The sequence below is a fragment of the Pempheris klunzingeri genome, chromosome 4 (genome assembly GCF_042242105.1).
Source record: "Pempheris klunzingeri isolate RE-2024b chromosome 4, fPemKlu1.hap1, whole genome shotgun sequence".
Classification (NCBI taxonomy): domain Eukaryota; kingdom Metazoa; phylum Chordata; class Actinopteri; order Acropomatiformes; family Pempheridae; genus Pempheris; species Pempheris klunzingeri.
The window spans coordinates 26,181,809-26,758,524 of NC_092015.1; the positions used below are offsets into that span (position 1 = coordinate 26,181,809).

General features: G+C 42.1%; 16 protein-coding genes and 1 non-coding gene across 25 annotated transcripts in view; 8 read left to right on the forward strand and 9 right to left on the reverse strand.

The window, feature by feature from the left end:
- Positions 1-4,587, reverse strand: part of alp3 (alkaline phosphatase 3) — a 14,706-nt gene extending 10,119 nt beyond the window's left edge. Inside the window, exons 1-4 of the mRNA XM_070829053.1 lie at positions 4,518-4,587; positions 3,190-3,306; positions 2,715-2,830; positions 2,059-2,233 (exon numbers count right to left, since the gene is read on the reverse strand). Coding sequence (XP_070685154.1) covers positions 2,059-2,233; positions 2,715-2,830; positions 3,190-3,306; positions 4,518-4,587 — 478 coding nt within the window. The remainder of the gene's footprint in view (positions 1-2,058; positions 2,234-2,714; positions 2,831-3,189; positions 3,307-4,517) is intronic.
- Positions 4,588-16,462: 11,875 nt separating this feature from the next.
- On the reverse strand, positions 16,463-52,559 carry LOC139199622 (eukaryotic translation initiation factor 4 gamma 1-like). The gene is made up of 30 exons (XM_070828690.1): positions 52,497-52,559; positions 50,802-50,834; positions 49,864-49,884; positions 49,092-49,286; positions 48,631-48,733; positions 43,248-43,387; positions 35,549-35,641; positions 34,737-34,827; positions 31,345-32,358; positions 31,154-31,242; positions 30,732-30,915; positions 29,902-30,035; positions 28,548-28,673; positions 28,033-28,443; positions 26,428-26,574; positions 25,976-26,209; positions 25,749-25,853; positions 24,244-24,534; positions 23,856-23,967; positions 23,465-23,579; positions 23,121-23,368; positions 22,473-22,600; positions 22,134-22,306; positions 21,504-21,629; positions 21,332-21,413; positions 21,092-21,190; positions 20,616-20,747; positions 20,093-20,174; positions 19,744-19,884; positions 16,463-18,024 (listed from the first exon to the last, which is right to left on the reverse strand). The coding sequence occupies exons 1-30, from the start codon at positions 52,521-52,523 to the stop codon at positions 17,843-17,845; spliced, it is 5,058 nt and encodes a 1,685-aa protein (XP_070684791.1). The 5' UTR covers positions 52,524-52,559; the 3' UTR covers positions 16,463-17,842.
- Positions 26,636-26,708, reverse strand: LOC139200713 (small nucleolar RNA SNORD66). Its single transcript, XR_011584259.1, has one exon. It is a non-coding gene; the product is annotated as a small nucleolar RNA SNORD66 (small nucleolar RNA).
- A 9,737-nt stretch (positions 52,560-62,296) lies between the features above and the next one.
- On the reverse strand, positions 62,297-75,376 carry psmd2 (proteasome 26S subunit ubiquitin receptor, non-ATPase 2). Its single transcript, XM_070829159.1, has 21 exons — positions 75,230-75,376; positions 74,095-74,151; positions 73,822-73,986; positions 72,936-73,057; positions 72,435-72,659; positions 72,135-72,293; positions 70,442-70,586; positions 69,690-69,750; positions 69,358-69,504; positions 69,048-69,154; positions 68,622-68,749; positions 68,281-68,368; positions 67,289-67,451; positions 67,021-67,122; positions 66,660-66,811; positions 65,656-65,739; positions 65,027-65,195; positions 64,585-64,679; positions 64,342-64,468; positions 64,070-64,188; positions 62,297-63,095 (listed from the first exon to the last, which is right to left on the reverse strand). The coding sequence occupies exons 1-21, from the start codon at positions 75,350-75,352 to the stop codon at positions 62,913-62,915; spliced, it is 2,721 nt and encodes a 906-aa protein (XP_070685260.1). The 5' UTR covers positions 75,353-75,376; the 3' UTR covers positions 62,297-62,912.
- Positions 75,377-75,799: 423 nt separating this feature from the next.
- prss59 (serine protease 59, putative) lies at positions 75,800-91,000 on the forward strand. The gene is made up of 9 exons (XM_070829186.1): positions 75,800-76,002; positions 76,571-76,752; positions 77,164-77,396; positions 78,565-78,700; positions 80,478-80,592; positions 87,293-87,494; positions 89,318-89,408; positions 89,545-89,747; positions 90,251-91,000. Exons 1-9 carry the CDS (start codon positions 75,805-75,807, stop codon positions 90,358-90,360), a joined length of 1,470 nt encoding a protein of 489 aa, XP_070685287.1. The 5' UTR covers positions 75,800-75,804; the 3' UTR covers positions 90,361-91,000.
- Positions 91,001-93,738: 2,738 nt separating this feature from the next.
- On the forward strand, positions 93,739-104,615 carry serpine2 (serpin peptidase inhibitor, clade E (nexin, plasminogen activator inhibitor type 1), member 2). The gene is made up of 9 exons (XM_070829877.1): positions 93,739-93,952; positions 95,987-96,265; positions 96,344-96,571; positions 97,332-97,529; positions 99,891-100,089; positions 100,177-100,274; positions 102,765-102,851; positions 103,588-103,671; positions 104,042-104,615. The coding sequence occupies exons 2-9, from the start codon at positions 96,004-96,006 to the stop codon at positions 104,077-104,079; spliced, it is 1,194 nt and encodes a 397-aa protein (XP_070685978.1). The 5' UTR covers positions 93,739-93,952; positions 95,987-96,003; the 3' UTR covers positions 104,080-104,615.
- An 864-nt stretch (positions 104,616-105,479) lies between these two features.
- Positions 105,480-122,161, forward strand: wdfy1 (WD repeat and FYVE domain containing 1). Of its 2 annotated transcripts, XR_011584155.1 has the most exons (13): positions 105,480-105,652; positions 106,937-107,004; positions 107,134-107,207; positions 107,380-107,434; positions 111,109-111,259; positions 112,037-112,149; positions 115,631-115,757; positions 116,316-116,421; positions 116,797-116,898; positions 116,988-117,118; positions 117,308-117,416; positions 117,754-117,927; positions 121,801-122,161. XR_011584155.1 is itself a non-coding variant. In XM_070828932.1 (12 exons), exons 1-12 carry the CDS (start codon positions 105,516-105,518, stop codon positions 117,811-117,813), a joined length of 1,233 nt encoding a protein of 410 aa, XP_070685033.1. In that variant the 5' UTR covers positions 105,480-105,515; the 3' UTR covers positions 117,814-118,842. The 2 variants fall into 2 exon arrangements, 1 of the variants encoding a protein (XP_070685033.1); XM_070828932.1 differs by lacking the exon at positions 121,801-122,161 and having other exon boundaries at positions 117,754-118,842.
- Positions 122,162-122,463: 302 nt separating this feature from the next.
- On the reverse strand, positions 122,464-132,108 carry dhrs12la (dehydrogenase/reductase 12-like a). The gene is made up of 10 exons (XM_070828770.1): positions 132,053-132,108; positions 129,351-129,484; positions 128,707-128,789; positions 128,510-128,605; positions 128,260-128,341; positions 128,109-128,170; positions 126,428-126,532; positions 125,394-125,484; positions 125,144-125,281; positions 122,464-123,185 (listed from the first exon to the last, which is right to left on the reverse strand). Exons 1-10 carry the CDS (start codon positions 132,106-132,108, stop codon positions 123,070-123,072), a joined length of 963 nt encoding a protein of 320 aa, XP_070684871.1. The 3' UTR covers positions 122,464-123,069.
- Positions 132,109-133,173: 1,065 nt separating this feature from the next.
- Positions 133,174-138,246, forward strand: ap1s3a (adaptor related protein complex 1 subunit sigma 3a). The gene is made up of 5 exons (XM_070828771.1): positions 133,174-133,234; positions 134,271-134,449; positions 135,984-136,092; positions 137,538-137,675; positions 137,766-138,246. The coding sequence occupies exons 1-5, from the start codon at positions 133,232-133,234 to the stop codon at positions 137,799-137,801; spliced, it is 465 nt and encodes a 154-aa protein (XP_070684872.1). The 5' UTR covers positions 133,174-133,231; the 3' UTR covers positions 137,802-138,246.
- Positions 138,247-138,383: 137 nt separating this feature from the next.
- Positions 138,384-321,804, reverse strand: scg2a (secretogranin II a). Its single transcript, XM_070829052.1, has 2 exons — positions 321,800-321,804; positions 138,384-140,417 (listed from the first exon to the last, which is right to left on the reverse strand). The coding sequence occupies exon 2, from the start codon at positions 140,407-140,409 to the stop codon at positions 138,520-138,522; it is 1,890 nt and encodes a 629-aa protein (XP_070685153.1). The 5' UTR covers positions 140,410-140,417; positions 321,800-321,804; the 3' UTR covers positions 138,384-138,519.
- Positions 179,694-181,845, reverse strand: kcne4 (potassium voltage-gated channel, Isk-related family, member 4). The gene is made up of 2 exons (XM_070829679.1): positions 181,811-181,845; positions 179,694-181,276 (listed from the first exon to the last, which is right to left on the reverse strand). The coding sequence occupies exon 2, from the start codon at positions 181,235-181,237 to the stop codon at positions 180,692-180,694; it is 546 nt and encodes a 181-aa protein (XP_070685780.1). The 5' UTR covers positions 181,238-181,276; positions 181,811-181,845; the 3' UTR covers positions 179,694-180,691.
- acsl3a (acyl-CoA synthetase long chain family member 3a) lies at positions 185,679-215,251 on the reverse strand. 3 transcript variants are annotated; one of them, XM_070829456.1, is made up of 15 exons: positions 215,216-215,251; positions 214,574-215,093; positions 212,003-212,180; positions 206,502-206,611; positions 205,517-205,655; positions 201,881-202,031; positions 200,209-200,332; positions 198,243-198,314; positions 194,195-194,334; positions 192,201-192,373; positions 190,907-190,981; positions 190,243-190,434; positions 189,742-189,856; positions 187,515-187,672; positions 185,679-187,403 (listed from the first exon to the last, which is right to left on the reverse strand). In XM_070829456.1, the coding sequence occupies exons 2-15, from the start codon at positions 214,946-214,948 to the stop codon at positions 187,246-187,248; spliced, it is 2,160 nt and encodes a 719-aa protein (XP_070685557.1). In that variant the 5' UTR covers positions 214,949-215,093; positions 215,216-215,251; the 3' UTR covers positions 185,679-187,245. The 3 variants fall into 3 exon arrangements, with proteins under 3 accessions (XP_070685557.1, XP_070685559.1, XP_070685556.1); XM_070829458.1 differs by lacking the exon at positions 215,216-215,251 and having other exon boundaries at positions 201,881-202,028; positions 214,574-215,094; XM_070829455.1 differs by lacking the exon at positions 215,216-215,251 and having other exon boundaries at positions 214,574-215,094.
- On the forward strand, positions 224,698-240,171 carry farsb (phenylalanyl-tRNA synthetase subunit beta). Its single transcript, XM_070829067.1, has 18 exons — positions 224,698-224,790; positions 225,213-225,268; positions 226,078-226,232; positions 226,819-226,891; positions 227,008-227,123; positions 227,818-227,968; positions 228,057-228,165; positions 228,405-228,475; positions 228,553-228,614; positions 228,715-228,766; positions 229,131-229,192; positions 230,434-230,641; positions 230,753-230,833; positions 231,269-231,361; positions 232,214-232,331; positions 232,772-232,924; positions 238,721-238,868; positions 239,213-240,171. The coding sequence occupies exons 1-18, from the start codon at positions 224,733-224,735 to the stop codon at positions 239,991-239,993; spliced, it is 2,547 nt and encodes an 848-aa protein (XP_070685168.1). The 5' UTR covers positions 224,698-224,732; the 3' UTR covers positions 239,994-240,171.
- sgpp2 (sphingosine-1-phosphate phosphatase 2) lies at positions 240,701-251,338 on the reverse strand. Its single transcript, XM_070829588.1, has 4 exons — positions 251,245-251,338; positions 244,594-244,773; positions 242,262-242,351; positions 240,701-241,433 (listed from the first exon to the last, which is right to left on the reverse strand). Exons 1-4 carry the CDS (start codon positions 251,251-251,253, stop codon positions 240,891-240,893), a joined length of 822 nt encoding a protein of 273 aa, XP_070685689.1. The 5' UTR covers positions 251,254-251,338; the 3' UTR covers positions 240,701-240,890.
- LOC139200548 (RING finger protein 228) lies at positions 257,069-257,839 on the forward strand. The gene has a single exon (XM_070829868.1). It carries the CDS (start codon positions 257,069-257,071, stop codon positions 257,837-257,839), a length of 771 nt encoding a protein of 256 aa, XP_070685969.1.
- pax3b (paired box 3b) lies at positions 267,147-295,363 on the forward strand. 4 transcript variants are annotated; one of them, XM_070828647.1, is made up of 9 exons: positions 267,147-267,256; positions 267,725-267,960; positions 268,144-268,273; positions 268,614-268,757; positions 284,102-284,301; positions 284,993-285,158; positions 285,823-286,037; positions 289,196-289,480; positions 293,611-295,363. In XM_070828647.1, the coding sequence occupies exons 1-9, from the start codon at positions 267,172-267,174 to the stop codon at positions 293,626-293,628; spliced, it is 1,479 nt and encodes a 492-aa protein (XP_070684748.1). In that variant the 5' UTR covers positions 267,147-267,171; the 3' UTR covers positions 293,629-295,363. The 4 variants fall into 4 exon arrangements, with proteins under 4 accessions (XP_070684748.1, XP_070684747.1, XP_070684750.1 ...); XM_070828646.1 differs by having other exon boundaries at positions 289,196-289,475; XM_070828649.1 differs by having other exon boundaries at positions 268,144-268,201.
- A 38,196-nt stretch (positions 321,805-360,000) lies between the features above and the next one.
- On the forward strand, positions 360,001-412,259 carry epha4l (eph receptor A4, like). Of its 3 annotated transcripts, none has more exons than XM_070829947.1 (18): positions 360,001-360,185; positions 361,857-361,924; positions 364,961-365,624; positions 383,101-383,256; positions 389,432-389,767; positions 395,090-395,214; positions 395,322-395,481; positions 396,222-396,333; positions 398,147-398,205; positions 398,689-398,802; positions 399,412-399,612; positions 403,126-403,187; positions 403,976-404,185; positions 404,299-404,448; positions 404,903-405,099; positions 406,993-407,151; positions 407,791-409,021; positions 410,734-412,259. In XM_070829947.1, exons 1-17 carry the CDS (start codon positions 360,089-360,091, stop codon positions 407,903-407,905), a joined length of 2,985 nt encoding a protein of 994 aa, XP_070686048.1. In that variant the 5' UTR covers positions 360,001-360,088; the 3' UTR covers positions 407,906-409,021; positions 410,734-412,259. The 3 variants fall into 3 exon arrangements, with proteins under 3 accessions (XP_070686048.1, XP_070686050.1, XP_070686049.1); XM_070829949.1 differs by having other exon boundaries at positions 399,427-399,612; XM_070829948.1 differs by having other exon boundaries at positions 398,150-398,205.
- The last annotated feature ends 164,457 nt before the right edge of the window (positions 412,260-576,716 follow it).

Sequence of the window (576,716 nt, forward strand, 5' to 3'; positions counted from 1 at the left end):
ATCGATTCACCTTTACCAGCTGCAACATTAAAGTGATTCTGGACATCATTTATCGGCCAGTGAGTACTTTTATTTTTGGTACTTTAAGTATATTCTGATGATGATAGTTGTGTAACTTTAATAAGAAAAAATGTAAGTGCAGGATTTATATTTGTAATATTTATATACCACAGTATTACTTCTTTTCCTGAAGAACAAGATCTAACGTCTTTTCTCCCAACATGAAGCTTGTCAGTACCACTTGAAGGACTTTGCCAGAAGGACCGTTTCTGAAATGTTTTTATGGTATCACAGACGAAAAACAACTTTCTTGTGCTACGTATCACAGAGACACACTCACACACCTGCATGTTAGCCTCCAGTGCTGCGCTGGGGTCAGGGCCGGGGCGGTGTGTGAGTGTTATGAGATATTTATGGCTGTTGATAACACGAGAACATGATAAGAGTCAAGGTGCCTCCCTGTGCTGCACATTATCCTGTGTAACCTGCGGCTCCCTGGTGGCTCCTGTAATACCGCTCTGACGGGGCACTGCGGCTCACAGCACAGCACTCAGCTATAAAATGGGCTTTTGCTGAGGCTGAATAAGACCTGAGGGATTTTCTTTTGTCAGGAGCCAAAACGAAAGTGTGACACGGCAGGGCTGTGCCCGACAAGGAGTCACAAAATCCCATTTGTTGCTTCAATCACAGCAGCATTTGAAGACATCCTGCACTATTATATCCTCACCAATGTTTATATATGTCTATATCTGTTTTACATTGGTAGAAATTTGCCACAATCATTAATGTAACAGCTGTTGTATCAGTTCATTGTTTTCACTGGAACTGATAAATGTACATTTACAGTATAATAGTTTGATGGTCTGACTGGTCAAACAATTATGTAACCTGGGCCCTGGACATATTTGGAGTTTAGAATGAGTAGTGGATACAAACATTTTTGGAATTAGTCCACTACATCACCTCAGCCAGTAGCACGAAAGGCTGCAGTGTAATCATTTGGATCAACAGCACCTGATCACAGTAGATCCACTAAAAGTGCTGGTTTTAGCCACTGACAGGCTCAGAGTGTTATTCTACGTGTCTGACAGCATCATGGAAAGGATCCCTACAGAGAGAGACCTGGAAGATCCTTTTTGTTCAGAAACCACAAACAGCCGTTACATCGCTGTCTGCAAAGCCTCCACACTCCATTGTCATTTTACCTCATAAGATCTGGGAGAAGTAATATTGCTTCAATCAATTAGTTTATTTGTGTTATGGTGAGACTTAAATGTTTTAAAGCGTTAGTTTAGATCCAACACAATATTTGTGTACCGCATCAAGAATTACATTGCAGCCTGTGTTCTGCCTGCAGACCGAGGCGATCTACTGGACCAGTTTCAACATTTTTGTGCATACGGTCATTTAGACGGACAGCCTGGTGGTGCGGTGGTTAGCACTGTTGCCTCATGGCAAAAAGTATTGTATTTCTGAGTGGAGTTTGCATGTTCTCTCCGTGCTCCCTCCCAGGTTAGGTTAATTGGTGACTCTAAATTGCCCGAAGGTGTGAGTGTGAGTGGTTGTCTGTCTCTATGTCTCAGCCCTGTGATTGTCCAGCGACCAGTCCAGGGTGTACCCCGCCTCTCGCCCAATGTCAGCTGGGACTGGCTCCAGCCCCCCTGCGACACTGAAGGATAAGTGTTATAGACAATGGATGGATAGATGGACAGTCATCCAGACAGCAAAATAATATAAAAATAGGGCCCAGGTTTTAAATAATGCTTATTATCCTTTAATAGATTGCTCTACAAAAAAAACAAAGATTATCGCTATAATTAGACAACCACTGTCACCCACATGTCATCATGTCAAATCCCCAAAATTCATGGACAAATGTGTGAGTAGGGAGCAAGGAGGAGTAAGGTCTCCCATTGCTTATAAAGTTCTGTCTTTTAGAATTACAGAAGGTAAGTATAGAATAATAAATGAATAATGATAATATGGGACATTACTCTATTCTTTTATTTATTTTTTTGCCTAAACACTGTTTTATCACATCGTGCTGTGGTGCCTTACCGGCAGCTTTGGCCCACTTCAGGATGGATGTGACCTCATTGCCCTTCTGAGACTTGCAGATGCCGTTGCGAGCCGCTGCGCTGACACCGACGGTGTTCAGGTTGGTTTTCACACCACACAGATACGCTGTGGCTGTGGCTGCACTGTCTGCAATCTGGAAGTCCACACTGTAGGTCTGCACCACACACACACACACACACAAAGATGATTTGATGAAAATATACTGGTAAATTATTGTCTGACATTTTATTGTGTGTTTTGTCTTTGTCATTTGACAAACTCTTATTGAAAAGCAACAAAATGTGATATTACTTTGAATGCATACATAAAAGTTTAGGCCTATTTCTCTGCATTATTTATGTTCAAATATTCTAACCAATAGCAAACTGTATCAAATCAAACTGTACCATACTGAACTGCATAGCTTCATATTCTTTCGCATCACTTTGAATTGCATTGAATTGCTGAATTCATTTTTACACATTCATATTCACATGAAAACTGTACACACAGATCCATTTATACATCTTCACACAATGCAGTAGATCACTCTGGATTAATGAATGCACATATGAATGCACCCAGCATTTACATATTTGTGAACTGGTATCTGTAGATCTGTTTGAGTGAGTGTGTGTGTGTGTGTGTGTGTGTACCTTAGCTAGTCCCAAGTTGGGGAAGGTGTCCATGGTCATCACTGTCTCCTCTCCTGTGTGGTTTTGCAGCTGTCCCTTAAGGATACGAGCTGCCGTGAAGGTTGTGATTCCCATACCTGGTACAGAAGACACACACATTTACACAAACACACACACATTCTATCCATTCCAGCCTTGATGAACTCATAACTTCTTCTACATAATTGAAATGTCTGTCTGTAGTCAAAGGATCAAAGCCTCAGTTTGCTTACTTCTCTTACTTTCTTTGAAATATTAATTTTTCGTGGCACACATTGGTAAAAGAGACAGAAAATGGGGGAGACAAGGCCCCAAATTATTTTAAAAAATGCAAGCCAGACTATAATTCTATTTAATTCTATTTCTTTAATTCCTATTTTGTTTGTCGTACCTTTGCAGGCAGTCAAGACTTTGTAGAGTTATTAGTGTGAGGAAATGACCCTGTTGTGTAACTTACCATCTCCAAGGAAAAACAGGATGTTTTTGGCCACATTGGTGTTGAGCTTCCTGTCCAGTGATGACTGTAAAGTCCTGCGGGCCTGTGACCTCCAGAACTCTGGGTTCTCCTCCTCAACTACAGGCAAACACACAAATCAGACTTGTTTTGGTGCAGCAATAATGCTATTTGGGTAATTTGGGTATTGGTATGAAGAGTCACATCAGTCTAACTGAACTTTGAGGAAAATGTAATAATACTTAAAAAGAGAATCAATTCATCACAATTTTGCCAGTGTTTGAAGTCATTATAAATGTCACTGGGACTTGAAACAATGAATTGGCATGGCAGGCAGTTGTCTTATCCATTACACTACAGCGCCAGGCTGCCAGCACAAGCAGGGGTTCAAATAGTGCTGGACGGTGATCAGCCCTTTAACCATTACAGTCGCACTCAAAAAACCACCTGCAATATTAGTTGTGTTGAGCTATTTCAATTGTTCTGGTTTGAGTTGTTCACTGAACACAACTGAGAGTTTGTAAATTTTGCCAATACACATACAAATTACGGGAGTTAATTTTGAGTGCAACTGTATAACACTCTCTTAAAAGCCACCAGACTCCACTAACAAAAACAATAATTTTACTTGCACGAGAGTTATGAGAAGTCCCAATCAGTGGATCTACTTGGATCAGGGGGCCCAAAGGATTACACTGCAGTCATTGCAGCCCATTTTGTGACTGAGGCGATTTACTGGACCAATTCCAAAACCTTTTGTACCTACCAGTCATGTAGACACCAACATATGTATAAATAAAGCCCTTTACTTTAAAAAATACAGAAGTGACCTTTTAACTATGTTCAAAACACATTCACAAGTTAGGATACTTCCACTGTGCCCATAGAGTCACTTTGATATGAACACAGCAAACAGTTCAACGTTAACATGTGTGTAGTGAAGGGAACTGTGTACTGACTATGGATTTGATGAATGAGTCACTCTATGGATGTTTGTGCACCTTGAAAACATGCATTTAAACAACATTTACCTCGAACCACTGTACATGACCCATGTACAGTGGTTCGAGGTAAAACATAGTATATTCAAGACTGACATCAGTTATACAAGATTTTCAGAGTAAGCATTCAAAGCAGCAAAGAATATTTCAAAAAGTATGAAAAATATCAAAAATGTGAATAGAAGCACATATTCTAAATGGGCTGAACATTTTTATGTTTGACAAGAGTTTACAGAAGAATGTACTGTATAAAGATGTTGCAATCTAAATACAGTTTCAAGAGTGAATTGAGCATTCTGACTGGTTCACGAAAAAAAAAAAAAGTCTTACCTTTGGCACTAGACAATCCTAATGCCACCAGCAGAAAGACAGCTGAGATGGCTGCTCTTGTCAACTCCATGGCCACAGTCAGGCTGGAGAAGGACTCCTCTAACTTTCCCAAAGATTACCCACTTGACTGGAATGATGCTTATCTCCAGTCACCCTATCTGCCAATCATCCTTTGCTGCGGGTCATAAATACATAAAGACCCAAAGGCCTATGGCAAATGTATGACCTCTGACTGGAAAGCCTGAATCATAGTTGCTAAATCATGGTGCCAAAAATAGGTAGAAAAAATGTGCATGTGTGTGTGTATATATATATATATACTGTGTAGTTAAATGGCTAAAATAGTGAATAGTAAATGGAGATGTGTCAGTTTGATCCAGTAAACTTTAACGCTTTAAATCTCAGGATTTTTATTGACAGTAGTAAAAGCTTAATAAGAGTGTTTACTGATAGAGTTCAGTATGCCTGTGTTTATACATGGGGTTTATTAGTCTGCCAGTAGCTTCCTCAATTTCCTAGTCTTAATAGGTAATCGAGAAAAGAGTAGTGAGTCTGCAAGTTATTGGCAATTTCAACATTCACGCTAACAACCTCCTGGACAGAGTTACTTAAGAAATGTGTTGTGATTTTGATAACTCTGATTCAGCATGTAATATAGCTAGGGTCAGGACATTTCCAAGGTTGTGGTGAGTGATGTTGCTCTCTCTGACTTCTTTGAGAATGTTATCCCCGTGCATACAAATGTTAAAAAATAAAGAGGACATGATACAATACCTGAAATCCTTTTTCAGCTGCCTTGATATTCTGCCAACAGGCTTTTGTCAAAAATGTTTTTGCATGGCTTCAGATATTACACAAATAAACACATCTCTTTGCTTTCAGGGCCTGTCTTCCCAGAGACCCTGAAAACTGCCGTTATCAAGCCACTCTTAAAAAAGAACAGTAAAATCATTGAAAAACCTGTTTTTAAGAGCTGAATTACCTCCTGGCAATAAACAGCAGTTTTGTCTTCCAGTCAGGGTTTTGACAGCCCAGCACTGAGACGGCTCCTGTTAAGGTCTTAAATGACATCCACTTAAACACAGACAGTGGCAGAATTTCAGTCTTAGTATTACTGGGTTTCACTGCTGCATTTGAAGTGGTTGACCACAACATATTACTAGACCGGCTGGAAAACTGGGTGGCACTTTCTGGCACAGCATTAAACAGGTCTCAATCCTACTTGAAGGAAATGGGCTACTTTGTGCTTACAGATAATTACACATCCGAGTGAACGAGAATGACATGTGGAGTTCCTCAAAGCTCCATTCTGGGGCCACTTCTATTCAACATCTACATACAGTCAGGTCCATAAATATTTGGACATTGACACAATTTTCAGCATTTCGGCTCTGTACATCACCACAATGGATTTGAAATGAAACAATCAAGATGTGCTTTAAGTGCACACTTTCAGCTTTAATTTGAGGGCATTTACATCCAAATCAGGTGAACGGTGTAGGAATTACAACACATTTTATATGTGCCCTCCGCCTTTTTAAGAAGTGTCTAACCCATAGACACCACCAGACATTGGGTTTCGTCCCTGGTGATGCTCTGCCGGCCCTCTACTGCAGCTGTATTCAGTTCCTGCTTGTTCTTGGGGCATTTTCCCTTCAGCTTTGTCTTCAGCAAGTGAAATGCATGCTCAATTGGATTCAGATCAGGTGACTGACTTGGCCATTGCAGAACATTCCACTTCTTTGCCTTGAAAAACTCTTTGGTTGCTTTCGCAGCATGCTTTGGGTCATTGTCCATCTGCACCGTAAAGCGCCGTCCAATGAGTTCTGAAGCATTTGGCTGAATATGAGCAGATAATATTGCCCGTACACTTCAGAATTCATCCGGCTGCTTTTGTCAGCAGTCACATCATCAATAAATATAAGAGAACCAGTTCCATTGGCAGCCATACGTGCCCACGCCATTACACTACCACCACTGTGCTTCACTGATGAGGTGGTGTGCTTTGGATCTTGAGCAGTTCCTTCCCTTCTCCATACTCTTCTCTTCCCATAATTCTGGTACGAGTTGATCTTTGTTGTCCATAGGATGTTGTTCCAGAACTGCACAGGCTCTTTTACATGTTTTTTGGCAAACTCTAATCTGGCCTTCCTGTTTTTGAGGCTCACCAATGGTTTACACCTTGTGGTGAACCCTCTATATTCACTCTGGTGAAGTCTTCTGAATTGTTGACTTTGACAAAGACACGCCGACCTCCTGCAGAGTGTTTTTGATCTGGCCAACTGTTGTGAAGGGGTTTTTCTTGACCAGGGAAAGGTTTCTCCTGTCATCCACCACACTTGTTTTCTGTGGTCTTCCAGTTCTTTTGGCGTTGCTGAGCTCACCAGTGCTTTCTTTCTTTTTAAGAACGTACCAAACAGTTGATTTGGCCACAGCTAATGTTTTTGCTATCTCTCTGATTGGTTTGTTTTGATTTTTCAGCCTAATGATGGCTTGCTTCACTGATAGTGACAGCTCTTTGGACTTTATATTGAAAGTTGACCTCATCAGATTCCAAACGCAAATACCACACTTGAAATGAACTCTAGACCTTTTATCTGCTGCTTGTGAATGGCATAATGAGGGAATAACACACACCTGGCCATGGAACAGCTGAGCCGCCAATTGTCAAATTACTTTTGGTCCCTTAAAAAGGTGGAGGGCACATATAAAATGTGTTGTAATTCCTACACCGTTCACCTGATTTGGATGTAAATGCCCTCAAATTAAAGCTGAAAGTGTGCACTTAAAGCACATCTTGACGGTTTCATTTCAAATCCATTGTGGTGGTGTACAGAGCCGAAATGCTGAAAATTGTGTCAATGTCCAAATATTTATGATTATTATTATTATGATTGGATGTGCCCAAATGTATTTCTATTAAAGGTGTAGTCATGGACTCAGACCTGAAGTTCAACAGTCATATGAAGCATTCATGAAGTCAGCCCACTATCACCTAAGGACTATATCTAGGATTAAAGGACTTATTTCTCAGCAGGATTTGGAAAAACGTATCCATGCATTTATCTCCAGTGGGCTTGACTACAGGTCTCAGTGAAAAGTCAGTCAGACATCAGCAGTCAGAACGCTGCTGTTGAAAGTCCTCATTATGAGAGACTAAGAGACCAAGAGACTAGACCAGTGTTTCCCAATGCAGGTCCTGGGGGCCCACTGCCCCGTGTGTTTTCCCTACTCCATTACTCCTGATACAAATGAATGGGTCGTAATCAAGCTTCTGCAGAGGCTTGGTGACGAGATGACCATTTGAATCAGGTGTGTTGGAGCAGAGAAACATCTAAAACATGCAGGGCACTGGGCCTCCAGGACCAGGATTGGGAGACACAGGAGTAGACCATGTCACTAAAGGTTTCAGATCTTTACAGTGGCTTCCAGTCTGTCAAAGAATTGACTTTAAAATACTACTGCTGGTTTATAAAGCATTAAATGGTTTAGGGCCAAAATACATTTCTGATCTACTGCTTTGCTATGCATCCATACCTCTCAGATCGTCTGGGTCAGATCTGATCTGTGTCCCCAGAGTCAAAACTAAACATGGAGAGGCAGCGTTCAGTTTTATGCACCACATACCTGGAAAGAAAATTGCAGGTCTGCTGCCACTCTCAGCTCTTTTAAGTAAAGGCTGAAGACTTTTCTGTTTGCCGCTGCTTTTCATTGAATTAAATATTTCATTCATCTCTTGAACTGTACTGAAACATTTATTCTTGTTATTTTATACCTGTCTTGTTCTATTTTAGCTCATTTTAATTTCTATTGTTTGTTATTTTATTGTATTTAAAAGGGCATCTTTTGAGATGTGTTTCTTCAGCACTTTGTCATAATGCTTTTAATGTTTTATGTACAGCACTTAGAATTGCATTGTTTTTGCTATACAAACTTGCCTTGCCTTGCATTGCCTGGGGCATTATTTATGACACTGTGTTTAGGGAGGGATTGGTAATGATTATACCAAACACCTATGGAGAGAGCATGTCATGAAGTGTGTATGTATGAGTGCATGTGTGTGGGTGTGTGTGTTTGATTGCTAATCATTGATGGACTGTATCTGACAGATAATGCAGTGAAGAATACAGTTATGTAAGTGAAAAAGTCCAGTGGGACTCAGGTCAACAGCAGAAACCCACCCATCTATTTTCTCATGAATACATTAGCAACAGAGGAACATTTGTAATGCCAATCATGTTTTGTTTGATCCAAGATCTGAGTGTCCAAAATCTCTCCATCACCGACATAAAATAAGAGTTTACATGGCAACTGACAAAGAAGCATGTTTTCCTTCTTATGCAACAGGCACAATATGTCACTCTGATAATGGGACATTTATTAGTGTCAATTTCAACACCTAATGTTCCCAATGAGTTCTCTGATTAGCCTTGGAAATGTGGAAGGACCGTTGATGACGAGGACTGGGGTAATTTGTTCATAAGAAAAAAAGGTTTCAACACCATTCATCAGCTGGGGTTTATGTATTCCACTCACCGGTGATGCAGGAAGAAAAAAATGTGAAAAGGGATTTATCATACAGTATTTGGGTGCCTCAGAGGTGAGACCCTTATTCATAATGAAGCCTCAAAAAAGAACAACATTAGAAAACAGTGGAGCACCGTGGTTCATGTTCTATTAAAATACCATTGGTGATGCATTTTGGCGAGAGGCAATTATGTTGAATGAGTAATGTGAATGTAGAAGACACAAAATGCCAAGGACCCCACTCCCCATTAATTTTATTCAACTAAACCTTAAACTCCTTGTTATACTTTATTTTTTATTCATTTCTTTTTCTTTTTTTTTTTTTTGCAATTTTTTTGTGTTAAAATTGTTAGAAGATCATTGCCTTTGAATACCCATGTATAACGGTGGAATACTGTATGTATGTTAAAAGGTTAGTTTGGATTTTTAGAAGTGTTGTTATATGAGGCACTTATCTATAGTCAATGTATTACCTACAGTAGATGGCGGTCAGCACGCCCCCAGTTTGGAGAAACAGGCAGGAGCTCTGGCACAGATACTAAGCAATGTACTGCTTTGGACAGGAGCAGCACCTGAAAAGATCAGCTTAATCAGCTTAAGTGTATGCTATATATGCTATACTATACATTGACGTGAGACGGCTCTTTACAACAAGAAACTGAAGCTGTTTTCTTTTTCTCTTCGCTTGCTTCAAAGCCACCAGACTCCATTGGCAAAAAAAGTATTTTTACCTTGCAGAAGATGGGAGTACTGGTCTACTGGGGTCTATCACTACCTCAGCTGATTAGTTCGTTTGTGTTATTGTGTGACTTAGCCATTTTAAATGGTTAGTTTCAGATCCAAACTAAAGTGTTTGTTGTCTGAGGTAGGGGATTCCCTTTAGGCATCATGTCCACCAGCCGATCGTGTTAGCATGCAAACAAATTCGCCTCCAGAACATCCTGTCACTAAACTCAAACTCAAAAGGTTTTTTATTGTGTCTCTGTTTGTATCTGACTGATCCTCTTGGACTTGGCTTTCAGTTTTAAATTTACTTAATAAAGGTAATCTATTTTACCTTTAGTAGCACAACATGGAATTTATGAATAAACCTGACCTTGAAGTATAACCATCTGTGAAGGAGAGGCAGAGTGGGGCCATAGACTGCAAATGAATAAATAAATCTTTATACACAGTCTGTGAGTGTGGCAGGTGAATGGGTTTGGTGCCGTAGAACCGACAGACATGTTGTCAGTGAGACACGACCACACCGTGTGGTCCTCACTGGGGTGGATCGGTCTCAGTGGCCCGTGGGATGGCAGACTGTGGGACGCACCAGGGCGCTGCCATCTGCTACAGTTATGATTCATGATGGTATGATATGGGCTCATTACCATGTGCACATGTTAGCGTCCATGTTTCCACATTATGACCTAAAACGTCATGAGCTCACCGAAGTTGGAAGAACAACTTTCCACCTCTCGACGAATTAAGGAGTATATAAAGGCTCTAATTAATACATCAGATCAGCAACATGTCCTCCAGAGTAGGCCCTCACCATCATGCCCCTTTTTGAGGGAAAACAATCCTTTGTCCCACATGGACGGCAACAGAGGATACATTTAAACAAACCGGTTTAAATTAATAACACTATACCGAAGAGATGCAGTGTAGTTGCACCAGGGTTATATCCTAAATCACTGATCTGAAAAAGATCCTGATAGAAGGACTTTATGGCTCCAAGCTACATGCTAACACTATACGACCGTGTGTTAGCTGCTGCACTGCTCTTTTGCAGTGTGTGAAACGGGTTGCTTGTGTTTCTTGACTCTGTATTAGCTTGGTGCAAAGCCAAACCAGTTGTACTGTTATGAATGTAATACTAACAGCTGTAGACTAATGCTAGTAGCACAGATGTCATAGCACATGCAGGAGGGACAGTGCCAGTGAGTTTCCTCTTTGTGGAATCAAGGTAGCGAACATTTGTATAGAGATTCACAGCCTCATAAAAGCAGGCTGTAGCGGAGCCTGGTTTCTTTGTAGGCTACTGATTGACTTGTTACTGGTTGGAGCTCAGGCTACACAGACCTTAACTTATAGGCTGTAATGGAACGTTAGCTTGGCCAGTTGTCAGGACACAGTGCTATTGCCAGTGCATTTATGCAGTCAAAGTTAAGCACCCACTTCAATGTAAAAACACAAAAGGCCCTCTCTGTGCACTCTGGGCTTCTGTAGAAACATGGCGGTGCAACATGGCTGACTTTGTGGAAGAGACTCCCCATGTAGCTGTAACGGAAACACTGCAACTTTCAATTTCAGGTGATTATAGATGACTGAAAACATAATTATAGTTATTATATTCCATTTCTGCTAATAGATCCTCCTAAATAATACCCGCTGAACCTTTAAAGCTCCAAAGAGGAACATTTTCTATATTCCAGATATAAGATTCTCCTGTATGCTTGAAAACAGGTTTTAATGACACAAAGGATGAGCCAAGTGTCATGCAGCATGGAAAGGTCAAAGCAATCAAGTCATTTAAATCCCCCACAGGTGGCTGAATGGTCCAGCATAGCTGTCGTCTCAATGCAGCCTCCACAGATGCTCCAGACTTTATCTTATAGAAAAACATGAGCTGGTGAGATTTAAGATGTTCTGTCATTGTCCTCACTGACGGCCATCACGGAGCTCTAACAGTCTACTGTCTACACTTTCACCTTCATCCTCATCGTTTCAACTTGACTCATGGGGTGAATTCCCAAACTGAAAACTATTTTTTTTTGTTTTTCAAAAGGGTTCATGGTATTACTTGACTTCAAACTGGGAGAACAAACACGTAATCCTCCAGTTTGTCTGAAAAATTAAAAATCACTGACCTGAAGCGCTCTCTCATGGAGCTCAGATGTGGCTGTGGGTCAGTTCAGTCAACTGTGATGGTTACAGAGACACTTGGTGCAGTATCAACATTTAATTCCTCAGACTCAGATGGACACACAGATGGAGTATAATATACATCTGTGGATTCTCATGCTGAATGAATGCTCACTCACACAGACCGATGAGGTTGTAACAGTTCAGGAGCACTTAGACTGATAAGTACAATATTACAAATAAAATACACACGGCACTATTGCTATCTGACCTTAAATGTATTATGTTTTGAAATGTTTTCTTGCCTGCTTTTTGGGGAAATTGATTATTTCAGTGCAAGATGTCATGAAAACCCGCTTCACTACAGTAACAACTGTGAGAAGTATGTACGGAGCAATGGCCCCCTCTAGTGTACTTCTTTTTCAACTTGTTTATTGGGCAAAGCTAAACATGCACACATCCCAGATTTTTTTTTAAATTCTACTAAATAGAAATCAAAAATCTATGATCTGTATAGATTTTTTTCTTATGTAAATTCCTTTAACCTCTGACATCATGTGTCGGAGGCTGGACTGCTCAGTATTAGTGCTCTCTGAGCTGCTGGCTGTAGAAGTATATGCGGTAAGTATGTTTTTCCTGCTCATCAATGCTATGGGAACAGGCTCATGGATGTTGAAAAATGATTAGACATCTCTCCACATTTTCTCCGACATGCACATCTTTTACCAGGGTCTGTTTAGGAAAGACACTGCTCTGTGTATTTAGGATGGTGAGCTCCATCAGCTCCAGAGGGCTGGGGGTTTTAGCAACATGGGAGGAGTTTTCAGTTGGGTAGTAGATGGCCTCAAACGGCTTCCTTGCAATATCCCAAAAACCACCAGACAGATCATGTGATCTTAGGTAAATGTCAAACCAGAAACTTCTGCTAGTTCTAATGCGCAGACTGAATCGTATCATCATCAGCCTTGTTGGTGTTTGCTCATGCAGGAAGCTGCTGGGGGTGAGGCATCCTAAAGGTCATGCAGGTTTGTCTCTAACATAATGATGGGACATGAAAAGCATTCACATTTATCTCAAAGTATAGCTGAGGCTGATGGGAATGTGTGTTGTTTTTAAATTTGAAATGATGATCTCGATTACAACCCGTCAGAGCTTGTGTCTAGAATGTCTGTAGCTAATTCTGAGGTAATTTATCCAATAGTTTTTGAGAAATTAAATTGTCAACCTCGCAGTGGAAACTGAATGGATCACCACACCCCTTAGGATACGTTATCTGGGGACCACGAATGTCCGTACAAATATAACCCCAATCCATCTTGTCAACATGTCCTCATAGCCAAACAACAGGAAAGGTTGCATGAAGGTCTTCAGCACCGTCTGTAGGACAGATGGAGACGAGCGACAAGAAAGCAAATAACTGAAGTAACGTTACGTGTCTGACCAAGTGAAGGTGAAATGGTTGCTGTTTGGTTAGGTTTAGGAAAAGATGATGGTTTGGGTTAAAATACATACATGAGTTATGGAAGTGAAGTAGCTTAGGTGACGTGATGTCAGTTAATAAATCAACGTTGACTTTTGGTTTCACACAGGACACGAACAGCCTCCATCTGACCCATCCATCCACCCGACCTCTTTATACTGCATCACCTTACTTCCTCCTTTGCCACCAGAGGTCCCTGACGCAAACAATGGTCGTGTGAAAAAACAACCACTGTTGTCATTGTCATAGTGAGGACGGGCTGCATCTCGTAGACGTCAAGACGTTTCACTGATTACCTGAAAATGTTGATCCTGCTGGTGGCTCTGAATGAAACTCAGAACATCACCAAAGTCAGTAGGGTTTATCCTCTAGAGACGCTGAAAAGTTGTAGCAAATGTCACAGCAATCCGTCCGACAGTAGTTGTTAAGGTATTTTGGTGCGAACCAAAGCGGTGGACCGACTGACCAACTCTGCAGAGCTGTGGTGACTCTGCTGCCTCCCTCTCATCCTTCACTCATCTTTTTGTGTAAAGACTGTGGGGTGGACGGTGATAGACGTCCTCACAGCAAAATGACTTTAAGTAACTGACCCAAACCTGTGCATTCTCCATCACATTTACAGCCTACCAATGGAAAAAAAGATTATCTGTTCAGTCCTCTAAGGACTTTGTCTCTGTAGAATTTGAACGATAACAAACTGAGCTGTGCTTTCCTATTAATAATACACTATGCAAATATACTTTGGAAGGGCTACGTGGAAAGGAATGATAGGTCAAGCAGTGACGCAAGAGTGTGAACACAGGTCCAGCTGACGGTGATACTGCAGCCCAGTGAAAGCAGGTTAAAGATAAGGCGATTCCCGCGAGGCTGAGCGTGTCAGCACGGAGAGAGCAGGTCTCGTAACAAATGCGATAAGCTGATAAGGGTCTGAAGTGACGACCTGACTGTGGGTGAGGTTGCACAGAGGTTGAATTACAGCCTACAAAGGTTTCTGCTGTAGATGTGTTGTGCGGAGTGCTGTTTCACAGAGAACATCTGAGTTTGGGTGTTTGGTTCTGAGGTGATGTCGGTGCAGAGCTCTAAAGTCATCAAACATTATCGACAAATGTTGAGTGTACAAGTACGGGGACGCTGTGTTCGCTTCTGTGATTTTCTTTTTTTATTTACCGATGCAAAGTTTGCTAAGCACACAACCACACTTTCTATTTCTGGTTGGCGTTGGGGGCCGAGTGTTCAGGCTGAGGGGCAGAAAGTAAAGCCCACTCTCCTCCCCTGCATGCTTATTTCTCTGCCAGCTAGAGACCCAAACTGGCGACGGTAAGTGGAGTATATAGTACAGGCTCACATGTAGTTCTGAGAAAAAGGGCAGTGATGCACAAAACTCTGGTTTCTGTGTTGCTGTTAAAGAAGGAGAGTCTCCAGCTGATCAGACCTGAGTGTCTTTGGACTGAGAGGAAACCCACATGCACACTGAACACTGGATATTCAGCACCTCTCTCTTTTCCTTTCTTGCGTTGATTTAGACAGATGTATTGTAAGCAGAAGTAATCAGTGCTGTAGGATTCTGTCCTATAAGTCATGTCTAAAAGTTGGCAGCAAACATTATGAGCTTTGTGGTCTTTTCAGGCCATTTTGTGGTCCCAGCTTAGGCGTCACACTGGACAGTGTTTGGACAGGCAGTCTAAAGTGTGGGGCTTTCTCTGCAGAGGTGAGGTTTGGTTATACTTAGTACAATTGCAATTCTGTAATATTTCATTCATCATTTCTTGCATTTTTGGTATTTTCACACTTCTGTTATCCTACCTATTTATCTCAGTTTAACACTCATTTTCTCATGTTTTAGTCAAATTTGATTCATTTGTGTTCCATTTTCCATTAGAATTGCAACACTATTAAAAGATATTTCATTGCACTGTATGGTGTTGTATAAAAAGAAAAAAGATCACTGAACTTGATGAACACAAAATGATGGAATCTCATTGCCGTGAGAGTCAAATCCTTTGTGTGGATAAAATCTTAAAATGTAACCTAGAGCTCTGCTGAATCACTGTTGTGCTTCTTGGCTGTTTGTCCATTTTAAACTTGGCCAACTGCTTATGTAACTACACAGTGAAGGCTCAAGTATGGCCAAGTCTTATTTTCTGGAGTTCCCCAAGAAGTCCAGTACTGTGAAGCCCTCCCCGTCTGTGGGCAACAATCAGAAGCCGTTTGTCCCAACACACTGTCTGTCTCAGAGATTACCATCAGTCTCTGGTCTAGAATATCACTCAACACCTGATACTGTGCATGCCAGCAACAACAGCCCTCATGAATTTAGACTGGATGTGGAATGCTAAATTGTTAAAGGATAACTCTGGTATTTTTAAACCTGGGCAAAGGGGCCTGGTGTGGAAAGGATCTAGGAAAGAGTAAGATCCTTTTTGTTTTACCAAAAACAGCCATTAGAGATAGCTCTCTTCACAGCCACCAGTCTCCCAATGACAAAACACAGGACTTACAGGACAAACAAACTAAGTGACTGAGGCAGCGGTGGACCAGCAGCTCCTGACAATTACCGTTTCTGTCAATGGAGTCTGGTGTGTGTGCAGAGAGCGACAGAACAGCTGTTTGAGGTTAAACCAAAAGGATCTTCCAGGTCCATCTTTGTAGGGATCCTTTCCATGTTGTCAGACACTTAGAATACCAATCTGATCCTGTCAGTGGCTGTACCTGCAAGTTATTTAGACATCAAACTATGTACAGAAGTGCCAGAGTGTGTGTGTGTGTGTGTGTGTGTGTATATATATATATATTCTCACAGGGAACCAAAGTATCACGTGTCAACTTTCTTCTTAGATAGCATTCACATCAAAGACCATGTTGTTAAAGCTTGTGCTTATAATGAGAGCCCCCCCCCCAGCACACAGCTGTGACCTCCACAGAGCTTACTTTGAATGGACACCAACCAACATCAAGCTGCGATTGTGCTGCTGACAGCTAACGTACAACAGACACGATAAGTTCTGTCGTATTCGGGCTCCGAGAGGCTGGTCTGCTCAAAACAACTTCCACAAAAGGACAAGTATTGGTTTTTCTTCTTTTATTGGCAACGATCTTTATTATCTCTTCCAGTTTTGGATGTGAAAAGAGGCGTTAATTTTCTTTAATTAAATATCTTTTTAATAAAGTAAAGCAAAAAAGTATTTACACATTTTCAATTAAATTGTAATCAATGACTTGGGTTGGATAATTACAAGCACCTTCTGCCAGCTGAGGAGAGAAAAATATAAATACAGGGAAAAGAGCATTTCTTCTTTGAAAAAAAAAAAAAGAAACAAACAAAAACAAACAAACTATCCATCATATATTTACAGAACTCTCCTGAAATGCATTTCCACTCATGGAAGCAGAAAAGGCCTTAGGATTCGTACTGTTAAACTTTTTTTAAAGTCCTTTTTCATTAAAGTGGATTTTTGACTGTATAATTTTTTCAAGTTTCAATAACGATATTTTATCTTTTTAAAATCTGACAACAGGCTTCATAAGAGGGTGCAGCCGTGAGCCCCCGCTCTGCTCTCCCTTTCTCAGTCTCAATTTGTTTTTTGAAGCGCAGGAAAACGAGTAAAACAGACACGCTGGAGGGTATGTTCGGGTTTGGGGCGGGGTCAAGGGGCGTCGGGGAAGCATCTTCGCCCCCCAGCAGCAAAATGGTCAATGTTCATCACCCCCCTCTCCTCAGTGATACAGTCCCAATAAAGTCTGTGTGAACTCCTGGGGAGTCCACAACCGTTTCTTTGCCTCCTGTCTGAATGTCCGTTAGACAGCCCTCGCCGCTTTTCTTTGTAGTTTTCTATTTTATTATAAAACACACTCCAATCATCCAACACCGGGAAAAAGAGAAACAAGATGCTAGCAGTCTACATAAGCACGTCATGTAGATCGAACACCGTGCATGTGACACGACCACGTTACTGCGTCATGTCCACATGATAAAGGATGAAGTCATCAAAAATATAGATGTGAACAGCCTTTTAAAGTTTTTTTTAATATCTGTCATTAAGCAAAGTGTCTTGAATAGTGTTGCCGTGGCGAGGAAAAGCCATTTGAAAAAAACAGGAGATAAACCTCAAAAAAATACTGAAGGAAACAGCATTATCTCCCACGGCTTGTAACGCGTCTCAGCATTCTCTCTCCTATCTATTCTCTCCATTTAATCCTGTATTTTCATTCATTTCAAAAAAGACATTCGGTTGCTCAAGGAAAAACAGGAAACCCAACACGAAAAAAAAGAAAACAAAAATATAACATGATCGAATGTTCGATCCATAATACAATCTCTCCCAGTTGAAGAATTTTTTTCTTGCTTTTTTTCTGTTTATGCAGAAGGATTTTGCGGATTCAGAGTCTCCTGAATCATCCACAGAACATTCGCTCTCCCCAAGGATCCTCTCTGAACTCCCACCACGTCTCCCAGCAACCCCAGGGGGCCCTAGCTGTTGTCGGACTCGTCCTCGGCCTCACGGAGCCAAGTGAAGAAGGCGGTGACGGACTTGAGGGCCACGCCCTTGCCCTGCTGCTCAGCGGGGTCTTTGCTAGACTCCCACTTGTAGAAGGCCTCCTCTTTGATCACGTCCTCATCGTAAAGGGTGTCAAAGAACATCCGCAGCAGATCTGATGGACGGAGGGGAGACAGCGTGTTCGCAAGATATTTAATGGCAATTTAAAACCAGTTCAACATCAAAAAGCTTAACCCTTAATCCTTGAAAAAAGGATAACTCCTGTATTTTTTTAAAACCTCGGTCTTATTCTTACATACTTTGGGTTTAAAGTGATCCATTTCCAGTAGATCCCCTCAGCCATTAGCTGTGAAGGGGCTACACCATACATGTCAAACTCAAGGCCCGCGGGCCGGACGTGGCCCGCAATACAATTATATACGGCCAGCGAGATAATTTCATGTGACTATTAAGAACGGCCCGTCGGTAAACAGCACTCCCACCTCTAATACTACAAATCCCACAATGCACTGAACAGCTGCCGCGCTAGTCAGGACCTGTGCAGCAGCCCCTCCTCCCGCAGGTATGACACACCCATCAGTGGATCAATGCATCGGTCAACGATGTTATAGCGACACTTAAGCTAGCCCCCCCCAAAATAAATGGCTAAACGAAAAGTGGACTTTGAAAACAGACTTTCAAAGCAGGTGGGGGGCAGAGTTTTACCTGTTTGTCGATATCGGAGGTGAACCTGTGTGTCTTGTTTGTGGAACTAATGTGGCCATAATTAAAGAAAATAAACATAAGACGACACTATGAGACAAAACATCAGGATAAGTACAAAAAAGAAAAAAAATATTTAAAATTCTATTTATTTTATTGAGGAAAAGTTGTTGAAGTTCGGCTGTTTAAATTCATATTTCTGGATAAAATATATATTATATTATATTATATTATATACTATAATAAAAGCGTCACTATTAGAGTCTTCACTAAATGTTGAGCCCGTTTGGCCGGCGACTTCGACCGTGTTTTAAATTTTGGCCCTTTCTTTGATTGAGTTTGACACCCCTGGGCTACACCGTTAATCCTTCGGGGCAACTCAAATCATCAATACCACCACTAAGAGTGCTTGTTTTTAACCACTATCGTACTCATCATTATTATTTTAAGTGAGTGACAACATTATGGAAAGGATCCCTACAGAGAGAGACCTACAAGACCTTTTGTGTTTAACCACAAACAGCCACCGTCTTCAAAGCCACCAGACTCCATTGACAAAAACAGCAATTTTACCTTGCAGAACACAGGAGTTGTTAGTTGTGTTATTGTGTGAGTTTGGTGATTTAAGCAGTTAGTTCAAATTCAACATAATATTTGTGTAACACAAAATAATACAAACAAACTAAACAGTCGAGTCAGCAGTAGAACAGCACCTCTTATGCAAGGTAAATTTACTGTTTTTGTCAATAGAGTCTGGTGGCTTTGAAGAGAGGCTATGGCTGTTTCTGGATAAACTGAAGTTATCTTTGAGGTTTCTCTGTAGGGATCCTTTCCATAATGTTTTGATCACTTGGAACAACAATCTGAGCCTGTCAGTGACAAAGACAAGCACTTTTTGTCGACATACTTTGATCAAGTGCAGTTGCCCCGAGGGATTGCATTGCAGCCAGTTTCGCAGCTGCTGGGTGAGATGATCAGCTGGACTAGTTTAAAAACGTTTTGTACCTACTAGTCATTTAGACACCAGTGTTTTAAAACCAGGGCCCTATTTTTTTGGTTTTTTTACATATCTTGAAGTTACCCTTTAATATGCGCAATTCACATCTGAAAAGTAACTTTGCCTGCATCATTCTTGAAAAGAATGAAAGTGGTAACAAAGGTCAACACTCACTGGCAGGTTGCTCCATGTGCACCATCAGGGCCTGCAGGGCGTAGAGAGCCTGCAGCTCCTTCTGTTCATCCTTCAGGTATTTCTGCAGCAGCTTGGCCCTCTGTTTGATCTGATCACCATCCACCTTGTAGGGGTTCTCGCCTGCAGGACGTCATTTTAGAAAAACTTTACTACAACAGGACGCCAAAGGGCGCACTCTCAGACTTGAGGAGTGACATGAAATGTGGGAGTGTATCTGGTAAGGCACTGACTGATTTTCAGTCATACATATTGATTACTGAAATTCTGTCTCATCCTATTCTCAGTGCACGGTTTTGATGAGGAACGTGAAGAGAACGTGCTGACTCACAGATGACGGCTGACTGGCAGATGGAGGTCATCAGAGCTCTGACAAACATGTTGGAGGAGGTCTGCTGCTCGTCCAGATTGGCCTGCACAAACAAATGTGTTCATACACATGAGCAAAAACTGCAGGCAATCTGAACTGCTTCATTCATAACAAAGCCACAAATGTGACAACAACATAATAAAACCTGTGATCATCCAAACTTTGAGTTATCACACTAGCTATGTAGGTAAGATTACTGCTCTGTTTGATTTTTAACAATCAGCAGCTGCTGGGAACTGGGCGTGTCTTCTCTCTGGGACTGATTCCACTAAAAGGACTGGGAACAAACCTCAAAACTTAAGGCTAGAAAAGTCCTTTAATTCCCTCCCTTTAGTCAGATTTGGTCTTATGTTTATGTCTAAATAACAAAGCAATGATTAGTCCTTTAAAATAGTACATGTACTTGACAGACATTTCATCTTAAGCCTGTAAAAAAGAAAACCAAAACAATACTTAAGTTACACACAGTAGTAGCAACACAAACCTCAATCCAGTCGAAGATCCTCTGGTTGTCGGCCTTGTCCTGGATCAGCCGGTCCAGCTGTTTGCTCAGCTCTGTAGAGCTCAGCTCCTTCTTGCTCTTCTCCGACTCGTCACCCAGTGTGAACTCCACATCCTGGAAACACAAGCAGGCCTCATGCTCATCTTTTAAACGTACTCCTTATGTTACATCTGCTCACTCCACTTGTCGTTCAGAGCTCACATTCAGCTTCTACACAATCAGTTTGGACCACATGGAAGAGGGACCACAGTCTTGACTCCAAACATTTGTTGTTGTCATATGTAAATCACTTCTGTAGTTCTCTAATTCTGTCAGAAAATGTTCTAGAAATGTTTGATGCTAGAGTGCTGTATGATAACTGTACTATAGGCTTGACATATAAATAAAGAAATGAACAACTGTTTCATGTTGTAGCAAAATTGCTCTTTTGATATTGAAGCTGCTGAGCGACCTCTCACCTTTTCTGTCACAAACTTGTTGACGTCTACATCCTCGGGGAGGAAGTCCTTCCACCGGAGGCCAGCCTCCCTCCACATTGTGCCCGCCTTTTTATGGCTCTGATGAGGGAGAAACAGACTGCTTGTACACTGATGGATCACAAATTTACATATTTGCTTACAAGATTGGCATAAAATATGAGCTACTTGAACTGAATTCACAAATAGAAACTTTGAAGAAATATTCTCAATGGTTCTCACCATTTCTTTGCAGAGTAAAGTGAGGATTTGGGCCAGCAGGACTCCAGCTATGCCCAGAGGGATCAAAGGCTTTGAAATCTCCCTGGAGACATAAAAGGTCAATGTACTATAGGTTAGACATCAAACAACCCAAAAGTTATCTCCTTTTGCAGATTTGAGGCCTGGGACAGACCTGAAGAGTTCTCCCATGGGGATGCCTCCCTCGTGGAGCATGGGTGTGATCAGCTCTGCCAGGTACAGCCAGATGTGGGGGATGTCTATTGCCATGTCTTCAGCCACCTCCAGGATTTCCTGCAGCCTGAGGAAACACACACACGGACACACACACACACGCAGTGCACACATTTCAAAGTTTGTTCAAGGTTTAAAGGATGAAGAACAAACTGAGAATTACTCAACAGATGGGAAAACAACGTGACATGGCAGTTCACTGACACAAATACATGAAAATTGACTTTCTGGCTAATCATAGTGAGTTTAAAGATTCCTCAATTACAGCAAGTGCTTAAAAAATATATTATGTTTCAGAGACTAACTTCCGAGCTAAAAGCAGCATTTCCCCTGTGGACTTCTGTTCATTTCACATCCTGCTGCTTTAACTTTGTTTCAGTCAACACTTGAAGCTCTGACACACCCGACAAAGGAGTTTGGTCCAAGTGCATTAGCTCTTGGATTCAAATATTTGCTTATTAGATGCACTGTTTTTATAGCTATTCACGGTACTTTGACACAAACAAACATGTAACTAAACTGATTCTCCTGGGCCTCATACTAAAGCACCTCTCCTGGGCTCCATACTGACCCTTTGTAGTACTGCTGTGTTGGAAGTGCGTCAGTCTTAATGAGCTGGTGCAGGAGGTGGCCCATGTGCTCCCTGGCGATGGTGCTGCGCTCCAGCGTAGACTCCACCCCGTTTCGTACAAACACAAACAGCAGCTGAGAGCTATTCATCTCCTGCACACACTGCAGAGCCTCCTGTTGGGGCAGAGAAGGATATACCAATCGTTGGAAGGGTTAATGGCTACATGACTCAAGGATGTGGCTGTGATACACATGCACAAAGGATTTCAGGTACTGGATCTGTACTCTACTGTAAGGCGAGTGTGGTTTCTTTTTATTTTCAGACCGCATCAGTTTGTACCTTCATATCGTTGATGTGGAGGTACTCTTCAATGATGGCTGTGGACTTCTTGTTCAGCTCTTCCTCGGTCAAGGCAGGCTTGGTGGGGATCTGGGGTGGTGGAGGGGTGGCAGGTGTCTCCCGCTTGACTGTTCACACACAGACAGACAAGAAATTCAAATTCTATTCTGGAAATCTGAATTTATTCTAAATTTTGCTAAAAAAACAAAACAACAAAAGTAGCAAAAGCACTATTAGTATAGAAATACTAATAGTTTCTTGGATTCAGATAACTGTCTTTATTAGAGCTGCAACGATTAGTCCACAGAATCAACAGAAAACCAATCAGCAACCAACCAATCAGCAGAAATTGATCATTCCCGGTTGTCAAATGTGGACATTTTCTGCCTTTCTTGGTTTGTACTGTCATTACTTTAATATTTTTGGGTTTTGAACTATTTGTTGGACAAACTAAGACATCTGATGAGGTCACATTTGGCTCTAGGATGTAGAGATGGATATTTTTTGAGGAAATAATTGGCAAATAATCATTAGATGCAGTCCTAGTGCCAATATTGCTTCCTTTTTGGGTTGATTTTAAAATGATAGTAAATTCTCGTGTTGTTTTAATATGCAAACTCTACACTGGCACCAAGTCATGCCACCCACCATTCTCTTTGCTCCTGGCTCTCTCTCTGCTGTCTCTGTCTCGGTCGTCTGTCATGCTCGCTACTCGGCGGACAGGATCGGCTGAGCCACGCTGCTCTCTTTCCCGGCTCCGCTCTTCATTCTCCCGGCTGAAGCTGCGCTTAGTGACCTGCAGCCGGTTTCGGTCACGGTCGTCCCGTCTGTCGAATCGGTCGTTGCCGCGATTGGAGCGGTCATAGTTATCACCGCGCTCTCGGCTTGAGCTGTTTCTAGACAGGGACAGACGGAAAGCAGAGTCAGGGTTAACCCAGAAAGGTCCCATACTGTGTTTGTTGGTGGCCTTGAGAATAGTGTCCTGTTCTCACCTCTGAGGAACTCGTCTGTCTGAGTCCAGTGAAGAGCCTGAGGAGGACGAAGGCTGCTGTAAGGCTGAGAATCTGTTCAGAGTGCTGGTGGCTGGACGGCCGCCTGATTCTGAGCCTGAAGACGAAAATATAATAGAGCATGTTGTGTTTGGAGCTTTGGAGGTGATCAACCACATATTTAACCCTTGTATGGTGTTCGGGTTTGTTAATGTTCTTTATCAAAAGAAAAATTATACGATCAATCATTTTTTCAAACTCAGACTCATCAATACGAGCCAAAGCCAATAAGTCTGAAAAAATAATTAATCGTATCATTTTGCTCTTGATAAAAAAATGAAAACGGGTCCCACAGACCCGAACACCATACAAGGGTTAATTGACGTTAACCTACCAGATTCTGCAGGTTTGGTGCTGGTTCCACCGCTGCTGCCCTTGCCCCAGCTTCCCCACGTGCCTTTACCTCCAGGAGCAAGCAGCTGATTGTTGAAGTCAAGAACAGGAGTCTGAAAGAAGAAACTGACGGTTAAAAATATACAATCTGCTGAAACTAGAAACAGAACACAACATTGAAAGAATCTTAACAGATATCTCTGCTATGTCCTGTTTCCGGTAAAGCGCTCTGATGTGAAACAAGTCTCTGATTTTTCTGTCAGTGAAAATGCAACTAATTCAGCAGGTGACCCATTAACCTTCATAGTGTCGACAGATTAAACACATGCAATGCTGATTTACTACCATGTAATATCAACGCCAGGTGAAAAACTGTCTTTCCCTCCTACCTTAGTGATTTTGCTAAGGCGAGAGGTGTCAATGGGTCGATTCTTGGAGATGGGCACTGTATTCCAGCCCTCGTCCTGGGGAGGAGCACCACGGCCTGGGGTGTGAGGCCCCCCACGACCCCCGGGGCCTCCTCCACCCATCCTGCCTCCAGGGCCACTACCCGACTCCTTCTTGGAGACGAGGGCCTGCTGCACCTTCATCTGCTCCCTGTGCTCCTCCGCCTCAGCATCTTTGTGGATCTGGTCGATGGTCTTGGGGCCCTGGTCGCCTCGCCGGGGCACCCAATTGTTCTGGGATGAGGTGGGGGGAAGAGAGCAGAGGTGAGCGTTTTGAAATATAATTCATTTTTGACATGATTTTATGATTTTGATGAAAAGGCAGTTCAGATATTAAAATATCAATTAAAAATTTTAAAATTCAGAAATTATTAGTATCATTTTCCTGTGAATATCACCACTACCTAATAGAATAAGTAACAAGTTTGAGTAGACTAATCACCTAAGGCCTAATTGTACTGAGGTAGTTCTCATTTTGACTGATGACTATTAATGCTGACACTGGATACCTATTATGGCTGTGATGGTCATGGGGGATACAAGAAGTGAAAGGGATGAAGAGATCAACATCAAAGAGACTCTTAACTCTACAGAGGAAATTATGTATGTGTGAGTGTGTGTGCGTGCCTCTGTGTGTGTTTCACAGTTAAATTGGGCCAATGTGCTGACTTGGAGCAACTGATTTTGGCTTGTAGAAACACTGCAGACAGCAGGTTTTGTAACAGTGTGTGTGTGGGAGGGACCGGCAGCCTGACTACAGGGCTGCAGCATTCCTCCAGAGAAAATCAGCTTCAACAACACTAAGACTGAAGTGGCTCTATAACATGACTTAAGTACAAGAAGATCCTTTTGATGAACAAGTTAAAGTCATGATAATTCAGCCAAAAGAAGAAGTGAATTAACTAGTGGAGTTTGAGCTCTACAGTTCTCCAAGTATTCAAACACAAATGAGAAGACAGAATATAACAGAATAAGCTGAACAAGATCATGCAATAAAAAGGAAAAGCTAAAAGGCAGCAGCAGCAACCTTCAGTAATCAGGAGGGTGTCTGGTGATCAGCCAAGTATGACCTTCAGACACTGCTGAATTCTGCTGAACTCATACTGGTTTGATTCTGTATTTTACTGTTAACATAATCATAAAAAGTCATAAATGTCACATAGGTCGATGTTTTGTACCTTTGATACGGAGCTAGTGAACATGTTTTGATAATTTGATATCTGACCAGGGATATTTTGACAAATAGGCTTGGCGGTGATGGCTGTTTTGGACCGCTGTCAATCATTTCACATGAGGTGGTTGGTTGGTTATTATATTATTGCAAATACAATTTCAAGCAGTTTCAAAATGCAAGCACTTGAAAACACCACATTAAAATTCAAGCACTTCCAAGACCTGTAAAAACCCTTAAAGTAGCATGTGTGTGTGTGTGTGTGTGTGTGCCTCACCCGTCGAAGGTCTAGCACGTCCTGCAACATGAAGCGGATCCTTGAGGTGGTCTTCCTCTCTTTGATGATTTTCTCCATCTGATTGAAATACTGGTCCATACGAGGCTGAGGATGACCACAACAGGTTGGTGAGTCTATCTCTTACACTCAAGCAGCAACATCAATGGAATGTGTGAATGCTATTTTCTCTTCATCACACTATCTGTGTGCATGTGTGTGTGTTGTACCTTGGCCTTCTCAAAGTCTAGGTCCTTGCCAATTGTGGACAACAATCTACACAGGCACTCCAGGGACTCCTCATCATGGTTTTTGAGCAGCTTTACAATACAGTCATGCATGATGACCTCTGTGAGCATTTTGAGCTTGAACAGCTCACCGATGAACTTGATGTTGCCCAGTGAGCGCCTCCTGGCCTTGTCTTTAGACTCTTGTAGCTCCTCTATGAGCCGCTGCTTCACCTCCTGCCACAGACAAAATGTCACAAATAAAGAGAGGATGATAGAAAAGCTAGCTGTATTTCTCGTCGCTCTTTTTAGCTTCTTTTAGCATAAAGGCTACCTCCCAGTATATGGTCACATTCAAATACTTCCTGCTACACATCTGAGTTTAACTATCAACATGACTGCTTTTGTGCAAGAACTGAGCACACCAATACATATTTTAGGAAGCAGTACTCTACCTCTGAGGCAGCTTCCAGCTCTTTCTGTTTCTTCTCAAAGATCTCATCGTCATCTTTATCCTTTTCAAACTCCTTCTGGCATCGATTTAGCAGCAGCTTGCGGAAATTCACAGTGACTCCCGGCTTATCTGTGGTTTGGACTTTGAGCTGGAAGGAGCAGAGAAAATGTATATCAAAAAACGAGCAAGAAAAGACACAGTGGAGGTGTATGTAGTTCCTCAATCCCATCATTTATATCCATGTCCCAGACACATGGCATTAATATAATTTCTTCACTCCAGTCCATGATGCTGATAACAGATTTGTAACAGGTCTAGATGCAGTTAGATAATCAAAGTGTCAATAATCATAATCAAGAGTGTCGAGTCCAGTAACACCTTAGTTATGATACATTTTCCTGCTTATATAATGTGTTGTTTGTAGCTTAAATGCTTAGAAAGTGTATCTAATGGCTTACACCTTACACACTCTTTAAAAGGACTTAAAGTGTTCAATTAACTTTTAACTGCAGGAGTCTCTGATCGCTTGTGTTTTGCTGTCTCCCGGCGTCTTTACCACAGAAACCAGGGCTGCCGCCTCATACTCCACCAAATGTTAGCTTATGAGGAGTCTTACTTGACCAAGTATTCATTGGTTGGAGCTGTCAAAATTAGGTCAAAACCTATATTCCTGGACCATTTATGGAACGCTAGAGCACTTTTAATTTGAAAGGACAGAGGTCCCTGCAGTTATTGGATAGTTATTAACAGCTAGCTAACAGCTATTAACATTATATCTCTAGCAGGAAATCCAAAATGTGGGATCATTTCCATAAGGAAATGAGGAAAAAGTTATTTTAAAGTTATCGTCTTGGCGTTAGAAGTTCAAAAGTTGTGTGATGTTATACTGTGTTGAAATTCACAACATGTTCAGACAGTTGCCTTGATAGTTTTGTCAACACATTCAAAATCATTACCGGTTCTGCCGGTGTCGCGGTGTCATGTAAAACTGATATTTTCAAGGCTCATTATTCTGATTTTGTATTTCTCTGTAGTATAGGTCAGTGTTAACATTATTATTTATAACAGTCTTTTATATTGTTGACTCCCCCTAAAAATACCTGTCAACCAGTAAGGGTTACTGGGGTAGAAGAATGGAATGATGAGGAGCTCAAACAGAGAGCCTGAAAAATGATAACAGCTGGAGAGAAAAAAAAAATCAAGCCTGATAGGAGACTAAGTATGTGACAGAATCAAAAAGTTAGCTGAACATGAAAACACATGACTAAGACAATGTAATATCAAAAAATATTAAAATAAAATATAATGTGGGATTCATGTTATGCTTTAGTGGAGGCATTTCAAGTTTTACTTTAATGAGAGAAAAGGCTTCAGGAATGAGGACCCTGATCTCAGGAAAATATTTCCAACAGGACTGATAAAGTGAGTGTTATCTTCAGAAAGTGCCTCATTCCTTTCATGCAAGTAATGAAATGTACTTTGTTAAGCATTTAGCACATCATGGAGCTCCGTGCACAACTGCAGAAGTGAACACTGAAACAGTCCTATAGGAGACATTCATGCTTAGTCAGCACATATTTTTCAGAATGTGTGTCGCACCACTTACCCCCATAAGGCAGCGGCACATGTTGGCATAGGCCACCGAAAAGTCTGGCTCGGAGATGGCCTTTTCAAAGGTGAGATCTATGACTCCTTTCAATCTCTCCTCAGTGTCTATAGTCAGTTCCGTCACCTGTTTCATTAGCTGTTGAAACTTTTGGGGGGTGAGTTTGTTGAGGATGCTGCGAACCCGTTTAAACAGGTCCTGGGTCTTAGCGGTCTCTGAATCGGTCTCTTCAGGGTTTTCTACAGCACGAGTGCGAGTGGCTTTTTTGGCTGAAGGTTTCCAAGCCTTCTCTGCCTTGTTCAGCTGCACGTCGTCACTGAGAGACATGCTGGTGATGATTTTCCTCGGCTCTTTCCTCTGCATCTGCTGAGAGCGTCGTGGACCACCAACTCCAATGCCCATACCTGGAGGCTGGGAGGAGACAGCGGAGGAAGGGACAAAAATGAGAGTTCATTCATGGGCTATAAACAGCAAGTGCAGAGCTCTTGGATCACACTATGAAAATGTTAACTTACTGGTCCTCTGCTTCCTCCTCCCATGCCAGGCCTGCCAAGGTTGGCGAAGGAAGGTGTGAAGTCAGGGCCACAGTTCATTCCTGGTAGACGACTGGGGTCAAGTTGACGTAGAGGAGTCTTATTAGCCTGAAAAAAAAACATACAAATAGAAAACAAAGCTTTGTTCAGATATTCTCTGAGATGTAATGCTGTCATCTTTATGTGTTTTTATGTTTCTAGTCACAGGCACATTAATACATGTTTGCATTAACATGATTCCGCTGATGACATCCAGGTGGAGGGCAGGAAGCGAGAGCAGAATAGACGAGATGGAGGAAAGCCCATGCTGTGCTGGTTTAGATGATATTACCAGAAAAGTATAAACAGAAAGTCACAACATTCGTTGGACGTGATCCTTATGAGGAGGAAGGAAGTAACTCGTCCTCCGCACATCCTTCTTCTCAAACAAAGACTGGAGGCATATAGCTTTTCTGTTAGCCATTGGGTTCATGCTCGCAGTAACAAGACTGCTCAACAATGACTAATGTTTGTTGTGCTGTGGATTGATCTTAACCATTAACAAATATTCAATGATGCGTTGCCTCTCGGCGTTAACGCTGTAATTGATCCTTAGTTAGTTAGCACTCTCACGCCACTAAGATGTGGATCACTGCAAAACAACATGGAGAAGTAATTGCAGCTCATTGCAAATGCATGTCAGGGTAAGTTAACTGTTCATGCTGCTTGTAACTATTGCTCTAAATGCATCATAAATGCACACCCACAGTGCAAGATACCATTTTCATTTGTAGTAAATGTTACAATGCAAGGAAACACTAAGCTACATAAGCATAGTCACAAAAGTTACTTTTAATGAGGCAATCATTGTACACTTGAGGATTATTTGACTCCTCTTCTCCTGACTGCAAACAAAGGTTCACAAGCCATTTTTGCTGTAATTCTCAATTTCAGTCTATTTTCAGTCTATTTCTTGCATTTTCCATCTTATGAACACCAACATTTGGTAGCTGATGAAAGTTCCTTGCGATTTCTCCGTTTGATCAATTATAGCAACAGTGTTTCAATGAGGAAAATCACTTCCTGTCCTCAATCTGCAGTTGGTACCACAGCAACACAGTGACCTGACATCATATGCAAATAAGCAAATGCATCCCATCAGTGCTTCTGTGGTGATCAAACATCTACAATAGCAACTTGCATTGACTCATGGGATGTTTTTTCTCCACAGGAGGACAGATTGCCTGCAGCAAGGGAAGTGCATTTATATAGCAAAATTTAAACTATACTGAGGTTATTGAACATGCTTTACAAACAATACAAAGTGTGGCAATGCCTTTAGTGTGAGAAGTTGCACCTTGTCTAGGACAACATCACTAATGGCTGGCAGACCCTCAGGCTTGTTCATGCTGGCTGAGATGAACTGGAAGCCCAGAAGAAACTCTCTGTCATATTGCTTCTTCTCCTCTGGGTTGATTGGCTTCCATTGTTCTGAAAGAGGAACCAACACATAAAATGACAACAATGTTCTTTTACCAAGGACAACCGCGGCTTTTTCAAGGTATATTTCAACCCAGAATTAAACTTGGACATGTGTCAAAACCTGCGGAGGTGCACCGCAGAGTAAAGGAGAATGAATGACACTAGGTCCGTAAAACTGTCGATACTGTCAGACCTTGTAAGGCCCACAAGGTGGCAGATAGGCTGCAAATGAATGATTCAGTAAACATGTGACCTGTCTTTTGTGCAGCACAAAGTACATAAATGGACACATTTAAGAGGTAGTTTTTAATGTGACTATCCTCAAATAAAGCTGCTGAAATTATTCATTTTCTTATGCTTTGACTTAGAAGGCAGACGTTCCTTTTACTACTGTTTTTGTAGTGTTTATATAAAATGAAAGAGCGTCAAAAAGGCGTGATGACCTACAACTCACCCACAACTGCAAAAATCACAGTTTCATGTGGCTTATTGTTGAAATATTATGTGTTGCCATTACATAACTATCGTTTTCCCCTGAATGCTCTTACAGAGGATCATAATCAGGGAAAAAGCCTCTCCCTCATTTTCAACAAAGCAAACATAAACTGAGTCAACTGACACATTGCTGTCTCAGACACATGGGCGAGATAAGATCCATGTTCACACTGAACTACCAGCGTAAGGTATCAAGGTTCAGAGACCCACCCTCCTTGTACTGGTACTTCTTGTCAGTCGATTCTGGCTGAATGTTCTCAGCGTCCAGCTTGTCCTCTTTGTCCTCCCAGGTCAGGTCTGCCTCTTCTGTGGCAGGAGGGGAAGCAGCAGGGGGCTGGGTTTCTGGTGCTGAGGCGGGGGCTGGCTCAGGCTCCGGTGGGGCCACTACCTGCTCCTGGTTCAGAGATGGAAGGGGTTAGGACAGTCAGACTGCAGTCATAAGAGTTCAGATGTAGTGCAAGCCTCTTTTCCCAGTGGACTGTGACACTGAAGGGCTGACTTGATTTAGGCACTCAGTGAAAGCTTATGTCTGTCTTCGTCAGTGTCAATGGATTTGGAATAACTGTAGGCTCATTACAATAGCCTAGTAAATGCATGGAAATCAATGAATAAATGTATTACAGTACAAACACCTCTTTAAAGGCATCCAGGAGGTCTCCCACCGCCTCCTTTTTGTTCAGATCTTTCATCTTCCTCTTTTTCTTTGGCACAGACACAGCAGCTACATGAAGGAAGAAACACAATCAGCTCTAGATCAACATGATCAGATCTGACAGAAGCCATAGAAGATTTTCTATAATTTAGTGCACTGCTAGTAACTGACCTTGCATAGTAGTTTCTACAAGGGCAGGGGTGACCGTCTGGGGGGGTGGAGTGTCCTCCCTCTCCTCTGCTGCGGGAGGGGGAGGAGTGGGCACTGTTTCTGAGGTGCTGTCAGCTATGGAAGCCGCCTCTGCAGGAGATGGCTTCTCTTCCTTGGCAGTGGACTGGGGCACTGGGGTATCTTCCTTGACATCCAGGGCGACAGGAGGAACCGTGTCTTGGGCCTCAGGCTGGGCGGGCACTGCCTGGACGACTGGATCAGCAGGGATCTCCTGGACCGGGGGTTCAGGTGCAGGCTGTTCAACAGGTGCAGGTGCGGCATGGACAACGGGTGTAGGCGCTGCCTGAGTGATGGCTGTGGAGGTCTGTACAACATGTTGCTGGCTGATGTCGGGCTCAGCAATGGGGCTGTCGTCACGCTCAGCCGTACTGGCAGCAGGCACCTCTGGGTCTTGAGGGGCTGGCAGTGGCAGGCCGTTGGGGAGACGGAGCTCCTCGGGTTGTGCAATGGGAGACTCCAGAGAGGCCTCAAGGTGACTGGGTGGCAACACGACTGACAGCTTTTCTGGCTCCTCCTCTGAGACACCGTTAGTGGTGGAGGGAGGTGTGAGGGGTGTGTCCAAAGAGGCAGCTGCCTCGTCTGCTTTAGCCTCCTCCACCTCTTTCCCCACCACCTCCTTTGCCTCTGTAGCATTCTTGTCTGTTTTGTCTTGTGCAACAGAGGTGGGGACAGGGTCAGGGAGGGGTGCTGGATAGGCAGGTACCTCAGGTGCTGATAGGGGGGGTGGAATGGGTTCCCTGGGAGGAGGGGGAGCATCCATCACATCTGCAACAGGAGTGCTGGGTGCAAGTGTGGAAATAGTGTTGAGAGCAGCGTCACTTGCTTCAGATAGAAGAGGGGGTGAAGGGGACTTAGTGTTCGTGTCAGAGGAGGTAGCCTCTGAAGGGGTGGGGTCACCCTTAGCAAGTTCAGGGGTCTTTGACAGAGGAGGGGGTGTAGGTTTCCCTCTGTCATCTGGAGGGATAGAAAAAAGTTCTGTTAGACTTCTGCATTCTTATTAGTTCACTATTCAGCTCATCAGCTAATTATGTTTTGACAATCCACAATCCCTTCATGGGGAGGGCAGGACAGAACCACCACAACACCGAAGGCATTCATGGGGATTTTGTGGACATGGGATTACATTGCACCTAATGTCATTAAACATTTGGACTCCAAAGTGGGATTAAAGATTAAAAAATGATCCATTTTCTGATATCTATGGTTTGTTTATGTGACCCCTCCAATGTCTACCTCAGTTTCCCAGAGCTCAAGGTAACATCTCCAAATGTCTTGCTTTGTTCGATCAGTAGTCCAAAACCACGAAGATATTCAATTTACATTCAAATGCTCTCATTTAAGAAGCTGGAACCAGACATTTGTTTACAGTCGAAAGATGAAGATGCATTCATCAACCAGATACACCTGACGTTGAGGAGCTGTTGATATGACATGCTCACAGTGGTCACAGTGTTAGTAATGTATAGTAGTAATATAGTAATGTATCCATACAGTTTCACTTTTTCACCATGTATGTTGACAAAATGTTGTCTTGTCTTATTAATCAGGTTAACCAATAACTGTAAGTGAGTAAACTCATTCATGAAACATGAGGTCATACATAACAAAAAGATCAATCCCGACCTTTCTCTTAGCTTAAGAGGTCTACACCTCAGTAAAATTAGCTGTTCATAGCAGATTAATCTTAAGAGGAAATCCTTCGCTGGGAACAGTAATGATCGCATTCTATCAATAAAAAAAAACCTTTCGTAGGCTCAGTCACTTAATTTATAAAAGCCATGCAAGTCATATATTTGCATTTTGATTGCACAGAGATCTGCTTGTGGTTATAGTCTGAAATCACATGGTGTGGGTTTGTTGTCCATTCCAAGTGCTCGGACTGTATGGGGACAGAAAGATTTTATGTGCTCTGCTCCCCTCTCTTGGAGTAGCCTCCAAAAGGACTTGAAGGAGGAGGGACTGAGGGACTTGTCTGTTTAATTTTATAGCTCTTGTAAGAACAATTGTGAATGAATCTGTTGGTACACGTCTGTGTGTGCAGGCATTTTAATTATTTCTACATTTGAATGGATATCTTTCACTATTTGTGTTTTTTACCATTATTTATTGTTTTGTCTAACATTTTACACTGCTGTCTTGGCAAAGTCTTGGCTTTGAGAATGCTGCTTCTCAAGTTGAATTAAAAAAAACTTTAAGAGGATAAATGAAAGGTTTGAAAATTAAGACACTGCAAAAATAAAATCTTTAATAAAATAATTATTAAGCATTAAATATATCAAAAGTGTTAGTACACAGGCTTTGGCTCTGTTCAAGTACACATATGCCAGTTAAAAAAGGGAAAATATAACAACATTCCCAATTATGGATTTGAGTGAAAAGCACAATTCAGAACTGCATCTGGTCTAATATCTTCAACGACATCTCAGAAGTTATACTCTACAAGAACCAGAACCTTTATCCATTGTTGGTCTATCTATCCAATAATAATAATAATAATAATGATAATAATAATAATAATAATAATAATAATAATAATAATAATAATAATGATAATAATAATAATAATAATAATAATGATGATGATGGTGTAATTGGGGTTGTACAGTGTTGCCTCACAGCAAGAAGGTTCCAGGTTCAAATCAGCAGGCCGGCAGGTTAGTGGTTTGAACCTTGAACCTTTCTGTGTGGAGTTTGCATGTTCTCCCCAGGTTTGTGTGGGTTTTTTCCAGGGTGCTCCGGCTTCCTCCCACAGACCAAAGACATGCAGGTTAGGTTAATTGGTGGCCACATTGCCCGTAGGTGTGACTGTGAATAATAATAGTAATAATAACTTGGATTTAAATAGACTATAGAGGATTAGACAATGGGTAATGTAATACGATTTGGCAGCCCCTTATATCACATCGTGCACATACAGGTTCCTGAGTTTCAATTTAAATATTTAGTAAATGATTGACAGAAGGGGGGAGGCAGCAAGATAAGGACGACTAAGGGAGAAGATAAAGGTAGGAATTAATGTTCCTAATCTTATCAGTTATATTCCTATTCTTAGATTTACATTTTCTGCGTCATTGATTTTGTATATTCATTTTTATCTTTGTCACTTATTTTCTAAACTGGTCAAATCTTAAAACACAATCCTGCATCCTTTATATTATCGTTTCATATCTGTGAAGACATGTATATCATTTTGTGATTCTTTCATATAAATCGAAATGAGGATTAACAAGACAATATACTGTATGTATAATCTTTAGCTCAATAAAAACTATTAGAAACCCAATAATGAGTGCTTGTATGTTGTGTGACTGGCCCTGTGCATGTGCACTCACCTGGTCTGACCACTGCTGGTGTGGCAGCAGCTGTGACGCTCTCACCGTTGGCCTGGGCCACTGCTGTACTTTCTGATCCAGATATGGCTGTCTGTTGGGAGACATACACGCACCAAAAGGTAAGGTTTGACCTAAGTGCTGAGGAAAACACTCCTTTTCTCTCTTCATTACTAAGAATTCAAAAATCATGTTCGTGCCTAGTTGGCTATGAGCCACATGTCAGAACTCTATAAGTAAATCTTAGGTCTGCTTAATTTTGACAGGTTGTACTGTCACACATGTATGAGGGCTGGCAATCTGCAGCATTCCCCATAAAGTAGGAACATATGGACAGCGCAGGCGAGTACGTTCTTGTTTTGAAAGTAATGCATGCGCTATAATAGACTAAGCTGACATTCACACAGTGAAAACTATAAAGGACAAAACTACAGTATATAGACGACACATTTTTTTTTTTTAATATGCACCCAAGAGGAGAGTAGTCTATATAAATACTATATAAACAGTATCTATTACATATAAAGTCACTGTATATACAGTCTAGGGTCACAACTAATGGAGAAAATAAACACTAAACAATAAACCTGATGCACTGAAAACCTCTTGGTGAACTCCAACAACCCTAATGAACTGCATGTGAGAGAATCTAAACGGAACCTGTAAATGTGCACTGATCTGACAACTGATCAGTTTAATGTCATTTCACTGAAGTTACATTTTCTGTCAGAATGAAAAGGATATCTAAAAATAAAATTGAAACTATCAGTGTGATTTCTGCTGTGTTTGGTCTGGGTCATTGTAGTGAAGCTCACCTGTGGTGGGGTTGGGGTGGAGCCACTGCGGCCCCCTGACATAATCTCCTCTGTGATGTCTCGACCTCCTTGGTTAGGGTCTCTTATTCTGATCTGTGGAGCATGGGGAAGAGATTCACTGTCAGATCCATATGTGAAGCACAGCAATTGAGAACTGGATGCTTCCCTACTATTGATGGAGAAGAGTCAAAGGGTTAAAACATATCTGAGTGAGGTCAGTAGCATGTAAGAGAAGAGTTGCCATCCCATGGTGCAATGCTTACAGTCGTCAGCCTTTTCTGTGTCTGTGGCTCGCTCGCTGCCTCTGATTCAATGAAAGCTACATTTTTCACATTGTAGACACTGAGGCACACCAAATCCAAATAGTAACGGCCATGCAAATTCCTCCGCTGCACAACTGTTTCAGCCTCTTAGTCAACCAGTAAAGCAGCTCGACTGAGCTAGAACCAAGTTCACTGACTTAAAGCCAAATTGTCAAACAAATTCCACAGGTGATTTAAGTTGTGGTAAAAATGCCTGACTTTCATAAAGGCGAGGCACAATCAGGCAGACAACAGAAGACTTTCCTGTGCACACACACACCACTTAGCCAGAGGGAAAAAACTGAGAGAAAATCTGATCACTCACTCACAAGGAGTGCCCATACATTATAAACACATGGTTTCTATCCAGCACTTTTTCTCTCACTCTCACTCTACACAGTGACTCTAGGAAGTCAGAGCTACCATGAAACTGGTATGAACCAACGTTACTGAATCAAGTGACACACGCTGTCATTGGGCAGGGATTAGACTGTAAAAGTTAATGGTGAACTGCTACAAGACTGCTGCTCCCCAGCCTACTTAAAGAAGAGCAAAATATTTTCCCTGTTGCTACTGACCTTTACCTGGTTCAGTCCTTCAGCAACTCCTTTCCTGGAGCATGACAAACCCTAGCAGGCCTCTCTCATCCTGGGGCTGGAGTGGCCGTTCCAGCGGACTCTGGGCTGGACTTTAAACCCCACAAAGCAGGATGGCTGGTAGACGTAGCCAGTACAGCTTTACCTCTGGTTAACTCACACACATCCAGGCTGTGAGAGAGCCACACGCCGACAGGACAGGACAGAGCAGGGCTGGGCCTGACTGTCAGAAAGCTAGCTAGCAACTTGACTCTCTCCCTCTCTCATACGCTGAACAGAGCAGGGAGGGGGAAAAAAAGGATAAAGCGGCTGGCCTTGTAAAGCTATGGTATTGGAATGCACAAGCCCGCCCACAGAGACTAACAGACAGTTAAAGGGGCCGGAGGGGCAGCGTAGAGGGGGAATGGGAGGGTTTCCAGGGGAAAAAAAAAGTTGGCGTTCTCAAATGAGCTGCAGCTAGCAGAAGAAACTCCCCCTTTTTCTCATTCTCTCTGTGTGCTTGGTCATCTTGCACACTCAGATAGCTTCTCAGTTTTTTTTCCAGGCTCGCCCCTTCTGAGAGCAGGAGGAAGGGGGGGGGTGCCACAGCAGCAAAGGAAGGCTGGTTGGTTAGCCCTTCCGGCTCAGAAGGGGGAGGAGATCGGTGGCCACGTGGAGCTGAGCTATGTGCTGACATGTCCTTCACCCCCCACCCCTCTAGATTTTCTCTGACACACAGCCAGAGTGACAGCAAGAGAGTAGGCAAAAAAGGCAATTAGCAATGCTACAAATTTTGCATGTCACCAGGTACTAAAAGGACAAAAAGGGGTAAATAGTGGCATTAAAAATATGAATGCCAATGGCTAAAAAAGACTTTACTTATAAAAGAAACTCATTTAGCGCAAGTTCAAAAACTGTACTTTTTGTCCAGAAAGGTTATACACTCCCTCTTTTTGTCCCATTTGACTTACATGCAACTAACCATGTGAGGGTTGTGTACCTTTATGCAGGGAACCACAAGGCCATTTTGCTACCCACATCCCTGTAAATGAAAAGCCACATATTGCCCACACAGGAGCCTTGTGCCCTGTTGACATGACATCAGATCTCTACCTGCTCTCTCAAAGGCCATCGCTCCCAAAAAACAAGAATGCAAAGTTTGTGGTGCGTACTTATGCACACACAAAGGCCTTCACATAGTCTCACAGCTGAAGCAGCTACATCACTCGCTCAAGCAGATTTGTGCTGCAGTCCCTCCAGTTGATCCCTGTTTCACATCTTGAGTTCACTATCAGAGTTGAACAGTTTGTGTGGAAGTGTGTGTGTGACAGAGACAGTGAGTTTGCACAGGGTCTTGAATGCAGTGCCATAGCACCAGTTGGGGCCCATGAGAATGGGCCAAAATACACCCCAGGCAACCACAACCACTGCTAAGCGCCAAGTTCCTCAGCCAGAGGCACTAGTCGTCGTGCAAGTCTTGTGGCAAAAGAGTTCCAGCATTTAACATAACATTTTCCTAGTAATACTGGTGGCAGACAAAGGGATTCACAATATACTAGGTCTTAATGGGTAACTTCCCTAGAGTAGCTGGTCTATCCAGCTTCAGTCATTTAGGTCGCGATATTGTGTGACTTTGGTGTTTTAAAGGATTAGGATGTCTTGTGACACACAATAACATAAGCAAACTAACCGATCGAGGCAGCATGATTTGTGAGGTGAAATTACTGTCTCTGTCAATGGAGCCTGGTGGCTTTGAAGAGGCGATATAATAATAATAATAATAATAATAATAATAATAATAATGCATTTTATTTGCAGTGCACTTTACATTGGCAAATCTCAAAGTGCAACATAAAACACCAATAGGCAAATCAATAATTGAAAAATCAGTCAGCATCATAAAAACAGTTGTTTGCGGTTAAACATAAAGGATTTTTCTCTCTGTAGGGATCCGTTCCATAATGTTAATAACATAATAACAATCTGAGCCATGTCAGTGGCAAAAACAAGCACTTTTAGTGGACGTACTTTAACAGGCGCAGTTGCCCCAAAGTATTTCGTTGCAGCCAGTTGAGGCAATCTACTGGGCCACTTCCAAACTTTTAGTACCTCCTAGTCATTTAGAAACCAAAATGTGTGAAAATAGGCACCGGTTTAAAATACTGAAGTTATCCTTTTATATCATGATGGATCGAAGAAACTACAGTCATCGTATTTCTTTCAACAAAGTGTACATTGGATTTGGGAAGTTTAATCAGATACAGACAAACAGAAAGATTACGTTCTATTCTCCATGAAGATAAAAAAAAAAACTTGGGCCAGTCAGTCCAAAAATGAACCCCAAACCCATGCAAAGTGGGGCAAACTTTCCCAACTAGCCAAGGAAAAACCATGCACAGACAGCCATGAGATAAAAATGTTCAAATGTACACTTTGGCTGCAATCTTTGGTTGAATGAAAACAGTTGCAGCTTGTGAAACAGGTTTAAAGACAATTTAATAGAGTATTTTTCATTCCAGCTGGATAAAAAAAAAAAGTCTATGAGGAATCTGCAAAACTGAATTACTTGTCAAATGTAACCAGCATCACAGAAGTCTCCAATGTAAAAAAAACATTTACATGAGAGGCACAAACCGGGGCTACAGTTCACAGAGAGCTACCACATACCATGCGAGGGCCATCTTAGAGAGCAAAGGAAACACTAGACATAGTGTAGAACTGGGGAATATGTCGTACAGCAGCCTAGTCTTACAGCTCACCAAGTTAAGGTCAGGCTCACCACTATCTGTTTCAATCAGCAAAACTGAACTCTGCGTCCAGTTTCAAGAATCACTCTTCTTTAGAGATTGCAACACCACCGACTAGCTGTCTCAAAACCATAAGGTCACTGTGAGGAAAGAAACTCTCTTACTCATTCATATCCCTGCATGGGAGATGTTAAATGAACAACTTTTACACTGCTTATAGAGACTCTCATCCCAAGTTACAGCATTCAGAAAAATCTCAGTCTCTACTATTAGGTAACTTGTTACAGGGCTACAGACTAACTTTTCCACAGGTTGCAACCAAGGATCCCAGCTGAATGCTCCAGCAGGTATTTGGTTGCACTGTTTTTTTTGGTAGACCATGGCCTTACATGCTGATAAATAGCCTCATATCTTTTCAACATAAATAACTGGTGGACAGAAAATTGTCAAACTCTCAAAACCTACATTACCCACAACGCTACTCCACCATCAACAGTTTGGTCAGAAATTCAGGTGTGTGCAGCTAATATAGCATTAAGTATTCGGCAGAGATGACTAGTGGGCTGCAGAGGTCTGCTCAGCTCACTTACAGTGGCTTGCAAAAGTATTCAGCCCCCTTGAACTTTTCCACATTTTGTCATATTACGACCATAAACATAAATATATTTTATTGGAATTTTATGTGAAAGACCAACAAAGTGGCACACAATTGTGAAGTAGAAAGAAAATGATCCATGATTTCAATTTTTTTTTACAAATAAAAAACTGAAAAGTACGGTGTGCAAAAGTATTCAGCCCCCCTGAGTCAATACTTTGTGGAACCACCTTTTGCTGCAATTACAGCTGCAAGTCTTTTGGGGTATGTCTCTACCAGCTTTGCACATCGAGAGACTGAAATTTTTGCCCATTCTTCTTTGCAAAACAGCTCAAGCTCAGTCAGATTAGATGGAGAGCGTTTGTGAACGGCAGTTTTCAGATCTTGCCACAGATTCTCGATTGGATTTAGGTCTGGACTTTGACTGGGCCATTCTAACACATGAATATGTTTTCTTTTAAACCATTCCATTGTAGCCCTGGCTTTATGTTTAGGGTCGTTGTCCTGCTGGAAGGTGAACCACTGCCCCAGTCTCAAGTCTTTTGCAGACTCCAACAGGTTTTCTTCCAAGATTGCCCTGTATTTGGCTCCATCCATCTTCCCATCAACTCTGACCATCTTCCCTGTCCCTGCTGAAGAGAAGCACCCCCAGAGCATGATGCTGCCACCACCATGTTTGACAGTGGGGATGGTGTGTTCAGAGTGACGTGCAGTGTTGGTTTTCCGCCACACATAGCGTTTTGCATTTAGGCCAAAAAGTTCAATTTTGGTCTCATCTGACCAGAGCACCTTCTTCCACGTTTGCTGTGTCTCCCACATGGCTTCTGGCAAACTGCAAACGGGACTTCTTATGATTTTCTTTTAACAATGGCTTTCTTCTTGCCACTCTTCCATAAAGGCCAGATTTGTGCAGTGCACGACTAACAGTTGTCCTGTGGACAGATTCCCCCACCTGAGCTGTGGATCTCTGCAGTTTGTCCAGAGTCACCATGGGCCTCTTGGCTGCATCTCTGATCAGTGCTCTCCTTGTTCGGCCTGTAAGTTTAGGTGGACGGCCGTGTCTTGGTAGGTTTGCACTTGTGCCATACAATTTCCATTTCCGGATGATGGATTGAACAGTGCTCCGTGAGATGTTCAAAGCTTGGGAAAGCTTTTTATAGCCTAACCCTGCTTTAAACTTCTCCACAACTTTATCCCTGACCTGTCTGGTGTGTTCCTTGGACATCATGATGCTGTTTGCTCCCCAATATTCTCTTAACAAACCTCTGAGGCCGTCACAGAACAGCTGTATTTGTACTGAGATTAGATTACACACAGGTGGACTCTATTTAGTCATTAGGTCAACATTCGATCATTCAGCAATCATCAGGCAACTTCTGAAGGCAATTGGTTGCACTCAGAGAAAAGGGAGCTGAATACTTTTGCACACCGCACTTTTCAGTTTTTTATTTGTAAAAAAATATTTAAATCATGTATAATTTTCTTTCTACTTCACAATTGTGTGCCACTTTGTGTTGGTCTTTCACATAAAATTCCAATAAAATTTATTTATGTTTGTGGTCGTAACATGACAAAATGTGGAAAAGTTCAAGGAGGCTGAATACTTTTGCAAGCCATTGTAAGTCTACCTCCACACCCCAGATTTTATTTTTGTTTTCTGACCAACTCTTATCAGACTTCACAAAACTCCCTCTGGAACAACAAAAAGCTTTGTTTTCTAAAAAAAAAAAAAAAAAAAGCATTAGTATTCCCCAGACCTGTAAACATAATTTGATTTGTAAAATCAGTGCAGTTCCCCTTTAACGTCAAAACACATCATTTCCGAGGTGAATTCTCTTGCCAATGTGAACTGACTGTTGAGCAGAAACCACAGGGCAAACAAAGTCTCTTCAAGCATCTACTGTGGAGCCCTTGATAGAAAGTTGTCATCTCAAAGCTGAGTGCAGCACACCAGCTTCGTACTTGGCAATGCAGTTTTATGAGATAAATGTCATCAAGATTTTTAAATTTCTATGCACCTTCCTATCATGTTGGCCGAAGGTTAACAGTAGAGCATATCTCACTAGCTCACTGGTTGAGCATTCCAACCTAAAGTAAAACAACATGAGTGAAAAGATTTGTATTCTTTAACGCTCCAAGTTTCCCAAATGTAATCAAAATTGTACAGCATAAAACATACAGGAAAAACAGAATTATATTGTGCAGCTGGCAGTCAAATTATTTACCTCGGTAAGATTTTCCTCCTACACAAAACCATGGTAGCCCCTCGATGATGTCCCTGTAGATCCTTGTTCCCAAGATTAGACTCAGTGCCCCATGTTTAAGTATGTTTTACTTAAAAATACATAGAACTGATTGAAAACAAATCTATATGGTGACACAGGTCTTTTTGTTCTGTGACAGCAGAACGACAGGCTAATCAAGCTTCCTAGTGGTCTTTCTTCCCGTTTCCTTCCTGGAAGCTTTTTCCATACGTAATTCAACAGGCATAATTTACAGAAACCATGTACACGTAAATGTCTACATTAGGTTTGAAATGATCTGAGGAACCTTGAGTTTAGTACTGTGGCTGAAAACACATAAGATTTAGTCAGATGGAATTGGATGGATGGAATGAATCAGATGGAACATAAAACAATAGTACCAGTTAAAGTACCTGATCTATACTGATAAAACAGATCTTGTCCAGACTGGGCTGATACATTTTTTTTTCCATTTTAGGGGAACTAAAACTTTACGTTGCTCTTATAAGTCTGTATTACTTTCCTATTAAAGGGTAACTTTGGTATCTTTAAACCTGTGCTCTATTTTTACATATCTTGGCTACAAAAAGTTTTGAAATTGGTCCAGAAGATTGAATCAGCCAGCAGCTGCGAAACAGGCTACAGTGTCTGCAGCGTAATCCTGTGGAGCAATTAAGTATGTCTACTAAAAGTGCTTGTTTTAGCCACAGACAGGCTCAGACTGTTACGCTAAGTGTCTGACACCATTATGGAGAGGATCCCTACAGACACAGACCTGAGAGATTTTGTTTAAACAGAAACAGCAGTTGCTCTCTTCAAAGTCACCAGACTCCATTGACAAAAACAGGAATTTTACCTCACAGATTATGGGAGTTGCTGATCCAATGCTGCCTAGATCGGTTAGTTTGTATGTGTTATTGTGTGACTTTGGTGTTTTAAAGGGCTATTTTGGATCCAACGCAGTATTTGTATAACACACAATAGCACAAACAAACTAACTAACTGAAGCAACGGAAAACCAGAGACTCTTGTATTCTGTGAGGTGAAATTGCTGTTTTTATCAATATAATCTCCAGTATTGCCAGTGGTTAATTCAGCTGATAAAAAGCTAGCACTTGAAACTGGGGTTGACAATAAGTCTTAAGTTGGTTTCATGAAAGTCCTGAACCAGAAATCCAATTCTCAATAAGCCATTTTACGGTGTAAAATATTTTGTGTAGTAGAATTCTAACAGTACCTGTTTGCGTTCCCGTTTGGTGGGGATGTGTTGGGGTGGCTGCGGTGGTGGTTGCTGCTGTTGAGGGGCAGGGTTCATAATGACAGGTGCCGCCTGTACCGATGGGGTGAACTGAGGCTGGGCGGGGTAGTAGGCCCCTGCTGTGGATCAGACACAGAAGAATGTAAACCAACACATACTGTCTTAATCCTATACCCATAACCTGACACAAACACATCATATAGAAGCACAGGACACACACACACACACACATTTGCTTAATGGCACATAGCTAGTGTGGCATGACATCGCTAATGTTCTGAAAGTCTGGTTAGGCCACTTTGAGGCAGTTAGAAAAGCTGCATCTAAAATGTGAAGGTTTCATTTCTGGATGATTTGCAGCACAACAGCTGCTGTTTTATGTCCACAGCAAAGTTATAATGGCATTAAGGTGAGGTAAGTGCTCTTTTTCTAAGGACTAGTCTTCACACTGCCAAGTGCTCCACTAAAGCAGAACTTACAATCTGTGTAAACACACCTCAATAAAACTTCAATTCCTAGATTGCAAAAATAAATAATAGTTAAGTTTGGGCTTTAGCACAGGAGAGAGTTTGTAAAGTATTTTATCAAAAATGGACAGGATAATCTCAAGGAATGAATAAATGACCAAGTGTAATATAAATAAATAATAAACAAATGAAGAGGTTGGAGAAATTCAGACCAATCCGACAATCAGATTATTAAATTATTTCATTAAATACCAGTTTGAATGTTTTCCACAAACCATGAAAGAACAGTGTTTATTGTATGTAAAATGTATTGTTATTAATGTCTGGCCCTGTAGCCAGACTGTTCTAGCAATACAAGGCCTTGCATTAGAACTAAGCAAAGTTACATTTTTCCTCTTATTGGAGCAAATTTGATCACATGTGAAGGGCTGCAACTACCCATCATTTCCACTATTGATTAGTCCTGCAGTCTGTTTCTGATTTATCAATATATTATTTCTCAGTGCCCTTAGTCAACCAACCTGCCTTTGTCTAATTGCTTGTTTAATCTGAACAACAGTCCCAAAGGTATTTACTATTTTTCAATGACAAAAATATCAAATGCCCACATTTCAAGGCCTGAAAAGTTAATGTTTGGCATTTGTGCCTCAAACATTAGAGTTAAAGTTACAATTACAAACTCCAGTTGCTTAATTTCCACCAGGTCCTTCTATTACTGCTGCCTTTAGACACCACAGAGGCAGACCTGGCACCTGGAGGCCCCACAGGTAGGCCTTCAGACCATGACACAGCTGTCTCTCCCAGCACTGCACTGCTGTCCCTGATTTGTAAAAGCCTTGGATTTTTTAGCACGTTGGCAAATTTGTGAAGTAAACCGTTACCTACATGACCAAGAAAAAAAAAGTTTCACGAGTTCAAAGAACTTCTATTGGGCTACTCAGTCAATACTGTTAACAGGACATCAAACCAACCATTCAGTGACATTACCTGACCTCAGCTACAGTTCAGAACCAGTTGTAGCCCACTTTCAAAAAAAAAAAACTAGGGTAAAAACAAACAAAAAAAATCTTCAGATTGAAGAGGCCTCTGTTTCAGCCTGGCGGTACCTACCCTACCTCGCTCCCCCTCTGCATGCATTTGAGTCTAACTCACATTACTGAGTCTGCATTGTTGACCAGGAGCTGCACAGCCTAAATATAGTCAAAACCCCACACCGACTGGGGGGAAGAGAGTGCGCAAGAGAGAAAGGGAGGGAAGACAGAAAGAGAGAAAGACATAGAGAGGGAGAACAGGAGCATGCTCAAAACCAGAAAGCCAGAAGGCAGAATGACTTTTCTTGGACAGTGTCTTGATACAGTAAATAAGAGGCTTGAGATTTGACTCAAAGTGCAGGAGATTGAGAGAGGGACTGCAAAGAGACCCACTGTATAGACGACACCTACCCTCAGAGTTCTGCTGCTCTTGAGACCCACGATTCCCCATGCTGAATGCAAAACTGCGTATGGACAGAGAAAGGAGAGGGGGTTTCACTTCAAACCCCCTCTCTAACTTCTTCCCGTCCTCTCTACAGGTGCCCTCTCAGAATGACTTCTTTTCATGCTCAGCCCTCCCTCTTCCAGCGTGTCTCTGTTTTGCTCCTCCCTCTGACCTTCCTAATTCCTCCTGCCTTTCACTTTTTTCCACCTCCCTCCCTCCCTCCCTCCCTCCCTCCCTCCAAAGAGAACTGGCAGGCAAGCAAAGCTACTCAGTTGTGTTATTCGGAATGGCTCTGATTTGCCTGAAAACAACCCTATCTCTCTGCCCTAGACAAGTGATCTGATCCATGCAGGCAAAGACGTCACAACCTACTACAAAGGGGGTGGGCTGTGTGTATGTATATGTATGCGAGATGAGCTAGGCAAATCTCTCAGCTTCAGGGCAGGAGTCTTAAAAATAGTCATCATACTCGGTCAACATTGTGTGTTAGAGAGAGTGTATGCGTGTGTGGTTGGAAGGGGTGTTTACCTGACTGCTAGAAAAGGGCCCAGTGGTCAGACTACACCACCTACAAGGCTGTAGGGGGGAGGGGTGGGAATGATATTCTTGGATTGTTACTATGCAGTGACCAGAGCTTTATGATGGACACTGTTGATGCCAGAGGCAAAGAGACATATCATCTCCTGGTATACAATATATCTGTTACATGGTGGAAACCCGAACCCTCTGCACTTTCAAAGCCAACATAATGGTCAAGCCCATAAGAGACCAGAGTGTGGGAGCCATGTCTCATGGTCACATGACCTGTTATTTAGGGTCATGTGCCAGCCTCGTGTCTTGACATGCCATGTGACTTGCAGACTGACCAGTATGACACACACCCTCCAACACAAACATATTTGACAGCATGTCTTGCACAGTCCTACAAATATCTGGCTTAAATAGCAGCACTGCTTCATAACAGTAGCCAGCTATTGTGACTGACTTATCTGGACACCAATAACCATAAGACACATTAGACATGCTGCATGTACCTCTGGTGTGCTGCAGAAAGAGCAGCAAAACATTACTTTTTCTGGAATTAGCATTTCATGTTCATGAGAGGCCGGTTTAATCTCAGTCAAAACTACAGAACCAGAAGTGTTCCCATTATGGGTTTCCAACAAAACTTTTTCACGATGTATGCCAAAACACAGTAAGAAAGATTGGGGGTTTCCCTTAGAAAAGCAGCACAGTAGCCAAGTCCAAATTTTTGCTTGTTTTTCTGTAAAGTGGAATGGAATTTTTCAATTGGCTTTTGGATTATTGTAAAAAATAAGCCCTGTGGCAACTTACATGTTTTATTACTTAATGTCATTGACCATAAAGTAAAAATCTCTTCAGCTTGTGTTAACCAGAGACCATAATTCGAGAATCTAACCAAAGCAAAAATGCTTATTTGTTTCTAAGTTTTAGGACTCATTTCAGCAGCTCTCTAGTGCCTTGGGACAATGAAGAGCTGTCTGAATTGTTGGCATGTTCAAGGCACTCTCTTGTGTTTCAGTCAGCAACCAATGAATTATAGATTTACTAAACATTCACCACAATTTTGTGTCTCGTTGCATTTTTTGAAAGCATGCATGCAGGTGCAGAGGTACTGTTCAGGTACCACGCACATCTGATCGTACAGTGCTCACACAAGCTGATGTGCATACAACATGACGTGGAGAGTCTACTAGGAAGAATTGTGTTTTTACAGTCCTGTATTCAGGCCAGTGCATTCTATTGCTGATGAGCTACAGTTTAAACAAAGACAACACATAGTTCAGATGCCTGCTACTGGGGGGTCAGCAAGTTTGTTTTCAGGGCATCATCACTTCTTGTGGTGTACCGACACTCAGCCACCTCTAGAGGGAGTGGCAACACATGGGATCAACAGCAAACATCTGTATTGCTCTTACACTACTCACAAAAAGTTAGGGATATTCGACTTTCAGGTGAAATATATGGAAAATGTAAAAAGTGAATGCTACAGTGATATTATATCATGAAAGTAGGTCATTTAAGTAGAAGCATGCAATGGTAATTTTATTCATCTTAAACAATTTATTTGAAGAAAACAGTGGTAGGTATACCACAACGAAAAAATTTCAGTGTCTCAATAAATTGGGATGTGGCAGCAACTTGTGCAAAAAGTACTGAAACACTGAACAGTTGTGCATTCAAAAGTTTAGAGAAGGTCACATTAAGTTCACCTGGAAAGTTTAGAACGCATTTTAGGTTCATCCTGAAATTTCACCTGAAAGCCGAATATTTTTTTGTGAGTATTGTATATTGAGCTGGAGATGAGAGGCAATACGACGGCAGGGTTAGGTTTGGAATGAATTAGCACAGCGAAAGAAACAGAAATGCTCATGTGTACTAGAATGACTACATTCTTTGGATCACAGGAATATATTCCAATACTGTTACATACATTAACATTCATATTTATGCTTTCATTCATTTTTCTGGAGGACCCATTTCTCTCAACCTGCTTTGACTATGACAGTCAGCACCTTTTAAAGTTATCTAGAATACAGCTGCACCCCTCTGTAATAAAAACAGAGTTGTTTTATTACTGTCATATGCGCCAAGTTGCATAGGAAAAAAGTCATCTCTGCTGATTTCTCCCCATGAGATTGTTGAATGTCTTTGCACAATTGACAGTCTAAATAGATGACGACAGTCTAGAGAGACAACAATAGTTGAAAGACGACGGCAGCCTGGACACTACAACAGTCTAGAGACACGATGTCAGTCTAGAGACACTGTTGCTTATTATTCTGAGGAATTTAATTCAACTCCCTTTGTTTGTTAATGTTAGCTAGTTTATCACATAGTTGTTAGTATTGCTAACAATGCCAACAACTGTATGCAAATGCAGTTACCATTGCCGTGTATTCAGCTGTGTGCTAAGCAAGCCAAGTTTAGCAAACAAAGGCAGTTGAATATTAATCATAAGTTACTTGTTGTAACTAAATTAGGTAATTGTGTATCATTTGAAGCTGTATTTGCTTGTCCCACAAGTGAATTGAGAAGATGTCGGGTGCCTGATGCTGTTTTGGGACTGAGCCTTTTTTTGAGTTTAATGTTGTCATCATTCACAATATTCTGTCAGCTAATTCTATTGTAAATTCATCTCTCAAATGCAGACTGTAGTCTTTTCTGTCTATTTCTCTCTGATATTTAATTCCAGAAATGTGTTACTATGTCCCCCTAAAATACCTCTCACAGATATATTGACATGTAGGTGAGGAAAGCTTCACAGGTGTAGCAACAGTAACCAAGGGGGGCCTTAGCAAAGGGTCAGTTGTTTGGCTCTCTAGGTAAGGTTAGGTTCTATGTGTGTCTCTCTGAATGTGAGTGGCTCAGGTGAGGCCCCAGGTAGAGCCTCTTACCATAAGTACCATATTCAGCGGGGCTGGTGCCTGGGTAGAAGCCTGGGGTGCCTGCTGGGACTGGGTATTGCTGAGGTGTGGCCACATAGGTTGCTGAGCGGTACTAAGGAAACAAAGAAGGGGAAACACGGAAGACAGAAAGAGAGGAGCATGGATAGGGAGGAAAAATAATATTATTAGATAGTCATATGAGCAATATGAGTCATCTGTGGAAAGAAGATACATTTCCTCTCTTCACAATACAGTTTTAGGCCATCTGAGGTGCTAATCATTAGTTTGTGAATAGAATGTCTACAGAAATTCAGACAACAAAAATAAAACAAAAGCTCAACATGGCAGAGATCATATGAGAAAAAAAAAGGACGGGGTGTCTTGTTAGCTGTCTGTATGCCATCTGTCTCAGATAAGACTAAAATTTGGCAGCATCACTTCTTGAACGCCCCTCTGTCTGTGCCCCCTACCTGTCCCGGTATGAAGTAGGCAGGTCCCTGTGGCGAGCTGGGGAAGGGCAGCTGTTGTCCAGGGATCATCATCATTTGGGAGCCAGGGCCTGCCTGGTAGACGTGGGTGGGTGTCACAGGGCGTGGGCCACTGCTGGGAGGGACACCCCGAGGACCACTGCTGGGAGGCAGGCTGGCCCTGTTAGTGTAGTAGGGCTGGAGAGGAGGCAGGGAAGGCAACCGAGGTGGGAGATGAGGGAGAAATATGAAAGGTAACAAAGGGGAGGAAGAAGGTGGTGACAGACCAAAGAAAGGTGAGGATTAAGAGGTAAGAGATAGAGGTAAAGCCCACAGGAAAATGTGAGAAGAGGAATGGGATGGAAATAGAGGGAGAATGAGACAAATAAATGAATCATTAGTTACCTTTCTGAAACCTCTGCCATAAAAACCATCCCCCATACCCTCGTATGATTTTATCTCTTGGTACGAGTGGAGCTAGCTTGCCCAGCCTAAAAGCTAGACGCGTAGTTTGTCCATGAATCTATGGCTAGACTCCAACTGGAAACATATTGGTCCTGCCTGCCAGAAGAGATAAAGCAGCTAATGCTCGTTCATTCAGAGCCTCCTCATTGACATTCTGCTGCTGGCCTGGGAGCTAACCGCCATAGCCAGCAAAATGACACCAAGCCAACAAAGCACTGCCCTGCCAAATATTAGACACACAAATATGCACTCCTCAAGAGGGTGAGAAAAAAGGGGAGGGAAAACTCTGAGAAAGAGGAAATAGAGTTACCTGTAGCGACCTGAAGCTTCCCTTCAGCAGCGCAAAACACAGATCACACACAGAGAGACACATCAAAATGGGAAGCAAGAGGAGAGTGGGAAGAGAAGGATTGAGAACGAGTGAGCATCACAATCAGTTAGAGCAAAGCACCAAGTAACGGTCCCCTCTGAGCCAAGCAGTGAATTAACAGGCAGCATGCAGAGAATAGGAACAACATCTAGTTACTATTGCACAAGAAGCAGACTAAAACTAAAAAGGACTACAACTGGAAGATAATATTGGTATTAAACACCTAGACTATTTTGACAAAGAAAGAGCCCAGGTTTGATTTTTATATCAAACTAATGATTTTCTCACCATTTTTATGAGGACTGAAGGTATACGCTTTCAGATATACCTTCACAAAGATCGTACTTCCACTCAGTCAAACTTAGCTACAGCTAGTATTCAGTAGAGCATAATTCTAATACTTAAATACATTCTACGGGGCGCCTAAAGCCCTGAAAGGTGATTTTTTTTTATCTTGTGGAAATAAATTAATTATCTTGTGTGCACAGGATAATTTACTATTGATACCACAAAAGAAAGCAATACTACCTCGTGGAACTTTAAGGGCTCTGCACATTCCCACATGCCAGTTGGTGAAAAAAATAAATTAAAGTACCTCCTCTGAAATAGTATAACATAATGTTAAACATTTAATGCCAGTAATATTAGTAATTAGTTGTCAAGCTAATTCTATTTCATCAAATTAGTGTAAAGTTTGGGAGACTAACTGAAGTCTTACATCATCTCCCATCATTTGATGTATTATTACTTCCTAAAAGCAACAACGGTCACCTCTAAAACAAAATCAAATGCCACAGATATCCAACATTAGTGTAGCTCTCAGTGAAGTTCAAATATGCCCACCCGCCCTCTGTGTTAGTCAGTTGTGCTGTTAGTACCTGTTGGTGTATAGGCCGGGGCCCCGGGGCAAACTAGAGGAGGAGAGGCAGACAGGGCAGAGGTTAAAGACAAAAGCACAATATCCATGCCCCACTCTCCACTGACAGGCTCCGTCCAGTTTTTCACCTTTACAACTGTTGTTCAGAAAGTCTGAAAACAGCCGTACATGAGGTGTCTCAGCTTTATGAACGTGACAGCCATGCCCACTTTCCATGCCAACTACTTTTTCTTGAGTGGTTTTATTTTATTATCTATTTATTTACAATGTGACATGTAATGATCACTGTGTCGCTAATCACACTCTTCATTTGGAAAATGGTTTGCATTCCTCCACATGGTACAGTTGCAAGCAGGAAATCTGCATGAAGGCAACACAAACAAACGTGGAGGAGAGTGAACATAACACAGCACAGGGCAATTCTGTACAGGAAACTACGAGACGAGCTACTTATGTCTCATGGACTCAGTTTAGGTATGAAAAGGCAAATAATAAGTTAACTAAAGTTAAATACTTTATTACTTTTAATTACTTATATTATTAAATAGTCACTTAAATCACAGGGGCAGTGTGAGCATGTTGCACGCTCAGCTGTAATACTTTGTGAAGTAAATACGAAGGATGGGCTGGCATAAAAATGGCACAGAACTGTTGAGAGGTAGTCAAAAAAGATATGCAGGCAATCAAAAAAAAAATCTATTCACAGATGGATTCAGGAAACTGCTCTTGATGAAGATTTCAGCAAGAGTGAGAAGAAATAATGCCAAACTTGCACACAGGTACGGAAAGAAAAGACCATGATCTTTATCCCAACTTCCTATCCTGATTGGTTTGTCTCCAAGTCATCTGACAAAAGTGAGCGTTTAATTAACCAAAATAAATTTTAGATTTACAATGCACCAGAGTTTAAATCATTAACTTGTATCGGAGGGAGAATTCCTGCAACGGAGAGCCGCTTAGCTGTTTTAAAGGAGAACTCTGGTATGGAACTCTGGAACTCTGGTGCAAAACATGGGGCTTTCTGTGAGTATGGTGTTTTAAAGGGTTATTCTGGATCCAAACTTCACAAAATAAGAAAACAAATAAACTAACAGAATGAGGCATTGGTAGACCAGCAAGTCCTGATTCTGCAAGGTAAAATTACTCCTTTTGTCTGTGGAGTGGTGGCTTTGAAGAGAGGAATAAAATGATTGTTTCTGGTTAAACAAAAAGGATCTTACAGGTCTATCCCTGTAGGGATCCTTCTCTTAATGTTGTCAGACACCTCAACAACAGTCTGTGTCTGTCAGAGGCAAAATCGAGCACTTTTAGCGGACCTACTTTGATTGGGTACAGTTGTCCCAAAGGATTATGTTGCAGCCATTGCAGCCTGTTTTACGGTTGCCAGCTGAGGCGATCTACTAGACCAATTCCAAATCCTTTGGACACGCAAATCCAATCTGATCACTTGCAAATAACAGTGCAGACAATCTTTCTGAAAGATCTGATTTGAGAAAGAAATCTGATTTGCCTGCAGTTTAAACAAAGCTTTAGACGCCAAAACATGTACAAATAGGGCCGAAATTTTAAAATACAAGAGTACTAAGAGTAATAATTTGAGAACTACTTATGTGTGATGGAAGACAAATATTTTAAAATGTGTTAAGTCCATGACTGTAGGTGTGCTGTGGTGTGGGTGAGTGGTGGGCAGGCCTACCTGTCGGGGCTGTGGTGCTGGGTTCATTTGTGGAGGCGGTGGGGTGGCAAACACAACAGAAGGGGGTTGCCCAGGGGGAAATGAGGGCTGCAAGAGACAGGAAGTGATATCAGTACAAAAAGAGTGGGACAAGACAACAAGTGCACAGGCCCTGAGCCAAAATCCTTTTTCAGAATCATGACCAAATCTTTTCATTCATCCTCATCTTTTCATATTGAAGTTAATGGGGTGCAGACAAAAGGCATAGAAGTGTGTTCTCTGGAATACACATTCCACCTTAAGCAGGAGCAGGGAAACCTTTCTGATATTTTATTTTAAAGAAGCCTATGGGATATCCTAAAAATAGCAGTGAAGCTGCTGTAAGCTAATTTGAGCTTGCTAATGGGATAGCAAGGTTGGAAATGGACATACTAGCAGTCATAAACACGGTCGTAGTAATTTCTGACAATCACAGTCACAGCGTTGTGGGACTTTCTGCTCCACGGCTGAGAAATGTATCAAAGAACAGCTTGTGGTCAGGGCAACCATTCTCTACCAGAGACACTGCACATTGTTGTGTGTTCTGCCTTTCATTATGTGCAAAAAAGCACTGTGACAACAGCCCGTCTTTGAGAAACAAAGTGGGATAGGGCAGCACGTCCTGAAAGAGCCAATACAAGTTAAGTGTCAGGGTTTCTTACCTGTGAGAGGCCAGGGGAGGGGGCAGGGTGGGGGGTGGAGGGGGGTCCTGTTATAGGCTGTGGTGCTTTATTCATTTCATGGAGTTCTGCATGGGGAGGCAGATGTGGACCTGTGTACAAATCTGATGATAGACAGAATAGGGGTGGTCACATGGGTCTGTGGTTATAAATATTACTAGACATTTCAGATGTTATCACATTTAGTACCACAGTGGTGGGACCTACTGGGCCACGATGTAATACAAAATGTAGCAGAGAGGATAGATTGGAATGAGCTACTTTTTGAGAATGGGTGCGGTTCATATGAGCATTAGAACATCACCACTATTATGTCTGTGTAGAGAGTAGGGATGCAGCAACGCTTTAAAACTCTCAAAAAAGGACATTATGGCACATTGTTTTCCTATGAACAATGGTCATGAAGATTTAACAAATAAAGACAATTGCCAGCACAACCAGCGGACTGCAGAAGGAACAAAAACAAACCTGGTGCACCAGCTTAAAGTGTTGCGCAAGATCAGGTGAGCAAAGTTACTAGCACTGTCACGAGAGGAGGGGACCTACATTAGCTTAACAATGCCCTAGAGACCAAACACTGAAGCTTTGCTTCCACCAAAAACACGCCTTAAGGTGTCAGTATGGGAGCATTTTGAATACACAAAGAATGACCAGGGGCTTGTTCAGGCACACGGATATCAAATGTGTAAAGCTTGCAGACAACAAACTTGCTGCTAAAGGATTAAACACCTCATATTTACTACAACAGTCAGTCACAGCTCATTTGTATACTTACATTTATGAATCTTTTTAGGTCCCAAGTGTGGTTACACTGAGGAAAGTTTTTTTCCTGAAAGACGAACAGAGAGACAGACAAAGAGAAACCTTGTTTATAATGAGTATGGGTTGGCTAACAGCACATTTTAAATAGTTTATCGCATCTACGATAACTTGATTTCTTCAACCAAACAAATTACCACAGAGACAGGAAGTGTAAAGGTTGAGACGACATCTAGAAGGGCCTTTGATGGATAGTTTTTGATGACACCGGTACACAGTGACTGTGTGCCATGTGTTTCAAGCTCATTTTAGAAGGTAAAAAAAGATCATATTGCACATTAGTTGTAAAAAAGAAAAAAAAAAGTTAGCTATTGCCGGAATTTGATTCACAAACAAGTCTTGTTAAATCCTTTCATATGGGGTTAATAAATTAACAGGATGAATCCAGGTGAGTGTTGTTAACGAGCACCGCCAGACCAACTTGCCTCGTTAAGGTCACCTCAGACAGCATTTTATCTCTAAAACTGAAAGCAAAATGACGTCCGTAGTTCTCATTACAGCAGTCCCACCTAACAACTTTTTTTTTCATATGTACAAGTTTCCAACTAGGACTTTTTATTCGTGAAAATAGTTTTTGATCCATCTGGTGAGCCAAAAGATGTTTCAGTTTTGTCCTTACACACAGAGAGGTCCACCATGAAGTGCCTGCTCAGGGCAGATCATAATCACCAGTGGACCAAGAGGCATTATTTGAGGCTGTGATAAATACTAACAAGGACAGCGTAAAATTAAACTTCAAACAGAACTGAGATTAACCAACGGCACATGCATGTTACAAAAATTTCTAAATTCTTAATCTGCAGATTACTTTAACTGTCACCTGATTCATCATTGGGTTAATTAACTATCAGCACAAGTTGAACAACTATGCTACTATGATGCAACTGTTTAAAGGATTCCATAGCAATATATCCATAGCAATTAATGTAATACTGTCACTTAATATAAAATTTTGATCAGGATTATTAGCAGATTTGAGATGCCAGGACAAAACAAACAAATATGATGACAGGATTATTCCACTGCAGGTTTATATGAGCAATTGTGTAGATAAAACACCAGATTATGTTGAAATAGCATATTGCTAACCTTAAAAACATAATGGTTAGAATTAAGCATTTTCCAACCTTTTAAGGCTTAGTATGAACCCTGATGTATCAACTAATGGTCAAATAGATGTGTAAAAGAATGTATTATTTTTGGAACAAAATGCTGAAAAGAACTGTAAAATTAGCTACTGTTTAGACCAAAATACATCTTCAAAGAAAATAACCAATAATCTGAAATTCTTTGCATGTTTTTTGCCCCCCTTCACAAAACACCTGACATTATCTGCCACTATTTTCTAACACAGGCTGACACTGACAGTTTTTACAGTTCAGCAAAGTACACATTTAACTGTTCAACTAGAGTTTTGTTTATTACCTGCAAAATAAACTGCCGACCATGTTAAATATTTGAAGGACGAGGAAATTTGGTGTATATAATTGAAGAGGAACAAAGGACAAGACATGGAAAGAGTTTTGGTATAGTTGCAACACAAAAGATAATACTTCCTTGTCAGCAGAAAGGAAAGTGACAGAGAAATGTATCAGGATGTCTCCTAACCATCTAAATAATTTCTACCATTGTATTTGTCAATCTCCAGTCCAGTTTTCTCATTTAATCCAATCACATTTACAATACAATCCATATTCAATACAACTGTATAACAGCGATCTTACAAAAGGTTGCACGACACACGTAATGCCTTATTACACACTAAAATGTGTGCTTGATGTCAAAATTGTCAGCTCTGCATAATTTATTCCCTGCACCATTTTGGACAGCACTTTGGTGGTATAGTACAAATGACTCCTTGTCGGTGTAGGTTGAAGATTCCACACTGAGAATACAGAATATTTGTGTTTTTGACTCAGAAATGTCATTAGCACACGGATGCTAATATGTTATATATATTGTTTTGAGCTTAAGTGAACATGCCTCAGTTCACACTTTCTGGAGCAATTCTTTGTCAGTTTAGATCCACTGACTACGTTTGTAACTGCATCACCTCTGATTTTTTTTTTTACACAACACTGCAACCCCACTGACACAAGGGTCATTTCCTGGTTGCATTGTAATCATCCTCCTTTAGGTTATATGGTCCATGCAACAATGACACACTTGGTATTTATAGCAGAAGCCTACATTATCTCTGGTGCTGACACACACACACACACACACACACACACACAGAGAAGCAGCAGTGTAAAACGCCTGAGTCATGATGAATCAGGGTGTTTTTTTTTCTGTTTTCAAAGGAAGGGAAATCACGCTGCAGAAATGGTTGTAATCGCCACTGTTGCCATGACTATATCAACATACAAAAGACAAAAAGATAAAGGATTTTAACTGAGTGAGGGTTTTCATACTGCCAGATGAAATCCCTGGCTTAAAGAAAACACTGACTGACAGAGAACGGCGGTAGGCTTATGCCCAGTATACTGGAGCCTTAGAGCTTGGAGAACAGCAGCAATATAAGTTAGGGTGAATAAATACTGTAGAGGAGCATCGGGCAGCAGGTCAAAGGCTCATCCACAAACAGAAAGACTGTCAGACGGGGCAGGGCGAGCTGGGAGATGAAATGCTGAGTAAACAATCTCAGGGCTAAAAGAGGGTCTCAGACTAACAACCTACACCACCTCAAGGCTTTACTCCTCTCCTTTCACTGGGGAGCACAAACAAACCCTTTAGTTGTTTGGGGGCATGTTATACCCTGAACTACAGTGACGTAGCTGGCTTCTTAAACAACCACTGTGCTAGTGACGCACACCATCTGCACCACGCAGGTTACTCTTCAGAATTTATGAAGATGACTAATCAGAGCAAATCCTTGGAACAGTCACTGTAGTGCAGGACTACAGTACAAGCAAAGAGTGGTGCCCCAGCCCAGAGGCCCCCAGGTTTGCAGGAAACTGTGCTTTAAGAGGGTTATGCGAGCTAGCGACAGGCACCCCCACCCCCTAATCATAAACAGCCAGGTCATTCGAGCTGGTCTGTCATGCAGCACCATGGAGATCCAGCCACCAGCACCACTGCTGGTGAAACATGCTCATTCAACTGTTGCATAAGCCTCTGCAGGACTCCCATGACCCTCCAAGGAGGAGAGGGGGAGAACATTTGCTAAAGAAGCTGGCTATCATGTCACCTATAGCCACTGAGTTTACCACTGTCTGCACACACATGATCTAAACTTGCACCAAGTGCAACTGTTGTTAAATAACGGATTGCTGGAAACAGTCTTTCCCACTACCGTCTATGCTGAGAACTAAGCTAACTTTACTGCCTGGTGACCTCAGTGAAAAAAATATATGAATCACTGGCTTTATGAGTTCATTGCCTGCTGCAAATGCCACCATACATTGTACGTGGAATGACTTATAATGCACTCGCACGAACCAATTCCTCAGCTTCTGCTAAAAGCCCATTGCTGCTTACTTCTGCTTTAAGTAACTCCTCTGCTACAGTTCACTGGCCTGCCGGCTGTGATGGTAGCCTGTACCTGCCACAGAGCCACAGTGTTGGCTGCGGTAGTAACATGGTGACATAAAAAGCTCCAGTGGTGGTGGGCATTTCTTAACTTAGCTGGATCACTTTAACTGTGGAAAACTATACTTTAAATGTACCGTACTAGCCACAGAAAGAGCACCATGCCAGCTGTGTTAAACAGATCAGTGCTTTTAAGCCAGCCTTTACAGGCAAAATTACCTTTATTCAAGTTCACTGACCAAAGCAGAGTTATCTATGCTATCAGCTAGGATTCTGCAGTACCATGCTACCTCTTAAAGGGGCATGCCACAGATTTAAAATTGTACTTACATAAAGTTTGGGGACTCACATTGAAAGTAGAGTGTCAAAAATTTAAGCAGCAGAGATATCCTAAATTAATAATCCTAAAAGTCTGGGTTAGCTCCAAAAACACTGGATACTAACGTCTTTTAAATGCCACACTCCCAGTTTATAACACAAGCTTTCTGTTATAAGCTACACGTGTCAAGCATTATAAGGGTTATTTTCCTCCGACTTTAGAAAGCCTCCTTGCAGAACCACAGAAGATACAGTACCACTGTTTTCACATGGTGGCTAGTACTCCTCACAACAATCTGCAAAATTAGTTGACCTTTCCTTTAACATGAAGCTACAGCAGCTTGACCAAACACTGAATAAAACAACATAGACTTCACAAAACAAACACATTCTTTACAATAAGGCTCTGTCACTGCCATTGGTCAATACCTGAAATGAAACAATGAAGTCTAACCAGCAAATTAGGTTTTAGTTAGACATTTCAAGTTGAGGAGGATGTACAGACAATTAAAGTTAAGCTCCAGTGACACAGCATCACATCAGCACAGCCCATCCTGCCCAGCCCCCCCTCTCCCTCTCTCCCTGCTCCTCTGGTTAACTAACATTCTGCCAAACCCCACACATGCCCAGACTCTAGGCTTTCAAGTTTCACAACAGGAAGCTCAGCAGAGTCCTTATGTCGTGCAAACTGTGACAGCCTGACTTTGACACATCATGCATTTGTCCTGCCATTGAACTTTTGCCATTAGTTTCAATCATTTGCTCTGACTAAAGCATGCCTGAGATCACTTCATAACATCCTCCTAGACTGATGAGTGGTAAACGATGGTAGATGTTTGCAGACAAAGTTTAACATCTGACTTGATTAGCTATATGGTAACGCGTGCCACGTACAGGAAACTGCATCCATTTTGGACCCACATTCTCAGCTCAGACCGCACGTCTGCAGTCCTCAACATCAGCCTCATGCCTGCAGCAGCCACCGGGCTGAAGTGATCCACAATCAGCTTCAAACATGAGCATGATGCCTGCGATGCCGGCATTCAAACCAACAACCTGACAGTATCAGCATGGGAAGACAGCTGCGACACTCAGAAAGCAAGCTAACCATCCAGTGGTGAAACACCGGTGTTTCGTCAGCTCCAACTGTGGGACACTTTTGCTCTGCCTCAGGGGCGTGTCTGCCCGTTTACTCACACACACACACACACACAAAGCAAGACAACGACATCTATTTGAATGGCATTATAATGAACACACAGCTATAACACATTCGGCCTTACCAGAACACCTGAAAATACGGGTGCCAGGACGTGCAGCTGTGAGTTGCGCTGTTAGCCGTGTTGCTAACTTTGCTAGGCCCAATCTGGATTTACCACGTGGTTTCGCTTGCTGTTGGCGCGATGCAAACCCAGCAGCCGGCTCCACGCCAGCCACACCTCAACAATCCCAACTGATAGCGGCTATGACAACAATGTGTTTCATGAAAAGCATAAAACATACCAAACAAATGACGTTGTAAGGAGTCAGCAGTGAAGAAGGAAGTGACGGCGATCGTTTAAATCAATGGTAACTTTAACCTAGATAGGTGTCAAGCTATGGAGGCTACTGGATACTAAGTCCTACATTCGTTTTCAACATGCTCCTCACATTCAGCTACCAACTCTGCATGAAGGTCTTAGCTAGCAAGGTATGAGCACAGTAAGTCAGCGGTGCTGTCAACCGTGTCGTGACAACAATGAGTGCTGTAACTACCGTTAGCCACAATGAGTCAGACACCTGCGGTACATTCCGCAGCCAAACATCTCGCCCAGCTCTAACAGCAGCACCACCACCGCGACATCCTACGTTTACACCGATGCAGTACAGGAGGATGCTGTTTATTTGGGAGATGCTGATGGCAAATCCCATAATTACCAAGTTTTCGTGCAGCATACAATACACAGCGAGCTGTCAACCGACCCAGCAAGGCCCCAATGAGGGTGTCACAGGCTTCAGGTGTCCTCCTGTCACATCAGCGTCTTTACCCTCCTCATCAGCTCTGCATGTTACAACTGCCACTAGCTCAGTATGTTCCACACTTTCTGTTGTCTGGGTAACTACAAACGTTTGTTTGGCCCATGAACAGAGACAGCCCACTGCATGAAAAGGTGAATGACTTACTACCAGCTCTTTTAACCACATGTACATACTTTACCGGTTTCAGATTGCTACCACCGACATTATATGGCTATCACATGGTTTCAGGTGTCAAGTTATCAGTATGCATGTTATTTACAATCACAACTGTCAACCGACATCTCTTTATACACAGCCAGGCTGACAAATATGACAACACAAGCTTCACCAGTGTCTGCAAAGAGGCTGGCACCGGTTAAAACACAGCGTCCTATACTATACTATAGCTTGCTATGTAGCTAGCTAGCAAACGGCTGAAGAGCTAGCAGCCTAAATTACATTAACCCGCGAAAACAACAACATTGTGATGCCACAATGTATCTGTCATTTGTCACATATGATATATTCCACACAATATAACGCGTTTCTAAACGTCACATGAGTGGGGACTCCTCTTGGCTGTCTATCGTAGTGTTAGCTTGCTAGCCGGACCAGCTAAAGTGAAGAAAGAACACCCACGTCGCATTAGCATGGAATGCTAGCAGCCAGCTAGCTAGCTAGCTAATCCCTGAAAACACAGCAGGAACACCAGTCAGCAGCCACAGTGAAGAAAGTCATCACAGCTAGCTTTACCTCCACAGTAAAAGGCAAAACGTTCAGTTCAGTGTCCCTCCATGGTCTCTATATGGCAGCGACTTGACATTTATCTGCGGATTTGAGCATTTAGATAAGGAATGTGGTTGAGGACCGTGGCCGTTACCTTTCTCTCCTTGAGTCCGCAGAGCCGGACGGACGGAAAATCTTCCCGGAAGCCGGTAGCGAGGTAATTCCGGCAAAATCCCATCACGTGAAACTTTACCAGTAAATGTTATCCTCTGCTAGAAGGACAGTGTCATTTTGCAGCATGTGGTATCATAACCGTGCCTGCATGCTCAGACACGTTTTGACATTTTAATAATATTACAGTTGGTCAACTTTGTTCCCCATTAAAGATCCCATGACCATGAAGATAAAAATAAGGGAATAACCCTAGTTTCACTGTCTATTAATTGTTCCAACGTAATGAGGAACTCAACTTCTGCCAGTATGATGGAAAACATATTGTAAGTCACTAGAATGCAGAACTTTATCTAAATTATGACTTAGTATCTCAAGTCATTATCTAGAGATAGACCACCTGGTCCTAACGTGGCTTCCATATCCATACTATGGCAACAGGTATTGATGACTTTTGATGAAGCATTAGTTTATAAATAGGTTCCATTATTTAAACAAGTGTTCTGCATAGTACAGCTAGAAAGCTAATTTAAAATATTGTCATGGGGTAAATCTGGGCTAAAGCAAAAATACCTTCTGTGTTAGTACAAGCTTGTACTTAACTGTGCAATTTTCCTTTTCTATCGTAGTTAACTTATTTCACTAAATGTGTCTTACTTTTGTTGTTATTCTATTAGGCACTGGTGTTAGCGTTCACTCCTCAGAAACCATACGTTTATTCTGCTTTTATTCGTAGATTGTTACAATTTTTTGAGCAATCTCTGGCACAAGAAGTTCTATCTTATACTGCATGACTGATGGTTGACAGAGCCAGGGAACATTTCAATGAGCGCAAAAACAATTATGCAAATCTGTCTGCAATACATTTTCAAAAATGAAACTCGTTTAAATTTTGCAAATGTCCCAATGGGTAAACTGAACTCAGTGGCACGAAAGGCCGAGGATGCAGTGTCATTGATATCACAGGCCTGACACCAGGCCATGGAGGAGTACACAGGTCCAAAGTGTTAGGCATGCTCCATGGAGGATTAGAAAAAGAAACTGGCACATTTATTTCAAAAACAAATATAGCCTAGTTGCAGTTCAGTTTCATTATTTAATATCCACAAAGTTAGCTCTGACAATGCTACACAATTTATTTCAGCAGGTATGCAACAACCCAAAGACACAAAAACACCTTTTCGAAAATATCAAATGAAATATAATATAATTTGGCTTTAACACATATTGCTCTAATGTTGAAGTGTTGCAGCTACTGCTTTTCTGCCTCTTGGAGGTGAATCAGGTGACGGCGATATAAATCTACACCTCATACAACTGCTGCCATTACAGATACACACGCAAGTACATACATTTTTATGTACAGGTGTGTACCGTATGTCGTTTCTTTTCACTAGGTTTCTCTAGGCTAGTATCTAACTGTCTGATGATGACTAAAGAGCTCCTCGCAAAGAACCTGCTCATTGATTTACTCTTGTGAGTTTGAGTAAATTATAATAACCTTTGTACTTTGCACTTAAATCAACATAACACACAGCATCACAGCACATTTCCACCATGTGGATCAGAGTTTTTATTTTTGATTCAACCTTTTACAGTACTGTAACAAAAAACAAAAAACTGAAGAAAAATGTGATGAAGAATACATACTTTTAAACGCTCTAATTACAAAAGATGACAAGATAAGTATAAGTAATGGGGGGGGCATATTAGATGCCTTGATGTGGACTGAGCACTGTTATCCATTTACTGATGACAGTCATGTACAGGAGGTTGGTTAGCAGTTCCCACTTCTGAACTGGGCCCGGGTCACTCAAACAGCTGGTTCAGTACACGTGGGAGAGGTGGATCAAAATTAGAGCAATAAGGAAGCCATCTATGTAGAGTGGATGAGGTCCCAGTTTTACCCTCCCTGTGTCATCCCGGACCAATTAACTAGACCCCAACATCCATTTTTAATGAGTGCTGGAGCTGGGCCACCAACGACAGTGAGAAGACACAGAGAGGAAGAAGGGTGGGCCTGCCTTGCTCTATTCAGCCGTGTAATAAACAACTTAATATAACAACTGCCAAGAGCCATGGAGGGCCACCCTTACAAACAGAGCGAGATGCCAATGAGAGTGGGTGTCGTGTTTTTTGAGGGGGAAGGGGCAGTCTAGGTTTCAAAGTTGGGATTCTTACGGAGGATAACAAAGCCCTCCAGGATGGGGGTGACGGGGAGGTACTCCTCTGTGGCCAGCTCAGCCCTCTCTCCATGAGCCAGCAACACCGGCGTGGTGTGGGTCTGGAAACCTGTGATGGCCTTTGGCTTGCCTGCCTGGCCCACGACATCCACAGCCTGTGGATGGATCAGACAACAAACTTGTGTTAAAACAGCTTTTTATCCATTCACCTTCAGACCAGGGTTCTTGGATTTTTGATTTCTTGCAATGAGTTGGATGAGAACACTGACACGCTTTTACACCACTCAGCCAGGAGACTGTTATCTTAAAGATTCAGAGCAGGGGAAGTAGCTATCCTGGCACTGTCCAGTTCATTTATATCTTGTTTGTTTACTCCAAGCACTTTCCAATAAGATGTCTAAATAGAACATATAATTCCTTATAACAAATAGAATTCACTTGATCCCCATCTTTGACAAACCTTGTGAGCTGAAATCTCACATTTTGTTTGATGTACACTTGATTGGTAAAGACCACTTTTAGATATTAATATTCCGTTAACCTTTGTAAGTCTAGTAGAGCAGTTTACTTTATAGTGTTATCGTTCTCCATGAACACAAAAACCTTGCAATACTTTCTACAAATATTTCTTTCATACCAATTATGGTAAAGCACTGTTCCCATGGGATTAGTATAACCAAGGGACCTGATGTGATTTAGAAATTAGACCTCCACATCTGTGTTTTGCACCTCCTCCGCATTTACAAACATTATCCCTGTTGACGATGTCAAGGTTTTGCCCAACATCCATGTCATGCTGTGTAGCAAGCGCATTTACTCCAAAAGTGCTGTCATAACTTTCATTTATGATTGCTAATCCAGCCTCCATAATTCTGGACCAGGAAAGAGGCAGAAAAAAAACACCGCAAATCACCAAGATGACAATTTGCACAGGACTTATTATCACAGTTTGGTGAAATATGGCAGATAATTTGTGGTGGAATTTTTACTTGACAAATTATAGACATGGCAGATTCACACAGGGTTAAGACCACAATGACCTCCAGAATTACAACAATTTACTAGCGATCCCCAGGTAATATTTGCCCTGTGCTTAATAGGGCTTAATATTAATTTTCCTAGAGCTCACCTGTCCAACTCGGACAGACACAGGCAGCGGCCGTAGCTCCTCATCGAAGGTGACCAGCATACGTGGCTGCATGGCTGCTACCAGGCCGTAGAGAATGTAATGAGATTTCCCCAGGATTACTGCAAGCACACAGTGAACATTAGGGAGAACATGAACACAGGGAAGTCGCTGATGGAATTCAGCAATTAAATTCTTAAACAGAGATGGACAGTGTTAAGTGTGTGTGGAAACAGACAGCTGAGGCAAAGGCAGCAGGAAGAAAACAAACTAACTGTTCTTGACGTCGAGGAAGGAAACAAGCACGGTTAGCAGTCCAGCCACGGCGACCTGACTCATCAGCTGCCTGTCGCTGTGGTAGGGACAGAGTGTCAGTGTGCCTTTGCCCAGGTGAGTCAGACCCTGAGGAGGCAACAAACAGCCCAAAGGTCAACAGTAGCTCGTACAAGCGCACGCACACTTTCCCAAAAGTTCACTTGTGTCTCGTACATACAGAGTGCCTTTGTACTGCCACCCACCTGAGCCAGTCGGACCATGAAGAGATTGTTAGGGTCTTTGGCGTGATACTGGGCCAGCTGCCTCAACATGGCAGCCAGACGGGCGTTATTTGTGCCTGAGGAATCGGAAAAAAGGAAGAGCTTGTTAAAAATGTTGAGGCAGTTAACACCAGAGGCACTCCCAGGGAAGGGGAGTCTTGAATGTTTTTTTAAATGGCACCTTAGGTCTTAAAGAGTTAAAACAGCAAAACATTAACCTCAAATAATGATGTCATGATACCACTATTACTACCATCACCATTCCATTATAATAGCTATTTGTTTATAGTTAAAAGCAGACTACTGAGCTTTAAAGCCCTTTAGTCAAAGGTTCTGAGACAACATTTGTACAGCGATTTAGTGTTGTTGCAGCTGTTAACACACAGTTAACATTATCCTGTCTGAGGGCCATAACCAGACTTACCGCTGCCCACCATGCCCATGGCAAAGATGGAGTTGTGGGACACCTCTGGGTCAGCATCATGGGAAAACTTGCTGAGGGTGTCCAAGATGTTCAAACGAGGGTTGGACACGGAAATGAGAGCCAGGGCTAGGGGCACAGCTCGCCTCAGGGTGGGTTCACCATAACGCAGCTGATGATATGAACAGAGAAAATAAGTTTAAATCCATGCCATCATTAATTCATTAAAGACCCAGAGAGGTACAACAATCTGGCTGTAACAGTCACACCACAGAAAACTTTGTTGACATGACAGAGAGGGACTCTTTATGTTAGGATCTTCGTTTGATTCACTGAGGTCATCAGGATGAGTAACAAATGACAGATCATAACGACAGAAGAAGAAATACATGAAGCAGAAACGTAGGGATGATGTCATGTGGATCAAAAGAGTGTGAAATAAGGGACAGGCATAAGGTCAGAAAATATGGAAGCACCATTCAGTGAAGAGAACCAGACAAAGAGGTCTCTTTATGAACAGAATGTGATGTAGCTCAAAAGAATAAGAAATGAGTTGTGGTGGGATGAGGGAACAACATATCCAGCAAAAATAAAACAAGAACAGTAAAATGAGAGTAAGCAGAGGTACTGACCAGATGTCCAAATGTCCTCAGTGCCATTTCAGAACCAATCTCTTCCCCCATGGCGATGAGGGCAATGCCAAGAACAGCTACACCCTGAGGAAAACAGAAAAGTACATTTCCCCATGATACAAATCTTCACAAGCATCCAAACTACTGAACAGTACAATATAGCGATTCTTTGGACAAAACATCAGAAAATCTCCCACGATACAATTTCGATTTGATTCAATTCAATTCAGCCTGCAATTGATGTGAGATGCTTTCCTATGCCCATTTATCAACATCAAGTCATCTCACAAAACTCAATTAGTGTTTCCCCTACCATTATATCGATGTGGTGACTCATTATTTCATTTACTAATTTTTCATTCTATAATTCATAAATATTAAGAAATAAACTTAACGTGGTGTTATTACCAAGGATGTATATGTTAAAAAAACAAACCTAACCTATGGTTAAAAGAAGTGAGCCTGTATATCCGTATAGCAGAATTTCACTCGCCTTACAAAACCTCCATGATGATGTGAGTTAGCATAATATGTTGCGGAGTGTAGTGTTATTATTCACTCTCTAATACGTTGTGGTTACATATCAATATTTAAACTCCCTGTTCAAGAAGTTTGTCTTACGTTTGGTGCATCTATGTGCCACCTTTAGCTCAGAGAGAGTGTACATCAGGCTTGCAGCAACACGCGAAAAAGCAAAGCGCTCTGTGAAGTTTCTAATTTCTCCGAACTCCAAAATATTTCCACACTACTGATTTATTCCTAGGAGGGGAGTAAAGATCCTCGGCATTATAAGCTTGGTGCTAATGGTGACACAGACTGTGCCATGGGAAAATAAGGGTGTATCTTAAAGATGATCAAACTGATCGGTGTCTTCACTATGCATCTATGCTATAGGGTTGATGATGATTTCATCGATACATCAATCCAGAATGATGCATCGTTACACCCCCACAGAATAGAGAGAGATACTGGCAAATAATCAATGGTAATAAGTTAGTCCTTACCTGGTGGGAGCCCATATCAGCAGCGGTCTCCTTCTTCTCTTTATCCTTCTTATCCTTCTTGTCCTTGTCCTCCTCTTTTTCCTTCTCCTTGGCTTCGTAGTGCTCGCTGCAGATATGGAGCAGCTGCTGCACCTTCAGCACATTACCAGAACCTGAGAGGGGGAGGTGAATTATTACATTAAGTTATGAAGATTAAAATCAGCAGACATTGCACCACAGGTACCACCATTCATCTGTGTATGAATGGCTTCGGCAGAAGATAACTACAGGCAGAGAATGAGTGATGGATATCAGCATGTATGGAAACTAAATTTTGCCTGGAATGGCTGGAGGACAGTGCTATCAGTACCATGAGACTGACCTGCATATGCACAGATATCCACTAGTGTGTTGGCGAAGCTGCGGAAAGGCTCAGGGACAACCTGTAGAGCTGCCAGGGTCGTCTCAATCGCCTCTCCTTTCCCTGTGGACAGTGAATGACACAAACACAACATGTTACAGCAGCAACATAACACGGGAAAGGAAGCAAAGATACAGTGGTAATGGAACTGACTTATATTTAATAGATGTCGACCTATACAGAGGGATAGAAAAAGATCATTTTGAGGCCTGTAACTGCCCATGCTTACCCAAGTGGTTGAGTCCCAGGCCTAAAGGCAACCAGCGGGCATATGAGTCCTTCAGCTCCTGCTCGTTTTTCTCCATGATGGTCTGGACGATGGTGGAGGTCACGTCACCGTTACAAGATCCTACTGCGATCATACCACACGCCAGTGCTGTCACTCCAACCACCTGGAGATTAAACAGAGACACACACACTCACTCAAATGCTGCTAAACTGAACATGTGGAGTGAGAGGAGACCTCAACACAAGGTTTTTCATGTATAGAGGAATCTTTGGTGGCTTCTGAACAGGTCTTAGCCGACGCCAAAGGAAAATCACAAGCACCAAAATAATGAGAACTGGGAATGAAAATAGCAATTCAAATCTTTTCCAAATATGTTCAATAGCAACTCATCAAACGATTGTTAAACAAGCAGATATTGCAAATATTAAAAATGCTTAGTTACAAATGCAGTGCAAGTTTTGTGTGATGTCCTGCCTCCTGCATCCCTCACCTAAATCAAACTGAGAATTTCCAGTGGGTGAGAACATGTCTGACCCAGACAGTCTCCTGTTGTGTGCTACATGTGTGAAAGAGCAACTATGGAAAATGTCCGGTCACTGTAGAGTTACTCTCCCCTAGCTCAGACGCTTGTTGCCTCAGACGCTTTTATAATTCACTTTATAAATGTAGAAATATCATAAGTAACATAAATATGTATACATCTATGCATCTCTTATTCTGAGAGTTGGGTGATATGTCAAACTTTTCTTACTGGCCAAGAGTAACATTAAAGTAACATTAGCCTATTTCAAGTTGTTGAATCTGGGGCAAACAATTTTTCAACCAAAATGGTCAGAAATAACAAGAAAATGCATCGATTTCTGTCAAACAAGGCAACACAGACTTATTGTTTTCACTGTGTGTGGACTGATAATGCTTGCTGAGTGTATCTGTGTCCACCAAAGGCCTATTCTGAGGCAGGAAGAGCCCCGACACAAAACACACGTCCATACCTCCATGCTAGACTTGGAGTCTCCCATGACGGGGAGAAGCAGAGAGAGGACATCTTCTCTGTTGGAGCCAGCATAGGCAAGGCCAAGTCTGGAATCAAGACAACAAGAGTCAGGAATCACAGCCATAATGTGCCATCACAGGACACTTCAATGATCCCGAGAGGAGAGACTCAAGTGTTAACAGCAGCACAACAAACAGACCAAAGAGATGCAGATAAGAAGTGAAAATTGAACAATAAAATTAAAGAGCTACACACAGCATTTTATCCTAGATCCAGGCTAAAAAGTCCTTGCACGTATACTCTAATGTTCAACTTCCTACATGTGAACAGCCTCCTCACCCAAAGATGGCTCCTATCCTCATTATGTTGCTGTTGTGGAGGACGTAGTCAGAGAGCAGGGCCAGGGCCGGGTCACATTCGTTCCTCACACCTGAGTTGACAATGCCGCAGGCCAGGAGGGCGCCAGACTGCACGCAGAGAGGTGACGCAGCAGGTGTAAGGAAAGCACAAGAAAGACGCCTTGAATGCTTGCTTTTCCATTGTTGTTCGTCCTGGGCAATAATCCTAACAATAGCTACAATAGTAGATAATAGTTGTTCAAGGCAAATTCAAAACAATGAATTATGTTAACTCTAAGCTGACGTGTTAAGGTGATCTTCTTGAAGTGCAATTTTTAATGGCACACAATAAAAAAAAGGATATCAACATTTTGTCATTACTTGAGAGCAGAGAAAAGCTTCCATTCCTTTCCAGCCCTGTGTTTACCTTGATGTAGTCCTCAGAAGAATAGAGGTATTTGTCAATCTGGGTGAGACCACCGTCCACGTCCCACAGCAGGATCATACCCAGGGAGGCTGCAGCGCTCAACATACCTGAGGACAATTGTTTCATCATCTCATCATCACTTATTCAAATAAAAAGAAATACAACTAATTGTAAATTTAAGGAATGTTCATGAGTATGTATGGAAGTTAAAACTAATGACACATGTATAAAAATCTAAAAGTCCAGTCAGTAACACAACTACAGGGTCTGTCGAGCACTACAGCTACTACTGCATTTGTGTGTTTCTTACCGTGGTCTTTGTTCTTGTACAACCATTTGTTGCCGTCATCTGTGAGCAACTTGTCCTGTCCAAAGGCTGCATTGACAAAGCCATTCACGAAGGAAGAGGCCAAGTTCATACGAGCAGAGTCCACCTGAGAGCCACTGCCTCCAAACCCTGCCAAGCAAAACGCCAATCCATGAACAAATGACCAAAAACATAGCTGAGCACTCCTTGTGTGCATTGAATTACTTTGATCTTAAAAATAAATTCAGTTCCCTCGCCATTAGGGCTGTGAAGATACCCGTATTACTAGATTATCTAGGTACTGTACTGAGTTGTACAGAAGTTATGGGACTCACTGTTGTTTTCCAGATGTGTTTTGTAGATGTCATCTGGGACTTTGGGTTCCATGATGTCCAACTGGGGATGAAACAAGATGAGCGTTATTCATAAAAAGTGAAACATCAGTCTTTCATTCATCACTCCCTCCCCTCCATTGGTAATCCTTTTCACAGCCTTACACTTATTTTTTACCTCTTACCCTCCGCATTCATTTTTTTCTAGAAAGTTCATGACACAGCCCTTACCATAAGGGACATGCCGAACCAATAAACAGAGTTGGTAATCAGATCGGGTATCGACCATAATAGAACTAATCCACATTTAATACAGTTATTTTGTGTATTAAGTACTTCCACAATCAGTTCCAATCACAGGGGGCACCATTCCTTTCCTCATGTTACCTTGCATAAAAAAAATATTTCGAAGTTCTACTTAGTGATGGGGAGGTTTAGGAATCAGTATCAGAAGCCAGAAAACTTGGATCAGTGCATCCCTACTGACAATTTCATCACATGTAGTGGAAGATAAAAGTAATCCCAGCTACTCTATTTAATAGGTTAAATATGACTTATTCAACACAGGGCTGTGCAATGTGGAAAATAAGACACATTTATGAATTTGTTGATATACCAACAGTGATATAATTGTAGCACGTATTTTCAAAGTGAGTCCTGTGTCCAGACAGCAAGCAGCACATCAGCGTTGCCCTTGCGTGATCACAGAGAGAGAAATTGAATGTTTAGTCTTGAATGTTGCATATGTCTCTTACCTCTCTGGCCAGGGCCAAGAAGTTGCTGTTGAGCTGCACATTGGACATGATTTCTGTCAAGTCCTCATAGTCCTCTACATCTTCATTAAGCTCCAGGAACATGCCATGACGACCAAGCATGAAGGCCATCTGCTTCTGGATAACTCTGCAAGGCAAAGATGGAGGGTGGTGAATTAATCAAAACAGTAGGCATTGCATTACAAGGAAAAAGCATTTATGAAAAGGGTCAAAAACAAAAACACACAAGGTAAGCACAGATTGATTGATAGGGGTCCTTAAGTACATTCAAACAGTTTTTGCTTGGTGTAATCATTCATCTGGTTCATACGGGCAATCAAGTGATCCCTTCCTATCATGAGAGGAGGAAGAGATAGAACAAAATCCATAGTCCTCCTTCTGAACTAAAATATATTCCAAAGTTTAGTTGAAGCCAACATGAGGCTTCCATCAGGTGGCTGTTCTTATTTCTATGCACAGCGTTTCCTTGCTGAGATGTGGTGGAGAGGCAGTAAAACAGAGTTACGTACTAAAAAGATTGCAACCTTGAAAGATACTTGCTTGATCTGACTAACTCAGACTGCTGAGGCCCCGTATTTTCTTCAGCTAAGGTTTGGAATGTGTGTCTGGACTGTGGCTGTGGATTTTGTCTATCATCATTTACACTGGAAGCATATTAAGAAGGGCTCTGGCTGTTGTAAGCCAAAAGGATGATTACTGAAAGCAGAACACTGAATCAGTGTTAACAATGACACCTGACTATTGTTTTAAGACGGATATGAAAGACTTTGAACCTGTCTATATTGTTGTACCCATCCACTATGATATGTTAATGTGTGTATACTTAAGACCTGCAGCTCTTCACAGACAGAGAGCAGAGATAGATAAGCACAGCCTTGTAACTAGTCATGAAGTTTTTATTGAGTCCTGATCTCACACGATGCATGCAGTTACCCACTGAAACAAAAATGAGACATGCAGAAACATCACGAGTACTGGTGAGAAAAGGAGAGAAAAGAGGGCAGCAGTTCTCTGCAGATACAGACACGACCACACACTTCTCATAAGTGATGAGTGAGTGAGGGATTATCTTCTGTAGAAGTCTATACTTTGTTTTTAAAAGGGAAAATTCTACTCATTCCCCCTTTATAAATGCTGGCTGGAATAAAATGTCGTGTGTACGTGAATCATCTGAATTTTTCAACGCTGCAAGCCCCACCCCCAAGGTTTGTGCACTTTCAAAAAGCACTACGCCCCTTAGGGGAACTTAATTTAGACCCTAGTGTCTGCAGTAGACACATGGCTATAGTGGACGTACTTTGATCTGGCAGAGTTCCCCAAATGATTACGTGCAGCCATTGCAGCCCGTTTCATGGCTGCCAGCTGAGGCGATGTACTCGACAGATTCCAAAACTTTTTGTACCTACTAGTCATTTAGAAATTACATTTAGCAAAATAGCAGATTTGCTCTTTAAACTATCCCAGTGGGTAGGTACAGCAATATAGATACATTTCCAATTTTTCTTAAAACAATGGTCAGGTGTCCATATGAATTCTGAAACAGTTTTTGCTTTAGACACCATAATATGTAAAAATAGGACCCAGGTTTAAAAACACTGTAATTGTCCTTTAATACTTCCTCTTATTAACATGACCGTCTTGTTTGGACTAGCACTAGTGTTTTTAGAGCTCTTACATGTCTTTGCAGGATGTGAAGATGTTTTCTACTAGCTCCACGTCGTTGAGCATCAGGGCCAGGCGCAGGGCCTCAGGATAACGGTTGAACTTCCTGAAGATGTTGAGGGCACATCTCAGCAGCGCTGAGTTTTCTGGCTCAGGAACGTAACTCACACAGCTGGAGGAGTAATGCAGAAAGTTGAGAGATGAAATGGACACATGTCAAAGATAAAGGCAAGTCATATTTTTGAAACATATACAACTTGCTAAAGAATAGGGTTTCTGTTTTTTCTGGGCAACTTGGAAAACCTGAACATACCTAGTGAGGTACAGGCAGACTTTGCCATAGGCGTTTTCATCGATGTAGTCCTCCAGCATGTCAAGCCTCTCAATCTCCATCAGCAGGTCGCAGGCTTCATGCTCGGCATTGTGGGCCATGTTGTAGGGCACAATCTCCTTCACTAGTTTCAGCAGCGTCTCCTGCTGCGTCTTGTCATTCTCCTCCACCTCCTGCCACTCTTTAGCCACTTCACCAGCCAGGTGCCTGGAAAAGAACAGTAAGAATGCCATGAATTTGTCACCAAGAAAACATTCATTCAGTAAACAGCAGAACAGTAGAAGGTGTCCAAAGACATTGAAATGTCCTTAATGACACATAATACTGGGTTAATAATAATAATAATAATAATGGTATTAATAATAATACCATCAAAGATTCTCTGCATCTCCTGTGTTTATAATGATGTTTCTCCAATCACACAAGAGCACGACACATATTTAATGGTATGCAACTGGCTGATAAAGCTGAGTCGTGTCTTACCTGACATATTCATGTCCCCAAGAGGCCAGCTCTTCTTGGGAGCCAAGCAGACGGTACTTCAGACACTCCCTCTCACCACTCATGGTCATGGCCAGCACTGACACCACATCAGCACAGAAACGCTGCAAACACAAACACCATCCACTGTTTGAACTTGAGGTCTTAAGTCAAGACTACAGCTGCAACAATTAGTCAATTGATCACTCGCCAGAACATTAACCTGCAATTATGTTGTTATGGTCAATGGTCAAGCCGGAATGAGGATTTGAAGCTTTCCCATGTCTTACATGATAATGAACCGAATGTCTGTGTTTTGGACTGTCCGACAAAAAGGGGATTTGAAGACATCAAGTTGGTCTCTGGGAAATTGTGATGCTCATTTTTACAGTAGCAGTTTTACAGACCACACAGGAGATTCAGTATTGAAAATAAATGGTGGGTTCATCTCCACTTGAGACATGTGTGCATTGGTTCTAATGTCAGTGTTTTGAAAAGTTTGACAGCTTTCAAAATTAGGATGATGCATAATTGATTTGTGATATGATAAAAATGGTAAAAGTCAGATATAAGTTCATAAATGTACAATAACAAATAACAACAATAACATACAATGCAGTTTTTGTGGCGACTAAGAACACCATATGAGCATGCTAGAAAACCATTGTTTTAAGCCAGAGAAAAACACAGAACAGGTGACTACTTGAAATGAAAATTGTCAAGACATAGAAAACCAGAAAAAAAAAACAGCCATAGCATCTCCTCTAGTATCTACACTGGCTTTTAAAACCTTTTCCTTTTTTCCACATGGTGATTCTACTGAAGAGTGGGCAAAAAATGTACCCATGCATAAATTTCATTATTTTCTGGAAGCACAGTAGAGCTGTACCTTGTTCTCTCCAGGAGCCATGCCGTCATAGACCTCTTTGAGCTTGCCATAGTGTGGGCGCAGGAATTTGAGTGGCTTGGGTACTGAGGTCATGGATGTGGTTGAGGAGCGGATTAGCCTGCGAAGCTCTTCCAATGCAGGACGGTACAGCTCTGTGTTCTTCTCCTACCAAGGGATAGAAAAACATTTTGAGTTTTTGCCTTGTAAGGGCTTTTACACCCCGACACACTGGAGTTCTTGTAAAAAAAAAAAAAGACTAAATCTAATACTTACACCCAATCTCTCCACCATCATCTCCAGGTCATCTTGTAACTGCTTGTCTTCCTCTGACTGAGAAGTGGTGAAAGAAGAGAATTAACATTATCTGCTGGTGACATACTGACTTATGTTGCCTTCTTTTAACTAACTATGCATCAACACCTTTTGAACATTTGCTGATAATGATGATGAGTAGGTAATGACCTTGTAGATGTGGATGCATGGTTTCAAGCATCATTTGCTATTTGGCACACACGATTAGGATGAAAAGTTACAATCAGCCACCACTTCTATGACACTGGTCTTTGGCAGTTGTGCATTTATCTAGTACACAGGCTACTTTAACTGATAACCATGTAACAGTCCTATGATGTTTTTAAAGTAGCTGGCCAATTTACCAGTGCATTTACCAGCAATTCATTTAATTCCACGTCTCCAGATTTTTAATTGCATGTTACCATTTGATTATAGTTTACTCTGCTATCATTAAACCGAATAGGGTGTATTCGGTGCGCCTGTATGACATGTTAAACAGTGATTAATGCTAAAATGTTATACAAGGCATACATAAGGCAGTCATAAATGTTCATTTTTTGCACTGAATTCCTGGCTCCATTGAATTCAGATACTAAATATCGATAATTAGCATTAGCTAATAGTTACAGGCTACGAGCTAAGCTGCCAAACCAGTCAGTTGTAACAGTCAGATTGATGCAGAGTAACTGTGTTAGTTTATCTGACTTCAAGTTAGCTGCTGTGTCATACAGCTCGTTGGCCAGGGTTAAACCTGGCTAGCTGAACATGCTAACACCTCACGGGGCAAAGCTAATGTTGATGTAAGTGCACTCAGCAGCGAAGCTAACGTTAGCTTACCGGCTCAGTCAGGCTAGGCTAAAGTTAGCTATCTGGGTGAGCTCTCTTGTACGACTTTGACAGACAAAGAAAGTCTGGCGATTCGGAGGGAGGGTGTTTTATTTTAGGAGTACCTGTAAAGTAACCGAGAGCCTTTCAGTTATCTCTCCTCAGCGGCAATGACTTCGGCCTGTTCAACCATGTTGTCAAAGCGGCAGTGACTAAGGCAAAATAACACCTCTGGATCCTGTAACGTTGGTTACTACACATTTGAATGACAAAAATATCCCCAACTTACCAATTCTTGCTCCTCTTTCTTGTCCTTATCCTTCCCAGAGGGCTGCTGCCCCTTTTCCTTGTCCTTGTCCTTCTCATCAGTCTTTTCGGGCTGCTTTTTCTCTTTGTTTTTTGCCTCCTCCATAGTTGCGGCTCTGAACAGTGAGCTAGCAAACGGAACTGAGGAGCAGTTTCTTCTTCTTCTTGGGTGTGGAACATGTGTTGTTGAGCTCTCTCTACCGCCCCTGTCGGTGGAGATGTGATATGCTGGTTTACTGGTTACCTTAAGTGCTGCCAAACACCGGAACACGTCTGTGGGTGAGATTAATGTAACAACATTTAAGAAACTCGAGTCATTGGATGTTAAGCCATCTGATGAAATACTAACAACAGAAACCGTCGATTATGTTCATTTCTAAAATCATGTCATGCATGTTAAGAATGTCCTATAAGTGTTTCAGTGCAATGAGGAAATGCGGAAGAACTAATTTCTCCCATGTTTCGCGAGTCATTTAACGCAGCAGACTAATTTAGTCAGTCATATGACTCCATGGAGTTAAATCACATGTCTCAGACTGTTTCCCTCCTCACATCAACATGGCTCTTCAGACCTGTGGGTCGCTCCTGTGCAGAGGGACTTTATTTATCCTGTTTTGTCTCTCGGCTGTTGCAGAGGGACACTTTAAAGGGTTCAGGAGGCTGACTGGAGTCCAGGATACAGCTGTGCATGAGGAGCAGTGGTTCACTCAGAAGCTGGACCACTTCAGTGGTGCAGACAGCAGAGAGTGGAAGCAAGTAAGTCTATGCGTCATTGTGTTATTATGTGTATCCTTACATGGGCTGGAATATATTTAGAAAAATTACTAAAGGGATCAGATTTAATTTGTCCGTTAGGAAGAGAAATAAAATTAAACATGTATAAATGAATAGATAATAAGAAGAATAATGAATAAAGATAAAGAGAACATCATACTAACAGTACATGTGCTCTGCCTGAGCCGTCCATCATTGGGAAGTAGTTTAGTGGGTGAGAGAGCCAGGGCACTGTACTGTATACATATCAGTACAGTAATACCAAGGGGCTCCAAGTTTTTAGGGATGTTTTAGTCCATCCTATAATGTAAAGTGTTGCAGGGGATGCATCAGACCAGTCAATCAAGTCAAAGTGAGGCCTGCGGAGGCTTATGGGATTTCCAGTCTAACAATGTTCTAGTCTGAACTCAGAGGGAGACAAAGGCCAGAGCTTCTTTCGTATAAGCCGGTAACTGAAGCTCGCTTACCACCAGTCCAAAGGGAGCCATTTCTGTGATAGGTTTTACATTTTGATGCTTTTACACTGAATAACTCTGTGTTTCCCCCTCAGAGGTACTTTGTAAATGAAGCCTTCTACAAGCCGGGGGGTCCAGTGTTTCTGATGATAGGTGGAGAGGGCACGGCCAATCCAGCCTGGATGCAGTCCGGCACCTGGCTCACCTATGCTGAGAAACTCGGGGCACTTTGCCTGATGCTGGAACATCGCTTCTACGGAAAGAGTCGCCCGACCGTGTACGTTTAGCCTTGCTGGTTTAATTCTTGACCTTGTATGATGGTGTGTTGACTCTAAGTCTGTTTAAAATCCACTTATTCAAACTGAAATGGCTCTTAGATGGAAGAGACCTGCTGTTCATTTCTTGCAAATGAATTCAAATCCTCCAGTAGGAAATCCGTCAAAATGCAGAGGTGTATAGAGACAGACCTTGATAGCCATGATAGCCATGTTTTAATAAAAACCCCATTCTAACCAGACATTCTGGGCAGCTTCATGTCTCTGATGCGTACAGCAGGTGTTGTACCACCAGATGGCAGCCTAGCATTCAAAGGAGAGACCAGTCCATGTCCCTGTGGTACTGAACAGACGGACTGATGGCTGTGCTGCTGTAGATCCTTGTTCATGCTGTTTAAATTCTCCCTGTTTAGTGACCTCAGCACAGACAGCCTGCGTCTCCTCAGTAGTCGCCAGGCGTTGGCTGACCTGGCACACTTCCGCACCAAGATGGCGGAGGCTCGAGGTCTGACCAACAGGAAATGGGTGGCGTTTGGGGGATCGTACCCAGGTTCTCTCGCTGCCTGGTTCAGGATGAAATATCCTCACCTGGTCCACGCCTCCGTGGCCACGAGTGCACCTGTCCACGCTGCTGTTAACTTCCCAGGTATGAAGGGACATTGCATGACATGACAATACATGTACAATACACAATACATTGTGAGGCCCCTCATTGACATAATGCATTCCTCTGCCCCTTAACTTGACCTGAACCATCACAAATGCTTAACCCAAACCTGACCTGAGCCTTAAAACCAAGTCTTACCCTTAAAACAGTCCTTTTGAAGTTGTGCGGACCAGCCAAAATGTCCTCTCTTCCCAAAATTGTCCTTTTTCTGATTCTCATTTTGTAGAAAGTACAAGTACACACATGCACACTCAGTTATATTAGTCTTCAATCTCATCTTACAGAAACATGAGATGATTTCTTATTTGAATTATCATTGTTTTATGCCATATTCTATTTTTTAAAAAAAAGGGAATTTAAGGTAGATCTGCAACCTTTATGTAAAGAAAACACCCACACTGAAATGATTTGGCCTGTAATCTCTACAGCATGCTCCTGAATCAGCATGAAGCGTCAAAATTGGAATTTACTGCAATTTTCCACTTTTGTTCAGTGTCTTGGAAGTAAGTGTCTCAGACAGATCAAAGATGAGAAATGGTTCACTCTCTATCAGTGTCTGTGTTGTGTTTGGCTGAGCACATTGTTTTCCTCCGGAAGGCTGCAGGCTGGACTCAAAGTCAGAGCAGCTTTGAACATGAACCTGTACTGTTCCACCCACACACTCCGGCTATCTGAAAGACACTACCACGCACATTCGGAGCTCATTCCCTTTGACTCTAGAAAAATATCTGGGACAAAACAATAGAATAGTGTACATGGTGTGCATGGCATCACAAAGTTATTCCCCAAACAGCACTGCAGTTAGTCAGCAGTAAGAGGATGCCTTTCACTCCCATGTGGTAATGTTCCAAGATTTTGCAATGTGGACTTTCTCCTCTGCTTTTAGGGTTTCATAAACTGTGAAATTCACTTCGGTTGAGACTCACCATTTCACTTTCAACCTCACTGAAACCTTTTTAAACAAAAGCCTTCTCGGGCACTTGACTAGAACTGAGCTCCAGCGGTATTTTGAGGATGATGTATTGCTTGTGCGGGGCCCCAAAATAGTCCTGTATGTTTAACCAGGGCTCCTGTGTATTATTGTGGTCTTTTTATTGCAGCCCAGGTTTAAGTGTCCACCCCTCCCTCTGTCTTTATGTTTTGCCAGAGTACTTGGAGGTTGTGTGGCGTTCGCTGGCCTCAGAGAACGCAGAGTGTCCCCTGCTGGTAAAAAAGGCGTCCGATACCCTTGAGGAGCGCCTGAAGGACCCCAAGACTTATGACAACATCACCAAAGACTTCAAGTACAGTGTTTAAACTCTCTGTAACTCATACCTTCTCTATCGTGTAATTTACTAACATAAAAAATCACAAAACTTGAGCTGACAAAGGCCGTGGATGATCTATGGCATCCCAAGAGCAGCTAATCAGCCAACCATGTCAAATCATTTCTCTGGTAAAGAGCAAGAGTGAGAGTTTTAATGTTCCACACTTCAGATGACACATGACAGGCGGCCATCTGGCTTCCACCGTGTCATCTGTAAGAGGAAAACATGCCTCTGAACTGGCAAAAAATATAATATACTATAATATTACTGCATTTAAAAGAACTTTCAGTGTGTAATACGTTTTTACTTTTGTCCCAGACTTTGGTACAGTGTGTTTTCTTTTTTTTAGCCTCTGTCTTCATCTTTTATCGTTTATTTGATTCATTAATCAATTCACCTTTTATTTTCGTGGGTTTGAATTCCATAAATCATTATGCAAAGCATCCTAATAACCTTGATTGGATTCTAGGAGGGGATTTCTGCAACTGTTTTTTATTGTCAATTTATATGACAATTATTGTCTCAATTGCTTTTTCTAGAAACTGTCAGCAAATAGCGAAATATGCCCATTCTGATTTCCCAGAAGACAAACAGACGAAGGACATAAGGAACAGCATAATTTCAGAGAAAACACAATTACACAGCTCTTTATCACTCAAAGGAAATTTTAATTGATCATAAGGGATCGGCTCGTCTAATTTTGCATCTGCAGATTGTTCCAGTTGTGTGGAGCAAAGTGTGTAGAAAGTAGTTTTCCAGTCTCAGTCCAAACTTGTTCTGCCCAACTTTTACGTGAAACTCAAAGATATTCAGTTTGCTGTCATGTATGACGACACAAAGCACCCGTCTGGGAAGTTCTAACCAGCAAACGTTTGGATAAAAAAAGACTTTTAGTGGATCTCCTTTGATCTGGCGCAGTTGCCACAAAGGATTACATTGCAGCCTGTTTGCAGCTGCTGGCCGAGGTGATCTCGTAGACCAGTTCAAAAAGTCAAATTTTTTTTTTTCCTTATATTTATGTATTTCAGGTCATTGTAGAGACTATGAGGTCACGAACAAACTGGCTTAAATGACTTTTGTAATGGCGTGGTTAGTCTCACAGAAGTAATACTGTCATGGAGACGCACTAAAGCTCTGTCTTTGTGTCTGACCACATTGGACATCTCTCATTTTAGCATCATGCAGACATGTCCTCATGCAGGCACAAACACACAAAAGGTCACAAAGGTGGTTTGGAGCCTTGTCGAGCGTCCAAACCACAAAGCCTCAGAGTACAGTACTTGCGTCACGATTTCATCATGAAGGAAATATCGCTCACAGCATGCAAACATCATACACACACACACACACACACACATGGATTGTTTCTAAAATTAGCATCCACAGTCAGAACATGAAAGTAGAGGTCAAGACAGTCAGTCCACATCCATGGCTCAGTGCATCCCTGGTGCTCAGCGCTCTAGAGGAGTGTTTTGTCTGGCTGACCTTGCTGGTGGCTAGTTGAGGTTTTATGTCTTGACAATGCAGGAAAGGAGAAAATCCGGCCTGATGCTCTGGACATTTGTCAAAGCACACTCTATATTTGAATCAATCAATCTCTCTCTCCCACCTTCGCTCTCTTCTTCCACCTCCATTTATCCCCCATTTCCCCTGCTCATCCATCTCATCTTCATCTCCCTCCCTTATCTTTTACTTCCTCTTTTCATTCTTCCACCTTCCTCCTCGTCTCCTGTTCTCTCCTCTCCCCGTCCAGCTTGTGTTCCAGACTGCAGATCCAGACAGCAGTGGACTCTGCCTACTTCCTGGAAACGCTGGCTGGCAACTTCATGGATGTGGTCCAGTACAATGAAGACAACAGGGGGTTTGAGGTGAGCGAGACGAGACACGTGCCAAACAAGATTAGCAAAACATCATAAAATAAGGATTTTGGAGGCACATACTGGTCATTATGAGCCAACCGTTGCTTTTCTTTAAATTGTTTTCATGCCGAAATAAGTATTTTGCTCACACATGGTGTATAGATCATCACGAGGCATTAAAAATCTTTATTGCATTCTTCTAATGAAAATATTTTACTATTTTAGGTTGTTGCCTGCAAGCTGGTTCCCCCCATGTGTAGTCTTTCTGCCATTAAATAGTTTAGATAGTTTGAGCCTTTTGCAATGTAGACCCATTTATTTTTATTATGCTGAGTTAAGGAAGATTTTGGGGTTTTTAAACTTGTGTCCTATTTTTACACATTTTGGGTTCTAGTGACTAGTAGGTACAAAAAGTGTTGGAATTGGTCCAGTAGATCAAACAAACAAATTAGCCGCTCAGACCAATAGACCGGGGTAGAATTTCTGTTTTTGTCAGTGGAGTCTGGTGGCTTTGAACCAAGCGATATAATGACTGTCTGGTCAAACAAAAAGGATCTTACAGCTTTATCTCTTTAGGGATCCTTTCTAAACTTGGAATAACTATCTGAGACTGTCGGTGGCAAAAACACGCACTTATACTGCTTTGATAAGTTGCTCTAAAGGATTACGTTACAGCCACTGGCACCTACTTTGCTGACAACACCAAGACACCAAAATATGTACAAACAGGGCCCAGGTTTAAAAATACCACAGTTATCCTTTAATTCTAGACACAGCCTCGTCATGATTTCAGGTCTCGGTGGTAGGACCCTTAGGGCCCTTAGATCAGTACAGTCCAGTATGGCACTGAAAATAAACCACAACATTACCCCAAACATGTCTACAATTAAGTATCATTATAATGACAGGAAAAGAGAAATATGATGGCAAGATAGCTGGAGCTGGAGAGCTTTTTATAGACTGACCACAGAGATGATTTCAGTACAGTTTACTGAATCCCCTTAAGCGTGACAAGTATGTGATATAAAAACAGTATATCAGATTTAATTTCTGCATGTTGACCTAAAACAGAAGAAAGGGACAGTTTGTGTGGAGCCTTTGTAGATGGGTTGACCTAGTATCCAGTCTTGGTTGAGTGGAAATCAGCTATGAGGTGTAGGAGGGTTACTGACAGGCCAGGCAGTATACTGAAACATAATGAACCCTGCATTGTTGAACAGCGGGAGGCCCATAGATGCTGCCTTGTAAGAGGGTCTCCAGGGTTTGCTCCTGGGGCCGTTGGCCTGCTTATGTTGTCTGTATCTCTATATAACAAGTGGAGCCACATTTGTAACATACTTGCATGCATTCTACTGTGTCTGGCTTGTCGCTCAGCAGTGAGGGAATCAACTGATGAGGTAACTTTTGAAGGTGGGGAATAGGGTTTGACTGTTTTTGAAGAATGAATATATTTTGATTAATTGATCATTTGTGATATTTGATATCTCAAATTCTTCTTCCATTTTTAGTAAAAAGGCTTCTGCAATACAATAATTATCTCCCCATAGATGGTCATTGTAGTATGGATCATATGTGCAATAGATAAACCTGCATTTCATCATTCAGTATTGAGTGTGGAACAACTCCGATGCATAGCTGAGGGACAGAGGCTGGTGTGTTGGTGTGATCCCAGCTCAGCTGGCAAGTGGCCATGACCCCAGACAGGTCATTTCCTAGAAATATGTGGGCGTACACACAGACAGTGGTCTTACCTGGCACACGGATATTACAAATGTCTGCACTATCAGACCGTTACCCATCAGCGCCTCCATTTTATTCGGAGTTTCAGAGCTTTTGGTGTCGCAGATATATTGTTTGTTATAGAGCTACCATAGAGTTCATCCTAGGATCAAATACTTAGTTTGGTAAAGACAACATGGAAGATCATGGCAACGCCCACACCACATATCCCTCTAGACATTTTTTAGCTGTGCACAGTTCAGGGGGCCATCAGGATTTTATCTGAGTCTGCACCCGTGCTACTTATCTCAGTGGTGAATTTTTTTCCATTTTAAAAATTCTAGTCTTCAGACATAACAGTGCCAATTAACTCAAGTGATATCAGGTGAGAACATTTATCAGACTTCACACAGCTCTCTTGGCTGCTCCCAACCCCTGTAAACACACTTTAATGTGTCCCTTTAAACATTAACGGTCAGCTATCGGGGGGCAGACAGAAAGGCAGGGGCCACTCAGATAATGGATGGACTGTTGGGTGCTCTGCTGTCAGTTAAATGTCTTTTTGCGACATGTCTGTTTGCTGTGCAGCAATTCCTCTTAAAAGTACTTAGTAGAATTTTTAGAAAATCCTTGTTAATGACACCGGCGACGGTTTGGCGAACTGCAGCCGGCATCCTGTTGCTTGCACTCCTCAGGTGTGAGTGAGCATCCTGGGCAACGGGTTTAAGCAATGACTTTATCAGCTAACATTATGGAACAACCAACGCCAGATCCATGCTGCATAGCTAAGTTACAGCTTGCAAACTGACCTTAGTTTAGCTTAGGCTACAGTTAGCTAGTAGTTGACCCCCCCCCCCGCCTTGTATCGGTCTGGGCTAACAGAAAGCAATCGTTAGTCATCCATTTTTTGCTTTGTACCGTTACATTATGGCCAAAATCAACACCTTTGTCATAATACATAAGGTAGCATCATGGATCACATTAGCTGGGGAATGGGCAAGCTAGAAAACTAGCATATCCACTCAGATAGTATCTTACTACTGATAACATTAATGAGCAAGCAAGCCAAACAAAGGCCCCTCCATGAATGAAACGCTCTGCCAAGGGCGTCCACCTTTTAATGTAGAAAAGAATGAGGGACACCTTGCCACCAACCCTACGCCCACAAATCAAGCACTGGGTCTGGTGGGCCTCCATCGTGAGATTTTCAGTATCAGACACTTCATTTCCTGGATTGTGGTGAATTTTTATGCACCAATTTGTGCTTTTTGTGCATCATTTTCAGGATCCTGTGCAACTCTGAATATGATTGTAAAGGAAATAATAAGAGTAAAGCACAGCTGCATCACTTATATTAAGGATTAAAACATCAGCCAAACAAAGGCCCCTCCATGACATGGGAAAAATAACCTATTTGGTATATTTGGAGGAAGCAAAAACCTATTGGTAGACTCAGAAATAGCAAATGACCTGGTAGACAACAGAGTATATATGGTGGATGACTGAAAAATACATTTATTTATGAAAATAAATTCCTTTCTTATTGTCAGACTGGTCAGAACAACAGAGTGATGCATTACATTAGAGTGTGCATTAAGACACCGGACAAATCGTGTCCGGTATTGATTCAGTAAGTGATAGTGCCTTTTGTGTTTTTGATACGGGATGATCCCATATTATAGCCCTGCTCATGTTAACCCTAGCTGGCCACATTCCCATTTGGCCACACCGGCTTCACCAGATAAAACATTGCTTTTTTTTTTTTTGTGCTGTTGAGGACTTTGTTTTGGACTCTGTGTGTTGGTGGGTGTTACTAAGCTAATGGTAGCTAGTGTTGCACACTGCTGGCACTGGTGGGGAGCTGAAGTGAAGCAAGGCATGCAGGAGCACTCCTAAACATCACATCCTTTGGATCCTTTGGAAAACCTGTCTGGAGTCCTTTACATTGAAATCGGTCAACGGGCTGTTAAAGGCATTCATTGTTATTTTTTTTAAATTACATGCCAAACTGTTCACACATCGGCAAAATAAAGTTATTAATGCATGTAAATTCACACGTAGTACCTTTTAATGCAAACACATTGTCATTATGTTGTGATTATGGAGTATACGGAACATTTCTCTCATCATCTGTTACTGTACGTCTGTCCCCTTTCTTTTCCCTCATGGTGCCCTTTTCTATAACTAGTTACCCCCTTTTTCCCCCTCCTCTTTCTTCACCCCATCCCCTCTCTCTGCCCCTGTTGCCTTGAGGAGACGTGAGTCCGGTTACCAATAAGCTGATGTGAAAAAGTAACAAAAGACTCTGCGGTCTCTCTGGTTTCCTGTCGCCCCAAGCTAAAGAGACGCTTATAAAAGAGCCGAGAGGAGCAGCAGGCCACAGAGCCCGCAGCACAAGCGGGCAAACACAGCCAACAGCTGCCTCTCTGACACAAAGGGCTGGGTACAGAGCAAACTACCAGGTTTTAGGTACCGCTGAAGAATTTGGGTAAGACCTAGAACTGAGGTGTAACTCAATCAGAGGAGTCAGAGCAGTGGCTTCACAGTTGAGGGGTTATCAATGGGGTGCTTTATAAAATACGGAAGGACGTTATGCAATGCTGCTGCTTGGAGAACAAGTACTAACAGTTCCTCTTTTACTCCGAAGATGCAGAGAGATGCAGATGGACAGTTGTAGTAATGGATCATTTATAGGTAACGCTGCTTTCTAGAGTTAAGTCACTTTAATCTATAAAGCGTATTGAAAAACAGGAGTCCACCCAGAGTGCTTTCCAGTAGAGGCAGAAGGGTATAAACAGGTATACATCATTTAAAGAAATAGTACATGAAAAGGCAATAATACATAAAAGGCAAGGCTGAACCCCTTAAGAGAAATTGGATGAATTTAATTGTGAGTTGCTATACAGGCAAGGAATCACAAGTTATCCGAAAGTTGCTGTTTCCTCAAGTTGTTGGGCTGATTCATTTCTGTAATATACTAAATTCAAACAAAGCAGTTCTTCAGTACTTTTTATCAGGCCTGCAGTTGCACACAGAGCGTATGCCTCCGTGAGGCAAAAGAGAGAAAGAAATGAAGTTTTGTAGTGACAGAAAAAAGCAAAGGTTGTCTTAACAAAGATCCTTTCTGTTGAAACAGTACAAACACTTATAACACAGTACGCCTGGCTGCCTTATCTTCCTGAAGTGAAATAGTTTTCTCATTTATCTGTGTGGGAGAAAAGACGGTAGCTTCTCACAGGATGAAAGGGAGAGGGTGCTTTGATTTAAGGCCTCTGCACACTGAAGGCCAAACTGTGGAGTTTAAGACAAGATATAAAAAGTAAAAATGGGAATGATATAAGCAGTAAATACAGAAATTCCACCACACATGTCAAGATCGTTTTGATTCATAAAGACCTTGAGCAGTCTGTATTGTCTAGCTGCTGATCCCAAAGGTTGTAATGGACTGTAAACCACCTGTGATGCATTCACTGCCCTGCAGGACACCAAGCTCTCCTGCTGCATCTCCTCACAGACAACTTAGAGTTTCTTTTGTATGAACTTAACTGTACAGCATTTTTGTGGCATGTAGACTAATCTCATGGTATGCGTTTTGCGCAATTGTTGTTCATTTAATGTTTGTGTGCTGCATATCTTGGATAGGGTGCACAAAAATGTTTTTTCATTCCAGTGGGGTTTCCTAGTCAAATACAGGTCCAGCAGTACAGGTTACGCTCTCCTGTTGTAGCCACAAAGCTCAGATATTAACCTGATGTGGTTGCAAAGAGCTCAAGAGCTCAAAGAGCGGCTTGCATGGTTGTAGACTCCCTTGTTGGCTATTTTATATTTTTTACTTCTATAACGTGCAAGTAATAATAGTGAGATTTGATGCAATGTCATGACCAGTTATTTTTCAAGAGTGAACAATAAGAGAAGGCACCTGAAGCTGCGCTGTGTGCAGCAGCTTTAGCCATAATAAACCAGCCCAATTCAGGATACTTGCCCTTTTCTTTTAGGTGAAAGCTGCTTGAGTGCATGTGCCTGTGAAAAAAATGGTTTGCAGTTATATTTGGCATGGAAAGACCACCAGAGGCACAATGTTTCATGGTGATGCAGATGCTCTAGGATGTGGGAAACATCAAAAACAATCTTGATAGATCCCTGTGTGTTCAGACTGATTCAGAGGAGAGATTTCTCTCCAACTGGGCTGGAATCAGTTCATCGTCCATCTGCTCAATGTAGGTAACCCTAAAGCAGCACACCATTGCCCATGTGACGGCAGTACAACTATTCTTATGGCATTAGCTATCCAAAATCCAAAAACACAGATGAGAAAACAGTCTCACCACAAGGTCAGTTTAACAGCTGTTATGGAGTTTTTGATCTTATCAGTAGCTGCAGAATGAACCCTGAGAATGTTTTTCAGCTGCTGTTTCCAAGCTCAATGAAAAAAAACAAATCATTTCTTACCTATCTCTTGTGGTATGTAGACCTGTGGATAGTTCAGATTTTGGCATAAGGGCCTTTCAAACGTCCTCTGATGTGGGTGAACCGACCCTTAAACCATTTGCCTGCCTACAACAGCCCATTGGGTGGCAGTGAATGAAACAGAGAACATTCGAGCGCAGCTGGGGGAGGGAGAGTCGCTGCACTACCCGTCATATTTTTAGGAAAGTTGTGGAACAATGTTGGATCTTGTCATTTGGTGACTTCAGTGTTCACTGGGGACGACGTAATTGCTGTTTTATTTATTGCTGTTGATTTACATATTCTGTAGTATGATCAGTACCGGGCAGAGGAGAGTTGATAATAGTGATAATAATAATAATAATAATAATGATTATAATAATAATTTGATAACGTGTACTAGTCCTCTATCACAAAAAGGCTTTGGGAGAAATTACTCAGAAATAAAAGACCCGTTATCATCTAAACGGTACTAATCATTTTAATTCATTCGATTTTTTTTTTTTTTTTTTTTTTTCCTCTTCTTTTTTGTTGCTCAATTTAGGGTGCAGTTGGCACCAACATCACAATCAAGGTGCTGTGTGGCGTGATGGGTGACTCTTCACTGGGGGACCCTTACGCCCGCTATGCTGCTGTGGCCCGCCTCATGATGGACACTCTCTCTATGAAATGCCTGGATGCCAGCTTCAGTAACTACCTCCGAGACATGACTAATGCTTCCTGGGATGGGCCGGGTGCAGGGGGAGGTAGGTATGGCCCTCTTCTGCGAAGTGGTGCTTTCCTTTGTGTAAACATGCTTCTTTTAGTCGGCCCAGTTTAAAACGGCACCTTAATAACTTCATGACCTGCAGGACACCAAGCTCTCCTGCTTCATCTCCTCACAGACAACTTAGAGTTTCTTTTGTATGAACTTAACTATACACCTTAATAACTTCATGACTGTTGGAAAACAGCCATTTTTATGTGCATTGTACTTTTGGTCCATTTTGTTGGAACGTTGTTAGTTGATGTTCAGACAGTGTGATGAGAATATAACACAGGATGGGATGTGGTCACACTCACAGGTTGTTAAAGGACTTTTTTTGGGAAAAGTTAAATAAAAGTAGGTACACCAAAAAATGTAATTATCACTCAATCACAAAATAACGCCTGGAGTGACATGATCATCCCAAAATAGTTTTCCTTCTTGGGGTAAAGTTAAATTAAGAGCACCATGCACCATGTTTTTATATATCGGGCTTCACTGTGTGTTTATTTTGAAATTATAGTGAGGAAAGTAGACTATTCTAAGACCGGCTGTGCTATTTTCCTGTTATGTTGTCTCTTGTCTCACTCAGTGTTGAGTAACAACTTTTAACTTAAAAATGGGTTCTCTATGTTCCCATGTTGTGCCTTTGCCCCGGGCTGTGGCTCCAGTTCCCAGCTTCAGTTTCATGAGTGGGAGGGCTGGAGGGGGATCACTGGAACAGGAAGTGGTCTCTTAAAAAGCCACTGGGATGTGTTTGCATAAAATCCCACCAACCACCCCCCCTTGTCACTGGGTTTCAGTTGCACTCTTTCCGCTCTTAAAGGATATTTCTGGTATTTCTAAACCTGGGCCCTATTGTCACATGTTTTGGGTTTGAAATGACCTATAGGCTACAAAAAGTTTTGGAATTGGTCCAGAAGATTGCCTCAGCCAGCAGCAGCAAAACAAGCTACAGTGGCTGCAACATAGTGTTTTAAGGCGACTGCGCATGATCAAAATATATCCACTAAAAGTGCTTGTTTTAGCCACTGACAGGCTGAGATCCCTATAGACATAGACCTGGAAGACCCTTTTTGTTTAACAAGAAAGCAGCCACGTATCGCTGTCTTCAAAGCCGCCAAGCTCCTTTGACAAGAATACGGCACTTTGTGTTATTGTGTGTCACACAAATATTGTGTTGGCTCTGAAGTAACCCTTTAAAACGCCCAAGTCACACAATAACAAACTAACCAATCAAGGCAACAGTAGACCAGCAACTTGAGTGTCCCCCAAGGTAAAATTACTGTTTTTGTCAATGGAGTCTGGCTTTGAAGAGAACAATATAACGTCTGTTTCAGGTTAAACATAAAGGATCTTGCAGGTCTTACAAAATAATGAACATAAGCACTTTTTGTGGATGGATGTGGATTGAATGGGCGCAGTTGCCCCAGAGGATCATGTTGCAGCCTTTAGGTGATGTATTGGACCAATTCCAAAACTTTTTGTACCTATCAGTCATTTAGACACCATAATATGTACAAATAAGACACATATGTACAAATAAGTTTAAAAATGCAGAAATGATCCTTTAATTGGGGCTGAATAACTGAAAGTGAATACTTTTTGAGAGGAAAGCCGTTTTACATTATTACCTTACCTGCTGTGTGTGTGTGTGTGTGTGTGTGTGTGTGTGTGTGTGTGTGTGTGTGTGTGTGTGTGTGTGTGTGTGTGTGTGTGTGTGTGTGTGTGTGTGTGTGTGTGTGTGTGTGTGTGTGTGTGTGTGTGTGTGTGTGTGTGTGTGTGTGTGTGTGTGTGTGTGTGTGTGTGTGTGTGTGTTGTCAGGGAGACAGTGGGTCTACCAGACCTGCACTGAATTTGGATTCTACCAGAGCACTGATTCGCCTAACCAACCATTCACTGGCTTCCCTCTTGTGTGAGTACACTAAACGTTTCCCCTTTGCCTTATAAAACTCACAGTTATGTTTTAATCCCTTCACTTAGTATTATTTCCACTGGTCATTTTCTTTCTTTGTTTCCAGTTTCATCAGGCGTTGTGTTTTCTCACCTAGGTATCAAGTGAAACAGTGCGCAGACTTCTACAATGTCAGCGCTGAGCAGCTGGCAGAGGCCGTGGCCCAGACCAACGAATATTACGGTGGCTACAACATCCGCTCCACCAGAATAGTGTTCCCCAACGGGTCCATTGACCCCTGGCACGCTTTGGGGATCACCCAGGACATCACACCTGACCTCCCTGCTGTTTTCATCAAAGGTAAGAAAGACTAAATCGGAAATGCCATTGATGTAGAAGCACAGATTTCGCTGATCAAAATCCATCTAAAGGTAAAGGAATAAAAAGTGAAAGCTTTGTAGACTTCTTGGTTACATATAAGCATAGCTTCGTGTACATGTACAAAATGTACGATGTATTTGATCACAGGAAGTCCAGTTATGTCTGTTCTGGTGTATGTATAGCAGATGCTCTCCTCTGACCACAATTCATCATTAAACTTTAAGGGACTTTTTGAATTAGTTTGGTGTAGCTTTCCCAGGTCTAAAATCTTTCAAGTCGCACAAGTTGACTGACGACCAAATTTGGTTTTGTGGTTGCTTTACAGTACAGAAGCTGGGCAAAAGTTTAGGGGTAGAACAATGGCTTGCTTGTCCAACTCTAGCTTTATTACATGGATAATTGTTCTTGTAACTCAGGAAATCTCAGTTTTACTGTTTTTTACTACCACATCCTGTATATTTATATATTTTTTTCTGATCCAGGAACAGCCCACTGTGCCAACATGTACCCTGCCAGGAGTGAGGATCTCCCCCAGCTGACTCTGGCCCGTAACCACGTCTTCTTACTTCTCCAGCAGTGGCTGAAGCAGTGATTGACGGCTGGACAGGCCAATCGATGGCTTTGTAAAGCAAACCGCTAACTCTTTTGTCCGCATCACTGACATCGGAGTGAGGCTCCTTATTTCACTGCCATGCTTGTTTGAAAAGGCACTTTATAGAAGTTTCAGTGGGTACAAATTTCAGGGATCTGAAATGAATGAGACAATTTTGATGAATAAAGATGTTTTTTTTTATAACTGTCAAAGCTATTTTCTCTCTGCAATTTCAGTTTCATTCTGTGTTAACAATGCAGAATAATGCATTATAACAACCACTTCATAGGCTGCTTTCTGGCCAGTGTAAGAGTACTCCTAGGTAGCCTAGTTAAAGGGATAGTTAGGATTTGTTTTAAGTGAGGCTGTATGAGGTGTGTGTTTATCCATGTGTATTACCTACAGTAGCACAAAAATGTATTTTAGCCACTTAAGAAAAGGCCCACCTAAAAAAGTGTAAGCTATATTTAGAATATTAACTCTTGTGTTCTCTGACATGAAAATTACTGATTTTGTCAATAGAGTCTGGTGGCTTTGAAGCGAGTGAAGAGAGAGAAAAGAGCTTCCCTTCCCCACCAGAACAGGCTGTCTAATGCAACGTAAAGCTGTGAAAATATTCTAAATAAAGCACATTCTTGAACTGGTGTTGATTTTTTTTCTCTTTTTAGGTGGGCCTTTTTTCAGATATCTAAAATACATTTTTGCTGCCTGCATCCACAGCAGTGCATTGCTTAGCATCTGTGCTGGGACTCCTGCCTGATTGTCCAAACTGGAGGCATGCAGACCGCCATCTACTGTAGGTAATACGCTCAATATGGATAAGCACCTCAGACAACCCCACATCAATATTTTCATTTTCCAGCGCACCAAAACACAACAATGAAATGAAAATGTAGTTTGTGAAATAGAGAACATTTGCTTTTGGATACAATTTGCAGTGTCACTGCTTTTTGTTGCATGGTGTTGACCAATCCTATCTGCATACCACTTTGTGTGGCCAAATCTTAAATACACTTTATATTGAGTAACACGGTCTTTCACAGCAATCTTTAGAAATTTCAAGAGCTTTCAGAGCGAAAGTTATCAGTAAGTTCATCAACATCATGACTGCAGACATCACCCTTTCACTGGAGCATCTGATGGTTCCACAACACACCGAACATCGTGTTTAAACAGGCAGAAGTGAAGTAAGGACAAAGCCTCTCAGCAGAGAAGCTGCTCAGAACTGGCTCCAGTTCATGTGTTTGTATAGGATACGTGTCACACAAACAGACACACATCTGGTCCTGTTCAGCACAAGCTCAGTCTTGTTTGATGATAAGAATGTGGCTAAAATGTTGTCTTGGCTGCTCAACAAGAGCATGATGATATCTCCAGCAGGACCCAGACTGATATGCCGAATTAGGTTCACAGAGAACTGCTGGAAATTGTCTAGTTTGTCTAGACAGCATATTGCAAAGTTCATCTCTTGTGCTGGAGTAGATGGGTTTAGTTTAATAGAAGAAAGTGCAATAGAAAAATAGTGGCCGTACATGGTATGATAATAGTACACAGCTGTGTGTTCATTCACTGCCTCCTCAAAACACAGACACAATGACCCCACTTCACAGTGTTTATTTTCACAACAGTCCCATCTCTGTATCTCAGCTGGACATGCAAGATCCCCAATCCATACACAAACCCTCACCCACAAAGACTGCAGGCCAAGATCCTGTCCCACTATGGATGTCCCCTGCTGTGGCCATGAATTCTTCTGCCTTCCACCTGGTTATTCAGTCAGAGGCTGTGCAAAACTAATTTAAGCAGAGGTTCAGCCCACAAATTATACATGTGAAATATATATTATTATGACAGCCCACAATCCAGTCTTTGTTAAAGGTCAGCATTTACGATGGACTTAGTCATAATTGCTCATACACACTCATTTAATCCCCTGTAATTCAAACTCCTGTAGACCTACTCATAATCCTCTCCTTGGCTGCAGTGCGGATGTAATTGAGCCTCAGCCTCTCTTTAGGTGTGTGTGTGTGTGTGTGTGTGCACGCCTCCGCCCACCTGTGTCATCTCACCTGGTAGATAAGTATTGGATCGTCCGTTGTGAACTGGCGTCAATTGTTGGCAACTTATGCCAGAATTTCCCTGCACACTTTTTATCACACGGATGTTATGTAGGATGCAAAACCACACCAGAGTTTGATGGGACCAAACTCCCTCATGAAGACCTGTTCGTATGAAAAACTGGTCAGTTACTGTTTTGCGTTTGAGAAAAGTAATTAAGTACAATTTCAAGGTACTTGATTATTTCCTTTCTCTGCTACTTTATTTGTACAACTCAGAGGCAAATATTGTGCTTTTTATCCTACACTTTATTTGATAACTTAAGTTACTTTGCAGATTCACCTAAATAATAGAAAGTACAATTAATAAATATAATGTAATATTGTGAATTAAAATACAACTTTATTGATCCTCAGGGGGGAAATCGACAAGCTTCCCAGCAGATAAAGTATATGATGAAGCTAAATTAGCCCCACTGTTGCCAGCTTCAGCATTTAAGCCTTTCTTCTTCTGTGGTGTTGCTACTTCTATAGGTACATCTGAGTACTGTTGTTTTGTCAGCCATTCCTGTGTTCAGGATAAATGTAATATTAAAGGAAACCACAAAAGGCTGGTGTTAATGTTTGTGTTTGTGCTGAATGTGACTTGGAGTAACTGCAGTAATTTTCCACTGAATATGACAAAGAATAACTCAGAAGGCTCTTGCGTCTTTCTAAACATTCCCCTTCAGTCGCTTCCTGTTTAAACACCTTAGACATTTTCAGCTGCGTCAAGTTAGCCATAGTTGGCAAAACGCACCGGAAGTAGCTGCATGGGCCATTTTTTTTAATTCTTTGAAAAATATCAGATTAATATTGCTATATTAATAATACAACGGTTATAAAATGCCACATTGTGGTAAAAAAAAAAATGCAGTTAAACATTTTGGACAGTTTGCCTACAGTTTGAGTACAGTCATGTTAAGAGGGGATAAACATTATGATGGCATCATTTTGTGTCATAAGTCATTCCTTAACACTTGAATCAATAATGATTAAATGTGGTTCTGAAACCCACGACTGTGATGCTCTGAAGCAGAAGATGGCCTGATTAAGGGCAGTTTTCTTTGTGGGACTGTGCAGTTCCCTCTCCAGTGGCTGTATCTCTAAACATCAAGGCCAACTTTGGCAAACCGCAGCAGCAAAATTGTAAAGGGTGTGAAAATGTATTTCAGCGTAGAAATAAAACAAGATATGGGTTTTGATGGCGGGTTTTATTTTGAAGGCGTGCCGGAAGCTCATAGCCTGTGAGTTTAGTGGAGGAGACGCTGAAGGCGGAGTTCAGTCCTCTGATAAAGTCCTGTGAGAACCAGCGGTGGAGTCACTCAGTAGTAACGTTAGTGTTTGTCTCACTCTCACTGGAATAAACACGTTTCTTCACCCAAAGCGAACCGTTGTTTCCTGTTTGGGCGGCGGTGGGAAGCTTTAATATCCTTAACAAGGTTTCATTAGTTTCACCTGCGGAATAAAGTGGACATAACGGCAGCTGGTAACAGGTAAGGACGGTGGTTTTTAACGGTCCTTTTACTGTAAACTCAAATAATTTAGTCTCTATAAAGAGGTCCACACGATATATATGTGGTTTATCAGCGTGTAGCTCCGCATTGTAGTGCACAAGCAGCTCCTGCTGCCATTTAATACAATGTGTGCATAGCAGATGTTTCAGAGTGTGTTGTGTGTCAGTCAGGTGCGTTTGGTGTGACACCTTCAGTTAGCTATGAAGAACGTGAAGGCATCACAGGCAACATGTTACATCTGTGGGAGAAGCATTCAGATGTTTCACTCAGGTCTGTTAGAACTAAAAGTGCTGCATTCAAAATGTTGTAGATGTCAAAGTGCAACAGTATTGGCATCAAAAGTGACAGGACTCATTGTGAGGAATGACGCATTTCTGAATCATTGTAATGCTGCAAAATTATATCAGTGATGCATTCACGTGTTCATCACACTTACTGTTGCAGCTGGTAAAGGTGGAGCTCATTTTAATTATACTATTATTATTATTATTATTATTGTTATATTATTCTTTGTATACTGATGGGAATGTGTATCATAGTTAATTGGTTGATTTAGAAATATTATTAATAATCTAAAACTGCAAAGTAACTAGTAACTAAAGCTGTCAGATGAATGTAGAGCAGTAAAAAGTAGGATATTTGCCTCCAGAATGTAGTGAAGCTGAAGAATAAAGTAACAGAAACTGGAAACACTCCAGTACAAGTGCCTCAAAAGACTCGAGTATATGTACTTTACTTTACTTTACTTTGATTTATATGTGTAAGTTCAATAGTTCCATAGAAAAGTGTTGAGCTGCTCTCTGACTCCCACCAGGACTGGGTGCAGTTTTAATGTCTGAGAAGGAGGTCAAGGGTGTGTCATCTGTGTGTGTGCGCTCCATTCCTGGACATCTGACAGATTAACGTGACAATTTCTGAACAAAATCCTACTGTCTTATTGCAAATCTTTTGGCAACATAATCAATCTAGGAGTCCCAAATCCTCACGACACTATTTCAGGCACCATGGAAGCCCATCTCTGCCAGTGCGATGGAAAAAAAGTTAATGAGAACATTAAATGGAAAAAAAGGACATCATTTTGATAAAGTTTCTTATTATAATGCTTTACAGGATCTTTATTTAGCAGAAATGGGCTTCGATAGCGTAGAATTTACTAATTTGGCTGGATTTCTCTCTACGTCATGTGTTTTATCAGTGTTGTAGTTGAACATAGCAGTTGTATTGAACTTAATGCTGATTGGTCAGTCTAATTATGCCAGACACACACACCTACAGGGATTTTAGTGAGTTATGTCAAAAGTTTGATTTTGCCATAAAACAAAGTGTGTGCCGAGGCTGTGGGAGCGACCGCAGAGATTGAAACTGCAAATCAGTGAAGAATAAACCCTGATGGCTATAACGAAAACACCTAAAGCTTTTGTACAGTTCATACTGAAACCGTGGAGGAGTAAAACTACCAGTAAGAACATAGATGATCACAAAGATGTAACATGTCCCTCCAAGCCTGCCTGCCAGCCAGCCAGCCAGCAGGCCTCCTGGCCGGCTCCTGTTGCTGCATTCATTCTGCTTCAGTGAGTGGGGTGCTGGCTGAATCATTGTCCTAAAATGGTCTGAAAGATTTCATTTAGTCTAAAATTAAAATGAAATAAGAGCCCAGTTTCAGTAGGCTGGTCCATAATATTTAGACAGTGAGTAAGACTTAGTCAGCTCTGCAGCTCTGGATAAACGTCTTTGTTGCTACTGGGCAAGAAAGGTGCCAGTGATGATTGCAGTTAACCACAGTGAGTCATATGAAAGGGATATTAAACTCTCTGGGAAGTGTTTTTATAGAAAGGCCCATGGTTGTAGATTGTTTTCAGAAATCTGTACTTGCTCAGATTGTAGGTCTCATAATGATGACATATTGGTGAGGCTCAGAGGTAAGTAAGACATGCTAGGATAGCAAATGAGACGCTGAGACTGCCATGGTTATAACAAAGTGCCTCTACTGTTCTGCTCCTTGTTTTTCACCAGGTGCTGCAGAATTTAAAATGAAGCACCTCTCACTAGTGTGCCTGTGCGCACTGCTGACCTTGTATGGCCATCAGGGTGCGCTGTCCCAGACTCCCTCCTACGGTGAACGGGGCTCTGATCTTGGCATACAGGTGCTTCAACAAGTCGTCCGCTCCAAGCCCCTGGAAAACGTGGTGCTGTCACCCCACGGGGTAGCTTCCATCCTTGGGATGTTGCTACCAGGAGCCCATGGGGAGACACGGAAGCAGGTGCTCAGTGCTCTCCGTTACAAGAAGAACGGTAAAGACCCTTTCTGGCAGTAGAATACTGATGTCTAAGTGTTGGGTAAATGAATTAAATCGGGTTCTGTCTGCACAGGCCCCTACAAGATGCTGAGGAAGCTGCACAAGACTTTGACAGCCAAGTCCAACCAGGATGTAGTGCTGATCGCCAACGCCATGTTCAGCCAGGAGGGCTTCCCCATGGAGGAAGCCTTTGTAGCCACCAACAAAGCCAACTTCCAGTGTGAGAGCAAGAGCCTGGACTTCAGCAACACACAGGAGGCAGCAGAAGAAATCAACGAATGGGTCAACAATAAGACCAAAGGTAGGTCTGATGGCTGTACACAGCAGCTGTATACAGAATACAGAATATCTGTGTAAAGGCAGGGGTGTGCATTTATTCTTAAACAGTAACAGATTAACAAGAACCGTCAGAGTCAGATACAATAGATGGTGGTCACCAGTCGTGGCAGAGATGCTAAGCAATGCTCTACTGTAGACGGGATCAGCAGAAAAATGTATTACCTACCTAAAAAGTCATCTTAAGGTCACTCTAGATTTAGAATATTTTAACCACTTTACTTTGCTGTCAGACAGCCTTTTAAGACACAGAACTGAATCCATTCTCTCTCTCTCTCTCTCCTCACCTCATAAAATTGACAAAACAGTCATTTTTACCTCACAGAACATCAACAAAGTAACACCATTAGTTCATCCATTACTGATGTTGATGTTTAAGGTGGGCTTTTTTTCACTAACCGACACCAAAGTCACACAATGACACAAGCAAACTGACCTGTCCGGTGGCTTTGAAGCTTCCTGACCACCTCGTGGGGGCGCATGTATACTTATCTGCAAGTCTAGTTTATATTGTGTTCATACAACAAAAGCAAAGGCTATTCAAAATACCACTAAAGTCTTTTGTCTTCTTCGCAGAATGCTAATACAGCGAGACTGGTGCGCCTTCATTTGATGCTGCATTATTATTCCTGATCTGTGCTGAAGCGAATACAAAAGGAGATGGTGTTTTTTTTTAATCAACCCTTTCTGATTGAATACTGTTCCCGTGCTGCATTTTAATCCAGGTCACATCCCCAGCCTGATCAAAGCAGACATGCTGGACCCGACTCTAACCCGACTGGTCGCTGTCAACTCGATCTACTTCAAAGGATTATGGAAGTCGCGCTTCCAGCCCGAGAACACCAAGATGAGGCCCTTCAATGGGGGCGACGGAAATGTATATAAAGTGCCGATGATGTCCCAACTATCTGTGTTCAACATCGGTGAGTGGTGATGTGTGAGAGGCCCTGTCGGGTGTGACTATCTCGTCGAGTGTTCTTTTTTCTTTCACCATAAATTATAAGAAACTATTCCCCTTTTTTAGACATGCTGGATTTGTGGGTAGGCTGTTGAGGTATGTGTAGTCGTACTGAATCACAGACTTGTTAAATACTGTCAGTGGGTTAAGTTATGTTATGTTTACATTGAGTGTTTTCCAAGACTTGTTGTGTGCGTCCTCAAAGGATACCTCCAGTATTTTGAAACCTGGACCGTAGTGTTTAGTTGTCCAAGAGTCTGCTAGGTACAAAAAGTTTTGGAATCGGTCCAGTAGATCACCTCAGCCAGCAGTCTTCACCAAATCAAGTTCAGACAAATTGGCAACAGATCAAGTCAGGTCTGCCAATTTGATATATTGTAGATTTAATATATTGTAGATTTAATGATTATGTTGTTTGGATTTGGCAGTCACTGCCAGTTTATGATTCATAGGTCAGCTTGTGTTGCGTTGTAAGGAAACAGACTGAGACATGTCACATCTGTAGGACACTATTTAGTCCTGTGTGAAATGAAATGATATGCAGGTCAGCCGTCTATATTTAGATGAGATGTCAGCGTTGTGTTGGCACGGTGAGTGCTGTAGATAGATTCTCAAGCAGTGCTAGAGTTATACTAAGGCCACGCTCGGGCCATGAGGCACACACACATTTGCGTAAGTGAACATACCATAGCCTGTGAGTTTCTGATTGGATTATTGCCCCCACATTACTGCTCTTATCTCATCAGGAAAACACAAGTTTGTAACTCGGGCACTGAAATCACTTGGCTATGACTTGATACAGTTATGCTTAATGAATGTAATGGGATTTACACATATTTAGATTTACAACCCCAGAACATGATGTGCTGTGATTAGTTTAACTGCCGTATAAAGCATGGAAAAACTATAGGCTCAGTTGGATGGATGCTTGTTGTATGAGATCGTTTCTGCTGTGACTGCATTTAAAGGAACAGTTTGGACTTTTTGAAGGAGGTTTGTTTGAGGTACTTCTCCATACTCAGTGTGTTACCTAGATGGTGGTCTGCACATCCAAAGTTTCCCAGCACGGACGCTAACCAATGCACTGCTGTAGACGGAGGCAACAGAAAAATGCATACCACCTAAAAAAATCAAAATCAGTTTGCGTGAACCGTCAGATAGACCTTTCCTTTGGCCAGCCAAAACCATTCTTGTCTTTGTCTTCACTTGCTTCAAAGTCGCAAGACCCTTTTACAAAATGTACCCAGTTTACTGCCCCCTCAGTCGCTTGTTCGTGTTGCTGTGAGACTTTGGTGTTTTAAAAAGGTAGTTTAGGTCCAAACTAAGGTGTTCGCTCATTGATGGAGCCAGTGGTAGCACAGCAGTCTCTCTCGTTCTGTGAGGTAAAGACAGAGAGAGACTGGAAGCATGCAGATCATCTACTGAAGGTAATACACCAACTCTGGAAAAGTACCTCTAACAACCCCCCATCAGAAAATCCACACTATTCCTGTGAATTGAACATTTGTCGTTCATATTCTACAGTGAAGGCCTTACAAGAGGGAAATGTGTTGTTGTTATTTAAGGAGTCAAAGGGCCCTCATAGTCCAGCACACTCAATACCATTTCAGCCTTCAAGCAGTATAAACAAAAGATGTCTAAAAACACTATCCATGTGCAAATAAAAATAAAAGCATCTTTGTTCATTACTGTTTTGCTGATCATTCTTGCAATAACACAATATTCTCTCAACTAACAACCCGGTCAGGAGAGTCTTTTGCATGTGTTATGATAAACATCTGCTGTCTGGTGGGTCATTTCTGAGGAAGAAGCTGTTTGTTGTTGGGAAATGATTTTCCACTCCAAGTTTGTGTTTAATCAAGATAATGAGCAGCCACAGCCATCATGGTGGTAGACAAAGTTGTTCAACAGAAAATTCTGGCTAAAAACATTCTTACTTTACATAGAAATAATGTGGCTTACATAAATCAACTCATACAAGGAACAATGGGAATAAAAGTGGTTTTCATCCCAGTCTCCTGCATGACAACAAGTTAGAAATATGGGTTCTGTCGGCGCTCAAAAACAACATGGTCTAAGTTTCACACATTTTTGAACAGAAAAACTTTTATAGCAAAAGCAACTGTTTTTTATGGAATATTGTTCTTTACTCAATCCTAGTGGAGTGAGGAAAGGGAAGTGTTGTCATTAGTCACCCTCCTAAAAGGTTGAACAGATACAAGAAAGATATGAAGAAAAGATGAGTCATCGCTGTATCAGTGAATATAAGCTGGACTTAAGTTTCATACTGACCTCACGCTGACCTTTGAACCTCCCCTCCTGCCAGGCATGGCCACCACACCTCAGGGACTGAAATATAAGGTGATAGAGCTGCCCTACCACGGCAACACCATCACCATGCTGATCGTCCTGCCGTCTGAAGAGGACACGCCTCTGTCCCATGTCATCCCGCACATCAGCACAGCCACCGTGCAGAGCTGGACCAAACTGATGCACATGCGAAAAGTCCGGCTGCTCATCCCCAAGTAAGACCCCCCCAGGCAACAGTCGCTCTTAAGACTTCTACAGCTGAATGTGAGTGTAACATTGTGCCCATGCGCTTGTGTCTGCAGGTTTACTGCTGATGCGGAGGTGGATTTGGAAGGCCCCCTTTCAGCACTGGGAATAACAGACATGTTCAGTGAGAACAAAGCCGACTTCAGACACCTCAGTGAGTGAGACCGCAGTCGGTCCAAACCCTAAAGTGACGCAGTGCCTCAGAGCGTTTACAGCAGCCTTTTCTGGACATGAGGAAAGCTTGAAAATATGAAAGCGTGGTTGGCTGTTTACTGCCAGAGCCAGTAACAAGTATGAATTGTGTTTAGCTGCTCAGTGTGAAAAAACAGAATCACTCACGTTCATTTTCCCTCCCTCATCTTCTCCCCCAGTGATAGACTGAAAGGAGCCCTGAATGGAGCGCTCTGGTGCCATCATGTGGTGTAAATGTGTGGTGGCTTTTTGGTGTAAACAAAGGAGTTTATAGGATTAACACAGACATGAAAATTAACCAGGGCCTCTTTAACAGGTGTGGCTCTGTTTGTTATTTATCTTTATTCTATCTATTCAGGTTATTTCTCAGGGACAGTACATATTAATAAGCATTACTGTGAATATGCCTGAATTAGACATGAGGCTAGTTTTCATCCATGGTCCCTGGCCCAGTGTGAAGTCAGGTAAGGTATGTAAGGTATGCCAGTTACTTCTGCAAGTAGAACACAGACATGGGCAGCAGTAGAAGCAGAGCAAATTTCAGTTCAACAAAGCAAACACAGACAGGGCAGTGCAGCCTCATACAAGTAATGTATTGACAGACATTTGCTAAATGATGAAGGCATCCAGAGTTGTGCTGACATATCTGGTGGCTTTTAATTCATGTTGCGTGTCTAGAAAAAGGAGCTGTAAGTGGTGAGTTCCCTCATGTGGACTGGTGCAGCGTCCCAGTCATGTGCTGCTTTAGTTGACAGGGCAGATTGACTGACAGCAGATTTACTGGTTGCCTAACTAAGCAGCTGAGAGGGGAAGGAGCCATGCAGTGAAGATATAGATGAGACTTATATTTGCACGCTTGATAAGGTTGTCCCAGCTTTTTCCCAGTATATCACTTCCAGTGTGGTGTCTTTGAGATTTTGAAGCTGATTTTTAGGAAAATTCAGGCCTTCTGGCAGGCAGCAGGTGCATTAAAGTGTTTATTAGTTTGTTTTCTGCAGCGAAAGGATTTCAATGTTAATTCTGGTCTGTTACTGAAAACCAAATTTTATCGGGTTTTGGTAGAGTTGGTGATTCTGGTTAGACCCTGGATTAACGGGGGTGGGTCAAATCCAGCTCAAATCTGTTTAAGGCTTTTCCTAGTGGGGTTATCCTCCCAACTGATGTGAAAATCTCTGAGAATGTGTTCTTTCTTTCACATCAGGTTCACATCAGGTAATGGTACAGTGCAATAAGCATAAAGGACATTTCTGGTGATGTTCTACATTCCACCTCATTGCCATTGGGCCATATGATGTCATTACACTGAACAGACTCTTTCATGTAAATCAGGACATCTAGTGCCATCATGTGGTGTAATGTGACAATCACTTCATGCTTTTATGCTTTTACGCAATGATTAACCAACTAGACTAATAGATAAAATATTCATTGCTATTCAAGAAGCTGCATTAATTGTTATGTGTCTCAGATGTGTTGCTATGAGTCTCATAGCAACTATCATCCGGTATCATTATTATCATCATTATTATTATTATTATTATTATTATTATTATTATTGCTATTGTGGTACAAGATTTCTCTCGTTTTGTTCCTTGATTTCTTTGTGAGCTCTGTTAAACCAGAGGATAAACACACACATACAGTTCAGTAAAATACAACATCAGAATCAGCTTTACTGGCCGTGTATGTGAATACATACAAAGAATTTGTCTCAGCCCCATGTGGGTCCTTTTAGTGACCATGAATGTCACAAAAACTCTCCACTTAATGAGATACCTGTCAGCTCATATAGCTTCATGTTTCTGTTCATTTGTAATAAGTCAGTGTCTGGAGCCACTGAACCAAACTCCACAGAGCAATCACCACTACAGGATTGTAAAATTCTTATTTATAGCCCGTATGCTTTGTCTTGCACACCTGTATGCAGTCCAATTAAAGCACTGACATATTGACATGTCGCTGTAGGAAAACCAGAGATACAGATAATAAAATTAATGATAGCTGATTTTTTTTGCAGTCGGACTGGATTCTGCATGAAGTGAAGAAGGCCCCATCTGCAAATGTATCTCACCCTGTTCTACATAGAAATGCATGGGAAGCAAATTTGGGTCGGACTGTGCCATGAGGGAGAAGTCAATTAAGTACTGAGAGACCACACAGTTCAGCTCAGATCAGGCTAAATAAGTGTTTAACACCTGTGCGGGTGAACCCTAAGCATGTATGGCCTTGTAAGCATTTCTCATAAATAGTGTAGTTTGTCCACTGATGTTAGTATATTACTACACTCAGAATGTGCACAAATTAACTCTGTCCTACCCATCATGTTGGATGGAGACAGCATTGGCTGGTTAATATCAGATTGTTGATAAAAGGCAATGATGGTGTGGTATATCTATAAATAAACATGCTGTATGTGTCTAAAACTAGTACTAACAGTTACTGTTTGTCTCAGGTGCTGAGCCTGTGCATGTATCCAAGGCACTCCAAAAAGCTAAAATTGTGGTGAATGAAGATGGAACAAAAGCAGCAGCTGCCACTAGTGAGTATCTGTGTGTTGAGCCTTGTCTTTGACTTAGAGGATAACTGCTATTTTTAAACTAATTTTAGGCTAATCTTTACTTCTTTTGTTTGAAATGACTAGAGGTCCTAAAAAAGGTCCAGTAGGTGTACCACTGGCTAAGTCGGTTAGTTAGTGTTATTGTGCACAAATAATTAAAACACCAATGTTACACAACAACATAAACAGATGAATCAATCGAGGCAGCAGTGGATCAGCAACTGCCGTGGTCTTTGAGGTAAAATCCCTATTTTTGTCAGTGGAGTCTGGTGGCTTTGAATTGACCTATATAACAGCTGTTTCTGGTTAAACAAAAAGGATCTTGCAGGTTTATCTCTTTAGGGATCCTTTCCATAGTGTTGTCAGACACTTTGAATAACAATCAGAGCCTGTCAGTTGCAAATATAAGTACTTTTAGTGAATGTACTTTGATGGGTTGCAGGTGTCCAAAGGGATTACACTGCAGCCATTGCAGCCCAGGCAGCCTAATGCGATCTAATGGACCAGTTCCAAAGCTTTTTGTACCTACCACTCATTTAGACACCAAAAAGTGTAACAAATGGGTTTAAAAATACAGAAGTTGCACCAAACACAAAGCTATGTGCTTAATGTTAATGGGAATGCTCTATATAACAGTTTATAATGTACTTAAAGTATCAGTAACATAACAGTAACCTACAGTCTTACGTTTCTACAATGTGTTTGCTTTTGTGTGTAGCTGCTATCTTGCTGGCTCGGTCGTCTCCACCTTGGGTTACAGTTGACAGACCTTTCCTCTTCCTCATCAGACATAACTCAACAGGTACAGTCTTCTATTTCCATCTGGGTGTACTCACCTTTTTAAATGTATACTACATAATACATTTATATAGACACTACACTACAAACTGTACAGCGTTTTCATTTTGAAAAGATATATTGCATTGTATTGTATATTGTATTGTTTTTGCTTATTGTAAATATTTCTATTATATTTCTATTTTATAGATTTGCAGTGCTTGTTTTTTTTACTTATACCTATACTTATTTTATGCGTCATACTCATTTGGCAATAAACCTGATCTAACATTTTGTTCAGCCACATGAGAGATAAAGCAGACTCGGGCTCAGTAAAACCAGATAACCCAGATAAGTGGTGCCTGATGATGAGTTCTCCCCGTCTCTGTCCCCAGGTACCATTCTCTTCATGGGCCAGATCAACCAGCCTTGAGCCCAGCCACTACTGGCCAGCCCGTGGTTCTATCATAGGCCAGCACGCTTCTACACTGCCACGCAGGAACACACACACACACACACACACACACACACACACAAGTTTGCTGTAGACGTATGTACAGTGTGGACAAATGTTATTTGTTTTAAATATTGCCTTTTATGTTACCCATTTTCTGTAATGCATAACATGCGTTATAAAATGTTTTGCAGACTAAATTTTCCAGCTGTTTTAATTTTTTGTAAACTTTTTTGAATTTATTACATTTTTAAAAGACTTTGAATGTCAATTGTGTATTTTTTTGACTCTGGAGTAGGATGATCAGTTTATCAGTTTATCATGTCACTGTTTCAGTTTAAACGTTCTCCATCTCATGTTACTCCAGTCTGTTTTTAGTTTCACTCCTAAGTTATGGCAACGTACATCACATCTGGAACGCCTTGTATTCAGCTACTTTATACTTGTTTCCCTCACAGAGGACGTCTTCTGTTATTCATGTTTGATCAAATAAATACACATATTTATAACATGAATGATTTTGCCTCACTTATTTATCGGTGACGGTATTGCATTTTCAGTTATAACATAGTCAGCTATAGAAATGAGTCATAGTGCTTCTTAATTAATTCAGACTTTATTCAGCAACTATTAAAACGTGCCCCTGTATTTTCGATGAACCACTCGCTCTGTTAAAGGTCAGGGGTGGCTGGAGCTATCTAAGCACACCACACAAGAGACTTCTGGTTTTGGAATCTGAAGTTCTAATTGATTTCCAAATTTAGAAATGGCCTTTCCATTTGATTTCCAGTTCATTTCTAAAATGTTTTATCTACAGTTTTAAAATGTGAAGGAACAGTTCTAGAATGTTCTGGCACAACTCACTTACACTACAGGACAGAGTCTGGGATAACTGCTTAAAATCACTACTTACATTCAAGTTACTCATCCAAGTAACACTCTGTTTCTTTGAAATCAGATTGCTGTGAATCTGTATTAGTCATTCACAAGTTGTCTTTCTTGAACTGTGATTTAACAGTTAGAATCTGAAGATCTAAAATGTAAATTCTAGAATGATTACAGTTGTAAAATTGAAATTAAACCAATTTTACGTCTGTCTGTGTCTGTCTGAATTCTCTATTGTTGATTAGTTTCTCACTCTTGGAGCCTTAGTTCTAGAATTTTCCAGATTTAATCCTCTAAAAACTGTCCCCTCACAAGTCCTGAATGTTAAACAGTTTACAGCACGTTCATTCACTACGGTAATATCTGCTCACGGTGGGTTTCAGTTGTTTCCGGTGTGAATTGGTCGGGAGCATTCTCGCCGTCATTACGGTAATCCTGACAGCGGCTCCGGTGTCAGCTGATCCTCCTTCACTGGCGAGTGAGTGAGGAGGAGAATCAGCTGAAGGAAAACACTGCTGCCTAGTCCGACCATGGCTGCCGAGATACACTCGAGGCCCCAAACCGCCAGACCGATCCTTCTGAACAAGATCGAGGGACACTCGGACGCTGTCAACGCCGCCGTCTTAATCCCCAAAGAAGACGGTGTGATCACGGTCAGCGAGGACAGGTGAGGCTAGCGGTAGCCTAACGGCGGCAGCTAGCGGGCTAGGTCTATTTGCTGGTCATTGCACTCATAAATCGTGGTGCACGGTTTCAGAAGGACAACACAGAAGAGGAGCGGCAACATTCTGAACTCCAGAGATGATTTTTTATTTGGTTGGGATGTTCCATATGGAGCCAGGGTTAGCATGGGAGTGTGTGGGGATAGAAATCCTGAAAGGAGGAGTCATTACTAACAGATATGCCCGAAAACCATCCAAACCGTAGAAATAATATTTGGTTTTCATTCTGTAGCGTTGACTTTCAGACTCACGGTTAGATATACGTTACAGTATCAGACTGTTTAGGCTATACCGACTTAATTAGCCAGCTAGCTGACTAGCTGTAGCTAACAGTCAACATCACTGTCTCTAAAAAAAAGTGGTCTACTGAGCTTTTATTCTTTTAATAAGAGTATTAATTGTTTGTCTTCCAACCATATAAGTGGCTTTGTGAGGCAGAGCGTCCAGCCAAGGAATGCGTGCTTTAGTACTTGCTAGCTTTGGTCTCTGCCCCTGAACATCACACGCTGCCTTCTTGGGAATATGAACAGAAAATCCTTCTCTTGTGATCGACAACCTACGAGTTAGTGCCCACATGTCCAACAAAACGTGAAGGCAGCAGAGCACCTATGAGTGAAGGGACCCACCTGTTCAGTGGTGAGCATGGTTACATCAGTCCATCACACTCACTGAGTTGAACTCGACAGCTGTGAAGGTGCAACATCCTCATTTTAAGGTAAAGGAACTTGTTGCCGTGAAGAAATGTGATGCAGTTTTCATCACACATCAAACCCACTTGATTAACAAAAAGGGGAAGTTGTGGGACGATGGCGCAGCAGTGTAACATTCAGGTTCGATATTGGTTTCTGTGACCGTGGCTGTAACATTTTAGTGGAATAGAAGTTCAAACTTGTTCCTGCTTCCTTGAAAAATGTTGACAGAGGCTTATTGGAAATGCACTTAAACTAAGGATCATCAATAGTCATGGTAGCCCTTTCACTTCTGCTTTATGGACACAATCAAGCTGTGTATGCACAGAGAATTAGGGCTGGTTTCCCAGACAGGGACTAAGTACAGTCCAAGATGAGGGCCCTCTTCGGTGGACATTTCCAAGCAAGTTAAAAGATTAGAAATGCATTTAAAGTTCTGTGTATCACAAACAGACCCTCATAACTGAAAGTCGACTGCAGGATCACCTGTGTGAAGACACTATAGTGCTGTGAGTGTGATGTGTTGACGTTTTCCTTCAGAACCATACGGGTATGGCTGAAGAGGGACAGCGGTCAGTACTGGCCGAGCATCTACCACACAGTCTCCTGTAAGTAAGGCTGCATCATCCCTTCGACAATAAAAGCAATCCTGAATGTGTGCGTACGCACATGCACGTGTGTGCGTTTGTTATTTTGGACCACACTGTCAGTACACCGTCTGCTTCCCTCTCCTGTAGCTCCTTGCTCCTGCATGTCGTACCACCATGACAGCAGACGCATCTTCATCGGCCAGGACAATGGAGCTGTTGTGGTGAGTGAAGTTAACTCAAACAAATGGCTTCATATTCTCGCTGCAGGCTTTTGGTTGTTCAAACAGTTTAGTCCTAAAAACCCTGCATATCTAGTTTATGGAGGCCACAGTTTCAATATTTGGACTGCAGTGGCTGGATGGTTGTTTGGTTTGAAACATGTTTTTCTTTCAGGAGTTTCTCATCTCTGAAGATTTCAACAAGATGAGCCATGTCAAAACATATCCAGGTGAGAGTGTGGGATGAGGACACACACACGCACGCACACACACACACACACACGCCCATGTCACATGCGCAATGTGTTGCAGTCTTTGTGGAGACTTCCCATTCACACAGTGTATACTGTTACTAGAAAACACTAACCCATCCCTGACATGAACTGTGGGTGTGCTCCCAGTTCTCTGGCCCCATTTAGTATGTAATACAAGAACACTCACACACACACACACACACTCAAATCACACGGTCAGCACCTTTTGATGAAATTCAAATCATGGTTTATATCATTATATAGCACATGATAACGTCAGAATAATCAGAACATACCTTGATCAACACGTAGCGAGCCTGTTGCCACGGCTCACCTACAGTATATTTTGGCTGTGGATACTTCGGTGCCCGGTGGAGTTTCCTTGAAAACAAACTGTTTGTGTTCAGTGTTTCCCACCGTAACTCATCAAGTTCAGACTGGAGGCCTGAAAAATGTGTTTAATTAATTTCCTTCTTCATAATTTGCAAAGCATATTTTAGTAGGAACTGTATTGTCAAGTGAATATCTTCTGGTGTTGGACTTTTGATCAAACAAACCAAGACATCTGACGACGTCGCCTCAGGCTCTTGGAAGTCGTGTAGAGCCTTTTTTCACATTTGATAGTGAAAATAATTGTTAGATGCGGGCTTAATCTTTCCATCTTGATTTCATCTCCCACCACATTGTCATAATTGGTGGCAAACAGAATTCCTTGTGACTGTATCAGCAGCAACTTGGCCTCGTCAGTGGAAAATCAAGCTTTGGGGGGAAAATGGCCAGCCTGTTGCTTTAGAGGGCAAAACCCCACATGTCACCACTGGAATGCTCCATCTGGCTTCTACCACTTGTAGCAAAATCAAGCAGCAGAGCCCGAACAGCAAAAACATGACTCAGATCAGATCTAACAGGCATTAGGATGTGTCTGTGCACTTCAAAGACAGGCAGGGCTTAACATTGCCATTTGCCTTTTGGCAGTCAGTCTTACTTTGTTCAGAGCTGCAGACAAGGCAACACTGACTTTATTTTTAGCAGCCCGGTGGCCAGTGATAAAGTCCAGCTTCCATATGTTCAGTCTGGCTATAAACTGATATGACAGGATGATGGAAATGCTGTCGTCTCTGTAGTTCAGATCTGTACTGCGTTATTATGTGAACCCGTTCACGGAGGCGTCATGAACACAAGCGGTGTCTTCTGCACACACAGGGAGGGACAGCAACAGAAAACACTGTAGCAATACAGATATATTAAATTATTATATAGTAATACAGATACATAAAATGATTAATTGTTTTATATTAATTCAGATGTATTAAAAGTGTTTCCCCCTGCTAATTTTTTACATTTTGGGAAGAATCTCTGAGTAAAAGGAGCATTAGAACAGGAAAAGAGCAGAGAAGGTCAAAGTTTCAGAGGCACGGACGGCCGTTTGGTCATGAGGCTGTAAACATATGCAAAGAACGACAAGGTAACAGACATGCATATGTAGCCATATGTAGCGTGTAATTAGAAACATGTCAGTAAGGTCATTTTTGCCTCAGTTCTAGTGGTTAATCTTACTGTCCTGTACACTTGGAGAAGAAATAACTTCCTTTTTTGAGCTTTACTCATCAGTCACTATATTACATGACATTACATATCACATCACATTGCAATATTTGCCCTTATCCTGAAAAAAGCAATATTCCCCATAAGCTGTTTACATTGCTAATGAAAATGAATATTCCACTTTACCGTTTCCATACAGTCGTGCATCTTCCGATAGGAGTCGAATGGAATTTTTTTTTTTTTATATTAAGATACTATTTTTTTGAGATGTTATCCGAAAACCTGTTTGTCTACATCTTTTAAAGTATTTAACAGTAGTTCTGTTTCTTCTTCTAACCAGAAATGAGAACTTTTCTTTTGAGCATGCATCTCTACCCCAGCCCTGCAGACTGTTGGCTAGTTGGTTTATTTCCGATGCAGAGAGCTGACCGTAAACAGGCAAGAGGCCTTATGTTGCAAACTACCATAAAAACCCCAACTGACATGGATATTCCAAATGCGCTGTATACATGTCCAAAGAATGCTCCTAAAACCAGAATGATATATCACACACATTGTCTTTGGAAAGTTCTACATTTAGAATAACCGCTGTTTACATGACCCATATCATATTAGGAGCACTGACATAATCAGAATAATAGTGGAATATAAGAGTGCATGTAAACAGTCAGTAATGCTTTACATTAACATTAAAATGGGTTTATCCTATCTGCAGTAGCACTTCTCAGTGAAGGCTCCTTTGAAGATGGAAAAATTCTATGTTTTTGAGTTGTTTAAATACATACTATGGTTCTTATAGCTGAATTGTCACATCAGGTGGAACATCAGGTACTACTCTTCCACAAAGTTCAGCTTGGCATAGTTTTTAGTCTCTTTGGAAACGTTGGGATCTTGGATTTAAAACAAAGGTGTTTGAGTTAAAACAACGCTGCAGTGGCTCCACAGAATGCTGTGGTGATGATGCACTCACAGAGTGTTGGATTGAGGGAGGTTTCGAGGACATTTGAATTCAAAGCTGCTATCATCAGTATTTTTATATTAAAGTGGCTGAAATGACTCTACGTGACATTTAGGGTGGGGTAGCGTTCACTTTTGAAACTATAACGCTAGATGGAATTCGGTACCAGCAGTGGCCCCTTTTTTCTGTAATTTACTCTCTCTGTAATAACAAAAATCTAATTTCAGCTGTAAAAATACGTCCAAACGTTTCATTTTCAACATTTTTATTCATTTAGAGCATTTTGCACACCACAAAAAATAATCCCCTCCCTTCAAGCCTGCTGGCACCAGTTGGTATAACATTCATCGGTACATAGTAGCACTGACATAAATTGGTTGGTACCTTTTTAACAGTACCTTGTTCAGTACCCAACCCTAATGATATGATGATAGCTCTACAGAGTGTTTGGCATCTTTCACCTCATTGCTTTGGTTTTACAGCCCACAACTAAACTGTTATGGTTCGCTCTCACCGCTCTCGTCAAACCTGTTTCCAGTAGCTTTCCACCTGCTTTCAGTCCACTGTGTGCTACCTGCCCAGCACCGATCAGCAGTCAGACTAAGCTAGTGTCCAGCGGGGGAAAGCAGGAGCATTTATCAGCTGAAGACACTCAAAATGTCCCTCGAGTTGGTGGAGACCAAAACTGAGCTTAAATGTTAGACTTGCATTAAACAGGACACAACACTGAATCAGTACTAATGTGTGAATGAGCCACTCTTTCCTAGCATATGAGCACATACTGTGTACTGATCACTAGCAGGGTTTTGTTATTATTTCATAGTATATCTCTATAGCTGCTCAGAATTCTTTAGTTTGTAAAACTAGAGATGTCAAAGTGAACAAAAGTGATCCCCAGATGGACCATGATGACTGAGGAGTACAAATCGTTTGAAGGGATCCGTCTGTCTAAGTCTGGATTAGAGCGACGCTAAGCAGAGCCTCTGATGGGATCAGCAGCACATGGAAAGGGCAAATTAGTCTTAGACGGTGTTCATCCATGACGGCTCGGATGCAAAGCCCAACGGAGTAGATGTGATCTCGTTTGATGTTCGTCCAACAACACGACTTGTGCCTGTTTAAGATTTCCTGTTTGTGTGTTTTGCAGCCCACCAGAACCGTGTGTCAGATATGGTGTTCTCCCTGGAGAGTGAGTGGGTGGTGAGCACTGGCCACGACAAGAGTGTGAGCTGGATGTGCACCCAGAGTGGCAGCATGTTGGGGAGACACTACTTCACCGCCTGGGCTTCCTGCCTACAGTATCCTTCACTCACTCGCTGTGTGTGTGCGCAGCGGGGTGGACAAATAATTGATATGACAATACGTTGTCACCTTTATTCCAGTGATGAATAATCAATTATCATGCATCAGGTATGAACACTTTCTTCATTTAGTTCACAAACACTGTACACTGACATTCTCCTGCTTTATGCCTGTTGAAACATCACCTTACTAGAATGTCATTACTTCACATCTCCTAAAGGGGACGCCAATCAAAATGACAAATAGTTTCATTTAGGGCTGTGCGATATCACCAAAGTCTCATATCCTGACAGGTTATTTCATATCCAGATAATGATATACATTACGACATGGCACGTTTTCTCTAAATTCAATGATGTTTCTTATTACCATTTCTTATAGCAATTTGAATTGCATACTCTAAAAGTAAAATGTACTTTTTCAACCAAGCATGTGACTAATCTAAAACTAAATCTAATAAAATATCATGTAAAGTTAACACATTGCAAAAATGAATCATATTTTTTTCAAATGTGATTTAAGCACAGTAACATTCATTTGAAAGTGTTATTTTTTATTAGATGTCCACATGATCATACAATCATCAAATTTGCTCATTTCAAGTGGTATTTAAATATCATATGTAAATACAGGACCAGGATCAAATGTGGCTGGCTGAGTATATCTGGTGCGTTTGTAAGCCGGAAAGAGCGCAATCTGCGACACCACAGACGTCTGCTATCGTCAGCTGAGTTGGAACTTGTAGAGTGCCGAAGCCTTGACTCCCCGCTCAGATACGACCATGAGACGCAGCACGCCTTTGTCGGCGATTACTCTGGACAGATCACGCTGCTGAAACTGGAGAAGCAGACGTACTCCACCGTCACCACACTGAAGGGTCATGAAGGTAAAGAAAACACACTGCGTACACACCTGCCTGCACATCAACACACACACATTTATCATCCACATATTGGTTTCTCCTAAATCATACACGGTCTCGGCACAAATAGTTTGTCTCTCGTGCTTCCACAGTACACACAAGCAGCCTTCTGATGCTGAAGCCAGATATGCAGATGTAGCCGTAGTGAATAACAAATGACCCAGATTCCTCCACGGGACTTCGTTATGCAAGAAAATGAAAGATCAGTGGACTCCGGAATGACAGAGTTAGAAAAATGTAGCTGCTTTTCAACTTTTAGAAATACGTTTTGCATGTTAAAACCTTTGGCTTGAACAGGAAGAACAGCGCTGAAGTGTAGTTTAGTGTTAAGTATAGTTTGGATTATTTGAAGTGGGGTTATATGAGGTATAGTCGTCATATTGCCTACAGTAGATGGCGGTCAGCACACCCCCAGTTTGGAGAGGCAGGCACGAGCCCTGGCACAGATGCTAAGCAATGTACTGCTGTGGATGCGGGCAACAGAAAAATGTATTCCAGACATCTACGTAAAAGGCCAGCCTAAAGAAATCAGCATCAGCTTAAGTGTACGCTGTATTTGGAATATATTCACCACTTTCTTTGCTGTCAGACAACCCTTTCCAAAGGGGAACCTGAGCCGGTTTCTCTCTCTCTCTCTTCACAAGCACCAGACTTTATTGACAATAACAGTGATTTACAGCAGTACATTGCTTTAGCGTCTGTCTGGGACTCCTGCCTGCTCCTCCAAAAGGGGGGGGGCATGCCGGCCACCACCCACTGTGGGTAATACACTGACTATGGATGAGTCCAACCCCACTTCAAAAAATCCAAACTATCCCTTTAAGTGCCCAAGTAAAGGAAGAGCCTGCAATGCATGCTGTCAGACAGCACTGAGCGACAACAGCTTAATGAGGTCTGGTATTTACTTTCCAAGTGAGCAGAGCTCAGTTGGCAGGATGTGAGACCACTTCTCTGTAAGAAATCCCATCATTTGGTTCGGATGATGATGATGGAAAATGTCTCGTCTCATTCCGCTCTGGAATTTCCCATTTCTGCTTGTTTGAGTTGAGATGTGGTAACTGTTGTTTCCACCCTCGTGAACATTTAGATGGGAGCGCTGTCATTCTCCAAAGTTCCCTTCAAAATACAAATTCGGCTTCATCAAAGGGTGAGTGCATTACTCACATGGGACTTTCACTGGTAATAAGTGGTTCAGTGTACTTGCTGCTGTGCCAAGAAAATGGATCCCACAACAAATATGAGCCATCAGGACACTTCACTGTGTGAAACAAACACTTCCTTGTGTTCTCCTCTGGGCATCACACATGTGCTCATGAGCTGCTTGACAACAGGGAGAGGGATGACTCATCTGACCAGATGACAATCTCCACGGCTCAATAAGTCTATTTTTTTTACCACAGATGTATTGCTTACAGGTCAGCCAATTGTCATTTTAACATTTAGAAAGTATAAAAAATACAAACCCTCACACCTTAACATTTCATTTCCTTCCTCTCTCTTTGATCTGCAGATGTGCTCATGATAATACATATTAATTGGACTGATAATAATACATATTAATGGACTCAAGCTGTTCCGCTGGTTCCACCCAAATATTTAATGGAACTTATGACAGATCAAATTTGGAAAACAGAATAGAAAGGTCAGACCTCGGCTTAGTCTCATGCTTACTCGTTAGGAAAGATATTGTCTTTGAACCCCTCCCCCTTTCGGCTGCATGTAAAAGGTTTCTGTTGTGGTTGTATTGGATTTGGTCGGTGCAGTAAAACTGACAAATTCACATCTTAGTTTTCATCTCTTTTCATGTTTTTCCTTTTATATGGTTTCATGTTTAGTGTTTAAGCGTTTGCCCCTCGTGTCAGCTGACTGAAACACCCCTTCAGCGAAGGGAAATGAAGTTATAACGAGTGTTTTTTTTTCACATGGGCTTTAAACATTAGCATGAATGTGGCCGAGAATGCAGATCCCAGTGTGTGTGGTCTAGCCCGCTGCAGTTGTATGTCATTGTGGATGGATGAGAATACTATGTGTATAAGGTGAAGCACTGAAGAATACTTTAAAAGTCAGTTAGATGACAGGATTATATGGTGTTATGGTGCTCAGTGTGTGTGTGTGTGTGTGTGTGTTGTGTAGCTACAGTTACCACCAGCCTAGTCAGTCAGTCCACCACCATCTGCCGCAGGCCATTACTCCTCATATGACTGGCCTAACTTCTACTGCTTTATTGCTTGTCCTAGAATGACTTTTGCTTTCAGTACTGAAGGTTTCACAGTAACAAGAAAATGAAGTGTTTGCAAGTTGGCTTGTCTGGAAAATGTGCGATTCAACAAAATCAGAAACACAGATGAAGCATTTGATCCGTGCACCGAAACAACATGGCTGTGTGGTGTGTTTGGCCACAGACGGCGAGTGTTTAGCATGTGTAATGTGCTCTACCCTCTGACGAGAACGGGCAGATGGTGTGTTGTGTTGTTGATCAGCTAAATTCTACAGAGCTCCCTGCTGAATCCAGGCCAAGGGTCTGAACAAGACACAAAGCCTGAGCTCAAACAAAGCCACACAAAAGCTCCAAATGCTAATACAGTACTTCTGTAACTGTTATCAGTCAATTCAGTGGCCACCTTCTGTCAGATCAATGGGAACAGCTTTTGGTCTGGTTTACTTATGTCATTATGATAATGTCATTCAAATGCAACTCCAGTAAACGTAGAGAGATGTTTTTTTTCTTTCCTGTTCATAACCAAATGCAATTTTTTTACTCAAGTAATGTGCAAATACCTCTGAATCGTACTTGACTGAATGCTAAAATTACTGTTTTTGTCAATGGAGTCTGGTGGCTTTGACGAGAGGGATAAAATGGCTGTTTCTGGGTAAAAGAAAAGGATCCTGCTGGTCTGTCTCTGCGGGGATCCTTTCCAAAATGTTGTCAGACACTTAGAATAATAGTCTGAGCCTGTCTCTGCCAAAAACAATCACTTTTAGTGGGCTTACTTTCACCAGGTGCCGTCGCCCTAAAGAATTATGTCACAGCCATTGCAGCAGGCTGAGGTGTTCTACTGGACCAATTCCAAACCTTTTGGTACCTACTAGTCATTAAGACACCCAAATGTGTTGGCAAAAAGGGCCCAAGCTTAGAAATAGTTATCCTTTGAATTCAGTATTTGTAAATGTTTTAAGTCAAATGTAATAATAATTGTTATATTCAACACAAGTGGTGGTAACATAACTTATGAGACAGTGCTCAGGTTTTCTTGCTCTTTTCAAACGAATTGAATGAAAATAGAAGGTGTCCAGGTTTGAAGTGTTCTTCCTGTAGTTCTCCTACCAGGCACCAGGTGGAGCCAGTAGGTCAGACCAGAACCCGGTCCTGACCACAGGTTCCTGCAGCATGACAACACCGCCTATATTAAGTTAAGCTGCCTCTTCTCTCTGTTCATCCCTCCAGGTAGTATAGGAACCCTGTGGTGGGACCCCGTCCAGAGGCTGCTGTTCTCAGGGGCCTCAGACCACAGCATCATCATGTGGGACATCGGGGGCCGCAAAGGACGAACGTTACTATTGCAGGGACACCAGTAAGTCTGTCAGTATTTGGATCTGTGTAGATATGCTTCACGCTCTCTGTGTTTGTCAGAGATAAGGGAGGCTTGAAAAGTAAATCAGAGAAAAGGTTCAGTAACAGCTGTCCCCAGGCACTACTTCCCCATCTTCATACATATTTCACCACCTCCTAGTCCCCCTCCCCCCTTACAGAAGGCATCCACAAAGACTGTGTGCACTGGTGCGTGTCAGAGCAAGCCTCCATAGATCCTGTTGCACCCTAGCAGGATTTACAGAGGTTTCTCTCTGAGGCATCCATAAAAATGAGTGTTGTAAAGCTCTTGTAGTTCTGACAGGTCCTAAATCCTGTATTGACCCATTCTTTATCTCTTTTCAAGCCTTTTCAGTGTCCTTTTTCTTCGTCTCCTCCAGTTTACTATTGCACTAAAATGTATTTAACACACTTTGTTTCATTGGAACAGGTTGAACAGTAATGGTATAATTGTCTATGAAAATACTGCTTATTGCAGGTTTAAGTTAGGATTTTCTTTTGTCTGAAACCTCTCTCCCTTTTCTTTGTCTCTGTCCCTCAGCGAGCGTGTTCAGGCCTTGCGTTACCTGCAGCTGACCAGGCAGCTGTTGTCGTGCTCAGCCGACGGAGGCATTGCAGTTTGGAACATGGACACACAGAGAGAAGAGGTTTGCGTCACTATTATAACTACAACACAAATAAAGTACGTTTTTGCAGTTCTAGTTTTCTCATAGATGTTATTGTAAAATGCAAATAACTTAGTGTCTTACATTATGTTGACAGTCTTGGTATTCTTTTTGACCAACGTTTGGACTTTGAACCTCTTCACTAAGCTCATTCAGCCAAATTTGTTCATTCCAGATAAGAAATACTGCAAAAATCACATCCATACTGTCCAAGACGTGCAACTTTGAGTTACAATTGCAATGAACATTCAGTATTTTGGCATTAGAATTTGGTTGTAATGGTTAAGAGATTCATTTCTCCTCTCTGCGGTCCACACAATGTTTGATAGTAGTATTTGACTGTGTGTGTCTCTGCAGGCGCCCCAGTGGTTAGACAGCGACTCCTGTCAGAAATGTGAGCAGCCTTTCTTCTGGAACATCAAGCAGATGTGGGACACTAAAACCCTGGGTCTCAGACAGGTGTGACACTCTGACCAGAGGCCCTAGCACTTGTCCTTCCCTCAGCCCATCAGTCACGCTAATATATGGCTGTTTTTCCCTTTGTGCAGCACCACTGCAGGAAGTGTGGCAAGGCTGTGTGTGGAAAATGTAGCTCTAAACGCTCCACATTCCCAATCATGGGCTTCGAGTTCCCGATTCGGGTGTGTGATGCCTGCTTTGATACTATCAAAGAGGAAGAGTGAGTAAAGGGCTCCTAAATGTTGCAATTATTGCTCACAGTTTATCTCTATTTCCAGAGCACTGAGGGCATCTCTGATTAAATGCGTCTCTAAATTAAAGTCTTTGTGTGTGTATCTGTGTGTGTGTGTGTGTGTGTGTGTGTGTGTGTGTGTGTCTATCTGTGTGTGTGTGTGTGTGTGTGGTGCAGTCGGACAGCATTGGCCACGTTCCACGAGGGGAAACACAACATCGCCCACATGGACATGGACCCATCCAGAGGCCTGATGGTCACTTGTGGAAGCGACCGCATTGTTAAGGTCAACAACAGTTCTTTGATGCCAGATCATTCATGCATGTATAGTTTTGATATCAGATTCAGATTCCAACACCAACGTCTGGGTGTTGAGATTCAAATTTAGTGTAACTAAAGTCATTTGTAGCCATCAAACAATGATTAAAGAGCTAACACTAGGCTGAAAAGCATTGTGTAATTCAGCGTTAACTCTTATTAAATCTAGCAGTAGACTGAAAACATCCTGAAAGTGCTGAAGCATTAACAGAAACACAAGTTGTCTCAGTAATAATGCAGAATCCATACTTACAGCTTTGCATCAGGCCTCTTCTGTCATTGTTATTGGCTGTTTGTCTCCACAGATTTGGGATATGACGCAAGTGGTTGGCTGTAGCTTAGCAACAGGCTTCTCTCCGCGCTGATTGGCCCAGAGCACTACATGGTCCACCCACTCTTCCGATGTCATGGAAACCCCTCTGTACAGTACATCTCCCCATCATGCCTGGGATCTTCAGCCACAGCCAGGCCTGCTTTTGGTGTGAGTGTGTGTGTGTGAGTGTGTGTATGTGTGTGTGTGTGTGTGTGTGTGCATCCATCCTTAGTGCAGCCCTGCACATTGCTTTTGCTTCTCATAACAGATTTGTCTTTAATTTCACTCTCAGCGCTACATAAAAGTGTGTGTGAGCTGATATTTGACTTTTTGCTCTGATTTGAAACAGAACCTTAAGCACAATGGTGTGTGTGTATGTGGGTGTGTATGTGCCAGTGTGCATGTAATGATTTTTTCCTATGGGAGGAATGGTATTGATATTAGTGTTTACATCATATTAATATTTCCAATGCTTCTTTTGACAAAGGTCATTTTTTATTACCCTTGCACTGTAAAGTTTGGTTTCACTAAGTCACCGACCTGCTCACCCCTGTACAAACATACACAAGCTTGCTTATTGCTGTGGCCCAATAACTGCATTGTACTCATTACTCAGTCACTGTAACATACAAACCACCCCCCACCATCTTTGTAAATACTCCTGCGTCATGTGTATAGTAGATAGTTGCTTGAGTTGACTCTCACTGATCAAAGCAATCAGCTTTTCTGTCTTTTTTCCCTCTTATCAGTTTTTTTCCTTTCACTAGTTGGCCTTAAATCACTCTCAGGAGGTTTTACATCAGTAGGTTTTCACTGGGGCGGGGGCTCTTCACGTCAGTCGTAACCATTATTAATGTTTAATCACTCACTGTTGTAAGGAAATCAATAGAATGGCCCTTTTTTATAGATGGAGGAAAGCTCTTCATACACTTGAGAATGCTTCCATAGAAATTTGACGTACTTGTCAGGGGTCTGCGCTGACCCAGTCAGGTGTGGCATGGGTAATTGGAATATGTTGCCATAACAACATATACCTGTTAGTGGCAGTATCAAACTTCCTGTTGCTGTACAAGTCAAGTTACAATTCAAGATCTGATTATTGGTTATTTTGTGAAATTGGCTTTAAATTAGTTTAATTCTTCAACTTTATTTTGGTTAACAAAAGTTTAGAAACTAGCACAGCATCATCACCTCCTAGATATTTATCACATACTGTTAAAAACTTCATAGAAGAACACTGGTATTTTTAAACCTTTTACATGTTTAAGTCTAAATAATTAGTAGGTGCAAAACGTTTTGGAATCAGCTCAGAGGATTGCCTTGGTTGTCGGCCTCGTAATGGGCTGTAATGACTGCAATGTAATCCTTTGGGGCAACTCCAGTGAGTTAATGGTCTAGCGCAACTATAACATAACACAGCAACACAAACAAACTAAGCGTTAAACTACCAACTTGCGGGGTCCGCAAAGTAAAATCACTGTATTTGTCAGTGGAGTCTGGTGGCCTGTTTTGCGTCGGCCAACAGAGGCGCGACGTACTGGACCGCTTTCAAAACTTTTTGTACTTACTAGCAATTCAGACACCAAAACATGTACAAAGAGGGACCAGGTTTAAAAATACTGGATTTTGCTTTGAATGTTTAGGCTCATGCCTCATGAGAATTTCCGTTTGTCTGAAATTTTACACAACACAACTAAAACCTATAAATATTGTTCAAGTTTTTTGTGATGCAAAATTTGGATTTCATCCCACCAGAAAGGCACTTAGGTACTGGACAGGTAGTCTAAAGTAGATGTAGCACTAAATGCTGGCATGTTGAATTGTCCCCAGCTGAGCCGCGGGTCAGATCAGGGCTGCCTGTGTTCCCTCAAAAGCCTTAACTAGAGGAGGACACACTCACAAAGCCTTTTTAGTGGTCTCTCAGTGCTTACGACTGTTCACTCACGCTCGTGCACTCACCTCGTCGTGAAAATCTCCATCGTGTTTTCCACTTGTGTTCTGAGCTCTCCTACTTACCCCGCATATCTGTGCATCAAGGATGTCTCGTAACGCTTTCACCACTGCACTGAATTGCACAACTTGTGGTCTTTTTGTCTTTGAGTTCAAGAAAACCTTTTTTTTAAGTTCAGATTCCAGAGGGGTAAGAGCTGGATTTGACGTAGCGTTCTTGTAAGTAGCAGTTAGTATCTTCAAATGTTAGACTAAAGCCTTATTGTGGAAAAGTGGAAAAAAAAAAATTATAATGTTGAGATTCCTGATTTCAAAATGTAGTCACATTCCAGTTTTTTGATCATGTAGTGTGTATTTATATTTGTAGTAAAGTATTTATCTGTTGTCATTGTAAAATGTTGTTTACTTTTCTTTGTGCCCATCTAGTGGTCTTTATTTCATTCATTTCAGAACAAACTAGAACACGTTTAACTCTCTTTGATGAAGCACATACAGTCTCAGTCACGCTGAGATGGACTGCAGTGTCAGATCCTAACATGGACAGAGGTGGAAGTGACAGACCTCCATGTGTCCATGATATTCACACGTCTCAGTCAGACTTGGGGTTAGACTGAAGAGCTGATACCGTCTGTCACTACCCAGTATTTTGCACCGTTGTTCATTATGTCCAGATTTTAGCATTTCTGCCTTTTTGTCATTTCCCTCCAAAAAAAGAATTTTGTTCAAGGTGACAAGACTTTTTTTTTTTTTTTTTTTTGTGGACATGCCTGGATTCACACAGCTCTTGGATAAAACATGCCTTAAATTGTTCTGCATAAGTATCAGTGAGGTTTACAAAAATGTAATCTTGAAGCTGCATGAATTCTCTTTTTTTAGTCGCTCTGGTGCAGCCGAGCAACCTGAAAAGTACTACCATCACTTTATGAAGTCGATATGGTGAATGAGTAATCAAGCATTTGCCTGCTTACACAAATGTTGGCTTGCTAACCACTGGCTCAGAAAACCAAAACAATTGGCTAAAAAAAAGACAAAAGGCTCCATAGATCCACAAAAACTCTGATATTGGGTGATAATCCTCTGTGGGTCATTAAAATGGACACCTTTCTGGTAAAGTATAGTTATTACACGGCCTGTGTAGCTATTTTGAAAGCCACTAGACTCCATTCACAAACCCTGTAATTTTCCTTTGCAGAAGATGGGAGTCACTGGTTTACTGCTGCCCTGATTGGTTAGTTTGTTTGTGTTATTGTGTGACTTTGGTGTGAATCAATGTAGTCTGGTGGCTTTGAAGAGAGCAAAGTAACGGCTGCTTCTGGCTGAACAAAAAGGATCTCACTGATCTATCTCTGTCGGGATCCTGTCCATGATGTTGTCCGGCACTTAAAATACCAATCTGAGCCTGTCAGAGGTAAAAAAAAGCATTTCTAGTGTACTTTTGATCAGGCGCAGTTGAGCCAAAGGATTATGTTGCAGCCGGCTTGGCTGCTGCCAACTGAATTGATCTACTGGAACAATTTCACAACTTTTTGTACCTGCGAGTCAGTTAGACACCAAGCGGACTTTTATCCTTTAATATGGAAATATTGCTCAATGCAGCTTTTTTTTTGCATGTTTTCAAAACCCTTAATACAGCTGAACCTCAGTCATATTAGAAACGGTTAGCATCAACTGGCTGAAATACAATATTCAGTCAGTCACCAAACTTTCTCAGTCCACCTCTAAGCACCAAAACAAAATCACACCACACAGCGTCTTCTGCGCGGTTAGTGACGGTGCTGCCGTACAATCAGGGGCTGGAGCTCTCCTTTCCTTTTTCAGTGAAGTGGACATCGAAGCTTCTTCCTGTCATCACTTCTTATTATGCCTTCGTAACAGATTGTGCTTGGTGATGAGGAGGCTCTCTGGCTCTGGGGGTTTCCCTCCACAGCAGGCGGACCAGTTGTTAAAGGCGTGATGGATGGACGGACAGCAGTAGTTGCTGTCTGTAGAGGGAATTAATGAAATAGATGTTCAGATCGCCAGCCAGTCACAGGAAGGAGGGAACAAATTTCCTTACGTTGTAAATGGTTTATTTCCTTTCTTTCACCAGATGGAGCAGCTGTAGGGGCCATTTTGTTTTTTTTGTTATCTGTAGCTCATCAAACTCTATAGACTGGGCAGCCTTCATGTTGATGAGAGGCCACATCAACACTTCAAATTTGAGTGATTTTCCTCAACACCATGGCCCATAATCTCAAACTCATCGAAGATTTCTGTTTGTCTGTTTCTCCTCAGATGCTTGTAAAAGACACTTGCTGTTCCAACATGATATGATGTATATCTCAAAATACTTGTATTTTTAAATACTTTTGTTGACAATACAGTACTGACTTTAGTCCGTCTCTCTGTGCCCTCGAACCAGGAGCCAGAGAAAAGACTCGATGCTTAATAAAGATATTCAGATACATTTATTTGACTGCTTTTGTGTTTTTTGGAAGGTTTTTTTGCATAAATTGGATCAAAATGTAACTCAGCAGCACAATGAGACACTTTTATTCATTTTCTTTATTCAAGCAGGCATTTACAAGATCATCTCAAGCCAAAGTCACAGTCAGCGAAGGGCTGTGTTTAAATGTACGGAGCAGGTATTACTGAGCTTTAAACAGGTTTTTACTGCACATCAAGTGCACAACAGTGCTTTGTGGGACACTTAAGGCTAATAGAGAGTCCTCTACAGCCTGAGCTCAACCTGCACAGGACACAAGCTGCACTACAACATAGCCAATCCACAAGTTACCAACAAATGTTAAATCACTTGGCATGTTTGTAAGTCATCAAGACACAAGTATGAGATTGAACCCATAGCTGGTGCTGTGAATTAATAAAGTGTGTGAGTGACTTCGGTCATATCAGATTCCCATCTGATTGACAACTTTCATGAAGTCACAGTAACAGACGTGTGTGTGTGTGTGTGTGTGTACGAAGGTGCTCTCTCTATGAGCAAGACAACATCCTTTGAAAACTCATTTAAAGGCAGCATCACTATCGAACAGTGTTATAATGTTTAGTCCACAAAGAAGAACATATGAGTAGCTGATGAGCATTATGAATCTCTCTCATCCCTCAGTTATTTGTGAGTTTAAGCAGGCGTTGCGAGGCTGAGGTTCCCACACACACAAGTCACAGTATGTCTTCAGCGACTGCAGGCCGTGTTAACGCTCCAAATGCTTTGGGTAAAATGGACCCAGATCTGTTCCCTCGGCTCTGCTGGAGTGTATTACATCATCGGGGGGGGGAGGGAATGCTGAGCCCAGCCTCGGTCAGTGTGAACGGATGCTGTTAGTGTTGGTGGTGTAGCTGCTGACCAGTTCCTGCTGTCTCAGTGTGGCTGAAACGTCTTGGCCAAGTCCTCCAGCAGAGACATGAGCTTCTGCTCCTCCAGGGGAGAGCTGTGGGTCCAGGCCAGCGGCAGGTGGGTGGACACCATCCTCCGGTCTGGGCACAAACACACACGATTAGATGTTACTATGAAGGCATGTACATGTAAGAACGGTCTGTTCTCTAATCTCTCTCATGGTGCTTTCAGTCATTATTATTGAACTTTTAGGGATTCTCTACCACATGAACGCAGTTCTGCTACAACAGTCTTCTTTTAGAAGCAGAGTAAAAGCATCTCTCCCCCCGCCCCCAAGCTGTTAGTTAGGTTTAAAGTGTGAGGGAAATATCTCTTTTTTTATAACGATAATAAGAATAGCTTATGTTTTTGTCATGTAGGATCTTTGGCCTTTATTTTGAAGCTCACTGAGTTTATGTCTGTGGTATGAAACATGCTTTATGAATAGACTAGATCAGTGTGGCTCTGTTGTTGAAGTAATATTGATTTTTGAAAAGTGCCAGGGTTCGTAAAGGCGCTTTTGAAAGGTGCTTCAAAAGGAGATTGGTTGACAAAATGCAAACACTGGATTCATTTTCAGCCCTCATCTCCAAAGGTAACAGACTCAAGCAGGCAGCAACAGTTTGGTGGAAATTCAGTAGGGAAGATGTGCCCTGTTATTACTATATGAAAATTGTTTCAGTACCTTCCAGCAACATATAAGAACTATTTCTAAAAGAGGCACAAAAGATCGTTATTTTATTTACATTTCTGTGTGAAGCAGAACTCAATTCAAGGCTTTTCAGGACTATCCAAGACTCAAAGTACCTCAATTGCTTCAATAGTTTGGAGGCTTTCATTCTTAATTAATACCTGAAGCAAAAACACCAAACCACCCTGAAATACTGTCCAACAGTCTAAACTGTACTGTGGCATTGTGTTGCACGTTGTGTTTCATGTTGCTTCTGAAACCAGTGTTGGAGGTTCCACTTCTCCTTAAAGGCTCATTTCATTATTTTTAAACCTGGGCTCAATTTTTTTCCCATGTTGGTCCAGTAGATCGCCTCAGCTGACGCCCAGAAAACAGGCTGCAATGTAATCCGTAAAGGCAACTGTGCCTGATAACAGAACATCCAGAAAACCAGTAACTCCCATTTCCTCTAAGGTAAAATGACTGCTTTTGTCAACAGAGTCTGGTGGCTTTGAAGAGATGGTGTTCACCCTCCGGCTGGATGTGTTTGAGTTCTCACTTATGAAATAAATATGATGTTTAATCAGTTCGAACAGCAAATACTTTTCTGCTTTTCATCTGGATATTAACGAGATTGGAGATCTCCGCTTTTCAACCAGCATGGGAACGCCAAATCACAATGTGTCAGTGTTGCCACGACTGGAGTAAATTCTTGACAGCTGTTACACTTTTGGCTCCTACAGCAGTTTGGCTTAGCAAGTGTTGGCATGAGATAAGCCAAACAGACAGCTTGACTGGTGTTTGGGGAGATATCTAAGATATGAAGGCTTATCCTGCAACAAAATCCAAACAGACGTGAAGCCTTTTGTTAGCACTCTGCTGTCGTTAGTCCTCACTTCATACTGGTGTTATAGGAATATACTGAAAGCAGCAAGGTGGACCAACCTGCCTAAAATAAAAAACCAGGACAGCAGACTTAGCAGATTACTGCAGTGTGTTTGGGTCTCTGTCTCATATTAGGCTACAGCCTCCCTCTTCAAGGCCACTGGGTTCTTTGTGTGTGTGTATGTGTGCTGATTGAGGCACTGTACTCTCTGGCAGTATCTGGCACCAAAAGCAGTCCACTCCAGCTGCAATGGACATAGGCCAAACCCTCACACACTCACACACACACACACACACACACACACACACACACACACACCCACAACTGACAAACAGATAATTCAGCCAACAGTGTTTGCCTTGGTTCTCTTCTCCCCTTCTTCCCCTTCAATTTTGAAACTGTATTTTTGTCTGTTTAGCCAAACCATTTATTGGATGCATAACACTCTGGTAGATAAGCGGGCACATGGAGATGACACAGACTATTTTAGTTTTGCAACATACCCTGGTAAAAACGTCCACTGGGGTTTGTAGTCGCAGCCTCAGAGACGGCCAGCCAGACCGCGGTGTCGGCCCCCTGGTCAGGGGTCCGCAGACTGTCCTTCATAGAGCGATGGAAGTCTGGCATGGCATTGGCCACTGCTGCGAAAGACAGACAGACATTTTCTATGTACAATTTTTACAATTAGAGCACAATTTTGTTAAACTTGTCCTAACTTTTGGTAGCTGTTAATTCTCGGTGTTGCACATGTACCTGGAGTGTCGACCCAGCCAGGATGCATGACAGAGAAGTGGATGTTAGTGTGAGTCTTAGCCAGCTGCTCTGTCATTACCACCTGCTGCCTCTGAAACACACACACACACACACAAACACACACAGAGACATGAATAAAAGTGCCTCAGTATGGTGACTATGTGAGAATGGTTGCAGGTGAGGCTCAGATATCTCTTTTACAGCTTTACAGCTCAGAGTCGGTTAAATCAGTGTCACACAAAGCAGGATTTAGCTGACATTGGCATTTTATGTTGATGTTTGATGTTTTTTGACTGAAACCTCCAGTTACCAGTGTTTCGCTTCAAATGCAACATGCTGTATCTTTCAATCACGGAATTCTACTGTTAGCAATATTGATATTATTACATATAAAATGATCAGAAACCCAGCACCATATACTTATTCTATAACAAAGAAAAACAAAATATTGTAGTATGGTATGTGATCAATGAATCGTCTCAATTAATAACAAAATGCCCAAATCTGCAGTTTCATCTCTAAGTATCTATTCTGTATATTTTGATGTAGCACACACCGACCCATAGACTCACTCTGTTTTATGTTTTACTGTCTACAATAAATTTGACATGAAAGTACATTTTACATGTCTTGTCCGTTCCCTGACAAACACCTGAAGGGTAAATTCAATATTTTCAAACCTGGGCCCTATGTTTTCATATTTTAGTGCCTAAAAACGTAATTCTTTGTGGAAACTGCTCTCCATCAAAGTACATCCACTAAAAGTGCTTGGATGCTTGGACAACAGGATTGTTATTGTACGTGTCTGACAGCAGCATCATGGAAAGGATTCCCACACAGATCGATCAGAAATAGGAGATCTACTGGACCAATTCCAAAACTTTTTGTACCTGCTAGTCAGTTAGGAACCAAAATAAATAAATAGGGCCCAGGTTTAAAAATGCTGGAGTTATGCTTTAAGGACACTGAAGCCTGACAGTTCATCAGGTGTGCTCTTTGCCGTGTGTGAAGCAGCTTTCACACTCGGCTCTTACTTTGTGCTGGGCATAGACCATGGTGCCGTCATAGCGACCTCTCTCAGACTGCAGGTTTCCTGTCCTGAGCTTCTGCACCAACATTCCCCCTGAGGACACTGTGATCTGGACATGGACAAATGGAGACAGGTGCGAGGGGCGGAAGAGAGGGCTGGGGTTGATATGGCATGACATAAAACGTGATTTCATATCATGCTTGTGTCCTGAGCACCACATACAGTGAAGGAACTTGACTAAGTACATTTTTATTATTCCATTTCTGTAATATTTTGAGGCAATTATTTCTATTTTTGCTCCTTTATACATTCCAACCCACATTTTAGAGGTTAATATTATCCTTTAATCCACTTTATTCATCTGACAACTATAATTTCTAGTTACACTGCAGATGACAGTTTTGCATACAAAACCGTATGTAGGAGAATATGAGAAAAAACGACTGTCTGTCTGTCCCTCCATTTTTGGCCAGATGGTGGCACTATAACAATAAACTTTACATTTTGGCCTGTAACTTTTTAACTCTCAGAAAAAAACTTGGACTTTGTGGGTCCAGATAGCTCTATCTATATAAGCCACGCCCATCTGCATCTAGACTGCCATGTTGAATTTTGCCCAAATCTGTTTCTTTGGGTGTGACCAGTAATCAATCATTAAACAGCCTCAACCCAGTGGCCCAAATCCATTAGATATTCATTAAAAGAATGGATTACCTGTATCAGTGCAACAACCTCTAAATAGGGATCTGAACTGGTAAGATGTTATTGATACTAGTGTCCTTATCAATTGTGCTTAAAGGTCAGATTCTTTTATTTTACTGATTATTGGTCAGTTTTCTGAGTGGAAAAAAGTCATCCCTCAGTCTATGTGACCACCATGTCTGACTAATAACATCTGAACATGTCAAAATAAATTACGACACTCCTTTTTCTAAGAGGATATAACTAGGAAAAAAGAAGTGTAAAACTTACAGATAAAATAATTCCTCTTAAGAAAAAGGGGCGTGTGTGCCTGTTAACATTTTAATACATGAAAATACACTCAAAAGGGAATAAACTTGAACTACATATAAAACTGGCACATAAAATCAACAATTCTTCTGCCTAAAAAGAAGCATGTCTGCTTCCATACGGAGGATCCTGGTGTCTCTAGTGGTGGAGAACACCCTCTCCTCCCTCCGAGGTGGAGAACGCATAAAATCTGCTATCCTGCCTGTGTCTTACTAAAGTTATTATAACACATGCTACATGCTGCTCAGTTGTGAAGCAATGACACTCTACCAGTAGTGTCAGCTACACGACATTCCTGGAATCTAAGCCCAAGTTGTGTAGAATAGCAGCAGAATTGTGGCAGTTCTGGTGTTGGACATTTTATAGACATTTTATAGACAACAGGTGCTGCTGTCATCTTTCTTAATGATCGCCACACTTTGGACCGTCTCTTCCTCTCCGCCATGACTTCCTCATGAATTTGATATCATTGTTTTGCAATAAGCAACTGTCAGATAAGATCGGAGGCATACAATTCCCATGTTAGGGGAAATTTGGGACCGGTTCTCAAGTCCCATCCCTATATCTGAAGTCTATGAGGTGTTCAAAGAAGAGTTTAGAAAATAATAGGAGTCTATAAGAGCAAAAGACAGCAGGAGATTCTGACAAACACAGGTTGTGTGTCTCACACTCACCACTCTGGGATCTGCGCTCTTCTCCAGCAATGGGATGAGGCTCTTGGTGAGAATATAAACTCCTATTGGACATTTAAAAAAAACAAACAAATGTTCATCTTTCCTTCTTACCAGAGACTGCCTCACACCTTCCACCTGACCTTTGACTCACCGAGGACGTTGGTGGCGAAGCTCTTCTCAAGCCCCTCAGCGTTCACATCCCTCTGACTCATGATGGAGCCTGCATTATTGATCTGGACAGGTTACAACACATGACATAATCATGTTTCTGACTCATATTGATCCAAAATGTATAAAAATATGATCTAAAATTTTAGACAATATTCTGACTACACACTGCCATATATTTCCAAATATGATATATGAGGTATAATAGGTAACAGGTGACTCATGCCACTCACCAGTACATTGAGGGCCTTGTACTTTCTCTTGAAGGACTCAGCGAACTCCCAGACCTTCTTGGTCTCAGACAGGTCCAGGATGTGGACGTAGATCTCCTGTAATGACACCAGCCATTTAGGATAACATTATGTGAGGGGAACCAGAGTGTGTCCCTGTGTTTTTAGTGTGTCTGTTGACAAGTGAGCCCATACTGAACTTTATTTCCAGTCTCCTTGACGATTTCAGCCCTCGCCTCCTCTGCCTTATCCTTGTTCCTGCACACCATGTGGACCGTTCCACCTGGGACAAAAGTGGGATTAACATCACTCTTAACATATGTGTTATACAAATATTGTGTTGGATCCGAACTAACACAACACCAAAGCCACACAATAGCACAAACAAAGTAACCAAATCAGGCAGCGGTAGACCAGCAGTTCCTGTATTCTGAAGATATAAAGATAAATAAAATTGCTGTTTTTGACAATGGAGTCTGGTGGCTTTGAGGAGAGTGATACAACAGGATCATGCAGGTCTATCTATTGTAGGGATCCTTGCCGTAATGTTGTCAGACACTTCAAAATCGGTTAAGGGTTAAGGGTCTAAACTGTGTCAGGACTGGAAATGTAATTTGCTCCCGACTAAGTATTTATAAAGGTTGCAAATATCAAACACTGGTTCACAGGCTCATGTTTTGGGATACCAAAGCAGTGTCTGGAGGACACACTGTGGGTTAATGTACAATAAAGCCTTCTGGTATATGGCTTTCTGCAGAGTTGATGGATTGTACGATCCAAAAGTCATAAAGTATAACTTTTACAATGCCTTAGTATCAGTCACATCAGGCGGGAGGACTGGTACCTTTCTTAGCGATGGCCATGGCAGTAGCTTTCCCAATGCCACTGTTTGCTCCTGTTATCATGAAGCTGCGTCCGGCCACGGACACCTCCAGGTCCTTCTCCACAAACCTCTTGGAGGCTGACAGGAAGGCATTCCTGCAGCACATGAACATTGACTGCATCACTTTCATATCAGCGACCGATTTACCTGCACATATCTAATGTACCGCTATCCATCCACTGTATACCTCTGCCTCAGGGCTCCGCTCAGGGACGCTATGATGAGACAAAATCAGAGGGGTCAAAATGACAAAAGATTGTGTTGGAAAACAACATCTTATGAACATATACTGATCAGGGGGAAGGGGGGTCCTTTTTAATTTTCCCTTCTGGATTTATCTCCTTGGTCTGCTCCTTTAATAAAAAATCTGTGACACTTTACCACATTGACCCGAGTCTGAATCTGGCTAAATCTTTCTGCATGTCATTCCATCCCTGTCCCCTTCCTTTCCTGTCTCTCTCTACTATAACTGTCACACTGAAATAATAATAAGTGAAATCCTAAAAAAAAATCAAAAAAGGTGGTATTTGTCCCTGGAAACAGAAATATGTGCCATGTGCCAAGCCTTTCAAAAGCTATTAAAAGACTAAATTTCAAAACAAAGGCGTACAAATTAATTAGGTAGATGATAGATAGTGTGTGTGTGTGTGTGTGTGTCTGTGTCTGTGTCTGTGTGTGTGTGTGGGGGGGGTCTGTGTGTGTGTGTGTGTGTCTGTGTGTTCAGATCAGAGGGGTCAGTGATTGAGGTCAGCCTGGTTACTGTATGTCTCCTCACTGCTTTACTGTACAGACACAATGAAGACGAGAGTGTGCCTGGCATCGTCTCTGAGGAGAAGGCTACCGACGGTGACAACAGGATCGGTGTGTGTGAGGGTGTTGATGTGTGTGTGTGTACGTGGCACCATGGACTTCAATCCCCCTCATTGTCCTGGATGCCATTGTTGAGGGCGGCTGAAGGGGTAGAGGGAAAAAGGGGCAGGGAGGGGGGCGATACTGAGGCTAAATGCCTGCTCTGTTCAATGGTGTCATGCAGAGAGCTATTAGTGCAGGCTCTGCAGGGTCGGAGCGGGTTGCCGGGCAGCTCTCTGGGCGAGAAGATAACACTGAACAAAGGGGAGATGGGGAAACAATCATAAAAGCACCTCTTCAGACAACTTGGCCTGCTGTGAACCGATGAGGAAAGGACCGCTACAGATCGGATTGGACTGATAACGCCGTTAGAGCTCCACTGTGGTTGAACAACTGATTTATGGTCTTCCATGGCTCCTGCTGAGTCACTGTGAACTCTCCTCAATTCATAAATCAAGGGATGTTCATCACAAACAAACATCAGCTGCATCTTCACCAATACAAGAAGTTCTTATTCAGTCCTTATATACCTTTGACCAAACTCAACGTCATTTATAATCTCATGTATTTCACTCACATGTTACTTCATGGCTGCAAGAACACAATTGTTTTCTTCATTGATTAGTGTGCCAATTCATTTATTAATTAGTAGATTCATCATTTGGTCTATTAAAGGTCAGAAAATAGTGAATAAAGTTTCCTAAAGTGTTCCTAAACAGCCCAAACCCCAAAGATGTTCAGTTTAGAGAGAGAGAGATATAAAGCAGAGAGATGCAGCAAATCCACACACTGGAGGTTGGAATTCACAAATATTCTAAATATTTATGCTTTAGTGTCTTAAACGATTTATCACTCATTGAAATAAGTGTTGTCAGAAAGTCTTTAAATGAAAAAAGATGGTTTAGTTGGGTTTCTCAGTTTCTACTAGGTTCTGTCCTTCTCTACCCTGTCCAGCTCCCACGGTCTCCTCCATACTTGTGGAGTTGAAAGCTGCAACGATTAATCAGTTAGTTGCCATTAAATTAATCACCAGCTATTTTGATAACTGATTCATTGTTTTGAGTCATTTGTCCAAATTTTCTGATTCCAGCTTCCTAAGTGTGATTATTTTCTGGTTTCTCTTCTCCTCTATGACAGTAAACTGAATTTTTGGGGCTCTAGACAAAACAAGACATTTGAGGACATTATTCTGGACTTCAGGAAACACAGATTTTTTTTTTTCTCACCATTTTCTGACATTCTATTAACCAAACATCTAATTGAATCGAAAATAATTGTTAGTTGCAGCCCTTGTATGGTTGTCTTTACATTTTTCATTTCAAATAAACAGACACCTGATTAATTGCATAAGAAATAAAAGAATAACACGAGGACACGACAAATATATTTTTTCTACACGAAGCAAGACATTCTTCTAATTAAATGTCAGACCTGGATTGGCAACTTTTCAAATTAGACAAGTAGAGTATGAGTATAAAGATGTCACATTACATCATGGTGCCCAGTGACAGTTAGTTACCCCCATTAGATCAGAAACACTATAAAATCACAATAAAATCAGGGGGCAAAGAGCAGAAAATGACTGATGAATGTTTAATACTATTCAACATTATTAGCAGTCACCCCATTTCCATCTTCTTCTATACTGATGATGATATATGACAGGATAATAAAATACACAGTGCATATGATGAGTTTAGGATGAGGATGCTCACAGGACACAGCAGCTACTGTAATGCCCCCCGGTGATGATGATAATGATGATGATAATGATGTCTCAGCAGGGGGGAGGGGGGCAGGTGTAGACATCTTACCTGGTGAACTCGGTCACTCCCTTCAGGAACCAGGCGGAGTTGCGGTACAGGGACATGGTGCTGCTCCGGTCCGGAAGCCTCTGGCTGCGCTCAGCTCTCCCCTCGGCCTCTTTTACCCTGGTCCCAAACCACGTGTGGCTCTTTGAAGGGCTCTGCCTGCACCGGATCGGCAGCAAGGGAGGGGTTGGTGGGGGGGGGCATCTGATCCGGGTGCGGCGGCCCCCCAGTGGCGGGAGGGAGAGAGGGAGAGAGGGAGGGACGCGTGGGTTTACTTTTATTTAACCTCCAGACAAACGCACTAATGCTCTGTCCCAGGTGTGGTCCTACTGGTGATGTCAGTCAGTCAGTGGGGGGGGGTGGACACTCAAAGTGAATCTGCAGCAGTTTACTGTAATCCTCCCTCAGTCATTCCTCCTGTGTGCACACTTTGTGAGCAGTTTGACTACTATATATTTCACTCGAACATCCTCTAACAAACATAACAAAGTAGACTGTATATATGGACAGGTGAGGACAGACTTGGTGATGCAGAGGACAACAAAACCAAACGCAAAAATCAGAGACAACAGGATGAAGTCTGACTAAAAAAAGAAACAATAAATAATAATGATAAGAAACAATACATTCATATATATTAAATACGTTCGTCAGATCACACATAGTGCTGATGGTTGTCTTATCTCTCGCTTGGCAGCTCCAACTTTTTGACTTGTGACTTTGTGTCTCAGCAATTCAGAATTTTGACTTTTCATCTCATGATTCTAACTAAGCTGAACAAAATGTAGACATTACTTTTAGAGTCACGGAAAGTGGAGCCACTGAAGCATAAATTAAAGACCCAACAATGTTCACCTGCAGTCAGTTGATCAGTATCACAGAAATGTGAAGATAGACATTATGTGCACATAGAACAGTGTTCCTGTCCCTCAGACACTGTCCACCTGTCCCACTGTCCCTCTGTCTGTCTGGACAGACTGCCTCCTCTGCAGCAGCCAATCAGCAGCTGGAGCGAACAGGGCGCGGCTGTGAGCGGAGAAGGTGTGAGCCTGGGAAGCTCAACAATGTCTCTGCATCTCCAAACGCACGAGACACAGGACAGGACTGTAGGATTCTGGGAACAGGGTTCATCAGACGCCTCTGAAACGGTCTGGACTTGACCCCTCCTCTCTCTGGGACAACATGGTGAGTATGGGTCTTGAGCCTGTTGCTGTCTTTTTTTTTTCCTGCACCCGTTGGTAGTAAAAGATGACTCTGGAGTAAACAGCCAGTCATCTGCAGTGAATGTCTGAATAAGGAAAAGAACTGAACACAAGCGGATTTGATTATGCTCACTTTATTCTTACTGAGACCACTTACTGCAAACCTGTTTGGCACTTCCCTGATCAAAGGTCATGTCATTCATATTGAAGTAGAGTCTATTCAAGATCCTGATGTTTTTTATGTGACACGTGCAGAAACACCAGAATCATGTGTCACATTTATCTCATTGCATTAGAAAATGAGCTGGAGAAGAAGAATGTCATAATTATCCACGTTATGGCTGACCGCAGACTGGATATAAAGACTGGAAGCGAAACCAACATGTGGAGATTTGTATCAATTTGCATGTCAGACTCCAGAGGTTTAAATGTGCCTTCCCCCCCCCACACACACACAAAACAGTCACAAAGCACTGAAGCTTTTGAAGCTGAATCATTCTTCGCCAGTGCCGTGTTATAGTTTCCTGTCCACTACTCCTCATGTGTTGCTTTATCTTGTTACAGGTGATAGTGGAGCTGCTTGCAGCTGCACCTCGGGGCAAAGAGCTCTCATTAATTGCCCTTCCACAGTTGTTGTATACACTGTTATTGTACTCTGAGGTGATACAGGCAGTGTTTAGCTTCCCGGGGGACCATAATTCACATTTCTAGTTGTGAAATCTAATTGCCGTTGTGTGCAAACTTCAGTTATGGGTGGATTCACTTAAGTAGCAGACAGCTCTGACAGCAGGTGGTGTAGATGTTTATTACTGTGTGTGTGTGTGTGTGTAGACACATATGTCTACATGAGTGTGTATAAGATTGCTTCATTCTTCCTCTGTTGACTAGCTACACATTAACCACACTCAGGTTGTATGTCTGTAAAACCCTCCTGTTTGGTCCTTTCACACTCTTTTTCTGCACTTATTCATAATATTGCAAGATGGAAATTCAATCCAAACTTTTCACCCCCCCCCCAGATGCGTTTCCTGCTGCTGTTCAGCCGTCAGGGGAAGCTGCGGCTGCAGAAGTGGTACACTCCAATGACAGACCGGGAGAAGAAGAAGGTGATCCGGGACATGATGATGTTAGTGTTGGCCCGCTCACCTCGTTCCTGCAACTTCCTCCAATGGAGGGACCTCAAGATCGTTTACAAGAGGTACCTACAAGAGACAGGCTATTTTTAGCGTCCTCAGCAGCCCTTTCCTGGCAGGCATAGACTGCTGACTGTGCTTATGCTTAAAGGGTAACGTTGGCCATTTAAAACCTGGGTCATATTTTTACATATTTTGGTTTCAAAACGACTAGAACATACAGCAAGTTTTGGAATTAGTCCAGTAGATCTCCTCTGTGAAACGGCTGCAATGACAGCAATCAAAGTGCATCCAGTGAAAGTGCTCATTTCTGTCACTTACAGACTTGGATTATTATTCTAAGTGTCCGACAACACTATGGCCAAAACAAGTGCTTTTACTGGACATGCTCTGATTCAGCGCCGTTGCCCCAAAAAAGATTGTTTCAGCCATTGCAGCCTGTTTTGTAGCTGCGGGCTTCAGCCATCTACTTGATGAATTCCAAAACTTTTTGTACATACTTGTCATTTAGACCCCAAAATACACTACTCACAAAAAGTTAGGGATATTCAGCTTTCAGGTGAAATTTCAGGATGAACCTAAAATGCATTCTAAACTTTCCAGGTGAACTTAATGTGACCTTCTCTAAACCTTTGAATGCACATGTCCAACTGTTCAGTGTCTCAGTACTTTTTGCACAAGTTGCTGTTCTCTAACAAGAAGCTTAACAGCAACATTCACAACAGGTTTGATCCATGAATCCACCAATACATTTCCTGCTTCAGTTAGAATTGGTATTTAAACAGTCCTCCTCATCCTGCTGTTCACATTCTGACATCATGAGACCAAGACGACACCTAACAGTTGATCAGCAGCACCTCAACACTGGAGGCTTCAAACAGGAAGTCCTCAGACGGAGGTGTTCACTGAGCTTAGAGGGTCACAGAGTGTCATCAGGAGGTTGTAACAGTGATACAGAGACTGGAAGAGTCACAGAAAGGAGAGGAGTGGACGTCCTTTGGCCACATCCCAATTTATTGAGACACTGAAAATCTTTTGTTGTGGTATACCTACCACTGTTGGTAGATTTTCTTTCAATAAATTGTTTAAGATGAAGAAATGACCATTGCATGCTTCTACTTAAATGCCCTACTTTCATGATATAATATCACTGTAGCATTCACTTTTTCCATTTTCCATAAATTTCACCTGAAAGTCGAATATCCCTAACTTTTTGTGAGTAGTGTATGTTGAATATAGGGCCCAAGTTTAGAGAAACTTCTTAGTTTCTCTTTAATGCTTACCTTGCATTTCCTCTGCACTGATGCTTGAAAGTGCATGAGGATCAACGACAAACCCATTCTCAGCAGAGGGATAACAAGTTCTGAAAGGACTAGAGAGGAAGGTAATCACACAGAGCATGACCTAAATCATGGTGTGACTCTGATACTGATGCAGCACAGTCCTCTCACAGGCATTTCATGTCCTTCACGCAACCTTGAAATAAAAGTAGAGTTACTGGAGTGGACAATATAACGTGAACATCTAGTTTCCCAGTTTCTTCACAACATTGTGGCAACAATTGCTGTAACACTGGACCATTCTCCTCTTCAAATGCAGGTATGCCAGCCTGTATTTCTGTGCTGGTCTGGATGACAAGGATAATGAGCTGCTGAGCCTCGAGGTGCTGCACAGATATGTTGAGTTGTTGGATAAATACTTTGGCAACGTAAGTAAAGCTGAGTTATAATAATAATAGTTATTAGGAGGCTCTGTTTGAACATAATCTGTGTTTTTGACTTGTCCTGGTGCCTCCATGCAGGGTACTCTCCCTTATTCTGGTAAATTTGAAATCTGCTCAGGACTATATCTGGACTTAAGTGAGGTTACCAAACGTGTGGTCACCATAAGAATGTTAAAGAAGAACCCCAGTTTTTTTTAAACCAGTGCCCCATTTTGACTTATTTTGGTGTCCAAATGTCGTAGTTTCAAAAGGTCGCAATAGCTGCAATTTAATCCAATCGGCCAACTACTACATTCAATGAAAGTGCTTGTTTTTGCCACTGACAGGCTCAGATCGTTGTTTGAAGTACCTGACAACATTACATTACAGAAAGGATCCCTACAGAGATGGACTTTTTTGTTTAACCACTAAAAACAGCCGTTACATGGCTCTCTTCAAGGATACCAGACTACATTGACAAAAACTGTTATTTTACCTTGCAGAGCACCGCACTTTATCTGATCTGGTGTTATAAAGGGTTAGCTGGGATCCAGACGAACACTTTATCTAAACACATCAACGCAAACAAACTAACCGATGAGGGCGGCCGTGGACCAGCAACTCCTGTGTTCTGTTTTTGTTAAATAACTGTTTATGTTGATGGAGTCTGGTGGCTGTGAAGAGAGCGATGTAATGGCTGTCTCTGGTTGAACAAAAACGATCTTGCAGGTCTCTCTCTCCGTTGGCATCCTGCCCATTATGTTGTCATACACTTAGAATCACAATCTGAGCCCGTGTGTGGCAAAAACAAGCGCTTTCAGTGGACCTGCTTTGATCATGTACAGTCCCAGAAGATTACCCGGGAATCAGCTGCCGGCTGAGGCGATCTACTGGATCAATTCCAAATCTATTTGTACCCACTAGTCATTTAGACACCATTTAAGCTCCATTCACTGAAAGTCAGTAACAGCTGTGACAAGGCACAGTAAAAAGCGAAAGGGACAAAAATGACAGAGGTTCCTGTTAGTGTTATAAATAGTTAGCACAATAATGTCCAGGTCAAAGGTCATACTGAACTACTGTGGCTGTTGTTACTCTACACCTGACTCACCACAGACACGTCACTGTGCTCTGTACCCGTCCGTCTCCCCCTGGTGTCCACAGGGTGCCTCTGCTCTAGAACCACTCCAGTCCACCCTCCATGTTTTGATTTAGAAAACAGGGCGAGAGCCACACCCTCTTATTTAGAAAAGCACAAACAAAGAACAGATGGAAAAAGACGAAATGTGAGAAAGAAGCTGTATGTAATTAAAAAACCTTAAAACCTTTAGTCTTTATTTCATCACCTTCCCATTTCCTTGTTCTTTATAACATTCAGTTATAAAGAGCTTATCGAGAGGGCAAGTGTAATGTGTCTCTAGTCTAATGGACGGTATGTTATTCTCTTCCAGGTGTGTGAGCTGGACATCATTTTTAACTTTGAGAAGGCTTACTTCATCCTGGATGAATTCCTGATGGGGGGAGAAGTGTTAGAGACATCCAAAGTGGCTGTGGGTGTATCTATGGAGGAGGCTGACACGCTCCAGGAGGTACTCGGAGGTTTAACAGACTGTTAATGAATAGGTTTTTCTAATTACTCATAAGAAATGTGTTTTTATATCTCTCGGCTCTTATCGCAGACAATGGAAGAATACATGAGCAAACCTGCCTACTGAGCCAAGGGATGATGAGTCTTTGCAAGACTTGAAGCAAAAGGTTTACTACTCGGCAGTTTTTTTAGTGAATGACTAATAATGACTCATTTGGCCCGATGTCATGTTTCTACTTAAGTCTTATGAATTTTAATTATGTTTGCGTCTATAAGTGCCTTTCAAGTCTCATATTTATTCATCTGAGGGTTTTATATGACTGAAAAGAGCCTTAACTCCTGTTATACATGTCAGGTGAGACAGACTGATGTTTAGATGATGGTGAGTAAATGAAGAAACACTACACAGTAAGGAAAAAATAAAGTCAATGCTTTATTAACCTCAGGTATGTCACATATGACCACATTTAAGAAAGATTTACCAAAAGACACAAGTGAATCTAGGGGATCCAACACTGATTTTGGGTGTGTGTGTGTGTGTGTGTGTGTGTGTGTGTGTTGTAATGTAAGGCTGGTGAGTCACATGTACTGGTTGTTAAAGTGTTGTTGAGCTAACAAACCCATATTAAAAAAAAAGCATCAAAAAAATGTCTGAACACTCATATTTCTGCTAATAAATAGGAACTTTTGTAAACCTACTAAAGTTGACTGTGTTTTTTTATTCTTCAAAATACTTTATTTCCTCCGTCTCCCCCCACCAAACCAATATATATATATAGATATATCTAGCTATCTATCTATATATATATAGATATAGATGTATGTATATGTATTTACAGCCTTATTTAAATTCCTTGAGCAGTTTTGGCATCAGTATCACTTTCTTCAGTTTCTGGGTTCAGGTAGCTCAGCAATTTCATCACTGCCTCGTTATCCGAGCCACCGCCCCTCTCATCATCCTCAGACTGTCTCTTTTCGTTTGGGCTTCGATCTGAGTCCACTTGATCAAAATAATCCTGTATCATCACCTGCTCAAAAGAGCCTGTCATGCTCTGTCCAGCTCCATCGCGCTTTTGGCCCGCCTTGTTGCTGCTGCTGCTGCTGCTGCTGTACGCGCTCTTCGGATACTGTGCCAGCATCTGAGCCGCTAAATACGCCGCCAGTTCATCCTCGTCCACGCTGTCGTCATAGTCGTCCTTTAATGTGCCGGAGAGGCGCCTCTGCGTGGGCGCGGATTCCCCTGAACGCCCCACAGGCTGAGTGTGAAGTCGTGACAGGGAGCTTTTGTACTGCTTCCTGGCGGGAGCTTGATCCTCCACGCCCCCTAACCCCAGGATGTTCAGTATCTCTTCTGTCCTCAGCTCCTCTGGGGTCTTTTGTCTGTCAGGAAGGCGCCTGCTGTAGAATTTGGCCTCAGGAATCTTGTGTGTCTTCTTTGAGGATATCTGAGAGAGCCTGCTTTCTGCTCGGGTTAAGTCGCCGCTCTTTTGTGACTTGTCTTGACTCGTCGTTTCTCCAGTTTTGAGCATGTCCACCAGGTCTTCAGGGGGGATCTGGTATTTTTGGGAGATCTGAATGAGCTGGTAGATGGCTTGTGGATCTATGTTATCTCTAAACTGTGCCTGAGCCACTCTCCTCTCAGCCCTCTTTTTCTGCTCTTCCTCTATCTCTCGCTTCTGCTCTTCCTCCTCAGTTTTCTCCAGCACTTTCAGGAGGTAGTAGTCCACCAGGTTCGCAACATCATCTGGATCTTTTGACCTCTTGACTGGGTAACTCTCATCATCTTCCTCCTCATCATCCTCATCCGCTTCTTCGTCATTGTCGTCGACATAATCGAGCCCTCGATTTGCCTCGTGTTTGTCGTCCCTCTCCTCCTCCTCCTCTTCCTCCTCCTGTTCTTGTAGCGGACCCCAGTCTGCGAGGTCCCCGCCTATGTCACGGTAGGCCACACTCCTCACGTTGAACATATCATCATCCTCTTCATCATCGTCCTCCTCCACGTCGCCCTCCTCGTCTTGCCGTTTGTGCATGCTGGTCAGCTTGTCCAGCTCGTTGAACACAGACTGCAGAGTCGCCAGGTTCTGAGGCGTATACTTCTCCTCCACATTCTCGTTGGTGCGCTTGAAGGGGCTCTCGTGCCCGAGATCTGAGCCCTCCTCATCATCTTCCTCATCCCCCTCGCCCTCTTCCTCATCCTCAAACATTAGTGGCAGCTTCTTGTGAGGCCTGATGCCGAGTTGCCTCTGCTGCTGGGTGACGCTGGGGCGAAGTAACGCCGGCTTGGAGGCCTTCTCCGACTGCTGGAGGGTGCTGAGCACGGCCTGGAGCAGCTCTTCACTCTTATCCTCTCTTCCCTCCTCCTCTTCCTCCTCTTCCTCGTCCTCATCCTTGCCCTGCATAGGGTTAGAGGCCAGTCTTAGCATGGCGCGCAGCTTCTCGGCATCGTCCACGTGGATGCCGTCGTACCCTGTGGCATGAGGGGCGCGCTGCAGGGTGTCTGTGCCGGTTCTTTGACGGAGGTTCTCGATGTACTCTAAAGCTTTGAGCATGTCAGTATTTGGAGCCTGGTGGACGTTTCCTCTCTGGGAGTCTGATTCACTTCCTCGCAGTCTGTGCTCTCTGAGAGAGGCCCCGTGACAGCCAGAGCAACCGAGGAAGAGGAGGATCAGGACGAAATTGGCAAAAGAGACGAGGAAAGGTTTTCCTGTGGTGGAGGTCCTGGGGAGTGACGGCATGGTGACGCCTGTGGAGGGAAGACAAAGAGGCACATGTCAGCGCTGACCTTTACACATTAAGCTAACAGGTTCACAGCGGTTAGCGCTCTGGCATTTGTGAAATGTCTTATGCTCTTATCATGACTTTAAATGTCTGGTTTGAGGATAACGTCACAGACCACAGAGGCATTTGTATTGATCTGTCAGGAGCAGGTTTGAAGTCTGAGCCATGGCTTTTGCTCTGATGTAAACTAGGTCAAATACCTCCATTGATCTAGCAGTGTTTCTAACCAATGTCTCAACTGCCTGACAAAACTCAGCTGAATAAATATAATCCCACTTCTCCTTCCTTAAAAATGACTATTTACACTCACTACCTTGTGTGAACTAAGCATTTTATGCCTTTTACGTTGTTTTGATTCTATTTTTGATTTTAATAGTAGTTTTTTAATCTTAGCTCGGACAGTTTGGATCAAAGCTAAAATGACATACAGCAGTAAAACATTAACTGAATTGAATAATGTGAATATGTGATATTATTCTGATTACTATTATTATTCTGATCTAGTGTGCTACTGGGGGGTGTTTGTATTTCCCTGCCTGTTGCTGGTACAGTATATGAGGATCAGCCCTCAGCAGCGGCATGCAGCTCCCGTGCAAATCTCATTAGTTCTTAAATTGCTGCTCTCCGTGAGTCACGGCCCCGTTGTCACGGTAACCCGGTAAGGCTGATGTTTCCATGGAACCTCTTCGTTAACCGCCGAAACCCCCTGAGCATCCCCGCTCCTCGAGCTCCAACCGAAACTGGCTTTCGGCTTTTGATTGATGTGGTGACACGAGCTGCGCTCCCTCTGCCTCTAGGCGCACGTGAGAGGCGCGCGTAAAATGCACGAGAATGTTGATTTGACGCACCGTTAATGTGGAGTTGTTATTTTTGAGACAGATACTTTTAAAATATAAAACACGAAGCAAAACAGAGAAACCAAACGGACAACAATTGTGGCAACGCACGAGCTTTGCTTTGCTGATTTGCTGCTTTAGTTTCATGTTTCCAGCCTCAGTTTGAATTTCGGAAAGTGGCCCGAGCGCCTCTAGAGAACGTGAAGCCAAACGAGAACAAAGAAACGCAACACAGCGAAACCTCTTCAGCCACATCTGTGTCGTCGGTGCATCAGGTTGGCGAACAGCAGCAGTAACTACACCCCCCCCCCCCCCCATCTGTCCCTCTGTCTGTCTGTGGACGGAGACAGGAGACACGGCTGGAGGTGCGACAGGACTCATGCAGGTACCGAAGAGCGGCTCTTACCTTGGATTTCAGTTTGAACGCTGGCTCGTGAGTGAACTGAGCATCCCTGTGTGAGTCTGCTTTCAGCACCGCGGACAGCTCCTCGTGCTATTAGAGGGACCACCTGACTCGTGCGTCACAGAGAGAGGAGCTACGCCACAGCGCGCGCGCGCGGATACATAACAGGCTGTCACGCGCGCAGATAATTTGGAGTGAGCAGCACTAAAAGTGAGCGGGGGTGTTGGGGGGGGGGGCTGTGACCCACAACATGACGGCTTCTGTCGCAGCGCGGGGCGAAGTGAAGACATCCGTAAGTGGGCCATGTTCAGGACCACAGACTCTCCTGTCTGTGCTGTGTGAGGGGTTCTGTTCACAACACATAACTTCTGCACCGTGTCATGGGCCTCCTCTGTCTGACTGCATCCTAATAGCTGCTCTAAAACACCTAATGAACGTGTTTGGTTTCTTCTGGTGGTGCTTGTGTGTTGTTGAGGCCCCGCTGACTGCTCAGTGAATGGCTGCTGTCACACACTGCTGTCGTGTCTGTGCTGCGGTGCACAGGGACGGAGACGGTTAAAGTCCACCGATGACTCACACACGGACTCCGCCAAAGCCCGAGACGGGCGGGGTGACAGAGAGACTGCAGAGGGGTGTGTGTGTGTGTGTGTGTGTGTGTGTGTGTGTGTGTGTGTGTGTGTGTGTGTGTGTGTGTGAGCTTCAAAGGACTGTTTTAAGGTTCAGGTTAGAACTGGACTGAGGCTGGTGTTAGTGTAAAGGTTGGAACTGGACATTTTTGAAGGTTAGGATAAGGGACCGGGGAAGTCATGACGTCACTGAGCGCCATCACAAGTATACAAATACAAGGAGGTGTGTGTATGAGGACTTGAACTTGCTACATAGTGAGGACCAAGCATACATCTCACTAACAGAGTGGGGACATTTTTGCCGGTCCTCAACTTCAGAGAACTGTTTGAGGGTTCAGACTTGTTAACAGGTTAGAACTAGGTTTAGATCAGGGTATAAGGGTTGGGGTCAGGCACCACAAGCATTTAGCATCCCAACTAAATGCTGAAGGTTGGAGTAAGAGTGCATTATGTCAATGAGGCGTCCTCACAGAGATAGAAGTGTATGTTTGTGTGTGTGTGAAAGAGTGAGAGAGAGAGAGAGAGAGAGAGAGAGAGGGCACTTTCGTCATCAGTCAGCAGCACTGTGGTCTCTATTTTTGGCTGCTTGTCAAATCTTGTCGAGTATGGATCAGTGTGTGTGTGTGTGTGTGTGTGTGTGTGTGTGTGTGTGTGTGTGTGTGCGCGTGTCGCTGCAGTTTCATTCATAAATCCCCCTCATTGCTGTGTTTGATGTGAGCTCAGGCCGTCCTCCACTGACCTGCTTCTTGTCTGATATTCAGTGGAGGATGTCTTGTATTTAGCTTGGTCACAGCTGCTGTACACTGTTTATACACAACAGTCTGTAGGGTTCTTCAACATCTTTATGCTTGGGATTCTGCCCACAATGACTCAGGAGCTGCCTGACTGTTGAAATGAAAACCTCACTCTCAAAACACTTTAATCTGAGCAAATAGTAATTTGGGTAAAATATCTGTCAGTGTCTCTGTTTTGGAGTATATAAAATTACATACATACATACATATATATATACATACATATGCATATATATATAGCAATATAAGGCCTTGTCCCTTTTAATTACAAACTGAAAGAATCTATTTCTGGTGCTTTAATCTCTGAGTCATACACCAATGTCTTTGCAGACTCATTAATAAAAATCTGTAAATGCTCAGTCCTGTCACATTCACAATGTCTATAGGTTCAAATGGAGGCAGAGAAGGTATTTTGAATTGATGTCTAATTTTGTGGAGGAGTGCAATGAAAGTAGCCTTCATTAGAGCAGAGTCAACCTTTCAAATGTTGTCATATGCACCAGGAGACCAAAAGAAACCAGGACAAAAGAGCTGATTTTAATCTCTTGTCTCCCTCGGCCTAATTACATTTTCCCTCATGACTAACACACACACCCAGTGCCAGTTTTGTACTGATAAAGCCCGAACTGTCTGGCTAATTGCTTGTGGTTGTTTCTGTGGCAGGATTACTGGTAAACAGAAACCAATTACAGCTCAGTTCCACCCCCATGTCTGTTAAAGAAAAAAAACACAAGGTTTTTCTCAGGTCAAATGAGAACTTTCTTACAGGCAATAATTAGTTTTCTCCTTTTTGTGCAGCAGTATGGTGCGACTGTTTGGGGTCACGTATTTTGTAAGATGTTGGATCTGAAACTTTTCCAGTGCAGGAAGTGGTACATTTGCTTTCACCCCAGGTTACAGTCTCATTATGCAGGATGTAAAGAGGCTGGTGTGACTCACATATATGTTTATCTTTATCTATAAACATAAGATTTTGCTGAATAAAGAAACTTTTAAAGATACTGTGGCCTCAAATAACGATGGAAATTATTTCCTCATCATTTCTTATGCCATTAAGCAAATGTTTTTAAAATATCAAAGTTCATTCTTGACTTTGAGAACAGTGGTTTAACAAGACAAGTCCACTTATTAGCTTTTTCTGGTTCAGTAAACCATATCACAGTCTTCATTAGCAGAAACAATACATATTTAGGAAATTTAAAAAATCCATACGTTGTCAGTATTATAAACTTGTGATATGAAACCTTGTAATATGGTTAAAAGCTCCAGAAAAAGACGGTGAGTGGATCATTAATGTTTAAGTTCTAAACATGAAATTAATCAAAGATGGGTTTGGCAGACCCATCTCCATCACAGCTCTATCCACTGACGAAGACCTTTTGACACAACAGAAAGCTCTGAAAAACACGAGCAAGTGGACCATGAGTCTGCAATGTTATTTTAGAGGTCTTTTAAGTTATTGTAGATCATTTCTACAAATGAATTTTCTGGTGTTCTGGCTGCAACCTTGAGTGCAGGTCTGTAATGAAATGGTGGAATAGCCCAAAGCCATCACAGTCAGTTAATTGGTACATAAGGCCATCATGGACTACAGACATGATTCTCTGGATTTTGGCACTTTTCTAAGCATTTGATTTCAAGTCAGGCAAAAAGTAGATTTGTCTGTCTTACACATTTCCCCCTAACATTCAGTATTCAGAGCAATGAACAAAGTTAGAGTGTAGAATAAACTATTACTTTTAAGAGGCGAACATTCATTCAAACTGGTTTGATCAGACCTGACTGACAACATAAGCAAAAAACAATCACATTTCAAATCAAACGATAAATCCTGATTGGTGCACAGGAGTAGGTAATGTCACCTTTTTTCAACACAACTCCACCCACTTCAAACTAATCAGAAGAGCGCAGGCACAACCAGAAATACGGAAATCTTTAATATTAAAGGGACAGTTCAGATTATTTCAGTTGGTGTTGTATGAGGTACTTATCCATAGTCGATGTATTACCTACAGCAGATGGCGGCCTGCATGTCCCCAGTTTGGAGAAGCAGGCATTTTAGCCACCTACAAAAGACCCACCAAAAAATAGTCGTCAGTGTAGTGTAAGTGTTTGCTATGTTTAGAATATTTCACTGCTTTACAATGTCATGGCACCAAAAAACAGACCCTCACAAAAAATACTTAGTAATACATACCAACCTCACTAGACTGAAAACACTGACTAAAGACGCTGGAAAGCTTGACACAAGGGTACAAGGCGATTTGGCGCGGGACAGGGGAAAACGCAGACTCCATATATACCAGGGAAGGGGGCACGGGTGGAAACAATCAGGGTGGGGCAGACAATCACAGGAATGGGAGACACTGAAGGGCAGGAAGTCAAGGGACCTGGAATGAGAGGGAAAAGTTGAACGCCACAATAAAACAGGAAGTAACAGAAAAACACATGAACTAAACGTATCAAACTTGACGAGACATAACACGCTGTCAGATAACCCTTTCAGACAGGGAACTGAAGACTTTTTAATGTTCTCTTCAAAGCCACCACACTCCATTGACAAAAACAGTAATTTTAACTACCAGTAATTTTCCCCTCTTGATCGACTGGTCCGCTGTAGATAAAACAGTACCTCATACAACAACCCCACCTCAAGAAATCGTAACTATTCCTTTATGTAACAAAAATGTTTTAAATCTGGCAAAACATTGTGTGTTCATGCACATTGGTCCTAGTAATGAGCTGATTGTGAAAATGTGTTTTCAAAGGCTTTGAAACACTTGAGGTGCTCTCTGTCGTTGATAATTGAGTAAATTATGTTTGCGGGGTCTCAGACTATAAGTGCTCTTTACACACAAACACTCACCTCTCCTGGTCAAGGGCACCGTCCTCTCTCCCCTCTTTACCTTTGCCTTGTCTGTGCTTGTCCCCCGGCGTCTGACCGGCTGCTCCTTGTTCATTACCTCTGGGCCTGACAGCCAATAACTATACTCCTTAACTCAGGCTGTCAGAAGCTTGGCAGGCACAAGGTAGAGAGAGAGGGAGAGTCGGAGAGATTGTGAATGGGTCTACTGGGTTTGACGTCAGCCTCTTTTCTCTGGTCGATTGTGTGTGTGTGTGTGTGTGTGTGTGTGTCTGGGAATAGGTGTGATGCATCAATTTTTGCTCCTTTGTGAAATGTGAGATGTGGCACCAGATTGTGTCCATCTCTCTCTGAGGCATTTATAGCACGCCAGAGCAGATATATTCAAAATGTTCCTCACCACATTTGTTTCCTTTCCCTGAAATGATGACAACAATGAAATTATTTAGTTCCCTAAACTACCTGCGTTACAGCCTCTCACATCTGTCTGTGAGGTTCACTCAGGATAACAGGAGACTGGATGTGTGCTACTGAGAGACGGAGAAAAAAGGAAGAGCACAAAGAGCCTGACATTTATGAAATGTTGTTTTGTTGACACCGCTAAAAGACCCCAGGGTGCTAATTTTAAAGTACTTTTTTCAAAAACACCATTTATGTAACTGTGCTCAGATCCATTCTCATATTGTGTTTGTTGTTGTGATGAAGAGAAGAGGCTGGCTGCAGGTAGAAATGATTTGTGTATGTACTGGAGCATGAGTCACTCGGCTTACTGACGCTATGTGAGGAGAATACAGCACAAACAATCACACCACTTTGGCTGTTTGTGCAAATCAAAATGAAATCTGCAGGACCTTTGGCACGTATGGAAAATTAAAACAGGAAGTACATGATGTTTGAGGGGAGGATCTGAACTGATAGTCTGAAGTATAACTGAGATCTGTAAGTATTAGTACTGTTGGAAGCTCCGCTAAATCAGTAATTAGCTCATCAGATTACATTTTTAATCCCTAGATGCTAGAACAAGCATAAGTATGGAACTCCAAAGGGTTCAGTAATATGTAAATAAAAGAAGACATCTTGAAATTAACAATCATATGAATAAATGTAATAATGTAGTGTAATAATGATCTAAGAAATCATTGAAACACAACCACATTACCATGAAATGTTCAAAAATCTAACTTTTTCTTATTTTCTCTTGGTTAGACACACTATATTTTTTTTATAAGGGCATTTTCTACAATGACAGGTGTTCATCCAGTGCCACATTTTATTTCATAGTGTTTCTTTTTGATAATGTCATGTTTAATTTTAACTTTTTATTTCATAATGCCACTTTTCATCACAGCGGATCACACCCTATCCACAATTTAACCCATTAAAACGAAACCATGTCTATTGTCTGGTTGAACAAAAACGATCTTCCAGGTCTCTCTCTGTAGGGATCATTTCCATGATGTTGTCAGACACTTAGAATAGCAATCTGAGTCTGTCAGTGACAAAAACAAGCACTTTTAGTGGACACATTCTGAATTGCCCTCAAGGATTACGTTGCAGTCATTATTGTCCTTTTTGTGGCAGACATCAAAATATGTAAAAATGCAAAAACACCTGACCCTTTAAGCCGGGTTAGAGGCTTAGCGGCGTTAGCTGGCTAGCTCGCAGCACATGTAGACTTGTTAAGAAGAATAAAAGCAGAAGAAAGTTATTGTTTCTGTGCACATTGTTGTGCTTTAACAAGTGGTAATGTTCAATTTGGCTATCAGAAATAATTAATAATTATCAAAGATAATTAATAATTATTAAAATAAATGAACTTTGATTAAAGTCCACCTCGATTGGGGCACCACCTCGAAAAACGAGGAAAAGACAGCCGTTTTAATTGATTTAGTCTCATAAAAATACTAAACTATCAATTTGGAATTATGTTTTATAATTAATTTAATAATTACTACCAAAATTACCACATTGATAGCTAGCTGAAGGATTTTTGGAGTTCTTGACAGTGTAGAGGTTGGCAGTGTCCACAATTGTACAACATTAACGGAGACAGCAAGTATTAAAACATTTATTAAAACAGAGCAAAATTCAGGGACATCATTTGTTATGCATTAAGGACTTGTACTTCGGTTGTAAGTACGGCTGAAGCAGAGTAGGTGTTAAAGACATCTGCTGTTGCAGAAACAAAATCAATCAAACAATCTAACTAAATCTCTATGACTAAACTAACAATAATATGAAAAGTATATGTGTGTGTGTGTGTGTGTGTGTGTGATAAGGCTGAGGAATGTGAGATGGGTCCCACAAAGGTGGGGGAGAGAGACCAAATGGTGATGGCCAGACCCCCTGGGGTGTGGGTCAGAGGCAGACAAAGGAAAGCTAAGTGCTGTTAGCTTAGCTTTGTCCCTCAGTGGCCTGTTATAGACTGTGTGTGTGTGAGAGAGATGAAGGTGCAGGTTAAGACAGGATGGTTAGTTTGTAGGCTAACATCAACTAAACTTAATGGATGCACAGTAATCTGCAACACATCACAATAATCAAACTCAAGGAACATTAAAGCAAGTCAATACATTAACAAGGGTAAACCATGTATGCAGTAATGCTATGCTAATTATGCCCAGTTAGAGTTGTTACCAGTCCTTAAAAGGGGAGACGAAGTGTCCTTGAGGGTGCTGCTTTCTCAGCGTGTTGCTGGAGGAAAGGTGTGGTTCGTGTCCGTGCTGTGGTTGCAGGCTGGAGGAATCCGGTTGCTCCTTTGTTCCTGTTAGTTAGCAGCTCTGTGCTAACTTGCTGGTGTGCTCCTGTTGCTCTGGTTATCAGCTGGCAGACTCTGGGTCGTGCCTGCTGGCGCTGATCTGCTTACTTCAGGCAGGACCTTGTGTCGCTACCATGAAGGAGGTGGCTGCTCTGGACAGGCCACACTGAGGCAGAGCTTAGCTGAGTTGAGCTGGTCTCTCCTCTTCAGGAAAGATCAGGAGAGCTGGTCTCTCCTCTGCAGGAGGAGAGGGAGCAGGAAAGAGCTGGTCTCTCCACTTCAGGAGAGACGATGAGAAAGAGAAGGGAGAGCTGGTCTCTCCACTTTAGGAGAGACGGTGAGAAAGAGAGAGTTCAGTGGGGGTGAACTGGTTTTGTGGGCCTGCGGTCGTAAAATCATGTGTCCCCTCCGGCCAATGGTGACTGTGGAGCTGGGCGCGGGGGTGATTTCACACCTATCTGTGAAACTGGGGGCCATTGGGGAAAGGAGCCCAATAGTTTTACAGACAAAGAAACATGCGGTTTCACTATGTGCCATTCACTGTATAGTGAAGCCCAACATCCCCCCTGCCATCAGGATGTCACCTGATGTGGGATGCTGATGGGATAATTGTGCATGTTTCGGCCATTGTTCATTTTTGTCAGTCCAGGTGAAACAAGTTGGTAACTACTGGGCAGTTTGTTATCCAACTGGGCATATGCTGAATCTATCTTGGCTAAGCTAGAACAGACATACGTTACAAAACAGTTCTTTATACACAACAATGACATACTGCATCCTAATAACCTGTGTTTCTCAGTTGTTAGTGAGGGTTAGTGGGAACAGGAAATGTCAGTGTGTTATGTAGCAGAGATAGAGGCACCTAAAATGACAAAGTCATAACAGTGTGTCCTAAGTGTGTTTTGTATGATCTTACTGACAAAATATGAAGTTGGTCCAAGTGTACTTGGAAGTTGAGCAGTGGTGTTGAATCCAATCAGAATTTAGGCTTTCAGTAATGTTTGTTTTATTACTGAGTGCTCAATTGAGTTTGCTGCTGTTGCTAACAAATTCAAATTTGCCTAAATAGCTGTAGTGAAGGTGAGATGCAAGATTGGGTGTCTGTCATCCGGTCAGTGCTGCCATGACCAAAAGGAGTGAGCTCTGGAGCTCTTACTCTTTCGTGGCTCAGGGCTGTAACGCTCCTGGTAGCCAGAGGGAGAGAGACATTCAGAGTCACTGTCAGTGTCTGGAAGATTATTACCATGTTCTGAGCTGCAGTCAGAGATGCTGTAGTCATCATCTGACCCGTACGCTACCTGGTCACTGTTCCTTGCCTGGATTTCTGCGTATGGCAGTCTCCTGCTCCTGTGCTGGGAGTGTCTATCCCTGGGCAGTGGATGGACCTGGTGGTTACGCTCAGTGTCCCTATGTGGTCTTTTGTCACCCCCCTTTCGTCTGTTGTGAGGGTGAACTTTTGGGGCAGCTGACCTGTCTGACACCTTGGTGTGTGAGCTGGGTGGCTCACTTGTCCCCCCTCTTGCTTTGGAAGAGACAATAGTTTCCCAGACTACCTGTGTCATCTTCCGGATCTCCTGCAATGAGGGGTCACCTTCCTGTGTCCTGAGTACAACGTGAGTACGCACACATGGGTGGAGGTTTCTCAAGAATAAAGCTTTGAAGGTGGAGCTTTCTTCTAAGCCTGGTGCATTCTTTCCCTGGAAATATGCGTGTCTCAAACGTTTGTAGTACTCTTTTGGATGCTCACGACGGGCATGCTTAATTTGTAAGGTTGCAACTATTGCTGTGGTGTCGTCAGTGGCACAGGAAAATTCTTCTGTCAGTGCTTGACGTAGCAATTTATACTCATTTCTGACACTGGGAGGTCGTGACTGTATAAACTTGTGGACCGCTTTAGAGCTGGTTTTCCACACAAGTCTAACTTTCTCCCTTTCAGTTGCATGGGGTAAGTCAATTAAGTTGTAGTCTAGCTCCCTGAAATAGTCCTCAACTTGGTGATCACAGTTATCTGGATCAAACCTGTCAATGCTTCTAGCTAGAAGCTCAAGCTCTTCAAGGCGGGGACTTTGTGAAGGCGAGACTAAGCTAGTGTCATTGATATGTAAATCATGCCCTACACTTCTCTGTGGTGGAAAAACAGGGGCTGAACAGCGGCCACTCTGACGGTGATGCAGAGAGGAGGCTGAGCAGTCCTGGACTGTTCTAGTCCCATCTTTGGAGGGACAAGCATGGAGAAATGTGTCGTGCAGTGACATGAATGAGGGACTTGGGACGGAATATCTTCTAGAAGATATACTAGACAACTCCTCTCTGTCTGTTTCAGAGGAATGGGAAGTCAGGTGGCTTTGAGCTCTGTCTCTCAGCGGAGGCTGAGGAGCTGACTTCATTCCCAAGAACTTGTGTTCAGGTGGGAATAATTCATGTCCTCTGTTTGGGGAAAAACTGAACCTGTCACTGGTAGAAGAGTGTGAATCGGAGTAACCGGAATCACACTGGCTGATCGACTCTGGTCGGGCCAAATGTTCTGACTTCAGTCTATACATTTCTTCCTTCTGCGAACAGAGATCTAACTCTGCTGTGTGCAGGTCTTCTAAGTAGCGCAGGGCTTTCTTATTAGCCATCTGAACCTCATGGAAGAGGCTAGCATTTTGCGCTCTCAGGATTTCTACCTCCTTCTCTACGGCTGCTCTGCTCTGAAGGGCGAGGCTGGTTTGCCTGTGGAAAGTCAAAAGCAAGCATTTTAACAAGGAGCCCTTGGATGCAGTCTGTGCATCACACCTGTCGTTGAGTAGGGAGTCTATCTCTTCTGTACACTCACTGAAATTCAATTTGTTAATGAATTCGGGGTAGCCAGGCTTTAGGCTCTGTGCTAGGGAAGAAATAAACTGCTCTACACAGGGGTTCTCCATTGTTGCCTAAAAAGGGGTGAGGTAAAACAAGTTAAAATATAAAATTTCAAGTGGTTGGCTGTGGTGTTGCGGTGGCAGACACCTTGAAGTGTAGCTTGGGGAATACTACTAGCCTAACACTGTGGTGGCCTACACTAGAAGGTAGCTATACACTATCTAGTGGAACTGGTGGGGATAGCAAACTGAGGCCAATTAAGGTAAATGTAGATTTACACAAAATAAGTTTACTCACCAAAATTTTGACTCTCTAACTGAAATGCACGGCAGTAACAGTCAGGAATGTCTCTTTAAGTTACTCAAGCTGGAACACGTGGCAGTTGCAGCTAGGTACTAATTTCACAGGGCTGATAGCACGCTGTGGCTCTCTCTCAGGCTCTATTTCTTAATCAGGCTGGAATGCACGGCAGTAACAGCCAGGTTCAAGCTCTACGTTCACAGGGCCGGTGGCACGCTGTGTCTTAACAAACAGGAAGCACTTTAGTTAACAGCGAATGGACAGATTGCATTGAATGTGTGACATTCAGATGCCGAACCAAATTCTTCCTACAGGATAGGTTTACCTGAAAGGTTAGCAGCAGTAGCAAGCTCTAAATGTAACACTATGGGGCTTTCAATGTTTGCTTTCAAACATAGGCACCAATGTTAGCATTAGCTTTAGCCTTAATTCACACTACACTAACTCTTCAAATTGCTTTTAGCTTAATTTAGTTAGATTGATTTTCACCACAATGCACTTGAAAGTACAGCTGGAAGTACTTCTGTGACTGACTAGTGGTTAAAAATGATAATTTTGCTCGTTTTAAAGTTTTATCAAAAATTTTGGTTTTGACCAAAATTCTGCTGAAAATTAATAATGTACAAATATGAACAATTGCCAACAGTACTCTGCCTCACACGGGACGCACCATTTGTTGTGCTTTAACAAGTGGTAATGTTCAATTTGGCTATCAGAAATAATTAATAATTATCAAAGATAATTAATAATTATTAAAATAAATGAACTTTGATTAAAGTCCACCTCGATTGGGGCACCACCTCGAAAAACGAGGAAAAGACAGCCGTTTTAATTGATTTAGTCTCATAAAAATACTAAACTATCAATTTGGAATTATGTTTTATAATTAATTTAATAATTACTACCAAAATTACCACATTGATAGCTAGCTGAAGGATTTTTGGAGTTCTTGACAGTGTAGAGGTTGGCAGTGTCCACAATTGTACAACATTAACGGAGACAGCAAGTATTAAAACATTTATTAAAACAGAGCAAAATTCAGGGACATCATTTGTTATGCATTAAGGACTTGTACTTCGGTTGTAAGTACGGCTGAAGCAGAGTAGGTGTTAAAGACATCTGCTGTTGCAGAAACAAAATCAATCAAACAATCTAACTAAATCTCTATGACTAAACTAACAATAATATGAAAAGTATATGTGTGTGTGTGTGTGTGTGTGTGTGATAAGGCTGAGGAATGTGAGATGGGTCCCACAAAGGTGGGGGAGAGAGACCAAATGGTGATGGCCAGACCCCCTGGGGTGTGGGTCAGAGGCAGACAAAGGAAAGCTAAGTGCTGTTAGCTTAGCTTTGTCCCTCAGTGGCCTGTTATAGACTGTGTGTGTGTGAGAGAGATGAAGGTGCAGGTTAAGACAGGATGGTTAGTTTGTAGGCTAACATCAACTAAACTTAATGGATGCACAGTAATCTGCAACACATCACAATAATCAAACTCAAGGAACATTAAAGCAAGTCAATACATTAACAAGGGTAAACCATGTATGCAGTAATGCTATGCTAATTATGCCCAGTTAGAGTTGTTACCAGTCCTTAAAAGGGGAGACGAAGTGTCCTTGAGGGTGCTGCTTTCTCAGCGTGTTGCTGGAGGAAAGGTGTGGTTCGTGTCCGTGCTGTGGTTGCAGGCTGGAGGAATCCGGTTGCTCCTTTGTTCCTGTTAGTTAGCAGCTCTGTGCTAACTTGCTGGTGTGCTCCTGTTGCTCTGGTTATCAGCTGGCAGACTCTGGGTCGTGCCTGCTGGCGCTGATCTGCTTACTTCAGGCAGGACCTTGTGTCGCTACCATGAAGGAGGTGGCTGCTCTGGACAGGCCACACTGAGGCAGAGCTTAGCTGAGTTGAGCTGGTCTCTCCTCTTCAGGAAAGATCAGGAGAGCTGGTCTCTCCTCTGCAGGAGGAGAGGGAGCAGGAAAGAGCTGGTCTCTCCACTTCAGGAGAGACGATGAGAAAGAGAAGGGAGAGCTGGTCTCTCCACTTTAGGAGAGACGGTGAGAAAGAGAGAGTTCAGTGGGGGTGAACTGGTTTTGTGGGCCTGCGGTCGTAAAATCATGTGTCCCCTCCGGCCAATGGTGACTGTGGAGCTGGGCGCGGGGGTGATTTCACACCTATCTGTGAAACTGGGGGCCATTGGGGAAAGGAGCCCAATAGTTTTACAGACAAAGAAACATGCGGTTTCACTATGTGCCATTCACTGTATAGTGAAGCCCAACAACATTGTCACATTGCTGTCAGCATTGTCAATTGACAGCAGCAGCCTCTTGTAAGGTGAGTCAGAATTAGTTTGATGTTGGTGGTCCAGCTAACAGAAGCTAACTGGCCACACTGCAGAGCTTTATTGATCAGAGAGATGCTTGGGGCAATGTTGCTGTCATGAAGAGTGATGTTATGAAATGAACAAGTGACATCATGATATAAGATGTGACATTTGGAAAGATGCCAGAGCAGACTTAAAATAAACTCCAGGGAATAACATTTCACATAAATTGTTGAATTTTCATTTCACTTCTGTGAACTTCTCTAAACCTTTGTAGAACAAAATGTCTCATAATTTCTTTAAGACAATGTCCCCTTTTTTTCATCACCTACTCACTAGCATCTATTCTCAGCCACTTTTTATCTGTGTTGTCATAGCACATCACACAGCAACATGGCTTTGCCACAGTAATGGTACAATGGAGCATGAACTTTCTTCCCTCATCGTCTTTCTTGCCTGAGGCAGCTGATGAGACCGAGAAAAAGAGGAAAGATTAAAAAAACATAAGAAGAAGTTGTCTGAAGGGATTAAAAAAAAGGGAGCACATGTTCTTTTAGGGTTTTTTAAGGGATGCAGAGGCCTATAGACCTACCCTCAGCATCTATTCTCATATTATTGCTGCCATTAGTTCACTGAATTCATAGGACTATGAAAATACAGCACAGCCTCATGTTGCCTTTTCATGGTCTTGAGCTTTGATGTTGCTGTTTCTGAATTAGGCCTCTGCCTCATTCTTCCATCTTAAAGTCACAGAGCAGATGTTGGGTTGTTGGCACATAGGGGAATATTTGTTGTTTACCTCCTCCTGAAAGACAAAAATAAACCTCCCCTCCCTCCCCTCCCTCCCCTGCCACCCCACTGGCATCTCTGAGAAACAACCTCTTTCTGCTGCGACACATCAGAAAACAGTGAGGGTACTTGTAAAGGAGTGTGGGGGCTAAATGGGGCTTTTCTGAAACAAACTACATAGCTTTATTATTTCTACATGTATCAGAAAGTTACATTTAAGATTTTTAGGACTTTTTAAATCCAACTTTTGATTAAATTTAAGGCCAATTTTCAATTAAAAAAAAAACATATAGGCATACTCTTCTGAGTAAAGACACACCTCTTCAGTGCAATTATAGGCAAAATGATTAACTAAATAATTGGTTAAGTTGAAGAACATTTGATTATTTCATCATTATTCGTTTATTAGTGTGACATACAAATATATTTGTCTTTAATGATATTAATCACTACAAATGTGCTGCAAGCCTGAAATGAGGCTATATCAAGGTAAAGTGCCATTTTTGATTTGGTTTTGCCTGGGACATCCTGGTTTCCTGTGTTTGACCCATTCATCCACACCAGCCTCCTCCTCCCTGTGCCAATTTTCTCGCTGACATTAACATTTAGCTCAAATGCCCTGAGTAAAGGGTCGAAGAGCTGCTAGCATGGCTGCAGACTCTTAATCTTGATTTACTTCTGCTTTTGCTTTTGTCTTGTAGAGTACCGAATAATGCTTAACGCTTCCTACATGCTATACCAAAGTATACCAAAGGGCCCACTTGGGGGCTTCGATTTGTCCATGTACCAGAGCCAGACAGCAGACTCAGTGCTTTGTGGCCTGTGGATATTATTCCTGCTGCCTGCAGAGCTTGGAGACAGTTGCTGCTGCAGTTCAAGTGATAGTTAAAGAACTGATAGTGCCTGTCAGTATTAATAACTGGTTTGCATTTTGATTTAAATACTTCTATCTTCTCCAGGTCATTTACTACATTTTGCTCCTCTCATGATGACATATGAAAAGATTTTTAAGTGTGTTTACTCTAAAAATAACGTGAAGCATCAACACAATCATCACAGTAAGTAAAGTAACGCACTGATATCATTGTTATCAGACATACAGCGGTCCACACTCGGGTGTTGGCAACATTGCACTTAAATCTCCTGGCTCAAGTACTGAATAGGTATCATTTATCATAGGAGTCATGAGAATGGATCTTCTTCACTTAAATGAGTCTAAAAGGTTGACAGCTGATGTATTAGCCCACCAGCTACATGGGCTATCAGGCTACGTCATCTAGGAGACATTAGAAAACATTTACAATCCAGCTAATCTAAGTGTTAAACAGTTGTGTCTTTAAAGGAGTGCTTTTATGTCAGTGAGGTTGTCACATGGTTCCCATCCATTAAGGTGTGTAATTCTTTGAATTATGCCCATGGCCATATCATGGCCAATCCATTTCTATACCTGCTCTCATGATCAAATAAAGTTGCTCCCACTATATAGTTTGTAGAATATTGCACAGCTGTGGCAGTCATAATGAGCTGCTGCAGACGGGTGCAAACTTGTAAGATTAGTAGGAATAATGTATTTTTTGGATTAAGTGGATAAATGGTCATAAAATATCCCTGTTCAACTCTCACCTCCTTCATCACAAAAAAGAGAAGAAGACACTAATTCATCTCCAGCTTGCTTTCAAACTCCATGTGTTTTTGAGCATGGGGGTACTCAGGAGTAAATGGTAGGGGACAGCTGGGAAGAATGTAGTTAATGTTACCACAGAGCATACTGGCCAACATGTATCAGCTAACAGCAGCACTCTCTGCTGAAGACAGTACAAGCAGAAGCCAATCATAACTTGAATGCAACATATGCTGGGCTGAATTCTGCCGTTCATCCGTCCTATATCAGTTTTAGTGCATGTCTGACCTGCAGCTTCTACAATCTTGCTTTTTAATTCCATTCTATAAATTTGCTTCAGATTTGGTATCTGTTGCTTCTCGTTATTGATTCTCTTCTCCATCCCAGGGCTCTCACTGCTCTCATACATCTCTTGAATCATTTATTATCAGCTATTTCCTTTCTCAGGTCAGAACACACTCAATCAGATCCTATTCTCTGGCCCCTACTATAGCAATAACCTGGTAGCAATAAATTCATAGAAACTTAGAGGAACTGCAATAAATATAGTGCTACAAGTCCTTGTGCCTTGTACTTAAATACCTTTCTTTCTATACTGCATTGGATTTTTATTTTATAAATGTTATCTCCCAAAGGCATGAATGAGAAGATCCAATATGATGTTCTCTAAAAACAATAGTGCATGCAACTTGCTGTCGTATGAATTACTCCTAATTCTACAATTTTTGAAAATATTTGAGGGTAGAATTGGTAGGATTTGCTGGTTGGCAGTTTCTAAACACAGCATTCAAAGTTGGCCCTTCCTCGCTATCTCAATGACGGCAGGAGTGCACACCCAGTTACTGCGGTTAGGGAGCTTGCCAGCAGGTGAAAGCCAACCTACCCTCATTATACCTGCTGTGTGCTGCTGTGTTTATGTAAAGCATAAAATATCTGTGTTTTTTTTTTACGACAGACCAGTAGAACTACACCAGAAATCAAATTGGAACAAGACATGCAGTCTCATATGTATGTGTATGTGTATGTGTATATGCTTTGTTGTATTTTGCAACACATTTTCAACAAACAAAACAGTTTCCTCATATTCCAGTGTCCTTCCTCATAGTGCAATGTGTCATGTTACAGTGTAATGTAGCATTTATTAGAATAGCAAATACACGTGAAAAATAAATGTATTCATTTATTTTAATATTTTAAGTTGATACTGTAATAGTTATTGCATAGATGAATAGAAAGCAGCTGATTTCTGTAAATATTTATTGGTAGTCTAGAAAAATATTCTCTTGTCAAGAATTGAAAGTAACTGGCTCAGTCAGGACTCAATTATTAGAGCTGATTCGTCGGGTTATTGTAATAAAATATTTTATTTAGTACATTCAATTGGTATGGTATGGTATGGTGATTCATGTGGTATTCATGTGTGGCCTAAGCTAGCTAAGTCCACCGTTTAGAGATGGGTGGACTTCTTCAGTAGCCAAGTGAAGTTGGCAAGAACACAGCAGCTCTCACATTTCTAAAACAAGGGGAAAAATATCCATATATAGGTTTCAAGATCATTTGTCACTTTAAAATACGGGGTTGCGATTTGACCCATTACTAATGCCCAGTATCAGTGGGGGGAATTCTTAAGCAGCCAGTTGAAGTTGGTTTTTCCATTTCGGTGGTTTATTTTCAGGTGAGAGACTGTCTGCCAGAAAAGTCATTCACAAAAACACTCAAAAGAGTTGTCGAGTTGTGATAGTGCTGTATAGCTAAACCATTTAAGATACCATTAGCTTGCATTCAGTTTGTTGTCCAGCTGGCTTGCATTTGGGATGACTGAGGTATCTAGCCAGCCCAGCACAATGATCAGGAGTTTTTCATTTTATGTTATAAGATACTGAGTTACATTCCGATGCATTTGCAGGGCTGTAATATCTGCAACATTACAGTACTGACAGGCCAACCGGTAATGTTTTCCTATACAATAAATCTTGGCTCATGTCAAGTGAGGCTAGTCATACCATAATGTACGCAGATGTGATTAAAGTTCATTCTAAATGACCTCTACCATTTTAATCTAGGCTTTACAGATCAAAGACTGTCAGCCAGACATTAAGGATTATAGTGCTTCGTGCTGACCTCTGTGTGATTACTGAAGCCCTGCTGAGAACATAGAGTCCCAGCCTCAGGTTCCACACACCCTCAGAGGGCTGGGGCATTTGCAGGTATCTGATTTGTTTGTTTCATGAAAGTCAGACAGACGTCTTAGATCATGTGGCACTGGCCTTTAACTCTCTCTAAGGATCCACAGCAGCCACTGAGATGGGAAAGCCAGCAGACAATTTAAGATAATGGTTAAACGCACAGCCAGCATACACAGCCACCCTTCTTTTAAACATACACTCCTGTGCGTGTTTTATTAGATCTAATCCCTGGCTGGTTCATGTCTCTGGTTTCAATTGTGTTTGCTGTGCCATCAGACTCAGAACTCAGACAGTATTACTTAAATATGCATTTAATGGATACATGAATGCCATGCAAAAAGATTAAGGCTAAAGCTGCATGGCCCAGACGAAGAGTCAGCATTCTGACAGAAGACATGGAAACAAAGACGCATCATTGTTCTTGTTTTGGACTTTAGAGCTAATTAATCTTAATAATTTAAGTATGATTAGATTCTGACAGTTTGCTTGATCTCAGTTGATCTCACAGTTTTCTTTATTTCATTAAACATGCCTGTTTGGCTGTTTAGTTTACATACTTGTATAAGGAACACATTATATTTTTACTTTCTTGCTTGCAGTGTGCTTCACTTTTAATGTTACAAGTGAAAAGATTTTATGGATGAGGAGTGGCTCCTACTTCTGGTTCTTAATTAGTCTTAGCTCTGATTGGACAATCAACATGCAGGAGGAGGGTTTTAGTAAATGTCAGTGAACAGTTTCACTCTATAAATAAACTCGATCCCTGTACAACCTTCTCATCCCAGGAAAAAGTAAAGCTTTTGTCAGGGACCTCACAACAACACTCACCCCCCACGGTCAAGGTCAGATGCCATTTTGGTAAGCACTGCTACTGCTGCATACCCTACAGGCAGGCAGCTGTGCTTTCCCACAAGAGCAGAGCATCTTTTGTCAATAATTTCACCTCCACAGATCTTTCCCTGGCTTCACCTCAACCCTCACAGGTTCTTCTGTCAGAGTTCTCAGGGAATGACAGTCAATAATACCTTCTTAGGATGCTGGCAGGCCTTTAAGCTTTCACCCTGCTGATCTCCAGCAAGCTGTTGTTGAACATCAAGTTAAGCATCAATTCAGTGCCCTGCATTCCTTTTAGTCCGTATTAGTGGTCCCCTGGCAGTCGTTAACCATGAATGATAACTTTGAGTCTGGCCAGGGACCTTCATACTATTAAAGCCATGTTCACATGGATTCAGGCAGACTGGAGACGGCAGATGGACAACACTGTCTGGATAGCATGGGACAAACAAGGTCAGAATGGCAAAACTTAACCCTTGTATGGTGTTCGGGTTTGTGAACCCGATTTCATCCGTTTTCATGTTCTTTATCAAAAGAAAAATTATACGATTAATAATTTTTTCAAACTCAGACTCATCAATATGAGCCAAGGCCAATGAGTCTGAGTTTGGAAAAATGATTAATCGTATAATTTTTCTTTTGATAAAGAACATGAAAGCGGATGAAATCGGGTTCACAGACCTGAACACCATACAAGGGTTAACACGTGATGATCATATATTGCTACTTTGATGTCAAATTGTTTACAAAGAATAGGATAAGATTAATACATTAATTGTGTCTTTTATTTAATTATTCTTTTAACACACATATATAGCAGCTTTATCTTAATATTTTATTGCAAGCACAAAATTTATGTTACATTCATTTCACAAGGTGATCGTGAAAGGAGAACTGCACTTAGTGTCCTTCCATATTTATGTTAAGAGACGTCAGCAGCAGAACCTCCTCAGCGGATTACATTTTGAATGCAATCATTAATAAAGGTTTAAATATTTGTGGGCTGCTCCCGTGCACCTGAGCTTTATGTACCAGAACATTGCATATCCCCTATTTTACCAATGTTTCCTCTCTGTATCTATTTTCAACTATGAAGTAAAGGAATAAATGCCCTGAATAAGTCTACATGTTTGCGGGGTCTGTCTGCAACAACTTCCATCCTCACAAACACTCCCTGAGGTTTTCCGACGTTACAGTTCTCCCTTTAGACTTGGCTCGGACCAAAAATCTGCCATAACACATTACATTCACAGGCGTGACACTTTCTGTTTAGAACTCAGTGTCTGAAACGCCACACTGCTGTCATCTGGGAATAACGTCAACTTGACAGTTCTACCACTTTTAAGTGTTCACATCTTCAGGCTCATTAGAAGCTGTTAAGATACAGTATAAATCAGCTGATGCGAAGGACTTGGGCTGCCCTTTGGCAGCTTTTTCATGCATTTATCTTTACTAATTTTGTAGACGCAACAAGTATTGACAACAGCAACGACAAACAAATATTTCAATGACTAACCAACCATACAGATATTCAGGGCGCAGTGATGTAGTTAGTTTGCGTATCTCACTTAGTTCTCTGGCATTATGTTTGGACCACAGCAGTGTGGTGTTATTACTAATTTGGCTGGTCTAGATATTTGATATATTCAATAGATATATCTTTTTACAACACTACTTAGGGCGGCTGTGGCTCAGAGGTAGAGTGGGTCGTCCCTCAATGGGAAGGTTGGTGGTTTGATGCCTGGCTCCTATGTCGAAGTGTCTTTGGGCAAGACACTGAACCCCAACTTGCTCTTGAAGCAGCTTCAGTGTGTGAATGTGTGTGAAAGAATAGTCTCCTCCAACTTAGATCCCTCCTGAATGAGTGATGTGTGAATGAGGATGTAATGTAAAAGTGCTTTGAGTCGTCGAAATGACTAGAAAGGTGCTATACAAGTACAGACCATTGACTTTGTCAACTGTAAGAACCACCATCCCTCATCCTAATTTTCTAGAATACTATCTTAAATATATTAAATATAATAATAATAATATCATTAAATATATTAATTCTTCTTTACATAGATCATCTAGATGCATTGTTATTACTGATTCGGTTCTACTAGATATTTGATATATTCAATAGTTGTATCTTTAAAAAAAGTACTACCGTTATGGACTCTCTGCCGTCAGTTCGCTTCATTCCATTTAGAGCTGTAAACTGAATCAGCACACCCCTATATCGTTTGAGAAAAGGCTTTTTATAACCTGTAATTGTAAAATGTGAAGTTGCTCAATTAATTTCATGGGATTTATGAAGACTTTAAAAAGGAAATGAAATCAAATTTTGTACAATGGCCATATAAACGAGATAAAGATGGGGTTATCAAGCTGGATTTTACACTTCACACCCCTCATTTTATCCTTGCACTTGTCTCTAGATTTCATCAAACTGGGATTTAAATGAATTGCATCCAACCTCCACTGTTACACAAATTAATTATTTATCCACAAGTCACATTCAGTTTTTGCTTTTTTCACCTTCATATACTTTATAGAATTACACCTCATTTGTTTATCCATAGTACAGTCCATATGTCTTTAGTACCGACAATATTTCATTTCAAGTTTTTCATTTTATAACTATTAAATAAATTCGCAATTTTCAACGTACTTATTTCATTCCAAGTGTGCCTTCAAAGTGTTCTTTGTGCTCTTATGTCCATGAAATTGAAAATTTAAACTTTGTCATAGAGCTAAACCAAACACATTGTTAGAAAGGTGTGGGCATGGAGAGTAACATAGATCAGTATGAAGATTCTACATGGCTCCTGCTGTGTAATACTAACCTTTGAACCTTGACCTCAGTGCACGTTTGAAGGCTTATAACTCAGCATCATAAGGAGTAGCACACTTGGGACCAAATGTTATAGAGAGCTTTTATCAAAAACTTAAAAAACTACAATTCCCTAGAGCTGCATCATGCAATTTGGCACAAATCAGCACCACAGTTATAGTTCTCAGTTTAGGGCTGCAAATAGGGCCATCAAACGATATGTATACTGAATATATCACACATCTAGTATACCCAAACTAGTAACGACGCTACATTTAGATGATCCATGTTAAGAAAAAGTTAAATATGTTGGTTCGTGTCAGGTTCTAGAAAAGAGTTTACAAAGTAGGGTTGTAAAAAGATCATCAAATACACCCAAGTTAGCAATAACACTGTATCTAGATGATCTTTGATTTAATTCAATGATATAAATGACATAATAGTATCATAGTAATAATAAAAGGTTGTGTGACATAACCCAAAGTGTTTGTCTCCACATGAACAGTCGATGAGTCTCTGGATAATGATGCTGCTTTCGCTTTGAAAAAAGCTTGATTGTTTTTAGCAGTGAGAAGGAAATCATTCAAAGCGATGGGCTTAACCACAGTCCGCCGTATTGTTAAGCTGTCAAGGTCACTGCCGTGCTTTTATGTTGAGAAGGGTTTAACATGAAGCGGTGACAGTGAGGAGTGTTTTGCCTCCAAAGAAACAGTTTTCACCATTAAAGAATGACAAAAAACATGATATTTATGATGGAAGGAGAAATTGTTGACATATCAAACACATGTTTTTGAACCACAGAGGACCCTCCGTACTGCCGCGGGCTGATGCGGCCTGATAACTGATAAAGAGAGGAAAACAAGGATGAAATCTTGCGGTTAAATGTTGAGTGATGTGGCTGTGATGTTTTAAAAACAAACATAAAATGAGAAATAACAGCACAGCTTTGTGTCCTTCAGAGTTGGTAGCTGTGTAGCTAGTGTTAGCTTACAGTAAATACTGGTTTAATGGAGGAGACCAAGCTAATGCTACACCAGACCTGACCAAAGGGCGATGCATTTGAAAATAGAGATTTGATTCACTTTGCAGTGCATGACATTACGCTACATACTTGCATACACAATAAATGCAAACAAAAGAATAGAATAATTCTTATTTGATTTGTTTTTTTATTTAGGCCTTCAAATCTTCCATACAGGACACAGGAGCTCACAGCAAACTGATATATTGTGGTTGTGGCCAGTGATTGGCCTCAAGGCATGCAGACAGGTCCTTTTTTCTTTTCAACCCGCAGATAGCAATAACCTGACCGCAGAAGATCAATTCAGGAAACACACTGACCAATTTTAAATTCCCATAAAGCTGTGAGCCATTTTGAGTCTGCTGGTATTAATTCCAACCAAACGCCTTTGGGACTGATTTCACACATTAGTTCCTCCTTTCAGGCTGCAGATATGATTGATTGATATCAATTTTCGTTTGTTTTGCTTCATCCAGCCCTGCACCTTCACCACGATGGAGAGCGATGACGAATTGCCCCTTTAATTGCTGGTTAAACTCGGCCTGAGCCTAGCGGTTGCTAAGTGCCCAGAGAGAGACAGGAAGCAGCATCAAGACTGCGGCTGTCTGCAGCATCCATCTGTGACATCCAGTGGGTTAGCGAGGGCGGGGGAGAGGGAGAGAGAGAGGGGCGTCTGGAAGTACAGCCAGAATGACTCATAGGTCAGATTTGCGCAAGTGAATGAGGAAGTGCACGTGTATGTGTGTGTGTGTGTGTGTGTGTGTGTGTGTGCCTTTGTGTGCATGGAAAGTCACATCTTTGCACTTGCACACTATGCAAAGTTGTGCCTCTGTGTAAATGTGTTTCTGAGGCAGAGCAGAAAGCATTAAGGCCCCTCCTGTCGTCAGCCCGTGAATCATTCAAAAACACGGATTATATTAAAGTGATATTTCGCTTTGATGGAACGTTAACTTTTTCCAACACGTGTACTTTTAGCGTGAGCCTGTCTCGTCTCGCTTCATTTACACTCTTATTGCAAGTAATTTACACGTGGAGTGAGTCATCAGGCTTCACTCTAATGCTCGGAGATGTTTCAACAAGACACGTAGCTGTTTAGGGTGGGATGGTGTTTAGCACTGCCACCTCACAGGTTCCACATTCAAATTATGTTTACACCCAGCATCCATTCTATTTTGTTTTTGAGCCCCTAAAACGCCGCCGACCCTTTCATCGTGTTTTAGCCTGGACAGGTGGAAACAGAAAATGATGATGCAGACACCCATGTTCGCTTACTGATTCCATCTTTTCAGTCACACCACTTCCCTTTACTGCCTTTATTTACTCCCTGTAACAGTTCTGGTTGTCGGTTCAAGCAATTTCTGATTGGACATCTGGTCTCCAGGAACACAACCCAAAATGAATGGTAAGGTATCTGATGTTGCAGTTTGCTAACAAATTCACCTTATTGTTTTAAAAGATGATAACATGTCAGAGCTTCCTTTTGTTAAAAGTTATCGTAGGTTTGAAGCTTGAGTGAAGGACTTTCATACATACATACATTCACAGTTGTTTTTTTTTGCAGTATACCAGAGTTTTTAGATCGGATATCTGCACCGATGCTCCCACACTGGTGATGCATTTTAGGTCGACCAGTAATGATTGGTTTGCCAGAGCTGAAAGGGGGAGCAACCATAAAGATGGAACAGACTACAGTACTTAGGAGTATGGGGGAAAAGAAGCGTCCAAATGCCATGCCATGGTGCCATTGTTCTTGGCACGGCACTTGTTCTTGGCCCATTATTCTGAAACCCAAATAGTCCCATTGTTGCAGCGCCCGCCTGACCATGTGTGTTAGCCTCGCTGTGGACAGCAGGAACCAGGAGTGGCGGGGCAAATCAAAGCAACATGGATACCCCATGCAAGGGGGACTCTGCTTCGAGATTGACAAACATCATGCTTACTGACGGCCCACCACATGAGCAGGGAGGGTTTCCCAGGGGTTCACCAAGTGGTCGTCCAGGGAGAATTTTTTTTTTACCAACTTTCTATCCAATCAAAATCAACCAGCTGTTGATTGTTGTTAAAAAAAATGATGAAATGAATTCAGTGTGTGATAGATTGAAGGAGAGGGAAGGTTGTGCAGGATATCTGTCAGTTAGTGAAGTGCACTTGCAGCTTGAAAGAGCAACTTGCAAACACATTCACAGGTTGGTAATCTGGGAGAGCTGCAAGGACTAAACCAGTTAACCACTGTATTTTAAATCTTCCCTGAGGCTAAAAAGAATTATGGAGGCTGCATTGGCAATTATAAATGAATGTCTTGGCTTTTTTGTTTTTGTTTTATTCAACAGTAGACAGTAGAGACAGACAACAAACAGTAATATAACTAATATTTCTCCTCAGGATATTTGGGCCAGTCAGGAAATCATTTAGCTAACAAACGTCCCTTGGCAGACCAACAAATTAGTTCTTGCTTGGCTGTCAGAATCTGTGCGCACATCCGTTTCCTGTCCCCTGCCACACAACAGACGGCTACAGGGCCCGACCCGCTAAAATACTCAGTTGATATCTCTCTTCATTAGCTCCTTCATCTTTTCATTTTATGTCTCCCACACCACAAACAGAACTACAGCCAGAACTCACACAACACACATACTGGAATTCATTGTGGAGAGTGTCAAAACAACTGGGATTATCGGAGGTGTGTTGACAGAGGGTCATTGTGAATTCAATTAGCTCCGTCTGCACCAGAGAATGAGAGCTGAGACTTACCTACATTTTGTGTCATGTCATGTTGATGCCCACGCAAAGAGTTCAATTACTGAGAGAGAAAAATGACTGCAATTATACTGAGTCACTAGAGAGAGAGAGAGAGAGAGAGAGAGAGAACATAGAACATATGAAGCCGTGATTTTACTGTCACGCAATCATCTTAAACTCAGTTAAAACACACACACACACTGTAGATGAGTGACTGCATCAAAGAGTTTCATAGGGAAAACAATGAAATGCTGACGGAAATGATTACATCAGTATAACTTTACATCAGATTGGACAGTTTAATTGCATGTTCCAGCATTCAGATATGACGGATTTAGGACAAAAACAATGCAGTACACACTTGTAAAGCCAAACTTTTACTGAACTGTTTTCAGTGCTCCCCCCCTCAACTGAGAATTTGTCTGTTTTCACCACTTCACTGACATTTAAGCTGCTTTTATCTCATACACTCTAAATGGCAGTGGTACCATGTTAACTGACATCGTAACTGCTGTCTTTTTATTTACCTCGAATGCCAATTAAACTGCTCTCACCTCACACACTTCTACTGACATTTCACTTAAATCTCTGTCAGGTATCACGACCCAACCTTTGAACAACAGCAACAAAACCTCCTCAGCTCCTCTAATTCCACACACCTCCCACAATTCACTGCACCCGCTTTCAGTGCGTTGACTTCAGCCAACAATTTAGCTGATATCATCTTTCATTTTAAACAACTGAAGTTTCTCTCAGAGCTTCCACTTCAAATGACACTTGAACTGACATTTCAACTCCTGAATCTTTATCTCCCGCTTCTGACTTCATCTACAACTTTCACTTTCTACTATGCATCAATTGTGAATTTTCAGCAGCAAGTAAATTTGCCTTTTATAAAGAAAACGTAGCCTTTTCTAGTTAATGATAATCTGAAAGTTCACTTGGATGGTCCAGCTTTTTTAGGCACCCTCAACATTTATTAGGAAACACAGAAGACGAAGATACTGCATTACATACTGTAAAAACACATATAACATAACAACAACATACACACTATTAACAAAATTATCAAAAATGTTGATTGACTACAGGTTTGGTTCTTTCCTTCCTTTCCTTTTTCAGATACTTTTACTTTACTTAAGTAGTTCAGTTTTAAGTTACTTTCTACTTCTACTCCACTACATTTCAGAGGAAAATATTTATTATATACTTTTTACTCCACTACCTGTATTTACTCTAAAAGCTTTATGTACCGGTTACATTTCATATCAAGATTTTACATACAATAATGTGCTATAGATTCTCCAACAGTCTGTAAAGTAGCTCAAATGAGCTCCACCTCAACCAGCTGTAGCATTAAAATGCTGCCTTGGTGTTAAAAATTCAATGATATGATATATTGTACCACATATAATAACAATAACTCTCTGAAAGGGATCATTCTACCCAACAAGTTGTTTTTTCTGTAATACTTCAATTACATTTTGCTTTTAATATTTTTGTTCTTTTTTTTTTTTACCTTAGTGAAATCTTGAATATAACTTGAGCATTTTTACAGAGCAGTATCGTTTTTATTTTAGTGAAAGATCTGAGTACTTCATCCACCACTGGAAGCTGACCAAATGACTAAATGAAACAATATCACACTTTTGGCAAAGTTTTCATTGAGTCAACATGAGAGACTCGGACTATCTGTTCTCATTAAGGGTGAAGAAACACTGAATTCAGCTGGGGATACTGTTGGCTGGTTAAAAGGGAACTTTTACTTACTTCCGAACAGTTCAGGGAATAAAGTTAGAAGTTTTGGAGGCTCAGAGCCCATCTTTTTAGCAGAGGTCAATGTAGTCTGTGAAGGCCTCAGGAGGTTGTTGGTGGAGGTGGACTAGATTGGTCATCAGCTTCTGCAAATTGTCAAGCTACCGTGGTCAGCATGTCTGTTTGGTGCTGTGTGGATTTTGGAAAGTCTTATAAGTGTGTTTCCTGAGGTAAATCAGAAGGTGCAGTAGTCGTATAGGGTGCCTTCACAGCTGCAACTACCTGAACACACATAGTATTAAAGCAATATTCCATCCAAAATCTTTTTGAGAACCAAACACTTATTCACAGTAGACTTCAAAGGTGGCTTTAAAGGATAATTTCACCCATACAAATTTTCTTTTTCTTTCCACCCCTTGTGGTATCTAACCATACTGATATAGTGCCTTTTCTGAGACTTCTTCCACCACCCCAGTACAATGAGGTGAACGGATTTTGAGTTTTGGTGCTCAGCATAGAAAATGACATTTGAAGAACTCAAAAGCAACTTTTCTTTTAAAGCACAATGTCCTCGGTATAAACCCGTATGAAGTAAAGGTGTGTTGGGAAAAAAAAGGATTTGCAATTTTACTTGCACAAGTGACTGCATCTGTATGCACACAAGTTCAAATCTAGGGAGAAAATGTAAATGTGCATCATACCAATAGACAGCGGAGAAGTGGATTATGCTGCTGTCTCACCACTGGAATCTATTTTGACTGCAGTGAGTCCAGACACAATATAATCAGCAGTTGTGAAGATGACTCAGTTGGTTGATTGATTCCCATTATTTTCCCAGAGGGAAATTAGTAAACAGTGTCAGCACACAAAGAAGGCAGGCTGCAATAAGTTAGCCAGCAAGTGGGGTTCAATTAGACTAGTAGTTCAAGGCATGTCACAAAAGCAAATATCCAAGTGAGCCAGTTAAGCGTAAGACTCTGTGTTCACACCAAAACCAAGGAGAATTTTTCATGCTGTGTGATTACATACAAAGACGTGAGGATATGAAGCAGTGCCAGGCAATGTGAGTGATGTGATGTGAATCATGCAAAATTCAGGTGCTATGCAAGCCTGTAATTATTCAGGTTATTCTCGTGAGTACGCAAGTAAACTCCAAGCCAACCTTGCGTAAGTAACATAAGGCAAACATTAATTTGGCTTTTAGAGGGAACACACAGTGAGAGCAAGAGAGAGACAGAGACAACAGCTGACAAGTTGACACCTGAACCTCCCACATCTGTTCCAGCAGGCTGACAGCAACAGCAGCAGCTAGCCCCCCCTCAGTAGAATTACTCTTCCTTCCTGGACTCCTGAGGCTACTTAGAAGGCAGGTGCTGTCTTTGGATGAAGGTCTCTTAACCTTAGTAGGAATCTTAACCCAAATCATGGACCTAGTCAAGTATCTTTGTGCCTAAACCTAACCAAACATTAACCATACTGTTGTCACATCATTAAACTGATTTTTTTCCAACAGTGATGTGCAAGGGACTTTAAATACTTTAAATAACAGGGTAATATTTTAATTTTCAAGATTAAAGTGGTAAATCTATGCGCGAAAAAGTAGAATACTCTGAGATTTAAGTGGTAAAACTCACAAATTTACAAGAAAAATTCTCTGAATATTATTCCTCATCACATCACAGTGTATTATGTCTCCAGTGGATGACCTCATCAAATCTGTACTCACTTTGTAATTGGATTTAGCAATAAGAAAGTACTTGTGATTTTAGCCCAGAAACACCAGATTATCATGTGCATCTGAAGAGACATTGCTACGGATTAGGCCTGTTGAGAAGAAAACAACGTAAAGATCTGGTGATGTGGATGAGGTGATACAACACAATGTAGTAATTTTTCCCAAATGTTGTCTCATACATTTTGACTTTATTATCCAATAGAACATTTGAGTCTTTCTTCATACTTACATACGTACATACTACTCATCCAGGAAATTCTGAGTGAGTTTTTTCTCAACCAACTTATCACTTAGTGACATCTGACCCTAATCACAATTGCTCTGTCTTGTCCCTTTGTCTATAAATACCTTGGTTGGATGAGTCATCATTCACTACTTGCACTCTACACTGCATTGCTTTCTCTTTTCTTTTCAAGACACACACTCACACACACACACACACACACACACAAAAACACACACAAACGCACACCCACACCCAGCAGATCAAAATGATGCTGTAAACAAGTATCAACAGCAATAATATCATGAAGATTCGCATTCACTCATTCAGAGAGTTGTCATTCAGGTCAATTGTATTTGCCTCCAAAGTGCAGACAGCTCAGAGAATAAAGGAGCTATCTACTTTCCTCTTCAGAAAAATGAGTGCAGTCACTTGGACAATCTGCCGGAGATCTGTCCAGCGGCACGGAAACTGATGATGCACCGAGGAACAAATAAACTGCTGCTCTTATACAAAGGATAAGAATTTTAATAGGAGCAGGTTGATGTATGTCTGGTTCCGTTTAATCTTAGTACACTGTTCAGCTGCTGTGTGGCAGCAGTTCAATAAAGGACTGGCTTGTAGTATCTTAGTGTTCCATGTCGTTAGATTTGCACAATCTACTTCTTCTCAGTCTGAGTCTCTCAATGTACTTTACTTTATTCTACCCCCCTCGCTCCCTCCTTGTTCATTAGTATAAATAACTGCTCTGCAGACCCGTCCAGGCACATAAACAGTCTGTCTCCACTGTGCACATTGTTGTTATGCAGTTACTCCCCAAACAGTTAGTTACAACATCAGCTGCCTGGTGCTAATGATAATGGTTTTGATGAGAAACAGTTACAGAAAATTCATATCAGCAACCAAGTGATGCGACTGTGTGTTGGATGAAACATTTTTACTAAATAAGGATGAAACTCACTGGCTGCATAACAAAATGTGGGGTTCAGTGTTTTTAGAATTTGACTCTGGACTCAAAGTCTGGACATAATGCTTCTATTTCAGTATCAGATCACCACTTGAGACTTGGAATTAATGTGAAATTCAATAGCCTCTAACCTAAAAGGGATATTGAAAATGACAGAAATTACAAAAAGCAACTCAACCCAACTGGAAAGTCTGTAGTTGGTGAAGGATGAATAGCAACAAGAATCTAATAAAATGCATGAAAAGAGATTGCAAACAAAATCATTATCAAGCCTCCATCCATGCAAAAGTGTGTTTGGAGACTACAGGCTGTAAGAAAACACTTAGCTTCAAGCTTCTGGGGCTTTCAGCAATAAAACATAGTCTAGATTAGAAAAGATGATTACCTTTCAATCTAACATGGGGCCGGCAAGTCCTAAAAGAGCAATGGATGAAATCAGCTAATGAGTTTGCATGTCAACAGATACGTTACCATGACAAGTGAGCAAATTGATGATGACCATATGATACAGTTGAAAGCAATGGAGAAAGTTAATACTTAAGTAGACACTTTATCAAGAGCTCGATTGCTCATAACATATGGCCCAACAGTCGATGTGACATTTAAAACCTATTTTACATTTAACACATTACTTCAGTCTCCTCACGTCAACGCCATCAGTTCCTTATGAAAACTGATGATGTACTGACCACCTGATCATTTAATACCTTCTCTAAATGTAATAAAACTCTTTTCCTAAGGCGGTAAACAGTGCTGTAACATATTTTGAGAATTTAATAGAATGCTAATCACAGATTTATGAAATAATGTGGCATTATTATATAAGCATCACTCAAGATGTTGCTACATTAACAGGCTTTATTAGATTCTCAGCCCATACAGAATTACAGTTACAGTTCATATACACAATTGGCCTCATGGTACTCAAGACTTCAATACAGACAAGGAGGAATTTCGAAAGTGATGGACAGAGATGCAACCTAGAAGAGGTAGCAGAGGCTTTTAATCCCTCTACAGGGGAAACATTTCCCACATGTATGAGCTGTCAGAGCACCATGTCTGGTACACGGCGTGCACCACAGTCAGTACTCATAAAAGTGACTCAGAGTCTTGACTTAAGAGGACACACGCAGTGCAGTCGCCCAACGTGAAGACTAGAAAAAGGATTAACTGATTTTCTTCAGATCAGTTCTGTTTATTAGTGACAGTTTCAGAGTGCAGCTTCCATGCAGATAAAGATGGAGGCTCCTGCAGTCATGTATGGTTGTCATGGTAACAGGCCTATAGGGGACAGCTCTTTGAGCGTGTAATTAACCAGTGTGACTCAATTTGGCATTCATTAGACAGGTGTGTTGAAACAGCCTGTAGAAAGCCACGGCTGCTGTTTGCTCTGCTTTCCTTTAAAGAGCAGGACGACATGTGTGCTGCACACAGGCCGGCTTTGGGGCTGTGAGCTCCAGGGTGAAATAAATGGAGATTTCGCTCCTCTGCAGTTTGACAGTGAACTATGATTGTGCTCATTAGTAGTGATCCAAGCAATACTGGCAGGAGGGAACAACACATCCCACTGACTTAATGAAGCTTCACACACAGCGCTAACAAAGCCCTGACCAAGTATTTTCAGACCTGGATCAGACTTGTTACGCCTGGCTCCATGTCACATGTGTGACCGTGTCCACACACCCTCAGTGTTTCACATTAGTCACACTCTTTTATAAAAGGGACAGCTTGTGCAGTGGGTGACATGCAAGGGAGACGATAAAAAGCCGAAGTTTGACGGAAAATACTAGTATGACACATTGTATGGAAATGATACAACGTTTTCAAACAATACACAGTAAGTACCTATTATGGGAATACTGCAACAAACCAATGTGCTAAAAGACACTAAAACGCTCTGTACAGCTGTGCCTGCAGAGTCAGGCGCTAATTTTGTTTGTCACTACAAATGACTGCACACTTTTCAGAGCACGCTTTCATTTGATCAATTGTTAAAAAATAGTAATCATGAAGATTGTAGTTATTGTTTCTTTGGCGGTATCTATGGTGATATGCAGTAATTACAGGTGTGTTTTTGGACCTCACTTTGACAGAGATTCAAACAGTGTTCTCACTGGCTGCGTATCTTCATCACAATGTCGAGTTTATTCCTTTTTTTGGATTTGCACTTGTTTTTCAAGCTTCACCATCTGTAGCCATTAATCTTTTCTTTGTTCGCTTCAATTAACTGTAAGAAAACAGTTCCACCTTCTCTGAAGGACCAACCACTGCTAGCTGATTGATCACACTTTTTTTTTTTTTATTCTCAGGAATGTCAACATGACATCCTGTTCGTAATATTAAAGTATACCGCAAATGGGCTTTCTTCACCATTGTGTGAACTCATTCTGCAATAGATAATGAATTAACAGACTTTAGCTCAGAACTTTAATATGACATTTTTGATTTGAGCAGCTTTAACAGTCAAGTTGGGTAAAGGCTTTCAGTATACAGCTGGTGAAGTCCTGATTTGTGGATAAAACTGAGAAGAAGGGGATTCACAGCCAGCAGGTAGAGTAAATTTGTCTGCATTAGCAGAATCAGTCCATTGAACCACTCGCAGCTCAAATTATAATCAACATAAGAATGAAATGTGTCACTCTGTACACTCATTTACATCTTCTAGGCGATATCCCTTTCATTTACTCAGTTTGTACAAGGCTCTCCTCTTTTCCTTTCTTGACTCATAGCAGTGATCCCTCTGGACCAGCAACACAGATGCAAATTAGCCTTTGGCTTACGTTTCCATAGTAACACTCATTAGGTAAAAGGTTGACTGGTGTTTGTGTACAGGAAAGCAAAGCTACTGTACCCACTGCTCTGACGGCAACCCATTTAATTTGTGTACTGTTGTGCGGAACTAGACCGGCTGAACCCACAATGCAGACACAAAACAACTGGGTGGTTGGGGGACAGATGGGTTTATTAACACCAACGGATAGGAGCATGGACGGGGAAAAGGGGCTAGCGGGAAGCAGGACCGGGGTGGGGACCAGGGAAGACAACCAGGTGGAACAGGGAGCAGGAGAGGGACGGAGACCGGGGAAGACAGGCTGGGGGAACAGGGAGCAGGATCTGGACGGAGACCTCGGAGAACAGACGGGGGGAGAGAAACAAAAACCGGAACCGGGACAGAGAGCAAACACGAGCAAAATCACAAGAAGTCTTGGAGAATGGAGCCTGAAGTGTACCTAGTGCAACAGACAATCTGTGAGAGTGGTGATCTGGGCTGGGCTTATGTAGGCAGGGAAGGAGTGGGTGGCTTGATTGGAGATTGGTGTCAGGTTTGTGTGAATTGCAGGTGCGTGGGCGGAGTGACCTGGAGTAACCTCTGCTCAGGTGGCAGGTAGAGGGAGACAGCACAGGAGGGAGGAAGAGCAGGGGAGACAGGAAACAGGATCCTAACATGTACAAGCAAATATTCTCTTTTTGGATAAGGAGCTTGTAACAATAATGTATTTTACTTTATTTACTCAAAAAGGAGGTGGTCAGCACACAAGTCAGCAAGGACTGAGCTACGGGCACGAAAGGAAACTCTGGTTGTACAAAAACACACTTCAACACACATCAAAGAAGTACATAAATATAAAATCAATAAAGGTATAAAAGCAGTAAATATAAAAAGCAATGAAAAGGTGTATATACATCTCGTAGTCAATATGGCACAGATGGTTATTGCACTGTGTGAGTGTGTGTGTGTGTGTGTTATTTATTACGTAAGTAAGTCTTGTGGCCTGAGGATAAAAAGCTGTTCCTCAGCCTGTCATTATCTCATGAGTCCAGTCAAGGTTAAGTGTGTCCACTGAAAGTGCAGACGCCTGTGATTGTTTGAGAAAGTTCTTATGCTCTGCTCGGGAGAACAACACATTAAACAAACACAATATAATGAGAGGCTTTCTAAGATTAGACTCTAATGGTCTCAGAGATAAAGATCAAAAGGTCGAAGTTGAAATGAGAACTCCAGAGAAAGTTATGGTTCTCGTACAGAGACTTGTCAGCAGGGCCTCAGGATCTCGGAGTACATCGCACTACATTTGTGCTTCCAAAGGCCACAATTCTATTTTGCCAAGAAGATGCAAGCTCCAGTGTGTGCAGCATGTCTGATCAGATGACAACCTGAAATGTTCAGCAGCAGGAGGCTGGAGGAGGAGCTCATCTGGGTGAGAGAGGAAGGTGAGTAAAAAAAAAACAAAAACACAAAACCATCTTTGAACACAAGAAGAACACAGCTATAGATTAGATTCCCAAAAATTGCACAGCAAGAGAATTAAAATGGTTTAAAGCCTTAAATAGGAATTAAGACACTCTATCCTTCATTTAACTGTACTCAAGCTTATTATGCTGTTAGCAGTGGTGAAAGAAGTACTTTAGTTAAATAAAAGCTCTAATGTATCAACAGTAAAATGGACTTGCAGTATCAGAGTTAAAGTACTGGTTTGGTCCCTCTGACTGATGTTGTATCATGTAAAACATTGTCACTACTGACGCATCAGTGCTGGAGAAGCATGTTACTGTTGGAGCTGCCACATGTGGAGAAACTCTGAACTACATTATAAACAGTTAGACAGTTTAGTCCAGTGGTTCCCAACCTAGGGGTCGGGCCCCTCCCAAGGGTCTCCAAATAAGTCTGAGGAAACACAGTTGTGATACACAAATCTGTTTTTATGTTGGACTTTTCTTTAGTCCTGGGGCCCCACTTCCCTGCTGGTTTAGATGTTTCCCTACTCCAGTACACCTGATTCAAATGAGTGGGTCGTTATCAGGCGTCTGCAGAGCTTGATGACGAGCTGATCATTTCAATCAGGTGTGTCTGAGCAGGGAAACCAAACGTGCAAGGCAGAGGGATCCCAGGAGCAGGACACTGCTTTAGTCTTTGAGTTTTTGACTAAATATCAGATCATTTAAACATTTATAAAAATTAAACCATTTCAGACGTTTAAAGGGGAAAATCCCTATTTGTTTGAGCTGCTAACAGCTCACAGATATCTCTATCTGAATACCACTGGATTTATCTTCACACTGCTTGTACTTTAAAAGCTTCTTATGTATGCCAAATCTTAATTTGAGAAGTAACTAAAGCTGTCAAGTGTAGTGGAGAACAATGTTTCCCCCTGAGACATAGTGGAGTAGAATTATAAAATACAGCACAAAATGGAAATGCTCAAAGTACAAATACCTCAAAATTGTACTTCAGTACTGTACTTGAGGAAATGTAGTTAGTTACTTTTTGATCTTGAGATGGTAGTTTGACCAAGTTACCTCTTACATGAGCTGCTCCTTAATAAGAAGTGTCTGCTCTGGGAAGAGTCTGAGTGACGCATCACTGTAACTGCTTTGATGCCACATTATTATTTGCTAAGTGTGTGTGACCCAGAGAAGGTTTGGTCATTTATCCCAGCGAGTGCACGACTTTAACTACCAGCTCTATACAGGTTTAAAGGTTGGTGAAGAACGACAGGGTACATTCTAGGTTGTTATTGATAAAAAGACATTACTTTACAATTATTATTTATCATTATTATAAGCATTATTTTTGGCATTAAATGGAACACGAAAAGCTCAAAACATGTACTTGACACATGAAATGCTATGTGAGATCACACTGAGGTTGATGCGGCTAACATGTTAGCATCCTTCCAGTACACATGGAGCATCAATAGCTTTCATTTGGAGCTGTGTTTGTGGTGACACTCTCCTTTCAACTCTGCTTTGGTCTCCACCACCTTCTGGTGGTGAAGAATATCTGACTTTTAGTTTAATAGTGATAATGCAGTTTTGAATTTGATTGTAATTATTATTATTATTCAAATGTTTTTATTGGGTTTTCAAACACTTACAGTCACAATCTGCTGCTGCTGCTGGTATTTTCCACACTCTCTGATCTGCTTACCTGGCCACGCCTTCCAATCAGTGGCAGTCACCCTCACCTGGTTCCCCAGCTGCATCACTTGCAATCACCTGCCTGTTTAAGGTTCAGCAGTAGACTCCCTCATTGCCAGATTGTCTTAGCTTCATGCCTGACCTTCCAGCACTCCTGTTAGGACTGATTTCCTGGTTCCGACTCTGTTTGCCCCTGACTACCGCTCCTCGTCTCTGCCCTGGTAACTACCTCAGCCTTCTGTTCCTGACCACGAGCTCCGCCTGTGTCCTTCCCGGCTTCGCTGTCTGCCTGCCTGTTGCCGACCCCGGTTCTGGATTTGACCACAACATTATTGCAGTAGTTTAGGAATGGTTACCATACACTTCGAAATGTATTCACTGAGCCCTGAGTGACACATCTGAGCTTTGCCAATTTCAAATAAACGTGAACATCATAAATATGATCATTCAGTGTCTCCCCCAAATGTTTACCAGTGGTAATTTGTGAAGCTTCTGTAAATATTACTAATGTTAATTATACTTTTATGGAATCCCCGCTGACAACCAGTGCAGTGATTATATTGCATGACAAACCCCCCTTTCTGATGAAATTTCAGTTAAATGAAAAGTAGTTTAATGAAGAGACAGAGGGGAGGGAGGGAGGGAGGGAACCAGGGAGAGAGATGGTGGATTTGAAATGACTCATTTCCCGGCTTGTTGATGGTGTGTATGCGTGAGGCCTGAGGCAGGACACAGGCCCCCCCATCGACTCCCACACGGGGACACTAATGACAAACATCCTGCTTCACGGTGCAGGAGACTCTCCATGCATCACATCTGCTTCTTATTCTCACCCTGCTTACTTTTACTCCCTCTTTCTCCTGAGAAAAAAAACTTCCTTGCTTTCTATCCCACTGTCTCACACGCACACACACACACACACACGCAGCTGTCGTCGCATCATAAAAGAGGACAAAGCGGCTTGCACGTATTTTTGCTGCTCGCCACGAGAGACACAGCAGTGCATCCCCCTCTACTTCCTTGTTGATAATAAATGAACGGTTCACTGTGTGGCCATGTGTGTTTGTTGTACATGAATTATTCAGTGGGATGTTTATGTTTTGTAGGAAATAAGATTTCAAATGCTTCAACAAGTCTGTGTCAAGCTGTCCAGAAGCGATACACAAATGCTTTTGTTTCCCTCTTTAGCTTTTCTTTTCACAGCAATTCCCGCTTATTTAATCTCTTTGTGGGCACAGAGACCAGAATCCAGACTATTTGAGCAGCAGTGTCTAATTTTTATGAACAGTAGATTAATACAGCTTTTTTTACACAAATCATCACAGATGCAGCTAATTTGTTTCAGATGCCACATAATTAGTTAAATTAAGAATAAATAAATATACCTGTATCTGAAAGGTCTGACCTCTGGTGAGTCAGTATCAAGGCTAAACCTCCACCATGAAGACAAACAAACGCTCCAAGCACCGATTGAGGTTGTATAAACGAGCCACTCCTGTGTTCTGCAAGATAAAATTACTTTATTGTCTCCAGACTATTTCTCCACTCCCCTGCCATCAGGATACGTGGATATTTCTTTAAGACACACGGCTTGCCTGGTCACGCCCAGCAGTGCACCTATAAAGCACTTATGCTGCCATGTAATCAGTGGTTGTCTGATCTCCATCTGGGTCAGGGTGCAGTGTCTGACAATCCATGTTGTGAGTTTGTAAGCGACAAAGAAGAAGCGTGTGTTGGGTCATGTCAAGAGGAGTTACAAACCCATGAGGGGGAATAAGGGCAAAGAAAAAGAAACGTCTAAACACTTGTATGAAATCAGCAGAATGAACACCATGTTTAGACTCTGAGCACGAGGCCTGAATTGAACTGAATGAAAGACGAGAAAGAGATCGGAATCCAATCACACGAACACACACACGCACACAGCCAACCCAAGAACCCAGGCCCTCGCAGACACCTTTTGGAGCTGTAAACGCTATCACGCCATCGATACATGCACGTCATATTGTGTATAGTGTATTCCCTCTGGCCATTCTTGTTGCTTATGTTGGTGTAGCGAGCTGTCGTTACAGTGAGTTGTGGGACTGAGTGGCTGCAATGCTGCTGATAGCCTGTGTTTGTGTGTGAATGTGTGTGTGTGTGTGAGAGAGAGAGAGAGAGAGGCAGGCAGGGCCGAGTGACGCAGCAGAGAGAAAACACAAAAGAGCATTGCTTTAGAGGAACAACAAAAAACCTGAAGCTACCTCCTGGCGTCTTTACCTGTCTTGTTTTTTTTAATCTTTAGACAAGAAAACTGTTCATGCAGGAGAAAAAGCCTCAATGACTGTCTCGCGTGTCATTCAACAGGTGATAATAATCCAGTCTGACGGGTCTTTAAATGTAGTCCATGATCCCTTAGGGTCTGTTGTCCATAACCATAAACCTCCAGACCAGCAAGATAATACTTGGCCTAATAAATAAATAAATCTTCTTTCTGCTCCTTAATTGCCACCAAAAGTTTGAACGTTGTCAGTGTCAAACAAAAGAACATAATTGGGATAATTGGGACACAGTCTGCTGTGTCTCTGTGTAGCAAATAGAGGGTCAGAGACAGGTTCAACTGAGGATATGAGCCCAAACATTAGACTTATAAAGCAGAGTTATGGTGCTTTGGTGAGTTATGGTGCTTCCGATTCAGTTATTATCGGCCCTATTTTGCATTATTCTAATAATCTAATGTAGGCTATCTCTAAAAATAACATGATACTAATAAAATCACTCTTCCCCTTGCGTCACCCCTCTTTCATCTTCCTCATTTGTTAAGAGCACCCACAATCAGAAGGCACTACAAGAGTGCCCTCCACTGGTGAAGCATCATAGTGCAACAAAAAGACAAGAACACGAGCCCATCAGTTCATAAGCATTTATTTTATCTGAAACACTACAAAGACTCCGTCTTAAATTAAGCCTGCTGAAGTGAAAAATACAAACAATATGTACAGCGCATCGCTTCCATCAAGTAAACCTACATCACTGACCGTCTGTGAACAGTGTTGATCATGAAGCTACAACAAACAGATTTTCATTCAATCTTTCAAGTGGGTTCCAGGTACGTTTCAATACTCAAGACCAGGTTGGCAAGAGCGAGTCAAGTTCAGTCCAAACAGCCAAAAAGCCTCTCAGTCTCAGTCCCCTGCAGAGTGACTCATCAGCACAGACCAGCAGGTTGGTTCTCAGTGTGGAGGGAGGGGGCTCAGCTGGGTAGAGAGTGTTTTATGTCTACTGTGTGTAGCCCAGCGTCTGTGTGTGTGTGTGTGTGTTTTTAGATATATTTAGATATTTATCTATTGATGTATTATATTCTATTTCTGTATGACTCCAGCATAAACCTTTTGATGTGTGTATGCTGACCTGGGTGGTGAGCTGCTACAAACAACTGCCCTCTAGGGATACATGAAGTTGTATAAAACTGAATTGAATAAGACATCACCATCTACACCGTAGATTATCACAGCATATAACACAAAAATGGCCTTACCATTAATATCTTGTCACTTAGGATGATATCTAAAGAACTATGTGGCCTGTGTGTGCTCCTGGGGATGGTGAGCTGTGGCATTTAGTCAAAATGTTCCTGCAATAATGCTCTGTATCAGTTCAGGACACATGAAACAAATACTGTTCTGTGACAATACCCCCTGTCGTGTATATACTGACTAAGACCTAATACATATCACACAGTCCTGTTTGACTTGGTCCCGCCTTTTTATGGATATCATATCATGGATAATGCTGGTTTTCAGAGTTTTACGCGTTGCTGATGTTTGAACTGTGATCTGAAGTCGCCTGAGGACCTTCTGCTCTTCTCTCCAGATTATGTTTCTCCTCTTCTGACGCACAGCTTTTTTTTTTTTTTCTGTGCGGAGCTCAGCCTGAATCATCTCCGCTGTTCTCGGATCCTCCTTTCGTGTCCTCCTCCGGTTCCTCTGCCGTGCCGCTGTCCGACTCCTCCTCTATGGCGAACCGCGTGTCCGCGGAGGAGCACAGGGAGCTGATGCTGCTCTGCTCAGTGCACAGCGCGCACGCCAGCGGAGAGGGCAGCGCGCCCTCGTACTGGAGGTGTCCAAACTGGTTGCCGTGGTTACCGCAGAAAGGCAGGGACACCTGCACTGACCGCAGTCCCGAGACAGCAGCGGGAAAGGTGAGGCTGTGTTTTTTCGGCAGTGCGCCCCACTCCCGCTCCTCCTCCTCGTGCACGAGGCGCGTGAAGATGTTGACCCTCCTCTTCTCTCTCCTTTTGGAGCGGAAGTAGCCCAGCATTATACCACACAGGAAGATTCCGTAGAAAGACATGACGATTAATATGTACAGGTACGCGTTGCCGTTGCTTTTGTCTGCCTGGGAGTTGGCAGTACTCGGTGTAAGCAGGAGGAGAAGTTTGGGTGATGCTGTAGAGTTGTCATGGTGCTCCATTTTTTCAGTGTTGCCTACGTGGAAGTCCTAGAAAGTGCGCTGAAAAGGATGCAGAGGAACATTTGTTAATATGAGTGGGTGTTTTTTCACCTTTACGCACGCTTTACGCACAAGGACAGGTCCAACCTCTTCAGGTGTGACTGATAATAGAATTTCATTTGGGTAGGGCAAAGAAGGAAACTTCCTAAGGCATAGATTACGCAAAAAAAGTAGTAGTCAAGACTTCACTTTGCTTGGAGATTTTGCAAATTCAATTCATTCAATGAATGCAGTTTACGGTCTATTGCATTCTGTTTAAGTGCAACTTTAAAGTTAATTTCTAATTTCATCATGATACTTAAATAAACAACTTTTCCGTCTTACAAAAATGTATTGTTTGATTTCATTTTAAAGTTTTGTCCTAATGTTATCTTTTGCTTTAGCGTTTCTGTGCTGTTTGTGTTTAAGAAAATTCTTTCCAGTCGTTTAGAAAAGTTTCTAAAAGTCTACACAAATAGCTAACTAGTGATAATATACAAAGCAAACAAAATGTAATAGCAAAACAAAAGACAAAGTCATAAATGATTTACTCACCAAACTGAAGAGTGAAGCCTCATGTGAATCTTCAGTGGTTGTACCTTCTTGCAGCTCTTCTGGAGTTTGGCAGCACTAAATTCAGGAAGTTATTTATATAGAGACCCTGGAATGTCATCATGGGTCACGTGATGTGGACTGATTGTAAGATGAGCCCTGTGGCTATGGAAGCCCTGAAGGGACGTTATGTTAAAAAAAATAAAATAAAATAAAGAGGAAAAAACTTTGAGTACATTTTAACATTATTCACACCTCTAGGGGATTGTTGTGATATCATCAAGTGCCCCTGAGTATTAAACTCACTGAGCTGATGTGATGGAAAAATACATTTACAACTGTTATAAAAAATGAATTAAACTGGATCACACTCTGTCAGAGTGTATACGCAGGCAAATGCAACACTGAACCAGTCTACTCGTTCTCTATCAGGTCTCCGTACTGTCCTGGGGCATAAACAATAAATACATCTACTCTCCTCATTACACACAAAGTTTCCATTTCCTTGCAAATAAACCTAAAGCATCCAAATGAAATCATGTAAAACATTCAACGCTGGCATGGTGGAGATGGCAGATGAAAAAACTGATGATTTTTTCAATAAACCCAAAACTGCACCACTGTATAAATTATATAGATCAGTGGTGGTAAAAAAGGCACCAGCATGCAGACAGTCGTGACAGTTGAGACAGCTCCAAACCCTGGTTAAGATTAAAATGTTTTCATTATGTGACTCAGATATAAAATATAACTATTTCACCTCTGTTACAAAAACACACAGGGAACTATTAACTGTTCAACCATTTAGAGGCTCACAGAGGCTAATTCAGTGGGTGCTTTATTAAGTTTTGTCTCCCACAGAGGCACCCAAGTGTGCTGTTTTTTTGGCACCCCCATGCTTTTTGCATGTTTCTTATCTGTAGTCTTTAACAATGCATTGTATTTTGTGAGTGATGTTTTTTCACTTCAAGTGAAAAGTGCAACTTCTCCCTCTGACAAAGTAAAATGTAGCATATAATGGAAATACTAAATTAAAGTAGCTATTATGAGTTGTATAACTTTGGTAGAGTAGGGGAGCAAATTTTATTCTTTTCAGTTAAAAGCAAAAGCGCAGAGACCAAAGCTCATAAGCACACAGAACTTTTCTGCAGGTTTATTGATGTTTACTTAATTTTATTCTTTGATTCAGTGATTCTTCTTTCTATGGGTGTGATCTCCACTTGACTGATTTAATTTGATAGTCTGACTGAACTCCTCCCTTTTCAACAGACGCAGCCTGACAAGACTGGGAATTTCTGCCTCAGTACTGTAATAAATGATGAGCATTAATGGCTGAATTTGATTAGGTTCCAATCACTCATGACTGTTATTGAATCATTAAAGGCTGATGTCACTCCGCTAGTCTGGTGCAAATGTGTAGACATGAATAAATGTCATCATCTGTTTGTCACAGACAGTTGGCATCAATTTCACACCTGATGAGCCTGTGAGCTAAATACCAGAGAATTACAGCGCTTCATACTTTAAACGGATTTAATTAGAACTGGTGATTGTGGCAATAATATAAATGCTGTGCTACAATGGTGGTAAAACACTGAAAAAGACATGACAGTTTCTGAACATTTATTAAGTGAAATAGATTTGAAATAAGCACTCTTGTCATTTGATTTGATGTAGTATTTGATCAAAATGTTTGTTTTGTGCAGTAAGTACAGTTTTAGTCATTGCATTGAAACAGTTCCACTGTGGGAGCTGAAGAACATCCTCTGCTGTATTTTCAACCAGAAGTTGGTCTTCATTTCATTCAACAAGTTAATCTTTAGATGATACATCAGCTCCTTCAAACATAGGACATTTTAGAATTATAATACTCTAAATATTATGATTTATAGGAATGCACTTTTCTACTCCATACCCTCCCACACACACTCGGTTGCAATACTGAGATTTATTGTGACGTAGATTATTCTATAGATTATAGTTCATTATTCCAGGAATAGTAAATTCACTATTTTTTGCCTCTCAGTATTTTTATACCTCTCAATCCTGATTATGTCACTTCCCTCAATTTCACTGTCCTCACGTTCAGAGGGTTTGATCTGTTGGATTAGCTTCTATACTTAAATTCTGACTGAATCCAGATCAGCGTTACAACTATATCCAGTGTGGATCCTAATGCAAGGTCCTTGGTGCCATTAGAGGGGCTACATGCAGAGGAATTTGGATATATGGATGCTTCGAAACTATTAGCTCAGTGGTTCAACGTCCGCAAATGACTATCACAACTAGAGATCAATGAGGTACAACAAATATGCTTTCGCAAGGGGATACCAGGATGACAGGTCAGAGGGGGGACATCCCTACATGCCGCAATTGGGGACCAAGTCCCAACAAGCTCTTACGAGAGAGATTCCATTAACCCAAGGGCAACTGACCTGAGATTGAAGAGCATGAGTACATTGGACCCCTGCCGATTACCAAGACGAAATCACACCCTCTGAAAGTCTGCTACAAGATGTGAATGCAGTGCCACAGACAATCCCTACTAGGACCATAACTAAGATCAATCAGGTCACCAGTTGCAATCACCACAGCAACAGTGATCCGAGAGATGCTTGGCAACAAGATGAACAGCATAAGCTACAAAGTACATTACCCCCAGGGAGAAGAAGGCTGAAGGCAAAAATCAAGGCAACAAAGAGAGTTATTCAACTCTCAAATCTACAGAAAGGTGTGGGGAAAAGGAGGTGCCTTGGAAATACAACAAACTGTCCATACCTGAGGCACTGGAGACTGCCAAGCAAAGGTTCAGCGCCCTGGCTACCTGACTGAAGAGATACACAGGAGGAACATAATCCAGAAGAATACATAGGATGTTCTCCGCTGAACCGTCCAAAGTGTACTCTCAGTGGCAAGGTAATACCACAAGAACAGATCCACACAGAGACTGACAGTGGCTAGTGGAACAGGTCCCAGAAAGGAATTGGTTGCAATACCAAGGGAGTCAAGGACCAGCTACAGGTTGATAGAGCAGTCACCAAAGACTGCAAGAGCAGGCAGACCAACCTGTGCAAAGCTTGGATTGACTAAAAGCCTAAAACTACGTCTATGAGCCTAGGACTCAATGCCATACACATGGATAATGGAATGCTTGGAAATGTACAACATCAACAGCCTTCATCAAGGAGTTAGGCAGGTCCTGAAAATCCACAATCCATTGAGGGTTTCATCCCAAGTCCAGCACCATGAGACTGTACACTAAGGTGGAGTGAGGGAGGCTGATTACTGGTGAGCATCAGAGACACTATCCAGGATGAAACAACAGAGGTCCAGAAATACGTCGAGAAGATGGCCCCCAGAGATGAGCAGCTAAGTGAATACCTCAATCAGCAGAAATCTGATAATGCAGAAGTCCTGGAAGGGGCTGGAAAAAGCTGCGTTAAAAGACAGCACAGAAGCACTAATCATGGCAGCACTTGGTGCAAGATCAATTGAGGTGGGGGTTTACCACACCAGACAGGACCCCAGGTGAATGCTGTGCAAAGATGCTCCTGAAACAATGGTGATGGCTAACCAACCTGTGCACATCGTGCTGACTGACAAACAACAGAAGAAGGCAGTGGTGATAGGTGACAGCAAGCATCAGGTTATCTCTAATTAACATGGACAAGAGTAAAAATTATCTGAACTTCTTCTCAGACCATATGGTGACTTCACATTTCATTCTTCACGAAACGAGCCCCACCCCCACCTCATTGGATTGTTTAAAGGCAACTCTTAATATATTGACAGGTGTAAGAAACAGAAACAGATGAAACAGAAATGTTTGAGGGGCAAAATCATAAAATACTCCTTCATGTAGACCAAACACAATCTTTATTTACTTTATTTGAGGAATTTGACGAAAGGAAAATTACAAATAAATAGCTGAGCGCACTTATGCTACAAGTCGGGCTCTCAATACAGAGGGGGAGCCTCAAAAAAGCTCAATGAGGATAAAGCTTAGGTTAAAATAGAGGCTATACGTGTGTTTCCTCTGCTGATCACAGCTCCACATACACAAACGTCCACTTAAGGAGACATCAAATTAAACATCAGTCAGGAATTAGAAAGAGAAGGCAACAGGTGTCACGTGGTGAGGGACCCGGGGGCCATGTTTGTGCCGTGTATGGACTCGATGAGTCACTCACTCAGTCATACTCATGCAGATGACGAAGACATGTGACAAGGCTTTAAGCTGGTGATGACACTCATGCAAAATGAATGTTAGCCATAGACACAGAAGTCGCTGTTGTAGCAGAAGTGTGCCATTTTTCAGCGAGTGCACCCACTCAAACTGAGACAGTTTTATTTATGCCCCATCTGTAGTCAAACGCCTTATTTGGATAGAAATGATACATTTTTATATTGCACTATGATTTATCAAACATGACAATGATTACACAGCCATTTCATCTGTAATACAAGCTAGCAAATGTGCATTTTTGTGCACAGTGTGGTCTGTACAGCACATAGAAAAGTATACTCTATTACTGTAAGAAAATACCATAGACTGAACAACAGTGTGTCTTTGTTTCTTTTCTTTTTAAATAAGATTATTGGGCACTTTATGTAGCTTTTTTAAAAATAAGACAATGGCCTTAATGTTGATGATGAAAAGATAAAAACTGTTAGATCAGACATGACCTTTGCATTTTTACCAACCTGCTCACATTTACCCTCAAATGACTTTGTGCTTTTGGTGTCAAGATGTGCTGATGAGAGAGACGCCCCACGACCGTGGGAGTAAAAGTCTAACTGTGGGTGGGAGACAAAATAAACCACAGACAGAACTCAAAACATGTGAACAAAAAAGAAAGGGAAAAAAAGAAACAAAGCAGTTAACTGTCTCCTGACCTGCAGGAAGAAGAACTTTGAAAGTTAAAAGAAGTTTAGGAAAATCAAAATGAACTAAAGGGAAGATTGAGTGTCATACTTAGCCGGTCTTGTGTCTCGTGCGTGAGCACAACAAGGCAATAAACCTGTTCATACAACCTGAGCCTCTGCTGCAGCCAAGAGTTCAACAGACAACGCTAGCTAACGCACCATCTGCGTCATAACTCACATCTGGAACAATAAAGATCTCCAGAGGTCATACACCTGGGCAGGTAAAGGGAAAAGGCAGCAACAGATCGGGATACTTTGTCTTTCAAGCACTGTTTCAGTCTGTCTTCAGTTACAAATTCAAGTAAAAGCCATCTCCATGATAGAATAGTTAACACCTTATCTTTATCCTTCATTCTTTGAGACCTTAGGAGTGTTAAGATTTATGGCAGAGTTGACTCACGGTGGCTCTTATGTTCATGGGGAGGGATGTTGGGGGGCAGTGAGAGGGTACTGGGAGTGTTCAGAGTCAAGTGTTGGTCTTTGCTTTGAGAATGCTGTGCTGGTCCTTGTGCTTATTTCCCACCATACATTCTCTCAATGTCGTCCTGGTAATGTGTTTTCAGCTCCTTGCGTTTGAGCTTGAATGCATCAGTTACTAAGCCTGTCTCAGGGGTCCATGGGTCTGGGCTCAGACAGATCTTGCGAGGGATCTCAAAGCGCTCTAGCTGGGCTAAAACAGAAGGAGACAAAAAGTTAACTCAACCCTGAAAAGCTCCAACATTGTGAAACCTGTAGCGGAGCTCTAAGCTTAAGTTTAACCTCCTCTTTGACCTTTTCTCACCTGCAAGCGCAGCCTCAGTGATACTCTTGAGGGCCAGCTCCTCCATGGCCTTACTGTTGCACAGCTCCTCCAATGAGCCTCGGATACCGTACTGGTCGGCCAGAGCCAGCAAATGCTTCTGATTGGGCACCACAAAGCCTATCACATATGTCTCATCACTGCAGAGCGGGAGGAGAGGAGATGACAGAGGTTGTCAAAGTGAAAAAAACACAGTGTAGTTATAAGGTGACATGAGTCTTGGTGTGGATTCTAATGTTCAACCAAATAGGAAGATGGAGCATAAACATGTGCATGCACAAACCATCAGTTCCTCACCAAGTGAGATATTTATCCAGCCCGAACAGAGTGCAACCTCTAGATGTCTTTAAAACTGTATCTGGTGCACTCTGACACACCTGAATAAACAGTACAGGCTGCAGAAATATGTTCAGATTCTGAATCAGAAAGGTCAAACGCATTGGAGTTTAGAGCTAAACAGTCTCTCTTGTCAGCCACATTAAGAGAATTGCCTCCAGGCTTTACCGCAGTATGGCACAATATAGATTTATTAGGTAACCATTGAATGTTGTTTAAATAAAAGTAGAATTCCCACTCTGTCTCAAATGTAAAATTCCCTAATCTATGACCTATAAATGTAACATGACATGCAAAAAAATAATCATTTTAAACTCAGGTTAGATTAGGGATCTAAGACTTTTTAGTATCTTTGTTGGCTACTTGTGACACCCAGTGCCCATTCGTCCCACGGGAGCTTACATTTCATGTGGCCATAACCAATAAGAATGCATGTGAAACCAGAAACAACCCAAAGACCAAGAAAATTTCTTGACTTTCCATGACGTGCTGGAATGATTTATTCGCTTACTTTCCCTGTCTGAAACAGACGTTTCTTAATCTCTCCAGAAATTGGCCTGTGGCCACCCTGTAAGGAGATGGTGATTAAAGCTGTATTAATCATGTTTTGGTCATTTGGGGGCAGTGTGGCTACGACATGCATATATACGTCTCCACATCTGGAAGTGTGAAACAGCATAAATGTGTTTGTGTTTGCTTGTGCGCAGAAACAAACCACTCGTAAATATGTATCAGAATATTGATAATTTTAAAAGTTAACTAAAAACTAAATTTAGTCTGACTTTTATTAAGTGTGTGTATAATTTTATGGTTATATTATTTATACTTCACTTGCAATATAAATAAAGTTTGATTGACTGATGAATGATCAATAACTCCACAGGACACCTTTAATATTAAACACTGGACTGCAGGTGTTATATATCAATTTTCCACCGAAACAGTTTCATGGGTTTTTAACTGTGTCCAGGAAATCTAAGCTACTCTGTGTACATGAAGCCTCTGCAACTCATGTGATGTTTGTAACTTACTGACACAAACGACTGCAGAGCTGCTTTTCATCCTATAACTTATGTTATGATAGAAAGAGACCATGCTGTGAAAGGTTGGGTTTAGATCAGCCGCCTGCTGATCATTGACAGTTGTTGTCAACAGTGTTGGGGGTTGATGAGAGTGCAGACTGAACTTTTAAGTATTTTTGAAAACTTCATACCAAATGAGCTAAAAGATGCCAAAAAGCCTGGCAAGGCTGCAGAGTGGGGGGTTTGCAGGGTTCCCACATATTTTCATGGACAAAATTTATAACCTTTCCCATGACTTTTCAAGGTCTACGTTCAAATTCCCATATAATGTGAGGTGGTGACTCAATCAATACCAGAATTTGTTACTTCACTGGACAAACAGTCAACCTCCAGCGGTTAAACCCTGGGGGAAACTTCTAACTAACCTCACTGTGGTGAACATACAGCTGAGTGGATGAAGAAAGTGAAGAAAGGCACGTGATAGTAAACATCAACAACTACGGAAAATAAATTAGAAGGTTATCCACGGAAGATTAGTATGGTTAGTATAACACTTCATTTCATTACACACAACAAAATTCCATGACTTTTCCAAATGATTTTACTTACCATGACCTTTACAGACCTGGAAAATGAGTTGTGAAATTAGATGACTTTCCTAGGTTGGCCATGACCGTGAGAATAAGGGCTGTTTTAACATTTAGCTAAACTACAATAGGAAATGTAAGCAAATGTGAGCCACTCATCTAATAAAAATGTTGGTCGGTCAGTTCCAGCTGCATTTTATGATTGGTGTATTGATAAATAAAAGCAAATGATCTGTCTTATTCGGTCAGTGCACTGACACACACCTGTTGGCATAGGCACAAATGTTGTCGACCAGAGGGCAGTTCTTCAGCATGGCCTCCACCTTTCCCAGGGAGACGTACTCTCCTGCCTGCAGCTTCACCAAGTCTTTCTTACGGTCTGGAAACACAGCAGAGACAGACAGCTGCCTGTAATGACACGTTTCCGTGGGACATACAGTATATATGTGGATATGTTTGTATTTCTTAAGATGAAAGGATGAGGTTGAGGGGAGGACACATTTTCCAGTGAACTGTGTAAATCTGACCAGCGTCATCGAGATAACAGAGACATTTCAGCGGTTCTGGCTGACTGAAATAAACAGGACTGTGGAGTAATTCCGGGAAGTGAAGTCAAATCTGATTTGTTAAACAGTTTCCTGCCAGACTGACGGATGGAAGCGAAGCAGACAGGTTGTCCGAGAAAAATCCTGGAATATGGGGCACACTTTCTGCTTTTGATGTAGCAGCATGTGAATCTGCACCTTTAAAACCACCTTTCCTCACCAATTATCTTGAGGCATCCATCTTCGTGAAACTTTCCAATGTCTCCTGTGCAGAACCACCGCTGGCCGTCCTCATCTACAAAGAAATCTTCCTGGTTCTTCGCCTCGTTCTTGTAGTATCCCATGGTGACATTGGGTCCACCAATCAGAATCTCTCCTCTTGGATGGGGCTTGTCAGTGCTACGGTAACCACCTGAAAGCAGAGTTTAAATTGTTGCAAATGAGAGCTGCAATAAACCAACCCATCAATTCTCCCAAATCTGCTTCATAATAAGTTTGTGCAGATAAAAAATCTGACAGCGTGTTTACTCTAAATGTTGCTCCATGAGCCAAGCAAGCAATAAACTCAACCTGATAAGTATTGAGATTAAACAGTGTAATAAAAATGAGTTATGACCCCTTACGTAAAAAGATGGAAGTTGTACAGGAGTGGAAAGAAAAGAAGTATGCTGTCCTTACAAGGTTATGGACCAGCTGCAGTCTCACTGGCCAAGGGAATGATTAATGGTGGATTAGTAAACTGCTCAAAGTGGTGCATGAGATGATGCGCGAGAAAGGAAAGCATCAAAGACTGACGAATGTTACTGTGAATCCACGCGCATCATTTCATCATGAATTCTGTGATTGTGTAAATGTGTATATGTGTGTGTGTGTGTGTCACTCACCCTCCACCCAGTCTTTGAGCTTGATCTCACAGCAAACCAGTGGCCCCCCCACTCTCCCAGTGCTGTAATCCCACACTAAAACAGACAACACACACACACACACACGATCAGAAGCACATCAGCATCAAGGCACGACATTTATTACCATAGCAACATGACCTAACTTGTTCTCTCGCCATGGAAACCCCATCCCAAAGGAGTATTCACAAATCAGTGTTTTCCAGGCTCAAGTGACCGCAGTGGAGAGTGACGGGCAGTGGGTCTTACTCTTCCTGGGAAAGACTGGGAGTATTTCCTTTAATTTTACAAATGGGTTGGCAATGAAAGCCAATAGATAACCAAAAAAGCTCAAACATTGGCAGAGCCGTAACCACTGCAGATAAGAGTGGCATTCCTGAACGCACATTATTAAAAAATCTATGCTTATGGGAAACTGTCTGCATTTTTTGGGGAGACAAATCATTTGTATTTATTTTCTAAAAAAATACAAGTGCAAATATTCTACATTCTACAAATACTACATTTAACAACAGGCTTAAAATGTGACGCTGACTGGGCCCTCAGTATACAATGCCTTGTTGATTTTTCCACATCACTGTCTTCCTTTCTTAAAAACAGATAACCTACCCCCTTCTCTGTTTACAACAAACCCCGCACAATAAATCTACTTTTATTATTATTATTATTTTCCTCTCTTCCATTTTTCCATTCGTACTATATAATTCTCCCTCCTTTTGTCCTCCCACTGCTTCTATTGCTGCTTGCAGGCTGTGGAAACTCCATCATCTTCCCACAATTGCTCAATAATAAGCAGTTAAATCCTTTGGAGCACGTTGCTATGTGAAAGGGAGAGTTTGGATTTTTTGAAGTTGCGGTGTATGAGGTACTTATCCATAGTCAGTGTATTGCCTACTGCAGATGGTGGTAATGTACTGCTGTGAATGGGGCAGAAGAAAATATTTTAGCCAACTAAAAAAAGACAATACAATATTTTCACTGCTTTAACATTAGACAGGCTTTTCCACAGCAACACATTGCTTAGCATTACTGCTGGGAACTCCGGGGCTTCTCCAAACTGGGAGTGTGCCAACTGTTATCTATTGTCGGTAATACACTGACAATGGACACATTTCTCATAAAACCCCACTTCAATCCAATCTAAACTCTCTCTAAGGTCAGTTTAGCTGTATATTTGTTATCTTTGTTGGATTTTCTTAAATATCTTCATTATTATTATTTCTGTGTGTTTTTCTCCAAATGACTCCACTACTGTTGTACTCTAATTACTGCTTACGCTCGCTAATGGTTCCAGCACCACAGGTCTCCGTCAGGCCGTACCCCTGACCCACCGGGCAGCAGAAACACACATTCATGAAGCGTTGTGTGGCAGCAGAGAGCGGCGCTCCTCCTGATAACAACACCCGTGTCCGACCTCCCAGCAGCGAGCGAACTTTCCTGAACACCAGCCTGGATGGATAAGCAAAAGGCACATGTATAGTAAAGGATAACATCGGTATTTTAAACCTGGGCCCCATTTGTACATATTTTGGTGTCTAAATGACTAGTAGGTACAAAACGTTATGGAACTGGTCCAAAATGGGCTGCAAAGTAATCCTGTGGGGTAACTGTGCCCACTAAAAGTGCTTGTATTTACAGAACTAGGCAGGTGTGAGGAAATGCTATAAAGTAAGAATGCTTTCAAAAACATAAAATTTAATTGTTTATTTTACAAAATGCAAAGTGAGCGAACAGAAGAAAAATCTAAATCAAATCAACATGTGGTGTGACCGTCCTTTGCCTTCAAAAGCATCAGTTCTTCTAGGTACACCTGCGTACAGCTTTTAAAGGAACTCAGCAGGCAGGTTGTTCCAAACATCTTGGAGAACTAAAACAGATCTTCTCTGGATGTCGGCTGCCTCAGACCCTTATCTCTCTTCATGTGATCCCAGACAGACTCAATGATGTTGAGATCAGGGGTCTATTGGGGCCAGATCATCACCTCCAGGACTCTTTGGACTCCTCTTTACGCTGAAGACAGTTCCTAATGACATTGGCTGTATGTTTGGGGTTGTTGTCCTGCTGCAGAATAAATTTGGGGCCAATCAGACCAATTCTTCCATGAAGACCACTTCTGGCCAGACTTCTCCAGACATCTATGATACTCAGCATTGCCTGTTTCTTTGTGCCTCTTCAAAACAGCTTGAACAGCACGTATTGAAACCTCAGTCTGCTCTGAGATCTTTGCCTGGCAGAGACCTTGTTGATGCAGTAGAACCACCTAGTGCCTTGTTGCTGTGCTCAGTCTTGCCAAGGTGTAAAACCTGTGGCATGAAACTGTGTTCCACAGCCCCACCTTGGTGGCAGAGTTTGGCTTTTCCTCACCCAGTTTTAAGCTTCAGATAATCATTAGCTTATTGATAATCATTAGCCCCTGTTTGGTATAATTGGTTAATCATACTGACTATGATCCCACAAATTCCCTGAAATGAATGACTGATGGGACTTGAATCCTTAATTTTGAATTCTTGGGTCTCTCTCTTAATTAAAGAGTTTGGTCTACAGCTGCTCTTCATGGAAAGAGTCTTGAGATAACATGTGTTATGGTTTGGTCCTATATAAATAATGATTGATTGATTGATTGACTTTGTGCAAGTGTACTTAGACGAACTGATTGATTGGTCACACCAAATATTGATTTGATTTACATTTTTCTTCTGTTTGCTCACATCAATAAAACTTAACAGTTCAATATTATATTTTTAAAAGCATTCTTACTTTACAGCATTTCTTCACACCTGCCTTTTGCACAGTACTGTATATTTATGTTATTGTGTGACTTTTGTGTTTAAAACAGTTAGTCAGATCCAACACATTATTTGTGTAGCACACAATAACAGAAACAAACTGACCTGTTGAGGCAGCAGTAGGCCAGCTACTTCCATGTTCTGTGAGGTAACGTTACTGTTTTTGTCAGTGGAGTCTAGTGGCTCTTCCGGTTCAACAAGATATTACAGGTCTATCTCCGTAGAGATCCTCTCCAAAATATAGTCAGACACTTCAAATAATCTGAACCTGTCCATGCAAAAAAGCACTTTTAGTGGACAAACTTTTGATTGGGTGCAGTTGCCCCATCTGACGACATTGCAGCTATTGCGGTCAGTATCGAGGCTGCCAGCTAAAGATCTACTAGACCATTTCAAACACTTAGTGTCTAAATATGTAAAAATAGGGCCCAGGTTTAAAAAGTTCCCAGTTATCCTTAAACACTCCAACAACTTATCTACACACTTGTCACATAGAGGTGTGCTGTATCCTTTGGTGAGCTGCTCCAGTTTGTAGTTGTATGCCAGAATGAAAAGTGTTCGCTGGACGCAGTTCATCTCCTCCACCTTGGTCATCACGTTCTTATAGATACGATCCATGATCTCCTGGAACCCAGAAGGGGGACGGGGAGAGAAAGAAGTGCTGAGTTACTGAGCGAGACTAAATGAATAAAGCAGAGGCAACATCTTGTACTGACTGTCAGGAAGATAAAAAGTAGGAGATAAGATAAAGAGCAGTGAGGAAGAGTCAGAGAAACGCACAGGCAGACACTTGGGGAACATTAGATTGATGATGCTTCTGTGTCTGAAAAAGTACAAGTTTGAGTGATGCGGTGCAGTGCGGTTGTATTTTCATTACAGTTCCTAATATGGGGCCTTGTCAGAGCTTTGACCTTTAAGTGGACATTCAGCCATGGAGATAAAACTTAAGTAGTGGATCTGAAGTACAGTGCAGAGGAGGAGTACAGGATCGGGTCAATACTAAAAGTCACAGTGCACTTTTTATCGGTGAAATGCTTTTTAAAAAAGCTTAAAGAAGCCGAGGTGAAGTCTGTAGTTCCAGTTCTGGACATACTTAATGTGACCATAATGTGACCCGCTCTCAGAGCACAAGATGGAGTATTTGTTTTTTTGCTTTTTTCACTAAATACTAAATTTGCCCTATGGCAACATAATGTAATTCTAGACAGCTGCAACTCATAAAAAACATAGCTTGTAAAGAATTAAAGAACTTTCTCTTAATACAAGTCCAGAGGAACAAATTAATTGAATGTGGAACATATGTGTTCTTAAGTTTGGCTGCGTAACAACAAGGTCCCCCTGTGGACGACTCACAACAAGTGACCAACAAAACCAGAGGAAAACCAAAAGGAATGCACGAGTGAATCTCTGGGTAGATTAACAAAAAAACAGAGGAGAACTCCTCTAAACTTTGTTAAGTGAGTGAAACCAGTGCGTGAAACTCAGATCTGAGTCGTTCATTCTAAGACGTTCTTTTTAATTGTTAGGGCTGGTATAAGACGTAGGCAAATAATAAGATGCGTGAATGTATAATTTACTTTGATTGCAAAAAGTACAAGCATTGTAAAAGAAAAAGTGATTCAAGCTACATTTTGTGATATTGGATAAAGTTGGTTTTAGTGTTGAAGATGAAATAAAATTCCTTAAAACTACATTAGTCAACATTTGGTCAGTAGGGGGCAGAAAACAGCTAAAAGACACACATCATACATCACTAGCATATGGCTACAATGTTAACAGACTATTGCCTACTTAAACATGAAGCAGGCACAGGGTAACATTAGCGCTCAATTAAGTCCAATAGTTACTCTTCTTTTAGCTCTGTTTTGGTCTCTGTTTTGGTATTGCAGCTAGATGCTTGAAAAATGGATTTAGCCAATCAGTAACTTTGGCAGAGTGTGGCTGGTGTTTAGTAGGTAGAATACAGTGGTATTATTTCTAAGCCAGGGATAAAAGGAGGCGAAGAGTTAACATAACAGAACTGTTCTGGTAACATTAATATCAAAGGTTTGACTAATCAATACTTTAAATAAACATACATAAAATCAAAATATAAATAAAGATAACAGTCTTCCTCCTGTTACACATTATATGCATCAATTTCCTCTTTTATGTAATTAGAAAAAATAATAGAATTGGTGAAATGTTCCTTAGTTATCATTTAACCAAGCTATCCTCAATTCAAAGGAGGCATCATCAGCTAAACCTTTGGTTTCCGTCCGTCAAAGGGACTGCAGAAGAGAGAGCTAAAACTCAAAGATCAAGAGCACTTCATCTTCCAAAGCTGGATACTTAAATGGGGAAAAGGGCCCAAAATAAAAACAACAATAAAAACCAGCTGGTCTGTGTGTGTCTGTGTGTGTATTTATGTTTGTGTGTGTGCAAAGCTAAAGCAGTGAGAGAGGAAGTCGACACAGGATTCATGCAGCAGCCCATTGTCATATCACAGCAAACAATTTGTACGTGTGTGTGTGTGAGTGTGTGTTAGTGTGTATGGTTGTGTGTGTGTCGTGGGGATAACCACATGAGGCTTTCTCACGTTCTGTTTACAGCTGTGAATGGTTCCAGACACTGGGGCCCTCTGCCCTTTACACTATGACCGCTGGGAGATAGGGGTGGGGGTGGGTGGAGGGGTTGAGCTCATGGTGTGAGAGAAAGAGAGAATACAGCGGCGAGGGTGTATCATAGCCAACTAGTCAGCGTCCACTCTCGCCAACATAAGCACGGGAATTATAACCTCTTACTGTTAGGGGCTTAGTCATTTCAAGTTTTTCATATCTACACATTAATTCACCAATAAGCAAGCGCCGCATTACTTACTTGAAATGAAGATGTAATGTAGGATCATTACTGTTTAACCAGAAACAGCTGTTGTATTGTGCTCTTCAAAGCCACCAGACAAAAACAGTACACAGGAGTTGGTCTATCACTGCCTTTGAACGCTTTATTTGTTTGCCTTATTGTGTGACACTGGTATTTTAAAGGGCAACAACAACAAAAAGCTTGTTTAACCCACAATAATAGATACTCCCATTTCCTGTGAGGTAAACTGGACTTTTTGTCCATAGAGTCTGATGGCTTTGAAGAGACTAATTTAGTGGCTGTTTAAACCAAAAGGATCTTCCATGTCTATCTCTGTAGGGATACTTTCCAGAATGTTGTCAGACACTAGGAATAACAATCTGAGTCTGTATCTGGCAAAAAAAACAAGCAATTTTAGTGGATGTATTTTGATTGGACACGTTTCCCCAAAGAATTACTTTGCAGTCATTGCAGCCCATTTTGTGGCTGCCAGCTGAGGTGATCTACAGGACCAAGTCCTAAATTTCTTTTTACCTACTAGTCATTTAGACACTCAAATATGTAAAAAAATAAATAGGGCCAATGTGAAAAATACCCAAAGTTATCCTTTAACTGTAATGCTTCCTTACTGTTATTACTTATTGACAGTCAATGTGACAAATGTCACAATAAAAATAAGACCAGAACCTTAGACTTGCAACAGAAATAAGTTTTAAACACAACAGTAACGCACTATCATCTTATAAAGTTGATTTAATGATTTAACTTCTCAACAAATAGTTGCTTATTTATACATCCAGCATTTAGGGAGCAACATTAGTGTTTTTGTCTTAATGTCTATGTGTCTACTTTGAAATGGCTTTTTGTTTAAAGTTGCTATGCAAATAAATTTGCATTGCCTGGAACGAGCATTAATTTGGAGTCGCGTTTCTGGTCACTTGGTAAATTTAAGTCCAATATTCTCTCTTTTTACCTCTATTTTTGGTCTCCACCACCTCCTGAGGGAATTATTTTGCTTTATTTAGCTGCTAAATGCTCCAAAATACTGACCAGCTTGTTGCTGACTGTCTGTCTGCTGTTTGGTGCTGATCAGGTCACTCAAAAAAGCTCCCTGTTGCTGCTGCAAACGAGGCTGATGAGAACGGTGAGACTGAAGCAGATGTTGCAGGCTGCAGGTAATGAGCTGAAAGCATCGTAGAGCTGAGGGGCACTGCACAGTCTAATAATAAGTGTGATGATTCATCATCCACACCCTGGTGGACGAAATTCTTGGTAACACCCTTACTGCAGACTTTCTGCTTTCCGTGCCCTACTTTTCTGTTTCTCCAAAATGTAAACTCCTTCTAAAACTAATAACCCTCTCTGCTCTGTCACTGACAAAATAAACACAGCCATGCTAGGTTTTGAGTAAAGCCCATCCTGGCGTCATCACTGCTGAAATGGATTAATCACTTAAATATACTTCAAAGACAAGCAGGACAAGCCAACCTCAAATATGCCATTTCAGCCCTTGGGTGTCTAACATTGTGTAAGTGATGAAGAGCAGTGCTGGTTAGCGGTAGGGAGCCAAAAGTATTTACATCACAGACTTAAGGGAGTGACTCAATGAGAGCTGCTGTAAAGTCTAAGGCTTCTCAGGCATTATACTGTAGAGTGCATTGTGTTGCGCTGAGTGTACTGTCTTGACGTACCGGGACAGCTGCCATCAGAGTGGGCTGCAGGACGCTGGTGTCTCCCTTGCTTCCCTTCTTGATCTTGGTTGACTTTGAGTTGGAAAAAGAAGAAATATCACAATACTGATTGGACACATCCGATTTAAAGCTTTTCATTTGAACCATGACTTCAAATCCTTTTTGTACTGCTTTTTGTTCAACTTTGTATTAAGTGCATCACAAAGACAGTCGGGCACGTGAACAGTGCATTAGTGCATAGAGTATAGCCAAGTATGTTTAAATGATACTGAGTTTATCTGTACGAGCCACCAAACAGAGTGTATAGACCGTTATTGGCCCCTGCATATTAAATGCTCCCATCAAATTATTAATATTAAATGTGCACCCCTGGAAAGCAAGTTCCCATGGGTGCGCTTAAGTTATTTCCTTGAGTTGGTATCTTGACGAGTCACTGTGCAGCACAGTGAGAAGAAAGGCAGAGTGACAAGTACCAGACTGTTGCAAAATTATTAAAATAAATTACGCATCAAATGTGTCATTACAAGTAATACTTTACAGTTTCTGAAAATCAACAGGCGTGTTGGAGATGGATGCAGTGAAAGCAGTTCACACAGCTCCAAGAAAAAATCCTTTCAGTCGTCTGTTTAGCATGGGCGAATATCATTATGTATCATTGTACATCGCTGGTTATTTTGTTTTTGCAGAGATTTTTGTCATTTTATGCTAATTTAATGGTCTGCCTCTTTAAGAATTCATCTTAGTGAATAATCAACCTGCAAAGCGTGATTATACATTTGCCTTATTTAGGTCCTTCCGCTTGCCAGTTGCATCCGATTTGAAACAAAGGCTGCATCCCAGATTCCACACTGGCAGAAAATGGCAGCCAGTGACCATGGTGGAGTAATGCCAATATTTCACTTTGCAAGGTGTGACATGTTTTTTTAATTAGCTAATTGTTTGGGTCTCTCCAGTTACATGTCTGCCAACAGCAAAGAGGCTCTCAGGAGGTGACGTGATACACATTAGTTATGAAGTGCAGCACAAAATAATCCAAATACGGGAATGTGTGTTCTTTTTTGTAACAACCTTCAATCATGAGGGGACTGAGGACTCCCCCACCCCCTTTACATGCCGCACGCACATCTGAGATAACATATCACCAAGACGATGGACAATTAATAGTATATCGCCCGACCCTACAGCCCTCCCCTGGTGTCTCCATCTAGTACAAAGTAGTGACATCTACACACTAAATGACTCTCAGAGCCGTCAGATCGGCCTACTGTTCACACTACACAACTTTCTGTCTTGTATAGGGAATCTTGAAGTTGTGGTTTGCACACTACATGACTCATCAGCATCAGGAGGAGACCTTCCACCAGGAGGAGACCCTGAGGAGTATGTCTGCTCTCCAAACTGGAAACACACACAAGAAATGAGACGAGAAATGAGGTGATATCACAGCACAGAATTTTTTTCTTCCAGTTCAAGTAGTTTATGTGCTGATTTTGATTTTGATCTAAACTGTATATATTTTTTTATATCTCCTCCTGTTTATATCACTGTCCACTAGTTTATTATTTATTGTTTGTATTGTATTGTACTGAATGCTCTACTTTTGTTACCCACTGCTGCTGTAACATTGTAATTTTCTCTGTCGTGGGACTAATAAAGGAAGATCTTATCTTATCTTATCTTTTCTCATGCAGCGAAAAAACAAAGAAGAAAAATAAAAGAATGGGTTCCTGGCAGCTGCACCAGCTCTCCTTTTTGACTCCTGCCTTCCCCTCAGATCTGTGTGCCATCCCTTTGTTAAGGGATCTACCAAAGTGTCATCTGGAGCTCTGCTTTTTAATTACAACACAAGCACTAATGTGGCTGTGATGACTATTATGAGAATTGTTCATTATAAATTGAGTGCGATGTTCCCAGAATTAAGATTATGATGAAATGCAAATACAGTCCCGTTTGAGTTCTACTGTACCTGGTCAGCGAGAGTCTGAGGTGAGGAATAGCCGATCCTACAGCCATGAGCAACACACACGAGCTCTGCGCTAAGCTCCAGAACATGGGCGAGAGGCAGGTAGCCGATGTAGGTGTCCTCCTCACTGTGAACACAAAGACAAACAGCTCTGAATAGATGACTGCAAGTACAATTAGCTGTCTAATCAGTTTTAATACAAACTGGCAGGATCTCTGGAATCAGAAGCCATACGATCATAATCTTTGGAAGATAAATGCTGTGCATCACATGGATTATCTGTACAAATAGTCTTTTCCTTTGCTTGGACTCAAAAATGACTGGCCACATGTTTATCTGAACACAAGTATGTCTGGATCCCCCAAATGAGGCATGAGGAGCAGGTTTACACACTCATATCTATATTACTTAATACACAAAGAAAGCCATCATCATTATAAGAGGTCTGATTGAGATCTTAACATCCGTAAGCCCTCTGACCTTCATCCCTCTTGACCCAACTCAATTTTTTTCTTCCACTCATGCTGAACTCCCCTGCTTCCGCATTTCCTCTCCCCCTGATCTTGTTCCCCAGAGAGAGGGGTCGCTTTTTGATTTATGTAAACATTTGGTTTTTATGATTTTACGTACTAGCTGGCTGACTCATACTTGTGCACGTGCTCAGTAGACATGGACGCCCGACAAAAGACGTTAGTCCAAAAGAGCATTTGGCATTTTTCCTTAACACAGCATTTTAGCCAGTGACAGCAGAGACAGCAGAGGACATTAATGTACTCACTTGAGTTATTATAGTTTAGCATTTTAGTCAAGTTTTTATATGAGATTTGTTTTTCATTTTTGTTTGCAGTTGAGTTGAGTTGAGTGGGTTTGCTTGTTTCAGTTTAGTAATTACTGTTTAAAAAAGATGAGTTTTACTTTAGTTTCAGTATTAGTGTTAGTTTTTTAAATCATCTTAGAGTTATATGAGAAGATTGGCATCACTCTCAGCTACTACAATGAGCAGCTGGTTTGCATAGTTTAGAATAAAGACATGAAAACGGGTAGATTGGCCCAAAGGTAACAAAATCTACAAAACGTTGCTTTGATTTAAAGGATAACGTCACTATTTTTTAAGGTTCTTTTTTTTTACCTGTTTTGGTGTCCAAATGACTGGTAGGTTTGAAATTGGTTGAGTAGATTGCCTCAGCTGGCAGTCAGTTGACAAAAATAGTAATTTTACTTTGCAGAACAGGGGAGTTGCTGGTCCACTGCTGCCTTGATCGATTATTATGCTTGTGTTATAATGTGACTTTGGTGTTTTCAAAAGTTTGTGTGTGTAACACAGGCAATTTGCTGCCCATTCACAGCTCCTGGCCGAGGTGATCTACGGGACCAGTTCCAAAACTTATTGTACCTACTACTCATTTTCTTCATTTTGGACTTAAAATATGTCAAATATTGGGCCCACAAATACTGACTTATCCCTCAACAAAATGAAGTCACTAAATAGTTCATTGTTGCGTAACTCAAGCAGCCATACAGGAACTTTGCTGTAAAACAAACTAAAAGTCTAAAGTTGACAAAAATATGATTGAAATAAGGAACAATCTGATCAAAGTAACCTGCATGTATGGACTGCGTGTATACATTCTCACTACACCAGTAAAAAACATAGTAAAACGTCTGTGATGCTCACCACAGGTTGGGTATCCGCTCGGCCATACCCGTGATGCCAGCGATGATGTTGCTATGGGAGATCATGACGCCCTTTGGTATGCCTGTGGATCCACTAGTGTACATGATGACTGCGATGTCTGAAGGCAGCGGCTGCTTACGCTCACGTGCTGCTGTGATGTGAACCGAGAAAACACACATACACGCACAAAGATGCAAGCTGAGAACAGCAGAACTGCATTAGAGTAATGGCTTGTAACACAACACTGGGATTTGTGTATATTATATTTATGTATTAACTGACCACACAAACAAGACCGTACACTAAAGTGTAACAGCCATGCACAAAACACCCCCATGTTTACACGTTGTCCACACAGACCCATTCTTGGACTAAAAGTAATAGCCTCTGTATCTTCCTTATGTTACATGTGGGCATAATAAACAGATGTGATAAAAGTACATGCAGCGAGTATCACACACCGAGGCGTTAAGTCTGTAATTGAGAAAAGGCTGAGTAAAAGTTCAAACACATGGATGGAAAATAGCCAGCTGTGATATTAAACAATCAAGCCCCCCTTGGCACAATGACGAGTTTGTGTCTGACTGTGCTAGCTGAAAACGCAATGTCCACTCTTTTTCTCACTCACTTGCTCTTTTGTCTTACTTTTTTTTTTTTGCCTGTCTTTGCTTTTTCATCCAGCCCATCTCTCTGTCTGCCACTCTCTCTCCTCCTCAGTCGTTCCTGTTTTATCTCGTTCTTTATCTCCTCTTATCAGGACTTCAACTGTGTACATTTGGTGGCCACCATCTTATCTTCTCTTAATCCAGCCTTGCTGTCATCTAAAGTCCCCTTCGTCCACGCAGTCTCTCCCTGACATGTTCAGGAACATTTCCTACACGGGGTCATGTGTGAATGGGAGCAGGGATTGAGATTCTGGGAAGTCTGTACAGCCTGTTTCCCATCTGAAGAAAATACCTGTACGACTGTGTTGTGAATGAAAGCAGAAGCATTGCAGGGCTAAAAGGGTTACGTCCATCTGACGAAAACTGCTTTCACGTGAAGCAGCTAACCAATCACAAGACTGCACTGATGATGTGTTTGAATCCATGACTTGTTTACTATTTACTGATTCAAGTAGATTAAGAAGAAACATCACTTGTACAATACATTACAAGAACAGTGGCACCAGACAAAAACAGTTCCTTGCCCGCCATGTTACTGTAAAATAATTAGACACATCTGCATACACGTACATCCAGCTGCACCCCACCTTCTTCTTCTGCTGTTGAGTTTTATGGCAGCTGGCATCCATAAATGCAGAGCTGCCCCATCTATTCTGGCATTGCTATGATGTGTGAAAATGCGAAAGATGGAAATGTTCCCTGAATGTAGCTGCATGTGTGAATAGTGAAAATTACTAGTGAAGGTTATCCCAGTAATTTACCAGGAACGAGGCTATAGTGTGTGTGTGTGTGTGTTTTATTCTGACTTCCCAGTCACCAAGTCGACCCTTGGTCTTTAATGTTGCATCCATGAATGAGTTAAAGTACCATAATAACTCCAGCACTCTAATGCAGTGTGCAACGTGTGATCCAACTCTACAGGCCAGAGTTGGATGCGTGCAATCCAACCATGTCTGAAAGCTCGAGTGCTTGTAGCTGTTCAAAAAGGTCACACTCGAGTGCAGGCCAAAAATCCTACCATTTTGCCAAACTGGATGATGTTTTGTTGCATTGCAATAAAAGTTGAGGTCAACTTTTTTCCTGGACGACCCTGTGATATTTTACATGAGCTCCTTGTCTCCATAGAAATGAATGGGAGGACATACGCAGAGCTGAAGTTGGTTTTAGCACGGCCTTAGGGAGAACACTGCAATGTCTTCCCTTTTTTCCCATAATAGCTATTGCTGTTATTGAATGAAGCTCCACAGTTGATGGACTGTGCATCATTGCCTTTAAGTAGGGAGCAAGGCTTATAATCAAGATGGTGAGTCTTTCCTCAAAGTGTTTCTAGGAGACTAGGACTGACTACTGGCAGCACTGGTAGCACCTTTGAGGTAAATGGAAATAACCCAGTACCAAGTACTATATACACTTCCCCTGTCAAACAATGCCTGCATTCAATCCTTTTTATATCCAGATTTAGTAATAAACAACTATTTGTATAGTTTTGCTTGCAGCCAATCGCCACAAGCCTTCTGTGATTTAATGCAGCATGTGATTGGCCCACTACCACAGCAGCTCCTATTCATACAGTCTGTGGTGTGCTGTAAAGTCGAGCACGAGTTGTGCAGTTCAGTGTGCTAAGATGTCACCAAAATGTTTGAAAATATGGTTATATCACACACATGGAGTGGAAAAAAACAGGAGAACCAATCACATTAGAAAGATGTTGAAGAGAAAGTCTGTTATCAGGATAAATGACTTGTCTTTTGGGTGGTACAACTTAGTTTGGATTTTATAGAACTGGAGATCACTATGGGTAAGCTCTGGTGGGCAGGTTTGTGTGCTAGGTTACACAATGTGTTATGGATTAAATCAAGGTATCTCTTTAAGGATACTGGTACTGACACTGGGAACATAATGTTTCAAACAATATTAAGCCCGACAGGAGATAGTTGAAAAGACACATAACTAGATGACAGGGCACAGAGTGATGAACCCTCTCTGGCCCTCCTGTCTGAATAAAAGTATCAAGTCAATAAAGATCAAATCATTTTAAAGGGGAAAAACAGTCAGTGGTTTGCTAGGCTAGCAGCAGCATACATCTCATGCGGAACATGAGAGACTGGTCCTGTTTTTCCTCTCTCTTCAGTATTCTGTGGAGCAAAAGCAGACGCCTGAGCACAGCAGGCCCAGAAAAAAACAAGTAGAGGATGAAGGGTGGCATAGAGGAGAGGAAGGGAGAGTAAAGTACATTACAGTCATTACGGGAGGGCCTCTACTTCTTCCTCTTAGACGGATATGAGGCATGTAGGAGTGCGTGCTTGCTCTGAGAGTTGATGTCATGTGAAGTTAACAGCGCTGTGTGTAAACATGAGCCTCCCCTATATCCCAGTGCTCCATCCTCCCTTCCAAGCCCACTTCCTTCCTTCCTTATCTGCACATGACACTACCAGCCTCTTTTGTTCCGGGTCGGTCGGTTCAAGGGGCCACAATAAAAGGCGAAAGAGTGGCCGAAGATTTTTAATTCTCCAGCCTACCCACTAACTGAATAAGCATCTGTTTGACCTTAATCTGACACACATGTGAGCATATCCTCATTCACATGATGTAATGGAACTGATACCAATCCGCTTCCATCCTCCTCCCCCAAGAAAAACCCCACCATGACCATCCCAGTGTGGGTCTATCTGTTACTAATGTCTAAGAGTTTTAACCTGCCCACTGGAAATAGGTCAGGGTAAGGGTTAAACCTATGTAGGCCAAAAGTTTGAATAAAGGGTGGATGTTGAGAGGTTAAACTATGCTATGCTATGTTAACTATAGTATATCATATCAAAAATGGATCAAATGACAAGTAATCTGACAATTGTCTGTGGACACACAAACACACACACACACACACACACACATACATTTGTATTTCAATAGTTATGAGGACCCACACTGACAGAATAACTGTCTGAGGCACTTTTACTGTATATAAGCTTACCATTCTCAGGCCTGGCTCCCAGATTCTGAACAGCAGCCATGTTGTGGACACTGATGCCTCGCGGATAGCCGGGCCATGAGGTTGGTGTGTTGTCAACTACAATGATATGCTGCAGCCTGGGAACTTCGATTAGGATAGCCTGCCACACAAACAAATAAACAAAACACACATGCATTCACATGTTCTGCAGACTTTGGCACATGATGAAAACCAGGTTTCTACTGAGGAAAGTAAACGTAAAGCCATCAGTCAGTATTTGGGCTGAGAGTGAGCAGACCAGCTGTGTTTATGCCACCCTACTAAAAGCACAGATGAAATGCCAGAGCACCATTTGTCTTTGGGGATTAAACCTGTCCAAAATGATGCTTAACACCCAGCACTGCCTGTAAACTGTATAAATGAAAAGGACGTAGCCTCAAGTTGACCATTTTCAAAATCAATATCTTGGTTTAATGGCTGTCGCTATCTTGACTTTGGATCCAGAAGTAATGCATGACTTTTTTGCCCCGCCTCTGATTGGTTAGATTTAGGCATGACCCCCTTCAAAGTGGTTAATCAATAGGTAGTCCTGCCATGAAGCATACCCTGCTTTATCTATATTTTACTCTGAATGGAATCATAATATACAAAATGAACATCATGTTGTATTGAAGAGGACTTGAAGATAACAACTGAGACCATAAACTCTTACTGAGGTAAAACAATCAAGTGAGAAGTTGGCTCATTTTCTCATAGACTTCCATGCAGCAAGTTCTTTTTAGAGTGAGTGGAAATGCCCCCTGTTGGCCATTAGAAAGGTTACAAGTTTAAAGCACTTCCACACTGACTCCTCTTTCTAAACCAGCATGCTATGGATGCCCAAACACTGATGCTTGCCTATAATCTTGCAATCACACATTTCCTATATAGTCTAAATGTGTGTAAACAGATCTGCTGAAAGTACTATGACAGTTTCAACATATATGGTGTTTGTGTGTATTCTTACCTTGAGTCTGGTCTCCAGGAGCTCTCTGCTGGTGATAATATGGGTGACCTGAGTCTCATTCAGCCCATGAGCTATGGCTGGACCTCCCAGTGTGGAATAAAGGGTGACCACTGCAACACACACCCATAAAAGAAGAAAAAACGAATAGCAAAAAGGATCACAAGTGTTCTACTAGTCATGTTACACAGTTAGTCGTTTCAAGACATAATGCACCAGCCCCTTCAACCTATTTATAAAGGATCTTGTACCAGAGACATTTAAAGTGTTTATAAGTCAGTTTAGAGACATTTTTACCAAATCAGGCAGCTGTAATTTTGACTGTTTTTTATGTTATTGTCATTCTGCTGGGCCACACTTGAATAATATGTCTATATACAAATACATATTAATATAAATAAATATAAATCAGTAGCACTTAGCTGGAGTTAATCAAAGTTGACTAATAGATGCTGACCCTTTTGCAACAGAATGTTTTCATGGGAAAACAATGCCTATTGGCTCAAGTCCCACATCTTCATCCTTGTTCACAGTGACCACTGTTCCATTTCCCGAAATGTTAGACAGATATCTCGCTATCTGTCAGTGTGAGATATCACTAAATTCAAGTGGTAGTATGAGGTGCTTATCCATAGTCAGTGTGTTATCTACAGTAGATGGCGGTCAGCACGCCCTGAGTTTGGAGAGGCAGACAGGAGTCCTGGTACAGACGTTAACCCATTACTGCTGTGGACGGGGGCAGCAAAAAATATATTTCATCCACCTAAAGAAATCGATATCACTTTATGTGTACTCTATATTGAGAATATTTTCACCGCTTTACATTGCCATCAGACAGCCCTTTCGGAACGGAACTGAAGCCTTTATCTCTCTCTCTCTTCCCTCTTTTCAAAGCCGCCAGACTACTGCTGCCTTGACGTATTAGTTTTTCGTGTTATTGTGTGACTTTGGTGTTTGGATCCAAAGTAACATGTTAGTTGCTGTTAGTTAACATATTAGTTAACTAACATGTAAGTTTGATTGAGGCATCGGTAGGCCAGCAACTTCCATGTTCTACAGTGTAAAATGACTGTTATTGTAATTGTAAATTATTGTTATTGTTATTGAGGCAGCTTTGAAGAGAGAGAGAAAGAACAGCTTCAGTTCCCTGTCAGAGAGGACTGTCTGATGCAATGTATACTGGTGAAAATATTCTAAATATAGCATACACTTTAACTACTGTTTTAGGGCGATAGGATACTTTTTTCTGCTGCCCCCGTCCATAGCAGTACATTGCTTAGCGGCTGTGCTGGAAGTTCTACCTGTTTCTCCAAACTGCTATCTGCTGTAGATAATACACTGACTATGGACAAGTGCCTCAAACAACCCCACATAAAGTTTGAAGGCTTGAAGATGCTGTCTGTAAGTTGACTGGCTGAGCATAAGGAGACAAAGAATATATTAAAAATATTATGAGATGGTTTGTTGAGGCTGATGCTGCAGACTCTATCTAAGGTATGTGTTGAAGCCGTATTTTGTGGTGATGCTGGAAACATATTGTGCTGAACTCATCCCACTAATGTAGAGGGGGTGATTTTTCAGAATAATTAATCACTTGTGTTTCTTTAACTTGGTTTAGGGACAAGTATATGTGTGTGTGTGGGTTTGTGTGTGTTTAGAGTCATCACATAGATGTGTGAATATGGACAATGTACGTGCGCTCTGTCTACACCGCTCAGTTGTTCCATTTTGGCCCCTCTCACACTGATGACATCACGAGGCACCTCAAGAGGCCTCAGCACAGCGTCTGAGCAAATGGGACACAAGCTCTCACTGCCTGAAAGCTCTTTTGGGGATATAAACAGTATTGGTATGTGAGGGGTGTGTGTTCTGTCTGATGGAGCTCCGGTATGTGTGCTTGCATGCATGCGTCCACATGGGAGCATCTGGGGCTGTTAGAACTGGAGGGGTGGAGTTTGATATGTTTTAATAAAATCAAATACCGACTGGTCAATGTCTTCCACATCTCGTGTAGTGGTTGTGATACAGTTTGATTATTGTGTTTGTTTGAGAAGACAACAGCTCACTTTATTCTCATATCATTTTGATCACATCTTACAGATGAGATGGATTGTGGACACCTGAACTTTACACCCTTTATATGTGAGCAATATCAAGAACAATTGCAAGAGGTGAATAATTAAACATATGCATAGACACACATATACATATATACACAATTTCAAGGTAACAATTGAAGGTGTTGCATATACACCAAACACACTGAAATAGAAAAGTGTTTTACAAAAGTATATTATAATAATAATGAATAGTAAAATATAAGTGTAAAAGTATACAGCATTTTGTAAAAGTACGTTTTACGGCAAGATTTAAAGATGCAGCAGCCTAAAACATGAGAAACAGCTCCAGGCCAGAAGTACACAGGAGTATGTAGGGTTCAGGTGTTCAAAAACAGGCCTCCAGTGCACTTTTGGTAGGTACAGCCAGCAGTTTCATTTTATAGTTTTTGTAACTCATGAAACAGATGTTGATACGGCTTTTAAAATCTACAAATCTGAAGCATGCTAACAGTGTAGAACCTGCTTGTGTCCAGCTGCTGATGACCCAACTAACATCAGCCTGGTGTTTGACTTTGTCTGCACACGACTACGACTGATATTGCTGATCTGATCACATAATTACTGCAAAGCAAATATACAGTAAAAAGTGTGTGTGTGTGTGTGTGTGGGTGGTTTTTAAAAAGTCATAGCACCAGAAGCAAACTGGCTTCAGGTCAATGCTCAGATCTGGAAAAAAACCCCAGAAAAAACAGAGGAAGAGCAAAAGAGTGAGAGGGGGAGAGAAGGTGAGAAAGGTGACAGGAAGAAACAACAGCAGAGAGAGAGAGAGAGAGAGGGAGAGGGAGAGAGAGAGAGGTAGAAAAACACAGAGTAACTCAGTCTATAACTGCGCGTCCCTGCACACAGGGGGACACACAGACACAGGGGTTTATGGGACACGGCTTAGTGACATCACACTCTTGCATCATGGAGGTCCAATACTTCCTGCTCTAATACTGTGTGTGTGTGTGTGTGTGTGTGTGGACGAGGGCCATGACACCTCAAACCGTGAGATCTAAACACTAGATTGGGCCCCAGCTTGACACACACATACATATTTCATTCGGCTGTGTATTAACTTGCATCACTCTGCAGTTTTCACTTCAAAAAACGGATTCCCGAAAGGGACTCCCATGAGTCAAATTTCTTTGACTCCTCAAAGGAATATGTGATCTTCCAACTGAAGTTACAACATAGCAAGTACCCCCCCCCCCCCCCCCCCCCCCCCCCACACACACACACACACAATACAGGCGTGAATTTACATAGTAAATGAAATGTATGTTATGGAAAAAATCTCTCCATCTTCAGAAAGATATTTTGATTCTGTTTTGATGCTTTGATCTGGATCAAGTGGGTCAAACATGTGAAGCCCTCACAGCCACATTTTGTGGAGATATTTTATGGATGAAATGTAATTACTCTTAATATTATTATTATTATTATTATTATTATTATTATTATTATTATAGCAAACTTCATTGATTTTTATTTGACTTTAGTTCTCCCCCCAAAATACCTTTTATAGTGCTATAGTGTGCACACTGTACCTCCCAAAATCTCTAAAAGGTTCTTATATAATAATAACTTATGGATGGTAGAGAAAATATAATTGCTTCTGTCCCAATATATGTTGTATAGACTACTATCCAAAATAAAGAATAAAAAAAAACAGCATCATGTGGAGAATGTGTGCTGAGTGACTGCTGCACGCTATATCTTTTTTATTTGACTCACATATACAACATAAGTGTATAGAACTCACAGATGATGAAAACATTTGCCTACAAAGAGCCAATAAACAGTAACTATACAATGCACACACACACACACACACACACACACACATGGACCCAAATACACACAAACACAGTGCAGTGTTTGAGTTCACTGGGGGCCTTTGGCTGACTCCTTGATGCCTCTGTCAACATCAGATGCTCACGTAGACTCTCTCACCCCTCTTCTGACGCCATCACCACTCACTTCTCTCCCTCTCCTCCCCTCCGTCTCTTCCTCTGTCCCTCTTCCCAACTTTTAATTCCTCTCTACCCCCAACAGAATGTGTTATCCACTACCCCCATCCCCAACCCTCCACCACCCCCGGGCTTTCCACTGTCCCAGTGTTTGTGTTTGCAAGGGAGAAAGATGCTTTATGAAGATGCTTTGTTGGCTGACAGTTTAATGGGGCATAAACTAAAGAACACGGAGTAAATGGGTCCTTCAAGGACAATCAGAGAGATTTAATGAGCTTTAAGTGCTGCTGTGGATGCTCAAAGTAAAGAAAGTACTCTTTGGTAGAGTAGTAAATTAAACCTAGATGAAGTAGAAGTGTAAATTAAACAAGGGATCCTTTTGCACAGAAGGCTGCTGCCACTGTTCTTTTAATGCCACAATTAACTGAATAACATTCATCCCTGTGCTGATGTTAAATGATTCATCTGAACCTGTTCAATTAAAGAGACCAAAAACTATTTGGGGCTGACAGCTGCAGCATTTCACACTTGATGCGTGAGATAAATGATGGCTTCTTTGATACAAGCTGAGAGAACCATTTCCCACTACAAAAGAAGCATTTGTTAAGAGTACAACCAGCGTATGAAAGGCAGCATGTGGCTGAACGTGTGTAAAATAAAATGCACTGTTAGTGTTGAAAAAATGATGGAGACAAAACGGAGTGAAGGAGGAGAAATGGGACACTTATGTAAGAGCAAAGCAGAAGGGACAAATTGACCTTCTTCTGTCTCAGCTGGGCCCTGCCTTCGTGTTACAAGTTGTACACTGCAACCGCTAACATGTGCACTTACACACACACACACACACACACACACACACACACAAACAGAAATGGCTATAAATCAGTCTGATTCACACACATTTGGAGGACGCTCAGTGGGAAAGACCGAACCGAAGAGGACACAGAGTCCAGCCTACACTGAAAGCACTGCCTCAGCGTTCTCACTGTTCCACTGCAGGTTCCCATCCTTCTCAAAAATGCTCTTTAAAACTATTAGAAGTCACAAGCATTTGTTTATATAGGAACAAATTAAAAATATAATGATAATATTATAGTTCAATTGGTCTACTAGGAAAGGTTGCATGTGCGTTATCAAGGTAGTGCTTGAAGTGAATGTGAACGATAACTGTCTTAATTAAACAGTAGAAAAACTAGAGCTGAAACTATTAACTGGTTAATCTATTAGTCTATCAACTGATTTTTTTGATAATCAACAATCGTTTAAGTCATTTGTCAAGCAGGAAATGCTTAATTTTTTATTTACATCATATCTCTGATGCTTCTACCAGCAGTGTTTGTGATAAACACGTAGTTCATGAGGTGTTAACGTTGTTGTGCTCGCTGCTCTGTGTCTTTCTGTGTGCACTCGTACTCAGACATGTTGGACTTACGTGGGAAGTTGTACATGAAGCAGGCCTGTGCAGCAATGATCCACTCAGCTCGAGTCTCACAGAAGATGGCGATGGTGTTTTTCGGCCGCTGCCCCAGCGATGTCAGACCGCTGCCCAGCTGGGACGCTGCCGTGTGGACCTCCTCATAGGACAGCCAGAGGTACTCACCCAGGACCACCTGTGGGGGGGAGAGAGGGAAGATGGGGGGTCAGTGATGAGGACCAGAGGAAATACAAAAGGATGAACGCTCCGAGTATTCCAAAGACTTACAATTAAAAGCCCAGCACCTAGTGTTCATTAACTGCCACACTGGGTTCTTTTATTAAAACCACGTAGAGGATGTACTGACGCCATTACTGTAACCAAAGAGCAATTGAGGATTTGTCCTTTTATTGTTTGTTGGTGGGTTTGTTCCACCACAGGATCACAGCACGGCTAGTTGTATCCCACAGTCACATGTTTGGCCTGTTCCATATTAAAAAGTAGCAGGAGAGGGAGCAACAGTTCACTGCTGGCAAACAGAACTACTTCCGCCTCTGCTGTCATTCTCATGCTGTAGCATCTCACGGTCATCGTCTGCATGAGAGGAGGATAAGCACAGGCGTCTGGATTTACTCTTCAGCACTGAAACACTGAGGATGACACACAGCAGAGGGAGACAAGCACACACACTGTGGGAGCTCGCTGTGTGTATTGGTGAGGTTATACTGGCTCCTAATGGCTAATAACTGGTAGTGCACAGACAGGCACACAGTAATGCTGACTATACAGTGCTGTTTTTCACGTGTTGGATAGAAATAACTAGGAGCTAATGGTTAAGACATGTTCTGTTGCAGCAATAAGTGTTTCAACAGTGAGGTTTAAATGGATTAGAAGAATCAGGCTGTTGAGATTAGTGGGGTAATTCAGAGGTAATGTAACCGCATGTCAAAGTTGGCCAACTCCAGATTGTGCAGGCGCTGTGTGTACTCCAAAACATGCAGATAGCACTGTTTCAAAGTCTTCTGCTTGACTTTAGTTTAGACTGAATGCCAACTGCTGATTGAAGTTGTCTCTTCCTAGCTTTTACTTCTTCTTCAACATTTGTAAAGTCAAGGGAATTTAGGCTGACTCGAGGAATAACAAGCTGTCAGCTGAAAGAGAAACTATGTTTGGAACCATTTTATTTAAACTGCTCCAAGAGGTTTTTCTAGACAGTGGGTTACAGAGGAACACTTGCAGGCTGAGAGATTGAAGCTTGCCCTTCCCCCTCGTTAAAATAAGGAATGCTAACAATTTAAACAATTCTATTTTGATTTGCAAGGCTGGCATGGAGAGAAAAAAGCCTCCAAACAACATGGCGAATGTGTGGTGAAGAAAAAACAATTCAAAAGATGAGATCAAGCACTTTCTATCTATTCTGTCTTTTTCCATTCATCCCAACATCATTTAAAAGACAACAATCTTTTTATACTAGAGTATAAATCTGACACCTATTAAAGGAGAAGTCTGGCAATATTCTACATTTTTCTTATTATGAACAAATCCCATAGAGAAAAAGTCCTACTACCGTTAACAAGCCCAATATATCTCCTTGCGCAGTGCCATAGAGCTCTATAGTTAAACTATTAAAAACACATCACTGAGCCCGTGGGTGACATGTTCCTTTTTTATGATAAACATAGGTGTTGCACCAAAAAAATCCCCAACAACTGCACTTTTTACTGCAGTTTGTGTAACTTCTGCTAAGAACCACAGTGACCTACTGTTTTTGGAAATTATTCGGCCTCTTTTAAAGACAAAGCTTTATGTTTGTAAGCTGTTATTAATTAAAGCACATGTCTTCAGTAGGAACAAACAGCTAACAAATTAGCTATGCTACATGTACTATATTTGGGAGATGGTGAGTGCACATTGTAAACAGCACAAAATCGAATGAATGAAAAAATAATCCTTACAAATACATTTTGGACTGGGCATCATTTCATGTTGCTTATTTGATTTCGTGCACAGTTATGTGTGGAAATCAATTACACTCTCATACCTATGAGTACAAAAGGTTTTGGAATGGGTCCTGTAGATCACCATAGCTGATAGCTGTGAAACTGCAGCTGCAATGGCTGGAATGAATCTCTTGGGGCAAATGTGCAAAGCACGTCCAGGAAAAGTGCTTGTTTTACTCAGGCTCAGATTCTTATTCTGAGTGTGTGGAAAGGATCCCTACAGAGACAGACCAGTAAGTATCAGAAAGTCACTTTACCTTGCAGACCGTGTGGATCTGTCTACCACTGCCCCAGTCACTAAGTTTGTTTGTGTTATTGTGTTACACACAAATATAGTACTATGCAATCCATTTGGACAAATAGGGACCAGACTTAAAAATACCAAAGATATCCTTTAACTGGCTTCTAGCTGGAGCGTCATATTTAAACAAACAAACAGATATGTCAGACTATTCCTTTAAAGTGCCTCTGATGTTATGTTTAAGGCCCCCCTTTTCCTCTCCACTTATCTCTATCGTGTTTTTTCCCTTGCTGCATTCTATTACTATGTTTCTACTTCTATAACTACACGTTGTGCATCACTCTTTACCTTCTTGAACACCTTTCCATTGATCTGTCGCTCATCCTCCTCACTGATCACCTCCCTCGTCCCCAGACAGTCCCTGTGTGGGAACCTCACAGCTGCATACTCGAACATCTTATCCAGGGTGTCCATTCCTGGGTGCAGCGACGTCACCAACCTCTTGGCGGCTTTCACTGCTCTGTAGGGTCCCTCCGGGCGCCCCAGCACCGAGCGGGCCTTCGCTCTCTTTGCTCGCTCCGCCTCAGAGCCGTAGAAGCCCCCGTCAGGTCTGGAGACCCAGCTGAGGATGCAGGAGGGCAGGATGGTGACAGCGGTGTAGATCCATACCATGAGGTGGAAAAGGAGCAGCAACATGGGGTTCAGATCCTCTTTCAGCTTCATCTCGGTGAAGCTTTAAAGACGTTGGAGAGTGTGGAAGTGTGTTGCTGTCAGTCCCTCTTTTCTTCTGTCCCCTTCCCTTTCTTCCGTCTTTATTTTAAAGAGCTTGACTCATGCTCCCTGGCAATGAAAAGCTCTCAGGTCCACTCTACTCCTGGAAAATACATTAAAATTAACCGGGTATTAGAGCAACAACTGACATTCAACAGTTTCAAAATGAGACTACGCCTGTACTCATTCAGAAACTGAAACGAGTCACATGTTCTCTACACACACCTTAAAAAGCAGAAGAGAAATTTTGTTATTGGCAAAACGTGGTGTGTGTTTCAAATGTTCCTTCTCCTTCCTGCAGTCCCTGTATCCACAGTGAGGAAAACAGCACAAGGAACTGTCAGTGTCATTCACTGTTGGTGTCTCAGAGACAAAGTAAAAACAGAGAGAAAGAAAGGAAGCAGCAGGAAGGATGAGGTACAAAACAAACAAGAAGAGACAGTTCAAGAGAAAGTGAAAAAGCAGGAAAAGAAGATGTATGAGGTTTGCGCAAGAGCATAAGTGAGAGTGTGTGACAGCGTACGAGTCAGCAGAAAGGACGGCCGAGAGAGAAGCAGATAAACATGAGCTGTAGGTCGAGTGTGTCCACTGGCCACACTGTGCACATTAAACTCCATGATGTAAGATTTAGAGAAATTGTTGTGGGTTTTTGCTCGGTTGCACAGCCACACATCTTGTGTTTGTACTTTGTGACCGTCTATTTTCAAATTCATCCCTCATCTTAGTTTCAATTGTAACTGTTCGACTGTGTATTTACTGGATCAATATTGGATCAATACCGGATCAATACTGGATCTTTACAGACTGTAACACAGAGTTTTGCTGGCAGAGTTTGGGAGCTGAACAGAGATCAGTGTGAAGGTTACCTCATCTCCACGGCTGACAGGTTTCCTCTTAGCATTAGTTCTCTCTACTTTAGCCAGTGCATGCCAACACTAGGATCAATAAGGCAACAGTGCGATGTGCATTAACAGTGTGTTATCAGTAAGGCCGAGTGGTTTCTCCAGCAGATGGAGTTTGTTAACTGAAGCATCTCCATGAAGTCTGAGTAAAAAAGATCTGCTGATGGATAGACTGCGAGGTGCAGTTGAAAGCTGTGGAATAAGTCAGCAAGGTTACGGATCTGACAAGAGAGTCAATGACGACATTCAACACATGACGGTTTTCCATACTTCTCTGCTACAGGCACATTTTAGTTAGTTCCAAAGCTAGTATAGAGGTCTGTGTTCATAGTGTGACACCTGATGTGCATGGTGATTAAGCACAACTACAAAAGTGCTTCTATTACAACTGAGAAAGCTCAACTCAACTACAGCTGATCCCAGGGGCTCAACAGCAATGGTTGCAAGGTTGCCACTGGCAACTGTTTCGAGAAATTTACAGTCATTTCTTGGCCTTTGGTTGCCATCGTTGGCAACCACTTTTTAACACAGGTTATAGAGACAGCAACAGCACACAAAATAATTAATATTTGTTGCATCTGTGATACCTAACTATTACTGTTTGTTTACAGACTGGGGGCGAAGTATCCCAGCATTTTGGAGCTGAGTGGAAAATTATACTGTACAGCGTGTATAACATACACATGTGCAAATATAAGGTGACTAAAAATGGCAACTATATTTTCAGTTTCAGCAAACAAAAGCTGATTCACTTTTAAAAGTGCTGAGTTGAGCCCTGGCTGAACCTCTTATATCACAACCCTTAGTTGATATTCCAAGATTTCTGGGTAATAACGTTCTTAAACTGCCACCAGTGTGAGAGATATGCATACTGATATTTCTTTTCAGTCCATCAACAGTCTTTCCGCTGTCAAAATGGTGTGAGCCTGCATGCACACACACACCCTGAACAACGCTCTATTCTGACAGCAGCAATTCATTATTCATATGAGGGAGAAGCTCACATTGCTCCCTTGAAGCACCACATCCGTCCCCTCCCAGGACTGGCACACACTACTTGTCTCCCAAATACTCTCATCCCTCAAGTGTCCCTCCGAGACTCATAAATAAAACAAAGATTGTACCAGCAGCACTCCAGACTACCATCTGTTCCCCATGGGATTCTCCACAGTGCTGTTGTTCAGCTCGGTGTCCTGTTACCCAGCCTGGACGCCTTGCTTCATCACAGGACGCTTCATCACGCTACAGTTTGCCAAAACTGCACCCTGGTGGAACAGAGGCTTGTACCCCATCGCCTGCTACCATCCACTGTTTGCTTTTTGGTTTCACTGTCTCCTTCAATTCCTTTTATTTTTTTTACAGAAAGTAAAGGTCGATGGAATAGAGGCCACAGAGGAGGAATGTGGTCAGCTCGGGTAAACAAACTGTTAGACTGGAGGAAAAGAATCAACTGTGCATAGAGCTGCTGGCAGACTTCAGCTTCTTCCTGTGCTGTTTAGTGCAGACAATGAACTGAAGTGTTAGGTCGGCTGTAAAAAATGATTAGGCTGCAACAGGCTTCATTTTAATTTCCATAATCTTTAGCAACTATAAAACCTCAGCCGAAACACTTTCACTTTAACAGAGTGACACTGTATTTATATAATAAATATATATAACAGCTCATCTACAAAGGTTTCTCTTTTTCATTTTCCTCACATCTGCCACCAAGGATAATTATTTTTCTTCAGCCCGTGAATGTTTCCAGCTACTGTAACCAAAACTTTCTGCTGACATAACCACATTACCCCAGAGGGATCATCATCCTCTAACTAAAAGTTACAAAATCTTGACTTTTTCATCATTTCAGGATATTATTTCCTGCAACTACATTCAGTAAACAGAATATTAACCAGCAGTATTGAGACTGAATGTGAAGGCTTTGAGATGTTGAAGACTAGATGTTAAATGATAACTTCAGTATTTTTAAACCTGGCCACACTTTTTTACATATTTCAACTTGTAGGTATAAAATGTTAGGTCCAGTAGATCACCTCATCTGGCGGTGGCTTTGCTATTGTTATTCTGTGACTTTGGTGTTTTATTAAAGAGGCAGCAGTGGACCAGCAACTCCTGTGTTCAGTGAGATAAAATGACTGTTTTGTCAATGGAGTCTGGTGGCTCTAACGGCAATAACAATCCATAATTTGCATAACGTTATCACACACTTTGAATAACAGTCTGAGCCTCTTGGTGGAGAAAACAAGCAATTTTAGTGGACATACTTTGATCGGATGGAGTTAACACCATTGCAGCACATCTCTCTCTTGAGGAGATCTACTGGACCAATTCCAAACCTTTTTGTACTTACCAGTCATCTCAAACACAAAACGTGCAAGGACAGGGCCCAGGTTCAAAAATACTGGTTTTATCCTTTAAAGAGGTATTCTGGCACTATTGCATTTGGAGAGAGATTGAAAAAAGGTAAAAATCAAAGCAGCAGAGGATGAAATATCCTGAAGTGTGGAAATGCTGCAACCTAGATTTTCCATAATGCAAGTCTGTAAAGCCGTTTGACACTCCCTCACTGGTAAACACCTATGCACTTTCAAACTCCTGTTGATTAATTCTCTGTTAATCATTCAACTCATCATTTCTACACTGATGTGATGCAACAGTGGGGAGTGCTATTGTGTGCAGTGCCAGGTGCCACTAGTCACATGGCACTCAGGCAGTGAGCTAGGGTGCAGTCACAGAGGTGAGGAGGCTGTATATGGCTGGAATTGGGAGAGGCTTTGGCATTTAAGCATAAATAAAGATGGAGACCCACCTGTAACTAAACTGCTTTAGCACTGACATGCATCTGTGTGACCATAATCACCTGTATTTTCGTTCTTGTATCTTTTGGCTGTTTGCTTGCAGCACTGGTTAGTCGTTCATGGTTTAGACAAGCAGGCTGCACCTGGGGCTTTCCAAAAGCCTCAACCACACACGACATGATTAACAAGCCCAGCTTCTCTCTCTCTGTAAAAGGTCAAGACCCCAATTTGCACCATAGCAATACACAAGCACGCTTGACTCTAATCCCTTACCTTTAACAGCGAGGAACGTGTAGCTGCAAGACGAAGACTAGTAGCTGCTCAATGGGTGATTTTATGCAACAAGCAGGCACTCTGCAGGCAGCCTCTCACTGGATTAATTGATTAATATTGTGACATGGTTTGTGTAGTGGTGGGGTGAGCAGAGCGTGTGTGTGTGTGTGTATTGCTTCCTCAGGAGATTATGTGAATGGGGTCTTTTGTGTGCTGACGTCATCGTGCTTTCACCCACTCAGCTCAGCAGGCAGGCTGAAGTCTTGCAGAAAGTTCAACATGGCCATTGTGGTGAGACGACGCACCACCACACGACTCGGTCCCAAGGGTCAGACTGCGCATGTGTGTGTGTGTCTGCGTGAGTGAAACAGAAAGAAGAGATGTATGTGGTGTTTGTGTTTGTGCATGTGTGTGGGTGTGTGGGGGTGCAGGACAGATTTCCACACATTGAATGTGTTTCCCAATTCAGTTAGTGACATAATCAAAATCTTGCAAAACAGCAGAAGAGTTTTAAGTATGCTTTCATTGAGAATGAAAGCACAAAACACAATTGGCCGGATTATGTGGATCAGACTGCAGATTTTCTCTCTTTGTGTGCTCATGGTGACATAAACTACTGGCAGACATGCCAGACACCAATCTATTCCTTTCTCTACTGTGAGCTTTCTAAAACGTTTTGACTTTGATGAATGATTATTTAAACAATAGATAAACCAATAAAAAGCATGTGATTCTGTTTGAAGGGGTAGTTCATATTTTTGGTGTGAAGTTGTACGAGCTACTTATCCAGAGTCCGTGTTATTGCCTACAGTAGATGGCGGTCAGCACGACCCCAGTTTGGAGGAGCAGGCAGGAGTCCCCGCACAGATGCTAAGCAATGTACTACTGTGGACGGGGCTGCGGGAAGAAGTATCTTAGCCACATAAAGAAAGATCCACCTAAAAAACATCAGTTTAAGTGTATGCAATATTTAGAATATTGCCACTTTTTTACACAACCCTTTGCAGTGGGAAACTGGAGCCGTTACATTGCTTTCTTCAAAGCCACCAGACCCTATTGACAAAAATAGTGATTTTACCTCCTAGAACAACAGAGTTGCTGGTTTAGTTGCTGTGACTTGGGTGTTTCAATATGTTAGTTCAGATCCGAACTAACGATTTGAAACACCAAAGTCACACAATAACACAAATAGACTAACTGATGGAGGCAGCAGTAGACCAACAACTCCTGTATTCTACATGGTAGAACTACTGTTTTTGTCTTTGGAGTCTGGTGGGTTGGAAGAGAGCAAAGATGGATATAATATCTTCAGTCCCCAAGCGGAAAGGGCTGTATGAAGACAAGGTGTGATGTTAAAAATATTCTAAATATAACATACAAGTGCTTTTTTATGTGCTTAAAATACACACATACATCTGTCAGGATTCCTACCTCCTTCTACAACTGAAGGCATGCAGACTGCCATCTATTGTAGTTAATACACTGACTATAGAAAAGTACTCATACAAACCAACTTCAAAAAAGTCTTTACTATCCCTTTAATGGAAGTTTCAGTATCGCTGGTGAAATAAGTAAATGAAAACCAAGAAGGCTTTGACTCACTCAGCAGACTCCGCAGCTCGTGAATCTATTTACCTAAGATGTGTTTTATAACACAATAATAGTGCAGACTTGTGTCCTCCAAACATGGCGACCAGAGAAAAAGCCTGTGTGTGTCTGTGTGTGCTTTCTAATCACATCGGACCATCCCTGCAAGACAATAGCATCTCTGTCTGTAGGTACAGGACCACTCTAATTGACCTGCATCAGTTGATAACGGTTGCCACAGGCCAGTGAGTAAATAGACGGTAAAAGTCAAGTGGCAAGCTGCTTGAGGCTGTAAACATTAGAGTGAGGACTGCTGAGATTGAGATTTCCAGCTCTGGCCTTTGATTAAAACACATGCTTTATAAAATGTGTACAAAAAGTGTGCTGATGTTTATAAAAGCTCACTTCCAGTGAGAAGCCTGCACCAGCTAGTGAGCATGGGCACATGCATGACACTTAATACTGAACTAAAACTTAATGATGACAATAAAAGAGTTTGTGTGTCATTACAATCACAGTGGTCACAGCAATGAGCAACAGACCTCAAGCTGCAACATCCTGAGTGCACTGTCAAGCCCTCCGCTGTGTTAACATTACTTCCAGTTTTGAATTTCAAAATAAAATATTTCAAACTGCATCCTTTTTGAAAACTGCAAAATTGAATTTCATCAATAATTAAATTTCGTCCAAAAACCAATTAAGCCTGGGCGTACAGATACAGGTCACATCCAAACAAACAGCAAAGTTATCATTTTACACCCAGTGTCATTTGAACAGCATATTCATCCACAGAGCTCAGCTCAGCTGAGGGTATAAAATATGAATTAGTCACTCTCCATCTCTTTATTCTCACTCTGTTCAGTTGATAACATTAAAACAGCGACAGTAGTCTCGCAATAATGAAACACTTTCTCAAAATATATCGCAAGTCATTATTTGGAGAAAGTTCCTCGTTATAATTACACTCAGATCTCTTTTTTTCTTCACATTAATCTTCCACACAATGGACGAAATAAAAGTCTTAATTTGTAGAAGAATAAAGTTACTTCCGTACACGTCTCTGTCTATCTTAGTCACCTTGACGCAACTGCAGCATCCCGCACATCTGGGTGTTAACTCCGCATCTCCGTGCGGGACCCGGGCGGCGGAGACACGTACCTGTGAGCGGCACTTGGTCCCGCTGTTGACGGTCAGCAGCTCTGGGGGAGAACTCATCCACCGGCTCTCATCACAGCACTCTGCAGTCTGAGCCCGGAAGTGACACGCGCGTCGTGAGGATGGATGGAGGGTCGGGAGGTGGGGGGGGGTGGATGGGTGCGCAGTCTCTGCGTTATGATTGGTCTCGTCGAGGTGGCGCGTGCTAGGGGCCGGACCACATGGAAGGAGGGCTCGAGGTGACTGCATGGGTTACTGAGTGTCAGAGAGAAGTGGTGCACACACACGCGCACACACACACACACACACACACGCACACACACACAGCAAATGAATGGACTGAAATAAAAATAAAAACTAGATTTAGAAAAAAGTGGAAAACTACCATAAATGATATTGTACTGGGCTGGTCCAACACTAATTGAATAAAATAGAACATAAATAATAATAATAATGATAGTAATAGGCCTAAAACAGTAAAATAAAATGTCAGTTTGGTCAAATGTGTTAACACAACCACCCTGAGGAGGCGTTGGTGCCTCTGGTTACTGAGACTGGGATGTCTACAATACAAACACAGCAAAGTGTCTGAACATCTTTAATCTACCCCTGACCAATACCTCTGTATTATAATAAAAAACACTAAAGCTGAAACAAAGAAAAAATAAACAATTGAACTGAAACCAGAAATGAAATAAAGACAAAACTGTAATGACTGTGGTCCAGAGTCACCTCCACAGTGTTTAGGGTCAGTAATATCAGAGCAATGACACCTGTGCTTACCTGGGTGGAATAAGGTTGACTGGACTGGGCCCACATTTACTGCAGCACAGCAGTAACAGCACAGTTTTGTGCACCCATTTCTTGGTCTAAATCTAAGCATGAGGGGAGATGAGGGGGGAGTGGGGTTGGGGTTCACCATGACCAGGACGAGGGACAAACATATCACAACCACACTACCTTGGGAAAACACATCCAATTCTAAGTATGATGGAAACAGTTTCCCAGTGTGAATTGTCCACTTTGACCCACATAGTGCTTTGACCCAGCCAGAAACACACACATGCATGCACAGTTGGGATACCCAACTGTCAAAACACACGCTCTGTTTTAATGAAGATGTCCACGACACTAAGGGCATTGGATGTTGATTTGTACTTTACACACACTGAAATGTGACTTTTTATTTTTTTCCTCTACTTCTGCTGATTGCTGCTGTTATTGTTATAGACGTAAGATAGATACGAAGCTATCAGAGTGTGCCACTGGCAGTCTGGTGACTCATATCACCAGACTGTGGTATATGATCAGAGACAGGAAGAAAAGCAGAGGGCAGGTTCACCCACAGACTCATCACTGGGAAAATGAGATGGTGAAATGAGGCTTGCTGCCCACTGTCTCCACTTCCTCACCACTGAGAGGTTCAGACGTAGTTTATATTTTTTGGTAAGAAATATAATGGTCCTGAACTCATTGAAACAGTCTGCCATTTATCTAAAGACTATACAGCAAAGCTTTCAAGGAGCAGCTAAAAAGGTTATTGAGGACAGATCTGCAAAATCAACAGAACAGGTTTCCTTTGATCCTTTTGAAATATGGATGTGCAGATGAACTGGGGTAATTATTTCAGCCCAATAGCTCTCCATGTAATGGCTGATGTTATTTTAGGAGGAGCAGGCATCAATTAGTGGAGATTCCAGTAAACAAATACAAAAAAACAAACAGAAAAAAATGGTTGTAATGATAATACTCCTTAATTCACCCCACTGTTAGTTGGTGGTTCATTTATCATTTAATGATCAGTCTCTTGTCAGTTTTAACCACAAAGCACCAAGTCGGATGACTCAAGCAGATTACTTCAGATTCAGAATTTGAACACCATCTGTCTGTTGTATGATTGCAGGATATATTTTAATATTTATAACAGTAAACAATACAAATATTTGATGTAAAAATTGTTCTTTTAATGAAAACAGTCCTGTCATCTGTAATGCTCTTTCATACACAGATGTCTTTAGCCTACAGGCTGTGTGAAAATCTGTTCTCGCAGAGATCTGTGGTGCTGTTCATTAAAGCTTCGTTATTGTGAATAACTTCTCTGATATGGTCTGTATCATTATTTCAAGCACACTGCCTCAGCCCCTCTTACCATCTGGTTCTTTGCTTTTATGGGATTCTACATCCATTTATTGTCTGACATCCTTGAAGAGATGGTCTCTAGGCAACTTTTAGCCACGTTGGATAATAGCATATTATCCAATATTTGGTTTCCAATCTGGCCTTCAGCAGAGATAAGGGACTCCAGTGAAATTTCTGTCAAATAAGATGGGCCTTGTACCTTGATATTCAGTATTAGCCTATATATGATATGATATCACTGCTGTTTTCCTGATGTTCTTCTAAACAACTGCTCCTCAAGCAAACAATTTCTCAAACTTAACTGTATCAGTCGTTCTAAAGTGAAAGGTGTTCTGGCCAATAACTGTATATCATCAGTCAGGATTATTGAATGGAAATGAACAGTTCTATCAATAGTGATAGTTAAGACACGTGTATATAAACTTTCAAGACATTGTGTTACATGTTTTTCTCCTTTTAATAGTTAGTTAGTTTTTTAGTTTGCAAGTAATTTAAAATTCATCGTTTTTAAAGGGCATAATCAACTAATCTATTAAGGTTCCCATTAAAATCCTAAACATTTTATGTATGTATTGATATGAATGTATTAGGACAAACAAACAAATGAACAAATACCATTTGCAGTGATTCGATTTAATCAATGCAAACTGTGTTGTCTTTTTGGAACTCATTAATAATATGCAGCCAAGTACTTCTCTCAATAAGCCAAAATCTGTTAACTCGAGACCTTACTTCGGATGGACATTAGTCACAAATAGATGACATTACATCCACGAATGACTGCTCGTAATTTAACCGGTTTGCACTCAGGCACCGCTCCAGACAGCTACAGCCGGCTGCTGGGGTCCTTTCCCACCGTGCTGAGGAGGATTAGCAGCCAACATGCCGACTGTCGGAGTAAAAAGGGATCTTCTTTTCAAAGCTTTGGGGAGAACATACAGTAAGTCATATCTACTGCATATTCCAGTGACAGACACTTTTGTCCGCCAGGTTACCACGTGTCATTTTGGCTGTGAAAGACAGAAGCAGTCAGAGCACTGCCTCAAGTCGTTAGCCTGGTGGTTAGCAACGCAGCAGCTGCTCCTGAGCGGCTAACATTATCTTCTTATTTGGCTAAATGTAACTATCCTGAACGAGAAAATTACATTTTAAACCGAAATGTGTACAAATACAAATGCTAATATAACGTATTCCTGCCGATGTTTTATAGGAATAAGACTCTTAGCGTAGAGATATCTCTGTATTGCATCATTTCCCTGTGCCCCTGTCATCCACACCTGAGCAGGCAATAAACAGTACTGGTACACAGGTAACAGGTACACAGAGCTGTATTTGATCATGGCTGTTCGCTTCTTCTTTTAGCCGATGAAGAGTTCGATGAGCTGTGCTTTGAATTTGGGCTGGAGCTGGATGAAATTGTGAGTAAATGACATTAAAACCACAGCATGCCTTTCTTTCTTTCTTTCTTAGGATCCCCATTAGCATAAGCCTTAGCTATTCTTCCAGGGGTCATACAGATTTCTACACTTTATAACCACCTAAGTACAATAAACAGAACTGTTCATCTCATTGAATCAACAGTCAAGTAGATATGGAGGAGAGGGAATATTGTCAAACCTTTTTAATAGACATTAAGCTAAACACAAAATTCAGAAGTCATTATATTTCTCCATGCTGCACTGTCACACATTTAGAAATAGAAAATGTCTCCGTCTCTGTCAACAGGATTCTACTCTCACTCAGCTTTACGTTTTATTTCTTGCATCATTTTTCCTACTTTACTCACACAAATCAATTCTGATTCCTGTAGTATTTGGAGCGACAGTTTTAGTTTCATTTTGAACTGATCTTTGTTATTCTCTTGAATAATATGCACTGGCAGGGACTTCCAGCTGACCACGGCTCTGTACACCACTGTTTTCTCTGTCATACTTGTTTTGTAGCATGCAGCAACTCACATTTGTGTTGAGCAAACTGAGAGAATAACCTTTCACATAATATCTCTGGTGATTGTGTTACCGTCACATTCCTGTCTACGTTTAACATAGGAGGAATAGGAGGATCTCTGACAGTTAGCCAACTCAGTCTGTCATACATTTCTGTTGCAGTAGTTCTGTAAGAACACTGTAAAGCACATCTAATGTGAGTAAGGTTGTGAGTAAGTACGTTTGTGTCTGAAACATCCACTGAGCTATGACCTGTAACCGCTGAACTGACCCCCTTACAGACATCAGAGAAGGAGATAATCAGCCGGGAGCAGGGTGACTCCAAGGCATCAGGAGCGTCTGACATCGTCCTGTACAAGATTGACGTACCAGCTAATCGCTATGACCTGTTGTGTCTGGAAGGGCTGGTCCGAGGACTGCAGGTCTTCAAGAATAAGTGAGTGGTATCTTGTGTGATATTGCTGGAGTGATTGCTGCAATCTAAGGGAAGGAAGATTGTTAAATATATGTCAAGGTTGACCAGTTTCTTTCACAGGTAATTTCATATCCAGATGGCAATATTCACTCAGTTGCCAGTTTATTAGGTACTCCTTGCTAAAACTAGTGCAGTGTAATAGCGGCCCTGCAATGAATCCTGTTGAATTATACAGAGAGGTGTTTCTGTTATTTAGCATAGTCACATTGATGGAAGAAGAACACGAGGTTTGATGAAAAATATTGCTGTAAATGTGATTTTTGACACAACGAAATAAACAATAAAGCATCATATGAAACAACAGAAGGCTGTCTATAGTCACACGATGTATATCGTCATATGGCACCGCCCTAGTACTGATACAAGCTAGAGCAGTTTAACAGCTTAATTCTGCACCAATAATGTAGCGGACTAAAATGCATCTTTTGTTTGAAGCTGAGTTTTTGTTGTGTCAGGCTTGCTTTGATACAAGATGCCTCTCCGTTTAGGGGCGTAGTGAGCACAGACTTGCTCCACTGTTGCTACAGACATTGAATTTGTGTTTCAGGTTGGAGGCACCTCGCTACAGACGTGTTAGCCCTGCCAGCGGGGAGCCTCAGAAGCTGATTATTACTAAGGAGGTGGGTAGTGACATTCAGAATTTTAAATTTTTCAATGTTTTTTTCACAAATTAGTTAAGTATGTGCACTACCATGGTAACCACTTCATTTGCTGCCAACGTGTTTGTTCTGTGCAGACGGCGGCAGTGCGACCCCATGCTGTGGCTGCAGTGTTGAGAAACATCACCTTCACACAAGACCGCTATGACAGCTTCATCGAGCTGCAGGACAAACTCCACCAGAACATCTGCAGGTCAGACTAGCTGTTACACTCAGTACCACAACACACCTGGATGTCATTCAAGGCACCTTCAGGAAGTCTGTAATGTCTCGGCTTAACCTGCTTCTGAGATGTTGCAACCTCTGCATCTGGCACTAGTGTTAAAGAGCAGGCTTATCTAATTAAGTGGCAACTGAATTCAAGCTATGTGAATAAATAACTAGAGCTGATTATTTTCATTATTGATTATTCTGACCTTTAATTTGACTCACTAAGTTTTCGCAGAAAAAAATTCAGATTTGTCAAAATGGAACAAACATTTCTTTCTCAGAAAATTACTCAAATGATAGATCAATCATAAAAATAGTTGCAGATTTATTTTCTACTGATTGTGTAATTGTTTCAGCTCTGTAGTAGCAGGACTTTTTAGTGCCTCTTTCCACAATGTGTTCAGTGACCCTATTAAAAACTGATCAATGTGAGAACAAATATTGCTTTTCCTAGAATCAATTAGGGTAATGTGTTGCTATTTAAAGGACAATGCTTGTGTCATATAGAGACACCAAAAGCAACCGTCACAAAAGTCCAATGTCACCTAAAAACGATGAGGAACACATGAGAGAGAGAGAGAGAGAGAGAGAGAGCTATGCTAGAGCGTTTTGTGACACATTCTACCACTGTTTTCCTTTTTAAAGTTGTTGTTGTTGTTGTTACTGTGTTTGTGAAGGAAGAGGAGCCTGGTGGCCATCGGGACCCACGACCTGGACACCATCTCTGGTCCCTTCACATACACGGCCAAACCTCCGGGAGACATCAGCTTCAAACCTCTCAACCAGACCAAAGAGTACACTGCCAGCCAGCTCATGAGCCTCTACAAGGTGAGCAGCTAATAGGCTGGATGTCTGTGAGAAGAGCAGTTTGTCTGTTTGAGTGGTGCTAATCGGGTGTCTTGATTCATACATACAGACAGACAGCCACCTGAGACATTACCTGCACATCATTGAAGACAAGCCTGTGTATCCCGTCATCTATGACAGGAATGGCATTGTCCTGTCCATGCCTCCCATCATCAACGGTGAGCACTGTCGCCGTCTTCATTTCACTTCAGAGATCTGACTCACAGGCAAGCGAAATGTCATACAGGTTTAGCCTTTTTAAACAGAAAGGTTTAAATAAATGGAGTGGAACCAGCAATTTACCACTTTAGTAGCATTTAGAAATCTTGAGCAAAAGTAAAAAAGGAACTTTATCACTCCAAGATAATAAAATGCCCTCTGTGTCATAATAACATAGCAAGTATTTCTTTTTTTCCAGGGGACCATTCGAAAATCACCCTTAAGACAAAGAACGTGTTCATTGAGTGCACGGCCACAGACCTGACCAAGGTACAGGAGGAGAACAGAGACATCTCATTACATGTTGTTCACTCACACTGACCTAAACTCGACCCTGTTCTCTCCAGGCAAAGATCGTGTTGGACATGATGGTGACCATGTTCAGCGAGTATTGTTCACAGCCTTTCACGTAAGTTGCAATCCATCTCTTCTAACAGAATGGATTGCTCATTTACCCCTGAGCGTCATAAGAGTATTACAGTGAGAGTGACTGTCTCTTGTTCTTTCAGGGTAGAGGAGGCTGAGGTGGTGTACCCAGACGGCAAGACCTGCCAATACCCAGTACTGTATTCACAATCATCTTCTCGTACTAATGTCTATGTTAGGGTTAGCCAAAGTAATATGCTAATCTATTCAATTACAATTATCATCCATGATCTAAATTTCAGTCATTTTTTCCTCAATTTTGAAATGCTCTGTGGACTACACCCACAGAGACTTGAAATAGTTTGCGAATTTCTCTGTTAAAGCACAATATTACATTTAAGTTAGTACACAAGTAAGAGTGGAGTGTGGATGCCCTCAAGATCAATAACCATCTAAAATCGCCCCCTCCTAGTCTGTCTGCGTTTTTCATAAAATGTGGATGTGAATTCCCTCTACTGCTTACTAATCCTCTGCTGTTGTTTCCTGGTTTGCACTGTAGGAGCTGGCTTACAGGAAGGAGAAGCTGACCAGCCAGTTCATCAACCGAAAAGTTGGCATCAAGTGAGTTATTTGGACCCACTCTGTATAAAGATAAAATACAGCTGCACTCAGAATGATCCACAAGTCCCGCTGCAGGTCTTTTGCAGTCACTGGAGGGTTTTTGTCCTCCTGCCTCCTCAGAAATCTGGTGGCAGCCGTTGACGGCTTCCTCTTTCTTCCACGTCCAGGTAGTGCAGCCAGAGTTCCTTTAGCTTTGAACTAATGAACTATGCTTCCTACAGTATCTTTAGGAACATCCAGTGCCTTTGCAATCTTTGTATCCTTTTCCTTGTTTGTGCAAGGCAATGATGGCCTGCGAGAAAAAAAATGACGCCATTCTTTTCACGCAGCCCTGGTTTGGGAGTTCTTGCAGCTTGTTCTCAACACATCATCTGGGCAGAACCTTTTTCTCATGTGGTGTCCAAGAACTATTGTGTGATTGGTCAGAAATTTGAAGTGGGCGTGGTTAATCAACTTTTTGGCTGACTTCTCGTTTTCTTGTGAAGTATGAAATGTCCTGGCCAGAACGAACTCAGTTCTTGTTCTTGCCACCTCGAGAAAGCAAACAAATTTCTCTGTTCTTGCGGAGTATGTATAGACGTTGAGTGCTTTCATGAGGGATTATATTTCTGGGGCTGAATAATTTTGAGATTGCAATAATCATAAAAGTGGCATATGGTGTTTAGTTTGGAGAAAGCACCTGTAATATTAGTTGTTGTTGAGCTGTTTAAATTGTTCTTGTTTGAGTTGTTCATTGAACACAGCTGAGAGTTTGTACATTTTGCCAATACACCTCATTTGCAATGGGGGTTGAGTAATTTTGAGTCCAGCTGAATATGAAAGGTACCTGCAGGCTTGTTGAGATTCCCCCTTGAGAGCAACCTGCGTAAAACAGCTGCCAGATTAGTGAAATTATATGTTTTTCCGCTGTGTTTCCTTTAAGAACAAGTCTGTTTGTATGAGTGGTTCTGAAAGAGCCTATTATTCAGATGTATCTAATCAACTTTTACCCTGGTGTTATTTATTCATTTTGCTCTTCCACTCTACTAAATCTTATATCTTCTCTACTAAATATTTAAAGTATTTTTTATTTGGTTTATTTAGTTTCTCAATTTCCAAATAAATCTGGGTGTTTAAACACAAATGACACACTTATTTGTTGGGCAGAGTTTGTGTGGCGTGTCTTCCAGCCAGCTGCTTGGTGTTGCCGTATCTCGTATGACTTTTTCATGAGCAGAGCTCCTTTTCTTTTCTCTTGACAGTGAGTCGGCAGAGGAGATTGCCCAGCTGCTGACCAGGATGTGCCTGCTCTCCCAGCCCACGGGTGCTGGTGATGAGATCGAGGTGGAAATCCCCCCCACTCGCTCAGACGTCATACACGCCTGTGACATTATGGAGGACGCCGCCATGGCCTACGGTTTCAACAACATCCTCCGCACCACTCCGCGCAGCTACACCATAGCCAACCAGGTGTCTGGGCTTTCCTCTGCGTGTGTGATGTGTGTGTGTGTGTGTGTGAACAAATACCATTTATCTCATCAAATGTGTGTGTGCTCATGTATTTGCTGTATCTGTTCACAGTTCCCACTGAATAAACTGACAGAGCTGTTGAGACAAGACCTGGCAGCCGCTGGATTCACAGAGGCCCTCAACTTTGCCCTGGTATGAAAAAGACACAGACACACACTAATGTAAACACTGTTTTGTTTTCCTCTAAGTGAGTCAGCATCTTTTCAGGGAAGACTTACATCTTACACACATAATGTACATTTTTTGATATTATATATCCAACCACCTGTTCCACCTACCAAAAACTGGAGTATATGCATAGTTCAGTACAGCACAGGCATCGTTTTAAGTTTACCCAAATAAGTCCAAACTGATAGATGGAGAGGAATTTGCCTCTGGAAAATATTTCCCCTATTTGTTTTCTAATTCTATGGCTGTGCTCCACATGTGTTACTGTTACATTTGGCTAAATGTTAAGTGTACTGTGGAAATGGAAAACAGTAGCGTTAGAGCATTATCCCACTTGAAGCCAAAAGGTTTTATGGTCTCGTTTTGAATATTCTCATTTTTCTTTCTGTTCCTCTGTAGTGTTCTCAAGAAGATATAGCAGACAAGCTTGGAAAGAAGATCTCAGAGACCAGGGCTGTTCATATATCCAACCCCAAGACAGTTGAGTTCCAGGTAAAGAAGAAAATAACAGAGAGTCTATAAATGAAACCTCGCTGCTACTGCTGTGACCCTGGACCGTTGTTTGAAACATTCATCTTTCTGCATCAAAGCAAAGTTGATCCTAAAATTAACATTTGATTTAGTACCCATCCACAATTTGGTTTCAAAAAAATGCAGCCAAATCACATGGTCTGAAATCTTTCACAAGTCCGTCAATCTTATTTTAACTTCAGTGGTTTTTCACTTGACATCAGGGTCAGTTAATTAATCAATCTCTTTCTCGGTTAGAACAAGTTATACAACAAAAGCTCGCGTTGTCGTCAAATGTGATGTCGTCTAAAGGCCTGTGGCATTTGGCTCTAAAATGGATTTGCAGCAGTGCAAGAGAGGATGAGAAATAATTTCATTGTATTGTATTTCATCTTCATATTGCCTGTACGTAGGTGAAGTCTTCTGTTCTGCACACACAGTCAACACTTTAAAGCCCCATTTCCACTGCATGGTATGGTAGACTCTACTGGCTTGGAACAGGGTTTGTTTTTTTGTTGGTTTCTTATCTGCACAAGTTATGGATAGTTCCTGCCATCACCTCCATCAAGGTTCCTAGCAAGTTGAGCAGCTACTAAAAGGTGATGTGAAAGAGTGGGTATTATCTGCAGTGGAAAATGAAATCAAGAGAAGTACGTGGTAACAAGTGTGAGTCGAGCCAAGTCGTACCGTGCAGTGAAAACACGGCATAAGGTATTTCTGTGCCATCTGAAAAATCATCTTTTCAAAGGACTTTTTTCCCAGAAGAGGTCACTTTAGTCCCCTCTGAAAGACGGTAGCTGTGTATCCAGCTTCACCACTGTTTGTCACCACCAGGTGGCGCGCACCACCTTGCTGCCGGGCCTGCTGAAAACCATAGCTGCCAACAGGAAGATGCCCCTTCCACTCAAACTATTTGAGATATCTGACGTGGTGCTGAAGGATGAGACTAAAGGTAGTGTGTCTCAGGAAATCATTTCATCTTACATGACTTACACACACACACACACACACACACACTGTGCTTAACACACCCTGAAGACCTTCACAGATGCTGATAAGAGCTGGTTAAGATGTAATGGGACAGCCCAGTTTTCTTTTTGTTGGAAAAGCCTCTGAAACATCATTTAGATGCCAGGATGCTAAATTATTGCTTACAGTGTTGAAATAAATACACTTATGAGAAATCTGAACATGGTGTTATCATAGATGGTCAGTGGAGTTTTCATTCATGTTTTTTCATAAATATAAGAAAAATACACCCAAACAGCATCATTTTCATTGCAGCAGAAATAGATTGACACTTAATGGCAGATGAACTAAAACAATATTAACTTGATATATTAGTCATTGGTGTAGTCGCTAACACTACTTCCCCCTCTTCCCACCAACCAGATGTCGGGGCGAGGAACAGCCGGCGTTTCTCTGCTGTTTACTACAACAAGAGTCCGGGCTTCGAGGTGATCCACGGCCTGCTGGACCGAACCATGCAGCTGCTGGAGGTGAATCCTGGCCGCGGGGAAGGCTATCACATCCAGGCTGCAGACGGTAAGAAGCCTTGAGAGGGGAGAGTAGGGAAACCATCAATCAGGTGTGTAGGAATAACTTCAGATATTTACCAGCTTAAGACTGGATTTCTACTGGTAGGAGAAAATCCAAGTGACAGATTGTAGCCCCTCTTATCCAGAACACATTTGTTTACTTGCCAATCTGGGTCATGTGAGGTTAAAAGGCAGGTTTTGCTGAGATCATGTGAATCTATGCCCGGCAGCGATGGCATGTACCCTGGTTTATTGAGGCGTCAATTTCCATGGCAGTGTCATACAGTTTTTGCTTCAACTCAAGCAGAGGATAGACAAGTGTGGTATATGAGAGAAAACATCTAATATTGATCCACATTGCAGAGACAAAAAAACGTTAAAAACCCCATCCAAAAACATCAATGCATAATTTAAAGGTTATGCTGGTACTTTTAACCCTGAGCAGTTATTTGTACAGATTTTGGTGTCTAAATGACTAGCAGGCTTTTGGATTGTTTCACTAGATCGCCTCTGCAAATTGGCTGCAGTGGCTTCAGTGTAATCCTTTGGGGCGACTGTGCCTCATATTGAATGATGATGTAGGTCCACTAAAAATGCTTATTTTTACCAGACTCAGGTTGTTAAGTGTCTGCCAACATTATAAAATGGATCCCTACAGAGATGGACCTGTAAGGTCCTTTCTGTTTAACCACAAACGGCAATTATGTCGCTCACTTATATCATCACAAAGCCACCAGACCTCGCAGCATATGGGAGTTGCTGTTCTACTGCTGCTACAATATAATGGCTGCTTTTGATAACTTTTTCTGGGGTCTGTCTGCCTCATTGTTTTGTTCAGTAGACTGATTAATTGCCTGCTATTAGCTTAGTGCAGATAGATTGGTGTAAATGTCGGCTGTTAAGTAACAAGAAATCTCAGTACAGGAAGTTGATGGGAGATCATTTAGAAACGGTGTCATCAGCACATCATTTGTTCAGCAAAGAGCACTGATTTTTAAAACGAATCTAAAGGTTTCCTAGCCAGTTTGTTTTAAAGCTCCCAAATATTTTGTAATGAACTGTTGAATATTAATTTTACACATTCATCGCTCAACAGTTTGGATTCAAAGTTTGGTAAGTTTAGAAGCCTATTTGTTCGGTATGGTTAATGTTGTGTTGTGCAATGGAGAATTGATAAAGACCCCAGCTGACAACAGTTGTTCATTTGATAGTTTCAGAGAGGTAGCATTCAGGACAGAAGAAAGTCAGGAAAGTATACAAATAGAACTACAACTTGTATACAATGGCTTTATTTGACTTATTTTAACCCATTTAACTAGAAATCACTCCAAAAAACCGGACACGAACAAGATGTAAATGAACAGGCATCATCATTAGTCATGGGCCAGCTGTAAGAAACTTGTTGTTTATTCACAATTCACTCTATTTCATGTATCTGTCTTCTGTTCTACCTCCAATATCACCAACCGGCTCACTTTACCCCAATAAATCAGAATCAGGATAACTTTGTTCAGTTTGACGTACAGCGCTGTGTCCTCATTTCGCTCAATCAAAATCAAAGGGAGTCTTATCGGCACTCATTTTAGACAAAGACTGTAATGATGAAATGCATCTGAGGAAGAGCGCAGAAGGTTTCTCTCCTAAGTTATCATGAGTGAGATGGCTCAGGCAGTCATGTTCCATCAGCGCTCCAGGTCTAGAAGAAACTTTATTCAGCAAGGCCCATTAATGGAGAACAACGATCCTCCAAACTTCGTCTTTATTATTATAGCACAGTTGCATTAAAGGAGAACTACAGTACTTTTAAAACCTGGTCCCTATTTACACATATTTTGGTGTCTAAATTACTAATGAGTACAAAAGGTCCAGTAGATCATCGTAAACTAATTCCAAAACTTTTTGTACGTACATTTCAGGTCATTTACACACCAAAATATGTAAAAATAGGGCCCAGATTTAAAAAGTACTGGAGTTCTCCTTAAACCAGAGCTGACATGTGACTGGCTTTGTGTCAACTTAAAGGTATGACTCAGTTGGGTTTCATCTCTCGGATGCCTTCCTATGAGATTAGTAATCAGAAAGGTGCGATGTAAGGGTCTGAAGCACTGCACAGGCCTGTGTGTGTGTGTGTGTGTGCGTGTGTGCGCGTGTGTGTGTGTGCATTTTGGCTGCGCTTTTCCCACAGAGACTCTCATACATCATATGAGTTTTGGATTCCTCAGTCCTTCCTCTTTCCACACTTTATCTCTCGCACTCCAGTCCCTTTCCCTCCCTCCCCCCTTGGCTTGCATGCTCCAAGGTCACTCTGCAGGGTATCCACTGAGGCTCTGCTGGCCCATTCAGACTGCAAATCAATGAGTTCAAGTATCAGTGAATGAGAGCCAGTAAGGAGAGGGGAGGGCAGACAGGGCAGCGGAAGAAGGGATGAGACTAGAGAGGCTGGGGACCGGGGGTGGTGGTGGTGGTGGGGGGGGGGTATGATAGGAGAGCGACGACTGGAGGCGTAAGCAAGGAAGGCTATGAGAGTGTTAAAGTCTGCAGTGTGGGAGAGTGCATGGGAGTCACGTCACCCACTGCAGTGCTGAGCAGCGAGACAGACTGGCACATGCAACGCCCACCCACGGGTACTTAGACTGTCCATCTGACAGGCACACACACACACACACATACTCACACACACACACTCACTTAAAAGGGAGCTGAAATGGACATGCTCTAACAGTGCACACTAATGCACACACTGGACGCACACCTCCATGCTAAGTTGTCCACACTTTATGCACCATTATCCTACACCCCCACCCTCCCACCCAACAACATATGTCAGCATGTCCTTAACCCCATTACAAGGTCATGACCCAGTCTAAGAGCTCACCTGACACGGACACACGGCCTCAGGACGTGTCCTATCAGCACTGCTGCTTACTCACCATCACTCCCAGCAAACAGACAGCGAGTGGCTGAGGGAATACATGTCAGCTGAGTTTCATCCACTCAGCAGGGAAGAACAGATGAAGTAACGAGTCAGGGGATCAGAAGTGGAGGAAGAAACCACTTAAGAGACAGATGCCTGCGTTTCACTTAAGAACTGTGTCCAATGCAAAGTTTTGCCCCATATGCCCTTTGTTAGGAACGAGACCACGTTCATATGACTTTTAGTTTTGTTTTGTTCAATAATTGATCCTAAGTGTTTGACCATTATGTACTTTTAAAGGTTAGTACAGATGTTAAAGGAGAACTTCAGTATTTTAAAACCTGGGCCCTATTTGAATGACTAGTAGATACAAAAAGTCCAACAATTGGTCCAGTAGATGTCCTCTGCCAACAGCCACGTCATCCTTTGGGGCAACTGAGCCTGATCCACTGGAAGTGTTTGTTTCTGACATTGCAGAAAGGACTCTGGTGTTTTTACACAGTCAGTTCAGATCCAACACAATATTTGTGTAACACACAACAGCACAACGATCGAGGCAACGGTAGACCAGCAACTCTGTCAGATAAAATTACGCTTTTTGTCAATGCACTACGGTGGCTTTGAAGAGACCGATAAAACGGCTGTCTCTGCTGAACAAGAAGGATCTTATAGGTCTATTTCTGTAGGAATCATTTCCATAATGCTGTCAGTCGTTAACAGTAACAATCTGAGCCTGTCATTGGTAAAAAACAAGCACTTTTAGTGGACCTAGTTTGATTGGGTGCAGTTGTTCTTTGCCCGTTTGAAAACTTTTTGTACCTTCTAGTCATTTAGACACCAAAATTTCTATAAATAGGGCTCAGGTTTAAATTACCAGACTACTGCTATTGAAGGATGAGGAATTAATTTCCCCTTAGATTTATGTTGCCCTGGCAAGAACTGTGTGTGAATCCTCTGCCCTAGAATAATATTAAATCCTGTGGCAAAATGATTGCAATATTAGCCACTTATATTGGTTTCCTGATGCAACCGTCTAACTCTCCTTACCCGCTGAAATCTTTCCTGAAAGTTGGAGGAGAGTGGGTGGAAAGTGGCCCAGCACAAGTGTAGGATTTTCATTGACTGAATGGTTATTTAAGATGTACCAGAGCTATTTATATAGTTGCCATGGCATCCTGCTCATGGTACAAGTAGATGACGTGTGAACCGACGCAAGCGCATTCCACCCATTTAATACACCTAACAGATGCAGAACAGGCGACTGAAATACATGGTAGAATTACCCTGCTTCCACACACACACACACACACACACACACACAGTTCATACATAATGATGAGTGAACATCTATGCAGTGAGCTCTGAAACCCATTAGCAAGGCAACGTGGGAAGAAGCAGTGCACTATGGGAGAATGCCATGTCTGTGTGTGTGGGGCTGTTGTCAAGGCAACCCCTGTATCTAGTTCGATCTCTGACAAGTCCGTCTTTCTATCTCTTTGCATGTCAGTGTGTTTGAACAAAGTGAGCAAACGCCTCTCACGCTGACAAGTGTGTTTTCATCTCTCTGCCGACAGAGGCTTTTTTTTTCCATCTGGACTGAAGTGACATTTATTCCTGACACTGACACACACACACACTGGAGTCTCAGATTTTAATCAGAAGCGTGTGTGTGTGTGTGAGCGACAGAATGGGACAGACAGTAAAATGAAATCATGGTCAAAATGGCCTGTGGAGGTTGAAGCTGTGATATTTTCCCCTAAACGTTGTTCATTTTGTTGTTGTTGTTGTTGTTGTCAGCGTCTGTTACTAAATGCTAGCGGCTCAGCTGATAACCTGTCCAGACCTTTTGTTCTTTCACTGCTTAGAGCACTTTCCCTGGAAAAATGATCCGGTGCACACAGGAGTTAATGCTGTTTGGTTTTTGGGTTTGTTGAAGAACCAATTGTTGTTAACCAATGTGGGTGAACAAATTATTATTATTATTATCAAGACGAAAGCAAGGAACAAGAGAGGCAGCACAGTGCCACCCACGCTGCATTACTGAGTCATGGTCTGTGATTCGCTGTGCAGAAACTATGACCAACGCCATGGATGTTGTCAATAATCAAAAGGAAAATGGTGCCTATGGGTCATGGAATTACTGGAAAGTAATTATCGGGGCAAGTCATGGAAAATTGGGGAATGTTGTGCACCTTATTAAATAAAAATTTGTTTATTCACTAATATCTTTTTGTAACGCTGGTCATTTTCTTCTTTGGTTGGTTGTTTCTGGTTTCACATGCGTTCTGAGTGGTTATGGTGACATTAAACTTCAGCTCCTGTTTCTCCTCCTCAGCTCCCACTCTAACGTTAGCAACCTTCTGGTCGGTGAATCGATAAGACAAAGTCGGTAAACATGCCAGGAAAGTGTGAAGCTTTGGTTACAAAATGATAATTACAAGAGTAGACAACAGAAATGCTGAAGAGTTTGAGATTCCTACTCTAATGCATGTGTAAAATGATTCTTTTTCTATGTGGCATTACAGGTCATGGAAATTTGACCTTTTTAGTCACAGAGAAGTAGGAGAATAAAGTCCAAATACATCTCAAGTGTGCAGCTACAAAGAACCATGATCCAAAACCGCCCTGATCAAACAGATGGCGTGTTGGATAGTAACACTGGCCAAAAATAATTTTTCAGGACACAAACGGATGATAAACAAACTAGTGGAGGTGATAATTGTTGCTCCAAAGGGACATGAAGTGCTGGAACAGTTTGGGCTTTAGTAAGAGAAGTCAGTGCCAGGTGTAGGTGTTATCCACTAAATGATAATGCCCTAAAATCCACGTTGAACTGTATTTTCACTGAAACCAATCACATTTTTCTCTTTTTTTCCTTTTCTCTGTTAGATTCCACCTTTTTCCCTGGCCGCTGCGCAGAGATCTTTGTCCGTGGAAAGAGCATAGGGCGCCTCGGGGTCCTCCACCCAGACGTCATCAACCGCTTCGAGCTGACCATGCCCTGCTCGGCCCTGGAGATCGACATCGAGCCCTGCCTGTGATTCCCCTTTTTAAACCTAACCCCCCCCCCCAATCAAAAATACATACTTTCTATTACCAGATGAAAAAGATAACGCGTGTTTGGCTTTTATGGTTGAAGTGTGCTGCAGATTATCTGTGGAGAGGAAGCCAAAGGACTAATCAGTAACAAGGCTGTTTTTGTCAGAAAAACGAAAAATTAACAAGACTCCTTTGTGTTTTTGACGTGAATGGTGTGCATCTGTGTGTGGGCGTGTTCATGCATGCCTGTTCTTAATTTAGGTTACTTGTACCTTGGGGTTAGTGCATGGTAATTAAGTCAGTGACTCATTACCTGTTGCTTTGTTGCCTTGGTTCTTCCAGTGGCCACACTGCTGAAACCGCCCTCACACACGACGTCCCCATGCAGGAATTAATCAAGCACAAGTTCCCCACACAAGACGGATCCTCGCAGGCCCCATCTTCCCGCCCAACTTCCACGAAAACTGTGTTTGGCGATATGAGCACGCCAGTCGGCCTTAAAGCACTCAACGATTTTCTGGCCGACAAAAGCTACATGGAGGGCTTTGTGGTGTCCCAGGCTGACACAGCAATGTTTGACGCCATCCCTTCTGCTCCCTCACCGACTTTCAGCCACCTCCTGCGCTGGTACAACCACATCAAGTCCTTCCAGAGGGAGAGAGCCAGCCTCCCAGCAGCTAAGGGTCAGTTTGTCCTCCCAGCTGACACGACAAACAACACCAACGACGACGACGACGACGACGACATTGACCTATTTGGCTCAGATGATGAGGCAGATAGCGCGGAGGCGGCTAGAATCAAGGAGCAGCGCCTGGCCGAGTACGCCGCCAAGAAGTCCAAGAAGCCGGCTCTCATTGCCAAGTCCTCCATCCTGCTCGACGTGAAGCCCTGGGACGACGAGACGGACATGGGCAAGCTGGAGGAGTGCGTCCGTAGTGTCAGCATGGATGGGCTGCTGTGGGGGCAGTCCAAGCTGGTGCCAGTGGGCTATGGCATCAAAAAGCTCCAGATAGGATGCGTGGTGGAGGACGACAAAGTGGGCACAGATCTGCTGGAGGAAGCCATCACCGCCTTTGAGGAATATGTTCAGTCTGTGGATGTGGCTGCCTTCAATAAGATCTGAGCAGACACACAGTAACTTCACTGAATGGTTCCATCTGATGTTCTTTCTGGTCTTGGCTTAAGATGGGTGATGTAATCTGTTCAACTGCTATTCCATGTAATACAATAAAGCTCAGGTCCTTCAATTGAAAAGTTTATTCTTGCCATCAAACATCAAATAAAGCCATTCTAACTTTTGACTCGTGGTTCTGAATCTTTGTCTGTTGTGCATATTTTTATGAGGTGAGAGGAACACAAACTTGACTGTATCCGTTGATGCTTTACTGTCTGTTCAGAGGGAAATTGTTGCAGCCAGTGGCCTCCTATATAAAAGGGAGCTGTGCAGATAACAAGCCGTCTTGTAAATTCAGTCTGACAGGTACTCCGACATTCCTTCCACCTCTACTGTAGCAAATGGAGCTTAACCCCTTCATTACTGCCCAGTCAGTGCTGAAGATACAGTAACCAGGCCCATGAGGTCTGCTCTAACCCACTAAGTGATGATGACTACGAGGACAAATACAAAGGCAGGTGCCACTGAAATGAAGTTTCAGTTAAACTGGTTTGATAAGAGTTCCCTGACTGGTGTGAGTGTGTCTGCCTCGAGGTGAGGTGAAGAGGTAACCGGGAACTTGTTTTTGGCACCTGTGGTTTCTGAAATTCACAACCCTGCCACGAGACAATCCTACGGTCTTGTCTACATAATTAAAATAATGATCAAACTGGGACTTGAGTCATAAAAACTTTATTGCTACATGAGCAAAATATTTTGCTCACCCTCTGTCCACAGATGTGACTCATTCCCAGCCAAAGCTCCTTAACATGTAAAAGAAAAAAAAAAGGTAATTTGATACACGTTGAAATAAATATGAGGTAAATAAGTTCACATCATTATACAGCAGGCTGATGCTTTAACAGGTCATATCCCCAGTAGAACGAAGACTCTATTGACCATCATAGAATTGACAAGTCCAACAGCAGTGTATGTGGTGAATTTGTACGGCACTTCAATCTCTCTCCTCCTCCTGGCACTTGTGTCATTTTTTGGCACTCTGTACCACGAATATAGCACCCACAGGCTCAGCGTTTTCACTACCTGCCGAGTTCCAACTAATGCTACAACTCCCACCAGGAAGCGGGCAGTGCCCAGGGCCAGCACATTTGCCGTCAGCGTGGGTAGGGGCACAGGTAATACCCCCTGGGGCTCAAAGGTCTTCCCAAGCTGCTCGTTCACCCAGTATCCCACAGAGCTCCCAGCCCCCGCTCCAAGTATAGTGGTGGTATCCCCCCGTGTGGTGCTGTAATGGTCCAGCTCTGGGTATGTGTAGCTGAGGAGGAGGGCCAGGGTCAACACCACGATGGGGGAGAGGCGGCTGGTGAGCTGGAGGTGGTCCAAGGTTTCCCAGTATGGGTAGGTGAGGAACAAGAGGGTGGCTGAGATTAGAGCACCACAGATCACATCCTGAAAGCAGAACAGTGACAACATTTTACCAGAAACACTTAAAAGGATGGTTTGGACTTTTTAAAGTGGGGGTGTATGAGGTATTTGTCTATAGTCGGTGTATCACCTACAGAAGGTGGTGGCAGGAGGAGTCCTGGCATAGACCTTAACTGTTGTACTGCTGTGGACAGGGGCATATAAAGAAAACAAAGAAAGGCCCACCTACAAGAAAAAAACCTTCACCAGTGTAAGTACACCTAGTGTACATCAGAATATCTTCACTGCGACTCGCAATTCGCAAAGAAGTGATGTCATTCTCATTTTCTCTTCACTCGCGTCAGAGGCGCCAGACTCCACTGGCAAAAACAATAATTCTACTTTGCAAAACATAGGAGTTGCTGTGACATTAGTTCTTTAAAACACCAGTTTGTCAATGAAGAGTAAGAGAGAAGAGCTCCGGTTCCCTGTCGGAGAGGCCTGTGTAATGCAAGGTGAAGCAGCGAGAATATTCTAAATATAGAGTCCACTTAAACTGATGCCAATTTTTTTTCTAGGTGGCTAAAATACATTTTTCTGCTACCCCCCCATCTACAGCAGTCCGTTGCTTAGCATCTGTGGCGAGAATCCTGCCTGTTTCTCCATACTGGGGGTGTGCTGACCACCATCTACTGCAGGTAATACACCGACTATGGATAAGTTCCTCACCCGTCCCCACTTCAAAAAACCCAAACTATCCCTTTAAGAGCCGTGGGTCAAAGCCTCAGCCAGACAGTTTAACCAGACACAGATATGAATTATGAATCCTGCGTTGAGCTTAAATGTTTTATGTGTGTGGAGGGACTAGCTCACCAAAACTGAGTGCATGCCAGTGTAGAGGCGGCTCAGACACACCAAGGATGACAACGTTACTGCGATCAGCAGACCCACCTCGAACTGGAACTGAGACACAAAAAACACACACACACACACACACTCAGATCGCTAACCATCACAGCCACTGATATGCAGTTACCTTACACACATGCGCAATGACGAACACCACTCCCTGATTCGGGTGATCAAAGATGAAATCTGAGAGTGAAATGTTTTCTGTCATGTGCAAAGAACATTCCAAACATTCCTCAGTGAAAACATGAGCACAGTTGTCGTCACTTGGTTTATTTTTTCGACCTCTTTTCTCTTTTTCCTGTTTGTTTGTGATCAAATCATCCACTCGTCAATCCTCTTAATGGGCGATGTGTAACTCCTCTCTCTACCACTTATCCATTCTGCCAGGCTGACGTACTGCCCGTCATCAAGTCACTGCTCTTTTATTCCTCCACTGTCTCTCCATCCTCTCTCCAGTCCCTCCTTTACCTAGGGCGGCAGGTTTTGTTCCCCCTCCATTTCAATAACAGTGAGGAGAGAGGCCTTGTGTATTCATTCACCTCCTCCCTCCTCTCCTCCTGTGCCCCCCCTCCTCTCCTCCTCTCTGCCTTTTTTCCTGTGTCTTTTCCTGTCTTTTGCAGCTGGAAGCCTATTCACTGGTAGTTCATGAAGAGAGGTTTTTTGTGAATGGCCACAAAGGATGCCGGGGACAGGAGGGGGTCACTCTGTGATTGACTGTCGTGACCTCTGACCTGCTCCGGGAACCGGCAGAGTTGCCCCAAGGCCTTGTGGCTATTCAGGAGCCTCTGCAACAGCCCACTACTCATCTATGGCTATGCATGCTCTTTTCTTTCAGGGGAATCCTTGCGCACTTTGAGGCCACAGTTAAGTGCTCTACTGTACACAGGGTGTCACGGGGTGGTTGAGATGATTCCTCCGACCTTGAGAACAGCACTGCGCGAAAACGAAGGCAAATAGCTGAAATGACGTGACCACAAATCAGGCTGACAGCTGCTGGGGCCATAAACGGCTTACTGAAGGATTCGGTTCTTCATTAAAACACAAAGCTTGATTAAGATTGAGCCACTGAGTGTTTTATTGACTTTGCACTAGAGAGGGAGAGATAAGAGGGGAAGTCAGGAGGAGGAGGAGGGAGGTGGAGAAGCGGACTGACAGTCATTGACTCAGTCGAGTCCATCAGAAAACCAAACAGCAGCTCGATGGGTGTGGCTGATGGTGAGTGATGGTGACTGTTGGCCCCGCCCCTCCCTGCCCATTGTCCAACAGCTCAGTCAGGACTCTGTGATGGACAGCGGGGCCACTCCCTTCATCCTTCATCCTTCGTCCCACTCAGCTGCCATCCACAGGCTCCCACTGCCTCACATAATATTGCATTCAACACTTCGATTTGAGCCAAAGCTGTTCGTTTGGATTGACTAATTTAACTGGTGCCTCACTAACCTTATTAAAATAAATCCAGTGGCAATTTAATGGCACAACTAATGAGATACCTAGGGTCACAACATCCACTTAGCCTAAGCTTCCCAGCTTTAATGAGGGGTAAGTACATCATTTGCAGTCAGTAATGGCATTAATGTAATTTTTCTTGGTAATGGGCAGTGTAACCACGGACTGTCACTGTTCCAGTCATAACATCACAGTTGCCAATCAAGGAACAATGTGCAGTAATCGTTATCACCATTTCTAAATATCAGGCCGATGATCGGCGCTGGAAGTATTCCATCCACCATGGCTATTATCAAGTCGAATCGAGGGACAACAGGAGAGATTGTGTATATTATTTAGACTGTAAGAGCTAATGCAGCACATTACAAACAATTTGGGTCTGGAAATCCATTTTTCATCTTTGGTACTGGAAGTGTATGTGTAACAAAGCAGAACTAAAGGAGTCTGCAGCCGTGTCATCGTGCCATTCCTAAAGCCACAACGCTAGAGTGGCTCATAATAAAAGCACTTATTAGGTTCTCTGAGCTTTCAACTGTATCTCAGTGTGCTCTTCAACAGACAGAAGTGGCTCAGGTGTCTGGAGAGACTTCGGTTATGCCAGATGGTTGCATGGAGGGGAATCTTGATCCATACATGATCACCATCCACTGACTGCTGGTCAATGACCTTGGCTCCTCCCCTGTCGATGGTGTCAGCGGCTACCTGAGCCAATTTCATTCGCTGATGAAGACTGTGAGATGCGACTTAAAGCAACTAACAGAGCATAATACATTTGTTAGACATGTATATCGTATCTGTGAGCCGGTTCACTGGATTTAATCCCAGCTGTAATCACAATGCCACTGACCTGTATCCTGGAGGGAGCGCTTAGTAGAACCGTGAAGGAGATGGCGGTGGCGGCCATGGCGTGGGTGGAGGGCAGCCCGTACTCAGCGTCGACACGTGTCTCCAGCTTGACCACAGGAGGCGAGTGAGGGCGAGGCAGCTTCAGGACATCCTTCATCACCTGGCCGATGTACATCACCACCTGAAGGAGGACATGTGTCCCTTAGAAGCAGGGTCCCACACAAATATCCTCTTATACTCAGCCGGCATTTACAGTTTTCATTATTTGTTTTTTCTAGAAAAACTTTTTCACAGTCGTCTGCATGAACTCTGATGAAAGAAAATGTATGGTTGTATTCTGTAGTGCTCATATGAACCTTCTTTAAAGAATGTAGAGGATTTGACTAGCGCAGATTTAAACAGTATAGATTCATCACCTATACTTGAATAAGTCACAGCATCACTACAATGAAATAGACAGGAGTGCAGACGAGTACTGCAGTGTGCCGCACACAAAAGCAGAAATTAGAGATGGAGGAAGATGATAATAAAATAATGAGTGGAGGAAGTAAAAATCCTGATTAGAGTATGCTTTAAAACCAACCGCACACTCTTATGAATAAGTAATCACCATTACCACTCAACAAAAAAAAAAAAAAAAGGAAGAACAAGAACTGTACATGAGTGGAGACCCACCCTAGCATGAAGTGCAGATGCTGCAGTCACACAGTAACAAAATCTATTGTAAGAAAATGAGAATTGAAGAAGGTTTGCTGACATAGCGTCTTCAGCTGGTGGGGTCAGACAGAGGGCTCATGACACAATGGAAGTCAGTGCAAGGTGTGTGTGTGTGGTGGTGTATAGGCATGAGTGTGTGTGTGTGTGTGTGTGTGTCCTGCCAAATGTGCTGCCGATTCTCTTTCATGAGCTCCCCAGCGGCGCTCGGAGGGGCAGCCTGCTCCAGCTCCACGTTTATTTAAAGCTCTGCCTTGTATATTTAATGAATGGCTGTCTTAGCGAGGAGCAGGGAGGCAGTGCGCAGAGAGCGAGCAGGACGCTAATGTGTGTGTTTAAGGGAGAGAATAGAGAGGTTGTTATTACTGTCTCTACTGCCACTGTAATCAGGAAATGCTTGTTACCATGGCAAATGAGATATAAAAGTAGTGACCTGCTGTTAGTGCAGAGACTTGTAGGCACAGACATGGATGGGAATTAAAGTACACAGAATTGCCAAAATGTGTGGACAACAGAACATTACACACTCTCCGAAACCATGGGAACTAATAGGCAGCTGAAACTTCCAAAAGAGGCAGAGAGAAGAACCTGTTGTTTCACTTTGCAGAACATGGTCTCGATTGGTTGGTTGTTTGCGTTATTGTGTGTCACACAAATAGTGTGTTGGATCCGTAACCATTTAAAAACACCAAAGTCACACAATAACACAAACGAACTAACTGATGGAGGCAGTGGTGGACCTGCAGCTCCTGTGTTCTGTGAGGTAAAATGACTGTTTTTGTCAATGGAATCTGGTGTCTTTGAGGAGAGCGACATAACGGCTGTTTGTGGTTAAACCAAAAGGATCTTCCAGGTCTCTCTCTGTAGGGATCCTTTCCATGATGCTGTCACACACTTAGAACAACAATCTGAACCTGTCAGCAGCAAAACAAGCACGTTTAGTGGACCTACTGTGATCCGGTGCAGTTGCACCAAAGGATCACGTTGCAGCCATTGCAGCACATTATGTGGCTGTCGGCTGAGGTGATCTACTGGACCTATTCCAAAACCTACCAGTCATTTAGACTCCAAAATATGTACAAATAGGGCCCAGGTCTAAAAATACTAGAGTTATCATTTATCCATAAGAGCATCAGTCAGGTCCAACACTGATATTGAGCGCTAAAGCCGGGCTCACGGTTGGTATTTCACTTTATTCAAAAACACACGTCCTCCTCAAACACTAATATGGAAACAGACCAAATGTCTACACTATTTTGTGCTGTGGCATTGAGATTTCCCTTAAGGCAATTGTTTTGCATTTTGGGAAATAGACCTCTTTCTTGCCAAGAGTTAGGGGAGAAGATTGATCTGTGATCCCATTTCAGACTGGTTCTAGCACAAAGAATGGGAGCTAACCTGGCACTCTCCAAAATTCAGAAATACATCTAGCAGCACATCTAAAGCTCATTAATACATTGTTAGTTTAATCTGAACACAAACAGAAATGTAACAAGACTAAGAGTCGACCCGTGCTAAAACCTTTGTGAGGCTGTAGTTTGGTAAAATGGTGCTGGAATGGAAAAAATGGAAAGTTGCCCTCTGGTTTTTAAGGAAAACCTTCCTGCCAGAGCACCTTTAGGACGTCAGGTGACGTAGTATAAAGAGAGGGAGGAGGTTGTTGTGGATGAATGTGCCAAATACAAGACTTTTGCCAAAAACACTCGGCCGTGTGTCCAAAAGTCAACTTTTCATTTTTGGACAATTTTCTGTTTTCTTTTTTCATTTATCTATTTCTTTTATTATTTTCACTTTTCAGTCACACCAAAAGTACTTGGTTAGGTTTAGGAAAAGGTCATGGTTTGAGTTACAATAATAATAGGTCAACTTTGACTTTTGGCAGAAAGCCCTTGAGGCGAACTTCTCCCGTTTGTGCGCTGTGAGCTAAATGCTAACATGAGCTTGCTAACATGCTCACAATGAAAATGCTACCAAGCTGATTTTTAGCAGGTATAATGTCGTGTTCACCATCTTACTTTAGTATGTTAACATGCTAATGTTTGCTCATTAGCACTCAATGCAAAGTGACGCTGAGGCTGATGGGAAGGTCATTCGTTTTACAGGAATTTAGACAAACAAAACAGACAATTTCACATTTTGAACTGAGAATAGTTTGCTTGAAATGTTACCTTGTGTTTTTTTGTTGAGTGTTGTACTACTACTGTATTACTGTACTTACTTAGACTTAGAATACATATACATGTACTTAGAATATATATATAGAATATATTATTATATATTAATATATGTCTACCCAATGCTTTTGTACAGCTTCTCCATTGTTAGCTGGGCAGCATCACAGTAAAACCACACACCGATGTTTCTACATTTAGGTTTGTGTACAGTTAAAAAAAACACAAGGTACTTAATTTATGAGCTTTTGCAGTAGTTAGCTAACAGCCTCCAGTGTCTAACTCCACGTTCTTTAACCTGGAACTTAAGTACCTAAATGGCCCCCAGACCAAAGTGAATAAAAGTACGTAAACAGGAGTGTTTGATCATTGTCAGGTCAGAAATAAGGTTGAAGCTAAATGAGAATAAATGAGATTAAACTTTCCAGAAGAACGTCTTCGTCTTTCCAAAAGCTAAACCTTTCTTTTCCATCTCTTCTCATTCTCTGATTGTGCCTGAATATAATGTTTATTATTCCAATATCTGCATCTACCTACACACGCACGCCCAGACTATATAATTGGTACTGTGAAGTGGACAATAAACAGAGGAACGACAATAGGAAGCCCATTTAGCCCATCACCATGACTGTGTGTTCATACAACAGGCCTTCCTATGTGCACATCATCCACACAATGAATCTGCCTGCCAGTTCAAGTGCTTGCACGATATGATACCCCCGTCACCACACCCCCCTGCACTCACCATCAACACAAACATCAGATTCAACAGGCTCCAGTAAAGCCAGCGTCTCATTGGTGTCTTTGTATGAGTCGCATCAAAAGACTGACCCAGGGACAGTCTGGTCACACAGGGGAAGAGTTAAAGACAGGTCAAGACACACACACAGGCGGATAGCTGTGTTAGAGCGTGTGTTTTCTCATGAATACGTTTATTGATTGAGGCAAGCACCGCTTTGGACTTTGATCTGTCAACATGTGGATCGCAGAGAGTGTGTGTGTGTGTGTGTATGTGTGTGTGTCTGTGGTGAAGGTGGTGAACACACAAGATGTTTGTTTTGTTCCACAGCAACATAAACAGCTGGTTTGGTTTCTAATTTATGTTTTTGTGATGCATAACAACCCAGTGACCACCAAGGTACTGGAAAATAAAGTTATACTGATATAATTATCTAAGAAAAAACACCTTTTGCACCCTAGATCCCAGTTTTGAACAACAGTCATTAGAAGTGTAACTTTATGGACTATAAAACTATAAAAACTATTAAAAAAGGAGGTTGATTTGTCCAACGGGTGCTTTGGGAGTCATGCTGCTGCCTGCTCTGATGAACCAAAAACTATTTTGCGCAGATATGCAAGAGTTCCTCCATAATATGACTGTGGAGCCAATATACCAAATCCCCACAGCATGATTCCTCCAATTTACTGAAAAAGCCTTACTGAGGCAGCAGATTCTTCTGGAGCCAGTTTTAATGTGGTGCTCAGCTTTAACTGGCCTCCTCATTGCTTACAATTCTCTTTTGTTCTTTTATAAAATTTTTTTTTTTTTTTTTAGAATATTGCTTTTCCAGTCTAGAGTTTTACACAGTTGTCTTTTGGGGATTCATCATTTTAGCATGCTAAACAAAGAGAGCAAACGTACCTGCAGACTACACATCAACCTGTGATCACTGTCATCTTGATCAGTTAGCGTGATGCTTTAGCTCAAAGTACGACGCTGTGCCTCAGTAGAACCATTAGCATAGACACTAGACACTCTAAACCTCCAAAGACTGGACAAAACCACACATAAGGACTGTTTGCACCAACTACAGGTTTTTAGTCAGGAAGGAGCCTTATGATAAGGTCAGTGCATTTTGTGCAGGAAAGGCCCAAAAAGGAGGAAAAAAGGTGGCGTTTGGGTGAGATCCTTTGTTTCAGTTGTCCAGTGCACTCTACCAGTATGGCACCCTTGGGATACACATTGCTAATATCAGTAGCAAATATTAAACAAAATCTTAATAGATTTAGCAGACTATACTCACACACTATATGATTATCTGCTGACTGTCATCTCCACCTGACCCAAACAAGACCCGACCCAGTACAACTCAGTCTGATCAGCTGTCCCTACCTTTCTTCTTCTTGTTCCAGTAATACATTACTTCTCCTATTTCATAGTCTGTTAATCATTTCTAATAATAATAATAATAATAATAATAATAATATGTTAATCTTTGTTTTGCTCATTACAAACTCTCTGACCTGGTAGCAGAAAACACTCACACTAATCACTACAAGACTTCTCCTTCAGCGTTATCTGATGTCCGGCCTTCATCCCTGATTGTGGATCCAGGATGGACGAAGGCCATGTAAATGGAAAAGTTTTATCTTCTAGGAATAAAGTGAGTTTTTGTCATTGAACGTGAGCCTTGTCAGCACTAGTGAAAACTTTACATGCAGTTTGCCCTCTGTGTCATTATGTAAAAGGTACAACTAAAGAGTTTTGATATTCCAAACAGCACAGTAGGGGTGTGATTTGCATAGCACCATGCTACAATAATTCCATACAGCACCGCAATATAATTCATGACCATATGGTTAATGACAGTTATTGTTTTCTAAGTCAACCAAAGTCACCCTGCAGGTAAAGGCACCAGCGAGCAGTGAGGGACGCAGAGGTACATGTGTGTGTAATGTGTGCCAGCGTTTGGGTCATTGATGGGCCTGTGGCGTGTCTGCTCATGTAAACAAGTCTAAATTTGCATTGTTGCACTTCAATGGTTGGCGTGAGTTGCCAGTTTGGTGTGTGTGAGACACACAGAGAAAGGGAGTGCACAGCCCTCTATGAACCTTGGATAACTCCACCAGCACAATGACAGGGTGCCGTTAGAAGTTAGGAGTGCAGGGTGAAGTGCCCCCAGGGCTGACACACCAACTGGCCGGTCCAGAGAGAGAAAGCTCAGAGCGCTGATGAGGCCAATAAAACACTCTGCTGGCGGACGGGGGGGGGGGGGGGGGGGGGGGGGGGGGGGGGTGAGGAGGAGAACACAGAGTAGAGCTGGTAATGTCTAACTAGAAGGAGGGCAATGAGTGTGTTTAGTGGCCGAGTTAGGGAGTGTGAGCATTTGTGTGCTGCTTGAAGAGAGTTCACACAGGGGCCTGGTGCCGCCAGTGTGCCAGAAGAATGGTATCTCTTCCCCTGGGGGGGCCAAACATGGGGTTCAGACAGAGGGCACCCACCAAGTGCTCGAGGCAGAGACACAAAGGGCATGAAAACACATTGCCCAACACACACACACACACACACACTGCAGGAGTGTCTGTGGCTGTCTGTGTGTCTCTACAAGTGTCAAACACACTCCTTCTGGGATCATCTGTGACATGTTTTCAGGGTCTCTTGCGGCAAAGTGCTGGATTCTGTCAGGATAAAGGTCCAGCCCGAGATCCTAGCAGGCTTTCTCCACTGATGTGTCCTCATGTGTGGCCTTTCAGCATGTCAGGGGCCCCAGCCTGGTCAGGCTGGCCCCAGCGGCCCCGAGGCCTGGGGATATATCACGGACATGGTGGTGTCAGAGACAGGTCACTGGAGGGGGGGGGAGGATGAAAGGAGGTTGAAAGGTGAAGAGAGGGAGACGAAGAGCAGAGAGAAGAGAGGCGGCATTGTGGAGCAAATGGACATCAGACTCGAGACTTGAGTTTGTGCACGCTGAGGTGGTCTGACTGACATGTACGCGCCCACACACACACACACACACACACACACTCTCTCTCCAGCTGTGACTCACAGTCCACATGTTGACGAGGCGTCTGCACAGGAATGGGTCCAGGTTCCAGTGTATGCAGGGCAGAACGGTGATATAGAAGACTTCGTGCCCCAGGCCTGCCGAGAACAGGAAGAGGAAGTGCAACAGCCAGTTCCTCACCTCATACTGGGGCCTGCTGCAGCCCTGCAGAGATGAATACAGACCATGATGGACCAGGCGCCTAGAACAGTATCAGATCCTGGAACAGTATCAGGATTAGATCAGCCAGCCAACCTTGCAGTCACACCCTATGTTGCCTACACACCTTTTTACATTACATTTCACCATCTATACCAGCCAGCAAGTAGAATCTACTTTCTTTATTCAGCTGATTAAGGCAGCACGTGAACAAGTACTAAGCACAAGTTAGTATCACAAGAGTAATTAAAAATAAGTAGGTAAAAATCCGCAGATATTTGCCCTTAACAGCCAATAGGAGTAGTCCTTCAGGAAAGGAGGAGGGGCTTATGTCCATGGATAACACATACCTTTGCAACATTTATTTATTACCATGGAAGTCCCAGATGCACTGGAAACAGCAAGGCAGATAATGCTAGTGGTTCATATTGGAGTTTAACTGACAGCAAGAAACTTATCACGTAGTTTCTAGTTTCACCCCCTTTTCTCTGCCCAGTACAGTAAAGACGTTAACTCGTAGACCTTTTTTTAAAACCTTATTTACACAATGGAACTTGTGACGACAATAAGTGTGTCCTCCATCTCTGACTCTCAGTGATGTCAGGAGAATCACTGACAGCTGATAGTGCAGGATCACTCCATCACACCAATTTTTCGCTAAAGGGTGAAACACTTTCAGCTCCCTGACATGTATTTGCATCGGTTAGTGTCTTTGAATTGACTTTGTATGTCAACAAACTTTGCTTTGTGTTTGTTCTGAGCATATGTTCAGTCTTGTTGCAGCTCCTCCAAATACGGCTGCTGCCTTTTAAGGGTTTCGTGTTGGAACTGGTCCATCTTAAACTTGCTCAAACTTCCACCGTTACACCTGCTACTTCCTCCTTTGCACGGGATTATTTTCATAGCGCTTCGAAAGCATTTAAAGAAATGAATGTTGCTCTGTGTGTATTCAGAAATAAAACAATATCACCACCCTATTGGAGTTCCTTCATCCCTAAAAGAGAAAGGAGCTTGTCTGCAGTCCCTTTCACTTTGTTCACTGCCTGAATTAATTGTTTAGAGGATTAACATCCCACAGGGCTCATCAGTGTGCAGATGAAGATCTGGAGGCCGACAGACACCCAGACAAACGAGAAAAGCCAGTCACAGTTTGCTTTGCTTATCTAAACATCTCCACATAAAATCACATGTTCGTTTTAGCAAAGTCTCAGTAAACCTCTGTGTTTTACCTACTTCCTCGTGTTTCTGCAGCTCCAGTGTTGTAAAATGATGCAAACCAGACCTCTATCACCCACACACGGCCCATTTATTGGAATAAAATTCAGCTCAAACTTTGTGGGAATCAAACGGGTGTCACCTCTGCAGTGAACATTCTGTTTTTCAATTTTTAAAATTAAGATCCAGAGCAGTTAGATACTCAGAAGAAACCACTTACACTAACAGCACAGCCATTCTCCTTGAATTTTAAGTTTGAATTGTTATCCTGGCGGTCCCAGCTTCCCTCCGGCTGTCCACGTGGTCCGTCTGCGTGGAGCGGGCTTTCCGTCCTCCCGCGGCTGTAATGTGCGGCTTCGACGAGGAAGAGTCCACATCGCCTCTGGAACCGGGCCACGAGGTCCGGGTCGTGCAGGTAATCCAGCAGCTCCAGCTTGCCAGGAGAGAGAGAGGGGTGGAAGAGCGGGCGGGTGTCGGGCAGGGGAGCTAATGGAAGGTGAGGACAGGTGCGGACAGGTGCGGCTGCGGAGAGCCACAGGTGCGCGCACCGGGGCGGGGCTAGAAGGGGGCTGACCGGTTATGTAGAGTAGCAGTGATTTTCTCTGACCTTTATTCCGGGAGAGTTCAGGTGTTGTCACAAAGTATTTACAACAAGCGGAAGGAAGAAGCACATTTACAGAGGCAGGTGTACTTGAGTACTTTTATTCTAAGCTATGTTTTCTAATTCCACTCAGCTACATGTCAAAGGGAAAAACTGAACTTTGTACTTCATTACATTTATCTCACAGCTTCAGTTACTTTGAGAATTGATTATATAACTTAGCTTTTAGAATGCACCCCCTTGTTAAAGATTAATCTGGTGGTTTTACAACCTTATAAAAAGTAGACCACTGTGTTGTCAGATCACATTTCAGATGCACATGTCTTTGAGTTGTTAATTCACAGACATCCCAGGAAACTTCCCACATGATTCCTTTGCATTAAATGCTCAAGTGATCCAATATCTCACCAAGCATCAAGATTAGAGGAAAAAGTAAAAAAACTGAAAACAAATTTGTCAAATTTGCAAGGCACTATTACTGTTTTTGTCAATGGAGTCTGGTGGCTTTAAGGAGAGCGATGCACCAGCTGTTCTGTGTTAAACAAAAAGGATCTCACAGATCTATCTCTGTAAGGATCCTTTCCATAATGTTGTCAGACACTTAGAATGACCGTCTGAGCCTGTCAGTGCCAAAAACAAGCACTTTTAGTGGGCGTACTTTGATTGGGTGCAGTGGCCCCAAAAGCTTACGTTGCTGCCATCCCAGCCCGTTCTGCAGCTCCTGGCTGAGGTGACCTACTGGACCACTTCCTAAACTATTTGTACCTACCAGTCATTTAGACTCAGGTTTAAAAATAGCGGAGTTACCCTTTTGATCATGTGACGACCCCTCACATTTATGTGGTGACCCTGTATCCCTTGGTTGGGAACCACTGGGCTGTAGCTAACTGATTATAAAATAGTATCTCCACCCAGAGCAGCTCCAACAGTAACATGCTGCTCCAACACAGATTCTTCAGTATTAATAATCTAATGTCACATAACCAGATATGAGTCAGACGGACCAAACCAGTACTTACAGTACAATACAGTATACTTTTGCAAGAGTAAAGGATCTGAATACCTCTCTCATCTGTGGCTTTGATATTGCTGAGAACTCTAAGTGATGTATGAGGTAAAGCTGGAAATTAAGTAGACAGATATGGTCGGTTGATGTGGGTTTATACTATCCAGCATGAGATATAACAGAGAAATGTTGCTAACTGATGTTATGGAGCCAAATAAGAGAGCTAGGAGTGCAGCTTTTATCTGCAAACGTCATTCTGCAAGGCCCTTTACAGGAATTGATCATATTTTTAGGAGATTTTGGGCACAAATCTTATTTTTCCACAATTCCTGTTTATCTCAAAGCCCTCTGACTGAGTAATCTGCTGCTGTTATCCTAGCCAAAACCCAGCTGATGTGCTAAAATACATCATGGGACAGACTTGTTTCCACTGTGTGGGTGGAGAGAAATGTAGATCAACTTTGAGGCAATGTTTCAGATAAAGTAAAAGACAGTGTCTCTAACGTCATCATCATCGTCAGGCTCTACATGCTGTTCTGTTAGTTACAGAGCTGTTATCAGTCTCTTACACACAGTTTTCTCATTAAAACATCTCAGAACAGCAGCATTTTGAGGACAGATCCTGCCCGTATGTAGGTCTACCTGAAGCTCTCTGGTCACCATTCAGAGGAGCTCAGTCTGGAGACACTCAGCAGGTCCTCAAGGGTTCCAGAAAGAAAGAGAGGATTTATTTCTATGTTTTGAAAGTTGGATAGTATATAAGAATGACAACCCAGGGATACCAGGCGGTTTTATCAGCTTACGGTCAGGTGCGCTGTGTTTCTGCTCTATGAGGCTTAATGTGATGTCGTGGGCGACTCCTTTATTAAGAACGGTATTGCCCTCTCATTATGAAAATGGTCGTTACTCACTTCTGTCAACGGTCGTCTCTGCGGGGGCTGAAAAGGACGTTTGAATCCATCTTTCATTTGTCATATCAGCAAGTACAAATACTGTACATCAAGCCGTTTTAAAGAAATTAACACAGGACATTCATCTTTCAATAATAACATGGTTACAAGTTTACACGGTCTTAATTTGCCATGTGCACAACAATTACAGCAAAGCAGCATCTCAGACATAAAGAAGTAGTAGTAAAGAAGTAAAATGTATGTAAATATTTAAACTAGTGGTTCTGGACAGGTAAGAACAGAATGTAGGCAGGCAGAGCAACAACACACGTGTGTGTTAAAACACTTCACTGACGCGTGGGACTGCATCTGCTCACCTGGAAAACACTACTGCATTTGCATCACTCTTGGTTCAATGGAAATCAGTTAAGTCCCTTCATTTGTGCCCACTGTATAAATGAAGGGCATACAGTGCAAAGGTTTTATACCATATGGTCTCCTTTTATGACACACATAGAAACTCTGTGTTTTAGTTTAAGCCTCATCTTGAAATAGCAACTTAACTTTATGTCCCTCAGTCAAACCAGGACTGTGTTCATATTTGATATTTTGGTCTCAGTTGACACTATAGTTCACTTTGGGGTAAATTTGCTTCCTGAACTGAGCCGATTTAGTTTAGAGTTTTACAAGATTAGAAAAACCTTACCTTACATCTGCACCCCCTGTATAAATGCAGGATTATACCCACTGTATAAATGAAGGGCATTCAGTGTGTGGATCTTGGGAAGTGTTTTATACATCTTGGTCTCCTTTCATAAGATACATAGAGACTCTGCCTTGTAGTTGAATTTAGCCTCATCTTACTTAAGAAGTGAACCTGGTGTCCTACTTTCTTTTTCTACCAAAACTACTTTTTTCCCCGCTTTATCTTTTCAAACATTTTCAACTAGACTTGATGTAAGTGGGATGAGCAGAACTTTCACTGGGAGTAGCTAACTGTAGCTCTCAGCTCATGTCTGAGATCACTGGAACATTAATGACACCTCAGCTCATGTGCACACTTTGGAGTAAACTTGCTGATTGAACTGAGTTGATTTAGTGAGTTTTACGAGATGAGAGAAGCTCTTCAGACAATAAAACTTGGATTTAAAGGATCTTATCGCAAATAACAGGCTGTTCAAAGCGCAGCCCTACATGCTGAAATATTTGTGCTTTTCTACAGCAGCGTGCGCGGAAAGCCTGGAGCTTCCACACTCAGATGATCCAGACATGATTTATTGAACAAATGCGGAGCTGTGGAGCCATTTCAGTGGAGCTCTTCTCTTTTTATAGGAGAAAATCATGCAGTCAGCTGCCACTGTTCACTTCAAGTGAGACACAGGAAGCAGGCCTGTGTTTGATTGGAACTTTTTTCCTGGCACACTGTGTGAGTTTAGATGCTCTTTGTTACAGGAAACAGTGAACCCCCCCCCCGTCCTCCTCCTCCTCCTCCAGTTGACCAAATTAGCGCATCCTGCAGGCCTGGCATGGTCTACGTAATTAGGATGGAGAGGGGCTGTCATAGCTGCTCCCACAGAGCACTGACAATAATAACGACAACAACACCCCCCTCCCTCCCTCCTCTCTCTCTCTCTCTCTCTCTCTCCCTCTCTCTCTCTCTCTCCGGTTTGTGGGATGCTCTCTCGGTCTGTCTGTGGATGGACGACTCACCACCATTACATCATCTATTATTCCCACACAGCAGAAACACCGACCGAGAGCTTTTTGAATATTTAACCGGGAGCCCGACGGTTCGGACCGAGACGTGAAGGACGCTGCGGGGATGGACAGAAACTCCGACATGTCTGCGTTTCAATGAGCGGGTGTGGGGGGGGAGAGGTGGGGGAGAGGAGGAGAGACGTGCACCGTCATCAGCATCTGTCCGCCAGCTCCCTTTGTGTTCACCGGAGAATGTGAATGGCGAAAGATGACATGGCAGAGGTAGATTTGGCATCAAGCGCAGCGGAACCCCCCGGCGAGGCCCCCTCGGCGTTTCCCTACGAGGAGTACGAGTGCAAAATCTGCTACAATTATTTCGACCTTGACCGCCGGGCTCCTAAGATCCTAGAGTGCCTGCACACGTTTTGCGAGGAGTGCCTGAACACGCTTCACCTCCGGGAGGAGCGGCCATGGCGCATCAGCTGCCCCGTCTGTCGCCACCGGACTCCGGTGCCGGATTATCGGATACAGAACCTGCCCAACAACACCAAGGTGACGGAGGATTTCCCGCTCTACATCGACTCGGACCCCCTGCCTCAGGACGCGTTGCCACCGTACCCTCCCCCGCTGCACCCAGCCCTCGTCGCCCTCCGCCGGGAGGAGGCGTCGGGGACGTCCAGCGCCAGCCAGGCGACCCCGTCCACCACCGTGTCCACGGCCACGACCCTCTCCCAGGACTCGGTGCGCTACGACAGCTGTCAGAGCTGCAAGAGAGTGGCGCTGACCACCGGCTGCGTGTGCGTGATCTTCTCCTTCCTGTCCATGCTGGTGCTGCTGTTCATGGGCCTGATCTTCGTGCACAGTCACAGCATTCCTCCCTCGCCCGCGGGACCCATTTGCTTGTCGGTTGCCAGCATCCTGGCCATGTTCTCGGTGGTCGTCACATGGCTCATCTGCTGGCTTAAGTACAGACCGGACCATGAGACAGGCCGCTCCTCCGCCACCAGTAACTCCCGGAGAAACGCCTGACAGGCTGCTGCTGCTGCTGCTGCTGCTGCTCCTGCTGCTGCCTGGGACTGCTGATGGAGATGCTGGACCTACTGTGGCTCTGTGATCATGTACATAATACTGGCAACTGGTTCTCCTGCTCCCTTTACTTTTTCTAGGAACAAATCTCGTCCAAAATGGCCTTTTATCAGTATAGCAAACACCCACAGGCCTTCATCTTGTTTGGAGCAATAGGCCGACATGATCCTTGATAATCTTCTCCTTAAACTCTGCACTTGGATTTGCAGTAGATGAATGAACTGGTCCAACACTCAGACCTCCTGGTGCAGGTCTGAGCTTTGCTTGGTTTGATGACTGAATGTGAAGTGCTTATTTCCAGGGTTTGATTACCCCCGCACCTCTCCCCACCACATCCTGGTAAATAATATGCATACCCCAAGATGCCACTCACTGTATGATATCTGTCCATGATGATTCACTCCTATATCTCCACAAAGCACTCTTGTATTGTACAGATATTTGGAAACGTTCACTTTTGAGTTTTCGCAGGTGATGGATTGAGTTTTTCATGGAGGTCTGTGTGTTTATGTGAGAAGCTTCTGACAGGTCATTCTTTCATATCCACAATCCAAACTGTAAATAGTCCACAGAGAGGTGGTGAGTGGTGCTGGACAGGTGTGATCAGCTGCTCCCTGCTTTAACTTCTCCTACAGGATGGCACCGTTTCCTTTCTCACACCAACACTTGCACCTCTTCCAGGTTTTTTTTTTTTTTTTGGCTACCTTTGTGCATGTCAGGCCCCTGAGAGACCAGTGCTTTTTGTTCTAACTTTATTTAACAGAAGGGACACGTGTCTCCTGACTCCTGTGCCTCCCCTTATTGCTGAAAGAAGCAAAACTTCACTGTAATCGTGTTTGAAAATCATCCTGCGCGGGCCCCATGCCACAGACAGCATCCAGCCGGGCTGTCGGCAGGGATTTCCTCTTTCTGTCACATCATTCACACATTGGAAGTTGAAAAACCGGGGTTTCCTACGTGAAGCTGCCTCCCAACTCGACACCTTTTGCTGCTTGTGAAAAATGTGGGTCTTTGCATCTGGCTTTGAAGAGAGGTGGGAGTAGATACTGTACAGGTATAAAGGTTAAATATGGAGGTTAAACAGATACATCGCTGGCTGAAGGCCATATTCTAGTTCACTCCTCTTCCTCCAAAGCTGCATGTGAGAATACAGAGTGTACGTTGACGAGGTGAACACCTACTAAACTCTGACTCATCTGAGACTGTCAGGAGTGAAGCTGCAACTATCAGTCAAGAATAGACAGAAACTTAATCTGCACCTATTTTGAATATCAAATAGTCCTTCGGTTTACGTTTCGAGCAGAAATGCCAAAAAAAAAAAAAAAAAGAATTCTGGTTTCAGCTCCTTAAATGTGAGGATTTGCTGCTTTTCTCTGTTTGATATCATTCGAAACTGAATACGTTTTGGATGGTTGATGAACAAATCAAGACATTTAGAAACGTCACTTTTAGCTGTGGGGAACTGAGAGAGACATTTTATAGACCAAACAAATCATTGATTCAGTGAGAAAATAATCTGCAGATGAATCGATAATGACACTAATTGTTATTAGGAGTCATTATAAGCTATGGAAACGTTCTGAGTGCTGTGAGCTGTGTGGCTGAGACCAGAAAGAGGAATATGAGAGAGAAACACACAACTTCATGTGAAAGTTTGTGTTATTTCAGTAACTGCACTAACACAATCCTAATATTCATCTTTCCTAAAGTAAAACTTCATATAATTGGCTTTCTTACATTGTGGACCAGAAACACTGAATGAACTATTGAGTGAAATGAGCCTCAGACAACACACTACTCAGAACAGCTAACTTCGTCTTATGAATATTACTGTGAACTGTTGCGTGTGTAATTGTTGCCTCAATCATTTATTTATAATTCTTGGATACAGCAGAAAGTGATTCCCTCTCTGTGGTGCGGTGTGGGAGCCTCACGCTGACTAATGGCTCATGTGTGATGGTCTCTGAAGCATGTGAGCTGCACTGCTGAGTTATGTCCTGTTAGCATTTACTCAGATATGATTCGGACACCAAAGTGGTTTAACCTGAGCACTTATTGCCCTTGCGCGCACACACACTCACACACTCACAGACCATGTGTCTCCCTGCAGTGCATCACTGCACGGATAACAACAAAAAACCAAAACAAAAAAAACCCAAGTCCAACATGACCCCCCCCCATTATCTGACCCCCATGCTTGCTTCAATCATCCTGATCCGCCTTTTCCCAACTTTGAGATGATGCACTTTCACCCTCTTATTTGACACAAGTAACAGGGTCTACCTTTGACTAATGTAAGCATATTGTATTTATTTCAGAGGACCTAGAAGATGTTGTGGGTTTTTATGAGAATCTGTGGTTGTTGTTGAAGTACCAAACGTATTTGCACAGAGAAATGTTCTTTATGTGCTGTTTTACATACATAAACACATTTCAGTAATAAAGGAAACATGAATAACCATTGCATTCCTTCTTTGGCTCCTTGGACTCCAGCAGCTGATAGCCTTGCCTGTCGCTAAGGCTGTGCTGTACCAGTCTTACATAATGATCGCTGACACACTGAACAGGATCCAACTCGACACATTCAGCCTCCTCCTCCCTTGGCCAAAATATGGAAATTTACCCGGCCCAATATTTGTAATGATTAAATTACTAGAATAGTAATTAATGGTTGTACCTTCTCCAGCCCCCCCCCCCACCCCCTTCTCTCTCCAATCACCCACCCTTGTCTGACTGAGGGGTTCGCCCTCCCTGCTGTGCATCAAACATGCCCCCTACTGGAAGCCAGAGGACGCTACATGGCATGAACAAGTTCTACCTGTCAACTTTCATTTCTCATGCAGCCTGATTATTATGCTGAACAGACGTAGATTTATTAGTGCCAGACCTTGCTGTTACTTTTCATGAAGGAATTTTAAGAAAGCACTAAAACCCAAATGATCAAAATATGCATCTATTGATTTCTGATTAGACACTTTTATTTATCTTTTCCTCATTTCATCGCTCAGTCTGTGATTTGAAGTGTTATTTTGTTGCCGGCCTCATATTGTAGAGGACAGACCTTCATTATGTAACGCAGATATGTAAAATGTAGGTGTAGTCGTGTAAATGTCTGGTGGCTGAAACTTGATTAAAAGTAAATACATTTTTGGTTTTGTCCTGACAGACTGACATGTCTCACGTGTGTTTACCTGCTCACACAAGGCTCCCTTTGAGCCGATATAAACGACAGGACGGATAAAAACTAATGTTGACCAATCGCCATCTAATCACAGGCTACACACTTCACATCATGTACTAGCCAAAAGCTCCACTCCCCTTAAATTAAGGCTCACAGTCTGTATGGCATTAAATAACACAGCCCCTCCTCTCTGTCATACTCACATAGAGGCACAAGTACTCAAATCCTTTACTTTAGTAAAGATACTAATACAACACTGTAAAAATCCTGCATTGAAACTAATAAGTAAAAGCACTAGTATTTGCACCAAAATATACTTAAAGTAGCAAAAGTAAATATATTTATATATATATATATATATATATATATATATATATATATATACACTACTCACAAAAAGTTAGGGATATTCAACTTTCAGGTGAAATATATGGAAAATGTAAAAAGTGAATGCTACAGTGATATTATATCATGAAAGTAGGGCATTTAAGTAGAAGCATGCAATGGTAATTTCTTCATCTTAAACAATTTATTGAAAGAAAATCTAACAACAGTGGAGGGTAGACCACAACAAAAAATTTTCGGTGTCTCAATAAATTGGGATGTGGCCAAAGGACGTCCACTCCTCTCCTTTCTGTGACTCTTCCAGTCTCTGTATCACTGTTCCAACCTCCTGATGACACTCTGTGACCCTCTAAGCTCAGTGAACACCTCCGTCTGAGGACTTCCTGTTTGAAGCCTCCAGTGTTGAGGTGCTGCTGATCAACTGTTAGGTGTCGTCTTGGTCTCATGATGTCAGAATGTGAACAGCAGGATGAGGAGGACTGTTTAAATACCAATTCTAACTGAAGCAGGAAATGTATTGGTGGATTCATGGATCAAACCTGTTGTGAATGTTGCTGTGAAGCTTCTTGTTAGAGAACAGCAACTTGTGCAAAAAGTACTGAAACACTGAACAGTTGGACATGTGCATTCAAAGGTTTAGAGAAGGTCACATTAAGTTCACCTGGAAAGGTGAGAATGCATTTTAGGTTCATCCTGAAATTTCACCTGAAAGCTGAATATCCCTAACTTTTTGTGAGTAGTGTATATATATATATATATATATATAATATATATACTTTGTTACTGGATTATAATTGTTGATGCAGTAACTGATGATCCCTTTAACGTTGCAGCTGCTAAAGGTGCAGCTCATTTGAATGCTTTTATTTTATACATTACTTCACATACTGCTGGGTAGCTTGTGAATTTCCCCCTAAGAACCAGTAAAGCCTTATAGATATAATATGATTTACTTATTGATTATATTTTGTATTGTTAATCTGAATCTGAAAAGTAACTAAAGCTGTCAGATAAATGGAGTGACAGCTTTCCCTCTGACATGTAGTGGAGTAGAAGTGGGCAGTGGCAGAAAATACCCCACTTGTACTTAAGTGCTTGAGTGAATGGACTTCCCAGCACTGTATTCCCACCTTCGGTGTACACACGTGTCCGTTAACTGATCGGTGAAAAGAGTGCAGCAGCACAACAGTGAAGCCTGTTGTACCAGAGCCTGGCTGTGTCTTCAATCTGCTGCAGTTACACTAATTACTGGAAAATAGTTTGAGGCCAGTGTGTGTTTGCTAATTAGCCATGACGACAAACATGTTCTTTTATAAGGATGCTGACCTAGTGACTGCTGATGCTTTTCTTTAGACATTCAGCTCTTTGTAAAACTATTTTACTGGTTTAAACTTCTGTTCTCACACTGCATGAGTTAGTCCTTAAACCACCACCACCACCTAACCACTGTGCCGCACCATGAAACACTCTGAATCAGCTGTGAAGCTCGTATTCTACTTATTTCTATCTTATTTGATTTTATACTTTATTCCAGTAGAGAAAATGTGACTTTTTATTCCACCACATTTATTTCACAGCTGTAGTTACTACTTGTCTGATCAAGATTTTATACATCAAACATGATAACACTGCATTAAGTTATTACAAGGAGCTTTTAGTGGATGGTTTAGTAATGATCCAATCATATCTATAACTGTTTGAATACATAGTGAATACTTTGGGATTTTTGACCCTATAGCAGCAGCCTAGTCTTTGACTGCTGGACTGGAGTATTTGTCATTGTGGCATTGTTACTTTTATTTAAGTAGAAGATCCCAATACTTCTTCTACCTGAATAATAAATATATTAACTTATTAAATGTTAGAATTGACCATAATTCTGCCAGTGCATATTCACTGGTCTATTAGATAATATTTAGAAGCAGAACCTAAAGTGTCCCTCCTCTCTCTGTAGCCTCAGTCAGACTAGAAATGACCACGCATGCATGTCCCTGACACAGCCCTGCCTTAAGTCCCTCTATCTTTGCATGAATTATGACCGGATTCGGTGCAAATGGAAACTAATTGATTTGACAAATCTGTGTTTGTGATGTCCTCCGCGCGGAGCACGTGATACAACTCATTTATTTCTCATCAAGCGAGATTTCTGACTTTGAATTTCATCCTCCGGTAATGGATTGGACACGGAGATTCAGTGTCGCGTTTAAAGAAAGGGCCGAGGTATGCGTCAGGACTCTCTCTGTTTTCCATTTGCCTCCTCTTTTTTTGGCTGTAATATCCAGTTTCAATAAGATCACTGACGCTGTCTGAGCCTCACGTTCGTCCGCATGCAGATGATGGTTTTGTTCCTTTGAGGAATAAGTCATATGGAGTTTAACTAAAGCCTAATAGTTCATCCTAGAATTTATTCTGCTTCTAAAATAGCTGAAAACATTTAGGGGGTCCACGTTTTAACACTGCTCCATTCATTTATTTGTGTAAAGCCTTGAGAGGCCCATAATAGCCCACCACTCATCAGGTGATAATTTAGTCTGGACTGAGACTCGGTAATTAAACGATTATTCAAATCTAATCTGGTTTATTACAAATCTAAAATCAGTCCAAAGCAAACTCCCATTTCCCCTCCCTTTGAAGCCATGTTATGACAACGTGCAGGATTCATTCATTCAGGCACGATAATAATCCCCCGCCTGCAGATAATGACGTCCTCCTTAGCAGGTGAAAGACCCCCCGGTAGCCCCGCTTATTTTAAACCCAGGGCCGAACCATTGTCCGCGCGCTCTTCTGACAGCAAAGTCAACATTTGAAGTTTTTTTTTTTTGTGCCAAAGCCACTAAAAGAGGCGAATGTTAATTGAAGCCTCCTCAGTCGGTGGGATACCTCTTCTCTTCTCTGTTTAAATGAAGGTGGATGCCAGTGCCCCCCCCACCCACACACACACACACTTGTCCGTAGCCCATAGGTGAGTGGGCTGAGACATGAAAGGACTCACCAGGTGCTGGGGGGTTGACTCAGGGTCTCAGAGTTTTTCTTTCTCCAAGCAGGCCTCATATCTGATCCAAGCAGGCATCAACCACTTTACTTTGGATATTGGACCCTGATTTGACACACGAGGTGAAACACCTGATCGACGTGGGGCAGCTGCTGCTCCACTAGCATGAAGAACATAATTATGAATTTATTTGTAAATAATCCAGAAGTCTTTTGTCGTCCTCTGGCGCGTCGGGGCAGCGGATCCGCTCTGGGGACGGAGCAGGCTCTGTGTGGATGATGGACGGTGAAGTAAAACAGGCTTTTGTCTGATTTCAAAGCTCAGGAGCGGAAACTTTGCTTCAGTGATTGATTATAAGGACCAAAGGACGCTGTGACCCTCGAGACCCAGCGCCTAAAGAGAGAGAGAGAGAGAGGGAGAGAGAGGGAGAGAGAGGGGGGGGGCATGGCTGAACAACTTTAACGACTGAAATAACTCCTCGCTCCATATTCTTATTCTAGAAAGGTGGCGATATTGATTATTAGACACTTGGGGAAAAGCAGACCCTCTCCTCTGCGGTGGCGCGGAGGCAGACCGGCTTTACGGCCGCGCTGGCGTCGTGTCCTGCTGTGGCGCACGTCCCCCTTTCACACAGCTCTCGGCCGGCTGGAGCTCCGTCTGAAAACCTCAATAAATTCCTTGAGGTGCACACACTTGAGCACCATTTGTGTCATATATGAGGCCGTAGGGTGGAGACAAATTAGGGGTCGTGTGCGATAGCATGCGTTAAAAAGTTTGCAGGTGACATTACGCGCAGACTGGCAGATGTTGGTCACTCAGATCCTTAGTAAAAGTAGAACTAGTACCATCTAAAAGTACTGCGTCACAAGTCAAAGTCCTGATTTCAAAATGCTACTCATGGAAAACTACAGCTGTATTATCGGAAAGATGAAGCCAACTTGTTAAAGTATCAGAAATCAAAGTTGTTATTACGCAGCATGACCCACTTCACGGTGTTAGGCCGTATTATTATTATGTTATTCTGCTTGTATCACCAACGAACACACGTAAGAGTATTTCTAATGTTGTAGTTCGTCGTTATGGAGCCAATTTTAAATGCTCTGTGCATCACTGGGTAGACTAGTAGTATATTACAGCACCATATCAGATAAGAATATTTAATATGTTTTTTTAAATGTAAAAAGTAACTCTAAGCGAACTTTGAAATAAATGTAGTGGAGCAAAAAGTACAATATTTCCCATTTAGTGGAGTGGAAGTAAAAAAGTAGAATTAAATTAAAAAAAACGTAAGTAAAGTCTAAATGGCTCGTAAATCTATCTAAGTAGGCCATAGTATTTATTAGATGTAGGCCATCTAGTTATATTCCACGAACACAGCTTGGTGACACAATTGGAAGAATAATGTTGTTTTATCAGCTTTGAGTGAAGACCTGAAAGAATCCCTCAGCGGGCTCCCTTGTTGCTGAATATGGCCTTGATGCCTTTTCTCACTTTTATAATTACATTTAATAGCCGAGATGAAGCAAAGTTTGGTGGAAGCCGCAGCCGAAAAGAAAACCATGTCAGGCTCACTGGGCCGTGCGCGTCTGTACGGCATATATAATAATACTATAACCTGTATGTGAAACAAATCTGAAGAGCTTGTCAGGCATCATTGTCAGGTCCACACAGAGTCAGCTGTCAGTGAGGTCAAATATAATAATACCTAAAACATAATAATGCTGGAGTGATCACCCTTTTCTCTAAATGTTCAGCTTTCCTTTTGTTCTTTGTCTGTCTTATGTGGAGTGCTTGTGCTGCATTGTACCGAACATGTTTCTAATATGTGTCTACTTCATTAACACATTATGTCACCAGCAGAACTTATACAAGTGTGTGTACTGCCCGTTGCTTTGGGCTGAATAACACGGTTCTGGTAGTCAGTTAGTCCGCGCAGTGCAGTCTGGGAATTAAATCTGTCCATCTGATTATTTCCTGGCTCAGATGAAAGATGCTTCATTTGATGACAGTGATTTACTGGATGATGCTCACATTGGGAACAATGTGTGCAAAATAGTTCGCTGACCGACTGATAATTTACCACATTAACCGATTAATCAGAGGTCGTCGGTCACTGGTGGCTCCCAGCAGTCCACTCCACACACCCGCGCACTGTGGGCCGTTTCTCTGGTCCAACACTTCACGCAGTGACTCTTCGGAAGCTCCTGGTTTTGTGAAACGACGCCCCTGTGAACTATGACAGCGTTTCTGATAGGTCCAAAGTTTTCAGCCTCAGCCAATCCCCGCGCCCCGCTGCCTACCGGGGGCCACCTCTGAGCCAATGGGAGCCGGGAGCGCTGACGGGCGGACAGAAGAGCTCCGCTACTTTTCACGGTCTCCTCTCACTGTGAGCCGGTGTCAACAAACAACAACAACAACATCTCCCTCGTGGCTGCAGGCTGAGAGCCGCGAACTGGCGAATAAAACCAGGAGACCGAGACTCTGACTCTTACAACCCCCCCCCCCCCTACAGTCCACTTTTCTCCTGTTTTTGTCGTTTCGCTCCTCGGAGGGTTGTGGCTGTCCCGGGACCTGGCGCCTGGCTGTAGCCCGGGTGCGGCTAACCCTGTCCCAGGCTAACCGAGGCTAAGCTCCCGTTAAGCTTCCTCACGGGAGAACAGGCGATTTTCAACGACGTCGTCCTACTGCAGGCCCGGGGTCGGAGCGGCAGCCCCCCCGGTAGGAGGGGGTCTCTGCGGTCACTGGGGCGGTGGAGGTATGACTGCGTTGGCGGGGTCCATACCCAGGATGATGCGACCCGCGCTGGCCCAGAACTACCCCCGCAGTGGGTTCCCTCTGGAAGGTAAAGCACCGGCAGGAGGACCGCACAGCCCCGGAGGGGACGGGACATGTTGGGGTGTCGGTGCTAGTCAGAAGTCACCGTAAACCTCTCAGCAGTGTGTTTTACATCACCATCAGTTTAGAATCTGTCTGCATCTTACTCTGCTTTTCCGTTATTATTATTATTATCGTGACCTTTTGTACTTTTAACCCACAGTGTCTGCTGTGGATGTTTTTAACAGGATATATAAAATAATTAATAACTCTTAAAGTTCCATTTTCTATTTGCCTCAGTGGGATCATTGTATAACTTAATAGATAAGCGTGACTGCCTAAAATATAATAAGCACAACATTGATTATCAGCTATTTTTGGCGCAGTTAAATTAGTAACAGTGCTTCTTCTCTTGTTTTTGGTGTCTTCATTTCAAACTTCACTCACTGGGGATCACTTTGATGACACTGTCCTCTCCTGTTTCGGTCAAATGCAGTGTCCACCCCGCTGGGTCAGGGCCGAGTCAACCAGCTCGGAGGAGTTTTCATAAACGGCAGACCTCTGCCCAACCACATCCGACATAAGATCGTGGAGATGGCCCACCACGGCATCAGGCCGTGCGTCATCTCCCGACAGCTCCGGGTCTCCCACGGCTGCGTGTCCAAGATCCTGTGCCGGTACCAGGAGACGGGCTCCATCAGACCCGGGGCCATCGGCGGCAGCAAACCCAAGGTAAGGACCGGGAGCCATCTGAGAGGCTCGGGTGTCAGTCAGTAGTAAAATATAGAAATGATTTTAACATAAATGATTTTGAATTATAAAAGCGGTGTGTGTGTGTGTGTGTGTGTGTGTGTGCAGTGTGCCCCAAGGGCCACAACACGTGAATAAACTGTGTGACTTTTGTGACCCCTGAAGCAGGGAACGACGCCGGATGTAGAGAAGAGAATAGAAGAATACAAGCGGGAAAACCCGGGTATGTTTAGCTGGGAGATTCGGGATAAATTACTGAAGGATGGGATATGTGACCGCAACAACGTCCCTTCAGGTAAAAAGGGCAGAAATGAACGAAATTATTATTATTATTATCATTACTATTATTATTATTATCATCACTATTATTATTATTCTTATTATTATCACTCCATGCATTTGCATGCAAAATTTAGAATCGTAGATAATTTCTAATATAAAAGTAAAGGAATAAAAACCTGAAAAAAACTTTCAGTATCTTAAATTGTGGAGAGAATTTAGTTTATTATTCAGTTCACATCCATAGTTAAGTTTTGTCCTATTTTAATATAGTGCCAAGTAATACTATGTGAGTATTATTTCATTTTGAAATACATACCCTAAGTTACTTGTTTCTGTAAATTCCACTGTTGCAGTGAGCTCCATCAGTCGCATCATGCGGAGTAAGTTCGGGGGAAAAGGCGACGAAGAGGAGGACGAAGACGAGATGGAGAAGAAGGAGCTGGAGGACAGCGAGCGGAGGGCCAAACACAGCATCGAGGGCATCCTGGGGGACAGATGTGAGTCACTGCGGCCGATGTGCTTTTTCTATCATCTTTTTCTCTACGAGCGAGCCCACACACAGCAGAGCCTGTGGGATCCTGTCTGGGCAGATTTCATCTCACTTAGTGCAGAAGGGAGGATTTTTAGTTTGGCATTCAGCCTCTGAGCTGTCTGTAAAGTTAGGCTGTGCTTTGGGAACTAGGAGTGTAGTGACAGTGATGTCTGCTCGCACAGCCTCCACTACACCATCTAATTAGCTTCATTTCCACTGATTCAGTTCTGGAAGAACAGAATTTGCATTGTGACCTCCTCGGTTTGCGCCTCCAACCTGTTGATTGTCTCCGAGTGGAGTGTAAAGGAGAAGGCTTTTATTTAACCAGCCTCCATGTGAAGTTTTAGCAGGCTGTAAAGTTGTTGGATGGGGGTGGAGAGTGCGTGTCCTCCTTTGTTAGGAATTCTTTATCGACCATATCTCTCCGGCTAATGTTTTTCCCATGAGGCCACACCGTAAATCAAACAGCAGGTGATGGCTCCGTACGGGAAAGGAGAGAGAGAGAGTGAGTGTGTGTGTGTGTGTGTGTGTGTGTGTGCGCGCGCGCGCTCAGCAGTCATTTAAAAGTACTGTGGATGGAGAACCTTGTTACAGCAAGTCTGCATATTAGGATGCACGTATTGTTTTTTTTTTTTTTATTTAAAAACTGCTTTATTCTTGTTTTATTCTTCTTCCTGTGGCATCACAGCACACTAACATATCAGAATGTATCGCCTTAATAATTCATGGGAACAGTTTTTTTTCTGATAGTCGGCTGTTTGTTTGTGATGCAACAAAATCCATTTCTATTGGCAGCGTCCACAGTAAAAAAGTGACCACTTGTACAAGCCATCAGTCTCATTTAGCCTAGAAGCACATGGAGATCATTCATTCAGATAAGTTGTTTTCAGAACAATTCAGGCTGTTTTAGTTCTTTTTTTTTTTTTAGTGGATTTAAACGAGGCTCGAATAGAATTTCTTCAAACTGCTTTGGATCAATTGTCTCCGTCTATCAGACAGTTTATCCCCATTTAAGAAAAACTACCCTCATCACTGACAAAGACTCTCTTTATGATTTTACAACCGTTTTGCGGCGGTGGGCCGAGCCAAAGCTTGGGTGAGAGTGTGTAAAGTGGCACCGGATGTGTTGCAGGCCAAGAAATAAAACAAGACACATTTTCTTCATTTCCCCTCACAGACAGGAGCCTAATTGGAGATTTGAGAGCGGTTTCGGGCTGTTTGCTCCGCAGCTACATCAGCTCTAATGATCTCTCTCTGAATAGCATTACTTTACTCTGCCTACGTCATAGGGGAGCAAATCCGCCACGCTCGTTTAATTAAATTATTTCAGCCTCCAGGACGGACGCATCCTCTCACTTTGTGTCTGTGTGAGGACCAAACTGCGCGGATACCCGGTGGAATCAATTCAAACATTTTTTTTTTCTTGTCACCACGGAAAAAGTTAATTACAACCCGCTCCAGTCTAAAGGCGCAGTGTGTGACAGCTACATTGAAATGGAGCAGGCTAATTCCTGGCAGACGCACCACAGGTGACTGTAGCTGGGACAGTTGGTGACATTGTAACTGAAATGTAGAACACGTAATAAGCACTGTGTCACTTAATAGCAGTGGCGTAAGAAGCACTATCACTATTAGTATTTTACTTCAGTGAAAGCACCAGAAGAACTGTGTCAAAATACTCGGCTGCAAGATTAAAGTCCTAAATTCAAGATTTCACAGAAGTAACAGAACATACGTTTGGAGAGCAAAACTTATTTGAGTATTTCAGTAAAAGTATTTAATTGGCAGAATGGTCCTTTTCAAACAGCTGTATCATTATAAATCATATTAATGGAATGATATTACTGATACTTTAATGCGTAAGGAGCAATTTAGAGCTGGAGCTCATTTGAACTAGTTTATATTATTATTTTGTATCATTATTATGTTTTATCTACAGGACAGCATCATTTTACATACATTCATCATGTGCTTTGTTTGTAAAATCTTAATTTGTAAAATAACCAAAGCTGGCAATGAAATGAAGAGCAGCAAAAAGTACAATATTTACCTCTGCAGTGTGGCGGAGGAGGGGGGGGGGGGCAAGTGTAAAATGGAAATAATCTACTCAAACTTGTGCGTAAGTAAACATACTTAGTTACTTCTCACCGCTGCTTAATAATCTGCCCCAGTCTCTCCATGTGCGCAACAGTTTGCGTCCCTTCTCTGTGCACCTTTTACAACATGTAGCTGCCTCCATTTCCCCGTCAGTGAACTGGGGGAGGAGAGATAAAGGACTAGTCCGAGGAGACAAAATGTCCCCCAGATGAGTTGATCAAACATTTGTTCAACGGTTTCCAGCTCCTCACAAAGACGCGCCTCGCGCGCACAACGGGACGCTCAGGGATGAACTTGGGAGACAAAGGCGTGAGAGTCTATTTGGGGCTCACGCTTGGGCTGCGCGCGGACAAAAGGCCAGCTTGGAAACAGCTTTGGCCGGCGCTAAAGAAGAAGGCAACCTGTTTATAATTCAGTCAGAGAAAGGAGAAGGGGAGAGGAGAGCTCCTCCACAGAAGAGCCCGACAAAACACACTATGCGGCCGCAATGAAGGATGAATTATTCAGGGAGCGCTCCGGCACGGTGCACACACAGAAAATGGCCGTTTTCACCTACAAAATGTTTCCTTTTGGGGTCGACAGAGGAATCAGAATGACAATTGGGGCCTCTGAAATCCACTCACGTACTGCCCAAGGATGCGTGCTCGCCCACAAAACCTGCGCACATGTGTGCGCGCACAAATACGCATTAAACTGAGCCTGCCCCCGATTTAAGAGGTGCTATTTTCAACTAAAACTACGACGACAACAATGCGGGATGTGCTGGAGGCGCGTGCTCCCAGAGAGAGCGCAAGCAAATTTGAGGGGGAGAGAAAAGTGACAAGTCAGTGAGAAACATTCTCGGTCTCCAGACTGGCTTCACATAAAACACTTTATTTGTTTTTCCTGCTGTCAGGAAACTCTGAATAACTTTTCTGCTGTCTGGCTGCATTTGTAATTTCAGTGCTGTAAAACAAAAAAAGCATCATTGTCCGAGTCAGCTGCTCTCGATGAAGCCTAATTGGTGTTTGTCAAAATGTTCCAGTGACACCGAGCCGTCTCCAGCCTGTAGCCCGTCATGTGGTATCGATTCTTTGATGAGTCGCGGCCTTGTCCCCTCGGACATTAATAACGTCCTCTAAATGATGTCGATATTGTGCGATGTCACATTTAATGACGGAGGGAGTGTATTAAAAAGTGCTTTCGGTCAATGGGGACCAATGTTCTCCCCGGAGAGCCCCGCTCTGGCCCGGAGCGCAGCATCACAATGGGGGCCCCGGTCACCCGTCATGCGCTGCGGACAGCTCCGACTCACCGCTCCTCCTCCTCCTTCTCCTCCACTTGCTCTCCAAATCTCTTCAAGCAGATTAAATCGACTCTTTTATTTCATCTCACTTTCATCTGGAGAGCAACACCGCCCCTCTCCCTCTGTTTCCTTCTTTTTCTCTCTGTTTCTGTCAGCCCGCGGCGCGCAGCTCGTCTCATATCTGGGCTCCATCCTCCGGAGCGCACAAAGGAAAGTCAGTCCACTTCCATAAAGTTTCTAATTTAGGTCTTTATTAACCGTCTGCGTTTGGATTATACATGTATTCTGTTACAGTTCCAAAATGTCCTGCCTAGAAGTGATTTCAGTAACTACATCTGAGACTAACTAGTGTTCATTTGTTAATTTGGCCACATTTTAATTTTTAACCGTGTGAAGCTTTGGAATAACAGGCGTTTGTTGTAACTTTTCAATAGAAGATAAATTGAGTCAGTATGTCGTATGAAATAAGACCAAACCATCAACTGACTATCAGTGCATATTATTTATTTTGAAGAAGTACTTTTACTTAAGTCAAAGTGCCAACATCAGTGTAAAATACTGTGCTACAAGTAAAAGTCCAGCATTTAAAATGTTAACTCGGTAAAAGTACAAAAAGTATTAGCATCAAACAGTACTCATTATGCAGAATGTCCCATTTCAGAATCATCATATCATGTAATTGGATTCTAATTATTGATCATTAATGTGTTCATCACTTTAATGTTGCAGCTGGTAAAGTTGGACCTCATTTAAACTACCAGAACATTAACCTAGAAATATAGCACAGTTTATTAGTTGGTTAATATTTTGTATTAATAATCAAAATCTGCAACTTGCAGTGCAGTGAAAATAACAATACTTCCCTCTGAGATGTAGTGGCGTACAAGAAGAATGACCATTTCGCAGTACTTTGTTAAGTTACACCTCTGTAATTATTGTAATATGCACGCCTTTGATTCATCACCTGTTGGACACTTTTCTAATTAGCAGCAGCTTTTTAGAGCATTACTATTTGCAGTTATGTGGCGAGAGCTGAGGTGTTTACTACAGCATGTGCACACAGCCTGTCACTCAGTTAATTTAACATGGAATGGCAATAATTAAAACATAATCTAAAGGCTTCTCTTTGATATATGAGCATCACTTAAATAGCATTTTCTTCCAAATCCCCTTGCAGTAATAACATTTAAGTTAAAACAGAAGAAATTCTGTGAAATATTTATATATTTGGCAGTGGTGTTGGCCCTCCAGGCCTGTTGCTGGGCTGTCCCAAACTCCCAGCCTCATAGTAATTAACCCTGGAGACAAAGTTAATGATTAAAACAGTCACGGTGTCCCGCCTCCGCCCTCCTCCTGCTCCACAGTTTCACAGTGTATCTTTTAGAGTCCGTACTTCGTTAGGTGAAATTAGCCAGATAATACAGAGGAGCCTTGTTGAGGGCCGATACATTTCCATTTAGGCCAGCCTTGTGTGTGCACTCATACACACACACACACACACACACACAGACACACACATTCCACTCTGCAATGCAAACAGTCAAAGGGATAACTTTATTTGGTGAAAGGGGATCCTGGAAAGGGCTAATTGAATAAGCCCGGGATCTTTGAAAAACCCCTGCCATGGTGAGCGCAGTCATCATGTCATAATTAGGTTTATTGAGGCGCATTCCTTCAATCTGCCTCCATTCCCCCGGGCTCATTGTATCCAGGGCCCAGGCCAATGGCTTGGGGACAAAAGGGAACCGTGAGCAGACAATACATGAAAGAGGCATAAAGATTTAGCTGGCTTTGTCACAGAAACGGAGAAGGACTTTGTTTGTGTAAATAATACGAGTGAATGAAGAACTTGGGTTTTCTGGTCCACTCGGGTGAAAGATGGCGTGCTGCAAAATGTAATATGTGGCCATCCGCTGGACCAGTGCCAGGGCAGAGGAAGAGAGGAAGGAGAGGAGAGAGAGAAGAGGAATGAGAGGAGGAAGATGATGGTGTTTGCAGAGACTGACCTCTCACCCTCACTCAACTTTTGGACATCAGCTGTTTGTTATCTTAAGATCAGTGAACCTTTAAGCACTCTGACTGTATAGTGTCTCTGTAGTCACAGAGAGATGTTTTTGAACATAGAACTAATGGTTTAGAACATTTTCGTTATGTTTTCAATTAATTTGGAGGGTATTTTTTCTTACCTTTATTAGTAAGTGGGAGAGAGAGGTATGACATGCAACAAGGTCGCCAGCTGAATATTAAACCTGATATTTAATTTGAAAGATTTTAACAGGTTGTGAAGGACAAAGCTAGTCAATTAAACAATTAGTCGATCAACAGAAAAATATAACTATATAACTATAACTATTTTGCGGATGGATTTTGATAATTGAGGTAATTTTTTAAAGCAAAAATGCCCCCCCTCCCCCCGGTTGTAGCCTCTCCAGTGTGACTGTGAACTGACTGGTCGTTGGACAAAAAAACAAGACGGATGACGACGCTTTGGATTTTAGGCATTTTTTGCACTTCTTTGTAACATTTCTTGGCCACAGCGATTGGTCGAATAATTGAGAAAATAATCAGCAGATTAACTGGTAATGAAAATAATCATTAGTTGCCAGCTTCTGTTTTCTGTTTCATCAAATCTGACGAATACAGAAGCAATAAGCTCTTGATGGATCTTATAATAGCCATTGGCTATCACTGGTCTTAGCCAAGTGTCTGGTGAAGAGGGCTCTGTCTGTCCGCTGAAAGAATGAATGTGTCACTCAGTGAGTCCCTGGGCACGAGGGCAAAGGGGGGCATGAGGGCCAAGTGGTGAGCACCAAATCACTCTCCTCTACCCCGGGGCTCTCTCTGTCCCTCTCTCCTCATCCTGCACTCCTCCCTCCCTCTCTTGTGAGTTTTTTCTAATAAGCCCATGCATGATGACTAGTCAAGCATGAAAACATAGTTATCTGCAAATGAATGGCCGCTCTATGCTTCATTAAAGCCTCTTTTTCCTTTCACACTCTTATTGTGACCCTCTGATATCAATTCAAAGGGCAATTAATGAATGCACACCAACTTTGAAGTCAGGGTGATTTCGGAGAGGGAGGGGGCTTGTGGGTGCGTGTATGTCTGTGTATGTGTGTGTGTAGGGGGGAGCAGGGGGCATTTGGGGTATTCCCCCTTCAAGACCCGCTGTTGCGCCCCAGCCTTCACCCGTGATGGACTAGCCACATTGAGCTGAGAGTGAGCGAGCCCCAAAGACGGTTTGAAGGGAGTGAAAGAGTGAAAAGGCCCAGCGAAGGTCAAGTAGAATGGCTCGCCTTAGAATAAGGCCCCTCTTTATCTGCTGCAAGTATGCACTATAGGCACAACAGCTGGGGGGAAGGAGGGGGGGTTGTTTTTTAATGTGCATGAGTGTGTTTGTGTGTGTTTGTGAGAAAGTAAGGAAGAATGTGAGTGCATGCGTTTTCCTCTCATGCATCTGTCCGTGTGCTTGTGAGCACAGTTGTGTTTTAATGTGTGTCTATGTGCATGTGTGTGTGTGTGTGTATCGGGGTTAGGGTTGAGTGTCAGAGTTTGCAGAGGCCAGCCAGAGGCCAGTGAACTAAGCATCTATGCTGCTGACGAGGGACAGGCGGCTGTCAATCACCTGAGTGATGAAGCTTGACTTTCATTCAGAGCTTTGTTAACTCATTAGGCCACAAGCTTTTGTGTCGTATTGGTAGAGAGGCTTGAAATGTGTGTTTATGTTGTAGTCATGCTGAGTGGGAATATCTATTGTAACGACCCACATGTCCACTTTTAAACTCAAAATTGTGGTTTTTGATCATACTGATCTGCAAGCTTTACAGCGTAAGCTACAAAATGCAGCGTGCAATGAAAATAATCAATTTTGTTCAGGTTTCTTGAATGAATGTGCCGCTCTGTAGAACTTGATTACAGGTATTTCCTTGTTCAAATAGGGATTCACTGCCAAACCAGGAGTTCCTTAGTAATATTTACCATCTGAACATTGAGGTAGGAAACTCAGATCTAGCCTCACCCATATATACCATGAATGCAGCATTATACAGTACTTTAGTGCCACTCGAAATGTCTCATTGCATCTTGTTACGCTTTTGCATTTTTACGTTAAAATTTCCTAAATTAAAGTGCACTGGATCAAATCGCTCACTTTTCAATATCCACGATATTGAAAAAAAGCACATGGCATACAACTACAGTGACATGTGATGACAGGCTGCGTTTGTGTTGTTCATAATAGCCTCACTCTTAACTGCTTTACACAAACCCATATGTAAGATTAACAGCTGCTGTGAGGCCAGCCTGACAGCACAACGAAGAGAGCTGAAACCATCAAGCATCCTCCTTGTCAGCTACAAAAAGTGAGCATGACAGTGAACCTACTAACAGCTCACCTTGTTGGACTTCAGCGGGTTCCCCACTGACCGGAGTTGTTAGTCATTTTTAGAGTTAAAAGACAGTGAGGGTCACAGGGCCATGGGGGGTCACTCTCCCACAGCACTGCACAGGAAACAGGGTTAGAAACACATTTAGTTAAGAATGACAGGTAACCACTTCCTGACACCCCCCCCCCATATCCTCAACGACTGCCATCCTTTCTTGTTGACAGCATCGGACTCCTTCACATTATCAGGCCATTTTTTGTAGCATAACAAGGCTGTGATTGATTACATCATTGCTTGCATATTTTTTTTGTGTGGATTCACAATCCAATGCTAAAGAAGCCGCAACACACGCACACACACGCGCACACGCACACACACACACACACACACACACTCTTGCTCTGGCACACTCTCATTTACAGGGCAGCTGTGAAGGTTGGAACTCCTCCTTAGCAAGTCAAGTGAGTTAGCCCTACAACCCCCTCCCACACACAAAAACGCACAGAAATCCACACGCACACGCAAGCGCACACGCACACAAACACCGTCTCTTTCTTAACCCAGCAGAAAGAGTCACAGATGGGTCCATAAGCTGTCAGTAAAGCCATTATCCGGCCCAGCATCTGCCTGTCTTGACTTCTATATACTGTTTAATGCAGTCGGCCAGTCACTTAGTCCCCTGGCTCCTGAATAGGAGCAGCATGGTTGGCCCGCCCAAATAAATGCTGCGTTTGTCTCCTCTGCCTTTTGTTTTGTGTTTTTTGAGTGGGGTAGGTGGAGAGAAGGGGTGAGGGGGGGGGCAACATGTCAGAGGCTCAATTTACCCTCACTATTAACCAAAGCCCCTGAAGAGTTACTGGGATGTCCGAAGAGGGGTGTAAATAGTCCACATATGGTCAGTTAATTCCCCCAAGTCCCAAAATCCAAGTTTGACACATCCCCCTTCACTCCCTCTCTATCTGTCTCTCACACACACATCCATACATGCTCGACGTCTCAGTGGACATATTTAAGTCTTTGTGTCCCCATCCCTGGCTGCCCCCTGCTAAAAAAAACCCCAGCAATGCCGAAGTCTTTCCAACAGTCTGTTTCAGCTAAATCCTCCATTCTCCTCCTTCGTCTCCTCCTCGTTTTTCTCCTCCCTGGGATGGCGTTACACGGCAGGATCCATTTTGGGCTTTCTTGGCTCTGGAGAGGTTGTTTTGGCTCTGGGTCCCGTGCACTGTGTGCCTCTCTGGGCTTCAGTTTGGTTAAATTAAACAGTTTTCTTTTCTTTTCTAACCCCTTCCACCCACCCCCTCCAACTGCTCCTCTCTTATTTTGCGGCTTAATGCTCCCCGGCTCCCGGGCGATCTTTTGCCGAGGCTGCTTTTCCAGGCCTTCTCCTACTCAGATAGTTTTACCCTTTTAAGGCTCATATTTTCTCATATTTCGATGAACCGACAAGAGCCAGTACCATGTGTACGAAGCTGAGGTGGAGCAAAAGTTTACAGAGAGAAGTCAAGTGTTTATAGGGGTTATAAATACAGCATTTCCAAGATATAGCATATGTATACAGGCAGGGAGCGATATGACGGTTAGAGTGGATAATTTGATTGGCCAAGGCTATTTGACGGTGCCAAATCGATGTGATCAGATCTTAGGGATAGCGAGGCGATGACGGCAAACGGGGCACTCTGAAACCACAGGTTTACAGGGCTGGAAAAGATCTGGGGAGCAGGGGAAAGGTTTCAGCCTCCTCTCTCCCCATCTCCTCTTCCCTCTCCTCCTCCGTGTCTCAGTAGGAGAGGTAATGTATATCCTCATACTCGTTTGGCACTGTAATTTATCATGACAAAGACATTTTGGAAAGTATTTGTGTTTGTGCTTGACCACGCTTAGAGGCATGTGACCAATGGGACGTACAGTTAACGGACACTAAAGCAGGGACGCCTCAAGGCTGACAAGCTCAATTAACAAATGCCTTAAAATGCACGTGGAATCAGCACTGGGGACGTGTGTACAAGGTCATGTGCTTAGAGCGCTCCTGAGCCAATGTGTGGGGAGTAGTGAGCTTCAGGGGTGACTGGGTGGCTGCCCTCCATCTTGGCACGAGTTTGTCACATAAACACCCTCTACACCCCAAGTGTCACCCCGTGAATCTTCGTCACCTGCCACTTTAATTTGCATTTCATTATATTTTAGAATTGTAGGCATGTGGTTGATGCTTATGCAGACATGCGTGACGCAGTAGAACAAATTTCTTTGAGGGTTTTGTTATGCAGTGTCCGTAAGAAACACACACACACACACACATTCAGCAAGATGCTGTGAGTTTATATTGCAATTGCAAAAAAAAAAAAAAAATGCTATGTTGAAAACGTGTTCTAACTTTAACTTAATGATCGGCATAAATCAGATGTAATCAATAAATACATTGTTCGGACTATCCAAAGATACATCATAGTGACAAAGGTAGCAGTAAAAATGGGAATGTCATGCCACGATGACGGCAACCAGTTACTCATTCAAAGTATTATGGTGAATATATAATGTGTATATGGTGTAAATGAATAATGTGTGCCTGGTTCATGTTTATGGCAAGGAGTATGGTGCAATGTGTGATTGCAATGTATTAATAAACATGTCAAAAATAATACAAGCATTATTTTATTAGTTGACTAAATTTCAATTTATTGGATTAGACAGACTGGCCGCAGTGGTTAGGCTAACAATAGCCATGTTGTCTAGGGCTAAGCCTAATATTAGCTTTGGGCAACATTACATTGGCAAGGATATAAGAAGTCATTACAGTCATTTCAAAAGCCTTACATATATCCTAACAGCAGAATGGATTCCTGTATTTACGGCACTTTGGTATGACGGTCTGATAGGGGCCTAGCGCTGGCACTTTCAAGTGGCACCAACTTTCAGGAAACAGTATGTGTTGGTGGAACATGAGTGACTTACTATTGTAGGGATCAGCATATGCTGTTGAACCATGCCATGAACCAGGCAAATTATTTATTTATACAATTTACACATGGCGTTTTCACCACAAATACACAAGCTGATGATTTTCAGGTTTTTGTGATTTTTGCTGTAAAATGACCCCACGTTTAAAAGCAGCCATTCAGTTATAATTCATACAGACTTGATGTCTACATGCGTCCAAAAGTTGATTCCCATTGGAACAGGATGCTGATGATTGCAGGCTACAATGTAAAGTAACAATGCTCTTTTTGTGATGAGGAAACGCTTTCATAAGAAACACGTTGTGCTCACATTAGAGTCCAATGTGTCATGAGTGTGGTGGTCTTCCGAAAACATGTTTCCCAAAATAATTAAAAAAAGACAAGACAATAAGTGGCGAACTTTGCAATCCAGATGTTATGGTTGGTCGAATCTAGTTTCCAGACAGATTTTTGTATTTGTTACATCTTATTTTCAAATTTTAACCCTTCACAGTAAAATGATACATTTAGAGGCTACATAATGACTTCAGGGTTGTTAGAGCATATGACTTTTCTAATTATTTTTCTTTTCAGCGCCATATTACACACATAGCTGTGTGTTATAGTTGTGTGTAATATGGCGCTGATAAGAAAAGAGGATTTTAATCTTTTAGAATGAGTGAGGGGGGGGTTATTAGGAGGGGTGTACTTCCTTTCACATCAACTAATATCCATGCATTGTCAAACTGTGCGTGTACAACGCTTGTACCAACAATAACAACAACAAAAACCAACACAGATGCCCAGACAGACTATCCCCATGGGCACATTTACATCGGCAACAACAACAGCCCCTGTTGCCCCTCTCCACTGCCCTTCTCACCCCCTCAGGTGCTCTTACAGTTCCCTATCGAGGAAGGGGGTGTTTTTTTGGGGGGGAAGGGCTAAGAGTGCCCCCGGCTGTGCCCCCATCTACCCCCCTCCCCTCCCAAGCCCTCTGCGGAGCCTCTTTATGTCCCCCCTCCAGCTCCCCCATGGGGCAGGTGACAGCCCTCCACTGTGAAGGGCCGAGGGAGCCATGACGGATTCCACAGATGGAGCGTGGAAATCGCCCGCAAAGACCTCAGCTCTGTGGAGCAACAAAGAGCCGGAGAGTCACAGAGAGAAATATGGGTGGAAAAGAGAGAGATGGGGAGAGGGGAGACAAAGAGAGGCTGCAAAAGAGGGTGAGAAGGACGGGAAAATGAGAGAGGAGAGGGAGGTGAAGGTGGTGCTTGTTTAAGGAGGGTGGCGTGCAGTAGTGCAAAAAGTGTGTTTGTTGGGGCAAATTAGGAATGTGCTTTTGTTTGAAGTGAAAAATGTGCAAGTCTGATGTTTCCTCCAAACTTTTCATACTTGCTGGGAGCCATTTGCATCACCTAGTGTTCTACCTGCCAGCTGTGTGGTGGCTTGGTAGCATCACGCTGCACTGACCCAGCTTCCCCACAGACATCGCTATCAGTTTGTCCAATCTTCCTATCTTGTTCTGTCTTAACGTCAAGTGATGTAGCAATCCAAGGAAGTGAAGTGAAACAAATGAGCCTGCTTGAACCCTCTGTAAAGCATCTGAGTCAGGATTGTACCACGAGACCTCAGAGGTGCCACTCTGTCGCTTCTTTTGAAAAGTTCTTGAAACCCCGGTAGCAGTCATAACCGATAGGTAATTCCAAAGTGATTAAGGATTTTCCCGGCCGCCTCAGCTTTCCCAGGGCCCAAATCCCTGTGAAATGCTGAGGAACGTGCATGCTGCTAAAGTCGGGGGGGAGCGAAAAAGCATTCCTAGCGGCCCTCCTCTATGCAGGAACTGGAGGGGGAGGCCACAAAAGGCCTCATGTCTTGTTTTTCAGCCATCCTGTCCAAAACTCCAAAGCCCCACAATCCACACCCCAAATTCCTTCCCCCACCATCTAAAACACAAATCCTGTAACCTCACAAGTCACATAAAATTTCGCTGAGTTTGTTGTCTGGTTGAGGGTGACGAGGCTTGCAAACTTCTGTATTTATATGAAAAGTTGCAAAACAGCCGATTTAACTGAAGTTTCTCCCACAGTAGCCATTTTGATTTGTTCCCTCTCTGCATCCATTTGAGGAGACATACTTTCTTTTAGTGTGTTGTTTCTGTTAAAATGCTGAACTGACACACAGGTTGATTAAGAGAGAAAGTCATCTACGAGCGCAAAATTGCAAGATATTCAGCAGATTGTGAGGGCAATGTCTCCATTTCTCTTGCTCCCTCTTTGAAAATATTTTACTTATTGCCTCCCTCATGCTTGAATGTTTCTTTACCAATTTGCTCCTAATGCATGTTAAGTTGACTCCCACTGCTATTGGTGTTGCAGAAAGAAAATCGCCGAAGGGCGAGAGAGGATCAGTTTCACATGAGGGGCCCTGAGCTATTTGGATTCTCTTGTATTTTATTGTTGCTTCTGAGGGGGAACTAATACAGTGTTGCACACAAAACTTCCCTTATGCTGAGGGGGAATTAATTAAGTGTGACACAAAAAGTGGGCGCTTTGGGCTCGGTGAACTTAGAAGGGAGCCAATGGAGTGTTTGAAGTACTGAGTTAAAAACCAAGCTGCTGGCTTAGAGAGCATAGTTCACAATAGTATTAAAACTGATCTGAGACAGAGATGAAAAGTAGAGACACAAAAGCTGTCAAGACACATAATATCACTGCAGCTCAGTCAGGCTGAAGATCACACATAAAATAAACACAGTAACACTTTATATTGAGGTATTTGTAATGAGCAATAGTTAACAGGTAATATGGCACAAATGAGTTCTTAAAGCTGATTAACATTATTATGTGTTAATAAGACTTTAGAAGTGTTGATAATAGCATAATAAACATATTAATTGTTAGATTGTAATACATTTCTAAGGACTTACAAGACACTTGTGCAAATTTAGTTTGAGTTTCAAACTTTTGAAACCTGAAGAAGAACCTGGGTTCGAATCCAATAATATTAATAAAGCACAAAAAATGCTTCATAAGACTTTAACAATGACATAATATTTAAGTTAATAAGCACCAATACACAAGTTCATAATATTATTAATATTATTAACAACTAGAAAAAACTTTAAAAAAAACTTTATTAACGTTCCTACGCAGTAGGATGGTTTCCATTGAAGTGTTCATAAATGTCTCATAATCTAACAATAAGCATGTTCATTATGTAGTTATTACACTTGTATCGTCTTATTTACATTATGCTGTTAATAAGCATCTTAAAAGACTTACAAGTGCCTTATTATCTGTTCACTAACACTTAATATAAAGTGTTTCCTGTACAGCTTATGTATTTCTCAGATTTAGTATATTGGTTTAGTTAGTACTGAAAGACTGATATAAAACAGTCATTTATAACCCTTTCCTACACCCTCTCAAATGTGAGGATTTGCAGTTTTTCTCAGTTTGATGTAGTTGGAAAATTAATAACTTTGGGTTTCCGACAAAACAAGAAGATTTCAAATTACACTCACAGGATTTTTTAATGTGCATTTCCACAGTTTTCTGACATTTGACAAAACGACTGATCAAAAATGAATCTGTAATGTATATATTTGATAAATTTGATATATTTTCAATTCAGGCATCGGTCAGAGGTGAGATCTCACATCAAAATGTTACTAGTGTGACACCAGAATTTAAATAAGGGGGTAATTACTTGGCTTGACTCGGATCAGACTCTTTCCGCTCCGTGTAGACTCTAGCGACGTGAGACTGACTCACTATGACACGTGATAATCACCTGCATGTACAGAATTAGCCTCAGTGTAAACTGTGAGTTCATACGGAGAGGGGAGAACAACGGGAGATCTGGAGATGAGAAAACAGATTTATATCTACTTCTTCTTAGATTGTCTTTAGATAGTAGACCAGCATTCATTCAACAGTGAACAGTTTGTCCTTCGTCCAGGCTACTGTCCACACCCACACACACACCCAAACCCGCACTCAGACAAACTAAAGAATGGCCCCTGGATCCAAATTAGCCTTTTGTGTTGCTTTTAGTACACCAGTCCCCCTGTGGTACCCTGGGAATCTTGTCCAATGGGATTATTCCTGGATATTCCTACTGAATAGAGGTCTGTTTGGCCACAAGACCATGAGGAAGACTGCCTGATGGTGTGTGTGTGCATGCGCGCGCATGTGTGTGTGTGTGTGAAGAAAAGAAAACACCCACGTTCCAAAAGTGGTCATGTGAAAACTATAAGTAAACAAGTGAAAACAGAGAGTTAATCAGTTCACAGTGATTCTACTGATTCTCCTGCAGTATGTGATGTCAAAGCCACTTCCTTATCACAAAAATACCCTGAAAGCACCATCAGCTGTTGGTTGATAACATCAGCATGTTGGCTCATGCTTGGGTATCACAGGTTTGTTGTCCACTTCAGGTTTTACAGAGCAACCCTGCTGATGCCATTCAGCTAAATGTGTGTATGTGGAGTTATCAGGAGGAAACTGTAAAGAGTGACACCATCGTCTTTTACACATGTGATACTGATAGAACGTCTCACCCTGACTGTTTTTTTTTACTTTTTACTTCTCTTGTGTTTGGACAGCGAGTCACTCTGACGATGGTTCAGAGGTGGAATCAGAGCCGGATCTGCCGCTCAAGAGGAAGCAGCGGCGCAGTCGGACCACCTTCACAGCAGAGCAGCTGGAGGAGCTGGAGAGGGCCTTCGAGAGGACCCACTACCCCGACATCTACACCAGGGAGGAGCTCGCCCAGAGGGCCAAACTCACCGAGGCCAGGGTTCAGGTACGCTACATGCATACAGTATGCTGTATCTGTAAGTATCTACAAAATGTCAACTTCTTGGGCCCTGAAGAGTGATAAAAACAGATTTTAGGCTGTTAAATGGAGGAATTCATATGATGGATTTTAAAAAGTGTTTCATAAGCTTAAGGCTTGTAAATTTGACCTCAGCCTCACAGAGAACCATGAAATCCTTTACAAGATGGCAGCAATACTCTCCTCACACATTCGCTTCTGTCTGAGCTGACACGCCAACATGTACTGGGTGACCTGTCCTTCCTGCGATCATCCATCACACACACACACACACACACACACACACACTCGTCCTCACTCCCAGGGGCCCAATCTGGATTACCCTATTTCTGATCTGGAGTCCAGTAAATTGTCCTCCACAGGCTCCATATGGGAAGTGTAAGCAGGCCCAGCAGGAGCCCCGTCCATATGGACATAGCATGTCACTTACACACATCTAAGACACACACACACACACACACACTCCTTTATCGTCTCTCACTTTCCCCATCAGCTTCACACTCCGATGGAACTGTGAACGAAGACTTTCAACAGTTACAGCTTATTTAATTGTGTTTTTTTTACCTTCAAAAGCATCACAGATATGAAAAACTGCAGTCTGAGAAGCACAAAACACACACACTGATTCAAACATCAGTCGCCATCGTTTTCCTCCCAGGTTTGGTTCAGCAACAGGCGGGCGAGGTGGAGGAAGCAGGCAGGAGCCAATCAACTGATGGCTTTTAATCACCTGATCCCAGGGGGCTTCCCACCTTCAGCCATGTCCAGCATTCCCCCCTACCAGCTCTCTGACAGCGCCTACCCCCCCTCATCTATAGCACAAGGTAAGAGTTTAGAATCATGTAGTGTAGCTAATACAGGGGGTGACAGCTCACATGTGGAAAAATATACACACATACTTCAGTTCAAAGGATCCATGCTATCAGCACATGGTTTGTTGTTCATGCAAATAATAAACTAGGAATGCATTTCAATTTGGTTTGGTTCCAAAAACCTATTTGGAAATAACTTACCATAGAGACACATGTAATCATTTATTTAAGGTTGAAAATTGTGTATATTATCATTAAAATTATTCATATTAAACCAAGTGTATTTTGTATAATATTGGAAATTGGAATATTTACTTTTGTTTAAAAAAAATCAAAACATCAGAGCATTGACTCCTTATTTATTTTGAACGAACATGTTTTCAAGTGGTAGTTTATTTTGATTCCAGCAGTTTTGAAAATTCAGCATCGTAACAGCAGCTCCGCCAGAGTGAGGTGTTTTAGTTTTAATTAGACTTTCAGCGACATGTAGCAGTTACATTTTAACTGACAATCCTTTGGGGTAGAAATAAGAAAATCTATTGTTCACTGTAGATAAAGGTCCACAGTGTTGGTTGGCAGTCAAAAATAAATCCAAGGCGCTCTGACGATGTCTCTGTATTTAGCTCATCATAACAACAGCAACATCCCTAAACTTTCTCTGTGATGCCGTTGGTAGTGTCGGAGCCCCCCAGCACGGTGCACCGGCCCCAGCCTCTCCCTCCGTCCTCGGGCCACCAGGCCTCCGCTGGTGGTGGGCAGGGGGAAGGAGGTTCTGCCTACTGCCTTGCCTCTGGACGCCACTCCTTCTCGGGCTATTCGGACAGCTTTGTGAGCCCCGGAGGACCGGCCAATCCCATGAACCCCGCTATAGGAAACGGACTCTCTCCACAGGTGAGACTACAGCCTAACGTGTGTGTATTTGAGCTGCTCAGTCAGACTTAAAATTGGGATGAATTTAGCTCAGCCAATAAAGCAGCACATTGTGTTGCTGAAAGAAGTGTAATTTAGTCTTGAATTTGATAGATGAGGGGTTTTTTCATTAAAGAAAGTAAAACAAATCAACAGCTTTAACTTTGGAGAGGAAATCTATAGAGACAATGTGATTTTAAAAACACAAATACAACAATTGACAGGAGTAAGGGCTGTGTGTTTGACACTGTACATGCCCCCAGAGACTAAGGTAGTTTTACTTGCATGGACAATACCAATAACATGCCACACCAGAGCTGGGCAGAATTAGATTTGAACATGATTTCAAAGAGTTGAACCCGGCTGAGATACACATGATTTACCCTGTCAGACACACAGCTTCACCCAATCCATCAAGAGCTTTAAAAAGTCAAACACTCTTTTCAAGTAATATTTCACCCAGGTGTGGAACACATAAACGCACATGCTTACTGCACACCGACTCATCCGCTCGTCTGCTACACGCCATAAACTCTACGCTCACACACTCTTCGACAGTCAGCACTGGAAGATGGGTCGCTCCCTGTTGGAAGAGAAAAGTAAGATGACTCCAGAAGGACAGAGGACAGTTGAGCGTGTGACAAATGAGAAGTGAAAAGACAATTACAGCCAATTATCCAGGCATGAAGTCCCAGGGTCTGTGCACCAGGACAGAGGGCACAGCCGAGGAGACGGAGGAGTCAGAGACCCTAACAGGCAGAAAATGAGATTTCAGCCTGGCGCGGTCTGACTCCTCGGGCCGCACTGCCACCGCTGCCACAGTGTGAAGACTGGGACGCGCTCGCACCAATACACACATGCTCACAGGTCCACATAATGGCAGGAACGCACACACATCCCCAGTGTAGATAATTGATCAACTCCATGACGTTTTGAGGATCAGTTAAGGATTTTGCAACATCTTTTACACAAATATTACACGACATGGTTGAGCAGCATGGCTAAGTCAACTTCTCAACCTTCTGCTCAAATACAGCAGTAATACAGGAAGCCCAAAACAATTTTTATTTACTAATATGTTCATACTATTTTTTAATTTTTGGCCCTTTTGTTGCATGTGTTTGTGGCCATAAATGTTTGCTGTGAGAGGATTTCTTCCTCCAAAAATACTATTTGCAGAGTGGTTTTACTTTTACCCACTGAAAAACTACTGACATACACTGCTGCATGCATAAAACATGAACAAAATGAGTATACTTTACAATCAATACTGTCCATAGAGGCGACTTGACGCAGCATCTTCATGGCCATGTATATGTGCACAAACACTGCCATCACTCTGCACTAAACTGTAGCCTCAGGGGAAGTTTCTCATGATTGCATTCTTAAAATGCTTTCGTCGACATTCCTCCATGTGAAAGCAAAGGTTCTAATTTATTTGTATATATTTCATACAGCCGGGGAGGAATGTCCCGTCTCAGATGTTTTCCCCCGTCCAGACATTCTTCCCTGCAAACTCCGGGACGTTCTGATTTAGGCCGCTGGCAACGGCAGCGTTTCGATATGAAACACCCGGGATGGGCCAGCCAGCAGCCATCTCATGAAGCACGGAGAGGCTCAGGGGAGAGGGATGATGGGTAGGGGTTTGGCTAAAAAGATAAAAATGAAAAGTACAAGCACGGAAGTCACCAAACTAGAATCCATTAGTTAAAGGGCACCAATCCCTGCTCCCTGTGGCTTGTTTAAGCCAAAGAGTATCCTTACTCTTTCTGTTTAAAACAAAACCATCCAAACGCAGGTTAATTTTTTAGGAAAACGTTACTGGGCATAAGAGGAAACACAACTCCCTTCTCCAAATCAACATGGACTCCTCCACTCACCTCCCCTACTTGGGAAATGATTTAAGCAGGACCATGTGTGTGTGTGGATGTAGAATAATATGTCACTTAGAGGGCCAAGAGGACCCAAAGAGCAGCATACCTGCTTCTTATTAGGACAACTGGAGGAGCCTGGAGGCCCTTGCTCTGTTGTGAAGGAGGTGGGATGTGATACATTTAGAGGTAGCAGGTTCAGTTAGATTTACTTTCATAAGTGATAAAGCCAGTCTCAATTTCTTATTAACGGTTTACTGAGCACTTTGATGATGGACAGGTAAATCCAGCGAGCGCTGAAGGGGGGTTGGTGCTATTGAGTCTGTTTTGAAACCAGTTGAAACACTTCGCCCCACGGCTCTTTTCCGTCCTTTGCTTGCCAAGGAATATTCCCCCAAATTTGATTATCTGGTTGCTAATAAAGACCAGGTCAAGAGCAAACAGATTACTCAAACTGCAAATCTATTCTGAGGTTGAACAGAGCCGAGCTCAGACAGACCTTTCTTTTGTGTTATCTTTGTTGGTATATCTTTCTCGGAGATAAGTTGTTATCTTGCGCCATTGGTTTTTTTGGAGCAGTGTCAAAAAGGAATTTTAGAATAAGTGGAGCCGTGGATCTGAGACAAATTGCTTAATTCTTCCTTTCTGGTGCTATCTTTGTCTGCATATTGCACACACTCCTGTGCTTGTGCGCTAAAATGAGAGCTATCTGATGTATTCTAAAGCCTTGTTGGAAACTAAAAACACATTAGAAAACATGTCTTCCATACATGGTGCTCCACCCCTCTTGTCTTATCTGTAAAAAAAAAAAAGGCCCCTTTGTTGGTTAAGGTTAGGAACAATCACTGCCATTTTAAAATTTCCAGTGAAGTGTCTGACAACATTATGGAAAGGATCCCTACAGAGACAGACCTGTAAGACCCTTTTTATTTAACCAGAAAGAGCTGTTCTATCACTTTATTCAAAGCCACCAGACTCTACTGACAAAAACATCAATGGAGCCTCAATTGATTTATTCGTGTTATTGTGTGACTTTGGTAACACAACATAGTAACATACATTTACTGACAGATTAAAGCTTGAATGCAACATGTGTAAATATTTAAGGTTTAAAAATACTCAAGTCACCTTTGAAATGCATTAGTTACCACAGCCATGCTACAAGTCCTAGTAACATTAGAGCCACTCACAGTGCTCTGACAGAATACTAAAACTAATTTAACTTTCAATTCTCTCTCCTTTATTCCTTCTTTCTTTCCTTCCAATCAGGTGATGGGTCTGCTGAACCCTGGCGGAGTGCCTCATCAGCCTCAAAGCGACTATGCCATCTCCCCTTTGACGGGCGGCCTCGAGCCCCCTGCTGGCATGGCCGCTAGCTGCAGCCAGCGCATGGATCACATCAAAGGCCTGGAAGGTCTCACCAGCGTCCCCTCCATGTCGGCTCTGCCCTCCCTGCCCAGTTCCCAGTCCTACTGTCCCCCCTCCTACAGCTCACCGGGCTACACCGTCGACCATGTTGCGTCCTACCAGTATGGCCAGTACGGACAAAGTAAGGTCAATAGATTTCAATTTTTATTCTCACCTTTTACTTCCACACCCAGACCTGCATGATCAAATCCAACTATGTAAAAATAACAATCTTTGCTTACTCATTTACTGATTTATTTATAAAACCATCAATATCTTAAAGAGCAGTTGGTGGTGTGGTGGTTAGCATTGTTGCCTCACAGCAAGAAAGTTCCAGGGTTGCTGGCAGGTTTGCGGTTTGAGCCTTGAGCCTTTCTGTGAGGAGTTTGCATGTCCTCCCTGTTCTTTGTACTCCGGCTTCCTCCCACAGCCCAGAGACATGCAGGTTAGGTTCATTGGTGACTCTAAATTGCCCGTAGGTGTGAGTGTGAGAGTGAGTGGTTGTCTGTCTATATTGTTGGCCCTGCGATTGATTGGCGACCAGTCCAGGGTGTACCCTACCTCTCACCCAGTGTCAGCTGGGATTGGCTCCAGCCCCCCCACGACCCTTAAGGACAAGCGTGATAGACAATGGATGGATGGATGGAAAGCAGAGAGCAATACAGCAATACAGGAAAAATCATAACATTAAACACAAAAAAGACATATGGCATTAAAGAAAACACACACATAGGTGTGTTTTATAGATATGCTATATACATTATATATATTATATATACACTAAGCTTCTCCATCCATGTTCCTTAAAATCAGAACAGTCAAAGTACAGAAGCATTATCACCTAAATGTCCATGTCCATGAAAAAAGTATTTATTAGTTCCAAATGTTGCAGCTGGTCAAGGTGGAACAAAAATGAGCTCTTGTGTGTCTTTAAGGTAGTTTAATCTATAACAGTGTGTCATATGGGTAAAAAGTACAACATTCAGATCAGATCAATCATGTGACCACAAACCAACAAAGCCACTTGTTTTTTCAATTAATGACCTGAAGAAATTAGACGACCTTTCATATTTCGTCACGCAAACTGCCGACTGGCCTTTCACTTATTTTCAGTGAGAGAACTGAGATGAAAACATCTGAACCAAGTCAGCCGATACAGTGTGTGATTAATGGCCGTTCTGGTAGTTCAGTTTACACACAACATGTAACCGCAAATTCCTCATTTTGATTCCAGGGATGGAAAAGGAGCAGTCATGCATGCAGCAGTGTACACACAGGTCGGTGCTGTACTGCTGTAACAGTTTTCCGGGTCCAATCATGTAGTTTCAAGTGTTGGGGTTAATTGTGCAGATCTGATTCCATCTGTGAAGCCATCAGTGGTTAGGTACCCAGCAGAGTCAGCTCCCATCAGGGTAAAGTGTAGCTGCAGTGTCTGATAGCCCTCCTCAGAGATTACCCTGCTGTCCAGCAGTGAGAGGGTCTTTTCACTTCACATTACTGTCACTTTAAGAGTTAAAATCAACTTCAAACAAAATCTCCATCCAACTTTGGAAGGCAACGTCGTTTTCCGTCACAGCGTGATTACAGCGGCCGCCGTTTCCAATTTTGGTCCGCAGGGGGTTGACCAATCAGGTTCATCCACTGACCTTGTGGCAACCTCGAGACAACCAGGCCCTTCAAAGAGCGTGGCAGCGGTCCAACGAGCCTGACTGCATGTTGCTCTGCGAGGCGGCAGGTATCAAATGAATATCTGACTTAATATCCGAGAGCAGCAAACGTCTAACGAAATATCTCGGTCAACTATCTCAAAGTGAACACAATAAAGAATTAGGGCGACACACATGAAAAACCACTAGCATGTGGCACCGTGCGTGTACACACACACACACACAACCTGAACAGCAGCCACCAGGACAGCACATGCATCCACATTCACCTCCACAGCGTTATGAGCCTGAGAAGTCCATCTTGATGTGATTAATCAGTGCGACTGGAGAGTCGGTGTGTGGTTGGGTTTGGAGCTGCAGAGGAAAGGTCTTTTCTGTGGGTGGACGGATCCTAATAGCCTCTGGCAGGGCGGCTATTAGAAACAGGTGCTAGGACTGAGGTCAGCTGGGGAGGCAGTGTTGAACAGTGCTGCTCCAGGTTCCAGTGTAAGACACTGGTCCACACTTTGACGCCATATTGCCCTCACTGGACCGCCTTGCAGACACTCCAATGTTAATCAATGAAATATTTGTTTTTTAAAAAATGTATTTTATGTCTCTGTTGCTAGGCAGGCTCAACACTTTGCAGAGCTTACCTGTCAATCAGTGTGCCCAATACTGTGGAGTCTCCCTCTTTGGCTCTTCTGTTGATGAGGCTGTTCCTTTCCTGTTCAGCCATGATGGCAGTCGAAGTTCCCACTAACTGCTCAAAGCTTCCAGAAACCAGAGACATAAAACACATCACTTCCTGTTTATGACACTAAAAATCTGCGGGCACAGCTCTTTTAAAGTTAGTGTTAAATGTTCTGTTTGGGTCCTGGGTTAGGCTAAGGTTAATTTGGATCCAACTAAATATTTGTGAAACACACACTAACACAAACTAACCAATCAAGGCAGCAGTAGAGTCAAGTCAGCAATCGTATTCTGCAAGGTTAAATTACAGCTTTGAGGAGAGTGCTATAATGATTATTTCTGTTTCTGTTCCATAATGTTTTCAGATACTTAGAATAACAATCTGAGCCTGTCAGTGGCAAAAACACCCAATTTTAGGGGACCTATTTTGATCTGGCACAGTTGCCCCAAAGGATTATGTTGCAACCATTGGAGCACATTTTGTGGCTGTGACAACGTACTGGACCAAAATCAAAAATGTTTTGTACCTTCTAGTGATTTCAAACCCCAAATATGTCAAAAAAAAAAAAAATAGGCCTCAGGTTTAAAAATAGTGAAGTTACCCTTTTAGAGGTAAAAATCCCATTGTTACTTGATGGCCATCCCTAATTGCCTAACCAAGACTTTGACTTGATGACATGTTTCAGAAGTCCACTACAGAAAATGTGCTGACTCCTTACTTCTGTTTTGGGTCTCCAGGCTTAAGCTGTAAAATATGATTAAATACAATGGATCCTTTAAACAGCTTTACTTCACTCTATGAATTTTTGAACAGTTTGTTCATTAGAGGTCTGGTTTGAGCTCTCGAAACATACACTGTTGCACATAAAGTTGGAATAAAATGTTTTTTTACCTCTTCTCATGAAATGATTGTGACAATGTGATTTATTCTTGATAAATAAAGTTTATATCTTCTCAACTTTATTGATCAAACTCTTCCAAACATATCACAGTGAAACTTAAACCACAGTTAACCTTTGCAAACTGTGTATTCAGGCTTTAACAACATTGGGGGTATTGAACAATTATTCCAACTTTATGGGCAACAGTGTAGTAACACCACTATGCAGGATAACATACTGCACATTTCCTATCATGTGAACAACAAAAGCACCATATATTTGTTCATGCGTGGCCCATATGACATAGAAAACATAGAATATTTTATCAGTTGGTGTAACTGGCGTTGTGTATGCATTTTATCACCTTCATTAAATTTTTGTTGTGCAAGAAAACTAAAAAGGATTAATCAATACATTTAAATTCCCATATAAAATTCTCACAGTTTTTTCACTGATGATGTGTCATTTCTATTAGATTTGGAGGTTTTGGCAACTTTGTACAGTTACATTCTTCAATTTAAAAAATATCACATAACTGGCATTTAATAGGTTAATTGCAGTATTTTTATTTATTTGCCAATAAATAAATAAAATACAAATCATTCAGAGATTCTACACCAGAAAGTATTGTTAGGTGGTTGAAGGTTAAAGCATTTACACCATGTTTGGAAATGCAGTTTACAAAAAACACATGTAAACTGAACACATTCAGTGTGACAAATTCACATAAACGAAACATTGAAAGACTTTTTGCGTGTCTGGTCAGAACGTTCTGGGGGTAGGAGCTTGGATATTATGTAACACTGAAGAGAAATACTGTATTTGTATTCATTTGAGTCACCCTCACCCTTTTGTGTTCACAGCTCTCTCCATTGACCTTACACCCCAAACCACTGTTAGCACGTGCTATGCTAACAATAGCCATATGTTAGCAGAATGGCATGCTAAAACACATGCCCAAGAATTTATTGTGGCCATATATCTATTTTATCATCTTTCCACCTCATTTTTTCACTGGCAATGATTCAACATCTGTGTCATCTCTTTTTCTCTTCAGGTGCCCTTCCTTATCTGAGGCCTGAAATCACCTGAACACCTGCTTCGGACTTCACAGAGGGAGATTTGTGTGTACAGCGATAAAAATCTTTCAATATCTGGACCAAATTTTGTTACCATTACCAGGACACATTCCCTATACTTCAGGACATTCTATTATTAATTCTTGGTGGAGAAATGGACTAAAAAGAAGGGACCACAAGAAGGAATATCAGACCAAAAACTGTTGACTGACTGTGAACGTTGTGAACATGCGTCAGTATTGCAACCAAACGGCAAAGATGTCAGCACTTTGGGTGGTTGGCTCGGTGGAGTTCTTACCATCCGTGGTGTTGTGGAGACGCTTTCCACCATGACCCAACACCAAACCGTGGGCCTGTGGACGAACACAAACCCAGACCTGTCGTCACAGACTAGTGGCCTTTGAGCCGACAACCGAAGGAGCACGTTTACATATCTTAGGGCCACGCGAGTACATATGAAATTCCACGTATCTCCAAATTAATCCCCGAATTGTATCTGTTGAAAGGGGAAAAGAAAAGGGCTTTGTTGATTTTATTGCATTTATTTGAGATCTCTGCATCCCACACATGGAGAGAAATTCCAGAGACAAAGAAAACAAACGCGAGCAAACGAATCTGTGGGTTTTATTGTATCCGAAACTCTAATGTACACTGCAGCTGTACTGCAGAGAAAGTTCATTCAAACATTCCTCCTAACCTCCCTCCCCCCCCACCACCTCAACCCCTCTGTCTCTCTCACTCTCTCTGCTCGCCTTTCTGTCTCATTGATGTTTCGGACGGTGAGGCAGGGATTCAGGCCTTTTGTAGTTTTAGAGAGGGACTCGGAGAAGGTCAGGGGGTGACTTTAGGGAAAGTGACAGATGAGAGAGCAAGAGAGGAGTGGCTTTAAAGGAAGGGGGGGGAGTAGGCAAGATCGATCACAGGGTTAAAAAACCCTTTAAAGGTCCTCTCCCAGCGAGAAAAAGCCACCAGGTCACAAGTCACGACCGGGAGACACTTGAGAAAGCGAGACACCGAGAGAGTTTAGACTGAAGACGGCCAACCTCCCAGCTGACCAGAAGTGCAATATCATGTATCTTAGAGTCAACTTCACCATCAAAAAATCAATGTGCCTCTGAAAGTCTTACGAAACACTTTGGATTCCTACTCTGGATCTAGTTTGGGTCTTTGTAAAGGAGCAACACATGTGTCTTTGAAGGTTTTTGGGTCCAACACAAATAGAAAACTTTGTTAATATTTCTGTAACACAACACCGAGGGGACCACATTCGTACGGACTTAAGTCAGGCAGCGTCATGAGGAAACGAACGAATCAAGGGAATGCCAATGTAAACAGAAAATTACCAGGAATGACAAAGCCAAAACTGTATTTTATTTCATTTGATTTTATTTTTTGTGTTGCTTGGGACTTTGTTTTGTTTCCATTTTGCAATCATAGGAAATACTGATTAGGTTTCCAATGCATTCCGGACATTTATTGTCACAAAAGTACTGTATGTCAACAGTGTCATTGTAAAATTTGTACGAGTGAGTGACAATACTTTGTCCATCAGAATAACAGAGTGCCTTCATCAGCACTCTTGTGTTGTACATCTGTGTATGTTAAAATGAACCAGTGCTTTCATTCCTTTGATATATTTTTTGTATTATTGGACAACGCGATATGACATGATGTCATGTGTACAAGTGCATTATCACTGCTATTTATAATTAAATAAAAATTCTGAAAATAGCTGCTTCTTTATTCAGTCTTTGTTCAGCTGACATTAATCACTAAATGGCCTCTTTGTGTTTATTTTTTGCCCCAACTTGGAAAAAAGAAAGTGAGCGACTGTGATTCACTTATAGAAGAATACAAGTGCACTCAGAGACAAATATGTACTTTTGAAAGCGCTCATGTGAACCCTCCAACCAAAATAGGCCCGGCCAAATGGGCATCACCAGACATCAGATTTGACACTGAACACAACAGGCTTTTCTCACGGGTGGCTGTAAAATGTTCAGACATCTGCATTGGTGTGTATTAATACCCCCACTGGCCCCCGCTACTGTAACAAACTGACTTTTGTTTAACAACCTCTTGGATGAAGAGAACAAGCCTTAAAGCGTTTTGGACAAACAGAACATGCAACCCCTCTAAAAACCTCTGCAACCCATCTACCCTGCTCACACACACAGGGCCCACTCTGTGTGTGTGTGTGTGTGTGTGTGTGCACCACATGCATTCATACATTATGTTCATGTTCGCATATAATGTTGTTTCTGTGTGTGTGTGTGTGTGTGTGTGTGTGTGTGTGTGTGTGTATTCATGCAGCCTGAGGGTATTAAGCCTAATTATAACATTCTTCTGATTAATCGTGTCTGCTTGCAGGCCTCGGAGGGGCAGCGCTGTGTTCAGCTCGTGCAGCCGGACCACACACTCTATAAATAAAGTCTAAGTCAATAACAACGTTAAGGATCACTCATAGTCTTGTCAGCTCTGTTTGCTAAGCCTGAATAATTCAGCCAATGAGAGGACACTGAGACATACATGCCAATACACACACACACACACACTCTGGAAAAGTACAGTGGCACTCTAATCACCTGCGGTGCGCACAAACACTCCTACAGATACACACTTTGGTGTACAGATGTGCACACACACACACACACACACACACACACTGTTTGCTTTCTTAATCAGTCCATACCATTAACGATGAAGACAAATCACACCTGCAGAAGTCCAAAGCGGAGACATTACTTTTATTAATGAAGCCTCCCTGGTACTGAAAAGGCTATTATTTCTTTAATACACCCCGGAGTGTAGTTAAATGGAACTATTTTAATGGTATTTCATACTGCCAGATAATGACAGATTTTTGGATTGGTGGGCTCTCGCCTGGCAGCAGAACTGCCAACAGGTCTTTTGGCTCCACACATGCAGCTGTACTCTAAATGAAATATGCACATTTGTTCCTAAAATTCTTCTTCTTTTTCATTTCAGAATGTTCCAAAAACACAAATACAAGCCACCGGCTTTGTTGAGCTTGTTAGCGATAAATGTGTCTTGGTTTTCGTGATTTTTTTAATTCATTTGTTTGGTGGCTCAAAGTTCACACCTGTGTGCGCTCCTGTGGAGCTGGATTATTGGCTCTGGGCTACAGTGCAATTATTTATAAAGGTGTTAATTATTTTATGTTCTGCATAGTGGGAGCTGATGTTTTAAAGACTCGCCTGCTGAGCCAAACATGCTCCTGGTGCGCTTGTTCAGACTTCTGAGTGAAATAAATGTAATAAAATGGAAAACATTTCTAATGTAAAATCCCCCATCACACACACACATGCACGCACGCACGCACACACACACACACACATGCACAGTCTTTGTTGCTCTCATTGAGGGAAACACCCGTAGCCTTTTATAACCATGTGATCCAGTAACTCACATCTTAGACAACCCCCTGGGTTAAAGAATTTGTTTTTTTCCTCAGTGTTGTGATCCGACATGACCTCCAGATCACGCCAGCAGCTGCTTCTGTCATTCTCGCGATGTTAAATTGTCTGTGTGTGTGTGTGTGTGTGTGTGTGAACCCTCTCTGATTGTCCATGTCTCTACCATGTGGCTCTTTGTCTGAGTGCACACAGTAAGTGACTTTAAAATACTTACGTAGCCAGAGAGAAGGCCACTGGCACGTTGACTCAGTGGTTTGTACAGAAGGCTTTAAGCTTGAATCTGATGACCAGCTGGCTGGTGTTTGCGTGTTCTCTCCGTGCCCAGATGTTCCGGTTTCCTTCTACAGTCCAAAGACATGCCGGATGCAAAAGGTCTAATGGAAACTCTAAATCCCACCGACATGTGAATGTGTTCATCTGTCTACAGTCCTGAGGAGAATGAACGGTTGAAAAATGGATGAATGGATTTATAAATGTTTGAAAAGACCCATCATCTATTGTGTACATTCAAAGTACAGTACGCAGCTTTTATTAGATTTAGTGAGGCACAAGATGTGACTTGGACTAGTTCACGGCCTACTTGTGTCCAATACAACCATAGAGGCCTGACACGTATCTAAAAATGTATTATCAATATATAGAAATGATATTTTGCTCTCTTAAAGTGACAGATCTCAGTTAAAAAACAGTATGAAACCAATTGTAATTCACACAATGACATATTTACTAAATGTCCAGATTTCTGATTAACTGCTCATCACATTGATAAAAAATACAAAATCTTAAAATGGCCCAGTTTATTTCTTGGCTCATAAGCAACTAATGTTTAGTGTGTAAGGATTTCAGAAGTGAGGTACCTCAGTGATCTTAGACTCCATTAACATTTACCCGTATTTAGTTTTTCGGTTTATTCTAGTGTTTGCACTTTGCCTCATTACTAATACACATTGCCCCACCACTGCATAAACATCCGATTGGTCGTGTTCTCTCCGCACAGGAGGTAACCAGGTGGAAGGAAGTGTTTTTGGGGTGTCTCCTACATAACCCAGCCTGCCATACAACCCCCGTACACACACTTAACCCCTGACACTCCCCAGTGTTCACACACTCTGTCATCACAGGTCCTGGCTGCTGCTGACCTGAGCACTAACACATGCTGGGGACAACTTAACCTCTGGACCTCCAGACGGAAAAACACATTGACAGGGGAGAGGGAGGTGGGGGGTGTGACAGACAGAGAAGGATGAGGGACATCAGTGTGCGTGTTTATGAGACTGGCAGCCAACTGTAAATTGATACATTGCCACATCAATGACTCCATTTGTTGAATATTCTATACAATGCATCTCTTTTGTACATGCCAAATTTGGCACTTAATATGTTTTCCTCTCAGGTTGTTGTTCTCAAAGTTGACTGTATGACTCTGGAGCTTAGGAAACTCTTTAAGAACAAGCAAGCATGGTGGTTAAATCAGAAAGCACACTGTTTTACTCAGAATAAATGATACCAGAAGAAATTTGACTTTAAGAAGGTACAAGCTGCCCATCCAACACCAGTAATATGTTTCATATGTATTAGAATTTGTCTTCCTCTAGCTAGTTTTAAATATTTCAACTTTCTTTTGTTTCTTATACTTTTTCCAAACATTTACTGCAATGACTAATATCTTCCAATTCCAGTATATTTATTTCTTTGGTGCTGCAGTTCCCCCCGTGGGAATCAATAAAAGTTCATCATGATTTATCATATGTTAACTAAAAGATGCTCAAAGAGAAACATTGTGGGTATGTGGGAAATATATCTACCAGACTCATCTTTGCTTGGCTCAGCATTGCCTTCACTTTTACTGTCGCCAAAAGGCCAAAGAAAATAGTCTTTTAGGTTGGTGTGCTGGGTCGAGCCAATCCCAACTAATATGTCAAATGTGGGGTGGGTTTGACATGGTGACTGATTTTCCTGAATCCACTATCACACCAGTATTCGGTATGTTTTCTCTTAAAAAAGAAGAAAAAACTCTACATTAAGCTTTCTCTGTAATGTCCGGTTGGGTGTCGGTCCATCCGGTTGTGTCCAAAGGCTCATCATGTTTCTTGCAGGGAGTTAGATGAGAGGATCGATGCCACTCACATGCCTACACGTTACACCTGAAGCTACAGCCTTTTTTCGCATTAAGACTGGAAACAGCCTGACACACAGCCATACATACAACCATAAATAGTCTCATTCTTACTTTGGTATTTGTATGGATTAAACAAATGAAATATGATGTGTTAAGGTGTGTGAAAAATGTGTGTGGCATTTTGTTGTGACAGTGTGTTGTTGTTGAAATTCTCCAAACTCAATAAAGTTCAAGTTTAAATAATAATTATTGAAATACGTATTGTGTGTGTGTTTGAGGGCACACAGAGCTCCAGGATTCCACAATCTTTACTGCACAGAGACGGAACAAAAAAGGAGAGGAAGTAAGCGAAAGCAGATGACTTCATGGTAAGCTCTGAAAATATATATCTGGTACTGGGACTTCCCCTTGTTTCCAGTCTTTATGCTAAGCTAAGCTGACCAATTGCTAGTTGTAACTTTATATCAATCTTCTCATCTAGAGTAAGCTAAATCTTGGCAAGGGAGTGAATAGACTAGTTGTTTAAATGCACTGCTTTCTAGACACACGGCTGCCCTCTTGCATTCTCCAAGTTCACAAGTGGTTCAGGATGTGTGGGTAGTGCGATCATTTTCTAAAGATGTTTTGATACATTTTTCCACCATGAAACCAGGTCCTCATTGGAACCAGTTAGCATGACCTGCATCCAAGCTGACCATAGCTGCTGTTCTGTGTGAAGGATGAAACTACAAACCTCTTACAACCTCGTTCAAGCCAACGCTGGGCGGGTGCTTGATACTCAAATGACAGATTTCGTGTTTAGCGTCACTTTAAGGGTAATCCACGGCAGCCAAGAAAGTGTTTTGACAGTGGTGGAGCTGAGCAAAAAGTATCAACAGAAAAGCAGGACTGACTTGATTCATTTTTTTATGCAATCACATGATGCGAGAGAAATGACGTGATGGAAGGAGAGAGGGAGCAGAGGATTGCAGACAACAATATGTACAGTGTTTTTTACATGTGTCAGCGGAAGCGATATACAGTATGCGAGCTGCAGCTTGCATGTGTTTCTCTGTAAAGGCAAGAAGACAATTGGCAGACAGTGACGCAGATCAGAGGGAACGGACTTGAAGAATGAAGTCAGACAGGAATTTCTAGGAAATGACGGCTAGCAAAACAAGAGCAACGTGACTGCATCAATACAAGCGCTGTGCTGCACTTCATCTGTGCACCGGCACTGCTTGAAGGGGTTTACTTTGCCCAGAGAAAAATCACATGTCCTGTGTGTGCGTGTATGTGTGCGTGTATGTGTGTGTGTGTGTGTGTCAGTGTTGTGGCCACTGAAACTGTCAGAGGCTAAACGTTGACTTCAGGGCCTCCTGTGTACAGCGTTACATTTGACTCAAAGGTAATAGTATAGTAATAGTAATATCATAGTAGTATGATATAATAACATGTCCCAAACCATTTTGATATGACGAGGTGATGCTATGTAGCGTTGATTGCAAGCACAAACAGGAAAGCACCGAAAACATTGGAAGTTGAAGCAGATTTCCCGGCAGAGCTTATTTCTATAATCTCTCCCGACAGTCATCTGGACTGACATAGAGACATCTGTCGGCAAAACCCTGCTCATGTGGATTTACTTCTGTCTAAGGTGACTTTACCCAGGGATTCTACTGAAAGACTTTTCACTTCATTTACAGGAGAAATCAGCAACACTTGATATCTGTTTTTCTGCTCCATCTCTTGCTGACAATAGGCATCCAGTACCCAGTTTATCTTTTTCTGTTAGCAGGCTTTTCCTGGAAAAAAAAGCGTCTGAGTCACAGGAAATTATGCATTTTGTGTTTGGGATTTGTTGGGATTTTATGAGCAGTCACTGTCATTATGAGCAGACAAGGAAAAACAACTGCATCAATATCTAAAAAACTACAAAAGAAATAAAACAGACCTGTGGCTTTTGTTCATCTCCGATGAATGTTTATTTAAAGGAGTAATTTGACATTTTGAGAAATATACTTATTTGCTTCCTTGCTATGTGTTAGATGATGTTCTACGTACAGCTACAGACAGCAGCTGGTTAGCTTAGCATAGCATAAAGGTTCAGTCTGAAGATAACAAAATCCATCTACCAGCACCTGGCCATCAATTTTCCCCTCTTTCCAGTCTTTTTGCCAAGCTATGTTAAACAGCTGCTGGCTGTAATTTCATATTTAACCAACAGTTGAGAGTGGGGTCAATCTTCTCTAACCCTTGGCAACAAAGTAAAAAATAATTCCCAAAATTTCGAAATAGGCCTTTAAAAAAAAAGCTTTATATCTTGTAAGCAAATAACTATAACACAGTACTTAATGATGTTGCCCTTAATGCATTATACACATATAAACGTTCAAACTTAAAAGGTTTAGAAAACTCAGAATTTCAAGGCAAAAAAGTTGAATTTAATGAGTTTTGACAGTTAGTTTGTCCAGCTTACAATTGTAGGTGGTCACAACTTTGAATTGTCACTTCTGTTAACTTACTTTACGTTAAAGTTAAGTTAAACTTAAATCTGTATATTTTAAACACTTGAAATTGATGATTTCCAGTTTCAGCAGGGTCTATACTCAGCGAGGTCAGTCTGATCCCTCATGGCTTACTGTATCAGTTTGGACCAGTATTTGTCCATATAGATATGACAATATGGCGTCAGTGCTTAAAGACTGCTTGAAGTGAAGACCATGTGCCTCATCTGACACAGATAAAAAAGATACACAACAAACCTCCCTCATGTCAGTGTCTTCAAATAAGAATAAAAGAAGGCTTTACTGATCATTTAACAATGCATACAGTGTATAATTAACAGTATATTATATTAATCTAACAAGTCCTCTTGTCACTTTAAGTTACAACACTGAACTCTGAAGTTCTGAGAGCGATCACTGGACAAGTGAAGTTAACCTGGCTTGAAACTGACGGGCTTATCTAATTACACTGAGCTAATAATGAGAGAACAGTTTATTTAATGTAAGTAATGTGATTTTACAGTGCCGAGGAATCTTTTATAAAGTTAACATGAAGTCAATTAACATCAAAAGGACACAAGTTATGAGAACTGTCTGGCTCTCTGAAACTGATCACAGACTGTTGTTGAGTTGTTGTCAGGAATCACTCCAGGACTTGAATGTTTTTTGCCAAAGCCTCAGTTCCTGCTTCAAATGCTCAGAAAAAACTTGTAATCTATATCTATGCCATAGAATGTAAGTTGGCATTTTTACGCCTCAGGTGAAAATGACAGATTGAGGAAAGAGGTAGGAAATGTAGTCCGAAAAACATTTTTAGCTCAGAGCTGTTAATGTTAGCTGCATGCTATATTATCGGGCCATACTGTCAGATAAGCAGAGGACATGCGTGCAGTTGTCAATATCCATTCATAATGCATGTTATTTATTTGCCTGGTTCTGTATGATTAACAAGGCAGCGGCTCTGAGTGCACATAGTGACTCAGTGCAGACTTTACGAGAGCCTCGTGGCTGCAGATTGTGCAACAGAATCGCCTCCGAGTTACACAGCCAATGCAGTGAAGTTTGGCAGGCATACTGAGGACAAACTGGCAACCTAGTATGTATGGTTACATCATGTTGGAGAGTGTGAAAGCTGAAAAGACAAGGGAAGGAAAGTGAGAGCTGCAGAATGAATTAAGAATAAGAGAAAGGAGAAAAACAACACACGGGGCTGTTGGTAATTTGCACACACATCCTCCCATAAGGGCGTGTCACAGGGGGTGTGTGGCATCAGAGGTAAATTTGGTAATCCCTTAGAGAGAGCAAAGGGGGAGGAAAAGACAAAGGTGGTTTTGCAGAGTAACTCCCAGATCAGGAACAAGCAGGGATTGCATAATGCAGATGGACGGAGGCAGATGTAAATGATGGCCAACATTCTACCTACTCAGAGAAATAGCGTCTCTGCAGAGCTTGTCTGTCGGTGGGGGAGCGGTGGGAGCTGGGAGGTATGCAGAGTGTTTTTGGAGCGGTATGCGATGTAAAACGGTGGAAGTGGGAAAGCAGCTGAGGCTGTCCAGCGCCCATGAATCAGGCTGAGGCACCGTGAAGCAGAGGCCTTCATAGGAGCCAGATGGGCCCTCGGCTCGACACTGAGGGCTGAGGGATGAAGGAACTCTCACACACACGCACACACGCACACGCACACGCACACGCACACGCACACACACACACACACACACACACACACACAAACAGGCGGGATGGGAACAAACAGGCTCTTATGTGCACAGCAGATATAAACCTGGAACTGCAGGAGAAAGCAAACATGTGTATCTGCACAACATTTTATATAAAACAGCTGATTTATCTGCATGAGGTGCACATAAAATCTGCAATGTGACAGTAACAAGTACACATACAGTCAAACAACTTTGAAATGATTTTTTGGGTTAAAGAAGGCATATTTCATACGGTATATTTCTGTGTGCATTTGTGTATTTGATCTTTTTACTGGTTTATTCTGTTTTGTCTTTTTTGGCAATATTCAAGCATTTATTCCTTATTTTCTCCTTATAAAATTATTTTAACTTATATTACATTGCGATGAGGGTGACCAAACCTGTGTCTCTTGCCAGCTGTTTTTAGCTAGCTACCTATCTACGGCTAGTTTTCATCATGAAACTATTCCAGCTGGTGCACAATGTAATATTAATTATCCATATACTGTTCTGTGTACTGCTGTAGCTTCACTGTACAAACTCTGCTGTGAGTAGCTTAAGCATTTTAGCTGACAAGCTAAAACAAACAAATTTAGCTAACGTTACCAACTTCTAAGACAGCTTAGAAGTTTTTAGTTGAGTTTATTTGACTATGTGAGAAGCGCACTTAAATAACACACGTCTTGCCTACAAAATGACATATGTTATTTGCACTGAGACATGCATGTAAATAAGAAAGTAATGGAGACAGAAGCATGGTGTCTATGAACTACTACATTTCCACAGTTTGGTTTAAGCTCAAACTTCAAATGTAGTTTTAATTCTTTTAGTGATTTCAGAAAAAAAATATGTAGCAAGTACAAAAAGTTTTTAACCTGTGCAAACTAAATAATTTACCATAAATTGATATGTGTGTTTATGTAGAATGTGAACAGTCATTCATTGCTGTCAGACCATCTGTGTTAAAATGAGCTCCGCCTCAACAGCTACATTAAAATGCTGCTTACATGTAAATGTAATATTCACAATAGTCAATTATGTAAATTTTTTGTTAGAATTTTTAATAAATTCTGTGCAAAAGATAGAAAAATATCACTTTTCAGGACTTTAGGGGCTTTGTAAAAACATCGAAACAACCAAGCAGAATTCCAAATTTTGTACTTTTCTGAGCAGCAATAAATTGGTTGAACTGAAACAAAAACCTTAAAAAAGAGTGGAAAACAACAAAGCGATGGGGCAGTGAAGTAAGTGCAACAGATACTCTGCCCTCAGATCATCTGAGCAGGTCAGTGTTTCAATGGGGCTTGAAAAGTGTATGTTTGCTGCAATGAATGGTTTCCTAAAGCCCATCATCCCTGTCTGCTTGACTTAAGTTAGACAGACTGTGACTGATTTCAACCCATCGTGAGCCCATATGATCCCAGTTTACAGGCCACAAAAGAAATGGGCTGAGGAAAAAGAGCCACTTTTTATGGACTCAGATAATTACCAAGCTCTATCTTAAGGTTCTTCTGGGTTATTTCCTGAAAATATACACAATTTAATGGTCATTTATTTGTAAATTCTTATAGACTTAATTCTTATCAACACAAGAACAAGTAGAAAAACTTTAATAGTTTAAACTTCGCAGCTTGAATATATAAAGAAATAAATTCTTTGAATGGCTTTTATAATAAAATTTTCCTTTCCCTTTTTTCACGTCAGCTCAAACAAATAGTCTTTAATGACAATGTTTACTGAATATCTAGTTTAAATGACTGCATGTATTTGTGTTATTATTTGGAAGGTGTTAGTAAAAGCTATTTTCTGGGAGGTCTTTAGGATTCCACATATCCACACACTTTTTCATTTTCCTGAAAATAAACACACTGACCACAGTTTGTATGTAAGAAATAATCTCCCATAAACATCTGTGGCGGCTTGTGATCATGTTCATAAACATTTCCATGATTTTATCCACTGACCGGGCCTCATAAAAATCAGTGGGCCCGTCCACAGCAGTGCGCCACAGTTTCATACTCTGTGACTGACTGCTTGTTATAGTCTCCCAGAAGATAATCTGCTTTGAAATATGGCTCTATTGACATCTATCAAATTACTGTGGCAGGATTTGGTTTTTGCGGTGTCAGATACTCAATAAATCCAATCCTTGTGAAGGCAGAATAAAGGGGGATAATTATGAGCAGATAGAAAATGAAACCTTTCGGACTGGAAGAGGCTGAGTCACACTGAACACAATCTCAGCGTCCAAAACATTCACAATACAGAAAATTACTGTCAAGTCTGCAGACAAATGTAAATGCCTCTTCTTCACCAGCTATGAGAGAGGGATCTAACAGAAATGGAAACAAAATATAAAAGTTATTTCTGCTCAGACATTCCAAACAAAGTTGCAAAACAAATTGTGATCAGTTGTGATTTTCCTTCATTTGAATGGAAAACTGGTTTAATTCAACTTCATACACAAAAGTATTCAAACTATTCCCTTGCAGAGGTTTTATTCAATTTACATCCAAGTGTAAAGGTTGCCTTCAGCCTGCCTTTTCTTTAGTTTCCAAAGGAATTTCCATATTGTGCTGCCTTCAAGTACAATCGGAAACATTTCAATTTACAATTCAGTGCTCGCAGAGTAAATCCAAGCAGACGACAAACCTTTTATTTATAAGTGTGATAATAAGTGATGTAGAGTCCAGAAGCCAGGTAAAAAAAAAATGGTGATCTGTTTTCATGACAGTAGCAGAATATCCATATATAACCATATTTATTTTTTACATTTAGTCAATGTGCAATAAACCACAATATTTTACAAGCTTTTTAAAATCAGTCTTAATTTTTTTGTTTTTTTTCGTGCAAACTTATAACATGTACAGTTTCTAATTGTTTTTATGTGTAATGTATATTCATCGCATACAAATGTGGAAGAGGCATCATTGCAGGGCATATTCACTGAGGAGAATTAAAGGTTTCTATTCATTCCCTCTACTTGTAGCTTTGCTCAGTTTTTAAACTGAATTCTAATTTGATTTTGTCCCACTTGAAATGTTAAATAACTCAACAACCATGAAATAAAAAAATCATCAAAAATGAGTTTTAGGACATTTTCATTTAAAGCACCTAAATGTGCAACATATTGTATTCCATTTAAAATGTGGAAATAGAAGATTACATGGAGATCTTGAAGGCAGCATTCTCCACAGCAGCCTGTTTCCTGCTGCAGTGGCTTTTCTGCTCCGGAGGACAAACACTGCTGAACACAGACCTCTGCTGGAGACTCGCTGTAAACAACACTAGAGCTCCCTCGAATTCATTCATCGACCAGCTCTTTTATTGTAGCTGTGGCTGTTTTATTCTTCATTTGCTGGATTCACAAACATTTTCACAAGATAATACATATGAAGATTAATAAGCATTACTGCAGTCTACTGGTTAGCAATATCAACAACCTTTTTGATTACCTTTTGGTGGTGGTGTGTGTGAATTTACAAGCTTGTGTTCAGTAGACATGAGGTGTGCACCAGAAACAACAGTGACAAGCTATTATTACCAATAAGTATTGTAGGTAAAATCCACATTGGTTGTCTAAAATGTATTTAGATGAATGAATTTAGAGACTTTTCACTCTAACAAGCAGCCCTGAAGATTTTATTTCTTTTTACTGAAACATCTTGCACTGGATCACTTAATATACAGACACACTTGGCTGTTATTAACCCTGGAGAACCCAAGAACCCTTTTCTTCTTTGGAAAATTATGAACTATGCATTAAATGACTGCTATAAGTTCACTGAACACCAACATGTCCACTTTTTCAATTTTAACCCTTTATTCCCTAATTTAGGATTAGGGCCAAATTTGACCCATTGGGCTTTAGGTGTATCATTTCAAAGAATCACAATAACAAACACTGTCAATGCAAACTATTTTAAACTTAGGAAAATAATCAGTTAACCACACAGCTACATTTAACAATGTTTTTTTTGCTTTATTTGTTGCATGTTAGAACTGGATTTCAAATGTACAAACACACTTTGGCCAATGGAAACAAGAACACAAAGCTAAAAAACTAACACCATGGGTCTTTTTCACAGTGCATTTCAGTTTTGAGGTCCTTGCACACAGCACATCGACGGCAATTTACTTATTATATATATTTATATATAAAATAAGTAATAAGTTATTATATTATCATAGTTATTATAAGTATTAGTCTCTGGCCCTGTACTACCGAGGTAACTTAGTAAAATTATACTAATTAATTTATTTCAAGGCTTTAGCCAAATACAGGACTGTCACCATTCTCCATCTACAAAGTCACTCAAAGAACCAAAGGGTCATTTTTGACCTGACATTTTTTAACCCATACACCCAGAGGGTCATTTTTGGCCCATCGTTTTTTGAACTAGCTCAGAGTTGCTAATTTATCCAAAAAGAATATAAAACGTACTTCTAGGCATTCTGCAAGCTAATACTAAATAGATTAACAAAAAATACAATTTACACAATTTTACCAACCACTGGTTTGCTGAGAAGACGATTTTGTTTGGGTAGGTTTCTAGCTCAACAAAACGGCATGTGGTCAGTCATCTTGTCACTACCACTCTGGCTCATGTCAGTTCAATATTCATCCACTAAGTGTCTCTATGCAGGGGTCAGAAGTGGCACTCTGGGTTTTTGAAGTTAAATTTGACAAATTTTTTTATGTTTGTTCATTTTGGGTAGCAGCAATTAACAGCGGCAATTAACAGCGTTCTCCAGGATTAAAGAAGTACTTAACTTAAATGTGTTAAAGGTGTCTGCAAACTAAATGATATGACCATATTGTGGTGAGATCAATGCTAGTGTTATTGTCTGAAATCAGCTAAAACCTTGTAAGACCAATGCTGAGGTAGAATCGACTGGCTGGAAACCATTAACTAACTAATAAATGCTGACCAAGACAAGAGTTAACGCTATTTACAGGCACTAGTTAGATTTCTTCCTCTTCTTCTTCTACTGAATAACATGAATGATGTGTTGCCACTCACAGACTCATCATTCACAGGAGTAGTCATTTACGTAGTCTCCTTTCTAAAGCCCTCTAAACCAAAGAGCTGACCCAAGCATTTTTTTTTTTTTTGCTTATTTTTGATTTTTAAATGGCAATGTTGGTTTTAAACCTTTCATGCCAAGAAAACCCAAGGAACTGAGTTGAATTGAAAGGAAACGAGAGAGAGGAAGACCTCCTGAGAGAGAAAGAGAGAGAGAGAGAGAGAGAGAGGGAGGGAGAGAGAGAGAGAGAAAGTGCTGTCTTTGGGCTGGAGCCAATGGCTAGAACTGATAGGCCAAACTGATGCGGGTTGGGATCACCGTCCTCCACCACACTAATGTCTGCTTCAGGGGACTCTGGAGGGGAAAAGTCCTCCACTTCAAAAGAGTGCTCTGTGTACCTTGTGACTGTGTAACTCTGTTTTTCTCTGGCTAGGGCATCATGTCACGGCACCCCTTTTGAACTTTTTTGAGCGTTTTTTAAACTCATACAGTGGGTGGAGTTAGGCTCAGAGCAGGGAGTGAAGTTACACTTTAATATTGAGATGATATGTTATTCTGTCAATGAGGCACTAGTGGTGAATTTGTTAGTTTGAGTGGTATAACGAGACAGTACGGGCTGGAGCTAGCTGGTTAGCATGCCAACTTCTGTAGATAATTCTCCATTGCATAGATGCCTTTGACAGAACATGGATACTACTATTTCTGCACATTCTGTAGACATTTTTTTTGAATGTTTAAAACAAACATTTTGGTCAAATCTCACATTGTGCACCTTTGGAGGTGACTCAGGTGAGTTAGTATCGTGCTCTCATAAAGATGGGGGACTGAGTCCCTAATATGGGCTAGCTCCAAAAACTCTGAATCCTACAATTCCCATAATGCAATTCAATTAGCCTCTCTCCCTCTCTCTAATGAACAGCCACATCTTTCAAACAACATGCCTCTTGTCCAGCAGGTTTTCAGTTATACATTTTGTGGCTGTGGTTGAATAACTCTGTTTTCCTAACCACATTTTTCCTCGACCTCGATGGAAAACGTCATAAGGTCAAGGAAAGATGTGAAGGAGAATTCATAAGGATTTAGGACAACCTCGGAGTCTGATTGCACTTACACTAAGCTACGTAGTTATGTGATATGCTTTCAACGTTGCTGCTGCAAGGCTTTGTGGGACAGCATGGTCCAGTGTGCCCTACGTTAAAGGAGATAAGGAAGGAAGCACTGAAAATCATGGTGACACTAAGATTCAGTTTTTCATTTCATACAGTTTGGAACCTTCCTGAGCGAAAAGAGACCATTCGACTGCAGCCCACATCTCAAGCCCAAGCTGAGATGACCCGTCATGAGACAAACCATACAACTGTGTTCGCAGGCTGAGTAGTGCTCCCCATGATGAGTAAAACAACCTATATGTGCAAAACGGAGTGGACTACCCCTTTAAGTATTATGTCATCTAAAATGATTTACTAATATAAAGTTGCTATAGCTCCAATACACCAATGATACCCCGTGTTTCATGTTAAGGTAAAGCTGAAATAACCACCTTTTACACTTGAGGAATCAGTGTTTCTTCTACATTAAGGGAGATTACAATGAAAAGGTTTTAGTAGAGGAGCTGTTTTTATGGCCTCTTCAGCTACAAAACATGCACTGAATCAATACTCTCATGACAACTTCTCTTTTGTTTTGTTAGCCAACGCTTCTGGGCAGATATATATCTCCATTTCTCATCTGGGAAGTTGTAGCCATTTTAATCTTATTATCTGTCCTTGTGTTTGGTAATAGTTTGTTATGACACTGTCATGGCTGCCTCACATATTGTTTCGATGATGATGGTGGAGAGATCCAAAACCTCCCTTAGTTATCTAATTGGGGTGAAATCTGGGGACTACATGCACCATAAAGTATGATTAACATCATTTTTACACTCATCCGACCATCCGGTGAGCCCTCATGCCCTGCATGGAAGCATCTGCACTTGTTTTTTTCCTTTAATGTTTTTTTAATGATAATAATAATAATAATAATAATAATAATAATAATAATAATAATAATAATACATTTTATTTTTAGGGCGCCTTTCAAGGCTCACAAAGTCGCCGTACAGAATACAAATAAAACATACAATATAATAAATAAAACAGGTATAAAAACAAGCAATAAAATACAGCAGCAGTGCAAAATGAATCAGAGGGAGTAGGAAAGTGTGAAGAGATGGGTTTTTACCAGTGAGTATAACATCAAAACATTTTAGAATTCTAAACTCCTAGTAGAGATATTCTTCACGTCACTCTATTCATGTTCCTCCTACTTGCTGTTACAGCATGGGTAAGCTGTTACCCGATGATCCCAGCAGGTGGCAGTGGCAGCCTGCTGCTGACTGGAGCTGATGAACCTATTAACCCCGACTTTCCACCCCAGAGTGAGAGAATCCTCAACCTCCCAGCACTGTAACAGAGACATGAGCCTGACTGTCTTCTGCTGTTTTACCTCACGCTGTCTGACTGGGCCATGGGATGATTATGGATCTGTGCACGTGTGTGTGAATATGTGAAGATGTCTGTAGGATCAAATGAGCCATCAAGAATCTTGGTTTCCTTTCCCCCCCCCCTCTCTCCTTAAAGCATACATACACTCACACACACCCTGTTTGCATATTGCTGGTTAGAGCTGTAGAGCCACCCTGCCCGGACTACTAATGCCCTACCTGCTTCTCATTAAAATGTCCCGTTTGAGTGCGGCCATCTGCACCAGCCGGTTGGCAAACCCTCTGCCAACCGTTTGATGTCAACGAGGAGCTCAGCGACGTGCTCACGACGGTGTCCCAGCTCCAGACTTAAAAAGACCTTTTGCTTTGTAGTTTTTTTTTTTTTGAAAAGACTGAAAAAAGTCCTGATGTTTTCATCCAGGCTGCCAGGCTTACAGGGGACCTAGGTAGGTTTGGATGGCATCAGGCAGAGGTACTTCACCAAGTGTTTGCACAGCTTCAGCTGCCTTAGATGTGCTGGATTTGTCTTGGCAGACGCTTAAACAGAAAGAGGAAGAGGTGATGTAGTGGTAAACAGAGAGGAGGGGAATTAGACTGAGAGTACAAAATGTCTTCTTGTGACTGGGTTGCAGTCTATTTACCAGAATCAACATCTCAAAATATTTCCATAACTCGTCAACATCTCCTGTTGAGGTTTAAGGAAATTCAAGATGGAATAACAACTATTTCATCTCAGCACATATGATACATTGGCATTTGTGATGTTCTATGTATTTGTACACACTTTTAGTGTAGAGTTTTTACTGCTGAGAAAACAATCAGCAATCTGGTCATTTGGGAGTTTCAGCAACCTGGTAGAAGTTCACACTGTACAGTCAAAATGTACACATTGTAGTTTTTTTACAGACCAACTCCAGCATGTTTAGATTTGATATATTTAAATGAGACTACGTTTATGCCAACAAATTAAAAATGAGTAGAGTTGGGTATCGATGCTAATAGGTGTCTAATATTTTACTTTGGGGAATATAAGCGTGCTTTGACTATTCTTTGAAGGAAATAAAACATATTGAACTTTGTAAAGGTGGAATAAGTAGGATTTTTTTTCAGTTGCCGTGTCTAAATAAAACATTTCAAGTTGGCCCCTTCTCCCCAACCCAACGACAGCAGAAGTGCACAGCCCCTGGGCCATGGTTAGGGTGCTTGTCAGCGTGGGAAAGCCAACCAAGATTCACATTTGTTTCAGAATGAGGGCTTTCTGCTTGGTGTTCCACCTCACAACATTTGCACTTTTTCAGTGCTGTGTCCACCATATTCACAGCTTCGTGCTGACGATCTGTATGTATCAGTGTTCAAAGTTATTTACATTTTGTAATTGTTTGGGTCATTTTCATTGTTAGTGCTGGAGCGCATTGGATTCCAATTGCGTTCACACTTTTTTTGGTTTTGATACTGAGTGCTATGGAAGTGGGTAGTCAGAATGTTTTGAGTTTTAATGCCATGTAAAAGCCCTATTAAGTAATTCACCACCTTTTTCTTCCTGGTGGTGTTCAAACAGTATTTTGACCTCCACGTTGAAAAATCTAGTATATAGAAAATGTAATTGAGTAAATACAATATGAAAAATCTTTAAAAGCTCAGTCCTTCTAAACTCCACCACCTGCTCAGAGTGAAATCTGTGGATTACTCAGAGTAACTGCCTTTTTTGGGTTAACTGACCCTTTAAAATCGTTTTTTTCTCTCTTTGTTACTCTTGTGGTAACCACTACTCTCATAAAAACGAGAGTAAAATGAATTGATCCACGCATGCTTCCATGCCTCCATGTTTTTTTTATCACCTGTGTTCGTATCAGCGACTGCTCTGCCCAGAATAAGAATCAGTCAGGGACTATTTTGGCCGGCTCTGATGTCATGCTGGCCTGTGGGGCACACTGAGCCGTCTGAGCGAAATATGGTAAGGTTGCCTTCGGATGTCTGCGAGGTGAGTAAACATGTGTTCAGAGATACTGGATACGGGTAAACACACCCGCAAGCACAGTCTGACACATGGTCGAGCTAATCCTGCTCTCAATCTCTTCATCTACCCCTCTCTCTCTCTCTCTCTCTCTCTCTCTCTCTCTCTCTCTCTCAATCTCTGTCTTCCTGTCCTCCGTTGCTTCATCATCGCCCACACTTTGAAAACAAAGTGGCATTAACCTAAAGGATCTAAAGGATGAGAAGGGATGGGAGGAGGATGAGAGGAGTGTTGGGAGGCCACACTTTAGACATGGTAATGGCCAACTCTCCATCATTGGGAGCCTCTTAGGGCCTGCAGCCGCCGGGCCCGCGCTGCTAGTTGTCCACTGAAACACAAAGATGAATTAATCATTGCCTTTTCCTCCATGCTCCTCTTCACTCTGTATTCCTCCTCTCCTCCACCCCTGCTCTTTCTCAAACTCCTACAAGCACTCTCCTCTACCTCTTGCCGTACATTCTCTATGTGTTAATATTGCGCTTTACCCTTCTCTCTTACCTCCTCCCATCTTCCTCATCTATCTCTCTAGCAGCTTAAATCCTCCCCTTCCTCCCCTCCAGTGTGTTGTGCTGATGTGTAATGCTGACCCACTTTATCTGACGGGAAGCAGGGAAGAAGGAAGCAGCGACTGAGGGAGAGGAAAGATGGAAGGCAGGAAGGAAGGACTTCATGGCCTTCTTCTTCCTCCTTTCGCTCTCCCTCCCTGCTGCTCATGTCCCACAGTGTTGTGTTTAAGGTAAATATTTTTACAGCACCACTCATCACAAGGACTTCTGGGACGACCCTCCCCAAGCCCATCTCACCACAAGATCAAATATTCATATGCCCCCCCCCATCGTCTCTCTCCCCACTCATCTCTCCATTACCTGGTGTGTTTAACCCCCACATCATGTCATCTCTACTTCTGTCACTCCCACTCCTGCTTTTCCGCCCCCTCACATTTCACATTTCACATACTTCAGCTCCCATAGATCTCTTGTGTGACTGCTGAGCACACATCCTCCAAGTACCAGCGGAAGGGTGTGTGTGTCATGTATGGGTCACACTTCACATGCAGTTAACACATCAGGTGGGAGTGATATGCGCTGCCTGTTCTCCCATGTGTAATCCAGAAGGTTCTATCTATCTATCTATCACAGAATGAGTTAACACAATGGTGAAACACTGATGAAAGTCTTTGCATTGGCAGTATTCTTTGGACTATTTTCTCTGGTCTCTGCTAGCATTACGTATAAATAGTTACTATGGCTGAACAAGCAAAGAAAAGATTGATGACAACGAATGATGAAACTTCAAAAATAACTTCGAAGAAAAAGAAACAAATTTGACATTCAAGTGAAGTTGCAATTGTGAAGTTGCGAATGTCAGCAAGGATGCTGTTTGGATCTCTGTGAGAGTGAGGTCCAAAAACACACCTGCCATAGGTGCGGCCAAAGAGAATGAAGCAGAGATCTTTGAGGTTACTATTTGAAGTGAAGCTGAAAGAGGAGAAGCATAATGTAGAACAGAAGCATGCTGAGTGGGTGTTTCAATTCTGCTTCCGCTCACCACCTCTCACCTCACCACTTTCTCCAGTCCTGTTAAAAACATGCACATTCATACTGTTCTTCAACCCCTAAAAACTTAGAGAAAAGGAAATACTATATCATACTGTATGTTGTGGCTTTATGTAATGGGGACAGGCTGCATACACAACACACAAAGACCAATAGATGGTAGGTGGGCAGTGGTGGGGCATCAGTTGTGATGAATGTTTGCTCAGAGGGCACCCTAACAGGTCAATCCAGCTAATATTACCGTATTATTAATATAAAACCCCAAAGATGATGTACTCTTTCAAATGTGCATGAAGTTACAAAAAAAGGAGTTGGTGGAGCCCAAAACGGAGGTAAAAGAATAGTCAATATTAAACATGTAGTTGTCAAATGAATGCTAATGTTTCTCTGTATCTGCGGTTTGTGTCGCTGGGCACAAAATGGCTTGTAGCTTTTCCTGCTGTCCACAAATGGTCAAAGATATCAGATAATATTGTTTTGCTGTCAGTAAAGGACCTGAATACTTCTTCAAGCACTGCCAGAGGCATATGTTAAACCTAGGAATAACTATGATACAAATATCATGGAAATATGACAGTAGTTATTAAAAATGTACACTCAAATTGATGCATGATGGACACATTTTAAGTCCAAAAGGAATATTTTTCTGATGTTTCTCTATGGGAAGGACAAGAAGGAGAGGGAGATTTAAGGGGCATCTGAAGAGAAGGCTAGAAGTCAGATGGGTGGAGGACAGACAAGCACGTGGCGAACCTGCCTCTTCCCTCTATGAATATTTGATGCAAGGGACTAAAACCAGCGCTGTGAACTCTGAAAAAGTGTGACAGCTGAAAATGCTCGGAGGAGAGCGGCTTACAACAGCCATCTAGAAGCAAAACGAAGGGAGAGCTGCCATTCTGAGAGACGTCTGAGGGAGGGAGGCGGGAGGAGAGAGACAGCACGTGAGTGTGTAGAAGCATGGCAGCGTCCAGAGACTGGAAACTGTAGTGTATAGGCACACACACACAGACACACAAACACACATCACATATGCAACACACACACACACACACACACACACACACACTGTGTGTGAGGTAAATGGTCGCATGGAATCAAATGGGTGAAAGTGCAGGACATTTATGTTAACTCTAACCTAGTGCCTTGACAAAGTGACAACTGCCACATTGTCCTTACTTTGGAGGACTTTGTCTATCCTTGTGAGGACATTTAGTCATTATAAAATGTACTGGAACACACACACACACACACACACACACACACACACACACACACACACACACACTGTGAGCAGGCAGGGCCATTGAAATATTGATGGAGGCGCTCTCCTTGCTTTAATGAAAAATCGTCCTCCGATAAATGTTTCATCCCTCCAGATGCATCACCTACCCATTTTTAACAGATGAGGCAATTCGCTGTAGAAACACAAACACTGGGGAAATGGGTCTCGCCGCAATTTGTTGTCAAGAGGGACAAGCTGGAGGAAATTTTAAAACAGCGAGAGAGGAGGACAGAGGAGAAAGGACTGGCATCTTACATCATTTTCTCTTACACTTTTTACATAAACAAGCCGTGGGCTATTAACTATGTATATGATTGTGTAATGGCCAGTTTCAGAAGGCCAGATATTGTTTACTGCAATAACCTACCCACTGTCATATGGCATCCATCCATCAATCCATCCATCCCTCCATCCATCCATTCATCCATCCATCCATCCATCTTCTTCCAGGCTTGTAGTGTCAGCAGGCCAGACATCCCTCTCACCAGCAACGTTTTACATCTCCTTCTAGGAGGATCCCAAGGCGTTCCCAATGAATGAGAGATGTAATCTTTCCAGCGAGTTATGGATCTGCCGCAGGGATGTCCTCCCAGTTGGACGTGCCAGGAAAACCTCCTAATCAAAAGCCTGAAGCAACTCAACTGACTCCTTTCGATGAGAAAGAGCAGCAGCTCTACTGTAAGCTCCTTCTGCATGTTCAAGCTCCTGGCGCTTTTCCTGAAGGCTGAGCCCAGACACCCTGTGGAGGAAATTTATTTCAGCTGCTTGTATCCATAGTCTTGTTCTTTGGCCATTACCCAGAGGTCATGAGCATAGGTGAGGGCGGTCCATCTCACGCTCTGTTTTACCTTCACTTGATAACCAGACCCCAAGATACTCAAACTGACAAGTGCTAGAATTAAAGTTTATTGATTTGGTCAAAAAAGCAAGAGATGGAACTCAAACCACAGAACAAGAAATACCCTGTGATAAAATAAAGGAAAACAAGGCTAACTGCTCTGTGAAGCTTTACTTAAATACAGTGTGCTTTAAGCTAAATGCTACAGGCTCAAACAGGCTCAAAGTGACAATGTCAACATGATGATGTGTAGCAGGTAATGTTTACCATGTTCACCATCTTGGTTTAGCATTTTAGGATGCTAGCTCGAAACATTTTCTTGATTATTCACTGAACCGTTTTGGTTCAGGTGATCTATTTTGATAGCTTGTTTTTATTCTCATATATATATATATATATATATACATATATACATATACACACACACACACACATATATATATATATATATATATATATATATGAAAACAACAAATCTTAAAATCCTAAAAAGTGAAGGATCTAGAAATCTCTAGAGATCTATGAAATGACTAGAATGATGAGCAGTTATTGAAACATTTGCTTAATTGTTGCAGCTCTACCTGAGGCTGACAGGAATGCTGTTAGTTTTGTCATAAAACAAAGTATTGGACAAATACAATTTTAGATTCTTTAGAGGAACATGAATGTGCCAAATTTTATGACAATCCAAAAGTTATCGAGAAATTTCACTCAAAACCACAAATGCGAGGACAGATGGCGCCAGGGAAAAAGTTGGGGGATTATCAAATTAATTGGGATATATCCTCCAGTCACCAGGGATGTCAACACAAAATAAATCCATGTAGTGGATTTCATTAGATAAGTGAAAACTTGGACCCTGTTGTGCTTTATGAAAAGTCAGAGGAACACCAGTCAGTAGGATTAATTCTCTGTGGACCACACATTTCTGCACCAATTTGCATGACAATCCGTCTAAAATCTGACATGAATAACATACATTCATAAATATCAAAGAAAACAAGCTATTTGCAGTGTGCTCTGCAATACCGGATCAATGCTGTATTCTGTATTCTGATAACAGAAAAAGTGAATCTGTCTCAAACGGCATCTCTAAATGTCATCATTTGTTCCTGTCTCTCAGAATCAAAGCATTTTCTTTTCAAACTCACGAGTTTGCACAGATGCTCAGCAGTCACACAGGGTGAAAATCCATTCTAGCAGAAGCAGAGATATCAATTTTTCCGACAACATAAACTCTATAAAGCAGATTGCAATGCCCCAGGCATGATGTGCTTTACATGGGAGTTGTGGTTGCATTCTAAGAACAATAACTTCAGAAACTGAAGTAAAAGTTGCAAACAAAAAAACGAAATTACTATATATCACATAATAACCCATGACATGCACGGGATATTCCAAGCTGATCATTTCTAAGAGAGTAAAAATGTCTTGTTTTGTAACTTAAATGTAGATATGAAGCAAACTGTCTTTGGGTGTCAATCAAGTTCCCCAGTGATTGCAGTGCCCAGTGCTAATGTCATCCCTGAGCATGCATAGGAAGCCCAGGCTTACTGTACGCCCTTGCTGACGAGGCTTCAACACATTGTGCTTGTCAGATGATTTGCTCCTGAGAATGAGTCAGCAAGAACTTCCCCCCTTAAAAACCACAACAGCATCAACAGCAGGCTAGGGAGTAGAAAAACATGAGTCATTCACCAAGGGGCAACATTTGTGTGATAATTTATGCTCCTCTTTTGACTCAACTTGTTATATCCTGAAGTCAGAGCACTATAACTCTTTATGGAGTTTGAATGCAGTTTGAAGACTTGAACTCTCTACCTGTTTGAATGTGTTCTTGGACCTTGGATTATTATAAACTACCTTAACATCCAAGAGTTGAAGATAATAAATAAAATCTATACAAACAGCTAGCATGTGTGAAAAGTATATGTTTCCTATCAGCATAAACCTCCGACCCACTAACCCACTTTATACCATACCATGGTTTTGCCATGCAATGCAGCATCTGCTGCTCAGTTCACACCACCTGCTTGTCTATATCTGTACACTCCTATATATATACACACACACATATATATATATATATACACATGTGGGTTTGCACACAAGCTCTTTCAACTGTCAAACTATGGTATTCATCATCAATAATTGAGTGTCTGATCAAAAAAAGAATGCATGAATAGTTTTACTTGAGTCACAACAGAAACATACACTCTCCAACTCTGTAAAACTGTATTTCACTGATTAATTGGAACGATTGATTGTCTGAGGTCTGATATATTATCCAAAGCATAACATGAATAACATAACATGAATGTTTGGATTGTTCATGCATGCTGTAGCTGGGTGTGGCTGCTCTGGGTTACATTACAGCAGAGACTTGTTTGGGACATATTTTCCTCCTCAGCAGCTGTAATTAGAAAAGCCTTTCTGCTCCCTTGCTCATACAGCAAACGTGTACTGTAACTATAACTCCTCTGGGCTATTTTCCCAAACTGTTGCCAGACTGTAAATGACTGCAACTTGTTTGATTGGCAGTGCATGAGAGGCCGAGATGGAAAGCCGGCTTATGTGCACAAGCGGTCATATTAAAATGTATCCGTCCTTATTAAGATTCCGAAAGGATTGGCAGATTCTGTCTTTATGGTACTCTCTGTCTCTTCATTGTTATTGAGCGAAAACCCATTAAAGCTGGGCTAAGACTTGGCAAGCTTGCAGGATGCTGCCGATACAACTCTGCTGACATTGTCTGTACCCTTGATACCTTTAGCCGTTTGCCGGTCCCACACTGAATGATAGAAATATTGGAATTTAACTGATTTCCCCTGGCAAAGCCGAGACACTTTCCCTGCTGCAGTTAAACACAATACAAGAGGTGAAATGGCTAAATTGAAATGATAAAACAGTTTCTGCAGGCGCTTTTAGAGACAATAGTGCCAATCAAGAAGGGTCCTAAAGGCACGAATAAGGAAAGAGCAATGTCAATGAATTCTCCCACAATATTCCTCAATGCCAGGAGGCTGGGAGGAACATTGCAGCAGAATGGCTTAACAGCATTTCCTTTTAGCGCTGTAACCATGCTTATCCTAATAATCTCTGTGTCTGTAGGAAGGTCAATATGCTGAGCACTCCAGGGAAGAATGGCCCGTAGTTTTTGCCTGGCTCAGAGGCCTAACTCTCCATGCTATGCCGAATTAGTGCGGCATTATCAACCCTACTGCTATTCTTGTAAAACTGCTTAATTTTTAAACCAGTCACCTGCTCTTTGGCTGATCTCTGTGGGGCTGTTCCAACCCAAATGCACATGATGTAGTTCATTTAGGCCAGTGCTGGGCTGGCCACCAAGACAAATATGCTAATCAATGGTAGAATTATGGCTGTGGTCCACCATCAGCCAGGGTCTGCTCATGCTACCCTGGCCTGACTGTTGAAACACAAAGAGAGGTGTGTGTTGCACCTGATCATGTGAACGTTTAAAAACCATTCAAATCTTACAATATTTTAGATAATGCAGGTACATTTACATCTGAACTGGTGATCATAACTCAAAGGCTTATGGCGTTATGCAGTTCATTCAGTGAAATAATGTTTAATTTGTAACATTTGAACAAACAAATAGTGCACAAATTAAAGGAAGGTTTTGACTGAATGAAGGGGGAAACATAGCCGACACAGATGTCTCCATACAATCAATCAATCAATCAATCAATCAAAATTTATAGCCCTTTCCAACAGCCCAAAGGGTGACCAAAAATCAAAGAAATGATACAAAGAAATGAAATGATACAAGACACGAAGGCTACGTGAATGATTTAAAGAGCAGGTCAAGAGAGTTGTTCAAGCCTCTTTTCTACAGCTAATGACCACATCCTAAATAAAATCTTTCTTGTCTGTCAGTCATACAGAGGTCAGACATACTTTCATCTTTTCCCAACTAGACTACTGCAACTCTCGTTATGTTCCTGCGTCAGTCAAGTCCACTTTCATGGCTCTCGGTTCATATATCCTATGACAGGCTTTTACTATAGCGAGACCACATCAAATCTGTCATTGCACTGACTTCCTATACATTTAGAAGTGATTTTCAGATTGTATTGCTTGCTTTTAAAGGCAAAGCAAATCTATTTGTATAGCGCCTTTCAGACACGAGGCAATTCAAAGTGTTTTTCAGGGACGTAAAACATAATAAAAACTAAACACAGAAACATTAGATTGCATGTAAAAGATAATAAAAGCACAAGAAAATGAATAAAACACAACTCCAACGTGCCCCAGAATATGCGATAGATCTCCTACCATCCTATCGGTGTGATCATGGGCTTCAATAAAATAGTACCTGTGTTGTTTATGTCTCCATCTTTGCGATGGTGTGTATGTGTGTATTAGAGTTGAGAGGATCAGTTGATTGTCAGAAAAATGATCAGCAAATTTTGTACAATCATTTTATACGAAAAAAAGTCCCACTATTCCTGATTTCCAGTGTATTCTTACATGTTAGTATATTGAATAAGTTTAGACTTTTTGTCAGAATAAACGGGTCATTTGATGACATCTTGTGTTGGAGACTTTTCACTATTTTTGTTGTCGACAAATTGTAACAAGAACTAAACATGATTGAAGTATCATACTTTTGTGGACAAGATAGCTGAGAATTAATAATAAAAGACTTGCACCACCTGCAAGACTGTCCTTTCAAAAGTACAAGTTATTTTATTCAGCTGCAGCCTGCCAGCACCAGATGATTCACGCAAGTATGATAATAATCATTAGTTACAGCCCTGCATATACTGTGTGTGTGTGTGTGTGTAGATAGATAGATAGATAGATAGATAGATAGATAGATGTGTGTGTGTGTGTGTGTGTAGATAGATATATAGATAGATAGATAGATGTGTGTGTGTGTGTGTGTGTGTGTGTAGATAGATAGATAGATAGATAGATAGATGTGTGTGTGTGTGTGTGCGTGTGTGTATATAGATATACGTCTATAAATATATATATATTGTATATGTTATGGTGGTGTGGTGGTGTGAAGGTTCCAGGTTTGAACCTGGGCTCTTTCTGTGAGGAGTTTGCATGCTGTTGTTTCTCATGTTTCTCACATCCTTAATTTTTTTTTTTAATGCTTTGTGAAGTTCTTAATAAAAAAGGTTTGCCAAGTGCAATACAAATACATAAGGTAAACAGATAAGGTGACAAGTAGAAAAATGGTGTAAATATACTATGGCTTTCACAGGGACCACAACTCAACCCAGCTAAACACCTATTGGAGACTTTGGAGTGTCATGTACGCTGGAGCACTGGCGCTCTTGTGGAGGCCTGTGGTGGCCCAACACTCCCTTTAATTTGTCACCCAGCTTTGCTTCGATTTGTAACTAATTCATGGTGTGGTTATTACCTTTAAGCCTTAAGATTATTAGTAGCTGCAAGGCCTTGTGATTACCTTGAGTGCAAGACAACAGAATAACCTTCTCAATCTTATTGTGTTTCCTCTCCCAAGGGGGGATTTACAGTGTACCAGTCAGTGATTGAGGTGACCCATAGTGGCCTCCAGGGGGGGGACAAGCTACAGGTGAACAGAGCAGAGCGAAATAAAGAAGAATTGGACAGTTGCCATTGGGTTGGAGAGCTGGAAGAAGATGAGCTTTAGAAAGAACAGAAGAATGTGAGTCAGACTTGACCTCATTTCCTGTGGTTAGAGGCTGAAAAGGAAAGAAGTACAACACTGTAATGGGGGGAAAGGAAATGGCAGTAATAGTAATGGTGTTAATGGGTTTGTATGTATTGATTGCAGTCGTTATAGCTTTTGAGAGATTTTTTTTGTCAGTCTTCGTCGGTTACCCCCATTGATCTTAAACTCCCAAACGCATTTTTGGACTCTTTCCTATTTCATTTAAATTGTTGTCATTGAGGTGCACCATTAACTCCACTGTAATAAACCATTCAAGGTAAAAGCTATCGAGCTTTTACGTTAGTATACTGTATATTCACTAACTTTCCATTTTCTATTTTAAGCCTTGACTGTCCAGTTAACTGCAAACAAAGTGAGCCTGTTCCTTTATATGTACATTCAGATGAATTGTGCACAGGACCAATAGTTCAGTGATATAATTTCATGCCTCAGCAGATGAAATAGTGTGACTGTATTCAGTAAGAGTAGTATACTTTTAGATACTATTAAACCTGCTGCATCTCTCAGTGAGACTCAGAAGGGTATGAAATGTCCTTCTTTGTCAGTTTCCATATTTCTATGAATGATGTACAGTACTGATAACGACCCTTTTAATGCAAACTGTGACACAAATTGGTCATTACCAGACAAATACATGACACGTTAAAAAGTGTGTGACTGTTCGCCCTTGTATTTTCTGCCGAGGTGGTCATTTCATTATCAATTCTATCCTTAATTTTTCTGTTGTGAAGGTGGCTGTCACTGCTAAAGTTAACAGCAGGCCTTTGCCTCTTGTAGTTCTATAGACAGATTTCCCATTGTTACAACATCCTCAGTATTTAGAGATAAGGTCGAAAAATCCCTCTTTCTAGCAAAACCAATAAAATTACTATTCAGAGGTGAATGTTTATTCAGGATTCATCCTCACATTCCTAACAAAACCTTTTTACTAGACTGCAGCCTTTGGCACGCATGTTAGCTCTGGCTAGCCAATGTGACACACTGAGAATGGCAGTTAATAACAGTGATGCAATTGACCAGACTACAGAAAGCTAGCTGTTACAGCTAGTAAGAAATTGTGTGTCCCAAAATATTAACTGAACACAAGTAATATTAGCATACAATTCAAATATGCACAAGTTAAAAGCACAGATGCCCCCTTATTCTAGATATTATGTCAGTTATATCCATTTATGATTTATGGCACAGAAACAACTTTGCATGTTGGTCTCACAGACTCTTAGCCATTCTTTTGTTCATTTTCTAACCCCAGCGAGTGCACACCTCTCATGATGATGTCACTTGGAAACCCATCTGAATGAGCATAAAATGCATCACTGCTGAGCTCCTCAACAAATGGAAAATAAACGGTCTCTATCCCTGTGAATTATTTCTTCGAGTCGTACATAAAAGCAGATAAATATATGTCTACAGGGTGTACTAATTGTAATTGTTATGAAGAAGGGTTAAAGGTCATCACTAGGCAGAATGTGCTGCAGGAGGTAAAGGTAGGCCCAAATGTTCTGGGATTCCACCTTTTGTCCTCCCCTTCCTCTCAGCTCCTTCCTGCACTCCCCTCTGTCCATCTACCTCCTGTCTCTGGACATCATTACCAGCTGAGAGGGAGGAGGTTAATGAGTGTGATGTGGGCCTAGCACTTTCTTCAAATGCCCCTTGAAATAACCACAGCCAACAGAGAACAAGCAGCAAAAGAAGTTTTAGTGTTTTAAGGTTTGCTCGTGAAGCAAATGCCTCTTTGAAACCCCCCCCCCCTGTGGAAAGCATGCAGCTGAGATGATAGCCTTTGTAGATGAACCCCGGTGTTGGAACCTGATTTTACTTTTGAATTACAGAAACAAACCTTATGAATAAAAATGCCAATCATACAAATCATACAATACCCCATCATTCCATTGTGGATGTCTCTATTCATGCAGCTACTTGCTGGCAGGAAAATGAGAATGAATAATCACAGGTGGTTGGAACAGACATTGGCATTACCAGAGGGCTTTTGCAGCCTGAAAGCACTATTGTGTGCCACTGCCTTGCGGCATCAGACAGAACCCATGCATCAAAACAATACAGCACTGGCACACTCAGGACATATTGACACAGCAGTATAGCCTAGCTGGCAAGGTGCAAATCATGCCCACACACTGGCAGTGCTGGCAGAAACATGAGCTGGAAGAGCTGCTGACTGGGGCCTTGGGCATGGCTGTTGGCATGCCATGGCATTTATAGTGCTGGTGTAATGAGTGTGTGATTGATTGGGACCACAATAGGGGCTCATGTACTCAGAGCGGTATACAGCACACACCAGGCGGCTGGCACTCCTGGATTAGAGGCCCCCTGGGCTCCCACCCAGATTAAAGGGTTACATTTAACAGCATGAATAAAAGATTGAAATTATTCTCTTTAGAGCTTACCCGCAGGAGAAAGGATTGGAATGTGTTTACTTTTGTGCCTGCTGGGATGCTTTGGATGAACCTTTTACTGTTTACTGTTTCCTTTTGAAACACACACATACTTGAAGCAAATGTCTCTATCTGTAGCTTTATGCATCCAAGGGCAGGCGGAATTTAAATATGTAATTACCAGCTACAAATTGTACAAATGGGACACCAGGAACATGATTATGCCAATGTTAAAGGTTACCTCAGTCATTTGGATAATTGCATTTACATGCTAGGGGCCAGGTTCTCCTTGAGGAGGAGAGGGCATGGAAGGAGCGGTACTGCCACCTGAACTGTTTCAGAGGAGGCATCCAGGAACTTAATGTTATCATGCTTTAATGAGGACATTTGCGCCCATGGTCAACATAATTTTGCTTAAACCCTAAGAAGAAGGATGGCTGCAGGCGCTTTTATGATTTTAATCTTTCTAATTGGCCCATAGTTCATGTGCTAATGTAATGAAGGAGGATTGGGTGCCTTAATCAACTGCAGGAATTGTGGGTAAACCAGCGGGCAGCATGGGCCCCTGGCAGGGTCCGACTCACGCCCTCTGTCACACTATTTCATCTCCAACTCACCGATCACTTAACCAAATGAATAGGCTGCTCACATGTCGTCATGGTGATATTTCACACGTTTTTACCAGCGTCATAAATATCACAGTCTTTTATGTCTCTTCCTCACCATGCTTTGCTAATTTTTTATTTATAAACATCACAGCTTAAGCAGTGTTTTACAGTTCTTTTTTATTTATTTCTTTTTTTTTAACAGGGGCTCATACCCAGTCGTGCCAAGTCTGGAATGAAACACCCACTGCAGGATGTAAAGAGAGAGACTATAAAAAGTTAGATTTAGCATTACATCAAGGGGAATTAGGAAATCAAGTTGGTGCCATCCGGATCGGGGATTTAAAACAGTTTCTATTGATCAGTAATTCATCATTCAATCCAGGGCAATGGGCTAACGCAAGCGGAACAAGAGTTGGCTCCGTCCACAGATGATGACTTGCACATAATCAATGCCTGATAATACAGCGGCCGCCCCAATTATTGACGACCAGAGCAGTGCTCCCCTCTGCTTCTCTATTCATTCACAGATGGGTCAATTAAATAGCCGTCTCAGCCTCAGACTCTGCTGTGCAGTAGCTTGGAGCAGGCTTGGGTCCCAAGGGAGACAGGGGTGAAAGGGTGACGGAGCTGGGGATTTAGAGCCTAAAGGTGCAATGATACACACTTGGTCTTTCTGGCCAAGGAAGAATAAGATGCAGAAAAGATTTACTTATCAGTCATCTCATCAGCTAACAGAATCACAGGTGCAGCTTGGCATGGGGTGGGCTAGGGGCAAAGTCATAGTAACTCAAGGCAAAGTTACATTATCCTGCTCATATTCTATATTTCTCTTGTGTGAGTGCGAGTGTGTGAGCCCTTGTTAAAGTGCAGCATGCTTTGTGGCTTATAGTTAGAGAGCATTTCCAATCATTTTGCACTTGGTGTGTTGACAAAAGTCTTTCATCGCAAGCATGCCAGCCATGTCTCTGTCTCACTTGTGGAAAACAACCGGAACGTGAACTGGAAAAACACATCAGCTCGGTCTGATTCTCTCTCCCACACACAGCCACTGGGCCAGTAGATGATGCTCCGTGGTAAGTCAGGAAATTAGGTCTGGTGAGAGAGAGTGGTCTGACATTTCTCCTTCCACACCACAACACTGAGACAAAAGTACCTCCTGAAGCCGGGGGAAAATGAATTTATCCAAGGACAACAACCCCCTTCAACCCCCACCTTCCAAAACCATTTCTGCTCACCTCCATACCTCCTCTGACCCGATCCTGCAGGTATCCTCTTTCTTCACCGGGTGACCCTCGACCCTTCAGTGCTGTCAGCCATATGTTAATAGGACAGTGTTACCAAACCACCAATATGAATGCCAGTGTTAAAACAATGAACACTAACAGAGACCTGACCTGGCAACTCAAGGGGTTTCTATAAAGTGGACAGTCATAAAGGACTCTCTGTTTGAAAAGAAAAGGCTCCTGCTGTCTGTCTGCTCCTGCTCACTTCTTTTTAGATCAATGCAGTTTTTTTACAGCGTGGGTCTTACTTTCATAGATTAAACCATCATTCCTATCATTTATGGTAAATTATGCACTCACCAAAGTAATTGATAAGGTTTTAAACAATATTGTTAAACCTGGACCCTATTTTTTATATATATATATGTATATATATATATGATGTCTGAATGACTTGTGGGTACAATACATTTTTTGTCACTGTATTCTCACATCTCAGAAATTGATTTGGAGAATACAAAGTTATGACGAACAGTAATATCCGCCAAAACTAGACCCAGTTTGTAATCAGAATTATTCTTTAAATTCAACTTTAAACAATTTCCACTTGTAGGCACAAGCTTAAATCACTACAATGGCGTATTATCAACATGTTATATGGATTTACATATTGTATGTGCACTCTGTGTTCTAAAATGGTAATTTTTTTTAGATCAGCTGTCATTTTTAAAAACACAGCTGCTGTATACTTCTTATATGTCAAAAATACATTTATTATTGCAGAAACTTTAATATTTTGTTTTGCTTTTTGCATTGTTAATAATGCCCATATACCCTTGTACGTGCTTTGTTTCTTTTCCTGTGCCATCACGAAGGCTTGAATCAAATTAAATTGAATCTAATCTAATCTAATGGAAAGGTGCCATCATTTACTTTGATGATACGTATCCTGTATCTGTATTTTGTATCTGCATATATCAGTAAAATTAGTGGACTGTCATAAATGTAGTTCATCTTTCTCACGTGATTCATTTCAGTGATTTACGACCTGAGCTGTGATGTCACCTTTCTCACCTGACACGTCAAGCTCTAACTAACCCTCTGTGATAAGAAGCACAGGGTGCAGTTAGAATAGCAGTGATCAATCTCTCCTCTGTGGTCAGAAGTGTAAATGTTTAGATGTACAACCATGTTACTTCCCATGTTAACACACACATCCATTAGACAGAGCCAGCAGATCTATCTAGACTCCCCCCGACCTGCTGGGCCTTTATCAGTGGGAGTCTGTGCACCTGGTCACTGGACTTTTTGTGCGAGAGAGTGGATCAATGCACAATAAATGCGGATGTGTGTGCGTTTGAAGGAGAAAGCGTGTGGGGTTGTGTGTATTACAGTGCGTATGTGACACTTCATGGATGTGTGCAAAAGTGTGACTTCCTGAGTGTAAGTTTGTGAGTGTTTTTATGTCACAGGTCAGATGGGGAGAGACTGGGAGGTTGATGGGATCATGACATAACTACCCTAACATGCCCTCCCCCCCAGTCATGCACATGCACACTCCTGTCCCTCCCATAAGGAATGCCATTTTTCAGCCCCAGTCTGACTTTCCTGTTTGAATTAGAGGTGCAAACATCAGCCAGCCTTGATAAATGGTGTTTATCCAGGGCCAAAGGATCAAGGAAACTGTAATGTAGTGTAAATTGATGAAGAAACAAAGTGAGAGGGAACAAAAGAGAGTGGGAAAAAACCTGATGAAGTCATCACTATAGTCACTGTGTGTCTGTGCGTTGGGGGATGGAGGGAAACTGAATGTGGAGCAGAAATAAAGGGATAGATGGATTTTAAGTTGGGCTAAAGAAGAGCAAGTGGAGGGGGAGCATCAGGAATGTCTGGGGGCCACTCTTATCTCTCTGAATGAAAGGAATGTGCACACACACACACACACGCACACACACACACACACACACACACACACACAGACACAGACACACGCACAAACAAAAAACAGAGCAGCTAAATTAAGATGTGCACTGAAGGAGAAGCAAGAACAAATCAATGGGCAGTTTAACACCCTTCTTCCAGGGAATATAAGAATACCTTTAGGGTACAATCCAAATGTGTGTGTGTGTCTGTGTTCATGTGGCTCTTTGTGTCCGTGTGCACGGGGGGTACTGCTGACAGAGAATTAGCCTATGTACTTTTAGCTGCAGGGGACCTGGGTGGGAACATACACCCACACAAAACCTCAATCAACATCCGCCTTCCTCCCAGCACTCCTGCACCCCAGCAGGCCTGTCTACCCAACTGCCTGGAACCTCTTTTAGTGGGGTGAAAAGAGTGTGTGTGTGTGTGTGTGTTCTGTGTTTAATGACAGAGTGGTAGGGTGTCCCTAAGCCACCCCTGGGTGTACCTGAGAGCTCCTACCCCCCCAAAATGAGGCTTGAACTGTAGTGGCTCTGTTGTGAGCTTTGGCTTAGTGAGCTGAGGGGGTTGGGGAGCATTAGCATTATGTGCTGTTTTGTATGACAATGTAGTTACACCAAACTTAATTCAAAATTCTGTCACTTTAACACTGCCTTATTGCATTATAGTCCTTTTCAGTAATAGGATATCCAACATTCCTTTATCTGTTCTAGTCAGGTGTAGGAGTCTCTTATGTTAATGTTCACTGCAGCTTTATTCACACATGAGCCACAATGCTCGTGCAATATTTGGCACATGGTAATGAGTTAGAAATGATATGAAGGAAGAGAAGTGTTTCCTGTTGCTTTTAAAACGGATTCTTTTCCACTGAAGTCTGTAAGTCTTTATGACCATTGTGAGTGCCAGGGACATTTTTTACAGTCAATGCTTAATCCTTGATACATTTTATCAGTTTTATCAATTTCACAACATCTGACAATGCACAGGCACAGAAAGACAGGACATTAAGTTGGGACCTTCATTTAGTTACTATTTTCCCACACACTGTGTATAAAGCATTTTGCTGGAGTATCACATTTTCATACAGAGATGAAAATCGACAATACGAGAGGGAGGGATTATTAGTATGTTTCTTTGCTTCTTTCTTTCATAGGCTTATGATGCAGACTAATTAGTAATGATAATCCATCAAACGGTGCTTTTTTCAGCACATAATCAGCTTTCAGACTCAAAAGACTCTCTACTCAACACACTTTGTCTTGTTGGAGGGTGATGACGCACATAACACTGCAAAGGTTTTCATTTGGATAAGAAGTACATTGCATCCAAGCCAAATTAAAGAGTCAATCCCAATGACTGATAGAAGGACTTAAATGATGTGCTACCAGCTATCTGTGCCAGTAAGTTTGGAGTTGGGCAATCAGATCTGTCACTGTGAGAGAGAGCACTATGTTTACAGTCTACTAGAGAATTCAGGGGAAAAATACACAGGTAAAAGGAAAGTACAGTAATATCTCCATTCCTCAGTATTGTTCGATGAAGTGTCCGTATATGAAACTATGGTAAGGTGCTCCAAGTTCTGCGTTATTGTCTTTTGCTGCTGTATGAAGGTGATTTTAGTTTCAGGATAAACATCTGAAAGCCCGTCAGTAGTGGAGGGACATCCTTGACTTAACTAAAAGTGCTAATACCTCACAGCAAAAATATTATGTTATGTTAAGTAAAAATCCTGCATAGGACTTTTTTGCTTTGGGAAAAGTGTGTAAGTATAATCATGATATATAAGAATGTAAGAATGTACTTGAGGTGAATGTCATCTCTGACTGTAGTACCATTGTATATTATCATTAGGTTATTATTCCTCATGCATTAATATAAAAGCAGGATTTTACTGCTGAAATTGGTTGAGGTGGAGCTCATGTTGAACTATTTTGCATCAGACTACAGTTAATGATTATTTTTATTCTGGATCAATATGCTGATTATTTTCTCCATTAATTGATTGATTGTTTGGCTTGTGAAAATTGTGAGAAAAGCTGTCGACCCACAGCCCGAAGTTACTCCTTCTCACGCTTCCTTGTTTTGTCCGACTTCAAACCTCAACACTGTTAAAGATAGATTCAAATGACTAAAATTACTTTTTGCATGAAAATTGTTGTTGATTAATTTTCTGTCAACTGACTGATTAATTAATCGACAAATGGTGTCAGCTGCACTTGTATAAACAGTTGGGTAGGTTAATTTATAATATATACATCATATTTTATAAATTATATACAACATTCTTAATCTTTAAAGCAGTGAAAGCTGTCAGATGCAGTCTTTTATTCATCATTTTTGTGGTGTTATGAAACAAATGACCCAGCTGGAAAATTACATTTAGTTATTAATTAGAACATGGGTCAGATGACCGATCAGATGCTGTCTGGTTCCGTAGATTTGGTTTGTTGTAATCTGGATTCACTGACATTTGCGAAGAACAGAACATCTTTTAGCGAGTTGAGGAACATAGAGAGTGCTGTAGAAGAAATTAGTTGATAAATAGGAAAAGAGCCACTTTCTTCCCTCTTTCTTTGTTTCTTTTTCCTCTCTCTCACACCCTCACACACCCACACACACACCCTGGCTGACCCCAACGTTTTGTCATCATCCATTAGTAATTAGGAGCTGTTTCCTGAGTGTGTATCCAGAGGCTTGCTGAATAAAGGCTTTAGAGGAAATAATAATAAATAATAATCAGACCGACCCAATTAAGACTGATTACCCTCTCGATGATGTTGGGTGCTACCCCCTTCTCTGCTCTTGCACACTACTGCTTTTACAGCTTTGTGCTGATATGTGCATATGCACATGGAGCCCCACTTGCACATACAAATGCATTTCTTCCCAAATAAAGCCAACTCCATGCTACAATGCCTAATGTTGCAGTAATTGTGAATCCACTGGATATTTTGCTCCTCACGGCGGCTCAGTCTGACTCCAAAAGACCTGGGCTTGGCCTCTCAGGAAGGCTCTAAGCCTCTTTAAGCCCCTGTCTCAGCAGAAGACAAAAGCTATATAGCTTGGGGAGGATTAGTAATATTGGTGGAGAGGGTTGACATCCCAAAACGTGATTAAGTGTTTGGTAAGTGACTGAAGAGGACTTAAGGTAACGCACTGAAGACGCCGGGTCCTTTCTGATGTTAAATAAGGCTGGGAGATGCAGCTCAGTGGCAGACAGGGGTGATGGGAGGGAGGAAGACGCAGGAGATGTCAATAAGAAGCGCTTGGCCTCTGACAAGGAAGCTGTGGCTGCTTTTGTTCCTCTGCTGTCCTGAGGGTGGACCAGAAGGAGCTGTGACCACGTACGTTCATGCCCATTTTACACACACATTCTCTCCACTCTGTGAAGTAGATACATACATTATTCATCAGAAAGTGAGAATGCTCTCTTTGTCAGCCTAACACATCTGCACAGCCCTTTGGAAAGAATCATTTGTCTTTCAGTGAGATAGTACATATCCCATCTATCTATCTATCTATCTATCTATCTATCTATCTATCTATCTATCTATCTATCTATCTATCTATCTATCTATCTATCTATCTATCTATCTATCTATCTATCTATCTATCTATCTATCTACACTGTTGCCCATAAAGTTGGAATAATTGTTCAATACCCCCAATGTTGTTAAAGCCTGAATACACAGTTTGCAAAGATACATTGTGGTTTAGGTTTCACTGTGATATGTTTGGAAGAGTTTGATCAATAAAGTTGAGAAGATATACACTTTATTTATCAAGAATAAATCACATTGTTACCATCATTTCATGAGAAGAGGGAAAAAAACATTTTATTCCAACTTTATGGGCAACAGTGTATATTCCATATCCATATTTTTTCCAAGAACATTCATCCTGCTGCCACTGTCTCTCTCTCTGTCAATGGGTTTTAATGGTGGATAATTGTCATCTGTCAGTGGCTTGTGGGCCCGTCCCCAACGGCTGGTTTGTGACTGACACCCACAGCCACTCTACTAAGAAGAGCCATATGGCTCCAGTTAACACTGACGTATAGGACTGTAACGCAGCCTCCTGGGAGGAGAGTGACAGGACTTGTGGATACACTGTGATGTGTGTGAAAGAGAGTGAGAGAAAACACACAGTAACAGATTGGGTTTTAGAGGGATCACTATCTGCATTAGATGATTGAGGGAGTGGCTTTGATGCGTCTGATGAAACACTGGTAGATCCAGATGAAGAAGCTGGTGTGTTTTTTAATATTCTGGTGACACATCTGTGTTAGTGCAGTGTGTTTGGATATAATTATGCTCTGTGGACAGCAGGAGTGAACCAGTAGGATTACTGATAAAGAGAGAATAGATAGTGAGACATAGATTACAAAAGCAAAACATAAAATGCCAGCCGAGAAACTCCATACTTTCCTCTGCAGTGATGATGATGGCAAGATAGGAAGTGGCTGTAGGTAAGCACACCACAAATAATTAACACAAGTTTGACCAAATGACAGAGCAAAAGTAACTTTCATTGCCCCTTTTCTCACTGAAACTGTGACACAAGCAGAATAGTGAGAGAATATAGCATGGTGTGACGCTGAGCAGTTCATTCAGTTAACAGTGAGTTAACCTGAAGATAGATATCAAGTCACATGATAGAAAGAAGAATTATTTTACCTCCATTGAAACTATTTTCTTAGCAAGGAGTCAAGCTCAGTCATTTGTTTATGTCCCGGTAGAAGAAGCACAAGTCGTGTTACAATGGGTCCTGCTGGGATGCCAACATATTCAACTAAAAGCTAATATATGCAATTTTAAAGTAAAAATAATCTAAATAAAGAGTCTGGTTGAAGACTGGTGTCACTATGTTTAGCATGAAAATGCAGACAGAGCTAGTTAATTTCTGCACTTCAGACATACGTAGGCTAAAATAACATTAATATTGGCTGCATTCATTTAAGGTTTACTCATGCCAGTATTGTATTGGCTCACTGGCATGGGTTAATGGCACATGAAACTGGAAGAAAGCCATCATTAACATTGTTTTTACTTTTGACAGAGCTAGGATAACCATTCCCCCCCCTCTTCCAGTCTTTGTGCTTAGCTAGACTAAACACATACCTGAACTGTCTCTACGCAGGTTGCAAAGAGATTCAATTAATTTAATTTAATCTGACTCTGAAGAACACAGCAAAAAAATGACATGTTCCTTTAAAGGTCCCTTACTTAAAATGTAACAGTAAAGCTTACCAAAACACAAAAAAACAACATTTTTTCCCGATATTTTCTACACAATCGCCAAAGGAGTTCTTCAGTAACAGATATCAGGGCTAACTGTAGCGGATGGATGTGAAGTACAATGTTGTCAAGACATATCAGATAGATAACATGAAATTACTGACAACCAACACATTTGTGAAGTCTGTTAGCAGTCAGCCACAAAACAAAAGAAAAATTCCACCAAAAAGGCTGCACCCAGTGTCGGCCGTTCCCTGTTTTACATTTACAAGCACTACTTCTGTATTCACTGATCATGTACTGGAGGTGTGTATATGAGGGAGTGTGTTCTGGCCTAAATCATTAACCATTGGCTTAGTGTGATAAATATGACCTGTCTCTGCTACTCTGGGTTGTGTGCCATTGAGGGATAGCGGCTGTGTTTTGTTACTGAGGAATGAGGCAGGAGAACAGGCCTAGTAAATGACTTCAACCCTGGGAGAGAGCAGGCTTATCATTAACAGAGGCGCAGCACCGTTACGCTGCTGTCAGAGCTCTAACCCATGACACAGACGTGACAAGGACATGAGATGTTGTGCGGCAGTTTTGACCTTGTATCATTTTAGAGGGGCTGTGTGTTTGGCAGCTTAGCTGTTTGGTTGGCCGGTTTTCTTATTTTTGTACTTTTCAGATTTATATACCTTACATGTCACAACGTCCATGACTGGAAGTGCAAGAAAACACGCTGACACACACACATCAACACACGCTAGCTTCCTCAGAGGCTGTATGTCTGTTGTAACTTGTGGATTCTACTCTAACGATATTTTTAGATAACTATCCTTTACAAAATGCTACCATGTCATATCAGAGAATTGGTTCAGTAGGTCTTGTTTGGTGCCACAAAACCCTAGAAACATGTCTTGCTCTTCTCTGTGTGTGGAACGGAACTCGACTTTACCTTTTTATGTGTTGTGGATTATTATGTGCTCAATGTGGGCGGCTTCTGTCAGGGTCCGTGTTGGGTGGAGGTTGGACAGAGAGAGAGAGAGAGAGAGAGAGAGAGAGAGAAAGAGAGACAGAGAGAGAGAGAGAGAGAGAGACAGAGAGAGAGAGACAGAGAGACAGAGAGACAGAGAGAGAGAGAGAGAGAGAGAGAGAGAGAGAAACAACACAAACAGCAATCAACATACTGACAGCGACTATAGCACTAACAATAGGAGTGTGACTAAAAAATTAGCAATATGGTAATATTGAAAAACATGACGAGTGGCCGACGATCTGCAGCAGTGGTTCATGAAGCCAGAGAACCACATCAGCAGGACCAGGACCAGCATCCACAGGAACCTGAGAGATGAGAAAAGCACAGAAAGGCTCCGGGGAAGATAGCAAGTTAGTAACAGACATTAAGCGGACATGAGACATAATGATGGAGAGGAAGAGGAGGATAGAGGAGCCCAGTGCATCATAGGAGTCCCCCCGGCAGTCTAAGCCTATAGCAGCATAACTAGGGGTTTTTAGTCTACATAATAATAAGATCTGATCTGATCTGATCTGATCTGATCTGATCTGATCTGATCTGATATGATATGATATGTTATGATATGATATGATATGATATGATATGATATGATATGATATGATATGATATTATATTATATTATATTATAGTAAAATGTGGACAGTGGTGATAAAATGAATAATTCTGCGTAGTGTAGTGTATGAATAATAGACAATGTAGTAATGTCTGTACTTAGTGGACATGATAAACATCTTAACTGTGAAATATCAGCATGGGGTCTCTGTGAGCATGTTAGAGCGGTGAAGTTTGCATTTGGCTCAAAACACCACTGTCCCTATACAGCTCCACTGAGCCTCTAGCGTCATTGTAAACTCTTAGTCTAATTAAAACAAATTATATTTCTGCCATCCCATTGTCACAGAACGCCTGTCTTCATCAAAGAAGCACTCCTAAACCTTCCTTTGTCTTTAGCAAACCCACCTGTCTTCATTTCACATAAACCTCTGTCATCGCAGTCCTCTCCTCCTCTTCCCATTCCCGTCTTTCCACCTCCCCCCCACCAATCACTTTGTCAGTCCATCACATTCTAAATAGGGTAAGGCAGCGCAGCATTGTTGTTGATTTCATACATGTCATACGACACAATTACGTTAATGGCTCCTTGAATGGATTTCATGGAGACTTGGTTAGATTTGTTTGGAAGGCAGTTTAGAGACACAAAGAGGCTGTCATCTCTGTTTGGCCATCAGCTCCAACGCTCCTATTAGCAGATGAGAGATTTGACAGTCCTGTTGCAAATGAAGTGATGATTTCTTTATAATGAACACATTAGAGAGTTGTTAAAGATTAGTTCATAATCTTTGTTTCTTTTAGCTGCTTAAATGTTAATTTACAGCTTTAAAAACAATGACAGCTTTTGCAGTCTAACTATATCTACAGTGAATGCTGGTAGATGGGTGTGCTGGACATTATTTTTGTGTATGTGAAGGTGAAGAAAGACAAGAAAACTCTCACATGTGGGCTTCTAGCCAGCAGAAAACGTAAACACAGACTGCTGGTTTTGGGGTGTGGCCAGACTGGTGTGACCATATTTGTTCTCTATGTAAGAACTGGAGTGGCCCTGAACTCCGCTCTATTCATAATGTAACCAATACACCCTTTGCAATTAATTGTCCTCTGTGCTGCTATGGAAGCCCGCTTTTTTGTTTCAGTTGTGCTGCCCCTGCTTCGCTGTAATCATCATCTGTTATGCTTCTCATTTGACATTAAAATCAACCTCACAGCTTCCACCTGCAGGCTCTAGTCTTCCAAAGGGAAAACGTTGTTATTGCATCTACCGATGATGTCAAAAGGCTGGAGTATGCTCAAGATGGTGCTGTCTGTCTATAGCTATTGGTTGTGGCCATATTTGGAAAAAGTGCTACTATCTGCATCCTTAGGGCTAAATGGGGGTGTTGTACACATGACAGAACTATTATGTAGTTATTATGTACTGCAGTCATTTCTTTACATGAACATAAATGTCTTAAAATGTGCTTACCATGCAATGTGAGTCAGTAATAAAACTGCCAAGATCATAACTATTAATAAAGATACTGAAACAGTACATGAGTTGCATGTTTTGTCCTCTGACGTGCTGTTAGAAGAACTGTAGTTAAGGTTTTGGCTGAGGTTAGTTTCTTCTCTCAGACTGGATGCATCACTACAGCTCAGCCTGCTATCAGAGCAAAGAACTGCATTTCTAATCAGCGTGCCAATAAAGTGAGTTAATGCAGCTAAGACAGAGGCAGAGGCTCACTGTGCTGCTGCCTGGCCAGTGGCCAATACAGCAGCAGCCCTGCTGGTCTGGATGTTGCAGCCTCGGAGCCTGGAGTATTTGTGCTGTCGTTGCCCACCGTGCCAACCAAAACTGAGTCACTGTGCTGCGAGGAGTTTCATTGTGGACTGTTGGTTTTTGTTGGATTGTGTTGCTGACGCCAGCGCAGAGGAACTTCTGGTGTGTGCAGGACATGAAACTACATTTTTCAAAGATAAAGAAACAAGCTGTGCCAACAGGAAGAGGGCAGCTGACTTATGCTATTACCCCGTCTGAAATCTCTCCCTCTTCACCCTTCACTCTCTAGTTCCTAAATGATAAGCACTCAACAAATGATCGCGAGTAGGAAGCTATGAATTGTTGGGTCACCCTTGTTTAGTGTAATACTGAAAAACAGAACCATGTCTGAACAGGAGCCAGTAAAGCAACAGTAGGAATTCCATAGAACACATGCTTTTCGATTTTGCTCATTAAATCAATAAGCAAAAGACCTACAGTGTGTTTACTTTTCATCTGTCTTTTGAAAGAAAGAGGTGGACTGGGCACTGCAGGCTTCGGAACTTCTCTTTCAGTACTTCGGTGGTCACTGAAGTGGTTATAGATTTAATGTATTATATAGACAAACAGTGGAGACGTCCACATAATTAAATGTTCTTCTCATGGCTGTGAGCCTGAGGGTATATGTGAATGTTCTTTCTCTCCTCTCTCTCTGTCTAAAAATACATTCCCTATATTTCTGCCAAAACATGTTTGTGTACTTTCCTATATGTCTTTATAGTGCAGTATGTTCAAAGACTTTGTCTTTTCAATCTGACAGATGTAACTTTTTTGTATGTTTAATGTGGCCCAGTGGCATTCCTCACATGTACAAACTTACCAGCCACTAAAAGCAGTTCTGGGTCTGTGGTAGGTGACTGTTGTGGTTTGTGTGTGTGTGTGTGTGTGTGTGTGTGTGTGTGTGTGTGTCTGCAGCTGACAGGGTTTAGGGCCCTTCCTCCTTTGAAATCCTCTGTAATTACTCCATTGTCTCAAAGGCCAGATGCCCAGAGAGGCTTTCACCTCTCAGCATTAGCTCTGCTGGACCCAGCTGTGCCAGAGAACAGGAGAGCGCTGCACTAAATTAGCACGACTGCATGTGTGTTAGTCTTCAGGATGGTGATCAGGGATGTAGTGTAGAGCAAAATAAGAGGTGTTTTCAATCTTTTCACGCTGTCAGAGAGTCTTCTCACACAGTATATGCAGTATAAGCACATCTGTGCAGTGAGCACTGCCTCTAGTCAAATCTCTAGTGTCACTGATGCATGTACCAGCTCCATCACCACATGATCAACACTTTCACCTCTTTTTCACTTACAGCATACTAGTAAGCTAATGTTGTGAAAGGACATGAGAATTTTGTTGTCACTTTCCTTTTAATCACCATGTCATTGATTATTAACACATTAATACAACGTTTTTCATGTAATGAACTTTGCAATTCCCAAACTACGGCTGCGCCTAAGTATTATTTTTTAAACTATCAATATTGGTCGATTATTATAAAAACTTATTTACACACACTAAGTATCAAAAAAACTTGTCTCCTTAATATGTCAATATCTTATGCAATAATATTCTTGTCAAAACAAACAACTGCAACCACAAACAGGATGCACCGCCATTTTCTCACTCAAAAATGCTTGACAGGTACAAACACAGAACAGGACTTATGGTGCTGTCTTGCTGCTGTCTTGATGAAGCTCTCCTGGAAGCTTTCACTTCAACTGTTTGTGCGTAACAGTTGTACATCGTTAGGTCTCCGACGAAAATACTCCCAAATGTCAAATGGTCATGGGTGAGGGTTTTTAGCTCCCACTTGTTCTGCTTTGACCGGGTGCAGTCATCTTACACGTTCTTTGAGTCTATGCATTTCTGGAATCGATGATGTCAATAACATCGACGACGGACCACACATTTGTTTATGTGAAAGGGGTCGCCCATAAGGTCGAACCCACAGACGATTAGCACCCGACTCAGCAGTTCCCCTCAGCTCTGCAGAACTTTAAAGCATCTTTCAGCTCATTGTTTTGGTTTCCTTTACCGCAGCTTTACTGTTTTACTTCACTCTCTGCTCTCATTAGTCTCTCACGGTTTTCAGTAGCAGCATGCATCTGTGTTCAGGAGAAAGCACTAAAACCTGTGTGAACACTAACTGGGACTGGCTGATGATCACAGTGGAGCATTTAGCAGCTAAAGATGGTGATATTTTTGCACAGGATTGAACAGAGGCCATAGCAGAGCTAAAAGGAGAGTGACCATTGGACTTACATTCTTTAGGTAGGAATGTGACTCCAAAAGAATGCTAATGTAATCAGATGGATGTGTAATCAATCATGTTATCTCAAGACGCTTTCCATAAAGCACATGTCTAGGCCAAAACCTTTAATTAAGAAAGAGACCCAACGATTCAGGAATTCAAAATTAAGGATTCAAAAATCTCCACATAAGAAGCATCAGGCAACTGTTTGCAAACACTTTCTCTATATTAACTGACAATGAATGGATAAATGATAGTGAAGCTACTTTTTTCCCTAAGGAAGCGTCTATAGCAACTAAAATGTTCAGTATTATTTTGTACACATTTCCAATAACATTTGTTAAAATATAACATTACTACATAAAAAGTAGTGTAATTCATCACAAGGACCAACACAGTGCAAAACAACTCTTCTAAGGGACACATGGAAAGACTGAGTGAGATGTCACACAGGTTATTTACTCAGATCTTTTCCAATGAACACTGATTACTATAAAACATGGAAGTGCTAAATATTAACACTAAGCAGAAAAAAAAGACATTTTCTGATCCAATATTTGGTGCACTTGAAAACTGTTATCTTCTATAAGAACAAAAAATGTTAAAGAATAACACCCCAGCAATACAGGTGACTTTATTAATATTACTTTCAAACTGAGTGATGAAGAAAAGAAATATCACTTTTTTTTAACTTTTTTCTGACAAACATACTCAAGAGTTTAACCATCTGTCTTTCAAAATGAGTTGCATTGAATTGAGATAGAGGATAACGTGGATGAATGAGTGGAATGGACAAATGATAAATGAATGACATTAGCTTACAGTTTGAGTAAAGCCTGAACACAAAGAGACAGAGCAGACTCAGATGGATGAGGCTGTGTGTGTGTGTGTGTGTGTGTGTGTGTGTGTGTGTGTGTGTGTGTGTGTGTGTGTGTGTGTGTGTGTGTGTGTGTGTGCTGGTCAGAGGTGGTGTTAGATGAAATGGTTGCCTCTCTTGTGACCCCACTCCCATCCGTCATGATAGGTAAACAACCCTCTGTCACCAACTGACACTCCACCAGGACCCTGATCGCCTCAGTTATGGGTGGGCTTGTGTGGGCGATCAAGGACACACACACACACACACACGCACACACACACACACACAGACATACAGACATGTAGACACTTTAATATCTGTCTTTCTATTACTACTTTTGCTCCTGTCTCTTTCACACACACACACACACACACACACACACACACACAGATTCAGGGGCAAAGATATAAAACTTAAATTCTCTGTCCTACACACATCCACACAAGAAGAGATCAACAAGCACATTTCCTCCTCGTTGTGGGGTCAGTGTGGGATGTGAGGTGCCTGGCAGTTTGTTGTCACATTCGTGACAACAGTGATGGGGTCTTCCACCACCTGGCTTAGATTAGCACCCAATGCCAGATGTATCTTTTCTGCAACACACACACACACACACACACACACACACTAGTTCAAGTAAGGCGCGACACAGAAAGCCGTAGAGAGAGAGCATGCTACAGGAAGAGGGGTGGCAGTGTTGAAGTAGAGCTCGGCAGCCGGGGAGCAGTCTATGGCGTGACATGCATGATTGAATGAGCGAAGCATCTGCTCTCCTTCCCGGCCTCCTGCAATAACAAAGCCTGATTTGAAAATCCTCTGCCTTAGGCCCAGGCTCGTGCTTCATATGTGGCTCGATGTGCAGGAGCCCTATACCTTGTTCACGGTCCCACTGCTTCAATGCGTCCATGATAAATGTCGGGAAACTGAACTTTCTAGACGCTACATTGAGAAACAAAGTCTTAGTTTCAGCTAAAGGTCCATTTAGTTGCTGTTTTTTGAGCTTTCAATAGTAGTGCATAGACTTCAACAGCACATTGAATTTGCTGTTGTCAAGAAATACAAATTCTCTTTTTTTCCTGAGCATTTAAGGACTTCTCATCCAAAGCTTCTTTTCTGTGTCATGTAAAAACCCCAATTCTGATTCCGGTCTTTATGTTAAGCAGAGCTAAACAGCAGCTAGCTCCATCCACATATGTACAGTTCAGATGTCAGAGTGGTTTCTCATCTAAGTCTCTGCCAGGTAAAAAAAAAGTGAACCTCTTCATTTAAAGGTGTATGATATATCCGTAATCATCTTGTTTTGTCCTTGTCAGTCTGTCAGTGGAACAGATATAAAGTCATGTGTCCCACTCAGACCAAACAAAGGGGAATCATGTTTCAGGCTTATTTTCAACATTTGCATATGCTTTTGCCTCAATTCACATAGTCAAATGAAGATAGTAAGAAACAAAGGTTCACAGGAGACGATGTGCTTCTGTGTGTGAATGTGTGTGTGTGTGTGTGTGTGTGTTCCACCCCCATCCTGCACTCTTTCAGACTGTGTATACTGACACCAAAGTGAGGACACCATCTTCAAATGATCAACTCTCACCTAAGAAATACATGAATAAATAGAAAGGCAATAAGAGAAGGAAGTGGAATGGTGCAGAGAGCAAACACAACAGATTGAACAACCTGTGAAAGAAAGGCTGCTGTTGTACTTACAGATCATCTAGAATCACATTTTTACTGGAGTGCTCATGTAGATTTTAATAGTCAAGCTGTGAAGCTGCTAAATGTATTTCCTCACATGCCTTTACTCAGTCAAAGTAAAGACAAATGGCAATGATGTCATGCTGCTTAATATTTTTATAGTGGAAACAGAAACATAAATGGCCACCATACCTCTTGTGTAGCAGTCACTTGGCTGCACTTAAGTCAGAAGAAAAGCTGATTCCATACACTATTCTCCACAGAAAAGATGTAATAGTGTAATCTCGTGTATTTTCTTTGAAAATTAAATGAGCCATATATTATGCTTTCAAAGCAACTTTTTCAACAGTTAAGATTAGATAAAACTTTAATCATCCCTTTGGGGAAACTGGGTCATTGTAGCAGCAAAGAGAAGGTTATACTGGGAGGACAAATACACCCTTCCATTGTTCCTACAACGCTGTGGATGAGGATGCAGCACTATTTTAGTGAATTTCCAAATAGAGTATCTATTGTAATATTTGCAGGAGTGCTGACTTTGTCCTTCTTTCTGTGCATGGTGCATCTTTTCAGGAGTGGATGGCACCAGGCTCGCACCAGGCCCACTTTACCCCAGAAACAGTCTCACGTCAGCTGGTTCCCCGGTGATTCAACGCCTCCCCACCTCTGCTCTCACACCAACTCCAATGCTCAACTCGTTATCTAGCTGTTAGTCCTCACTGATCTTCTGAGCTTCTGTCTTAACCCACCCACTGCCTCCAATAAACACTCCACTGGCAGTCTGACCCAGGATCAGCTCATCTTTACTTCTAGTTCTGTCTGTCTGTCTGTGTTGGGCTGAGCCTCAATACATTTTAATTAGACCATCAGCCATTAGTGAACTACTCTTCAACAGATATGTAACCAAACATCATTCATATATCATATCCAATACAAAGTGATTTACAGTGGTGGAAGAAATATTCCTGTCCTTTAATTGAGTTAAAGTACAAAACTAAAAAAAACATTGTCATTGCAAATGCATCCAATACCCTACAAAATTAAAAGCACAGAAGAATTAACAATGAAATGTGCTAAAAGTTCCAAAAGTAAGGGTCTTCTGGAGTCAAATTTGCCCTGCCACTGAATATTTTATGTGATATTATTAGATTGTTATTAGTGATGACTACTACTACTACTACTTTTCCCTAATCTTAGTTTCTTTTGTGAAATAATGGATCATTTTACCTGGCAGGGCCTCAGACCATTCTACATGAAACAATTGGAGAAGTTTTGTGGTGAAATATCTTTTTGGTGGAGCTGCTAACAACTCAACTCAACTGGACGCTGATTTATTGTAAAAGTTCACAAGCTAAAAAGTTTGGAAACCACTCAATTCATTTTGTTATGTAAAGTAATGAGTAACTATAGCTGTCAGATAAATGTCGTGGAGTAAAGAGTCCAATTTCGCAATGAACTGTGGTGGAGTAAAAGTAGAAATACTAAAGTAAACCACAAGTACCAAAAACTCCAATTTCACCCTCGTTGACATATCAGTCTGTGGTTAAGAAGCAAGAGGAAAGAGAAGAACTCTCTGGGGTCTGTTTAATTGCCTAATTTCACTCAATAAACATCCTCCAATTAGTCAAGTGTTGTTGTTCGGATCGTAAGCCTCAGACATACGAACCAGAGCCGATGTGTATAACAGGAAGGCAAAGAAACAGCTAACACTGCCTGTCTAAAACAAGAAGGACTGTCAAAGAGAGTGAAAAGTAGCAGGATGGACCAACAGGCGACTCTCACCTACACCCCCACCGCGAACACACTGCTGTACTGTCGTTATCAGCAAATGAAGAGGGGATGGGAGGTCTGGGAAAGGGAGGAGAGGGTGATAAAGCGCTGAGATCTTGTTGACAGGTAGTTGCCCGATGGGCCAGACTGTGTCCGACAGGCCTGCCAGAGAACTAGTGCTGACGTGTCTTGTTCTTTGAAGAGACAGCCAGGTTCCCGTGTCACGGTCATCGGTGTAGGAAGTAAATGAGCATCTCTTACCATTGCCACATTGTTGTGTTACAGGAAGTTCTTGACATGTTGTGATGTATCACATTGTCTTCTTTTCAACTGATTCAGCAATACCGCGCTCAGAACGGGGGAAATAACATGACATGCAATTTCCCGATTGTCAAAAGTGGACAAAAGTGGGATAAATGTCACAGTAGAACATCAACATATGGTGCTCAAACTCTTATTAGTGATGCAAGCTCAAAACATCTGCAAAAAGCTTTAAGTTGTTGTAATAATTCAAGTAAGGGAGTAGACTATGTTTTAAATCTCAGAATTAGCGCACATGCTAAAACCCCAAGCTCTTGTTTCTAAATCCACTTTTTAATGGTATAATTTCTGCCACTTTGCAAAAACATTGCTCTGTTATTTAGCTACCTTTGCACTGCTGCACACAATCTTACATTTTATAAACAAAATGACTCATTTATTTGCCGCGTCTCAGCGCTGAGCGACCTTGGGTGTACGGCTGGTTGGTTTCTGCACTGGTGATGACGGTTGGAGACGCTCTGTGGGACGCGGCGCTGAAACCCAATAGGGGCTCCATATTAGCGGGCACTGAGTGAAACAGTCAGCAGCAGTGTTTTAGGGAAGCAGTAACACCTACTGTAACGCCCTGCCCTGCTTCCTGCTCTGGATTACATCTAGGCTTACAGTATATAGGACACACACACACACACACACACAAATGCTGAAACTTTTTTCTCAATGTCAGCCTCTCTTTCCCCCTTTCTTTCACCTTTCCCACCCACTTGCATTCACATCGGGGTTATTCAAGCTGCTGTATCGCACCTACTCATGCTCACCTACTCTCTCTCTCTCTCACACACATTCACACACACACACTCACAGACACACACAGACACAAACCACGACATCCAAGCTGCTACCTATCCCACTTAATACGTACTTGTTATAATCTGTCTGTAAATGTTATGTTAATGGACAAACAGCAAAACACCTAAAGCCCTGAGCATTAGAACAGCTATGATAGGCCCTCACACACATGCACACACACATATCACGTGCACCCTTTTGTTACAAATTAGGGAACTGGTAATGGAAAGCTCCCCTCCTATGAGTGCTGGCCTCATTTTAGTAATTACCGTGTGGAAGGTGTAATGGAAGCCTACCCCCTTGAGCAGCACACGGTGACATGCATGCACATACACACCCTTACACACACACACACACACACATTCAGTCACATAGAAGCACATTCTGTACCTGTTCATCTTCACTGCTACATGCACTGTGTGGAATAATAAAATTCTTCCTCCAGCCAGCCCGTCTGTCAAACACACACACACGCACGCACACACACACATATGCCATCTGTCGAATGGCCGGTCCTATCTGTTATCAGCATGTCTTGGCCTGTCATACCTGCCTGTCGTCTGCAGCCTGTGTCCCAGAATGCTGACAGATAAGCCTGAGTGTGTGTGTGTGTGTGCCAGTCAAGCATCAGTGTGTGCATTTTGGTTCTCACACTCATCCACCTTTAAGGGGTTCCCACGTTCTGCTGGGTTACTGTCGTGCCGCTGGTTGTAATTCAGCCAATTGGTCAGCTGTTACATCAACCAGGCACACTTTTATCATGAACAAACAGGTGGACGCGGTTTGTGATGGGCCCTGATACATCCACACATGCAAAATCCATTTTCGCATCCATATGACAGTGACTGGCACTGTCACATGGATGCGAAAATGACCACACGCTTATAAATACAAGACACACTGTAAGAAGTAACAGTGTTGAACTAGCAGTGAGACAAGACACTCACTAAACCATGACATCAATTCAGTGCAGTGTTTGATGGCATAACTGAGCATGAAATAAGGGCCGACAATTCAAACAGCTCCTTGTTATAGGGCACGATGAAGATTGATTTCTTCAAGCATGGTTTTTGATGTCGGGGCTATTTCACTGAAAGACAGCGAGGAGTTTGTTTTAAACAACGATACTGCATTTAAGGTCATAAACCAGCGATAGACTGATACAGCAATGTACTGAGGTCAGCCAAACAGTTCCTTAAGCCATGAATAATATCAGGGACTAAAAATTGTTAACATAATCATGTTGATCATGTGAAGATTAGGAAAATTAGACAAGAAAAGGATTAAATAGCGGTGGCTTGGTTTGAGACAATATAACCACCACAGTCACTGTTATTCTTTGTGTTGTATTACACTGTTTTGCAGATGTGTTATTTGAATGAATGTTGAAAAGGAGAAAATGCTTGCTGTCTGACCCATCTCTCTATATATTTATCTTTTCTTAAAAATGTTACAACAAGAAATTCCCAAACTTGTAATATTGACACTAAAGACATCCAGTGCTTGCTTAGTTGCAGCAGTGTGGGTTTTTTTGAGCAGTAAACTCCACCCTGTGCTATTGAAAGTACTGTTTTAGGAACAAGATCTGGCAGGAACTAGGGCCCCGGGTTCCAGTTGTGAATGCCCCTTAAAAAGTTCTGTGGTTCCTGCAAATGTTCTTGCCTTGGAAAAGTGCCACTGGCAGAGGCTGAATCTTTCCACCCTGGAGTCTGAAATCATTCAGCCTGGTGTCACCACAGTAACCTTTCCATGAGTTCAAGAACCATTTCAGGAAGTCTGGAACCTTACCCAGGGTTTAAATGAGGGAACCAGGGTGCAGTAGAATGTGAATGAGTTACTGGTAATACTTGAAGGGGCCAGTATATTCAGAAGTGCTTTTTGGCAGGTTGAATATCTTGCCCCCCCCTCCAAAAAAAAAGCACACACCTTTCCGATGTAACAATCTGACATTCACACCCACTTCACACCGTCAATGGTCAATTGTGCAGAGGTGAGAAAGGAGCCAGGCTTTGAACTTCTCTCCCAGCTCTCTTTTTTCATTCTTGATGCAACAATTTCTGCCACTTTTCATGTGAACTACAGAGTGCAACACTTTGAATGTCCTCCAGGAGACACTGTCTGAAAATGTGTTATCCTCGCATATAAACAACGTTGTGTCTCCCCCATCTCTATGACAGCTGGCGTTTCACTCCATGTTTGAGTGTGGGTGTTTGGAACAACAACGAGCACTCTTAATTTCCAACGTGGTCGAATAAAAACGTCATACGAACCAGTTCTGAACAAGTTTAACCGTTACAATGCTGAACATCACTCAGTGGAGAGACACAGACATGGCTGCTACAGCGTGTGTGCAGCTGATACAGCAGAGAAGCAATGGAGGCTGTTAGTAGTGATATTGGAATGAAAGGTGGATAGTCTTTGTCACGCATGATGATTCAATCTGTAGTATAACCTCCCAATTTAGCAAAAAAGTAAGATATATGTCAGCAAGCATTAGCAAAATGAGAAAGGGAGTTCAACAGAGCTGAATAAAATGAAACAAACATTAACATGCTCTTTGATTCAGCGCAGTTCCATACAAAAGCATTTTAAAATTCATTCTTTTATTTTGAAGGTCCTGCTAAAACACACTTCTCATAGCAGACATGTTCGTAGCAGACATGGCTGTTGCAGCTGTTTTCAGCCTGTTTCTGCACGGTCTGTTTTAGAACAGAACAATCTGCTGCTTTGCTCTCGCCTTCGACATCTTTGTGTTCCTGGGAGCTGGTGTCAGTGAGAAAAAATGTGGGTTTGGGGGGCTTTACTTGGGCAGGGACAGTCGGCCTGCTGAAGGGCCAGAGGAGGTCACACGATCAACGACCCTTTATGACATCATAAGGGGACCCAAATCTAAATGGTGTGTTTTCCTGAGAGGTGGAGCAGGAGGAAATGAGAGAGGGTGGCCTTTTTGCGTAGCTTGGTGGTCTCTAGTCACACTAGGAGTGCATTTTTATGTTGAAAAGACACAAAAAGTGCATTTTGCATAATATGGGACCTTTAATTGTCAAACATTTTGAGAACTATGCTGAGACAGGCTCTCTGGAGCTTTCATTCAAACATTTGTGCTGCTTAATAGTAAATACAATGAGCAACATGATGACATATATCTCATATCTCAGGCAACATAATCATGGATCTACTTTTTAAATGCAAAAACAGAAAAGGGATTCCCTGAGCTCAGTTACCATTGCTCCCTTGTACCTGGAACTTTTTGGTGAAAAAGGGACAGCTGTATATTAGTGTGTCGCATAATCCAACAGTGCAACATAGAAAAGAGACCAACAGGCAATTCTCACTAATCGCGAACCATCTGCCATCATACATTGGTTGTGGAGTACTGTCCAGTATTTATTTGAACATACTATGTTGTCCTCTACATTACATTCCCTGTGTCATGGATACAATGAACAGCACAGGTTGTATTTTCAATAGACTCTTCTCTCTTCAACCCACAATGTCATACACACAGGGACCTACACACACACACACACACACACACACACACACACACACACATATACATCTAGAGCAAATGAGGGGACTGGAAGACATAGTGGTGCTTGGAGGTGGGTGGCACTCCTCAGCGACTCTCAGTAATAAAAGTCGAGTGTGATTTGAAAAGGCCCTATTGTGGCTTCATTCTGTTTTTTCCACGAGGGTAGCATTCCTCCCAAATTGGACAAAAGAATTTTAATGGGGCGGCTAATGGACTGTGATTAGATAGGAGGAAAGGGAGAGAGAGAAGGAGAGAGAAAGAGAGAGAGAGAGAGAAATAGGTGGGCCTTGTTGGGAGTGGGCAGGATGGGGGGGCTAAATGCTGCGATGGTGGGGGGGGGCTTGAGTTTCATCCATCCAGAGAGCAGGGGCGATGGGCCAGGAGATTACCCCATTTACCTGCAACCTTTGAGGGGGAACTGGAGAGGAGGACAGGGGGTTTTATTGCGGAGGTTAGGTTGCAAGGGGGACACAGGGGACTCCACTCCAAAGGTATATCCGTACATATAGTGGTGGGATGGATGGAAGCCCACCTGCTTTTAGCTGTAAGTGGATTCAGTGTGGCTCAAGTGGCTTAATGCAGGGCTTACCCACTGTTGTACAGAGAGATTGCAGGACTGTGCAGCAGGATATACAAGATGCTAAAAATAGGACTGAGGTGAAATACCTTTTTACCAAAATATTACTGCAAATTTTCGCATGGTGGACAGATAGCCAGGATATAACATAACCTATTGATTTCTCTATTAGAGCTTCTGTTATTGCTCAGATATGTTAAGGGGAACCTGCACTGTGCAGTAGTACTGTACTGCATAGGGGTTTTTATGTAAAATCTGCAAAAGTTGTGTCAAAAGATTACCAGCTGCAAGTGAGTGTGTGAACGTGTGATTCTGCTTTCTGCTAGATTTAGGTGTTAGATAATTGAGTTATCAAAAAGAACTGTATACTATTTATTTCTTTTGAAGAATTATGACAGTATGATACGCTTTACACTAATCATGACATTCACATACAGCAGTTTAAACTTCTGGTGAAATACCCTTTTCCACATTAATATTGTAAGATTCGTGGCAAATTTTTTTTTTTTGTCGAAAAACACCAAACACCAAACTAACCTAAATAGCTAAATGGCAAGTAAAATGTCATTGTAAACCTGTGTTTGTCTCACTTAGTGACATTACTCAAATGATTTGTTAATGTAGTGCTCTGTGACGGTGGTCATTCAAGAAAGGTCATTGGGTCTTGGCTGAGGTGAAAAGACGATGGTGTTATCGCTTAATCATCCACGTGTCCCAATTAAGACAAGCAAGAGCCTGTCAGTTATTAGCCAGGCAGCTCCTGTTGACTTTTTAATTCATTCAAATAAACATGGAAGGTGCTGGAAGACACATTCCACTGTAAATTGTGGTTGCTTATATATGCTGTTTTGTGACTGTGCACAATGTGAGATTTTGTGTATTTTTGCGTGTTGAGCTCCAGGGACGCCAACGTCTGTTGGTTGATCAGTCCACCCCTTCGGTGCAAAGTGAAACATCTCCACATCTGCTTTATGGACTGGTATAAATTTGGCACAGACATTCATGGCCGCCAAACGATGCACCCTAATGACAGGTGATTCTATGTCTTGTCTTGTGCTACCATAAGGTCTACGTTTGTGGTTTTGAGTATGATGTCACAACAACTGTGTTGCTATGAAATTTTGTTCACACACTTGTTCAAACAAGTTTGGGAATCTTTGGTCTTTTCCTCTAATGCCATTATTAGGTCAAAATTTTATGCTGTCCAGAATTCTGGTTTATGACCAAATACCTGAACTAATGATATTGCCCTCAGTCTCTGTTGTGCTTTGTGTTTAGTGCTAGTTGGCAAATGTTAGCATGCTAACACAGTAGACTACATGCAGACTATTGTAACACTGCCACAATCATCAATACTGAGTTTGGGTCATATCCTAAAGCATATTTTAGTTTTGTATTAATCATACACTATCTGTAATTTTATAAGTGTTGCTGTAACAAGTGTTTGCACACCTAAAAGTCTTTAGTCAGTCATTAGTTTGTGGAATTATTTTCATCTTTCACATATCAGTTGTTCCAACATTTTTCAAACCTTCATCATCATCAACATCGTCTTGAAATCCCCTTATCGGCTTGCTCTCTTTTTAGCTCTTGAGGCTGTTTCTACCTGATAGTGTGAAAATCTCCATTCAGTATGGATTTCTATTGTAAATGTATGGTTCTGTCTTCCACAATCAGCCTGTCCTTCTGCCTCCCAATTCTACTTGAGTGAAATGACTTGAAATGCCCCCTGTCTTCACAAGTGCACACATAGCACACAGAAAATACACACTCTACCCTTACCTTCATGCCTATGCCGATAAAACTTCTCTGCATGCACACACACACACACACACACATACAAACTGTCATTCTTTTCCAAATTGGATAGAGACACTGACATGCGATATTTACATAAGTAATAACAGGCGGCTGCTCCAGGGGCCAGCAGCTCCTATCTCACAGCACAGGATGGGTAATTGCTATTTTGGCACTGAGGTGCTACCTGTGTGTGTGCTTAAGTGTGACTGTGTGTGTGTGTGTGTGTGTGTCTGACCAAAAATCAAAGTAGGAGTGGTGAATCTTATTAGGGATTTATATGTGCATGTGTGTAAGTGTGCATGTTTGGATTCTCTAAACCTCCTCCTCATTCTTCTTCTTCTCTTTTTATTTGCAGCACATATCTCGATGACTGTGTTAGTTTGGGTACAGTGGGAGACAGCAGGCTGCATCTGAAGCACACAGCTCCTCAGCTTGATATTTGGTGTTGGGCTGGCACAGTTTGTCATCAGCACATATTGTCCCATGCTGCAAGTGTGCTGCTGTGTGTTTAGATGGGCGGTGTGACTGGATCTTGCTCCCTTCCTCGTGTGTGTCTGTCTGTGTGTGTGTTTGAATATGCTCATTTCAAGCAAATATGTGGCCAGCTGCCAGTTGCTCTGGATGACTCTTCTCTGTGAATATGTTTATTTGGAATCAGTTTGTTATTGTCTTTGCATGTGTTTTTGAGCATGGACTGCGTGCGTTGCTTGTCTATTCTGCCATTAGTGTGCCAGCATGTGTGTGTGTATGCAAGGGTGTTTTTGTACTTGTATGTTTATGTGAACCATTCTAATGAAAAATAATTGGCATTTTAAAGAAAAGAGACATATCATTAGGATTTACTATCTCTCTCTACTTTTATCAAGAGACTAATTTAAAGTTTAGATTTGGACTGGGGTTGGGATTAGATGTCATGTCAGAGACTTAATGCAGCTAATAGAAAGTCTTCATGGGTATAGTAAGTCAAATTGTGTTGTGTGTATGTGTGCGTGACCGCGTGCGTGTAATCCTCAGTGCTCTCGACAGCTCGACAGCTCTCTCCTCCTCTGTGCAACTCAATAAGCTCTCACTGCTGTCACTGTGCAGCGGCGGGACACCATAGCAACCAGCCCACCTTTAGGTGATTACCATGCTCAACCCTACCTCACCCACCACCTCCATCAACACCCATGGTGCAAATGCAGCCCGCCCCCATGAGAAGGAGCTGGAGGGGGAGGAGGACAGAAAAGATGAGGAAAAGAATGGCTGGTCTGAACAAAATATTTAGCATCTCTGCATCTCTGCACAAGATGAGATAGTATCCTGCACGGTGGGTTTGCTGATGTCCTGTCAGATTGTCAGATTTAGTGATTCTTCTGCTTTCACTGGGGAATCGGGAACGTAGATTATGTCCAATTGTGTATGTTTTGCAGCCTTACTGAGCCTGCCAAGTACAAGGATCAGTTTGGAGTGAATCAATACATGAAGTTAATTTAGCTCATGTTGGGGAATTACACACTGAGGTTATAATGTTGACTCGCACTGTTTTTACCGTTGCAGGTAACAACTGAGTTAGAAGATTTTATGCATAATTGACAATGAAAACTGTAGGAGAGGACGTTAGAGTGGAACACAGTGCACAGAGGCTAGAGGTAGTTACATTTTAACATACATTACATTTTTGTGTTTTGTTGATCATGCACTGCTCTAACACTACCAAAGACCTTTATATGCCTCAAACTAAGCACTTGTTAGATCCACTAACAGCATCTGAGACTGCCTGCCTTCCGATGGGGGAATCGTTGGAGCCTCCATCCAGCAATTTTTGCATCTCTCTGAAACAGATAATCTGACAATCATATCCACTTTATACTTCGACTGGTCAGGTGGTAAAATCAGGCAGAACACCAAAGCTGTACAGAGGACAATGTTTCGCTGTGCTTTCCATCTCCAAAGGCTTCTGACCCAGCTTGGCCAAGTTCTCTAAGATGACAAAGAAAAACAACGAAACATTACATCTTAAAGTGGGGAGTATAAATTACACCGTCTGTTAAAAACATGACACGCTTTGTCCAGGGACTAGGGAGGTACCGTTCCAACTGTTTCTCTTCTAATACTGATTCCAACACATGAATACCAGATATCAGGGTATCTGCCAATACCGTTAAGACACTCTAAATCTGTGTACTTCACTGCATGGAACTCACTGTGGCATCAGTTTGACCAGCGGCTCACCAAGACTAACGGATACACGGTACACTGATGAAGAAACTGTATTCAGCGTGGCTCAGTCCCATCTGGCTGATACTCAATCTGCTTAATACAGTCAGTATCCGGTGGATTGGATTGGTGCCTCCCTACCAGGGACTGAATCACAAATATAACAATCATAAGCTGCTTGGGTGCACCTATTGTCTGTGTAAATGTGTTAAAGCTGAAATTTCCACATAGTGGCACCATATGCAGCAACAACAGGTTGTGTGAAAAGCAGTACTTCATCTGAATCACTCTTACCAAAATTTGAAATATGCTCCAGCTAGTAAAATGTGACACTACTTGGCTTGTGCTTGATTTTGTTGCATTATAGACATGGTGTGAAATGTATCTTTTAAGTGTGCTGGCTCTGTTTTGAACAGTCTTCACTGTCAGCCAGGACAAAGTAAACCAGACAAAGCCATTAAAGATGATCTACTGGTTCGTAAAGTAATAGCAAAGTACAGAGAGGGTTTCATTTGTGCTCTCCTACTGCAGTAGGTACTCCACCGCACAGATATATGAGTGATGTAGTATTAATTGTTAAGCATTTCATAGCTATCCAAACCAAAAAGCATATTTATTTCCTTTTTTTGTCATTTCATGATTTGCTTTTCGTGTTGTGTGCCTGACAGCTTTAGGCACACACTGCAAATACTTAGACAAGTGGTAGTGGTTATGATTATGGTGACGTAGAAGATGGAAGCACAACACTAAAACAAGAAAAAAGGGTTTCTTTTTACACAACTAATAAAAATCAAACCATCACGACCAAATCCCAACATACTATGCTTCATAATGTTGTTGTGTTCATCGTAACTATCCTCTAGCCCAGTCATGTCAGGGTGACGATGAGGTGTGACTTTCCACTCGTCACAATTCTGCCATCTTCAAGTTTTTTTTCTCTGTCACTGGCATCAATCTGTGTAATGAATGAGCATATTTATGAGCTCAATCAGTTAAAGACAGCACACAGCGTGCAGCCATTTAACATCAATAAATCATTACCACATTAATTTGCTGGCCTCTTGCCAGATTTGCATGTTACTTGTTGTGATCCGGGGTTGTATTTGGCAGTAAAGTTTGATTGTTTTATGGCTGAAAACAGGAAGAGGGGGCTGTTTCTAAATGGAGCTGAAGCTTTTATGTTCAGCAACATGAACTCTGTGACTGGACAGCAGTGGAAAATGTGGTCTTCGTCTTGTAAACCACTGGTTTAACATCAATAATAACCACTGGTATGAGATAAGTCTACTAATCCACAGTTTCATTTGCTTAGAATAATCCTATCAAGAAACCACCGTTTTTCACATAGCACCTTTTCATTTGTACCAATTTGTCTGACAGTAACAGCTGAAGGGCCAAACGCTCATTGTGTGCTTATAAACTCCCACTACCGTCTGTGGCTTTGCTTGATTCTCACTAAGATGACATCAGTTGGAACACAAACTCCATCATCAACTCACACCGTCAAGTTTGACGGTTCAGCCAAGTGTCAGTTTGTGTGTGACTGTGACGCTTGTGTCTGTATCTGTGCTGAGTCAAAAAACTCACAATTAAAACAAATATCTCAGACTGAGAGAGAGAGAGAGAGACTGTCTGAAGAGTAATTTGCATAAAATCCTCCTCGTGTACATTCACACGTGAATTTGTACACATGCACAGACGCCGTTACTAACACACCGAGGCTTAGGGTAATGTCCCTCATGGGAGCAGACATGCCCTCCATATCTTTCACATACAAACGCGTGCCATCACTGCACCACTTCCTTGTCTTTCCTTAAGTATGATGATTAGGAGGTGCTCTGAAGAGCTTGACACCAGGCCATAAAGTAACTTAAATCATCTCCCCTGGAGTGCTTATTCCCTTTTGCGGCTGCCAAATGTCTTTCCTATGTAATCTTTTACATAAAAATTCTTAAGCTGCCTAGAGTTGGAGCTGATTTGTAGCTTGTGTTGATGCTTTAAGCGCTGAGTGACTGTGCCACCCCAGACATCTAAATGCATCTAACAGCAGCCGTTTAATCTGGCAGCCAGATGAGAGCTTGCTGGATCGTTACCCAGCGCCCTAACAACCAAATATGATGCTTCTACAACAAAACAGCAGGATAAGTGGGTTTTCATGGGGTAATTTCATACAAAGAGCAATTTGTGACTTTGATACAACTTTGCTACCTTTACGCCTCATAAAACAAGACAGAGCAACGTGTAAATCATACACCTTAGTCACAGCCAAAGAAATAAAGGTTTCCAGAAAATGCACATTTCAGTTGCACTTTCTATTTATTTCTATCTGCCTTGCCAGAGAAAGGCATGTAACCCCAATATGTCTTGATCAGGGAAGCTTTATTATAGTGTGGCATTAGAGAACCTCTCTGTTTGAGCACACACCTCCTGCTGTTAAGTCTCAAACCAGTGGCATTTCCCAGAACAACACCTCAGGATTGGAAAATGAAGGGTGGTAAACAACGCGGTAGATGCAACGCTGGCCCGCTTTGAAAACCCTCAGGTAATTCTGAAACAGCACAAAGGGTCTCTTGCCGCTCAGTTGCTTTTCCACAATCACGCCTGCTGGGCTCGACTGCCGGACCCACTGTGATGCTTATTGACTGACACACTGCTGTCAGGGGGTACAGCTGGGTGGCAGGGGCACTAATAGGTCAGATAACAGCCAGCAACCTGGCATGGGGATGGATGCTGCATGGTGGACGGATGGTGGAGGGTTTCAGGACTAACATGGCCATGCAGAAGAATGCTTGTATTATGAGTGGTGGTGATTTTTAGTTGTTGTTCTTCACTTGTATCAAACTGGCAGATATTTGCTTGTAAAATGTCATCAGTGAGTACCAAATGTCCATTCACTATACCCTGCTCCCACCACCGTTCGTTTAGAAATGTCACAGCAGGAGACTTAGGACAGGAAGAAATGTTTTCCAAAGACCACAGGTAATACAAGGAGAGTGGTTCATTTGATTGTCTACCTTCAGTTGAACCGATAATCTTGTCTTTATCCTGAATACTGGGCAGGTTTGTAAATCACTGTGGATGACAGCATCTGCCAAGTGCCTCCCATTTAAATGTAAATGTAAATAGAAATGGAGAGTGACTGGTCAGATAATACAGACATGATGTGAGTCAGACTTTATGTTTACTAAACACTTCCAAAGGCTGTCCTGAGGAGATAAAGAGTGAACAGGGACGGTCACTGTGCTGTAGCTGGGGTTAGGGTTAAAGGGGACTTTGATAACGGATATTGACAGGCATGCCATTAACAGAGAGTTCTGGAGATAATATAGCAGCAACGATGAAAGATTTATACCTTTTAAATGGATCATTAGCAATTCACATTATCCCATATGGAGTTAAAATGAGTTGGCAGAATGAGTTGGGAATTTATGTGACTGGAGGCCCCTCAGGACATTTGAATGATCACAGGCAAAGATGAAAACAAGTCCCGTTGTGTTGTTATAGTCAACACAAGTGGAAATAGCGTGTGTGTTTGTTTGAGCAATATTTTCAGTGCAGTGGATTTTATCTCATCTCTGACATTCTGGTTCAGAGCTCCTCTCCTGCTGCTCCTTTGATCTCCTCTTCCCTTTCTGCTCTGGTCTCCTCCGACTCCCACTCGCTCTGACCTCTGGAGACTGCCTTCCTGACTGCGGGCCCGAGGAACACCGCGTGAAGCTGGGGATCCGAAGGCGGTGGGCAGGGCCCATAGCCTGGGGGTCACAGGCCAGCAGGAGGTACATTAGGGGCTTTAGTTGAAACAATGGCCCGGACTGTACAAAGGAAGGTGGAATTAGATGAGAGGTGGTTGGAGGGTTGGAGGTTTTTGCTTTGTTGACAATAAATGTGTGGTGCACTTCCTGAAGAGATGAAAAAGATGGAGCATTTTCACAGACCAGAAGGTGCAAGGCTATTAGAAATCAGCATGAATGAAAGCAAAAGCAAACTCAAAATTATTAAACTAACATGTTTAGAAATAGTTACTGCACCCATAAATACATATGAATGTACATATGTATTCTGCTATTCTGGTTTTCTAAGCATTATTGAACCACAGATACTAGAGCAATCTGACTGGCGACAAGTGAGTCACCAGCAGTTGATGTTTGTAAGGCCGCTGTGGGAGGACGTCTCTCATTTTCCTCCTGCTATGTCAGTCCTCAGCGCTGTGCAGTACATAGTAACATTGATCAAATATTTGCTCAAATGCAGGCACAAGGTGATCAAAAGCAGCGAAAGTCAACCTAGTCAATGCAACACATCCTCCCTGGTGTAGACAGGAAGTTAAAAGACAAACTATTGGAACAGATTGGTTCCTTGTTGTAGGATAGCATATTGTTCAAAATGAGTACTATTTCAGTGTTTCCATTGCAAAGGACTCTGAAAAAGAACAGTTTCAGATATGATTTTGCAGAACGAGACCTTGAGTGTTACAACATGATATAACTGACTGATATCCAGTTTTTATCAAATGGAACACCCAAATATCAGCATATTGGTCTCTTAGACAAGTTTGTGTGAGTTTATTTGAGTGAGCTTGTGTGCGTGTCTGCTCAAACAAAGGATTTGGAGTCTGTGTGCATGATTGGCACACAATGCAGATGTGTGGGCAGCAGATGCCATCTGGAGAAAGCGGAGTGGGCTGCTGGAGGAAGGGAATGGAGGGGGATGAGGGGGGTACACTGCCACTTACCCCCTGAAAAAAAGCCTGTGGTTTGACAGGATGATAAAGGAAACGATGGGAGTGTAATCAATCAAAAACACTGTGACTCAAATAAAGGAAGACAAGAGACACAGCCCGCCCACTCGCACCCTGTCCCGACCGCCATCAGGGCCCGTGAAACTTTTGGTTGAAAAAGATCAAAAGCAGCCTTCCTGGTCCCCCCCTGGCTTTTTAAGGTTGCCAGGCTGGTCGCCAGGGGAGAATACGGGGAAGTGCCCATCTTCTGGGGATGCAGTTTTGGATGATCAATATCGGGCGGTAAATAGGCAAATTTTGGTAGAGCACCTCATGCTTTGTCTGCTTCATTATGCCTGCTGAGATACTTCTACAGGAGAGACTACAACCCCACAAAGACACAGTACTGCATCCCCAGAGCCTCTCAAAACCCCACACACATCTCACCAACTATCCCTAAATCAGCCTCATTCTTCTTGACCTAACATCATTTCCGTCAGCAATCCAAGATCAGGACTCCATAGCTGCCTTCTTGGACCAGTTATGCATAAAAACACTATACTCTCTCTTTCTTAGAGTGGCATTGGCAGGGGAAAAACAAAGCCACTCTATGTCTGTAGAAGCATTTGAGACAAAGGCAGGTCTATTCGCAGTGAGATCAGCCCTATGAGAAAAGTCCTGGATGTTTCCTTGGATGGGCAGAAATAAATATATCGTAGCCAAGCCTTGGAAGGCTGAGGCTGGTGTGACAGCTACAAAAAGGCATGGGAACTAGAGCAACTGGGATCTAACAAACGCAGATGCAAGAGGCTACATACAATATTACCAAACAAAGACACATTCATATATGTATGACAGTGGAATGAGAAGTGAGGAAAAGGGGGCATTCAGACACCTGCTGTGTGTGTGTCGAAAACCTCTTATAGCCTGCACGGCCTCGCCATCGCAAACTGGATTTTCAAGCATAAATGTGAAACGCATGTGGCTTCATTTAAATTTTCGACACCGTAGGTTTCACATAACAGACACAAACAATATTGTGATACAATTCAGATTCATGTGATGAATTTCTGTTTAGACTTCAGCAGCCCCACAGCTGATAGGGATCCACTGACTTGCCCAAGGACACTACAGCAGGGTGCATGCTTTCCAGCTGAATCATGTCTTTGTGATCTGTGGAAGCCACATTCCACTTAAAAGGAGACTCAGTACTATAAATGTGCTGGTTCTGGTTGTGGAAACCTATCTGTAGGCAGTGGTTATGGTGCGTGGTGATGCAGAACAACCTAACCTGCCCACACGGTGACAATCACCCCTCCAGATCATTTAAAGGTTGCCTGCCTGCTGCTGCAATGGGCACGTCTCATAGGAACAATAGAAGACCTGCGTAGGAGGACATAAAAGAGTGAGAGCACCCTGGGCAAAACCCCAAACCTGGACACAGCTGGCTTTTCTCAAACATGCACAATGCAGCCTTTGTTTGAAGAAAAACTGCAATTCCTGCACATCATTCACCTTTGCAGTGCTACAGCAGCTCCGCTGCTCTATAACCTGTGTTGATGGATGAATCCCTCTGCACATTTCATCATAAATACCCATAAAGCCTTGATAATATTAGAATAATAGCAAGTGACAATAATCCAATACAAGCTTGCCACCGATCACAAAACGGGCATTGTCAATCTCACAAAGTGCAATACCATGTAATGTTGGGGAGGTCATGCTCATGCTTGTTCTTTAATCCAATTTTGGAGGCAGAACAGGCGTCAATGCGTCCGCTAGGTGGCGACCTTGGTCCGATGCGGCTCACCTTGGATGTGCGCTGCGCTTGACTGGAGCCAGACTACATGCAGGATCAGCACAGTGCGACTGCCGAGGAACACAGAGGACAAAAACTGACGCGGGGTATTTTAAGCATATAAACACATAGTTGAGGAACAGCTTCTACTTTTCACGCAAAGTGAAGGGAGCAGTGAGGGAAGCACACTTCCTTTTCTGAACAAACTCAGTGCACTGTGTGAAATCCGGGGAGCCTGACGCACACTCACACACACTTCCCAGCCGTTTTCACTGTTGACTAATGGGATATTTCCCCACAGTTTATTTGTGTTATGTCATTCTGTGGCTCACGGACTCATCGGGAGTTTGTACCCGCGTGGCAAATGTCGTGGAGAATTGCCACCCCACGTTATCTCCACGGAGTCTCTGACTAGTGTCCACTGCTAAACAAGACAGGGAGTTATTTGGTGTGTGTGTGTGTGTGTGTTTGTGTGTGCGTGTAGGGGGGGTCGTTAATGATTATTTGCCCCCCTCTCCAATACGTTTCCTATATGGATTGACGGGGTTCGCGTCAGAGCGCTTGGAGTAGACCCGCCTCCTGGCTGTGGTGCGCTCGCTGCGTCTCTCTCCCCCTGTCCGCTTCAAATCCATATTCCACTGGGAAAGAGAGAGAAAGGGAGAGAGAGAGGGAGTGAGCGAGAGAGAGAGCGAGAGAGGGAGAGAGACTAGGACCTGGGAGAAGAACAACGAAAGAAAAAGAGGAGAGAAAAACGGAACAGCGATACAAATGGCACTCATGGCAGGGATTTTGATCACGGCCACCTTTCTTGTTTTCGGGATTCCTACATTTGTTTCGCCGGCACGGATATACCCCCCAAATGAAGGTAAGGTTGTTAGGAGAACATAACTGCCGCGGACTTGTGACTTCATCCCCGCTCCGTCTCTGCGTGTGTTTGCGCCGCGGAGCCTCACTCAGTGGCCCCTAGTTGCGAGTTCCTGGAGCCGCGACGAGTTCACTGGTGGGAAACACAACGTTCACCTTTACGCGGCGACTTTCTGTGGGGTTTATGTGAGCGGAGCTGGAACGAGAAGCGGCGGCTCTAACGCGCACTGACTGGTTTGGTCTCTAGGCTCCTGGCTTGGATCGTGCCAGCTGCCGAAAGCACTGGGAGCGAGGATACTTGTAGCCCAGATACGCGCTGATCTCTCTGTTAAGAGGGAAGGTCAAGCCGGTCTCTGCTCAAAAAGCACTTTCATTTTGCGCAGCGTTTACCCAAACAGACACGACTTGTAGAAGAGAAATGAAGTCCATTCACGAGTCAGTCAGAGACTTCTGAATCGCGCACACGTCTGAGTCGTCAAGCAGCTCTTTATTTCTCTGTTTCAGACTGTTGTCAGTCACCGCTCCTGCTGTGACAGCGGGTTCTGGTGGAAGGTGAATGTGGGAAATACAAAAATAACAAAATTCCAAAAGTGAAATTGCGCAACTCTGTGTGTTCGATCCCCGCCGAATTAAACAATGATTCCCAGTAGATAATAAAATCTTTTCGGCTCTGCTCTGCTTCGGTGTGAATTTACTCAAACATCAAGATGTTTGAATTGAACACGCGGCGTCCCGCACAGACCAGAGGTCGGAAGGTTTCGGCACTAACGCTGCCTGCCCCGGGGTCCCGGAGCGCAGTGTTAGGCCTGGAACACGGTACAGTCCGCTTAAGTGCAAACACCAATGATTTCATTTAAAACAGCCCCCATCGGATTCGAAGAAGCAGTGTCCCGCAGAGGGCTGTTTTTCTATCTGACCTCTTGGGCAGAAGTTTGTCCACAATGGTGGGTCACAGGTTCAGATGAATTAAATCTGAATCAAATGTGTAAACGGATCAGTCCGTATTGTACCAAATAATTGACACCGTGGACTTACATAACGGCCTTATTTATTCATTTCTACTGAGCAGTCAGCGAAGAAGCATTTCACTCACACCGAATTCAAAACAACCCCGAAAACAGATCGGTGCCGTTTAATTCAATCAGGCATGTTTCAAGTCCTGCTTCACATGCGTTATGTTTTACTTTTCCTACAGCAAATATTGTGTAAGAGCCTCTCTGTCTGCCCAGGGCATTTAAATGCTCAGCGAGCAAGTTTGTGCAGACAGAAGACTCATAACCCATTCCGATCACGCCAAACGTGCTTGAAGCCAAACTGAAAAATATCACTTAAAAGGCTCAGGGGAAACACATTTGTCATTTTTAGAAAATATTTTTCTTAACGAGTATCCATCAAATCGGCGCGCGTGAAGCGCAGCAGGGAAATACGCCGAACAAAACAGCTACAAGTTCATCATTTGACTCATCGGCCTTCTGTCTTTATTCTCTCCGAGAGCTGACGTACAACACGCGGGTGTTTTTCTACTTGATAAATTATTTCTTTTCATTAAGCTTTTTTCTGTGAAATAAATCCGAATCCATTTTCCTTCCTCGGTGTGTCAGACCTAAGTGGATTATACACGGCAGTGACGGACTGAGACTGCAAGCTCACTTCTCCCATTCTTGTTTTCCAGTCACGTTATTGGACTCCAGATCTGTACAGGGGGAGCTGGGATGGGTCGCCAACCCGACAGAAGGAGGGGTAAGTACTGCAAAGAAGTGTCCCCTTGTTAGGACGCATGGTCCCCTATTGAGCAAAAAATGGAGAGATAATATCCACTATTGGCAGAAGCTCTGGAGTGGACCGCCAAACAGATACACAGCCCTCTTTGATAAGGCTTTGTCTTGGTGAGCCCTTTATGGGAATATCTTTATTGATGATTTATTGTGCATCTGTCCGCACTGTGGGGACACTGGTGAGACCAAGGCACCATCTCCAGCACCTTAACACTAAAATACAAGTAAATAACAACATGCCATTTTGTTGCATACAGAGACCCTGTGGAACACCCTCCATGGGGTCCCCGGAATCCACTTTGAGAACCATGGGCCTATAGGCACCCCCCTCAACCCCAGCCCCTGCTCCCCTTTCTCCTCGCTTCCCTCCTCTCTAACCACTCTGTAATGGTCAGATGCAGGGGCCGATACTGCAGCGGGCGTCAGGTTTCCTGAATAGACGGTGGATTGAATCGGTCTTTGTGGAGAAACTTTATATCCCTTTCCACTATTGAGTCGCAGAGAGAGACAGAGAGAGGGAGAGAGGGAGAGAGAGAGAGAGAGAGAGGAACTTGGCAGCTGAGAGAGGGTCCTGTGCAATAGATGAATAAGGGGAAGGTGCTGTGGGGTTCAGCTCTTGCCGCAGGTCTTGCTATAAAGCAACGCAGAATATAGGGTCCTCCTGATACTTAAGTCTAACTGGGATATATACATTGGCCCTGATAAGGGAAAAAATAGGGGCCACAATTGGGCTCATAGTGTGTTCCACAGGCATGAGGGGGTTGTAAAGCCATGTCTCAACCACGTCTAGATATGATCAAATAGAAAGGACCAAAATGTGTTTGACTGTCATATCTGTCAGAGTCACAGGTGACCTAAATGAACAATTCTTCACATTAAACAAATCCCAGTGTTTTGCCAGTCAGCAGCCACTCCTCCAGTGACAATGAGCACAAGCACCGGCCTTTTAATCTTTTATGAAAATTAATACAAATTAGCAACAATCATGCCAACTAATGAATAGGAACCCAGGGGAGCAGACTTCCACCTTGTGCAGCTGTTGCAGGCTCTACTCGCAAGCTTTTCTCAATGAACTTGGCCGGTGCTGCGCTCAGGTCCTCCCCTCGACCATTTTTACCACAAACAAGTGATTGGCAGGGTCCTGGCAGCCCCGGCAAGCCTGCATTCACCCTCTCTTTACAACCAATTGGCCTTATTCTCCCTCTTCCCTGCTATCGGGGAAAGGTGCGGCCTTATCTCAGCGGCACTCGATTTCCACAATAAAAGGGGGGGCTGGAGGAAGACAGTGGGGTGGAATGGAACGGCAGGGAATGATAGACATTTTCTCAAATCACACAGCCGCAGCCGTGTTTAACATTATCCCACCCTCCTCCGGGGATATAAGGCTTTAAAGCAGATTGTTTATGATAAGGCGTCAAATCAAGTCTGGCAGCAGATTCCATATCTTCCACTGTGCCATTATGATTTTTTTTGGTACAGTTTTCTAGATGTTTGTATCCACGGCAGCCAAAGGCCTGTCTGCTCTTGTTTCCAGCCCTGCTCGCTCAAAGACTCTATTTAAAACACCCCGTGAAAAATGTAGGAGAACACACCGCTTTGAGCCTCTCAAGACATGCTCGTATTTGCTCAACAGTGATCTGTGGAGGGGGGAACTTTATCATAAGTAAAACAAACATTCCCTCCCGGCAAAAATAAGCCAGGCCATGCAGGATAACGTAATCCATGCGCCCCACGTCAGCATCTCCCTCTCCCTCCTGTGAGTTCACACTAACAACGGCAGTGAACATCTGCGCCTCGGTTTCCCAGTCCCCATCATGTATGCTTGATGTAAAGCAGGCACACATTAGATCGTTAGCATTGATTCGGAGACCTTTAGTTTTTGCATCCACGTAATCCCCTCTTTTCATTCTTTCCTTTTTTCCTGATGCCCTGAGCCATACAGGTCTCTCATTTCGTGTGTGTGTGTGTACGTGTGTGTATGAGAATAATTTTGTATACCACACTCCAAGTAATTGAACTGCAGTCATTACTAAGGCAGAGAACTAATAACAAATTTCCTTTCTCGCACATGAGGAAAAGCCATGAATATTAATATCTTTACAATTCTATATTAGGACCTAACGAGTCTATTAGGTGCCATTCATAAAATATGCATTAAGTTTAGCCATCAATTAATTGCTCTGCTGAGACTCAAATATTGACTAATCTTTCTAGCTTGCCCTTTTTGCTCAGTATCTTTCAATCTTAGCATAGCCTGGCTCCCAGTTATGTGTTTACTTACACAGTGAGGAGAGCATTAAAATTTGATATTTCTCTGATGTTTTCAAAGTTAACCTAATGGCTAGGGGACCCTCAGACCCCACAGATAGGTTTTTTGTCATATCTCATAGGTACTTTTTTCAGTTGTTCCAATTTTCCATGACTTTTAATCAGTTTGCTCATAATGATTTCATTATTTCTGTTTTAATTAGTGCTTTTCAAAAGTACCAGTGTATTGAGGTCCTGGGGGACCGCAGTGAAAAGCACCTCATTCTGCCTAAGCCGTTAGTTCATGTTTGCTATTGGTAGTATAGTGTGTGCCCCTACCCCCTGATAGTATTACCCGCTATCAGAGGGTAGGGGCACACTGTCAGTCATTGTTCATCAGGATACAGGCTCAGTTGCAGCAGAAACAGATCTCCTATTCTACAGCAAATATTTTCATTTTACACAACATGCAAATTAACTGTAACTCTCTTAGAATAATATATTTTTTCTGATAAATTAATTACATTACAAATAATGTTTGTGTAAAAACAAGTGAATATTTTGCTATGATGGTTGTTTCTTACAGTAGCTTATTCGTGGGGTCCCCAAGGGAGTCCTTGTTTGTTAAATATGTTGGTAGGATGAGGGTTACAGTATATCAGTGGAATTCAGCATAGGTTATTCACTTGCAATCTGAAACCTAGAAGTTTAAGAATATCCTTGTAACATGTTTAATCTTGTGTCCTTTTCCCAGTGGGAGGAAGTGAGTATTATGGATGAAAAGAACATTCCCATCCGGACGTACCAGGTGTGTAACGTCATGGAGCCAAACCAGAACAACTGGCTCCGCACTGACTGGATCCCCCGAGGCGGTGCCCAGCGTGTCTACATTGAAATCAAGTTCACCCTTCGAGACTGCAACAGCCTCCCAGGGGTCATGGGAACCTGCAAGGAAACCTTCAATCTTTATTACTATGAGTCCAACAATGACAAGGAGCGCTACATCCGTGAGAACCAGTTCGGCAAGATCGATACCATCGCTGCAGATGAGAGCTTCACACAAGTGGACATCGGAGATCGCATCATGAAGCTGAACACAGAGGTCCGGGATGTGGGCGCCCTGACCCGGAAGGGCTTCTATTTGGCCTTCCAGGATGTTGGGGCATGCATTGCTCTTGTGTCTGTCAGGGTCTTCTACAAGAAATGTCCTTTAGCGGTGCGTAACTTGGCCCAGTTTCCAGATACCATCACTGGAGCCGATACCTCCTCACTTGTGGAAGTTCGTGGCTCATGCGTGGATAATTCAGAGGAGAAGGAGGTTCCCAAGATGTACTGTGGGGCTGATGGAGAATGGCTGGTGCCTATTGGGAACTGCCTGTGTAACCCTGGATACGAGGAGCGCAATGCAGAATGTCAAGGTAAAGAACTGGCATTTGTCTTGTGTTTTTTGGGGCTGACTCTATCTCTATTTATGGATCACTCTCTCCCCTCAAACCTTTGACAGTCCCTACAGTACCCTATCACTTTCATTTCTACCCTTCCTCCCGCTCTGCATCTTTGTCTTTATCCCCCAAATTTTTGTTCTATTTGTCCTTCCCTCTCCTCGCTTCCTCGCTCTCTGTTTGATACTTTTCCCCCCTCCCTCGACTCTCTACAGTAATCTTTTCAGTGTCTTTTTGGGTGATAGAAGCAATGATGATTGTAAATGGAGTAATTAGCGGGCCCACTGGGAGGTGTTGTGCAATGGGATACATCCCAGGAGAATTGGTGACACTGAGAGAAGAGGGTAGAGCTCCAACTGGATTGTACTACCGCTGTGTCTTTCACCCCCACCTGCTCTTTCTCTAACTCCCAATGGAGCCTGAAGCTGGGGAAAAGAGATAGACAGCTTTAGACGAAGAGAAAGAGAGTGAAAGGGTTTATCATTCCAAGCAGGTATGAGAAGAGGGAAAATACACAGCTGTGAGATGGGGTTGAAATAGTGCTATTTGGTAGGGGGCAATAGCCCTTTGTGGATGATTATTCTAGTCTCAGCTCACCAGGATCCTATACCAGGCTGTTTGATGAGGTTGTAAGGTCAGTGCATTGTGCCTCCTTCCAAATTTTTTAAAAATCAAGACAATAAAAGAGCCCTCAGCATGTTGGTGAATTCAAATCATTGCCTAGATAAGAAAACCCAACCAATAGATTTCACGTTTAGGCCCTTATGATGAATGGTATTTTTTATAGACACAGATAATTTAACTTGTGTGTTTCATTGCACACAGTAGACAGCAGTTTGTGATCACATGCAACATTTTGCCAAGCCGAGGCGCAGTTGTCGTCTGGCCAGATGAGCAGATGCCAGTTCTGCCATGATGGTTTATTGGTATACCCCACCAGCCACCCACCACTATCACACACGAACAGGAGTGAGGGGTCAGAGGCTGGGCACGGGTGATTAACAGGGGGACGGACCACTACACCTCTCCTAATTTACGAGGGAGCCTTTATCTCTGAGGACTAATTGCATGACAAGCGGGTCCAGTGATTTAGTGCTACCGCTGGCTGCGAGGGGGTGAGGAGGTAAAGGGCTGCAAGTAGTCACAGAGGGGTTGTGTGTGTTATCGAGTGTCCCTTTCTCCAAGAAAGTATCATTTGAGCTTTAAGAATTTTTCTGGAGTTTTCCTTGTGTTCCCCAGTTGCTGGTTTCAGATGCCTCTCGCTAGGTTTCTGTCCCCAGAGTGGGCTTCAAAGAAGCAAAGAGAGATGGAGGGGTGAGGGAAGGAGACCGAAAAGTGGTTAGTTACAGACTTTAGATAAATTTCCCCTGGATTGGCTTTCTATCATGTAATTTAATACAATAAACTCTCCTTTTTCAAATCCGAATGAAAACCCTGATCTCATGCCGTATATCATTCACTTTAATTTGCCTGCAACATTGAGTCCTTATCTTTCCTTTTTATTTTTAGTTGAGATAAATAGCTGTTACTCTCCAAAGAAGGCAACAAAGGATTTGGAAACCGTGATTTTTTATGACTAATGCAGTCTCGTAGTGTGTGCCAGCCTCTGAGCTGGCAGTACTGCTTTTCAAACTAACATATATATATTTAGTTCACATATCACGACATCTTCTTTGGCTTGTTAAAGTTTACAGTGCCAATCCATCCACTCCTTTCACTTATAGCTCAAATTACACTATTTAAAAAGTTTCTTAAAGTTTCACTTCCAATTGGAAACTTGATAACATGCGTTGGGTTTGATGCTGCGTGGCTGCCTGAGGTGTGGTGTCAGTGTGGGTCAACTCCAGTGACTGAAGGGTTAAAAGGTGCTGTCCACTGTCAGTCTTCAAGTGCATTGATGAGATGATTAATATTCTCCAGTGTGACGGGCTCTATGGGAGAGGGGCTCCTCTTTTATATGAACATTTTGACCAAGGGAATTATACTGAAGCTGGTTGGGGTGAACATCATGTTCGAGTAGTGGGATAAAGTGTGTGTGTGTGACATATTACGTAAAGTTTTAAGAGAGGGTGCCAGCCTGTGTTCAGGCTATGTGGCTTGATTTGGTTTAAATTTTTCTTTTTAAAGGTTTTCTATGGTACACACAAGCCCAATTGTGTGTGCGAGTGTGTGTGTTCACATACTTGTGTGTCTGTGCTTGTCTTGTGTTCGTGCGGGGTTACAAGGGCACCTTGGCCCCTGGTTCCCAGCCCAGGATGAATGGGCTCTCTTCCATCATTGTTTGGGGCAGCAGTGGAGCCGACTGAGACCGGCGATGTTTGGGGGAAAAAGAGGTGTGTGCGGGGGGGGTGCTGATGGGGTACGTAGGAGTTGTATTCTCCACCCCTGGCAGGGTCAGAGGTCATCCCCTTCTGCATCCATCTTACTGCTGCGTCTGACAGGGTCGTGGATCCAGGATTGATGAAGACATCAAAGTTTTGACAGCTGTGGCGAGGGGTGGTGTATGTGTGCCTGTGCTCGAGGTGGGCCAAGGGTGGCCAGGGTGTAGACTCAGGGCCAAGGCAAGAGGGCCAACCAGGGCACTGAGGGCCAAGGGGCCCCCTGACATAAGAAGAGGGGACTCTGTCTGTTTGCATTGGGGATCCCTTTCCCTGTTAATCACCTCCCCCCTTGCACACACTCTGTTGGGGAAGGGTGGGGGTCACAGAGTCCCCTCGCTCCTCATCTGGTGATGGGCTCCCTACTGTTGGAGGGGGAGGGAGAGATTAGTGAGTAGAGGGATTATAATTATTTTATCTTTTATCTTTTTGATGAGTGAGAGAGACTCTTTAAAGATGGTTTGCTCTGGCAGCAGTTTTGCCTCTGCAGACCAATGATGTGTGATTTCAGGAAAATCAGCAAGTTGTGCATGTGTTTGCCTTCAGGTGGTATTTGTTGGCATGTGTGTTTGTTGAGGATGTAGCCTGGCTCAGGCGTGAAGGTGACAGACACACTTGACACTGCAGAATGCTAGTTCATGGCTGAGCTGTTAACGGGCACCCCACAATCTATCACTGCCTCCAATTAACACACACAAGAACAAAGAATAAGGTAACACTTTTTGAACACTTTATCTTTAAATTTATATTCTTTTGTGTTACTTGAAAGAATTTCTTATGGACACATTTTATCGTCTCTCCTTAATGCAAAACACAAAATGGATCTCTCTAGATGGATTGTGCATTAAGACAACCCTGAAAAAGAGTAATAAAATCAATTCACTTTAGAATCCCATTAGCTTTGTATATTCCGTCAAATCTTGTGTGCATATGCGTCGGTGGATAACACCTTGGGCCCTATTTTTGATGTTGGAGTGTGATCGAAGCATTATCTCACCTGAGACCCCCTCTACTCCCAGCAGTCTTTGCTGAGCTGGAAACTATTCATATTGGATTAAGAGGTTTTAGGGATGAAGTTTCTCTCCTGTGCTCCACTCATTGTGTGTGTGTGTGTGAGTGTGTGTGTATTTGGGTCTTCCATTCTCTCTCTCCCTCTGTTGACAGTGTTAAATATGCGCTTGGGAGCATCATTCTAAATTCACCACGTAATTCTATTTAGCCCGCTGGTCCCCGATGGCTTTAAATACACAGACTCAGTCCCTTGCTCTTCCTCTCCCTCTCCTATTTTCCTTCTCCTTCTTCCTCTCTTCTGCAGTCACACAAATTAAGTATTTGCATCTTCTTCTTGGCTGGCTTTGTTGCTTGCTTATGTTGTCTGTCCATGTCCTCTGTCTCTACCAATTTCCTGTTGCTTTAATGGTGCTTTATGAGCTTTTTTCTCTTTTCATATTTCTCTTTCTCCTTTCATCTCCCTTCATTTTTCTGCAGAGTTTCTGTTTGCAATTTTCACCCTTTCCTTTTTTTTCTTCTCCTCTCTTTTTTCCTCCCTCTGTCTGCTCCGGCCGTCGAGGTGGTTAGTGTTCATCAGCCTGTCTCTGGTGGCAGCAGCAGGAAGTGGGCTGTATAATGAGATTACCTTCACTGCTGGGAGGGAGGCAGCTAGGAGCAGCACACGGAACATCATCACCCGTCATTGTTCCCACAAATACAGACACATGCACATGTGTGAGTGTGCACAGAAACCTGAAAGTCCCTCACACATGCAGGCAAACGTATCTCAGGCGACTGAAACCACCATGTGCATGTGCACGCCCACATGTACAGCCATGCAGGCACGCTTATCCAAACTAACAGAAAAAATCCTGGCACCACACATGTAAAAAAGGGCATAGTAAGTAATAAGCTCAAGTACACAGACACATTCATAAATATGTATAGGAGATAGACACACACACAAGCTTTAGTATGTCTTAGCACACACAGACTCACAATCAGAGCCGAGCCGAGAGCAGCAGAATGGAGGTGAATGTACTCATCACTCTCCCTGCCACCAGAGAGGCTCGTTTTGTGCTGCTGAATAGAGACGAGGAATCTATTACCAACAGAGAGCTGGAAAGAACAACAGATACAGAAAGAGAGGACAGAGTGTCTCATGAGCAACCGTCCACCACCCTCCCCATCCTGCTAGAATAATTGCTTAAGGCATTTTTGTTTTATATTCTGTACTTGTTTAGCTCCACAAATGATTAAAAAAAGTCCCCTCAACGCACATAAATCCTTCCTTGACTGGACGGAGGAGGGAAGTGGTGGTGGTGGGGCAGTGGTAATTCAGCCGTCATTAGCTGAGGTGCTGAAATGTTTTTCCTGGTTGGGCTGCCGTCCTGCCTCAGTGTTTGTTCCCTCTGCAGTTCTCAACACTCATCACCCCTCTCTCTTTTGCCTTGAGGTGCCCTGTTTAGGGCAGGAAGCCACCGGTGATTGAGCATGACCCGGGTCATAGTGCTACTAAACTGCTGTGTGTACTTTTAGAAAGCAATTTTTTACCAATGAAAATGAAGTTCCTTTTTAAGAATTTCCTGGAGCAATGTTCTTTATTCATTTTAGTTTGTTTAACTGACACTGGTTTCAGAGAGAAACTGTCAGAGGTGCGAGATTATTTCACTGGTTCCAAACGGAGTTCAGTGACAACAAGTGTCATTTAAATTTTTTGAAATACACATTTAATTATCTAAACAAAATTGGCATAATAAGCTGGCTTTGGTTTTACAAAATGAGTGTAAAAATCCAGCTGCGAGCCAGCTGAATTTTTACAAAACAGCTTTTGATTTTGTTGTTAAATGTTGCTCAGTGATGAAAGATGCCAGCTTACAAAATCTATAAACATTTAGATTTTGGACACTCTGGTCCTACAGTGCAGTCAATAGACAATAGAAATGAGAAGCTACAGGATAACAAAAAGTAAATTAGAGATATTAAATTGGTAATTGTTCTGTTTTCAGATTAGAAATTTGTCAGCATTCCAGTTACATTTCGATTGAATGACTTGTTCAAAACTCATACAGCAAATACATTAATGTAATATACCATAATACATAATTAGATAATAGCCAGTTTATTTTAAAAATTCAGCATCACAAAAATGGGAGATGTGAGGTTTTCATTGGACAGCTTCCTTCTAAACAGCACTCTATGCAGATTGACACAAACTGTGTATTTAATAGCCCACTATAATTAGGTAATGTGAAGTAAGGACAGCTTACATGATCTGCTAAGATGGATGTTGTCACTGTGCTATGAACATGGTTGTCAGCTGGAATCAGGAACATGTAGCTGTGGAAGTGTCAAGAGAGAAGTTTAAAAGGATGATAACATTTCTCCTCTCCTCTCCTCTCCTCTCCTCTCCTCTCCTCTCCTCTCCTCTTTCCTCTCCTCTCCTCTCCTCTCCTGTCCTCTCCTCTCCTCTCTCATCTTTTTGAAAAGCATCCTCTCTTTGAAGCCCGCGATGGGAAGAGAGAGCGATTAAAGCAGTCAGCAAGCAAATTAGCATGTCAAAAGGCCCTGAATCAATACCCCTGCTCTCTACCAACACAACCCTGCAGTCCTTTCACCCCCTCTCCCTCTATCCGTCCCTGCCGCTCCCCCATTCCTCCGGCTGTTTCCCCTCTTCTCTCTCCATTTTCTCCTGCACTCCTGCACACTCTCCCTCTTGCTCTCTTGCCCCTCTCCTTCTCTTTCGCTCACTTTAAATTTTTCTCCCCCCTCTTCCTCCAAACCCCTGTTTTCTCCCTCAGCTGACAGACAGAGAGAAGGGGCAGAGTTTGTAAAGGGAGACGGACGGATGTATAGGCAGAGAAAGACGGATAGAGGGAGAAGTGGACAGCGATCAAGTGGGCATGGATGGACTGTTTCAGAGAGAGAGGTTATGAAAGAGAAAGAGGGCCTCTGTCACCGTCTTTGTGCTCAAAGAGGGAGAACAGATCTCCCTCGCCAAGGAGAGCGGAGGAGATGGAGATGGGGAGGCAGGGAGGGAGGTAGAGAGAGAGAGAGGAGAAAAAGAAACAAAAAACATGGGGGGAAGTGAAGTGGAAAGAGATTTAGTTCCAGTCTGGCAACCGTGCTTTTTCTACACTTCATCCGCCGGTTCACCATTGCACGGAAATCCCTTTGATCTGGGGCAATGTGTTACTGATCGCAGGGACTGGGTGTGAGTGTGGACAGACAGAGTATATGTGTGTCTAAACCATTATCTGTCCTATATTTATTCTGTGCATCTGTCGCAGCGGGCGTATCACATGCTGTATCATAAACTTCTATTAACGTTCCAATCTCGTTGCGCGATCCGAGCCTGGAGACAAAGCGGCCCCGCAGCTCTTCAGACTGGCGGCCAACGCTCCCTCAGTATGTGACAATGGGCAGCTGATTGCTAACACCTTGAAAATGTTTTATCTTTCCCTCTCTCTTTCTCCTGCTGATTTCTATCTTGAGCTCCCTCCATCCTGCAAGGCCGATACTAGGTGGTCTTTTCTTCTCTTTTGCCGTCATCCTTTTTCTCAGGGGGCGCAGAGTTCAGTGGCCAAATCAAAGGCTGCTCCGTGGCAATCAGTTAGGGTTATGACAAAAAGCCTTGCAAGAAAGGACTGCTCTGTAATCTGATGTGCCCTGAGACTGGACACAGTGCCCATTTTAATGAGCTGAGATCCCCCTTTTCTAATCACGGTGGTGGCGGAAATGGCACACTGGCTCATTCTCTCTGGAAAAACACACACACACACTTTGAATGTGATTTGTATGTGGGTAGAAGAGTGAGGAATACAGGCATCGTATTGCAAAGAAACATAGTTTAGTGTGCAACATCTGTATTTTGGGTATCCAGGGTTCTGGAAGTAAAGTCCTGTTCATTACCTACATAGAAAATGTCAGATGAGTTTGGAGCACTTCCAAGGCTAGAATGGCCATAAAACTCTGCCGGATGAATCATCCCCACTAAAGATGAACAGCTGCATAAGAAAACTGCAGCAGTTGAAGGTACAAGCCTGGGTACTCAAAACGTAAGGAGTGAAGTCAACTATGACTTAGCTGACAATGACAGAGCTCTAGTTTTATGTGTGCTGCTAATGGTGAGCTGAAAAGTTTTTGCTTTTCAAAAATCTCAAATTGTATTCACCAGTTTAAACTAGTTCAATTTGAATTAACATTCTGACTGGCTTCTTCTCTGACATAACAGTGGCCGGAGCTCAAAGGAATTGTAGTTCTTACACATATCACCAATTCTAAGCTAAAGGCTGTGACATTAATGTATCATTTCAATATTCAATTATCAGTGTTGAGGAACGGTGATATTAGGTTTGTCTTTCTATGGAACTATGTTTGTGCTGGAAATCCCTGCACTCGGCAAAGAAATAGTCCAGCACACAACCCCAGTAAAACCACAACTTGAAGTTTTTAGACTTAGAGATATAACATGTTAATGTTAGAGGCGCTGATTTTGTTAACTTTGGATCGAGCCAGGCTAGCTGTTTGCCTCTGCTTGCAGTTTTTAAGCAAAGCTAAGTAATTCAGCAGCTACGTTTAGCTTTATATTTAGCATAGAGACAGGACAGTGGTATCAAACTTCTCACACTTCACACGCACCTCTCCCAGGTTTCAATCCAGAGCCTTGAGATCAGGTGGCTGACCTCATGCTGTGAATACATGTGTATGCACACCGACATGCAAACCTCATGTGTATCCAATACACCAAGGGGCTGCCTCTGAGGTGCAACCTCTCTGTGGGAGAGCTGAAATGTAATTTGGAGATGTGGAGGTCTTGCAGCACCGGGGATCCGAAACTGCGGAATTACTGCCAAAGGCAGAGGTGTGTCCATGCTAGGGCACGTCTCAGGGATTAGCAACCTTGATCCTCCCTGATCCGCAGTGAGCTGTCAAATACTGCTGGAAAGGGGAGGAGGAAAAAAAGATGCAACCCCTTGAAGGCTCACACCTTGGAGAAATGTGAGGGAAAGACGAAAGAGGGTGAGAGAGGAAACATAAGCTAGATAAGATGGAGATTGAGAGAAAGTGAAGTGATTGGAATTAAACGGAGGCACAGATATCCAAGTAGAGTGTGAATGTGTGTGACAGAGGGAGTGTGTGTATAAAGTAAAGGAGAGAGGAAGATGAATTGACTCCTGTCTAGTGGCCCTGATAAATGGCTGGAGATGTGAAAGGTGAAGTGGGGGGTTATGGGTACAGACGGTGATCGCTCTTTGAACAAGCCTAGTGTAGTCGTGTCATGACCTCTGGCAGCTGCAGTTGATATTATGGTCAATATCACTACCTGTGTCCATTGTAAGGTTGTTTCACCTGACTGTTTTCATTGGAACAATTTTTTTGATGAAGAAATAATCACTCTGTAGATCATTCAGAGTATTGGATAGTCTGTGGAATTTACATTCTAAGCTAATTAAATGTCTCGGTGCGATATAGATACTTTGTGTTTGGTGGGTGAAGATACAATATTGTAGTGTTAAGCAAGAGAATAAAGGAAGTCATGAACACATTTTTGGCAGCTCTGTGGGGCATGAAGTGCTGCTTGAATCACAGACAAAGCTGCCGAGAATGGAACATCAACCTACGTGGTGAAAGAAACCATAAAGATAACGTGAGACAACAGGAAAGGCAGGAAGACAGCAGCAGATCTACTCGGAGTAAAAGAACGTGAGGAGTTCAAGAAATGCAAAACATAAGCCAGAGACTCGACTCTGGCCCGCTTCTACCGGTGCCCACACAAAGCTTGTTGTGCATTTCAATCTCACGGCCCTTTGTCTGCCTCTTCCCATCATCACCGTGCCTGTGTGTCTGTCCTCACATCAAAGCAAAAGGCTAAAACGTTACACATTAGCAGAGAAACCCTGTCTAAGCAGGAGCCATTAACCCCAGGCTCCTGTTACACACCCTGTGGCCCCCCCGCAAGGCCAGGTTCAACTAGCCCGGGGTTAGGGAGGGCAACGCATACACCCAACAGCAACGTTTGTGGACACACATACAAGCTGCTAACTTAGGAATGCACACACACATCAAGGAAAGCCATATCATGCGAACAGGAGCTGACACAGTTTCGAGTCGGAGGGGGTATCACTTCCATGATAGCAATGACCTCAATGCTGTCTTGAGAGAGAGAGAGAGAGAGAGAGGGGAGGGGAAAGTGGTCTGGAGAGAGTGAGGCCTGAGTGACACCAGGAGAGGTCAAAGGTTACACCAGTGACAGCCACAGTGGAGACCAGCAGACCGTCATTGGGCTGACATGAGCTGTTGAGGAGCTAGTGACCCAGGAAAGTTTTTATGTACCCTGACTGAGCACACACACACACACACACACACACACACACACACACACACACACACACACACACACACACACAGGGAACATAACTGCATGAATTTCCACACAAAGCAGAAACACGCTGGTGTGCACAGTGTTCTCAAGGACGCACACCCTCACGCACACACACGTGCACAATAGAAGGTGCTTTGAGGCCCCAGACAGGCTGTCGTCTGGGAGCTACGAGTAGATTACCTAAACAAACAACCTAAAAATACCTCCCTTTTCACCCATAAGTCAACCCTTTCCAACCCCTCCTCAGAACACACCAGACTGCTTCTGAGAAAATGACAAGGTTGATTGTTGTTAAACTTGCCCCAGAGACCACAGACAACTGGGTAATTACATTTTTTTGTAAGCTCGCTTCCACACACTTAAGTATTGACACGTGGGACTATGTCACGTGTATATTAATTGTGTTTGAATGTGCTTTGATTTTTGATGCAGGGATATTATAGAGCCACCAAAAGTCACTTTGACCAACCTTTAATGTTAATAATGAAAATGTTAAGCATCATTATCACGTGCTGCATGGCCATATCCAAGTGGCGACTTAATAGGTACATACATGCCTTATTCCCCTGTTTTCTTGTACTCCCTGATGCAATTGATGCATTTTAGGTCGCTTGTCCTTCAAAAAGTCCTTAACTTTAGGGTGACTGTTTACTCACTTGGTTTCCATATGTATCTGAATACCAGGTATGTGATATGGAAGATTTATTAACACGAAAATTATGCAAAAAAATATACAAAGAATGTTTTAGTTGTTTAGTTAGTTGCTGTGATAATCTTGATTACATCTTGATTGGAACTGATTAATCATTAAATGGAATTTTGATAATAGGTCATTTAAGTTATTTTTTACATAAAAATGGCCACCAACAATAGCAACAGCTGCTAAATTGTGAGAATTTGCTGGCTATCTTTAGGTTTTGGAGTTTTCTCAATATATTTAATTCATTTTATAGACTAAAGGAAAAAAATGAATCAGACAATAATTGACAGATGAATCTATAATGAACATAATGTTAATTGCAGGTTAATTTTAGGTCACATCACATGGTGATATTAATGATTAATGCTTTATTTTCTAAATTTGGACTAGTATTCTGCTACTACCACTTAGAAATAGAAACCTGGAAAAGACAGCATGTAAGATACAGTATATCTCAATGTCACAGTAATCAACAGTCAATATGATACTGAGTCATGCATCACAAAATCAATATGATGTTGATTTATTGCCCAGCTCTAAAATGTGTACGATGTATGCTATGCAAGCATGAATAGAAGTAGAATCAAGACATGTTAAAGTGACAAAACTATTTCAATGTAAGTGATGCATTGTGGGGGATTTCAGTGATTTGTCATGTATTTGTGCTACAGTACCACACGTGGTATACACGTTGTTTACAGAATTGGATACCAGGCCCCATTGAGACTGCTTCCCTATCACTTCCTCTTCCTCTTCACCTATTCTTGGTGTGTGTTTGTGCGTGTTCTCGTCACACATCCTCCCTTTTCCTGCCCCATTCTCCTTGAGCTGCGAGTAGAATAGTTTAGTTCTCCCAATTGTTCAGCGGTGTGTGCTGATGTGAGTGTCCCCTTGCACAACAACATTAGCATACTCCTCCACCTCCCACCTCTCTGTCTCTTTTTTCATAATTGAATTGAAATTCAGCTCTTTTAATTGTAAACAATGTCAGGAAAGCATGCTAGATACACTGCCTACCCACACACACACATGTCCAACATGAGACCCAAGCCCCCGGAGACCTTGTGGATATTGGAACAAGACAATACCTTGACTGAGTTTGTTTACCTCCCATCGTCCCCGCTGTGCTTACCCTGCCTACACAAAGCCTGTTTGGTGGATTTGTGTCTTTGTGTGTGTTTCCATGCATGCATGGTATTACAGAATGCATCTCTGTGGTCCAGAGAGCCTTTGAAGGGCTTTGTGTGCATACCTGAGAGTGGGCAGGTGTGCAGAGGTTGTGTTTGTATATATATATATATATATGTACGTGTGTGTGTGTGTTTTTGCCTTGAATTATAGTCCATTACCCACCTGCCATGCAAATCTTAGGTCCCAAAAGATCCATAGTGGGTTGGCACCATACCCATACCTTTGGGTGGTGCCACTCTTGCGGACCTGGCATGTGTGCAAAAGTGGAATCTGAGTGGCCCCCACCCCACGTAGCCAAGTCAAACAGAGTTTCACAAAACAAAGATGGACCTGTTTGCTGCCAGCACCACTCCCTGTTCTATCCATCTCTTTAGCTTTCTTTTAGTGCCTTATTGTTTTCCTTACATTTACCTTCAGCACCATTCTGAAGTGGCTGGGTGGAATACTTTAGATTTTTGCGATATAACCATTGTACTCATATTCCTTTTTAAGGCCAGGCTAGAGAAATTAGGGAGGAAGTTGAGGCCTACGTGTCAATAAGAACGCAGAGAGCTCGGTCCACAGGAAGTCTTCAGAACAATATTTCAATTTTTTCAGTTATGCAATCCAAACAGTAACAGTATAGGTGGCACTACAGTGCACTCTTACCATTTGCAGCTTTTTATTGGAGCAGGAAATGGTTTTAAATATTAAGCGAAATATTGTCATTATGCTAAAAAAATTATTCATATATATATATATATATATATATATATATATATATATGAAAATATTTGTACATTGTTACAAGATAGAAAGAAATAAAAAAAATGGATAAATGCTGGGAGCACTTTTCAAGTCACACTCTGGTGTTGAGTCTCAAAATGGTTAGAAACCAGCGTAAAGGCAGCTGTAAAGTAGGTTGCTGTAAAGTATTTTGATAACCTTAAAATGTTTCTGAATATAACCATTTTTTGCTCCTGCTTTTGTTGCAGTTTTCATTTTCACAATGTGTTTCTGCCTCTTTGGCTGCTGCTCCTGTGTGTCAGGAACAGACATTTTAATTAGGGCAGTGTCTTGAGTGTGATGGATCAGCGTTGGTGAAAATACAGTTATAAATCATCCAGCATTTGACAGAAAAACTGCTGGCAACTCCTGCACCCCCTGGCACTGGCCACCGCTAGCAAAGCTGCTGTGATTGTCAGCAAGACTGGCTTGTATGTTATTAACATCGTTAGCCTCGCTGGCTTTTGTTCTTAGCCTTCATTAACACCAGTAAGGATGTCAACCCAGGTGTCACTACCCGACTTTTCTGGTTTTGCATTTTAAAGGATGGTACCACTAGTGTGGGACCTTTTACCCCTAGGTCAAGGTCAAGATGTGTGACGAGTGTACGTCATCAATCATGGTGATCAGTTTCGGTGGCCGTGTGTCTCTCATCCATCATGCTGATGGGTTTCGCTGGCCGTGTGGCTCTGCGTTGCCGTCAGGGCCGGAGGTAATTAATAACCCCCAGTGACGGAATTAATGAGTTAACCTGCTCCACTCTCCTGCTGTTCCAGTGACAGATGCTAACGGTCAGCAGCTAGTTATTCCTGCTAATATGCCAGTGGCTCAGGTGTATTGATGTGGATGGACTTTCATTATCTATATGCCGGGTGGGAATGTACAGTTTATCAGTATAAACATCCAAGACTTGTTTTGGTTTCTTTTTCTTTAAATTCAGCTTCAGACTGCAGCCAGGGGTAAACAAAGCACTGTTGGAGTCTCACCTGGGCAACCGACTGCCTTCCACAGGGAGAAAAAGAGAAAAAAGAGATAGAAGAGGCACAAAGGCAGAGAGATATGTCAGAAAGGCAGGTTGAATAGAGATGGCTGGCTCCTCAAGGTGTAAGAGAAGGAGAGACTCCCCTTGCCCTCCGGTCCTGAAAGCTGATCGCTTCGTTTTTTTGAAAGAATGGCTTTGTGAGAACGCCTCTGACTGCTCCTCTGAAGAGCTCACTGTCTGTTATGACTAAAAAAGAGTGACCGAATTTTCATCACCCAAAGAAGATAAAGCGCAGCCTTGAAAGAAGGAAAAATGCTGCAGTTTGAACTTAATTCTCTTTTTTTGATTATAAGAGAGGCAATTGTTCAGCATGGGCAGGCCTGCTTATTGTGTGCCGTGTGCTGGGTGTTATATTCCTGGGGCTTTTGGATGGCTATTGTAGTGCAAGTTTGCTCTCATGCTTTCATTCCCCAGTGTATTGGATACTTTGTTGTGTAGGCTGCAGAATAGCTTGCCTATCAGGCTTTGCATGCAGGTCACTCAAGGTGGGCTGTAGTGGGTGGGTGTGTGGGTAGATGTGGTTTTATTTGGATGCAGCATGGAGAGCATCCATGGCTGTTCAAAGCGGTGTGTGTAGGTTGTTGCCACTCAGAGGAAAACTTTGCTGGGTTTTAGTTGGCTCGCGTGTGGGTAGCTATCATTGTATCATTAGCTTTTGTGCACTCCTATTTTTTGCAGATGGCTGCATCGATGGTTTTGTCTTGAACAGAAGTTCCCGTTTTCCCCTCCCCTCACGCAGTGCAACCAATTCAGCTAGCAGAATCCCCGCCACACGGACAAAACTGCTCATTAACTCCCACAACCCTCTCCCTCCACCCTTGTTGCCCCCTTTCCTGCAAACATGCTTTAGCTCAGAGACAACAGGGATGGGGACGGGGCGGGGGAAAGACTGACAAAAGGGAAAAAAGACTAAAGCCAGAGAGGAGGATTGAATGAGTGAAAGAGCTGCTGGGGGAAAAAGGGAGAAGAATGCGATGTCCCGGTCTATGAGGGGTTCCATTTTTTGCCTTTCCAGAATAGAACAGTAAGTCACCAGTCTCTTTGTCTGCCTTTGATCTCTCAGCTCAGGGATTTGGCACCTGACAAACCCCTTTCTGTCTGAAAGAAGGCCTGCCGAGAGAAAGCCTAGGAGAGTGGGAGAGAGAGATAGCGGGCGAATGAGAGTGAGAAAAAACTAATACAGGAGAGTTACGGAGTGATCGGGCAAAAAAAGGAGACAGCGTAAAAAAGATGGTCTGGAAAAATTGGGTTAGACTTTTGAGAGCTGTATGAAGGAATATGATGAGGGCTTCTCATCTCAGATCCCATAAAAACTAAATACATGTGTGTTCATGTGTGTCTGTGTTTGCGTCTATGTGGGTTTGCCACGGCTGGCCCGAACAGTGATAAATCCAGCAAGTCTTAAGGGAGATTCCTCTCTGAAGCCACGGTCTCTTGGACCACCCACTACTGCGGTCTCTTCCCTCACACACACACACACACACTCACACACTCACAATCCTAATAGGAAGCAAACTCCCCAGCTTTACTTGGATATCGACCTCTCTTTTTCCCTGACTGTTCCTTTCGGCGGGGTAGTCACTACTATAAACAAGCCTTCGTATGTTGACATCACTTTTTCAAACACAATTTCTGAAATACAGGGGTTTCAACCCACAGATGAAGATGCCAGAGCATGTCTGTGGCAAACAGGGATTTGGAGTTGTGAAAAGAATTCTGGGACAGCCTGTGGGGACTCTGGGGTCAGCCTGGGACAGCTTAATAATTGATGAGTGAAAAACTCATCAACCGTGCACAGTTTGAGGTTGCCTGCTCTTAGACTGTGTCTCTTAAAAGAGGCTTGGGCCCAAAGGCTGTGAAGCATGGGACTCAATTAACTCTCCCTACAGCTTTTAGCATGGGGGCATCATCTCAAACAGCTGGTTGACCCCACTCTCAACTCTGGACACTTTCCTGGTCAGCGCACATGTACAAACCCTAACAGCAACTTTGTGTTTTGTCACCTGAAGCGGTCACAACCTCTTAAACAATACCCACAAATCCCAGTGTCCTTCTGTCTCAAGCGATGAGAATGGGCGTTGAAAGATTGCTTTAAAGATAGAGAGATAACACAAAGCGCCTCCTGACTAATCTCTCCTTCTTTTTGAAGAATAGAAACGGAGGCTTCATGCACCCCTGCAGGCTACAATCAAAGGGACCCTTAGCTTAGCGTTAGCGAGTGAAGCGGCAGGGATTTAGCCATGATTGACTGAGTGGGAATGGCTAAGAATGGCTCAGCAGGTAGCAGCGAGCCTGGCTCGGTTAACGTCACTCTAAAGTAATACAGCTTCCAGAGAAGAGCGGCTGCGGGGCAAGAAGCCCGACTTTATTACGCCTCCAAGAGAGGGATTTCCCGGTATTTTAGGGGTGCTTGGTGGAATGTGTGTTTTTGTTGGAGGACAGACTTCCTCCTAACTGCGGTGCATGTGGATAAGCACTGATTTGATTTCTAGTGTGGTGAACACATGTGGGAGTTTGTTTATGTGACTGTCCTTTTGAAAGCAGGATCCCCTGATGTATTTATGACTGTGACATTGGAATCAATGTTTTTCAAATGCACGATCTGAGATCTGGGTTGTGTATGGACTAGTGAGGGCCGCAAGACTCTATGTGTGTGTATGCGTGTGTGTAGGGGGGATCGCTTTACCCCTGCAAACTATAAGTGTGTAATTATCTCATTTATATTGGGTATGAATTTACCCATCTGTCTCCAATGGGTCGTTTTACATCATAACAAGACAGACAGACGCATTCACCAAACCACCGACCCTCTGGCCTCAATACCATTTGCCGCCCACTGCCAAGCACACGGCAGCCTCATTGATTGACAGGTTATTTGGTCCAATCGGTGTCGCGACTGTCTGCGCCGCACCTCTCAGAGAATTGTCCTTTTGTCCTCCTCTTCTGGTTCAGCGCTCAGAGGGTGAAATATTACCCGACCAGGCTTCCCCGGCCATTATAGCAACGGATAGATGAGGTAGAAACTCCTTGAAACACGAGCCCTCCAATCAAACTGTCACTCAAAAGAAAGGCGAGCACTGTCGCCAAAAGTAGGAAAAGTGTCACTTAGGTTACCATTTCAGACTGAGGTGTGGGTCTAGATGTGTGCGTCAGGCTCCACAGAGTGAAAACAGTCTTGTGAAAGTGACGGAGCTCCTGGTGTGCCAAGTGTGGTGGCATTTGTTTGTTAAATGGTCTGAAATGCCAATGGCTCTGGTTTCATTGCGGCTGCAGATCTTGCCAATAGAGCATAGCTTAAATTTGTAAGAAAGACAAGAGTGAGTTATTTGATCTCCTCTTTTTGTCAGAAGAAATAACGGCCTTTACTCCCGCTATGTTGTTTCTTATAATAGAATGCACGTTCGTGAGAAAGGAGAAAGGGAAGAAAGCTCTGAAGATGGAAAATGAAGACAAGGGGAGGGAGGATTGGGGAGAGAAGCAGAAGCCTCCAGGCAACATATTGTTTTCTTGTTGCTAATTGGGGGGAAATGGGCAAGATCACAGAGTTATCCTCTTCTCTTCTACTGGAAAACAATTATTTGCTGTCAAGTACAATGCTATGGCAACATCCCCTTATTACCAAAAGCTTAGACAGCCACTTATATCAGCTTCTCTCGTGATACTAATTCTGGATGTACCTTCCAAATTGATTTCCAGGTATTTTTATGAGGGATGGCAATGTTAGTTTGTCACTCAACCACTTTGGCCGTGACTAAAATATCTCAGGAGCTATTTGGTGGATTGCTGCAAAATTTTGTACACATTTTCATGGTCCTCGAAGGAAGATTTGTAATAACTTTGGTGATTCCCTGACTTTTCTTCTGGTGCCACCCTGAGCTTCTTTTAGCTAAAAGCAAAACGGCTTTAATTGATATACTTTTATTGCAGTACCCAGCTGACATTGCATGTTTACATGACATCTAACTAAAACTGCCCTTCTTTGTGTCCTTGTCATCTTTTAGCCTGTAAGATTGGTTACTACCGCGCTCTGGCCACTGATGGCTCCTGCTCCAAGTGTCCGCTCCACAGCTACTCCGTCAGGGAAGGATCCACCTCCTGCGTCTGCGACAAGGGATACTTCCGCTCTGAAACGGACCCGGCGTCCATGCCCTGCACCCGTAAGTACACCCACATGTAATGCATACAGTACGTTGTATTGCATAAGGATGCATAAAAGACTGTATCAGTGAAACATTACTGTTATGGAAGAGAACACCTAACAACCTAACACAGACCCAAATATGGCCATGGATTCTCTCTCTCTCTCTTTCTCTCTCTCTCTCTCTCTCTCTCTCTCTCTCTCTCTCTCTCTCTCACACATGCGATGTCAACCTGACGTACCCCCTCACACACAGAGAGAGAGAGAGACAGTCTTTCTGCACGCGCGTAAAGCAGGCGGCTGCAGGTTTAATAGGTGTCTTTTGATTCCAGGTGGTACTTAGTGATCAGTCATGGTGACAGAAAACTAATGAGGGTATAAACTGCTGCATCCCAGATTCAGTCTTCCACAGAGACTGCAGAACAGCAGAGGAGGGTGAGAAGGATAGAGAAAGACAAATAGAGATAAAAGTGGTGATGCCGGGTGGTGGAAAAACAAGGGCAGATGGAAAGCTGGAGATTTATGCAGAGAATGAAAAAGATGTGTTTATAAGAGGGTAAGGGGGCAAGGAGAATGCGTCCAGCTGAAGGAAGATGTTCACTTTTTTGTGTCTCCACTTTGCTCCATCCAGCTGTATGAGTCAACCACTGGCTCTTCCAATCCCTCCTCCCTGACTCACTGTGATGTGATAAGAAATACTGGTAACAATCCTGCTGCCTAATGATGCCTCTTCCTTTTTTAGACCTCATTCCTCTCTGAGTCATAAAACTGGGAGTTCTTACTGGTAGAAATAAACTCAAACAGAGAGCAAACACACAAAGCCCCTTACTTTAATTTCCAAGGAAAAGCATGTATTCTGTATATACATATGACAGACATTTGTCTATGACTAAGTATGTGTCATAAAACAATTTTAACAACCAAAACATCTGTCAAGTTACTTAGCTCATAGTTGGCTCACCATTTGGCCCGAATTATGTGTCAAGTTCCTGTGGATTCATCACTCAGTGAAACAGTTTATTGAATGAGACGAGCAGCCAAAGCCCTCCTGCACAACACTTCACTGTCTAAGCAGCAACAAAACTCAACGGCCTCTAATTATTCCCCTGCCATACGCACAGTATCTGCGCAACATCATAAACAATGCTATAATATGGAATATTTTCATATTCCACAATAGAGCTTTTCAAATGAAAATAGTTTTTTGCTGCTGTTTTACATTAAGATAAATTGATAAAATATCAATATATTCTGTCTGGGATTTAGACAGTTGGTCAGATAATGTAAGACATTTGATGACCTCAGCTAAGGCTCTATGTTTCACAGTTATGTTTCATAGTAAAACAATTAATCAGGCAATTATTCTCGAAGCAATTGAGAATGAAACTGTAACCCTTCAATGATGCTTTGCTCTGACGCAGTGTGGGAGTTCATGGTCTTCGTAACCACTAAATAGCACTTGTGTCATACTTATGCTCTCCAAATTATATTTTCTAAACTTGATTCTAACCTCAAGTTTGCACTGTTTATTTTTTTACAGTCCTCACAGATTCTAATTATATAATGTTATTTAACCAGAAGTGATTGAAAATCTATCGAAACGTGAAACCTTTAAAACATCACCAACTTGTTTAGCTTCAATAAACTAAATATAGAGAATAAAACATAAGCGTTATTACTATGCCACATGCCTACCACTTGACTGTTTTTTCATATCAATAATATATTGAGTTACTACCCCTCTTTTAATGAACGAGCTTGGAGCTCATCCCTGTTGTCCTGTTAGTCAGTATGGCATTTGAGTATAGCTGCTGCAAGCAACAGCTGTCATAGCTCATTACTTGGCTTATTTTATAGGACCGTGCTATGCCATCTCCACCACGATCTGAGCCCCACAGTCAGGAACTGAACATTAGCTGGACTCTCTCACCGACCTTTGCCCCGCCTCGTCAGCCGTTCAACATTTGATCTTTGAACTCTCACCCCGTCTGTCGTCTGCTGTTTTCCTTCCTCGTACATTTTTTCTTTTTTACTTCTCACCCACATGTTAGAACTCTGTAATTACAGCTGTCACTCACACAGCCTTCATCGTCCACATTTTGTTTTCACTCTCTCTCTCTCTCTCTCTCTCTCTTTCTCTCAAAATGCACTCGGAATCACGAACAGAGCAGATGAAAAAAAAAAAAAACCCTCTCAAAGTCATTTCCCAGTTTGCCTTGCTGAAGGTCAGGCTGGGAAAGAGCCAGCATCTCTGGTAATTGGGCTGCATGTCTGTGTGCGTGCGTGTGTGTGTGTGTGTGTGCTCTGGTAATTGAAAACGCTTTTCCTCTCTCTTAGCTCGGAGTCTAGTGATGCAAGATGCTGATTAAAACTGGATGTTGTGTAATTCCGTCACTGTGTGACTGCTTGTGTGCAGGCCTGTCAGTCCTGCGCCTTTCTTGCGTCTTCGCTCTTTTCTCATTTGCAGCAATTGTTCTTTTGATCAGTGAGTAACTTGTGTTTGGCTGCATTTGATTGAAACATTCCAGACTGGAAACAAGAGACAAGCCTCCCACACTTTGAATCGACCTGCACGAGGAACCTGGCAGGATAAATGTGCTTTAACACTTTTTAAAAACAGATTTTCTTTCGTTCTTATTACGATTTCTTAGCCGTGTTTTTTGCTTTTTGTGTCTCCTGGCTTGCCTCCATTGGTTTGTCTTCTGTCTTGTCTGTCTCTTTCTGTTCTTATTTTACTTTACTTATTCTTATTTTATGTTACTGCTATTGTTATTGTTGTTGTTGTGGCTTTTTATAGCCATGCTTTAAAAAATGCACGTGAAGATATTGATTTATTTTTCTTCATTTTTGGCAAAAATAAGCCTCCTGAGGTCCCCAAAATGTTCAGCTTTTAAGATAAGTTAAGATGTATACGTCAATGTCCCTATAGGGAAATTTGTTCTGGACTCCATTGTGCAGCTCCACATATGATGATATAATCATACATACTGCATAGTAAGGGAGAAAACATCAAAATCTTAACAACACATGGTTTCCATATACGTACACAGTTTGCACATACATATATACAGTTGCTTGTACATATACACATAGATACTTACTGACAATGATAACATGTGGCACAGTTTATAGACATATTTGTGTAGCATACAAAATGCAATTATTTTTGATTAAGTCAGAAGGTAGAACTCATCCCCTAAACACAATCTGCAGCTCTATCAATTCAGAAGCATATGGTTTAGTAATGTACAATATTACACAAGTTAGTATGCGATACTACAAAATATATTCAAACACAATAGGCAATATTCATGAATACATGTGGGTGAGTATAAATACCAGCACACAGACCACAGAGTAATGAGGACCAGCGGCAGACACCCATGGGGGTTGGTTGCTCCACTGCGTTCAGGTTAGAAGGAGGGGGTGTTCTCCATTCAGGGGTTTCTGTTGGCCCTTGATGTGTTTCTCAGATTTTCCTCAGTTTTCTAAGGGGAGGTTTAAAGGAGGAAGAGGGAGGAATGGACGCAAATCAGGGAGGACTCGAGGGGGGCATTGAATGAATCCCAGCCGGATGGTAATAGCAGGGTCAATGTTCTGGCCAATTTAGCCTCCTGTACCTGGGCCCTGCACAACACTCGGCTAATAACTACTGATAGCCAGAGACAGGAGGAGAATGGTATGAAAGAAGTAGAAGAAAAGAGGGGAGAAGGAGAGGGTGTGAACATGCAGAGAGGAAATAAGGAGAATGGGAGTGGAGTAAAAATGAGAAAGACTGACTAAAGAAGAGAGAGATGGAAGTGAGGGAGTGACCGCACAGAAAGAAAATAAGACTTCAAGCAATTGCAAGACAGTAAATAAACAGAAAAGAGAGTAGGGAAAAAGAAATGACCAACTTTCTTCAGGAGAAACTTTCTTTTTAAGGCTGTGTTGAGCTAATGTTGTTCGAAGGTTGTGTGAACGTTGCGCTTCCGTCTCCCTTCGCCGTTCACCCTCCCAGGATTAATTACCGGGTGTCAGTCACAGCTGACAGCTCTCCCACGCTTCCCTGCTCCCACCGGTGCATTCTGGGAGAGCGACAGGTACAGCCAAAGGTAGTTTATGTGTGTACAGTTGTATTTGTGGGTGTGCTTGGAATGCATTGGGGAACACTGACATATGTTGGAATGTCTTTAGACTTTACACAGTCGTAAAGTTGTATTGCTCCATAGCAACAAAATAATCCTAACCTTAATGACCTGAGGTAACTATAAAAATACTTGTCGGCACACCCTCAGATGTCTGTTTGTTTTTGGAGATCTTACTGTTGCATGAAAGGAATCCTCATCTTTGGAAATAATGCTTTAACCTTAAATTCCTGTAATCATATTTAATTGAGAAATAACAATTCTCATCAATTGGGAAAACATCTTCATCTTCTCACCCTTGTGAAGACAAGAACAGAAGAACAAGAACTCACACATTTTCAGACACTGTCTGGAGACATTAATGTTACCTTTGTCTTGTTTAGTTTATGATGCATGAAGTCCAGATAACAGCTGAGTAATAGCTTAATGGTGCATCTCAGACAGCACATTACTGAGGAGTGAATGGGAGAAGAGGTTAGTTGAACCTAGCACACTGGCAAAGACACCATTATAATGACGGTTGGGTGAAGGCACCTTAATTTAGAAACCCAATCTGTAACTTGTTCCCATTGTCTGAGAAGCAAATGGAGGGAATAAGGGGAAATAGGGAGGGAGGAAAAGTGGGTGACGAGGAGAAAAAGCGGGGAAATGGGGGAGGACAGTGCTTTGTCATAATCTTTAATGAGAATTTATTAATAGTTTTTCAGACTGTGGTTGGCAAGGGGAAGTTAAGTGATGCTAATATTAACACAGCATACTCTGCATCTCACTGCATGACCTCTGAGGTCATTTTCAGTCAAATGGACACCACTCCTCACCCGCCACCGTTCATTTCACTCCCTTCTCTACCGCCTGCCTCCCAGACTGCTCCTTTCATACTAATCAGGGGCTTTCTGCTTCCTGGATGAACAGACGGTGTTTGTCTTCTCCTTCTGTCCTTCTCCATCTCCTTCCTCACAGCCTTAGCTTCCCTCCTCATTTGCTCTCTCACCATTCTGTGCCAGACTAACGCTGGCACGTTCTACATACATACCGTAAGTGTCTTGTGATGCATCACGGGTAAAATTGTACATCCACGTCTCCATTATTATGGCAACACGCGTGCACAAAAGCGCTCTTATTTCTCCGTGTGCATCCACTCCCACTCCCTGTCCCCTCTGCTGCTCTCTGTGTCTCTGTGAAATCACTCATTGCCACTCTGCTCCTCCAAAAATAACACTGATAATTAATTTCCGTTGTGAAATGATTCGTCTGTGGACTGACTAGCTTTCATATTTCACCCTGCATCGATCCCCCCCAGCCCGCTCGCGTGCGCTTCATTAGTCAGAGCGAGAGCAAGCGAGACAGGGAAAACAGAGGCAGAGAGATAGAGAGAGAGGGAGAAGTTAAGTCAATTACCTTCACTTATGTTTGAAAGCAACGCAAAAAAACACATTAATTACAATAGAGCTGACGTGTAAATTGGGATTGATGAGCGGGGGAGTTTGTGTCACATATCTTTGAAGTTGCTCCTTACATAAAACTATAGGCCTTACATCAAAGCTGGAAACTTAATAACAGGGTCCAAAGCAAACTATGTCTAAAGTTATTGAATGGGTATCACTGTTAGCAGCCAGCATGGGCGCTCTGCCACCTCCAGCTGATTCGACATATGAATGGGAAAGAAATCTGCTGGCCTATTGGATTTCAGTTAACGCGCTGAATTAACAGAGGTGAAATTGGATCCTCCCTCGCTGTAATGGACAGGACATTAAAAGGGAATTCAAGAAGCCTCAGCACTCAATAAAGGGACAGCCCAGTCAATTACACATTTGCTTTTTTGTTGTATGTATATATGTATGTATGTTTGTATGGAGAGAATCAGTCTAAAAGCTTCTTGTTAATATTGTGATTACCAACTTGTTCTATTCTCACTTCTATCTTATCACAGAATGTCTCTCTACTCCATTTCCCAACAGTAACCACAGTAAATACTAACTCTGTGTAACTCTGTACCTGCCTAGCATTTGGCTTCTAGCCACTACTGGTAATAACATCAACTTTTTCTACTTTCTTCCTTCTCCACAGGCCCTCCGTCGGCGCCTGTCCACCTCATCTCCAATGTGAATGAGACCTCTGTAAATCTGGAGTGGAGCCCGCCCCGGAGCTCAGGGGGACGCCAGGACTTGACGTACAACGTGGTGTGTAAGCGCTGTGGGCCCGACGGTCGACGCTGTCAGCCCTGTGGCAACGGCATCCACTTCAGCCCCCAGCAGCTGAGCCTGAAGGGAAACAGGGTGTCCATCAACGAGCTGCAGGCCCACACCAACTACACCTTTGAGGTGTGGGCGGTGAACGGAGTCTCGCCTCAGAGCCCTGGACCGGAACAGGCGGTGTCCGTGACCGTCACCACCAACCAGGCCGGTAAGACAAACAATGATGCCTTAAGTGAGTGGGGGATCTGGTGATGGGACACATTTTGTGACAACTTGCAAGTAACCATCAGCACTGTTACAAATGTTGACACCTTTCCCTGAACTGCAGTTTTAGTTAGCTAATATCGTTTGTGAGAATCTAATAGATCATCAAAGTATTGCATCAAAGAAAGCTGCAGGCTTCCCATAAGTGTAGCATTGATGAAATCAATATAACATACAGTAAGTGTTACATAACAGTGAGTGGAAGTGGGTTAAATATTGATATATCAATGTATTCCAATCCCATATCCCAGTGAGTGATGAATTTTTACGTAAGATTTATGGATTTGGCTTTGCTGAGGTCTTCATACCAGGCCAAGAATTCCTGTACAGTAACAGTTGTAGAGAACAACTGGAGTAACTAAACATAACTGCTGCTTAATATCAAGGGCACAGAAAAAAGGTGTTTCTGATTGGCTAGCAGGTGCCAATAAAAACTGATTATTCTGACACATCATATTTTCAATCAACAGTTCAGTGTTTTATAGCTGTGTGTGGGGGCTTATATTTGATACAGAGCACAAGTTCCTTACATTGAGCGCATGAAGTACTTTTTTGGGGGCAATCTGCGTGTCAAAACATGTTTATTAAAGCTGTGAATAATTTGGGTGAAGGCTGGATGATTACTGAGGAGGATGATGGATTCTGTGCAGTGGGAAATGATTTTCTGCAATATTTCACCCGAGTTTTACATAATTAGGCACGAGAAGCCCAGGCTGAAGATAGGGGTAACGTGCTATATTTAGCTCTCAAGCTAATGAATTAGATGAGTTGTATTGATCTGTGGAGGCTTCATTACAAATGCTGCTGGATTGCGTGTGTATGTGTGTGTAATTATTCTAGTAGAATACCCAAATGAATACAGCCTCTCCTCCCGAGCTGGATAAGAGCCCTCTAGCCTGGGGGTGCGTTCAAAGCCTCCCGTTGTTTTGTCATTTAGCCATTTTGTAACTGGTTGTTGTGCAAATGGATTTTACGACCCTGGTCCTTTCTCCTCATCCCTCCCTGCCCTCCTCCACTTATAGCCGATCATTACCTTGGTCTTCTTTACTGCTCTGCTCTTGGGTGGCAAGCTAAGTGCCTTTTTGTGTTGTTTTTTTTTTATCACTAATTTCCATCCCTGGGAAAAGCGAATATCTTGTATAGAGCTCGAGCCGGCAATTTAAGGGCACAGTGGCTTGATTTATCAGTTGGGGTCAGGAAGATGAAGATGAATGGATGTGCTGCCTGTGGGAGAGCTGTGAGCTCTGCCAGACAGGCATATGTGGGAGCTGTAATGGTGCCCGCCCAAGAGTCGAGGCTGAGGGTTCGTGGTAGCACGTCAGTATGGTCACATTGACGCACAGTTGCGCAAAAACTCCAAAGTGCACACTCTCACTCATGGATTCATACAAAGACACACACACACACTAATGTCCCGTTGAGGTTGCTCGAGGCTAATGCGCTAACTTGTGCTAAGATGTAACATATAGATGATGTTACCTTTGGCTTGTCACTGGTGCATGTTTCACAACTGTTCCCCAGGACAGGACCACTTTGCTTTGCAAAATTTGCAGCTGGAAGCTCTCCAGTGGTATGTACATGTGTGTGCGTTTGCACATGTGCAGAACTGCTTGGCTAAATATGAGAAAATGCCTTACACAGAATGTTTATACACTCATGGATGGAGATGATCTACATTTGCCTCTATAACAATGTCCTCTATGTGTCTCTGGGCGTGCGTGTCTCTTCTAATTTGTGTGCATGTGTGTGTGTGTGTTAAAGAGAATAGCTCCAGACTGATTGGATTTTTTCCTGCTAATGCTCAGTAGAGGCTTTGGAGGCTCTGGTTTCAGCCTCTGGTAATCCAGCCAGTCATCTGTGGCTGTCTCTCTCTCTGTATCGCCTCCCCTCATCCAGACATCATGGATTACACATTTATTATGATAGATTTATTAGGATTTATAAGTGCTGTGGAAAAGACACCCGTGCCACCACCTTTCCATAAAAGTTCAACTTTCGGCTACAGAGTAAGAAGTGAAGTAGGAAGGTTGGAAGGGAGGAGCACTGTATTTTTGCGTGACAGGAAAATGGATGAAGGTGCAGCGGAGAAATGTACACGGAGACAAAAATAAAGACATTTTTGTTGCATCCATGACTAGGCAGGCGTTTGTGTATGTGTGTGTACGAAGAGGTCAGATTCTGTGTCTCGCCATGAACAATTCCACTGTCGTAAATCAGCCGGGGTGGAACCCTTTCACCCGGACGACATGAGGAAAGGGAGGGGAGAGAGGGGGGATGTCCAAGTTTTGAACTGACCCCTGAATGTAAATGGATGTTTTTTTCCCCGTTTATGGGATCAAGTACTGTGTGTGTGTGTGTGTGTGTGTGTGAGTGTGAGAGAAAGAGGGAAAGAGAGAGTCAGACAGAGAGGTGTTTATGTCTTGATACAAAATACTTGGCAGGCTTAGGTGACTAAAAGTGAATTAGTGCATGAGCTAGTGTATGTGTGGGCACGTCTGTCAGCCCATATGTGTGAGTTTCCATCTCTCTGGCAAATTGGACAGACATACATGTGGAAATGTGTTGCAGGGGAAGGATCTTGTAAGCAGGAGCCATTTTCTCGACACCCTGAAAAACGGCTCCCTCTCCGGCTATTTTTCCTTGGCGGCAGCAAAATCGAGTGACTCCAATCTGGCAACCAGGCTCCAATCTGGCAACCACATGTGCACCGCGGCCCCTGTCTCTTCTTATGTCAAACTGTAATCGACCGCATATTCGCACAACTGCTCACGCCGACCACAGCTGCTCCTTGCTGCACAAATACTTTGTGATGAACATGCTCGCAAAGACAAACTCGCTCACTTCACAAACTGTGTTCCATGCGGAGACAAAACCTCGCAAATGTTTGCAAAAAACTGACGCACAAACTCCACAATTGTCCTGGGGGGATGAATCCAAACAATCCCAGAACTCCATTTGCCCCTGCTAGGTTTTCACTCATTATAATGTACGCAGAGGTGGTATGATTGAGTTTTTTGCTGTCTGTGTGAGATAATGGGACTAGGTGTATGTTTTTCCATGTGAACTTCTATCTGTCTGTTTGTGTAATGAGGTCCTTTGTGTTGTGTGTGTGTGTGTGTGTGTGTGTGTGTGTGTGTATACAGTGTGTGTGTCTGTAAGTGTTGCAGGCTGTGAAAAGGGCTTTTTTTGAGCGCACAATTCTGAAATGAGATCTGAATATTCATTGCATCTAACACTTATTATTCCACCAGCGTTTTTTAGCCCACGCGTTCAGGAGGCAGTAAGAAATTACAGATCCGGCCCACATATTTAAATTCATCTACACTGGTGCCAGCTTGTCTAGCGTGGTCTGCCCAGGACGCAGCCTCAGGTTAAACTTTTCTCTGTTCAGGTTTAGTTTTGCATCAGATCTGTACTTTTAGTGCACACATGGTTTGACAATATTTGTCTGTGTATGAGTTTGCCTTTTAGAAAATCATTTTACTAATTCATCCCTAACAAATCATAAAACTTGACCTTGATGGATCATCTTCTATTTGTGTCTGGGCTGTTTTTAACCTCACTGCCCTATGTAGGGAACCTCAGGCGGGACCACTCAGAAAATCACTCATCTTTATCCTCACATTAGTCGAGGGAAAAATAAAAATGCAACAAGAGGAACTGAACACGATTAAATTGCCATATCTGTCATCTTTGGAGGAAAGATGGATGTGTGGATTACCTTGGGGGAACGAGAGCCTGTGACCTCTTAGGGGTTTTCTCTCAGAGCCAGAGTGTCCTCGGTCAGCCCCAGGAGAGCCTTCAAATTGGCTCTCACTGCCGGGTAAGATTGATCGGAGGGATACAAATGGCCGTCATCTAATTGTTTAACGGAGACGCAACACATTAGGCCAACAGGATTACACAACCTTGAGCTAATCTATTTACCAAGAGATGTCTGCAATCCCATCCCTTTCCATCTCCATCTCAACCCCCACCAGTCACAAACCCTCTACCCGCCCCTCCCCGGGCCACTTCTTCACCCTGCTGAAACTCAATCCATGGCTGGTACTTGAATTCCAGGCCTGTTTGAACTCAATCTCCAACTAAAAGCAAGGTTTTGTTAGCGTTAGCTCAGAGGCTAGGCTCCCTGGAGCCCCTGGTCAAAGTGATGAGAATGTATATAATGTCATAGATAATCCAATCATAATCAGAGGACTGCAAACCCCTCATTAATCATCCCACTGTAATTTCTTAAAAGGCAGATGGTCTGGAACGAGTTAAGTTACAGTATCACTGAGGACCGGAGGTCAAAGATTCACTCTCTTTAAGAGCAGACGCCACAATGAAAAGCTACCTGGGCAACAGTAGAAATGTTTATTTAGTTCAGGCTCTGTGGAGAATAGATAAGTGAGTTTTTTTCTTGTTGAAGGTTTGTGTCTCAGGTCCTTTTGTACCTGGGTTGGGTGTTGATCCATGTAACCTTTTGTTCATTGGTCTATAACTCCACCTGTCCCTTCATATATCTTCTTGTCTGCTCATGAGTGTGTCTCTGTTCGCGGCGCTATCTCTCCTATGCCTATGGATTTCTCTTTGTAGCGTCAAGAGTGTGTATGACCCAATTTTAGTGTTGTCACACTCCCTGAAGATAGAGTTTTGATTTGTGTAGCGGCGACACACTGGAGGGAGGGGAAGATTGTAAGCCATTATCTGTGCTTTAACCTTCACATGTTAAAGGCGTCTGAACGCAGATAGCACGGCTGCTTGAAATATGGCCTCATTATCGGCTGCAGCAGGAAGAGCTCGAGATAAGATCACTCACAGGAGCTTTAATGAAAACCAATTGATTTGCTCTCTTGAAGACAAAAAAAGCAAAGGTGTGGAGCTCATTTTGAGCTTTCCAAGGCGGACTTTGCAGCAGCATAAGGCTTCCCAAGGTGACAGGGTGAAATAAGTTAGACATTATTTTGCAAGCTTGTAGGAAAAGTGTCAGAGACACTTGCGTCAGCTGAGCTAATATTGCCATACTACCTTTAGCAATTCAGCTGTGTGGCCATACAGCTCTGTAACGCCTCAGATTTTGAATGGAAGCCAAGTTTAAAGACAAGAGAAAGTAGTTGCCTTATGGCCTGGCCCGCTGCTTCTCCACAGGAGCAAAGAATGGTGGATTACGGAGTGCAAAACAAAAGAGAAATGTTTTCTCCAGGGCTGAAAACAACATGGAGGAGTGGGAGAAAGCAGTATGCTAAAGTCGTTTCTTTCTGTCTTTCTTTGTTCATCTTACAAGCTCCCTCACCAGTGACTTCCATCCAGGCGAAGGATATCACAAGACACACCATCTCCCTGGCCTGGCAGCCACCGGATAGAGCCAACGGAGTCATCCTGGAGTATGAGGTCAAGTATTACGAGAAGGTGAGGGTCCCATGCGAGATTATTTTCTGATGAAGTAATCTCCAAAACACAATTTGTTTTACCAGACTGTTTTCTTTCTCTCTCTCATCATTATTTGTCATCCTCAGGACCAAAATGAGAGAAGCTACAGAATCATAAAAACCTCATCAAGGAACACTGACATCAAAGGTCTCACCCCTCTCACTTCCTACGTGTTTCATGTGCGTGCTCGCACGGCGGCAGGGTACGGGGAATTCAGCGGCCCGTTCGAGTTCATGACCAACTCCGGTGAGTTCAGCCACTCCACCCCTGCTCAGCTTGCCCTGATGTCACGTCTCTGCGCTGCAGAGGCAGGAATGCTTGAAGCCAGCTCAATCGTGCAAAAATCCGGCAATGATAGCACCTTTTATGAGTTTGTCTTTCATTGTAGAGTCATTAATCAAAATAGCTGTCGTCTATAAAAGATAAATTATATTGTGCTCCAGCACCTGACCGGCAACCTGAGTAGCTTCCATGGCTCAAGTTGCAGTGAGTCTTAGTGGATGTGGATATTTAGTGCTTCCACGGTATAATATCAGTGTGTGTATATATATATATATAACATTAAAGAAGGGGTAATAAAAGGAGAAGAAGTGAATGTTAGACTAGACAAGCACAGGATTGACATGTACAGGGTTACAGAGATGCACTTTAGGGCCAGGTGTCCCCTTTGTAATGCAGATGGGACAGCAGTGCATGATAATGACATGGTCAAGCACACATCCTAATGGGCTGTCATTGTCTCAGTGATATAGGAAGAGAGACATGGGGAGGAAGTGGAAGGGGGGGGGGGGGGGGGGGGGGGGAGTCAGTCACTTTAACAAACACAGAATGTACACTGGCTCTTTCAAATGCAGCGACTCAATTGAGCTCAGCGATATTGACTTTGCTCTTTGTCTCTGGCCAACCGTCCTCCCTTACCCCTTTGCTTTCCCCCCTCGCCTCCCTCTCCTTTTCTGTCCTCCCATGTGTTCTTCCTCTTTTCGCAGTCCCAGCTCCCATTATAGGTGACGGGGCAAACTCCACAGTGTTATTGGTGTCGGTGGTGGGCAGTGTGGTCCTCCTCATTATCCTCATCAGCGCTTTCGTCATCAGCCGAAGGTGAGCTTCATCCCTCTTCATCTCTCTTCATCCCTCTGTCCCGTCTGCTCCATGTCTCCCCCTCTTTCTTCCCAGATGAGGGATGTCTTGCTTAGCGTGAGGAAAAGTAGCTGTCAGGAGATTAGACATCACTTGAAAAAAGAACACACACACACACACACACACACACTGAGCCAGACAGCTAGTGCTACTCGCTCACGTCGGATGAGTGATGACTCGCCACACCGGAGACGTGATTGACAGCTCCGACAGCTGAAGAGATGCAATCAGCGACCCCGCGCTCCCTGTCCTCTGCATCCATCCCCACTCCTCGCATCCCTCCATTCCTCTCCCTCTATCTCTCAGCTAGTGGCTATAATCCTGGCCGCTAGTTATTTTCGCCTGCTGCGCCTTGCTGACCGCCACAAAGAGAATGAGGAAAAAAAATAGGAGAAAGAGGGAGAGGGATAGGAGGGTGGACACTGAGATAAGCGGGCAATGAAAAGTAGGAGATAGAATACAGAGAGAGAGTGAGACAGAGAGGCATCAGGTGGATTTGCAGTGACCCAATCTCAGGGTGTTAACCAGCGAGCAGGACAAAGCACCATCACACAGATGGGATTACATGCAGATGGGGCTGCCTCACCTCAGGGTGTTAACCACACTTTCCCTGTGTGTCAGTGTGTGTGTGTGTGTATTTCTGTGCACGTCCTTATGTGAAAAAGTATTGTTTTCATGTGTATGGTGGCACCGGGGGGGAGGAAGTGTGTTGATTCCTGCATGTGTGTATATAGCTTTTATGGCATTTGTTGTTCCCTTTATGTGTGAGTGTGCCTCTTTATATGGAAACCAAAGCATTGTTTGGATGTGTGTGTTGGTGTTGAGGGTGATGGGGTGTGAAGGGGGCTGTTGATTGTGTGTGCGTGCGTGCGTGCGCGCGTGTGTGTGTGTGTGTGTGTGTCTTCTCTTTTCCATGTGATTGCCTCTCTCCCCAGCCAAGCAGGTGGCTGTCTCTGCCTTTTTTATATGCATGTGACGGCCACTGTCATTGTGCTGCTGCGGCTATCCTGTGATTGTGGGGAGGGACTGTAATCACGTAGCCGTTTACCATCATTACACAAGCATAAGGGAGGACAATGTCTCACACATCTGGTCATTTCCACCACTGACCCAACACATCAATATAAGCACAGGTGTCAGGCTGCCTGAGGGGTTCGGAGGGATTTAAGCACATCATCTCTCAGATTGATTTGCTGCTACATGCTCAGTGCCCTTCAGAAACCTTCACTGCTGAAGGATACTTTTGACTTAAAGTAGTTATACCACAAAAGTTAAATTGTTCAGTTTACTTAAATAAAAGTACTGAATTGTTATCAGCAACGTATATTTAAAATATCACAATATATATATATTTGGAATATTATTTAAACTTGTATCCTTATAACTAAAAGGAATATGTCAAGAAAAAAGCGGCACCAACCATATCTAAAAATCACATTAGGGTAGCAACTAAAAACAATTGATGTCTTTGTAATGAGCTCCATTTAATAAATAATTAATACCAAACAAGAATACCAATACCTCATCAGTAATCAGTGAATGTGTCACCACTTCACATAATTTAATTGAGTTAAGTGAGTTTACAGTGTTGGTTTGAGTTTAATTTAATTAACACTTGTGTTCCATTATTATTATTATTATTATTATTATATTTTTTGTTTTTAAAGGAGATGCAAATACTTGAATTTTTATTCAGACATTCTCTCTCATATTTGAAACTTGAAATGTGTGTTGCTGTTACTGTGACTGACCGCCATGTTGTGTTTGCTCCCAGAAGGAGTAAGTACAGCAAGGCCAAGCAGGACTCCGATGAAGAGAAGCACTTACATCAAGGTAACGCTTAGTTAACACTCCACCTACACGGTCCATAATTGAAAAACATTAACGCTGTCAGGTGTGGTCATGTGCATGCACTTTAAACTGCAAATAAAAACCTATAAAATGGGGGAAAAAAACAAACTATTAGAGAATGTACTTGCATCACAACACGCTCCAAACACTTCATTATCAAGTCATCAGCACTGTTATTTGCATCCCACAAAAATTTCAAGTTAATGAGCTCCGTCTTCACAGTCAGCCACAGTGACATGAAAAGCAATGAAGTTTGAGTTTGAGGCGAGAGAAGAAACAAGGAGGAGGAGGAGGAGGAGGAGGAGGTGGAGGAGGTTCTATAGAGGAAGGCGGTGTAGCCTGCAGCGTGATGGAAATAAAGAACAGATGGAGTGTAGTTGCCGGAATGAATTAACCTTCACTCTTTGCTTTCTTCTTTCTTTTTTTGCTTACTTCCTTTCTTTCTTTCCAAACGTCTTTCCTCAGGAGTAAGGATATACGTTGACCCCTTTACCTATGAGGACCCAAACCAAGCTGTCCGCGAGTTCGCCAAAGAGATTGACGCCTCCTGTATCAAGATTGAGAAAGTTATTGGCATTGGTGAGGAGCTACGCTTTTGTTTTGAAACTTCAGTTTCAGCCATATTTGATCAATTACTGTATTATAAATATGTTTTGGGGAGCCTTTGCAGTAAAGCACATTGTAACATCCTTTGGATAAAAGCATCCACCTAATTTAATATTTGGTATTGGCTTTATGCAATTATTCTGCCGCCAGCATATATTTCTCAGTGACTCATGTTTGTTTGTGGCTGTGTATGCTCTCATATGCAGTCCTTGAGAATAAAAAAAAGGTTTTCTTTGACAATAACATTTGGCCTGCCTATAGAGAGGTCAATGAGAAAAAAAGATCAGGGGATGCTAAATAGGTTGTCCGTGCTATTCCTGTGGCCAGAGAAAAGTCATCCAATGACAAAATAATAAAGCGAAAGAATCAATATCCATTTCCCCTCTCTCTCTGCTCCAGTGGCTGAGGGGAGGAGGGGAGTGAGGGATTAGAGACCCTGATCAATGTTTAAAGTGGACCTCTTCATACACACAAACGCACACACAAGCACACACCATCACCTACTCTCTCCTTGATGTGATTTATAGTCAGTGCATTGTCGTTTCAGAGTGCTTGTGTATCATCATTTCACATTTTAAACAGGCCATGTGTTTTCAGGTGAGTTTGGTGAGGTCTGCAGCGGCCGCCTGAAGATGCCAGGCAAGAGAGAGATCTGCGTGGCCATCAAGACGCTGAAGGCTGGCTACACCGACAAGCAGAGGAGGGACTTCCTGTCTGAGGCCAGCATCATGGGCCAGTTCGACCACCCGAACATCATTCACCTAGAGGGCGTGGTCACCAAATGTACGTCAAGCATTTGATTTTGTTGACTTTTTACAAACTGAAAAATGTAGGATGAGAATTTTTCCATTTCCACATGACAAAAAAAAAACATCATTTGGTGCCTTTATTTTTTTCGCTATTTGATAAGCCTTAAACTATTTTGGAGAAATGAAATTGCCACAGGGTATTGCAATAATACTCAGCTCACACACACAAACCCATCTGCACACACAGTGACTGTTATATTATAATAGCACAGAAAGGATATTCATTTCAGCTGTTCCCTTTCTCCTTTAAAAAAAAAAGGTAACAATAAATCATTACAAACTACGTCTGCGGTTTTGGGTGACTTTGGAGAAGGGTGAGTGTAGGGACAAACCAGTTTTTACCAGCCAAGGGTGTGTGTTTGTGTGCTGATGTGTGTTTTCATACTTGCATACGTACAGTATCTAAACATGTAGAATCCTTTATGTTCTTAGATACCTGTATTCACTCATATATGTTTGTATTGGTGCACATTTGTGATGTCTGGATGTTCCACCCGGGGTAAACCCAGGTGGGCTTTGCCCAGATGGAAGGGGTCCAGTATTGGTGGGGAGGGGGAGGCGGAGTTAGAGGTAGCTGGGCAGTTGAGTGGGGGTCTAATGGGTCTAGGAACAGGCCCTGTAGCACAGCATCAGGCTCATTAATCATGGTGTCAGCTGTAAATGTGTTTGGGGTTAGGGAGTGATACCCTATCCCTCCTCTATCTGCTGCTGCATGGCCACAAAACAAGGGCCAAATCTCCCTCCCTCTGCCCTTGGCACTCTCTCCTCTCCATCTCTCTGTTCCTCCCAACCTTTTACACCTTCCCTCGATGCTATTTGTTGGCTCGAGGTATATATGTATGTGTGTGCGTGTTTACGCGTGTGTGTTCGAATGTCTTGTCAGCACATGTCGGCGTTTGTGCACCTTTGATTGCATGCATGTGTGCGTGAGTGTTACCATAGCTGATGGCCAGCCTCGGCTCGGTTTAGATGGATGAAGTGCCTTAATGTGTCGTGACACAACAGCCTGGCCCTATCTGTGCTAGATAACACCATCTCTCTCACTCTTGGACACAGTGTACACACTCACAGACAGATGCACGCATACACACTTAGCCCAGCCGGAGCTGAAAGTGAACAGCAGCACAGGCAGAATTGCTTATCACCTATCACACCTCTCACCACAGGGAATGACCTCTCAGACCTCACAGAGACAGAGTGGGAAAGACAGAGGAAAGGCAGACAGATGGACAGGAGGAAGGAAAGGAAATCGGAGACAAGTAGCAGACAGGGAAGGGGTAAATAGAGATGTGGAGAGAGAACAGGGACAGGAGGGCGGTTAGGAACTGATGGATTAGAGAAAAGACAGAGAACAACAGTAGGAACGACAGAGAGAGAAAAGCAGAGGGTGGTAGAACTACTGAACCGAAGGCTGAAAAAGAAAGATATGGAGCGAGACAGACGGAGAGAGTTGAAGGAGAAGCAGATGAGCTATGCTGCAGTGACAGGAGCCGACATGAAAGGACGGTGAGCCAAAGCAAGATGATCATCTGATAACTCCCACTTTACCTCCTTCCACTCTTACTTTTGAGAGCTTGACACAAGGTTTGGGAAAATTAGTCCTTTACACTTGAGCGTGTCAGTGGAATCTATTAAAACTCCATTATTTGAATTGCACTCCCCTCTCCATTACAATCAACTCAAAAGGGATTCTCAATCTGGCCACAGTTTGCTGGCATGTCCAACAGAGCCAATTAAGCCTTATTAATTATGGAGGAACTCCAAATAGGCGCTGAAATACATAAATGCGCAAAAATCTCTCACTGAGGACTGCTGGCTGAAGTCCACCATCTTGAATATCCTGTATATACTTAATGCTTCTATCATGCTAGTGTGTAATTAAATTCTACCCTCCATTAGAGCTCAGAATCAGACGTGATATGTTTAACAGCTGATTTGCATGAAGTAAGAGCATGCTAATTTAAAAAAGATCTGTGTTTAAAAGCCAGATCTTTGTTCGGTGCGAACGCCAGGGTCTCTTGAGAGCGTTTGCCCAACATTCTCCCGATATTGTCCCCCTGATGCATTTTTCCCCGTCCCCTGTTTTGTTGGCAGGTGATAATCGGCCCCACTGGCGGGGCCCTGGCCCAGAGTTCATTGCCAAAGGCGGCAGGGCGTATTCAGTAAACAAGAAATTAGCATGCAAATGGAAGGGAGGAAGAGGGCGGGGCTGGGAAGGCGAGAGTTTAAGGTCGCAGGTCAGACGCTCCTCAGACTTGATTGGGGAGCTGTCAATCACTGGCGGCCCTGGGGCAGAGGGGCGCAACAAAGGGAACAAAGATGGCTGACAAAGAGAGCCCCCGCTCTCCCCCAACTTTAACTCCACTTCCTCTTTTCGGGGCATCGCTGGAGCGCCCCATAATTACTGGAGTGCCAATCACGCGGCGGGCAAGGCGCTGACTGACGGCCTCTTGGCATGGCGAGAGGCCTGCTGTGGAGTGGAGGAACTTCACCTTCAAGACCTCAGCTGCCAACCACTCGGCTGGCTCTCTGCTGCTTTAGGCATTCTGCCGGAGTGCACGAGAGATTTCACACAACCTCCCCTCAAGGCAGTAGTTTTAAGTCAGCACTTCTCTTCAGCGCAATAAGCTTTTAAGTCCACCTTAACTGTGCCACTTGAAATGGAACGCAAAGAACAGTCCTGTTCTAGGAGGAATTTTGTGGCAGCACTTTTCGGCATGTGTTGTTGCCATGGCTGGTTAGGCACCAGCTTGCTGCCATTTTGGGATAAAACAAGCCACCCTCCCTTCCTTTCCTCTGTTCCTCTTTTCTCCTCTCCTCATGCCCACTATCCCCCCTCAAGAGACAAAGACAGACAGAGACCCACCAGGGAATGTCCACACTCCCCACCGCCTGCCCTGGCTCAGATAAAGACACAGACGCTCCCCCAAGAGAGACGGAGGGGGGATGACAGAGGGATGGGGTGAGAAAGGCCAGAGAGGAGTGGCAGGGATTGGAGAGGGGGAGTGAGAGAAAGTATGACAGAGGGAGGAAAAAAAGAAAGCAATAGAGAGGAGCTAGCAGGAGAGTGACAGATGCGTTGAAAGTTGGCGGAGGGCAAAGGGACAGTGAGTGACATAAATAGCGAGTCAGAGGGATTCTGGGTGGGTGACTGTGATGAGACGATGGATAATGCGTCTCGTTCATATTTGCATAAACACAAGATGGTGTGTGTGTGTGTGTGTGTGTGTGTGTAGCGGTGTTTTGTTTCAGTGGAGATGCCTTTGCATGTGCAGGGAAAGAAGGGGGACGTCAGGGCAACCGTAACACTGAGCTAATTAAATCACAATGGGACAGAGATGGATGGCCTAACACACACTCACACATACACATTCCCTTGAGAACCCCCCTGCTGTGTCGGGCTGTGATGTGCATCATTTACCTCTATAATCATCTGCCTTTCATTCTCTCTCTCTCTCTTTCTCTCTCCCTCTCCCTCTCTGTCTAGGTAAGCCAGTGATGATTATCACAGAGTACATGGAAAACGGATCGCTGGATGCATTCCTGAGGGTCAGTCATGCGTTTCTGTCTGCACATATGTGTGCATGTGTTCGAGTGTGCGATACGACTGTAGCGCACTGATCCCATCTTATCTCTGTAATGTCATCCCCCCAAATTACAAGCGTTTGCTCGCAAACATTCGCCCTAATCTTTATCCTCTCCTTGATCGACTTACTGTTATTCCGACAAGGAGGTTGGCGCAGGTTTCACCTCTGTGTTTCCAGGGTTCACTACACTTTGGGTTTTAGATGACGCTTAGCTACTTTATCCAGAGAATATAGTGAGCAAACAGAAGAAAACCAAAAGGAACATGCACTACTTGAAAAGTTATGTTTTCTTAAACAAAAAAAATGATGGTGCTCAAATAACTTGTTGCACAATGATAGTTGTTAGCAGACATAAGAACGCTTGTATAGTGTTGTTTTTGTCAACAACCATAACTCCATTTATGATGCACCTATAACTGGTTTATTAACAGTAAATGGATGCTTAATAACATACTGGAATGCAGTTTTACTCTGTATTATAATCTATAAAGAATTGTAAACCTGCCTTGAATGATCCGCACAAATCCAGTTTATTCATCAAAATATAGCCTGTTGTATGTTTCTTGTGTATTCACACAGCTGCTTTAGTGCGTTAACACTGAAACATGTCTGAAAACAAAGCAATCTAAGTTAGTGTTATAGTGTGTTACAAACCGTTTATTAAAGCTGAAACAGGAAAAAAATTTAATTACCACTGGGACAAAAGTGAAATATTTATCATTAAACATTAAATTCCCTTCTTTCCTGCAGAAGAATGATGGCCGCTTCACAGTGATCCAGCTGGTCGGCATCCTGCGTGGCATAGCATCAGGCATGAAGTACCTGTCAGACATGAGCTACGTTCACCGCGACCTGGCAGCGCGCAACATCCTGGTCAACAGCAACCTGGTGTGCAAGGTGTCCGACTTTGGCATGTCCCGAGTGCTAGAGGACGACCCTGAGGCTGCGTACACCACCAGGGTGAGTGCATGAGCGGGCGAGCATGTGTCCAACTGAGTCAGTGGTCTGTCTGTGGGTCACCTTACTTGTCGGCTTTGTCAGCTTTCATTAATCAGCCCATCTTTCAATTACAGGGAGGTAAGATCCCCATCCGCTGGACGGCCCCAGAGGCCATCGCTTACAGGAAGTTCACCTCGGCCAGCGACGTGTGGAGCTATGGCATTGTCATGTGGGAGGTGATGTCATATGGCGAGCGACCATACTGGGACATGAGTAACCAAGATGTAAGTGTGGGGGAATTTAATTATATGCAGACAATCATAAATAATATACAGCTTGAATTAGGGTGGAATATTAGCGCTCAAACAACAGTTCCCACTTGCATGTGTACTGTCAAACATTTTTAAAGGATACTTCATCATTTTAACTTGGTTATCTAATCAAATTACCTGCAGGGGTGATAAAGCACCAGCAGTATATTCCCTTTTCTCATTACACATTGAAATCACATTTCTAGTGCCACTAATCATGATAAAGAATTTAATTTATGCACAACCAAATGTCTTGCGTAAGTGTAGGTATTAAAATTAATACTGTAATTTATACTATAGGTATATAATTAGGGGGAAAAACGGCATAGCTGTAATCAAACTACCCACAGTTTGTATTTCAGTTCGATTCATCAGACAGACAGACTCAGAAACTGGTAACTTACCAAAGCATTGATGTACTGTCCAGGTGATCAAGGCTATTGATGAGGGCTATCGGCTGCCCCCACCCATGGACTGCCCCGTAGCGCTCCACCAGCTCATGTTGGACTGCTGGCAGAGAGAAAGGGCCGACCGGCCAAAGTTTGGACAGATTGTCAACATGCTGGACAAGCTGATCCGCAACCCCAACACTCTGAAGAGGACTGGGGGAGAGACCACCGTCAGGTGAGAGGGCAGGATACATATACAGACAGATGACAAATTGTCTTTTATTAGGGGTTAATTAGGGTGATTTTAGCACAACTCACTTCTGCAAACTAAGCTAAAAATAACACTTCTAAACCAGACATTTGTTGTATGGCTCTATCACTATATGTGCCAGCTGCACACATTAGGTTCACAGTAGCAGCCTGTAAAAAGCTAATGTACATAAACACACACATATTTACTACACAATGCGTTATGTATGCAATATGCTAACGCTCACACCAACCCAAACACACGCTCACACATGCACCCTCCTATTGTCTCCCGGTATTTACATTCACCATTAAACATTATCTACGGGCAATCTTGGGCTCTTTTCAGCACAAAAACCCTCCATAATGGCTTTCTCTGCAAACTAGTGTTAATGGTGCTGCACACTCAGGAATTCAGCCGCACTAACAGGGGGCAGAATTACGATGTAATGCCAAGTTAAAAACAAACACGACCCTACAGCTCAGACACCATTACTCTCGAGCGGCTAAGCGTGTTAAGAATGACCTACGTGTGTTTACAGACTTGACGCAGGCCGGTGGGAGTCTGTTTGAGTTTAACGAGTGTGTGAGCGCATGCGGGTGGGTCATGCACACACTCACCTAATGGGACACAGTGAGAGCGTAGGGAATCCTTGCGGAGTAATTAGCAGAGTTGAATCCAATAAATGCAGCTTTTACAGCTACAAGAGGGAATGGGGAAGTACAGAGTGTGTGTGTGTGTGTGTGAAAAGGGATCTATATGCATAATCTTTTCCACCTACTGATTAGAGATGACTTATTAAAGAGTCCGACATCCTGTTCTCACAGTTCAATTCAACATCATTTTTTAAAAAGAGAGAATGATAAAAAAGAGATGGAGAGTCACCAGAGCGGGATGAGACTGCCACAGGCTCGCTCACCGGCCCCGTAAGTGCTTCATGGCTGATGGCACTGCTGCAACACTCAACACAAAGAAAGGATTTGGAGAAAAGGGGAAGTAGGAAGTAAAAAATATCTGAATGTGATCAGGAACTCCACTGCGTTGTAAAATTCACCAAAGTGTGCCTGGGTTGTGTGTTTTCTATAAAATAAGGATTAACTAACTGTGTCGGTCACGCCCCAGGAGGAACTGTGTTTGACTTGGCTTGGTTTCTGGTAGGACCTATAATACATGGACGCAAAACAAAGTTGAACCTGACTGACTTGCTGAGTAGGACAAGCTAGAGAGAAAAGTAACATGGTACATTTTACAGCTTGTTGGCACAAGGTGTATGTGTCATGCTCATTCGAGGCCATGCTGCAGCATCACAGTCACGAATCAGGGAAACTTTGATTCCTGTTATGCTGTCGTCATGAATCAGTGGTGTTCCGGACTGTAAAAGGAAGTGGATCATTACCTTTGACATCAGAATCTCTTAAACAGAACGTAACTTTTATTGTCTATTTGCACAGACAGTTGCACATATCATGGTTTTGGGGCAACACAGAAACCAAATTGGCAGTTGAGACATCTGTAGAATTTGGGTAACTTCTGCAGTTTTAAACCATGGCCCTATTTTTTTCATATTTTGGATTCAAAATGACTCTTAGATACAAAAGGTTTTGGAATTGCTCCAGTAGATCGCCTCAGCCGGCAGCCATGAACAGGCTGCAAGTGGCCCACATTGGCTGTAATGTAATACTCTGGGGCAACTGCACCTGTCAAAGTACGCCCACTTTCAGTGGGCTCAGGTCATTCTATAAAGTGTCTGACAACATTTTATAAAACCCTATGATATGTAAATATAGGGTTCAAGATAGGGCCCAGGTTTAAAAATACCCAAGTTAGCCTTCAAGTTCGTGAAGTTAATTCTCCACTTTTCTCTCCTCCACCCACCAGGCCTAACACCACCCTGCTGGAGCCAGGGAGCCCTGAGGCATCCTCGGCCGTGGGCACAGTGGAGGACTGGCTGCAGGCGATTGGCATGGAGAGATACAGTGATAACTTCACCGCTGCTGGCTACACCACTCCAGAGGCTGTGGTCCATATGACACAAGAGTGAGTGGGGAGGGGGGGAATGGGAGAGAAGAGGGGAGATAGTTAACTGAAAAAAGGAAAGATGGAAAGAGAAGAAGGTGCAAGCTAGTCAACACAGCTAAACAACTTTTCTTATAGCAGATGAGTTTTCTTTACTTGGATCTCACAAGATGCTTTTAGACTCACTAGTAAACAAAATAATTACACAATGAATCTATGTGATTCAGGAAAACTGAGTCACAGTTTATGGGTTCAATTGTTGACTTACACAAGTGAACAACTGCTTAAAATAGACAAGTTAAGTTGCTGCTCCAGCTTCATATTTAGTGTACAGACATGAATGTGTCAAAAAAGTATATTCTCCAAAATATCAAAGTATTCCGTAATGATTAGAGCAGAATCAGTCTGCGACGTCTTTTGTCTACGTGGGTTAAAAGATTCTCAGTCTCTGTCAGCTGTCTGTAATATTTTCATTTTTCACAGATAAACATAACAGAATTAGGATTGCTGTCCTGGCAAGTGAAATTCCTTGTTCAGCTGTTTAAATGTCGGGCCAGTTTCCACGGGAAGGCTGTAAAATCCATCATGTGGATCAGGCTGACGTGTGTTTGTTATTGCTGTCCCTGGTCCTAAAAGGCCTCTTTTCTCCATCCTTTTCAGGGACATGGCTCGCATAGGGATCTCCTCTGCAGCACACCAGAACAAGATCCTGACCAGCGTCCAGGGAATGCTGTCCCAAATGCAACAGATGCAAGGCAGAATGGTTCCAGTCTGAGAGATTTAAACCAAGAAAAAGGAAAAGAAAGCAAAGCGGCTTCGTTTCTTATGAAAAAATAAATAAATAAATAACAAAAAAAAAAAAGATTAAATATAAAAAAAAGAGACAAATAAACTATGAAGAAATAGTTTACCTCATCCATGCACTTTAAATTGGATCTAAAAGAAAAGAAGATGTTGATGAAGAAGAAAAAAAGTGGTGAAAATGGCACTTTTTTAAAAATCAGACCTTTACCTTGCCCTTTTTTTGTTGTTTTGGAGAATGGGACGTTTCTGTCTGCAGCATTTATGGATAGATGGAGGGACGGCTGGAAAAGTGCTTCCGAGAGCCCAATCTGGAGTGCCTTTAATGGTCTGGATGGAAAAGCAAAGGAGAGGGGGAACGTACCTTTCTTCCTCCTCTTGGGCAGAGTGTTATTTCTGGAACTTTCTTTCTGGAATAATCCGCGGAGCAGATTTTTTTGATTTCCTGTGACTGTGTTTATTGTACATGAATTGTTACTGTGGGACTCGCAGGCTGCCCCGGCCACAATTGTTCTCTCTCAGCTGGATCTGTTTGATATCTCACAGACAAAATGGAGGATCCTGACCGTCATGTATAAACAGTGAATCTCTGAGAGGTTGAGGGTTGGATTCTGAGGGGAGATATCGGTGCAGGGAGGGCTTATTTTGAGGAGCCTTTTGTGTTTTTTGCTCTGTTCTGGCCTTGTTTCTCTCCCAGAATGCTGTATTTTGTTGCCCTCAGGACGTTGCTGAGAATGTCTTTGATCTTCCAGAGGAGCCTTCCCACTCCCCCATCTTCCCAAAAATGCCCTCCTACACCTCAGATAAACACACAATTTGGATTCTTCCATTCATCTCCTCATCTGAATCAAAGCCGCCCGCTACTGCAGGACTCACCAACTCTTCCTCAACACTTTTGATGGACAGCTGTCTGGACCAGTAAGATTGACTTTATAAATTGGACGCAAGAATGAAGGAATTATTGGCAGGATTTTATTTGGACAGAAGGATGCAACAAAGGCAGTATGGATGCAGAATGAATGGGAAGCATCATCATCGCCAAGAAAATAAACAAGAAAATACATGGAGGATTGCTCAAACCGTCATCAAGGTGGGGATCAATAGTATTTTAATTGTTTCTTACTCAGACTCTGCACAAAAAAGCCCTATTAAATTAAAATAAATGCAGCTAATGGATTAAACCTCCCTTTATTAGTGTAGTCTTCTAATATCAACTATGTCTTACCACAGAGTGCCTAAAACATTCTTTAGACCCCCTCTCATCACTGGCAGCTCCAGAAACAGCGTTAATTAACAAGTGGGTCGCGCCACATCAGGCAGCCAGAGCAGATCAATAGCCACTGGTTTGTGATCAGTCTGCGAGCCCAATGCTGCTCGCATGTTAATGACAAGAATTAATCAGCCCCTGACTCCCAGTCAGTCACACGGAGCACAGAAACACATTCCAGGAAAGAGGAGAAGGTGCTTTCTGCGACACTTAACACACTGATATGTTGTAATGATAACAGAAAGGTCTTAGACAGAAGTGACGCTCTCATTATGGTTCATATTAATGTCGCCATCAGATGCCACATATTTCCTCTGTTTGATTAATCCATGACCACATTTACATTTTTTGAGCATCTGAATAGAAGATGTAACATGCACACAATTTAAAAAAAACATTGATTTAGCTTACTCAGCAAGTTCAAGACTGATCACAGCCACTTACACAATTAGTTTAATTAATGTGACGGCATTGATTTATTTGATACACTTAGTTGCCACTTAATGAGGTACTGTAAATCTGGCTAAAACGAATGCTTCCAAAATACAACTGCATATATTCATTTATTTATGTTATAGGTCATTTTGGAGGCTGTAGTTTCTGATGGTCTTGAGTAGTGCTGCAATTATGCAACTATTATCCTTATTGATTATTTACTTGGTTAATTATTTTGTCTGTAGACTGTATGACAACAGAACAAATCCCCATTATAGCCATGGCCAACAGTCCCAAACCCAAAGATCATCAGTTTTCTCTTACATTTGAAATGCATAAAATCCTCACATTTAAGAAGCCAAAACCTGCAAAAAACGTTTGCCATAATTGCCTAAAAAATGACTGACATGATTAATTACCAAAATTGTTACAGATAAATATTCTGCTATTGACTGACTGATTTATCATTTTAGGCCTTCCGTTCTATTTATATCATATGGTTAGAATAAGTAAGGAATAGTGTGTAAAAATACAAAAGAAGCTGTACAAGCCTTTTTTGAACATGAAACTAAAACTAAAAAAATAAAAAAATAAAAACTATATATACATATATATATATATATATATATATGTACTGTATATGCAGTCAGTCAATATCCCTGCTTGAGGAATGACTGTACAAAGGATTTATTTCAGTTGGCGTTACAATAAAGCATGGCGCGTGTTGCACTGGACATTGAATGTGTACATAATGTGTTGTTCTAATACACAAGCATTTTAAATGTCTATTGGTGCTTTTGATGTGTGCCAATAATTCAAGGGCATGTTTCACATATTATGTACACACACCAGCATGTGGTCCACATAAGTTAATACATCGTTGCCATGAAATCCATATTTTCCCCCTGCAGGGCGGCTGCTCTGTCTCTGGATGCTCTGGCATTTGATTTTATTTAGCGGATGAGTTGAATGTTCCATCAGCCTGGAGCTGGAGAGCAGTACTGTTGGTCAGGACTGGATGCCAAGCCGAAATTGTTTACATTCAAAACCACCATGACTGATGCAGCCTCTTTTTTTCCTTTCCCTTTTTTTCTCTCCAGCTGCTGCCGTCCATCACACATCACACAGGATCCCGGCCTTCCTCGCCACAACCAGAATTCCTCTTCCTCTTTGTCTTCCTCCTTCTGCTTTCCCCTCCACTCCTCAGAGTGTCCTCCGACAAAGAGATGACACCCCCCCCACATGTCTGGGATGTTCACTCTCACAACACGTCAAATGACAAAGTAGCCACCGCGTGCTTGTGTCCACCCAGCAACGTACTGGAATTACTATGAATGATTTAACAGCATAAAAAAGAGACAATAAGAAGAATGTAATATAATCGAGAAATCCCTGCTCCAGCGGATAATGTACTTTTGTTTTGAAGATTTCATTTTATCTTTTTTTGTTTGGTTTTCATTGTTTTGTTCTGTTTGCATGTAAAGTAACAAAAACGTTAGAATTGAGCGTGCGAATGTGATGATGTGTGTGAATGTTTGTGTGCGTGCGTTTGTATGTGTGTAGTTGTATGAGTGACAGCATCTTTGAAGTACTATCAGTAATTGTGTCTGTTTTCATGCCACTGTGGAGGAAGAGGAGATAACAGAGATGTATTGTTTTTGACATAAAAAAGAAAAACCCTGGACTTTTTTTTGCTTTTGTGTCGTCTAAAAAACTATGTAAGGTGTGTTGCTTCCGCCGTGCGAACTCTACTCAGCAACAACATTTATCAAACAGCTTCTGTGGAATGCACCCCATTTCTGCTTTGGCAGTGAAGGCGGCTTGCAAATGGACGCACAGAGAGACACAGACAAGTGTGACTAAAAGCTGCCTGTGCATAGAGACACACCAAGTTTGGACTCTCCGAGCTCATGACAAGTTGAGGAGGAAATGTTGGAACCACCTTGTTTAACGTGGAAATGGGAGCAGTTTAAAATGACACAACAAAGGATCAGAGAAGTGAGGAAAAGGTGTTTAAGAAGGGAACACTGTTGGTTATCTTGTTTTTTTCCAGAGCACATCATACAGCTACAGGCTTAACCCAATGGACTATATTCTTTTTGTTCCTTTATCTCTTTAAACTATACTTATGTGAATGTTTTTGAACTCGTAAGTGACGCTTCATATAATACAAAAACACCTCCGTCCTTAATACAGCTCTACTGCTCTTTCCTTTTTGGTAATGCGTTGTTGTTTTGGGTTTGAACTATCGAAAAAGGACCTGTACGGAAATATGCAAGACATGTTAGGAAGGAGAAGGAAACCAGAATGTACTGTAAAATACTTTTTCCTTTACTTAAATGTTGGACGATTTGAAAAAAGAAAAAAAAATAACAAAACGCAAGAGTTAATGTTCGTCATTGTATGCCTTCCGATGCCATATGATCTAGCCATGTAGATCTAACATTCTCTCAATCTTTTTTTGTACTTTTTTTGACATGATCTTTTTTTTTTGGCCTTGTTTTTTTGTTTTATTTTGTTTTTGTCAAGGAGCTCTAGGTACATGTAACTTATGTCATTTATTTATGTCCTTTTATATCTAGTTTGTAAAATAATAGCCTAAAGTGAAGAAAATAAAGGGGTGCCAAAGTGCATTCTTAATAAAGTAGAAACCATATGACGATTTCTCTGACTCTCATTCAAACACACACATACACGCTGGAGTGTCTGATGCAAAAACCATCAATTTTTTCGGCAAATATTGCAGTCATTATGTCTGTAGAGGAGAGCTGATTACCTAACTACCATGCATTGATTTCTGCATTATATGATTGCACATAATGGAGTGCTTATGTAACAGAAAGAAGAGGCCAAAGTAGCACACCAAGCTGTTTCCTGGCCTCGTTTTTGCTTTCAATTTTTCACTGTCACTCTATGTTACCTAAACACGGACACAAAATAGAAAAAGCGGTCAATCTGTTGGCAGTTTGTCCCATCAGCAGCACATGCTCAGCAGATATCATGACTCTGGACTTCAAGACTTGGCCCTCAACTCCTCTCAGGCCTTGAAGCAGCAGGGTTCACCACTTACTTGGCGCGGTGCATTTGTCTATAGATGTATGTGTGCGTGTGTGTTTAATCAGAACAACATCTGCTTCCTGTACTCATTTCCAGCAGTGATAAACCACTGATTGTCCTGAGTCTTTGATAAGGGCCCAGGAGAAGTGGGGGGGGGGGGGATAGTTTTAGAAACAGAGCTCAGGCGAACGTTGAGCCAAATGGTGTTATACACATTTCCTGACAAAATCACCAGCACAAGGCATGCATACATTAAAACTCTGAAGTTTGCAGAGGGAGATGTTTATCTGCCTCAAAGGGAAAGTATTCCTCCTTCACAGATTGTTGGCAAACTGGGAAAGATGACAGAAGATTAGTGAAGCTGAGTTCATAAACATCTAGTGAATAAAAAATTACGAGTGTATAAAGCATATATGGATACACCAGTTACATACACACGGTTACTTTACCTAAAAGTAGTGTGAATAGTAGTTTCACAAAAAAAACATGTACAAAATGTGCCAATTCATTTAGCAGATGTCAGAGTGTTAGAGAACAAGTCAAAGGAAGTCAACCAGTCATTGGAATACATCATCTGGGGAACATGAATGGCTGTACCAAATTTTATGACAATCCATCTTGTAGTTGTTGAGATATTTCACACTGAATCAAAGTGGTGGAACACCAACAACAGACAGACACCAGCACTGCAATCCCCAGAGACGCACTGCTAGCATGGCTAGGTGGCTGTGTTGCTGGCTTGGAGGAGCAAGATAAAGGAAAGTGTTAAATGCAGCCCAGACTGCAAGCAGAAAGGAGGACAGAAAAGGACAGCGTGAGAAGAAGAAATCCAGACAGGGAGAGGTTTAGAGTGCAGATCACATGGAAAGGAAAAGCTGGCTGTCTACTAGACTTTGCTAACCAAAGAAAGCCAAGTCATGTTGAAAGTTCAGGTAGTGGTCATGATTCTACTTGAATGCCTTTCTCTTAACAAGTTCAGTACAATCCAACACCTCTGTCAGGGAGATGGCCCAGAAAATGGGCCAAGGTATTCAAGCCCAAGATTCTTTTAACAGGTAGAAATACAGTACACTTGGTGGAAAAAAGACCATTCAGTGTTTTGATAATTGCTGTTACCACTGATGTGAAACTTGAGATCTAAAATAAATTCCAAAGATAAAAATATCTGTGTAATGGGGTTTATGCTGGCCTGTTTTTGTAGGATTTCATCACGGACAATTCCACATTTAACTTTCAGTGCCAACATTCAGTATCTAAGCTGAAAGTAGTGTGTCCATCATGTACAGAGTATCTGTACAGTTTTGAAATGAAAACTAATGGTTTTTAACCCTGGAGAACCCACGGGGTCAAATTTAATTGCTGCTACCCAAAATGACCAAACATAAAAAAAATGGTCAAATTTAACTTCAAAAATCCAGAGTGCCACTTCTGACCCCTGCATAGAGACACTTAGTGGATGAATATTGAACTGACATGAGCCAGAGTGGTAGTGACAAGATGACTGACCACATGCCGTTTCGTTGAGCTGGAAACCTACCCAAACAAAATCGTCTTCTCAGCAAACCAGTGGTTGGTAAAATTGTGTATTTTTTGTTAATCTATTTAGTATTAGCTTGCAGAATGCTTAGAAGTATGTTTTATATTATTTTTGGATAAATTAGCAACTCTGAGCTAGTTCAAAAACCGATGGGCCAAAAATGACCCTCTGGGTGTATGGGTTAAAAAATGTCGGGTCAAAAATGACCCTTTGGTTCTTTGAGTGACTTTGTAGATGGAGAATGGTGACAGTCCTGTATTTGGCTAAAGCCTTGAAATAAATTAATTAGTATAATTTTACTAAGTTACCTCGGTAGTACAGGGCCAGAGACTAATACTTATAATAACTATAATAATATAATAACGTATTACTTATTTTATATATAAATATATATAATAAGTAAATTGCCATCGATGTGCTGTGTGCAAGGACCTCAAAACTGAAATGCACTGTGAAAAATGTGCAGTTCCTCTCTGCATCAACAAAAAAAGAAATTGTTTCAAAGACTACCACAATGTCTAGTGTGAGTTCCTCTCTCTAGCAGAACAGATTTTTTGATAAGCAAAGACCCATGGTGTTAGTTTTTTGGCCTTGTGTTCTTGTTTCCATTGGCCAAAGTGTGTTTGTACATTTGAAATCCAGTTCTAACATGCAACAAATAAAGCAAAAAAACATTGTTAAATGTAGCTGTGTGGTTAACTGATTATTTTCCTAAGTTTAAAATAGTTTGCATTGACAGTGTTTGTTATTGTGATTCTTTGAAATGATACGCCAAAAGCCCAATGGGTCAAATTTGGCCCTAATCCTAAATTAGGGAATAAAGGGTTAAAATTGAAAAAGTGGACATGTTGGTGTTCAGTGAACTTATAGCAGTCATTTAATGCATAGTTCAAATCCAGACAAAATCCAGATCGAGGCTTGACAATACATTTGAAATCAAACAGAATGTTAATATGGATTTTTTGAATATTGGAATATTGATCTGCATCTCCATGCAAAATCACATATAATTTTCAAAATATAATAATCTCAATATTTAATGCATCCAGTGTTGTATATGAAACATGTCATAGATCTAAAAACAAAAGCAGAAAAAACTGATTTTGTTAGTTTTTTATCATGATTATCTTGAAATCCTTAATTTGGACAACAAAGCAGTGCTATTGCCCTGGCATCAAAACTGTTCCCACCGCTCTTAATCCTGTGGGTTACACAATTCCTGTGGGATTCTTGTGGGAGAGCGGGCAGGATGGGATTCACATTAACAATTATTTTGTATTTCTGTATTTCTGTGTCACCCTCTACAACAAATCACACCTCACTCATAGTGTACTTGCCTCTGACAGTGTCTTTCCAGAGTTTTATCGTGCAACTAGAGAGCGGGAATTTGAAAACGGTTGCCATTGAATGTAATCCAGGTTTTTGCAGAATCATTAGGAAACAAGGTTGTTTTATGCCTATTAACAACCTTTGGGGTTTTGGGGCTCCTTGTGATCATCTTGTCAATGATTGCTGTGACATCTCAATGGAGCCTCATTGAGACGCCAATGGCAAAAATGAAAAACAAGTCAAGAGGCAACAATTCAACCACCTCAAATCCTCTTTTGAACACACACACACACACACACACACACACACACACAGAGCCAGGAGCCTTAGTGGTTTTGCCGACCAATCTAATTAAGAAACCTTTAGGTGAAGTGCCAGCCATTCAACCTGGCTTAACTCCTGCAGCCCCAGACTGTCATTGCAACCCTTGTCACTGGGTCACTTTGTTTCATAATTCAATTTCCTGATTCGAAAGATAAAACCCCTCCTGGCCCGTCCTCTAAGCCAATCACAATGGGGCGCCACCTTTCACACTGACATTATGATTACGCTGTCCTTTGTGTTGTCGTTCTTAAGTACATCCTTAAATCCACACAATATTATAATCCATAATCCAGGCGCTTCATGATAATCCCCAGCTGCTTGAACTGATTCTGACTTTTCTTCTCCTAACTCTCCAGGTGAATAGCTGGCATTTTTGTTGTGGTGAATGGTGATTTAAGAGGAAAACTGAGTGCTGTTATGACGTAAAAGAAGAAAAAAGAGAGAAAAACTGGAGGAAAAAAACAACAAGAGCTGAAAGCTTCAGTGGGAAAATGGCTAGGCAGAGCCTCGCAAACGTCTGAGCATATTGATCGAGAGGCTTCCAGCACAGAGTTGACCTTCTGTCTGGTCTGCAAGGTATTACTTCTAAGGACTTTTGATGGACAACACATATGCAGTGGTACTCATAAACGTTCCATAAAGAAATGCCTGTGTTGGAACAAAACAGATGCAAATTCTGGCAGCGTTTGTCAGAATTTGTCTTAATTTGTCTTGATTTAGATGTGTTTGAAATCTCTCAGTTCACAGTCAAACGCTGTCTATGTAGCCATCAAACGTAGCTTTGGTTCAGCAAACACCAGAGGCAGAAACTATCGCAGACAAACACCCGACAACATGAAAAAGCACTTACTGGAGAAGCACCTTCTCTTGGTTGCAACCAGGCCTTCAGGCGACTGTTCTTCCCTCAGAGTCTCCTGTGAATAATGGAAATGAAAAGGAAACGAATGAGAATCAGGAAACAAGACAAACACAGGAAAACAGAACTCAAGGCCAGCGCGACAAAGAAGGAGAGAAAAGGGAGATAAAGGTGAGTGTAAAGGGAGTGAGGAGTGATGGGTGACAACTTTACAAACCAAGCTGAGACGGTCATTGAGTATAATTGGCGGCAGTTCTGAGAGCATTTATTATATTAATTATTCTTAGTTATTATATTTATTAATAAATAATAAAAACACAAACAATACAATATCTACTCAACAGATGTCTAGACAGAGGTTTTCAGTGAAGACTTTTTAAAAGAAAGCAGATGAGATGAGTCGGTCTGTTCATCGAGGTAGATATTAATGGCTCCCAGATGATAAGTCTTAATGACGAGAATGAGTGTTCCTCGTTGGCAACCAGCAGGTTGTCAAAAATGCATGTTTCTCACATGATGAATCCTACTGACTTTGGTGACCCATTGACTGTTCCTCTGCTAGCATGGCTGTTGGCTTCTAGTCTTGGTGTGTAATGCTGTCCTGGCTCCACAATGGTGTAATGAGCTCCCCGCTGACATAAAAACAGACTGGACCTTCGCCCATGAAAAAGAAGAAGAATCTCTTATTGATTCTAAAAGAAGCACTTGCAGCGACTCAGCTTTTTTAATGTATGTGCATGATTCTTGAAATTTCTGGGTTGCATCCACATGGTTGAAAGCACTAATTGGAAGTCACTTTAGATAAATGTAATGTAATGTAATGGCTGGAGGTCCAAACTGGATTTCCAGGGAGAACTGGGTGACGGGGTGGAGAGGTTTCCTCTGTTTATGAACTTACTATCTAGCACCTCGTAAAAAATGGCTGTTTTCAAATATGTCATGGGACATCTGTCCAAAGGATAAGAAGAAAAAACTGACATACATTTGCGGCAAAGCCAAAGTATGTGCTGGTTGAACCAGTCAATGCATACTGCAGCTGCTTTTCTGGGAAGATAAAATCCATTTTTGGACAGTGACGATTGTAGCTAGCCTAAATTGGTATGTTTTCGCTCAAGGCTACACTCATCAAACCAACAACAAAAAGAGCCTTTAGGTAAGCTGCCTTTGCATCTCTCCCCACCTGCTTTGTGTCTCTCTCCAGGAGCATAATCCTCAGTGATTGTTGGTCTGTTGGGAGAACTTGGAGCTTTATCAGTCCCACCAGACCTAATCTCACCTCTTGGCCAAAGGGTGCCGGCGGGTGGCCCATTCCCAAATGATGGTGAAGTGAGGTCACCTACTTGACCACTCAATTGCTCCTTATCCAGATCCACTGGCCACATTGCTGGCCCCACCTGATAGGCTGACCTTTGACCTTACCAAACACACATATGCCAAATCCATACACACATACACAAATGTGCTAATCTCTAGAGCAAACCACTTTCCCGAGCCACCAGCCGACTTGTCTTGGACTCCTCTGCCCACAAGCTGGAAGGTTGAGGAGGGAAAGTGCACGTGGGAGTTATTATTATTATTATTATTATTATTAGACTTTAGACAGTTGGTGATGTGGATTTGGTTTCCATCTCAACAAGATGAAGGTTAATCAAGCCAACTCCCCCTTTCCCTTTTGTGTCTGGATAGTGGCCTGATGAAGGTCCAGCAGGCTATCAGCACAAGCAGAAACCTGGTTATCACAGTGAAAGCAAAGTCCCCTTGATAACAGCCTGATAGACTGAGATGAACAGACAGCTCTGTATATATAGACAGGCAGAAGGAGACAATTGGATAAGAGAAATGAAAACCTGCAGATGAAAGTAGAATTCGGGAGACAACCAGGTGATTCAATTCAAAACTTGTTGTGACTGCCCCCAAACCCCTCTTTTTTTTAACATTATTCTATTTAAAAAGTTGTAACAAAAAAGTAAAAATGTAGAATGATAGAGTGAAAGAAAGAAAGAAAGAAAAGGCCTCTTGTGACACAACGACCATCCATCATCTGCTGGTTCAAGCCCAACTGTGAGAAAAAGGAGAATAGATTAAAGGAGACAACGAGCCCAGGCTCTGGGATTTTCTCTGTTCAGTGCAGCAATGGCCTTTGGACCGCTGACAGCAATAAGATTCCTATCACTGCTCACATGTGGGCTACAACACATGAAAGCCTGCACACACACACATGCACACACACACACACATGCACAAACTATCCACACAGTCTTAATCCTTGGTTTTCAGCAGGTTGGAGAATGGAATTAAAATAGCACCCATGCCAGGAGATTTTGGTACAACGTTTTGTGATAAGATCATGAACAGAGAAATGCAACATATGAAGCTGCCCAGCAGCCCAGCTCCTCTGTATGTAAGGGTTCTTTCATGCCTAGCAGGTTTTTATCAACAAGGGATGTGTGTGGTTGTTACATGAGATAATGTGGTCTCATATTTCACATTAAAAATATGTACCGACTAATACGATATAACAAATAGAAATTCCAAAACTAAAACAACTATTGGTGATTAGTTTTATTGTGACATACATGTCTCACATGTTTATCATCGGTCATATTCCTATCAATTAGCATTTGTCTCTTCATATGAAACCATAATGTTAGCTTTGCAACTACCTTAACCTAAGGGGGGCCAGTTCCGGCTGAATCAGTACCAATAGAGCCTATCTTTTATTGGAGCTTTCAATATGGGTAGAAATTAGTTTCCTTCATGCACTCCAGCAAGAAAATCTAAAACATGCCCGTTACAGTAAATGAGAACTCTGGTATTTTTAAAACCTGGGTCCTATTTATTTATACACTGTTGCCCATTAAGTTGGAATAAAATGTTTTTTTACCTCTTCTCATGAAATGATTGTGACAATGTGATTTATTCTTGATAAATAAAGTGTATATCTTCTCAACTTCATTGATCAAACTCTTCCAAACATATCACAGTGAAATTTGTACACCAATTTGTACACTGTGTATTCAGGCTTTAACAAAATTGGGGGTATTGAACAATTATTCCAACTTTATGGGCAACAGTGTATTTATATTTATACTGCTTCTACTATATTATTGTAAGGCGAGCTTGAGTGCCTTGAAAGGCGCCTATAGATAAAATGTATTGTTATTATTATTATTATTATTTATGCATATTTAGGTGTTTAGATGAGCAATGGGTAAGAATTTTTTTTTAATTCCAGTAGATCGCCTCAGCCAGCAAATGGGCTGCAATGGCTGCAATGTAATCCTTTGGGACAACTAGCACTAATCACATCCACTAAAAGTGCTTGTTTTAGCCACTGATAGGCTAAGAGTGTTATTCTAAGTGTCTGACAACATTATGGAAAGAACCCCTACAGAGATAGACCTGGAAGATCCTTTTTGTTTAACCACAATAGCTGTTATATTCCTTGCTTCAAGTCACCAAACTCCATTGACAAAAACTGTAATTTTACCTCGCAGAAGATGGGTCTACTGCTGTCTCAGTATGTTAGTTTGTCTGTACTATTGTGCCACTTTGCAGTTTTAAAGGGATTCGGATCCAAACACAGCCTGTAAAGCATCAAAGTCACACAAAGTCCCATGTCCTGCGTGCTAAAATTAGTAGGTAAAATTAAGAATTACGTTGTATTCAGCCTGTTTCATGGCTGCTGGCTGAAGCCATCTACTGGACCAATTCCAAAACTTTTTGCACCTACTAGTCATTTAGACCCCAAAATACATACAAATAAGGCCTGCTTTAAAAGATACAGAAATCCTCCTTTAACTAGGGAAATAATATTTACAATATGTGTCTGGCTATGTGATGAACTTCTGACCTCTCAGTGGTGTTTCTATTCCTGCTGCCTGATGCATGCTGGGATTGGCTCCAGCTCCTCACTGATTTTAACTTATTGGAAAATGAATGACTTAATAAATTGCTTTTTCCTGCCATGCTCCTCTCATTTTCTGCTGATTAGAAATCAACAAAAACTACTGAACATGAGATTACACAGAGTGATATAATCTCATATCAATCAGGAGTGTATTTTTCAGAAATATCAAAGCTCAGCATGCATTCTTTGCACAGTAAAAACTGAGTACTGAATGAGGCAGTGAAATAAATAGAGCTGGTGGCAGGATGGTATTTGCAACATATTTATTTGCAGCTCTTTTATCCAGCCTCTCAGCTTGCCTCCTGATAACCTGTGTAAGACATCATTCAATCTCTGAACTCCACAGTCCAGGCCCCTCCACCTCCCTCGGAGTGAGGGATTCTGGGGCTGGGCCGGCTTCTTCACCCACATGCGACCCCATCAACTGAGCGCTCTCCACCGGCTAAATGATTGATACTATGCTTTGCTAACTAGACTCTGGAGTCCAAAAACAACTAAGGCTGACTGGCCAGTCACCTGCAGTGTGTGTGTGTGTGCGTGTGTGTGTGCATGTATAATCAGCCCAGGAGACTCAGTAAAAATATGTGTGCAGGAATGAAGCAGAGAGTGTTTGTGTGTGTTTGTGAGAAAATGTGCTCATGGGTATAAAAGTTTAAAATAGCAAGCCTTTTGAGCAGTTAAGGTGTGTATTTTAGGGGAGTGTGTGTTTGTGTATTTCAAGTGAGCCTGTGTTTGAGTAAGGCTTAGCACAGCATTGCTTTTTCAGCTTCATGTTTGCCCTCAAATCCTGACAGTACGTGTACATAGCATAAGTTCTTTGGTGTGGGAAGACATCTGTATGTTTTTGCATATAAATTTGACTGGTTGACTTAAGGTCATTGGGACCACACATCATGTACTGATAGAGTCAGGGCTTGGTCATAATAAGGTTACAGTAGGCTAATTGAATGAAGTGCTGGGTGCTTTGGTTCACCAGTTAGCCTGCTAACTCTTTTTGAACCCACGACACGAATCGTACAGTCCATTAAGTAGCTGTAAAGGGCCAGTCACAAATATGGCATGGGTCACAAAATAAAAAAGTAAGAAAAAAGTGCTTTACCTGAAAATATAAAGGCCAATCATTCCAACTTACGTTAATGAAATGCCATGAAATCCATTCCCTAAAGATTTAAAGTTTGATTATCAGAAGGGGAGCCTTTATTTTCAGCTCAGCTCTGCATTCAGTCCTTATTAACTAACCCTGAGGCTGTAGACCTATTAATAACTATCCGTGCCGTATCTCTACCATCATTACTGCAGGTCAATGTCTATCTAGGGAACTTATGGCTAGACCATCACCATGGAAACCAAAGACTTGCCTCTTATTAATTGGCAATTAAACTGGGTCAAGAAACCTTTCTTAACAAATCATGGAGGTCCAATAACTTAAATTCCTTTTTTTTCCAAGGGCTGCGCTGTGCCTCATGAGTATTTGTGATATTTCCAAAAGAAAGGAAGAGTCAGCCACAGCAAGGTTTGGATTTCAAGGAGAAAAAATTGAGAAAGGGCTCAAGAGAGGAAAGACAGATGGATGAAAAAGTAGAATGTAGAATTTTACCGAACCACACCCTTCTCTCTCAAGGATGCAAACATATGTATGATCCTTCATTACAGAGCAGATTAATAAAAGGATGCTGCTAATTCATAGAAGTTAAAAAAAACTGTATCACTCCAGTCTGCAGGACCTTCACACCGTCTGATATGTTACTGCCTCTCTACTTTAAACCAAGGCACACACACTTAAATGCTCACACACTCTGCAGGCTGTTAGTTAGCAATAACCAGAAACAACCGGAAAAGTTGGTCACAACATAGAGTTAAGATATAACTTAAACATTTAACATCTACCAGAGCAAGTGGAAGTTATTACTTCCTGTTGTCAGGTTAGAATGGTTAGAAAGATGGTAGGAACTAATCATAGGAAAGTCCGAGAAAAAATGTTTCATTTACAGTGAGATTACATTGCCTGTGACTACGTTGCTGTATGGCGACACTGACGTGCACAGTTACCATTACTGGGAGCAGACAGGGCATTTTTTTATGGTGCATTCACATGAGGAGGGAATGGCTGCTGAACACCACGTGGCTGCTTGAAACAGAAACACATTGTGCTGTTAACCCTTCCACAGACCTCTGCCGATATTTTTACCATTTATTATCACATTTATGTGTGAGACAGCTATCTTCACCTCAGTGAAAATATCAAAGTGTAAAACAACTGATAAATGACTGTACTTTCTCCTTTTTGAAAAAACAGTCTACTCTAGGTAACCTTAATTACTTTCACTATTGGCTTTCTCTACCATTTCATCAAGAACCTTGTTAGTAATTTTCAGGTTCTGACTCTCTTTGAAGGGTTCCTCTGTGGGTCAGGAAGGATCTCTGTTAGATACACTTGACAAAAACAAGCACGCTTGTCTTTAGCCTGGCATTTGAACATTTTTCACCCATGCACATACATCGCTAAATCAGTCTGATGAATTATTTGCTAAAACTGACTTTTTTTCACTGCCTTGTTTCCAATCACTTACTTTACCTACAATGCTCTCCTCCCTCCCAATCTCTGCTTATTCTCTCTCTCTCTCTTGCTCTCGCTCTCTCTCTCGCTCTCTCTCTCTCTAGTCTAAATAAAGTGTCTGCAGGGGTAACTCGGCCCCTGAAACAGTGGAGATTAACGTGTCCATTGGGGACAACAGTGAGATGAGGGAGAAAGAGAAGAAGAAAATGTGCTCACTGTGTGGAATTCAGTTCATTTAAAAATAGACCTCTGGCTTTTCTTACAAAATGTTTAGTTGAGGGTCACAAAAGCCCTGTGGAATGAAGCTGTCAATTGATAATGTGTATCCTATCATTGTTTGTTGAATACTTTTTGATTAATTGGTTAATCATGTTGTCTACAAAATGCAAAAAAAAAAATGCATATTCACATTTTCCAGAGTCAGGAGGAAGTCTTCAGATTGCACATTTTGTTTCACCAGCAGTCCAAAACTCAAAGAAAAGCAGCAAATCCTCATATTTGACAACCTGGACCCACTAAATGTTTGACACTTGAGCCATGCTAATATTTGGGACCGGCATTCATGTTCCCTACAGAATGATATGTAATAACTTGGTGGTCCCTTAACTTCTCACTCCCCAACAGCTCTGGCCACACTTTGTAGTTAGTGCTCATTTGCAAATGTTAACAGGCAAAAAATAAAATTGTGAACATGAAAAACACTAGATAAACTTTGGCATTTTAGCATTGTTACTGTGTGTATGTTAACACGCTCATTTTAACATTTAGCTCAAAGCTGCACTTTGAAGTACAGCCTCGCACAACTACTAGCATACAATCCAGTATCACACATCAAAGTGTGTAATAGACCCATCAGTCCATTAAAGGATTTGTGTCATTGTCATGTTTTGCCTCACTTAAGCTTCAAAACTACATGTTCTCATTCCGATGTCAATTTAGCAATGGTAAATATACAATGTCCTGTTACACTTTTAAAAACAGAGTACCAAAACTACTTGGTTAGGTTTAGGTTAAGAAGATGGTAATGTTCATCTTTAAGGATTAGGGTTAGGGATGGTGCTAATCAAGGGTTGAATCAGTTGTAACCAGAACTGAGTAAAAATCTGGTAAAATTTTCGAATCCAGAAACACGGACATCAAGTATGTGACACACAAATGGTCATGTTTCACTCCTCACATGCTCACTGACACAAGCACACTTAGGAGCTAAGCTGCCGTACATAATGACACTCTCCCCATGCCAGGCGTTAAAATGTAACTTCAATAGGAGGGAAGGGGGTGGAGGGAGACGTGGTTACCTCCAAGCCAAACACTCCCAGCCATCCGAGGAAATCAAACAGTCTGTCTGACAGACAATCCTCCAATTTATTTGGCTCACAGCATGCTGCCGGCGGAAGACGAAGCTAAAATGGAAACTCAGTAACTGACCTTTAATGTAATACGGCGCCGATGGCTCGCCAAAGAAAGCCTCTGGAGTAGAAGCCGCTGTGTGACTCAGGGTGTGTGTGTGTGAGAAAGTGCGTGTGTGATGAGTTATGACCGGCTCTCATGTCGGCATTTGGGAAGTTGAGAGCCAAAGCCAGGTGGATTAGGACAACTCGCCTCTGTGAGAATGCTCGAAATGGGTTTAAGAATGTAGGAGGGCATGGGTCTGTGTGTGTGTGTGTGTGTGTGTGTGTGTGTGTGTGTGTGTAAGAGAACAAAAATACACAATAGAAGCAGAAGCATAAAAACACCACCTTAAACAAAAGAAAGCAAAATAAAGAAAGCAAGCCAGTGGCACTACACGGGAAATAAAACATGTAAAAAATAAAATGTGACTCAATCATTCTGAGAAAAAACAAACCCACAAAAACTAAACAGTGGGCTGAAGGTTTGAGGCAATAAACTCATAGATACACACTTCCTCTGCTCCTTCTCTTGCAGGTCATGACCCTTCTGACCTCCCAAGCAGGTGTGTCAGCAGGACCTTACAGAGGTCCTTTGTGTGGTGGAAACAAATGATACTTAAAAGCCTGTGGTGGAGCAGAAAAGAAGTTCCTATTAACCAAACTTGTAGGATGACAAGTTTGACCTAAAAAAATTCCAAGAGGGAAACAAATTGAGCGGAGTGAGGATTACTTTCAGCTTAAATTGTGTAATGGTTATTTCTGTGAAATTTAGTGTAGAGTTGCAAACATTTCCAATTGCCCCCATTATGTAAAGAATTTGCAGCAAAAATGTGTCATGTAATTTCAGCCAAAAGGCGTGTCTGGTTTAGAGGTCCAATAATATCCATTTCAATTCCAACAAGCCCTCTCAGAAACCAGGCGTATATTTCCAAAGCAACTTAAAAGCTACCATACATGTATGTACAATATGATTCAATCAATTTTTACTTATTTGCGCTAATTCATAACAAAAGTTATCTAAAGAAACTTTTCCTATAGAGCACCTCAAGACCATAGTCTGTAATTTACAGACTTCCAACGATTCGAGAGTCACGATGGCGAGGAACAATTTCCCTTTAACCCCTTACTGCCTGAATTTATTTACAATCATATAAAAAAAATTATCATTTGTGTTTTTGCATTCAAGCAGATGCTAAATGAAGTGGAGATTGTTCATTTGAATATAGCATAGCATAGACTAGTACAATATAATAATAGTATAATATAATATATATGTATATATGCATAGAATATATATAAATTTATTTATGTATGTATGCATCTATGTATATATAATGTATACATAGAATATGCATCAACCGGCATTAGTGGGATACAGAGGCCACCTCAGCTGCATCAAGACCGGAAGAGGTTTGAGGCGAATTCGCGACAACAGGCAACAAGGGGTTAACAGGTAGAATCCTCCAACAGAACCTGGCTCAGAGGTGGGCGGCCATCAGCATCCACCACCAATACTCCCCTCCTGTCACAGATTTCATTGTGAATTCAGTGGGATTATCCCAGTTTTCTGCTAACACAACCCATGACACAATCTGCTACATAAAAATCACTTAAAATTTGAAGTGAAGCCTGTAGATCAGAAACAAGACGTCAAGCCACCTCCAGGTCCTGCGTAGTCAGCCTATAGGTTTATAGAAAATAACAAAGGTCAACAGATAAGAGGAAATGACTAAAAGGATTGTAGAAAAGATAGCATGAGTGCTTTTGTTTAACAGTTATTAGTGTCTTTGTACAACTTTCAGCCTTTGCTGTAATCCAGATATTGTACTGCTGTTACATGCCATTACATCAGTTTCTCCCCCTTCAGAGGAGATCACTTCACTTTCATAGTGAGAGAAAGAAAAAAAAAGCAGCTCTTGTCAATGCTTGTTCCCATATTTCTTCTTTCAGACAATGAATAGAATTTACTTATTCATCTGTTTATTCGTTCTGAGCCACACATGAATACATTCATCAAAGCTAGCCTAATCCTGTGTTTTGCTCACATGTGTTTTTGTAAGCGCGAGTGATGTTGCATCGGTAAACATTATTATCCCGGGACGAGGTGTAAAATGACAGCGAGACACAGAGAGGCAAAGAAGGAGGGAGAGCGAGATGAGAGAGCTGCTTAGGGGAGATATCATTTGTGTCAGTCGAAGTGAACACCTATCGATTTACATCCAGCGCTCCTCTGCGCGCCACAATGACACCTCATGTATAATTCATGAGGACCTATGAAAGAGCCATAAATACAGTCACTCTGCTCGACAGCATAGCACATTCTCAGCACTTCTGGTCGCCCAACACGGCTAGTTAGCAGAGGAAATGGAGAGATTCAGGTATGGGAGGATGCATTTGAAGCAAAGGTTAGGATGATAGAATGCTCTAACTCTGTCTCCACTAGCTCGTACACATTCAGATTCAATGCAGCTGCATGCTCGTGCACCATATGAGCGTGACCTGTGGGGGGTCCTTAATGTTTGTTAGACGTCCTTTGTTTAGAGCTGCACCCCAGAGTCAAGGAGGCCTTCTTCAGCCCAGCCGCCCATGCTTTGACGACCCAGAGGATTTACATCCCACTCTCCACCGTAAAACAGCAGCTTGCCTTTCATTCCTTCCACCCCGCCTTTACGGTCTGGAGTGGAAAGGGTGCCTGAGTTACGGGCTTTGTTTGGGACCGAAGAAAAATAAAAATGCTATACAGCCACAGCATGTCAGAGATGTCAAGGAGGATTGTCTGCCTCGCATGTGCGGTGAATTTAGAGGCGACTGACCGGGGATGAGGTGGTCGTATGTTTGCAGTGGATGCTGTTGCACGTGTGTGGTTTTCATCAAGCCATCGTTACATCCAATTAGATCGACGAATAAATCAGGCAAATGCAACGCAGGCACATGACTCCAAATCAAATATTTTAGCTGAAAATCAACAGCAACTTCTCCGGAGAGGGAAAACGAAGGGGATGGAGTTACTGAAATTGAAGTGAAGCTGCTTGTGCACTTCTGGAAAAGAGCAAAATATAAACCGGGGACTCTCCTTTCAACACAATACACACTCTGTTTGCCTCTCTAGCAGTGGAACGGGTGCTGTCTAATGACTTGAAATACACACCACTTCATTTGTCAAAAGACTGTGTTGCCCTTATACACTTCACTAAATCCCCACACTTCTGAGGTCATCACCTCAAAACGGCCATCCCTCTCTCTCCATCTATCTCCTCGAGCTCTATGACTCCCTACTCCATGAAGTGCACTTTCGCACTAAAACAGACACATACACACAACACTCATTCCAGCCCAGCTCCTCTCCACCGTAAAGCACCAAACGACTGCTCTGCCCTTGAACGTAAATGTATTAGGGAGACAGACGAGGCGTAGGAGAAGGAGGAGAGAGAAAGCAGGAGAAGGAAAACAAGGTAAAAGAAAGGGCTTTTTCATACTGACAGTCAGCTTAATGAAAAAGCAGTTAGGGCTCGTATATCTGCTGGCCCCAAGGTTCAGCCTCCACCGCTTTCCCGGCAAGAGCAGCTGGGCTGAGGCAAGCTGCGATGTGCCAGGCCAGACCGGGCTGAGGAGGGTCAGGTTCGGCTGAAAAGAGCCAAGCCAGGCCGGGAAGGGTCAACCAGGGTTGGGGAAGGTCAGGCTGTGCTAATGAGAGCTGAGCCGGGCTAAGAGAGGGTCAGGGAGGGGCTTGGCGAGAGCAGTGTCGGCCTTGAGTGCGGTGCAGTCGGGCACATCAATCCACGTCGGCAGACAGGAAGGACGGGACATCAGTCACCAGAGCTGCAAACCACAGAATGCAGCACACCGAACTCACAGTTACACACATGGAGGAGCATGTGCACACAGTCATGCACACTCACAAAATACTCCCTTCCTCTTCTCTTTCTTCTTCTGCAACTTCAGTTCTCTGCCAATTCCAGTAACTGATGCACTACAGAGTAAAACCCATAACGACTAATTAGCAGCTCACGAATACATCAAGGAGGTCACTAGTGGTGAACTACACAAACAAGTTATAAACCCTTTCATTCAGTGGGATTTAACTGTCTGGTTCACGGGGCTTCTTTCCTGTTACTGACTGAATTATGCAGTCTGTAACGTTCAACAGCACGTGAAGCGGCCTACACAGCTGCCATGTTGACATGCATGTGATGAGCTAGAGATGAACTGGGCCAAGGGTATCTGCTACAGTCAGATGAAAAGCCATCCTGTACACAAGGGAGCCTCTATACACAGAAGAGCAAACTCATTTCTAGGCCAAGAAAGTTATCGCTGTGCGCAAGGGAAGTTAAGACAGAGAAAGCTTTAGCATGCAAGCAGCAAAGCATAAGGTGGAGTTTCAATCAATAATGTGTGTGTTTGTGTGAGGTTTGGAAGGTCTTAATGTTTGGTTTGAGCGGTAATTACACAGGCAAGAACCAGTCAAAACAAATAATGCAGTATATGTGAATGTAGAATACCTCTCTTGGCCTTCAAACTCCAAGGCCTGAATCCATTACAACAATGCAGAATATCCTAAAAGTATTTCAACCTCGAAAAGACAAGGCTCTGCTAAACGGGCTGGTCAAGGAGCTTAGAGGCAGCCTTTGATCATTAATGTAAATAAAGCCAAGGGGGGGGTGAAGTTTAAGGATTTTTCTATCTTTCACTGGCCTTGAATGCCTCTCTCTATCAAAAGCATATCATTTGCAGGCAACAATAAAGAGAAGCAGAGTGGATGGTAGCAGACGGGTACGTCTGGAATGCACTGAGAAATAAACTCTGTGTAACTTACATACCTCAAGTGGAGTCACTCGTGCAGATAGTTTTAAATTTATTTGGCCAAGTTTAGACATATCCATCTCTGAAAAGTCTGAATCTACTGCACTGCAATGGGAGTGAATGGAGCATAGTTGGTGTTGCCCACAGCACTGAAAAAATTGCATGTAACACTTTCAAAAGCAGCACCTCCAGAATCATCATTCCTGTGCGAGTTCTGCTGCTCAACTCTATCCTGAAAAGTCAAATTATGAGGTTTTTGGAAAAGTTTGAGTTGTTTTGTGGTTCAGCGTTAGTTATTTCTTAATGTCGTTTCAGCCAATGTCCAAAAACAATGTTTTATGTTTTAGTAACAAACAACTCTAGTGGTGGTAGGACTCTTGTTGGTCCGGGGCATTGGAGGAAAAGGCGTGACATTTTTATAAAGCCACAAAGTCCTCAGAGGTTGGGGTGGTTGGATGGGTCAAAACTAAAATTTGAAACAGGAGGCCATTGTTCACTTCCTGTTTCTTACAAAGAGTCGGTGTTGGTTTCTTTTCACCTTGACCGCAGTCTCCCCCTAATCTTACTCAACTAAGTCACTTTAATGCCCAAACCCACCATTGAGGTTTTTGATCACTAGTAGTGCAATGCTTTTAAAAGTGGGTCACAGTGTGCATGTGACCGCAGTGATTTGTGAACATGAACATAGGATTAAATCTTTGTTTACATGGAAACTCCACAGGACAGAACAGAAAAGTTATATTTTGGTATGCTCGGATATGTAAATCAAAATGGCTTTGGATGGCACAAGCAAATGATGTCCTGATGATAGAGGTGTCAGATTACAAAGGGCTTCTATGTGTCACTCCCTAAAGTAATTAGAAATGCAGTTTGATTTGGAGGACTGTTTAGTAGCAGTCAGGTTCAAATGGGTTGGTTTTAAACTTGCTGAGTTTGGGTGTCAGGACTGTCCAGAATTGTAGCCCCTGTTACTCTGGATTATCCATGGAACACTAGTAAGTAGCGCCACTGAAACACAATTAAACAATTCCCTTTGCCTGCTTTGTATTGGGGTGGAGGCAGATTTTGGGAAGCAGAGGTGGATATCTTAAAACCTCCAAAAAACAAAGTGATCTGCTAGAAACCACTGATGGATTTGTAATTTAGTCAAAAAGTCCCCATTGATTTTTACCACTACTTTTCTCCTGCTTTTCTCTCTCTGCTGCTTAACTTCTGTTTATGCAGAGAGAATGTCAGCAATGAGTTTTCCATGCAGACTCCTGCATAGCAGCCCATTTAATAAACACTAAAGTTTGGCCCAGGCCTTTGCCCCATATGCGAGTTATGAAAACGAAGCAGTGTAATAAATGTAAGTGCACAATAATAAACATTGAGGACATGTGTGGGTTTATGCTCTGCCACTGACCCCGAAACCTGAATGTGTGATAAGATGTAATGAATTTCTCTGGCCTGACATAAAACATAGTATTGACTCAGTGTTTACCCTGCACTGGAATGCCAGATACATGGAGCCGCTTTTTCTCCGAGGCTATGCTGCTGCATATATCGAATGGCTGCCATCTCACACCAACACACATACACACGCCATTAAGAGCTTTTAAATTCATCACATTTTATGCATAATCTTTACAAGGCTGTTAAACTGAGGACATGGTGTCTGGGTATGTGTGTGTACATATAGGTGTGCTTTTGCACTGTACTTACAGTATATGCCTGCGACTTTGCTTCCTTCTCTGGAAATATTTCTCTCTGCCGTTATCTTAATCTCTCTGTCTTTCTGTATAGTATTGTCTCTAAATCAATTTGCCTGTGAGTCGACCTTCAAAACTATCTGTATGTACTTTTTCCCCCGTGCCAGGATTGATAACTGGATTAGAGGCTCAATAATATGTACACAATGGCTCTCTTTGATAAGAGGAACGCAGTCGGAATGGGAGGCTGAGAGGGGAAACTGTGCCTCATCGAAACCACTGTGGATTACTAAATAAAAGAGCCATAAAACACAGCCCTTTGGCTCTCGCAGAGGAAAGCTTAAGCTAACACACAGCGGTAATGATTTTAATATCTGCGTTTAGAGCAAGAGACCACACGCTGTAAATTTCAAAAGTACCTAGTGCTGCGAGATACACTCCTCCACCACCCCGTGACTCCCTTCTCTCTCTGTCTGCCTCACACTGCCTCCCCTCTTGGTCTTTTTCTTTCACTTTTTGAGGGAAAAACATGCAGAATCAGCTCTTGTGTTTCTCTTCATTTACACAGGAGCTTTTTCTACTCCAGTAAAGGAAGAATTTTTCATAGCAATGCAGTCAAGGAAATTTGATATTTTCTTCTTTTCAGTTTTAAAAACAGGTTTTAAAACAAGTAAAGAACACATTCAGAATAGAAATTAAATCCTTCAATCATACACGTAGCACTAAAGTATTATTGTTCATCAGTTTGTTGGCTGCACTAAAACCCCACTTGTGTGTACCGAAAATCACACATGGTTATATTTTATATTATATTTGTCTTGTGTAATGAATATGTTCATTATATTGCAATGTAATGTTATCTTAAGAGACCAAATTTACATTTAAAGAAAAGAACAAGACAAGAAACACAAATCAAAGAAAAAAAAAATCGGATCTAAAAAGTGTATAATAATACAGCTGAGCTGCGTTCTGAATCATGTGCAGACCAAAAATATATAGTTTAGTTGGAGGGTGGTCTAGGTTTGCTTATTTATTGTCTTAATGTGCTCCCAAAGCATTTCTTTTCTTTCATTTCATAACACATTAGAAATATATAAGAATATTTTTTGTCCAAATAGAAAAAAATATTAAATGGACATTAAGTACTGTAACTTTCAGGCAGGATCATAATTTGGGGAAAAATGCTTGTATGACATCATGTGTGTTCCTTTTACCCATAAGAGTTGATGGGACAGCTTCTCACTGTCCACTGACATGTCCACTCATGCGCACGCAAACTCACTGCACACATTGATGCAAACCCACTTACAAACACATATAATCACACACAGAGCGCAGCAGTCTTCTGGCTATATCTGTCAGTAGTGGTTTATAGTGGGAGCCAGGCACTTCATTAGTGGACAGCTGCTGCTGCTGCTGCTGCTGCTGCTGCTGCTCCACCTCCCATACCTTCACTTCCTCCATCTTTTCTCCATCCTCTGCCTCTTGCATCTGCCCTCACCCTGAACCTGTCCTGAGGGGGAAGATAGGGAATGACGGAGGAATGGGAGTGGGAGGGAACAAGACAAGAGAGGGGGAGGGAAGGAGCCTGAACTCTGCTGGGTCAGATTGTTTCTCTTGTACTTGAGAGGGAGTGAGCGAGTGTGTGTGTGTGTGTGTGTGTGTGTAGGACATTCCCTTTTTATCTGTGTGGGTGAAGGTCCAATGAAAGTATGATGAGGTTGTGTGGATGCCAGTATCTGCTGTGCACTGTACTGATCACAGCACAAGTTAGATGAGTCAAACTGAGTCTTGTCACCGAGGTGTCATTCTTTCAGATCTTTTAATCTACCATGACACACACACACACACACACACACACACACACACACACACACACACACACACACACACACACACACACACACACACACACACACACACACACACACATACACGACAACCGTATCTAAAAGGTACTTCCAGAAATAAACATGATCTTTTTGGGATGAAATACAATATCAGGCGAGAATCGTGTTTTCAGCTACATCCATCTGACAAAACACTTATCTGTCCCATCTTGTGTATCTTTTTCACTACTGCAATAAATCCAAGCTGCTCTGCTCTGAGAGTCTTTCACCAAAATCCTCCCCTGAAGGGTCGGCATCAATCCCAGCTCCTCTTTCATGTCTAATCGACTTTTACAAGCCCTGTCCCTCATAGGCTGACTTTTACTACTTTTGCTCCTGATTGGCTGGATGGCTGGAGTGTCGCCGAGCGGCACAGGTGCAAAACATTATTCCCCTAATAAGAGCCAACTACAAACAGGTGTGTCAGCTGCGCAGGCAGGAAAGGTGACTTTCTCGAAAGCCAGTGAGCAGCTTCTGAGGCGGGGGAATCGTTACATGGCTGAACACATGAACACACTAGGGGGAAAGGGGGTGGGGGGGTGGGGGGGTTCCGCGAAGTGAACTGGCTCGTTTTAATAAGTTCTGCTCGTTTCAGTTTTACAAAGTGAGGTTGGGTGGATGCCAGTTCAATTACTCCTGTTACTTTTGCTTTCATCCAAATGTGGTCCGGGCAGAGTTAAGGTCTCCGTCACTCTGCTGTTACAGCAACTCAACATCATGTATGAGGAATTACAGGCTGCTGATCACTCCTGTCAGCTGATGAAATCAGAAGCGTTTGAAATACACATTCATGAAAACCTTTGTACCTTCCTTTCTGTCTGATGCAATCTTTCTTTCTTTCTTTCTTTCTTTTGAAAGTGTAACCAGACGGTGCATATTTATTATTGCTAACTTGACTGAGGAATGGGAAGGTGTAGTTTTGACACTTAGGTGACTCAAATGGGATTAAATTTCAAGCAAAAAAGTTAAAATGCGTAGATGTGACATGCGAAATGTCCTAAGGTAGGTGTGCTAACCATCCCAAGAGATCACGTTGATTTGACTATTTAACAGAATAACAGCAGAGTCATAGCCCTTAAAGAATCTCATTTATTTATTTGGCTTGACCCCGTTAATATCTAAATCTAAACCTAGACTAGAAAATGTACAGTTGAGTCTATCCAATCAGATGTGTTACCTGATTAGTCCTCGACACCTTGGTTCACTGTAAACAAGTCAGGGAGATAATTCTCTACGAGGATTGAAATGTCAATAAGTTAAAAACACCAGCCGCAAACTAAGCGTTGTGAAAACACCGATCTTTATGTTGATGCAACATGCAAAACAAGCTTTTCTCACTACTCACATCTACTTCTTTTCTTGTGATTTCTCATTGGCTGATACTAGTCCCAGTTAACGCTTGGGTCAGTGAGCAGCACACAGAGATGTCAGGCATTGTACAAATCAAGTATGCGTCTTTCGAATGTGTAATCTGGAAAATGAGTTGCGATGGCCAAATAGAGGGTTTAAGCTGTCAGAAAGATGCGCTGTGTGTTGCTTTTATCATTCCCAGCCTACAATGAGACACTTGCTGCTAAAGAATTGGTTTTGGATTCAGACTGCATTCAGACTTGACTTGTGATTCAGATGTAAATACCCTCAAGATGCACCCAACACCTCATCAAACAAATCAGCTGTTGAGGAAAACATTGATGCATTTGGTGTCATGTAAATAAAAATAAGCTTTGTCATGTGGATTTAAGCAGGTGACAGGCAGCTTAGTAAGTAAAACATCCTAGTCAGTAACAGATTGTTGGGATAATGCTGCAATCAAGACAAGGTGTTTACTGGCACTTAGACAGCATGTAAATATTAGGAGAAGGAAAGACATAAACAGCAATCTGTGTTTTGGCAAAGGAAGGAAAAATCCAATTTGACTATGTTGGAGGCAGATTTGAATGTCAAGTGAAAATGTAATTCAGCTTAAGCAGACAATGTCCAGATACAGTACAAGCTGTGAGCTCATGCCAGATAGAGCGAGGGCCAATTCTCAGGAAGGAACCTAAAGCGTTCTGAATCAGGAGCAAGAGTTCAGTCAGTACACATGTGTGAAGGCCGTACATCACAGTTTCACATCCAGAGTACAAACAGAGAGCAGGGCAGATGTTCTACAAGCATGGCCGTAATAAGTGGGACATTCATGTTTAAGAATCTGGTTTGTGCCCTTCAGATTTTTACAATTTCAGTTTGATGTACACACCAAAACCAGTTTATTTTTCCAGAATTTTGCCCCTCAGGCTACGTACAGAGACACAACTTAGTCCTGAAAAAATGGTGACAACCTTCTCTGCATGTGTTTTGGGGAAAAAGGGAACCTCACGTGACACATCTCTTCACGTGCATCTGTATTTTATGCAGTCTTACGTAATAAAAAAAAAAAATCAACCACAACCATAAAACAGTGAGGGGCACTACTCTGTTTAGTCAAGATGTAAATATAAGTAACTTTATTTCTCATCAAGTATCAGGTCTATATTAATGAAACATAAACTAGCTACTAAATGAGGTTAGTGACATTCAAATAGCTTTTTTTTGTGTGACTTTGACAATATAATGGAAACACATTTTATACGAAGTATGATAAGCCATTCCATCATCATGTTTTGTCTGTTAGATTGATTTGCTTTAAAACACCAAACACCTGACAGCAAACCCACACTTGTCATAGTTGGTCTTTAAAATCTTGATTCCTAAGAAACTTAAACTTCACCATTACTTAATTAGCTAGCTACGATACTGTAATTTACTATGCAGCAGATGTTAATGAGTTTTCCTGTTTCATCCTCTCAGTAAAGCTCGTGTGGAATCAAACAAACAACGGAGTGACTCATTTGCTGACGCGGGCCGGCAGCTGTGTGAAGCATACGTGATTTTACAAGATTGATTAATTCTAATTCCTTCATCCTGATCCGACCGACTTTTAACTCAGGTTTTACAGCAGATTCTTACAATGGTGAGTGATGTGAAAATGAAAGCTCCAGTGGAGTGTGTGTTTGTGTATGTGTGTGTAAGCTGCTGTTTGTAAGGCCAGAGGAGGACGGTATGCTTTGCACAAAGACCATGCCAGAAACTTGTATAAACAGAGCAGTGGCCACAATGGTTCTCCTGCCAAATGCTGGGTTTCTCATCAACCTCAACAAACCGCACACAAACACATGTGCACAAACACACAAACACACAGGGATAGGGAGACAAAGTGAGAAAGCAAGGCAAATATCTATATAAACATACAAAAATACAGGCAGACAAGAACGATCAGCAAAAAAAAAAACAGAAATACATATAAACTGACCTTGTGACTCACATCCCATTACATTACAGCAATGTGAGATTGAGCAGAGGGCGGGCTCACTGTCAGTGTGGATCCAAACTAAACATGAAACCACATCTCTCTCTCTCTGACCTTCTGGGGAGTCATAAAAAAAAACACACACACACACACACACACACACGCACACACACAAATATATACAGATCCAGCTGTCAAAATGATCCAATCTTTTCTCGATTCTGCACATATTGTTTAAGCCAAAATGGACCACAAACACCACAACACTAAGAGGAGAGAGCAGGTCCTATAGAGGGAAGGATTCTGGGTGAGAGATAGTGGGATTTCCCACATTTGAGAGGTGAAATATGAGGACAGAGTGGGGGAGGATGAGGAAGAGGGAGTTGTTTGGGTGCTGATTTCCATCCAGCAAGTTCCTGGGACAGGAGAGAAGAGTAGGGAGCTGGAGACTGGAGACTGGCCTCCCTCCACCTTGACACACATCCAACTGCTTGCTGGCTTGAAGATCAGAATGAAAAGTAAGGCTGGAGGACCACAGGCAAGGAATTAGGCCTGAGTGTGTATGGCCAACATCGGGTCTGTCCCTCTGGGCCTGACAGCTGGGTACAGCGGGGCTGTCTGGATGTGGACGTGAGGTGACGATAGTCTAGAGATGGTCCATGTCCTTCACTATTAACTTTTACTGCCTGGGGTTCTGGGGAGGGAGAACTGTTGGCTAGTGTGTGTTTATATATGTGTGTGTGTGTGTGTGTGTGTGTGTATGGGAGCGTGTGTGTATGCAGAGCACTTGTATCTGGATACTTTCCCAGCAAACGTTTTTGATGGTCTTCATATTTAGTATATAATGCCAAACATAAGTTAAGAGATAATTCTGTTTTATTACACGTCGGGTCTTGTCTTCATAGTTCTAGCCATCATTGTAATTGATTATGATAAAATTCAACTCATTCAAATATCTGCAGAGATCTGGGCAAAAACAGTTAAAACTCTACAGCAAAGCATTGTAAAGCTGGTTTATTGACCTGCTTTTGAACATTTATAAGAACAAGTTCCTTGACAGTGAGTCTTCCACAGTAATGGATTCACTTCTTTCCTTTTTTTAGCTTGTCCAGTTGAATACTAGCTGCATGTTCAGTTTGCTAAATACGTTATAACAGGTGTCCATCTTTCTAAATAGATGTCCATCCGGAGTCGTAGGCTTGCAGTTATATTTTCCATGCAGTTCACGGCCTGTAGTCTTTGCACCCATTGGTCCAAGGTAGGTGGGTGGGGTTTGAGCCAGTTTACTGTGATCATTTTGTGGGCAATCAACATCAGAACTCTGAGCATATACAATTTGTTTTTTCCCAACCCCCTTGAAGGTGCAGTGCCCAGAATTAGCTGCTGCGGGTCAATTGACCTGTCCAAGTGTGAAATCTCACTCTTCACCTCCCCCCAAAACTTTTGCAATTTAGAGCAATCCCAGAAAATGTGAGAAAAGTCCCCTATAAGACCACACTCTCTCCAGCAGAGAGGGGAATACTCCTTTTCATACTTAGCTATTACAATAGGTGTTTTCAAATATCTCATTCTTAATTTCCAACTAAATTCTATCCAGGTTGGACTACTTAAACATCCAAGAGTTTTCCCATTCATCATCTGCAATTATGGTTATTAGCCTCCAATTCCCATTTACCTTTTATATCCAATGTGTCAAGTGATGTGTCCATGTGAATTTTACCATACAAACTGGATATTGTGTTTTTTGTAGGAGTTTGATTCTCAGCAATTCCAATCCAGTACTGTTCAAAACTGCCTGGTGTTTCCTTAATTTTGTCCCATTCCTTGTGTGTCGTCAAATAGTGCCGAATTTGAAAATACCGAAATAGATCATTGGCTTCAATACCATATCTTGCTTGAAGTTGTGCGAAAGCTCTGAGAGTCGTTCCCTCGAATAACTGATTTATTGTGGTCAGACCCTTCCCTGTCCATCTACTAAAACCACCGTCTAATGTAGCAGGTAAGAAATCAAACAGCAGTTATCCTTGTTTTATCTTCTCCCAAACCTTTGATGTATAATTAACGCATTCATTTTGTATCCTAAGTTTGCGCCATGCATTTGATTAACCTGCTTTTTTATTCTTTAATTTCACAGCAGCACCTTATCAGTGTGATTCAGAAGTGACTAATGCTAATATTCAAATGGAAAAAATAAATAAAAACTTGAGGCAAACTAAATATAGCTTTAAGAAGATTAATGAAAGCAACTTTTAGTTAATCAGTTTCTGAAATCCATAAGGATCTGGTCAATATAAGACGCTTTCCTATTTCTGTATTACAGTGCTATTAATCCTCGAATGCTTTGTTGAATATTCAATTCTGTTTGCAGCATTCTGCAGTCTGTTATTTCTGAAAAGCAGACAGATACTATAGATGCAGTAGACTGTGGAGAACCAATGTCCAATCAGTCCAAAGAAACGAGTCCAGTCCGGTCCTGGCAAGACGGAACAGCAGCAATGAATGAGGACAGAAACGTCAACATCAATATTCCCAAAGAAGTCGCATTCACCTTGTGCCACTACGATATTAATGGAAGCGTTCAGTAAAACATGAATTATAATGCAAAGTATGACAACCTTGTTTACATTGCTAGGGACTGCAGAATCTAATTTGTTAAATCATTTTACGTGAAATGATTGATTTCTTTAGCAATTAGCCATCTAATAAGCGAGATGATGCATCCCTTCAGGATGATTTAAGCCTGCATCACCCAGTTGGGGTTTCTACTAATGACCAGCTTGCTGTCGGCTACGCTATCATTTACAAGGCGAGGATGCAGCTCAGTTGTAAAAAGACAAAAAGATGCCATTAGAAATGACTGACTCTTACTAAAATGTGCCCATTGTAATATAGTGTACACAAGGCAGTGTTGTGAAAATCTATTTTTTTCATGGGGGTTGGTGTCTATCTCCTGCATGTCAGTGTTAAAAGCTAAAAGGGTTGTGATGTGAAATGGGAAGCTACACAGTCGTCTTCTCCTCACCTTCTTTCTTCCTTCTCCTGGCAAGCACCACTCTCTCTAACCCCCCCCCCCCTCCACACACACCTCTCTCTCTCTGTCTGTTTTCTGTCTGTCTGCCTGTCTTCCTCTCTCACTTTGAGCAGTCGCAGGCTGTTCTCAGAGGAAGTGATGCAGTCCATCTGGGGTGGTCGTTAACATGCTCTGCGTAGAGCGAGCCTTTGGCAGGGGACACATGAAAACATCTTACGCGCTGAATCCACCCAGGGGTGCGTTATAATGGGGAAAATCATTTTGGGGGAAAACGTCTGGAAAGACAACAAAGCTGTGGGAAATGTTTCGGAGACAACCACGGGACCACTTTATTTTCTTCTGGTTAGTTTCAGGAATCTGGGTTGGAATTGTTCAGGGGGAAAATCAAATCACTCATAAAGTATAATTTCTCGAATGTCTTTCCTTTGTCTGTGAAAATAAGTGGCTCAGATGTTTACTTGTCCCTCTTTCTCTGACGTTCGTTGATCCACTTAAACTCTGTGCTGTGACAGATGCACTCGGCGTGACTTTTCGGGACACTAGAACTACGTTATTGTCTTGCAATAAAACGCCTGCAGACTAACAGACACCATTCAAGATCAAATGACATAATGATGACCATTTTACACTGACAGTTATAGAGGCACACATAATGTCATTCAGCTGGAAATGTGATATATGATGAGGTCATACCAGTTTAATTTTCCTCTAGCTCATATGCAGATTTATGCTTATTAAATGGGGGTTTGCTTACATAATGAGCTCAGTGGTGTGTCATGCTGAGTGCCAGTATCTACTGTTGTAAATCTAACGCCGCTTTAAAATGCAAACCACTGCGTCAAGGTGATGATTTAATGTTGGGCTTTAGGTTTTTAACCCAACTTTGAATACTGAAATACAAACACACATACATACAAATAAGAATGTTTTACGTTTTGGGAGATGTACCTATGTGCTTACTTGCCTGTGAGAAGATAGATTTGACTCTCTGGTCTATACAGTAAACATAGCTGGAGCCAGCAGCCAGTTAGCTTAGCATAGATCTGCAGTAGCAGCATTGTAGCATTACCTTGGGTAAAACAGGAAAGTGTCATTTTTATTACAAGGTGTATCAATCTTTTTATCAACTCTCAACAGTAAAGCAAATAAATGTATTTCCCAAAATGTCAAACTCTGACATAAATGTTTATTTTAAATATCTATGTGCATGTTTACGTGTAAATACGTATTTCTTTATATTTTCTGTTCTTGTCTTTTGTGTGTCTTATTCTGTCCTTATCTCACATTTTTGAACTAAAGTAAACTGAGGGATTTTTCCACATAGCCATTTATTCTACATGCAAGTCACTTTTTCTGAAAAACACTCTGTACACATATGCTTAGTCATGACGCTTAAAAGATGTCTGATCCTCAATAGTTTGTTCCTATTACAGGGAGATAAGGGCCTTTACATGCTTTCATGTGAGTGTGAGGAAGGTAAAAGAAGAGTAAATGATGCATATTAAAATGTAAAACAGGCTGGAGTGTCTATTTATATGGACTAAAGCAGCTGTAACTGCTGGCTAAGTGATTCATTAATACCTCCATAGGAACGGCACTTTCTTAGCCCAGGGGAGTGCAGTAAATGTAACATAAGCAAGTGTGTGTACACACGCCCGCATCAACACATACCCACACACACATTCTTATTCCACAGGAGACGCATTTGGAGGTGTACAAATTAACCTCAAACTATCATTAGTCACAAACAGCACATTTGCACTGTGCAACAGAGAGCACTTGCTGATTAATTTGCTCCCTCCGTCAGGGTAAAATATATAGGTAAACACTAAAGAGCGAGGTCGTGGGCGGCAGAACTGGTAGAACAAGAGGAATCATCCTCCATACTGTGTTCTCCCAGAGGAACCTGGTTGGGGCTAACGTTAATGGGCCAAGTTATCAGTGTCTACTCAAGGCTTGCATTGCTACTACAGAGGATGTTAAGACTAGACTGGACTAACTTTCCGTACATGCATGTAGTGAAGAGTAGGGCTCTGGGATATGACCAGATAATGATACATATTATAATATAGCGCATTTTCTGTAAATTACCACATGGACAAATCTATTTCTTATTACATTTCGATTTATATACTCGGCAAATAAAAGGTACTAAAGCAATATGAATTTTCAATCAAACAAAATTATGCTACAAAATGACATATGTGGAAAAGGAGGTTAGTGGTGTTTGAGTCAGTTGAGGGGACTGATTTGCAGCAAAGTTGTGGGTTTTCTGATCTACATCAGACTTTTCATATCCAAACCACGTCCATTCTACTGAAGTAGGCTCTCCCTTTGTCTCGGCTGGTAGGAGTCCATTTCCGTGCCATAACAACTCTACTCCATGTTTATTTGTGTTGCTTCATGCAATGTTGCTTTTGTTGCTTTTCTTGTTTGCATCCGTGCTGTGCAGGAGCATCCGAAGTCTCTTCCAAATGATGAGAAGTATTACCTTGAAGAGTGTGATTTGTGACACAACCAAATAAAAAATAGAGCATAATATGAATGGATGTTTTCCTATCATCAATATGTCACCATATTGCACAACCTTAGTGAATACACAAATGCCACACTAGAAACCCACAACGCAATTCTGAGGCAGCCAGATTCTTAAGTTTTAATAGGGGGAAGGAAAATCCACATGCACAAATGCCTGGACCAGGTGCAAGGTTGGATTAACCCCAGGGCAAACATGAGCTGTGGGTCCCGATTGACAGATGCATATATCAATAATGACATCTGATCACAGGCCCTAGAAAAAATGTAAATGTATGCTCAAGTTGAAAGTCACTCACATCTTCAGATCCAGTCTGGCTGATCTAACATAATTCCGAGGCAGTGTGCTCTGGTTACCCAGGACATATAAAACATTTATTGTCTTCAGAACTTTTTCTTCTTTATAGATCATTAGCCCTTGCTTATAAAAACAACTCATTGAAATCAGTTGAGAAATGTAAACAATATATTACTTTTCTATCCAGAAAAGCAGCAGCTCCCCTGTTTACTCATATGTATTTACCTGCTAGTCTTGCCTGGTCCAATAAGGCAGCGGCGTTGATCCAGATTATCGTAATATGATTTACTGATTGAGTGTCAATATAATATTTACAGGCTGCATATGGCATCTGCATAATATTTTGCTATTTTGCCCACAATTTCTGAAACCAACCATTGCTGTTATGCTGGACCCCCCCCTTTTTTTAATTAAACATATTTATGAATGAATCTTAATATAAACTGACATAGTAAAGTTCTTAAAAAGGTTGTGTAATAATCATGCAGCTGCAAGCCTTAAATGATCTCATAACCTACTTCCAAAAGCTGCTTCCTCCTCTTTTCTGCCAGACCTAGAATAGTTTTTGTTATTTCTGATGACAGCTGAGAAAACTCTGTCATACATGTGATCAACATAAGAGGCAGGAACTCTGAGCAGCAGATAAAAAGTAAATGAAAAGTTAAGAGCACAACATGAAATAATAAAATACTAAAATGCTAAAAGAGAAGAGATGCATTGAAGTGAGTAAAACCAGAAATAAAGGGTAGGGTATTAAAAAGAAAAACCTCACTAAAATACATGAAAAATAGAAAGCCAGCTAAGCCAGCCTGTGACCAGGGTGCCAATCAAATCAAACCACTGATATTTAATAATGTTTACATTTTGGAACCAAGTTTTTATGGGCACTCTGAAGTTTAGGGGCCTGTGAGGGTCTGGGGGGGGGTTGGTTGTCTGTTTCTCTTGTTGTTATTTCAGCCTGACCAGGTGGGATATTACAGGTGGAGAATAAACCTAAACTACACATCCTCTCCTTCACACACAGATGGATCAACCCCATGCCTACAAAGTCTTAGTTTAGGCCAGATGTGTCTTTTTTACAGCAAGAAAGAACATTGTGAAGAAGAAAATCCTTTCCTTCACTCTCCGCTCTCAATTCTCCTTGCCCTGTCCTTTTTTCTTCTTCAGGGCATTTTTCCTCAACATCAAGCCCAACATTTCTATTCCACACTGGCTTTAACAGAAGAAATGGAGAGGAAAAACTTCAGCCTTAATTTGCCACTTAGGTTTTGTCACATATCCTCAGCCAAATCCTCGAGTCTCAACTTTTTCCCCTTGCACTTGTGTCCATTCCCAGCGCCGTCCCCCAAAATGGCTCAGTATCATTTTGTAAATCCATATTAAAGCCAGAATTATTCTATCTCCGTTTCAGGCAGGAACATGACAATTTGAATTAAATCACTGCCAAACCTCCTCCCATTCTCATTGCCTTTCCCCAAATGTCTTTTTTGGATTTTTTTTCTCTGTGTTTATTAGTTTCTGCACACCCCCGCCCCCACCAGTTTCACCGCGGGTTTGATAATCTGCTTAAAAACCTCTGGGCTCTGCTGTCTTTGCAGTGCGACCAGCCATGGCGAAACGCACTGAGACATGAGAGAGGGGGGTGAGGAGAGACTAACGGGGAGTCTGAAATGAATCTGGATTTGTGCAGGGGGGGAGTGCAGATAGATTTCCATTTAAATACATCTCACTCACAGGATTTGGCAGGTTGTTCCCATGGCAACAGTGGCCCATCTTTGGATTGTGTGTGCGTGTGCTTGCGTATGTCTTATTGTATGTGTGTGAGAGTCGTGACCTCTTAGCTTGACACCTTTAGCCAGTTAGTTTCGCTGCAGAGGCTGGTGCCGACCAGTCGTTCTCATTTCAGAGGACATTTTACCGTTGCTCTCTTTGCCAACATGAAACATCCCTTCTACTCTACTGAACTCTGAGATCTTCTCTGAAATACTTACTACACTACAGTTGGAGCAAGCACTTCCTGCTTTCAATTGTGACTATACCCGACAAATACATGGGATTAAAAGGTATCAGCTGGCATCAGAGTGTGGATTAGAGCTGACAAGCATGAATACAAGCTGTATACTGTAGACAGAGAAAGACTCTGTATATACTGAATACAGTATTAATACTTGATTGAACTGATGGATGAAGAATAGGTGGATGGATGACAGATCATCACATCACTTTCTAAAAGTATTCACTAACAAGTGTCAGCCATATGGAATCCATACTAAATACCAATATCATCTAATAAAATAAGAGAATAAGTCATTGATATGATGTGCTACAAGGTTAGGATTTATGTTCCTTTTCAGTTAAAGGAATATGAATAACAACTTTTTTTGCACATGTTGCTTTTGTTCAGATGTGGTTGAATATCAGTGCTCATACAAACCGGTTCTTCAGTTTTATTTTTACCCACAAAGCAAACGGTTATGTCATCGCTTGCTGTGCACTAGAAACTTATTTAATCTTGAGAAAACCAAGCTGACACCATTCATTCATTCATTCATTACATCATTTGGAGAAAGAAAGCAGCAGATTTAACAGTTCAGATACTGTTCTCACAAAAACTGGTCTTTACCTATGATTATGATCTAATTGTGATCTTTTGTGCTTTAAATGAACCGACCTTAACTGTGGTCATTGCAGATCAGGAAGCAGTAATATTTAGCCATTAATCTAATGAAAAAAAATGAATATCATGTTTGGAGCAAACACACATTCAAAGAATAACAATCCAATCCAGTAGATGTCTGAGCATGTAACAGAAATTGACCTGGCTTATTCACAAGCCTGTCTGAAAAGACTAAACCAGCCGTGGGCTGATCACTTCAGCCCTGACGCCTCTTAAACCCACGGCTGCAAGATCATGAGACACTGAACGGAGGCAGGCGGGAGGCAGGGGGTTGAGGCGTTGTGATGAAAGCGTTAAATTGGAGGCCGCGTGCACAAGCTAAATGGATTACTTCCCCTCAAATTGAGAGATCATTGTGTGTCAGGAAACTGGTACCCCATGCTGGCTTTCGGGCCAGGGGGTGCATTGAGCGTTGGGGTGTGGGTGAGTGGTTGGGTTCACTGACGAAGCGGGGAAGGAGTGGAATCTGACAGACTGCAGGAAGGCAGAGCTGACAGTGTATCTCAAACAGAGGTGAAGCTCATAGAGCTGGTGCTGATTGAAAAATCCACAGCCCCCCTCCCCCGCCCACCTCCTGCTGTGTGGGTGCAGCTGTGGTGGCACATATTAAAAGACTGGCGAAGAATTGAGGTGGGATGGGGTGAGTTTAGGTGTCAAACAGAATGCCAAATGAATATGTCAGTGTGTATGTGTGCATGTCCCTGCCTGCATGAGCTCACAGTAAAAAGAAGTAGTGCAGCGGTAGTGTAGATCTGAAAGATGAGTTGTGACTTTGATTATCACAGCCTCTAAATCTCTGTCTGGAGAATTTAAAACACTTTAAATGACTTCGAGCACTACATGGCAGCACCTGTCGTACAGTGCTGACCTTTGCTCTAACCACCCTCACCCTGCGCCAAGCTGAAGTTGTGGATGAATCTTTCCACTGAACAAAGAGTAACACAATAACCCTCCATGCTACAACAATCCACAGCATCCTCCGTCCCAAATATTACATCACCCCACCTGTTGGCAGGCCTCTGATCTACTTCCACTCCACCTCAGGTGATTGACAGTCATGAGCAGTGAGGACACAATAGGGTCCAGATAAACTGTGTATGTGCTCGGGGGTCATGGGGTCAGATAGAGGGCCACCTGTGCAGGCTGGGTGAGCCATTTTAGTGCTTAGCCCCATCACACACATGCACATACAGCGGCGCTGGATGACATGCTTCTCTTCCTCCCTGGAATGGCAGCAGACAGCGGTAAATTAAAAAGCTCTTTTCCTAATAATTAGCCCCTTGGCGGGGGCGACCTTTGTGCCTCCCTCAGCAGGAGGAGCACACAGGTAATTAATGCCCCCAGACCCCACCCTCTTTTCCTCATCATGACACACACATACATACCTTGCCCTGTGGGGCGAGGGCTGCACGGGCCAATGGGTCCCTCTGAAAATGATACCCTGTCCTCCATGCCTCCTTCAGGGCATCTCGCCTGGGCATCCATGGGCAATGGCAAGGAAACAGTGTGTGTATGTGAGTGTGTACTTAGTGGTGTGTTTGTTCGAGGAAAACACAGAGATTACTTGCATGAGGGGGTTATTGTAGAAATGACTGTGGTTTGGAAAGGAGAACAGGATGTCTGCTACAACTGAGTTTGTTTTTGTGAGAGTGTGTGTTTGCATGTGTACGTCCATGCGGGAATTTGTGTGTGTTCACGCAGGCGTCCATATGGGTTGTCAATGCGTATAGAATTTGTCTTTGTGTATGCTCAGGCAAATCTATTCAAGCATGCATCCATATGGGAGGTGTGTGTGTCTATATGCTGGGTGTGTGTGTGTGTGTGTGAGAGTGTGTAATGGTGGGTTTTAGGCTGTCAGAATAGCTGTTTAATGGTGCGTGGTCCCTTTTGATAAGTCTTACAGTTGTGACCGCGGCCCCGTCCTCTTATCTCCAGAGGACAATGTTGCACTCAGAGCAGCTGCCACCACAGGCACAACACACACCACCTCACACACTCCTGCCGCTTCACAGGCTCCCATTCATCTCCACACGCTCAAGTTCACACAGACATGCAGACACAAACACGCAGATTATTACAAGCGCAGAAAAGTGCACACACGCTCACATAAAGTATTCTGAGTATGCACAATGCTCCAATACAACACACACACACATACATACACTGAAACACACACACATTTACTCCATCACAGAACACACACATCTTCACAGTCTAAACAACTTAGTTCTTATCTCTCAAACTCTCTCTGACTTCAAATTACTGCGTCATTATCCAGCACTCACCTCCTTAAACGGTAATAATTGATAAAATGGGATTGATTAAGCATGCTATTAGTGCAGGATAATTGGCTTGATAATGAGCAGATTGCCTGCTAATTGTTGAACAGATAATAAGCCTGAAATTTGCCTTCGGCAAAAACAGTGAAATAGCAGATATGCAGTGTGTGAAAACCAGCTAACTACAGGAAAATGTGTAATAGATTTGCTATAGATTGCCCCTTTGCCCTCCAACCACCCAGCTCAGAATGGACGTTTACTGGTGTAGACTCTTGTCACAGCTTGACCTGAGTGAATCACAGTTTTATGCATTACAATAACTGTACAATAAGAGTAAATTAAAATAATTACAATAGGAGTAAAGAGCAAGACTAAAAGATATCTGTACCAAACATCTCCACAGACCATTCACATCAGGGGGTATTCAGCACTACATCACAACTTTCACTTAGCTGAGCCTCAGTGTGCATTTGCTTTGGGCTGCTGATGTTTAAAGCTTGCTATATCAATCAATCAATCAATCAATCAATCAATCAATCAATCAATCAATCAGTCAGTCAGTCAATCAATTAATCTTTATATAGCGCCAATTCATAACAAATGTTATCTCAAGATGATCTCCATAAAGAGCAGGTCTAGACCAAACTCTTTAATCAAGAGACCCAAAGATTCAAGAATTCAAAATCAAGGATTTAAGACTCCCCACATGAACAAGCACCAGGCATTAGGCAAGGAAAAACTCCCCTTTAACGGGAAGAAACCTCAGAAGGTGCCGGGCTCAGATATGACTAATGAGCAATATGGTAACAGCAAATAACATGACAATAATGAAGAAGGAGAGAGGGGAAATCCCCCAGCAGTCTAAGCCTATAGCAGCATAACTAGGGGCTGGTCCAAGGCCTGAGCCAGCCCTAAACTATAAGCTTCATCAAAAAGGAAGGAGGTAGAAGAAGAGGATTCCACAGGAGAGGTGCTTGATAGCCGAAAGCTCTGCCTCCCAGCACTGGTGGACATTAGCACTGGTGAAAACCCATTCACCTCAAGGAGATCCTCATCAGTGGTTGTGCAGATCCAGAGGGCTCTGACAAACAAAGGCAGGGGCATTTGGCAAAAAGTTCAACCGTGCTAAACTTTTGCTGCCATGCAATGTGATGCCCCCTGGCAAGTAACTGCAGTGGCCAAATGAAATTTGAGAATACAAATGCAATTTGCAAGCACTGATTTCATAGAAATCCCACATGGTGCCAGCATTCACAAATGACTGTCACTCACAACCTGCAGATGAGTTTGTGACTCCCCAACTACTCTTGTTAGCTAATGCATGGGTCCCAAGTCTGGTCATTAATTAGATATGTATGTATAGCTCATGTTGCAAGTCGCAACAAACCCCAAAGTTGTAAAATCTTGTTTGGTATCATAAACCACTGTGGAGTGTTTTAGCACCTGATAAACCTTCAAATTTATGGATCTATTTCTCAAACCGGCCTTTATGTACATTATATTTTATCATGTCATCAGTGCCTGTTGCAACAGTCCAGTACTAACACAGCTCTTGTGCTTTTAATATTCAGGAATGTTATTACACCTAGTCAGGCCGCATCCAGGCAATAGCACATAAAACAAAGGACATCAGTGCAATTTCTACTGCTAATGAAACATACATCGAAGCAATGGAGAAAATTATTCGGACAACATGCTGTAAAGTCCTGCCTCATCTTGCTAGAAGTGTTATAAGCCTTTAATCTCGTGGATGTCTTACTCAAAATGAACTTCCTGGTTTTTACTGTATTTATACTGTATTTTACTGCACTTCTTCTCACAGATAACTGTAGCAACAAGTCTACACCCACACCCACATCCTCAGAATCTTAATTCTGCAACTCTAACACTTCATTTAACTAGTAGTACATATGAGGTGGAAAGTCTTGGCACCATTTAAACTGCTCCCCACAGTTTGCTGATTGTTTGGCTTCCAGCCTTCTGGGCTCAATCCATTCTCAGTAAATGTTTTTTCCCCAAACGACTATCCTGTAAAGGAAACTGAGCTTGTGAGATTCATGCTGGTTTTGTGAGGCTAAAATTAGCATAAGTGTTCCTTGTAAACTGATGATCACTTTGTTCCTAGTATATTTGCAAATGTGTTCAAAAATGTTGGTGGCTTTACTACATTAACAGTGACTGCAGGCACTTTGCTTTAGCTAAGGCTTTAGTGAGTTGATGCCCACTGAGAAAAAAGCTTTTTTCTTTTTTTATCATTGCCTTTCTCTCCTGCTGTCTCCTGCTTTCAGGGTCTCTGTCAATGTGCTGGCCATCAATGGCCCTCTGTCCTTCTGCCTGAGCCTCTGTTTGCCGTAGGGCTTCCCCCTCGGTCCGAGCAGCTTCCCTTTGTGTTGGGGAATCACAGGGAAAAAAAGCAAAAATGGTGGAGGGTGGCGTGGGAGGGGCGGGCATACATAGAGTTTTGGTAAACAGTAGCCTGTCACAGCTCAGTGGGAGATGCTATAGCCATTGCCTCCTCTGCTGCCACTGGGGAGACTTTTAATCGCTGGGGCGTCTTAAAGAGCCAATTAGACAAAGGAGAGTTTTGTGTGGTTTCTGCAGTGTGGGGTGGACACTGAAAAACAACTGTGTGAGAACTAAGGGATGTTTGGGGTGGCTGAGAGGGGGTCTGTTATGGTCAAGAGCCCTCTGATTAATGCCTCCTTGTATACTGTACTGACAGATGGGCCGGGTAGTCTCGACGAACCTGCTGAGAGGGGTCTGGGTAGGAGTCACCTATAGAAAGTGGCTGAATGTTTAGGGGCATGGCACGATCTGTTTCTGTATCAGCAAGAAAGGGTTTTTGATCTCACGCAGCCTTCATCCAGCTTTACGAGCCACTGCGTTTTCAAGCCACTAAAAAAAATAGGGCACTTTGAAGCTTTTTTTTCCAGGTTTATCCAACTTAAAACAGGATGATATGAGGGTTGGAGTTGCTCAGAGCTCATCAGTGCATACAGTAAAAGGAGGAGGATGTCAGATGTCCTAGTCTGGATTCCAGGCGTCTTCCCAGACACAAGGCCACTGTGGCCGATACAAGTCTCTGCTGTCATTAACCTACATTGCTCTAAATTACCTCCTATTCCCAATGAGGGGAGACAGAGAAATGTGTGGGGGTGCGAAAGAAAGAAAGAAGGAAAGAAAGAAAACAAAGGAGTAGATAAAACAGGTAGCAGAAGTAACATTGGCAAGTTGGAGGCAAGAGAAAGCAGCCCAGGATAGATGAGGACAGTGATGGAAGCTGACAAGGAAGAAAAAAGAGGAATGAATGAGAGAAGTAAGGCCTAAACCATTAGGAAATGAAAACCCAGCATAAAACTTTGTCATATTTTGTCACCGGATCCAGCATTAAATGTGAAAAGTGTGATTTATTAGTGTTGTGTTTTCAGCATGAAGATGTAATTCATCGGATTGTAAATACTGGGGCTGCCCGTGTGTGTCATTTTCACGACATTCGGGAGTTCAGGCTTTTAATTAAAATGCTGGAGAGGGAGACAGAGAGTGTGTGTCCTTGTGTGTGTTTCCTTTGTTGTGTGGCTGTGCTGTACGTGCTCATATTTCCATGTATGAGTGTGTGTGCTCTTTGTCGTGTTCTCTTCAAGCCTAATTAATGTGGTGTTCTGTTGGCCACCGTGCTCACGCTGTGCACAGTTTCGTCACTATGGTCACCCACATCTCACACATAGACACACAATGCAAAGCGAGTGAGAGGCAGACAGATAGAGTTGACTGGACTCAAAAGAAAAACACACTCACACACTCCACTGCCTCAATTCCCAAGCAAAAGAGAGCGAAAATGATTATTGAATTCCAAGACAATTGCAACTGAAGCAAACAGCAATAAGTAATGGGCATGTTGTGCAAATTGATTATGGGGAAGAAATGGCCATGAAATTGAAAAACAACAGTAATCAAAGAACATAAAAAGCTGAAACAAAAGGGGGGCTGTTAAGAGGCAAACAAAAGAGCAGAAAGGTGAAGATGGTGGAGGGGAAGAGTGATGTGATTGGCAGCTATTGACCAGGTGATTGACAGGTAATGAATGGCCTGGCACACCTGAAGCCCCAGGGCATGTGGGCGGGGCCAAGAGCAACACCGCGAAGTGGGAGAGAAAGATCCCAACCAAGATATGAGTCCCACAGATACTGACCGCACATGAGGGGCCACAAAAGCTCTGCTCATTCACATCGACACAAACACATACAGACTGAGTTCACAGTGCTGCTAAAGAGATTAGTTAAGTTTCTAATTTGAATTATTAGAACATGAATTAAAAACAGGGATTGTGCAGGAGAGGTATGAAACCCCAAAGGCCTTGTAGAGAAACCACGGCTCCCTTGGCTCTATGATTTACAAAACTTTTAAACATCTTGTTATATTGCAGGTCAGTTGGATCCCTCTCTGCTTTTTTAAGTTGTCTGAAATTCTGGTTACCCTCATTCTTCCTCCCTGAAATCCTCACTTAAGTCAAGACCTTCAGTGTGACATGTGGACAGCAATGTTTGTACTGAAAATGTACACAACATTGATGTTTATGGGTCAATGTGAGCTTTAATGTAAGCACATTGTTGCACTGAATAAAAGCATGACTTCAATGTATATTATCAGCATGACAGATTTTACTCTGTTGACCAGTTCTGATCGGCCTGTCAGGGTAAAAATGAGCTGTGATGTTTTCTGACCAGTCAAAATACAGTTTACCTGATCTGAACTGACTCTTTGGCTGTTTGTTGGCTCATAACATAATAAATGCAGTTTTTGCATAACATATTATGAGGGTTAAGTCTTGTGTAAGACTGTGAATCTGATTCTGTGCCATTTCCCCTTCACATCAAAGACAGAGCAAAGAAGTTGTAGGACAACTGAAGTACACCATGTAGATTACTGTTGCTCCATTTCAAAGGCCTGTACCTCATTTGGATTGTGTTGGAAACCAGCACAAGTAATAGTTTAAAAACAGATGTGACGTCTTTTGTTAATGTTGCTCATGCGTGACTTTTCCACACTGCCAGTTTGCACTGAAATGAGATATGAGTTACAGCCAAATGGATATACACAGCTATCAGAATCTGATATGGGCAGCATGTGGAAATGAACAAGAAGTGTGCCTGCACTGTGAACACATCCTCAGTGCACATTTCAAAACACATGGGAGGGATCCACAGAATGCACCTAGACATAACATACATTTACACATGCAAATAGCAAATCAGACACAGTTGCAAAACCTTATATTTAAACAAATTTAACAGTTGTATATGAGAAGCACTTCCCCACCTGTTTGGGACTCTGCGTATGCTGCTGGACTTATATCAACATTCTGCTAAATGTGCTATGAAGCACATGTCTGTCAGTGCTTCAAGAGCCAAGGCCTCAAAGCTAGCAAACACCCCTCTGGAGGATAAGTCCATATCCTTTACATCTCTTTCCCTGCAAACAACTTGCTTCAAAACAACTTTTCATCCTCATCCTTCTCCTTCGTTTTCCATCCCCTCTCTCGCCTTGTACAGAGGGATGCAAATGAAAAACAGTTCTAGCCCCGATGCCGGTTCTAACGTTACACTGAAGTTCTTTCAACCTCCCCTGCTGGCATTTTGTTCCAAGCTAGCAAGGGAACCCAGCAGGACAACTTTTCTTACTAATGCTCAGTAGTTAGCTCATGCTGGGGTTTTTGGGAAAACTAATTTGTGTTTTTTTTCTGTGTTTTTTTGCACAGTGCAGTGGGTGGGATTTGAGTTTGTGCAATCAAACCAATGGTGGAATGTAACAAAGTTCTTTTAGTTCAAGTTAAAATGTGAGGTACTTGAGTCTTCTCTTCTCATGCTTCTTTCTCCTGATAGTCCACGGCATCGCAGAGACAAATATTGTGCTTTATCTGACAGGTTCAATTACTTTACAAGGTCTTTACACAAAAAACATATGAAGAGCTTAGAAAAGATAAATGGTTTGTTTGGGTATTAAACTACCCAACAGTTTCAATGAGCACAGCTGAAACCATTAGTCTGGCAATCATTTAGTCGATTGGAAATTGATTAGCGACAATTTTTCATGTAAAAACATTTCATGGCTCCAGCATCTCAGAAGAGTTGCTGCTTTTCCTTTGAATGATTTACATAGTTTTAACATATTTTAATACTGCTGGGGTTTGGGCTGTTGATTGGACAGACAAATCATTGTGAAGGTGTCACTTCAGGCTCTGGGTCATTGTGCCATCATTTCTCACTATTTGAGAGTTTTTACAAACTAAACAATTAATTGATTAATGGAGAAAATAATCAGCAGACCAATATTGAGTGATCATTAATAATCATTAGCTGGAGTTCAATATAAAATAGTTAAAAATGAGCTCCACCTCAACCAGCTCCAGCAGATAACTCCTGCTTTTACATGAATGCACGAGGACTTTTACTTTTAATACTTCAACTACTTTAATATACTTTTATTTTAGTGATATTTTATTATTTTGAGGGACTTTTACTTGTAACAGAGTATTTGAAAAGTGTGGTATCAGTACTTTTACTGAAGTAAAGGATCTGAATACTCCCTCCACCTCTGGCTCAAAGGGAAATCCAAAGATAAACATGAACATATAGAAGGTGAATGATTCCGCATTTGCACACATAAATGTCAGAACTTATGTTTGTTTGCCCCCCTGTAGCAGCTTCGCAGAGCCATAACAAAGAACAGGCAGCCAGTCTCTCTGCTGCATAGAAGAACACAGGTGCCTGTGTCTAGCTATTACTCATATATCACACGGCATATGTGCATAGGAGGGCTATATCAGCACCCTACTGAACAAAAATATGAATTTCACAAGAGGGTTGACAGGAATTTTGGTGAAACGCACAAAAAGAAAACCCCAAGTGTCCTGAATCAGTCACATAAATGAATTTGTAAGATATTTGGCACACAGGTGGAGGTATGTGTGTTTGTGGTGTAGTACAAGCTGTTATTTGGACTGTGCTTTAAGAAACGGGGTCATTGGAGTTGACAGTTGGGGTCTGTAAAGAGTCCATAAGGAAATGAAGAGCTGGGAGGAGAGATTTCTCCTTGATAGGTGACTGTTAGGCAAACATACCTGCTGTAAAAGCACTCATAAATCATGAGTACGAGGGGAGGCCTTGGCAGCGCACTGTACATATTACAGCCACAGTGGGACTCACCTGGAGCTAAAGTATAGGGTGATGAGGACAGGTGTGATGGGAGAGACAGGGAGGGAAAGATAAAGAGAGAAAAAAAAAAGAAATACACGGGCAGAGATAAAAGTAAGATGAGGACAAGAGAGGACAGTCAGAAACATGTAAAAATGTTTATAAGGATACCAGTGTTAGAGGACGGAGGAGACGCCTACAAAAAAAAAAAGAGTTTGATTGAGGAATGTAGCAGAGCCAGGGTGAGAGAGAATTAAAGGAGTGCGAGGACAGCAAAGGGAGGGAGGGGGGTGGGGGGTGATTGATGAAACCCTGAGTTACAGGCCCTTGGAGGAGGACAGAGCACCTCACTTCATCACGATCACGCACACACACTCACACTTCTTTGTCAATGCCAAACTCCTGAGAACACCCCTGATACTTTGATCCCACACACACCTCAAAAATCACTCCTCACTCACACAAAAATGTCCATGCCCATACCTTTCTGTTCACTGACTGACCCCAAACTGACCCTGGACTGAACCCCGTCCAGCCAGCCTCCAGAGATGCTGTCGAGACTTGGTGGTCACTGTGATAATATCGTGCCATCATGGTACTCTAACTTCGCTCAATCATAAAAATTTCATCATAAAGAAATTGGTGAAGAAAAGAAAGGAGCCAAAAAATGATTGTTTCTACGAGCTCTTTCACAAATAGAAATAAAACTATAGAAATGTATAAACTGGCTGTCTCCAAATGAAACCTTCAGGCAGTTAAAAGTGTTGTCTTTAGTCTTGGTCACAGTCTTCGTGGTCTCCAGAGGTTAAATCCTACCGGCTTTGGGTGATCCCCAAACTTTTCCTCCAGTGACACCATGAGGTGGAGTTTAGTGAAATGTCTTGCCATCTTTAGGATAGACTGGGATGAAATTTGGAGGGGACATTCATAGTTCTCAGAGGATAAATCTGACTGACTTTAGTGACCTCTTTTTCACCATCATTCGGTCCCTTTCACTGGCTTTGAGTGAAAAGTCTCGCCACCTGTTGGATGGATTCCCATTAAATTTGGCACAGACATTTACATCTCCTTCACGGTGAATTGAAATTGCGTTAGTGATCCCTTAATGTCTTATTGTGCGCCATTATCACTTGTAAACCTAATCACATTCCCATCGGACTCAGCTGTACATTATGTGCATATTAGCATGTTGTGCAGTTGTAAGCAGATGTTAGCATTTAGTACAGGCTCACAAGGCTGCTAGCTTGGCTCTTGGTCTTGTTTTCTACTCTTATGTGGGAAGAGGTGGGATGCAGCTTTGTATCAGTGGTAAACTGCAGTTTTTCAAATAATATGGACTCATAGAAGGAAAGTTTAACCAGATATATTGTCTTTTTCTAAATATTCAAAACGAACCCACTGAGATATAAAACTGATATACCTTGACAAAAAGAAAATTTGGGCTATTGCCATGTTAGTATTGTTTATGTCAAGTCAAGTTTTTTCAAAAATTGTTGAGCTAAATTGTTGAAGTGACTGTGTGTTAAAACTGTCAGATAATAGAAAGATGGGTTTATCACAACTGATAAATGTATAACTCTGTCTAATGTAAGATTAAACAGCATCACACATCTTTATATTTTTTTAGTATTAGTGTAGCGTATCCACAGGTCGACTGGTCCACAGGGAACCCTCTGCCCCTGTGTGCTGGTAACACTGATGCAGGCAGACAGCAAAGTTAAAACATAAAATTGCCCTAAAGTATACACCTAGATGACCAGCCAGGAAGAGGAAGGTACCACCGAAGCATGTTGCCCTCTGATTTGCGCTCCCATGAATGCTGTCGGCTGTGATTCTCATGATTGCGACCTAACAAAGACACACATCTGTGGGTGCTGTGCAAGTGTGGAAAATCCTCTTGCAATGGTGACTTGTGGACTGATTTGCCTATTAGAAAGGGACAATGCCTTAGTGTATGGACGCAAACACACACACATACACTGTTTGCTAATGCTCCACATCAAACAGCGTCCGCAGACAGGTAATGTGCATGCAGAAAACACTAGAAAGGAGAGTGAGAGCAAGCGTCAGAGGTACACAGTATGTGGGCTTTGATGTCGTTTGATGTCTGATGCATATTGCCCCATTCTCTTTATTAGACAGGAGAGGGATGGCGGCACAGACAGGGAGGGGGATAAAGAGACAGACAACATGAAAGCATCATTAGACAGCGGTGGATTTAACCTCTCACAAAAGGCATATCCACAAACACAAATCAATGCCAGCAGATGTGAATGCCACAAACTATCGTATCTCTGGTAATGAAAAAGCAGCCTCACATGCTGTCTGCTCTTGTCGCCCTGACACATCAACAGTCCACACTGGGATTTTGGGTAAACTCATAAGTGTGGTGTTTAAACTGGGTTTAAAATCTAATTCACTGCTATAGCTATGACTCAAATCGTATTGTGGGTGAATCTTAGCAGCGAAATAAGCTTCTGTCCTCAACAAAGGAGCAGCACTGAGCGCTGTGAAGCCAGTGGAACTGATTCATTCTTTTTCTAACCTTCACCCAGAAATCAGTTGCAAAACATTTGTTAAAAAGCCACTGGACACCTCCCCCCTTAAATGCACATCCCCTCCTCCCTCTGTGCGCACACACACAAACACACACACACACACACACATAGCGACCCTTTGATCCCTGTGTCAATCCATCTGTTAACAGACCCAGTTGACCTCCACCTGACAGTTGATGCATACACAAGCCACTGAGATTCTCAAGCCACTGAGTGTGCCTTTTCCCTCCTTCACACGCATATACACACACAAACACACACAAACACACACACACACACACAGAGTATACTGGTACAGTGTAGGATTAGAGGGGCGTTAGTGATGTAGAACATTCCTGGCCTCTATTCTAAAATAAGGGACCTCGGGGCTGGACCATAATCCTCTATAGGGTTTCTACTCAGGCCTTCTAAGCTTTAAGATCACTGAGGTTTTGGCTAAACTGACTGTATTGGACTGTATGGGAATCTGGTGAGGGAAGTGCATTATGGTAATCCAAGTGATTACCAGAGCAAAGGCAAAGACCACAATTAGAGTCGGGGAGAGCGTGAGCACACAGTCATTGTACACACACACACACACACACACACACACAGATCTATGTACAGATGTGTGGAAGTGCATAATAGTCAAGTTTTGCATCTTATGATCAACTGAATACGTAGTTGTTAAATGTAACTGAATGCTTTATGTTGAAATAGTCTATAGGGAAATACTAAAATTAAATGATATGGGGATTTTTTTTTCTGGATCCTGATCCGAATCCTTTAACAACATATCTGCAGACACACTGTTGACCTAAATGATGACTAAATATGTATCTGACACGCAGAAATAACAGCTGTAGCCTCATAATCTGACACACTGTATTTTCCATGAGCTACATGATCCACAGACATAAAGTCCTGGTTCAAGACTATCAAACTGAAAAGCTTAAATTATTGATATGATATGAAGGACAGTTTAACTAGGAAACTGTTATCCCTGAAATTAACATGACGCGATCAGCTTGAGAGAAGATTTGTGGAAACTACATACACATTTAGTCCACTGTTTTTGGACAGCAGTGTAACAAAGTGGGGGTCATGCCTCAAAAATGATCTCGACAGGCAACAGACAAGTATAATGTTAATCCGTCATTAAGTTACTCACAGAATTAATACTATTGAACAACAGCTGATATGAGCTGCTGCCGCTGCTGGAATTTGTCATATCTGAAACATCTGAAATACCAAAGAGAAGCAATCAGCAAACTGCCAGAAATGTACTTTGCTATGAACTCAGTGGGACTAACATTAAGAATTCAATACTGATTTCATTTTGTGTTGAAGTTACCAAAATGTTACTTTTATGTCTGTCAATCTATTACCAGTGGCACAGCACCACATCTCTGCACATCTAAATACACACACACACACACACACACACACACACCTCTTGACAGCCCCCCTGAGTTCTGCAAACTCTTCTCCTTCTCCTTATCAGCAGCAGATAATCAGTGCCTACTGTATTGTTGTGAATGGGCGCACCATTCTGGGCCTAATAGGCTGCCTAAGTGATTTCGTCTTTGTCCTTTTGTGTCCTTGCCTTTCAATCAACCACCACTGATTGCAATCTAGCCAACCAGGTGAGTGGATTCCTTTGGGTGAGTGACAATTGGCTGTGAAGATGGGGCAGATCTTTTATCTCAGTGGGACTTCCTGGATTAATTGGGACCGGTTAACTGGAACAAGGGAGCAAAACATTCTGGGAGTTGAAGATTGCACAGTTAAAGGATGGTGCTGATACAAGAGTGCAGAGGGAATGAGATGTCATGTTTCAGCAGTTCTCAAAAAAATATTTCCGTGACAGGGAGTAGTTTACTTTGATTTATTTAGCTATAATTCTTTATTTAATTTTAATTTATTTGTACTGTTGTTTGTTCTATCCATCCATCCATTTTCCCAGCCACTTCCTTAGCCTGTTGATGGCTCTCAGGACCAAACTTGTTCATTCCTACTGAAGACCTAAATCTGTAAAAATGCATGACATAATAAACCTTAGTTTCTTTAAAGTTTCAATGGGCAGTGTAAGTTTAAACTAACGTGACTCAAACAATAGTAAACAGGGTATTTGTTGGGGAGTGTTTTCAGTTGCAGATTTGATGCCTGGCAGAGGTCTTTTAACAGATCCAAATGCTGGACACAGTCTGAAACAGACCTATGGACTGTGAGAGGAAGCCAGACAACCTGGAGAAAACCCACAAAAGCACGGGGAAAACATGCAAACTTCACACAGAAAGGTTCAAGGTTCAAACCAAAAACCTACCTAACCTTCTTGCTGTGAGGCAACAGTGCTAACTACTGCACCACCGTGCTGCCCCACACAAATATCAAGCCATTCTAAATGTAATTCATTCATGCATCAAAGACTTATTTATAGAAGTGATTGAAAGGCCTGTTTACACCTCCTGCACCAAAACTAAAATATTCTATTATATATATTTCTATTGACAGAAAATGACTGTAACTGAATATTGCATACTGTATATTTCACTTGCTACTGATGTCCTAGAATATTTTCTCTGAGTGATTCAAAGAATTGTCATGGAACAGAGGGGCAAAATATATATGCTTGTCCTTTAGGTATAGCGATTTCCAATATTTCAATAATAAATCAAAATCAATCAATGGGGGTCCAGTGGGGCAAACTCTTCAAAAGGTGGTCAACAGGGCCTAATTGGAGTTCTGTCACATAAAATGTCAGATGTCTGTCACATGTGTCTACATGTTTTGTGTGTGAGTGTGCCTGTGTGTGTGCCTGTGTGTGTTTCCATGTGTGTGTATGTCTGTTGGGTTGTGAGTTGAAAAGGCTTTGTGTGTTAGCGTGTGCGCACCTAAAGAGTCAACCTATCCAGCAGCAGCAGCAGCAGGGGGGAGTGTGTTCTGAAATAGCGTGCGGAAAAGTCATTTCTAAACTCTCCTGTCCCCTATGTGGCCTGTGTTCCCCGAGGCTCAGCATGGCCTGGCATTTACATACTGTTCAGCACGTGTTCTGGGACACAGTCCTGGGTACAGAAATACACACACACACACACACATATGCACACACACATACGTGTTCAAATGTGCAAAAGCTTCCACATCTGCCACAGCACACACACACACCCAAGTATGCTACCATAGATACGTCCGGGGGAAATACACGCATGTACATCTGCAGGCGCACACACATATAAACGCAGGACATGCACACACAAAACCTAAACAGGGAAACTGAATCCGGAGGGTAAAGAAGCAGGATGACAGCTCAGAGTGAATGAGGGAGAAAAGAGATCACATTATGGTTTCCTCTGCTGCTCTCCCTCTGTCATTCTTGACTCATGACAAATGTTATGTCACAGGCCTCAGTTAGCACACACAGACTTCCCTGCCCAGTCCCCCCAAAGGTCTCTCTTTATTCTTTCCTTTTTATGTCTCTCATCTTTACGTCTGTTTCCATCCAGTCTCTGTTTTTGTTTCTGTCTCCTCCTCTTTCCTCCCTGATCTTCCTCCGCTCCTTCCTCCAGACTCCCTGACCCTCCCTAAACCTTTCATACATCAACAACACGTCTCCAGCTCACATGCAACGTTAAATCAACTTTCCTCTGACACTGATCCAATGTTTCCCCAGCGTTCCCACAGCCCTTGTTTAATCCCGGGCCAGCCTTACAGGACCCCTCTGCTTGTCCTCTCATTACACCATGCACCCTATTGTGATCCACCTTGGCGGCTTAAAGACAAACCAGAGACCCCAAATACTCTGCTACTTTTTCATAGTCAAATCAGCTGTGAATTAATGCTGTATGTTTAGGTTAGTGCTCTGGAGACAAGGTGTCAAGCGAAGGATTCGTCTGTTTATCAGTGTGTGTGTCCTGCATGCATATGAGCTAACCCTCACTGTGCTTTTGAAAGTAAACGTCATCCTTGACTCATGACCAATGGTGTGTGACAGTCACAATCTCACATCGTCCAATTGTAGGTGAACCGAGACGGCTCAGTTCCTCCGCTGGCCTCTGTCTCCCCTCTCTGACTTATCCCAAAGTAGAGGCACGGTTCTGACCTGACAGCAATAAAAAGCATCACTGACATCTGTTACAGTGAGCCTGTGGCTCTGCTGCGGAAGTTTTATGTGGCAAAGTTCAGGTACAAAAGACTGTAGCCAAGATGGATGCAACATTATATCTCACCATGGAGCCTTAACATAATGCATGCTCTTCTTTTGAGGAAATGATCACAGTTTAGAATCTTCCATTATTTATTCAAGCAGAGAACATCCATAAAATGTGAAATACAAGTTAGTCACATGCTTCTAACAGAAAACAGTTGCTTTAAAACAGGGACATTCAGCAATAGTTAGTTTGTTCTAAAGTACTCTGTGCACTTCACAATATTTGACACTGGACTGGCCAAGGTAACAATGGGCTGTGTATTCAAAATGTATGAATTCAGTACATCCCATATGAATTATGGGATGTAAGCTATTAGATGTAAAGGACAACAGAGAGTCCAAACAAGGGAGTCAAAAGTGTCAAATTAAGGCCTGGTCATACCAGCATTTAAAACGGCAGAATTTTGCTGGGAAATGAATCCACCTTTTCAAGCTTTGCCTTACCAAAGTGCTTACCATAGATATAAAGATGGACAACTCTTCTCCGCTCCCACCCACCGTGCAAAAATGAAGCCAATATATTTTGGTGCTGCGATCCTGCTGGTGACGTCACTTGGAGTCAGAGTCTGCGCAGCAGTGATTGGGGCTGGAGCTGCACGAATCAAGGTCCTGTATATACACCCGCCCGACCTGGTCGCAGGTTAGGATGAGCTGTCATTATGTCACACCCCTGTTTTATGCAACAAATGGCAAAAAACTTATCAGAAAAACAATCACTTGTACATGCATACCTGTGAAATTCCATCTTTGTGGAAAAACTATGTTTGGGCATCACTTTACAGGAGCTGTCATGCTGTAATGCAATCAGTGTTCATCAGTCTATGGTGCTGACCTTTGAGGTTAAAGGAGAGTCCACAATGGAGGAAGTTGTCTTATTAGTTGAAAGCTGCCCCAAAAAAGAGGAAATGTTTGCCGACAGTTAAGAGGCAGGCGTCATTGGTACAGATGCATCTAATACATCTTTTGAATAAACTCTGTGATCCTGAGAACAAAATACCAGGAGGGAGTACATGACACAGTACAGAGAAAATAGAATGAAGCTTGGAGAGCTGTTGTGACAAACTAGTGTTTGCATGTCATAGCTGGCTCACGTGTTGGTGGTTAGCTCACCAGATTCATTATGCTGTACGTGCTGCTGTATGTAATATAATTTTGCGGTAGCAGTTTCCACTAAGGAAATAAACTTTATAAATTGTTAATAACCTGTAACTCGTGGCTTTATTAATAATTGATGAGCCACTCGTGGATATTTTGTACATCAATTGTAAACCATTTAGAAGAACAACTTTTGGATTTTGTAAAATCCAGCTTTGGTATTAATCCAAGTATTTGGACAAAAGGAGTTTTAAAGTACTATCTTATAACTATATCTAACACTGAGTAATGTATTTCATATTTGAAACTGTAGAATTGATGGTTTGTTAGAAGGCTAGGTCACTGCTCTTCATCAGACTTCCTAACATGTATAACTGCCAATCAGTTGGCTTATAAAACAGTGAGAGTGGGAAGCTTTTCTCAATGACTGTGTTAGGATTTATAACCTCTCAGTTCATAGCTCATTAAGTTTAAGTCGATCTATGAGACTTTATTAATTAAGAGGAAAAACAACACATTCTTCGCACCCTTAATACAACCATTACTTACAGCTTATAAACCTTTTATAAAGGCTGTCTTATTTAGTGACACCAATATTGCTTTATGTCTGAAAATACCTCTGCACTGTTAGTGCTGTCTGTGATTCACCATATGAAGCTGACTGCAAACACACCCTGCTCCAAATCATTGTATAAAATCATGGCTGCCAGACAAGAGCAGCTTAGCATAACACCTAATTCATGGAGAGAACAATAGAACAAAATGTGCTCACACCGTGCCAGAGTAACAGCAGGAGAGACAAAGGTAGTGGAACAGCCGGACCAGTTGACGCCAGCTCCAGCACACCTGGTCCTCATGACCTCTCACCTCAGCTCCAGACATCGCAGCCAAAGCCAGAGAAACAGGAAGTGCAGAAATTACGACTGGCAGGAGGAGGACAATCAGAGGGAGCTGCAAGACCGACTGCTGAGAAGGAGGGAGCTGCAGAACGGGGTTTCACCTGGAGCGAAAAAAAGAGAGCAAGGAGCATAAAGAAGACAAATAGCGCAAACGACGTCAACCATATCCGCACGTACACACACACACACTGTACTTTACTGTGTAATGTTTGTCAAAGCATGGCCTATTTCTGAAAACCTTCACATACCAGGAGGGGTGATGTATTGGAAAACAAGCTGGGATGAGCAAATGAGCACAGCAACACTTGTAAACAAATTTCAATGCATTTAAGATTGGCGAGAAATCCTCCCTGAGCGCTAAGACAACATGTGCCGTGGCTAAAGCAAACAAGCAACTCCAACACACACACACACACACACACACACACACACACACACAGCGGCCCTGATTTATCACCGGTTAAGTCAATATAGAGATGGATGACATGAGCTGGTGAGAAGAAAGAAGAATGGAAGGATAACAGGTGGAGGAGCGGTCCCTCTGGCTACGTTCAACACACAGAAAATGCCCTAGGTAAACACTGGCACCATGCCAAGGCACGAACATGAGCACGTGCATGAACACACACACACACACACACACACACACACACAGCCCACTGTAAAGCTGTCATATGCTGTGCTCTGCCGCAGTGCTGAACCTAGCAGCCCTCTCTTCTTTGGGCCCATCTGTCATTCTCCCCTATCTCACTTTGTCTCCTTCTCTCCTGTGCTCTCCCTTCTCCTTGTAATAGGCCTACCTCCTAACCTTTCTTGCATTCCTCTCTCTATTTCTCTCCTTTCCTTCTTGTCACATGTCTAATTTCTTGCTCTCTTTTGACTGAAGTAAAAATCCAAGCGCCTGATAAAAGAGACATGAGGGGAGAAAGGGAGGAAGGGGGAGCGATGGAGAGTCTCAGAGCTCATGTCAAACCCTGAAATTTAGAACTATTGTTGGAAAGAACCCCAAAACCTGACACTCCTGACATCAGACACGCAGACGCCCTCATACAAACTCACTGGGAATCTGTTCTTCATATCTGCATTATGCCCCATAGCGCTAAAATCCTGTCTTTGATTTTGCTGTGGCGTTTTGCTCTGCATGTCACGAGATGTCATTAAAGTCCGATCACTACTGGAAGGCCTTTTTTCATGGATTTTGTGATGACGAAACCTGAGTTTCTGTAGGTGTTGCTTTTTGTCGTCATGGACACGACAGTTTGCTGCTGAAACTTGCTGAGCAGTTCCACTTGTATTCATTTCAAACAAACCACAAACTGCAAGCTCTGCCTCTGCAAGACAGACCGCCCAAACAGGCTTTGGTTTATTATGTTGTTTAAGTGCAATAATAAGTAGCAAAGCAGAAGTGCATATGTATGACAGTGTCCATGATTGTGATTAGTATTTCCTTTGAACTCCGATATGAAATTTTTATCATAATGTTAAAAAAAAATAGGAAAGTCAATTTTCTTTCATATTTTGATTGGTTGAGCCTGGTTAGCTTTAATTATTATAATTAACCAAACCAAACCTTTTAGTTACATTTATATATGTGGATATAAGTATATCTTTATGCATGTATGAATGCACATATAAGTATTTTTGTCCGTACATGTGTCATCAGTCACTGTCACGCCATTGCCAGAAATAATTGCAATAACAAATGTATGCAGATGTTTTGTGGCTGTATTGAATTGATGTACATAAAGTATAAAAGTATATTAAAAAAATGGGATTCAAAACAAGAGAGGGGGTGATGCATGCTCTTTTCCTGATATTTGTTGTTAGAATTTGGGATCCAATTTTGTTCTGCAAGTCTTCTCCTTTAAAACAGTTTTTTGGAGGGGGTGGGGGGGACCTTTCTTTGAAATCTAAACCCCAACTTGCCTGAAATCTAACCCTTAGAGGTGAGCAGCTAAATGTTCTTTCCTCACCTTTCCACTCCAGTGTGAACATTTTGCCCTTTTAAAGAGAGAAATACTAGAATGCACTCACACAGAGACACACATTTAATTTACCTCCCTGCCAGATACAGTATCCTAGATAAGCCATAAGGTACATGAGAGGGGTGACTGTCCATCTAGATAAAGTCCTGCTATTGATGACATGAGGAAGTCCCAGTGACAGGCTGCTGACAGGAGGGTCAATAAGGGAAGGAAGGGGAAGGGGAGGAGGAGGTGGAAATGAGAGGACATTGTCAATCATTAGGGCTAATGATGGGGGCAAACACACACAAACACAGGCACACATTAACATACTTACACACCATGGCATGAACACACAGAGCCTACACAACAAGAGAAGAGGTTGAGTGAGGCTGTCCAATTGACTGGACTAATTATTGATTGTCAGCTGGAGGGGATGATGTGGTTAAACACGAGGTCACATCTTAACATGACTGTATTGGAAAGCTATGCAGGAGTGTGTTCTTGGGTGAGGGGGGGTTCATGTAGCTGAAACAAGCCACAGCGTGTTTCCATCCAACTGTCAGCAGGTGTCAAACTATACAAATGTTTGTGAAGTGATTGTTTTCATGAATTTAATCAATTAAGTTAAACTGAATAACATTAATAAAATCAAACACATTCATATTACAAACAAAGAGATTTTTTAAATCACACACTTGATTACATCAGAGTTAAAATCTCTAAAAGTTGCAGTTTGCAATTGTTTAAGTCAGGGGTGTCAAACATACAGCCCGCCAGAGGGTCCAATCCGGCCCGCAGGATGACTTTGCAAAGTGTAAAAATTACATAAAAGACACATTTCAGGTCGTTCATGATGTTTTGTAAAAAGATAGTTCATTAAAAATGAACATTTTCAGAATGTACTTGTACTTTTTTACACTAAAACAAAGGGAAAAATTTGCAGTTGTCGTTATTTATAGGTTATTATGCTGTGATTTTACTGGTCTGGTTCACTTGAGTCGAGGTCAATGGTCATACAGTGATCGTGGCAAAAAACCCACATTTAAACATTTTATGATTTTATGAGTTCTTTTGTTTGCAGAAATAAGATGGAATAAAATTAGAATATCCAAAGCTACATTTTAACTGTCGTATAACAAAACAACATGATAAATCTACTGGATGGATATTCTTGGCAAATGTATATTGATTATTTTAATATTTTATAGGTTTTATGTTTTTTCACATTTTATTCAGTCTTTATGGACTTTATGGTCTTTATGGCAACCATGCACTATTTGCATATATATATATATATATGTGTGTGTGTGTGTGTGTGTGTGTGTGTGTGTGTGTGTGTGTGTGTGTGTGTGTGTATATATGTATATATGTATATATGTATATATATATATGTGTGTGTGTGTGTATATATATATATATATATATATATATATATAATATTCTTGAGTTGTAACAATCACTTGCCCTTAATTTGCTCCTTATACCTTCTTAAACGGTTCCTCTCTGAAATCCTAGCTTTTACAGCTGCAATGCCCCAGTTTTCCCATGGGTTACTTCATCTGTGTTAATCTAAAAGTAGACTCCAGGCATCTCATGAAAATTAAAAAACAAAGTAATCAAAGTTAGAATATTTGAAAATTTTAAATACATTTTGATTTTATCCTGGCGGCTCATTTATACTGTACAGATATCTTAAACGAGCACTCCAGTGATTTGGTTTGCCCCTTCACACTGAGATATTTGGTGTGTTTCCATCCTCCTAGTGAATACATCAGACTGTACATCAAGCATGTGCCTTATTTGTCATTCAATCCTCCTCTAAAATGAATCATAGCATCATACAAAAACATCAGATCAGTGTGGACCTATGAAGAGACTATAACCCTCCTCAAACAATACATGAAACTAGCATCAATCATTCAATCGATCTTTATTTATATATACATAAATACCATATTACCAACACCTTGTTTGACATTGTTTCTGAGAATGAATACCATTAACCAACTGACCGTAGTGGATGGAAACACACATTATAACACATTTTATTGTCACCAATTTTCTAGAAAGACAAAAAGTGATTTTTTGTCCCTAATAAGGGTAAAGCACCAACAATGGGCTCTACACCTCCCATACTGCAGCTTTCACTGGATCTTCCCCGCCTGGTAAACACCCATATCTTTGATACCCTGCATCTCTGGTTTTTAACACAGGCTTTCTGTTCTTAATTTGAAGTCTCCAAGCCACAACTGAGATAATCCTGATAACATCACTGATTTAATCAGGGGTTCTTTTCTAAGACATTAGAAAGTACCTCCAGAGTCACACAAGACCTTAAGCAACTGTTTTTCCAGACCTTTTGACGTTAACTGAATTTGATGTGTAAAATTGGTGACCTACCCCTTTAACTCCTACATTTGTTTATAGGCTACGATATCCTATTTGCATGTGTTGAGATGAGAGTGGATCAACAGGAGATGGTGGCAAATGGAGGTAAAGGGATGAAGGAAAGAGGAACAGGAGGGAGACGGAGTCCATTATTTCCAGGAGGATATGGGGAAAGACGTGGGAAGAAAAAAAGACGGGAGCAAAGGGAGAGGGGGGCGCTGACAAGGAAAGATAAGGAGAGAGGGGATGAGGAGAAGGGAGGGAAAGAAAGAGGTGGAGAATTGGTAGTGACAGTGAGGTGAATAAGGACAGGGATGGAGAAACTGGAGAGAGAACGATGGTGATCTGCTGGAGGAGAGGAAGCGAACTGTGCGGATAGAGTGACATGGAGAAAGGGGAAGCAGGAAAGTCAGAAACAGAAGTATGACATTAATTGTGACAGGTGAGGAGAGGAAGTGTGTGTGTATATATATATATATATATTTGTGTGCATATAGGTGCAAAGGTGTGCAGAGGCCTGAGTCTCTGAGTGAGTGTGTGTGTATGTGTGTGTGGTAAATTGGTGCTGACATGGCTAGCAGGTTGTGACATTAATTAGCAAGCCTCAGTGATGGCTGAAACCTAATCTTCGCGAGAAAGGAGACACCAGGGGGAACACATCAAAACACACACACACAGCCTCTCTGCTGACCTCACTTCCTGTGACTGGGGATGAGGACTAGACATGGGTAAGGTTACTGTCCTAATGTGGACAAGATGTGTGTGTGTGTGTGTGTGTGGTTGTGTGTCCAGAGTGTGTGTCTTCTGGAGCTTTTGAAACATCAGCTCAGTTCACTTCATTTGAATTCAGATCATTCAGACCATCCGAATCAAAAACAGAACTGTTGTAGTTCCTGTATTTGGAGCAAATTATCTACATTTTTATAGATCTGTTTTCCCTTTTTCCTCTTCCTGTGTGTGTGCTTGCGTTGATTTGAAATACTGCACAATCACATCATCTTTCAGTTAACTCTGTTTTTATTGTCCCTGTGAGGACAACTTGGCTGACAGCTACATTAATCAAAACAAAAAAATGAAAACACAAAATTACAGGGATTAGAAATAAGAATAAAAACACTAAAATCCCCTGAAGTTCATGAACTGCCTCCCCTCCCAACTCAAGCCACACAGAGAGTATTAATAGCCAGTCTGGAAGTGTTTAGTGTTTGTTTAGAAGCAGCAAACATAGTGTTTCTGAGCCTCTCATTCACATTAAAGGGAAATAACAGCATCTTATTCTTATTCTTTCTATTGCTACCCTTGTACTCTCCCGTCTGCCCTCAGATGTCTCATACTAGGTAAGACTCTCCTTCTTGAGGACACAAAAACACAAAATGACAACCTGTGGTCGTAATTGTCACAACAACATTTTACTCACCACCTCAGTTGTAGAAGTTTGGGAATTGCGGACTCCAGCGACAAAGTTATGCGAGCAAGGGCCACACGCTTCCTACAACTTTCCAAACAGCTCAAATTCCCTCAAACTTTGGCTTTGAGTACAAGCAAAAGTAAATCCCGAGGGTAGTCTCCTGGAAGTTTTGAAGGCAAAGGGTGGTCACTCCAAATATCACTTTGCATTTTGCCGATTGATAAAAATAAAGAATAAAAGATAAAGATAAAATAAAGAATCTTTTATTTTTTAAAGCATTCTTACTTTATAGCATTTCTTCACACCTGCCCAAAACTTTTGCACAGTACTGTAAAAATTTGTAAAGTAATTAGCCACAACCACGGTCACTCATTATCATACGGTGGCAGCCAAAGCAAAATGGAATCGATGCATCCAGTGATTTTATTTTTGCAATTTTACAACGTCTCTCACGTGCTCACAATGTAAATAAAAAATGAGCCACCACTAATGACCAAATTAATCACGCTGCAGAGGCGTATGGAGATCAGGCAGCAAGTTGACCAGGATATAGATCCACCATGCCACCATTATTGTCACATTGCAGTGGCATTAATTTATCAGGTTCAGTGCCAATTTTTTAAAAAATGTTTTCTTTCTATAATATCTGCAACACATATGGTTTGGTTTAGGGAAATATTTGGGCTATGACAAGTAGTGGTATGGTCGAGGTAAGGGACGACGGTTACAGTTTTAAAACACAGGATCAGCAGTTTTGCGACTCAATCTTTGCTCTTCTTGGCACTGAACGTAGACATTTGGGATGAGTAATGCCATGAAATTTGCTACAAGACTACTATCATAGATGAGGATGATGCTCCTTTCCTGTTGCACACTTTGTTTTGCAAATACAGAATAGTTTTTTGTGTGGTCGTTCCTTTAACGTGTTATATATTGCTGAAACATTTTCAATGCTAATAATACTTTAAAACTGTGACACCTGCCTTGTGGTCCTGCATCTGTGCAGAAAGTGATCCCCTCTCTGTTGGTGGAGTTGAGTAGTAAACAACTCTGCGAATTTGTTTCCTCTAAGCACCCAGCACTCCTGGTACCAATCGGTGATGCTGTTGTATGTTTCTACAAATGAGATAATGACCACAGTGTTATTATAACAATAGTCACAATGAACATAATCACATCATAAACACATGTTGTATTCTGATAAAACAAGCTTAAATTTAAGACCAAGATTCAGCATTTCAACACAGAATCCAACAAAGTGATGCATTCAAGGTAGGGACTCAATGCAGGAAATGAGGAAGGCCAAACTTAATGGGCATACACACACACACACACACTCTTTGTCCTCAACCGACATACAGTCAACAGTAGTGGACGACTTTGAATGTGTATAACCCTTGGCCTGCAGGGATCACATGTCAAAGACTTACCTAAACACTCGTGACAAGAGCGCACGCTTGTGACAGCCCATACGGTAAAGCAGGTCAAGGGGCACCAAAGAGACAGAGAGAGACACAGAGACAGAGGCTGAAAGAGAGAGAGCCACACAGAGATAGAGGTGGCCTTTCACTCAGAAGTCTGAGAACTTGCAGGACTCAGACATACACAAGCAGTTAGTGCTGTTTACAAAAGCCAGCAGCAGAACCAATGCAAACCATACGCAGTGCAGACACCAGGGTTAGTAAGTCGGAGCATGTGTGTCTGCGTGAGTGTGTGTCTGCTGTGCCACAGCAGCAGGTCTTAATGCAGCAAAAGCAAAACAGAGCTGATGTTTTTTAAAACATGCATACCTCTCCGAGAGCACAATCCAGCTCCCTCCCCGGTTTCTCTCTCACAAGCACGTCTGGTTTTGCTTCTCATCTATTCAGCCTTCCTGTGGGTCCAAAACCACTGCCACATTTCACATACTCTGTCCCTGCCGCGCTATAGATAAAGCTGTTTTGAGTTGCCTTTCATCGGCGTCACAACATAACCAGAACAGAACTGGATGGGGAAGAGCAGCGATGCACAGAACTGTGTTGTAACACTAAATATCACATGTGACAACATGGGTCTTTTAAATGTACCCATAGATGCACAGAGTGTGAATGGTATGGATTAGAGACAAAAGAAACATACAACACATTTTGTAGATACATGTGCACACACCCAGACTCAAAGCTTCTCATGATTATGGTGAGCACATTTTTTAGATTTAAGTAGCCCGTTACGAGTCAAAATACAACCAGTGTGATGTTAAATGATCGTAGAATTCTGTAAACCAAGATGCTTTTCTCTGCATTAAGCAGTTACTAATCTTAAAATTCACCTCTTCCAATCCCAGTCTTGAAGTCTTGAAGTCTCTCTTAAAGACCTACATTTTATGGAATGGAGATGTTTCGCTAAACTTCAACAAGCAGTTCAAGTGGCTGATGGGGAAAAAAAAACATCCACTATGCCTTCCAGGTTCCAGACCGTTCAAATTCCATGGTCATCAAATATCACCACTTTGTCACCACCTTTGGCATTTGATATTGACATACAAGGCACACTTTACCGTCTGTATGAGACAATAAAGGGCAAATACAGGACAGAGACCCGGGACACTGGGGTTCGTATTCCTTGAGAAATCAATACTGAGTCTTCACTTATGTAACTGATGTACTTATTTTAACCAAAACCATAATTTTTTCCTAAACCTAACCACATACTGTAGTCTTTGTGTGTAAACGTAACCAAACTGCCAGAAGCACGAGTTCATTAATGTTACCATGATGACAAAGGTACGGTGTAGCTTTTATTTGACTAGTTGGAACCATTAGGATGAATGAATGGACAGTTGTAGCAGATGATCTGGGCATCTAATATTGGGTGCCTTGTGCATCATTATCAGATACACAGGGACATAACAAAGTAGCAACATTTGACGACCTGGAAATTGGAACAGGTTGGATGTTCTTACCAACTGTAGCTTACAGTGGATGCCATCCACTGGGTGTAAGGGGGCAATAGATGGACGTTTTAATGATGGTGAAGTTGTTGTCACATGACCTCAATGTGGAATTTCAGTCACATGAAAGCTCAAGAAAGCTCCTTGCTGAAAAAAAGTAAATGGCCCTTGTGTTAAGAATTTTCTGTGAGAAAAAGAAATGAACCAATCGGTTTCAGTTGCATAACCTTGGGTATAAATATGGGCCATTTTGGGAGGCAATTACAAACAATTTTATTATTAAGGTATGAGGACTTTATAAACTATTATAAACTATTTATAAAGTATTACAAAAGATAAAAATATTCAATATACCATCAGCCTACAAAACCTCATATTCAAAACCTAAAGTTTGAGTCCACTTTCATTTGGTGACAAACATCCTCTTGCTTTCAAACACAAAAAGGCATGATCCCAGATGTAACACAAGCCTCGTGAAGAATTTCAAGGGTGAACCACAAACTCTGTCCCAGATCACAACAGCAGAGTCACATTGGATAGATGCTGCCTCTGGTCCAACGGCAGAAAATCAGCTTTGCTCAGGCCGCAGCTTTGACTTGGTCAATTTCACGCTGCTCTTTTCTGGGGAGAGGAGAGCGGGACTGAAGTCAAGAGTGTCTGGGAATGGCCTACATTGGGTGTAGCCGCTGGTTCAAATGCAGGGCTGAAGTTCGGCTCAATTTCAAACGTGTTTGTGTGTGTGTGTGTGTGGAAAGTCTCTCTGGTTCTTTCTGTGCCTGGCAGCTCATTTCTGAGGTACTTGGCACTCGTCTTTTTGTTCTCTCCATCCCACTCCCCTACCTCTTAAACCTTGCTTTTTCTGCTTTTTACCCTCTTGGACTCCACTTACTCAAATCCCTCCAACCTTTCACCACTTTCACTGTCTGGTTCTTCCCAACTCTGATATTTCTTCCCCCCTTCTCCTCTTTCCATACCTCTCAGCCTACAACTATCTTTTACCCGCTATCACTTTCAGCTCTCACTGTGCTTCCTGTCTTACCTCCCGTCCTCTGTCGTACTATATTCCCAGTGGACTGGGCCTATGGATGGCAAGTGTGGTGTGTGAGTGAGTATGTGTGTGAAAGTTTGTGAGAAAAAGAAAGAGTGAAAGAGATAAAACATTGTGTGTGTGTGTGTGTGTGTGTGCGTGTGTGTGTGTGTGTGTGTGTGTGTGTGTGTGTGCGTGTGTGTGTGTTGGTCTATGAGAGAGGATGGGTGCATTACATAAATGATCCTCACGTAGGTTTGACTGTGCATATGTATGTGTGTGTGTATGTGTGTGTGTGTGTGTGTGTGAGCAAAGACACTGGGTCCATTACTTAAATTATACTCCTGTAAGACTGTGTGTGTGTGTGTGTGTGTGCGGGTGTGTGTTGCCACAGCCCAGTAGGCTCTACATACATTCCCAACTGAATGGCCTGAAACACAGTGACGGATTTGAGGCAGCTGCCAACTAATGAGATATGAGATGTTCGTGTGTGTGTGTGCGTGTGTGTGTGCACGTGTGTGTGTGTGTGTGTGTGTTTCTCTAGATATGTGTATATTTTACATGTATACAGTATATAGTTTGTGTATTATGTTGTATGCTGCATCCTTATACACAAGTGTGTATATGTGTGTGTACTGGCGCCCCCCCGGCTATTTGCAGTTGTGGAGCAGTATTTTAGCTAACAACTGCGTATGGAGAGAGAGAGAGAGAGAGAGACATCTCACTCCACTGTCTGACACTTTGGCCTGGAGGCAGGACAGAGAGAAACTGACACACACACACACACACACACACACACACACACACACAACCTAACTAGACCCAAGAGACACAAAGTGGGAGAGATGAAGTTACACACAGTGAAATGAGTCTAACATGGAGTGAAGGAATGAAATGGAGACAACTATTTTAGATACCAGCACGGACAGATATAGATATTATGTTATTATGATGACATACTGTACAAGCCATCATGCAATTCTGTTCAAGTGGGCAAGGGGACTGTTTCAGCCTGATGTATCTGATGTAGACATTGCTGAAAGAAAATATTCAAGGTTATACTTTAATAAATTTTTATATGTTTACCTGTTACAGTTAATGATTGTTTGTTTGTCCTTTATAATAGAATTGAGGGTGCATGCTGGTTCAGACTCTTTCAGACCTACATTCTTTCAGTCATTACATTTTTTTGCTAAAATGCCACTGATTGGGCTTCAGTGAGTCTTACTGAGGCATCTCACTGCTGTGATGTGACATTTTAGAAATGACTGATCTCCCACACAGGCTGGGCTTCAATTACAGGTCAGAACAGGGCGGCATGTACATCATTGATTGGCATAGATTGTTTTTTTGTCTTTTTTGGGGGGGGGTGGGGGTGGGGTGGATAGGTTAGGAGGTCACATAATTTTTGAGGCTAAATACTTTTCTTTCCTTATATTTTGTTTTTACAACACAAATCACACTATCACACAAGGTCTACCTACATTATTGTACTATGAAACCTTCAGTAAAGTATGCTAGAGCTGAATGTCACCTATTGGAGGGAAATGTTCTAATCTATAATAGAATGACAAAGAATAGAATACTTTTTGTATTTTGGAAAGATTAGTTTTTTTTCTGAATGGAACATTCTGTTCTGCAGAACATTCTCCTCTGTTAGGCAGCATTTTTCTCAACAATGTATTCTAGAACATCATTCTTTTCAAGAGTAGAATATTTCCTGGCTTAATGAAAGCTTCTGTTCTAGCATTTGGAAAAGGAGTAGAATATTCCAGATGCTATTATAGAATGCTGATTCACAATGGCATGTTCTATTCCAGAATGAATAATGTTTTCTTTCTAGTCTTGAACAGAGAAATAGAATAGAATATGTAGTCCCTATTCCAAAATAGAACGTTCTAGAATAGAATTTTCTGGAATGGAATGTTCTAATCTAGTCGTTTTTCTAATAGAGGTCTCTATTCTAGAATAGGTAAATACAGTATAATAGATTTGTCTAGATTCTATTCCAAAATAGAGCAGTCTAGAATAAAACAATCTATTCTTGAGTAGAATATTGTGTTCTTCAACAAGACAATGTTTTTGCTGTATGTCCATGCAATATTAGTTGAGCCTCCTCACAATGTACCACCTGTGTAGTCTACTACCTCAATAATGCCATGTATTAAAATAGAAATGCCTAAATAAACTGCTATCATCACAATGTGTATATGGTTGCCTAATTCTAATGACATTTTCTTGAGTAATCTAATTGAATTACTTTAATCTAAGTGTTTCTTGGTATAGCTGCTTGACATTTCTTATGAACCATACCTTATATGTCACTTGCAACCAGTGTTATATTTTCTGGTGTCAGCATTTCCTGTAATCACACTGAGACAAACAAAATAGGTTCTGCTAAATATAAATGCATTTATCTACATGAATCAGTTCAAAGGATTTGTTTGCATCATGCGTTTTCAAGCGGAAAGTGGAGTACAAGCTGTACATCATTATACAGGCATTAGTCATATTTATCCTTCATCTCCCTTCTTAGCATCATGACAAAGCTTGCTGCATAATCTATCATCAACCCAGCTCTTACCTATTGTTCTTTTTGCTGTACTTTTCCTATTCCCTCTATTTTTGCCCTCACCTTCAGCCATGTCTTCTACTCGTCCCAATGTCCCACCGCTTATCCAATCTGTCCAATCCTCTGTCCCGACTCCGCTCTGCCAGCTGGCCATGGACAGCGCCTCCCTGAGGGGAGAACAGGTGTAGCGACGCACACTCCACTGAGCACACAGCTACCTGTGGCATCGGACCGGCATGCACCCAACGATGAGCACATACAGGTTTTTATGGGGACAGAAACTGCACACACACTCTTATAAATATACCTGATATGCAAAAACACAGATGGAAACTAAGCAGGTTGCTTTCAAGGTCACTATGATTACATTTACTTTGACAAAATACTCAACCAATAAAATACTGTAGTTGTGAGCTTGCTGTCATCAAATTGTGCAAATAGGATGGACGTACCTGGAACACACTTGGGTTGGCACATTTTGATTAACACACTGAGATGAACACAGGCTTGCTTGGCACACACTGATAAACACAAGTAATCGTAAACACAGGTAGAAAAAAACCGACAAGTCATCTTCCACTTGTACTCCACCCACTGTGTAATTGCAGGTCTAATTCTAAAGCTTCATTTGCTGCTTCTCAAGGCTCACCAATGCGGAGAATGCCAAATAACTTGAGCGTTTTAACTGATTGCAACCAAAATACTGATAACATGGTGGCGCTTGCTCCCGCTGCCTTCATGTATTAACAATCAGCTCCGTCGCGGTCCATCACAAACGCCATCACTCCTCCTGCTGTGAGGGGGATCATTGTTTGTGATTCATTTACGTTCAATCATTGTAGAAAGAGAAAGTGGAAGAAATGGGGAGCTTTGTGGGATCAATGTGTCTATGTTTACCCCTCTCTGTCTGGGTGGTTTTGACACTGCCATTAGCTGCCTATTTGAAATGGAGAATAAAACAATAGAGGAGGATGGAAAGAGAGTTTGATGTAGGTGATGCAATAAAGACCGAGCGGAGGGCCAGGCTGGAAGTGGCATTTCCTTCCTTGTTCCAGTAGCAGAGAGTTTTGTCGTGGATGTTGACTGTTTTCAAAAAGCAGAGATGGTAAACACAGCCAAGGACGTACAGTCACTACATCTCGCATTCTTTGAAGAAGAAGTGCTTTTTTTCCACTTTATGAAAACTATTGAATTGCTTTGTTTATCCTTCCATTTCAGACTTGGAAAAACATGAAGGCTTGTGTGCATCCAGATAATCAATCTTGATCTCTCGCTAGAAGGAGAAAGATTGATTTGTTATGTCTTGGAGACGCGGTTTGATTTTCCTTCTTTTTTCAAAGACAGAGAGAAATGCTTGTTTTGTCTCGCCTGTCTCTTTAGCTCAAAGGGACACTGACCCCTAACAAGTCCAGTCAGCAACCTTTGACCCCAATGACCTGGAGAGCCATCGATCATTCTAACACAGGGATTAGCAATGCACCATGGGATTTGAAGTCCCTGAGCAAAGATATTTCTTTATTCCCTGTAAAGGTCCCTGTGCTGCAGGCTTAAGATCTGGCCACACAGATCTTGTTGGACTGGGACAGCTAATCTAGAACAAATTAGTGTCGTGTAGCGATAGCCACCCGTTTTGAAGCTTGTGCTAATTACATTTGCTACGGTAAAATTAATGAAACGACAAAGGGAAACTGCTGTTTGGGAATAAATGTTATCTTAATTGCTGGGTAGGATCCCCTTTGGGTTTCGTTTTGATGTGGATCACTGAAGTCCTGGTTTTTGTGGAAGTCTAATGAGATCTAAGCAGTTAGCTGAAGCAGGGTTTGTTTTTGTGAGGGCGGTAATGTGATCGGAGTGGTAAAGGCAGGCGAGGCTTATGGGTCTTTTCAATCCAAAGTTAGTATGTGCTGTCATGAGGAGGGGGGTCATTGAAATGGATGTGATGTGAATCCACTCAAAGTCTCTGGGGGCTGAAAGAGGGAAGAATTAGATTAGTGGGAGAATGCAATCAGTGTGACTACATTACTGAGTATGATGAGACAGGAAGAGAGGGGAGACGTGAGTGACAAGAAGCTGGACGGCAAAAACTTTTCAAGACTGCGCTGCGAAATGCCAAAAGGGGGAAGGAGAGGAGGGGATGCCGGGGGGACAGTCCATAACAGCAAATGTGAAATATCTCAAGATCCAAAGCCAGGAAATCGATAAAAAGATTCTTTAAATCTATATATCATCCCCTCTCCCTCTCCCTTTCATGTGCCCTTATTTTCTCAAAAAATCAAATTACCCAAATACTAGAGCAGGAAAAACTCATGGTCAAACCAAACAACATTATGGAAATTACATATGACTTTGAGGGGAAAGAAAGTCTTTTTATAACGGCAGATGAGAGGACTAGAGGGTAAAATTGCCTGGCATCAGTTTCAACATTTTCTCCTCCAGGTTAAGTAAAAGAATAAAGTTGGACTGAACAGAGGAGGTGGCTGTGAGCGGGGAAGATCTTGCTGAATGTGCGAGCGGTTTCCTTTTACTCTATTTACCCTGACTACAAACCCAATTAGCTCAAATCAGATTCAGTGTTTATACTAGCATCAGGAGATGATTAAGTGAAACCTAGCATTCCAGTCTCACGTTCCCCCTCGTCGTCTTTGGATTGTGGGTCTCTCACACGCACACATGTACACACACACACACATGCAATAACATCCCAACCGGCCAGCCATTCCTTGAAAAAAAGAAAACACACACTCTTTCAAAAAGGTCCTCTAGAGTTCCAGAAAAATGGAAGATTTTGCAGTAAAAAAAAATATACTGGTTTATTGGTTTGTACTATTGTGTGATGCATACCATCCCCACGTTATTGAAACTATTTTTCCAAAAGAAGTTCTGGTATTGTTGCACTGGAAGTGACAGATCAAATCTCCCAAGCAAAATGTGAGTGCCACTCTATCCACAGAAAGCTCAACTCACCTCTTGTTTCTTCTTTTTCATTTCCCTTGGTTTTTTCTTCTGTGCAAGTCATTACAGATTGGTTTAAAGAAACAAGTTTTCTGGGTTCAGTTTACTGATGTTATCTTACAAGATTACTGGGCGGTAGATGCTTTGTGTAGCTCTGAAGTGAATTTGATCTATCAGAAGTAGCTACAAATCATTTATTTAGCCATATTTTGGCATATGTTGGCTAAAATAAGTTTGCTTTAATATACTGTACCAATGGTTATACAGCACAGAGGTACATTTAGCTGCTGTAGGCATTTGAAGCCCACTGTTCACACATTTATGCTTCTTCTTTTATTTTATTTTATTAGTTGTATATACCTATTTTTACTTATATTCTTATTTCTTACATACAGCAGTGTTACTGGGACCAGAGACATAAGAATTTCACTGCCAGTGATTGTTTCATGTAACTGCTGAGCATGTGACAATAAAGTCTTTGAATCTTTGAATCTTTGAAAAAGCCACATATAACTTATTAAGAGGGTGTTTTCAAAGTTTGGTTCTGGCATCAGTTTAAATTCAATTTATTTTCATCTTTATACAAAAACGATCAAATGACTGATCAAATGAATGTGTAATATGAAAGAGATTGCTTGTAGTGACAAACCCACAGATAATTTGCATCTGCAGGTTAAAATAGTGCATTTAGCAGCTAAAGAGAGAGATAGTTCCCTCAGGAGAGGAAGGTGGCCAAAAACGTAGCTCAAACAGATTGAGTATTGTATTGAGAATTATATCAGGTGGACACACACACACACACACACACACAACTCCTCATAAGCAATAATGTTGCTCTGTGTTTGCAAGCGTTTTCTGTATCAAGTTAAAAGAGAATAATTTGCATGTTTTCCAAATGCCAAGACAATCAGTTAAAGCAGGTTTAAGACCATACTATGTAGTGCACCAGATGGATAGTAGTAATAATAACCTAAATCCTAATTTGTAGGTTTGTTTCTTTGTTATTAAGGAGAGGTTTCTTTGAGTCATTACATGTAGAACCACCACCCTGACCAAAATCCCTTTAAAAACACCCTTCGTTATTTCATGTACAGCTTAACTCTCCCAGCTCAAAATCCGCCCCACTCATTTAATCCCAACATCTGCCCTTTCTACTCCCAACATCCCAGTTCTCTATTCTATTCCTACATATATCCCACCGCCAAGTCCAACCTCCACACTTATGCTACCCAGGCCAGCAGAGAAATCAAACAAAATGGAAGCGAGTGGGCAAACATGGATCTAAACACAGACTGTTTGGTGTTTGAACCATTTTCCGCCCGTGTTGTTGATTTTCCACCCCAGATCAGGTTTAGTTGTTTGCCTCTCCTAGAAACAAGAAATCATAACAAATCTTCTGTACACGAATGAAACTATACGTCCATCTGTAACACATGTTAGCAAATGTAAGCACTAATTCCATTGATGTTCGCATATTTTGGGTTAAACAAATGTCATTTGGATTAAATGACCCTTCAAGAAAAGACCACAGAACACTAGAATATATTTTCCATTGCCGCTGTTCATCCTGTGAAGTTATCCTATCAAAAGCCGCCATGCAAAAACCTTTCCATAATGCCTGCTCACTGAGTATAAACACATAATGAATTCTCAGCTAATTTGTCTTCTTATCTTTTTAAATTACACCCAGTGAGCTCCTCAGGGAGCATAATGACAGCTTCCTCTTGTGGTTTACATGGTTTACCACGATCAGAGGGTCTATGTGTATGCATGTGTGTGTGTGTGATCTGTGTGTTTGTGTATGCAACATGTGTGTGTACACATGGGGGGGTGGATGTTGTGTATGTATAAGGGAGTATGAAGTGTGAGAACTTGTTTGCGCTACCACAAGGGTATACAGAGGGGAGAAATGGCGTAAAAACAACAAACCTGCCATTGTTTCACCCACATCAGCACCCCCTCTATGCACACACACACACACACACACACACACACACACACGCACGCACACACACACACACACACACACACGCATGCTCGGACAGACAGACACATAAATGCTGCCAAGGCTTTTCCTGGGCCTTAGATCAGAGACAAGAGTGCAAGACTTGGACTGTGTGAAGTGTGACGATAGCTGCTCACACACACACACACACACACACATTATTCATCTGTCTGTGTGTGTTCTTGTTGCTGTGGTGGAGCTGCAGTGGTCCTTCCCATGACCAAATCCTACACAAACTGGGTCACTCACTCGACGTTGTGTAAGGGACAGTCATCTTGGAAAGACTGGTGGAACAGATGCAGATGACAGTGCACTTGAGATTTGGTCCCAGTCTTGTGTCTTGTGTGGATATTCTGGGGTTTGGAGAAAGAATGAAACTGTTCAAAATGAAAACTTTCTATGTACTAGAAGGGGCTGGATTACGGGTCAAATTTAGATGTAAATGTCAAGGGTAAAGCTATTATTCCTGTGTGTATGTGTTTTCAAGTTATTCTGGTACCTACAGCAGCCTTCACTCTCTTCTTCTTCCTTATTTCTGCAGGCAAACGTCTCTGAACCACTTCGAATTATAAAAATTTTGTATGCTTTCCAATCAATGTTGTGTAACATTTTATGACTTACTAGTGCTCACTAAAAGTTTTAACTCCTCGTTTTAGGATTTTATATTGTAATTGTTACTTTATTTTTCCACTGTTTTAACAGGGAGAGCTCTTGTATTGTGTGAAGTACAAGTGCACTCAGTTAACCAAGACCAGACCTGAGACCTGACTTGGGCCAAGTCCAAATTATATTCATCAGATGGGTTGTGATCAGGTCTCTGCTGCAGGTCTCTGGTCTGTGTCAGTAAGTGTAATATACGAATTGATCCAGGCTGACTAGCTGTGGCCTCTGCTCACTTGGTGCGTCTGACTCATCACTAGAGAGAAATGTGTTTTCTAATACGAGATGGAGAGGGTGAACTGTGAAGCACGGGCATCTGTTCTCTGATGATGCTCTCTCTCTCTGTTTGGGTCAGTTCAGGTTGACTACTTTTCATATCAGGTCTAAAGAGATTCCAGACCAGATATAACTGCCCCCAGGTTGGATCAGGTTTCTTTATTGAAAATGAATTTATGCATGTTTGCTTCTGGTAGGTTTTCTGTGGGTCTGGATGGGATGTAAAGGACTAACATCATAGCAAAAGAAAAGCAGAGAATATTATCAACTATTATTATATATTTGTTCATTTATTATTTGCTATGTTGAAAACTATTTTGTTAGGGAGTTTAAACAGGGAAACTACAGAGGCTGTAAAGTCACAGTTGGTCACTGGAAGCTCACAGGGTCTGTCAGTTCAAGCATGTTCTGTAAAACAGTTGTTACTGGACAATCAAATATACTGATGCTGTCACAATGATAGAGTAGTGGTTTGTCATTGTTTTGCTATTTGTCTGTTGCTTGCATCCCTTTGTGATGTTGTACGTTTCCTTTTAATGTTTCTTATATACCATCAACAACTGGCAGATGAAAATTAGCCTGGATGGCTAAATCTGGCACATTTACAAGATGCGGACAGGATTTTAATGTCCATTCTTAAATATTATGAACATAAGCATATTCAATAATAGGTAAAAGTACTGTTTAAACTATCTATGTTTCTAAAGGTTTCAGTTCATTTTGTGAAGCTGTTGTAATCAATATTTCATATTAACAATAGATTAGATTGTGTATACTGTGAAGGGTGTCATTCGTGGAAACAAAACCAAGGAGTATCATCACCTGACTCAGTTTATAGGAACTTTAACTTGCTTTGTTTTTAGAGCCTGCAATAGTAAACCTACCATCAGTGTTTTTTCTTTTACTTCCAGAAATTAGGCATCGATTGTCTCCAATAAAAAAGCTCTGTCAAACCTACGTGTCCAGCACCAAATGGAGGCAGACACAGTTAGCAAACACAGTGGAACATTTAGCAGCTAAAGATATTTCCCTCAGGAGTTGCTGAAAACCCAAATAGAGCTTAAAGTAGAGTGAATATTGGAATATTAAACAGCTGGAAAGAGACTTTAAAAGAATGCTAAGTGTTTGCTAACGCATTCGCCACACCAAATAAGATATGCAGTGGTGGAATGTATATGTAAGCATATTCACTCAAGGTACAATGTAGAGGTGCTCGTACTTTTTTTTTAATGCCATTTTCAATTCCTAATCCATTACATCTCAGAGGAACATACTCCACTTTTCACTCCACTACATTTATCTGACAGCTGGAGTTACTCTTACACTTATGTTTAGTTACTATTCACTTATGTATAACCGCAGCTGAAACAACTGACAGACAATGAACTGATGAACTCATTTGATCATCATTTAAGTCGTTTTTCAAGCTCACGGAGCAACCGCTGTGAAGGTGTCACTCCTGGGTCATTATGAAAATAGTTATTAGCTGCAGTCCAATACAAAATATTTCAAAATGAGCTCCACCGCAACCAACATAATGCATGAGGAATAATAATCTTGATAGAATCTATTATAGTGGAACAGTTACAAGGGACTGAGTACTTTTACTTTTAATACTTTAGGAACGACTTCCTGATTATAGTTACATACTTAAGTGACATTTTCAATGCAGGACTTTTACTTGTAACAGTGTATTTTTACAGCATGGTGTTGGTGCTTTTACTGACTAAGGGATGTCAGTACTTCCTGAACCACTTTGATGATGTCGCTATGGTATCCTACATTGGTCTCTATTGCTCTACATGACTTTCCTCTCCTCTGTCATTTCTTTCTTTTCTCCTGACCCCCTCTGTCTCACCCTGCCCTCCATCCTTCCATGTCTCAACCTCGGCCTCTCAGCCACTGAGAGTCATCTTACAAAGGTCGCCAACCTTTCACCTTGTGTATTCTTCCCCTGACACAGGAGCAGCAGTGTTGTTGTCACCGTCCTCCCACTCATCTGTTTCCCTCTCTCTGATCTCTCTGCTGCTCTGTACTCTGATTGTTACCCACACACCTGCTCCCAGGTGCAGCGAGGATGGTTATAAAGAATAACTTTACATCATTTAATATTTTACAATTTTACATCATTAAATAACATGGATGTAAGATTTTATCATCAAGGGAGCGTGAATGAGACAAGGACGTGAAGCTTTAAATATTGTGAAGTATAAAGTAGGATTCACATGTGGGTGGGCCCATGGCAGTGAAAATCCCCCACAGCAGAAAGCGAAATGTGAACATGTCAGCAAATGTCTTTTGCTTAATTATCATTCGCCTTGCTTGCTGGAACATGGGTCAGTGTGGCTGCTGACTGATTTTGTGAACACCCACACACACACACACACACACACACACTGGCACTGGCACACACACATCCACACACATCATAGTGAAGTGCGATACAAGGGCTTTGATGTTCCTGCTTTTCGTGGACAGCTTTATTCTCGTCCCTCCATCCCTCCGTCTGAAGAGAGGAGGGAGCAGAGATGTAGGGTCCTGACAGCTTTGGCTAATTGAACTGTTCGCTCTGTTACCATGCAAAAAAAGAGGTGGACATGCAAGCTGTGTGTGTGTGTGTGTGTGTGTGTGTGTGTGTGTGTGATTGTGTGTAGGAGACACACACTGAGAGATTAAGGGAGACACACAGGGATATAAATAGAGAGAGATACACTCCTGCTCTCCGATATATCTCAATCCTACTCAGGTGTTCACATCTTCTTCACCACTTCTGCCCCACTCCTGCTTCTCCTTTTTTCTCTTCATCAACCTCTCCTCTCTTTGTCTGACCTGCATCCTAGTCAATCTACCTCCCCAAGATTCTCCCACTCCACCTCCTCTCTCCCCCTCTGTCCATCTTCTTCTCATCTTCTCTTTGATGTGGTGATGGGAGGTTATCTGGGGCTCTCGTCAAAGGGGAAAAGGTAGGGGGTGAGCGAGATTCAGAGGGGGAAAAAACAGACAGAATGAGAAAAATGAGGAGGAGGCAGCAGTGGGGGGAGGGGCTGGGGAGATGATGAGGATTTTTTTTCCTCCTCTCTGCGACACTAACATCTTTTTCAACTCACCCTCCACCTCCATCTATGGAAAAAAACAACAGATTGAAAAGACATGGCTAGATCTGAAAAAATAGCACTCCCACTGTCCCCTCTGGATGAAAATTGGAGTCTAATTCTAGTCCGAAAATCCCATTGTCGCGGCTTAAGCAAGCAGCGAAGTGTGGCAGAAAACCAGCATGACCTCAGCCAGCGTGCTGCACTGAAGATGTCTCTTTTGCTGTGTATTTATAGATGTTTTTTTTTTCTTACATAAAGGGCTTTGCCATGTCTTTTTAGCAAACTCAGGAAGTGTATTCTCTGCAAATTCCCATGTGCTTTTGCCCTAGCAAGGCTGTCACATTCAGCTTGGTGGAAAACACACAAGTCGAGTATTTTTAGCATAAAAATTCCTTTTAAATTTAAAATAAATTAAATTGAGAGCACATTCTCCTGAATGAATAACAAATATTAATGGAGAGGCTGGGGGGGGGGGGTTTGCAGGAGAAATGCAGAGATTTCAGGTTTTTTGGTTATTGAGCTAATTTATGGAGCACAAGTGGAGGAGGGAGAGAGTTTCCTCTGCCAGCTTTCTCTCCTCTGGAGCCACCAGGTCACGATCCTGCCAGCCAGCCCCCCATGTAGCCTGCCAACTCTATTTAAACACACACATATACAAACACAGTCACCTACACACATGCTGCTGCTGCTGCTGCCGCCACCGCAAACAATGCACACTCAAACACTTCACCCCCAAACACACACACACACATATGCACACTAAGGCTCTGTTGTGTAGCTTGGAGAGAATTTGCTAATTAAGAATCACTTGGCTGTGTGCAGGGCATCAGGGCACTGTGGAGGACTGAGAGCGGACTGCTTAATGTATTGATCAAAAGCTTACAGGCGTCTGATCAATAGCAGAACCTCTTCTCACATGTGATGTTCATAATGTAATTAACACACACTTGATGTAGGTAACTAAGCTGTCTCATATAATAATACATATCTGAATAAGTGAATAATCTGAGCTGGGATGGCAAAGGATGGCAATGTCAATAATTGGTCTAGACTGTAAATTTTGTGCAAAATGTTGATATTATAATCGTTTTATCGTATCATATTATATTGTTTTATAATGGTTAGTGGCAGGGTATGTAACTTATTACAGAAACATGTATATTTTTTGAAATTCAGCAACTTGCTACTTTTTCCATTGCCACAGATTCTGCATTTTAATTTAAATTCAAGTTTGATAAACATAAACCGCAACATCTGTCCTTTATTTCTTTCCATTAAAGTAATCTGATATTGTGTTTCATCAATAACAGCCTCGTTGCTTTATTTTTGTTTCTAATTTAAGCACAGTTCCACACTACACCCTTCGATGAGGCTATTTTAAATTCCATCTGCGCTCTGTTTACATAGTGAGAATTTTCCCCTCAGAACCAACTGTTGCAATATGCGTAACGTTAGTAAATCCATAGAATACATAATCAACCTCCATTAACATTACTAAATGGCAGATGCAGCAGGGAGAGCAAACCCTTCCTAAAATCAAATACAAACTGTGGCTCCAGCCTGGCACATCTGTTTGATGAATACACCTGTGTCTAAGGTAGAACATTCACACCTGGAACACGGCACAAAGTCTCTTATTTTTCCAAAGAAGGTAGAATTCTGTATCAATATTTTTCTTACGTGACAATGAAGCCACTTCCACTTGTTTAACCCCCCACACACACACACATCAGCGCTGCAGTCAGTGGTGTGGTCAGACCAGGCCAATGCCATGGTAACCGGTCCACTGAGAGGTTGATGTCACACGGAGAAGGCCACTGCATGACACAGTGAGCCATTTCCAGTCAGCAAGCACACACACATATGTGTATAGTTGTAGATGTGAGGACCTTTCATTAGCTACTCCCCCTCCCTGAAAATGGACTTTTGGATTTGTGCCTGATTTCTCTCCTTCTGAGGATTTCTAATCCACATGCAAACACTCACAGGCTCTGCGCTTTTCCTCTACCAACAGGCGGTGCACTGTTTGCACAGCCATAAATCAGTTTGAATGCACTTGAGTGTGTCCATGTGGTGTGTATGAGTGTGTGCCTCGTGCACACTTGGTTGAGCTCAGGTGTGCTGGTTCTTCCTGTGGTCTGTCAGCAGGGGGGTCCAATGTCCCCTGCAGGATGCGTTGATTAGTTTTGCCCAGGCTGAGCCAGGAGGCCTGCAGTGTGCTCAGTGGACTGTACCAAAGTGACGTGGGGGTGAACCTGTGTTAGCACAACATGAGGACCTGCTGATCAACAGCACAAGGACACAACCAGAGCAGCTACACGTTGAGTGAAAAAGAAATCTTTGCTGTGCTGTCAGGTTGGCCGAACGTGTTGATGCTGAAGGCATTCTCCTTTGCATTCACCTTTCTCTTCCTAAAATCTCTTGTTGTTGTCTTCGGATCTATATGGTTTTTGTCACCAAAATTTTACTGAAATCCACTTCCCTGTGGTTTTCTTCCACTTGTGAGTGAACAGGACAGTATGAGTATTGTTTCTCAGGAGCAGATTCTCCACTAATGAGCCCTTGCTCCAATTAGCAGCCTTACTGGGGGACAGTTAATATTACAGGGGGATTACTCCATTTTTAGCAAGTATACAGAGTAGAACACAATCTAACTGGTTTGTGTTTTTAGTTTGTGACTCTGAGAAAATTAATAAAGAAAAACCTTTATTCTTTAGCCCATGGGACCTTGTGAGTACTGAGCAGCTTTCTTTGATGTATCACTTACTCTTGCATACCTGTGTTTTTGACATTTATGTATTTATGCATTGATTAAATAGAAACTGCATTAACTGATTTTGTAGCCACTTGGGGGCAGTGCAACAAACTGTTGACATGACATCCGCCATATTACCACCGAACAGGTTGCAAACAGTTGGTATTTACACATCCAGCCGACAGGGAGTAACATAAGTATTCATTACTATCCCTTACCCTGACCCAAGTTTCATATTCCCTTTCTTTTAGCTTTGTTCTTGTTTTCACCAAGTCCTAAATAAAAAGCAGTTTCGCTGCTAAATGTGCCACCGCTAATCACTGGCTAGTCTTTAACTATGGCTGCCGTTTGTTGTTAGGCAGGTAGTGTACAGTTGAGTTTTTTGAGCTTTTCCACTGTAAACAGCTGACTGCTGTTGCCGGAAATGACACTGATTAAAGTGACAAGACTGAAGCAAAATGAATGATGTCAACTGTAAAACCAAAACAACAAAGGTTGATGCTACAGCTTGCTGTAAAGGTGAACTGCATGTTTGAGTCATAATTATGAGTAGTTTTATCACTGTCACATTACACACAGTCACTTCTTTACATGTTTTGAATAAAAATGAAAAATGAATCATTTACATGTCATTTGCCTCCTTTTGATTTACAATATATCATTTGTCACATTTGTACACTTTTTCGGGCTGAGATGCACCGAACAATGAGCTGTTTCTCTCATGGTTATCATAAACTGTGAGTCATAGTTTACTACAACATCATTGCGCTTGGCTGTATACTTATGTGTATACTTGCTTGTGCAATTGTGTGTGTACGCATGTTGTACCTGTTGAATATACATTATGCTGTACAAGGAAAGTCTGCACCATGCTCAAGTACCTTAAACTTTACAGTGGTAAAACAAACCATGTCTGAACATTATCATCACTAACACCTCTCGTGTTTCAGTAGCTTTTTTCAACCAGTCAGTGCTGATGTTGTAAATGCAACCACAACTCTAACTGGACAACCAGAAGAACTGTTTTTTCCTGAGCACAAACATACAGCAGAGAGGGATGGAGAGTCAGTGACTGAACGCAATCAGAGAGAGTGAGATGAGATGAAGAGAGCACATTTAAGACAGGTGTGGACAGATAGGCTGTAAGAGAGCCTTGAAAGAAAAGAGAGGTTGGAATGGGAAGACATGGACGGAGAAAAACAGGAATGGAAGGATGGATGGAGGGAAGAGGAGAGCAAGCGACGGAGGGATCTTGCAGTACCTATGATGGATGAGCTTTAGCTCAGGTGTGACGGCGCGACCAAATTAAATCACTGAGCAGACAGCAATGAACGAGAGACAAGGTTATCGCTTTCGCTTGCTCACTCACCCCCCCCTCCCCTCACCCCCCATCTACCACCCTCAGTCTGAGTCTCGGCGGTCTGTCCTCACTTTATATTAGCAGCTCTCTGCTGCTCTGCTCTCCGTCTGGAGGGGGGAGCGGCCTTCACCTCTGAGTAATGTTAGACACAGTTCAATCATCTACTCTGGGAGCCCATTTATGACATCATTTACTTCCACTGAAAGACTTGATATACTGCCCATGAGGAATAACAAGAATACAAAAGATGCTTTTTTGCTGTCAGGTTCATGAACACAAAGCATGAGTACATGATGAAAGTATATCAACACCCATTTGATGATGACCAAACCTTTCGAGGCCAGTTCCATGTCAACTGAGGAGATTTTATCTGATGTCTGATGACTATATGTGGTTCACATCTTCCAAAATAAAGTGAGTGAACTTAGGTGGAGATTGTTGTGTCATGTGAAGCTTCCAAAGTCAAAAATGAACTGTCAAACTCAACTTTTTACCTTTAACAGCTCAAAATTATATAAATCTGCAACATTTAGAGTTTCCCGAGCAAAATCCATCTGCTGATGAAGATCAAGCAATATGACAACAGTCAAAGTATAAGTAAGACTCAAAAGTACTAGAACGAGTCATCAAGTAGAATTAGACTGGATATTAATAGTATAAATTACATGTCTTTTAAATGAAATGTATGAGGTCCTGCATGAGATAAATGAAAGGAAACATGTTACAGTATATACGCACTGTAATTCATTTCCATCATCATCATTTTATTTCCATTAATTTCTCTCCATATGATTAACATGTGCACCATTCACCACATGGCATGACATAGTGATGTGGGTACTGATGGGAAACTCTCTGTCTCTTCCTGCTATATACAAACCTGTTGACAGAGGAGGCTCCTTTAATGGTGACTGTTCCCTGACCTCTGACCTTTCCCCTTTGACCAACCCCGTGGCCAGACATAATGATCCGCTGCCATACTGTTGGTGTTGACATCGAGGTCCCCTTGTCACTGTGTCATACAGACAATGACCGGCTTGTATGGGAGGACAATGGAGAATGGTGTAGTTTGTATGGGGTTGTGACTTGAAACTTTAAAAAGATGGATGTTGTAGATATAGTGGAGGTGGAAGGACCAAGCAACAGAGAGGGAACAGAGAACTGGAACAAAAAGCTGTTTGCAAAAGCTGTTTATTTACCTCAATCCAGCTGAAGGAAATGCATATAATCCTCCAATTATTTTTGGGACATTTCCAAACTTTGCATATTTCTCTTTACTGTCATATCGAAAAAAACATAACTAATGTCCTTTCCACTGACAAAAATACAACACGATACAAGAATCCACCAGTTAAATCCAAGCTTAGACAGCAGGGATCATGGTTCCCATCAAATATAGGGCCTCAATCCGCTCAGATATCTTATGCAACGCTTCCACATGGCTTATGTTGCAACTGGTAAACAAGTTAGGAATAAATTAGAAGTTTTACTCCTAATTTACTTTACTTCTAATTTTTTTTGCAGTGTTTCTCATGCCATTCTAAGTCTATGGTAGCTCTCCTGAGTCGGAGCTAAGTCAAACCCTGATCTGAGCAAGTAAATTCCAAGCAAAGCATTTAAACCACATGTACACACATACACACAAACACCGAGCTCATCATCAGCAGTCTCATTATGTTGTTGATTCTTCGTCTCCCTACAGACAGTGCTATTTACCCAGTGTCTCCAGGAAGGGGGAGATGGGTAATGAGACTGATGTGTGCAGGGGTGCGTTCTGGGTAATTTGTTTGATATGGGACCTGATGGGAAGTGAAAGGATCAAAAGATTAAAACAGCTTTTTTCCTTTTTTTTCCACCTTCACCTTCTCTTCGTTTTTTCCCAGCCCTGCTCTCAATGCGTCGAGAAAGTCGAGAAACAGTGGCTGTCTCCTCCTCATGTTCTCCCTGGTCTGGTTTTAATTCGTAATTAAATCCTCACCTTGACTGTGCTCTGACAGTGCACATTCCCACACACGCACATACAAAAGAAATGCACCTTCCTCTGGGGCCGTTTCTCACCTGTGACCTTCTACTCCCTCATTAGCTCACTCTGACCCTTGAACTCATCACGTGACACCCTGAGGGGGTCAAAGTTTCCTCAACAGGTGGACTCAGGTGACAAACAGGTGTGGCTTCCTGACTTCAGCCCAACCTTTACCCTTTTTAGGACATTGTTCAAACCATGCACATACACTCACTTTTTACTGTATGGTACCTTGATGAGGGACCATACACAAATCATTAGAAGGAGAGGAAGGTCAGAAAAGGTGGGGGGTTAAATACTTCCTCTTTTTGCTGAATTGAGGGTCTTTTAACATTTTTTAACATGCATCTACACATGATGCGTTCGTGCACAGCATTGAGTGTAAGTCACCTGTGCTTCGTCAAGAGTCCAACACTCCACGAGAAAATAGTGATAAGTGAAACACAAGACAAACCCACATTGTGTAGACAACTATATTGACTTAAACAGAGGCATATCTGTCCGTGAGACAAACAACTGAAAAACACTTCAGCTTTTGTCTACTTCTCAGCAAAAAAAAAAAATACAGTGCCTGTCATTTTCTTCCATTCAGTTTTGTCTGCCATAAATATATTTCTTTGAGAAATGAAGAGGAGAGTGCTGCAACTGCAAGTGCTTCTTTTATCCTTTTGGGAAGGGTGATTGGTAATGAAATCTGTGACAGCCCCTGACACTGCCAGGGCTCCTCCTGTTGTCTTGTGTGTTTTTTTCCCTTTGCAGGTGGGCTGCAGGCATCGATGGGAGAAACCGTCTAGCCTGATGTCTTGCACCTGGACAGACTGGGCATCGGTTATTTGGGCTGGCTCTTCTTTCGGTCTGACTCTGTCTTCCCATCATCATCTATCCCTTTGGTTTGGTTTTCTTTTGTGTTGCCCTCACGATACCACACATAAATGGTCCTTTGCAATCAATAGATTCATTTATTAAGTTGTTTGGGTCTGAGTTTCAAATAAAATTTAGTTTGAATTACTTCAACTCTCGTGTGGTTTCCTTCCTGGTCTAGCTCTGGGCTGTGACAAAATGCTAATAATGCTGCTGAGTGTCTTGCTTTTTATTCTTTCTATGAAAGCCACCCTTCCCACCCCAATAAATTTGTCACAGTTTCCTATTGCTCATGACTGACTTAAATCGCTGCAGGTTATTTGTCCAAAATGAGAATGCCCTACAGGACAGTGCTGGAGAAAAGCTATCTTAGGCTAGCTGTTTTAGCCTGCTGTCATTCCCAAATAAGCACGTCTGAAAAAGTTCACTTGATACACTTGTGGTCAAAGCTTAGCCATCTATAATAGATCATGTTGTATGATGCCAATGCACGTAACATGACACAAGACAAGTATATATAATGAGACAAAGCTTTGAAAAACATATGCACAGCTGTCACTGTAGCCCACATCTCAGCCTTGATAATATACCAGTGACTTCAATACAGTTTGAATTGTACAATTCCACGGCCTCATGAACATCTAGCTGAATTTCTTCATTGAATAATCAATCAATCATTGACTCTTGACATTGCAAATATTAACAAAACATTCTCCACACATGGTCTACTTTTAAGTGTGTCACATGGTCTTCATCTCGTTTGCTTAGATATGGAGATATATTAATGACAACTCAGCTTCGAGAAGTCAAAGTTGCTCAGAATAATGGAAAGGCTGAAAAAGTTTCCATACCAACTGAGCAAAGAATCACCTGCTGGGGACCAGAACAGGCTAATTTCACTTTGAGGTGTCAACTATGTGGTAATTATTATGGACTATGATTTATGGAAGAGCTGTATTTTTATCTACTCATCTACAATGATGATCGAGTGTTGCATTGGACTGTATTAGATTAGAAGATGTCTTTGCCAAAAATAATTGACAACTTTAAGATTCATGATGATAAAATTAATACAGGACCTTTGAACTGGACTTCATTGTCATGTAAACGGATTTTAGCTTTTCCTGGACACACATTGGAATCTTACCCTCTGTTGGTTTAATGAAATGATGTTGCGTCTCTCGACAGATATTTTTGCAGCTTATTTGCAGTTGATAGAAGTTAATATGGAGCACAGAAAGTCAATAAAGAAAATCTGCCGTTGTCACTATTAGCAGGAAGCTTGTAAGATGTCTGTCACTATAAGAACTTGCAAAGCAGCTAAAGGCAATTTGAGCTGAACAACCCAAAAATTAATGGACGGTAGCTAAGATGTATTCACAGCAACAACATAAAAGGTGACATTTGAAAGGTAGCACATTAGTGAAATGCACTGGATACATTAATTCAGTGTGGCTAAAAGCCTTGTTAGCATTCACAGTTTGAGTCTGAATGTACAAATAATGAGAAAGAGAGGAAGGATGGGGAAAAGAGGGAGGAGGGGAGATAGAGAGAGAACAAAAGGAAGCAGAGAAGAGAGAGAGAGGAGGAGGAGGAGAGTCTTTCATGTCTGCCTTTCATGTGAGCATTGTCATATTCTCTCTGTTCTCATTCCATTTGCTCCACCTCTCTTCCTGTGATAAAGACATCACTCTTTTAGTACAGGGAGGGCGATACAGACGAGTATTCGCTGGAGTGTCTGTGTGCATGACAGAAGCGCAGCAATCTCATATTGTTGAACACAAAACCTTCCCGGTAGTGATGACACAAAATGTGTTTTAATCCTCCATTAGAAATAGTCCCTAAGAAATATTCTGTTTACTCCTGTTTAGATAACTTCTGTGAACTCCACTTCCAGCTGTTTCTGGAGACGACTTGAGAGGAGAAAGAAATGACAGCTGGACACCAACTGGGGACATTGTGGTTCATTGTTGGGCCTTCACCCAAGACATGTCTTTAAAGACTCAGTCCTCAGTGGAAATAAATAGGCTTGTGGTTGAGCGGGACAAACACGTTAGAGAAGTCAGAAAGTATTAACAGATGCATTGTATTGTCGGTTTTGGCCCTTTTTTATGGGATTTGTTGACAATATGCAGAAAAATGAAGAATAATCTTTAATCCAGTGCTTTAAACTGACCAACAGGACACGTGCAGAAAGCAAATGCTGACCATATTTCTCACACTTCATGGAAAAAAAAGTCGCCAGTAGCCATAATCATCCCAGCAATTATGATTCCTTTAAAATGTATTTGTCCCGTACTGGACAGACAAAGCTGAAATGAAATGAAAGAAGAGAAATGGCCATTAAAAACAGAGTGGATTCCACTGCAGTATTAAAAGATGACCCTCTTAGTAGCTGAAAGAGAACAGGATAGACAGGGGCAGTTGTTTTATTCATGTTTTCTTTTATTGCAGTTCCTACTCCATTTCCCATGGGTCTTGTAGGCAGTGAATTGGCTTGATTGGTCTGGGTTTACGGGCCTGTAGACGTGGAGGTCAAGCTTGTTGAATCCTTCAAGTGGGGAAAATGGACATGCTCCACCAAAAACATAGATAAATAATGTTAGTGATTCCCTCCCCCTCTGCCATTCCTGTACTACCACCAATGGCATTTTACGACCCACCCGGCCCCAGGTCCTCCACACAGACTGAACCAAGTTGTTTTTTTCCTTATTTGACAGGGTTCACTTTCCGTTAGCATGCAGGGCCAAGTGTTTCACAAAGCCCCTCTTTCTGTTGTCCACGGTACCGGGGGTGTGAGGGTGTCGTGGGTTACAATAAGTTCCACCTACTGATCTTAATTGGACCTGATGTGTTGTTCTGCTCCCAGGACGCCTGTTGAGCCCGGTTCTGTTCAGTCTCATTGTAAAGCAGGCCAAGAACTCTTGGCAGCTGCTGAGCTATAAAACACTTAAGGGCGCAAAAGCTTTGCTAAAAAGAGCTGGCGAGAAAAGAAGGACCTGAAAATAACTGTTATTGTTTTGTTTTTTCACAACTTCTTTCAGTTCTCTCTCTTTTACTCGCCCACTCACACACATCTGCTCGTCACAAGATACGGTCAAGGAGCTACAGTAATGGCACTCCCCCCTGAGCACTTTTTTTGGGAATGTTTTTCTGAAAAAAAACACTTCATTTCTAATTTTTATGAAAGCTTTTAAAGGATTATGGGCGGGAGCTATGGAAATGGGGTCTGTTGCAGTTTGTTTTGATATTTCATCTCACACACACACACACACACATGCGTACATCTTCCTGCTGCGAGGGCCTGACGCCCCTTCCCTGCTGTGATGGTTTTCGTTGGAATTTCCCAGCCTGGTGTGGAACGGCTTTTGGAAGGATGTGGAAGTGGTGATGTAGCGGCTGTAATTCAGAGGGAGGGACGACCAATGTCCCTTTGAAGATTAAGACAGTCTGCAAATGTGAGTGTGAGTTTTTCGTTTTTTTCGGGGGGGGGGCATAATAAAGCAACACAATCAAAGATATTTTTAAGTAGGAACAGCTTTGGTGTCTTACTGAAGCGATTATAGAATACAACACACAATAATAGTGTTATAAATGAACTACAGGTCTCTCTCAACACAGAATGTTCATCCTTTATAGGATGGAGGATGGTGTGAGTCTCGACTGTGCCTCACTGCGAGTATAGGAGGGCTTTCTGCTCTGGTGCTCCATCAGCAGGATGATATTCCTAGCAAGTCCTCATTTCTTAAGAACAGAATAACACCATTTAAATCAAGTACATCATTTGCAAACACTTTCCAAATGTATTATCATTTCAATCAGTTTTCTGATTTTCCACATCTATAGTTGATGGTAGACAAGTAAAACTATTTGGTTAAACATGCAGCCATAAACTGTTTTTGTCAAATCAGGGACAGCTCAAAAAACTGTCAATAAAACATTATCACATCACCATATAATGTTGATGGCAAATGTGCAAACAGTTGCTTATTTCAAAATCCAGTAGACGCAGAGCAAAATTAGCATAATAACCATAAATGTTAGTTTACTCTCCTCCTGGAATATCTGACAAGATAGTGAAGAGAGAATTGGTAATATAGAAGTATTGATTAGTGTATGTTTAAGGTTTAAAGAAGTTAGAATTCATTATTAGAATGAAAGATGAGAACCAGACTCTCCACTGTCAGTGTTTGAAGAAACGGTGACCAATGCTGTTGTTTCTCAAGTGAGGACAGCCTCATGCAGGGCTGGGTGGTCAGCAGAGTCACACTAGGCAACCTAAAGGGCTACCAAAGGAAACAAACTGTGTATTCAGGCTTTAACAAAATTGGGGGTATTGAACAATTATTCCAACTTTATGGGCAACAGTTTATTTGTTACTATTTCCAAAAGCACTTAGTGCAAGGCAATAAAGCCACATTAACAGCATCTAAATGTAGATGTAGGAGTTTACGAGAAGCACTTGAAGGCAGCATGTTTGTGAATATTAAAGTGCAACTAAGTGTGTGTACTTTTGTGGGTGTGCATTCTTGCATATGTCATCAACACTGAAGTTGCAGTTAGAGCGCACAGACCACCTCTGATGATGGTGAAAGAGACAGTCCATCACACCTACTCCTTCTTTCCCTCAGTCCACATTCTCCTGTGGGATCCACGAGGAAGGAGAAAGAGGAAGAGAGAGATGGGGCATAAGGAGAAAAGAAGAGAGGGGAGCAGTCTGTCTCCCATTAACATTATCTCGACGGGAGCCCAAAATGGGCTCTGTCAGCAGAACACTGACCTGCTGTCAAGAAAAGAACATGAGGGAGGGATGAGAAGAAAGAAAGGGAAGGGAGTGGTATTACCACGGCATCCTGCAAGTCTGTGTTTTATATGAAACACCTTATATATCACTTATTACTAGAAATGTAGTCAAAATAGATGAGTGTCACTGAGTCTGAATCAAACGCTCCGTCTCTCCTTGGTGAGTATCAACTTCAGCTTTGTGACCACTGCAATAGCTTCCAGTCAACCGGTGCAGATCAAAAACACCAGCCAACGTCAAAGGAGGAGAACAATTCTTTAAATTGATTCATCTTTCTCTGTCCAACAGTAAAGAATTGATTCACGGGCGCTTCATTTCGCTCACCTTTGTGAAAATGACAGCTTTGTGGGCAGTAGCACTTTTCTTAAGTGAGAGCCAATAAAGCATCTTGTTTAGGGCAGGAGTGTTGGCTCAGGTGGAGCCAGACAGAGTCCAACTTCAGATACTGATCAATACCAGATTTACTGGATGTGGTTTTATAACTCAGTCAATTGGTGGATGACCCACTCTACGTCTGAGCCCCAGCCGCCCAAAAGAACCAAGGAAATGATGCATCTATCATATGTTTAGTTTAAGTGTATAGTAAATACATATAATCAAACTCTGCACCAACTATAGATAATGCACAACAATAATTTATATACATAAACATACATAAACAATTCACAATAAAGTACTTTTTTTATTCATTCTATTGCATTTCTCCCATCCTTGAAGTTTTCCTGTTTCTGCCTTCCACACACCAGTTTTCTATTGTGTCCTTGTAAAAATCCTGACGAAAACCTTTTAATTTCCCATATCAGATAATACTCATGCAGCACTTTATTTACATTCAAGGTCATCCGCATATATGATGCTGCCTGACCCCTCTGTGTTTTTTGGCAACTTAGAGGCACTAGAGGCAGGGAGGAGGACAGGTGGGGGCTGTACGGGGCCTCTGAGCAAGTTCAGCAGAAAAAGGTTTGAGAGCGTCAGTAAACACAAAAAAAAGGAAGGTGAGACACAAGCCCTTTATTAAAAAAGATGCACCTCATTTACTGTAAAACAGACACCATTAGAGTCCATGAATCCCTCCTGTTCACACCGCTGCACCCATCTATCTCACATGTGCGATGTCTGTATCTGGGCTCTGGTACCATTAGGGGTCATGATATGTGATTTTCACTGTGTTGTGTTCCAGCGGGCTGCATGGGGCTAGATGACAAATGGATGTACTGTGAGCATGACATGTTTAAAACCCACAGAGCTCTCTGTTTACAGTCCAGGCCTTTGTTCACGTCCAGTGTTTCTAGCCTCACATGTGGGAACCAACGGACGCCCTCAAACAAAACGTAACGTAGACACAGATTTTCAGGAAAGAGGAGACACACAGCATCACCATCAAACATGTAAACGCACATGAGGTTATAAAGTACATTTTCATCAGTGTACGTATATGAACACGTCGAAAAGAGGCACCAAGAGTGCAGGTTTGGTATCACATATGTTTGGTTTTCATATACATGTTATAAAATTGGTTATTGTGCCTTACAAAATAATGGCAGCCCAACAAATATTAGAAAAGAAATACTTCAAACAACAAGCTTTCAGGTTTACTTTAAAACCACTGCAAGCAGATAGAGGTGTTACACTGATTGATTTCTGATTCCTAATTTACACAACTGAGCAATCCTCTGCCACAATTTGTGCTTATTAGCAGTTGGTGTTAAAGTTAAAAAAAGTTAGTTATAAAGAAGGTTTCAAAGTCTTATTAATGCACTGTCACTACATAAAAACACATTTAACTTCAGTGGTAGATAATGTTATATGGCTTTCAAAGATCACCATTAAGCTTTCTCTAAAAACGCGTGGAGAAGGTGGGAGTACTTTTTTCAACCCTCGATATTGTCTGAAGTGCTTCCTTTCATGCCGCTCGCACTCCCAAAAACCTCTAAAAAGCAGTAGTCAGAGGGGTAGGGGAAAAAAAAATCACAAGCAGAGTACTTGTTTTGAGCACACTGATAATTGAAGACGACCCAGATGAGCAAATAAATTCGCATACATATTCATTTACATTCATAATGTAAAATAACTTTGAACATGTGATTTTGCAAACCCCATCTCCAGTGGAAATGACAACCCTGGAGAGATAATTGGTAATGAATAATCATTTCTTTTATAGAGTGAGGTTTCAACAGAGACACACGTCGGCTGAAGCTTTATCCAATACAGGTTCATAAAGGTAGGTGTCTAGTTGTGGTCTGTCTAGATGCGGGTTTTGGTGGAAAGCCAACAGGTGGCATCTTCTTAGATGAATGTCTAAAATGTTGGAGGTCTAAAAAAAAATAACTGGTACAAGAAAAAAAGGGAAAGCACAACAGAAAAAAAATATTTACTGAACTATGGAAATAATTTGCATGAAAAGTGGCTACATACAAGGACACATGCTTGGCTCCCACTGAGGAGTGTTCGCACTTAAACCTCAGATGGTTTCATTATTTATGAACACTTTAGCACTGGAGTGGTTTAGGATCGAGAGTTTTATGATGCTGCAAAATGACCAACATGTGGTGTAAAACCTAAGCCTCTCGTCTGTCTGGGAGAGAAGAGAGTCATGAACTTACAGGAGTGTGTTTGTTGGGGGGAGGGCTGATTCGTTATTACAGCAGTGCATCACTTTTCAGCTACCTACTGTGTCCTTCAGGAACAGTTCCAAGCTTTGTCATATCCTGTCTGTCTCACTTTCATCATTTGTTTTCATCATTCTTCAGTAATGGAGGCATATTAATGCGATTTACAAAAGGACAGCATCATGGAAGAAACCAACAACTGCAAACACTAAAGAAAGGAGATTCTCAGTTCTGCGTTCTTCTCAGTAAAGACAGAAGCATAAAAATGATGGGGTTCAACAGTGCTGCAATGAGGTGCAGACAGAGGGACCATGCCAGGAAGAGGACACGTTTAGGCCAAGTGCTGAGCTTCAAATCTCAAATGTCTCTGACATCAACGGTGAGCCAAACAGATTTTATTATGTGACGAATCAAACATGAAACACATGTCCACCATATCATGTTGTTGGGAGGAAGTAGGGAGATGAAGAAGGATGTGGAACAATAGAAAGGATGTTTGAGACTGAAAACAAGGGGAGTGAGATGTGTGTGTTATACATGATGACTAAAACATCTGGAAACATGTGGAGAAACTACCAGCTAAGCAATTTGTTGTTTAAAGTAGTAAACTGATATTTCTAAAAAAAAAATGGTATCTTGACAGATAAGTTGGTGGGTAATACATGAGGGGGAATCCCAGGTAACAAGCATACTTGGTGCCTTTACTCATCCCTACGATGTAAGACTTTTCAGGCACTCAGTGGAGCTGGGAGGTCATCGCCGTGTGTACAGAACACAGGAAGGAGCATCACAATGATCTGTTGCTGTGCTCTCACCATGTTCTCACCTTTTCAGTATGCAGGTGGGTGGAATACATGCAGGGCATTTCTAGCCTCTGCGCCTCCATTAGTGCCCTTGCATTTGCAGTGGGGTCATCAGCTGGGGAGAACCAGTGCTTCACATTTTATTCCATGGACTGATCCATTTGTGGGTCATTTCCATTGACAAAACCCAGCAAGTCATGCCAGACCATGAAAACTAGCCTTTCTGGTTGAAGCGCAGTAGAAATAGAGACAATAACCAATGTCAGAATTTACTCAAGTTGAGGTAGGATGATACAGTCACAGTTAGGGCTGTTGAGGCATTTTGGGCAATTGGGACATTTTTAGTACTGTCTGACATGTCCATAGCAACTAGTATTTAAAAGTGGCAAGTACTGACATTTATGGTATTTATTCGCGTTACCGGAAGTCAAGTTTGTGCCATTCTGCTTAAGGAGCTGCCATTTTTAATGATATCTTGCTCTGTGTTGAGTAATGGCAGGTGCTGGCCTGTCCGTCCAAAGGCTTGACCTCAACTTAGCTTTGAGCTGCTGTGATGAACACATGTTCCAGACCATCATTTCCAAAACCACAAGCCATGACCCCACAGTTTCAACAGTACTGAGACACTCGTGATATCTAACACGTGAACTTGACCACAATAATATTGACAAGCCTAATGGAGGTCAAAGGATCTCCTGCGCTAACAGGTTTGAATTGGCTTACCGCAATCCTTTTCAATAAGCCACCAAAGCTGCAGCAGAGTCATTAAAAATATACACAGGCACAGAGCACCGCAGCAAGGATCTTCACTGTATGTATGCTCTCAAAACATTGATGCTCCCTTCACTTTATTTGGATAGTTTCGCAGCAGGATCCTTGCTTATTTTTGCCCATAAGTGCCCGGGAGTAATCAAATCCCAAATGAAATATTTTCTTTGCCGCCAGTACCTCTCTGCCTGCCGTTTTCACTCCCAGGGAACCATCCTGTCAGGCCATGACTCTCTTTCCAAACCGGGGATTTACGGAAGATTAGGGAAAACTATGTAAATGACACTGCTCCTGCGGAGTCAAGCGAAACGTTAGACCCCGAAAGAGGGAAGCTGGGAGTCAGGAGGAAAGCGATGAGAGAGGAGGGTGGGGGACAGAGCACATCCCCGGGAATTTCCCTCGGAAATCTGTGGATTATCCCACCAGTTTTAATGAAAGTTGTCAGGATTAAGAATGCCGAAGTCCACCGAGGCTGGTGGGGGTAGGGATAGGCGAAATGAAGGAGGGAGCAGGACAAAATCCAGGGACCCATTATATTCACTTAATTGGAGGTAAAATTTCCATGAAGGGGGACAGCGATGGGTCCTTTGATGAGACGCAGGGGTGAACATGAAGAAAGTGACAATGGGCAGAAAGACGTGCACACATATGGAAAATCACATATCCATCCAGCTCGTGTCTCACTAAAAAGGTCCTTTACTGAGAGGCAAGTTTGATTCAGCGGTCCTCTTAGACCTACTGATGAACTGAAATATTTCTCATTCCACTGCCCTCCATCCCTCTTTCCCTCTCTTGTCTCTCTCTCTCCATCTGCCTCTTCTTCCTCTCTCTCGCTCTGTGTCCGTGATGAGACGGTCATCTCAGTGTCAGTGGTGATGGGTAAGTGGGAGCTTGAGCACTTCCTTAATCAATCTGGGTAATAGAGAGGAGCTTGCCAGCCACACAACCTCTCTTTCTCTCTCTCACACACTCACACACATTCACAGACCTGTCAGTTCTCATTGTCAGTCTTCCCCTGATTCAGTGAGCCATCGTGCTCTCTCTCATACACAATGGCAAAGGAAGTAAACTGATTTGACACATTGCTGTTGATACACCTGCACAGCAAGAGAAGCACATCAAGGATAGATTAGCACATGTGGCGCATGTATTCGCAAACACTCACAGGAAATTATAAAGTGTACGTAGTCTGAAGGACCCACTCAGACAGTCACACACAGAAACACACACACACACTCCACTGTCAGAGGGATATATGCAGACAGCTGGGAATGTCACGCATGCACACTCGACAGGCGATCCAATAAAGGAGAGGACACTGCGAGGGCGAATACCTTGATAAGATGTGGAATGCTCTGCGTAAACATTTGCCTCTTTTAAAACAGACCTTTTTGAATGTGATGGTCAAAGGAAAGCAGTTGTTAATGCGGTAGTGACAAAGCGGGAGCAGCCAGCTGCTCATCGATATCATGGCAAAACACACAGCTGTGCGTGAATGTGTGTGTGTCCAGTACATCAAATGAAGATGTTTCCCAAGCCGAGGTCTATCAGCACATTCCAGCCCTGCTGTCCATCTGTGACCACATCTGCCCGCGTTCCTCAATAAATTTCTTAAATCCCATTCTCCTTCCCCTGTCTGTCTTTCTGTCTCTAAGTCTGTGTTTGTGGCTTCTTACTGTGCCAACTCATATGTCTCCCAGTTTTCCCCTTCTGTGTCTATGTCTGTACACAAACATCTTTCTCTCCTCTTTTCCTGCTCCATCCCTCCATCCATGTTCTCACCCTGCTCTGACCCAGTCCAAATGGCCTCAAGATGTTTCTGCTATTCATTCGCATTTACTAACATCTCAAATACAAATAAGGCTGAGAAAACCTTGGAGGAAATGATGACCATATAGTGTATGGCAAGAAGTACCCGGCTGAAAATGTTTGATACCCCCCAAACTAGTAAACAGAAAATTACGTGGAGAACACTTAAAAGTAAAGTTTCCAAAAAGTAATTCATTTGCATATGCCACACGTTTAAAGTGCATTCAAACAGTGAGCACTTGCTGCAGCAGCTGCTACCTGGCAACATTGGGGTTCTGTATTTTGAAATGTGCAATACCACGACAGACTATCTCTATCTCTGATCTTACCGGCTGTGTACACCACAGGCCGCTGCTATGTATATACTGTAGTCTCATAACACAGATAAGCAGGTTAAAATAGAGGAAATGATTGTCAATGTGACACAATTAATATAGTTTTGCTAGCTACCATCTTAACGTTTATTGTCTTGGACCATATCATTACATATCAATACAGTTTCTCTTTATTGATCTGTCTGTCCTGCATACTACTGCATTGTTTCCATCCATTGCTGTGGTTTCTGTGGTTGCCATGGTCACACATCGAGCCACAGCACCAAGTTAAAAAAGTCAAACCATCATAAAGAAGTAGATGCTTTGGTAGTTTTTTCTTTCAATTTCTGATAAAACTGATAATACCTCCTTCTATTTTCCATCAAAATCATAATATCTACTTCCTCTAAAACAGAAGATCTCAACTGGTGACTTCATCAGGTACTAAAGAATGAACATAAAAATTCAAATAAAACTTTCACAGATTTTGTACAATCCCACCCTTACATCTCAACCATTAGATAAAACTGCCTCTTTCTAGCGGAATTCCTGTTGCTTTAGGTATCCAACAGGAAAAACACCAGACTGAGGTGTCAAGATGTTCTCTTAACGCTGTTTCATCATGGCTTTAGCCAAGTTTTGAAAGCATTAATGTATTTCGCATGTTGGCAAGAAAGAAAGCATCATCACTGTCCAGCTGCTTTGTAGTAGTGAGGTTTTCCATTGGTCATGTTTGGTCTTGACGCTGATTTGGCTACTTCTGGCTCTCCTTCTCCTCATCTCCCTCCCAGTCCACAGTCTGCTGTATGCCAGTCTCCCCTCTCCCTTTCAAGGGAAGAATTCTCCCCATAATCCATCCCAGCTGTGGCAGATTGCACGGCCAATTAAGGAAAAACTGTTTGGCTTGCCCCAAACGAGGTGACCACATGTTGCAGCGGGACCTCCCCTCTGCTCTGTCTTCATCCCCGCGGGACCTCACCTCTGAGGGTTCAGGGGTCATGGTGCCTGTGGTTTCTTCCGCAATGGAGCGGGGAGGAAAACATGGAGACTGCAGACAAACAGGACAATTAGCCCCAGCTCTGACTGAGCGTCTCTTCCCGATCAGCTTCCCCCCCGAGGTCACCTAGGCTATGTCCCATGTCCACACCTACAGTAGAGGGCAGCTGTCAATGAGGTGTCCCCCTGTGCAGCCACTCGTCTTCACGCTGATCAGTTTCTGTTCTGTTTTGTTGGTGGGGAGGGGTTGAGGGCTGAAACCACAGGCAAACCGCAAAGCTGATGGCATGGATTGCTTTGGACGTTAAGCAAAAGTCATTTGTGCTGCTGTGACGGGATTATGGTGTTATTGTCTCAGAGCGTTTAGGACCAGAGGATGGGTCAGAATGTGCGTAGCTGGGGACAGGTTTGAGAAATAGAGGTCAGACATTAGCGAGCGAGGGCATTCTGTGAGGCTGGTAAATGAGGTTATAAATTTATTATAACATTGCACAAGGAGAGGAGGGGGTGTCACTGAACAAAAACTAGACAGAAAACAAATGTAGGTCAACAGATGGGGCCATTTCTTGCTATTGTCCTTTCTGTGACTCTGATATGTGTGTACCCATGCTGGTGCCTGTGTTGATATCCACCATGGTGTTTGTTTTCCCTCCTAAGCCCCGTTGGCGTCCTCCCCTCACATGAGGGGCATGAAATTGAAGAAGTGCACTTTCTTCACATAATGCACGGCATAAACAGGAAATTTAATCACAGCACCACAGCAATGCAAACCCAGATATTGTAAACACACATAAGCTTACAGTATGTATACAGCAGGGGCATATATGGGGATAAGGGAAAGTGCCCAGTATAGATTTGCCTCCCTAAGACACTAAGGCATTCCTGCTCACTGAGGTCTGTACAACATCATACCGGGTAGTAGAAACAGATGCGCTCTATGTAACTATATTCGATACAATACATGCATGGCTCTTAGGATGGATAACTATGACCATTTGTGACCCTTGTGACCTCACAAATACAGTGTAAGTATACAAGGTGTGCAACGCAAACACATGTGTGGTAATCCTTTTGGTTAAACAAGGTATGTAAGACACGGTATGAAAATACACAGACTGAAGCCATCATCTCTCATACTGCTGATTTTGGAAGCATTCCTCTGAATTTTTGTCTGTTGGCATGAGGTAAGACTTAGCAGCATGCCAAATGATTTAGCTCTGGATGCTTTATAAAGCACTACATCAAATGCAGACTGAACAAGCAATGCTATCAAATGTTTGAAAGCCAAAGACATTTAAAATAGCAGCTGATGCTAATGTTGTATATGGCATGCCGCTCACTATAAACATATGCCTGCCTGCACTTAAATTTATGTGACAACACAGCCTCCTTTTTCTGAATGAAAATAAAAATGTCTGGAACAATGTCTAATGGGGAAAAGACAGGAAGAGAAGAGAGGGGACTGCTAGCTGAGTCACAGACAGACTGAACCACCCAAAAGAAAACAGACAGTGTAGCTCTCCTCATTACCATTTCAGACTTTGATATGAACCAGAGAGGGAGAGAGGTGGCTAGTATATCAAACCCAGATCTCTCCTTCCCCACCTCATTTTTGCAGTCATCTGTGATATACCAAGATCAATGTGAATGAAATCAAACGGCTGTCTCTATTATGACTGCTCCTCTGTTAAATCTCAAACAAAAATGAGCGCGGTTTGTCAGACTGTCCCATTCCCAACTGGTTGATCAAGCCTGATTCATTCAGCATGCTTTTAGATTGGAAAATGTTTCCTTTCTATATCTCTGCACAAATGTCAGCACCTTCGCTGCTCCTCCTTTTGCTGATTTTTCCCTCCCATTTTTTTCTTCCTTGCTCTGAACCCGCTTTCAATTCCCTCTGCGCGTTGACAGACACTCTCATCTGGGCGACCTTGCTTTCTTCCTGTGTTTCCAGGTTTGGGGGAGGTTGGAGGGGGGTGAAAGGTGAAAGGTCGGCCCTGTGCTCGGTGCTGTCTCGGCCTCTGTCAACACAACCTCTGCTCTGTAATACCATTTCCCCTGGATCATACTAAAAGGGGAGGTGGGGGTGATGGGGAGTAGTCAAGACACTCAATTAGCTGCACTGTTGTAGGAGGACATACCACAGAGTGAGCACACCATACATGCACACTGAAATTGTAGTGCATTGTGACAGTCAGGAATTTGAATTAACTGTTTTATGAACATTCATGTACAAATAATGTTCAGTGATGCCTTTGATCTGTATTAGTAAAATATTACAATAAGCATGTAATAATTGCATGTTTGTGTTTGAATTTGATTTAGCCGCAGCCTGATGCTACAGTCAGCAGGAAACTGAACTGTTAGCAACATTCAACAAAGCTTCTCTCTACCTGTTTTCATGGTAAATCTCCATACAGGTCTTATAGTAACGTGACATCATTGACACAACCTAACAAACCACTGCAACACATTTAGACATTACAGGATATTGAAGTTAACAGCTCCATGGCAGAGTTCTCTCTATCTCTGAAACACATACCTCATGTTTTATTAACTGTCAGCCTCTCTTTTGTCCTTCAGGCTCTCTTTTTGACAAGTCCGTCCCCCTTTGTTCGGGTTACGTTGCAGAGTAGACAATGATTCTAATGCTAGATTAGGAACTTTTTCTGCATGACTTACCGTCACTGATTCAAGCTATCCGCAGCATCTGAAAGGTTGCACATCTGTGTTTATGGAACAGCCAATAGGAGCACTCCCTTTCTGAGAGGACCTGTGATAAACCAAAGTCTCCCGACATGGGCAAGAGTTTCTAATGCCTGAAAACGAAGTGAAGAGTAGTTGCAGAAGTTTAGTTTTCTCTCAAACCACTTTAATTACCATATGCTAAAAGGTTATTATGATTTTTTTCCCCCACTGAGCTTTAGATAACTGTGGAACAGTATTCAGTTATATATAAGATACTGTACTACATCCTTGTTAACAGATGAACTATGAGTTCAAATCTATGTTTTAGGTTGCTATAATGTCTTCACAGAAGACATTATCATAATAAGCTTTGAGTTGCATTCTTTTGCCTTGTTAAGCTATCAGAATCACTCAGTAATATAAACCCAAACAGATGTGCCGGAGCCCTAACCCTAACCCTCATAAGTTTTTCAAAATCTTCCCTCACCTCAGGTTTGACCTTTCATCTCTAACCCTAAGGTCATTTGTAGGGGGATCTAAAACTACTATTTGGCCCTCCGTGTCTTTTCAACCAGACATCAAATGGAGCATTGGTAGGGTCAGTTTTAACACGTCCTTACCATGCGCTGTGACCCCGGTGCTCAATTTAAGGCATTTTGTGATCTGTTCAATAAACTGTGATCAATGTCACTTTAACTGTTTTCCTGAAGTGGCCTTCTCCTGAAAGGTCAATGCTCACAGTGATTATGAGCATGCCATAAGTCACCCACCCCTCTCTGTAAATTTCTCTTTGACCCAGCCCATCCAAATATCCCGCAAGGTGCTAGGAGCCGCCTGTCATTGTGATTGATTGTCTCTAAATACAGCGGGGCCGATCAGCGGTTGGTTTCCGTGGTAACTCACAGCAGGCCATGTGTGTGTTTGTGTATGTGCCTGTGGTCTTTATTAAGATTAGTCGTTCTCATTTACGCAAGTTTCACCCTACAACCCTTCTCCGTATAGAATATAAAGTAAACCCAAATATCAGCCGTCATCTGTTGCCAGTGTGTGCATGGGTGTGTGTGTGGGGTGTGTGCGTGTGTGTTTGGGGGTGGGTGGCTTGGCCACTTGTGTGTGCGCACAAGCGTGTGTTTTCATGTCTCAGAGTGTGTGAGCAAAAGACAAGGTCTCAGCAATAAGCGACAGGAGGGGATATGTTTTCCTTTCCACTGCCAAGAGAATGGAAAATCTGGGGTGTAATGACTCTATACATGAAACCATAATAATCATTAAGGGACGACCACACACACATACACATGAATTGAGACACTACGTACCAGCTGCTTTGTCCTGCTGCATATTTCCCTTGTGAAAACAGTTTTCTGGAGCAGATCGTACACTCTTACATTCATATAGATGCAAACACACAAATGCAAAAACAATCCTTTTGTCTTAAGGACTTGTCAATCTTTCTTTTAGAAGTTCATTTGGGACATAATGTCTCACCAAACAAGCACTTTTGTTGATGCATGTAATTCTGGCTGCATGTTTGAGCATGTTGTTTTCTATCCACCAGCAGTGCAGACAGCAGTGTTTGGACAATGAAGTAGTCCTTGTGTTGTCATCCTCCATTTTAAGAGATGAGCACTAATAACTGCTGAGCGTGCAGCTAACCAGTCCTCCACCCCCACCTCCCAGAATCCCTACAGTATTATCAGGATGTTCGGTCTGTTTTGGTCTTTTTGTGGTCTTATTTGTTGCCGTATAAGCTGGTGGTACCAGGATGAATCCACACAGTTAGAGATGTCTCTCTGCCTGTCTGTCTGTTTTTCCCTTTTTTAGTCTCTGGTTTCATCGCAGCTGTCCACTTTTCTCTCTGTGCCCCCACCTTCTTGTTTCTCTGTCATTTTAACCTTCACTCTCTGTCTGTCTGTGCCTGTCAGTCTTCCCCTCCTCTGTTTTTCACTTTCATCATGGCTCTGTGTTTCTGCCGAGGTGAGTGCTGATAGCTCCAATATTTTCTTGGAGCCCTCTTGTCTTCTTCTGCCCTCCTCCCTCCCCGCCCCCACGTCTCCCCATCCTCTGTCCCCTCGCCTGGTCCGAATCAGATGACACATCATAGCCAGAAAGGCGGTTTTCACAAGGACACAGCATATTGCCACAGTATTTCTTTAAACCACAATGCTGTCATCATAGACCGTTTTCAGGTCAGTCAGAGGTGACACACTTCACTCGGACTACACCACTGAATCGTTAGAAATACATTTGGGCAGCATGACAGTATCTAACATGAGATGAAATTTGTCAGCCATCAGGGAATCCTGCAATAGAACTGTTCCAATACACCGTAGCTACAAATGAGTGGGACTTCTTTATGGAAGTGTTGAATTTACAGGATTTTTGCATCAAAGGGTATATAACTACCTGAATTAGCCAAAACCATCAAGCCTTTTTACAATAAGATTACCATGATAATTGTACTGTATAAATAAAATACAAAATATGTTGCTACTAAATATTACATAAACTGTGACTCTAGCTATCCAAATCACTCGGTCCTGGTCATTGTGCTTTAAATTGCCTCTAAAATATGAATAGAATCTATTAAAATGAATAGTTTGACATTTAAATAAAAACTGTCTGAGAGTTAGATGAAAAGATGTGATACCATCTGGTTTAAATAAATAGGAAGCTACTGCCAAGAGATGCTATGGTTAGCTTAGCATGAAGACTAGAAGCAGTGGGAAACAGTTTGCATGTCTCTGTCCATAGGTAAAAAAAAAACCCTCCCAGCACCTCTGAAGCTTAATTATATTCTGATTGCCTGGCAACCTCACAGTGATGTCAAGACTGCAGGAAGTCACTGACCTGACAAATACCTTAGTCCCCGAAACACACACCCCTCCCCATTAAGCCCCAGCTATAATTTACTCTAGTAGGTAAAATGGGAGATGAAATGAGATAATACAAGATATAGCATGTTAATAGTGAACTCAAGTGGTGCTGGTGAGCAGATTTTGTGACTTTGGACAGAGTCAGGCTAACTGTTCCCCTCTTTTTAGTGTTTATGCTAAGCTAAGCTAGCTGTCTTCTAGCCCCATATTTGCCGGACAGGTATGAACACGGTATCAATCTTTTCATCTAACTCTCAGCAAGAAACAAACATGCGTATTTTCCAAAATGTCAAACTATTACGTTTAATAGGGAATCTTGTCAAGCGTTTTTGTTTATTAGGTACTTTCATTTCATTTATATAATAAAGTCATTACATCATTTTGCATGTTTCCTCACGAAAGGTTCTGATAAGGAAACACACGAACATACGATGACATAATATTCCAAGCCAACAGCAGCAGTCACAGTACGTTGTAATGTGTTAGAAATCATTTTTTGATCCAACCAGGCCAAAGACAGCTTATTTTAAACTGTATTGCTTATTGAATTACATAGCATTCATTTTGTTTATTACTTTTTATTTATACAGCGTTCACTGCTATCTGGTATATCAAGCATTTCATGTAAACACCAACAGTGTTCAAGAACACCAAATAAAATGTGAAACTTAATCAGTAGAGGAGTCTTGTTATTTATCCAACCATGTCGTCTTCCTTCTCCTCCTCCTCTAAACATGACCATGCTGTGGGGTGTACTAGGCCCGGGGTTCATCATCATTCTTGGGCGAGTGGTTATTCCTGCCTGGACATCCACAGTCTTGTTTTCTGGGGTCCCAGGAGTTCTGTAAACAGGGTGTCCCAGCCAGAGAGAACATACATTCCCTGTGTGCCCTCGTCCGTCTGCTGCAGCCAGAGCTTGATTTATACTCCACTCTCAAACGTACAGCCAGGAAAAACAAATGACATCCCTTTTAAAGTTTGGAATCCAGGACAAAATTTCTTTTCCCCCATTCTCTCCCAGTTTGGATCATGATGGATCCATCAACATCGGCGACGTAGTTTGAGCCAATTGTTCTGCCCTGCCATGACTTGATGACTTCCATATGAGTGGGTATCCTCTTATATTATAATGGGAACTGCAATCAGGATCAGTGTGTGAACAGTGGCTGACATCCTGCCATAAAGCACACTCTAGCAGATGCTTGCAGGCACAGTCAGAAAGAGAAACACACATACTGAAATATATACATGCCTGTATGCTTTAAGATGTGACTGAACCAAGACAATAGTTTCACACAAACACACTCTGAGCTGCTGCTGTTACCGTTGTCATTCCTCATTTTACATCATTGCTGCGCCGTCAGCGGTGGTTTCAGCCTTTAGGACAGGGATAGTTCTGTAGACAGCACTTTTACGGTGAGGTAAAATGGCCCTGTCATTCCCAATCTCAGCTCAAATCCATCAGCTCCACCGCTCCCATCACCAAAAGAAACTGAGGAGAAGGAAGGATGGCGATCAACTTGGCAGGCACCTGGAATAATTTGGAAAACGTCACAGGGACCAAAAGCTTTTCCAGAAATATCCTCCTTAACAGTGTAACATTGAAGAAAGAAAGCCATAAGTAGAGGCCATTGAAAGCATAATGAAAAATAATACACAGTGGGAATGGAAAGATTTGATCCTGAAGGGTTATTAAATTGTGGCAGTCATGAAATGACTAAACACTGTAACCATACTAGGAAAAGTCAACTGTGTATTATAAGGAAACGTAAAATGTAAAAAGCATTCTGAACACTGTTAAGCAGCATACTTACATCAATAAGCAGGGAACTGTTGTAGTTTCCTATTTAATACTGAGCAACAGCTCAGTATGTTAGCGTCACTATACACTGCAGGGGAGAGAACTGCAGTCCAGTGGTGGCCATTTTAAACTTTTGTGTAAAATAACTTTGATTACAAAGCCTGCTCACAGTACATCTGACTGTTTGACACCAAGATTCACAACTATATAATAAATGCATACAATGCTCCAAAGAACAGCCAATTACCATATTGGACTTTTATTTTGTTAAAACAGTTAAATCTGCCAACACAATCTACAATCTTAAATATTCCATTGTGGTTAAATTATTTAAAAAGATTTCCAGTAGAAATTTACTTTTTGTTTTTCAGTGCAGCAATATGCATAATTATCTTATCATATTTTATTGATGATAAATAGATTAGATAGATATCAATGGATATATGTATGTATTAACCACTGACCTGAATTCATTAAATAAAGAATGTGAGTGAAACTAAGTCTAAATCAAAGCTGAGTAACAGTTGATGCTCCCGGTGGAAATAACACATAGAATGAGGGGAAAGAATTACAAGTTATAAATGCATATTGTATGATTTTCTTTCAAAACTTAAGGTTGCATTTATCCATTATAAATCTGAGGACACTCAGATGAATGGACAGTGGGTTTGAAGTGTCTCTGATAAAGAATGAGAAAGCTATTGACAAAAAAAAGCTCTTTCTCCCAGTGGAAGGAAGGAAACCAGAACAACCTTAAGAATGAGTGATGATGGCCAGTATGAAAAATTCTGATGAATAATTTAAAGGAAGCAGGAGAGTAAGATAACAAAGATGCAACATTTTCAGTCAAAGAAGGCGTCTGTCCACCCAGTCCTCTCTGTTTATACATTAACATCAGTTTTATCCATATCCACAATCCAAAACCTTCCACCAGAGTGTTGTTAATGTAACATGGCCAGAAATATAAGCGCTGCAGCACCAAATCTGAGGTCAAAGGATGGTATCTTTAATGCATTTGTGTTATCAGATTAGGTGAATGCAGTTTATCACACTGGCCCGGGGTATGTCTTTGTTAATAATGTGTGTAGGAGCAAATGAGCCTGAAATCCGTCTGGTCAGGTTGACCTGAGGCTCTCATATGGGGATCTGCCGTGTCTCCCTTACACACCACTAAATCTGGGCCATAATCACACCCTAATTCACACACTCATAAATCTTCTCCTCCAGGCTCTGATGTCAGCCCTATCCACAGATACACACTCACACACACACACATATAAAGTTCATCATAAACTACTGCGGGAGGATATTTTTAACAATTCATTTCAATGTCTTTCCAGTGCCAAAGTTTGGGGCCTTTGAAGTTTAAGTGAAAGTGCAAGAGAGAGCAAGTTTAATTTCACTTTAGTCTAAGGCTGCCAAGGTCCATGAAGACTTTCAAAAGCATTCAGACAGCTATAAAATTAAGCCCTGCTAAAAACACAACATAATGAAAAAGGGTATTTTGGAAAAAAAAAAGATCAAGTTCAAGTGCTTTCTATATCTGAAGTTAAGGATAGCATTTCAAAACATTTATCTAATCCATTGTGGGACATATATTCATCTGTTTACAGAGCCTGTGAGGATACAAAAGAGTGGGTACAGTTTGTGAAATCAAGAACAGATCCACTGCAAACAGCAATTTAGGACAAACTGACAGTAGATTTCAACATTGGGGATATAAAATTCTAACATGTCTCACATTGCTTTGAAACAATATCCAATCACATGTTCCCTTTCTGCTTTGTCTTTGAGCAATGAGGGGTCAAGAGAGCAAGGTATGATATATAGGAAGAGGTGTGACAGATGTGTACTGAGATGAATGCAGAAACAAAGACTATGTACAAAGGCAGTGGAAGTGATATAGGCACCAAAAGGGAAAAGGGAAAAGTCCTTGACCTGTTTTCATAAAGGTTTCTAGTGAATAATATTAATAATACATTCTATTTACAATGCACTTTTAATTGCATAAGATCTCAAAGTGCTAAATGGTGTTATCAATGCCTTATTGTGTCAAACTCTGAACTGATTTACCATTTTGACCAAGCAGTCTTTGTTAGATTAGACTGTAATGGCTCTGTTTCAAGACATTTATCAGACTTTATTTTCAACCCTCCATCTTTATGAATATACCGGTCTCATTGCAATGAGAGAAGGACCTGAGAACAAACAACTAGCGGAAACACTTTCTATGACACCCATGTCTATAATGCATTCTAAATAGTGTTCTGTAATCTGCTGATTGCACTGTATTATTACAACCACTCATAGATATTCATATGTTTTTCTAATAATAATGAGAACACAAGCATTTTTCAATGACTCATACGGTCAAGTATCCTAATACTTCATAACTGTTGGTCACTCACTCACATTTTTTGCAAGGATCATTGTGTATTGTAATTCTTATAGTTGTAATACTTCATTTCATAATGCACGGTAATCACTGCTATAAGGCAACGCAAGGCAACTATTTGTATATTAAAATGTGTACACAGAGGTAAGTCAAACTAATTTATGATTAAAAAGAGCAAAAACATAAACGAGAGATCCACGGGATAAAAAGATCAAGGGACAGTGAGAAGGGATTAGAGAATAGAAAAGTACATTTAAATCATATGTAAAAGAAATGAATGAAAGAGAATTAGATAAGTGCTACAGTATAAATTAGTGCTGCCCTGGTATCCCCTGGCAAAAAGAATTGCCTTAAGACCTGATTTAAAGGATTGTAATGTGGAGGGACACCTCAGATTTTCTGGACGTTTTTTCCAGGCATGAGGAGCATAAAAACAGAAAGCTTCTTCTCCATGCTTTATTCTGAGCCTGGGAACAATAAGCAGACCAGCACCTGGAGACCTGAGTGGTCTGACACGTTCATAACATTGAAGCAGATCAGAAATGTATTTTGGGCCTAATCTATTGAGTGCTTTGAAAACGTGCAAAAGAGTTTTAAACTGAATTCTATGGCAGTGATCTCAGCACTGATGTGGTGAAGTAGTGATGTAGTAACAAGGTAGGTTTGATGGTTTGATACTTTGGCAGCATTGTTTGTAAAACTCTCATGCCAATTAAACCCACTGAATTAAAAATGTAATTGAAAGTGTAATGTTCTCGATGTGTCTATTTAAGTTTAGGTCAGAATCCATAATTACACCAAGATTTCTAACTTGGTTTTTAGTCTCCAGTGAGAGGTTTTCTCTGTAGTACACACATAAAATTGTTGCACAACCAGATGAATTAATTTGAATCATTTCTTTCATTGCATTTATTTAGTAAGTCTATTGGGCCATAGTTGATAAAGCTATATACTGTAGATCAGAGGCCCAAGAATCGACCCCTGAGGCATTCCACATGCCATTTTTGTTTACTCAGATACACAGTTACCAATAGATACAATGTTATTTCTGTCTTGTAAGTAAGATTTAAACCAGTTTAGGATACCGCCAGACAGTCAGATACTGACGTGTCAGCCAGAGATGTTTTTAACCAACACATGGAGTTAACATTAGTTTAGCTAGCTAGTACAGTTGACAAAGTCTGCCATCAACTGTTGGTATTTTAGCCTCAAAAAGTGATGGTTACCAGCTAGAAATTACAAGCTGCTTTTTTCTACCTCTGTCTGAAATCAAGGGCCAATTTTAAAGAGAACACACAAATAACTTCCCAGTGGTAAATTGAGAGAAATAGCAGTCTGATTTTATAGCTTTCATTATCATACTTGTGATTTTACTACATCTACACCGATGCACAAGAACAATGCTTATCATTTATTTCAATGCTTTTTCAGCGGCGTTATCAACCAGCACATGGAGTTTAGCTGGCTAGCTACAGTTGACAAAATCTAACAGCAACAGTTGGTATTTTAGCCTGAAAAACTGATAGTCACCAGCTGGAAATTACAAGCTCCTTTCTTCTACCTCTGTCAAGGGCCAATTTTAAAGAGAACACACGAATAATTTTCCGGTGGTAAATGGGCCACCATTATTAGTGTAAACTGCATAGCCTACCTATGCCATTTAAGAATGGAGAGCTCGAGTAAAAGTAGCCGGGGCTTACCACACAGCGACCTTAGCCACGTATTTCAGACATCAAGTAGTAGGAAAAATAGATCAGAAAGATTATAAACAACATAGGAAATAACACAAAATAATTAAAAACATCCCTAAAAATGTGCTGCATGTGTAACATCCTCCATCGTGGCTGTAAGATTGGAGTGTTGTCAAATACAGAAGAGGAATGAGCATCATCTGTGATGGAGAAGAGGAGAAAATCACAGAATGAAACCTTAGAAGAGAGTCCTTCTTCTCCTCCTCCTCTTCCTCCCATCAGTCTCCAGCACATTAATTGAGTTTGGATGGATTGGAGATCGATGGCAGGGAGGCCCCTCGATAGCTCAGCAGTAAGAGGGATTAAAATTTGAAATCAATTAGTTTTGTGTCTGCAAACCCTTACCTCTGCGGGAAGGGAAAATCAATTAAGGAAATTAAAAGTTGAAGCAGCGACAAGAAAGTCATTTTCAACGAGCCTCTCTGCTTTCATCTCGGCCGGAGCTCGGGCACAGAGTGGCTCTGAGGATCAGAGGGTGCCTTTATCTTGATTCTTTAGAAGAGATTCGGCCCCTTAGAGAAATTCAGGGGAGGCATCTGACCTTTGAACCTTTAGCCTCTGAAGTGAGGGACTACTAGACACACCTGGCTCACTGTGCGGCTTGGAAAAAAACACAAAGACACACACTGAGATAAAATGAGGCTGCAGTTACAGTTCTGAACTCTCTGTACAAAGTCTGAACAAATAAAGCTAAAAATCCATGACATCAAACTTCAGAGTTCAAGCTCTGGAGGCTTTTGAGCCACATATTCAAACAATCCTCTGGCAGCCGTCTCAAGTGGTCTCACATATAGAATATATACATGGTTTCTGTCTCGCACAGAAAGTGTGTGTTTCTTGTCAAAAATCCCAATTCCAGCTCCTCAATAGTTCCTCATCACATAGACAGGCAGACGTACAGCGATAAAGGTACAGATATGCTAGGCACATAGATAGAGAGGTTAGAGGAACGGAGACAGAGAGTCTCTTTGAAGACATCAGTCTGATCTGCCTGGTAACAGACCACACAGTTGCAGTCAGTGCAATCTTCAGCCTCTGCAGGGAATCATCAGAAGGGATCAGAGGTCAGCCGGTGACAAAACAGCAACAGGAATGGATGCACGGGGTCGACGTGAAAGACATCACAAAAGGATCACTGTCGTTGCTGTATGGTTGGGCACATGATAACACATCTACGGAAGGGCACACAAAAACAGAGGCGAATACAGAATTTCTTTCACTCTTTAGTATCTTTTGATGCTTTATTTTCCTGTATGATTTCACTGTAACAGTTTTTCAAGAAACAAAATTATTTCAATATACAGAGATGTTTTAAAGGATAACCGCACTTTACACAGGTGTACCTGCTGAACCACAGTGGACTGGAAAGTCCCACAAAGAGAAAATGTTGAACTTATAAGACTGTAACTGTGGAAGATCCAAACTTTATTTGACAATTCAGAGTGCGGATGTGGATTGAGTGGGGATTTAGTCTCCCATCGCTTACCTAGTAAGTTGCAATAAGAAGTTTTCATCGCCAGTATGGGCAGAAGAAATCATTGTAGCAATCAATAGTATTTCTGTGAACGTTGGGTATCTATGGGCAACAAGAAGCTGAAGACAGACAAAAGGTTTGTGCTGAAGAACAGGAGCATAGCTAGAGAATAGCAACAACTCCTCACACCCCAACAACAAAACAAGAGGTTTATCTGTGCTTTCCAAACTTACACATATCAGTGTTTTCTGATCTGCCACTTTTATGGTTGTGTTATTCAGCAGTCAGGTAGCAGTCAAGGCAGCATAAACCTAGGGTATTGTTTGCATTTGAAAAAACCAACAGTTTCGTCCTTTGTTTCCATCTCCACTAGCGATGAGCAGTAACATTTTAACATTATTTATCACAGTAATTTTCCCAGTTTGGTCTCTCTTCAGTGGAGAAACTGGTCCAGGATGAGTTAGGAAATCACATTCGATAACAAATCTCTTTTTCTCACTAAGTGTCTGTTAACATTTACAGGATTGGTGGATACTGGAGTCCTCAAAGTCCAAAGTGTCCTCTTACTGCTTTATGTTGACCAGTGCCACCATTTTTTTTGTACCTTGCGTTTATTATATCATGCTCTGGTTATAATTACCCTGCACTCACAATGTGCCTTTAATGCCACTTCAAGAATTACCCACTAAACTTACAGAAGAACACACACACACACACACACACACACACACACATAAATCTGTTGATAAAAGAGCTCTTATGTCAGCGAGAGAGAAAGAGGAAAGAAAAAGCTCCTCCACTCTGTCTGCCTACAAAAGAAGCAAACAGGCTTTGATATCGCTGAGGTGAAGTTCCCTTCGAGACCAGTTGGAAGTAATCTATTCTGCACATATAAAGACACAGAGCCATTTCCCTGCCCTGCACTCGTCCTACAGTGGAGAGTCTTTCCAAAAAGGAAAGAGGCGAACAGAGAGCGTGATGGAATGAAAAGAGGGGCACGGGGTGAGGACGTAAAAGGATATGAGAGGAGAAAAGGAGCTGGGAAAGAGGAGACGGGGACGAGAGGGGAAGAGGAGGAGAAGGGGGGAGGAAGGGGGAGGGTTGAGAGGAGGGGGCGGTGGGTGCGCGGGGATGGAGACTGAGCGGAGAGCGGTGAAGAAAAATCATCTTATTCCGAAGTATCTGCACCTGAGAGCAATTTGTCCCCAATTTTGGGAGCTTAATCACACCATTGAAGTGTGTGCACACAAATACTGACACACACACACACACACACAGCAGCGGTGCTTGCAGGGTCTGGAGGGAGTTAGACACGCGGATGATGTCTTCTGGGAAAGCTGCAGGGGTCTTTGAAGAGATACCCAGCTCCCCACCACTCTGCACGCTAGACGGTGGGGGCCCTCTCATTTCTAGTACAGCAAAGTGTGTGTTTGTGTCTGTGAGTAAGTGACCCAGGCCCCTCCATCTTCTGACATAGAGTGTTTTTTTTTCTTAATACTCCACAGGCTCTCTTTCATGGTCTGGGCACTGAGCATTTTCCCCTCTCTCCCCTTTTTCTTCATTCTTTCTCTCTGGTGAAGTAGCACTGGGTGGAGTTCTTGTGGGCAAGGGTGGTACTGAAAGAAAGAAAGAAAGATAGAAAGAAAGAAAGAAAGAAAGAAAGAAAGAAAGAAATTGCACTTGCCTAACTCCTGTCTTTCTTATCTCTGTGTCGGAAACAAGGCATTAGGCTCTGGAGCGCAGCCAGCACTTGTTCTTTATGATTGGGTTATAATAAAAACTGCCCCCGGATCAGATGAGATGAGATGATGGAATGAACATTTGAGATGGAGAAGGAGGAGGAGGAGGAGGAGGAGGAGGAGAAGGCACCGTGAGGGCGAAGAGAAGACGGAGGAGGAGGAGGAGGAGGAGGAGGAGGAGGGAGTTTTGCGGTGAGGAGAGTTTGCTTAAAGCGCTGAGCTGTTATTGCAACGGGCGGCTCTGGAATGCAACCGCTCACTACCCCGACCAGAGAGTGAGGGAGAGTGAAAGGAAAAGAAAAAGAGGGAGTGAGAGAGATTGGTAAACCAGAGTGCCACCAGGCAAACCACATTATGTCATCAGGGTTTTATGATCTACTAATAACCAAATCGTATTGAAGAAAAACACTCTGGTTTCAATTTGAGTCCACAAACGATGTTTGACTTTTAGGTATAGGGTCCATATCTGGTAATGCTAACCCGGACTAATTGTCAAAGCATGTGGACTTGAAAAGTCAGAGACACTGGAGACAGGACAAACATTGCGACTTATGTCCTAACACAAAAATGCATGATATCTAAAATGCTGTATTACTTACATTTCACAATAGCAGTTGAACATATTTTAGATATTACCATTTGTTTGCAAGACATTGATCTGAACACGTCAAAAGGAGCGTAACCCTATCCTCTAAAATTGGCAACTTTAAGAAAACATGTCGAGACACAAATGGATGACAATTGCAAGAAGATGAAAATGAGCCCAGAAAATATTTGTTTCCTTTCACATGAACAAGCTGTGACCTTAGAATGATACGGTTCAGACTTATTCACATCTTACCACAGACCTGGAGGTCATGCCCTGCAACTGTGAGGAGGTCTAAAAGTCACACATGCCAGAGATTTAATAGGCTGATTCAAGATATGTTTAGACACAATATGTATAAATTTAACTACTTTCAGGCCAACAAAATGAATGAATAAGGAACAAGAGCTGGATATCAACATCAGTCCCTTCACTGCTACCTTACTTTAGTTATCAGAGATGTTTTGACTATTATTTTCCTCATTTAACAAATGGAACTGGTCAATGCTTAATGATAAACAAGCTTTGCTTTTATTAAACATAATGTAAAGTTTGGTACGTTTACTGATTTATTTACTGATCAACATCAATATTTGGTAACTGACACATTTCAGCTTGTTTGAACTTGATAGAAATCAAATTTTTACCACCAGCTGCCCTGCTCAACAGGTAGCTTGTTGACCTTAACCACACAGCTTATGCTAATAGTCCATCAAGAATTATTGTTATTATAAGTAACTCACATTACTATGACTATTTCAGAGATGAAGGCCAGAATTATGATATTTTATTTCAAGGTGATATGTAACTCCAAACGGGGTTGTGTCTGTTTAGAACCTGTCAGCCGCATCAGACACACAATGATGATAGTGACTACATTCAGGGCATTTTTCAGAAGACCATTGCTTTCTGATGTGCTTAAAAAGTGAAATAGGTCTGAACATTAAAAGGTTCTATGTGCACATACAATGCTGACAGTATACATTTAGAGCACCGACATGCAGTCTGTTACGTTCACCAATAAAAGAGAACTCTACTGCATCTGCTTTGATCTAAGAAGTGAAAACATCAAATTCCAATATCTCAAAACACTTAGATCTCAGATAGAACCTTAACTCCAAAGGCACAAAGCATTATAGAATATAGATTTAATAACATTAAAGTATCATAGGTTGTGTATCTAACACAGAAACCAGACACTCATTCCTGTTAAAAAACAGGGCAGACAAGGGTCACTGCACCCGATTTAATCTGATTAATGTTTAATGTTTTTACAGCAAGGAACTGTGGTACAACTTCCTCCCAGACTTGCCAATGCTGATCATTTGATTAGGTACTTTTAATTAGTGGCGAACACAAGCAGAAAACGTCCTGAGACAAATCACTTGAAGTCGCTCGTAACCAAAGGCAGAAGGGAGGGAACTGGGCGGCGCTAATCCATCCATCACCCTGTCTCAGAAGGTCTCTAATTAGCCGGGGCCAATCAACAGAGGCAATCCATCAGCCCTTATGTCGGCCTCGACCAATCACAGACCACCATTAGTCACCATCTGAGGCTGCCCTAGCCAATAGCACGGCTGGATGATGGAGGGATGTGAGGGCTGGCTGCCAGGGATGCAGGGGTTTTAGAGGACGAGGGGTGGAATGGGCCGTGACAGCTTTATTCATCCAACGCTTAAACGGCCTCAGAGGAGAGGCAGAGAAATGTCAACGTGGAGAGGACGATTACGAGAGATATCGATCCCTTTTCCTTCCCCGAAAAGAAAAGAAAACACTCCTCCTCCTCCTCCTACTCGTCTGCCTCAACACCCCCTGAGGTCTGCTCCGATAGAGGCAGGGAGACAGGTGGAGAAAAGAGGGAGGGAGAAAGGGAGGATGCTCTGTCCCCCTCATCCATTCTCTTCCCTCGCTCATGCTGGCTCTTGGGATTTTTTGCTGGCAGTGCATCTGCTTTACAGCAATACAGATAATGCTTACCCAAGGCCCTTCTCTGGCTTTGGGCCGTCAGAACAACTGTGGCAAGGAGACACGGGCTAAAATAAAACACAATCAGCAGGGGTGGAAAAATGGGCACTGATTTCAAGAACAGTAAGAAATAAGCACTATAAAGCACTTGTGACATGGCAGACTTGTTTAATGAAGCCAAAAACCATTAGGATTATATTTTGTTAATGGTAATTGCTCGCTCATATTGCTTTTTAAGTGTTGCTTTCCGTTCATTAAAAAGCCAGACAGGCTTAGATGAACAGAGTGGTAAGAAGGGAATGACAGCTCCAGACACGCAAAGTCATTCACTGCCCACGTCTCTCACACACACAGCTTCCAGTGTGTATAATACACACTAAAACTGTGGTTACATTAGCACTTAACAACACGCTTCATGCTAGTGGTATGGCACCTTGTGTATAAGTCACACTCTATTCACACACACACTGTGTGTGCTTCTGCTACCCCCAGTGCACCAGAGGAGGCTGGTTCATAGAGATGGAGGAGGTTGCTCCTTCTCTAGTTTTGAAAGGCAAGAAGGAGATCAAAATATACCCTTTTTTTAATCAAGCGTTATCCGTCTACTTGTGCAGCCCTGAAGGACTGTTCAGCTAACACAGAGAATGACTTTGGACCCGGGGGAGCGACGGGACACGGCCAGGAAGTGGACGAAGAGCTTCACTCTGCTGGCACTCACATGGCAGGACCCGCTGCACTCCACTCACTGGAGGATGTTGATGTATGATGTAACGTAGTGGTTGCTGCGTCACCCTTTGTTTGACTGACAGGCTTCTATTGACACGCTTCACTGTCATTTTAAAGATTTATGGATTTATGGCGGTCCCCGTTTTGTTTGAATCAACCATACACCTGAGAACACATATGCACAGGAGTGATGGCACAGCTGACACACATTCCTGCTAATGGTGAGGCAGGAGTTGGTCAGAGACATGATCTCTGGTCTGAGAAAAATGGAGCACGACACAGAATATTAACATACTTATGCTACAGAGGCTCTGTTGAGGTGGAGGACTTTTCCCCTTCAGAGTCCCCTGAAGCAGGCATTAGCGTGGTGGAGGATAGTGGTCCTGAGCCGTATCAATTTCAAGCCGTTGGCATCAGCCCCAGTAGAGCTCAGCTCTCCGCACACTCTGTCTCACTGGAGCTCTGTCTCTCTATATAGCATTAAGTCCTGTGAATGATGAGTCTTTGAGTAGCAATGTAAGGTTAACGTTATGTAGAAGATTAATGTTAGTGGACCTTCCAACTAGTAACTCTAAATAGCTTAATCCTGTGAATAATGAGTCTCAGCGTATCACAGCGTTTATTTCAAAATGAGTGCAGTTTCATGGAGGTGGGCATTAATATTTTTTTTTAATAAAGTTTATAGGATCCAACGTGTCAGCGGCCACTCTGTTATAAAAATAATCCTAACTGGCTGAAATGATGCTACAACCATGACAAATGTTATAACAAACCAGATTAATACAGGAAGTCATTTGAACACATCTGCGTCTGATATTTATAGAACAAACTGTGTTTTTGTACAGTAACACATGCACACAGGCCTTTTGCTCTTTTCCAGGCATCTATTTTTCTTAAAACATACCAAAACATATACTGCAGATATGTATGTACATCATATAATACACATTTAGACCTCATCACAGCCCCAACATGTGCAAACACACACATGGTTGCCTCCTTGTACCCTATTTTCAGCCACTTTCTTCTCTCTCCCTTTCTCTCCGTCACACCCACACACATGCTCCAGACGCTGCGCTGTTGGTGAACCTGGGCGGTGTTTCCTGATGTCATTAAGTGTGGGTTCTCCAGGGCCACATTGCCACATTTCACTCTACTACAGCTGCTACTCAGGCCAAGTCCAGTAATCACTACTTACCAGCCACTCGGAGCCACAAGCACGCCAACAGGAAAAGGCTCCAGGACCTGCACACAGGGCCAACTCGCTAAGCTCACGTCAATCAAGTCCACTCAGGAACGAGCCTGATATCAAGGGAGCATCCTCTGAGCCCAAACACATTACATGACTTGAGAATGTTAGCTCGTTTATGTGAATTGGCAACGCAGATGAACAGATGTCTACTTGCCAGCATAGAGCTCTCGTATATATTTGTGAGCCAAACGTTGAGAGAAGTTTGAGCCGACATTTTGAGAGGAAATTGTCCCTTTGGTAAGATGGTGGACAGCTAAAACCACAAAGCGCAATAACAGGGCGCTGACTTTCCCTGTGGACCTGCTGCTGTATTCATTTCTTTCCCCTGCTGCTGTTACTGGAGCACACCACTCACCTGGCCTACTCACAGCCGCTGTTCAGAAGTATATTCTCCTTCAACCATTGGTTAGATGTCCGAGGCAACAGGATGTGACCACACAGACAGGAGACTTGTATAACACTTCATAGGAGCGCAGAGAAAAGGGAAAAAGCAAAAGAAGAAAGGTGGCCAGGCAAATGCAGACAGTCCTAACTGTTTGTTTTTGTTGTGCTAACTGCAGCTCAGTCTGCAGGAAATCTGCAGGCAAAAGTGTTTCACAACAGTCTCCAGAAATAGGGACCTTGTCATTATCAGCATCTGGATGGAACAATGGAGGACATTTATAATCATTCAGTATGTGCACTTATTTAGAGGGATGTGGGTGTGTGTGTGAATCTGGGTGTGTGACTGGCTCTGAAACTAAAGCTAAGATGTCATTGCTGTCATGAGAAAAGTGTTATTGCACATTTGCCAACAAACAGCAATAAATTAACTTCCACTTGTAGGAATAGTTCAACATTTAGGGAAACTTTGGAGGTGATGGTGGGTGGATTTTGTTACAGACCCAGGCTATAACTTCATATTCAGAGTACTGACATAACAGTAATGTTGATCAAATCCTCTCCTAACTCCCGACAAGAAAGCAAGTCAAATGTTGAACTTTTCCTTTAATAGATTACTTGCTGCTCTTTGGACTGAGAATATTATGAAATCCTTCAGAATTCATGAGATGATGTCAAAAAGTAAGAAAAAAAAAATCTTTGGTCTTACACAGTTTACTTGTTGGAGATACAAACTTCCCATGACATGATGTATGAGGAAAAAAAAAAACTCCCCCACCAAGTCTTTGCTGCAGGGTTGTGGGGTATTAATTTCATACCTGGGAAAAGAAAACTTTTATAGCCGTCCTCAAAAAGCATCAAAACACTGTCTACTTCTTGGCAGGCACAACTCAAATCAGAGCTGCCAGCAGCAGCACTTGGATCTAAAGAGAACAAAAGAAAGAAAGAAAGAAAGAGAATGAACGAGCGATCATCTCAGGTTTACTGCCTCCGAGTAAGAGGGATCGAAATACAAGATACTGGCCGAGCGTGTCGCGTCAGTGCCGAAGTTTATACTCTCACAGTACAAGCACTATTAAAGACAGAAGAGAGAAGAGATGAAGAAAAGAGAGAGGGGAGTCATTTAATTTCATCTGCACTAAAAGGCAGAGTGTTGGCACTGGCCAGTGATTCGCCTCGTTAGCTCCCTACCTCTCTCACGCCAGCAGACACATATTTCACTCATGAGTAATGTGGAAGATGGAGAGTTTGCCCTCCTCCTCATCCTCCTTTTTTCTCCTACTCATCGTCCTCCTTTTCCTCTTTGTTCCACCTCTCGTTTATCTGCTCGCCCCTCAAATCAGCCTCCTACGATACAAGTTTAAACGCTTTTAGTACAGATGAAGATCTCAAAACCGCTGTGTAACTTTCGAACAGGAATGAGTGGGATCTTAAAGTGTGTGTCTGTGTGATGCATTTCAGTGGACTATTGTAGCAGCTCCAGGAAGTGTAAAGGGATCAGCGACATTAAATGGCCAACAGGGTCAGCTATCAGATTCCCTTAAGACAAGCCCGGGCAGTTAGAGAGGAGCAATACAAAAGACACACACACACACACACATTTAAACACGTGCACATGCACAGGCAAGCACACACACACGCACACACAAATACACAACCAACTCACTGACAAACTGTGTGTGTTCCACTTGTATCTGATAAAAAAGCAAGCCAAACCAGATACACATACATGCGCTCACACAGCACACATGGACCAAACACACAGACTGGCATGTGCATTAACCACCACACACACACTGTGAGCCAGCGCAGCCACACACACTTCTCACTTCATCACCCTGCGGGTTTGTTAAAAGGCAGTTTGCAGCATGCAGTAAAGCGAGGCTACGAGTTGCCGCGGCGTGTCAGGTAACAAATTGGCAGGGCTGTGTTCCTTTACCATTGATTGTGGGAGTGGGTGTTTTTGCTGCCGCAGAGTCACCCTGTTGGAGGCCCACGCCTGCGCTGGAGCGTGAACAGGAGGGAAATGATGGAAACGCTTTTCATTTCTTCTCTCTTTCTTTTTTCTCATCCCTTCTTCACTGCCGCCTCTCTCTCTGTCTGTCTGTGTCTCTTTCTCTTCAATTCCTCCTCACAGCCTGAGGGCCACCAGCCACATTAATCTATTACACTCCCCTTCTCCTCTGCTTCTCATTTGCACTGTCATCGCACTTCCTCTGTTGTTGCTTTTTTTTTTTTCCTCATTTTGTTTGGGTTTTTTTTTTCCTCAGACTCGCTCCGTCTCCACATTTAATTTCAAAGTTTGAACAGAGTTTTAATTCAGATTTCAAAAGGGGGAGGGGAGCGAGGATGAAGACGGAGAGGTGAGAACATGGGATTCTGCTAATGTGAGGCAAGTGCAAGTACAGGCTGGGATTTAAAGGATATCTTACCTGAACAAACGTTAGCAAGTGATAAAGCTATAGTTCCTGTTAAAGCTGGTGTTCCCAACACGTCTGTTACATTCGAGCCCTCGCCAAATGAGTTCACACGTTGTAGAATAAGCCCATCACTGCCAGGCAATTCTCTCTCATTTTACTTCAACCAGCAATGATTGGTTTCCTGTAAACCTGCTGTAAATTCCATTGTGTGAATAATGTTTGATTTAAAAAAGGAGGAGAGCAACCCTCGCACCAGGGTAAGGTACAGCAACTAGGAGTGTTGCGGAAAAAAACCAAAGACACATTGATAAAATGTATTGATTGATTGTTCCTCTAGAGACAGAAGAAACTCTGTGTTGTCACTGACAAAAGGGGGAGACAATGTTTAACTCTGCTGCTTTACTTTACTTTTTGATCTCAAGACTGTGAACCCAACTGTGATGAAGTCTCCATATCCAGCAGCAACAGAGCAACATTAGCACCTGTTGGAAGGTTTTCAGAGGTTTTTTTTGCTAGAAACATCTGCGTGCTGCATCTAGAAACAACTCCGATAACAACAGCGCGACTGAACCAAAGCGGTCATAAAACCGAAACAATGAGCTGAAAGGCACTAAAATGGTCTGAGAGTAATAATCATCCCGTCAGTAAAGGTTCCACACCTTCCACATGTTACATAATCATGTCATCCATTGTTAATACAAAAGTTTAGACGATGATTCTGTTTCCTGACAGTCTGGATTTGATTTTATTCGATTTTTCAAAATTATAGAATCAATTGTCATCATATACCCAGATTCCAACAATTAACTTGCTGATCACAATCTTGTTATTACCATTAGCGACAGACAAAACTATTCAAATCCAAATGGTAATAACTTAGAACAATTCCTCTAAACTGCCTAAAAAGTCACTAATTGATATAATATAATATCTAATATATTATACAATATACAACAATTCCTATATTTTCCCCTCTTTTTTCTTGCATTTAACTACTGTTCATGCTCATCCTGCCATATTCTTAGGGTTTTTTTCACAGTCTTACTTGTCTTCAATTTATATGTGTTCAAATGTGGCACATTTGTTGCTTTACTTACCTTCTCCAAAATAAAGAATGCATTATTAGCATTTGGTTTGGTTAATATTATTAGAAAATAAAAACGGGCACTGATGGGAATATGCACATAAAACCCCAGTCTTATTATAGTAGTTATAATTCATTACATACTTGTAGCTACTTTCCCTCAAACGCAGACACATAAAACTACTTCTAGGCACAAAGTGAAGTACAAGCATCCAAAAAAACAATCCATACAACCACAAAATATTTAATGTATTGTTTAATCAATAGAACAACTCCTCAAAACTTCAAGACAGACATAAAAATGAAACAAATTTTGTTCTGCTTGCTCATTACGACTCTGTAAAGCCGTGTCCCACAACAAAAGCTCCCCAGTAACACGGGGTAATTTTGCCATAAAACCCTAAATGGGCTGTAGAGAAGGAAACCAGAGGAGAAGGAGTTCAGTCTGAAATGTTAAGACTGCAGCACGACACTATTTCCTGATGGGCAATCACAGGCTGCTCGTCCAGGCTTTGCTTGCTTGCCAATGTTAAGTGTGTGTGTGTGTGTGTGTGTGACTTGTGTGACAACCCCCAAAACACCTATATGATTTCAGCCCGACTCTCTGGTCTCTCGTCTTTCTCTTCTGTCCATGGTAACGACTTGCAGATCCAGACGGGGCGTGACCGGCCTTTGATTGGACACGGGGCCAAGCTGGGGACACAGCTGATTGGTGCAGACAGGAGACATTCCCATGTCCAACACAAGCCTCTGTCTCTCTCTGTCTCTATGTGTTTTTGTCTTTGGGTTAGCACTCCCTCCTTCCCTCTGTCGTCTCTACGATCCATCATTTGAACAGCATCATGAATGGAGCAAACATGAATGCATCCTCAACGCGGTCTCCTTCCCGGCACACACACACACACACAGATCGCATGTTGTAGCGACAGCCCATAATTCTGTGTGCTATGACCTTGACACAGTGAAACATAAATCAACTCAATTTAAAGGCCATAAGCAGGTTTTACAGCAATACATGTCAACCTGTGGTCCCATAAAAAGAGTACACGCCAACATATCTATACATGTGTGCTTTTACAGTGTGCTGCTATACTTATGATAACCAGATTAGGTTAAATACAAAGAAAACAGAAGAAGTCAGGAAAAGAAAATGATTAATGAAAGCCCTCACAAAGACAGACAGATATACAAGCACACACAGTTCCCCTTTAGGATCTAAAATGCTGGTTTTCTTTCTTTGTGTGGGCAAGGATGTCTGTTTAGTGAAGCAGATGGCGATGGAGCGAGCAAGAGAGTTGTAGTTGAGAGTCTTGTATGGAGGAGTTTATACTTTATGTCTCTCCAAATTGGAGCCCTTGGCAGTTCCCGGTCTCGCTCATACATACATGGCAGCAGATCAATCTCCCAACTCCTTTCAGACACTTCCTATCTCTGCCTTTTAGGTACTGAAATCCACAACTGCGAATGTTCCTATTTGCATGTGTCACTGCGCGCGAACTCGCCCATGCGTGCGCAAACGTGTCAAGTTTAGAGAAGCGTGGTATGCCGAGGAGTCACTTTATGTCTCTCCAAACTGGAACACTTGACTTCAGATCGTTGGCTTATTTCTCATGCCACCCGGCTGCCAAGTCAGATTATTATCCGACAGCACTTGGAAAGTGGTTTTCCTCTGCCAGTCTGCTCTTACTGGGATGTGACTGGGAGTGCTTCAGGACGCATGCTGCAGCTGATGACAGAGTCTGATTGTCCTTCCTCTGTGCAATCAAGAAAGCTTGATTTGGAGAAATGGCATATTTCCTGATCCAGTCAATAACAATTGAACATACTTCCACGACTAACTGTATTATTTGGGCTTTGAGGAGAGTACCTCCACTTGTATTCCAGCTTAATGGTTGTGAGTCTTTAGCCTTCCATTCCTGTGCATTTATACGTGTGTGTGTGCACACTACTACACACTTGTTTAGCTTCCTGCAGCACTATTGTCCAGACTTGATATTTCCTACATATTCTTACATTAACGCTGTCTGCTGTCCAGTAGGAAAGCACAAAGAAGCCCGTGGTGTGAGGGCTGAGGCCTGTCCAAACAGCTGGTGCAAAGATTAACTACCTCTGCGATTTGCTCTAGTATTAACAAGAGGAATGACAATAGGCTGCAGGGGAAGTGTGTTAACATAAGGGAGAAAGCAGGAAAGTTGGCAAAAGTGTGACATTTACAATCTTTTAGCATTGAACGGGAGGATTTTCAGGCAGCACTGTTTCAGTAACAGGACATGTTTACTCGTTGGACCAAGTTACAAAAGCAAGAAAACAAGAAAAATTTAAGGAAAATAACAGCAGTGGACTGTAACCTCTTGTTTGTGGACGTGAACCTTTACTGTAAAACAAACATGAACTTTTCAAGGACCTCGTTTATGATGAGATGTTATTTCCATTGCAGAAGCAGAGAACACCACATCACAAGAGACGCTGCGTGTGGGCAAACATAAGACAACTGAATCTACCCTCTTTAGATTGTTTGTGTGTTATGTGTGTCGATTTAGGACAGAATAAATCAAATTAAAACGCCTTAACACAGAGTTGATAAGGACAAATGCAGAGGAAATAACTACAGAACCAAGTAGTGCTAGTTTGCAACAGCAGATATGTTTTGAGAGAAATTTAAAGCTTCCTGGATTATGTTTTTTTTTTATCCACATGTTAAAGTAATCTTTGACCTTAATCTGCAGATTCCAATGGAGAGGTAGACAGGAAACAGGCAACAAAAGTCGCCAGCCAGAATCAGGGATACTGCGGCCATATGGTGTCACAGCTTCCACAAGCTCATAATATTATGTCATCGCTGACTCTGTTTGTTGCCTTGCCGTGTACTGATGCTGCCTCCTATTTAGTTCGGATGTCGGAATTCAGAGCTGGGACTGACACGTCACACGTGAGTTGATCCCGTTCCAGTACAAGTCAAGATGGATGCTACAGGAAACCTGAATACCAGTTGATAACGCATTATGCAGTATTTTATAGAAACAATCACCATAGCAACATGTCCACAGATGGAAACTGGACAGTACTGTGTGCACACCTGATTTAATTAGACATAAAGAAGACAAAACAGTGCTGTATCTTACTACAGCCATCTTGGACTTTGACGTTGGGGTTGGTGAGGTTCTTTCGACTGTCAGAAATCGGACTTTGGGGGTGTTTAAGTATTAGACTGGGAATTTAGAAATTGTACCCTCAAAGTTCAAATGGAAAGCACAGTAACTCTCATGCCCAGCTGCTCTGCAATTATTGTTTCACGTCCATTCCCTTCACCTGGTTCGCTCACCTACATCCCATCAGCTCATTATTAGGGCTAAGCTCAGAAGCCAGATGGACTCAAATGCACGACCACAGAGACTTTCGGACAGGTGACACTCTTTACTTAACAAAGACAAACAATACGTACAGCATGGAACATGGAAACAAAAGACTTAACTTGATTACAGGAGCTCTCAACACTGAGACATGACAAGACGATCTGGCACAAGACAAAGGGAGACGCAGACTATTTATACAAGAGGTAATGGGGAACAGGTGGAACCAATCAGGGCGAGGCAGACGATCACACAGGCGGGAAACACACCAGGGCAGGAAGTCAACGGGAGGAAACGAGAGGAGATTTTAGGGTTTCAAAATAAAACAGGAAGTGGGAGATAAGACTAGACACAAGTGAACATAGACAACTTAACACACACGAAGAGACATGACACTCATCAGTCAGTCTGCATGTAAAACTGGACCCCTTCTGCCAGATTGTGTTGTGTCTTGTCTAGCTTTCCAGATTCTTTTCAACTTGATGACCTGTTTTGACTCTCGGATGCTCACCTTTAGTAAACTGGACCGTTACATTTACCTTGACTGTTCTCTGTGCCATGGTTTTGGGTTCTTGTCCATCATTCTGACAAACATTACATATGGTATGCATCTTAATCAAAGGTTGTGGTAAAATCATCATCTAGATAAAATATTGAGGGAAAAAAAACAAGTAACATGAGACATTAATTACTATTTTATTATTTATCCCAAAACACATTTTCATTTAAATGTATATTATTTGATATTTGACATTCATCCACAGGGGAAAAAATAGAAAAAGGAAAAGAAAAGAAAAGAAATAGACAAATACATCCACAGAGATACCCCCACAAGCATATGCACAAAATATAAAATGCAAATGTGTCTAAAAGGGTAGTTTGTAGGATGTGAGAGGGTCTCTCTCTTTTAGCCATGATCTAATACCCCTAATAAAAACATTCAAAATTGTGTTGCGAAGGATAACAGGTTGAAAAGCAGCGTCTCACTAACCTCTCTCTCTGAACGCTTGTTTCACCTCTGATCACACCCAACAATGATGTCACAGTGTACTGACATACCCAGGAGTACATCTGTATATCACTACCAGGTGGGAAGTTACACCCCTGAAGGTCAGCAAAAACATTTTTTTTCCAGCTGCTGTTGGTTGCTCTTTAATCAAAGTGTTTCAAAACCGAACTACACAAAGGATGCAGTACGAAACCCCGTGATCACTTAGATCAAACTTTGCCAGTGAACATAATGCATTCCTCCAAAACATAATAGTAGTCTATAAACATAATTCATGTAGTTTATGTAAACTGGTTCTAATATACTGTAGGCATGGTGTGCTCATAGTAGTGAGTGTGAAAGAGGCCACACTCACCACTTGGAGCACCTTTCTAGTAGATTCAAACTAACCCTTCAAAACACCAAAGTCACACAACAATACAAACTAACTAACTAATCAAAGCAGCGGTAGAACAGCAACTCCTGGGTTTTGCAAGGTAAAATGATTCTGTTTCTGTCAATGGAGTCTGGTAGCTATGAAGACAGTAATAATGCAAAAAAGACCTTAAAGGTCTATCTCTGTGGGGATCCTTTCCACAATGTTGTCAGACATTATCAGAATAACAACCTGAGCTTGTCAGCATAAATTAGTGGATGTACTCTGACAGGTGCAGTTACCCGAAAGATGAAGATGAAGATGAAGATATCGTAGCCATTGCAGCCCATTTCACGGCTGTCAGCTGAGGCAATCAACTGGGCCAATTTGCAAACTTTTTGTACCTACTGGTCATTTAGACTCCAAAATATGTGCAGATGGGGCAGAGGTGTAAGAACACTGAAATTACCCTTTCAAAGCAATGTTTTCAGCTACGTATCATTGCTCCAGTAAAAGTCAAGCTGTGGTGTTGATTAAGAAGTGAGGGCCTGCTTGTAGAGAAGCCATTTTTGAGCTAAGGTTCAACAATCCCAGAGGGAGAAAGTAACTGTTGAAAAGACTGTATTACACATTTCAGCACCACAAGACATGTTGCATTTAAAGTAACAGGAATGAGTCTGCTTTTCCTAGACAGGAACAACTTGCTCTTTTGCCCTTACAACACTATTCCTGCCGCTCTCTGGGGGTTGTAGGAAAGCAAGAGAAGGCTTGTTGAGGAAAGGTGAGCACATACAAGAGCGCTGTAACACTTCATTGCAAACTCACTGATGAAATCTATACAGTGTGGAAGTATCGGAGGGTGGATTAGTGATGGACAGGCGATGATTGTGACCTGACCCTTTACATAAATTAGCAACAACATGATCTAACGTTAGATAATTTAGTTACCTTTAGAGAGAGAATGGCAGGAAATGCTGTGGACACATTTTTCAGCGGTCTAAATTTTGCTTGCGTGTCTGCTTGGATACTGACTGATGGAGATGACAGCGAGGCCTGGCTTCTGTCAGCAACAAAATGGTCGGAGGTCAAGGTTCAGCCAGGAAGTTATAGAGTGATGCTGTCGGTGAGATGGAAGGACAAACACAGACAGAGGGGGAAGGAGATGAAAGGAGACAAGACAGATCGATGGAGGCATGTGAGCCTGACAGAAAAAAAAAAAGTTTTTTGAACATTAAAGGAAAGACGCCGCCCCCGTTTCAAAACTGAGAGACATGTGCAGTTTGATTGGATTGTTTGTGCCAGTGCCAGTTTCAAAATACTGTATAGCTTCTGTTTTAACACAATACTGTGAATTTACATGCTGGGCTGAAATATGTGTATGTGCTGGAAACCACAGCGTTTGTGGTTGTAAGTGTAATCTAAGTGTTCATATGCAATTCACAAACTCTTAAAGCTGTTAACAGCGGGGGTCGAAAGTAACTATGTATATTTAATCAAGTACAAATTTGAGGTACTTGTGATGAGTAATTCTATTTTCTGCTCCTCTCTGCAGGGCATCGTGGGCTGAAATATTGAACTTTTTACCCCATTACATTTATCTGACAACTTCAGTTACTTTGCAGATTCAGGTTAATAATACAAAATATAATCAATTCATAAATAACACCAATATATTAATTAGGCTTTATTAGTCCTCAAAGATACCCAGCAGCATGTAAAGCAAAATATATATGAATAAATAAAAATGAGCCTCACATTTACCAGCTGCAACATTAAAGTGAATACATGAATGCATCAATAATTCTGATACTTTTTATGCTAATATGTGGTATTATTACTTTTATTTAAGCTCTAAAAGCTCTTCCACCACTGGTTAATTTGTTTGTATTACCCAGCCAGCAAAAAGCAGGTAGCACAGCTAGTGAGGTTGCCTACTGTAAGTAAAAAACAAAAATTAAATAATTATTAAAAAAAATAGGTTTTGGGCTCCTTGTTCATTTTTTCTTTCACTTAAAACAAAGCATCAACATGAAACGTGAAACACGCCGCCAGGTACAGAGCTTTAAGAACGCCACATAGAAAAGCTTTTATGAACTGAATCAATGATAGAAAAGCAAAAACAAATATATTTGTTTACAAGAACATTTTTCCAATTATTTCATTTTATTATGTTACAGGAAATGAAAAATATGTGGTCTTGCAAGCAAATTGTCAGAAGAGTGACAAATAAAAAACGAATGACATTAATTTAAGTATTAGTGGCCAACTGTGATTTTTATGGGATGTGAATGGTTGTAATGTGCCATGGGGTTTCACCATATGTGGCAGAGAATATGGGAGCGTTGTGCTGCTCGTTGCCTTGTGTACCACACACAAACAAACCCTGATTCATGAGAAATAGGCCGCCATAATCAATCATCTTCAAACTTGTATTTACCAAGGAACAGTGTGTGTGACAGGCGAGATCCGCCAACTGTCTGAGGACACAAACACAGACACAGTTATTCTCACACATGGATAGGAAAGGCACGTTTACTTTAATATTCACACACATGAACCCTAAGTGCACACGCGCACACACACAACAGGCAAACAAGCCATCAGCAGCACTCATTGCCGGTGAAGTGTGGTATTTCCTGCCCTGCTGACACATATTCACCACACACACACACACACACACACACACACACACGCCCCTGTCACCCCGGCTTCCCTTAACAAATGTGCAGAGTAGGCCCCTGGATGTATACGGTAGTGCTAACAGTTAGGTCCTGTTGATTTAACACTTAGGGAATAAAGCTGAAACCTGAGTGTTATTCTTAGCTTTCCTCAACAATAATAGATATATACATATATATATATACATGTATACAGAGAGAGGGGAACAAGATCTGCTGAGGTGCATTTGGAATTTTGATATGACTCAAGGGGATGTGACTACAAAATGCAGATTAGCTCATGGAAATATATGAAGTTGAACAAGTCTCCATTCAGAGACGTACCTTTGCGTTTTGTTGACATTAGCTTAACTTCCCGATTCCAGGGGTTGCAGCAACCCATGTGCTCTATGTTTTAGAGATAATAAGTGCAGAATGTATCTTTTTTCCCATCATTTTTTGATTTTAATAAAACCCAGTGGTAATCCCTTTCACGTTAGCACACCAAATAAGGGAGTATTTTATCTATAGTTATTATTATAATTATAATTATTTCATTATATTATCATATAAGCATGAGAATATATAATGCTTTTGTTTGACAAAAAAGACATTCCCAGACAATGAACTATACTGTCAGTGGTGTTACTATGTTTTTTAGATCTAATTCAATTTGCTCTCTTATGGAGAAATTGTCGTGAAGCTCCCCTCAGAACTAAGTGGCTGCACATTGTAATGTAAAAAGTCCTCTCAACACCACTCACAGATTTAGAGCATATGTAAATCCATATGTAACTATGTTTATAGGACAAGAAATAAAAGAAGTAATGCATCATTTCTTGCTGTGGTCTTAAAAAATGCATGTTCAGAAGAATGTATGAAGGTGATAAACAATGTTAAGTGTGTTTCCTGAGCCGTTAAAGACAACAGACGTTTTACAGTAGTAGTAGTGTCCATGCAGCACACATAAAACGATCAAGACAAGCACATACAAGGTAAAACACTTTGTTCATTGGAGGCTCATTTCTATGATTTAGTGTTTTTCCGGAGACGCGTGAAGCCAAGAACAACAACCGTATCTGATGATTTCAGGGTGGCTGTTTATTAAATGTCACTCCTCGCACAGATCCCCCTCAGACATAAGCAAATAAAGTGTGAATCGATAGCCGTCATCAGCAGTAACCTTATCTACTGAGCAGGGACAATCGTACAGTAAATCTATTTCATGTGACACATGAAGACAAGAGCCAAAACACAGTCTCATCACTCAGCAGACAATGACAGAAGATGAATCTACATAAAGGTTGTTCACTATCAGCCTCTTATTATTTCTGTTAAGCACAACATGAAACCAGGTGATTACTTGCTATGCTTCAGCATTAAACTGTTAAAGTGAATCACAAAAGGATTCGCCTTTAATGGAGGGCAACATAAATGCAAATTAGAGCAATTTTGCTAATTGTCGCATTCAGACGAGAAGCTTGTACAACTAAAATGTCAACCTTTTAGCCTGAAAGCAGTTTGTTTAATGGATTTTAAAGGTTCCACAAGGCTCTTACTGCAGATTGGGGAATTTTCTTAATCTTTTGCAAGCAGCGTTTACAGAGACAAAAAACTTTTGGATGTGTCCACCGTCAGTGCCTGAAGTAAAAGACTTGTCAGTCAGTGAGAGTAATTCCAGCCCTTCCTCTTTTCTATTAGTAAATAGACATGCACAAAACATTTACAAGGTACAAGCAGGTCATTTGAGCCATCAAATTTGCCATTTGAAAGGAAAAAGAACCACTAACTGCAGATTAATTAGTGCCACACTATTGTTCCAACAGCTCATTATTCTGAAATCCCAATAGTCTGAAAAATATCCCATTGGTATTGACGCCTACAAGACCATGCCCTTTTCCTCATGCGTAGGGGGGTCTTTCTTAGGGTTTGAGAAATATCACGCTTGTCAGAGGCCCACTGTGGTTTGAAAACCTACGACTCCCCATCTCAGTTTTGGGGTCGAGTGATCATCCAGTGAGGAGCACAGGAAAAAGGTCCAACGGGACATTTTTCAGACTATTGGGGTTCGAGAATGATGGTCTGTTGGGATACTAGACAGTCCCCAATCATATCTGCTGCAGCTACTGTAATGTTAATGTTAATTCCTTAAGTAATTCTAGTGACTAACTACAGAGAAAGCAGCACCACAAACAGCACTCTGTGATCACTCTTCAGACCACAGCAGTGGTGAGTTCTCCTGCTGATCACACGAATTTACAGCTCAGTTCAACTTCCATACATATAAAAGTAATTTATCAACAATTAATATGTATCAACTCAATAGTCCTCTGGAGCGAGTATGTCATGAAGAATACTGGCAAGATCTCATTTTCTGCCTCCTCACATATCCAAATGTGATCACAAATCTCAACTAAATCTCACTGTCAGTTGTCTATAACTTTTGTTATTTACCAAAAAAATGAACTGAAATAGATTTATTCAGGGAACTGAATAGATTTGGAGTTAATCAGTGAGTTCAGATTTGATCAAATGCTCCCCAACTGAAACCATAGACACCTGTGACTTGGCACTCATTAACCTCATTAACTCACCGACATCATGCTATATTACTATATGTGTTGGTTCTGTACGAAAGCTCCACATACAGAAGAGCACAGTATTTCTTTCCGGCAGCCCCATACAGTGTAGAATGGAGAAATGCATTGCACCAGATGCATAGGCTGCAGAGAGAGATTTGGTATGAATTTGTAATACACAAACACAATCACGACTGCAGATTGGCACAGGGGAGGCCGGGGACACACATGCTCCCTCTCTCTCTCTCTCTCACACACACTCACACACACCTACGATGATTTCCCCCCAGACTCCTTGTCCTCCACAGTTGAACACATGTCATTTGTATGCCGCCCCTCCAGCACACTGACAGAACGCCATTTGGAAACACTCATCTCCTGATCACATCCCTGCTCTGCTCTGTTATTCCCAGACAGGTGTCCCTGCACACATAGAGACACACACACACACATCTACACACGCGCACACGCACAGACTCACACATAATTCAATACAAAGTCATGCATACATCACACATGTTCACGCTCCATCTCTATGGCGACTGCTGAGCCCTGAAACCATGCAGTGTTTCTTCATTATGGTCCTCTTCCGCTCTGCTCTGTGTGACCAGGCCCTCACAAACAAGTTTGCATAGTAGTCTTTGTTAGGACACTGCGTTGGTCTTCATTCACTGTGGACAGTCTAACCCAAACCCTACGTGTGAATATGCAAAAGAAGGGAAGACGGGGGCTCAGCAGTGTGATGACTGAGATAAAGAAAGACAACAAAGATGGCTACAGACAAAATGGCTGCCACTCAGACACCTGGTGTGTGGGTCAGAGGTAGACAAGGGCCCAAGCCATGGACTGGAGACACGTGTGTGCATGTAGCTCTGTCTCTCAGTTGAGGTGATTTTGTGTAGATGTCTATGTGAGTGTGTAGGATAAAGGTGCCAGGCTAGGAAAGGATGGTTACACAGCCCAAACATCAACTTAGTGGTGTGGCTGCACAGTAAACAACATGTCACTCAATGAAACACAATGAATAACATTAAAGCAAATCACGACCAGTACCTGAACATGGTTAAACCATTGCTTAGTCGTGTGTACAGTTATGTTACGCTGTACATGCCCAGTTAGAGTTCGTTACCAGTCCTTAGAGGGAAGAGGTCTTTCGGTTTTTTCGGTGGCAAATGTGTTGTTGAGCCAGGCTGGAGGGGGGGTTGTGGTTCTGAAGTCAGAGCTGGTCCTTGTCCTTGCTTTTTCCTGGTTGCATGTTGGAGGAAACCGGTTGCTCTTTTGTTCTTTGCTGATTAGCCACTTATGTGCTCCTGCTTGCTTGGAAAATCAGCTTTGTGTCGTACCTGGTGGCACTAAATAAACTCGGTTCAGGCAGGACTTTGTGTCGCTGCCAGGAAAAAGGTGGTCTGCTTTGTACAGGCCACGCTAAAGCAGAGAGCTGGCAGCTGAGAGCCTCCTCAACCCAGGAGAAGAGGCCGATCTGGACCCTGTCCAGAAGAGAAGGGAGCCGAGCTGGGGTTGGACCCTCAGGGGTCCAGAAGAGAACAGAGCCCCAGGGGAGAAGATGGTGGTGACCAGAGTTGCATTTCAGTGTAAAGACCAAAAGTCTCTGGCAAACTGTGTTCAGAAAAGGAACCTTCTTGAAGAAACATGTAATCCCCACCATTTTGAAATGCTGTAAACCCAACACCACCCTAAAAAGATTAATAGACAGTCTCACATTTTCTCCAGATTTATGGAGAGTATGACCTTCAGGAACAGACACCGGACAAAGGCTGTGGCCTCAGTAATTCTCAAGGAAATTAACATAAGTCTATGTAAGGACCCCAAAAGTGTTTCTATGTGTGTGTGTGTGTGTGTGTGTGTGTGTCCTTCATCTACTGTGAGCTGGGTTAATGTGCGTGACTGCTTCTAACCCAGGTCACTAGATATGGGTGCCTGGGTGATATAGTGATATGTGAAGGGTCACGCACAATCTCCCTACCCATATGGACACACACACATGCTCACACACACACACACACACACACACACACACACACCAAACAGGAATGGGGTAATTAATAGCCCCTCTACACATCACTGATACACCCAGGAGACCTGCCATTCAAGGAGGGTCTCACACACACTTTATCAGAGCAGGTGTGTATTAGGGGGAGGGTGGGGGGTGAAAGTCGTACTTTTTTATGTTGTTTGTTTTAAATGAGACATTTATTTATACAATTTATCCTCTGAATGTAAAAAAGCCCAATGTGTCACTTGTCAATCATCTAGCTCTTCACTCATATATACAAACTCATAGTTTTACTATTTTTCCCAACTGCTGGTGTCTGTTTGGCACAGAAGGCAGAGGGAAGAGACTGGGAGGTGCTCTTTGAAAGGCGATGCACCTAGCAGCTTTTCTGGCAAAGCAGAGCACCTAAAAAAGTGAAAAATATTCACCTCACCAGAAAAGCACAAGGAAAAGGTCAACTGCTCTTATTCCATAGCCAACCAATCGCAATGAAGAAAACACAGGGGTCCCACAAGAGAAACAGAAATAGAGAAATGCTGGCGGAGAAATTGGTCAGAGGAGGTATATACTGTCAAGTGATCATGTATCTTAGCAAGTTAGGCAATGGGAATAAGCAACACAGCAACAGGAATATAAAATGGGATCTGTTGTTAGCAACAAGGTGAGACATCTGCTTTCTGTTTTCCTCATTAAGGATGGAGCTTTTTGTCAGTTAAGAATGACTGTGTGACCAAAGAGTTGCCAATGAGTTTTCTGAAAGGGTCAAGTAACCCAAATTAAAAAAAAAAGAGAAAGAAAACATTTATTCCCTCACTTATCCCTGCTGGTGTCAAGCCAGTCAGATAGATTTAGTTTTATTTGTGCAGATTTTGAGATATCAGTCTCTGACACTTCAGTACAATAGAGGTGAGAGGAATTTATGTAGTGGTGTTAACAGTGTGGAAAATGCATATTTACGAAATTGTGAAGCACAGCTTTTCCCAGAAAAGTGTTCCTTTTATTCTGGACAATTCACACTGTGAACAGTTTTTATGGGGACTATCTTTACAGCAGACAGTAAAAACTAACCAGGACAACCAGGACACAATGGAAAGACATATCATTGTTGAATTTTTGTAATTTTTTTAAAGGGAATAGATGCTTCGACAAATCCATCAGATCAGATATTACACTGTACATGTATTCTATCCTCACAACACCACTTTATCAATGTTTCCTCATTAGAAAGCTCTAACTCGTGGCTTTATCAATAGATAATAGAGTGAATAATTTAAAAACCAGCTTTGTCCTTCATGTTTAAAAAATAATGCACTTCAGAATCTTGGTAATCTATTAATAAAGGAACAAAAAAACATTGGTGTTAATGAATTCATTTTGGTTTCAGATATTCTGCAGCTCCTCTGCTGACCATGGCCACCTGAAACCTGTTGTTAGCAAAACTAAATTACTTAATAAAGCCAGGTACAATTTATTAAAAAGTTGCATCTATATCTTTGGTAGCACCACCTATAATTATGTCATGAAAAATAATAAAAGCTTTTTCTAGGTTAAACTAAGAGTCAAGAGTTTTCAGTCATGCCATTTCCTGTGTGTATGTTTCGTATGTCCCCCTGTTCTCTCTCCCTGTTTTTGCATTTTGGTTCGGTCCAGCAGCTGCTGCACAGACAGGTCAGGAAATGTATGCGGGGGGGAGGCAGAGGAGGAGGGAATGGGTAAAAGCCGAAACTGAAAATGAGATTGGCCAGATTAGATTGCCTGATTGAGCAATTAGCTATCGTCTCCATCATTTGGCTGGGGCCTGGCGGCATCTGCCACTGTGGGGTGTGCACTGCAACACACAGGCCTGCCGCAGCACGCGCACACACACACTCACACACACACACATAGTTGTACACATGTGCAGAAAGCTGTGTGTCGTGTGAGTATTTCAAAGAAAGTGCATCCCAGCAAATGTGTTCAGCTTTGCAAATCCAGTATGAGCACCAGTGTGTAAGTGTGTGTGTGTGTGTGTGTGTGAGTGTGTGCGCCTGCCTTTTCATTGTGGTTTATGTCAGAATAGCTAACACAGAGCTTGTCAACCACACTCCTATTTTCATTTCCTTAATGTTCTTCCATGTCTATCTCTCTCTCTTTCAATCCCTCCTCTTATTTCTCTTCAGCGGGCCGTTCACTCACTCGCTGATGTATGCTTTCACCACGAACACCCCACACACACTCCTTCACTGTAGCTCTCTCTCTCATTCTCATTCACCTCCTGTCTCTTGTTGCTTTTTTACAGGGTTTTTTTTTCCTCTTCTTCTCATTGATAAAAAAGTGAAGGAATAAATTTAAGGAGCGAGTAAGAGCTGTAAAAAAAGAATGAAAATTAGTGCCTGTTAAAACAGGGCACCATCCATTTCTTTTTACTCACTCCTGAGGCTGGTGAAATTTCAAACAATGCCGCGCAGTGAGCCATAACTTACGTTTAGCACCTTGAGTTTTGTCCCATATCCAAAACTAGACTGATAACTCTTAAGAGGAGTTTTAGCTCTTTCTGTCTGCAGAGGCCCACTAAAATGTGTTTGATGAATTGGTCTCCATTGGCACTCACTTATTCTCACATAAATGGGTTTATGGCTCAGGAAAAAGGAGCGGAGAGAAGACGAGCTGTTTCCACATGTGATGAAGTAAAACTCCATCATGTGGTTGTCTGGAGAAAGAGGGAGACTCTCGGGGGTGGACGTCCGTAAGTGTCCGTTTATGTGAGCGTAAATCTGCGATCGAGTGCATCAGCGCATGCACCGCACATGTGTGTGAGCTTCCAAGCACAAATATGTGTTCATGGGCGTGTGCCGGTTTTTTGCATGTGGCTCTTGTTTGTTCAACTTGTGTGTTTGTGTGTGTGTGTGTGTGTGTGTGTGTGTGTGGTCACAGTTAATTGCCAGGCAGGCAGTGAGAATGAATGATGGCAGCCATCCTTCGCAGACAGTGGAGAGTTCACCTGTCAACGTGGGCTACCTTAAGACGGATGGACATCTGGAAGTTATTGGTGTGCAGCTGTATGAGCTGGACACACACTCCCACACACACACACATGGCCATGGATATACATTTTAAGTGCACACATAACTGTTGAGAGAGTTGACAAGGGCCCGCGTAGATCTGAGACTGGGAGACACTGAGTATAGACATAAATTACAAAGCTCTTGCTCTCTTCCTCACTCTCACAAACACACACGCTGCTAGCTAATAAGAGAACCATGAGTCATCCTCTGCTTGGATTTCCCCTCCTTAAGTGAATAGCTGGCAGGTGCTTCCAATGAACAAAGTAAACTGAGCGGCGGGGAAAAAATTAAAGAGCAAAGATGATGATGATGATGATGATGATGATGATGGAATATTAAAGGAATTTAGATTATGTCCAAATAAGCAGCAGACTGTCTAAACATGAGATGGACTTTGACAAATGTTGCTAATGATCTCAAACAAAGGCCGCATTGAGCAGAAGGGATATTAGAAATACAGCTAAAGCGCTCATTATTCGTCTATGTCAGGTATCACTTTCTCATAATCTGAAATATTCTGCTAGTCCTGCACACACAGTAGGAGATACAGATGGATGAACGCTGCACACACACATTTATCCACTCATACTACTCCAGTAATAAGTTATGCACACACACACACATAAACGGGCATAATCAATATGAGTGAACCCTGAGGAGTTTAGATGCTTTCTTTAACACTCTCACACAATTCCCCTGACACACAGAAGAGTGCTAATACTCTGACATCGAAAACCCTTGAGCTCCGATTGATCCCACCCATGTTCTCTCTCTCTCTCTCTCACACACACACACACACACACACACACACACACACAAACACGCAGACAGACTGAGACTGCAGGTGGGCGATGGACATCTGGCTCTGCTACTAAAGTGCCACTGTGAGTTGACCCATTCATTTCTTAATTTCAAGTCTGTTTAGTATGATGGTGGCAGACTAACTCTCAGTTCACTGTGCTTACACACCTCACAGTTGGCAGTTAATTCACTGACTACATTTATTTGCCATAATTAGGTGGTACAAGGAGAATTTTTCCACATCATTGTATTATTGTCAAAAGAATTACCACACTTGGGTGTAATTATTGTAAACAAGACAACTTCAGTTGAGCGGAGAAGCAGCCTGTACCTGTGCTCCAGTGGTGTTGTTGCTGCTCAAACTCACCTTGAGAGCTGAGTGGTTAAAGTGCATGCTCCATTGTTGCAACTACCGCGGGTTTGACTCCAGTTGTCAACCTATGTTGTAGCCCTGTCTCTTTCTCCCCCCTTCCTGTCTGTGTCTCCCTAATAAAGGCGTAAACAATGTTAAAAAATAATCAAGGTCATTTTTCCCTTGAACCCTTTTGACTCCAGCAGTACCTTCATTGTTGCTGGAATCTAGAGGATGGAAACTTTTTCTGTTTTCTGTTCTTCAAACTGTGACAAGTTAAAGCTTTAAATATCAACTGTAAGTAAAGTGAATATTGGACATTCATCAGGGGGATAAAACAATAACTGTGTTTCCATCAGTGTATTCTTAAGCTCACATTCTACTCTCATCACATGAGAAAAGGTTGAAAATGGTCAAATTAAAAAATGACACACCAAACTAAGAAACTGTGTACAAGGGTTAAAACAGGGCTATGCAAAAGCCCCAAAAGAAATCATTTACCACAAACAAATTTCTCATGCGGTGGGTTTTGCTTTTTTCCAGAAAGATTTCATGTGTTAAATGGGAGAGTGAAACATCTCTGATATGTTTTGATTCTTCATTCTTCATATTTGTCTCTGGAGAGCATGAAACATGGTCAGTGCTCGTTGACATGAAACAATTAAAACTTGCTCAATTGAAACAAATTCATGAAGACCTCTCCCCACTTTTTAGATCATGGCCAAGGCAACCGCTTTTGTTCTTTGTTGGCAACCTCTACTTCTTCTATTCTGTTTATTACAGCTATGAGTGAAGTAGCCTGTACTGCCAGCTTCTGACAGAACTATGCTTTGAGTAACCTGTTTTTTCAAAAGTTTGCTTAAAATTCGGTTGACATTGAAAAAACACAGCTATACACTTCAAATGAATGCTAATGTTGCTGCATTTCTTGTGGGTGTGTGAGGGAAAGATCATAATCAATGTCAAATAAGGTTTATGGAAAGATTGTGGTGACCTTTAATAAAATGACATGCCACACATCCATCCACCGCCCTGATCTGAAAACTCTACCACAAACTATTAAGGTAACAAGTTCATAACCAATTCAGCTTGTGGCTCATGAATTATTCAGCAATTATTCAGAAAGCAGAAAATGTGACAGTGACAACTACAAATACCGTATTTAGTGTGTGGAGATGTGAAATATGAAAACTTTATTAGCCATTACACACAACCTCCTGGTCCTGTCATTACTTGTTCCAAAGCTCTGTCACGCAGTGAATGAGACAGCGTGGAAGCTTCAACTGTAGCATAAATAGAGAACTCATGACCAGCCGCCTTCATTCACGAAGGGAAACTTTGTGTGGTGTTGACTTTGGTAAGTAAAGTAAGTAGAACTTATATTGACGGCTGTGTCTGCACACTGCGTGTATCATCAGGGAGATGAGTCACAAATGAAGAGACAAGGATGCACAAACACACATGGACTATAATTAGTTTGCTTCATTTCCTAATCATGGTGACAATAGTAGGGCCCCTTGTTAGAATTTATCTCTCTCCTCTCCTGCCTCCCATCCATGTCCCTCCTCTCCCTCACCCCCCCCCAACCCTCCTTCCAGGGAGTCAGGCTACAATGGACCTGAGCTCCCCTCTCACTTTGCTGCAGAGGCAGGATAAGAGAAACTTTAGCTGCAAAGAGAACATATGGCCTCCACTGCACACCAAACAAACCCTGTACATTATGGTGGCTTGCCAATGTGCGTGTTGTGTGAGCACATGAGGAAAGGGAAGATTATTAAAATGTAATCAGAGAGAAAAGGGGAAAAAGTGCTGTATGTATGGGCTTTTAAAAAAGAAAGAATAACTGATAGACTATCAGAAACAACAATTTTTCTGTGTAACAATCTGTAACAGAGGAGACCACATCGCAAAGTAGTGCACCAGAAAGAAAATGAAAGGGCTTAAACCTGACAGTTCACACTATATTAGCAGTACACAAAACCCAAGAAGGATTAGTGGAGCAAAAATCCTATTCCCCTGCCTGTCAACTGAAATAGACATATAAATTAGCCCATATGAGCACAATTCGATTCTGCATTGACCCCAATTAGTAAGAATTGACCCAGTAGCACAGTGAGTCAAAGCTTCCGCAAAGAGAGAGAGAGAGGGAGGTAAAGAATATGACAGCAAGACAAACAAAATGAGAGTAGTAGCTGCAAAGCTACTGGTAAGATTTTTCACCCCAGGAGGTTGCCATACTTCCCACCCCCTGAAGGGAAAATCATAACCCTTATTACACCAATGGGAAGATGTAGTCCATTTTGGAGGCTTGCAATGTTCTGAGAGTGCTTAAGAAGAAGGTACAATGGCTTATTCTTTCCTTCTCATTCTCTCTTTCACTCCCTCCTCCTCCTCTCATCTTGCCAAATCTGATATTACAGACATTTTTCTCTGCATGTGTGACACTCTTCTCTGTGGTGCACATGGGCCTGGCGTGCAGAAGCAGATGGGTTGGTGCATGCATGTGCATGAATGTGTGTCCTTTCAAATGATCTGTTTTAAGGCTGTGATAGTGCTGCTGGCAGTCACTCTGAAATATGTGGTGGGTTTGTAATAGAGGGCTAATTTGAACTTGTTACCTTTATTAAGTTGAGATGAAATGCGGGCATTTTAAAGGTATAAAGGACCCAACCAAATTTGTTATCAGATCAGTTCTCAGTTCATTGACCGAGTCTATGGTGCATTTGGTGAATAAAAACACAGTGGACTGTTACATGTAATGATTTATTCCCACTGTGGCCCAGAATTTAAGTGTGAATTGAATTTGTTAGATAGGGGTGACTTGTATTTTTATTAGTGCAGTTCAGATGAATTACAAATAATTTCCTGATTTTCAATACCTTTTTGCTCTTTAAATTTGTGTCATTGTGTGATAGATATGAGGTAGTATTACCAGAGTTACAATAAATTGTGAACAAATGGTGAAAGAGCTTACTGTATGTAGCCACTCGTCCCCTATACTTTCTACTTTTTTCGAGCCATTCTCTTCCCATTCTTTTAATCATTTTAATAGCACTCCTTGTCTCCTCTGAATCCAAACCCTTCCTATAACTTCCCACTTGTCCGCTCTCTCTTGTCACTCTTCTTCTACAGCCTCTCCTCTTGTCCTCCACCTTCCATTCTGTTTGCTGCCTTCAATGTCTTTGTGGCGAAAGAGAGATGCTATTCATTTGTACCATAGACAAGCCACTTCAGACCAACACTGACACCCACTCTGTTCAGAGGAGGAGGCAGACATGGAGAGAGAGCATGGGAACCACTGGGCACCAGAAAAGGATTTTAGGAGTGTAGGACAGGGCCAACAAGCTGTCCAAAATATCCAGGTAAACAGCATTATAACAAGTATTTCCTTGCATGATTCTAAGAAACTTGTTTCAAACGTTGACATGATTCAATTTTACAATGTCAAAATGGCAGAACTAGTGGGTTCTTCCTTTTTTACCTTCTATATCACATTATGCATTGTCTCTCTCTTTCTCTATATATCTGTCTTTTTTTCCATGACAATCCCCCTATCTGTGCACACACATACACACATATCCCTCCATCCCTCTGGTCATATCTCCCTGTCTCCCACGGGTGCAGTGTAACACTATCTGCCTCAGCCACTCTCCAGTCCCAAGCAGACAGCTTGGTCTTCAGAGATTCCTCCCTCTCTGTCTCCACTGCTGCCATTTTCTCTCCACAGGGACCAGAAACTAAATATGACAGCTACACCAGAGAGACAGAGGAGAATGTCAAACTCCTCCAACCCGAAGAATGGAGCTTTGCCCATATCTGACTAATGTTGCATGGACGATGGGAAGACACCATGCTGTTTGGTGTAGAAGCAGCTGAAATCATTCTTGCAACATATGCAAAATATCGTTGGAGCTGCATGTTTACTGTGCATTGTGCATTGTCTTGAAAAAAAAAAAAGTACCTAAAAGGTAAACCACATCAATTACACTATAACACCAAAAGTACGTGGACAAATGTCCATGAACTCACATGTGATCGTTGAATACATTCATGGCAATGATATGCTGCTATAATTAATATGCTTCTGGGAATGCTTTCCATCAGATTTCGGATCCTGGCTACATGGATTAGCTCTCACTCAACCACAAGAGCATTAGTGAGGTCGACCACTGATTTTGGGCGATGGCGTCCTGGCTTGCTTCCAAAATGTATTCGAATGTGGCTGACTCCATCGCCCCTCTAAAAAAGAAGATAATTAAAGAAAAGAGACAAGCTCCTTAGTATTTATAATTCCCAGACCCACAAACTTAAGCAAAATTCGCGAAAACTTGAAAGGACATGGCGTGCCAGCATATTAAAGGAATCACGTATAATCTGGCAAGACAGTCTTAAAACCTATAGAAAGGCCCTCTGTAAAGCCAGAGCCGCCTACTACTCCTCATCGACAGAAGAAAATAAAAACAGCACTAGATTCCTGTTCAGCACTTTAGTCAGACTGACAAAGATCCAACACTCCATTGATCCTTGTGGTCCTTTAGAGCTCAGTAGCAACGACTTCATGAGCTTCTTTAATGATAAAATACTAACTATTAGAGACAAAATTCAGCACCCCCTGCCCTCAACAGGCTCTGATTCAACCTCAAACTTAGGAATCGTGGAAATAGCTGTTGGACTTAATGTGCATTTGGACTGTTTTTCTCCAGTCGATCCTCCTGAATTGGCTTCAATAATCTCCTCATCCAAACTGTCAACTTGTCTCCTAGACCTCATTCCTACTGGGCTACTTAAGGAAGTCCTGCCCTTAATTAACATGTCCTTACTGGATATGATCAATCAGTCTTTACTAACAGGCTACCTGCCACAGTCCTTTAAAGTAGCAGTAATTAAACCTCTTCTGAAAAAAACTCCACTCTTGATTCGGGCGTATTAGCCAAGTATAGACCTTTATCCAACCTTCCCTTTCTCTCAAAGATCTTTGAGAAAGTTGGAGCTAATCAGCTGTGTAATTTTCTAAATTCCAATAGTCTATTTGAGGATTTTCAGTCAGGTTTTAGAGTGCACCATAGCACAGAGACAGCACTGGTGAAGGTTACAAACAACCTCCTTATGGCATCAGACAGAGGACTTCTCTCTGTACTTGTCTTGTTAGATCTGAGTGCTGCATTTGATACCATTGACCATCGCGTCCTATTGCAGAGACTGGGACACTGGGAATTGGCATAAAAGGAACCGCATTAAGCTGGTTTAAGTCTTATTTATCAGACCGATTTCAGTTTGTACATGTTAACAATGGGTCCTCTGTCCACACTAAAGTTAGACATGGAGTTCCACAAGGTTCAGTGCTTGGACCGATAGCTACTCTGGATGGCATTACTCTGGCCTTAGGCTCTACTGTGAGGAATCTGGGAGTTATCTTTGATCAGGATTTGTCCTTTAACTTCCACATAAAACATATTTCCATGACTGCCTTTTTCCATCTACGTAATATTGCTAACTTCCACTTCCAGGTTGGACAATTGCAACTCCTTATTATCAGGCTGCCCCAATAAGAGATCATAATTCTCCTGTACTGGCTACTCTCCACTGGTTTCCAGTGAAACCCAGTATAGAATTTAAAATCCTTCATCTCACCCACAAAGCTCTTAGGTCAGGCTCCATCATATCTTAAAGAACCATAGTACCATACTATCCCACTAGAGCACTGTGCTCCCAGAAAGCTGTCCCACTGGTGGTTCCTAAAGTCCTTCCTAAAAACATTCCCTTTTGATAAAGCTTATAGTTTAGGGCTGGCTCAGGCCTTGGACCAGCCCTTAGTTATGCTGCTATAGGCTTAGACTGGCGGGGGACTCCCATGATGCACTGGGCTCCTCTCTCCTCCTCTTTCTCTCCATCCTTATGCCTCATGTCTCTTTAATGTCTGTTACTAACTTGGTATCTTGCCCAAAGCCTTTCTGTGCTTTTCTCATCTCTCAGGTTCCTGTGGATCCTGGTCCTGATTCTCCTAGCTGGACTTTTTACCAATATTAGTCGTGCTATTATTATTATTCATCTATTAATTATTGTCATGTTTTTCACTGTTACCATATTAGTCATATTCCTATTGTCAGTACTAAAGTTTCTGTTATTATTTTGGTTGCTGTTTGTCTGTGCATCCCCCCACCCCCCTTCACTCCTCTCTCTCTCTCTCTCTCTCTCTCTCTCTCTCTCTGTCTAATCTCCACAAAACACGGCCCCTTACAAAAAGCCTCCAACCTCTGAGCCTGGCTCTGTTTGAGGTTTCCTCCCATTAAAGGGGAGTTTTTCCTTGCCACTGTTGCTTAATACAGTATCTGATGCTTGCTCATTTTGAAGTTAGAATTCTTGAATCATTGGGTCACTCTCTTGATTAAAAAGTTTGGTCCAGACCTGCTCTTTATGGAGAGTGTCTTGAGATAACACTGTTATTAATTGGCGCTATATAAATAAAGATTGATTGATTGATGTCAGGGCTCTGTGCATGCCAGCCAAGTTATTCCACACCAAAGTGGGAAACTGTGTGCAAGGAAATTGTTGTTGAAATAGGAAAGGGCCATACAAAAGCCAAAAAAAATGAAAGCATATTACATTCAAAATGTCATTCTATGCTGTAGCATATTATGCAACCAAAAGTGAACCAAAATTTTTACATGGTGTAATAAGGATACATATATATATATATATATATATATATATATATATATATATATATATACACACACACACACACAACAGGCCTTTTATCATGTTTATCATATTACCCACAAAGAGTTAGAGCGATTGTTAAGGATACCAGGTTGTCATTTCTCTTACTCTTCTCGTCATAGTTTTGGTCATCATTTTTGTTTATTATAAGAACCACTGTAATCAGTGGTTGTTTAAGTAGTAAATAAGATGTGGCATTACAAGCCAGAGGGGGCATAAAATGAGCTGTCAAATAATCAGACAGTTTGGTTAGGTTTAGGTACTGAAATACTTGGTAGGTAGGTTTAGCCTAAAAAAATGTTTTTTCAGTTAAAGTAACTACTGTACTTCGGGAAGTGAAATTACATTAACGTATGTTACTAACGTGAACGTAACTTTAAATAAGTCAAAGTTGACAAAGGACACAAACCACGGTCTCCTGGCTTAAAGTCTTGTCCCTCTAAATGTGGGTCATTCCAGCTTACCAATAGATGATAACGGTCTACTGAGCCAGTTAGATGATGGTGGGGTCATGCTACGTCATATGTATGCTCCCAATACCAACAGAATCTGACAACACTTGAATCATCTGTGTAGCTCTATGGATGTTAGGATCATGGTCCTGAGGGGATAAGGCCTACTGATGCCCTGACTTCCACTCTAGCACGACTATATGGATACCATTTGTCCCTAATAAGATGCAACTATTTCTCCTAGATAAAACACTTGTATATTATGAAACTGTTTTCATAATTACACTGGAGTCACTATGACTGGATTGTGTGTTGCAAGATTGCCTGTTTTGTAAGAAAACAAATGAAACACATTGCCATTAAACATTTTGCTGATATGGTCAGTCCAGTGCCAAAAACAAACATGTGTAGTGGACGTATTTTGACAGGGTGCTGTTTTTCCAAAGGATTTTGTTGCAGCCATTGCAGCCCTTTCATGGCTGCCAGCTGACGCAATATACAGAACCAATTCCAAAAATGTTCTTACCTACTAGTCATTTTGACACCATAATATGTAGAAAAGGGCCCTGGTTTAAATATACGGGAATTACCCTTTAAGTTGAACCAAAACCTTGGTCTGTAAATTCTGATAGATGTTTACAACTGACAGATTGGAAAAGAATTTCAAATATTTTTCAACTATAAATTCTGAATATTGTGTTTTATGGCAATTAGTGCCCCATCCCAACACCCCTACATCAAATAACTCTATTACTAACGGTAACTGCCATGTAAAATGATTAGTAAGCTTTGGCTGAAAACACGCTCCAGCTTCCGTCACCCCTGTCTATAGACACATTCAATTTGGGAAATCCCTCTTATCCCTTCTCTTCCTCCCTTTTTGTTTTACTCTTTCATGCCTCCCGTCTTTTTGTCCTCTTTCTCCCTGCCTCTCTCCCTTCATCTCTATCTTTCAGCTTCCCTCACAGTTTCTCAGGTAAGTCACATTCTTCCTATAAAAAAAGCTTTGGTGTGACACAGAGGGATACACGGAGAGGTGACAGTTCTTACTTTCTGAAACAAAAAAGGCCAAAAAGGAGGAGGCGGAGGGTGGTGGAGTATAAACAGATTACTGTGGGAGGTACTTTGATTGTTTTTCCAATGTGTTTTGCCACTATTCTATTTCAAGCCCTGGTGCCAGGCAGAAAATTCAGCCAAGTGGAAAAAGGGAGAAGAAAGTGGGATGATGGAAGGAGAAGAAGATTACAGGTGGTGTAGAATACAAAGTAGTGATGTGCGAGTCCTGAACAAATCGTACAAAACTCGAGTAATTTTACTGACTCGTGAGTCATGATTCCCCGTCTCTATTAACTCGTTCACTGACTCATCCCTGCTACTAGCTAGCTAACTGCAAAGAAGAGACCAGGCAACATGTCACGATTGTGCGACTGCTATTCTAACTGCATTTGTATAAATATATCAAGTTAATCACTGTATTAGCCCTGTGGGAAAAGCAACAGCTCTGGTTTCTTGTTTCAACTTAACTCTCCCTTTCCCGCATGAGCTGTGAACTCACAAAACGAACGAATCACTCACTTGTCATAGTGGCCTGGCTCCACCATAGCACTGGTGGCTCTGGTGAATGCATGTGTATGTATATCTACTTGTACAGTTATGTCTGTATTTATAGTTTTGTACTGATACACAACTGGAGCAAGCTGTCATGGACTGTAGGTTATATAGAAGCCCAACTGATGCAGCAGATCCAGGGATCTAATCTTTTTATTCTATGCATTTTTCCCTTGCCCAAAACGTGGTGCCTACATTAACCACAATCTTTCAATAAATCAATCAATCAATCTTTATTTATATAGCGGCAATTCATAACAGCGTTATCTCAGGACGCTTTCCATAAAGAGCAGGTCTAGACCTGTTTATTTAAGAGACCCAACGATTCAAGAATTCAAAATTAAGGACTCAAGAATCCCCACATGAGCACCATCAGATATTATATTAGACATCAGTGGCAGGAAAAACTCCCCTTTAACGGGAACCTCGAACAGAACCAGGCTCAGAGGTGGGCGGCTTTATGCTAATAGTTGCTAATTAGCAACTTTAAGCATAACATACCCATTAATGTAGCCTGAAGGCTCAATCAGAGTTGAGATGCAGAGGTTAAGGTAAGTCCACAACTTTTTAACACCACACCTCCAGATTTATTTTCAAACCAACCAGCCCCAACCAACACTTACTCATGTGACATCATTTGAGGATATTCATTAGATTTTTCACAGCTCCCTCTGGAGCCACAAAAGACTTTATACCATATATACTCTCATATACTCTCCAAAACCTGGCAACACATTTTCATGTGCATAATTAGTGTAGTTCCTCTTTAAGGTTGGACATAAATGTAAGTGTGTGCACATGGATGCCTTTGTGTGTGTGTGTGTGTGTGTGTGTGTGTGTGTATTGTGTGAGTGAGTGTACTCGCATGCATGAGAGCATATTGTGGGCATATTGTCCTCTGAAATCCCTGCACACTTCCTTTGTGTACTTGTGTGTATTCTGGCATACATCCGTAGCTCATATCCAGCCTTGTCTGTGTGTGTTTGTGTGTGTGTGTTTGTGATTAGATCACAGAGCACTGACGCACGGATGTCCTTCAGGTAACCAGATTTGTCACGATGCCGAGCGTGGCCATCAGGTGGCGACGCTAAGCGGCTCAGCCTTGCCACGGAGGTCACCGGGACGGTATCCCAGAAACACCCTGGAGAGGCAGGGGGGTGGGGCAGCAGATGGAGGGCAGGCAGCAACACACTAATGACAAGACACTAATAACACGACAGCGCCACTGGGGTCGGTGTACAACATGCTATTAACGTGTAGCACGAGAGGCTAGCCAGATTATGCCAATCCACTAAAGCTATTAGAAAGTCATCGACCATGTATGCGATGTGTTTCCTGTAAGACAGAAATGCTGAACGGGGGGCTGGATGGTGAACGGTGCAGCAGGGGGTTGACAAGGACAAGTGTGTGATGTGTGTGACAGAGCTGAAAGAGATTATGATGAATATTAGAAGCAAGAAGTAAGAGAGGAATGAAGAATGAGAAGCACTGTGTCACTCCCGTCTCCTCCCGGGGTTCTGCTGATCTGCACACGGTCGCTACAAAAAACTTTTGATCCTCTGATTGAGCACTCAACCCATTCTCCCTTGTGAGTCCCTGATTAGAAGAAAATTGTTGATTTATGGAGGATTTCTCTTCATCTCTCACTAATATTAATCCGTTCCAGAGGTTGGCTATTAGGAGGCAGATCACGTTTTCTGGACTCGGATAAAGAAAATCCAATCTGGATCTAGCTTGGAACTCAACATTTTCCAATTAACGATGATATACGACATATTGAAAACTATCTGTCGAAAATTCGGCCTGTATATGCAGTGACTTTGTGCCAAAGATTAAAATTGTAGTGCATTACCATAATGTTGCAGGAAGTTAACAAATGATCCTGCTATGAATTCCAGGCAGTGAAGCTAAGGATGAGCTCTTCCCGGCTATACAAGTCCTGTCCACACTTAGCCCCCCTTCACCCCACCCCATCTTTTCCCAAAGCCAAGAGCAAGAGAAGAAGAAAAACAAGGCAGCTGATGGAAAAGAGAGGAGAGAAAAAATGACAGAGATAGACAAAGGTTGATTAAATTGGTTTTCAATTCTGGGTGTCTCTGTCTGAGGCTACTGCATTAATTTGCTCCATTACATATTTGAGAGCTAGTGAGTGTATTAAGAGCTGCTGTATATCATATCAGTGACTGCTCCGAGAGCTCGCTGCCAAAAATAAGAGCCCCGGGTCCATCTACTGGAGCATTAACCGAGGTGACTCAGCACGCCCAGGCCCAAATACATCTCATACACTATATGAGGGATTCGTTGTTCACTTCACTCGTCTGTATGGCTGCAGGGAGGCTTGCGTGAGTCTGCCCAGTATGTCAGGCTTAACACGTGTGTACCTCTGGGACCTGTTGATTCATGATGAAAATGTGTTTTCAGTGGCTTCTGCTCAGCAGCTTTGTCAAGGCTTTGGCTTTGTATTTCATGGCTCAGCAGGGGAAAGATAATTAAATGCTAGGTTGCTGGTTTGATTCCGCAAATCTACCATTGATCCTTAGCCCAGCACCTGTATCAGATTTATATTGTCTTTATCTTTCCCCCATTTATAGTTCAAAGGCGAAAGTAATAAAAATCTCATCAGGGTAATTCATTAGAAAAATTTAGTAGGCTGCATACAAACACTGGTGAACATTTATTAGACAAGGATGGAATTCACTGGCTTAAAGATCCATTCACATTCAATTTCACAATGATTTCCGGACGTGTATTGGCCAAACCTTTTCAGAACTCTCTCTGCTGGTGAACTGAGGGACCCTTGATCAACATAGAATTACAGCGAGACTATGTAAAACAAAGAACAAAGAAATGTCAAAGTTAAACAGATGAGAAAGAAAATGCATCCCTGCTTAATTCAATCCACTTACTTGGCCTGGTATGACCTATAGCTTATAGTTATAGTTACTAATATTGTCTGTGTTAGAAAACTTTAGATAGAATGAGCCAGTCCACTGACTTTATGACTCTCTGATGACTTTACTTACCACTGTTACACTACATTTAACATTTCAGTGGTTTTCTTTCCCAAGTCAAACAAGATGTAAAGACAGTGTAGCTGAGTTTGTTGTGGTCCCATTCTACCCAGTTTTAGTCAGAGGCATAATGTCTGTAAAGCCCTTCAAAACATGGTTTCAAATACTAAGAATGTTTCTACAGCATTGACTAGTCATGATTGAATAAGCAACAAGCTAATCTACATTTTGGAGGTAAAAGAAATCCTTAGTTATTACATGTAGTTTTACATTGTGTTTGATCAGGACTGTGTGTGTCTTTAGGTTGGATTGATAGCACTGGTTTTGTTCTGTCTTGTCTATTGTGTCAGTATTAAAAGGACAAGCTACTGCACTTAAAGTTTGGTAAAGTTGATAAGAAAGATGTGTTTGTTGTACATCCAACAGGATTTGGTAAAACTTTAATTTAATATAAGTTTATCCAGTTGTGGCCAGAGGCATTTGGTCTGCGCCCATTGGATATCAAAAATTAACTGAAAGGCTCCCAATAAATTAGCATTTTTGAATTGTTCAGGTAGTGTCAGGTTAAAAACTGTTCTAACTTTGGCAGAAAACGTGCTCATGAAAGAGCCGACTAATCAAAGTAAGAAGCTGCGCCCAAGGCAACAGACTCAAGACCATCTTGTAGTTATGACTTGTGGCCACCGTAGCTGCTGCTGAGCAAAAGTTACATATTCCTGAGTCTGCCAGTCAACTGTAAAGACTGGTCCTTGGGCGTTTCTGGTTCCTTGCTCTGTAGTTCAATAGCCAACTCTCAAATTCAGATGTCAGACAATCTTTCAGCTTTCCAAAACAGTCTTTGTTTCGCGCTGTAGCTTAACGCGACAATGAATTTTCTTTGCCAAAAAAGTAAAGGCAACAAATGTTTCACTATGATGGATTACCTTTCTCAAGCAGGTCTCATGTCTCTCCAAGCTGATTTTCATATCGAAATGAATGGAAACCAGCAGCTGCCTGGAGGGTGGGAAATCAATCTTAAAGCTTTTTATATGCTTTGGAAAACAGTCAGCAGGAATGTAAAACATAGGCGATTTGTACTTAATGGGCTGAAACATGTGAAAACATTGGCATGGTCCTGTTAAATAAGCGGTTTGGTTACGGGCTTGGTGTTTATTAAAAGCGATAATAAATTACCAACATTTTGCCTGATGATATAGGTTTTTATTGTAAACTGAAATGTTGGTACCACAAAATTTTGCATACATGACTGATAATGACTGAATGAGAATGTAAATTACGGTCGTGCTTACCATCCCGGCCTCATACACTCACACTCACACTCACACACATGTTTGCCCCCCCTCCCTCAGTATTTGTGCATGTGAAAGGGATCTCTTCAGGGCTGTCACCACTCTTTCAACTGTGCTATTCATCATGCTTTTCCATTCAAAGTGTGTGCAGGTGTTTACTGTAAGAGAGCGAAGAAAAGAAGAGAAAAGAAAGGATGAAAACAAACATCAGTGGCCTCAATGTCTGGATGGCAGATGGAGAGGAGGACGGTGACCAGGAGACACAGGGCGAGAGACAAAAGTGAAATAAAGCAGGGAGAGAGAGAGAAAGAGGTCTGACGTTAACAGATCCTGAAACTGAAATACTGTTTCTCTATCAGCAAAATCTGAGTATGATCCTAGTGATGTTACAGACCACCCAATAGGTGAAGGGGAATTTCCAGAAAAGGAGAAGTGCAAGTGGAAGTGAGTTTAATGGCTCTATGCAGGCCGAGTACCAGACCTCCACTGTCGCTACAAAAACCCATATGTAGGTGCATGAGTGTGTGTGTGTGTGAGAGAGAGAGAGAGAGAGAGAGAGAGAGAGAGAGAGAGAGAGAGAGAGGAGGGGCTCTTCAAACATGGAAATTATTTTATATCACAGTGTAAGGACGTAGCTATGTAGTTTAGCTCCTTTCAAAATCTGCAAACTGACAGAAGCTTGCTGTTAATGCGATTTAGAAGTTCAAGTCATTTTCTGCATGTACAGCATTGGAGTACAGTGGGAGACTTCCAAGTCTCCATCAGGGGAAGTATCAGCAACAGCATAAGAAAGCATCTGGTTCTTTGATTAAAAAGGCAAGCATGTGTAAATAAAAACATGTACGGAGATATCATCTGTAGTGCAACCCCAGTGGAGCATTTCTACTGGAAACTGCTTAACATTTGGTTGTCAGGGTGAGCACGAGCTACACTCAACAGAAACCCAATAAAACATTCAAAAGATGAAATCGTCTGGATCACATTTGGATAAAATAGTAACGTAAAATAGTCACTGGAGCTTATGGGCATCTTAGGAGCTGAATCCAAAAGAAACTGCCTTGAAACAAATATAATTTCTCAGAAACAAAGAAATAATTAAAACTGATGTTGAGGATCTTAGAAATACTGAGCTCATAACTCCAAAGTGCCCAGACAGACAAAGTCTGCAGCTATAATCTAATCTAAAACTAAGCTCAACTCACATGTCATCACCTTTCTGTATTTCCTTCATCTGTCTGTTCTTGTGCTGACATTTTGCCCAAAGTAAGGAAATACCAGAATACACACAAAGGAGTAAGGACCACATTTGCAATCAGCCACTCACGACTGCTCTCATTTCCTCTCTTCACTTCTTGTTGAAGTCCACACACACTGTCTGGCTTCGACCACTCCCAGGGTCAAGGATCATACCCACAATCCCGCTGGCAGTGCTTTGAATCCTTGTCCTGCTTCCCTGGTGCAACCTACAGAACTCCTGATCGATAAGCAGAGATGTTATTGATGTGTTTGATCATGACTGTAATCTGCATTCCAGCAGTCGGGCAGATGTTTGCATGTTCAGTGTTATCTGAAGCTGCAGATTAGATAACTCCAGCCTCAAAATGGACCACACACACATATGAGGGCTGCGGCAAAGTGTGTCATAGCATGTGCATGTGTGTATGTGTGTGTGTGTGTGTGTGTATGCGCGCCCTCCTCCCTGGCTGTAAATCCCCCCCACCCGTCACATTAGCCTAATGAAAAGTAATAAGAGCGCTCCAAATGATCTACTCCCTGAGGTTGCCTCAGAGCTGTGTGAAATAAGATAACATTAACCTGAGTTATATGGCCTGCCAACAGGAAGTGCCATAACAAGACACGCACACACACATGTGACCACACACACACATCTGTCTTATCTAGTGTTTACTCTCCAACTGGGAGTCGCGGTGCCACACAGACACCATAAACTAGCAGCGATATAAAACAATAACACGACAATTGATAGAAGAAACAGAATAAATATACATGTAAAGCTGTGTGTCTACATCTGTAGCTCCTATCCCGTCTTGTCTGTGTGTGTGTTTTACAGGCCAGAGTATGTATTTTTATTGTCTCTGTTGAGTTTATTAGTGTTCGATGTTTTGTGTGGTTTTATATGGAGCATATATGCAGCCTTGGGAGCTAGAACATACTCTACTCTGATAGCACATATTTGCATGTATATGCGTGTGATTGTGAGAGAGAGACAGAGAGAAAGGGGGGAAAAGCAGAACGAGGCTGACAGGAAGGGCAGAGAAGAAGGGAAAGGAGATGCAAGGGAGGCAGAGCTGGAGGGGTGAAGGAGAGTGTAAATCTAATGATGGCATGCCAGAGAAAAAAAAAGATGAAAGACAGAGAGAGAGAGTGCACTGGCAGATTACACACGTCATCTGTGATAGCAGAGTAATCAAAGAGAGGCTGCATGAAGAGGAAAATTATGTCTCACTTTGTGCGAGACACTTAAACACAAAGAGACCCTCGGTTACATTTGTCACATGCGGGGGTGGAGGACAGTAAAGACACATGTGACACGATTAGAACGATTATCAACAAAACAGCAAATGGATTCAGTCGCAGCACTAATATTGTGTGTGAAATCAGTGGCGACTTGTTGCTCTGCTCAGGATTAAGTCATCATTTACAAGCGGGGGTAATTAATTATTCAATTAGGGTGTAGAAAGTTGCATTTGTAAACTGGACATAGTACCACTGTACTTGATTCAATGACCTATGATGCAAGGTGAGTCACACGCAAAGCTTTCATCCCCACGACATCAACAGTTTGGTCTAATTTTTCAGTGGGCCAGTGATATTTGAAATGACACTCCAGAGAGAGGCCAAACCTCACCAAACCTGAGCTCAGCAGGTTATCAGTGCAGAGTATAAAGGTGGTCTTTGTTTCTGTGGCTCCAGTGGAGCTTTGACAAGTCTGAAAAAATAACCCCAATAATATCATCAGGGGTCTCAAGCTGAGGATTTTAAAGCAGCGCTAATTGATATTTTAGCCACATAAGGGCAGCAGAACTATCTGTAAGCGCAACATGCAACAGGATATGTTTTCGTGGCGTCCGTTTGTGATCAGTATACCCGACAAACTACTAGAGTGCATGACCCAGATCGCATAGCTGATTCATTCCTGCTCACAAATAGACAATACTATTAATTAAAATCACCAAATGAACAAATAATGCTGGTGTCTATGGCTAAGTGAATGGTGTGGTGCAACTAAACCATACAACAAAACATTTTTTCACATAATTCATATTGTTTTTGAATTCACATTCATTTAAGCTCTGGTTTGGTCTCCATTGATTCTAGTTGTCTGCTCTTTAGTGCTAGACAGGTAGTGCGCAATGGGGCCATCAAATCCAAAATATTGCAATAATAATAATTATATAGATATAAAATTTCTTATTCACTATAAAATATAGTGAGCATTTTTATTTTCAACTCAAAAGAACAGTGCTGCATTTCTTTTATGTTTATCAGTGCTGACATGCTGAGCACATTCTGCATGATGTGCACGTATATCACACTTACAGAACCTACATACTGCCTTTGAATTGTTCCCCACTTGAGGTTGAATCCAGTCTTTTAATTCACTCTCTTTCTCCCACTCTGTGGTATTTTTTTCCCACTTAGTTCCTGGCATTGAAAGACACTCAATCGTTCAATTTTGATTTGAAATGTCTCACTCATAGACTGTCACCTGTGGGTATTTACGGGGAAAAGGGCAAAGGGAACAGGGTTGTGTATGAATTCTGAAATAGTCATAAAGATTGTTTGTGAAGGCATTGTCTCTTTATTAGACAGGTACAGTAGAGAGAGACAGGGAATATACAGGGAGCAATTCCAAATAAGGAGCTACACTTTAGAAACAAGCCCAAAAAATCACAACCCCTGCTTCCCAATATGTGTAATCCACTTAAAAGATAAACAAACCCTACGTTACTTTAAATAAGCACCATTGGTAACTGTGATCAAACCTTTTATGCCAAAAACAACAACCAGCTACACCTGGACACAAGGTTACCAATGCATTTGGTTGCACTATGCCTTTACATAAAGGAAAACCAGCTCGTTACTATATGATTTTGTAATAGCTATATTACTCAGACACTAATGGGAAATGTAGTTATCCATTGGATCCATTGTTAATATATACAAAATATAAAGTAAAGCATATAAAGCCTGCGTTATAAACTTACCACGTCTTGCAAAAAGGTGCTTTTGGTTGCATTATGGGAAATGTAGGATCCAGTGTTTCACGAAGTGAAAGCATGTCTCAGCTGCTGCTGTTTTAAATTTTGAATATTCTTTTCCTGTCTCTCCAACTTTATGGAAGTGCAACACTAAATCTGCAGAGTACCCCTTTAAGTAATGCCATGAATGAAGAGCCAGGTAACTGATATTAAAGTTAGCTGGACCACTTTGCTACATAAATTTAAGATCTAGAGAGATTTAAGAAAAACCATATAGGAACTGAACAACAACAAAGGCAAAGTCAAACTCTGGCAGGTTCCCAGTAACGTGGAAACACATACAATAGCTCAAATAATGTTGTCAACTGAGCTTTGTAACCAACACGACAGAAAATAACATACCAAGAGACTAGAAATACTTTAGAATTACAGACAAATGATTATCATTTCCTCAGTGTGTTCTTCTTCTGAGTCAGTTCCATAAATACTTCAGGTTGAATTGACTTCATCAATTTTTTTTTCTGAACATAATACAAAAACCTTGTACATATAGCAAGAAATGTAAAATGATGTCGATGTGTTTTGAGTGCACACGTGTCCACATGAAAGACACATCAATACACATGAAGTTCAACAACAGCTAAATGAATGCTGGGAGAATCTGCACAGTTCTACATCAAGGAGGGGAGGAGGAGGAGGAGGAGGAGGAGGAGGAGGATCTGCACTTCAAACCACCTGGTGAAGACCTCTGCGGACAGATCCATCTCTTGCTCTCCCTACCTATCTGTCTCTCTCTATCCCTCTCTCTCGTGCTCTCTTTCTGTCTCGCTCTGACAGATTTATTAAGAGGCAGGGATCAAGACGAGTCCCCAGCTCCCCCTCTCCTCATCCCTTGCTTTCTCCTCTTCCTCATCAACTGACAGCATCTCCTCCCTCCTTCCCTCTTACTCTCTCCTTGTCCCATGGCCCAAGCCTATATTATTCAGCCCTCAGAGAAAATAAGAGAAATAGGGGATGAGGAAGGAGATAGGTAGGAGGAGATAGGAGCGGAGAGGATGAATATTTTTTTCCCGTCCCTGTGGCCTGCTTTAAAAGATTCTTTCCCACTCACTTTCACTCACACTCACGCACATTCACACACACAAGCTTGTCACTTTCTTTCCTTCACCGCATATGAAGTTGTCCTTTTTTATCATCTGTGTTCTTTCAGCCAACTTCAGGGGGGATTTTTTTGTAGGGAACATAAAACCTATGTCACCATCAGTGGTGAGCACAGGCTTACTCAGGCAAATGTTATCTCTCCTTTCACCCCACTGACACTCCACGCTGTATTCAAAGCCTATGGCTTGTCAGGAAAAACATCCAGTGCTGACAAATGGGGGTATTTCTCAATCGCCTAGAGTGAGGCTTCCTGTCACTTTAGCTGAAGAACAGCGGCCGATTCAACGTGGGATGATGTGAAAAGGGGCAGCAGCAACATGCCCTCCTGCCATGTTTAAATCACTTATGAATATTTTAATAATACATCTTTCCTAACAACAACCAGTATGCACTGCAGCGGCGCGGCGGCCTCTTTCTCCTCCATATGCCATAATTCCTCCTCACTACATTGTGGCACATTAAACCGCCCTGAAAGTCTGACTCCAGGATTAAACAACTAAAATAATTTTCTTACTTTGGGAAGACAAAAAATGCTGGAGTACAATCAGTAATTCAAACAACCCCAGAGCGGTTAATGTGAGGGGAGCTGTGGGCGCAGGCAACAAGGAAGAAAGAAACCCAAGATTGTTTATTGGCATAGACTACCCACACTGCAATGAAACAAAGCCTCCATGGGGCTAAGTTTCCCTTAAAGAAGTAGACAATGAGCTGGTGATCTTCAAAAGGTAAACATAATTCATTGTTTAAATTTTAGAGTTTAAGGAAAACTTTCAAGGGATGAGAATGAGGAGGAATGACGAAGGAGAAATGAGTGTATGAGAATTGAGTACTATGACTCACTTTGATATATATATCAAAGTTTTTTTTCATGTTTTGGCATATTTACTACAAATTCCTCAACATTACATTCAGTGCGATGTATTACCAACTGTATTTCACTATTAACAGTTTAATGTAAATGAGCCAAACTCATTGGTTTCCTCAAAGGTTCAAAATAACTCAAAAGTCTGAAACAGTAAGTAGTATATTACATATTACATACATATTACATGTTTCCATTTTATAGTTTTAGAGGCCTTGAAGAGGTAAAATTATCTTCTAATTCACAAAAAGATTAGAGAAAAGGCTGAAAATAAAAAGGGCGTTAGCTGCAAAAGCGTTTTTTCTTCTTTCTATCCTCTTGTATATCGTGGGACCCCTCAGATTTATCTTATGACCCACTGTGGGGGTCCTGATCCCTCTATATATAGGGGATATCTGAAAGATGCGACTATGGGTGGTTGGGGGAGCGGTTCTGACTGTTGTGTGTGCTTATGCACCAAGCAGCAGTTCAGAGTATCCGACCTCCTTGGAGCCTCTGGATGGTATCCTGGAAGGGGTTCTGTCCTGGGGACTCCATAGTGCTACTGGAAGACTTCAACGCTCATGTGGGTAATAATAAGAAACCTAGAAACCTGGAGGGGGGTGATTGGGGGGAACGGCCTGCCTGATCCCAACCAGAGTGGTGCTCTGCTATTGGACTTCTGTGCTAGGCATGGATTGGAACACCGTATTCGAGCATAGGGTGGTTCATAAGTATACATGGTACCACCTTAGGCCGAAGATCTAAGATTGACTTTGGAGGCTTCCCGGGCACGTCCCACCGGGAGGAGACCCCAGGGCAAACCCTGAACTCGCTGGAGGGATTATATCTCATCTGGCCTGGGAACGCCTCAGGGTCCCCCAGGAGGAGCTGCAAAGTGTTGCTCAGGAGAACGGCGTCTGGAGTGCCCTGCTTGACCTGTTGCCACCACGACCTGACCCCACATAAGCAGAAGGTAATGGATGGATGGATGGATGGGTGGATGGATGGATGGATCTGAAAGATGATTTCCTTCCTTTTAGCTCAAAGTAAATATTCATTCACTATTCATTTATTATTGGAAACTTTATTCCTCATATATGTTGCATGCTCGCCTGTAGACTAACTTTTTGCATGCTCAGCTGACCTGCTGTGAACTGAGTGTCTGTCTAAATTGTGTCAGCAGTTAATTGGAATGTTTTAGTTGGTGGTGTACCAAATGAGAACTGTCACTTTTTTCCTGACAATTAGTACCAAATTATATAGTCCACTCCAGGAACCTTCCAATGAATTAACAAGTACGTATCAATTATAAGGACATATGGGACTAGAGTATAGTGTTTCTCATGAATCATAAAGTATTTGAAATAAATGATAAATGAACCTTTTCCCTAAAAAAACAAATCATTAAAATTAATCAGTTCCACCCCAACAGCTACCCACTTCTAAGGCTCTATTTAGGCCTGCACAAATGTTAAACCCTGTTTAATATCTAATGAATAGCAGAAACCCCAAATGTACAGTTTGTCGTAATGATTTATACCTATATGAAGCAGTAAAAGTATAAAAGTAAACTGTATTCTACAAATAAAAGGGTGAGTTCACATATATGTTTACTCACTACTCCATTCCTGTAAATCCAAAGAGAAGCTGCAGAGTTCATCTGCATCATTTTCAAAGAAAAATCTCCTCCTAATGATGTTGAAAGGGATGAGACAGAACTGGCAGAGACAAAGAGGGATGAAGACAGAGAGACTAGAGACCGGGCTTCCTCCATTACCCCCTGGCCTCCCTGTCTGGCAGTACGCGAGCGGCAGCAGTGGAAGGACTCGGCCAGTCACCTATCAAAGCCTGTCTAATGAATAGTCCTCTAATCCCCTCATTGAGATACAGAGAACAGGCTCGCTGCTAATGCTTTCAGACAGAAATGCGCTCTTTCTCTCTCTCTCTCTCTCTCACACACACACACACACACACACACACACACAGAGTCTCACACATGGACAAGAATTATGCAGAAAACACACACTAAAGTGCACACACAATTGACAGCCAACACACACCTACGCAACATTCACATGCAAACACCGTTTCTGGAATATGATGCAGGTGCCGTAGCCTCTCAATCTTTGTCTCACACACACGCACACACACAACAGTACAATCCAACGCAACAATATTCTGCCTTTGTACTCAGCCGTAAGCCGCCTTAATTATTCCCGAGCAGAGTGGATTTCAAAGAGGGAAGACAAGAGGCCCTCGTCTTTTTGGAATCGGTTTAACATGTTTGTTTTATTCCCGGCTCGTTTGTGAGCTGGCTCAGCGGGTGAGAAATATGAAGTCATTATGTTTAGATTGATGGAGAGAATTATATCCTGCGTTCTCCTTCACCCGGCAAATCATTCAAACACTTCTGTTTTGACGTCCTGTGCGGAATCTCAGCTTGTCTGTCTTTCATTTCCCTTTTTTCTTTCTGTCTTTCTTTCCCTTTTTTTTATACCCGTTGTATATTCAGCCAAACATGAAATAAACACACCCATCTCGTCTTTCACTCTCTTTCCACTCTGTTTTTTTTTTTTTTGCGCTTGTTCTTTCATCCTGGCTGTGTGTACAGGCCAGATATCAAATAAACACAGAGACAAAGCCGCCATGCAAGGCCACTGCCCCCACTCAGTCCCCCTCTCCTTCCCCACCCATCACCACCACCTGGCCAGGAGCGAGTGCCACCCACTGGACCTGCTCAGTAGGAAGAACTTGAAAATGGAGGATAAATCTTTGTCACTTCAGTTTTTGACATCAGACTTAGGGAGTTACCTGTTTCCACTTTATAAAATAATACAAGAAGGTGGGGGGTTGGCGGCTGTCAGGGACACACTGAGCTGTGTGAAATGTCAGCCAAGAACCAGGTAGCCAGCGCTGGACCTAAAATGGAAGGCAATACAGCTGGGAAGCTAAAGGGGGAGAGGAGGAGGATGGATGGATGACGAAGAAGAGGAAGGAAAAGTGCAGCAAGATCACAGGAGGATGGGGAAGCAGCAGTTTTTATGAGGAGCGAAAATAATTGTTTGAAAATGAAGCATTAAAAATTCGGAGAAAGGGAAGAGTAAGAAAAAGGAAGTGAAGAAAAGAAAACAGAGAAAGGCTACATTCTATTTATTCTCCACAACAGTGACCTAGAGGGAGTCCAGGGACCTCATCTCTTTATTTATACTGGCACAAGGCCCTGCACATTATCATCCTGATGAATATTTATTTATATATATTTCTGGATTTGTTCTGCTCGGCGGGGTCCTGTTTTGGTTGGCTGGACTACGGCTGGACCATCTGGTTGTCCTCAGGTCGGTTCTGAAGAACCGGACAGAGTCCAGAACCTCAGCGCGCTCAAAAACCAGGTCCAGGAATATTTCTCTGATCCATAATTCATGCGGCTCCGGCTGAGCTCGCAGACGCTGGGCAGGGGAGTGAGCTGTAAAGCTGTGCTGGGTTTAGCTACACGGCTGGAGGCGGGTGATGACAAAACACGGTGAGATCTCTGTTCTTGGAAACGTTCCCCTGAACAGCAGAATAACGGTGCTTTCACCTTCGCGGCATTGTGTCAGTGACTAACTGATTTCCTGCCAGATATCCAAGAGAGAGTGTTTCTTAAAGCTCTTCTTGAGTGACCCACGAGTTTTATGGGTCTGTTGCTCCTAGCGTGCAGCATAAAGTCATATGAGTCACACAAGCATATCACTGCTTTTTTTCATTTTGTAACATAAGTTGTTGCAATTGGAAAATGTGCTGTTTTGGAACTGAAAAAAAATATTTGCAACATTTTTAAATATTTGCAAGAATTTCATGTCTAATTTTTATTCATTAACACATTTTTTTCAGGATGGTGTGCAAAGGGAGTCTGTTTAAACACATTACATCTGGCATTGTTAGCAGTTCCAGTTCAATCATTTCGATTAATGATGCGTGAAAATGCATGTGTTAAAGTTAACATCCATCATCTGTGAGCAAGGAATGGGGGATACAAGGTGTACCAAGACACCTTGGAGCAGCTCAGCCACCAGCATTATGCCAAATGTCTATTACTGCCATTTAAAAACTAGTGTGTGTGCAAGAACTAAAAAGCAATTACAGAGCATCTCCCCCCAACAACCATGGACACGAGAGACAGATAACTGTAACTCTAATATTGCATCTGTATATTTGTGATTTAGTGTCGCACTTCCCTGCAATGGGAACCTCCGAGACAGGCGCAGAGGCTTACAGAAGATATTCAGATTTTTAGTTCCTAAACACTAAATCCTACATTGGCCATGATGCAATTAATTTTTATTGGCAGGGACTCTTCTCACTCCCTGCCAGGTCCATGTCTTTTAAACTTGATACTCCAAGTATAAAGCAGGCTTTTTAAATAATACATGTGAATAACCCTGATGACATCACTATGACATCATCAGAGGTAACTTTTTTTCTGACTTGACAAAGCTCCTCCTCAGTCACAGACAAATACCTTACAGGCAGCCTTAAGGCTGTCCAGTATCCTCATAACTAGTAAACTGGATGTAGGTCTTCATCATAATTCACATAAGGACTCACAATCATGCTGATTAGCACAAGATTTGAGATTTGGGTCACATTATCCTCCCCAGTCCCATGATCCCCTGCTGCACAGCCAGTATGACTCACTGGAGCAGTGACATGAAGGCCCATGAGGCACATTTGGCTTTCCAACCAAAAGCATGGCTAAGCGTGTTCACTAGAAGGCAAATAACAGGAATTGGAACTCAGGGGCCTCGTCACAGAATATTTTCCTAACTGCTAACTTAAATTTCAAAGATGGGAAAAATCTTATCGTCCTAATACAGAAGCCACTCCTAAACTCCTAGCTGTGTCTTATTCTATCTCAGACTGTGCATCTAATCAGAACTTCAGAAGAAATCCAAACTAGAGCTGCAAACAACTTCAGTCAGCACTCGTCCTGCCATGCCTGCCTCCTTGATCAAAATGTAATATCAACAGCTGTCTCACGTCACTTGTCACAAGCTAGCTTGCTAGTACGATTTGACCCACATATAAGCTTGAACCACACATCAAAAAAATATGTTGTCCAGTCCTGTTTCCGCCTAATAAGACCATCTCTAGAATCAAACCATTGCACTCTCACTCTGACCTGAAAGTCACTCATGCATTTATTTTCTCTAGACTGCCGTGACTTCCTCCTTTCTGGCATAAACCAAAAGTCTCTCTCTCACCTCAAGCTGGTTCACAGCAGCGAGGCTTCTCCCTGGTTTTAATAGACATCAAACCACCCCTGGCTTCTCGCCACTGGCTCCTTGTTCTATTTAGAATTGATTTAAAGATTTTATTGATGACTTCCAGAGCACATCTGGGTCTAGCCCCAAGCGATAGCAGAAGTGTCGGCCCCATATGAGCCAATTCGCAGATCATCAATCAGATTTAGACCATCTAAAGGTGGCCGTGCTTTTGCCATCACGGCCTTCGGCATTAGACCTGCCTGAGGAGCTCAGGCTCGCAGAATCAGTGACTTCTTTAAAAACACTTCTTGAAACTAATATGGAACCCTTTTTATTTCTTTCACTACTTTAATGTATTTATTTAAATTTGCATTTTTATTGTTTTTATTGTCATTATCTTTTTCTCCATTCTTATCTTTCATCGTCCTCTCTCTACTTTAGTCTTTGTGCTCTAACTTTATCTTTACTTCTCTTTAATTCTGCTTCGAGGACTGCAAATGCAGTGGTCCTCCATCACTAGCGAAGCTGACAAAATGAGCGCTTTATTGAAATAGGACTGCGTGGGACACAGTGTATGCCATCCTCAGGATTCCTGACTCAGGAAATACAAAAAAAAACTAAACATCATCTCAAGTAAGATAGGGCTTTGGACTTAGGACGTGTCTGTGATGAGGCTGGTCTTGGCAGTGGTGGGTGGGAACTTTACCTTTGTGCTGCCGATGGCAGCCTAATTATAATTAAAAGTGGGGGTGCATGATTAGTAATTGGCAAGGGGAGGTATAGCAGGAACATTTTCACTCAATTTACACCTAAAAATGTAATTTCATACAAGACAGAGCCTTCAGTAATGACCAATAAACCTGCTCCTTCAGTATAAAGTTCAATTTATATCATACCATAAAATTAGTTTTTCATTGTGTACTGTACTAGTTTCATGTTGCCTCAAAGTGTCTGTAAGGGGGATATTTCATAGTATAACATTTTTGATTTCATTTTGAATTCACATACTACATATAATGCAACCACGTATAACTAATTTTGTTTAAAAATACCAAAGTTATCTGATCAATAGGTGGGGGGAGTAAAAACGTGCATTTGCTCCCCTAAGTCTAATAGTGGGGGTGCAGCTGCTCCTCTGGTGCCGCCCATGCCTCATGGGTACAGTATAAAAGATATTTAGAAACAAATTAGTGGTTGTCTGCACGAGAACAATGAGCAGACCTCAGTAAACAACAAAGTGCAAACGCATCAACAAATGAGCTGTGCAGGATGAACCCAACTGTCCAAAGGTCCACACCAGGCTAGACTTTATAGTAAGGCTCCACAGGAAACAATTAATTTGACCCTGAAAGATGACACACATCATTATGTCAGAATAAAGGACGTCAATACCCATGAGGACATCTAAAGCCACAAGCAGCTGTGGAGACAGAAAGGGAAATGACATGGTTGAAGTGTTGTTGTTCACACGCTGCTGTGTAAGAAGTTTTTCACTGATGAGTCACTCCCTTATTTCAGTGCTGGCTTATTGTTCAAAGACCATGTGAAGATGAGAAATGTAGATGCTTCTGTGATGTGTTTTCCTCTGTGATCGCAGCGGAAGGGCAATACTTGGGGTCACATTTGTCAACAAGCTGATCAATGTTAATCACAGACAGAGCGATCAACACACATGAGTGGGAGCAGCATTAATCAGAGCTGTTGGGTTAATGCTGACAATTGAACCACATGGCATTGGGAGTTTCTCTGTCTGGCTAGGGTGATTTGTGCACTTGTACTTTGTCATTAACCTTGAGATAATGTGCTAGAAAGCTATATGGGGGAACAAAATCATCAACATGGGGTTGGCTTTATGTACAAAACAGGCCTGAAAACATTTGTAAATCACTTGTGCTTCATTTAATGGTGAGTTCTGTAACCTGGCTTTCAAACTGTGAGGGAGAGTTGGCTGTTGCCTGTACGTCAGCGGGTACATTACAAACAGGAACCACAAATAGCTAATTTGGCAAACTTTCAATGATGCCAAAGTGTGAACAAATATTTCCAAAAACAACTGAGGTAGCCCACAAGAAAACCTATTGATTGCTATGATTAGAGAATATTGATAGGAGTAAGAAGTCAATTCACACTGAGTTTCTTCATGTTGCACTATCAATATATGATTGACATTATTATTATTGAAACGCCTCCCCTCTGGACCTTGACGAACCAAAACCAATCCTTCCCGATTGAGGACCACACTTGAGCTGCAGACAGTTTTCCTCTCCTGCAGAAGTGCCAGACCTTCGCTGGGAGTTTCTAAAGAAACCCTGCCTCGCTTTAAAGCGCTGTGACGTCGCCACTGACCTAATTCTTCCGACGAATTCATGAGCAGCCTCATGCGCTGCTGTATATGCATATTTAACAGGAGGGAGCTGGAAGGAAGAAGGAGGGGGTGGGAAAAGAGGGAAAAGAAACCCGCTGCCCCTTTTCCGCTCGCTCTCAAAGCTTTGATTTACTGACGTATGAGTTTTTCGACTGTCATGAATTAGGGTTAAAGATGAACCTCTAAGTGAGTCCTCTTCTATTTCATGTGAGGCTCACCCTGTTGTTTGCAGTCATGGTGGGAGATGAATCAGCAGATGAATCCACTGTCAGTAAAAGACGTTCACTCATCACAGAGCCAAAGGCCCGCAGACAAATTTAGGGGAAGCTGTTGGCATAATGGTACAGTCGGGGAGACAAGACTGTGTGTGTCCCTGTGCATTTAAAGCAGTGTTTTATGAGGCTGTATTTACCCACATGCACGCAAGAGTTCTGTTTTTGTTGCAGATAAATGAATTCTGATTTTTAAGTAAAAGACAGCCATGCTTTGTGTTCACTGGTGCGTTTGTGCACGTTTGAGAGTTTCTATTTGAGAAAACAAGAAGGCGGCAGCAAGCAGCAGAGTCAACGACTGTGATTCTGTCTGATGTGCTGAGATCCACCTCATCCTCAGCTGTGTGTTTGAGAGCAGCAGACAGAGATATGGACAGAGAGGAAAGGTAAGTAGAGCGTAAATGTTCCTTTAACACATCATTTATTCTGGGCTGTATCTATGCATTTCATCCCCCTCTATCTCTTCCATCTTGACACATGCGATACAGCAGGCCCGGGGGTACACAACATGAAGCTCTCAGACATATTGAGCAAATTAAACGTTGTTAAAGTTGAAATGTTGCACTTCAGACTATCAGCCTTATGGGGGCCCTACTCAGGAGTCACCTTAGGAACCACGAGCAGCCTGTTCCAGGTTACGCATATATCATAAGGGAATGGAGCTATGCAAAGAATTAAGTGGTTTATGAGATGACTCTCGGAAATATGTTTCTGTAAATTTACATAAAATCATCCTTCAATTTGACAGTTTTCCTGCCGAAAAGCCTTGAAACCCTTTTAGTTAGTTAGTTACATTAAGAGAGGACATACGTTTGGAGCGTGGACACTGATTGTTGACCTTGGGAACAGTGTGTGTGATATAAAAACATCAATTCAACCGGAATCTCCATCTTCATCAGTGAAAGGAAGTACCTATAGTGCCATCACATGACGAACAGTCCAACATTTTGGTAAATACATTAACTTTGCTTTAATGCTAGGAGTTTGATGCCACTCTCAAGTCTGAAGGTTAAAATATGAAGCTGCAACCAGCAGCCAGTACGGGGGCTGGTAAGTAACCCTCGGACAAAGCCAGGCTTTAAGTCATCAGCCAGCAGTGTGTAGATGGGCAGACATAGATCAAGTAGGTGCTTTAAACCTTTGACAGCTAGTCAGTGGACCTTGAGTAGAGATTATTTAGTCACACTGTTGAAGCTGTTCAATAGAAACATGGAAGGAACCTTCATCACATCCAAATTGACTGTCACATATTGGATTTTTAATAAAAGACCAATTCTGGTCTGATTTATAGATGAGATACATCAATCTAACCCTCATGTGGAGTAGTTTAATAACTCTACCTTTAAGAACGTTTTCATTTCTCGTGACAGAATCGTACCTGACAACCTGAGCCAAAAATGAGCTGAAATGACGACCGTCGGAAGAAGTCACCGGGGTGTGTTCAACAACAGCTCCTCCCATGTGTTGTACCTTTTCTGCAGAATTGCATCACTCTTCCTGTCCAGATCTGTATCTTATTACAGGCAGCCTATATGTTTGTGATGCATAAGGGAGTCAGCGTGTCATACCATGGCTCAAAACCAACTTCCTAACTGAGAAATGTGGGTTACATATGGGCCTAAGTGGGTGTGAAAGAGAATGTTAATCAGTTGAAGGCTTTTGTCTGCCTCCAAGGGTGGAATTGCATGTGTGTGTGTACATGGATGTGTCTGTCTGTGTATGTGCATGCTTCCATATGTTGCTATGCTCAGCAGGGGGGCATGTCAGGATGTCCTACCCCAACAGCTGGAGGAGACCAACTGTGCAGCAGACACAGGGTTGGGTCTCAGCCCATCATCGCACCCAGTAAGCAAGCGGACTGAACCATTTTGCCGTAATCTAGTGTGGTGAACCACGATGTCCTCTTCAATCACTGCTGACCAAAGTCATTCTTTCAGACGACACTGTGTGCGAGCTTACTGTAAGTGCAACTAGAGGAGGCGACACCGGAGAGAAAAAAAAGCCTGGAAAAGCTCCAGGGTTACAAAGCAAGCGCCATTGTACTGTTTCTGGGCTGCAGTGCAAGTGTTTGTGTTTCTCATTTGAGTCTGGTTTGCGGTGGGGGCTGAGTCAGATGGGAAATATTGGATACTCCCCCCGCGGCTCGGCACTTGTCTCGTAAATCCAGTGTCCCCCCTGTCATTCTCCTACTCTTTAAGTTTTCCCACCGGTGACATTCAGTCTCCTCACCCCTTGTGGGTGTGCTGCCCAATCATTAATATTTCTTCCTTTTTGCTTTTGTCTTTGTTTCAAAACTTGTCATCCTCAGCACCCTCGTCTCTCCCATCTCTCTGCAGCAGAGAGGATTTGTTACTCTTCTGCTTCCGTGGAGTTTCCCTCTGCCAGGCTGTCTGGAGACAAAATACTTAAGATGCTTTGGGAAATAATTAACACCCTGGTAGACTCATTCACAGACACAAAGCTAGGCGTTGCTGAAGACGTGTGTGAAAAGAGGAGCAATGTGGATGATGCTTTTTTTCACGTACAGAAACTAGACACCTACTATGTGACATATTCATCACTTTCACACATGCAGGTACACTCAGCAGGCCTCTCCTTAATCCCCTTTTCCTTCCTTTCCTCATGCGTGTTTAAAAAGATGATATCAAAAATCATTTTTGCGAAGGAATCAGGACGTATATCCAAGGTCTGTTTTGACTTGTGTATTTGGTAAAAGGCCCCCTCCATCAGTGTTCTCCATGGGTGTGAACTTTTGGGTACTGACAGCAAAATCTGTATTTCTAGGAACTAAAAATAGTTTGTAACATCATTTTAACTCCAACAGACACACAGGCAGTTAACCTACTGCAGGCTGAAATAGTTTGCTATATCTTAGTCCGATCTGTGGTTTGAGCACGACTTACGTTAGCTCAGACACGAGCTCTGCCTGCACTCCGTACACTGCACTGTCTACTTTGTAGACCACTTTGTAAGACACATGCATCTAAATCTCACAAAATTTCACAAACTTTTTATGTAGGCTATTATATCGACTGATGTCGAGTATGGGACTGAAGCATCATGAAAAGAGATGATCCTGGAACAAACTAAAACATTTTACTTCTAAAATTTGGGATAAAAACAAATGAGAAGGAGTGTTTGGCTGATGATTGATCAACTGCCCCAAATATCAAAGTGAGAGGTGTTAAGGTCTTTCCAAAAAGTGTTATTTTTTTTTTTTAAAAAAAGGTTGCCAAAGGGTTTTTAAAAGTCGTGTGAGTGTGTGGGGACCAACTTCTGATAATTACAGAGAGACAGCACGTGGCTTTGTGCAGCTCCACTCTGGCCATTCAGTCCAACACAACCGTGACGGGCAGTCGGGCCATTCAACAGGCGCTCAGAAGGCCTGCATTCATGCATGGCCCTTAAAGTTACACACACACAGACACACACAAACCTACGCCATATACAAACACACATGCACACGGATATACAGATACTATCTGAAAATATGGTATGTATAGACTCAATTTTACCCTTATTCACCCGACATACACACACAAACCGGCTCTGCTGGCTTCTCCTGTATACACATTCACTTAGACATAAACACACATGAAACAGGAGACACTGGTGATTCAATCAACAAGAAGAAACACACACACACACACACACACACATTTCCAGAGGCCCTCAAACGCAGCCCTTACTTGTTTTGTCTGCAGTGTAGCTAAGTAGAATTTGCGCTAAAATAACTTCAAAGGCTCTGAAGGAGGGGCCACTCTGAGGAGTATGGGTAATTAGGACTGTGGAGTGAGACAGAAAAGAGAGAGGGAGAAGATGAGCGAAAGGGGGGAGAGGGAGAAGGATCCTCTCAGCCACAATGGATGAATAGGAGGAGAGACGGTTTGGAGAGAAACGACAAGGGGGGGAGACATTGGGAGCTCTCCATAACACTTAAGCACGCACGCACGCACGCACGCACACACACACACGCACACACACACACACACACACACACGCACACACACACAGATTGGTGGTGTGATAGCATGCCACGAGACAGGAAATTTTGGCTGTGGAATTTACTCCCAGTTGTAAACACGACGCCAGATATATAGACACAACCACACACACGAAGCGAGTCGCACAATCAAGTAGAACCAGACAAACACTCATGTAGACCAAAATGCTGACATTTCTCTCTCGTTCTCACACACACACACACACACACACACACAAAGTGCTCCTAATGGCAACAGTGCAAACAGCAGTGTATTTTAGCCAGCCGTGCAGCCAGTCCACCCAGCCATCACAAGAGCCCTGGCCACCAGCTAATGCACTGCTATTTATAGCCTGTAAACAACACTAAACATGTCAAGATTGTCCCTTATCACCACCTGTGCAAATAAAGCCGGATTACTAAATGCCGTTGTCAACAAAATTAAGCTCTGCACCTTTTAAAATGTGTGCTGCATTAAAATGAAACTCCTAACAAATCTTGGCTAATATGAGTGATTCTGCCTGTAAGAACTGTTTACCTAAAAAATACAGTCAGTACCTCAGCAAACAATGAAATGAAACTAGAGAAAATGGAGAATTGAAGCCTGGGAAGCAAAGCTTTGGGAGAGAAACGAATCAATGTGTGTGTGTGTGTGTGTGTGTGTGTGAGAGAGAGAGAGAGAGAGAAAGTGGATGCAGACAGAGGGGTGAGAGTGCCCTCTGTTGACTGAGATGGGTTTAACAGATTATTGCCAGAGACAGACACACACACACACACACACACACACACACACACACACACACACGTCAAGCAGTAGAGTGTTCGGTTACTGTTTAGTCTGAATGCAAAACACACACAAACACATGCACTCACACACACACAACCACTGCAGCCTCAACTACACACACATGCAACCTCCAAGAAACTCCGATACACCCAGACAGGGGACAGAGGCGAAGCCATGCACTCCCCATGCATGCATGCATGTGTGTGTGTCTGAGTGTGTACTTGTGTGTATGTAAACCCTGTTGGGCCATCAGCCGCTCTGCAGATTTCTGGATCCCTGCTGAGCTGCAGCTGCCTGAGTGACATGTGCTGGTTGAGCCCCAAAGCCCGCTCGAACTAAAATCACTTATCCCTCACCCACCCTACCACACACACACACACACACACACACACACACACACACACACACACACACACACACACGCACACACATACTGTCCGTCTGCAACTGTTCTGAAATTCGAACTCTTGAATGTTGAAGCATTTCCTGTAGAGAGTCATGCAGTTTGATGGATGACGTCAGCTGCTGAAGACTCATAAATACGCTTTTCGGGGATTTGGTGCTTCAGCATCGACTGCATCATCTGACATCATGGGGTCTGCTCCGCTCAGGCCCCGGTCCTGGCAAGCCCTGTGAGGTTTAGGTCCTGTCGAAATTTCAAGCTCAATACTTCACAAAACACAAACACAATTTAATTTCAAGAAAACTCCTTTTCTTGAAACGTGTTCTGCAGTTTTGGACGCTATTCCCCTAACCTCTTAAGACCTGAGCTCTTGTTTGATATGCATTTTTTATTTCTCCTTGCTATTTGGGCTTATTGGACCCTGATAAGTATAAAACCTAAGCATCATCTTTTTACATGGTGTAGTTTTAGAGAAACATTCTGTCCACATATGTGGACAATCGGTCTTAATTTCCAGAAAACACAATGAAGTCACCTTTGTGCAAAACTCTTTATTTCCACCCTGAACATAGCAGTTTTTTTTTCCTGACTGCTTTTGCATGTATTTATAACACATACAAAACATATTTTGAACATGTTTTGAAAATCACGGTGCAAAAAACAATATGAAATATCAACAATTTTGCCCACATACATGTCCATACGGCCCCAGCTAAGCAGAATTAACTACTATGGTAATATAACCCAGAATGTGATGTCCACGCATGTGTACGCCAGGTTCTTTAGAGGTTAAATTATACTAATGTTTTACTTGACAATCCTCATGAATGAATGCAATCTTTGAAACGGCAGCATTGGTACGGCAATGTTCTGATTTGAGTCATTGGTGCAATTTCACCACGATCATTACAATCATACTCCACCATGTCATTATCCTATATAGTGTTTATATAGTGTGCATCTTTTCCCAATGGTTCATGCCATACTATGTATAATCATTTCTTCTTAGGTGGTAAGGCAAGGAGGCTGCTCTCATACTGCTGTGTTGACTGTATTTATGTGCATCATACTCCATCCATCCATTTTCTGCCACTCATCCGTGGGCCGGATTCTAGTGGCAGCGACGTCTTCCAGCTTCTCCTGGGGGGGACCCCTAGGTGATCTCAAGCCAGATGGGATATGTAGTTCTGCACAGACTAAAGAGCAGGGTATTAGCAGAAAATACACAAATGTTTGCTTTCAGTTAGGACAACGAGGACCACAGAAGGACATTTCACTTTAAGCATCAGTGTGCATAGATTACTTTAAAGCAGTGTGTACTTCAGTGGTTGGTATCAAGACGTGGAATTCTCTACTAAATGATTCAAAGGGTTGTATAAATATCATTCAGTTGAAGACATTGTATAAAGAAAGAATAATTCGACTATAACAAAGTGTCAGGCAGTCTGCTTTCTTACTTGATGGTGAGTTATTGTGTATAACTCTTGATTCTTCTCTTACTCATGTTACTGTAAGTGTTGGCTGTGACTGTGATGGACAGAACATCTATTTCTATTGTTTACGTTTTGAGCAAGCAAAATAAGATTTTTCTTCTTCCTGCTGCTTTCGGTCATGGAACGGGTAAACAGA

Bases quoted from the DNA above. Each gene is read 5' to 3' on its own strand.
- serpine2 (XM_070829877.1), top strand. From the start codon at position 96,004: ATGAAGCACCTCTCACTAGTGTGCCTGTGCGCACTGCTGACCTTGTAT. The intron at 100,090-100,176 runs GTAAGACCCCCC...TTGTGTCTGCAG, and splicing joins GTCCGGCTGCTCATCCCCAA to GTTTACTGCTGATGCGGAGG. The intron at 102,852-103,587 runs GTGAGTATCTGT...TTTTGTGTGTAG, and splicing joins AAAAGCAGCAGCTGCCACTA to CTGCTATCTTGCTGGCTCGG.
- wdfy1 (XM_070828932.1), top strand. From the start codon at position 105,516: ATGGCTGCCGAGATACACTCGAGGCCCCAAACCGCCAGACCGATCCTT. The intron at 105,653-106,936 runs GTGAGGCTAGCG...GTTTTCCTTCAG, and splicing joins ATCACGGTCAGCGAGGACAG to AACCATACGGGTATGGCTGA. The intron at 116,899-116,987 runs GTGTGACACTCT...CCCTTTGTGCAG, and splicing joins AAACCCTGGGTCTCAGACAG to CACCACTGCAGGAAGTGTGG.
- acsl3a (XM_070829456.1), bottom strand. From the start codon at position 214,948: ATGAAGCTGAAAGAGGATCTGAACCCCATGTTGCTGCTCCTTTTCCAC. The intron at 190,982-192,200 runs GTAAGCAGTAAT...TGTCTGTTTTAG, and splicing joins TGCTGGAACCATTAGCGAGC to TGTGGGATTACAGCACTGGG. The intron at 187,673-189,741 runs GTGTGTGTCAGT...CCCGCTCTGCAG, and splicing joins ATTTGTGCCTATGCCAACAG to TGATGAGACATATGTGATAG.
- kcne4 (XM_070829679.1), bottom strand. From the start codon at position 181,237: ATGGAGCACCATGACAACTCTACAGCATCACCCAAACTTCTCCTCCTG.
- ap1s3a (XM_070828771.1), top strand. The intron at 134,450-135,983 runs GTACCTACAAGA...CTTCAAATGCAG, and splicing joins CTCAAGATCGTTTACAAGAG to GTATGCCAGCCTGTATTTCT. The intron at 137,676-137,765 runs GTACTCGGAGGT...CTCTTATCGCAG, and splicing joins AGGCTGACACGCTCCAGGAG to ACAATGGAAGAATACATGAG.
- dhrs12la (XM_070828770.1), bottom strand. From the start codon at position 132,108: ATGTCCCTGTACCGCAACTCCGCCTGGTTCCTGAAGGGAGTGACCGAG. The intron at 128,606-128,706 runs GTTCAGTATGGG...GTGTCATTACAG, and splicing joins TCAAGGAGACTGGAAATAAA to GAGATCTACGTCCACATCCT. The intron at 125,282-125,393 runs GTACATGTGCAA...TGTCTTTCGCAG, and splicing joins TGGCTGGGTCGACACTCCAG to CAGTGGCCAATGCCATGCCA.
- sgpp2 (XM_070829588.1), bottom strand. The intron at 242,352-244,593 runs GTCAGTGGCATT...TTTGTGTCTCAG, and splicing joins GCGCTCCCTCCAGGATACAG to TTCCAGTTCGAGGTGGGTCT. The intron at 241,434-242,261 runs GTGAGCTAGTCC...TTCTGCTTTCAG, and splicing joins CTGGCATGCACTCAGTTTTG to GATGTGATCTGTGGTGCTCT.
- prss59 (XM_070829186.1), top strand. From the start codon at position 75,805: ATGGCTCTTCAGACCTGTGGGTCGCTCCTGTGCAGAGGGACTTTATTT. The intron at 78,701-80,477 runs GTACAGTGTTTA...CTCCCCGTCCAG, and splicing joins AACATCACCAAAGACTTCAA to CTTGTGTTCCAGACTGCAGA. The intron at 87,495-89,317 runs GTAGGTATGGCC...GTGTGTTGTCAG, and splicing joins TGGGCCGGGTGCAGGGGGAG to GGAGACAGTGGGTCTACCAG.
- LOC139200548 (XM_070829868.1), top strand. From the start codon at position 257,069: ATGGCGAAAGATGACATGGCAGAGGTAGATTTGGCATCAAGCGCAGCG.
- pax3b (XM_070828646.1), top strand. From the start codon at position 267,172: ATGACTGCGTTGGCGGGGTCCATACCCAGGATGATGCGACCCGCGCTG. The intron at 284,302-284,992 runs GTACGCTACATG...TTTTCCTCCCAG, and splicing joins TCACCGAGGCCAGGGTTCAG to GTTTGGTTCAGCAACAGGCG. The intron at 286,038-289,195 runs GTGAGACTACAG...CCTTCCAATCAG, and splicing joins GAAACGGACTCTCTCCACAG to GTGATGGGTCTGCTGAACCC.
- LOC139199622 (XM_070828690.1), bottom strand. From the start codon at position 52,523: ATGAACCCAGCACCACAGCCCCGACAG. The intron at 50,835-52,496 runs GTAGGCCTGCCC...CTCCTCCTCTAG, and splicing joins CAGCACCACAGCCCCGACAG to TTTGCCCCGGGGCCCCGGCC. The intron at 34,828-35,548 runs GTGAGCTTCACT...GTCTCCCAACAG, and splicing joins CCACCCCAACCCCACCACAG to ACAGCCATATCTGGATCAGA.
- epha4l (XM_070829947.1), top strand. From the start codon at position 360,089: ATGGCACTCATGGCAGGGATTTTGATCACGGCCACCTTTCTTGTTTTC. The intron at 395,482-396,221 runs GTGAGTTCAGCC...CTCTTTTCGCAG, and splicing joins CGAGTTCATGACCAACTCCG to TCCCAGCTCCCATTATAGGT. The intron at 398,803-399,411 runs GTGAGGAGCTAC...CATTTTAAACAG, and splicing joins TGAGAAAGTTATTGGCATTG to GCCATGTGTTTTCAGGTGAG.
- psmd2 (XM_070829159.1), bottom strand. From the start codon at position 75,352: ATGGAGGAGGCAAAAAACAAAGAGAAAAAGCAGCCCGAAAAGACTGAT. The intron at 69,505-69,689 runs GTGAGTCCCATA...TTTGCTTGGCAG, and splicing joins AACACATCTGGAAAACAACA to GGTTTGGAGGCAGTGGCTCT. The intron at 68,750-69,047 runs GTAAACACAGGG...CTCTGCGTGCAG, and splicing joins CTTCTGAGGACTACATCAAG to TCTGGCGCCCTCCTGGCCTG.
- farsb (XM_070829067.1), top strand. From the start codon at position 224,733: ATGCCGACTGTCGGAGTAAAAAGGGATCTTCTTTTCAAAGCTTTGGGG. The intron at 228,767-229,130 runs GTACTGTATTCA...TTTGCACTGTAG, and splicing joins GCAAGACCTGCCAATACCCA to GAGCTGGCTTACAGGAAGGA. The intron at 229,193-230,433 runs GTGAGTTATTTG...TTCTCTTGACAG, and splicing joins AACCGAAAAGTTGGCATCAA to TGAGTCGGCAGAGGAGATTG.
- scg2a (XM_070829052.1), bottom strand. From the start codon at position 140,409: ATGCCGTCACTCCCCAGGACCTCCACCACAGGAAAACCTTTCCTCGTC.